Below are 567,325 nucleotides of genomic sequence, written 5' to 3'. Positions count from 1 at the left end.
ATGAAACTGTAGTGATTTTGCACGTCCTGATTTTGCCAAGTCCAATGTGTTCCTAGGTCAACATATTTTGTTGACCCTGGAACAACATTTTACTCCAAAAATATATTCTTAACCATATCCCTACACCTAAACCTAACCTTAACCATGAGTAATCCCTAAAATCAGAGGAAATGATAGATGAATGACACTGATGCACAAGCACCAAACACTGATTTTAAGCGTAAACTTCACAAAATCTATAAACTGGTTCTTCAAATCTGATTGGTTAATCACAATGTTGTTCCAGGGTCAACAACGATGTTGTCCCAGGAACATGTCTCACTTGGTAAAATCAGGTTAGGCAGTGATTTTGAAAGAATCTGCTGAATGAATGATTCACTGATTCTTTTGTTTCTGAGCTGCGTTCATAGAATGAATGATTCAGTGACTCGTTCATAAGGACAGTGACTCACTAAATGGACAGCCGATTGTTTCTGAATATATCAATGTTTTTGAACGAATCAGTTGAACTACCCACTTCTTAGGGTAGTTGCTTATTTCGTCTACAATAATCGTTATGAAGGCATTCATTCAACTAATTAAGAGTCACTGAACGATCTGGAGCTGACTGTAAGGACTTGTTCTGATCATATCACATTACCAGTATCATGAATGAACTTATTTGATTAGTGACCTAAAGTGCAAATCATTGCTTTTTTCAGATATTTGCAGGTTTGAGTCCCAGTTTTTCAATTTGGTCTTAGAGTTATGGACCCCACTGTAATTCCTTTTAAATATGGACTTTTAATATGATTAATATTTTACATTGTTTTATATTTACATTTATTTTTTAAGGCATCATATATTTGTGTAGATATTATTTAGAGATTATTTGTAGTCTGCACCATTTGGAACCTACACAGAACTCCAAGCTTGTTTGGAGAAAGACTTGAATATATATTTTCATTACTGAAAGTGAAAGTGAGTGTGGCCAGACAAAGAAATAAGGTGTGTTGTGAAAGCGAAGACGAAACCAACCAATAAATTCAAAGAGCACGAGAAGGTCAGAAGATTGCGCAGATGAGAGAGAGAATAAAAATCTAACTGGTTACAATCAAAGCTAATTTAAGGTAAGCTTGAACATATATTATCATTTATTAGAATCAACCTTCTTATAATTTTGAATGTACAGTTATCGTTTTAGAGGGCAAAATATCAAAAGCAAGTGGGGAATAAGTAAAGGAGTAATAGGTAAAGGATAGCACTAGCCTATTTTTAAAACACTATCTGATGCTTTGGCATTCGTTCTTGTATATGGCTTAAGAAATCAAATATTTTTGGGGACCATTGTATATGTTTAAATTTACCAAAACACTTTTATTTAATTTACATTGCATATAACTTAGTTTATTAGCTAAACACTCCCTCTGGTTAGTGGTATCATGATAAACTTTCTATGAAGGGGGACAGATACAAGAAAAAAAAAAATATATATATATATATATATATATATATATATATATATATTTAATCTTTAGGATGTTTTGTACATGTCAGGGTTAGATTTCTGTGGGTATTACAGTTAGGTATCGAAACAAAGCAGCAGGTGCTGTGGATGTCTCACACAGCTGCAGCAGTTTTTGCCCTCACTTGTGGTTTGTGTTGTCTGTACAGTGTCTGTATAGTTATAAGTTCTCTATCTTTCAAATTTGGGTAAAATGCAAACAAGCTCTGGTAAATTATGTCTCTATATCCAAATGTATTGTAGAGAAGACTGTGGTGAAACAAGGAGTGGCATTCATTATTGTAAAACTCATGGTTCCCGTAAACCTAGGTAATGTATATGATGCAATCTGCACAGCTGTAAAACAACACTGTGTTGAGAGAGAGAAAAAAAAAGTCCAAAACAAGAACTAATTCAGAAATGAAATTAAAAGTAGAATTTCTTTGGAATTTTAAAGTTAAAAGCACAATAGAAATAGATTTAGATGTAGATGGGTGTTTATTCAACTATGGAATGTAATATTCAAGAAATTCAATTTTCTTTAAACACTTTTTGCACTCTAACTAAAGTTTAATGTTTCTATAAGGCATCACAGGAATATTCTATTATGCATGCTGTGTTTATAAAACCATGAACATTTTATCTACATCTCAAATTCTGCACTGTATTTAAAAGAAATAACATTTTGAACATTTGTTTTGGAATAAAACAGCCAACTGTCTTGCTAAGGCTGAATAAATAATAATTATATTAAAGTATTAACCATAAATGAAAATATAAAAATTCTTAATTGTCTCATATACATCGAGCTTTCAAGCTAAACTATTCAGGAAAATAAATGTTTTTATCAAAGTGACATTAAACTAAAGTACTATACTTTTGTTGAATTAAATATATATATATATATATATATATATATATATATATATATATATATATATATATATATTAATGAAGGCATGACACCAGTACACCAGTTGAAGCTGTTGAATCAATAGATGGCTGATGTCTACACTGTGAATGTGTTCAGATGTCAGGTGTGATGGGAGAGGACAGTCTGGTCCCCAGAGCGCGCAGCAGTCTGCCGGTGGTGTGTACTGGTGGACTGGGGCTTCTTACTCTGCTGTGTGCTTGGCTGCTGGACTCGGACAAGTTCATGGAGAGAACTGTAGTGATCGCTTTTTGCATCACTTTAGAAATGTTTATACACAGTATGTGTTTGTTTGCAGAGGAGTGGCTCTTCCATTCAAGACAAAGGTAAGAAAAGAAATTATATACTTTGTACGTCCTTGCATTCTGCAATTTAGTATATATATATATATATATATATATATATATATATATATATATATATATATACATATACATATATATACTACATCTAAAAAAACTAAGGAATTGAATGGAAAACTATGGATATTAAAGGTTCTTCATGAAACCATAGAGGCCAATAAAGAGTATTGGTTGAAAGTATAAAAAAAACGTATAACTTCATTTTATGATATGCTCTTTTCCAGGTATCAAGGCAGAATAAATGAGATCTTTCAAGCTTGCTTTAGAGGGCGTGTCATTTTAGGAATGTGTGCAATATCCCTGGGGTTGGGGTGGAGTTTCTCAGAAGAGCAGTGGAGTACCATGGCCCTCACGTGTGCTATTTACCTGCTGCTCAAATGCTTGGGGGTTCTGGTAAGATTAATCACATGACAGGAGAACAAAATGTCCAAATCTATAGATTATGTGAACAATATTCAGTACTTACTTGTTCAACTGGTTCAGTTACACGCTAAATGAACAGTCTACAATATTGCACAGCAACTTAAATTTGCAACGACTTGGTTGAGTCTACACTGAGTGTGCAATTTCAGAATTTCTCTTCAGAAACCACAAACCATATCTCACAAAATGTCATCCTCCACAACAGATTGGTTCTGTACTTGTTCTTATCTTCAGAATGACTGTAGATGCTAAAATTCCCATTCAAGCCACACATTTACCTCCTCAAATATCTCAATTTGCAGTAAAAGTAAAATAACTAACAAAAAAAATAATAAATAAATAAATAAATATAACTATATAAAGTATTTGTATATGTTTGCAGGGCCCTGCTCCAGTTGAGATCTCCGAAATCTGTGAAACGAAGAAGATGAATGTGGCACATGGTTTGGCCTGGTCTTTCTATATCGGCTACCTCAAATTTGTCCTTCCAGGTACATTCATTAGCCCTTTTTCTACTGTACATTGTGAGACGATACTCATCGAAGCCTCTAGGGGCAGTAATGACACAAGATTTACTCAAAGGCTGCTAACTAAATAGCGGGATATATTATTAATGTCATAGCTGCAACCTACATTCATTTAAAAGCCAGCAAATACATATTTTTTTGTGAGATCCCGCAGAGTAATAAGAAGCTGTCATGTAGCAGCTGCATAGACCAGCTAGCATCATCAACAATTAACCAAGTTTGGTCAGAAATCTTGGTGTAATCATTGGCGATCAGCTGACATTCAAAGACCACATTGCAAAAACCACTCGATCTTGCAGATTTGCATTGCACAACATCAGAAAGATCAGTTCCTAATGGAGCATGCTGCACAACTTTTTGTCCAGGGCAGACCTTTTTCATTTCTAGGCTGGACTACTGCAATGCCCTTCTGGCTGGACTTCCATCATGCACAATCAGTTTTGATGGCAGCAACACAACTGATCATCAATACGCCCAAAATGGCCAATATAACAACTATCTTTATTTCCCTGCACTGGCTACTGGTTGTGGCTCTAGTACTTGTACTAATCTGGACAATGTCTGAAACTTTGTATTATGAGCACTTCCAGTGATTAATTGCTTCTTGTATTTCTCAACTGTAAGTTGCTTTGGATAAAAGTATCTGCTAAATAAAAGCATAGACCTTACTCATGATAGCGCTATATTTAATTTTTGTTTGATATTAAGTGGGGCTGCCACGATTTGTAAGCGAGCAGATCGGTAGATGTGAGATTCAATCGGTGAATGCCTCATATTACCAGATAATCCACGCTAAACATTGGGACAGATCGAGGTGCTCGACAAGATGTTTGCTCTGATTTTCGGGAGGGGGAAATCGGGGTTAAATCGCGCTAAATATCCTGTATTGTGAACCAGGCTTAAGATCTATTTCTGTAGCTCAAACAACAGAGCATGATGCTAATGCAATGTATACCTTAAATGCAATATAAGTCTTTGGATGAAAGTGTCCACAGAATGCATAAATGGCTCAAGGGGAGGACCCCATAGGGCCCTGAGGACCATAGATATGCTCCAAGTTGAGACAGTATGAGGGCGAGGTGAATTCAGTCTCAGAGCTCCCCTCAGGAACTTAATGACTAAGTAAATTCTGCCGACTGACTGGGCAACCACGAGAGAATGATTCACTGCGATGGCTTCCAACATAAACTTTGATTGTGGAAGGGGTGCACCCCTTATCCAGGAACTCTTGTAGAAAGGTTAGCACATGGGACACTTCACAAGAAGAAGGGTCCTGGTTGACTGACCATTTAAGGGCATAAAGTCATCTTGTAGATGGAGTTCTAACCCCCATAATTGTATGAGTTATACTCTGGCCAGGGATGCCAAATCATGCCCTTTGTTTGCGAGAGAAGGTCCTCCTTCATTGGGATTGGCCAAGGGGCTTCCGATTGCAGATGAATCAACTCAGGGAACCACATCTGATTCCTCTAGAGTGGGGCCACCAGGAGGACTGACCATCTGACTTCCCAGACCAGTCTAAAGACGGGAGGAATTAAGGAAACTAGGAGTAAGGTGTATATGCAAGCACTGGGCCAATCGTGGGCCAGGGCATCTTGCTGTCTCAAAAAGTACATTTTGCAGGGAAAGTTGTTTTCTGGGGTGAAGAGATCTACCTCTGTTCTTCCAAAGACATTGTCTCCATACATAGTCTGCCCAGCACATGAACTGCTCCTAGTGAGAAGAGTTTGCCCTGTGCCCATAAAAGGAGGAGTTGAACCAACATGTGAGCAATAATAACCTCACTCCAACTTTGAATTGAGTAGGCCTGTAAGAGAAATGATCCTTGTTTTATGGTTTTTAGAACCCAACTTGACACATCTGGGATAGTTTTCCAAGCCTGAATCTGGATGGCAAGTGATTTTAGTTTTTCGATTGTTAATTCACTGCTCAGGGTGGAGAACTGACATTCATGGTAATGAGGAGAGGATAAATGCTCTCTTAAGTATGTGGGTCTGCTATCATAGTGGTAGTTTGCTTGGGCACACAGTGAATGAGAAGGACAGGCCAAGCCTGAAAGGATCTTCCATCGCTTAGTGTTAAGTGGAGGGATGGATAACAAAGCACAAGGTTTCTTTAAGGGAATTCGGGCCTCAGCGAGAACTGACCCTCTCTTCTTCCTGCTTCTGAGGGTCAGGGTCCAATGTCACTCTGGGGTAGGGACCTTGGCACTTCAGAAACGGGTAGCGTTTCACTGTCCACTGGCACTGCTGAAGCCCAGACTCAGGTTTAGGCTGGGGATGAAGTGGCACCAGCTTGACAGACTGCTGAGTGGAAGAATCCTTCTGGCAACTTTCAACTGCCTCTTCCAGAGTGTGGAGCTTGCTTTAACCTCTTCTTCAGCACCATCAACAGTGAGAGCATGGAAGTAGAGGGATTAACAAATGCCAAGTAGAGGGCGCACCAAGTCCTGGTGAGTTCCTTGTAAACTGCTGGCAGGAACGGAGCGGGCCGTTGGCACGAGGAATGTTAAAGGTGTCCCTTCAGATACCGCTTGTAAAGGAGTCCATGGGCGGGTTTTTTCGTAGACGACCAAGTTAGGCCGAGATCCTGCACAGCTTTAGTAAGAACGCAGATCAGCTCACTGTCCACACTGGGACATGATGTTTGTGTCAGAGGCAGGGTTTCGGGGTCTTCATCAGAACATGCTCACTCTTTCAGCATCTAAAGCCATTAATGACATGAAGTCATCGACAACAGCTTCCTCCTCAGATGCGCCAAAGGATATCAAACAACTTGCAGTGGATGAGGGGTGCTGATCCTCACATGTGAAGCACACAGGCAAATAAAGAAAATGGGAGGAGAGTGAAGCACGTTGGAGAGAAAAAATGGGAGAGCACAGTAGGGTGGACGTCCTTTATTTAGGGATGAGACTCATGCTCTCGCAGTGAGAGCATACCATCTCACTGAGTGCAGCTTCTGCATGGGCGCTGCTCAGACAGGCGATGCACTCACAATGCCCACGGGCCACATTCGCAGTGTGACATTTGTTGTATTTGGTTGTTTTTGGAGCATGGTAGTCCATGATCACTTTATGCTTTTATATGGATGAGTGCATGATCATAATTTCTCATGTTTTGCAGAAGAAATGAAGTCATGTTTCAAATGTGTGATTAAATTATGTGAAAGCTTCAGCTCACTTCCTATTTTTGCTTTGTTCTTTTACCTGCAGATTTACACAACAAGGTCAGCCGGTATTCCTCCACCAGGGGCAACCTGAGCTCTCCACGTCTACATATCCTTCTACCCCTCAACGCAAAGGTTCCAGCCAAACCTGAAGAGGAGGACACTAATGTAGTTTTTCATGAAAACCTTCCAGAACTGGAGCGGGATACAGCAGGGGTGCGAAATCGTAGCTACAAGAACAGTGTCTACAAAATCACCCAGAACAATGAGGTGGGCTTATGCTGGTACTGCATTACTGGATATTGAAGTCATTTGATACTGGAAATGATCAAGAACTTTTTCAAAAAAATAAAAATAAAAACATTGCAAAGAAATGATAATACACAGCTAGCATTTAAACTAGCAGCACACGTCTGTCCTTTGTTTCACAGATAGATGTTGCCTACTAATTCACATGCCTTTAGTGTGAATTACTCTGGTGTTGAGAAAGTACATACTTTTAAGTATGTGGAAAGGTAATATGCTAGTATTAATGCAGAAGTTTGCACACTTAAAATAAAAAAAAACAATTGTTTTACAAAATGAAATGCCACATGCTGGTGATTCCTGCTGGTCAGAATCGCAAATGTTTGATTATACAAATGTGTCTTTAAAATGTCTTATCAATCAGATCGGTCATCAGGTATAGACACTGTTTAATGGACTCACAGAATCACTAACACATAACTGAATTAATGTTTTTCTTCAAAACTATCTAAATGTTTACGCCTAAAAGCTTGTAATTACGTTAAGACAAATGTAAATTGTGCCCAGATAACATAAATGTGCCTTAAAATAAGTTAATTGCATTAAAATATATGATTACTTAACATTTGAAATGTTTACCAATTGAAAGACAACTATGACAGCTTTGATCTTGTATTCTTCACCAACTGGAAATGTCCAAAGCAAGAGTATTTAGTAACTTTCGTTATATTAGTGGGTTTCAATGTTATTTTAGCAGCATTATAATATTTTGAATTAGATATTTATATATATATATAAATATATATATTGTTTTTTCACTTGAATTGTAGTTTAAAGTTATACTCATTTTGTTGTATTTTTGTAATTCATATTATTTATTTATTTTTGTTGACAAATAATTCTAGTTTTTGTTCATTGTTATTAATTATTCAAGTTAATGAAAAGTTGTCTCGTCAACTAGCTAAAGTTATTTTTATGGATTTAGTTAAATAAATAATAATAAATAACCCTGGTGAGTACAGAAACATACTTATACAATTAACCAGAAGTACTATATCATCCAGGCTCCACTGGCATACTGTTGTTCAAGTGCATTATAATAGCAAATATAATATGTAAACTCAGAAGCAGCAACACAAATATGTAGTTGTCAAAACAGCATCTCCTTGTGGCTAAAAACTGTAATGACACTGAAAATAAATCCATGGTCTTACCATCTCTGTGTTCCTGCTCCTAGGCATTTAGCTGTGTTCTGGAATATGCCACACCACTGCTGACACTGTATCAGATGTCCCACGAGAGCAGTGCAGGATTTGGAGAAAGAGAACGAAAACAGCAGGTCCTGTTGTTCTACAGAACCCTCAGCCAAATTCTGGAAAATTCTCTAGAGTGCCGGAACCGTTACCGGCTCGTCCTGCTCAATGGTCAGAATTTTAGATTTTTGAAATAGACTTTAAAATCATATCTGGATATAATTCCTACAGTGGTTTATCTCTGTGTCCATGCAACTGTTTTTCAGATGAGCACACAGGTGACCCTCATTACCTCTCCAGAGAGATCATCCAACACCTGAAACAGCAGGATGGAGAGATTTACATGGATCCCATCCAAGAGCCACCAAATGAAGTCCATCCTGTTCCAGAAGAGGGTCCGGTTGGGAATTTTAATGGTGCACTGCGTGCCACTTTCCCAGAAGACCCAGTGAGCAGCAACCCCACCCTCATGTTCAGCCAACCACAATCTTTAAGATCTGAACCAGTGGAGACCACTGACCATTTTAACCAACCTAATGCAAGGAGATGGGATTGAGTTTCTTAGAATCATTTAATTGACTTTGATGCAATAATAATAATTAATAATCTGTTAAATCAGCTGCTCATAACCACCCTTATTTTCTCGCTGTTATATTTTTTATATACATTATACATTATATTTCCATTTCAATTAAATTTTAAGCAATTATAATGTTTTTGATTTGAATTAATGATAATAACCCTGCCTGAACACATTTCAATGACCTCAAAATGAATTTGGACACCTGTGCCACAAATAAATGTGCACATGTTTTAAACGCAGCATCATTTATTTACACATTTTGATATTATATAGAAGTTTTATACAATCATCAGAGACAAATATATCTTTTTGAAAGATACAGCCTTATTAACACCCAAAAAATACATAAGACTTTTATATAAAGATATTCTGAAAAGACTTTTATTGCTCTTACAAATAAAATGTTTTGCCTATAAAAAAGGTAGCCTTAAAATGAATGTCTTCATATATATATATATATTCCTGTGTATGTTTTTTCCTTACCAAAGAACTACTAATTCTTAATAAATGCTGTTGAAAGATTCCTTGCTTCTTCCAGTGAAACAGCTCTCCTTTGACTGACGGTGTTATTTTCCATGTCCTGCGGCTGAGCAGTTACAATGAATGAGAGAAACAAGTTTAAACAAGTCATGCGGATTGAGGTGATTCATAACACTGGAAATAATTTAAGACGAATCACTACACTATAGTCCATGACTAACATGTTTTAATCTACCATTTATCCACTGATCAAATATCTTATTCAGTTGATATAGCTGTTTTGAAATGATCATTTATAGTGTTTATTCTGAAGCTGTGTAATTTAGCTGAGCATTTATTTTTTGTTTTTTATGAAGTAATAAACTAGTCTATCAGGTTTGTGAAGCTGGGCTGATGCAATTTGGCTGATGGATTGATATTTATCTGACACTGATAGATGAAAACTAGTTATTAAGTTTATATCTCTGCACATTTGTTCTTTTTTATTTTTATGTTTTTTTTTACAGTGAATAATTATATTTGAAAATTTACATTTGCAAAAAAATTTTCAAATAGTATTATATTATATGAAAAATATTTGTAATCATCTAATCACCTTTTTAGATGTAGTATTTATTATTTTATTCACAATTTCTTTGTCCACAGCTTTAAATCACCGTATCACCTTTATATTATTTACATATAGTTTTCTCAATTAATATCAGGCCATAAATATTCCTAAACTCCTTTCATCTATAGCAGACAATTCTGGGAATATTATATCAACGTTTGAAACACTTGGGACAAAAAACTAAACAAATAAAAAACACTATAACTGTAAATGAAATAAAATAAAATATTATTATACTAATAATTTAGCAAAATTATAGTAAGAAAATTAAATTAACATTTTTTAAATTAGAAAAGTGTTATGTATATTGCATTACATATATTGCATTACATATATATATATATATATATATATATATATATATATATATATATATATATACACACACACACACACACACACACACACACACACACACACACACACACACACACACATATATATATATATATATATATATATATATATATATATATATATATATATATATATATATATATATATATATATATTATTTATTTTTTTATTAAACTGCAAAAAAGGAGTTCTGAAAGATGATCTTAGATGCATGTAGATTGAAGGTTTTCCTGTGAATCAAATCCTCTCAGTCATCCATCTAAGCAGCTGATTTCAAGAACGTGTCCATCAGGTTTTGTTTTGACATTGATGGATTTATTATGAATTATTGATGCATGTGTTTCACTATCATCCATTTGTGATCAAAATCAACAAAGACTAGAGTCACGAGGAGCTGTGAACTGGACAGGAGGAATAAACTGTACATATTTCAAAACATATTGCTGAAAAAGTCTTGTCTAAGGTCACATGACTGCATTTTCTAACAGCTTCAGTGAAGACACACAACCATATTCTGCACGTCATATTATAAAAGCACTCCACTGTCAAAAGTTTTACAAATAGTTTAATCTTCCTTCCTCATTCACCCAGTCAGTAAAACATACGAGATCTGTGGTCCATTTATTTTCTCCTTATTTACATAATATGTACATTTTGGAAAGTGATTCTACAGAAGTCTTTACTATAGTTCCTCATTATACTTTTGTAAAAAGGTTCTCCATTTCTGCATACTTGAGTGGGGCAATGTGACATCACAGCAGCGACCGGTTGGTTAATGACAGAGAACAAAGAGGTCATGAGGAAAAGTCCCTCACGGTGACTCAGAGACGTGCAGACAGACGGCAAACAGACAGTTTCTGATGATGCCAGTAAGACTGTAAAAGCACTTTCTACATCAAACCTGCAGCAGACCAGACAAAATTAAATCAAAGATTGATTAGATTAATTAGATTAGATTCAACTTTATTGTCATTGCACATGTTAGGTACAAGGCAACGATTGTAAGAGTGTAAACATGTTTCCTGGGTCATCCGCATTTCATAGAGAAGGCTGCTGAACTGGATTTTACAGACCATGGTGTTTATCTTTCTAGTCATGTGAGTGTCACCTGTGAATAATCACACCTCATCTCACACTGCTTCTAGAAATCACATGTTTAGTACAGCACAAACTTGTTCTGCTCATGAGAATTTACTGTCACAATAAACATATAGAGGCACTTCAGTCATTAACCTTCACTCAAAATTTCTGTGTCTCACTGATAAATTAGTAGGATAATAATTTATTTTCAGTATTTGTAAGTTTTTTTTTTTTTTTTTGACAAAAGGGTCTTAAATGTTGTTATAATATTCGAATAATTGTCTGCTATTAAATATTTCTGATGCCACATTATGATTTCAGAAACTACATGTAAAACAAACAAATAAATAAGCAAGGAAGCATCAGGACTAGTGAATTTCGGGGGGAAAAGGTAAAAGTAGATACAATTTTTGAAAAAATAAATAATAAACAAAATACATAAATTATATACTAATCCCATAATTGTCTGCTACAGATGAAAGTAGTTTAGTAATGTTTGTGATCTCGTATCATTTGAGAAAGTACATGTAAAAAAACAAATAAATAATTGAATGAATGAATATTGCAGGTGAATTTCAAAAAAGTTTCAAGTGTAAAAAAAATTGTGGAAAAAGTAGTAGTAAATAAAATACAATAAATAAATGGTAAAATAAAATAATAATAATGCTGTAATATTCCCATAATTGTCTGCTACTGATTAAAGAAGTTTAGCCTTGTTCGTGAATAATTAAATAATAATATAATAAATATTGTATTGCAATTTTATTTTAAAAAAAGTTAAATGATTAAAATGGTTGAAAGAGAAAAAAACATAAAACACTAGAAAAATACAACACGATTATATTTGAGTGAATAATAATAATAATAATAATAATAAAACAGCTTAAAGGTGGTTAATAAAATAGTGACCAGTCAGATAGTAAAACATACAATTTCCATAATAGAAATATATAACATTTAGTCCTAATCCAAAAAGTTAATATAATATAATATAAAATTATATATATATATATATATATATATATATATATATATATATATATATATATATATATATATATATATATATATATATATATATATATATATATATATATATATATATATATATATATATATAAACTTTTTGGATTAGGGCTAAATGTTATATATTTCTATAATGTTATATATATATATATATATATATATATATATATATATATATATATATATATATATATATATATATATATACATATATCTCGCAAGAAGCAGGTTCGGTTGCATGTACTCGTGCCGTCTGGTCTGTCGCCCCTCCCACAAACCTCAGCTGATGCAACATCACAGACAGCTGAGCTCACAGAGCTCGGTATAAAACAGGCTTCCGTGAGCGGAGCTACACATCTCAGCCTCTCGCATTCATGGACGGAACAAAGAAGCGGTCAGTGGAAGAGTTTGGCGAGCTCTCGGGGAAACACTCGGAGGAAATCACGTTAAAATGGTCTATACACAAGCTCTCGTGTTCGGGAACGGGATGACCGTCAGGAGCGAGCCGGACAACCTGGCAGAGGACCTGAGCTTTCTAAAGCACTTCAGATGCGACAGAGACCAACTCAAACACTGCGGCAGACTCATGAAAGCACAGAGCTCATCAAGTAAGTATCATATTCCTGAAACCGGGGCGAGTTGTCACAGGGGCTCTGTCTCACTAACTATAAATTCAAAGTCTGGGTTTTTCATGTTGATTTTAAATAACCTAGCTCATAAATGTAAATTTGGTATGTAAAAAAAAAAAAAACACGGATGTCATTCAAAGCAAAGGTCAATTTAAAAAGTCAAACGAATGTTGATGCCAGTTGTCACGTCTTTTGTTTCTATTTTTATAAATTTCTATTTTATATATTTAAAATTGACAGAATATTACCATTCTGACAACTAACCCCATATATTGTGACAATGTATTAAAACTTCCTTTTTAATGTTCAAAAGCGTTTACATTAGACGTGATTTAGATGACACTCTCACATGAGTAGGGATGTACAATGCTCCAGTTTTCCAAAATTGCAACATTAATTCTGGCTATGGTTCATGACCGCTTAGATCAGCTGATGGCTCTGTGTTACAGGCTGACGGTGTTCGTTTCTTGATCCTAATCTAATGAGCCATCGCTCGCTCTCAAACTGCTGAGGCATGAAGTTTCCTGTCTGATCAGCTGAGCCTGACACAACCTTCCTATTTACTCATTCACAGGTCTGGGATCTGAGTGCAGTTTGGAAGAGGAAGGAGAAGATGATGCGTGTCTTCAACTCAACCTGTCCAAACGCATTGAGAAGTGCCTCTATGAGGCCAAAGGAGCCAGTCTGAGGTGTCAGGAGCTGCGTCTGCCCCGGCACATGACCGCACGTGTGGCCCGAGACATCCTTCGCTCATCCATGGATGAGCCGTGTGGGATACGAGGCGCACTGATCCACATGTTCATGGAAAGCAAGGGCACACTACTAAAGCTGGGCACCATCATTCCCGATCAGAGTCTCACACCGACCTTCGAGGTCTCGGTGGTCCTGCAGCCTGATCTGAGCGGATGGCCTCCGCTGAAGATCCTGTTCGGAGGCGGGAAGGTCTTGAGCCTCAGACGTGAATATCGGCTGATCAAACAGAAACTCTATTCATCCGCCACTCCTACTGTACTTGAGTTTTATTAAAAGCGTGGTATTAAAAATAAAAAGGAGAAAACCATGTCTGAGGTCTCCCGAGGAGGACAAGTTTAGGAAAAGTTCACTTTGCACATTATTTTTAACTGTTACATAAGTGTATTTCCAAGTTTACTGAAAGGGGTTTAATTTTGATAATGTTGAATGTCAGAAGTTGATCTTGTGCAAATGACATTTCTTACACTGAATGAACAGCTATGTTGTTAAAATACTGCATTATATATTGCCTAAAAGATCATTAATATACATACAAATAGAATGTGTATATAACAGAGCACCTGATGCAGAAATATTATCATTCAACAGTTTTGGGTCAGGAATATAAATTTTTTTTTTTTTAAGTCTATGCTTTATAAAATAACTGGTTTCTATTTTAGTTTATTTTAAAATGTATTTATTATTTTGATGGCAAAGCTCCACTCTTAAACCTTCAGATGTCACACTATGTTGATTTGCTTATCTCGTGCTCTGAGACAAACACTATTGTCAGGTGACACGACCCGTGTCATCAGATCATCTTTGGGTGTGCTGCGACTGTGAATGTTCGGCTGTGATTCTTCACTATTGTTTACTGATGTTCAGGGATATAGGAGGGTGCATGTTCTGTATGAATCACCCGGCTGATGTAAGCTGACATCATTCATGGATATCGGTGTGTTTTCTCGTGACTTTGAACAGGACAAGCTGGTATTGTCCTCCCAGTGAAGCATTTGTACTAACAGTTTTTGTCTGAAAGCACAAGTTGAATAAATTATTCTTAAAATACCATTGTGTAATTGCAGACTCCTGTTTTATTAAAACATTTCACGACACAATATACAAAAACACTGTACACAAAGACCCTGTACAAAACTATGTTTTTTCTAAACGTACAGATGTCAAATTATTATGACTCTCTTTAAGAACGAGAACAAACTGAACGTAGTACAGTAGGCCTTTAACTGCAATCCAAAGCATCCATGATCCTGATAGGGCAAAAAAATCAAGTTTAAAGAAACTTAGGATCCATCTTCATTCCTACAGAAGAAAAAAAGCGTTCTTTTATTGCTCTTTCCTCCGTCGATCAGCATTCCACAACTGATAAGGCGATAGTAATCTTTTTGAACAATGGCTTGTAAGGTTTCATTCTCCGTTCTAGAAAATGGCACCCTGATTTCTAACCATCCAGTGGTCAAGACGGTGGTACATTCAGCTTTTTTAAAAAGACCAATAACAGCTATATTGTGACATCGAGTCAAAAACTTTGAACTAACTGCTCTAAACTCAAACAAACACATGGTCAGTGTGTCCTGTCCTGTGTGTCTGGTCTCAGGACACACTTGACCAGTTTTTCAGGTCTAAGTAATTCATTCAATTACCATTCAGTAACGATTTCTGTGAAAGAGGGTCAAGCCCTTAAAAAGTCCCTTCTTTATGTGTCCTTCTGTAATTGGACTGTTGAATTGCTGTGTCAAACCACCGAGGCATTGAGTAACTAAACTTAGCCAGAACGTCTTAAAGAAACGGAAATAAAGCCTATTTGCACTTCCATAACAGCTGGAGTGAGACATCTCAGTTCACTTTTTCATCTTCATATCGGCTTCAATGGCACTGCGACGCCCCCTGGTGCCTCCATCCTGGAAGAGCAGAGAAGCAGGAGGCTGTGAGAGAATGCAAACAGCCTGTCATCCACTGCCCTAACACACCAGACCATCAGTGTGAGAAACTAACTAGCTTTGACCTGGACAGGAAGTGTACGTGTTACTAGAACAAACGAATCATCTCAGAGAGACAGTGGCATCAGAACTGCGCGATACATAGTAACGAAACCGAAGAGTACAAGCTTAAAAACAACAAAAACTGATTAGATAAACGTTAGGGAAAGAGCATTAAAAATGTGGTTTAGGAGTAAATTAGTTGACAGTTAAAGCTGCACATGGAAGAATTGTGTCTTAAGGTATTTCTTGACGATAAAAAAATATTTCAAAGGTAAGTTTACGCAAAAAAAATAAATAAATAAATAAATCCTCACCAAGGCTAAGGGTTAAGGCTAAAACATTTAAATTGAGAAGCATTATTTGCATTATTACACTGTAAAATGTATTTAATCTTGGGATGCAAAGCAAAATTTTCAGCATCATTCATACAGTCTTCAGTTTCACAATCCTTCAGAAATAATTATAATAGGCTAAAAAATATTGTTGTGGAATCTGTTAAGAATACTTTAATTCAGGACTCTTTTAATAGAAAGTTCAAAAGAAATTTTTTTTTTGAAAATCTTTTGTTACAATTTAAAGCAACCTTGCTGAATAAAAAAGTATTTCTGAAAAAAAAAAAAAAATAGAAATAAATTATCCAATTTTAATTTTTAATGGATTATTCTGCTAAACATATAACAATGCTCACAACCTTTTAGCATACAAACCTGGATATCATTAAAAAAAAATGGTCCAAAATCAATCCTGGTGCAATCGATCAGCTCGAACCAAACAGAGAACTGTCACAGAACATATGTGTGTGTTTGTGTTTGGTAAGAGGGGACTGGGAAATAACTGATCTTCAACCTGGATACTTACAAAGAGAGAGAGAAGGAAAGCAGGAGAGGCCATGGATAGGCTGTCCTGTAGAAGGACAAACAGCACAGTGAGAAAAAGAGAGTTCACTATTTAAAACCGATTCTAAAAATAGCCAGAGAGACAGACATGAACAACAGAGCAAAAGCAGGAGTTTTGGGAGCAAACGCCAGGTATACTAATCTAAAACATCAGAGACATGCGCAGAGACCAGAATGACCAGATGTTTTATGAGCCTTATCACTTCGTATATTGTCCCGACGGACTTACATTCACTTGACCCATTAAATAGTTTTAACTTTAGTTTAATTGCTATAAATAATCGTTTTATACTGACAATGCAGTGATTTGATGTAGCCTTAAATGACAAGGATGGATGGGATATCTGGTGTGTTCCCTTTGAAACATGACGATATAATAAAGAAATATATACATATGTCATGCATGTGCAAAATGACTGACAAAAGATTGTAAGTAGATAGAGATGCTCTTATTTTATTGTTCAGACAATAAAATGATTTAATCTACCTATTAATCACTTATAAAATCAAATCTACTCATGATATTAATTATTCATTAACATTTACACATTTAGCAGACTCACTCTTTTTAATCTGGCTGACCATTTACATTGCCAGTCATCTGAAAAACATCTCACGATGACTTCAGATCAACAAAAGGTTTGCTTTCCTAGATTGTGTTTCTAGATGGTTGTGGACTAAATCAAAAACATGAAGTTTTACAGCGGGTTGGATATGGACTTGAACTCAGGTCTCCCGTATATAAACATGTTGGAGGATGGAAAGTTTTCCATCATGGTCATCTGGTCACCCTAGAAAGCTTCTCTGCATGTAGACACACGGCTGAGAAAGAAAAGGAGGATGGAATCAAGATGGAAAAAGGAGGATCCTATGAATGTAGATACTGAAGGGAGGATTTGAGGAGTTGATGAGTAATAGAGACATGTATACGTGTTAGCCGGATGAAGATTAAGGTGTTCATGTATGTGTGAGTGTGTTGGAACCGTTTCCATGACAAGCGCAGCACTCCAACACAAACTCAAATAGATGGTGATGAAATGAGCGTCCAGTCATCTGAATGATCACAGTCACACAGCAAAAAATTCAGTGTGAAAGCATCACTGAGACTGAAACCATGCAAACAAAATAAAAATACTCTTGACTTCGGTCTGGTGTGTGTTAAAAAATAAATGAAAATGGCACACAGATTCGACAAAATAAGACACCAAGAGCCTGTTTAACCCAACACTTACACCACATACACGGATACACTGTTTACATAAATCACATTTCTATCCTGTCTATAATATAGTGATATACACTACTGTTCAAATGTTTGGGGTCAGCCAAAGTTAAGACGTTTATAATGCTGATAAATATTTCTAATTGAAATAAATGCTGTTTGACCTTTCCGTTCATCAAATAATACTGAAGAAAATCCAGAAACATTGTGCAAATGTTTTCTTGAGCAGCAAATCATATTAGAATGGTTTCTGAAGGACCATGTGACACTGAAGACTAATGATGCTGAAAATTCAGCTTTGCATCAAAGAATAAAATACATTTTACAATACGTTAAAATATTTTTCTAGCATTTTTGATTAAATAAATGCAGCCATGGTGATCATAAGAAATGTTTTTCAACGTAAAAAAACAAAACACATACTGACCCTAAACTTTTGAACGGTATTTTGCATGCATGCATGTAATGTATGTATGTACACATTTATTTATTTATATGAATAGACATCCACACACACAAAGAAAGCAGACAGACAGATATATAGATAAACAGATATTCCGTCCACATTTCTGAAAATGTTAGATTATTTTGCGTATAACCACACTTGTGATACGATCATTTACAGAACAACTAGGCCTCAAATATGGTGCCATGTGGAAACCTGGAAGAGAAACTCTTGAGGGTTAGACTCCCTGTGTTTGTGCATGGGTTAGTACAGAAGTCACCTCACCTGCAGTGCCCTTGATTCTCACCTGCGAGTTCATGTTTGTGTGTGTACAGCACTGACCTTCTCATTAGTGTCTTGTTTGGAGTTGTTCCTTTTCCTTCTGGCTGGTGGTTCTGGCTCTAAATGAGGGTCTTTGTGTGCAGGACTCAGGGTCTACATACGAGACTGTGTGTTAGTGCAAGTAACGCTAACCTTACTGTCAGGGACTTCAGCAGTTCACTCGTGTGTGTGTGTGTGTGTGTGTGTGTGTGTGTAAGGGACATAACGTCTTTAATTTGGGTCCTATCAAGAAGGGGTTTCATCTATGAGCAGCATGTGGAAACCAAATTGCTTCTGGATCATTCTTACAAAAACATGTTCAGCCCCATTTCTTCCAAAAACAAAAAAGTACAGTGCATTCAGACAGAATCAATAACTCACAAATGCTGTAGTTTTAAAAGTTTTATATATCTTTTTTTTTTGTATATATTCTTGTATTTTAAAAAGTTTTTTTTTTTTTCACATCCATCCACACTCCATAGTCCATAAAGATGCCTCTTTGAAAAGCATTTTATTGCACATGTATGCAATATTTCAGTTTTTATTTTTTTCGTTTTAATAAATATGCAGGCATTAGAAGTCTGTTTTTAACTTTGTCATTATTGTATGGATTGCTGTGAAATTATGTGCATTTTAGCATAAGGTTGCCACATAATAATTAAGGGGTCTGAGTACTTTCTAAATGCACTGTATTTCATATTTGCCATAAAGAAACAGAACCATTTTCATGTCAATTTAACGTGGTTCTTATTTCATGCTTCTCATTTTGGGTTGAAATATGAACAAGTTTTTGACAGGTTTTGTGAGATTCACTATATACAAGGTTTGCATTTCTGAGTTTGTAAAGAAAGTATTTGGACAGTGACACTTTTTCCTGCATTTCAGCATTTTTGGATTTTAAATAAAACTTAGCTCAGGGACTGAGTGCTGAAACGACTCTGAGCGCAGCCATCCCATTAAGAGCTAGAAAATCTATTTGTGCAGATTACCTGTGAGCATTACAACAACGTCATGTGCAGCCCGTGGTCGCAAATCCATTTTGTGTGTATTGACAACCATTAAGTCTGCAGGCTAAAGACATTACGAGTTATATTTCCTGATGATGCATCAGTTTGTGCTTTCCCATTCAATCTCAGATGGACTGAAATCAGGTCAATATGCAGGTGCTGGCTGTTTGGTGCCATTGCCAGCCGATAGTTTGAGGCAAATGGTTTTAAAATTATGTTTTTAGGACACTTTTGAATTAATGCTGCTTCAGCAGAGACAGAATTAAGAGCCAATCCCACAGCGTTTTCCTCACAGATAATGCTCCATGCTGTGGTGCACAGGAAGATGTTTTTCACTTTCCTTTCTATGACTCCGAGCTTGCTCTTTCTAAACCGTTACACGGTCCACAGCACTTCACTTCATGTCTACAGACTCTTTGATGTACTCTGATGTCCCGTCCTTGAGACATTTGAAGCTTCCAGCCTGCTCTCTGAAAAACATCTCAGCCTATATCCTGGATTTGGATAAAGTATCTTGATTTGTTCTAGAGCTGCTATTTTTCTTCATAACTGCACATGCATTTCAGTCAACAATCCAGTGTTGTTACTGCTAACTAAAACTGAAATTTTTATATTTAAATATTTTTTTATTTTTGTAAATGTTTTATATTATATAAAAAAATAACATTAAAACATATTATTTGAAAAAATTAAAAAAGTTTTAAAACTACTATAAATTACAAAAGCACATACAATTACTAAAATGAAAAATATAAATGAAATAATTAATAAAATATAAATGATTATAGCTGTATATAATGCATGTCTTAAATCTCCTTTAATGTGTTCCTGGTTCTTTAAGCTCTCTTTTGTCTCAATGAATGATCTGCTCTATTACATCAATATAAGTTTGTCTATTAAATGTCACTGGCCAAATAATTAGCAGTAAAAGTGTTGCGATTATGTCTCCTTATAGTGCTCACTGTGTGTGTGTGTGTGAGACGATATTCCTCCAACCTTCTCCACAGCATCTTGTTTCCACTTGTGCTTTGTGTGTGTGTGTGTGCGTGACTATGCATGTGTGTCCCTAACCTTCTCATTGGGGTCTTGTTTGCGGTTGGCCTCCCTTCCGCGCAGGCTCTTGGTGCTGATGCCTGATTCTGATGTTTGCATGATCAGCTGAGTGGCCAAGAACTGCTGGATCTGTTCCAGAACGTCCCTCTGCATCTCCAGGGCCATGTGGTAGACATCGTGATCCGAGCTGTTATACATCACCGCGTTCTGGAACATCAGCATGATGTCACGCTGGAACTCCGCCGTCGTGCGGATCTGCCCAGACTCAATGTTCTTCTTGATGGCTGATAGGTCCATCGGTCTGAGGAGGTGGAGATTTCAGAGATTACATCTTGGATGTTCTGATGGTGAATACATTTTCAGGTGAACTATTCCCTTAATAACATGCTAACAAATAAACATGAAGATGAATAAATGCTTACTAATGTTTAGTGCCCTATGAAATTAATCTAATTTTTTCCAAATTCTCAAATTGTAGTTATTTTTTTTTCCTTTTTTTCTATTGAATTAAATATCAGTAGTTATAGTAATTAAAAAGCTGGTCTCTGTTCCCTTGAAATCATTAAACTTATACTATCTAACGACAATATATTAAACCAAAATTAAATTTTTAGGGACCTATAAAATGTTTTAAGTTTTCACATTTTTCTAGATTTAATTTTTATCATTTAAATACTTGTTAATAAAAAGCATGGGAAATTGAATTCATGAAACTAACTATTTAATTATTTATTACAATTTGTATAATAATAATTATAATTATAAATGTAAATGTAATAATTATATATGTAATTATAAATAATAATAATAATAATAATAATAATAATAATAATAATAATAATAATAATAATAATAGTAAAATAAATGAACTATGAACAGTTTAATTAATTTCAGAAATTCTGGGTTGTCTGAACATTTTTCTGGATTCATGATTTAATAAGGCTTTATTATTAATATTTACAGATACTTGTCCATATCTTGATTTGGTTTATTGCATTCATATGCTTTTGGTTTATTCACCCAAAACATATAATTCTGTCTAATACAGTAAATTCCATTTTGATGATTGGCTTCCATGATTATGTTCACATTTTCACAGGGCCCTACACACTTAAAAGGATAAGAGTATCTCATCTTGATACCTGTGTACGATGCTGTGATAACCTGGGGCGATGTCATCAGACACAGGTTGCAGAAACACACTTGCATACCTGAAACACAAAACAATAAATGACAAACACATACAACGGTGCTCATCATAAAACAGAAGCTGATGCAAGTATGAATGAGAAGCTCACCTGTGATTGGCCGCTGCCCGCCACACCAGCATGATGGCTTTCTTCCAGATCTTCTGAGCCTGCAAGGCCTCTTGATCTTCACTACACATGGAGCTGAGAGAGAGAGGGAGTTGTTAAAGGCAGACAAAAGATTAAAACACTCATAATACACGCTAACATACAAACACAGACACTCACAACTGTGATGAGGCCGGGCTGCTGGCGGTGGAGTCCGCTGTGGTGTAGCGCTGAGAGTGACTGCCGTATCCATCCTCACTCTCACTGGCAGGAGGATCGACCTCAGAGAGATACGGCCCTTCTCCGTCCCCATCGCCACACTCTTTCATCTCCATCCCTTCATCCACATCCATCTCACTGCCTCCATCCTCTTCCTTCACCTCCTTCAGCATTTGAAGAAGGAATATTAAACGCAGAGTTACTAATAATTTACTATTCATTTCTAATTTATAACGAAGCTAAAAGTTATTTGTAAATAAAGTATGTTAACATTGTGAAATATTACTTCAATGTCAAATAACTCTTAGCTGATACCTTTGTGTCTTTTGCCGAGGCTGAGCTATCTTCGGAGTCCAGACAGGGCGTCACAGTCTCTGGCTGAACCCAGTCTTCCCCCTCACACTTCACGGCCAGAATCGGGGTTCTGTTCTCCTGCTGCTTTTCCTCCATCCCTCCTTCTCCCTCTCCTTGCCGGTCGCTCTCAATCTTAATCTTAATCTCAGAGTCCTGGCTTTGCTCTGTATCAGGGGCGGCAGGCACCACAGTGTCGCCTGTCACTCCGTCAAGCGCTTCGGTTTCTGTAGCCTCCTCTGCCAGAACCTCCATTTCTCCCTGCACACCTGCAGGGTCAGGGCAGCTCTGTGGAACCGCTGGGGCAGGACTCTGCTGGACGATGGGCTCTGGTTCTGCCTTAAAGGTCTGTGACTCCCAAGGGCTGGTGAGGGAGTGGCCCCCGACCACTGGGTCCTCACAGAGAGAGAGAGCCGCCTCCACCGCGGCTGCGTCCAAAACCTCCACAGGATCATCCACCTGAGACAGAAGGATTTCAATACTTCATTTCAGATTTGGCAACAGAAAGTAAAAGCAACCAATCCCATCATCACAACGGTCCATAGTTGCTTGTATGCGTGTCTGTGTGTATACCTTCTCCTCAATGATTGCAATGATGTCTCCCACGGTCTCCAGGTCCAGTTCGTGTGCCATGTAGGACACCGACACCACAGTGTCCTCCTCCACCAGCTCGGCCTCTTTCCCCTCCACCTCTGCCAGCGTGGATGACCCTGCCATTACTGCTTCTGCTCCAGAACCTTCAGCAACGGCTACAGCTCCTACACACAACAAGAAACACATCTCTTAGAGTACTCTTACTATGGTTAATCTGCTTCATGAGTGCTCTGAAGAAATGATGACACTTTTTAAGTTAACTCAAAAATGAAAGTTCTGTCATTGTTTACTCACACTTACCATTGATCCAAACCGGTATACGTTTCTTTCTTCTGCTGAACACTAAAGAAGATATTTTGAAGAATGTTGGTAACCAAACAGTTCACGGTAAGCCACTGGCTTCCACAGTATTGAAAAAAAAGATACTATGGAGGTGAATGTCTACCATTAATTGTTTGACTGTAGCCACTGATTTGCATATTATGGAAAAAGAAAATAGTATGGAAGTCAATGGCTACCATTAACTGTTTGATTACCAACATTCTTCGGAATATCTTCTTTTGAATTCAATAGAAAAAAATAACTCCTACAGCAAAAACTGGAGGGAGTAAGTCATGACAGAACTTTAAATTTGTGGTGAACCCTTTAAAGGCTGAATTTGGCCTTTTAGATCAGTGCCATTTCTTTGAAAGAAATTATTACTTTTATTCAGCCAAGGTGCATTATAATGACCAAAAGTGACAAATAAATTTAAAATGCAACAAAAGATTTCGATTTCAAATGATTGCGGTTTTATTTTTTATTTATCAAAGCATAATGGAAAAAAAGAAAAAATAATATATAACTTTAATATGAACAGTGATAATAAGAAATGTTTCTTGAGCAGCAAATCAGCTATTAGAATGATTTCTGAAGGATCATGTGACACTGAAGACTGGAGTAATGATGCTGAAAATTCAGCTTTTCATCACAGGAATAAATTATAACATGGAAACCGTTTTAACAGTGTTACTTTTTATTCCTGTATTTTGATTAAATAAATGCAGCATTGTTAATCATAAGATACTTTCATTAAATAAATAAAAAATCTTTCTGATCACAAACTGTTATTTGTATTAACGGTTATTCTAAAATATAATCCAAGAAGTAGCGCAGTCAGTGCAGTCTGAGTGATTTGTGACTGGATGAAGATTATGGGATGAACTGCACATCACATGACACAAACTGATCACATGACTGCCTGAGCAAAACAAACTGACTTCTACAGAGAGAGCTGAAGAGAGGAAAACAAAGATCAAAGACCTGTTTTGGGCACAGAGAGGTGGTCCGGGGCGGGGGGGACCACTGTGGGGGTTTTAGTGGGATCAGCACTGACAGGTTGCTGCACTGGGGTGGCACTCTCCAACAGACGAGATAATGTAGGAGCATCTGACACAGAGAGACACACATATATAGCGCTACAAACACACACACTAAAGCACACAGCTACTTTCACAGTAATCAAACCACACAGTAATAAATGGAATACAGAGAGCAGGAAATCTAAAAGTTGAATGCAGAACGCATGGAAAAAAATGCTAAAGAATAGCCAAACCAAAGCAAAGAGCATAACTCAAAAATCAGTGTGTTCAATGACACAGAAAATGTTTAAGGTTGAAGAGAAGAACACACATTTAAAACAAACAGAAAGAAGAGTGTGTGTGTGTTTACCGGCTGTAATGTCTTGATTAGCAGGCAGAGCAGTTGCAGCAGTGTGAAGCTCAACTCCATGAGATCCATTACTCAAACCTGTGGCCACATCCCCTTCAACCACCTGCCCAGAACACATACCCACAACAATTTATCTCCACTTTTAATGATAGTCAAGGTTTCGTGCACCAAAACCAATCATAGGTTAGTTTCTAATCTACACTGGGTTATTATCATTAACTAAAATTAACACTATTTATAATTTTTTTTTTAATTAAGATGAAATAAAACCAAAATAAATATTAAATGAAAAACCTTACATGCAAATTCAAAATATTGCCTAATTAATATGAGAAAAAAAAGAAAGAAAAAAAAAACCAATACATTTGAGAAAAGTGCATAGGAACATTATTACAAAATTCAAATGAAAACAAAAAACAAAAACATGTTGCTGGGGTATGTTTCCAGCAATAGCCAAAAATACATTGTATGGGTCAAAATGATTTTATGATTTTATTTTATATCAAAAATCATTAGGATATTAAGTAAAGATCACGTTCCATGAAGATATTTTGTAAATTTTTGTAATTAAACTGTAATTATATAAAAACTTAATTTCGGATTAGTAACATGCATTGCTAAGGACTTCTTTTGAACAACTTCAAAGGCGATTTTCTCAATATTTAGATTTTTTTTTTTACACCCTCAGATTACAGATTTCCAAATAGTTGTATCTCGGCCAAATATTGTCAGATCCTAATAAACCATACATCTATGGAAATCCTATTTATTCAGCTTTCATGTGATGTATAAATCTCAATAATTAAAAAACAAACTGGTTTTGTGGTCCAATGTCACATATATTAATATGAAAATGTTGAAAATCTATAAGGGTACATTCATAAAACTAAAACATCTCTATACAACCTGCTTTCTGACTTATATTGGTAAACATGCGTTTTTTTTCCGACAGAAACGGTTCTTGACTCGTGAACGAGTCAGTCTATTGTTCGTTATCTGGCTCGGCTCTCTGTTCATCTTCACAGCAGTTCAGTCAGTGTACTGTTTGAGTAAATGTATTACTCCGGGATATTGGTTTGTTTTAACTCAGAGGGAGTTTCAGCCACATTAAAAAAGTTAACAGCTTAATTCATTTGTGGATTAATGCGCATTAGAGATGCGAACCGTTTAAAACAATTCAGTTCGATTTGGTGAACTGAATGATTCGTTTGCGAACCGGATATCCAGACTGATTTGATTTGAACTCTCTCTCACAACAGACACGGAAGAGAAGACAATGCTGAATAAAGTCGTCGTTTTGGACTACTTTGATGATGTTTTTCTTACCTTTCTGGACACTGACAGTATACCGTACACACAGCTTCAATGGAGGGACTGAGAGCTCTCGGACAAAATCTAAAATATCTTAAACTGTGTTCTGAAGATAAACGGCGGTCTTACGGGTTTGAAACAACATGAGGGTGAGTTATTAATTACATAAATTTGCTATATGGGTGAACTAACCCTTTAAGAGTATGTTGACTACCATGAAATTTGTCTGGGTTCTGGTGACTATTTATAGGACAATATAATTTAGACATGAATGTAGGGTTGAGAAAGGGAGAATGGGTCTGGGACATAACACAGGCAAAATCCTGTTTGCTGTGACATGCCACTTAAAGCCAAAGGCTTAAACTTTTAATCCTTTAAAGTATTCCCCACTCACCAGTCTAGAGCTGGCAGCGATGAGACTGCCCTTCTTCAGCAATTCAGACAGCAGCGGGGAGGGAGGTGGTGTGGCTTTCGGGGCAAGGTGCTTCTTCTGTGGAGAGTCATCTATCAGAGGGCTCAGACCTGACTCTTTAGGCCCTGGACCCGTGACCTCTGACACAGGCATGAAGACGGACAGTCCTTGAGCCTATATGGAGAAATCAAGAGTTGTACCTCTTAGGCTTTAAGTTAGAGACCTGCACTTCTGCGGGAGTACCGTGGTACCCAATGCAACATGGTACCCAATGAGTGCGGCTTGGTACAACTCATGATGGATGATTGCGGGTGCGTGGGATGGTGGGAGAATAAAATGATTTGCGGGACTCCCGCAAAATATAAATATCTAAACATAAAATGGCTAATAACATACATTGTTATTTATCTGTTCTATTTATCAAAAAGAACAACTAACATTAACATTACAATTATTAGTATGCACAAGCTAGGAGTTTCCATTTATATCACGTTAGATAGAATCCACTCACAGCAATGCTGAAATTTCATGCTCACGAATCCTCCCATTTTAACACACGAAGTGTAGACATTGTGAAAGATTCATTGTGCATTTATTCATTGTGTTATGACAGAGCTTTATAAGAGTTCGATGAACTGAGATGTCAGCTTTTCGTGATAATTTAGGGAACGCTGTTTGCTGGGATCAAAATCAAACAATCACTGCAAAACCATTTCACTTGCACTCAAAATCAAACGGTGCTCTCAGACTACTCACACACACAAGTTAATAAAATAAACACTACAGAGCATAAATTAGACAGTACTGAGAAAAATGGATAACACAGCATCCATAAAAAAGTAGAATGTATTTGAGTAAACAGTTTTGCAATTCTGTTAAAAAGTATAGTGCACTGCAGTAACTGCAACTAAGGTGAATGTATAGGCTTACTGTATGTACTGCAAGAATGGTATTGTACTGAATAGTACTTAATGTTTGTATATATATTCAGCACTTGGATACTGAAAAAATACTGCGAGTCCAACAGCAAAGGCCAAAAAGTCAAATAAAACTCTAAATGAATAGCATGTTAAAGTGCACACAAATACTGTAAGTTGTGCAATTGTAAAATCAGGGTCAATGAGAAATTCATTCTGTCTCAGCATCATGTCTTTTTGCTCGAGTCCGGCCTGAGGACTGTGTCCACATCACAAGTAAATGTTGTCTTGTTTGCTAGTCAAATATAAAAAGTTAAAAAAAATAAAAAAAACTCTGGTGTGACAGATCCAGCCTTGATAACACACTTTAGACCCTACTCTTTCTCTCCTTTTCTTCCTTATCCTTCACTTCTTACATGCACTTTGCAGATGATTTGCATCTGTTGTTCATATCAACATTCACCTGTGCCACTTGTGCATTCTGAACTAACTCTTATTTTTCAAAGCTGGTTTGATCACATCATCAGAAACAAGTGTGAATAATTTTGAGTCATTGTGTGTAAACGATGACAACTGTGCTTTAGTTGTGTTCAACTTTTGCTGATTTTGTTTAGCATTTTTCAGCACAAATAATAAAAAATTGGTTTAAGCTAGTGAGAATTTGGTTCAGAGGTTGGGGTTTAGTGTTTAAGCAATTCAGAAAAACTGTAAAAAATAATTGGTTTGTGAATGTTGATGCTGAAATTACAAATATTTGATTGGGATTGTTTATGAATTTATGCTTAGGAGATGTTACAGAACCATTTCGTGTTAATTTCTTAGATGTACTGAAAAAAATCTACAGATTACTTTTATGCGGGCTTTTGCAGGCGGGAGCGGGACAAGATAACATATTTCTGTGGTAGAGGGCGGGCGGGCATGGGTCAGAATCTTGCGGGAGTGGGACTGAAAATTTTAATTAAAAAGAGACAGGATTTCACCTTTGGACTGGAACAGGATTCGTCCGTCATTGGCTGCAATGTGTCTGGCTGTGAGACATCCATGCAGGCAGAACTAGCACTGGGTGGAGAACGTACTGTCACGCTGGGAACTCTCTTTGGTGTGTTTTTAGCTGCCTGGCGAACTGGAAAGAAAGAAAAAAAAATTCTATAAGTTAATCATTACGCAAAATATACATTGCATCCCCAGAAATAAGCCCAAGGTTAAAAAAACAAAAACTAATTTAGTTTCTTTTGTGGAGACATTAACTTAAGAAAGTGCTGAGTGAATGTAAATCTCACCCTGATATGCTGCCTCAGTTGCCCTTTTCTTCTGCTCAGCCTCCTCTTCTTCCTGCTTCCTCTTTCTGACAAGCATGAAGACATGTACACAATGGCTGGTTGTTTACAGAATTTTTGTGTTTAAAATATGTTTAGAAGATTACAAGTAATAAAATGTTTTGTCTGCGTTCAGTTTTTACTAATCATACTGCAAAAATGACAACTTTGATCTTTAATTTAATCAACATAAAACATTTTTTATAGCTGTCAGTACTAGTTACTGATATCTAAATATATATCCAAATGCAATAACTAATAATAGTAATTAAGTCAAAACACACACACACAACATATTTATGAGGAATATAAGCCATTCATTAAAAAATACAGAATAATATGTATTTTTAGAATATTTGTTTTACATAAGATTATTTTTTTAAATCCTATGAAATCCTCTCAAAATACATAGTATATGTATAAAAAAAGAAATATGGTGCATTCATTTCATAAAAAATATTTACCACCATTTCTCAGAGGATTTAAACAAATGTGAAATAATGCTTGTTAAGTGAAATCACTACAAGAGTGTTTGAAACTACATTATATTGGGAGACATGTTAGAAAAAGAAAGGCAAATAACATGACAGAAAAACGGTAGAGAGTTGTCTTACAGCTCTATATCTGCCCACAGCTCCTCCAGTTTAGGGTCCATATGACCTGCCTGGATCAAATCTACCTCTTTCTTCAGTTTCCTGAAGGGACAGAACACATTTATCACATATGTGTGACGGATACAGAAAGCGAGAGGGAGAAGTAGGTGGAGATGTACCTGTATTTCTCCTGCGTGTCTTTAATCAGCCTCTTGAGTTCCTCGATCCTCTCTGCTGTCAATCTGCGCACAATCACGTCCTCAATGGTCTCGACCACCTCCCCTTTCTCACCCCGTTTACGTCTGCAGGGAGTTCGAATTTCAGTGAAAATATACACCGAGATGGTTCAGGTTGCAATGTTAACGATCCTACTATAACATGCTAACTGGATAATAGCCAGAATCCAAGTCTGTGCAAAAAAATCATAAAAAGCTTTATGCGCAAATATAAAGTGCAACTTCTATGCTGATTATTATTTTTCATTGTCTACTGAGACCAGACCATTTGAGGAGCGTAAAATGTTTCTCTTTTGGGTTTTGCAAGCACAATGGTGATATTTAATTAAGATGCTCAGCGCAAATGTTTTAAGGACAAGAGAGAGTGAATTACTTACTTTGGGGCCTCTGTGGTTTCCAGCAGCTCAGAATATTGGGAGGCACAATGCTGCAGAGGTCATGTTGGCATGTTAAAGCAAAAATCTCTAAGCAAACCACTAATACTGATAAAACAATGACAGTCACTAATTTAAATTACCTTCTGAGAGAACCAGTCTGGGGGTCGTCCAGACTCTGAGAACGGCTTGATGGCTCTGCTTACTGACACCCTGACAAAAAATATAACAGTGTGTATCATACACATTTAACAGCAACTCCTTATAAATGATTACATACACTAAAGAAAAATTGGAGTAGAAACAATTTCCACTCAGAAATTACTAGTAAACTTAAACAATTACAAAGAAACAAGTATCACACTGAAATTCATGCAAAATCTTTAAGTCGAAAAACTGAAATAGTATTTATTGTACAATATTCCAGTAATCTTTGTTTTATTTACAACTATTTGGATAATAGATTCAAACTATAAACTTGGAAATAAAAACTATGTTTTAGGACTTTGAAAAACCAAAGTCATGATTTGAAATATGTGAAATTAATATCTATTTATCTATCTATAGGCTACATATACATATATAATTTTATTTATTTATTTATTTTTGTCATTCTGCATTACATCATAATATAATTTTAATCGAAAAAAAGGCAAGAATAGAATAATTTTACTAGAGGTTCCCATATTATGTGCATACAAATATTCTTATTTTTGTTATATTTTAATGATTTTATCCTCAAACAGTCAAAAATGTAATTTTAAATAAAATCTTATATATATGCATATTACACTGCACAAACTACAACTGATCGGTTAAGCAATGTCTGTTGATTACTTATTACTGAAACATAATATTAGGAATTAGTTGTATTAATTTATTAACTACTTATAATACCATTTAATTTACTTCATTACATTATTAATTGAATTACAAATGATCATAGATGTCTTATTATTGAGTTAAGTTGTAATAATCCTATTAAAACTTTACAATGAAAACATGTTTGAGAAAAAAAACTTCACAAGTTATGACAAAAATAAACATTAATTCACTAGTAAATAGTAATTGTGAAACTGTCAATGTTAAATGTTATGTTAAATTACTATTTTCTGAAAATACAGGAGCAAAGTGTTGCACCGCTAATTCATTATTATTAAAAAATTATCCATTAAATATAATAATTATCATAGACATTTTCTTGTTAGAATATGGAAAGGAAATCATATATTATTTCTTTTAAAGTGATTTCAGTTCAAAAATATTTGAAATATACACAAAATAACTATTAACTAATTACGTCCTAACCATAACAATTAACACTCAACTGCCACAATCCTGTGTAAAGAAGATTGTTTCAAATCCTTGCTTAAGGGTTTGAACAATGCCCTCATATATTAGGAAAAGCTCAAATACAGACACTGCTGCGGGATAAAGCTCTGCATTGTTGAACATGCTACAATCCTAATACAGTTGTAAGATCTTGAGGGTTAATGTTTATTCTCACCAGTTCTGATCTCCGCTTCTCATCACTGAGGAGGCCAGACAGAGCTTCTCCCGAACTGACCAGGGTTCAGTCGGACCCAGAGACAGCATCTTGTGTTCTACAATAACAAACTCGTGTTTTTTGAAACTGTATTCAATGCAATTCATAACAAAATTTTGTGGGTGGCTGGATTATGTTGCGATAAAAAAATGCTTATCATAATGCAGTGTGACATTAGCGACTTATTTAAAACAACATACACCATTCATACAACATAAAATAATTTATAATACAAACACAGAACGTGAAATAGCACATTTTGTTCAAGAACAGAGAGAAATGTGTGTTGACAATGTAAACATTGATCGTCTTTGTTTTCATGAAGCCAGCTAGCGCAGCAACTAAACTGCTCACAACAGCGTTACTAAGAGCATTAGTTGCTCTATTTACATGGTATAAAATGCTCTAGAATCCAATTTACAAAGTGCTTTGATTTTAGACTGTATTGTGACTCTGTTTAGGAAATAAAATAACACTTACTTCCCACCCCGGTCGACATTTTCACCTATATGAAACAGGCCGCGCGGCTGGTTCTACTCACTTCCGCCGGCACTATTGTAGTGTAACACCCATAGGAGCGCTATGAGCTGTCGCACAAATATATTTCCGACAGAGATTCCCTTCGCTGATTTCGCTCAAGAGATAGCGGGATCGATGTCCATACACTCCAATCATGACACTCGTTTAGATAACTTAAATTAAGTAAAATACAGAAAACACATAAGATGCACTTTGAGATTATTGAGACTACTAAATAGCACAATGGTTGCAGTTCCCTTATAGTTTATTTATCATGCAGACAGAGGGATGTCATGACAAACGTTTAGTTTACAGTTCCTTATAGATATTTTAATAATGAAACATAAGATCGTGTTATAATAGAAATGGGAATCTGACAAAAATCATTATGTGCATCATTAAATACACGGTGTCATAAATTTTGCATGGTAGAAAGAGTAGTACGCAGTGAAGTATGCTCTATGTGTTGGATTCACTTAAAAGAACCGACTCTTTAGAATCATTCGTTCTGCAATCGGACTTTCCTCGCGCCAGTATGATTGATCAAATTCACCAAAAAGAGCCGGCTCATACGAGTCATTCTATAACCGCAATACTCTTGTTGTGTCATGGACATATAATGCATTTTAATTCTATTTGTGTTAAACTGAATTTTTCTGATTAGCTAAAAAGAGTCATGAGAATTTGGAATTGGACTACTGTGATCGCGCTGTCGCTGTTTGTGGCGCCACTGAATTAATGCGGAGAGAAACTCCGAATATTTTACATTTAACGTTAGCCGAAGAACCCACGTGTGGTTCCACTATTGTTTTAGAAAATGGAACCTTGACTATTTATTTATTGAATTATGTTTTTATAAACATAAATTAACGTATTGCAATTTTATGCTTGAAGATGACAAAGACAAAAGAAAACAACTTTTGAGTCATGAAAAAATAGACTAATACGTGGCCTCGAAAGGCATGGAAGAAAACAGGACCAAAAGGTACTTTTTTACTGTTTTATTTTATTTTATTTTATTTTATTTTCATTTAGAGTCAAGCTCTTTTGTCAAATTATGCAAACCATGTGAAAGTATTTATTTGTGCATAGGATACGTAAAACCATCTATATGAGCAAAGTATTAAAAGAAACAAACATGCCATTTTATTCCACAAATGTTTAAAATATAATATGTATACACAATGCATAACATGAAATGGTGGTGGAAATATTTTGAGAAATACGAAAAAAAAGGTATCTTTTCTAAAACAACACAGGACCAAAATTGGGTAAAAGAAAAGTGGGTGCAATTAGCCAAACACCCTTAAATAGGATTGGGGCTTTGCAAAAACCCAAATTAATAGTGTAGTTACCTTCGCAGCCACCAGGTGACAACAACACACTGCAATTTACAGTGTATGAACGCATATATTTATCATTCGCACTTATGGATGGCCCTCAAAATCCCCATTTATGAGAGACCCATAGCCATTTTATTGTTAAGAAGTGTTCTATTAAATTATATATTACTTCTATAAAGATTTTCACAGTCACTTTTGTTGGTAAGGCTATTGAAATATAGCACACCTCCCTCCTGTTAGTTCAGAGACTTGCTGTATATTTAGGATCTCAAAAGAGAAATCAATATTACAAGCACTAAGTTGTGGCCATCATAGTTATTACTCTTCTTAAATGATCTGAACATGACTCGACAGAAAACTATACATCAAATGCAAATTTTGAAATGATCAAGCCACCCAGGATCTACCAATAATTTAAGCAGACATACTTGTCTTGGAAAATGTGCTTATTTGTCAGGATGAGCTACTGTTAACATTATAATATGAGCATTTTGCCAGCAGAATATACTTAGTATGTACCGTAGTAAATGCACCTTAGTCAGGCAGAAATTATCTATAATCCTAACACTGGGCCTAAAGTGGCAAGTAGGCTACTGCAGTGCAGTAGTTACAGTGACAATTATATTTTAAAGTGGCAACAAATGAGAATCAATCAGCAACACTGTTTTGCTAACTCATGATTTTTAGAAGAATAAGCATAAAGGTCCACCCTTAAACCTAACTGTCAGTGGACTGTAAGCAAAAGTGTGAAAATATGCTGTTATACTCACCCTCAGGTGAGTTTGTTTGTTCATTTTAACAGATTTGGAGAAATTTATCATTACATCACTTGATCACTGCAGAGGATCCACATAGGCTAACCATATACATATGGTTATGTAATGCTACATTTCTCTAAATCCAGTGAAAAAGCAAACTCATCATGGATGGCCTAAGGGCGAGTGGTTTATCAGCAAATGTAAAATTTTTTGGATGAACTGTTCCTTTAATATGAATTAGCCACCAATTTGCCAAAACGTAAAATAGCTACAAATTGCAACTAGTGTTGCATTTTCAAGCCTGAGCATGGATATGATCCTTCTAGGTTCTCTTCTTCAGGACACCTGCCAAATATGCCAGTCAGACATGGTAATTGTGTCAAAAACAATCCTGGATTTCAGATCTGGCCAAATTATGACTAATTAATATAATCCCTGAATAGCTGCATTTTTCACAGTTTACGCTGCTGAGCTGTAAGTTTAACCGTCAGCAGTTTCAGACTAAGAGATCCATGTTGAGTTTCTGAGCACTCCACCAGAGAACCTGCTCTGTCTGTGTTCTACAGCAAATATTAATGAACGCGTATGTCCTCAGGCATCTCTATGGTTATAACTCCATTCACTTAAATCAATATCTCTGTTGCATTTAATTTATGGGCTCATCTTATTCAGCGAAGGGCTGGGAAATTCCCAGGGCAAAAGAAGAATGTGAGGTGAATGTGTGAGGATAAGTGGCTGGGTTTTGTTGAGGAGAACCTCACTGATGTATATGCTTTAATCACATTGGTGTGTCGGTCAGACAGGACCGCACAGTGGCCCGGGGCGCCCAGCCTTGTGGTGTGGGTTAAGTTTGTTGCGTTAATTTCTCATGCCCATAGGGGGTTTGAAGAGCAACTGCACAACAACAGCTGTTGCAGTTGAGAGAGAGGGACAAAAAGAGAGGAGTGACAGATAAAGAAATGGGATGTTGGAGACCAACAGCTCAGAGGCGTAAACACAAGAGCTGTTTTCTGTAGCTAATGAAACTAGTGTTGAATATTGACCCATTTTCCCCTTTCAGTGCAGTAATATGATTGAATTGGACTTTAAAACTCTCTCACACACTAATGTGACTATAGATTTCTGAAATGAAAACCTGGGACATTTTTAGTTCAGCGATCAATTGAAATTTCCAATGATGTAAACTATTAATGAAATAATTAGAAGGGGAACGATTCTGGTTTTGTGTACTTTGACTCTGGTAATTATGGTAAATAATACTCTGACATAGTACTTGCTTTATTTACAGAATATTACATTTTTTAATCTAAAATTGTGTGAACAGTTGAAACTGAAATTACACATTGTATGCTGCAGTGATAATATTTTGTGTGTAATATCTGGCTCATTAGGGATAATTTGACATTTCAAATTGGGACAAAAAAAAAAAAGGTCTGCCCCCAGAAAACTGTAACGTCTGGTCACTGTGGTTAGAGAGTGGACAGTTAGAGATGAGCCAAAATGATTTTGTTTGGTCCTGCTGTGTTATGAATACAAGCCATTAATGCATCATACTTTCAATAACTCTCTCTCTCTCTCTGTTCATCTCCGCTGTCTTTTCTGCCCACCAAGTCCATTAAGCACAGAAAGCTGAAGCGTGTACAGGCTGATGATAGTTTCTCTCTCAGCCTTTGGCCCTCTCCACTCCATCAACCTCTTTCTCTTTTTATCTGTCCTTCCTCTCTTTCTCTATTTCAATGTGTTCTGTCTTTGCTTTCATAAACTCAACCCCTTTTTGTGTTAGCTGAGGTTAGAAACCTCACTGAAGTCTCTCTCTCTCTCTCTCTCTGTGTGTGTGTGTGTGTGTGTGTGTGTGTGTGTGTTCTTCATGTGTCCTCTGGGCCGAATTGTGTTGGTGTTCCTGGCTAAAATCAGAGCATGCATCATGATGGCCTCAATTGGCTCGTTAGGGCAGAACCCACCTGAGCCCCAGAATTACACAAAGAAATGGAGTTAACTACAGAGTTAAGGCAAGATATCTTCACTTACTAAGACACACATAACTATTACTATTATTGCTCATACTTAGAGTTAGGGATCTAACACTGCACTTTGTGCTACCTCAAATTGTGCAGATTGTTAAGCAGAGGTGTTTTATACAGAATTTAAAAGTTGAGTAAACATTGAAACTGATAGGCCACCCCTAAATAAAAATCATGATGTCATTAACTCCTCCTTATTATGTTCCAAACCTGTATGACTGACCAAAAGAAGCTATTTTGATCAATCTTGGTAACCAAACAGTTTTGGGTCACACTGACATCCACGGTATGGACAAAAATACTATGGAAGTCAATGATTTTATTGGCATTCACAATGCTTCATGGGACTCGAGTTCTTTGCGTCATTAAATTGTAAAAATCATAGCTGGTTGGTTTGGCTCACATCTTATAACTCTTCAACAAAGTCTTTTTTTAAATCCCCAACAGAAAAAAATAATTCAGTGAAACGAGATTGCTACAATAACAGGCACTTTATTACTTTTCTCAATGACTGAACTTATGATTTTTTAACCCTAATGCTACATATGAGCAATAGTAATGCTTGCCTTACCATGCATAACAAAAATACTAGGGTAGTTTATATAGTGCACAGTAAGCAGTACACTGTCCATTCCGAATGGCATTCCAGGTGGCGTGTCTCTGTCCTCACCCTCCCCTACCGCCTCCTCTCAGGGGGATTCTATGATGTCATGTCTCTGTGTCACCCCCCTGTGCCTCGCCCCTCTCCCTCGGGACGTTAGCCAATTTGCCAAAGTGCCTGAGCGCTCCACCCCCCAGCACCCTCTCGCTCACACTCAACCTTTGACCTCACCATTATCAGTGCGGTGTGACACCACAGCATGACACCTCGCTGAGGCAATGGACACACACGTGCTCATAACAGCTACAAATCACCAATTCACCCATTTGTGTGTGTGTGTGGGGGGGGGGGGGGGTCGTGTGTGTTTGGATGTGTTGGCTTGTTCGTATGTGTGTAAAATCTGATATATGGAACATGGGTGCACTAGCAGTATGTGTGAGTCTGACTAATGTTAGCACATGTGTGTGTGTGGGGTGTAAAATAGATTTAAGCTCAGTCAGCAGGGACCGCGCCATCTGAGAATTGTTCTCTGATGATAAGCTGTTTTGCACGGCTGGTTTTACACACTTGCACGAACACACACAGAAACTGTCCATGCTAACTCACTGTACAGATGGACCTGACGGAGTGACGCGCACACACATACACACACTTCTTAGATTGACGCCATCCTCAGCCTTCAGCTGGTGATAAATCATACTACTCTTCCTCACTCCATCACACAAGAAAGAGTAGAGATAGAGAAAAGGAGAGATGTCACTGGGCAGTCCATCACCTCTTTGTGAAAGAGACCAAAGGTAGAAAGATGTTGAGGGGGGAAACAGAAAGCTCTAGAGAGATCTTCCATCAGCTTTTTCCAAGGACAGGTGTGCAATCTTGTGAATGTCATAATTGAAAGCTGTTTTTTTTTTTAAAGCTGAGCCAGATCGAATTCTTTTCTACAGCCGAGTGTTACCTGAAAATACCCATGTTGCACTGCTCTGCAGGAGCGCTGTATTATTTGGAAAAATTCCCCAAGATAAATATAGGGTTATGTAAGGTGTAAGTGGATAGGCAAAGTGCTCAAGTAAACGGACTGTAAAGAAACACATCATAACAAGAGCAAAATACCAGGGTGACTCTTCAGTCTGTGGATTTTTGTGGTTTTTATCTGAGTATTTTACCTATGGACAACCCAGGCAGAATATGTGGATTAAAAAAAAAAACTATTTTATGATTTTGATGAAAAGATGCAGAATGTATTTAAACACGGTAAAATAAGCTAATGGAAACAATAATCTGCCCCAGTTCACTCATTCGCATGTCATTCCAAACCTGAAGAATTTTCTTTGTTAAACTATATTTTAGCTGAATTTTTATTCCATACAATGAAAGTGAATCGGATGCTAAGCTCTAAAAATAGCTAAATTAAATACCATGAAAGTATTTTTTAAAGGGAGAGTTCACACAAAAATGTTGACAATGTTTATTCACCCTCATGTTGTTCTAAACTTCTATAATTTTCTGGTATAGCCACTGACTTCCATAGTATTGGTTACCAACATTCTTCAAAATATCTTCTGTGTTCTTCAAATATCTGTGTTCAGCAGAAGAAAGAAACTCATACAGATTTGGAACAACTTGACGATGAGTAAATGATGGCAGAACTGTCATTTTTGGGTGAACTACTCTTTTTGTGTTATTTCTCTGTCAACTTTCAAAGTTCATTCATATTTGTACACACTGTTCAAAAGTTTGGATCTGTAAAATTTAAAACAGTTTTTGAAGGAAGTCTCTTATGATATTTATTTATTTATTTAATCAAAAATACAGTAAAAACAGGAATATTGTGAAATATTAAAATGTAAAATAACATTTAACATCAAAATTTCTACATAATTACTCCAGTCTTCAGTATCACATGATCCTTCAGAAATCATTCTAAAAGGCTGATTTGCTGATCAAGAAAAATTTCTTATTATGGTCAGTCTTGAAAACAGGTGTGCTGCTAAATATTTTTGTGAAAACTGTAAAAAAAAAAAAAAAAATCCCCAAGCATTCTTGGATGAATAGAAACTTCAAAATAATATCATTTATTTGAAATAGAAATCTTTTGTAACATTGTAAAGGTCTTTGCTGTCACTTTTCATGAAAATAATGCATACTTGCAGAATAAAAGTATTTTGTAAAAAAAAAAAAAAAAAAATATATATATATATATATATATATATATATATATATATATATATATGAAATTGTATATTCAGATATGGTGCTTTTTATATATCCATGATGTCAAATATCATTAGTTTCATCATTGATCTTGTAATCCAGTGAAGGCGAATATTTGCAGTGAATAACTATCCCTTTAAACAGAGCAGAGAGTCCTAGAGTCTATTGTCATTTGAAAGCATTATCAAATTACCAAAAATATTTAATAAACAAACCCTCAAGGGGAACTCTGGAAATAGGGAGCGTTTAAATTCTGATTAGTTATCTGCTGCGATTTCTCTGTATACAGATTCCACGCGTGCCTGTCCGCTGCATGAAACGAGGCACTGAGATCTGACCTCAGAATGCCACAGAGTGAATGGCATTACCTTTGACCTCTATGCCCTCTGCCACATTGATCTCTGTACTGATTGGTGAGAGTGTAGAGGGTTTTTGTGGCTAAGTGGCAGAAATGAATGGAGTTTTGTTCTGAAATAAAAGAGTGGAAGCTTTCAGCAGGACTGAGCCGTTGTTGAGGCGCTGCGGTTGTTTTGTTTTCCCTCATAATTCTGTAATGACATCATAATGGTCATAGCGATGTCATGATGATAAAAGCCTTCCACATTCAAACGCGTTTAGAATGCTTCTATTCATCCCTGGTGTCAATCATTTTTTCCTTGTTTCTGTCGCTATGCCTCTCCCTTCCTTTTTCTTTGCGTCCCTCTTTACAGTCCTTCTCTATTCTTAGTCAGGTATAATGGACAGCGGAGAGGAACTTGTGTATGCTGACAGTTGATTGAATTAGAGAGGGATGCGTTTGTAATCTGTGGGGTATTATCTCTGTTCGTCTGGTGCATTAGGGAGCATTAGTCCTCTTGGGATGGGATGGAAAGGGGGAGGTACCGCTGGGGGGCTACTGTACACGCTACCTGCCCTCCTGCTGTCTATCTCCCTCCATCCTCCCCTGGGGGACCTGCAGATAGCACCCATTACTGTCAGCCTCGCATGTCTCTAATTGGTCCAGAAAGAAGCCCGTCGCCGCTGAGGGAGGGGTTTTAGATTCGATTAAGAGTTTTGATATGCCGTTTCTAAATTTTTAATGACCAGTAACTGAAAAACAATGCACCGCATTAAATGCAGTTGCCAACCTAGGATGACTGAGCCGAAAACGAAAGCTTAGAGTCATATGAGGCCGGGATGACTGGATGTGCTGTACGCTTATGGCCCCCTGGTGCAAATCAGGAGTGTTTTAAGAGAAATGTTATGATTATAATGGGAGTTCGCTGAACTCGTAAACTCTTTACTGAAACTAGTAAGCTGCCTTGCTGTCTGCTGCCTACATAGACAGCTTCCTAACCGAAACCGACAACAAGTGACGTGATTTTGTTTTGCAACTCCAAAAAGCTTTACTCCACAGGAGATCCAGTAGAGTTTAGTGGCAGCATGTTGCTAAGCTTAAAAATGCATCATAACACACAAATATTGAGACAGGAGAAAAACTGTAATAATAATAAATGTAATGTTTAATTCAATTACTGGACAATTAGTTTACAAATTAATTTTTCTAAGAACATTTCGATAAACCATGCCTTAAAAAATTACATGAAGCATTAGTTTTATTAAGATATGGAGTTGTAAATGAATAAAACATGTAAAAATTTTCACACGAATATTTTCTCTTATGATTTTAGAAACTGTCATGCTTTTAGTGTTAGCAGGCAACAATTGTTGTATCTTTTGTTTTAAAATACTTACATTTTACCATGAAGAAAGAAAGAAAGAAAGATATAGGTTAATCAAGGTAGTTTGCCTTTGAACTTGGTTGCAGTGATTTTAGAAGGCCTAAATATGCTGCCTACCTTTTAATAACAGTTTTTGCAACCCTAAAATGCTGTCTATAGGGAGCTCACACAGCTTGGAGCTGAAGTTGGGAAGACTAGATTATTTTTCACTAAGTTTCACACTGGAGCTTTCTGTTATTCTACCTTTACCTATGGACTTTAACTATGGTAAAACTCTATGACTAATACTACTGTTTACTCTGAACTCAGCCAACAGTATAAACTCTGTAAAGAAGAGACACAAAGCGAGAACAAGATGTGGTAACAAAGAGAAAAAGACAGTATTTTCAGAAGATGTTTTATTTAAAGCTTTATTTTTTCCAGGCTGAAAAATGAAATAATGTTCAATCAATACTGCATTCTGCATCTGGGGTCTTTCAGTAGTTCGCGTTTCCCAGTAGATTCACCCTTTATTTATTCAACAAAGCTCTGGCGCTCTCTGCGGATCGCAAAGCCAATGCGCTAACAATGTGCAAAAGAGCTACAACACCTCTTAAATAATGTACAACCTTCAGAGCATCTGAAGCAAATATTCTTCATCTCATGCATGCTCTCGAAGCCCGAGTTCTTTCCGTCCTCATGTATGTTTGCTTTTCCCGGTACATTTCGCTGAGTGTGTCCATGTTTGTTTGTGTATGTGTGCCTGAATGATTGTGTGTGTAAATGATCAGCGTTGATGTACAATGGCGAGTCATAATACAGCTGAAACTCAGGCTATTAACTTGTTGACACTTTGGGGTCAGTTTGACAGAGGGCTAATGCTCAGTGGAACAGAGCAGTGGACAGAGTGGAACCTCTTCATTATCCCCAATGTAATGGTCTCATCGCTGAGGGCTTTCTTCTCCTCTCTCTTCGTCTTCATCTCTCTCTCCCTTGAGTTCACCTCATTCCTAATTTGCAGCCTGCTTCAGTTCGGCAACATTCTCCTTATTTCCTTCACTTATATCCATCCTTTCCGCTCTCGCTCATCCCTCATCCCTCATTCATGTCTGGTTCTCTTGCTCAGCAGCCGGCCCTGGTCCTCTGGCCTTTATTATTCACCCTCCATCTTTCATTTCTCACCACTTCATCTTTTACCCTCTTCCCTCCTCATTTATTCTCACTCACTCACTCTCTCTCTCTCAGTTTCTCATATATTTGCCACCACATTTTCTCCTTATCTGCTCATCTATCCTTTATTCCATCTGCAGTATCTAGGAGAATCTCACAAAACCCATCAAGAACAAGTCAGTCATATTCACCCCAAAAACAGGCGATTACAGGTGTTTTGCTAACTTCCGCTATTAACATCCTCTCCAAAACCTCACTCAGTTAATCACATGTGAGCAAAGACACTAGGGCTGCACAATTAATTAGAAATAAAACCTGATTTACTAGCTGTTTTACCCTGTGATTTTTGCTAAATAAAAAGCTTGTTATTTAATGCTTGAAAATAAAATTAATCATAAATCGTTATTATTATTATCCCTATATTATCAAAAAGTTCAAAAAGTTAAAAGTGAAATGTTTGTATCCATCATGGTAATGGGATTTTGGTTTTTGGATTATGCTTGTCACAATGGTCCTTAAAAACTGGCTTCATTTTCTTTATTCAAAATGTGTTTTACATTTTTTTCTTTTGCTTTTGGGCTGAAATGTAATCTGGACATGTTTTTGCGAAATCTTCCTGTTCATTTTCTATCTCACTGTGTGTCTGCAATTTTGTCCCGCCTCTGTTTCCACCTTCTTTTCCCTTTCAATTTGTACTTCTCCTCTCCACTTCCCTCCTCTTCTCTAATTCTCTCCTCTCTCCCCTCCCTATATTTTTTCTACTTTATTACTTTCTTCGATTATCCACTCCTATCTTCCCCACTCAATACTTTCATTTCATGCTCCTATCCTCTAATCTTTCACCCAATTTCTCTCTCATTTGCTCTTGTCTTCCTGTTTTCTCTGTTTTAACAGGGTGTCCCGTGCTTGCCTCACTCTGTCTGTCTCTCTCTCACAGTCTTCTCAGGTTCTCACCTCATTCTCATGTTTTCTCTCACTGGGAGCAGTTCTCAGCTGAAAAGTTCCTCATTGTTTGCCTCCACTGACTTTTCAGGTGAATTTTACATTTTACTCTGATATTGAAAAAATAAAAGAAGAAATAATATTTTGCATAAAGAAAATTAAGCCTGTTTTAGGACTATTAAGATCTTTGTGTTGTATAATGATAAATTAAAAAAGTTTTGATTTTGGATGAAATATGACCTTGATATATATATATATATATATATATATATATGTGTGTGTGTGTGTGTGTGTGTGTGTGTGTGTGTGTGTGTGTGTGTGTGTGTGTGTGTGTGTACATATATTAGAAGCCAATTTTGTATTGTTGTTTTTTAAGGAATATTGTAGGGTTTATTGTAAATTATTAATTTGGTGCACAAGAATAATTTCTTATTATTATGAGTGTTGAAAATATTTTTGTGTGAAGCATAATACTTTTTTTTCTAAGATTATTTGATGCATAAATTTGTATAAGAACACCATATTTTGAAATGTAAAGATTTTTTCTTTTGAATGGTGGTGTATTCTCATATCCTCAAAAATATTAAGCAGCACAACTGTTTTCAAAATTGATTATAATAATAAATGTTTCTTGATCAGCAACGCAGCGTACTAGAATGATTGAAGGATCATGTGACACTGACGACTAATGACTGCTTAAAATTCAGATTTGCCATCACAGAATACATACAATTTTAAAAGATTTTAAAATAGATAACAGTTATTTTAAATTGTAATATACTGTATTTTTGGTCATATAAATGCAGCCTTAGTAAGCATTACCAAACATAAAAAAATCGTATTCATTCCAAACTTTTGATTAGTGTCAGAATCACAAAAGAGGTTAAAAAGCCATTGCTGTTTCTGTTTCATGCCGACTTTAACAGTTTTTGTAAGATCCTTTCAACCTTAATCATTTCTGCTGTACTGCAATCCACTGTTTCTCAGGGGAAAAACTGAGCCAAGTCTACTGAACTGACCGGGAAAGGCTTTTAACTTGAGAAACCTTTTCACATGCCACTACATGCACACTTAAGAAAAAAAAAATTGATGGCATAAACAAATTAAAAACATGCTGTCTTAGCATAGTTAATGCACACACACACACACACACTTAATCTTGTTTCATCTATGCGCTATCATTCTGTCATAGCATCCCTCCATCTCTGCAGGAGTGTACTTGCTGATGCCTGCAGACGTGATTTACTACGCCTCATTCCAACATGTCGGCTGACTCACAACTTACTCACCGCAAACTTACCTTCATAAATGCTGCCCTGTGCATGTGCAATGGCAATTACTTAAAAGGACGTTCTTGTAAGTATGTCTCAGTGTGAGCCCACTGGGTTTTCAGAAGCTGCTCTGTTAATTCAGGAGACGTTTAAGTTGTGTTTAGATGGATAGATGGATAGATAGATAGATAGATAGATAGATAGATAGATAGATAGATAGATAGATAGATAGATAGATAGATAGATAGATAGATAGATAGATAGATAGATAGATAGATAGATAGATAGATAGAATTTATAGATCTATCTGTGAACAGTTTGAGATGTTCTTGAGATCACTTCTGAAACTCTTAAGGAGAACAAAAAAGTGTAAAATCTCTTTCGCACTGAATTTGATTTATATTGCTGTTTGGTAGAAACAAATGAGATATTAAAGAGATCAATTTTTTTGTTTCAATTTGCATTTTAGCACATATGCTCAAACACCAGGTACTGCTGCACAGATGGCTTCATTCATTATCCCAGTATGATCACATGACTTTGACGGTCCACACCAATGAGTTGACTGACACCTTCATTGGCCAGTCAGATCCCCAGACTTCCCTCCTGCTTCCCAATGCCTCCGATGCCTGTACAGTTGGAGTCCTGTCACTTCCCTGGACTCAGTGGTGCTAATACATCATGTGACGGTCCGTCTGGAAGTCCTGCATGCGCGACTCGTAAATGTATAGATCAGGACGGGTGACAGTCTCACGGCCCTGCGGTAAAAACCTCACGGCAATGATGGATGTGGACCCCAGAGGGAACATCAGCAAGCAGCTATTAATCAAATGCACAACAGGAAACAGCACTTCTGCTTGACATGGGTTTTTGTGCTACAAGACTCGAATTAGAGGATGAGTTACAGGAGAAATCAGATCACTCGCTGCCAAAAATCACTCTGGATCAGTAGATTTTGCCCAGTTTTCTACAATATCTGAACATTTTAAAGTTTTTGCAAAATGGGCAACAATAATTCACCACAAATCAAGGTCTTCAAAGATCTTAAGTTGGAGAAGAACATCTTAAATTCATAAAATCATAATTCATAAAATTCATTAAAAAATTACCCATTATGTTTTGTCTTCACATAAACATAGATGCTAAATAATATTATTTAAAAATCAAGTGCATTTATGCTTAAAATTAGAGCAAACATCTGCCAATGGGAAAGCTTGTTTTCATTTTGAGAAGATCTTTTTTTTCTGGCTCGGCTGGCAGATATTTGTTCTTATTTTGATCATAAACTCACTTAATTTTGATGATTTTCATGTCCACCTCCATTTATTCCCTAAACGTTCTTTGCTTGGTTTTCAAAATGCCTTAAATATTCCTTCTTCATCTTCAATCTTCAGAAACGGTGTGATGTATCTGTAAGAAAAAAAATGAGACAATTTTAAAATATATTTTGCGTCTCAAATAAATATGTCTTGTTTTAAGGGTGTTCAGATGCCTTACTAGAAAACAAGACAAAATACTGATTAAGAAAATGTAGTTTTACAGTGCAATTGACAAGGCAAATAAACAGAGATGGAGCTGTGATCTGCTGCTTATGTGTGTTTATGCCCGCTGTACAGCGCCAGCCATATGTCAGCATTCTGTGGTCACATCTGTCGAAGGGGACACTCACAGATTGGGAGTGTGTGAATGTGTGTGCATAAGAGAGAAGGAGAAATAGAAAGAGAGAGAGATTTCCGAGCCCTATACGCCTGCCATATCTCATATTCATGTCTCTTTCTGTCACCTGTTCATTTGTATGGCTGTGACAGATCTCATTATGGCGTTGGCACCGCTTCAGCCCGTCTTGCCAACGCAGCATTCCAGGATGGAATTTTCAAAGTGTGCGCTTGTTCTGCATCGCGTGCGCACGCACACGCCCTACCGTGTCACCAATTACTGCTGTTGTCGCCTGCTACAAACATGATAGAAACAATAGCATTAATTATCTGTACACAGGCGATGCCGTCAGTTGCCGAGGGTGTTTTAATTGTCAATTAGCTAACGAGGGCCTAATTAACGAGAAAAGAAGAAAAAACTATTAGTGCCATCTGTCATGTGATTGTCAGGGATATTGTCATGGTGCAAGATGTTGATTAGTAACAACATGCTTTGACCTGCAAGCTGCAAAACCTCAAGTTAGGGTTAGTATGTTAACAGAATGTTAATGTGTAGAGTGGGATTAACACAATATGCATACAGCAATAGAGCAAAGGTCAGATTTAGGAGAGTGAAAAATATTCTGTTTTGAACTTTACATAATATCCTGTTGAATTTTTCTTGACCTCCAGGGTTGTACTTTTGTCCCATACTTCCTGCTTTTTGTTGTGTATGTGGATTATATAGGTTTTTCATTAATAATCAACCTTTTTTTCATTGTTCCAAAGCCTAAATGAATATCTTTCTTTCTTTCTTTCTTTCTTTCTTTCTTTCTTTCTTTCTTTCTTTCTTTCTTTTTTTCTTTCTTTCTTTCTTTCTTTCTTTCTTTCTTTCTTTCTTTCTTTCTTTCTTTCTTTCTTTCTTTCTTTCTTTATCCTGAATTACCTTTATCTTCATTAATTTTCATAAATGTATTAAATATATTATTTGCATTTTTCCTTAATTTTAACTATTATTTGTTTTATTTTATTTTCATCAAATAATTAACTATTTATTTTAATAGATTTTCATCAAGTACTTGACATTTATTTACATTTTAATTTAACTAACATTTTTCTTTATTATACATTTTTTAAGAAAATGTATTTATTTTAATTAATTGTCATGAATTCATTAACATTTTTGTTTGTTTTTCAAAAATTAAAATGGGTTTATCTATTAATAATTGTTTTCATTAATTAATGAACTTTTTCATTTATTTAATTTATTAATTATTTTTTCTTAAATTATATTATATATATTTTTAAATATATACATACCTTTATTAGTTAATTATTTGAACCCAATTTCTCTTGCTGGGTTCAAAAACTACTTATACAATGAGGATCAGTGCATTAACTGAATGAAGAAAAAAATATTTCTCTTGTTTATTGTATTTAAGTATTAGGACCATTTATCCTACACATAATAAAATAACCATTAATGGAATCATTAAGGAACCGTAACTGTTCAGTGGATTTAGAACCAGAATTGTTAAATTCCTCACAAATCCATCCCTAATGGCAGTGCTGGTTAAAAACATCTCTGACTTGCTTTTTGGGAAATGTTGTGAAGTGCAGCGTCTGGTAATGTGTCTTAAGGTAATGGCTGTTAACGCAGCGTTCTGCATTGTGAAGAGCGCTTTTGATAACGTCGGATAATGTATGAAGTGTCAGTGAAGATGATTTGCTCTCTTCTCATCTCTCCGTGCTGCATATGGCCTTTATTGATTAAGATTAATCCCTCAGCCTTTCTGCTTATTAAAATATTGATCAGAGAGCAGCTGACAGGGGAGTCAAAATGGAACTGTGTGTGTGTGTGTGTTTGAGAGAGGAGTTTTTTTGAGCAAGTATAATGTCGTTGTCCGCTTCTTTTTTGTTGTAGGACAATACAATTATAAAATTACACTTATTAAAATGGTATTATTAATTGTACAGTGAAAGTTAAACAAATGAAAATTATAAACACCTCAGTGTGTGTGTGAGTCTAGAGATAAGTTGAAGTGTGAGAAAGTGTTTAAATGAGAGAGAGTGTTTAAATGTGTTACTGTGTGTCTGAATTGTGATTGTGTGTTCATCACTTACGAATGGTTTTACAGTCATTTTTATGGCAAAGTACCATGGTAATCTCATAAATAAAACCATGGTAGGTCCAAGGTTTTTTTTCTTACCATATGCAACCATAGTACTATATGTTTTATAAATATATATCATGTTAATTGTAATAAAATTCAGTTCCATTCAATTTTATTTGTATAGTGCTTTTCACAATGCACATTGTTTCAAGGCAGCTTTACAGAAAATGCATCTACATTACAATTTAGAGTGGTCTGTTTTTTTAAGGTATTACCATGTTTTTGTACATGGTGCCATGATAATCCTTCATTTTTACTTGTATTTACATGATATATTTACCAAATATCACCAGGTTACTACTGCTACTGTCCTATTTTGAACTTTTACCATGATAGTATATTGGTACTCTTGAAAGTACCATGAAAACCATGGTAAATTTCATTATACAATTACTCTACCATAGTAACACCCGTATTTGTTACATTTAAACTGTGATAATATTTCTGAATATTACAGTATTTCTTGATCAAATAAATATAGCCTTGGTAAGCATAAAAGACTTCTTTCAAAAAAAAAAAAAAAAAAAACTCTTACAGACCCTAAACTTTTTAATGGTGGTATCTTGGAGTACTGTATAAATACCATGGTACTTGAAAATGGAAATGGTTTTACTATCTGATACATCTCTGTATCGGGGGAACACCACAGTACTCATTGATAAAGGCTTTGTGACAGTGTGTTTATGGTTTGTGTGCGAGTCAGTGTGTGTGTGTGTCAGACATGGGGACTTGTGACTTGGTGACTTGGACTCGAGTCGACTCGAGTCGCTGTTTTTAGGACTTGAGACTTGACTCGGACTTGGAAGTTAAAGACTCGGGACTTGACTTGACTTGAGACACGATGACTTGAATGACTTGAGTGTTAATCACATCATGTTTTCAGTTTGAATATAAAATATATAAATTATTTTTTAAAATAAAGTTGATTACTCAGCTGGAGCGCAGGCTGAGAATAGCGTCGTGACTGGATCAGGACACTATCATCAGTCATGCCCTCTCTACCTTACACACACCACGCCCACTTAAATCAGATATCACATCACATCAACATGTCAGCCTGAGAGGTACCGAGGGTCATCGCTTTTGTCTTCAATAGTTCGCGCCTAAAAACGCGTGGAAAACGCTGGGTGCGCCGCTTTCTCCTTCTTTCCAAAGCGCTCGGGCAGAAGTGCTCCTGTGGCGTCTGTCGTTGCTAAGCATCAATGACACGCTCTCTCTCTCAGTGAAGACGCGGAAATTTCAGCAAAGGATAAATGGATTTGCAGCACTAAAAATCGCTCACAGTAGCTCTGCTACTAAATTCATTTCAAAATGGCAATCCATATACAGCTATGAACAGCTGTTCCTTCATCTTGGCTGAGCTTTCATCGTTGATACGGGAAAGGATGAAGCTGATTGGTTAGTTATTGTCACATGACCTGCGGTGCGCTTGCGGCATTCTGAAAAGTTTAGATGTTTTTAACTCGATGCGGTGCGACGCGCACGAGTGCGTTGCTTCCATTATGAGCGCGCATACCGCGCGCCTACATTGGAAATAACGAACTTGCGCGCGCAAAAGACGTGATGTGAACGGCCCCTAATGATCCGCTAGCAGGCCGTCAAAAAAACGCATTCCAGGGGCGGCGCTAGGGCTGGGCTAAGGGGGCATAAGCCCCGAATATTTTGTTACCTTGTCTTTCTCATAGAGCAAAACAATTAATCAGAAAAACAAATGTAGCTGCCGCGATTACCCAATCATGAGAAATGCATATTACATATATATATATATATATATATATATATATATATATATATATATATATATATATATATATATATATATATATATATATATGTATATATGTATATATGTATATATGTATATATATATATATATGTATATATATATATATATATGTATATATATATATATATATATATATATATATATATATATATATATATGTATACACAGTACAGAATATAAATATGACATATTTTAAGTTGTTTCATACTTTTTTGTTATGTACAGTACAGACCAAAAGTTTGGACACACCTTCTCATTCAAAGAGTTTTCTTTATTTTCATGACTATGAAAATTGTAGAGTCACACTAAAGGCATCAAGGGCTATTTGACCAAGAAGGAGAGTGATGGGGTGCTGCGCCAGATGACCTGGCCTCCACAGTCACCGGACCTGAACCCAATCGAGATGGTTTAGGGGTGAGCTGGACCACAGACAGAAGGCAAAAGGGCCAACAAGTGCTAAGCATCTCTCGGGGAACTCCTTCAAGAATATTGGAAGACCATTTCAGGTGACTACCTCTAGAAGCTCATCAAGAGAATGCCTAGAGTGTGCAAAGCAGTAATCAAAGCAAAAAGTGGCTACTTTGAAGAACCAAGAATATTACATATTTTCGGTTGTTTCACACTTTTTAGTTATGTATATAATTCCATATATAATTCCACATGTGTTAATTCATAGTTTTGATGCCTTCAGTGTGAATGTACAATTTTCATAGTCATGAAAATAAAGAAAACTCTTTGAATGAAAAGGTGTGTCCAAACTTTTGGTCTGTACTGTACATAACAAAAAAGTATGAAACAACTGAAAATACGTCATATTTATATTCTATACTCTGAGAGAGAGAGAGAGAGAGAGAGAGATTTTTTTGATTTTTCAAAATTACTTTTATTACAATAAAAAATTAACAACCATAAAAAACAGTTTTTCACATTTAATTCTTTACAAATTTAAAGCAAAACACAACTCTCCGTTCACAACTGAACATAAGGCTTCTCTGTAACACCATATAGATTCAAACTTCATTAAGTTATTCATTACTTTATAAAATCGAAAGTCAACAATAATTCTGGATTTCACCATTACTTTAAACACCTGTACCACATCACTATCATTCCTTTGTTCTACATGATTTCTCCTACTAATGTATATAGCCATTTTCGCTTTTCCAAGTACAAAATTCAACAGCTGACATTCCCCACTTCTACTTCTCGTATATTTGAAGCCACAAATTAAAGTCTGTACAGAAAATACTTCATTAAAACAATTGAAAATTGCTTTCAACATTTCAAACAAAGGCTTTAGTCTGAAACAATAAGTAAAACAATGGAAAACAGTTTCTCTTTCAGAACAAAAAGGGCAATCTTGACTTGATTCAGAATTTAAAATAGAAACGAAAGCATTGACTGCAATTATTCCATGTAAAACCCTCCAATGAATGTCAGCTGTTTTTTTAGTTAATGGTGGCTTATATAACGCTCTCCACTCTGGTCTTACATTTTCATTCAATCTCAAAACATCACGCCACGGTGTATCAACTTTTTTATGTAAACCTTTTTTGTTAAAAAACTTTACACATACCTTATACAACTGTTTTCCATTAACATCATTAAAATCTAAACACAAACTCTTTAGTTGTAGGAAAATTCCAGAATGATCATTTAAATTAGGAGATAAAACCATTTTAGGAAAGGGATCCAAATCATTAGGAAAAATAAGTCCTTCACAGTAGTCGTTGAGCATATTAGATTCCTCTGATGTAAGAGCAGATCGCATCCTCTGTAATATTTGAGCCATTGTTCGAACAGATTTCATCTTCAGACAAGCAGTCACTTCTTCAGCATTAGCAAGTTCAGCCCCCACCAAAGTTACAAGTTTTTTTAAAGTTGTGATTTCAGCTTGAATAAAAAGTCCAGTAAATGTGCTGCTTGTGCTCATTACATCCAGTCTCGCACCATTTATCAGGGGTTCTTCCAACAACCAAAATAAGGAGTTTATATTTTCAAACTTCACATTAAAACAACTCCAAACCTTAAAAAGATTTTGATAAAAAACAGGTAAACATGAAATTTCTATCTTTTTAGGATCCATTAAAAATAGGGATTTATCGAGGTTCATCTCTTGAACAGATTTTAAAATACTGCTGGTTACTGTTCTCCAACTTACATTTTCAGAATTTTTTAGAAATCTCTGCAAAAACTGCAGTCGAAATGTAGCAGTTCTGCTTTGCAGATGGACCAATCCTTGTCCACCTTCCTCTTTTGGTAAATACAAAATATTTTGTATTACCCAATGTAACTTGTCCCAAAAAAATTCGATCAAAATTGATTGTATCTTTGCCAACAAATATGTTGGTGGATCAACACAAGACAAACGATGCCACAAAAAGGATGCAACCAAGTTATTTATTATAATCGTCCTTCCTCTATAAGACATTGCTGACTTAAGCCACTTCCACCTGTCCAATCGACCTTTTATCTTCTCAATTACTCCTTCCCAATTCTTCTGCACAGTATCTTCATCACCCAGGTATACCCCCAGATATTTAAAACCATTCTTTTTCCATATTAAACCACCTGGTAGATCTGGCGGTTTTTCCTTCCATTTTCCCAGTAACACTGCAACACTCTTTTTCCAATTAATTTTTGCAGAAGAAATAGATTCAAAATCATTGGCTACTCTTATTAAACTTTGTATATCTTTTTGTCCCTCGGTCATTACAACAACGTCATCAGCATATGCTGATAACTTGATTGCATTATCACATTTTGGAATTTTTAAACCAGTCAACTCTTTTCTCAGTTTATGTAAAAAAGGTTCAATTGCCAGTGCATAGAGCATTCCGGACAAAGAACAACCTTGTCTGATCCCACGATGAACCTTAAACGGAGCACATAAGCCACCATTAAACTTCAACACACCCTCAATGTCATTATACAAAGTTTTGATTTTATCACTAAACGCTGAATTAAAACCGAAAGCTTTCATAACTTTCCATAAATAATCATGTTCAACGCGATCAAAAGCTTTCTCTTGATCGATGGAAATCAAGCCTGCATTTAAACCAAATAATTTAACTACATCAAAAATATCTCTAATTAATGAAATATTATCAATTATTGATCTGCCAGGGATGCAATAAGACTGATCTGGATGTATGACCTCTTCTAAAACCTTACCAAGTCTTGTTGCTAACACTTTCGAAAGTATTTTATAATCACAGCATAACAAAGAAACAGGTCGCCAACTTGTTATATGAGTTAAATCACCTTTTTTTGGTAAAAGAGTGAGAACTGCTCTTCGACAGCTTAAAGGAAGACATCCTTCAGTTAAACTGTTATTTAGAACTTCCAATAAATCCTCACCTATTATATTCCAATAAGACTTATAAAACTCAATTGGAAGTCCGTCCATTCCAGGAACTCGACCACATTCCATGCTTTGAAGATTCTTGTACAACTCTTCCAATGTTATGGGTCTATTAAGATCTTCATTAGATTCTTCAGAAATCTGGGGTAAATCTCTAAAGAAAAATTGTTCTATACACTGATCTTCTTTAGACTCATTTTTGTACAACTTTTCATAAAAACTGACTGCTCTCTTACGCATTTCAATTGGATCTGAAAGTAAAACCCCACTTTCAGATTGTAAAACGTTAATAAATCTTCGTTGACCATTTTTCTTTTCTAACCCAAAAAAAAATTTGGATGGAGCATCCATCTCATTAGAGTTTTGAAAACGTGATCTTATTAATGCTCCTTGTGCTTTTAACCCCAACAGATCAGATAAAGCAGATTTTTTTAGTTTAAAATCATCAATAAGGTCTTGATTTCCAGTTTGTGTTGAATTTTGAATTCTCAAAACTTCAGCTTCTAAAATCTGAACAGATCTAGTCAATTCTTTGGTGACATTCAGGGTGTATTGTTGACATAATTGTTTTATTCGAATTTTTCCAAAATCCCACCAGTTCTTTAAAGATTGAAAATTATTTTTTTCCTCTTTAAAATTAATCCAGAAACATTCTAAAATTTCTTTAAACTTACTATCGTCTAAAAGTGTTGTGTTAAGATGCCAATAGGCACTATTTGGCTTAACAGAATTCATAGAGATTACATATCCTATTAGACTATGATCTGAAATACCAACCGGAGAAATAAAACATCTTTTAAAGATATTAAGGTGGTGTTTAAAGACAAATAACTTGTCTAACCTTGCTAATGATAACAAGTTATCTCGAGCATGAACCCAAGTATATTGTCTAACATCTTTGTTAAAATTTCTCCATACATCACTTAAATCATGCGTTTCAATCATTTGAATGAGCCTTCTGCGTGATGGCATATGTGGCTCAATATGATTTCTGTCTAGACTGCTTACTGCACAATTGAAATCACCTCCCAAAAACAAGTATTCTTCCCCTTTACACTCTTCTAAAGTTTTACAAAGAGTATCTAAAAAACACATTCTTTGTATTGGTTGACTTGGGGCATAAATACATAAAAAAATGAATACATATTTTTCAAAATTCGCAATCACTTTTAAAATTCTTCCTTTTATAATTTCTTCCATTTTAACTGAACTGGGAACAAATCTTTTATCAAATAAAATACCAACTCCACCACTAAGGGAAGTATTATGGCTTAAAAAAGATGAACCTTTCCATTCTTTCAACCATTCAACAGCATTTTTATCATCACTATGGGTCTCTTGCATAAATAAAACATCAATTTGTTTCTGTCTCACTATCTCATATATTTCCAGTCTTTTCCTCACATCTCTGGCTCCATTCACATTTAAAGAAGCAATGCGAAATTCACCCATAGTACAGGATAAGATTAGCCATAGAAAACTGAGTAAGAGACAGGCCCCATACATCATTAAATCAAGCTTCGTTGTCGCTATTACTCAGTTGATTTTGAACCTTAGTGACAATTTTCTTAAGACGATACACTTCTTTATCTGAGAAGCATCCTTCACTCATTGAACTCTTAGTTACTTCAACAAATCTTTTTAGATTTGGAAAATAATCAACGACTTGTACACCTCTTAGATTTTTTGTCACTCTTAGAAATATCTTGATTTTTTCAGTGCTGCAGTCATGACATGGCCAATCACTCTGAGAACAGGTTGAAGCAGTGGAATCAGAAGAATCGCTCTCACTTCCTGCACCTTGGTCAATTTCATTGGCCTGTGCTTTAGTTTTTCTTGCTTGTTTATTTACAATGCATTCATTTCTCTTCTTCCTTTTCAGGGGTGTTTTAAACAGGTCTACTTGATCTACTTCCATCAATAAGAGATTACCCTCATTGTTTGGATTTTCAGTGGCAGAATCTTCATCAATCATCTGACTCACTGGGACCAACTCCAATTTTCTACTATTCACAGACTCATTTTTCGCCGATTCTAACTGTTCAATACCATGTTCTTCAACGACAATTTTTTCATTTCTTGTTTCAACCGCAGACTCTTGATTTACACCAGCATCAGTTGAAACTAATTCATCCGCAGCATTAGAAAGAACCACTTCACGCTGTACACCAGAAGGCCCGGTTTTATTGGCATTGGCGTTGCTGGTCGGACAAGCGCGAATCTGATGACCCGTCCTTCCACAGCCAAAACATCTCATAGAGTCAGTCGATACAAACACTGTATAATCAAATTCATCTATTCTGAATTTTAAATTCAGATCAAGTTCGTTCCCATTGTTTAAAACCATGTATGTAAACCTTCTAAATGAAACAACATGTTTCAACAGTTCAGATTTACTACCGATTGCGATCTTCTTAACAGGTGAAACAAGTTTACCAAAGCGTGAAAGCTCTCTTGCTAACACGTCATCCTTGATAAAAGGTGGAACATTTGACAAAGTCACCTTTTTCGCTGGTGTAGAGAGTGGAAGTACAGATACAAATGAACCTCTCAATTCAATGCCTTTTTCTACCACCTCATTTGCCTTTTCTACTGTGCTCAAAAAAAGTACAATTGCATTATTCATCTTTGAAGCAGCCAAAACGCACGCATGCCCAATCACATTTCCAACAGCTAAACTGCATTCCTCTGCACTGCCCGCCGCCACGATTTTAACTCCATGCCGACGCGTGAGGGAATCTAAAACACCACCTGTATTGGCCGCCATAGTGTACAAACACACCGGCGTAAACCGCCCTCAAACTTTTTTTCCTTTTATCACCCAGTCACAACACAAACAGTTTGAACAAAAATACCGAAAAACAACATACAACATAAAAAAAGAAAGTTTGAAAAGAGAAGCCACAGCGGGCACAAACACCTCGCACTCACCACGCGCTCAGCTGTCCATTCACTCTTAGCATTCGCAAAGAATTCTCACCCACACGCTCCTCCGCTCGCTCGCTCGCTCGCTCAGCAAACGCCCACGCATGCGCAAGAGAGAGAGAGAGAGAGAGAGAGAGAGAGAGTGTGTGTGTGTGTGTGAGGGAGAGAGAGAGAGTGTGTGTGTGAGAGAGAGAGAGAGAGAGAGAGAGAGAGAGAGAGGAGAAATGTAACAAAGTTTAATGTTGTATGTAAACTGTGTTTGAGAGAGAGAGAGAGAGAGAGGTGTTCAGAGAGGAGTCTGTTGGATGTTTAGTTTTATGGACTCAATGTTGAAAATGTAAAACATTTCAAACACTGTTGGCAGAAGTGAAAAATAAATAATTTTAGGAAGTTACAATTTTGTTTGATTCCATGATGTATTTTACTGAACATGAGTATTTACAATGCAAATCCAAATTATTTTAATTTACTGACAGTTACCTATATCTTGTCTTTTAACTTTATTAAGATCAGATTCTGCAGGTAAAATAACAATATTAAGGTGACTTGACTTGGACTTGACTTGACATAGCTTGTGACTTGACTTGACTTGACTTGCCCAAGAAAAAAATACTTGGGACTTACTTGAGACTTGAAGGTTAAGACTTGAGACTTACTTGAGACTTGCACATGTGTGACTTGGTCCCATCTCTGGTGTGTGTGGTCAAAAGGAAACAGAAGCAGCTATTGTTTTGTGACCTGTGAGACCTCGGTTCTCTCTCTATAGTCGTCTAGAGACCCCACTGCTCCCTATTTACCGCTATGGCCTCTCTTTATCTGTCTCTCTTACAGATACACACACACACACACACACACACACACACACACACACACACACACACATTCTCATGTTAACCATTATCTTCCATGCGTCCTGTATCCTACACACACACACACACACACACACACATAACTCTTTCACAGTGGGACATTGGTCAAAATATGTCTTTGCAGAATAAAGCGCACAAACTCTTCTTTCTTTCTCCTCTCTATTCATTCTTATCGACCACACAGCATCTCTGTCTCTCTCTCTCAGTCTCCATCTTTTATTCTGTCTCCAGACATAACCAGAATGCAACAGCTCTTCTCTGTTGGATGACTGAAGAATGCTGCCACTGAAGGGGTTTCAGACGGTGAAACTGTGAAAATGGCGCCTTTTTTCAGTTTTTGTGTGGCATAGTTTCTGTGTGAGGAAAACCCTACCCAAATTTGCATTAAATCTGACTAAATCTCACTTTGGGAACAACCTTATATAGAAAAACAGTTCATAAGTAAAGCATGTTTATATATTATATTTATATACACTACCATTTAAACATTTTGGGTCAGAAAGACTTAACCCTAACACTATTTTTTTTTTTTTAATGCTCATATTTCTTAAGGATGCATTCAATTGTTCAAAAGTGACAATAAAAACATTTATAATGTTACAAAATATTTCTATTTTCTTTTCATCAAAGAATCCTGACAGTAAAAAAGTATCAGCATTACAAGCATTTTAAACATTGAAAACAATCTCCATATTAGAATCTTTTCTGAAGTAGGCCTAATGATGCTAAAAATTCAGCTTTGCCAATAAATAAATAAATTCAAATTGCTTATATAATCAAATAGAAAATGGCTATTTTAAATTGTAATAATATTTCACAATATTACTGTTTTTACTGTATTTAATAAATGCAGCCTTGATGAGCATAAGGCTAACGTCAAACATTTGAATGGTAGTGTAATTTAATAAATAGGCTTAATCTGTTTTTTGTTTTTTTAGGTAGGGCTGGTGAGTTATATACAAACAACGAAGCCTAAATAAATATTTGTTCGCCGGTGTATTTGTTTGAAGCAGGGATGTGTTGTGTTACTGTGCTAGCGTGTTAGGAGGGTGTTTTTATTAGTGTGTGTGTGGTAGGGAGGTGTTTTGTGCTCAGACAGGTGTGTAATAGGTGGATGATCATTTTACACACACCTTTACACACGATCACTGCTGACCGGAAAGAGAAAGAGAGAGAGAGAGAGAGAGAGAGGATGCATATCACACACAGAGCTGTAGTGAAGGACGGAGCAGATGTGCTGATAGAGAGATGCTCTTAGTAGAATTGTTATTTCAGATTGATGTGTCGAATATGTGCTTCATCCTTCCCTCTCTCACGCGTTGGTATCTATCTCTCCCCCGGCATAATGAAATACCCTCTCCCATAATATCACACACATACACACACGTCTCTTTTGAGTTAAGTTCAATATGATTATGGTCTGTCTAAATATTTTGCCCCATAGAGATATGATATGAAGATGTCTGTTCTGAGGAGCCAGAAAGAGAGAGCATGAAGAATGGAGGAGTAATGATGCTCTGTGAGTGATAACAATTTCCCCTGAGGATCACACACACACACACACACACACACAAACCAACATATTGACTTTTACTATCGCACAAAAAAATGTACACAAAAACATTATTGTCACAAGCCTCACAGCAATAAGAGTTAAAATCCTCACTTGCACACACACTCTTAGTTGTTGTTGTGGAGATGATAGGGGTATGATAATGTTATTGAGCGATCGGTGATGGGGGCAAACAGCAGGGAACCGGAAGTAAAAATCCCATTCATTTTCTTCATAGAGAAATTGATTTTTGTGATAACACATAAACCTTTCCAGACAGATCTACCATGAGCTCCGAGGATTTTAATCGATGGTGTACATCTCTGTAGGAGCCACATAAGTGCGAGAAATACACTTTATACTTAATCTCTATAGTCCTAAAGGGAGACCGTCTTTAGACTGTGTTGCTGTGGTAAATGAGCTCAGCAGCTACTGGTTGCTCAAGTGCGGCTTTATGAATGACATATTTGAATACATTTGGTTAATTTTGTATTAGTCATTAGTTTGGAAACGCATCACAATAATCCACAGGTAATCCACACGACTCCAGTCCATCAATTTACATCTTGTGAAGTAAGATGTTAGCTGGTGTTTGTCCATCGAGAAATTTTCAAATCTTAGATTCTGGGCAAAATAGCGGTCCAAAATCCATAATAACACTTCCTCCAGTGAAAAAGGTGCATTCCCTGTTATCCTCTTACATTAAAATCCTCAGACATATTTGTTTAGAAGTGTTTTGGACCATTGTCACATGTAAACTGTGTCTGATCTGTTCATATTTCTCTCTTGATTCGGATGAGATGGGGTTTTCACTGGAGAAAGCAATATTATGGATAAAGGACCCATATTTTAAAAAGAAGCTATGATTTAAAATAAAAAATGTCTTGAATTTAGTTTTTTACAAACACGCAGCTTTTCACTTCACGAGACTTCGTTGTTGATGGATTGCTTGTGGATTATTGTTATGTCTTTATCAGATGTTTGGACTTTTATTCTGACGGCACCCATTGACTGCAGAGGAATCATTGGTGGCTGGTTAGCAAGAGATGTAATGTTAAGTCCAAATCTGTTGTGATGAAGAAACAAATTTAGCAGATTTTCATTTTGGGGTGAACTATTCCTTTAAGACTTGCACACTTATTTTATTTACTAAATATTCTGGAAAACCTTCATGCCTCAAATCGAACAATTATTCATATATATTTTAAAATGCTTATGGAGAGAATTAATGGATAAAAATTAAAATGTGGTATTTTCCTGTTTATTGTAAATGCTGATAAGTGCATTTATTTTGTTATCCTAAATATTAATTAATTCATTCATTCATTCATTCATATTTGTTTATTTTTTAAATATGAAACTGACATGCAAACCATAATCCCTTTAAGAAAAATGTTCAATTGTGAAACCTTACAAAGTGGTTTTATTAGATTTCTCAGTTTTTTTGAGGACGTTTTCAGAAATTTCATGCAGAGAGACCAAAAGCACACCCGCGCACACACACACACACACACACATTTAGGATCCTGGCATCATTAATTTCTCTCATTAAGCCTCATTGTATCTAATGAGAGTCTTGGTGTCAATGTCCCTGCTGTGATAAAATGGCCCTCTGCAGACACTTACCATATCACAACAAACCTCTCATTCATAATCGCATAAATGTCACCAGCATAAACACAAACAGACTGAAGTTCGTCCTCAGAGCTTGTCAAACTCTCAGACACGATCTGACGGAGACGTGGCAGGATTGAGGTTGACAGTGAGCAATTGTCCAGTATCTGCCACCTGCCTGGAGCTCTGAACCTAATTCACATCTGTGTGAGTCTTTTTTCTCTTCATGTCACCCTCTAATGAGACTGCTAATGACCAACACCTGTCTAACAGTCCATCCCGATCCGAGATCAGTTTCTTTTGTCTAATGAAGAGTTTCCATCAGTGGATCTCAGATCAGTATGTGCTATTTTCTCATTCAATGGCAGTATGAGCTCAGGTTTGTGTTCCAGCTGATTAACCTCTCTTTCAAACGTGAGAGAATGTGTTTTAATGGAAATGGTTTGGAATAAAAGGCAGTGTTTTGTTGCAGACGGTTGTGCTGCGGTTTGGCGTGGAGTTCACAGCGTTGACGGAGGTCCAGGGGAAGCGCTCTATTCACAGTGAAGCGAGATGGACACAGCAGGAGGACTGGACTCAGAAACTGTGTGAGCGGTGGCCAGGCTAAAGTTTAGTGCTTGTGTGCTGCAGAATGAGTATGACTGTTGGGCGAGTATCAGTGTGTTTTAGCTCTGTGTCTGAAAGCCAAAAATGCTGTCTTTTGTGGAAGGCAACGAGCCCAATTTCAGTGTTCAACATCCTTCCTAAGATTCCTGCTGCTGGTCGGATTTTCATAATTGCCTATGATATCCCACAATCTTCACTGTTTGGTTTGACATTTGGTGGAAAGAATAAAAATAGCATTTGATGGAGCAGTTAAAAGGAATACATTTATTTAAATTTATACAGAGAAATAAGCACTAAGGTCACTAAATGTTGACTTGGTTATGATTAAAGCTCACTTGAATTTGTTCTAGATCATTAGACATGACATATAAGGATGCCTTGGAACCTTGTTTAAAAACAAAAAACTAAAAAACTTCCTAAAAGGAACATGTTGAAAAAGTAATGTTAGTGTGCTGCTTACTAATGTGTGTGTGTGTGTTTGTATAAAGAAATATAAAAATTATAATTATACATGTGAAAAATAAAAAAAATTACATTTTAATATATATTTATACATGTTTAGCAATAAATATCAATACGTGTGTGTGTGTGTGTATATATATTGCATTTAAATTGCATTTTTAAAGGCATAGTAGGCAAAAAAAAAAAGTTAATTCTGTCATAATTTACTCAAACCTGTACGACTTACTTTCTTCTGTGAGATACAAAAGATTTTGTTTTAAAAATGTCAACATGTGTCCATACAAGTCAATAGCTAAAGTCACAGCATTCCTTAAAACCCCCTTTTTTTTTAAAAAGCCACAGGCTTCAATCGGTGTGAGTGTAAAAAACAAAACAAATTGCAGACGGAATTTAAATTTTTGTGTGTACAATCCCTTTAAGGCACATGCTAAATCCCACTTGAGGGAATTACCTGTTACACATTCAGATAGAACACACACCTGTAGAAGCACACACACACACACACGCACACACATCAACAGAATAAACGCAAACACTTTCCACCTCTGTCATCTTATCTTTCAGCTTCTGCCGCTTCTGAACTACCCTCAGTATCGGAGACAAAATGTCCTATAAAATAGAGCAATTTGTGTGTGTTAGATGCGTTTAATGTTTATTTTATTGTCCTCGGGGAAAAATTATATTTGAAGAGTAAAAAAAGAACGAAACCAAGTGATGTGCACTAGAAATTTAATTAGGCTGAATCTGTTTGTGTGGCTTGTGCAGATGTGCAAGTGTGTGTGTGAGTGTGTGTGTGTGTGTGTGTATGTGAGAGAGAGTGTGTGTGAGATAGAGAGAGAGAGACACTTGTATAATGGCTAGATCAGACACAGAGACAGGGATTCAATTACTGTGGCCTGTTCTCACTCACACCCCCTGGCGATACACCAGCTCTCATTTAAACACACACACACACACACACACTCATTACACATTACTCACAGCTCTGTAATATTGCAGGAAACATAATATATAGCTCGCTGTTCGACAGCATAAGAAAATAAAACAAACAGAGAAAGCGCACCGATAACCTTAAGAGATCAATCGTCAAACCCCAGCAGAAGAGAGCAGATGATCGGTGTATTGGAAAGCAATCTGTGAGCTTTTTGTAATTATGATTATTTATACAGGCCTTTAACTTTGGGATTGTGCTTGACATCAAATGAATATGACAATCGATCGTGTGGATTCCTCTGCAGGGCGCACATTTCTAATGGCCTACATTTCTCCTCGTCCTCTTTCTCTGCCTTTAGCTCTTTCTCCCACAAGCTTACACTCTCTCTCTCACACACACACACACACACACACATCAGTCCAGCTGACGCTATATTAATGGCAATAATGTACCATGTGTACCAATGGTCATCTGAGCCTTATCTGTAATCAGTCGATTTTAGACATTTTTTTTTATATTAACATTTGAAATTGTATATATAATTTTGTTATATTATTAGATATACTAATATTAGATATCTGCAGCTGATTTTGGATGTTTAATTGTGCATACGTATTTCTTAATTTAAAATTTTTATGAATGAATATACATTTTTAATACTTTACACCATTGCTGTGAGGCATAAAGCATTTAAAATGATTGATTTTAGTTTAATTTTAAATTGTTCAGTTTTAATTTAAAATGGTATTTATGTTTATTCATTTAAATATGAAACATTTTTAATTACAACTATATCATATATATTTGTTGTAGTAATTGATATTAAAAATCTAATAATTCAATTTAATTACAGTAATATTCTTTTATTTTTATGATACATTTCATTTTAATATAACTATACATGTATTTTACATTTTATTGTTATATGGACACATTTATTCAGAGTAATAGTAAATATTTCTTAATCTTATAGAATAGATGGTAGCCTTTAGTTATTTTGGTGAGAGCTCTATTTTGTATTTTTCCCTTTCTGAGATATCTGTTGTTTAATATACAGTTATGCGCAGCATGATTTTAGACCAATGACATTCGAAAGTGGGCGGGGTTATCAGTGTGATGCTGCACACATGACCTCGGCAACAGACAAAATATTTTGTGGCCTGTTTGCAGTTGATTAGGATAAGCTCTGATTTACGTACATGTAGTTGAGAATAGCTTTTTTGCTTTTCACTCTATCTTGTGGGTCTTTTTAATTGTAACTGTTTTCTTGTCTTGTTCTTCTCACTGCTGGTGTTTTCTCTTTCTGTCCGTCTCTCTCATTTAGTTTTCTCTGTGTTTCATATTTCATCCATGGGTCTCACTCGAAATCTCTGCCGCAGGGATAATCCAAAGCAACACGTATGCAAACCCTCCTGAAATCTCTGGGAAAAAATCTATACGGGAGTGCAGGTTTGGTCCAAGGAAAACACACATACACACACTTCTCTTGAACCATCAGCTGCTGTTTATCAGTCCTCAGTGCTGCAGGTCTGACAGCAGCTACACCTCCATCTCGAGCTGTCAGCCCTAACACACCGCACCATCTGATGGAGAGGGGAAAACAGCTGAAGAAGGAACAGGAGGAAGATAACTTAGTCAGATAGCATGCTAAAGGTCAGCGTTGCTGGTGTTGGTTGATATTGTAAGTGTCTGGTATCTCAGCATTATCCTATCAGCTGTTTTTGCTTGAGTTCATCCCTTCAGTGTTTCAACATAACACAGTGGAAAATTCAGTTGCCCTGAGGTTGCTTTCTCATGGATATCTCCGTTATAAACTATAAACCTCATTATGATTTGATGATGAAAATTTTGTTTATCAACTTGGTCTAAGATATTTCTTAGAAGTTTAATATTTACGCTATAAACTGAAATGTGGATAGTGTAGCTCAGACTATTTGGTCTTGGGAGGATTTTGATGAGAAATATTTTAGTTCAAGTTGAGATCTCTGACTTTTGATTGCAGACTTTGGAATCTGAGAGCAATCTGAGACAGTAGGACCTTCTGAATCTCTCAGAAGAGACAGACCCATGTGAAATTACTGGGAGCTTTTTCTCAGGAGAATTCATGTGCCTTATCCAACTTAGAGAAACCACTAAGAATCTGTATTAAGATATTTTCACAAAGTAGGATTCAAAGACAGAAAAAAGAAAGAAAGAAAGAAAAGCAGAAATGATCAAATGCATTTGGTTAGCTATAGCAGGATGAAGAGGAAGATCAGGAATTGGCGGCATTTCTGTTCAGATCAGAAGTATGAAGTGTAGATGAGAGAGTGATGAAGTAGAATCACAACCTTGAAAGAGAGAGAGAGAGATGCATAAATTATTCACCTCAGTAAAAACACATGTAGAGATCTGCTGTATGTTAGCTGCTCTCAGTATCGACCTCTAACCCCTACAGTGTGCGTCAGAATGACTTACGGATAAACAGCCACGCACTCATGCGGTGTGTGAACGTGTGTGTCCTTTCATACTGAATTCCATAAGAACATCCTGAGAAGAGCACTTCAGCACAATATTGGCTATTATTCTTTATTTATTTATCTATTCTTTATTTACTCTTTAGATTCCCATTCATGTTAAATAGTATGTATATATATATATATATATATATATATATATATATATATATATAGATAGATAGATAGATAGATAGATAGATAGATAGATAGATAGTAATTAAAACATGTAAATGAATATTTTATATATATATATCTGTGTGTGTGTGTGTGTGTGTGTGTATATATATATATATATATATATATATATATATATATATATATATATATATATACATACAGTATATGTATTTATATGACCTGGACATTTTCCTGACAGGCTTTATGCAATTCACCCAGGCTCTCTTCTTTGACAGGAGGAATGGTTATATGTGTGTATTATAGAAATATGTGTGTGCCCACAAATTTTATGGTTATATAAGTCTCATCTCCTCAATAATCAGGCTTATATGAGCAAAAGTGGTGACGAGAGACAGAGATAGAAACTGATGGAGAATTTCTGAACATGAGAGATGGGTAATTTGTTTTATTCAGAAGCCCATGATTGACAGTCCATTTACCTCTTAAAGTACTTGAGAACAGTGAATGTCTCCGTCCTGATTGTTTCTCGGTAGAGGCATCTAAGGAGAGCCGTTTTCCTCCATTTCTCTCTCTGCTTCCATCTTTTCACTTAAAGTTTCACAGAGGCCTGGAGATTGACTCCTGTTGTGTCAGAGTGAAAAGCATGTTCTCTCCAAAGCTCATCACCCCATCCGGGAATTATGTGAGTCATCCACAGGTTCTCAGACACAGTGCTTTTAAAAGATTACATCAAAAATTTCAAAACGTCCTGGATTGTGTGAAAGTGGCTGGAAAAATAATTGGCTGCAGCTCCCAATATGCTTTTCTTAGAACAGCCAAAAATATAGCGGATTTTATTGTATTATAACAAAGAATATTAGACATTTTACACACCTGTTTTATAGGATCTGCGGTACCAGAATTGCTTGAAGTATTCCCAAAAGTTATTTTGCCCTCTCTGCAATTACACTAATTGAAAAGTGGTGTCTTTCTTATTTTCATTTGTTTTCTTAAATAATTAATGAAATTGTGATTATTTTTTATATATTATGCAATTCTGTCAACATGATTTTACAATTTAGTCCTGCAGGATTTCTAGTAGCATTTGACATACTGTGTTGCACATAGTTGAGCATAAGGATTTTTTTAGAAGTTTAAATCATGTTAGACTAGTGTGTTTGTGTGTCTGTATATATATATATATATATATATATATATATATATATATATATATATATATATATATATATATATATACACACACACACACACTGCATATAGAGAGAGAGAGAGAGTTTCCTCTTTTTTTTCTCAATAAATTGTTTCAAATCATGTCTCAAAAGAAATACAAAAAATAGGTAAAATCTCCAAATTGCATTTGACATTGCAAAAATTTGACTTGTAAGGATTTTGACCAACAAACTGCTTGTGCAAGTCAAAACGGATCCAATGGATACTATATTTAATGGAAACTGACAGACTGCTGTGGTTATGATTTAGATACGTTGAATGTACAGATGAAATAGCATGTCAGCAGAAGTAAGGGAACTATGGGTAATGTGCCTACATAGGTTATGTGTGCATATATATATATATTATCACCCCCCTCCAGCTTGTCCTGCCTCAGTAGAACGTACTGTACATTGTAAATAATAAAACTCATCTGTCAGTGACCCTGAATTTGTCAGACTATGTTTTTTCTAAACATGTCATGCTGTTACTTGCATTATACAGTATAGGCCCACAAATGAAAGGAAATCTGAGAACGCATAGTTGGGAACATTTTGAGTTTTGGTATTGGTCTAGTTTTATCAGCCACTTGGTTGGTTTTTTCTTTCTTTTTTTTTTTCTTTTTTTTGGTAAAAACCCAAAGACAAATTTCCACAGTAGTGAACAATTGCTATGATATCTAATATAATCTAAATAATTTAGACTTGCGGCTCACATGCGACCACCAGCTGCGGCAAAAGCTCACATGTAATGATCCAAACAAATGCCTACAAGGAAAAAATGAAAGAAAAGGGAGAGAAAAAAGTTGTGACATAAGTTTTGCATTTGAGTGTATGTGTGAGAACTTCTCATTGTACAGAGGAGGTTTTGAAGTTTCTCTCTCTACTATTTCCCCATGAGAACTGGCCTCCCTCTTTCTTCCTGTCGGCCCTCCAGATTGTTCTCTTTTCTCCGCGGCATTCTTTTCCCTCCATCCTGCACAAACGAGTGTCGGGTTGCGCTCAGCACCTGTTGGGGGTTGAAAGCATGTGGGATTAGACTGTTCACAGCTAACGGGTTCAAGGACTCCATTACTGCATCCACAGAACAGCCAGACACAGCACTGGACGCAGGGCCAGGTGTAGATGTGTGATAGAGAGACAAACTGCTTCTGAAGTGTTCACTGCTCCCTACACACTGGGATATATCTAGAAGTTCCCTAGACAAAATAGTGTATATATATATATATATATATATATATATATATATATATATATATATATATATATATATATATATATATATATATATATATATATATATATAAAAACAAGATATTCCAAAGTTACCCAATTTTTGCACATATATATATATATATATATATATATATATATATATATATATATATATAAAACTCATAATTAAAATAAAATAAATACTATATAGCCCTAATAAAAATTTTAAACTTGTGAATATTTTAAAGGTGTTTCATCATTCCGCATACTTTCTCTTATATATTAACATTTATGTGAAGTTGATAGCTTATGTGCATAAATCAAACATTTTCATGGAATTTGGCAGACGGGAACCCATTTGATATTTCTGTCAACTGAGTAGACGAAATGCCCTTTCATACTGTACTCCATACGAACACCCTGAGAAGAGCGCTTGAACACAATATTGGGCGATTGAATGTGGTAACCACCCTGACGGAAAAAATAAAGTGGAGAAGAGCGAGAGGAAGTGAGAGCAATATATCTGATGTCATCTTAAATTAATGACAAGTGAGAAAAATGGATGGAAGCAGCACAACAAACAGAGTGATGGATGGAGCAACGGAGAGATAAAAAGCTCTGATATGCACAAGGTTCTGCAGATGGACGGTGGGGGGTGGGAAGGGAAGGGGGGGAGAATGAAACGAAGAGGGAAAAAATTACAAAGGGTGAGAAAAAAGGGGGAAAACAGCAGGACAGAATTTTAGCGCCTGAAGTGATGGCATGAGCGAGCATCAGAGAGGGAGAGAGAGAGAGAGAGAGAGAGAGAGAGAGATGAGACGCTCTGAAGAAGGAGAGAGTGGCCAGACGAGCATGACTGTGTGGAGCAGGTGTATTAAACATGCTGATGCCTTTAAAACAGACAACAGACTATAAATTACTGCGGCGGCTGTTATTAGTGAAGCACAAGAGCAGTGAAGTATAGAAAGACTTCGGGTACCACCCTACACCCATACTAATGCACCGAGAGAGAACAAGAGTAATTAAACTACAGAAAAGAAAGAAGTGGAGAGGAGAAGTGCTGTTCAGGTGATGGAGGGATGGAGATGGAGAGAGAGAAGGGTGATAAAGAAGTAATGAAGGGGACCGAATATGAGAGTGTGCAAACGGCAGGAGCTTAGTGCTCATTAAAAACACAGGCCCCATTAGAGAGCAAACTGCCCGTTTGAAAACACACACACACACACACACACACACAGGCAACAGTGCAAAAGGCTGAGGAGAAAAAGAGAGAAATCAGATTGTAGGACATTGTCATACTGTTTGGAAACTGTTTTATTTTTATAATTCACAGGCCTCCCCAAACAAATCATAGTCTCATTTCTGGAAAAGGAAAAGTTACACAACCATACTCAAATGAGGTCTCTTTAATATGTCATCTTTTTTCTCTGGGAAAATAAATATTTCACCCCAGAATTATCATTCTGTCATTATTTACAAACACACACACACACGCACACACACACAAAATACTCTTGTGGCTGTTATCAGTATAATGAGAGTAAATGAGGACTGATACTCTAAAATTAGCACAAAAAAAAAAGCATCACAAAAAGGACAGTGAAAAGGGGTACATACAAAATGTTTACAATTTTGTAATGAACAGCCCAAAATATTTAGACCCTAGTGATGCATATTGGGTTCATAAACATTCATGAGTTGCACAGTTTTTTAATGAATCATTCTTGAGTCAGATCTTTTAAATGAATCGGTTGATTCAGTTCACAAAAAGAAATCAAAGTTCTTCGTTCAGCTTCAAGAAAAATATATGAAGTCTTGTTTTCTAAAAATGCAAATCAAAATCAAAATGAAGTTTATGTTTAAAAAAGAGTTTATGTTTCAGCCAACAATATATATATCTATTGGGGTATATAACCTTGTTTTCCCTTTGAATTAAGTTCCTTTTTCTTAACCCATGGGCAGATATTTTTTCTTGTTTTAAGCACAAAGCCATTTCATTTTCATTGCATTTTATCTTAAGGCACTTCCCAAATAAATATATCTTGATTATAAGAATGCTTAAATAATTATACTGGTGAAAAAAAAGAGGAAGAATGTTTTGCATTGTCAATATATATATATTGAAGTTTGAAAGCAAATGCATGAAAATAAATTTCCAATGCACACTTCATAGGTATCCTGCCTCAGGGAATGCTGTTACTGGGCACTTCTTGAATTTTATTGGTGACTATAATTAGTCAATATTTGCTGTTTGATTGTTTGTTTGTTTTATTTATCAATATTTCATTGACAATGTTATGCATTAAGAAATTCCATTGCTTTGGCAATGCCTTTGCAGAAGTCAAACTAGTTCTGAATGCAGACTATTGATGTTGCGCTGTCTCTTAATCAGATGTAGGAAGAGCAGCTGAAACAGATGGAGCCTTCGGGAGACACAGACCGACTGCTGAGCTACTGCTGTAATGAAATAAAGATGTTCTGGAATGATGCCTGGTGCTCTGGCAAACCTCTCACAGGCTGGACTGGACTGAACCACAGTCTCTCTAAAGCATGTCGCTCCCCTCAGCGGCCGTCTCAGCTGTGCTGTTGTCATGTAAGTATACTGTATGTTTGAATGGGGAGAGAAATTAAACTGAAAAAAAAAAAATTCACACCATAATGTTCAATTTATATATATATATATATATATATATATATATATATATATATATATATATATATATATATATATATATATATATATATATATATATATATGATTCTTTCCAGAATCACAGACACATATTTTATTTTTTTATTATTTCTTACTTATAATACCATCAACTGAATTACATTGTAGTATGTTTATCTTAAAATTGAAATTGTGAAATGTTCCTCTATTTTTCTTTGTGTGCTGCCTTTTACATTTCACCTTTCAAAACACATTAAATCTGAATACACATCTAATTCCCTCTTTTTATCTTATAAAGATACTGTAGTCGAGCTGTAATATTGCAACCTCCAGCAGTGCACCTTTAAGGCATGTTTACATCAAGACCCATAACTATAAAGTTAACTAGAACTATATAAGCATTCACACCAATGGATGATAACATTTGCTTATTATAAGCTCACACTGCACATTTGTCATCTGCCACTTCAAATGCCCAAGCTCTTCAAAGTCCGGATTGATTCTGATTGGCATTCAGTGTTTTTATTGTTTATTAGCTGGGAACAAAATGCTCTGAAAGTGATTTCAGCAATACTGTTCATTTGTGTCCTTATCGATGTGGTTGGTGTGGACTTTACTATTCTCATAGAATTAGAACTATTAAAACTTGAACGATATATGTTATAGTTATTGTCCTTGGTGGACAACACACCTTTTTACTGCCTGTGGCCAATTCAAACTAAGCTACAGAAACCTAGCAGCCCCGAAAGAACCAGGTTATACAGAACTGAAAAGACAAAAGACAAATTCAAGTCTGTGTCTACAGGTCGATCACAATATTTCTTTGTTCTCAATGTCTACTGTGAAATGGCTCACTTTGACCTCTGTCAGGAGGAAAATTCTGGATCACTTTCATTGTGTGTGACTCAATTAAGGGTTTTAATACAGAAAGTACCATTAAAAAGCACATTATGACATGCTTCAGTAGACAGTATTGATAACACAACTCTCTCTTTCTCTCTCTCTCTCTCTCTCTCTCTCTCTCTCTGCAGTTCAGTGATCTGTGTTTCCTGTGACAACCTATCAGTGTACTCAAATCTATGAGGCATGGGGATGCACGGCCGCCTCCAGCCCTGCTCTCAAACAGCATGACTCAACAATCCCGAGCGTCCTCCCAACCCATAATCCTCAGCCCAAGAGATGGCCACCTCTTGAGACCAAAGCCATGTTGCCGAAGGAAAAGCCTTGCACGAGATAATAGATCCATTTCGCAGAGATTTGGTTAATGTGATACTTTGCAAAAAATGTGATATGTGGATGCTAATTTCATGGGGCGGTGAAAAATGCAATGAAAAATGACCACTGTAAGCAGTAACATCTGAAACCTTCACCTGAGGCAGGTAAATGGATGACTCCTGCACGAGGTTTATGAGAGTCTGCTTGTACTTTTGCCCCTAAAGGATTTTGATAGACGTGGAACTAATCAGAGTCAGTTTACATAAACCTGCGCCAATTTGTCAGCAAGTAATTTCTGTATCAGCCCCACTGTTCCGGTTTCAGCATTTTCTAAAAATAAATCCATGTGTGGAGAGAATGAAGATGACGTCCTCATGGAACAAATGGAATAGAATCACATATTAACTAAAAATAATAAAATATGGGATTTTTTTGTTAGTTATTAAGTGGACTTTTTAGTGGTACTATTTTTTCCCAGAGTACCAGAAAAGTTTGTTTTTGGACAAGAGCGAGTGTCAATTCTAATTGGAAACCTGGTTCATTAACACAAAGCCAGATTTGCTTGGCTAAGGAATGTGTGCTGTAATTGGTGAGTAAACGGTGGATGTGAGCAGTGATTGGTTGGCTTACTGTGAATGAATGTAGCGAGCGGCTACTGTGAACGTGAGGCAGGCTTTTGTATCATTCAGAACTGAAATGAGATCTTTTTAATTCTCAATAAAAAAAATTGTTTTATTTCATTTGAATTAAGGTCGCACACAAGATGAACTGTAAATTCAAAACATTCATATGGCTGTAATTTCTTGCCAGAGAAGCAAATTGGTGAAGACATACTTCAGACGTTTGCCATAGTGTTTATTTCCTCATATTTAATCATTTAACTTTTGTGGTGGAAGAACACTTCATTTCCCAAAATGCATTATAGGCTATGTGTTAAATTAAATTTGAATTGTAATTCAGTCAATTCTTCTTTCTGTCTTTTCGATTGAACTTCCAGTGAAATGTAGCCAATTAAAATCTAAATCTCACTCCTGAATGGAAAGAAAGCAAATATTGGATTATTTAATCACATAATTAATTTAATTATTTACTACTGTAAATGTAAGCAGCAATTAGTCAGTACCTGTCAGGACAAAGATAATTCATTGTAGAACTGGTTTAATGTATGTTAGCATTAAAGGGGCTCTTGGCCCTCCAGGCCCCCGTGGATATAAAAGTGAATCAGCCTGTAGTCTGAAGTCAAAATTGATACAACTAATGTCAAGTTTGCACTATTTGTCTTCCGTAGCATTAGCCACATAAATGTTTAATACAAACCCAAACAATGTCTGTGCTCAAGCTATTAAATGAATCAGACCATCCCTCCATTAACAGATTAAAAGCTTTACATTGTCTCCTTGTGTTCTCCATCTCTACCTTCCTCCTCCATTTCTCCATTTTTTATTGACTTTAGATGGAGTGGAGGAGAGTAAAACTTCCCCGGGAGGAGGGATCTCAGTACCGAATCATCCAAGTGTTTACAGGAATACTTCAGTCAAAGATGAAAACTCTGCCATCATTTACTCATCCTAATGTCATTCCAAACCCATCTGACCTTCATTATTTCATGGAAAATTTCTGAATTATGTAATAGTCGCTTTTTTGAGTCACAATGAATGGGGACTAAATCTTTCAAGCTTCAAAAAGGCAAAAGCTCCATAAAAAATAGTCTTGACTTGTGCACTCTGTTTCAGGTCTTCTGAAGTCATTTGATAACATTGTCTGAGGAGCAAACTGGAATGAAAGTCATTATTCACAAATAATCTCAATTTTATTGAGCTATTAATGGCAATTAAGAACTGGATCAGTTGGATTAATCAATTCATGAAAAAAAATCTGACTTAAAGGAATGATTTTTTCACAAAACTGTGAAAACTAATGCAATAAAAATGCTAATACAAACTAATACAAAACTAATGACTTTCAGTGAAAAATGACTGTTTCTCACTCACAGCTATAATGTGACATTGTTTTTTTTAAACTGAAACTATTAAAAAAATGTGGTTGTAAATTTAAATAAAATGTATATATTTATGTATGTATGTTTATATATATAATGAAACATGCAGAAGGCTGGAATGGATCTATATGCAGAGTTTTTAACAGAACAACTAAAGGAAAGAACAAGGAGGAACACAAGGTCAATGAGTAAACAAGGGAACCAGTGAGAGTAACTATGGTGACAAACAAGCCAACCAAACAGTGCCAAAGCATACATGGGGAATATAAGAGTCCAAAGATAAACTGTAAAATATAACAATTAATGCTATTTCAAAATTAATAAAACCTCTAATAGTACATACTGTAAATAATACTAATAATAATACTGATGACTGGCCTGAATAGTTTACACGGACTGCATTTATGATACTTTTATCAGAGACATTACATTGAAATTATTCACCAGTATATTAAAAAAAACAAATAAAATAAATTCACTGTACGTGTTCAACGGATGAAAGTAAGCCAGACATGAGGATGAGTAGTTAATGACAGTGTTTTCATTTGTGGATCTCTCTGAAGAAAAACAGAGAGAGAGAGAGAGAGAGACTGATGTAGTCGATTGCCTTATTAAATGATAAAACTATCAAGCCTGCCTTCTGGCCAGAGAAGGAGACGCCGCTCAATTATAGAGCGAAACAGAGAGATGCAGAGGAGGGGGGCTGGATTTCTCAAGCCGTCAGGCAGAGACAAATTCTCACAAACACAAAACCCAAACATTCCCCGGTGTAAAAAGTTGATGTCTCTTTGGAGAATTATGATCAGAAGTGCTCATTGGAGGGCAGTGGCTCTGGCAGGAGAGTGTTCACGTATGCTTGTCCTAACAGAGATGTAGTCTGGGAGGGGAAAGTCAGAGATCACAGACTGCATGATTAAACACAGTGGGATACAGAGAAATCTGATGAATAAATAAACGATTACTCGCCGGCTTCCATATGCTGGAGAGACTCCACCAGCACCTCGGCTGCTTTTATCAGAGGTGATGATGCTCTGATTAACCCAGAAGCACACAGAACAATGACACGGCCCAGGGGAGGTCACCGACGGCACAAACTCACTTCACTTCAGAGCGCCTGTGAATCACAGATGCAAAACATGAAACATTACACACACACACCCAGATGGCAATTAAAAGGGAAAGTTCACCCCAAAAGAAAATTCTGTCATCATTTACTCCAGCCTGAATGACTTCCTTTCTTCTCCATGATCTAGATCTGTTGAAGGAATGGTTTTGTCTGTACAATGAAAAGGAAAACTTGAATCCCTTCTTCAATTAAAGTGTCTGTTTTTGTTTTGTTTTTATAAAAAAAATTTATTGGCTCATATTAACATCTGACAAACAGACATCACTTTTACTGTATTCTTTTAAATTATATTTGACAACGTCACTGTTTTACTGTATTTTTCAGCGTAAGTGACTTTTAAAACATTTTAAAGTAAAAGTATGGCACTTTTAAAAATATATTCTTACAGACAAACTTTTGAACAGTACAGTATGAGTATAGAGCTATAATTTGAATATAGATAAGTTGGTCTTGAAGGAGTTAAATGAGAAATGAGACTTCCTGTGGAGACATGTGAGATTACTGAGGTATTTTCTCAAGCGAAAAGGCTGAGAAGCAGCCGACTTCTACAACAGTCTCAGTTTGATCTCCATTTAATCTCATTTCTGCACGTTCATGCTGACACATGCGGTGTCTTTCAGCTACCACAGTTAGAGAAGGTGACATCTAGACAAGCACGGTTGATTGGTTTTCTTTCCTTTATTTCAGATGGTACATTATCATGGATCACACAAACTGTGAATTCTCATTTTTACACCTGATAGGAAACAGGGCACATAGACAGAAGATGAGCAGAGGAAAGAACCGGCACAGTAAAACGGGTCTGAAAAGTGATCCAGAGAGCAGTGGTCGAGGAATGGCCCAGATGTGTTTGTGCCGAGGGGGTTTATTAAAGGCAAGTCCAACATGGCACAGAGAAACATGCTTGAATCACAGCACACTCCACATGTCCACTCAAACAGTCACTGAATGGCAAGTACTTCAAGTATAATGACTATTTAAAACTTAATCTTGTGTGCTATTTAAGTATTTGCCCCACTTCAGTTCCTTAATGTTTATGAAATGTCACATGAAGCATTGCTCTGAGCTATGATAGGCACAATCATCATTCAACACCGCCACTGAGGCACATAATCAGGCCCAGACAGAATCAGCGCACATTTCTGCACTGGATTGGAGGTACAATGGTAAAATGTGTGCAGTTGCGGCAAACTATGCTTTCTATTCAACCCTGATTCTTTGTTGATTCATTGATTCGTCTGTTGATGTGTACAAAGCTCATATTTGGTCAACTCTGACCTGAAAATTTGTATAGTGATTATAAGATGGTTTGCCAAAAACATCTAGTTTCACTTGTTTTTGTATTCCTCACCTGTAGGTTGCTTGGGATAAAATCGTCTGCTAGACACCACAAAAAAAAAAAAAAAAAAAAAAAAAAGATTTTCTTAAGTATTTTCAATTGTTTTACAGTGAAAATATCTTAAGACTCAAGATGCATTTACTTGAGAAGCTAAGTTATTTAATGTATGAAGACTTGTTTTCTGAGATATTTCTCATAAAAACTTTATTTATGCTTAAGATTTTTTTTATATTTTTTCAGAAAAATATCTCTGTGCATAGTCTTGATTTAAGATTTTTTTTTTTATTTACTGAAAAACAAAAATATTTAGAAAATAATTTTTTGCAGTGTAAATTAATACATGTAAATGTAAGTGCAACATTACAGACTGACCTCATATCTCAACACAAGAACACAAGTGTGGTTTCCAGTGCATTATTGAAATTAAACAGTGTAATCAAGAGTGCTTTTATAAATCAGACAGCTGCATTGTGATAAGAGACCAAGGTTCAATAAATAGTTTAATAATAATAATAAGCAGAATTAACAATTATCCTGCCAAATCATACTTCATTAGCACGATTAAAGTGTAAAGTGTGACTGCAACTTTAAATTTGGAGTTGGAATGACACTCACCTACAAATTAGATTGAATTATATTGCAATGTTAAAATACTTTCCTATTTCAGCTGAATATGCAGACACAGCTAAACGTAAGCATTTTGTAAATTGCCACAAAAATCCACTCAGTTCCTCTGTTTTGTGCATCCCATGAATTCTTTCAACCAGTGGTGTAAGTCGGGGGGGGGGGGGCTATCTGTTTTACCAACCATTTGCAGAGTGTTCAGGCTACCTGTTTGAAAGCAATTTACGCTAACGTGTGCAAACACACAAACACGTTCCAAATCTCCAGAAATCAGTGGCTGTGGATTCCATGTGGTCCAGAAAATGCTTAAGTAGACGAGAGTGCTCAGTGTTGATAGTTTCATTAAAATTAACTGCAAAAAAAGACAAAGGAAATTCATCAAGTCATTATTAAAAGTGAAAATACAGCGCTGTGAAAAAAAAAACCCCATAAGTGCACTCCATAAAAGAAGATTAAATACAGACTATTTTGGGCATCTTCATTAGAAAAACATTAGCAGTGGTGATTATTTTCATGCAATTGATGGTGCATTGTGGGGTGACGGTGGCACACAGTCCAGTGGGCTCTCAATGCAGAGCCAGAGGATTGAGAGAGAGAGAGAAATGAGTTTGAGTGCGGGGGCCTGCAGTCGCCAAATAAATCAGTGTCCGCATACTATAATAATAAAGCTATGAGCCTACAGGGTAAACTACTCTCTCTCTCTCTCATGCAATCTTCTCTCTCCTCTCTTTCTCTCTCTATCACGCTCGCAGCTCTCTCGCCGGGGTGCTTTTTTCTCTAACCCATACTCTCGCTCTCTCTTCCACACTTTCTCTATCCCTTTATCCCTTATTGTGTGTTTATCTCTCTTCCTGTCCCTTGCTCCCAGCAAGCGCTCGGCACTGAGGATTCGCCGTGGCAGGTTTCTCTTGTGTACACAGGCAAAGATGGGCGCGGAGGAAATGTTTAGACTCCTATTAAGCAAATCTGTGTACGGGCCAAGTCTTGGTTGTAATGCGGCACACGCAAGCAAAGAGTGAAATTGTTATGGTTAATTTAGTGTGGGAACGGTCTCTCTAGCTCTGTTCCAGAACTGGGTATGTTTTGAACGCTGATTCATGAGTCATGACATGGGCATCCCAGGTGGAAGCTAGCTTCACCAGGCAAGATCACGCTGCTTAAACAACTTTCTTAGTGAAGTTGTGCTGGAGAACTTGCCTGACCAGCACCAAATCTGCACTTATCAGCATGGAAACTTGACTATTTTGATGTGTGTTGAAAGCTAACAGGATTAACACACACATTAAAGTCTAGCATTTTTCTCTTCTTTTTCAGTTACAAATGTAGAAAAATCCTTGATACTAGACAGAATTTCTTGAGAAGCAACACAATGTTTCCTGAAGGCTGGAGTATATTTTCTCTTACTGCACTGCTGCTGAGTTGTTTTTTAAGCATAAAAGAGTTAATGAACTGTCTTTTTTCACTTTTTTTTAAGACAAATACACTCATATTTCATTTTAATTTTAATATCTTATCCAGTGTTGCTCAAGTAAATTTTTTAAGGTTTTTTAAATATATTTTACTGGACAGCAAGTCAAAAAGTCTAATTAAAAACTTAATTACTTTTTTTTTTTTTTTTTACATATGCACAATAATTGGGTAAAAATGTCTTGTATTCTAGTCAAAATATCTTAAAATCCTTGAAACAAGATAACTTAAGAAACATGAACAGAAAATATAAAAACTTTTTTTAGGGAATACAAGTGTGTTTTGACTGAAGTGTACTTTACATTTTATTTTTAACCGTAACTGATTTAAAACTCTTCAATATATTAAAAAACATTTTAAAAATACAGTACATTCACTTAAGTTTTAATATTTCATGTACAGTGTTCTTCAGGTAAATTTATCTTGATTCAAGGTTTTTAAAATATTTTTACTGACAAACAAGAAACTTAATTAAGAACTCATATATATACAGTATTTATAAAATCATTAGGTAGATTTATTTTTATATTTCTTGTTCTCCTGTTAAAATATCTAAAATATAAAATAAAATATAAGATGAAAATTAATTGAGAAACACAGCATTAGATATTAGAATATGTTCTACTATATGCAAGCTAACTAATTAAAAATTTATTAAGAAATCATTTGTGTAGTACATGCACAATAATTAGGTAAAATGTTTATTCTTTAACTTCCTTATAGTAAAATTTGAGTTTAATTAAACATATTTATAATCAACATTGTTCACTCATATCCTGGGAAAGCGAAGCATACATTAAAATGTAACTGGGGTATCCTACTACATTTCAGCAGCCTTTAAATGCTGTCTAAATAGAAAGCTTGCTAGGTTTTGGAACAGAGCTAACACTTCTCTTCTGTCTGTGCCACCGGAAACTTTTCTGCAATGTGCATTTATTTAATACATGGCTTATTTTTTTTTATTTTTTTCTGAAATGTTGTAAAGTGAATCACTGACACCCATGCCTTTGCTCTCCTCCTCCGATGTCACTCATTCTCTGCCTCCCTCTGTTATGGCTGAGAGGATGACACTGGACCCCGATAACAATTAAAAAATAACAACAGCCATCATAAAGGCTGCCCGCTATTTCGACAGGCGCATCAATCCAGAGGCGCTCTCGTTTCTTCTCTTAATTAACCCTACTGATTGAGCGGGCATGCTGCGTGGCTCGCTGACCTTGCCACAGAGCGGAAAACATTGAGGAGCACAACGTCTGTACAATCAGAGCGCACCCTTCTGTGTTCCTCCACATACTAGATCAGTTCAGAATCTGATTGTGAAGTCATGGCGGTGTAATCGAAGGTGCTTCTTGAGAATGCCAGATGAGATATGAGCACTTTAGCTAAGATTTCATTTCTTCCAGAGAAGAGGAGGAGGAGGAGGAGGAGGAGGAGGAGGAGGGAGGCGAATGTGTTCAGTAGCCCTCATGCTATAAAAACCCATCTGGAAGGAAGTAGACACAGGCTTCATCTGAATACAGTCTATGCATGCTTCCCTGCAGTTAGCAATTACAATTACTGTTCAAACATTTGTGGACCGTAAGATATATATATAAGAATATAAGATTTACCATAAAAAAAGAAAAATGAAATGGCACAAAAGTTTCCAAATATTTAACAATAATAATAAATGTTTGTTGAGCAGCAAATCATCATATTAGAATAATTTCTGAAAGATAATGTGACATTGAAGAATGGAGTAATAGTGGTGAATATTCAGCTTTAGCATCACAGGAAATCATTACATTTTAAAATGAATTCAAATATAAAGCAACTATTTAAAACTAATAATATTTCACAAGAACATTGTTTTTAATGTATTTTTGATTGCATGATTGCAGAGGAGCATGAGACTTCTTTTAAAAGCGTAAAACATCTTACCGACCAAAACTTTTGCATTTTTATTATATATATAAAGTTTGAATAATATAATGATATTTAATTACCTGTTCATTCATATTATTTAAATTGTTTTTAATTATTTCCAAACATCTGAAAAGGTAAAGAAATGACTATGTAAAATAAGTTTTTACTTATGAAAGAAAGGCTATTTTGATTTTCTGGATGACAATATTGCATTTTGCACTTGTGGTCCAAGGGGAATAGGATTCTGTGAGGAACCAAATCTCATATTTATATTACATATTGAACATATGTCCATCAACAGCTGAGAAGGAAGTTCTTGACTGAATTCAGTAAGAGCGCACCCATCTTCTCTCTCTCACTTCCACGGACATGCACAAGAGCGACGAAAAGAAACGAGATTGAGAAAAAAGCATTGGTGTCAGCAAAAGATTTATAAGAAACAGAAAAAGCATGTGATTCTAGACTGTATGTTTTTTTTCCCCTCTTCGCTGGAGGGTTTGAGTCTCTCCCCGTCTCCGTCGGTTCTTTCCCTTGATCTCTTTTTTCTATTTCGCTCCCATCACGAGAGATTCGTCCTCGTGAACACACAACAAGATAAACAGTTTGTGTTGTAAGCCATTATCTCTGTGAAAGTAAAACAACAGGCACAGGGAGAGGCGACAGGCGACAGGCGGTTGGAAAATGACTTCCTGTTTCTTCCCCTCGGGATCTAAACCCAGACCGGACTCCTACACCTGCTGTGCGCTGATATATTTATTTATTTAGTGTGTTTATTTCTTTATTTTCGGTTTATTACTCGTGTTTTTTCTACATGTTTTTTATTTATGCCCCTGGTTAGACTGCACAGTCTGTGCTGAGTCAAAAAATGAAAGCACATCTCAGATAGAGCAATAAATGAAAACCGCTTGCATCTGCGCAATCGGCTCCACAGCAGGGCAGAGGTGTGTGTGTGTGTGTGTGTGTGTGTGTGTGTGTGTGTGTGTGTGATTAGGTGTGCTGCCTGATTCCAGAGACACAGAGGCGTGAAAACGGGAAGATTCGGAAATCTTGCTCAACACATTTTTTTTTTTTTGCTCTCAAGTTGGAGAGCAGTGATGTCGAGCGAATCACGTTCTTACAAACACACATACATTTTGTCTGATTTCATACAACGACATGATCAGCGACAATAAACACGGCGGGTTTTTGGAACCCAGGAAAAGCAAACGCTTTCCTGGTTTAACTCACTTTTCTGAAGAACACTGACATTATACAATAGATACATGGCAAGACCAAATCATTCGTTCACCGTCGGCTGCTCTCAGTCCGAGGAGTCGTGAATCTTCTGTGTGATTCAAATGATTCAGGTGGGGAATCCCATTTAGAAAGCGATTCCCTGATGAACAAGCAGCTATATCTATAACAGACCATCTTCCCGAGAAGAAGAAAAAGGATTGAATGAAAGAAGGAAAGAGGGAAAGAACAATTGTCCGCTCGTTTCGCCGTCCAATCTGTTGTTCTTGTCATCCCTCAATGATAGAGTCTGGATGTGAGCGTGTACTTCAGAAGGAAGTGTGTTTGCATGTTTTGTGTGTGTGTGTGTGTGTGTGTGTGTGTGTTTGTGACCGAGGGTTTCTACCCCCAGCGGAGGGCAATAAGCAGCAGGGCCTTGAGTAGGAAGCGAGTGATGGAGAAGGTGGAGGCCGAGCTATGGACTCTTCCGGCCTCAGAGCCCAGGTTAGTGACTGTCGCCTTGTCTGAGAATGGAGGGATGACGTTGAACCCTCCCCCTTCTTCGGTTTGGTCTTCCTCCTTATCTTCTTCACTTTCAGCCACCTTTTGGAAACAGAGAAATGTCTCTTTAATGACGGTTATGCACAACAAATTTCTGTAGAACAGGTCACATAACTTCCGGTTCAGGTCTTTTGTATGTGATTTGTTAGCTGTTTTACTCAGGATGCCTTCATAAGAAATATCAATCTTAACTAATGTCCAAACTGATTGATGTCCAGATTAATATCTTAAAGTTTTTTTTTTTTTTTGCCTTCTCACTAACATTTTGATATTAAAGTTGAATAAAACGAGAAATAAGTAAAACAACAAGCCCATAGATGAGACTTGATTTCTGGTTTGGTCAGGTGATGTTCGACATATAATATTAAACACTATTATTACAATTTTTGTAACACTGGCACAGCCAAAAGAGTAAAACACTGCCTGGGTTATTACAGTTTACTAAAATTAAAATTAAAACCATGAAAAAAAAATTATAATAATTTTTGTCATTCTATATTAAATAATAACATTGACTGAAAAAAAAGTTTATTTTTAGTTTTATTTCAACTAATTGCCAAAACAATATTTCTCATTTTAATGTAGTTTAGATTGATGAATTTATTTGTAACTAAATTTAAAACAAATAAAAATAATATATACAAAGATTTATATATATATATATAAACTAAAACTGACTAAAACACTAGAAATTTTATAAAATTTAAACTAAAATTAAAATGAAAGATATACATTTAAAGAAAGCTAATTAAAAATGTTGTTATTATTAATATTATTAATAATAATAAATATTAACTATAAAACTGGTGCCTAACCACTTCACTGGCCTCGGCCTGGGAAAGTATTTTTTTCATAGGAATTTTAAATAAGTCAATATTTAAGAAGCTGTGCGACTATGGGGTGAATTAAGACATTACAAACTTAAAACTTTTATTTGAAGGTGAAAAGTTTTTTTTTTTTTAAATTGCACAAAAAATAGGAAAGTACGAGGCGGCTTCAATGAGGGAAGGAACTACAAACACATGAAGCATTGGGAATGACATAATAAAAATTAAAACAATGGAGGAACATAGACCTGTTGATTTAAATAGGTTGATTGTGTCTATAGAAAATTTCTATTTTATGTTTATCGCAAACTATGCGTATATATACAAATATGAAGTAGTTTGAATTTGATTAGACTATTAAGTCATTTGTTGTTCTTCATGGGATTTTGTGGGCACCAAAGTGTTCTTTTGGCAAAGTTTACTTGTTTCTCTTCTCTGATTGGTGGACATTTGTTTGCACAATCATGGGAAATGTAGTTTCTCACCAGTCTGCTGTTAAACAGGATTTGTTTTTTTCTTTTTTGTAAATGTAAGTAGAAAATGTTGGCTGATGTCTTCAACAAAAACATACAATCGATTTACAACCTCACAGCTCACAGTTCAACTGTTGCCTTCTGTGGCGTGAGTTTAGAGATGGAGCTATTTGTGGTCCAGATGGAAAGAAAAATAACACATAATGTTATATAAAAATAACAATTGAACAGTTTAAACTTTGATACATGGAGTCTTATGAGAAACATCTGAGATAGAATTAGTTGAACTAATTGTGATAAAAAATTAATCATATGAGAAAATAAATGAATCACCTAAGAATTACAGTTTTAGAAAAGTAGGAGCAATACGATGGTGCGTATTTTTCAGGAAGAGGGTCAGAGAGATTGTGAGGGAGAAGGATTAGGAATGAACGATAAGGAGAAAAAGAAAAAGAGAGTTAGCTAGAGAGACAGGCAGATGGGTATGAATACATTAATATTAATGATGTTTGACTGATGCACCGCTGCTTGCAAACACCTTTAGCTAATCCGTTCAGAGAGAGAAAGAGAGAAAGACAGCCCAAGAAAGTAAGAAGCACATCAAGAGAGACAGATCAGGAAAGACAGGGACATTTGGAGAGGAGAGATTTGCTAGAGAACACAAGTGAGAGAGAGAGAGTCTAGGAAGGAAATAAATGACAGCAGAAACTGAATTGAATCCTTTTTGTCTGCAGGCCCAGATTATCTCTGAGCTGAATGCTGTGGTCTGTGTGTTCTGGGAACAGAGGATGTGCAAGCGGTCCAAAGCGAGGACACAAAGACACACAGATCAGAGCAGCGTTTCTTGATAAAGTCTGTTCGCCTATGGACGCCAAGGGATTATTTGCTTCTCTTTTATGAGGGCAGCAAATAAACAATCCATTTTACAATACATAGTCTATTAAGTGTTGCTATCACAAACTGTGTCATTCCCTGAAGCCCTTAAAGCTGATTGGTTATCACGAAATTATTTTAGCCAGATATTATGCTACAGCTAATGCTAATAACATAGCCAGGGGGTCAGGGTTTAGCCGGTTAGCTTTAGCACGACACCATTATGCTGTTAAAAAGCATGTTTTACACTGACATCTATTCAAAAGTAGCACGCAAAATCATTTTTGAAGGAAATTTGCAAAGCAGATGTTTCACCAGTGACTGATTTTGTTGGACGGTGTTACTCCCAGTAGCTCTAGTAGCTTATTTGTCTATCAAGAAATGACTCTGGCTCAGATATTATGCTAATGCTAATACCTTGTCCAGGGGGTCAGGGTTTAGCCCGTTAGCTTCAGTATTACATCATTATGCTGTCAAAAAAGCCTGTTTCTCTATTGACAACCATTCAGAAGTAGCCAACAAAATGATTTTTGCAAAAAAGAAAAATAATTTATTTGGATAGGGTCACGAAGCTTGTCTATCAAGAAATGACTTTGGCACAGATATTTCGCAAAAAGTTTGGCTAATGCTAACAGTTAGCTCAAATTTGCACTTTATTCATGTATTTAATTATTAAATTGCATTACATATTAATTTTCAATTATTGATATATTTATTTATTTTTTAATTGATTAATTAATTTATTTTTTGATTGGTTGGTGGGTTCGTAGGGATGGTCACTGGCTATCACTAAATGACTTTGCGAATACTATGCTAATGCTCATAAGATTTCACTGATAACTGTTAAGAATTGTGGCTCAAACTTTGCCAAGTATATGGTCACTTTCAGATACAGCACTAAACCAAGGCAACCACAAGATTGAGGACAAATTAAAGATCTGATTCAGAGACGCTGCCTACTAAGTCTCATTGAGTCATTTAAAGTTTGGCGGACGGCCATAATGAAAGAAAAATAAAGCTGACACCCTCATTCCAAAGCACAATATAATCTAACTAAAGGACAGAGCAAATCGATATAGATTTAATTCCTTACCATGATTGTGTTCGTGAGGGCCTGTGGGTTGTGTGATTATTTCTGATTGAATTGAAGGTGGCAGTTCAGGCAGTTTGATACCGACCCCACACTGATCCCTTTAGGTACATGTGGCATTTGTTTACCATCTTTGTGCATGGATGAAAACCAGGTGAACATATCCGTGAAATAACAATTTTAAAGTAAGATAAAGACCAGACAGGACATTTTAAAAAGGTCATGTGCATAGGGGTCAGAGGTCGGACCTTTTGTTCAAAGCATCATGACCTATTGAGTAAGTCTAAGAAATTGGACTCTTTTACAGATGCTAAAGATACAGAATAACAAAAACTTGCATTCATTACTCTTGTTCCAGTCGTCACAGTTGAATAAATACAATAAATTAACAAAGAACTTTTGGAAGCAAGCATCCCACAATGTAGACAGGAAACCAAATGAAATGCAGAAGGTTGGTTTTCTGAACAAGCGTTTTTGTGCTTACTGTAGCGGCTGCACGGTGACGCCGTGTGACCGTGTGTTTCTGCAGTGACACAATCAGCCTTGCATAACCGTTTAAGTTCAGTTCTCGGATCCATCAGTATGTTCAAAGCGCAAGGACTGCGGATTTTCTGGGCCTGCCTTTATTTTTAAATCTCAAAAGGCCAGAATTAACCAGTATACATTAACTAGTATACATGGGCGGAGCTTAAGAAATGGTTCTTCTGTGTGAATTACATTGAGTTAGCATTGTAGATGAAGAAATTTGATTGTGTGGTGGTTGTTTTATGAAATGTGTTTACTACTCACTGTATTGGGTTCAGGCAGCAGGTTAATTTTCAACTCATCGTGCTGGATCTGAGGGGAGGGGCGAGGCGGAGGAAGGGGCGTGTCTTCTATTGGGTGAGGGGTGGAGCTTCCCGTGTTATCAATGGCATTACCTGATAGGAAAAGAGAGTTTTAGTTCATGTCTGTTATGATGTCTTGACTACTCCAAAAAGTTGACAAAATATACTTTGAGTCCATATCCACATTTAACATTCACAGTCATCTGATAACATGGACCAAAAATCTTGAAATAATGTTCTGTGCAGAAGCGAATAAAAATTATTGTGCATAGCAAAGCTATCATTTTGTTGAATTTATCGAGAAATGCTTCAGTTCATATTTAAATCGTGATTGCAGAGAAGCAGATATTTAATCATTGTGTTGAGATCTATTCTGAAATTTTAGAGCAGATTGTATACACTGTTCTTCAAAAGTTTGGGGTCAGTAAAAATTTTTATATATACATTTTTTTTAAAGAAGCCTTTTATGCTCAACAAGACTGCATTTATTAGATCAAAAATACAGTAAAAACAATAATACTGTGAAATATTATTACAGTTTAAAATAATATTATATTTGAGTAACTTTTTAAAATGTCAAATATGTCATCATCACACAAAAGAAAAGTGTGAATGTCAAACGATTTCATGGCGTCTGTAAGAAACATCAAATCTGCCAGAACCGTTACATATTTACACTCTTTTTCGCAAACATTAAGATGATCTGTAAATGATATTCTGGGATACTCACGCAGGCAGGTGTTGCTGTTGAACATGTGCAGGATACGCAGACAGTCCTGCCACTGATTCCCGCTGCCTTCGCAATTACACCACTGAGACACCTCTGTGCTGCTGTTACTCACGTAGTTTGGTGTCATGATGGTACCTGCAGAGGGAGGGAGAGGGAAAGAGGGGATGAGAGACAGCCAGAGGAAAAGATCCCAAGCCAATTAGCCCAAAGCCCATCTGGGAGAATCTCCAACCAGTGTAGTCTATCCACCCCCCTCCGGTTTAATTATGTTGCCTCAGGTTGTCCTGTTAATTCAATATAAGTGGCACACTGGGTTAAAGTAAACCCACGACATGAAGTTGAACCCAAACTGCTCTGACCGTTCGTTCCTGATACCATTTCTCATTTCAGTGAACTCACTCCAGCAGGATGCAGAAGTGCTCGTCATTAAAAATGTAATATTATTTAAGTACGGACTGTACTGCAGTGATTTATCGATTTGTGCATTTTGTACTCTTCGTTAAGTTGTGTCCATTTTTTCAAGGTCATCTGAGGTGGTTTCTCACCGATGAGCCCAGCGTAGGCCTTGAGGCACACGGCTCCACTTTCCCGGAGACAGCCGGAGGGAGAGAGAGGAGACGGCTGACAGTTCTGCTGGAAATCAGCCAATCTTGACCTGAAAGACCAGACAAAATTGAATACGGACACAGGACGATTAGAACATAAATGTATGTCAATTTCTGAAATCTGTGCACAGAATGCATGATCAGATGCTTAAATCAGATTTGTATTGATATACACCATGTGCTTTTGTTCTGTGTAGTGTGTACATTATTTCATCAAAGGTGTCGGGACGGTTTTAAAAGTGAGGGAACATGTTATAAACCTGATCAGTGTTGTTCACTGTAATGCTTTCCATATAGTCATAACTGATTAACTGGGTGATATCCATATTAGGTTAAGTGTTTATTAGTTGCATGCACAGTCATTAAACTGCTGACACAACTAGTTTTCTGTGGCTTCTGCTATGTCTTTAAAAAGCCACTAGTTTTTAAACCTTTACCAACATTTAAAATTGAAAAAATAAATAAATAAATGTTTACGCTGCCCCTACAAATGTTTATTTGTTGGTGCTTCTGTGCAACAGCATTACTTTAGAACAATTTTATTTTATTTTTATTTGTTATTATAGAATCTATTCACGTTTTGAATTAACTTCATAATATATATATTTATATTTTCTTTTTTTTTTTGTTTGTACATTCAGTGTTCAGTTAATTTTTTTTGTTTTGTAACATTTGTTATGTGCTTCAGTCATTTTTATTAATTTTAGTTTTTTAACTTATATTTTAACATGGTATTTCTATTTAATTTTATTACAATTTTAGTTTTAGTGAAATATTTATTTTAAAATAAGTTTTTACGTTTAAGTGTTTCATCTAATATTTAAAATATATTATTTAAAAAAAAATATGGTATGAAGTAAAGGTGCAGTAAGTGATTTCTGAGAAATCACTAAAACAAATGTTCCTACTGCTTTTCAACATAGGCACCTCCCCCATCATTACTGGACACGCCCCTTACTGATGACTGGCTACAAGTGTGTTTCGGTGCTCAAACAGATCCGCTTTCACAGCATTTCTCACTTACTGCACCTTTAACTACAACACAAAAAAGTGCTTTTTTTATTATTAAATAACGAGTTACTTAGGACTTATGAATGGTTAGATTTTTTTTCAATATCTAATGGAATTTTGTACTATTCATTTTGTAATTTTTAAAAAAATATTTAAGGACTAAATGCAGTGCCGCTGATGGAAAAAATGGGTGACTTAAGCAGAATTGTACTGTTGTTTGTTGAGTATCCTGTGGATAGGGGGCACAAGGAGAATCAGGGGGGCATTGCCTACCCTAGACCAGACCCTCGTACCCCCCAAGGATGAGATGATGCAACCCCTCTGCAAATAGGGAGTGGCAGTATTGACTAAATATATCCATGTTGTTCAAGATAGTCTGCATTTTCCAAACATATATTTTTTTTTATGGTTGTTTAAATACAATATTGTCTAATTGTATAATATGTGACCTGTTGTTCTTTCTTCCATCCAACACATTATGTTCTGTGCTATTAATAATGCTTAGATAAGCATAACTGCCAGAGACAGCTTTTTTTAGAGGAAGATAAAAGGGAAGACGGTAACACTTTAGAATAAGGTTCCATTAGTTAATGTTAGTTAACTACTTTCGTTAACATGAACTAAGCAAGAACAATCCTTCTACAGCATTTATAAGTCTTATTTCATGTTAATTTCAACATTTACTAATGCATTATTTAAATCAAAAGTTGTGCTTGTTAACATTAGTTAATGCATTGTGAATTACCATGAACTAACAATGAATAACTGTATTTTCATTAACTAACATTAACGAAGATGAATAAATACAGTAATAAATGTATTATTCATTGTTTGTTCATGTTAATTAATACATTAACTAACATTAACTAATGGAACCTTATTCTAAAGTGTTACTGGGAAGACTTATATTTCCAGAAGGTGGAGGTGATCATGCTGTGCTGTTATCAAAGGTTAGTTTGAAAGAGGGGTAAAGCATCTGTTCCGAGAGTAATATGTCACAAATTTGTTCTTTCAAACTGTTCAAACTAAAATTCATGTACATGTCTTAGCTGAAAACATATTACAGTTTTCTATACCTATCTATTTGATATTCTATTAAATTATCATGATATATATATATATATATATATATATATATATATATATATATATATATATATATATATATATATATATATATATATATATATATATATATATATATGAAGAGTTCAGATGCAAAAGCCTCTAAATGCCATCTGAAATATTCATAAAAAATTAGGACTTTTATCAGGCTCCTATATTTATGTTCAGTTATTTCACTTTAATAGCCTGGAAAAGGACCTGTACATTGCCATTTAAATAAAATGACTCAACCTAAGCATAGGACCTTGATAAAAATCCTAATTTTAGATGAAAATTTCAGATGGCATTTAGAGGCTTTTGCATCTGAACTCTTCATATATATATATATATATATATATATATATATATATATATATATATATATATATATATATATATATATATATATATATATTGAAACGATCAGATTCAAAAGAATGACCGATTCACAAATCAGATATTTTTGTCCAACTGCTAACAGATGCGTATCTCACCTGCACAGGTTGTCTTTGAGGCAGTAACTCTCCAGATTGAGGCAGTTGGGCTGTTCGTCTCGCTCCTCATAGGAACAGGAGGGCACAATGGTTTTTCTCCTTCTCTCCCCACACAGAGTATCCGAACAGGGACAAAATAAGACACCGAAGCTGTACTCCTCTGGAACACGCTCCAGGAACCTCCGCAGGGCCCGGTGACATTTGTGCCGGTTACAGTGGTTTGTGCCAGGTATGATCTTAGTGCATGCTAATGCGTACTCCGAGCGCAGAGAACCGCACTTCTCGTACAACCCACAGTCCTGAGCTGCCTTCAAACACTGGTTCTGATCCGTCAGAGGAAGGGAGGACACTGAAAAAGACCAAAAGACACTTTTAATTAAGGGTCAGATTTACTAAACAGGCAAATCAGCGTGAGAGCGCAATTCCAAAAAAGCACTAATGGGATTGGAAATTTTCGCAGGTTATTTACTGACAATGCTCAAATTAAAGAACACAGACGCAGCCAGATAATTTCCATAATGACCAACACAATCTACCAAGAGCAGCGCAAATTAGCATCTGCTGTATTAAATGATGGCGCAAATACCAATAATCCGATGAGCGCAAATGTTAGTAAAACGCATTGCATGGTTCATATTAATTAATAATCTCATCATAAATTTTGGATCTGAAATGGAAATTCCTGCAAATGCATATTCAATAATATTCAATAAGGTCAGGCACAAAAATAACTGTGTCCATGCCTTTTCAGCGCTAATTCTCCACTGTGCGTCTTTAGTAAATCCTGACAGTACTATTTTAACACCGAAACATGGTTTGAGATGGTGCAAGCTGTTAAATCTGGCCCTAAGTGTCCAAATGCTTTTAGGCCTGTATAAAGCAGTGTTATGCTTTTTATATTTTACATACACACTGTAAAAAAATATTTGTGAAAGTTGTAAATAAAATATAGATTACTATAAGTTTTGCAAGAAAATAATATTTTATTCTGTCTACTTCAGCATTTTACAATTAAAATAGGCATAGTTCCCCCCAAAAACTAATTCCCCCTCAAGCCATGATAGCCATCCAAGATGTAGATGAGTTTGTTTCTTTATTTTGAACAGATTTAGAGAAATGTTACTGTACCAGAAAATCACTTACTCACCAATGGATCTGTGAATGGGTGCCGTCAGAATGAGAGACAAACAGGTGATAAAAACATCACAGTAATCCACACACCTCCAGTTCAACATTTGATGTCTTTTGAAGCAAACAAATCCATCGTAAGGTGTTTTAACTTTAAACCATTGTTTCTGGCTAAAATATAATCCACAATAAAGTGTTTTATTTGTACATATTTCTCTCCTGATTCCGACGAGACAACGTTTTCACTAGAGAAAGCCATATCATGGTTTGTGCAAAACACTTCTTGATGGATCGGTTTATTACAAAAACACAGCTTTTCACTTCACAAGCTGTAAATTGATGGATTGGAGTGTGGATTTCTTATGGATTATTGTGTTGACGTTTTTTCAGCTGTTTGGACTCTCATTCTGATGGCACCCATTCACTGCAGAACATCCATTGGTGTAATGTAATGATACATTTCTCAAAATCTGTTCTGAAGAAGAAATAAACATGTTGGATAACCTGAGGGTGAGTACATTTTCAGCAAATATACATTTTTGGATGAACTAATCCTTTAATTCAGTGTGTTACTTGCCATTTCTTAGTCATTATTTCTGAAAGTTACTAGTATTTTAAAATCCTACAGCATTTTTTTTTCAGTGTAGAAATACAACTGCAAGACAAGGACACATATTAAGCACAAACATACAAACATACAGCAATACACTAGCTTACATCATCACAGTGCATTCAGCTGTGGAGGAAAACACATTTTATTTGGCTGTATCACTAATATGGCTGCAGTACCTGAAACTATTGAGGCTAGTTTTGATGTTTCGCTGTTTCTCACAAGTTCCAGTTCAAAGTCTTCATATGGGGATGTCTCAATGTCATCATAACCTGCAATACAAACACAAACATAACTGTAAGACACCAGTTTGTTTAAGACTAATGTCATTAAGCTCACCAAACTGTACCATTACCCTATCACTATACCTAATTAACAGCAGCACTCATTATCAAATTTCATATGGAATGTCTTTAATAAAGATTTAAAGTCTTACAGATTTTAATAAGAGGTCAGTGTTTGTGATTAAGTATATGCATTGGTTGAAATGTCAGTCCAGATTGAGGGGTCTGGATCAAGACACAAGTTAAAATAGTCACCAGTCTATTTGTATCACACAGCCCTGTGGACACTCCAAGATGAGTGAGTATGAAACCACACACACACACACACATACACACACACACACACACACACACAACATAATATATTAAAATGTTAAGTATTAAAGGGTACATTGGATGCCCATTTTCCACAAGTTGGTATGATTCGTTAGTGTATTCTTTATTCTACATATTTTTAAATTGTTCGTATAACATTTTTAAATTGTACTTTTTATTTATATTTTTCATTATTTTATTAAGGTATTTTCTTTCATTTTTATTCATTTAAAGGGTTAGGGTTAGGTTTGTTATTTAACCCCTATTTTTTATTATTTTATTTAGATATTCCTTTTATTTTAATGCAATTTATATTTATTATTTTATTTATTTAGATTTATTTATTCTTTATTCTTAAATGGTTTGAAAATGTTTTTTTTCTTTTATTTATTTTTCATTATTTTATTGATATGTTTTTTCTATCCTTTTATCTATTTTATTTATGTATTTTATTTGTTTTTATTTTTAAATTAAACTTTTGTTTATTCCTTCCTTCCTTCCTTCTTTCCTTCCGTATTCTTAAATGGTGTTAAAATGTAGTTTATCTTTATCTTTTTATAACAACTATGTAAAGCACTTTCATGAATTACCTCTCTGTATGAAGTGTGGTACAGTATGAACTTGTCTTCCATCATCTAGATCCCCCTTCCTCAAATCTTGCCCTGGAGGTCCAATGCACTGCCGAGTTTAGCTCCAACCCTGATCAAAGTCACCTGTTTGCTTTTTCCCCCGAATGATCCAAAAGACATTGATTGGCATTGATTAGCCTGCTCAGGTGTGTTTGATTAGGGTTAGAGCTAAACTCTGCAGGAAAGTGGATCTCGAGGTCCAGATTTGAGGATCCCTGATCTAGATCTAGAGATCAGAATATCATGGAGACCTAGCAACGTCCTAGAACCACCCAGAACACCTACGAACCTTCTGAATACCCTAGCAACAACTTTAGCAATAGATTAGCAGTCAGCAAACACCACTCATATTTTCTTTAAAAAATCTTGTTATAAATAAGCTAACTCCAAAATGCATATTTTGTCTTTTCACAAGCCTGTTATTTTAGTGTCATGTTGTGATATTCTTTTGGGGAAATTTTCTGAAAATGTGGTTATTAGAATCACAGATTCTTCAAACAATTGCAAACAGGCGGAATCCCTCCCATCCCTCATCTTGTTCGCACGCCACATTTCAATCTACAATCACAGTTACATGCCTTGCATATCCTTGCTGATAGTTTTCATTTCCAGCACACAGGAGAAGAACACTTGACATTTACAGTTGATGTGTTTTAAAAGCACTTATTTCTAAGACTGTCGATCAGGCCGGGGCCCTTCTGGCCCCTGTGGCCCCTGAGTTGCACTTAGATGCATGACGAGTTTGCTGCTGGAGAAACCTGGGAGAAACCAGCATTTACAACAGCTCTTGATGAGTCGCTGTGGGAAACCATCTTCCTGTTTCATAAGGTTTAATATTAATAAGCCATTTCGGGTGGGAATACGGACTCAGAATCAATTAATTTTGCAGCCGTGCTTTGACGTCATTCACCAGCATCTCCGTAATCTCTTTTGCTCATGAGCAAACACACGAGCGAGAAACTTCTGCTGTGAGACGAAACCAGACACCCTCGACAGTACGCTGCAAATTCCGGTTCCTGCATGTGCGCGCCTGTCCCACAGAGCGTAATGAACAGATGAGGGAATGGTGAGATTAATCACGATAGCACTGTCAGTCAGCCAGTCGTTTGTTTGGTGTCTGACTGGGTTTTATGCCTCCTTGCCATTTCATAAACATTACTGAGCACTCATTAAATGCTATTACTGCCTAAATCTAAATCCTCTGGTAGCTCACTCGACACTCTCATTAAAGCGTTTTGGCATGTCCTGAAAGAACATCGCAAACGGCATCCACTGAGATCTATGAGTTCACTGTTTATTACCGATAGAACAAAGGCAATCATTTTGAAATATATTTAACTGAATTCTTTATTACGACTTTTCTCTGGAGTTACCTACTCCCTCTTTTACTTTCTTATTCACTTTCTTTAAACCTGCTCCTTTCATCATGACATTCGCTGGCTTGGGAATTGCTGGACATGAGCAGTTCAGTCAGTAAATAATCTAGGGAGTGAAAGTGAAACTGAAACATGAAACATGAAACTGAAAGAAAAAAAACATGAAACTGAATTAGCAGTGCATATAATGCTTCTATAATATGATATATTTCTGAGTGAAACTGAATATACAGCATACACATCTATTTACACCCTTTCTGAAGTTTGGGTTGGATTTATTTTATCTTATTTTACAATTGAATTTTATGTTATTGAATTGATTTTTTTTTAAAGAAGTCTCTTATTCTCACTAAGCCTTCTTTTATTTGATAAAAAAAAAAAAAACATCACAAAAACTGTGTCCGTCTTGATTTCAGGCTACAAAGCAACAAAATGTGATTTATTTTTTTAAAGAGGAGTGATTATTTTCTATACCCACTGTATACTGTTATATATAATGTCCTTTTTGGTAATTTAAATGTATTTTAATAGTCATTTTCACTGTAAATATTGGTCTAAAACTTAAAATGTTGGTCTTTTTTCGCACAGTTTTTCCACAGACTCCCTTGAACTCCTATTTCTGAATCAAACAGGTCTTTTAATGAAAAAAATAGGGTTGGACTAAATGAGAATGGATCAGGTGGTTGTAGAGGAGAGGTTAAAATATAAGAGGGCTTAATGTTAACAACAGTCACCATATGAAAAGTAAAAACTCTCCCTTATTCGTCTTACCCTGTGGAAAACGGATGGTCCAGTAAACGCTCAGGCACTGTTGTTCCATGCGAGACCCTCGCTGACACTTGCATTCTTGCAGGCTCTGATAGTGCATGAGTTTGTTTTGCGCATCAATGCAGGCCTGCCGCCCCTCCAGACTGAGGGGAGTCACCGCCTCTTCATCCACACAGTACTCCAGGTGCCGGAACTGTCGCTTACACTCCGGGGTCTTTAGACATTTCTGTACAGCCTCTATGCAGTCCACAGTCCCGGGGAACACCGGCACCACAGAGGGAACAGCCCCTGGAGGATAGTGAGTAAAGTCAATTTTGAAACCATTTATTAACAATGTTTTTTACCAGTGAGCTAATTCCTATTTAAATTCCCAATCAGTTCCTGAATTCAAATTGAACTGGAGGTACATTACAAAACAGGATGCAGAATTAATTCGAATGTGAGGAAGAATTTAAATAGATTGAAATTCAAAGACATTTGTTTAGCCAGAAAACCCCCCAGATGTTTGTCTTGAATGTTGGGTTGACAAATCCTTGTTTTGAGAAGTCTTGAATTTAATAGGCCAAATAGATAGAAATGGAGCCACTACAGTCCTGTTGGTTGATGAAATCAGTCATAAAGCCTGTTTCCAAGACAGGAACTTTCCCCAGGTCCTGAAGATTTTGGCATGGTCCTCTGTGTGTTTCTACCACAGGAACCAGAATCTAAATAAAGTTCCGGGTATATATTTGCCCCTAAGAAAGTCCCTGCTCGAAAGGTCTGGAACTTTTGTGGGTGGGACTTGGGCTCCGAACATGCTGATTGGTTGAGTTCAAGCAGCATTTGGATTGGTTGACTCTACGCAGCATTGCATTTCAACCACCATTTTTTAAATTAAGCGGGAACTGGAAACAATGACAAAGAAATTATGATTTTCCATCCATTAGTATGATGTTATTGTTGTTCGACATTAGTGCCCCCTCCTTGACTGGGAGAAGCAATCGCGCAAAGTCCTACTTCACCAGACTATTGGCCTAATCTTCATGGTACTTTAGGCTGCGATGGAAACACAGACAGCAACAGGTCTTGTAAAAAAGTTCCTGGGACAAATTGTTCCAGTTCATTTAGATGGAAAAGCTGCTATATTGGCCAAAGTATTTAAAAGAGAAGGCACACAAAAAGTGCAGGGAATATGTAGAATTTGTGAATGAGTTTTCTGCTGAATTCTGATTCCAATTGTGCCTGGTTATGTAACACAATACAGTCTTTGGATTTTCATCTGTTTCACTATAATATATAATCGTTATAATATCTGCATTCTAGATGCATTGAAAACATTTCGACAGTGACCGTGTAAAAACGAAGATCAAAGTCCCTTAACTTGCACTCAAGGGCAGAATTAATTTAAAAGAGACCTCTTCTCTGAAAGGAATTTCCCGTCTTGCTATTGCAGGAGGACAGATAACTTAAACGAGCAGAAAATCTTCATTCACCAACTTCATACATCAAGAGTTTCAAACTCAGCTCTTGACAACAGACACTTTGTGCTTCGTGTCCATTCTCAAGCTCAATCCTAACAGACTTCATCAACTCCAAAGACCCTCGCTGTCAGCCAGGTCTCAGGGTGACCTGTGGGGAAACTGTGACAGGCCTGTGTAATTTCATGGCTACGTTTGCTGTTTTTCATTAAGTAGCGACAGAAAAAGCCTTGCACTACTACAGAAGCATGAGACATGTGTTCTTGTATTTCTCCCCCCATGACCTCCAACTCCCTTTTTGTCTGTTTTTCTTTGCAGTGGCAGGGGCAGTAATTGCGCTAGGCCTCATTTTAAAGCATGTGGTGATTGAGAACCCACAGCTGTGGCCGTTGGTCATGGCTTAGGACTCCTCTACCACAAAATGGCACCTCCTTCCACAGCTCACAGAGTGATGATCCATCCGTGAAAGACCATCTACTGCGGCGGCCGAAGTTAAACAGACAAGTAAACACGCTTTGATCTCGCACATATTTGACAAACAGTTCAATATTGAGATGATATGTGCTATTTAAAGATAGGTGTTTGATCTGCCAATGTTTTCATTTATCCTCTTAAAGGTGAAGCATGTCATCGCTGAGCCTCTAGTGGCACCAAACAGAATTGCGTAATTAATGTCTGCTATCAAACAGGTTTCCCATCTGCCCTCAGATAGCCCCGCTCTAAATTTAGAGTCAGTGCTGATGTATTGGATACTTGTTTGATAGCTCAGCAGCACCAAAGTTTTACACTTTTCTGTCAACCACTGAAAATCTTGACGCTGCATATTAACTTTAGATACAATAAACTATTTTGACATAATGAAAATTACAGTACATTGCAAGTTCCCAGTGACTAATACGAAAAGCAATTTCAATTTGTTTGTTTATTTATTTAAGCTACTCCCTAAGTGTAGTTTAAATGTTACATTTAGATGTATTATTATTATTTATTCATATTTATTTGAATAGATGAATCATACATTTTAATTAATAAATAACTTAATTAAAAAAAACTAAATCAATTTAATTCACTAAATTAACTCAAACTTAAACTAGTTAACTAAAATTAAAACCATAAAAAAAACACATTTGGCACTTTAAATAAACAACTGAATCAAAATAAAATATAAAACAAAATCAGCTAGCAACATACCTAATTTTCATTTAGTTAAATTTTTAAACTAAAATTTTTCAAACAAAAAGTGTGTGTGTGTGTATATATATATATATATATATATATATATATATATATATATATATATATATATATATATTTATTATGACACTAAAAAATAACTAATAAAAATTACAAAAACACAAAATTACTCAAAATTCAAACTATAATTTCAAAATATAAAATTCAAAATATAAAAACCTATAATAATATCTCAATTATACTAAAATAACACTAATTAATATTTATGTTAATATTTATTAATATATTAATATTTTATAAATTTTAGCTGTATACAAAAATACATAAATATGAATATATTTATATATATTTATTTTAGTGGATAATTATAATAAAATGTAATACAACATTTTAGGAGTCCACAGTCAGGACAGCACCAGCTTTTGGCATAACCCACAGAACACAATGGAATAGAACATGATTTTAAAAGTTCATGACATTCAATGCTGAAAAACAGCATAATATCTTAATACAACAACGTATGCAAAAGGCCCATAAGTCTATATCAGACACAGTAACAAAGTGTTAGACTTGCGTTCAATGATATGGATATATAACAAAGAATATACTGACTTTCTGTCTATTCACTGCTTTACTCATTAGCCACAATAATGTCTTTTCTGAGCAAATACATGTAATAACTGTGATTAATTCATTATAATTAACATTGCAATTAATTCAACTAATTCATAATTATTTTGATTTAAAACTGCATTGCATAATTGTAAATGATATTGTATGGACTAACAGTCCAAATTATATGAAATTAAAATAATAAATAAAACGGTGCCTTCCCTTTTCAGAGAACAGACAATGATTCAGAGAAAGACGAGTACACAGAAGTTAAAAAGTGAGTGATGGAGTGAGAAAGAAACAGAAAGAAAGTAAACAGAATGACAGACAGCAGACGCCTCACACAATAGGAAACCGTCTCAGTATGGAGGCTGATGGCAATCAAACACATGCTGGCCGGGTATTACAAAATATTTGTGTGTGCATGCACTAAAATCACATTTAGCAAGTGACAGTCACACACACACACACACACACACATACACACACACACCTTGAGGCTTTAAGTCTCATGCACATACTGAGAGAGAACGACAGACACAGTTTCTGCAGTGAAGTTCAGCTGTACATGCAAGTGAAAGAAATGAGAGGTGAGTGAAATAGACAAAGACAGTGAAAGTGCGTACTGTAAATCTAAGTATCGTTCTGCGACCGTATTTATGGCAGGCGACAGCAAACCGGCTCCAGCTGTCAATATTTGCGGGTCTAACGTGATTAACTAATCAATGCGTACAGCGGTCTGAACCTCTGTGGTAAACCGAGCTCCACTATATCAAGATACACATCAAGGAAACGTCTCTTCTGTCGATCTACACAAAACTGAAGAATCCATCAGCTAAATTACAGCATGCTGCATCTCAGGGCCGAAACCAACAATTTAGACAAATTACTCAACAAAAACATACACAAACAAACCATCCATTTAAAACAGTGAATGACTGTTTTTCAGCAAGGATGACAAATGTCAAGGAACCAAAAAGAAGCCATTAACACTGTATTTAAGTATCTTTCGGAGAGTAAATATGCTCATATTTGCTGTATAGACTTCTAGAGCACACTGTTATTTGCTGCATTAAGGATTTTGTCAAATGTGGGTCAAGGCACCACATCTATTCACTATTGGTGACACGTCACATCAAAGCATGGCGGCGATATTAAAAGAACCGGGTCGGATGGGCCGTCTGATTGACAGTGAGGAGAAGCGGAAGACAATCCGAAAGCACTGGGAGGAAGGAGTTCACTGCAGGGACGTGATGCTGAGACGGTCCTCGGCGTTAAATCACAGCGCTCAGTGCCTTTAATGAAAATTGGCTACAACATCATCATAAAAGCCTTGTGCAACTGGAGCTCACGCACACACATGCTCTTTCTGATTCTGTCGCTTGGCTTGAATCTTCCTGTCGAGGCGAGAGAGTCCAACACCATCTGCTGTCACTGTGTTTGCCTTTCCAAATCCTGGTTATCAACAAAACACACACACGACCCTGAAAACACCCTAAACATCCCCTCATATGTGAAGAATACGTGCCCGGAGGGAAAGATTACCTTTTTGTTAACAAATTCCATGTGGTTTATTGAACCTGTGTTCTTATGATTCTTCTTTGATTTGTTAAAAATGGTCGTGTAATTAGACTGTCCCTAGGGATGTCCTTGGCTGTGATGCATCTAAGTCCATTATAGCATATTTTTCTCCATGCAACTAGTATATGCACTGACAAAGCCTGGTTCACCTGTGTGTATTAAAGCATCCCAAAACATTTCTTGTGCAGTTGTGCAAAAGCAAAAACGAGGAAGAAACTATTAAACTAATTTTTTATTGTTTTACAGTACAAATATCTAAAAATATGTTTATTTGAGAAGCAAACTTGATTAAGGTACTAAGTCTTAAAAACATGATACTTTTATAATTCAAACAAGAAAAAAACAAAATCTGCCACTGGGGTAAGAAAAACTAACTGTGCTGAAAACCTCATTTGGTGCTCCCAGTAAAATGACCGGCCTTTTACAAATTGCTTGAAAATCTCTCATTTTGTTCAACAAATATTGGATTTTATCTTTTTGTCAACTTGTTTTCTTTCAATTAGCACAGGATTTGTATTTATTTTTGGAACTGATTGGTTATAGGCCTCGTTGATTTGAGCTTATGCACATCAGTTTTTTAATAAAAAAATCAAAATCAAAATAAAATTATATATATATATATATATATATATATTTATATATATTTATGTATGTTCATTCAAAAACTGAGTTGCATGAGTGCAGATCAATGAGCCCTATGATCAATCACGTCCGAGAAAATGAAAAATGTGGTAGGAATTTCGTAGGAATATTCCATAATGAAAGACTACCAGACAATTTGTTAAAGGGCAGTGATTTTCGATCAAGAAACACCACAACTACAAAAAAATAAAAAATAAATAAAAACCATTATCAAATTTTTATACCTATGTGTGAACAATGTCTGTACATTTTAGTCCAATGTGATAACATCTAGCACAAGAAAAAGAAAATAAAATTGTCAGCATCTGTCGCTGGCAAATTAGTTGAAGCTGCCAAAGTCCAGAGTTGCGGACACATACCTTTTCTCAAACACACCTGGGCACACGGCTGGCACGTATTTGCACATGCGCACCTGCCCACAGGCCGTCAATCTTCGACTTGGTATGTTTGTGCACGTCTTTCCACCTCAGGTCGTCTCTTAAAAACGTATTCAAGCATGAGAATCTCTATGCAAATACACTGTGGAAAAAAAATATTTTTGCCACTTGATATCCGTCAGGGGGTCCCTGTGCGTTTCATGCGGCTGATATACGATCGACCCCCGGGGATACACACAGCACGAGTAGCACATCAAATCTGCAATCATTAACACAGCTAATAAATAAACCTGTCGATCAGCGTGCGCATTACAGCGTGTTCTTGTGGCACCAGGGTGTGACAAACACCACTCATGATGATGAATACCACTTGGGCTACAGTGCACTCTCACACTTGCAATATTGCACCCTGTTGTCCCAGGTGGGGAAAGAAAGCCAGATCCCTCAAATGTTGGTTGCTGTGCTGCAGGAACACCATGGAGCTGCTCTTTACCAGCCTAATCTGTCTCTGGCTATATGTGTGTGTGTTTCTGCCATCACATAATTAGGATAATATTGACTGTGACAGATGTCTCATAACATACTGTTATTTGTTGACAGAATTATATTTTTAGACCTGGCTTGCGTGGATTATGCTGTTTTTATTCAAAGGTGTGAAGAAAATAAACGCAGGGCTGTAAAGTACATCTAATTGGCTGAAAATCTCAGTGTTTTGTTGGACTATTAAAAGTACTGTATATGAATGACAGAATTACCTATTGTTCAAAGCATGAAGATGATCTCAGACTCAGATGAGGCTAGACTGAAAGAGGGTTTCTTAAAAGTATTTTTCTTGTTTGTAAACATCTAACAGTAAGTGATATTAATAGTTAAGCTTGTTTAAGCTCTTTATGATGGTTTTACAACATAAAGGGTTCTGAAATTGTTGCAAGCTGCATATAAAGATTATATGGTGCTATTTTGGGATATTCTTAAGAGTGTACAGTGTTTGTTAAACATAATAAGCAAGTACACAGAAATGTGAGGGAGCGACAGACACATCTGTTCTGCTCAGCGTACAGCACCCTTTCTATTGTTTCAGCACACGCACATGGCACAGCGGTCACCCTAAAACACACCTGTGCAATAAGTTTCCATGCAATTGCAATTGAATTGTGGCTTTTACAAAATGTGACATATACAATATTATGCATGCACAATGTGTATAATACATTCAATACACTGCATATTGTGTGCAACCAATTTTTTTAAGATGAATTCTCTATGATATCTCTAATGTTTGTTCTTCTCACATGGTCTATTTGTCTGTAATATATATGGTGTATTGTGTAAATCTTGTAATAATGTAGACTTTTCAAATGTTTTATATGTATTATGTTACAATCTATCTATCTATCTATCTATCTATCTATCTGCATTCACCAACAAAGAGCCGTTCATTAAAAAAATATATATCTGCCAATTTATCTTATCTCTTTCCACTTAGAAAATGTAAAATACCGTGGTTTTACTATAGTAACAGTCGTATTTAGTCTGTCTTCATAACCAAAGAGCCATTCATAAAAAAATTCTATCTATCTATCTATCTATCCGTCTGTCTATATATAGTATAATTGATATAATTAATCACAATAGTTATACTAGCAAATTGCATTTGCAGGTAGCAGCTCTACATATTGTGCACGCTTTTCATTAACTTATGTAAATGTGTAGTTTAAATACTTATGTATTTATGTAAATATACTGCATGAATACTGTCATGTAAAGTGTGACCCTAATGTGTCAAAATAAGTCACGGAGGCTGTTTCTATGAGCCTTACCCTTAATGACGAACAGATTTAGAAGTATTCCCAGAAGGATCATGTCGACTGCTGCTGGATGCGCTCGGCTGAACGGTGATGCTGCTGGGGAATCTCGGGGATGCGCGTCTGGAACCCCCGGATCTGTCCGACTCAGTCCGAGCCACTACATCCATACAAGAGGACCACCGTCCGACTGATGGAAAACTCCAAAACGACGTGTCCGAAAATCAATTCCAACTACAAACTTGTGAGATAGCTTTCTAATACGTAAGAGGTTTCCGAAGAGCAGAGCAATAATTTCATACAACAAACAAGGGAGAAATTACAAACTGCCAAATGCAGCAGATGTCCGTTATACTCACGATCGGGGTCTTCTAAAATAATAATCCTCGATTCAAAGGCGTATCACCATGAGAGAAGTGTAACCGAAGGCGCGCGTCAGATGTGCCAGAGTGCGCATTAGTGCGCATCAGTTTAATATATGTGAGCGCGATCCCAGATGCTTGATTCCTGCTGTCCCACAGCACAATGTGCTCAATCCAGTCCTCAAACTCAGCGGCGAATTTTACATGCATCTGCCTGCCTGTGATTGGCTCGGGCTTTCTCAGGCGCATCCATGCAAAATCCCTGACCAGCCTTCTGGAGAGCTGGGTCGGTGCTCCTATAGGCTAGAGAAATTCAGCCTGCTCTGCAAGTATCTAAGTTTGCAAGTGATTCTTCCAGCAATGGTGAAATTGTGCGGCGATTAAAAAGTGAGGTAGACAGGTCAGACAAAAAACTGTGCACTCTAAAAATAAATGTTAAAAAAGGTCCTTTTAGCATCCCATGTAGTTTTTAAACCATTCATAAGTTAGTGACGTGACATTCAGCCAAGTATCGTGACCCATGCTCAGAATTTGTGCTCTGCATTTAACCCATCCAAAGTGCACACACACAGCAGTGAATACACACACACACACACACTGTGAACACACACCCGGAGCAGTGGACAGCCATTTATGCTGCACACCCAGGGAGCAGTTGGGGGTTCCGTGCCTTGCTCAAGGGCACCTCAGTAATGGTATTGCCAGCCCGAGACTTGGGCCCACAACCCTAGGGTTAGGAGTCAAACTCTCTAACCACTAGGCCACAACTTCCACAAGTTTATCAGTGAATAAAGAACTATTTTAGGCTGCATGCTTAAAAAAGTTATTTATTTTAAATTAAAAGTTCTTCTGATTAACACTGTGGCGAGTGGGGCGGGGCAGAGAGGCATGGGAACGAGGAGTGAGGCCAGGTGTAGTGATTGGAGATGAGCTACATCTGCGCCCCACCGCCGGTATCGAGTCCCACGTAGGAGATGGAAGGATATAAAACTGGAGCGACTATAGTGAATGACGAGAGAGGACCAGGCCTGGGACATTATTTTATGATTGCTTTTTATTTTGTGTTTATTTTTGTCATTAAAGTTCATTTTGATTGTGCGCCGGTTCCCGCCTCCTTCTTCCTGATGAGTATGGAGTTTTAATATGGTTACAAACACATTTGCAAAATTTATGAAGATTTTTCTATTGTGGTATTTGTTCTGCTGAGAACATTTAGGAGTGCTGAGGCCCATTCACAACAAGAAAGACATATAGTCAGCACCAATGGAAGATATTGTTCTGTTCACTGTAAATGCAGGCTGCAGTTTTGTCATCTGAAGCTTTAAATGCTTGAGCTCTTAGAAATATTGCAGAAGGAAGGAGACTGATTGGTTATGAATGTTTTTATCATTCATCAGCTGGAATAAATCATTCTAAAAGTGAATCCAACTTTATGGTTAGGCTACTCTGTGCTGTTATCATTTTGGTATGGACTCTGCCATTCTTTTAAGTTTTAAACTATATCTTTATCATAACCCTTGGTTTTAGCAGGCATTAGGAAAATATTTCATGAAAATATTTAGTTATTAATCTCCATTGCCATTTCATTCCTGTTCAATCTGACCCATATAAACTAATGTATTTGGGTCCATTTAATAAAAATAAAAAAATACTGATTAAACCCAGCTAATCTGGATTTGGTTTTTAAAATCACACACAAAACAATATTTAACAGTGCGGCCGCTGCAATAACAGGGAAGAGGTGAGACTTCATTGAGAGAGTTCACAGGGTATTCTGTTTCAGTTTGTTTACAAAACTCCATATCTGAGAAATCCCAAATGACTGTCCAGACCGTGTATACAACGAACACAACACTGTTAGAACTTTAGATTCTAAAGTTTATTTGGCAGGACAACACAGAGATAGACCAAGGCTGTATTTTTGTTCCAATTTCAGGATTTGCGAATGAAATTTTAATGAGAATTTGATTTAGTCCAAGTGGTCTGATTTGGTCCAACAACTGGGTCTATAATCAGCAGGCTTATGTAGATACACATTCGGCTGATTACCGCAGTGCAACAGCCTGCACGGTCATCTCTCTGGGTGTGTGTGTGTGTGTGTGTGTGTGTGTGTGTGTGTGTGTGTGTGTGTGTGTGTGTGTGCGTGAGTGGTTTGCTGAGCGGACAATCATGGCCATTTAACTAATCAGAGTAAATGCCATACAGAGCCATTGCCCTGATGATGTCACAGCTCTGGACGTCATTTTGAGTGCTTCCATCTGGTTGGTCTTTTTAGCGGCCGGAGAACCACACATCACTTTTTCTTTTGTCCTCTCTCATTTGTAGGCAATCTGGCCACTCTTTTTGTCCTCTTTTCAAATGCAAGATGCTGTTTTATCACCCTTTTTCAAAGATCAGATGTAACTAGATTTTTACACTTGAGTGGTGCTTGCCCGTGCAGAACTCACCACAGTGTTGCAGTGTCGGCGAAGCCTCTTTGAAACTGTAGCTTGTCAAGTTATAACCTTATAACAATTGGCATTCAATCAAGATGTATATTGTAGATTGAAAAAAGTTGGTAGCTGCACTAAAAAAATATCTATCTCCATTATATATCCATATAATTTAATTAGAGACATACTCGTTCTGGGGTCTTAAATGAACAATCGCAATTAGGGTTACACTATGCCTATCAAATTTTTATAGGTAACTGTATATGCATTCCAATTTATATAACGGAGTGGAAGATTTAGTACATAAAAGGAGCTGAAGTGGTCATTTTGTTCATTTGCCATCGAATGACCCAATTCATTAGAATGATTCTGACTTTCCAACTCTACATAATTGGGAGAAGACGAACCAAGTCATTAGAATGAACCAAACTTCCAACACAGTATGATAGGAAACCATTTAGAAATGAATCAGACTTTCCATCTCCACAAATGAAGGAGAGGATCATTTAGGACGAACTAATCCATTAGAATGAATCAGACTTTCCAGAACAGCATATGAGATAGAACCGTTTAGGGGTGAACCGATTTAATAAAATGATTCGGACTTTGGATATGAAAGAGAGGACCATTTAGGACGAACCGACTCATTAATGAATTGGACTTTCCACCGTAGCATATGAGAGAGGACCATTCACGACGAACCGATTCACTTGCAAGAATCGGACATTCTAATGCTACATATGAGAGATTGGGTCATTTAGGACGAGTCGATTCACTTGAAAGAATCGTACTTTCCAACACTATGAGGACCATATAGGTTTTTTTTTTAACTTCTCTTAACAGACAACATCAATAAAGCATTGGTCGCGCTACGCTGAAAATCATTCGCTACTGGAAAAACTATATTAGGACAATAATTAATTTGTCAAACTACTGATCAATAAACATTGCTACTTTTAATTAGCCACGCCTGGGCATTGCTGAGGTTAGGCTACAAAGGTTTTTTTTTTCTTTTTTTTTGCGTGAATGCTAGTGCTTTGCTTTACTGGTGCGTGTCAAAAGAGCGTATCAAAAGTTCTTCAATGCATTGTCCACTGTATACGTTTTACTAAATATAGCTTACATTTATGTTTTACCTCGCCTCAGTTCCACACTGTTTTACACTTTTCCTTCTTGAACTTTCTTCCCCCGATCAACACAAAGTTATTTCCATTCGTCTGTCCTTTCTCGTTCTCTCTTTCTCCTCCTCTCCACCCATCCCTCGCTCAGCTCATCATTGCTTTACGATAGCTGTGACCTTTTCAGTGGCACTCCACTATCAGACTCTTATCTCACTGCCAGAGTAGCCAAGCGGTCATTTATGAGGTCACTTCACAGAAGTGGACATTAGCGATAATGTACTTCCAGTGACTCAGGTGTCACACTAAAGCGAAGGCAAGCGCGTGCACGCACCCACTTTTGCCCGGCATATAATCATCCAGCTCTGTGTAGCCTACTACATGACAAGAGATGTGGACTTCGTAACAAATTAAAATTTCCGTAGGTGGAAGGAATATTTTGCTTGATGAGAGAAGAGGGGAAAAAAAGACAGTGTATTTTCTTCAGAGTATTACAAAAGCGCATGCACGCACACACAATTTCTCGATCCCACTCGGTTTGTACGCTTGTTAGTTCCACTTGAAATGGCAAATGACAAACAATCAGAGGCAGTGAAGCAGTGTCTTACCAGCTCACAGAACCAGCCAAAACAAAACAAACAAGGCAATTACTGCAATTCACACTACACCAGTTCTCCATGTTAAACACACACACGCACACACAGATCAACACAAAGGCATTTGCAATTATAAACATTATTATTATTATTAAAAAATATTATTATATAGACATTATTATCGCTCGCAATCTATTTTTGACATAAAATAGCTACACATAAGCGCGCACACGCGCAGGGGGGATGTGTCTGCTGTATTAAAAACGACTAAATCCACTAAATAAAATATTTCCTCATCGCCAAGGTTATGAGGAAAAGGGGGAGAAAATCTCAGAACAGATTTTTTTTATACATCACTGGCTTTGCAGGGTTTTGATAACCTGAGGCCAAAAGAGGAAGTTGGCAGATGTGTGTAGTTTACGGTCAGTTATGTCTCCCTCACAGATAACAACTTGCTGCTGTGCTACACAAACACGAACTAAATACAAAGTTGTTCTCATTAAGTAGTTTAAGCACACTTGCTGTAGTTCATGTAGGCTAATTAATTCATATTGTTAATTGTAGGACGCATTCAGCAATGTTTGAAGCAGATTAGTGTTTAATACAAGACTAGTTTTTGTTGTGTGTTTTGTATCTCTCACACGCTGGTTTACAGACTTTTTTGACTGGCAGTAAATTATAGGCCTGCAAATGGATAAAACGAACCGTGTCACAAGTTGGCAAGAGAGTTGTGTTTGTCATATACACTCTATGAGTCCTTCTATGAACACAATCAGTCATTTGAAGAAGTGCAGACACAAAAATATGCTGTTAGGCGCTTTTCTGGCCTAAATATATGAAAATATATTTTATTAGTAATTTTGTATTTTATATACCTATCTATCTATCTATAATATATATATATATATAGTATGTGTAATTTTTTTATTTTTTTTTATTCCCATGCCAAAGGCAATTTTGAACAGAAAATGCAAGCAACTGAACTCAAAAACTATTAAAACGAAATTATGTGTCCACAAATTTTGATTCTCTACCCATCACATCACATACATTGTAACAATAAGGAAGAAAAGACATACTGTAACTCTAAGACATAACAGTTCAAAAGCTGTCAGGTGTCAGATATTTATTTATTTATTAAGCCTGGCAGGTAAAGCATTACATATCCACCTTGTCGATTAAAACAATCAGAAAATCTGTTTATTTTGTTATTTTAAAGAAAATCGCTGTTGAATCTCCATGCAAATCAGAAAACCTCATAAACCCAAACAGTTTAGTTTAAACAGTTCATCCTGTCATGTTCAGAATTTCCTTTTTTTATTTCAGCTTATGATGACAGTGCTATGAATGGGTTAACACTTAAAGTTATTCTTTTTCTGGTACCTTATACAGTACATGGGGCTGTTTTGTGTGTGAACTAGGGGCTAATATGCAAAAACACAGTGATTTGTGATGCAGATCAAATAAATGTGTGTAAATGTTTGCTAGTTATACATATTATTATACAGTTATTGGTATGTGTGGTTGCAGTCCCCTGATTAAGGATCTGGATGGCTTGAGGGAAATAGCTCCTCCTGACCCCTGCTGGTCCTGCAGCCACAGTAGGGCTTTATCTGACCTCAGCAGTGTGGATGAAATCCTGAGGGATTTTTCTTCCAATATAATCTTGTTTAGATGCGGAGATGTCCTGCACTCAGGCCAGAACAATCGGAGCCTGTTTGTTCATCTGTCAGGGATAAAACTCAAGTTCGAACTTGTTTGCAAAACTTAATTGCACACCTCTCCTTAACAGGCTGCATTTATGTACATTCATGGACATTACTTGCATGGCATGAGAACTTGCAACATCAGAGAACCACAAACTAGAGTTATTTTAGTATAATTTGGACCCTATTATAGTTTTTATTAATATTTAGAATTAGTTTTTGTTTTTATGTTTCTTTTTTTGTTGTGTGTTTTTGCCATTTTTATAAGTTATTGTTTTTTAATGTCAGTAAAGCTTTTATTTTCTTTATTTAATGTTTTAAGTTTTATTTCAGTTAACATTTCCTTTATTTCACATTTTACAACATTTTTTTATGGTTTTATAACATTAACTAACAATCCCGCAATTATTATTGAAATGTTAACTTAAACTCTTCAAGTAATTATTTTACACATATCGGGGTGCAGCTTAAGAAAACAATTGGAAACTCTATATTAGTAAACGTAGAAGTTAACATTAACTAAGATTAATAAATGCTTTAGAATAATTTTGCATTGTTAGTTCATTATAACTAAAGCCAACAAATGGAACCTTATTGTAAAGTGTTGCCAAGTCCACTATCAGGGCCTTGTTCTTACTGATGTTCACCTCTACTTCCTGTAGATATGCTTTGTCTTGGCTGTCAGCATCAAACCCATCACAACAGAGAGAGAGTGAGATGGCAGAGAAAAGGAGGAGGGTGGGGTGGAGGAAGAACAAACATGTCCCTTTGAGATAGACTCTAGTACTAATATTGACCAGCACGCTTCAGAAAACACAGACGCATGACTCCAATACAGTAATGAAAACCCCACAAAGGACCATCGACACGTTTTATCAGCAAGCTGAATTAGAAGCGTCTGTTCACCTTGATTGCTAGTGTTCCTATGTTTCACTTACACACACACACAAACATACACACACACACCACTGCACATGCAATCAGCCAGAAAATAAGAACATGTGGCACAAAAAAAAAAAAAAAACGTTTTATGTGCTCAGCAGGTACGAGTCCAACTATTAAAACACACACATCACAAAGCTAAAGTTGGTGAGTGCATAATTTAGAAATGTAATTTCAGACTTCATCAGAGGCTTGTCCATGTAATATTTATTTTGCATGTCATTTATGTCCAACAGATAACCAAACAGTGCTGAAAGTGATACTTCAACCAAAACTTCTGTCATCATTTATGTCGCCCATATATTGTCCCAAACCTCTGTGAGTTTCTTTCTTTAATAGGACATAAAAGAAGATATTTTGAAGAATGTTTATAACCAAACAATTTTTGTTTGCTATTGACTTAACTATATGAATGAAATGTCACAAAAAAGGGCTTCTAGCCTTATGAGCAAAAATAATAATGACAATTACCTTAGCAAACACTTCTAAGTATGTACGCAGTGGTTTGTGATGAGAGTATCAGGTTTTAGTGGGGCAGGAGGGAGGAACCCACAGAAACGTGAGTCACATTTTACCCAGGTTAAACCATCAGGGAGCCTCTAAGCTATGAGCACGTTTTTCCTCTCTCTGAATCAGTTACTGTTTCTATTTATTGTGGTGCTGATAGCCTTTTAATAAATTATAGCTCTTCCTGCACTTAGGATGGAAGCTGCTTTATTATATCCTGAATGAATGAATAAAAAAATGAATAAAAAAATAAAAATTAAGTGATCCCTATAGCACACATACATCTCAGAGATGTACATCTGGAATATATATTTTTTAAAGTGTTTGCTCATCTACACATTTCTACTCTCCCTTTCAGACATTAAATAGGCATTTAGAAAATATCAATGATGTTTATGATTTAAAATGTGTGTAAATCTGAATTTTTAAAGACTGTATGTTTGTACACAGCAAATGCTTTCAAGATAAAGTGCTCTTTAACAGACATCTTGATGATGTACATGTGCATTTTTTTATATTCAAATAGAAAACAGTTATTTAAAATTGTTTGTGTGTACACACACATATACAGTACATAGTAAAAAAAAAAAAAAAAAAAAAAAAAAAGTGTTCACTTATGTTAAGACAACTAATTCCACACATTTAAAAAGAAATATACACCCTATATCAGATAAAGCACTACTCCTAAATGCCAAAAGAAGATTCAAGTTCACTGAGACATGCACCCTGAAAGTTAGTATGAGTGTGTTTACAGGGTGAGTGACAGGACTGAGGATATGAGTTTTGACATTGGACAGATTGTGTGTCCCTCGGTGAGCCCCGGGGAGGCGGAGAGGCTGGGCGGCTGGGGTATGAGAACGCGTGTGTGTGCATTTCAGGACAGGCTCACAGATGTGCGTGACGACCCCACGGTAATGGAACTGCTGTCGCTACGCAGCACACATTGCATAGCAACCAGATAACATCAGTCAGATTTCAATGTTTAGATGTAAAAGGTTATAAATTAATTAGCCAGAGGCAGAGACAAGGCTCAGGATAAACAAGAAAACGATAATATCAGAATACAGCTTCATTACACATGCCATAAATCTGGTCCTTTTTTTTTATCATCTTCAAACTGGCACTGAGTTAAACCATCAATCCACAGGTGACCAAACTAGCAGGTTACAATTTCCGCAAGTCTAATTTGGAAAAATGATATGCACAGTCTCTAAAACAAATGATCATTGTGACTGCAGTAAATGTGACAGTGTCAGGCAGCTTTATGACCTTCGCTACATGAGAAGGTGTTGAATTGCGTTTATTTCCATGCAAACAAACTGTAATTGCACTTCTAAAAAGTCATATGAGCACATCTCACAGCAGAGAAAAGGGAATGATGCAAAGGATCTTGCAGGAAGGAATGAGAAAAACATACGACAGATGTCTATTCTGTCTGTTTTTCTTTTCAGGGAAGTAAAAGGGTTTGAGGCAACAGAGGGATTTTCTCCTGCTAAAAAGTCAGAGCTGCAGGTCAAACTGAGAACTAAGCCAGGCTCTGCCTTTCATCTGGCACAGTATCATATTATACTGACAAACTGTGTACCTGCACTCACGCATTCGCAAGTTGGTGTTAATTCAAAAGTCACTACATAAAATACTGTCTTTGATCATTTTCATGTCATTTTTGCCCCAGACCTACATTTTATTGTAACTTGGCAAGACATGTATGACACACCGAACCCATTAATTCATCTGCCAACATAAAAAAACAACAACAACAACAACAACCTTGGATGGTGTTTATCTGAATTAGCCCTATGCATATTCAAAAACAAGGCGTCATGGTCACGTACATTCTTGTTTAAAACATCATGATGAATCTCAAGTTTTTTAGTAAATACTAAAAAAAAAAAAAATGCACATTTTAACAAGCATAGCTTTTGAAGCATATACTATATAAAAAATTTAATGCAATGACGCTTATGTCAAATATGCTACAGTTTTGTTACATGAACTTATCAATTTGTATATGTTTATTCAGTGAGTGGCATTCAGGTATCACAAACAAAATCATCAACAAACAATGTGTGAGTGTGTATATATGAACACACACACACACAACACTGGTCAAACATAACTATCGGAGGAGGGATTTTCTTATGCTTATCAAGGCTATAATTATTTGATCAAAAATACAGAAAAGATATAATACTGTGAAATATTATGACGTAAAAAATTTCTATTTTAATAAACATTAAAATCTAATTTATTCCTGTGATGCAAAGCTGAAGTTTCAGCATCATTACTCCAGTGCTACAGACCATTTCCTTCAGAAATCATTTTAATATGCTTATTTATTATCAGTGGTGGAAACCATTGTGCTGCTTAATATTGTTTTTGGAACCTGTGATACTTTTTTTCAGGAATCTTTAAAGAATAAAAAGTTGAAACGAAGAGCATTTATTTTAAATAGATATCTTTTCTAACAATATACAGGATGTGTTAAATTTGTAAGAAGTAATGGCAAAGATGTATATAGTTAGAAAAGATTCACATTTTGAATAAATGCTGTTCTTTTTTATTTTTTATTCATCAAAGAAAATATTGCAGTTTCCAAAAAAGTATTTTGCGGCACAACTGTTGCCAAAATTTATCTTTCTAATAATAAATCAGCATATTAGAATGATTTCGTAAGGATCATGTGACACTTTATACTAGAGTAATGCCTAATGGCTGATGGATATTAAGCTTTGCATCACAAAAATCTATTTTAAAGGATATTAAAATAAAAGCAAGGAGTAAATTATTTAATATAAGAAATTAATTTCAGATGAGAAATTAAACTATAAACAAATGGAATGTCCAACAAAAACAAAAATCTAAAAAAAAAAAAAAAAAACACCTAATACTACTTTTTCTTGGAAGAAAGACACCGGAAGATATCCATATGTCCTGCTGTTTTGTACATACAAAAACAAAACAAAAAAACTAAAATAAACATATGTACATATATGACTTTGGAGAGATGATAACGATGTTGCCAAAGCTGGTGATGAATGACGCAGCTGCCACCTGCTGGTCAGGAGCGGAACGTCCCTAATGATTGTTTCCCCAGTTACACCAGCTATATAAAAGATTAATTCACGCAAACACGAAGAATCATAAATTTAACAGCCGTCTATAAAATCTTAATTGTGTAAGTCTCATCATCATCTATGCTCAAGACTGAATTTTGAGCGAGCTGCGCAGAATCCGCCCACTTTCCTCAAGCGTGTCCAATAGTGTCTCCAGAGAGCCATGAGGTTTATTTTAATGACCTTTGCTTGACTTTTCCACTGATTTACAGGTGTGCCATCACAGGTGGACAGCGGCATGGAGGGACAGCAGCTACAGCAGGTGAGCGGGTTTATTTACAGTTAAGATTTATAAACAACATACTTGTTTTGCCAAAACTTTGTGCAAGTAAGAATTTGACGCAATGGGAGTTTATTCCAGTCACCACAGTTTGACGTTTGAGAGCACTTCAGCTCACCGATGTAACCTGGCAAACATTACATCGCCTCTCTGATTTGATTGCTGGCAGGTTTTGAACCCGCAGAGACTGAAATCACTACAAGAATGGATGCAGAAAAGCTCAGTCACTTTAACACAGGTCAATGGGCAGAGGAAATATGGTGGTCCTCCTGTTGGTAAGTACTCTCGAATTGAACTTCGCAATTAAAACACAACTGGTGGCATTTCAAGCTCATTTATGTCTCATAGCATGACACTGAAGTATGATGTGGATGAAGACAGCTGTAGCACATGGCATTAAGCATTAAGTAGAGCAGAAACAGGTTGTTTACCTGTTCTGTAAGATGTTTCAGGAATGAATCCTCATCATCTTGGGTTTAAAACAGCTTGTCATGTAGGACTGATACATTGTAGCTATCTTATTAAAGTTTGAACCATGCTTCATGTGTTTTTTTTTCTTTACCTCCATTGAAGCATGGACACCTGAGGCTCAATTAGGCTGCAAGTCAATTATTGCTGATTGGACGGTTTTAGATTATTGCTTGATGAAGATGATTGGTTCACGATCACTTTTAAAGTAACATTTGTAGCTAATGGAATTTCAATTCTAATGTGTTGATCACTTTAGATGTATATAACTTGTATAAAGCAGACACCAAGTGTTTATGTGTGGTTTAGTTATAAAATTGTTAACTTCAGTCATATTCAGATTGAGGTTGCATCTGCCTTGATCTTCATATCTAAAAGAGCTATGAAATGAATCTCAAAATATATATTTTTTATAAAGTCAGATCTTGACAGTTGAGCATTTCAGTGTCTATGATGGTCATCATTTATTAAGAGATGTTTTTAATCACAGTTTGACCACTAGTCGACATGAATGCATGAAGCTTTGACGTTACAGCTAACCAAGGTTTCTTATTTATTTATCTGTTTTGATTATTTTATTTTTTAAAGCACTTTCAAAAAGTGTATTTTAGCAAAAGCGTGTGTGTGCATATGTATGCATGTATAAATGAAGCATAACTTCAATTCTAAGTATTATGTTGCATTTACACATAGATACTGTATGTATAAATGTATTCATGTACATCTCTTTCTCATACTGTTATAAAATTTGTTTCAACAATAAGTATTTTTAAAATCTAATGCCAGTCACATTTGTTTTTGATCAAACAAAAATGATCACTCCTTTTGACTTTTTCTTTTTTCTTGAACTCCAGGCTGGCAAGGTCCTGCTCCCGGCCCGGGGTGTGAGGTTTTCATCAGTCAGATCCCATGTGATGTCTATGAGGACCACCTGATCCCTCTTTTCCAGAGCATTGGAACAATTTATGAATTTCGTCTCATGATGAACTTCAGTGGGCAGAACCGTGGCTTCGCCTACGCTAAGTATGGTGACCCGGTCACCGCCTCCGCTGCCGTTATGACCCTGCATCACTACCGTCTGCCGGAGGGGGGATGCCTGACCGTGCGCAAGAGCACAGAGAAGCGACAGCTGCGTCTGGGGGATCTTCCAACTAGCACAAATCAGGGGGAGTTGCTGACGGTGCTGCGAATGATCTCTGACGGGGTGGAGGAGGTCCTGCTGAAGATGGCTGGGCCCAAAGGGAAAGAGGTTGTGGCTCTAGTGAGCTACTCCTCCCACTACGCTGCATCCATGGCCAAGAAAGTGCTTGTGCAAGGTATGTCGGGACATGGAAATATTTGGAAATTAACTGAATGGCTATTTATTTTATTTATGTAGTATATATGTAAATAATGTAGTATGCCGTTGCATGTGCAGTGTGTGAATTTTTTACAACTTGTGGTAGAGTTAACAAATATATACTTGAGTAGTATGCATTAAGCAGTACATCAAAGTTTATCAATATATTTCTGTACGTTTTTTTTTTAAATGAATACTTTTATTTAGCAAAGATGCATGGATGGACATATAGATTGTGACGAATGTCTATTTTAAAGGGATAGTTCACCCAAAAAGAGAGTTCTCAGTCCCTCCATTGAAACTGTGTGTATGGTATACTGTCCGTGTCCAGAAAGGTAAGAAAAAGATCATCAAAGTAGTCCATGTGACATCAGAGGGTCAGCATCGAAAATACATTTTGGTCCAAAAATAGCAAAAACTATGACTTTATTCAGCATTGTCTTCTCTTCCGTGTCTGTTGTGAGAGAGAGTTCCAATCAAAGCAGTTTGTGATATCCGGTTCGCGAACGAATCATTCGATGAAACCGGATCTTTTTGAACCAGTTCACCAAATCGAACTGAATCATTTTAAACTGTTCGCCTCTCCAATACGCATTCATCCACAAATGACTTAAGCTGTTAACTTTTTTAATGTGGCTGACACTCCCTCTGAGTTAAAACAAACCAATATCCCGGAGTAATTCATTTACTCAAACAGTACACTGACTGAACTGCTGTGAAGAGAGAACTGAAGATGAACACAGAGCCGAGCCAGATAATGAACAACAGACTGACTCGTTTACGAGTCAAGAACCGGTTGCATCGGTTTTCGGATCACCAGTAGTTCTTTCAGACAGTTCGATTCAATAAACCGGTTGAAGAAAACGGTTCACCGGTTCCTTTTGCGCTTGAGGTAATGGCATCATTGGCGATGTATGGAGTCAATTCAACGCCTTATATATATATACACAAAAAAATAACGTTTTGTAAAAGAAAATAAAGTTTTGAAAACTAAAATAAAAGTATTGAGGAAAATAAATGTTCTTTTTGCAAACAAGTCGTTAACTGAGGAAAGTGAGTTAGCTGAGGAAAGTGAATCGTTTGCTGCGTGAGGAAAGTGAGTCGTTCGCTGCGTGAGGAAAGTGAGTCGTTCGCTGAGGAAAGTGAATCGTTTGCTGCGTGAGGAAAGTGATTCATTCGCTGAGGAAAGTGAGTTTTGCTGCGTGAGGAAAGTGATTCATTCGCTGACGAAAGTGAGTCGTTCGCTGCGTGAGTAAAGTGATTCATTCGCTGAGGAAAGTGAGTCGTTCGCTGCGTGAGGAAAGCGATTCGTTCGCTGAGGAATGTGAGTCGTTCGCTGTGTGAGGGGAGTGTGTATACTGATGCACCGCCAGCCTGTCAGTGGTAAACTCAGTGGCTACTGGCAACTGTACGTTGAATTCCCGCGACAAATCAGTAGCCTTATTTTTGGACCAGACCGCACGCCATACACAACAACGAGCGCGGCACACGCAGAGACATAACAGTTTGAAAACTCCCGCTTAATAATAAAGAGTGACGATGGCGAAGATATTTGCTTAATAATGTTATAAACCATTCAGTTCGATTTGGTGAACTGGTTCAAAAAGATCCGGTTACATCGAATGATTTGTCCGCGAACCGGATATCACAAACTGCTTTGATTCGAACTCTCTCACAACAGAGAGAAGACAATTCTGAATAAAGTTGTAGTTTTTGCTATTTCTGGACCAAAATGTAATTGTAAAATGTAAAAATCTAACTGACCCTCTGATGTCACATGGACTACTTTGATGATGTTTTTCTTACCTTTCTGGACACGGACAGTATATCGTACAAACAGCTTCAATGGAGGGACTGAGAGCTCTCGAAATAAATCTAAAATATCTTAAACTGTGTTCCGAAGATAAATGAAGGTCTTACTGGTTTGGAACGACATGAGGGTGAGTTATTAATAACATAATTATGATTTTTGGGTGAACTATCCCTATACTATAAGTAAATGGTGTTCTCACAAATTTTCTGTTCATCAAAGAATCTTTACAAAAGGATCACATTTCCACAAAAATATGAAGCAGCACAACAGTTTTCAACATTGATAATAGTAAATGTTTCTTGAGCAGCAAGCCAATATACTAGAATGATTTCTGAAGGATCACGTGAGACTGGAGTAAGAGAAAATATTGTAAAATGATGTCACTGTTAATTAAGAACAGGGCCCGTATTCATAAAGAATCTTAATGCAAAAAGTAGCTCCTAGTGACAAAATTCTAAGAAAATTATAAGAAATGTGGGTGTTTACTCTTAAAATTAAAGGAAAAAGTAATTCAGAAAGCATCTTAACCCTTAAAAGAGGTCTTAAGGTCAAACTTGTTAGGAGCACAGACGAGGACTTAAGAGGCTTAAGAGTTTCTTTAGCAGAGGAGAAAATGGCAGAGAGACGAAGAGGCAGAAGAAATATGTTGCAGACAATGGATGACAGTGAGTTAATAAAACGCTATAGATTATATAATAATTTATAATTTAATATATAAATTGATCAATACATTATGATATTTGGCAACTGGGAAAATGCAACAATGCAATAGTGATGATTTGGGGTCTGTCACAACCTTCTGTAAGCAAAGTGATCACACAAACAATTACAGCACTTTCAGAACATCTTATTGTGTCGCAGTTCATTTCGTTTCCACTGGACATTTCCACCTTACAGGCTCAAAAAACTGCATTTATGAATATAGCAGGCTTATAGGTGCGCACAAGCAGGGGGAATGAACCGTTAATATTTTGTGTTATACGCTCCCATGTCTGCTTCTTGTCCCTTGCTGTGACACCCGGCCCGAATTTCCTTTAAGAATGGCCTTGTGTTCATCCACTAACTGGGCTAACAGTAAACACTGTTCCTCTGTCCAGTTTGGCTTTCTCGCCCTTCTTGGTTTTGATTCCATGTTTGATACATTAAAACCAACATTCAAACCGCCACTTAAATAGGACAGCAATCACTGTAATTACAAAGACTGGAACAATTTTTATCATTCTAAGCCAATCAAATACCTTATAGGAAATTACAAGCATGGTAAATAAAAAAAGGATTTATATACACACATATAATGTGTGTGTGTGCGAGAGAATGGTCAAATAGGAAAAACTACGTATGTAAATTCAAAGGGACAATTAGAATAGAGCCTATACTTAAAATCACTTTTTTTTTTTTTCTTCTTGGACAACCAACCAATCACAGTCTTCAAAAGATTGTGTCATACATAGCAACGGGGTCAACCTCGCCTCATCATTAAGATGAAAGTTTTTGTCTTTTCCTTACTCAGAGTTGCTCTCAGATCGGTCCCGAATCGCTCTTAAGCTAAGACTCCTACGTAAAAGTTTTTAATCTAAATTAAGAGTTTTCTGAGAGGATTCTTAGAATCTTTATGAATACGGGCCCAGATCTTTTAAGTTGTTTGTTTTTGTCTTTGTTTTTTTTTTTAGCTTTTAGGAAGCAGTACGGCATTTCCATTACTGTGAAATGGATGTCCTTCTCCAAGTCCAAGCATGTCGACGAGACTGGAGAAGATGACCGCTTTACTCCACCTGTTCTGAATCCCCTCCCCAAACCCTCCATCACCCCTCCCCACCTGCACCCTCAGCCCTTGCTTCATGATGTCCCAGCCCACTCACCAATCCAGCCCTTCTTCCGGGCTGTGGGAGGTCCGGCTAGCCTGAGAGATGAGATGATGCCTCGAGCCCCTGTGAATCAGGATGCCGTGTCTCAGCTGCAGTGGATATGTGAGCTGCACAGACTCGGCACTCCGCAGTATGAAGTCCGTTTCCATCGCACCAGCTCCGACGGCTTCCTCTACTTCAACTTCAAAGTCCTGGTCCCAGGCCTTCTTTTTCCTCTGAACGGGGTTATCGAGATCCTTCCAGGCACCAGCATTCAAGCCATGAAGGCAGAAGTTTATCGAGCCGCTGCTGAGCAGGTGATCCAAACCATGTGTAAAGTCTCAAACTTGCGACCTTTCTAAAAATGTAGCTGCTTTTGCTAATGTAATGTGACATTATGTTTTACGTTAAGTATTATGGTTTGAAGGCATGTACTGTTCCAGTCTGAGATGAGTAAGTGGAAATTAATGATTAAACAAGTATTTCGTTTAATGTTAAAGAAGAAAAAAAAAAGCCAATCTAGGCAGTGATATTCTTTTAATTTTACAAGCTCTTGAATTCAGTGCTATGAAAGAGTTTTGAAGTATTATGTTCTCGTTGGTATAATGTTTTATAATATTTTAACTATGTAATATTAATCATTTTTGTTAGTCAGCCTCATCACATTTGGATGACTGCATGTTTTCACGACTTCTTATTTTGAGTGTTTTTCACTGTATTTGACTTTTCACGATTTATTTGGAGTGTTTGTCACGTTTGTTGACTTTGCATGGTGTGCCCTTGTTTCCTTGTTTGATGGGTTGTACTGACTATAAATGACTTTTGTACAGTAAATAAGTTGTTCAAGAAATAATTCTTGTGTATGCTATTGATCAAGTCCCTGATTATGACTTGGATGAGAAGTCTCTGCAATTGAAAACACCCTAACATGTAAGCAAGTATTAAACTTTGATGCAGAAAATTGCTACAGATATGTATTGTACCTCAATTTACAAGGAGAGATAAAAAATTAATCTTTTCATTTTTTAAATTATCAATATGATTATAAAATTATTTTTATGAAAAACTATTACTTTGTATGAAATTTATTACTGTGAAATTGTAAAAAAAAAGAAGTTTGTAAAATTACAATTCTTATTGATCTTAAATATTCAAATATTCCTACTGTAAATATTTTTTAATGCTGTAAAAATCAAAATACTCAGCTGTCTCAATTACTACTGTAAAATGTTCCTATAAAAATACAATTACAATATTAATATGTATAACCGTCTTAAAGACAAAATAGCATAGAATGTGGAGAAAATGTAATCTTGCATGTGGCGTTAACTGATATGACTGACACATTAAGACAAGACAAACCATCTTAGTTACTCCATTTATTGATAGATCTGACGTAATCCAAGCACATTTTAAAAGAGCAAGCAATGAGTTGAATGTTTGACAATTGTAACTGGCGTTTGGTAAGTGGGTCCACTGTCCTCCTCTGTCTGTATGGTGACTGTTTTTAAGACAACAAGGTCCGTTTCTTGATCTCATCCACCAGATCCACTCTGGGCACATCAACCTACAGGATACCAGACAAAATATTAGTTATTATATTTTAATTATTATTTTTGATCAGACTCCCAAAGACAAAAAGTAAGGGTGAATGTGACATGCTGGCAAAATTAGTCAAAATGCGCACTGGCTAATTTTGAGCCACAACATTTTTTTTTTTTTTTTTTTTTCGCAAAAATTTGTTCATTAAGGCCTCATCTAGTGATCCCACTGCTTCAAATAACAATTTTAGATGTTTAATTATCTTTATTTGTACACTGTCATCCGAAGTATGCGATCCCAATAAATATACACATAATTATGGTATTTAAGTACTCACCCAAATGTAAAAAAAACCTAAAAATAACCTTTTTAAAAAATGTGCTCATTGTGATTAATTTTGCCAGCAACTTGTGTATTAACTCAAAACACCTGCAAAGCCTTTAAATGGTCTCTCAGTCTAGTTCTGTAGGCTACACAATCATGGGGATGACTGCTGACTTCACAGTTGTCCAAAAGACGACCATTGACACCTTGCACAAGGGTCAAGGGCTGGCTGTTCACCGAGCTCTGTGTCCAAGCACATTAATAGAGAGGCGAAGGGAAGGAAAATATGTGGTAGAAAAAAGTGTACAAGCAATAGGGATAACAAAACCCTGGAGAGGATGGTGAAACAAAACCCATTCAAAAATGTGGGGGGGGATTCACAAAGAGTGGACTGCAGCTGGAGTCAGTGCTTCAAGAACCGCTATGCACAGGCGTATACAAGACATGCAAGACAATTTCAGCTGTCACATTCCTTGACAGCGTCAGAAGAATCTATCCTGGGCTAAAGTCAAAAAGGACTGGACTGCTGCTGAATGGCCCAAAGTTATGTTCTCAGATGAAAGTACATTTTGCATTTCCTTTGGAAATCAGGGTCCCAGAGTCTGGAGGAAGAGAGGAGAGGCACACAATCCACGTTGCTTGAGGTCCAGTGTAAAGTTTCCACAGTCAGTGATGGATTGGGGTGCCATGTCATCTGCTGGTGTTGGTCCACTGTGTTTTCTGAGGTCCAAGAAGGTCAACGCAGCCGTAAACCAGGAAGTTTTAGAGCACTTCATGCTTCCTGCTACTGACCAACTTTATGTAGATGCAGATTTCATTTTCCAACTGGACTTGGCGCCTGCACACAGTGCCAAAGCTACCAGTACCTGGTTTAAGGATCATGGTATCCCTGTTCTTAATTGGTCAGCAAACTCGCCTGACCTTAACCCCATAGAAAATCTATGGGCTATTGTGAAGAGGAAGATGCGATATGCCAGACCCAAGAATGCAGAAGAGCTGACTAAGTATTGAGTGCTGTACATGCTCATAATTTTCAGTTGGCCAAGATTTCTAAGAATCCTTTCTTTGTATTAGCCTTACTGAATTTGGGATTTTCCCTAGTTGTCAGTTATAATCATCAAAATTTTAAGAAATAAACATTTGTAATATACCAGTCTGTGTGTAATGAATGAATATAATATACAAGTTTCACTTTTTGAATGGAATTAGTGAAGTCAACTTTTTGATGATATTCTAATTATATGACCAGCACCTGTATACATGCAATACAAGATTGTATGACAAATGTAGCATGTTTTATTCATAACATTGTTTATACTCAGTTGAAATGTTTTGTGAATGGCATGACATTGTTGTAAATGTTTTTACCTCTTCTCGTCTGGCTACGTTGCGCAGTTTGACAACTCCGTCTTTGAGTTCTTGTTCTCCTAAAATGGCCACCAGTGGAATCCCAGTTTCCTCACAGTGCTGCAGTTGACTCAACAGCTTTGGGTTTTTCTTATATAAAACTTCAGCCTACAGCACATAATACATGGTTCAGAGTCAGAGATCCACATTACAACTTCAAATTAATTTTGGTTTTCTTGGTACGACATTCAAGCAAATGCAAACCTTGATTCCGGCATTCCAAAGCTCATTGGTCAGTCTAAGTCGCTCTTCTAGAAGGTTCTTCTGTGCCGAGGCCACCAGTACTTGAGTTTCAGTGGTGCACACCTTCTCTGAAGATGCCTGAAGAACATGGGATCATTCCATATTAGTATTTAAATACCTTTCATATTATAATACAGTGGCATTCTAAAAATGCACAAAATGTAATACAAAATAGCATTAAATAATAAAAATATATATAAATATAAAGCCATACATTTTATGATATTAAATACCTTTTGTAATAAAAACAAAAGCAGCATTTAGTAATTTAACTATTGTTACAATAATAATGAACCATTAATATTGTTTTTAAAAGTTAAAAAAAAGTTTCTATATGTACACAATGACATAAAAGAATTTGAATAGTATCAAATTAAATATTAAAAACAAACAATTAATTAATCTTCCCAAATGTTTAAAAAGCATTAAATAAATATTTAAAACGAAACATTAATATTCACATTTTTAAGTTTTAAATACGTTATTAAAATAGTGGCACGTTCCTAATAACGTACTTAAATTATTAATCATTTTAAAATAAATATCTATAAATTTTATTATTAAATAAATATTAAAAATTTACATTAATCTTCCAAAATGTTTTTTTTCAATATTTAAAACAAACCATTAATATTCCAAGTTTTAAATGTTACATATCATTTCATATTATAATACAGTGGCACCATTCTAAAAATGTACTTTTATAAAAAAAAATTAATGTAAATACATTTAAAATGCATTACATAATTAAAATAAACAATTAAAAAGAATCTTTCCAAATGTTTAAAAAGCATTAAACAATGAAACATTTTAAAACATTAATTTTTTTTAATTTTTTGCAAATGCCATTTCATATTAATGTAAACACTATAGTATAACACAAGCTTCCAAAACAGACTTTGGTTATAAAAAAGAAAAAAAAAAGTCCTCTTTCTCTTACTCACCTCGGCCTTCTGCTCCATGATGGAAAAGATCCTCTCAATCCCAATGCTGACGCCCACACAGGGCACTTTCCTGCCCTTGGGGTCAAACATGCCCACCAGACCATCATATCGCCCTCCACCGGCCACACTGCCAACGCTTACGCCAGCTTCATCTGCCCCGTTCTGCTCTGCAGGCATGGACACCGGTGCCTGGATGGTCTGGGAGAGAATCGCTTCATAAATCACACCAGTGTAGTAGTCCAGTCCTCGAGCCAGACTCAAATCAAACACCACCTAGAGAGAAAGAGAGAGAGAGAAAGGTTTCAAAATTAATGAGGACAAACGAAAAGAACAAGATCACAGATGCAGAGTGTGAATGGGTGTGAAAAAAGAAGTAATGAACATGAAATTATAACTGGATTTACTGAAATGCAACACCATTGTAATAAATTTTATAGGGTGTGTATTTCTTATCTAATGGGTCATTAAATGTAAGGAAGATGCATGTGGAGCATAAAAAATAATCACGTGTGAAGTGATACAGCATCAGCAAGTTAATTTTGAATTTTTGTTCTAACGAGCTGTATTTAAGTCAGTTTGGTAACAAGTCACATCATGCTCTGTAGCTCCACCCATAGTGAAATCTCATTGGTTCAAAATACTGCTCTATATTACAGATAAATGCAGTTATTTTGATTGATAAACATTCAATTAGAAAAGACTGCAGAGTAGAAGAATTTTCACTACAACCTTTTGTTCAGTTTTAAGGACAACAGGGAATAACCATTTTCTTTTGACAAGTTCTTGACCTCTGACCTCACCTTGTCTGTGACCTGGAAGAGCTCCAGGTAGCTAAAGAGCAGCTTCATATCGGTGAGTCCAGCGCAGGCCTGCTTGCTCTGGGACAGTCTGGGGTCCTGAAGCAGCCGCTCGGCCAGATCCTGTCCTCCTGAAGGTCAAAGATGTCAGCAGATGTAGGGTAACACTTTGTTAAATGTGGGAATGATGATTGTTTTCTCACCTTGCATGCTGACATACTCCCCGATCCGATCAGCCACATCCGCTGAAAGCCCTTTCTCATTCACCATCTCCTTTTTTACATCCTCCCAGGCCATCTATAAACACAACGATGAGCAGGTCAGACCTTCAGTCAGGGATGGGTTGACAGTATCGATTAACTGAATTTAATCAATCACAACCCAAACCATTTGGAGCGTGCCTCCTAACCAATAAGCTTTTTGATAAGAAAAAGTCTCAGCTTTCAAATTCTGCTAATAAACTGATAAAAAAAAAAAAAATTCTAACAATAAATACTGCTTTGCCATTCACCGGCTCAAGTCTGAGCTCTGACCTTGTCCAGTTTGTCCACTGTGGAGCAGATCGTGCGGAACTTCTCGTCAGGAACGCCGCACACAGCAAACAATCCATCTAGAATGCGTCGGTCATTCACCTGAAACACTGCAAGAGTTACTACTGCATTTTGATCTCATAAAAAGCTAAAATGACAAGTGCTCTAGTGACGATGGCTGCATCCGAAAGCTCACGCAGCTCTGACTTGTTGCAGTGACTCTCAAATCTGAATCAGGACAGGCTTCTGAGGTAGTTTGAACTAAACATGTTAACTAAGCAATATTAAATTACGACAATACTAATTTCTAACTCGAAATGACATCAAAAGTTGGTCAGAAAGGTGCATTTACACACAAACGTCATCTTTTAGATGCCATCTTTATTTTTTAACTCCGCTGTCACAGAATGGAAAGCACAGGATAGTGAGATATTTTAAGCAGTGATGGATACATCTACGCTGCCTTCAAAAATCAATCAGGGGTGCGCTTCCCATACAAAGACATAACTCACTGATTAACGTTGTTGAGGAAACTAACTAGTCGGTCACGACTGTTTCCCGAACACGGTCACATCTCTGTCGTTTGAACCACAATAGTTCAACAATTTAGGGCCGTTGTTAATGACATCACACACATGTGGTGGAGTAATAACTTCTACAAATTCATTCAAGATCTCTGCGATGCTGCGGTGTTGAACACATTAAATTTCATATCGCAATATATATTGCAGAAAAATAAAATATCGCAATGTCATTTTTTCCCAATATCGTGCAGCCCTAATTAAAATGTATATTTATATATATTTAAATAGAATGTAAGATATAGATTGTCCTGCATGTTAACTTGCTTATTGTACCCAAGATCATAGTTTAAGTCCATATGTCTTTCTAACAAGAAACTACGCTTCTAACCACAGGTGGAGAGCTGTAGTTTTTCCCACGTAAGTTTGCGACGCTGTTTGCGAATGTTCATTTGAACTGTGGTTTCGGGAAAAACTGAATTGTTGAACTACGTTGGTAACGACGGAACTTGCGACAATAGTTTGCTAACGATGTTTTTGGGAAACGCACCCCAGATGATGGCATCACAGCAGACAGGATGTGACACGATCATTGGATTATGCCGTGCCTTGTTGCCTTCAAACCTCAGAGTGCTTCAACTTTCAGACGCAGCCCACAACACTGACAATTTCTCGTGATGACCAGCAACCAACCTTAATACGAAAATCTCCTAGATCTAATTCGTTCAGGATCTCGTAGACAATCTTCAGACACTCGGCATCAGGGATCATGGCATCGTACTGACCTGCAATATCGAAATCCTGCAGCCACAAGAACAAGGTTTAGATTCAATACTGAATAAATAAAAAAATTATAACAACAAGAGATTTCCATTACCACAATTAGTAGTACTAATAATAATAAAAATAGCTCATTTTACTGTACTTACACACTGGTAGAACTCCCTGTAACGGCCCCGGGTCATGGCTGGGTTGTCTCTGCGGTACACTTTAGCAATGTGGTAGCGCTTAATGTTGGTGATTTTATTCATTGCAAGATAGCGAGCAAATGGGACCTGAGGAGAAAAGAGTCAAGGAGCCAAATGCAGACAGCACTCCTGAGTCTTCAAAAAATGCTATGCAGTTATGGTGAGATGCACATGTGCACTTGGCCATATGCTATTGATTTTAGGCCCACCCCAAAATGGCTTTTACAGCAATAATAAATACCCACTAATCAAACGATTCAATAAAAACATGTCTGATGGATACAGTGAGGTCATATCTCAGAGACAGAAGTTCTCCTCCCTGGTCCTTCAGATCGTAGATGAGCTTGGAGTCTTCACCGTACTTCCCTGTCAATGTTTCCTACAGAAACGCAAATAAACACTCATTACGGTGAGTTAATGCAAGTATGTGATGCTCAAACTAATGTGTAACAGCTCAAGAGACCTTCAGCTCAAAGACGGGGGTATCGATGGTTTCAGCACCATGACGTTTAAAGCAGCTGATGATGATGTTGAAAACCTTTTCTCTGATAGCCATCTGCTTGGGGTTATAGTCCCTGGTCCCCTATAGAGAGGAAATGAGAGATATAATACAGTAGCTCACTGCAAAATGGCTCACTTTAAACACACCGTTGTGTCTGAGATGTCAGTTTATGTTATACCTTGGCTGTTTTGAGAACAAACACATGTTTTCCCTCATCTCCTCCAAGCTGAGCTTTGAGCTGCAACAGTCTGGCCACTTCTTCATCAATCTAAAAATAATCAGAAGTAAAATTTTATATTTTTACAACAATTCTCATTCTTATCATTTAAAACATCTCAATACATTATGGGTGTATTTGCAGTTTTAAATTACAATTAATTAAAACATTTTTTGCACACACACAACATAATTCACTTCCGTATGCATTAAGGAAATTTAAATTATGGGGGTTAGAAAACAAATTTTCTCAAGTGACCTGTTATTTTCTAAGCCTTCATTACAATTTAAAATAACTTTTCTATTTTGATATATTGTAAAATGTAATTTATTCCTGTGATGCACACAGTGCAACATTATTCTTCAGAAAACGTTTTAATATGCTGATTTCCTGCTCAAGAATTGTCTTATTTTTATTATTGTTGAAACTTAATGAAACTGTTTGTTTTTTACTATTATCAATCCTGTCAACAGTTGTGCTGCTTAATAAAACCATGAAACATATTTTCAGTATTATTTAATTAACAGAAATTAAAAACAGACAAAGAATGTCTGTACTGTTACTTTTTAGCAAATTAATGCACACATTTGCATACGTACCTGTGATAAAGTCATTCCAGAAGAGAAGCGCAGAGATGGCAGGTTCACAGCAGACCGACGGCCCATGAGTCCAGCACACAGCCGTGTGGAGACAAGCCCCAGAGCATTCATTATGCACAGTCCAAACCAACACCAAAATCACAGTCCCATACAGTCCAAAAGCAGCGAGGATAATCCAGGTGTGCAGTGAATGATGATGGTGGTATCCGCATTAACAAGCAGAAAGAGCAGGAGAAAAGTGGTGAGCAACCATGTGTCACTAGGGGCCCATAAAAGAGGCATCACAGCAACAAGGAAGCAAAACAGGAGAGGAGGCTGTCAAAATCAACCAACATCCCCAAACTGAAGTAGAATCACATCACTCCTCTTAGATGAGCATTTAAACCATATTAGGGGCTTTTTACCACCTGGTGAAACATAAAGCCATCACATATGGCTCAACTTGGCACTTCTCATGGGTCTTTTTGTTCAAATTTATATTGTCCTATGTTATAGATGCGTGTTACACACGTGCTTGAGTATGAGTCTTGTTTTCAATCACTGATCACGTGATTTATGGACACTCCACTTCGCTTTTACATTCTACAGAAATCACTATGACTGAATGCATTTCATAATATCCACTGATCAGTACAGATTTAATTAGCCATGCACATAATGTAATGATGTCCATCATGACTGACAGATAGATTGCATGAGCTGGCTAATGCCGCATTAAATAATACATAATGACATTGGAGTCAATTAAAACTACTAACAGATATCATAACCTGTCACGATACGTAAATATTTAGGGTCACCAATTTTTTTTTATATATGGAAGATGATTGATTGATCACACTTTGATCATGTGTTCCGTCATTAATCTTTGAAACGCATCAGCTCTCATACTAACCTGTTCTTTACTCGCTTTCTCTGATTTCAGTTTCCTGACGACCTCTCCTTGTGTTTTAATCGCCTCCTGTAGCTGTACTTTATCGGCCATAGTGCCTCCGAGTTCTGATGATGAACTGCAGCCAGCTACTGCGGGCGCACACGTTAAACGTCACTGCGCTTGCTCGGATGAACGCTAGGGGCGCTAAAAAACGAGGATAAAATTATATTATAGTTCTTGTTTAAAAAAAGAAAAAAAAGAAAGAAATGCTAGTAGTACTCCAGCTAGTTTCACGTATTTTTATGATAAATACATACATACACACATTTTTATCCCTCATCAAGAAGTGTCACCTGCAAATTTCTAAAGGCTTTTCTCACAACTGTCATATGGTGATCCGTGTAGTAGCATACTACACTTACTATTTTGCCATAAAAAGACATAATAAGATAAAAATAGTACGAGTATAACGTTAGTGTGCAGTTTGTAATTAAAGCGCAGCTGTACGTTCAGGATGGATCCAGCAGGTGGCGGTAAAGAGACGCCTATCCTGTAAAACGCCGCGAAAAGCCGCCGAAAGAAGAAGCACACAGTCATATGATGAAGGTGGGGTTTGAATAATAAACAAGAGCTGTACGTAAATGTAGGCCAGCCTGCTGAAAACCGAGCAAAACACTACTTGAAACTAAAGGTAAATACCTCCCGGCTCATAGACTAATATTTAACGTTAACTTATCTGTTATAAATGACAGCGCTGGGCATATTAATGCTGTTTAACAGGCTGTTACTGAGCGTTAGCTTTAGCATCAGCTGTCACGGGTGACAACAGAAGGAATCAAATGCTTTGTGGTTTATCCTTTGACGATTTGCTGCAAAAACGTCATTAGCTTTATCACATATTTAAGAAAAGACTTTGATGTGTATCTGTCGGTATGTCGTTGAGCACTGTCTGCAGGATGATTCACCATAAACCATGGTCAGCTATCTCCAATGTACAACCCATATCAAATGAAAGATGTGTCCTAGGATTGCATACTGTATTGACCCCTGATGTGTTCAGTCTAAATTGAGTTGTTTTGGTCAGGTTTGCCGGCATCATGAGTCCAGCTCAATGGGATCTTCCCCCAGAGCTGTGCTGCAGGCCCATGGCCTTTGTGGCTCTGACAGGACTGGATGTAGTTTACAATGCCATCCACAGAGCCATATGGGATGCCTTCTGTACCAACCGGCGGGCAGACCGAGTGCCCATCTCTTTCAAAGTTCTGGCGGGAGACCACGAGTATCCAAAGTGCAGAACCAAGGTGAGACAAAAGAGCTAAGAAACCTTCTAAAGATAATCAGACATGCTCCTTATGAAACATTATTTTAACTCTGGAGGGTAACGGGCTGTTGTGTGACTGTGTCAGTTTACTAACACGCTTTATTTTCTATGTTAAGAGAACATCATATGAGTGGTACATCCCTAAAGGTATATTGAAGACAGGCTGGATGAATAAACATCTCAACCTGGTTCCTGCACTGGTTGTGCTGTTTCATGAGCTGGACTGGGACGATCCACAGTGGAAAGAAAAGCAATCAGAATGTGCAACCAAAGTGGAAATTGTCAGGTATAGTTCTATGAAAAGGTCACAATGTTTGTGTAATAATATAAACTCCATAACTACGGGAAGGAGGAGGCGGGAACCGGTGGACAATCAAAACGAAACTTTAATAATTGCAAAATAAACACAAAACAGTGCATCAGCCCCTCACGGACGACTGATGCGCACAAATAAAAAGCAAAACATAAACTAAAGCCCAGGCCTGGTCCTCTCTCGTCCTTCACTGTCGTCGCTCCAGTTTTATATCCTTCCATCTCCTCCGTGGGCCTCGAAACGGTGGGTAGAGCAGATTTCACTCATCTCCAATCACTCCACCGGCCTCGCTCCTCCCACGTCCCTCGGCCCCATCTAATAAATATTAGATGAAAGACATAAACTTAAAAAAAGTAAACTGAAATAAAAAATGAAAAGAAAATAGAAAAGAAAAATTAAAGACAAAAAATATTATTAAAACAAATAAATTACATTTTAGCACTGTAAAGCACATATAAAAGTTACTTAAACTAAAATTGAAAAAAATAAAATAAAAGCTAATTCAAATTATTAGTTAAAGTTATGATAGTTTGTTAATAATATATAAATATCACAGGAAGATAGAAATGCATTGGTTAATTTTGTGACAGAACCCAAAACTCCTAACTGAATAGATATTAGGACAAATCCGAAAAGGTATTTTTTGTTGTTGTTGTTTTCTGCTCTGAGATATATTTATTTCTCACAGGACAAGTTTACAAGGAAGAAACACGAAGGTCGCTGTTGTTTTGATACAGAAGAAAACTCCTCTCCCACCAGGTATCACAAAACTGAAATCCCTGTTTCTGGAACTTCAGTATGGCTTGGGTAGATGTTGATGGGTGAATATGTGGTTGTGTCTCAGGTGAAGATCTGGTGGCATCTGAGAGGGCTTCTGCTCTGTGTGGTGCCTGTGACCTTTCTGGGAAATCCCTGTTTGTCCTGCCCCATACTGACCACCTGGTGGGATACATCATTAGGTTAGAGTCTCTTGATGTAGAGAGTGTTCATTATGCCTGAATGACCAATCAGAGCTATCTTTGTATATGATAAAGTAAAAAATGACTTTTTCTGGGTTGCTAGAAGAGATCAGCTGTTGTTGTTTTTGTTATTGTTGTAGTGTTTTTTTAAACAAAATAATAATCAATAATGAATATTTGTATATTTTAGTATCCAATAACAAATATGCAGAACTAATATTTATTTAATATTTACTTAGTGTTTGCTTTTATTTATCAACGTGGATGTAAGCTGTTTTCTGTGAATGTGTGAGACTTCTGATTAATTTACTGGGATAGCTAAATAACTAGAAGAATAACAAGCTTCTGTAAACCGTAAAACTATTTGCACTACAAAGCAATGTATTTATAAATACCATAATAATTGAAAATAAAATGTTAAGAAATATTTAAGTTTGCGATTTCAAGCAGCATAACAGACTGATTTTGTACAACTAAAACAACTTGAAGCAGATGACACCAGAACCTCACACGTTCAAGTTTTTTTTTTTTTATGTGAAAAATAAGGTTGATGCTGCTGACTTGCATCTTCACACCTTTCAGTTTTGTATTTGTATGCCTGCAGGTTGGAAAATGCATTCTACGAACATGCACAGACCTACTACTATAATGAGATCAGGAGAGTGAAATCTCACAAGGAGTTCCTCAATAAAACTACACACCAGGTAACCAGGAGCCCAAATGCAATTCTAGAAACCTGGATTCCTTCAAAATGACCTTTTAATCTTTGTGCAAGCATGTGAAGTTCCTGACACTCAAAACAAGGCATTACAATGACTGTGAAAAGCAAGAAATGTAAAGAAATCAATTTAGGAACGCAGTTCTCAGCATCTTTTGAATGCATAGCCTACTTGAAGAACTTGGCTTGCACTTGCATGATTATAAATAAGTAATTAGCAACTTATTGTTTTATTGTGGTTCTTTGTTTATTAGTCATCTGTTAAATGTGAAAAATTCTAGCTTGCACCATAGTAACATTTGAATGCTTTGAATTCTAGTTGCTCTTTGTCAGACACCAGTTTAAAATGGGCTTCTTCAGTGAACTAAAGCAGGACACTCAGAACGCCCTCAAGTAAGTGCTGTTAACAGGAATTGTGACATTGCTATTTTGAATTTATTTGTAAGAACTAACACATATTTCATGTGCTGCCTTACAGATATTACAGGACTGCTTATAGCCTCGTTCAAGAACTCCGAGCTCATGAAACCAACATGCTTGAAATCAAAACCATGGCTGGATTCATCAACTACAAGGTGAACTAGATTTTTAGATGTTTTCTAAGGAACGTGTAAATGGCGCTTCCATATTGTTTTGAGCAGTATTATTTAAGTATATTGTTTATCATTATAATATTTTTTATGGTTTTAGTCTTAGTTAATAGTAACCCTAGTTTTTGAAACACTGCCAGTATGAGGTGTCATCTAAACAGCTGTAAACACAACACAGGAAACTGGCCTGAGATCATTTCCTGTTCTCATTATCTATTAAATAGCACTGTCATGTTCAGTTGCATTTTCATTGTTCAGAGTGTTGATCTCTTAATCGGGTGTCTGATGTTGGTCTTCTCTCGCAGATCTGCAGACTGTGCTTTCAGCATAACACACCGCTGGATGCCATCGCTCAGTTCCGCAAACACATCGACCTGTGCAAGAAGAAGATCGGTAGCGCTGAGCTGGCGTTTGAACACACCGCATGGATGTCCAAACAGTAAGATTCAGCCCTGCAATATATTTATTTCATGTTCTGGGACAAAAGAAGATTTTAAAACCGTTTAATTCCAGATTTAAAAAAATATTTGTGTTTCAGTCATACTTTGACAAAGTGATTAGTAATGTTGTTGTTGTTGTTGTTGTTCTCATATTGATGCCATGTTTTTCCGGTTAGCTGATGTCCTTTCCATTATTTTTCATAAAATGTGGTGCATTATTATTATTATTGTTATTAGCAACTTTAACCATATACTTACATTTAAAAAGAGTGAGATACCGTATGTCTGGATCAAAACAGTGTAGAGTCAAGGGAGTGGGCTATTTTCACTCAGAATGGAAATGTAATAAATGTAAATATCACACTGGCAACTATGTAGCCAAGCCCTAGCAAGCATTTAAAACCAGCCGTATCTCGGCTTACTCTGCAGTCGCCTGCTTCCTATGGCAAGCACCACTCACATTTTCTTCACATACATGAAGAAAATGTATGTGTTGAGTAATAACTATAATGGTCTAAAATGTAACAGACATATTAAGGTATAACAAGGTAAGAAAAACAAAACCAGAAAACCAACTGTCTCATTGCGTAACGTTTTCTGTGCATGTTGCTCAACAAACCTAATACTTATCTTACACATAGAGAAACAAGGAAAGTTTAGAATATTATATACATTTTTGTCTGTAGGTTTCAGTCGTTTGGTGATCTGTTCGATGAGGCCATTAAACTGGGCCTCACCGCTATTCAGACGCAGAACCCAGGGTTCTACTATCAACAGGCTGCTTACTATGCGCAGGAGCGCAAGCAGCAAGCCGGGCAGCTCTGTAGCCATGAGGTACTGTTACCCACAGTGCAATGCATCTTTAATGTTATCTGCATTTATTTTAGTTTGTGTTGCAAAATCTCCCGTTGTTCTTGTTCTAGCCAGGTGTGGGTTACCCTTCAGCCGACCCATTAGAGACAACCTCAGGAGCTCTAGACTTTTATGGACAGAGAGCTTGGAGACAGGGACATCAGAGTGAGTAATATTCAATATGTGCCCATACGAGAAAAGTAATGTTGCATATTACATTATATTATACTGCAAAAATGTACTGATAAGATTTTTTCCTAAGTCAATATCAATTCAATATCCTTTTCTTTTTGCGAAGTATCATTTTTGAAATGTTATGAAATGTTTTTTTTTGTCATTTTCAAATTGTTATGGTCGAATTACATAAAACCAAAAACAGTAGTGAGATTAAAAATACAGTAAAATGGCATGAGTTGTTTTTATCATGTATACATATAAAGCTTGTGATTTACAGACCTGCCCAGGTGTTATGAAGTCTTATTTTTGATTCGGTGACCTTTAACCCTCAGGCATAGATCCTCCTGATTCTGAGAAGGAGAAACAAGGCATCCTTGCTCTTCAAGTTAAAGAGAGAGACGTGCTTCATTCGGTGGGACTTTAAATATCTGCATTTTCTTGCATGTTATTGCATTATACGTTATAAGTTTGGCTTTCATTTGTGAAATTGAAATTAAGTGTCTTGTTTAAGGACCAGAAAAAACAAACAACAGATTTTCTCTCCTAATGCTTGTATGCATGTGTTTGTGATGTCAGGAGCTGACCATTGCTCTCCTCAGTAATGCTGTCGCCCAATTTAAGAAGTACAAGTGTCCACGAATGAAGAGCCATCTCAGTTAGTCCAAAATCATGCACATTCATCAGCCAGATTTTCAGTTTTTGTTTAATTTCATAATAAATCAATAAAATTTTTGCTCTCTCTTTTTTTCTGTCTCCCTCTGCAGTGGTTCAGATGGGAGAGGAATATTATCATGCAAAAGACTACACCAAAGCATTAAAGTGAGTTAACTTCAGTATACTGTACGTTTGACCTATTTAAATTGAGCTTTGCTTGTGTCAATGGCTCGCAGCAGGATTTTCTAAAATAAGTTTGTAACTGTTTAGTACATAAAACTGTACATAAAACTGTCTCCCCAGACTGTTGGATTATGTGATGTGTGACTATCGTACGGAGCGCTGGTGGTCTCTGCTGACGTCTATCCTTTGCACGGCTTTGAAGTGCTCCTACCTCATGGGTCAAGTGAAAGACTACATCACCTACTCAATGGAGCTCGTGGGCAGAGGTTCGTGAACACCATGTACTGCCTCTCAGCTTCACTTCAATTAAAAGTTTCGACGTTAACAGGTGTATATTTGTGTGTTTAGCCTCAATCCTCCCTGAAGAGCAGAAGTCCAGGATTGAGAAGAATCTAATTAAAGTGCTCATGGTACGCATGGAGTGATACAGCTGAAAGGAATCCCATTTATGTATTTCATACTTAAAATTCTGGAAGTTCTGCTGTAGATTGAGATGTAGTGTTTATAAAGTTGACCTTTTCTTTTGTGATTGTCAGAATGAAGTCCCAGAGCCTGAACCGGACTGTGACCTGGCCTCTGTGAAGACGGCTCAGTCTCTGTGGAGTGACCGCATCTCTCTGGCTGGCAATAATGAGTTCACCATTGAGGTCCAGGACTATGTGCCCTTTGGTGAGGACTCAAAGAATATTCACTTTCCAGCCTTGGGCTGATCGATCATAATCATCGATTTGAGACTTGCATAACTACATTCCTATCCATAATCCCTACATTTAAAGATATGGTTTTCCCAAAAAAAAATTCAACTAAAAATGAACTTATCCTCACGTTGTTCAATTTATTTTATTTTTTTCATTTAATATAAAGGCAAACGTTTAAAACAAGTTTGACATCATTGATGGTTCTTGTGACTGAATGGGATTTAATTCTGTTTGTTGTTTTGTCTTAGTCTAAAGGATCTGATAAAGAACTAGACTAGGAGCAATAATTGAATCAGCAGTAAGATAATAGTGCAGTAGTGGATGCATCTTTGTATATGTTTTGAAAGATGTCATATATATGAATGAAAGCATATATATATATACATATATATATTAAGGCTGTCAAAAATAGCGCGTTAACGACGTTAATTAGTTGTTTGTCGTTAATTACGTCAAATTTTTTAACGCATTTCACGCATGCGCAGTGTGACAAATTATTCAGGTCAGGAAAGTCTCGTCGATCTCTGAATTCTCAAGATAGTAAAAAACGGAGAAAACACAGAAGAAGCTTAAGGTTTTACCCCAGTTACTCTCAAATACATTCAAGCCAAGCTCGATAAACAGAGACGACTTTGGTAGTTGATACGCTGGAGCTTCTTCCTGTTATAGCGTCCTGTGTTTCACACTGCGCATGCGCAGAACGCCTGCATGCAATGCAGAGAAAATTACAGCTGTTTGAAAAAGCATTTGCATTTTTACTTGGTTTTACTGGCACTTGAAGCCTTCAGAACGTGAAAATATCGATCCTAAAGTTTTGTTGCAGAGCGAATGAACACCTCCCAAAAACAAGAGTGCTGCTTATGTGATGGTGGCGCATGTTTGTGTTTCTGAGTTCATTCTTTCGAGTTTCTCTATGCATAATTTCATAGATATGTGGCTATATTTAACCACTGGTTCACCTAAAACTCTTACACTATCTGTAGTTAAATGGCATGGTTTGATATAGTGCTCAGGTAAATTTGATCTAAGTAAATGTTAAACTTTTGAAATTCAGAAAAAAATAACCACATATTGATGAATCAACACATGAAAATTATGTATCTGTGTCCTGTTATTTATCTTTTGGTATGCATTTCAGAAAAAAATGGTTAGGATTCAGATGTAATTGCAAATAGTGATTAATCCTGATTAATCCACTGAAAATTCTGATTATTTTGATTAAAAATTTTAATCATTTGACAGCCCTAATATATATATGTATGTTTATTTTCATGTCCTCCTCTCAGTTCAGTGCAAAGCCAAGTTCCTGTACCCTAGTTTCCACATAGATGAGCCTGTCCAGCTGCATGTTTATGTGAGAGCTGACTGCCCACATCCTCTGCGGTTCTCAAAACTGTGTATCAGCCTCAGCAACCAGGTACAGCACACCTAACACACACACACACACACCTCTATGACATTTGGCTATGTTCTTGATGACTGTGTTTGAATTGCAGGAGTATAACCAGTACTGTTTGCTAGAGGACGCCTCTAAAGAGAAGGATATTCTAGAACCCTCTACCCAGGAGAACATGTGTCTCGTCCCCGGCAAAACCCGCAAATACTGCTTCAAATTTGTAGCTAAAACGGAAGATGTTGGAAAGAAGATTGAGGTGAAATATATATTTTTTCATTCATTTCATGTCAACCAATTCAGTGTTTTCGCAACCACTCACATTGTATGTTTTGTTTCATTTTTGTCTGTATTTATCTTTCAGATCACGAGTGTGGGGCTCATGTTAGGCAGAGAGACGGGCCGCTACGTCTATCTGAGCTGGAGGGGGGGCTGGGGGGATGCTGCCTCTTCCCATGATACTTTGCAGGCATCCCGCTCCTTTAAGAGGAGGACACGCCTCCCAGAACAGCAGCTGGATTGGGATGCAGTTACTATACAGTCAAGCACTATGTAAGTAAAAAAAAAAAAAATGTGTATATATATATTAAAAACCAATAAATTTTTCATTTCCCTGTCAGTACAGAAATACAGTATTTTCCAGACTATAAGTCACACTTTTTTTCATAGTTTGGCTGGTCCTGCGACTTATAGTCAGGTGCGACTTATTTATCTAAATTAATTTGACATGAACCAGGAGAAATTAACTAATAGAAAACATTATCGTCTACTGTAGACGGTGAGGTTTTCTCTTGGTTCTTGGGTCTAATAAATGCAACTTATAGTCCGGAAAATATGGTATTTAGTCGACTTGAAATCAATATAGACCCTATTTAATTTCTTAATACATATTCCTAGAAGCACTCCCTTTTGGATTTTGAAATTATAAAATACATAAAACCGCAATGTGTTCCTTCCCATTATGGTTTGTAGGATCATCTCCAGAGTGCCCAAAATATCTGTACAGCTGACTCATGAGCCTCCAGCACTGACCAATGAGATGTACTGTATGATCGTTACCATCCAGTCGGAGGAGGACACCGTGGCAAAAGACATCAAACTTACTGCAGGCCTCAAACCAGGTACAGTACTTACCAGTCCATCCAGGATTTTGCAATCACTGAATTTATCACAAAATCAAGCAAACTCTTTCGCAAAAGATTGCAAATTTTTGTAATTGCCACAATTTTCCACATAATTTGGGCTTAGAAGCTTCTCGTGATGTCATCGCGATGTGCATTCAGTCAAAAAAAGGCCTTGCGTTCTCATCAAGACCGATTTAAAAGAGATTTGGATAAACAAACCGAAAGCGGAACGAATCTACGCTACTAGTTCGGGCTGCATTTAACGATATCCGCTTGAGCCGGAGCCGCAACACCGTTATACACAGCGCTGGGAAATACAGTGAAGAAAGCAGTCCAATTCCCCACAGAATCAATAACATCTCTGTGAAATCTTGTGAGAAACAATCCAATTCAGCGAAGAATTCTGTTAAACTTGATATCAGAACAAACACCACTGATGTGGAAACCAGGAAAAACATTGTTCAATAAACACAAATCTCCACCATTAACCATGGATTTAACTGCAGGGACAACTTGTGGCAGAAATGGTGTGATTTTAAATGTGTCACTCAACTTTTCTCTGCACTTCAATGATTTAAGTATTACCGAATTTGAAAGTTATTTTTAATGTGACAATATTTGTTCATCCTTAATAGGTTTCCCCCATGTATAAAACGAAAAGTTTCAGAATGTAGGAAAGGAAACACTTATTGAAAAATAAAAAAGATATTAAATGACCGCTAGTAGATGGCTGGAGAGAAGTACAGTACTTATAGGTCATTTCCACACCCTAATATAGCCTATATATTTTTGTATTAATTTATATTTAGAACATTATGAATGACTGTAATAAAAGTACATTTTATCAAATGTTATATATTTATTACATGTGTAAGACGTCTGCTAAAGATCTGGGAATCATCTGCTGTGTACTCTGATAAACGTCTGTGGTATATTTTCACTGCAAAAAAATAAACAATTAAGCAAATTTTGAGAAAAGCCGCAGCAAATATAAAAAAAAGTCATTTTGATTGCAAAAATCGCAAAAATAAAAATAAAAATCGTGAAATCCTGGAGGGACTGCTCACTGTGTTGTCTGGAACAAAAATCTCACTTTGTTTTAGAAGGTGGTTTTTACATTTTAGTGAAACTAAAATAAAGGAAAGTCTGATTGCTTACAAATGTAATAGCATGCCTCTCAAAACACATGATTTGAGGTATCATCCATACCCACATCCCATCCCTAACTAACAGTAACTCAAATGTTAATAACCCGGACCAGTATATTTTGTAAACTATGCAGAAATACTAAGTGGCTTGAGTGCGAGTCCTATCATTCAAAAGTTTGGGGTTGGTCTTTTATGCTCAACAGGGCTGCGATCATTTGATAAAAGTAATAATGTGATATATTGTTTCAATTTAAAATCTCGATTTTCTTTTTCATGTCATGAATTTTCAGCATCATTACTCCAGTCTTCAGAGTCACAGGATCTTTCAGAAATCATTCTAATACGCTGAGAGGCTGCTTAAGAAACATTTCTGTTATTATCCATGTTGAACACTTGTGCTACACAATATTATTGTGTAAACCACACTACACGTATCAATGTAATGTGTTCTTGCTAAATAAAAGTATTTTTAAAAAAAAATCTTACCAACCGTAAACTTCTGAACGTTAATTAATTTTGTGAGTTTATTTTATATTTCTATTGTTTCAATTAGGTCAGGATGCCAATCTCACACAGTCCACCCAAATCACACTAAACGGCTCTGAGGTGTGTGATGATTCTCACCCTGCCCTGCTTCCTGACATTCCCCTCGGAGATCTGCAACCTGGACAGAAGGTACTCCACCTTTTCAGATTCAGTTGATGTAAAAGTGATTGTCAGCTGATCTTGACTTCAGTAAAATGTTGTGTACATGTTTTCTTGTGTGTCAGATTGTGAAGCCCCTGTATATCCACTGCGTGAGCACTGGATCCAGAGTATTACTGTTTCACGTGGCCTATTCTGTGAGTGCCACGGTCGAGGGCAAGGACATCGCTTGCAAGTGTCACAAAGTATGCAGAATCCTAACACCTTGTCATCAAAACCCATACAAATGTCCTTAAACATGTTTATAATCATTATATGATTCTTCACCTGCAGGATGAAACCTTTACATTAGAAACGGTCGTTCCTTTTGAAGTGGCTATGAAGTTTGTGTCCAGTAAGGTAAGAGCTGCCCTCCCTGTACACTTGAGTGATACATTAGTAGGGCTGGGTATCGAGTTTGATACTTTTTTAGGCACCGACCGAATTGCCTCGATACCATCAAGTATCAAAAAATGTCTTGTTGTTCGGTACCAAAACTCAATACCTTAGGGGTTAATCTCGTCAACGTCAGTGAGCCAGTAAGTGTGCAGCATGCGTGATGTGCCTAAATCAGTGTTTGGCTTTGTACAGTTGGATATATATGTCAAACATTATCTGCATATGCATATCATCGCAAAATGTCAAATATAATATCAACCAGCTCTAATCTGCTAAATGCAACTGTGTGCTTTTAGATATGCATGAAGATTTTATGGTTTTAAATTGTACTGTGTGTGTCAGTTTGAGCATTTGGAGCGTGTGTATGTGGACATCCCGTTCTTGCTGATGATGGATATTTTGAGTGCGTCTCCGTGGCCGATCGAGCTGGTGAACAGTGAAGTGCAGTTGGCCTCCAGTATGACTGCCATCGATCAGCCCCAGAGTCAAGTAGAAGGAGGTGGGACAACTTTACTTCTGGCATTTCAGCAAATATTTAGGGCCTGATTTTGATTCATTTCTGTTGTTTGTCCAGTCACGCTGCAGACCAGCGAATGTGCTAGTGAGTGTTTCCTGCTCAAATGCCCTCCTGTTCAGAACGGCACCAGCACTGTGGCCTCCGGACACTACTTCATCTCCTGGAAGAGGTGACGGCACTCGTCACATTCCCACTTTTACCCTGTATATTAGATCTAAGTGATGACTTTCCTTTCCTCATGCTATTATCTTAAGAGATATTTTCATAAAGAATGGGAAAGTGTGTAAATTCTGAATTTGCTTAAATAAATGCTCTGTAACAAATTATGAAAGCACACAGTTTTTCATTTCCTGTATAACCTTTTTCTTAATCCAGAAAGTCAGCCTTTGCTGAGACATCGGTTGTGAGAACGGTCGTTATTCTGCCACATGTGATGGTGGAGAATATTCCACTCTATGTCCATGCAGGTAAATCTGTTTCTAGTCAAATCAGTAACATAGATTGAATCATCTGAGACAGTCTTTTGTGCTTTATCTGTTTTATTCACTGCATTTTAGTTGCTGTCTTGCAATTCATTCTGTCCGTCCTTTCTTGAGGCCCGTTCACACCAAGAATGATAATGATAAATACAACTAAAGAGAATAATGCAGTTCACACCACAACTATAAACATATAGAGGAATGAAGTTGGGATCACTTTCAGAAAAATGTTTTTCTGCTTCTTAACTATAAAATGCTGACAGCTACACAGAATTGATTACAATTTGAAGGGCTTTGCTTCAAAAAGTCATTGTGGAGAAGCTCTACACAGCAAACAGTGTAACATAAAACAAAAAATGACCTCAGGTCGTCCTCTGTTGCAGTGAAAAAGACTAGGTGTTGTTTTTATTCCACTACATTGACATAGCTGAATTCACTGTTAGATCAGATGGATTACACTAGCTGGTTTCAATGTTTAGATCAGGGATCACCAAACTCGGCCCTGGAGAGTTTAGCTCCAACTTGCCTGGAAGTTTGTTCATGTGTTTGTTGATTAGAGTTGGAGCTAAACTCTGAAATGTAGCATGCTGAGGACATCTGCTGTTTAAAGCTGTGTAAATGCCTCAAGAACAGTAAAATCTGAAAATGAGACTCCAACAAAGTATGAATAAAATTCATCTTCAAAAGTAAATCCTCTAAGTGGAGTGACCGAATCTCCCAACTCCTCTCGTCTCATATACCCAAAAGCATCTGTAAGCTTAGAATAAACATTGTTCAGTGAGGATGCACCAACTGCGTTACCATGATAGTTACAGTTGTTGTTGTTATTGCTCTTGGAGTGATCAGGTCTTTACTCTCTCTTGTTCTAGAGCTGCCATCGTTTGGTCGTGTGCGCGAGTCTTTACCTGTCCGGTACCATCTGGAGAATCGAACCGGGCTGGTTCAGGATGTCGAGATCGGCGTGGAGCCCAGCGATGCATTTATGTTCAGTGGACTCAAACAGGTCAGTGCAGAAGGTGCTTCGTTTCTTTGACATAAATGTTATTTGATGAATACTAAACTAAATGAATATCTGAATGTATATTCTAGAGCTTTTGGGTGTGTTTTTATTTCAATAATAAATCAACTTTTAATGTATTTTAATACAAACTAATGGAAAAGCACATCCAGAGGAAATTCACTCACACTTACTGTAGTCTAAGGGCGTCTGAAAGCTGTACAGTGAGTGAAGCTAAATCTTTTTAGAAGAGTAACCCAACAAGATCAAGGAAAATAAAAATGTGGTTGTTCCTCTTTATACACACTGATTATCAACAAATCCACAACCCCTGAAAAATGTCTGCCACTCGTTCACTCACGAGATCGTCTGTGAGCAGGTGCGAATGAGGATTTTGCCCGGTGCGGAACAGGAGATGTTGTATAATTTCTATCCTCTGATGGCGGGATATCAAGTCCTCCCTCAGCTCAACATCAACCTGCTGCGCTTTCCAAACATCTCCAGTCAACTGCTACGTCGCTTCCTGCCTTCACGCATCTTCGTCAAGGTAATTTGTTTTAGACATGCCATCATATGAATCTTGATGTAAGATAATGTTGTGTACCAATCAGAATTGAGCTAAGCATCCTGTATGTGTGACCAGTTCGATTCAAGGTCGAACTAAAAGCCATTTTGTGTGAGAATGTTTCAAGTGTCATGTCTATTCTGATTCCTCAGCCTCAGGGCAGAAATGGAGACACGTCCATCGAAGCAGCGTGAGGAAGAGAGGAGCACATCTCCCAACTCGGAAGCGTCGTCATGGTTACCGCTGCAGGATGAAGGCTGAACATTCCTTGGAGAACACGTTTACATCTTAATGATTTGAATTTGCGAATTAAATATTAGGGATTTCTATTAATCATTTGTTGTCTAGATTGTTGCTTGTTAAGGCTAAAATGATGCTTGAAAGAGGTTTGGATTTTAAATAACAGATTTCATCTACAGCGCTTTGGTTCTCTAAAATGTTTAGGAAAATGACCTTGTAACTAAAACTGCATAACTGCTAAATGTTAGAAATCATTAAACTGACATAGCACTAGCTGCTGAATAAACTCTTTAGCTTCATTGTCATGAAGCTGTTGGTTGTTGTGGCTTTTGTCTCTAAAGAGATGCTCTGTGATTGGCCAAAAATGTAGAGCATTTCACCATTTGCACACACTGTACAAGGTTTTTATATTTGATTTATACTTTTCAATTGTTTTAAATGACACAAGCCTTCATTAATTCTGTCTTAATACTGTGGATATTAAGAAAGTGTCATCGAGAAACATAAGAAAAATACTAATTGCATACATTGCTCCAGGATGTTTGACTTATGGAGGGAAGAGGAAAGTTGATCCTGAACAGAATCCAGAGCACTTCTCAGCTGGTTTCAGATAAAGCTTAGTTCAGAGTCGGGTTCACCAGACACAATAGAGGTTTGTGCAGTTGCTTTTTTTCACCCGTATTATAGAATTTAATTTTGAGGAGAAGTTTTCCCTAAAACTGTCAATTTACTCTGTAGACTACTTCACATTTCTGAGAAATACATTGCCTGTACAATACAAACCTGTTGGGTTCCTACAAAGAAAAACGGGTATCAGAGTTTGATTTTGAATCCTAGGTGACAAGTCTTTGTTCCCATATCCTCCCAAACTTGGAAACAAACCAGGCTACGTGCTACTTGGTTTTTCAGTCATCTAACACTCGTTGGCTTCCATTTAACATATTACCTTACAATTATGTGTACGTGTATGAGAGTTTGTTTGACAGGAGGAGGAAATGACTGCCTGAAACATTGTCAGTGCAAGAAAGCCCAGATTGCTTGAAGTCTGTCTAAATCTGTTAAATTATGGTTATAAGATTCACGAGAGCTTTATTGGCATGGAAAATGAACATCACCAGAGAATTAATAATATACATTGACAATGTGTCTGTTAGCAGGGCCTCAAATGTTTACGATTTTGGGGATTAGATTTCTGTTTGGGTGAATGTCACAAATCCTGTTAAGCTGTCAAGGCCATTTTTTTTTTTTTTTTTTTTTTATAATATTTTAAGCAACTCTTGCCTCCAAATTCTTCTTAGCATAATGGAGAAAAAAACTAAACTAAGGCACATTACTAAAATATAGAATATATATAAATAGATCATTCTAACTTCTAACTTGTATATATATACGTTTTTATATATATATATATATATATATATATATATATATATATACATATATATATATATACATATATATATATATACATATATACATATATATATATATACATATATATATATATATATACATATATACATATATACATATATATATATATATATATATATATATATATATATATATATATATATAAAATCATAGTAATCAGATAAATTATGACCTGGACATTTTTTATTTTATTTTTTTTACACAATTTTATTTATTTAAAAAAAAATACTTTTTTATAAACAGATATACACAGAACGTTTGTTTGATTGTGGATTGAGTTAATGGGAGACCGTTGTGGAGTCAGCAGGCAAGTTTAATATCCTCTGGCAGGTGAGCAACATGTTCACCATCTTCATACTAAAGCATTAAATTACACACCACCTGTGGCTATTATGAAACAAGAGAAGCAAATAGCACAGCAGAGACATGTTTACATGTCTGAGCCTGATTAAAACAGAACAAACCCTTTAAAATGTCATCCCTAACTCTTCTTGCTGTATCAGATATCGTGTGGTAGTAACAGTGATTCTCTCCAGTCTGGAGGCTAAAATTGCATTGAAAATGTTGTCCGGATGTCTAGAATTTTTTTCTTATCCAATTTGCTGCAATAGAGTAATTTGTGATGGTGAGTGGGAAGCAAGTTGCAACCTCAGATAAATAATGTTGCTGTAACAGTTAAGTTAAAAGCTGTGGAAGTGAAATTTCCCTTAAATCGGAGTTAATGTAGGCTATAAAGGATTTCCATTAACTGTTCTACTTTTGTGTAGGTCAAACTACAGAGCCAGGTAGCTACAGCTCGTCGATTCTTCTTCGTGAACGACGTGCTTAAAGTACGATGTGCTCTTTTGTTCAAGAAAAACAGTACACGTTTTTGAGTGTGTAGTAGTAGAGTACGCAAGTTTTGGGACATACTATCTATCACCTTCAATTGCGTTTTTATCTCTGTCACTGTTAATTGGCCTGTCAGTCACTGTTTTCATCCTAAATGAAATAAAATATCCGCCATATGTTTGTAGTTCTTTATGCTTTTAAATTGGTGTTTGTAGTTCTGAACTGATGTCTGAACCGTCTGAACCGAGTCAAGCCGAGCCAAGGCGCAATGTATTGTGAAAATAATAAGGGACACACTTATTTTAATCCCACATACTATTTATTTAGGATGGAAAGACATTCTGTGTACATATCTTTTTAAATTAATTAATTAAACGCGAGCATGGTATGTTTCAAAATAAAAACGCAGTTGGCAACCACCAAATAGCCCACATTTGTCAACTTGCCAAATTATTATATCAATCTACTATGAATAATTGATATTTTGTGTAATTTATGGTGTTCAAATCAAATACCTGTACATTCGCATTTTGGCCAGGAAAGTTTTGATGGCTTTTTTATTTTTTAAATATTACCTCAGTACGATGCCTGCAATAACCTAGTGTTTACTTTATTATATAAAGGTTATATTTCTGCTGCTCCACGAGCGCCACCTTCTGGCAAAGAGTGAATGTGCATATTCACTTAAAATATATTTTCAAACAGCACAGTGTTGTAAATGTTAACTGACATGTCAACAAGAAAAATGCGAAATTCGACATAAATAGTTGTCAGGAATTTACAATAATAATAATATTAATTATTAATATTATCAATAATAATAAAGTGATTAAATTTAATAAATGTTAAGCTTCCCAAAATTAAGGCCCCCTTTAAGGTCAGCTTGTCACACAAAACTGTCATATGACTTCAGCCAACTTGGAATATGTCACACTTGTCGAGGTGACCACTTTTATTTTGTATTCTTTTTGAAGCTTTACTACATGCTTTACTACATCTTCAGTCACTCACTGCCACTGCTTTGGGGGGGGGGGGGGCGTTATTAAACTTATTTTGTGTTTCGTTGAACGAAAAAAAAACTCCAAACGGGTTTTTTAACGGTATGAAGGTGAGTAAATGACTCTTACAGAATCTTTATTTTTGACCATCATTTTGACCAGGGATTGCGCCTGCAGTACCTCTCCTCCGCCGTTAGAGGGCATCACTATCTGAGCTGCGGGAGCTTCAAGGTAATAACCTGCTTTACACACCGTGAACCACACAGGCATCGTCACGCACCGGCCTGCAGGGACCCACCGCATCTCGACGAGGAAAAACATAACACGAGAAATCTCATCTTTGCTTTTGACTCAAACGTATTTTTCATCCAGGGACGTTATGGTAATGTTTTTCTCCATCCCGCTTCCCTGCTGGAATTGGATGTCATTATTTTCAGTCCGTTGTCTCTGATCAAGGTGAGGAATGGATAATATGCGGCGATTTCAGCGGAGAATAACATGATCACCTGCGCGCTTTACGCTTAAAATGACATTTCGCATTTATCCAAGCCTTTGTTTGGAATAATAATGATCTGATCTTTCTATATCACCATAATGTTCTTTTATTACAATAATTGCATCACATTATACAGGCAGGTCAAATGAACTAACGCGCAAACGCGCTCTTTGTCTGTTTGCGGGCGCGTGCTCAACCAGTCTAACAATCAATCTATCGCCTTATTTGCGCTTCCACGCGCGTGGAATGCGTCGAGTCTAACGAAGCATCTTCGAGAGGATCAATGGAGCCTTTCCTGCAGATCGCGCCGCACTCTCTGGCCATCGTGCTGTCGCGCGTCGTGGCGGAGGACGCGCCCGGGGTGACGGAGAGCGAAGAGCCGCCGCGCCATCACACCGGCTACGAGATATTCGCCGACTTCAAATCACTGAACATGAAATATTTCTGGAATAAGATGGTGGCCGATGCCATAGCCGAGACCTTCTTCCTGGGCTGGATAGACGAGCATGTGTTGCTGATCCAGGGCAAGGAGGATCACCTGGAGGTGTTGAGGGAGGCTTGGATGAGGAGGTCCCTCAAACCACCGCACGGCTTCGACATCAAATACCTCGGTAAGAATCCTCTATCTGGTGCATAAATGATGTTTATACAACGATGAGGACTTCATTAGTGACCAGTCGTGCTCCTGGAGATCTTCCATCAACAGAGTACCATCGTATTACCATGGTTTTGAGCATGGCACCAGGGTAGCACCACTGGGTTTTGGTCATGTTCTATGATAATTTCACGCCACAAGTTGTATGAATATGATAATCATCCGGTGTCATGGTGTGTATCCAAGGACCCTTGTGTTATCATGTTATGATATGATATTATTAGGGTTTTTGGAGAAGCATCTTGGCCTTGTCATGGTTCATTGGATGCGTGCCTTGGTTATTCTATGGTGTTCTTTGAAGTACCTTAGAGCACCATGCAAGTACAGTAGTATATGAATCATACAATCGTTTGCCATGGTATATATCAAAGTACCCTTGTATCATGATGTTTTGGATATGGTGTTATGATTTTTGAAAATGAACCATGATAATGCCATGAGTTTGGGATATGTGCCATTGTAACTTATAGTTTTCCTTGACATACATTGCAGCTCCATGCAAATACTATGGTATATGAATATGACAGTAATTCAGTACCATGGTAAATGTCAAAGCACCATGCTTTTATGTATTTTTTGGACATGTATCATGGTAGTGTCGTGTTAGTTTGTTTTTTTTGGGAATGTACCATGATAATTTCATATATTCATTGCTGATTTTTGGAACATCATGTAAATTCCATGGTATATGAATATTTTTGTTGTAAATATGTGTTTTAGTGTTGTAAGTTATATTTCTATTTTCAGTGTTGTAATTATATTTGATTGGCAGGAACTAAGCTGACCACCACTGATATTTATATTTAAAAGTACTTTTGGGTTGGATATTGGAAACTTTATATATTTTTGGAAATATTTTATTGTTTTAGAAAACATGATTTGCTTGCGCTTGCTTGTTCTGTGATGGGCAACTTAACAAATGAATACTTTTTGTGTTTTGTTGTTGTTTTTGTGTTTATTTGTCCAAACGCAAAGTCTGCTGGTTTAGTCAATGATTTAAGACCATAATATCAAGTCCAAGGATCTACCAAAAAGTAAAGAAATAAATTAAAGTGAATTGTAACCAAGCAAATATTGAATAACTGCCGTTTTCTACAGAAATAATTGTCGGTTATGCTTCCTCAAAAAAAGTAGACGCGGTGTTAGAAAAAGTGCATCGTCACATACTCTTTGCAAATGCAGTGTTTTTCAGGTTTCTGACACAGCCTTTCAGCTGGGAGATATTGAGGAATTTGATCACCTGTAACCCGAAACCTTCTTGTGATCAGTAAGGCAGAGGATGCATGTGTTGGTTCTTCTCTTAAAGGAACAGGCCTTCCCTTCAGCGTCGCACGTTGGGAGAATATAGTACACACACAAGCCTTTTGTATTTGTGAATGAAGCTGGTAGACACATCCTCATCAAGAAGACCCCTGACGTTCGGCTCCATTATTCAGATTAATTAGTGCAGAAAACTTCTGTCCCATATTCCGCCCCATGGACACACACTGAGGACAGCAGCGCTCTTTATCTGTAGCCATTACTGCTGCTGTAGCCCTGTAGATTATGGGACAGATCTGTGTATTGTGGCATGTTCTTAGTGGAGTGGAGGGAAGAGGAAAGAGCCTTGGTTCTTGACAAACAGCAGGTTTTTGAGGAGTGTCGCTGTAGGCGTCAGGGTTTTCTTTCTTCTGTCCTATTCTACTTGCATCTCTCTCACTCTCTCTATCCCTGATCTGTCGCCCTCATTTTTTGCAGAAAGAGCTATGCTGTATCGGTCTCTTTTTTTGTGTTTGGCATGTCTTGCGGAACAGCTGAGTTGTAGAGGAGAAGACCATCTATTGATGGACAGAGACATTCTTTGCATGTTTACGTCATACAAAATAGTTCATTTTAGTATTCCGTTACAGTGTTTTAAGACAAGAATAAGAGTTCATAAGGTGATCTGTAATGCATTTTCTATGGCGTGTAAAAGTTCTGATCATCCAAGAGAAGAGAAACATTAAAAAAAGCGTTTAAAGTTTTGTATGGAATTCATTGTAACTATAATAACACCAGTGGTTCTCAACATGGGGCCCGAGCAAACTTTCAAGGGGGCTTCAAGATGACTTAAAACATGGCGAAATAAAGCATTAAAATGCAGGTAAATCATTATTTCTAGAAAAGACCTCATTTAAATGCATAAAATCTTTTAACTCCATGAAAATATATTTTATGCAATATCAGTAATAATGTGGACTATATTTTTTACCTTTCTAAAATCATTCATAAAAATCATATCAAATAATAATCAAATAATCAAAATCAAATAATAATACGTTTAAGAAACTTAAAAATCCAAACCAGATCCTTCTAGAAACACCCTGACAACCACTCAATAAAATAAAATGTAAAAAAAATCTCTGTTCCTTTGCACTACACTTTGAGTCTGAAGTGTTGAAAACAGGTGGCTGTTAGCTTTCTTTGTTCTCTCGTGAAGTAAAAGCCAGCGTTAAGTGATGTGATAACATAAGCTCAGATAATATTATGTTGTGCAGCACAGTTATGCAGATTATGCACATTCTAAACAGCAGCTTTTAAATTACAAAACTTTCTTTTTGGCAAATTATACCGTGACTCAGGCAAGCATGCCTTAACAACATTGACTGAGTCTATGTGTGTGTGTTTGAAGAATGTGTGGGGAATGAACCATTTCTCATTTGCCCATGGCTGAGCGAGTGTTGTGTGGTCTCACCTGTGTGCATTGTTTCCAGTCAGCCCTCTCAGGTGTGTTTGTGTGTGTGTGTGTGTGTCTGTACAAGCTGAATCCGGGGAGGGGAGAGAAGGCCATGCCCTTAACTGACTATACTGCTCGTAAATCTCACCCAAGTTTGAGATTCTCATGTGCAGTGATCCAAGACATTTTTATTGCACTGAAATCCTGAGCTCAGTAATTATAAGAGAAACTAGAAACCCACTAAAACAGTATAAGAGCGGAATTTAGCTCTGTCCATTAAGAACGAATGCATTGCTTTTAACTCATGACACTTTAGAGCAAAACTTTCCTTTCTCAGCCTGTATGTTTCACAATGTAATTAGCTTTTCCCCCATCAATCTACGTGCACACATCCTGATACAGCCTTTCTGTAAATGTAACATTTTGCATTGTCTTTTAAAGTGACTGCGTCTAATTTACCAGCTTCTACCAGTGTCCTTAAAAAAAAGAGAGAAATCACTCACTGCTCTTGACTAAATACCTTTTGTAGCTTTTTGTAGCAATGATTTATCTATATTTATTTTAAACAGTGAAGAATATGTAATGTTTTTCTAGAGTTGATTACTTATTTCTTTAGGCTATCTGAATACATACAAACCTAAAAACCTAAAGCATGGTTCTTTGTTCTGTTTATTTGTTATATGCAGTTGTTTGTAATGTGTTCTTATTTACCATCGGCTCACTTGTCTTTAACCATTTTTAAACTATATATTTGTTAGGCTAGTAGTTTTTTTCTGTGGAATTAGAAGTGAGAATTGTAAAATGTAACTGATTTAAAGTGAAGTTTAATGTAAAAATGTGGTATCTTGTTTACTCATTCATAAGGCTACAAGATAACTTTTTATTTTTGTGGCAGGGCCAGTAAAAAAAAATTGTCAATTTTAATCACTGGCCCCAGTAAAAAAAAAAAAATAATTAACTGGCCCCATCAAAAGAAAATCCTATTTGAATCTAAAAATCCTTAACGTGTGTGTGTGTGTGTGTGTATATACTCACACACATATACTGTTGAAGTATTTAGAATTTTTTTATTTTATTTACTTATTTACTTATTTTTATTTTATTTTAAAAACAAAATATATTCTATTAGTCTAAAATTTGGACACTAAGAAATGACAAATTATTATTAAGTGTATAATTATTTGGTTAAAAATCATGAATCCATACTTGTTACTCAAAACATGTTTTCAAAGTTATTCAGAATAGTCACCCATGCTTTTAAGATTAAGAACACAAGTCTTAAGATCCAAAAGTCATAAATAAATATTAATATTGCGATTTAAATATAAATGCTGCGAAAATGTCACAGTCCAAATAAATCTCAATGGTCCAAAATATAAAATATATAAAATTAGTCTTTCAAAGAAAATGTTTCTTGTTTCTTTCTTTTGATTTTAGAATGAAATACAGCTCCGACATGTTTTTGACAAGTTTTATGAGGTTCTCCCCCCAGGCTCAGTGGTTTTAGTATCAATGACGGTCCATTTTGAGAACGGTAGATTCGGCTCGTTCTCATGTTGCTCTTTTCTGTTTGGCTGGTGATGTCATGGCAACTGTTGTTGACTGGCATCTTTTCAGATCTGGTCTGGATGCGGGTTGAAGTAGCTATACCAGTACGGCATCTCGTTGCTGATTTATGGATGACTAACTCCAGTCGGACACGTTCCACAGCACCTGGTTTGTCGGGGGTGGATATGACCACGTTTTCACAAGTAAACAGTCATAAATACATGGAGAGGTGGATGTTTGGCAATGCTTGCACTCTTGACTCAGTGTGTTTTTGTTAGTCAGATTGCTTAAAAGATGGCATAATATGAACATGATATCTAATAACAGAGGTTTTGATGGGCTTGATTTAGGCGAATAACTGTGGATTAGGTTGGTAATCCATACTGGATTAATGCTAGTCAATATATATATGTTGTTATATAGCTTTAAGCATCCTTATTGGAGAACTGCAAGGTGACTTGACTTGCTAGAGAGGCATTACTGGTGTTGTGACTCAAAGGGCCGTCACAAAGCTTAGAAATACCAGAGTGGTGTTGTGGTGACCGTGGTAGTCCCAGCGGTGAGGTCATCCTCAACTCATCCACTTAAGATGGATCAAAAACAAGCGAGCCCAGCGAAGTATTGAGATGCATTGTGCACGGCTCCCCCTGCTGCTGCAGGACGGAGAAGATTCATCAAGTGCTTTGCACACTAATCTAAATCCGCCTTACTCATGACTATCTAACACATCCTGTGATGGCATACATTGTAATGCCCGGAGATTTACCTAAGAGGCTTCATGTACGGGTGAAATTATCTTGCTTGCTGCTGGATTGTAATTGTGAGCATATATTGGGACAGTGTTGGACAATCTTCCGGCTTTAAACCTCATGGATATGGAGCCAGTGCTTGTAAATTAAAATGTTCAGGTAATTTAATGCTAGTGAGCAGTGAGGTCAACATGACATCATTACTGCCTCAATCTTCATCCCGTGTTTATTTTTCTAAAAAAAAAAATATAACTGTTAGTATACTATTGGCATCATTTAATTCAGCTTTTAATGCATAAGAAAAACAAATCTGGTATTTACATTGATTCAGCAATGTGTCACATTAAAAATGTATTGCATTGTTGGCTCATACTGTGCAGTACCTTTTCATACCCTATTATATACTGCATGTTGTGTAAATTGAAAAATAAATATATTTCATATTATTTTCTTGTATGATTATATAACAATTAAGTGAATCTAGCGTTGAATCTAAATAATTCCTCTAATATGGTTTGAGCAGGTGTTGCTCAAACTTTGTATTAGGTATTATATAGTTATATAAACTTTATTATTTTAATATATATTTGCATAAAGAAAATGTTAATGTACTCTATCAGTCAAAGTTTGGACACTCTGAAATAACAAATTATTTATTTAACAAAATTTTATTTTATTTATTATCAATTATTCAAAATAGTCACCTGTTTAAAATATAAATAAAGAAAATAAATAATAGTTTACTTTGGCCTTTAGGCTGTTCTTTTTTTTATTTTTATTTTTTTATTTTTTTGATTGATTGATTGATTGTAGGAAAACACTGGCACCAAAGATTAGTGATGAATTTGAATTCTGTGCTTTTCGTCATTCTAAAACATTCTGTCCTCTTTAATAAAATTACAGAAGATCTGCATAATCTGTTTCACAGACTTTTAAAATGCTTAAGACATATTTATGTAATAAATCAGTTCTGGCTAACCTACTGATGTAATGAAAAAGCAAATTCATAAATATATTCAAGATGTCCTTACCATAAATTGAACCGATCATATTTAAGTGTCGGAGTTCAGGTGTAATTCACATGTTGCTGTGTCATGTGGTGTCCACTAGAGGGCAGAGTCAGATAGCGATTCATATACAGTGCTTGACATACGGGACTCTATATAGTGCATCGTGTTTGAAAGAAATGCATATTTAGGCGTTAATAATAGTTTTTAGGTTTACTGTTTGAATGGAAATTGTTTATGTTGGGTGATTATTTCCATGTTTTTCACAGTTTAATGCCAAAAACCATTACCAGTAAGCGTTTGCTTTTTTACACAGCTGTAACAATGCTCCTATTCAACCCTTCAACAATCATCTGGTTATCATGTTTCATACCTAAGTTTCAAATTTTTCTTCTTCTATTTTCTTTAATTGTCTCCTTTCTACGTCCACTTGCAAAGACACACTGTGGTGGGATATATCATATTCATATTCAGTCCACTTTAAAATTTCAGTAGTTGCAAATGGTTGTCCCATTTTAAAATTTTATACTTTCCTCAAACAAAACATCCACTCTTTTTGTGAATAATTGCTTTCTATATTCATTGAGTCGGTCTCGTTTGGTTAATAGTATAGATAATCAATAGCAATCCAGTTTCAGTGGATGTGATGAGAGACGAGTCGGCTGTGGGAATGTTTCTTGTAAGGGTGATGTTAGTGCTGTATGAACGGTTTGGTTATTTGTAACTGATTATCAGGCACATTTGCTGGAGAATATGTGTAGGCAACATCAAAATCTCACAGACGCCAGAGAACAATATGTTTTGAATGAACTTGATTAGAAAACACATTTCGTTCCAGTCAAAGAATGAAAGCAGAGTTTAATACATGTGCAAACTTCAAAGATGCAGGAATGCAGGGAACATGATATTTAGACGTCATTGTGTGATGTCAGACCATGTTTGACATACATTATTAAAGACTAATGTTGACGGTTTGGTCTGTACACTGCTGTGATGGATTTGTTACAGTGAGGTACGGGTTTAATGTAATGTAGATAACTCATGTATTCGGACAGCTTTTGGATTACTTTTAGATTACTTCACTTTTGACCTATTTTTTGTAGATTTGAATGGGATGGTTGTTGTAAAAAGCTAAGAGAAATAAAATATTCCATTCTTTCAACATCATGAAATACATAAAGCATTACATTACTCCAGGGTTTCTCAAACTCGGGTAGATGAGAGAACATTTTTTTTAAATATTTTATTTGTTTACCTGCAAGTCAATGTGACTGTTAACTGACATCAGAGAACTGCAAACATGTGAATGTGTTGTTAAAAGATTAATCATAATTGACATAGAGGTGCATTTGTCCTCAAATTAAGAAGCATGGATAATAAATTAATTTACAGGACATTTACATGGCAATTTATTGTGTATATTCAAAGCTAAAACAATATGAGACACTGTAGTATGTTTTAGAAAGGAACAATTAAAAGAGGGGGAACTAAGTAGAACTGATCAATTATAAATCACTTGTGTCTGTGAAAAATATGTAATCACATAATCCAGAAAACTGTAACTGTAATCCGGTTATTATGAGCATTTTAAAATGTAATGTAATCTGATTACTAGTATTACATTTTGCATCTGAATATGTAATCAGTTATCCAGCATTGTTAACCAAAATGATCCATTTGCATTTGTCAAAATGTTTTTTCAAATAATTACATTTTTAAATAATTTTCAGTTACATGTGGCTACAGCACAATGGGGATGTGTAATATGGCTAAATATTTTCAGCCTTTTGAATATAATTTTATCATTATGAATTTTAATATACAGTACATATAGCCCGTTTGCTTTGCATTTCCAAAAATAGATGGACTTTTACTTTCACTTTATCATTTTATCGAAAACAGCCATTTTTGCCAATGAAATGTTTAATGTAAGAACTAAAATACAATTTAAAATACCCGACTTTTTTTCTCCACTAAATCTACCCAGGAAGAATATTTCATTATTTTGGTAAGAGTTTAGTATATGTCTGATGCAGCTTAATTTTATCTCAAGAGTAAAATAATTGGTAATATGAACATTTTATATATGGCCTAGTCCTTCAACACTCGTGCATTTCATTGCAGCGTGGTTCCAGTGGGTTCCATTGAGTTCTGATGTCATCTGGAAGACATCCTGTGGGCGCTATGGCAACTGCGGAACAGGGGACACTGGCCAAATGATTCCGGAACTCAATCCCAGGTCTTCTCTCACAGAAGAATTCTTGGCTCAGATTTCTTTGTTTTCCTTTGCCTTGTGACCTGGAGTTATGAATGGGCTGCTCATTCACTCACACACTGGCTTTCACTCACTTTGAATGTCCTCCCTGCTCCATGTCTTACTTTCCTAGAAGTTCAGTGTGCTCTCCAGATTTGGAGGTTTAGATGCTTTCTTGACCAGAATAGGGGCTCAGCATAGCTGTTACTATAGATTTGTATATTTTCTGAACAAAATGGTTCTCCCCCATGCAAGAGTCTGTGCTTGCTTAAATGTTTTGGGCATTGCTAAGCAGTTTATATGGTGACATGGGTGGTTGTTAAGGTGATGCTAAGTAGTTTCTCACTGGTCTTTAGATAAAGCTGTTATCTGCAATGTGAAAATCATTAGCCTTACTTTTTCAAAGAAGTTACAATCATATTTTATAACATTTTTGTCTTTGAAATGGAATATTTCAAACATTTCAAACGCTACTTATTCGTTTAGTCCGTGTCTTGGGCATTCAAGTGACTGGATACAGCATTTAGCAGTTTCCAAGAAAATATCCACCATGGCTCATAAAATTCATAGACTAACATAATTCAGCCAATTAGACGGTGCTCGAAAGTTGCAGGCACTGAATCACTTTTTCAGTGAGTAAGAACAAAATCATCAGGTTTTCATTATTTCAGCACGTTTGTGCCTGAATAAGGAATGGTCTGTCTTTTGATGATGATAATTATATAGCAATGACTATCACAACAATGATAGAATCTGTAGCCTGGATTTATACCCTCATTAAATAAAATCATGTATTTGAAAAGCTCTCCAGCTGGTTGGAACACACCCTATAGGCACAAACAGTGTGTGTGTGGGTGTGTGTGTGTGTGTGGGTGTGTGATGTCTTGTTATTCTAGCTGATTAAAGCATTGATTGCAACTATTTTTAAATCTTAGTTTGCTGCAGGGTGTTGGCAAATCTCTCGTCATCCATTACCTGGATAAGAAACAATGCAATAAATTCATAGCTCACTCAAAATAATGCACATTTTGTCTTTTATTCACCTTCTTGTTGTTGAAACATTAAATGATTGTCTTTTTTCTCTGAAACCCAAAAGGAGATGTGAGGCAGCATGTCTGAACAGCTCTTGTCTATAAAGAGAGCAACAATGATCTATCTTGAAAAAAAACATGAAAAGAAGCCCATATACAACTTCTGAGCTATATTCCTGTTCTAATGTAAAAATGTATTGTTTTTATTGACATTTTTGCATGCAAACGTACAATACTGTTAAAAAAAATTTGGGGTAAAAAATTAATACTTTCATTTTACAAGGATGTAGTAAATCATCAAAAATGACTGTAAATACGTTTATAATGTTCAGAAGATTTCGATTTCAAATAAATATTCTTTCAAAATGTTTTATTTTCATCTGAGAATCGTGGTTTTCAACATTGATAACAATAAATGTTTCTTGAGCAGCCAATCAGCACATTAGAATGATTTCTGAAGGATCATGTGACATTGAAGAAATTTTCAGTAATGGTGCTGAAAATTCAGCATCACAGGAATAAATAGCATTTAAAGAGCCAGTAAGATGAAAATTCTAAGCTTCTTATCACTGTTTATAAGTCCTGTACATTAGGTTTAAATCCATCCAAGGTTAAAAAACATTGTCATTTTGTCAAAATATCATTTTAAAATTTCCTCAATTCTCAGAGATCCCCAAACGGTTCGCGCGAAGCTGTTCAAAAGATTCAGTTTCCTTAAACCCCACCTTTCGGTAGCATACTGTGTTCTGATTGGTCAACTAACATAACCAGTTTGGATTGGTTGTTCCGCACACACCTCCACGGTAAACTATGCGTTAGCATCTGTTTGGGGTGAATTATGTCTTATTCCTCTCATCGCGAAGCAAACAGTAAAATAAAAAACTTGAACAGTCTCGCTGCTTTTTCTTCTGTGTGGGTGTATTCAAGCCGCGCGCTTCAGTTTGAATCTGAATAGCGCGTTCAGCGCGGGGGCGTGGTCACATATAACGAAGGGAGACATGAAAAACAGACACCGCGTTGTTTTCATATGGATTACTTTATCACAGAATATCTGTTAGCAGCACTTGTTTAGTTTTAAAGTAGACATGTCAAGCTTTCTAAAGATATCTCTCTCATGTCTTTTCGTTGTGTATTGACAGAGTTACACTTCATTTTAATGACGTGTTTGTAAATGAAGATCAGCGCAGACAGGCTGCAGACAGCACACATATACTGATAAGACGATCGGGAGAAAACAAACACATAACTTCATAATCATACTTCGCGTTGTGATTCGGAGATGCTCGTTGTTCTAAATAAAGTTGGTAATGAACCCTCTTTTATGGCCAAACGCTTTGAAAATCCCGCAGTACTCACCGAGGTTAGAAAAGCAGTCATCAGTGAAATGTTGTGAACAGAACAAAATGGATTTGTTGTACTGCTCTGGTATTGTGGTAAAAATGAATTTTAGCCATTGGTTCTTCTGATCTTCATTCTTTGGCAGTGAAAATAAAACAAACGGTCTCCTCGACATGATGCTCTCACACCAAACAGAGCGTCTGTGTGGGGGGTGGGGCAGGTCAGAGTTCCTTTTATCCCAAGACGGTAGGCGGAGATTATTATGCAAAGTGTTCCTAGTGACGTACATAGAGATGGGCAAAAGATTTGAAATCTATAACGACTCGTTTCAGCGATTCAGAGTCGACTTCTTACTTTAGAAGCCAATAACTTTATAAATCGTGTACTTTTTGGTTTAATTATTTGCACATTGTTTACACTGATGGACAGCTACATCATACACTGTAATACAGGTAATTTTTGATTTCCCATCTGTGTGGCTCTTTAAAAATTATTTGAAATTGTAATAATATTTCGCAAAATTACTGTTTTTGTGATTGAGAACAAATTCTGTGACTTCTGAGCTCTGCATAACATCTTTTTTTAGTGTTTCTTTGAAGAGAAAATTAATACATGGTCAAAACAACACAAGGGTGAGTAAATGATGACAAAATGTTCATTTTAGGGTGAATTAGTCCTTTAATTCCTGAAATACTCTATCAAGACTAACACACAATGAAGATGTGTATGCCTCTGCTATGCTTAGTGAAGCCAATTTTAGGCGATATAAAACAATTTCTCACTTTTTAAGTGTTTGCATATGTCAAAACTGTATTTTTATGAAACTGAGCCATGTTGTTTTAAATCGGAGCCTAAAAAGGCTTTATTTTTCTTTAATTTAATTCTATTCTGCCATGATGGTGTGTTTCCAAACTACACACAGCTGAGCTGAAATTGCCCTACTCCAGAATATCTGCTGTGAGTTACAACAAAGCAGGGACTCCTAAATCAACCCTGGATGCGAGTCAGGCCCTGAACCCCATGAATAAATTACTCAAATATTATATTGCTCAAATCATGATGAAGTTTCCTCTCCGGGCTACGAGCCAATGCCCATGTGCTTCACAGTTGTGGAAACAGAGACCTGAATGAAAGCAGTAGAGATATCAGTATCAGTGACCATATCTCAGACGATTCTGACTGTTAATGAACAATTCGAGAGAAAGGCAGGACTCTCTTTTAAGTTTTTTGGACACGACAACGTATTCTACTTTCATTAAGACCTCCACGATAAAACTTTCAGCACTGCGCTCATTGCTAAACCATGATTAGCCTCGGCGAGAAGGCGTTCGGAGAGACACAGCATATATTAATGCCAGCCAAGTGCTTAACTTTACGCCACAGTGCCATGGAGAGGGTTTGGACCGACACGCTTTACAATCAGTCCATGAAAGTAGGGCTCTGTATGTTTGAAGCCAGAATACATTGATTCTACGGTGTTGATTATGAGCGTGCAACTCAACAAAGACTTTGCGGTCATCTCTCGGCTATGAAATGGCAGGGGGGCAATAGAGATATCTGTTCCCGGTACCTTTGAAGAGCAGAGGGGTTTCCCTTTAATTGCTTGAATTTCAATCTACTTCACATGATGGATTCTGTTTGAAACGGCTGCGCCGAGCTCCCTAATGAAGCAGCGAGGAGCGAGCAGGCCCTCGCTCGGTGGCAGGCTGCCTGACTGAAGCTGCCGTTCGTGCACGGGCGACCTAGTTGCATAAATTCAGTGCCGCCTTTGAGCCCGAGTTCGAACCGAGTTCACCACAACATTCACAGCTATTGATCTCCCAGACTGATGTCCCATTTATTTTTTTGTCATTTTGTGTGTACATGGAGAGAAAGAGAGAGAGATTTTCTTGATGCATGTAGGATTGTCTATGATGCATTAATTAATTATTATTTCTATGAATATTATTATTTCATGCATCTAGTATTCTCTGAAATTTGTATTTGTTTATTTTTAACGTAAATGATGACAGAATGTTCATTTTTGGGTGAACCATCCCTTTGAGCAACAAACACCAGATAAATAATCAGATAATTATGATATATCATTAACTTCTCATGCAACCCTTCATGTGTCAGCATTTAAATCCTTAATTCTGAGCTAATTTCTTTAAAAGTGGTTCCAATGTTATTTGGTTCCCAACATTCTTCAAAATATCTAGTTTAGTGTTTTACAAAGGAAATTAAGTCAGTGATACAGGTTTGTAACCACATGAGGGTGAGTAAATGATGACAGAAATGTATTTTTTTTTTGGATGGAGTATCAGTTTAAATCTAGCCAAATGTACAGGCTTATTATAGACCTAAATGCATCTGAAGCCTAGGATACAACAACAAACAAGCCTGTGTGTGTGCATCTGTCAGAAAAGGTTGGTTACGTGCGTCTACACCAGACACGAGTGAAACTAGATCGCCCCCATTACAATCAACAGAGCTGTCCAAACTGGAAGCGGGTGTTCAGATGGCGGTCACCTTGTTTCTATTTTTGACGTAGTGTAGTAGCTATTTTATTTCACTTGTCTGTCAAAAATACAATTACTTAATTTACATGCATGTGATTTGATTGCTTTGTATTATAGTCCTTTTCTACACAATATAAGCAAGTTTTGAGTGTTATATAAATGTACATTAAATTTGAATCCGCTGATTGTAACTGTAAAGGAACTTTTAGTGCATATGCTAACTGTAATGATGACAGTGATAAAACTGAACAGTATTGTTTTCTTGTATAAAAGTAACACGTAAACAACGTCTTTATGCTAAATGTAACTTCTCATTTTTATCTTTTGATTTTGGGCATAACAATACTGTCAGGCAGCTTCATTTCTCTCTGTTAGAGCCATGTTTTTGTAATAGACAAGCCTGTTGAAAGATGTAGAACAGAATTACAGATAGAGTTTGTGGTTTAAGAAAGTGAGGGCGATAAAAGTTTCCTCAGAAGCCCAGAACTCATGGATGGCCAAACTAATGACAGAATGCCAGGATTGTGTGTGACTTGTCAAGGTCCTTCAAAGCTTCTTCTGCCTGGAAAATGGAAACATTGATGTCCTAATGTGTGCAGCTTGACTTAATATAGGGCATGTATCATATGGAAATTAGATTTAAAGAGTTCAGGGTGTTTGTTGAGTGTGTGTATGGGTAAAAGGAAAAACATCAAGGCTCAATGCAATGGCCAGGTAGAAATAGAGTCTTAAAGGCATAGTAGCACAAATGTTTTTAAAGAAAGACTGACATTTTATCAGTAACTTCAGGGAAATAAAAATGTTTTAAGTTGGTCAAACCATTCTAAACCTGCTAACACAATCACAGACCACTAATGTACGTTGAGAGCCATGCCGTTTGAAACCAGCTCTAGTTCGTTGCTCTTTAATCTGAACAATATGATCAACATTATTTCATTTTTAAACACATCAGTCTGCCATCCCTAGAGAACCACAGAACTTTCTAGAATGGTGAGGACGTTGAGCTCAGGTACGTAATGAATGTTGAACTTCCTCTTGTCCTGTATGGTTTAGGTTTGGACAGAGGCCATTGAGTTGTGGTTTGGCAGAGGTCGTTCTGCGCTAGCTATTTATTTCATGAAGGGCTATAATTGCCCATTTTTACTGAAATCAGGCTGCTGCAGTAGGAGTCCAGAGGCCTGGCCTCATTGGCAACAGCTTGGCATTGGTGCTTTCCTCTCAGGGCATGCACATGGTGAGCTCTCCTCATTCACAGTCTGCATGCAACATCCACACATATCGCATATTGTCAAATTCTTAAAGAGGCTACTGCATTTATAATTATTTTATAATATTCTCTTGAGCTCTTGAGTGATTTTTACATCATAATTAAGAAGTAATAGGCTATTTTCTATCCTGCTTTTGAGCCTCTCTGCAGAATGGTCTTTTTTTTTTAAGCGGGACGCATTCAAAACTCGTAAGTAAACGCCCACTGCTATGATTGGCTAACAGTTTCGGTTAACAGATGGTCACTGCAACGTGACTATAAATGACAGAACTGATGTCTAGAACTGATGAACCATAAACTGATGTCCCGCTCTATTTCTGACATACTCCAAGCATTCGTGCTGCTTTAGACCTGAAAGAGACATTGATTTGTGGCATGACGCAATAGAGCTTGTGTCCCATGTAGATATGTTAGGATCACAAGAAAGGCAATTCAAACACTATTTTTCACAGCTTACAAACACATTGTCTTGTAATGTCATCTGTATTGTTCTCTTGATGGTTTAGCCACATTATAAAATCATAAAGTGGCACTTTCCAAAACTTTGGTTTCAATAAAAGCTGTTTTTAGACTAAAGAGATGTTTTATAGTATATTGACCTGTTATATGTTAAAAGATCAAGGGAAATTCGATTTTATGCTTAAGGAGCAGCGTGTGTGGGTATTTTAATGTTGGTCAAGGTTTCTCTCAATAAAACCAGTTATAATTTTAAAACTGCTTATGATTAGAAACAGTTTTTTCGCTGCAGTTTTTCGCAAAAAAACAAAACAAAAAAACTTTATGATCTAACATTTGAAAGAAAAGACAACCATAAATTTGTATTGTAATTGTGCTGTTGTTGTATAAAGTAATAATTAAATGAAAAAAAATTATTATTATTGTTATTATGTAACTTAAAGTTGTTATTATGATATATTGTGGTTAGGGCTGCATGATTAATTGCATGTGATTGTCATGCGTGTCTCGTCAGTAAAGCTGGTTCTGTGATTAGTACTAAATGTCCATCACAGCCGTAGTTCGCTGACAAGCTACGCAATACCACATCGTAATTGCAGATGAATCGCATGCGGTTATGAACGCGATATTACTTAGCTTGTCAGCGAACTACGACTCTATATATTAAGTACCGCTCCATTGTAATGGACATCACCTGCTTTTTAATCGTGCAGCCCTAATTGTGGTATAATACTATAGTGATATTTCCTTATTGAATTATTTTTTATAATTGAATAATACAGAAATATAATGTATAATAATAAATATTGCAATTAGATGTGTTTCAGTAATTTTTATTTTCAGCTTTTATTTTTTATCAAATAATACGCTTCATGGCTGATAAAGACATTTATGGCGAGTAAATTTCTCACATTACCAGCCATTGGCAGGTGTGGCAAAATTTTTGTTTTTGACCCGGATTTGGCCTATGTACAGTAAACGTAGTCATATGATAATGTGCTTATTGTGACTTCAGAACAGTCATGACTTCTGAATGACCTGTAACTGAAATTTTCTAGATGGACTAGGGAGGCCACTTTGAGTTGTAAATATTCCATAGTATATAAAAATCCTTTATTTCAAAAGACAAAAGACCATAAACATTTCTGTTTTCCATGATAAGGCCCCTTTAAGGGCTTATAGTTTGATATATGAGGGAAAGAACACATTCTGTTTAAATAACACTGCATTTTTCAGAAGTATGTTCTCAGACCAACTTTATAATCCAAAACATTCACCCTGTGTGAGTAGAATCAAGAGCAACATGCTTTTCCCATCTTGTCTTCATAAAACACCACATCTAACATGAACTCTTGTAAACAGACTTTACTGCTGATTGTTTCTGGTCAGATTATGTAGGGCCACTAATAGAGATGGTTCTAGATCAAGCTTTAGGTTACCATGCACGTTTTACTACTGGTACAATTATTATTATTTTTTAGTGTATTTTAGTTTAGTTTTGTTTATTATCAGACTAACAATTTAGAAGTTATGTATTCTATTTTATATTTCTTAAATCGTAACGTTTCTTTTTTTCAGTGTTGTCAAAAGCAAATCATTATAGCATGCTGATGACAACCACGCTTGCTGTACATTTTATAGAAGCAGCAGACCTCAGTGTTTTCGGTGATATTGAGTGGGTTTCTTCAACACCAGTGGACATGTTGTGGATGTGCACACATTTAAGCTCATATCCACTTAACTAATCAGCAAAAACACAAGTGTATGCAATCTGTCATTTACTTATTTCAATTCATTTATTACATTTTATGTTTAATATTAACCCTAAAAAGAGACTGTGGGTAGAGGTAAGTGAAAGTATTGGTCTCCTTTCTTGCTTTCATGTTGAAAAGTTGTTTGTTGTGAATATTTAGATTTGGTGACTTTGATCGTGCAATCTTTGTTTAGCTCACAGGTAGCATTTAGAAATGTCATAGCCACCTGTAGTGGGAAAACACTCACCCTCATATAAAAGTTGATGTATTTCACAGATTTCCAATATCTGTAGGGGACTTACATGTTTAAATAGTCGCTGCTAGCTTACTGTGTTTGTATTGACATTTTATGAATTTAACTTGTACATTTTTTCATAATATTTATCTCAGGGGATATGTCACCATTTTAGGGGTATTAAAATAAATATATTTTTGACGTATAGACCTCTTTAATCTATAGACTTTGTTGCCTATTTCAGAAAATCTATTTTCAATCATTAATCATTTAGTTAGCAATATTGAATATAGATTTAGGTCATTAAATAAGATACTTGACAAAAACACATATGCCAACTTATGTACAAAATATATGATGTTTGCATATGTGTTTTTGTTTAGTATTGTATTTCATACATCAAGTTTTTATGTCTCATAAGCAATTCAAGTGATTACTGAGAGATAGACAAACAAATCCTCCTCAAAAGCCTGCAAATTCGATATTTACGTTTTAACATGAAAAAAAAAAATTCAACATCTAAATGTTTAACACCTAATCCCCAGCACACCCTGCTCACATGTGAGTTAACGTATTCCTCTTATCGGAAAGACATATTGACATAATTTTTCATATCAGGCCAATGCCAATTATCGGCTGATTCTGATATCTGTCTGATAATATTGTGCATTCCTAATTCTGATCATTTATAACCCATAGAAATTTGTGTATCAAATATGATAAAGTAAGCTAATATATTAATAAATATACATTATAATTTTTAACACAATATTACAAAAGAAGTTTGCTGTATGTTATGAGAGAAAAAAATTTTGTTTTTATTGCATGTTCTAGCATGCATGGTCCAACAAGTATTCTGTTTTCAATCAATTTATAATCCCAAAGGGATACAAACATTAAATACAAAAGTAAAAGTAAAGTAAAAAAAAAAAATCACACATTTTTATTATTTGTGTCCTAATAAGATGAAAAATAGCAATAGATTAATTTTCCAGTGTCTCTTAATGACTTTTTAGGGTTAAGAGAAATATTAACAATCATAATTTTAAACTAATGTCAAACTGCATTTAAATTCATGTAGCTTTCCAGTATTTCTCAATTAAGTAAACTTTGGTCGTTTTTTTTCTAAATTATTCAGGAAAATGAACATTTATTTAATAGCAATTAGTTTTCACTTTTTGATTATTTATTTATTTTAATTATTGATTTGTCTTTGTTTCAAAGTATTGAGTATATTGGTGCTTTTGAAATCCCTGGTCCAAAGTCATGATGTACATGTGACTGCATGTTCAGGCTCTTAGTTTCAACACGCTAATTCCTACAGTCAGAGAAGAGCCTGTCTAATTGTTTCATTACTATGGTAAATGTAAGAGTGATTTGTGGTATTTTTGGTGGTGGAATGGCCTAAATATGGGCAAACAGAGCTGTCTGTGTAGCTTGGAGCACTTTCTGACACTCACTAATGGAGGCATGTTTGGGATTGTTTGGCGTGGGAGTATCAGCGGTGTGTTTCTTTCAGTATGGGGTGCTACGAGGAGGGAGAAGGAGATTGTGATTATTCTGGAAGAAAAGAGGGTGAGAGAGAAGGAAAACAGCATGGTTTGAAAGCGGGGGGCAGGGTTGATAATTCAGAGCACTCATGCATGGGGGTTCTGGCAGTTATACTGGTGTTATGAGCTTCTCAGATTAAAAAAACCTGCAGCCTAGTGCAAGTGTGGGATCAGTCACACAGAGAGGACAGGAACAAGCTGACAATGGCTTGCTTTGAACCCAGTACCATTGTCTAGAAATGAAGAGACACTTTGACTTTTTGTTACTGTACGTATTGTGGCAGAAACATGGTGAAGTGATGGTATTAGATGCTAACGGTATTTAATCAGATGAAACAAAATAATCACATTTATGTACTAAAAAATGGTATTTGCATTATATACTGGTATTACTATTGAACCAGGCCCAGACAAGAGACAAGGCAACTGGACAACTATTTATAGTCGATTAATCTGGTGATTATTGCTTTGATTGTTGGATTGGATTGCCCCCAGTGGTCCATTGAAATTTGCATAATTATATTTTTATAACATTTGCTATAAATAATGCTGTGTGTGTAAAATTGTACAACACAAGTGTTAAAATAAAGTGTTTTGGAGGAAGAAATACATTTAAAATGTGTTATTTAATTTAAACCCTGAATTTGATGTTTAACATCAAATACATGATGAATACACTTAAATATTTAGCTAATTGCTTTGCTCTTTAAATGCAATATTACTGGAGTCATTACTCCAGTTTTCAATGTCACATTATTCCTCAGATATCATTCTAATATGCTGATTTTCTGGTCAAAAAATAAAGAAACATTTCTGACTATCACCAATTTTGAAAACAGTTGTGCTGCTTAATATTTTAATGGAAACCATGATACATTAAATTTTGGATTTCAGGATTTCTTATGTTTTTGGAATTCTGGATTTTTTGAATAAAAATCGAAATGTTTTAAACAGTTTAAAATCTTTACGGTCGCTTGTGATCAATTAAACGTGTCCTTCTCCTTACTGGAATATAAGTAGTTTTTACTTCGAAAATTACTAGTTTTATATATAATTAATTTGTATATATTATTATTTATTTATTTTTCTAACATTTACCAAGAAACAGTATAACAAGTATTTTCATGTAATATGTACTTCAGTTATCTTAGTTTCATTTATAACTGAGTGCATTATGCAAAGACCACCATTCATTGTTATTGTTGTCATTGTCAATTGTCATCATTATTATCAATTTGCTGTTTTAAGACTCCCCTCTAACCCACCACCCCATGTGTTGTGCTACTCTGCAGTCTGCTATGCTTCACTAACACACCTCAAAGGGTCACGCTGTCAGCTTTCTCTGGAAGGAAAGACGTGCTTCATGAGCCCTCGTCTGCATTCTTGTCATCATTGGCGGCCCTGACATAACACAACTGGAAATATGATCCATGACAGACCCAGGAAAAGTTAACTCAGACCGAGAGAACTGGCAGCGTGGCCCAGGCTAGAGATTACCAGACTTGGAGAGCCATGGAGGAAAGAAGCATTGAGGTTTTGCAAGGCATGAAGCGACAGCAGAGGGTTTTCCAGTGAAACTGTCATGCCAGGATGTCTAGACAGTGGAGTCGGAAACAACAGTTGATGTGTTGCAATTGGTCAGAGAATGTTAAATGCGAATGCTGACAGTCTCAAAGGTACATTTACTTTCATGTGTTTGGCTGGCGGCTTTATCCAAAGGGACTTGTATTGCATTCAGCTTATTTGTTCTTGGGAATCAAACCCATGACCTTACTGTTGCTAACACTATACTCTATATCCAACTAGATAAAACTACCCACAGTGGATGCGTTGTCTTCTTCGAAACTGTCCAGACCTCATGGAAAGTTGTAAACTGCATTGGCCAAGACTCCTGCAAAGTCTGTACTAGGGAGCCAAGGCTGCATTTGACCTACAGCAGGTTTCTGCTCTCCGTGACTCTATAGTGTTCCATTAAAAAGCTGTGTAACACAACACCCTCTGCCTGCAACGAATCAGTGCTCAACCAAACCATTTCGGAAGCTGAAAAGATATAATTTAGTTCATCATAAATAGTTAGAAATGATTTGTTACATTCTTTGAATCATTCCATTTGTCCTTTTGTTTCCATTCAGGAAACACTGATGCCAGTTTGTTCGATGCAAGCTGTGGGCATAGATTGTTGATATTAATGAGAAGGATGGTGGAAGTCTGCTTTATTATGGATGGGTGACCTTTGATCTGTGGCTTATTGGAAAAACATTAGTTTTTCGCTGCTCATTTGGCCGGACAGAGAGGGAGTCCTCCCTCTGATTAATGATCTGCCCTGTGGCGGTGAACGAGGGAGAGAGACAGAGCAGCTTTGTTAAATACAGTTTGTTGAAAATTATACTGTTGTTGTACTGGACAAAATGGAAAAACATTTCATGCACACAGTGTCTTCAGGATATCCTGTATAAATGCAGTTTTATGGTGGTTCCTCAACTGTGGGCACTTTTCAGAAAATAATACTATTTTAATTTGTTCACTAACAATGTGCAATAGTGGACACTGTCGGAATTTGTATTTTTTTTTATGTTACCTTTAAATGTACAGCTTGGTCTTGGGACGGTACCCTCAAATGTACACCTTAATACCTTATCAATAAGCATCCTTTAGCGATTTAGCAAGTTCAAAGGTGTACCTTTGGCTTTACTTGTGAAAATTTGAAGGTACGTTTTTTTCTGATACAGTGTTGCTTCACTGGATTATAAAATATATGTTCATAATTTTCTGTTCACCAATGATATGTACTTTTTTCACACATCAACTACCTCATTTCATCTCAAGCTTGCTGTTGTGGTGAAAATAAGCACATTTTTCATCATCGTCCTTAACAGTAATAATAATAATATTTTTTGATAGCTTTAAGCATGTAAAATTTAATCACTATGTCTTTTGTGTGTATCTTTGTGACTGTCGTATTCTCCTGTGCAACTCCTGACTAAATAATGCAGTTTGTGTATGCCGTGCATGAAAGAGAGAAATCTTGTCACATTCTCTCTCTGTCTGCTGCCATGGAGTGATTGGCTGTGTTCTCAAACAGCTGCGTGATTGCGTTCCTGTGAGGAGAGGTAGGGAGGGAGGGATGACAGCGTGACAGAGCGAGAGAGAGAAAGGGAAGGTGGAAGAGATCTCCATTCACTTTTCCACGCTGCTCCCCAAACCCCGTTTTTCCCGCTCGTGCTGCCGTGGAGGGATCTCTTTAATTGCATTCCAGAGGAATTTCTCTTGCAGCTGGTACTTCAACTGACGGGAGAGAGTGGGAATTGTGAATGACTCTGCCTGGAGGAAAGAGGGATTTTCAGTGAAAAAAGCAGAGAAGAGAGAGAAAATAAGTCCTTTTGGAAGAGGCACTGCAAGCCTCAACTCTTTTGTCATCCATCTCTTACAGATAAGGGACTCCTCATCCTCATTTCTCACACGCTCTTTACTGCGACTCTTTGACTGTCTGGGGAGCCTGCGAGGCAGCGTATATAAATAAAGCACAGGGTTTCCATAGGCTGGGCGGACTGCCAGTAAGTGAGAATCTTCAGGGCTTTCTCTTGCCGATTCTTTGTGGCGAGAAGCGCACCCTGACTGGATCAACAAGTCTGAAGACAGACAGCTTCTCAAATCATCAGTGTACACAGGCAAAAGCAGGAGCTGCATGCGCCAGCCTCAGCAAGAGAACGTTTACGAGTGCTTAGTGCAAGAGAGGCAAGTCAGACAACACAGCCTGAAGAAAGACTAGCAGAAGTATTGTTCTTCAGCGTGCAATGCATTGTTTATCTTCTAAATGCGTCATAAATCTCCAAGTCTTCCAATGCGCCTAAGCGGGTCTCTGTGTGACATGTTATTTTTCTCAAAACAGTTTGAGTTCTTTCCAGAATTGGATTTGAATCAGAGAAGGGGGAGGACTTGGATCTTGTGTTTCCCACATATCCGCTTTTTTTCCCCCGCTTGTCATTTCTGCACGCTTGAAGGACCCTTGCCCTGCACATGAAGACAACCGCCTGAGACTTTGTCTCCACTGTGGTTACTGGTCTTAAAAGTCTAATTTGCTTTTTGGGGTCTCCTTTGTCTAGACGGCTCTGCACTAGTGGAGAGAAGCCCAACTGAATTGATCTTTTGTCTGAATCTAGGGTTCTTCTCACGGTGTGAAAATCGTGCACCCCCCCGCCCACTCCGACCCCTCTAAAATCCCCTCCTTCCATCTCTTCCACATGAGTCCCCTCGTACCCTTCCTCCCTCCACTCCCACACACCTCCTCGTCTTCCATCCACATGCCGCTGCGTTCAGCGAGCATGTGAGAGTAGTGTGCATGTGTGCCTCTGTTTGCACTTGCAGCCAGAAATCGGAAGCCAGGATTAGGTGTGTGGAGGGTGATGCTTTGCTGGATGCATCTGCAGTTGACGGCTTCAGGACCAGGAGGACCCAAAACCATTCCAAAGGGATTCCGCAACCGCTTTACAACCCGAGGATCTGTGATTGCATGTGCATGGATTTCATTGCATGCACTTACATCGGACTGACAGAAGAGGAGAGAGGTTGTTAAGATGGTATCCTGCCATGTCTGAAGTGTGATTGCGGTGGTGTGATATCAGAGCTGGTGCGGGCACGCTGTCTTTATCCAGGCTCATCATGAAAAAAACACACAGCACCACTCTGCGCAGGGCCTGGCCCAGTTCCGAATTCTCTGACCGGGCCTCCGATCGCACCCGGTCACGGAGCGAAAAAGACTACCGGCTCCACAAACATTACCCAAAACACTTCATCTCTCACTGCCCTAGAGGATTCATGATAACAGGTCAGTTGTCCTTTACGCACCACTGGTGGAAGTGACATTTTATTCATTTGGGCATCTGATTTTACAGCCCTCGTACATTTTATTTTTGAATGTAATCCCAAATTTAAAGCTTGCTTTGAATGGGTGACTTTCACCAGATTTAGGGCCATGAGGTGATTATTTCTGTTGCATTACAGATGCAGGTCAGCTATTTTTAGCATTCGCTTCACACTGTCTGAACATGCTATTGTGTGTGCGAGTGTTAGCTGAGTTTTGTTGCATGTGGATCTTGTGTCGAGCAGCTACTCCAGGATTTTTATGAAAAGTAGATTTGATTTGGAATCTGTTTGCTTGTAAATGTTTGCCTTTGTTATTTTATTTCGTTGGTTAGATAGTTTCTAAAGATGGTTCAGTGAGTATCTAGATTTTTTATTCATGTTTTTGCTTTAGCATTATTATTTTTAGCAGCAAAGATTTACAGGGGATGAATTTAGAGAGATGTCTCAGAGAGGATTTTGCCATGCTGGTTTTATTGTGCTATTAAAATGTCAGCATGGGAAACTCTGAGATGTTGCATCTATAAATTCATCCTCTGAAAGCAGAACATCTGTAGCCATCAAAGTGCAACTTGTTATTTTAAGCTAGTTATTGTCAGACTTCAAGTAGTTTTGTGCAATAAAAGTTTATAGATATTTAGCCTACATTTTTGATGAATATCTGTCAGATATTATAATAGCTAAACTTGAATGTAAAAAATGCATGTTAAAAGTATCGTATTATGTGACTTTCTTTTGAACTCTGTCCAACTGCTGCTGAAAAAGAATGTGTCCCTTAAGAAATGCATCTGATCGAGGTCTGGTGGATGTGACCCTAAATCAACCTAATTATACAATCAGTACTTCCACAGGGAATTTCAGTATTTTGATTTCCAGACCTAGAAAAGTCAGAAAAATAATGAAATGGACTTAAGGAGTTGAATATAAATTGTTCTAGTTCTGGCTCAGCTCTAAAACAAATTATCAGGGAAAAACATTGCTTGCTGTGATTTAAAAACAAATGATTTTTTAAATCCTCATCCAATAATCATAAAATAACTGGAAAAGTTATTGAAATTCAACCTTAATGTCAAAATATGTGAGAAGCCTGTTAGTTAGTCTAAAGGAAGCCCTGTCATTAAGAGTGACATCACTCGGACAACTCACTGACCAGTCGACTATGAAAATGTGTAATTTTGCACATCCATATTCCAATTCTACATTTGTGTTTATTGCATGATGTGCTGAGACCTGTTGTCACGGTAGGATATTTAAGCTAAGTTGATTACATGTGCTCATTTTGTGATACTTTACCCAACTTGTTCAGACCCAGAGGGCAATACATAACAGGATAAACTGCATCTCATATTTTGATCGGCTAATTAAGGTTTCCTGTTGGATGTCATTATATCAAATCACTGTGGAGAGATCCCAGACCCAAGCTCAAGGCCTGAAACAACAGAGTGCTCCCATAAAAATAAATACTCTTATTGCCGCTGTGCCAGAACCCTCTCGTAACAGCTGCTCTTCTCTGTGCTAACGACAGAATTAAGAGGCGATGACCAAGGATTACCCCATCCCAGTTTGATTAGTCTATGTCCAACAGTCTTACCAACAATGTGGAGGGAACCCGAGCCTGATGTGAAGTGCACCACATGTTGGTCCTCTAAAATGTTTTGCCTTCCATGCCTGGTGTCAGGGGTACATGAGTTATGGTTTACTGGTTGATGTACATGAAGGTCTACAGCTAAAATTTACACTGACCAGCATAAAATGGTCAAGTTCCATTTGCTTCACTTGAATCGAGAGCGGCTTGAGATAAAGCTGAATGATATTGGATAAACCACATTGGTTTGAGGGCACTTCATGTTTCCTAGCAACTTTGGGTGTCAAAGGTTAAATAATGTGGTCATTGTGCAGTTTGGGTGTCTTTTGGGGCACAAAGCACTAGCGTGTGATTCAATGTGTGGGGCTCTGAAAGTGAGTCTACTTCTGCTTCACTGGCTAGTGGAAAGATCTGTTTTAAAGTTGGCTAAAATGATTGTATGGCTCTCTCTTCATGTTTAGGCCTTGTATATCTCAACTTGATTGTACTGTACAGTTTCTTAAAACAGTGAATCATCATTGAAGGGACATAGTCATTATTTAGAGAGTTTTCATGGCTGATATCAAAGCACTGGCATTTGGATGTGAAGTCTGCAATTGGTTTATGTGGAAAAGGCAGTTTATGTTGTTAAAGTTTTTTGCAATCAAAAGGAATCATTGAAAAAGCTGTTCCTTTCGATCTTAGATTAAAGTCAAATCATATTGTAGCTACTCCATATTCAAATCCAAGGGTTGGATTTAAATCATAACTGCATCTATTGTTAGTATTTGATCATTGGTAAAATTAAGATTTTTAAGTGACATTTCATAGATCACCAGATTTGCTTAAGCCCCTTTTACACTGCCATTCCGCCAAATACACGGGTAAAGTGTTCCGACAATTGTTCCTGGGTTGCTAGATTTTGCACTTTCACACTGCCAGTGATTACCAGGGATATTTACGTGCTTTCACACACAACCCGTAAAGGTCCCATAACGACACGTGACATCAGGGCGTGATGTGTAATGTATGAGTCAAAAACGTTAGGCACGTTATACTTTCACTGAAGCAAGCAAACGATCTCGGCGTCAGCTCGGAAAGTGAGGAATTAACTGATCTCTGCTTCATTACAGTTTGCACATATGTTTTTGTCGCGAGCATTGATCTTCCTTCAAAACAGCCGGTAAAAGAGTCGCACGATAACGCGCGTCATCACTTCGACACGGCATTAGATCTGGCTTTTGTTCACACAGCGTTCATCCCAGGTCGAACCTGGCAATGTTACTAAGTCCCCGACCCGTGTTCAATTCCAGAATCAATCCCGGGACGTGGTTGCTTTCACACAGAAGGCGACCCGGCAATGTTCCGGCAATATGCCGTGTCCAAATTGCAGTGTGAAAGGGGCTTTAGTCAGTGCTGTGGCTAACATGAAAGGGTTGATGAAAAATACTCATAGTGCATTAATTTTGAATAAAATTACTTATACAGTTTTACATTTCAAGGTGTGTAAATAATCAAGTTGTCCATTCATGATATCGAAGGTTAACATTTTTTTTTTTTTTTTTTTTTCACAAAACGTTTTTGTAAAGTGTTGTTATTTACTTATGATCTTGAAGCAAATCTGTAAAATTTAGTAATCATTTCTTAGGATTCCTTACACAAATATATATTTTTTCTTTCTTTTACACTGACAGTTATTGACTATATTTTATTCATGCAGGAAAGAAATGTCCATAAACTACTGAAATGCATCTTCCTATTGTAGTTCTTCAAACAAATATTGGAAGCTTTTTCTCCCAAATATTGGTTAAAACCCACAGAAAATCAAATGACTGAATACCTCACATGGCTTGTGTGATATTTTTAGTGTGGTGGTGGCTTGCTGCCGGTCGAGTGAGCTTGCGGATTGTACAAACCGCCTGACTTCTGGCCTGTTTTCTCTTGGAGGAGTGTTAGTTGGGGGTGGCAATATAAAAACTATTAAGTAAAGGTCGCACAATCATCTGCATTGTTCAGAGATAAAGTCGTATGCTTTGGCTTAATGGTAGATGCAGAACTTCACCCTGTGCTTTCTTGTCTTTCAATTTTCTTCTGCGTTTCCAGTAACCCATTACTAGTGTGGAGCGCTAATCCATGCAGGTCAGTGGGGGAGTCATGGTATGCAGTATCCACATGCAAATCTGCTACGACAGACAAGGTTAATAACTTACAGCTGTATGCGGACAGGTTTGTGGGGTTTTAGATTTTCTTATTGATTTCTTTTGACTGGCTCCTCTGTTTAGTATCAATATCCAATCCAATCAGGTGTCCTTTGTTCCCCAGCTTAGTGCTTTCTCAGTTTTAAGTTTTAAAACAATTATAGGGAATTTTATGCTGTCATGGGTGAGTTGAGAGAGAGATTTACTGTTATCTTACCTGGCTATCGCTCAGCACAGAATTACACTGACTGACTATAGGGGGTTTTCTGGAGGAGTTCCCAGAGTCATTAGGAAAGTAATGTTAGGGAAGTCTGCAATGGTTTCAAATGTGTAATTAATTTGAGGCAATAAGTAATACATTTTGGTTGCAGTCCCCAAAAGAAAAATGTGGATTTTGGAGGGATTCACTTAAATGGTGCCGAAATCCCAGACTTTGTTTCAGTAGATTCTTCAAATTGGACATCTGTTCTGGGATAGACTTTCATCTGCAGTTCTTACATGGTCTTTTTAGACTTAATATTCCCATAGAATATTAGTCTTATAATATTTCAAGATTTTCTGAATTAAGGGACTTTATGCTTTGTATTATAAGATAAGACATATTTTGTGGCACATGGAATTAGATATATCTTGCCGTTACACTATTAGGAGATTAATGATTTGTAGACTGTTTATAGTAAATAGCTAACTGCCCAAATCAGAGACTTTTTAATCTTGAATGGCATCTTAATGCTGCAATCAGACTTTACTTTGACTTTTCGTATACAGTCATTATTTCTAATCTGACCCCACTGGTATCAGACTTGCCTTAGTGTCACGTAACAGATCTAAAATAAATAACAGCTGGTCCCGCAGTTCAGAGCATACCAAGTAATAGTTGGTTGATTTTCTAGATGGGACAAGCTTAGATGTCAGTAAACCATGTGACTGGATTTGACAAATTACCCTTATCAACCTCTACAGCAGGGGTCTTCAACTAAAATTACTTGAGGTCCAATAATGAATCCTCCTCACCAGCCGAAGTCTGGACAATTATATAGATTTTTTTTTTTTGTCAGACCAGGATACTGCAGTTTTTAGCTCAAATTTAAGACTTTTTAAGACCTGCACAAATAAAATTTAAATGACTGTAGATACAGGTTTTCACAAAAACAAACAAGTTTTATAAAATGATTAACTTCACATTTAAGCCTTTAAACCATTTTTTAATGGAGTCAAATTGAAAATATAAACAGTTTTTATGTTAATTTATCAATTATCATAAATCAATTTATATAATAATGAAATGTTTACGTTTTTATTATGCTTTAACTTCTTGTCAAAGTTCACATTTAGAGTGTTTGTAACATAAAAAATGTATAACAAAAACAGCAGATGGGCTTATTGAAAATGATAATTGGTTATCTGCCAGTAGGTGGTGCTTTTGGAATGGCAGAATAAAGTGTTTTCCCTGATAACCACAGAACACAAAGCAAAGCAGCAGTTGACTTTGAGGGTGCTTTCACACTTTGATCACTTGCTTGGTCCAAACCCAAGTTCGATTGCTTCCCCCTCCCCCTGCCCCCACTGGACTGCATTCATATTATTTTGTATGGGTCCAAACTGTCCAAATCTTTTGCGTCATTAATCCAGCAGCTGTTTAACCCGTTGCTTAGTAACGACGGCACAGGAGAACGCGGCAAATGAATAACATTAGTCTCTGCACTTTTATGTATTTACGTTGTTAAACGTTATGCCTCAGTACATAACGGCACTTGCGTCTTTTCATCAATTTTCATAAAAAAATATGTCATTAATAACGGTTCTCTTCCATGATTTGGTACGATTGCATTCACATCAGCAGCGAACCGTACCAGAGTCCACATGAACCGTCCCCCAGACCAACCGTTTTTAAGCAGATTTGGGTATTGTTCGCGGGTGCGCACACGAATCCAAATTCCAGTGCTAGTGTGAAAGCACCCTGAAACATGCAGCGCTCATGTTTAATCAATTGACCATAGCCTTTTGAAGTTTAATTGTCACATTATGCCATATCACAATTACGACTTTCCTGTACAATTTAAGACTTTTGCCCTTAAATTTGATGCTACTAAATGTAAAATAATTTTTCAAATTGTCAAGAATTTACGAGAGTGCCATTTGTGTTAAAAACATGAGTGTTTTTAACTCACTGAAAGTTTGATCTGTTTGCATGCCACTTTCTGCTCTTCACTGCAGGCACGACTGCATGCCTGAACTTACAGACACTTTACTGTAAAAAAGACAGTAAAAATGGGAAAATAATTGTTTCGCCACAAAACTTGTTGACTCCTCTAAGGATAGTTTAAGGCATTTTGTGCACATAAAAAGCAGTCTTGATAAACAAACTATAAACTTTTCCATATTTTTATATCTTAAGCACAGTTTGTCATATGTATGCCATTACTGTCTTGCAAAAAAATTAATAAAACAAACGAAAGAATGAATGTGTGTTTATTGGGAACATGCTTCACTGTGTCACTCCCAATCATTCATCAGTATGGCTTTTGAGACACTGTTATTTATCACAGGCTGTTTTGAGTGTAGGAGACTGAGCTTGATTGTCATTTTTGAATACTTTGTTTGTTTTCTGGTGCTTTGTGCATTTCCTTCCAGTCTCTTAGAGAGAAGCTTTGGATGCAATGAAAAGGAATGCTTCTCTAAACATTTGATTGGATGGGAACGCTAAAGTACTGGCAAGCAACTCAGAATTGCCATGTATACAGATGCATACACACACACTCAAACACACACAGTTTCACACCATGTTTTCATTGTCCGTGATTTATTTGGATTCTAAAGATGTTGTGAAGTTCTCAAAAGTCTCCCTTTCTGTCTTTTTTCAGCCTTGCTATACCAGTACCAATGCAAGCGGCTTCGTATGTCTGGTGATGGCAGTTCAGATTCAGCATATGAGTGTTAAATGAGGGGTTTTCAAACTGTAAAGTTTGAAAGAAAACAAACTGTTTTTTTGATTATCATACATGACAAATTAATGCAACAGATTCTTCTTGCCACTGTCACTTTAAGTTTTTGGGTTGTGAGGTACTATTTAACTTATTAATTGTATGTTTTATTTATATAGTACCTTTCCAAAGGAAATATTTTCAAGAAAGCATTTGTCATTTGTTTTTGACTACAATGCCAATATAAAAACCTGTTGCATCTATGCTTACAAGTTTTCTCAGACTATATGAATGAGAGGAATAACCTTGCTTTATTCAGTCCAGAACTGTCGTTCCCTCGCTCAGATATTTCTGCATTAGTCTTTCTCATATTTTCTCCATTCTTTCCTATTCCTATCCTAGATGACACACGGTCACAGTAAACTGTAAGATGTCAGTGGGCCCCAACTTAGGAGCCTTTATTAGTTCCCTCGGTTCACGTTTTTTCTTTTTTCTTCGTTTGGTCTTCCAGTTATTGCAGTTTTCAAAGATGACTTCAGCCTACTAATGTACTCTCTTTTATATGTTCACTTTGTTTTGCCTTTTTTATGTCTTGAGCATTTTTTTAATCTTTTCATTCACCAAGCCTACTTTGAAATTCAGTTCAGGCCTTAAATTGCATATTGTGCGACAAAAGTACAGGGATAGAAGGCTGTTTTAACACAGAAAAGGTTGTCATCACCTCCTTTTGAGAAGGACTGTGTAGTGTCATCCAGCATTTCCAATGAAAGAACGTTAAACTTCAAACATATCCAGAACTCTTTGTGGTTTTCTCAGCTTATTGCTCTGTAAAGGGCAGCATTCATTTTGGAGTATGTCATGTTTATTGCCGTTCAAAGGTTTTTGCCATAGAACCGAATGAATGCTGCAGGTCAGTACATGTCTTGAGACAAAGTTAAATCTAGAGTTTTGACTATTAATTGGGAGTTGGTTGGGATAGTTAGCTGGTTGCCAATTTTTAAACAGTTAAACTGTAAATGTTAAAATATAAAACCCTTTTTTCCAGGGGCAATTTGCATATGTACATACATCACTGGGAAAAAATGCTTTAGCGCTGGTGATTTAAAAGAGATTAATCCAAACATGCAACTTCTTAGAAAGGGTTTTGCTGTTTTACAGTTTACACTTTTCAAGGTTGACAAGTGAAATACTTGTTCAGACAGCCCACTGACCACTGTGATCAGTTGATTATGTAAATATGCAGCATTTTCCCTGACATTCATAAGATGCTCTCCTGCAGTCTTCAGATCTTAAATTACATTTGGTCCTGATAAACGTGAAGTTTGTTGTTTATGTGTTGTGTAAGGAGGCTGTAATTCATATGATGTCAGATTTATTTAAATGAAGATTTATTTACTGAAACTCTGCCTCCCTCTTACACTGAAAGTCTTTTATTCCAGATGTTTCTGCTGATGTTTTGGCATCATAAGCAGACAGTGACTGGTTTGATCTTTAGGATTTGTTGTTTCAGTAGGCAGGCTAAACCTGCATTTTGTGAGAATTTTTCAGCAGTTGCTCAGTTAAAGTGCCCATATTATGCCATTTTTAAGGTTCCTTATAATGTTTTGGGTCTTTACACTTGAAATGTTAAAATAAATTTCTCAGTTGACAATTTTTTTTTTCTATTATAATTTTGAGGGGGGGAAATTATCAGTTTAACTATTAGTATACAGCATGACGAAAATGTGACAATGTTTAATAGACTAAAACTAGACTAAAATGCTCAGACATTTAGTTGACTAAAACTTGACTAAACAATATTTTAAGATTTCAATGGATGCTTCCACATAGACCGTGAACAATTGCGCACCGAAAATGCAAATGTTTTTTTTAACCAGTCTGACGAATCGCAAAAAGCGAATAAGAGTTGAGATAGAATCACGTGACCGGAGCAGCTGCTGTTGCAAAAAAGTCGAGTGGTGACGCTGTTTTGAAAACCAGTGTAAACAAACACAGAAGAAGAGTATCCCAGATAAGAGAAGAAAGTGGATGCTGAGTTCTTCTTATCATTGGTATTTGAGAACAGATTTATTCTCACATGTTCTTTATAAAGAATAACATTTCTGTTGATTGTCCACTGAATTTTGTGATCTGTAGAGCACTGTCCGTTTTCTTCCAAATGTGCAAGAGTAATGAGTCCAAGCATGTTCACTCTTTTTCTACACATTAAATATGAAAGCAAATAGGCATATGTTTATGACGATATATTTTCTGTATGTGTTTTGTATGCAGCTCATGGTATTTTTATATCAATAAAGGATGTTTATGATAAAGTTTAGCAGTTTAGCGTTATAAAAAGTTTAGCAGTGTAGCGTACAAAAAAACGTGTGCATGTGTCAGCTTATTAATCAAAATCAACTATAGATTACAATCGGAAGTTATTACAAGCACTCGATGATGGTTTAAAGTGGGTAAGCAAGTACATTAATAATTAAATACATTTTCAAGTGTAGCTTGATGCTAATTGTACTTCTAATGATATTTTGTGATGTAGCTTATTCTTGTAAGCATTATAGATAGTTTGTTTCTGGTGTAGAACCTTGTTTATCCTAATTTAATGCTGTATATTGAGCAGTGGAATTGCATTGTTGGTCGGCGCCACCTAGCTTTCAGGCGTGAATTAGCAGGAGCTAAACAGTCATCTTTGAAAAGCATTTATTTGATTGGAAATACAGTAAAACAGTACTCTTGTTAATAACTACATTTAAAACCATTGTTTTCCATTTGCATGTTTTAAAAAATGTCATTATTGCTGTGATGCAAAGATGAATCATCACTCCAGTCTTCAGTGTCACATGATCCTTCAGAAATCATTCGAATATGTTCATTTGCTGCTCAAGAAACATATTATTATTATCAGTGTTAAAAAACATATTTTGAAACCATGCAACATTTTTTCAAGATTTTTTTTTCAAGAATAGAATTCAAAAGAACATCATTTAAATTAAAAGCTATTGTAATAAATTTATATTATTGTCAATTTTGATCAATTGAATGTGTCCATGCTGAATAAAAGTCTTTTAACAACAGAAAGAAAAAAACTTATTGACCCCAAACTTGTGAATGGTAGTGTTTGTATAATATAATGGAATAAATATGGATGGAGGAAAAAAATGTAGATAAACTAATTGAACTCACTAATTGACTTGTCAGTTTTTCTTTGATTAGTTGACCATCGTGACCCATGACTAATGTGCCATGACATCCATTGGTGCCTCAGGCCATGAGTGATGCCTGAGCAATCATTATTGCCAATTCTGTCAATACTGGTTTTATCAGATGTTAACACTGTTAACGGCCTATTTTTGTGATTTCCTGGCTGTTATTATGATGCAGTTGCAAAAAGATTTCAGTGTCAATACCAGAACCAAAAGGATGTTCTACATCATCAAAAAGATTCCAATATTGATTTTGACTGCAATTGACATATGCACAAGTATGCATACACGTATACACACATCATCTTCTACTGACATGTTGGCTCCCACACATACACTGCGGCATAAAGGATGCAACAATGCATGCTGGGATACAGAATGAACCCGTTAACCCACCGTGGCCCCTCAGCTGCCTGATGCAAGAATGCCCCCTGTGGGGAAACACCGCACATTTACCCCAACTCAGACTAGCTTTTTAATGTCAGTTTTTGAATATCTCAATAAATCTTTCATAAGCACCCAGGCAGAGGAGACAAATTTGTTCTCAGTGCATATATTTCGTTTATGGGAGTTATTTTCATACTTCATGGTTTCAGATAACTTAAAAGACTTTAAATAAATGGCAAATGAACCAATTTTATGATACTTTTTTGTAATTTTGGAGCTTGACAACCCCTGCCCAGCATATTCTAAAAAAAAAGGAAAAAAGATTGCAATATGAATATGGTTTGAAATTAAATGAAGTTTAAGGAAATGATTCCATATTTGTGTGAACTATTCTTTTACTGTTTCTTTCAGGTTATTTTCAGGATTGTCAAATGCATATTTAAGTCAAGCGGAAAGGACGTGTCTACCTGCTGGTGTTTGACCCGTTTTATTTTGCATGTTTGAGATGCTGTTGGGTGTGCATGATTTACCTTGTGCATTTCAGCATATATTTTTATCCCTCTTACACACTGGAGAACATTTGTTAAATGATGTATGGAAACCTGCAACAGCTGTGTGTGTGAGATGCTTTTGTGCATTTATAATTGCAGAGCATGCATCTTAACGTCCTGTATGTAATATAGCACATGCAACTTGTCTGTGAGATACTAGTGTTTAAATACATACGTATGTGCAACTAAATGTGCGATACCATATGTACACCTTCACCGGTGTTGGTTCATTCTAGTTATTTTACATATCACACCAAAGACCCAAATCGTCATCAGAGATACGGAGCACTACCACAGAGATTACTGCGTTTTATAATCCGGAATTCCATGTAGAGCGGCAAGAGTTAAATCCTCATTTCTGTCCGGCATCAGAGCTGAATCTGATCTTGCTTTTATCTGAGCTGCGCATTACAGTTCAGGGACATCTCTTTAGTATGATTCACAGTGTTTACTTTAAGGAGTTAACCTTTTTACAGAATCGGTTTAGAATCAAGAGACTTGTGAACAAGCAAGCAAGCATCACATTTACTTAAGAAATATGAAAATCAAGTCATTGTTGCTGTTCCGTTAGATGTTGCTGCTGTTTGGTGAAAGCAGAGATCTTCAGGTCATTCCGGCAACTGAATTCCAAACATTTAAAGTAAAGTTTGCAATTATCCATACTTTGAAGAAACTGTGTGGTTTAATAAGAAATTGTATTCATCTATGTTGTTGGTTTTTTTCATTTATCTAGGGCCTTGCAACGTATCAAAGTGTCTCTTCCTATGAGCCGATCAGTTTTAATGGTGGGAGGACAATTTAAACATAATCGTACACACACCTTTTCTTAGTGTTTGGAGTCAAGTGTCATATCCTCAGGGTCATGGAACAGAACAGTATAGCGATATCACTCTACCAAGCACATGAGAGTTTTAGCCTGTAAAAAACCTGTATATCACCCTATATGTTTTATTTATAATATTAAATCATTTTTAAATATTTTAAATTATAGTTTCACACATCCCTCTTGTGTAAATGCAATGCTGAAAGTTAATGAAAGCACTATTTTTATTTATTTTAATTGTATTTAAATATTTAACTTGATTGTTTCATTTAATTTTATCATTTCATATATAAAATGAAATGATACATTTTTTTTTTCCTTTTTCTGTTTTCACTGGATGCATCAAGTAGGGTCTTATCAAGCCAGTGTATTTGTTTTGTCGAGTTTGTTTGTTGCCATAGTATTCTGTGAATGGGTTTCATTTGAATGACAAAGCAGCTAACGGAAGCCCCTTCTGCACTGTGGGGTATTGGCAATAGAGCTGTATTCATTTACATCAAAGCCTTGCCAATAGGATCATTTGGTCACCATGATTTCTGTATTATATGTAAAACGTAGGTCAGATTTCAATGTTTTCAGTTTCAGTTGCATCACAGAAATAGTACTGAAGTGATCTGTAGAGGGTATGTAGAGGGCAGTCATATTTTGAGTTAGAATTCATTCATTCTCACTCTTTGATGTATTCCCTTGAGCATAGCCATGAAAACTACTCTCGTTCTTTCTTTCTTTCTTTCTTTCTTGTGTGGAAGACGTGCCAAACAGTCTGAGCTTCTGTTTTCTTAGAGACTCACATCTCATTCATTTAAGTCGTGCCGTGATTGAAGTCAGGCAGATCCATGGGGCATAAACATGCTGCCACACAAATTTGAGTGGAGTTGCAGAAATATGCCGCCTGACAGCTTTTGGATGTTTTGATCCATCCTGGAGACGAGACGCAAGGCTCAGGTAGCCAAAAATTGGAATTCTTTCAGATCTGTAGCAGAAAGTGCTTCTCTTTCTTGCATGCCTAGAAGTTTTGTTACCACCATTTAGTGTTACAAGCTGCAAGCCGTTTGATTGAATTCTACTGAATGCAAAATAATTGCAATGCTCATGCAAACCTCTATAGAGTTTGTGGCGCTATAGAACCGATGAATATGGTTTACAGGTTTCCTAAAGAGATGTGCACCAAACCAGTCACTGTAGAAATCAAATACTTTAATGGTTGCGGACAGGGATGTAGTGGAGGCTAAACGCACGTAAACGCTGTTTACGCACCTCCCAAAATTCAGAAATAGCGTTTACCCACCTCTAAATTGAGTTTATCCACCTCTAAATAGCCTACAGTTCCTATGACATTTTAAATTAAGCTTATGTCGTTTTAGTTTCATATTGTTCATTATTTCATTAGGTTGTTTGTTGTTAAAGATGAAGTCTTTCATATTGCACTGCAACTTGTCAGTGTTGACCAATTGCTTGCGGTGTTGCCAGTAGTGGGAAGTTCGGATCATTTTACTGACTCGGATCTTTGAGTCTCATTCAGCAAAACGAAACAATCTTTTCTCTTCCCGTCTCTATGGGACTGACAGGAAGAATAAAAGACTCGGACCTCACCTGTCGATTCAGAACCCATATGCTGTGTAATACGTCCACACAGAATGACTGAATCACTCTCTGAGACAACTCGGTAGTCCTGAGTCATATTAAAGATTCATTCAAAATGAACGACACGCAACAGATTGCATCAAGATTCAAAAATGGATATCAGGCAATTAATAATAATAATAATAATAATAATAGTAATAATAATAACGTTCATTATTTTGAATAGAAATCATCACTCATACAACAGCCATTCATCTCATCTCCGGTTTAATTCGTATACATTCAATATCCACGATCCGCCAGGGCTATAGTCCAATGGTGCGCACATTTGGAGAAATAATAATTTTATGACATGTTTGTAAAATATTTCGTCATACAAAATAACATTTCTATTCATTTACACTGATTTATGCGATCTGAAGAGTTAAAACAGCTAACAGAGCTAGCGATTACTCTCCTCTTATTTATTCGCGTCGGCTATGACATCAGTGCAATATCATTAATAAACTATATATTTACAATTGTAAAGCTGTCCATCATCTCACGTGAACCACGTGACCAAAATGATGTCCTTCTGCAATGAAGCTGTCTGTGTCATTGCAGTCTGTGTCATTGATAAAATATATGAAAGACAAAAGTAAAAAAAATATTTGATTCCAGCTTGTTAAATGTGAATATGTTCTAGTGTCTTCTCTCCTCTGTGACAGTCAACTGAATATCTTTGAGTTGTTGACAAAACGAGACATTTGAGGATCATTCCTGGGCTTTTGGGGAAAGACTGATCCACATTTTTCTGACATATTATAGACCAAACAACTAACCAATTAATTGAGAAAAATATTCAACAGATTAATCGACTATGAAAATAATCCCAAATCCCTAATCATTACGTACAAGTGCATTGCATTGGAACCCCTGGATATAAGCCTCCCTCTCTATTCTTCTTAAAAAAATGTTCTGTTTTGTCATTTAGTAAACTTTACCGTGACCACGATGTGGTCACCCAGAATTTATAGTTTACCCACCTCTTTTTTTACCACTACACCTCTGGTTGCGGATGGAGAAACTTAACACAAGAGCTAACACAAATTCTATAACATGTCGAATAAAACATAATCATGTTTTAAAGGAGAGTGGCATGATGAAGTGGTGGAAATTACAGATGACAGGCACAGAACAGTAACAAAACTTCGAGACATTTACAGTTACACAGGTGTAGTAGTGTGCAAACTCTACTGCATGGGAATGTTTAGAAAACATCAAAACTCAGAAATAACATGTTTTTGAAAATATTTGTTTAAAATGTATGTTTTATATTATATCATATTATAAACCTATAATTGACCTCAAAAAGGGAACACTGAAAAAAAAATTCAAACTACTTTGCGTTAGCCATTCCGTTCTTATGATTATGATTTATGATTTATGATTCTACGATCCAGACTGTGTTTCCACATCCCGGAAATTATTAGGGCGGTATGTCTCAGAATAGTCAGTGCAATTTGGGAAAGAAATCAGTAAAATCTTTATGTGGATGTTTATAGATATGCAAATGTAATCACCTTTGTAATCGTTAAAAATTTCATAAGTAACTGTAATTTAATTACAAATTTTTTCGTAGTAACTGTAACTAATTACAGTTACAATAATTTTGTAATTAAATTACGTAACGCCATTACATGTAACTACTTACTCTCCAACACTGGTTGTCATTTACTTCTGACATCTGAGCCGCTTAAGACGCCGTGGATTACATCTGTTTCTGAAGAGAATGCATCTCCGATCTACCTAAATGTGTCTATCTTTGCTCGAATCATTCATGATCCAGCTTCGCCAACAGAAAAGGTGATTATAAGGTTTTTTAATGAATCTTTGCAAATCACCTTTCCTAATAATATGCTAATTAGCAAGTTTCACAATGACAATGGCTAAAGTAAACGGTCTCCCTGAGACCGTCTCGGAAGAGAGGGGTGGGGTCAGGAGAGCTCATTAACATTTAAAGTAAAATGCTACAAAACGGCTTGCTGTGAAAATAGCTATTTGTCACAGGATAAAAAAGGTGTTTTTACACCTCAATTTAAAATTTTAACAAACCCATGTTACAGACTTTGGCAAAAGAAAATTGGCATCCGATGACCCCTTTAATGTCTTAAAAAAAAAAAAACTTCTGACCCCTAAACTTTACATTTATTTATTTATTTTACTTGATTATTTGAATTATGCATTAAACAAAACCATAACTGTAAAAACATTATATTGCTATTTGCCTTAAAAGGAAACACTTAAGTGCTTTTAAAAATGTGTATTCTTTCCCATCAAAATTGCAAATTAGTCTATTTGTGAAAATACTATTTAATTTCCTTTTTCCTTTACCATGGTTGATCACAAAGTGATTAATGGTTCCTTCTGTAGAGTCTTCTGTCATTCAACCCTGGGAACCTGAATTCATTTCAGTGGCGGACAGCATGAGACAGCAGATCCTCTGTGTTTCTGATTAAAGCCTGAGCCTTTTGTGATCGCCCATGTGTCCTTTGAGAGAGGCCCCTCCCCCACCCAGCGATAACCCCCTTCCCCCTCTCTCCGTCCCTCTCACACCCCCTCGCCACATTAACAGCTACCACCATGATGATACACACTCATCGTTTGCCTTGAGATGGAAGTGACGTTAGATTCAGGACGATTTTAATGCGAGATGTGATGCTTTTAAATTAATGAAAAAAACTGGAATCTTCTTCCCCACAAGCCAGTTGTGCTTATTTCACATTGGAATGACAGTGTTTAGCCTATTTCCTTTAATTATTAATTAGCAGAATGTAGGAAAGAATTTGTGGAAGCTGAAGCTGAGCATCGGAAAGAGAGAAAATATGGTTTGTGGACACACTAGGTACAACAGGGATGCGTTACCATAACAACCTTTTTCCGAAAGGCCCGCCCACTAGACTGTGTCAGTGGGCATTACTGGGTGTGAGCAAGTGTTGTAAGGACCCCCTTCCCAAAAAAAAAAAAAAAAACACTGTGCAAGCTCAGCCCCAATGTGATTGGTCACACCTCCCTTCTCTTTGTGTGGACCAGAGCATGCTGGGTAAGACCCTGGAGTGAATGCTCATTTGTCTGTGGAAAGCTCTCGGAAGGATCCCAAAGTCTGCTTGGATTTTATGAGCTGGAGCCACATGGAATAAACCAAGGTAGAGCTTGATCTTCTCTCTTTCATTGCAGCCGAGGCGGTTTCTGCTGCACATTCATCTGCACGCCGTAATTATGCTGCGTGCCGTGGCGTTGTCAGAATGAATCACAAAAGAGGGGGTGGGGTTGATCAGGAGGTGTTTGGACAAAGAGCCCAAGCTGTGGGGCGAATGTTTACTACGGCAGCGTCAGGCGTGAGCGCGTCTTCTGCGTACTTCCTCCTCCATTATCCATCAGCGAAAACGCCTCCAGAGCAAAACGCATTCATGTTCAAGGATGGTTGTCTCTCAATCATCCTCTTTTTCTCTCTGTGTCACGTCATGCTTCATTTTTTGGCTCGCTTGTGTTTTATTAAGCCTGTCTGTGACGTGCTGATCTCACCAGGGCTGTGATGCAGCTGTTGGAGGCGGGATCAGATAAAGACAGACTATGTTTTTAAACCCTCAGCACTTGTGCCTGTGTCAGACCCCACCACCCCACCCACATCAGACGAGCCCCCCATGCCGGGCCTACTGTTAGACGGGGGGTGGGGGGGTGAACAAATGGAGCAGGATGCTCTGACAATGTCTGCCATTCTCTTCCTCTCTCTCTATTGGGGGTTAAAGCTGACAGCAACATCACATGTTTTCAGTTTTGCTTCTGATAATGCAACTCTTTGTTGCGTGTGAGGTCACTTCCTGTTTTCCTAGCTATCTGTGAAAGTTTTCACGGTTCGGTTGAACAGCTTTTTCACCCAGAATGTCTGAAAGTTTAATGCAAAATATCTGTTTTGAGCTTTTAAGTCTTCCCTTACTGTGCAGTGATGATACTTTGATATTGATATATACATGATGTATTGTACGTCAAAGAATGCTTTTTTTGTAAGAGTTGTGTTTCCCTGTACATTTTATACAAAAGTAAAACCACATTTTAATGTAAAAAGCTTTCAGAACATTTTTGTTTGCCTAATTAAAATGCAAACTAATGACAAACTTACCCTTGTTTTATTGTGATGAAAAAATGTATTACCATGATATATTTTTTTTAAATGTGCTATATGAGGGATAATATGATCATTAGTTTTGGTGTAGTCAAATTCAGAAGCAAATGTGTGGCAAATGTATTTGTTGTTTGCCTTGTGCAACAGTCAGTTACACACATCAGCAGTCATTATGCAAAAATATCTGACCGCAGAGTGCTTCCGCTGACCAATCAGAATCAAGTATTCTATTCGAAGTACAAAAACTGATATTTGTTGGTAGTTCTATTTATTTATTTATTTCAGTAGTTTCCTCCCCTCAAACTTCTCTTATTTAAATAAGAGTAAAGTAATTCTGGTTGCTAGTCTTTAAGTCCGAACACACCATGACAGTTTGATGCAGATTTTTCAGTTTCAGGACTCATTGTAATGCATAGCGCTGGTCGCATCCTGCTGTTGAATCCTATCACCACCATCACAACATGCATGGACCATCAGAGAGATCAAAGCTCACTTAGGAAACAGAGAGCAGTTCCTCCCCCTTGTCCTCTTTGACTACAGCTATTGTGTAATGAAGCCATTTTTTTCTGGAATAAGCTTCATCTGAAAACAGCGTTTATGCCAAAGTACACTTGTGTGGTGAGGAAAAACGCAATGATCGTTTGGAGATTTGGATCATTCTTGCCTTTTTCTTAGATTCTTGATGGGAGCTTTATTTGTACAAGTGCCTCACTAGAGCTTTTGTTTTTATTTTAAACATGGTGTATGTGCAAGCATTGTTTTCTCTATTACCTTTCAGCAAATCGAAAAAAGTATGTCATCTAATTGTTCCTGATCTATCCTGATAGGATTTATGTGTCCCCTGCACTTTTTCAGATGTTTTTCTAAACCGGTGCAGATAAGATTTGCTAGTTGAGGAGTTCTCTGTGAGATGTAGTGATGAACTGTGAGAAATCGGTCTGACCGCTGGAGAAGTGATGTTTGGGCTGCAGTGTGTTTACTGTACAGTGTCTGTGGTCACGAGTGACTGGGCCGCAGAACCATAGTCCCATTCGGACGGTTGGAGCTCTTTCCTGGAAGGAGAAGGAAAACAGTGATGTCAGTGTCTGTGAGGAGAGGTGGTCTGGTCGTAAAATATCTCTCAGGGGAGACAGAGAGTCCTACTCCGATGATGTTTACCGTAATTCCTCAAATAAAAAACGGGAATGTCAAATAAACGTCGGCCTCTTATAGTGGCCGGGGATGTGGTCAACACGACAAATAAAGGCCGGGGAAAAATTTGTGCAGCAGAGCCAGATAACGAACGTACATGCCCACTGCTGGAGCGTTTCTCGTTCTCGAATAAAGAACAGGTTGCATCGGTTTTTGGATCACCAGTACACTGAACCGAGTACCGTTATTCGAGAACCGAGGAGCTGATGTTACTGCGCATGTGTGATTCAGCGTGAAGCAGAGCAGACTGACCACTATACTGTCAAAAAGCACCGTCCTTCAGACAAGACATTAAACTGAGGTCCTGACTCTCTGTGGTCATTAAAAATCCCATGGCACTTCTCGTGGAAGCCGAGTGTCCTGGCCAAATTGTCGCCACTGGCCCTTGTCAATCATGGCCTCCTAAGAATCCCCATCCACTTGATTGGCTCTACGACTCTCTCTCCTCTCCACCTGTAGCTGGTGTGTGGTGAGCGCACTGGTGCCGTTGTACTGTGGCTGCTGTCACATCATCCAGGTGGATGCTGCTCACTGTTGGTGGATGAGGAGAGACCCGATTGTAAAAGCACTTTGGGTGTACAGCAATACACAATAAAGCACTATATAAATGCATCATTCAATTATTTATTTAATAGCACAATAATAAATCTGTGAGTGAAAAACTTTTAACATTAATGCAATAGCTAACATAAATTAACTGAGAAGTTCTGAAATACTTTATTAGAAATAATCAGTAACCTATAAATTTAACTTTAAATATTCTTATATTAACAGTTTAACTGTAAACAGGAATTAACAGATAACGTAGTGTGATTGAACACAAACTACCCATTAACAATAGTTCATGAACTATTGTTAGATTAAGGTTCATGATACCTTATTCTCAAACAATTATGGTATACTTTTTTGTTATAGTTTTTTTATATTATTATTTTATTATGTTATTTTCTTTTTTATTTGAATTTCAGTTTACTTTACTCTTTTTTTTATTTTCTTCAGTTAAGGTTTTAGTTATTTTGTTGTGTTGTCATTTTTACGGTATTTTTAATGTTAGTTTGCATAGTGTTTTATTTTAAGTTAAAGTTTATTGTATTTTAAGTAATGAAAATAATTTTAGTTAACTATACTAACCCTGTTACCAATTCAGTTAATCTCACAACAGTGTTGACTTAAAATGTCCTAGACGTAAGGGGCATGTTTGAAGACAATTAGGCTAGTATATTACTGCTTTTAGATGGACAGAAATTCAGATTATTAGGCAGAATGTATTATTCATGGAAATCTCATTAAATTCCTGCTACGTTCCTCAAAACTGAGAACATTTCAAAGATGTAATGCAACTAACTCAGCAAACCTTGACAGTTCGATTTGATTAGTCCTTGCTCGTAGCAAGACTTTGTTTTCAGGTAAATTAAGCAAGTTTCAGTCAGCTATTGGCATGTTTGTGCGCTGTATGCAGTCTGTGAATTGTCAGGTTATTCACTAGTCCGTCTTTAGACTCTTGGTTTGCACTTAATTGTATGTATGTTTGTGCTGGGATTGCCTTTGAACTGAAACTCGCTATAATTGTTTAGTGTCCTGTTAATCTCGTGTTACTTGTACATCTGGGTTTTTTGAGCAGGTTTGACAACCTCCTGGACATTGTTCAAGTAATGTCACCAGGCCAGACTGTAAATAGGGCACCTATGCATATCTATAGTTCATGTCTCCACTAGAAGAAGCATGTTTATCTACGATCAGATTCCTGCATCTACCATCCCTGATAACCTGCATCCAACAGATCTTAGGTCAATGTTTCATCTTTATCAGTCTGACACCCCTGAGTGTGTCTCATTATTGCTTTCCACCTACACATGGACACTAGTTCACTTTGTGCACTCCTCACGTATGTTTTGTCTTAATCAGCTTACCCTTGTTCAACACCAGCCAGGAAGGTGCATTATCAGTATGTTTCTGTCCTCGCTTTGCACGCCTGTTAAGCCCGATTTAGATCCTAAGAGACAGGCATCCATGCTGAGCTACTTACCCAGAGCCAATGCCTGCTGGCTGGGTGTGTTGCCTCTTCTGGGTGTCTCTTCCAAGGCCTGTACTGGAGAGTCTAGCACCAGATGTTCTGTGCTATTTTTGGTAGAGGTCTTTGAGTAGTACAGAAATTGGGTCGGTCTAAAGAGCAAGTGTTATGTCTGTAGTTAAGGATGATAGAGTTGTGTCAGGGGTAGAGATTTAATTGTAGCAGGCTAAAGGTGGGATCTGTAACTTCTGCTGCAGCGCTTCTCAAAAACAGAGACTGATGATTAAAATGTTGTTGGAAAGTGTTTTTATCGGACTGCCATTTATTTATTTTTTCCAGGGTGCAGTTTTGGGATTGTATTGCAGGGGTCAACTGATAAGGGTTTTTCAAATGTCAATGCTGATATCTGTGATTAATATAATGCTGATGAATATAACAAAATAAAGACAGCAAATGAGATTTATAGACCAATGTTGAAATGAATTAAATGTTTATTCTACATAATATGAACTTAAAACTTACTGAAACGATTATCTAAGGATGAACTATATATTGCAACTATATTGGTATTAGTGGGGCTTCACACTAGCACTTTTGGTTTGACATCATTTGAAGTCAGAGTTCAGTTAGTTTGGCTGTTTTCTGAACTTGGGTGCACACCAGCGAACTATATTCGAGTCTGCCTTAAAGGGGTTGTCTGGGATATGGTTCATGCAAACTCTGGTACGGTTCGCTTCTGATCTGAATGCAATCATACTAAATTACATAAGTGACCCGCTATTAATGACATATGAATTGGTCAAATTGTGTATTTTTGTGTTTATGCAATCACTTTGCTGAAAAGTGTGACTGACAAGCTGCAGCAGAGCAGTGTTGTCATAAGTGCAGATGTCGGCACTGAATTTTTTTTTCCATTCATTTTGCCGTCTTCTGCATAGTTGTTACCAAGTAACAGGGTAAACAGCTGCCACTCTGATGATGCAAATGTATTGTGGTTCAGAAAAAAAAAAACACAGTAAGGTGGGAGAGGGGAGCAATCAAACCATGTGTGAAAGCCCCCCTAGTGACCTTTTTATTCACTGACATATCCGTTGACATAGGATATTTGATTAGGCATGGGATACTTAATTTTTTGCATATTTTTACATTTAGATTACATTTTGTTTAGATTAGATTACATTTACATTACATTCTGATTACATTTAGATTACATTTTTACCTAGTGTTATTTGCCATCACCAGGCACTTAATTAAAGTTAATCTTTAAAAACACTAATATTTCTAAAACATTGTTAAATTAAATATTTAGCAAATCTCACTTGTAGCATTAAAAACTGTTGATCTAATTATTAGCGTGTTTTAATTTACTTTTTAAGCACATAGTAGAGAATTTGAATAAAAGCCATTTATTATTTGCATTTTATTTGCAGGTGATGTGTCTCCCATCAGCATGTCTCCCATCAGCCAATCCCAGTTCATCCCACTGGGGGAAATCCTGTGCCTGGCTATTTCTGCCATGAACTCCGCCCGTAAGACTGTCACACAGGAGACTCTCATCGAGCACCTAGCAACATGCTTCCCAGGTAATGTCTTTCAATGATTATGCAGAAAATCAGTGCTGTAAATGCGCTTAAATGCCTTCAAAGTAATGTCGCGATACAACAGATCATGTGATTATGATGTCACAGTTTCATTTCAGTTTGCATTTGCATCATCCCCCTGTCCACATTCATCAATATGGTTAATGATTTGATTTGCTATTACGTTCAGCTGTGTTACCTCGGTGGCCTGTGTATTTAAGTTCCTGTGTTTCAGTTGTCCAGGCTTGTCTATGTTACTTCAGTGTTGCGTCTATACGTCTTTTTTCTAGTAACACCAATTGTAACCATCTACACAGCCATTTGCACACGATAATAGGCATATCCTGGAACATCTGGGTAAAGTCTCTATTTAGAGCTTTATTAAGCATGGCGTTTAAAGTTTAACATCCATTGTTATATGCTATTTTGTGGAAACAAAGCATAAGATAATGGTGTTTTGCTGAAATTAGTGGTTGGAGTATGAGGGAAGATGTGTTTTAGTGTTTTCTCAGAGGATGTGGTTGTAACAAAATATTATCAGTACACACATACATAGTGAATGAATATAGACTTAAAGTGTGAGGCAAACACAAGTATAAAGTATTATTTTTTTTTTATTTTTTGAAATGCTGATTTAAGGTGTTTTTTGAATATAATAATGTATCATTAATTCAAGTATAAATTGTGCAAATGCACACTATGGCTCGTTAATATATATCTAAAGTTCCTGGTTTCTGACTAGGTATTTTCTCTACAATAGATTAAAACGATTTTGAATTTATTCACCTGAATTGAATAAAACTATTTGCATTTTTGCTGCTGATGTTTAAATGAAACATACAAGAAACAAGGAAAGATTATGAAGTTAGTATTCAGTAAATTTGATGGCTGAAGAAATCATTGTAAGATTCAAGATTATTGGTTAATTTAACATGTCTAGAAAAATCATGGCGATATGTTGTGGTTTATTCAAAATAAACCAAATTACCAAATTTTATTGGAACAGCCCTAATTATTTCATTACTTATCAGTCATGTTTTTTGTGCCAAACAGGTTTGTCTCTGTAATGTGATGTTGGATATATCATGTGAGAGTGAGCTAAAGAGATGAAGCAGATGCTGAGTCATAGTGATCCCTGTGTCTCTTATGTTGTGAGGCTATGAGATTGTTATAGAATCAAGACCTTATCCCCAATACACAAATCTGTGCGTTTGCATACCTGGTGCTAAGAAATTTCTTCTTAACCGTTTTTTTCTTTCTTATTTTTTAACTTAAGAAAAAAAGTTAATATTTAGCATTCCCAAAAATTAATCTTAAGAGTGTTCTTATCTTTTTTTTTCTTAAGATTGTTTTCGAGAAAAAACTTTAGAATTCATAATTCTTGTAAATAATCTTCTTAAAAATCAGAGTAAATAGCTTAAATTTTGGACAACCCCAGACAGTAAGAATGATTAAATTAATTTATTGGGTTATTTCAAAGTAATTGATATATTTAAGTGATGTTTTATGAACAAGTTTCGGGAGGAGCACGCGCAGATAATTAACGCAGCCAATTCATCATCAGTAATCACATCCATCTATCCAATCAGCGCAAGAGAGAACCCATATAAATAATCAAAGCAGTACTACCTTTGTTATTTTAGTCTTTCAGCATCCCTCCAAGACCCCGACTCCTCACTTCAGCCCATTCCTAACCCAGCACAGGGAAGAACACTAAATGCCGAGCTCGGACCCCTCTCCCCGGACAGCACACCAAATACGCATAACCCTTTACTCAGTTTATTATATGTTAGTGGGAACTCGTGAAACATTAGAACAATGCTAGCTACATATAAAACATAGTAGCACTATTAATAGGGATGTCCTGAAATAACAGCGAAGACTGATAGTGTAAACAATAGAGTCTTTCGCACCGCTTTAGTTCCAGAACTAAATGTACTAAAGTACTGGGAAGATTTTGCACAAACTGTTTCCCAGTACCATTTAAAGGGTTTGATTCGCACCGACTGCGTGAACTAGGACGTGATGTAAGCCGGTCGACAGCGATGTCATTTGTGTGCGACGTTCAACAACGTTAACAAAGAAGAAAAACCTTAACAACAGGAGGATAGAGGACGCTGTGATGGGAACTTTGTTGTGTCTCGTCTGTTTCACAATAATGGACATGGAATCGACGTTTACTTAAAGCGATTGAAATAACAGAAAGGAGTATTAAGAATCTCCAAAGACAACTGACAGTGCTACGTTTGATACAAGTCTATCAAGAAAATAGTGTAAATGCTTAATATGATTATTAGGGTAATCTGAAGGAAGCGCAAAAAGATAATAAAGTAAAATAAAAATAAAGAATTGTACTTAACATATCTACGAACTACTTGTTATTTATCTTAAGAAATTATTTCTTAAGAAGATTTTCGTGAATCCAGCCCCTGGATGGTAACCTCTCCACTTGGATCATAATACCAGCATTAAGAAGGCAGGTCAGCATCTGTGTTTTTGTGAATACGGTACCTGAGTTGGTTTGGGTTGATTAGGTTTGTAAGGTTACTCTGAACTGTTGTAAGTCATTTTAGATAAATTATCTGCCAAAAAACACATGTACATGTATTTATGCATTCCAGAGTGTCTTAATAAAAGTCATATGGGGATTGTCTGTTTCTGTTTGTTGGATAAAAGTCTTTTGGAGAGAGACTCCTATTGGGCACATTGACTGTAAAAATAAAGGATACAGGCATCATTGAAATGTAATGTTATTCCACAGAGCACATTTTCATGTGACTTGTGTAGCAGTTCATCTTACTGCAAGTATTGTTTTATAGAAAATCCCAACCTCCCACAGGTGTTTTTTTGTTTGTTTTTTTGGAAAATGCTGCCAAGGATGTTGCATGGATCCTGTAAAAATAATTCTATATTTTGGTAAGGCACACAGCATCACATTATTATTGCTTGGTTCCTCCAGTTGAGGACAGAGTGTGTTTGTTTGGAGAGAAAAAACACCCTTTTTCTGACATCTGAAAGTAAAACATTGAGATTGAATCTTCTGCAACAGAGGCTCAGAGAATTCTTCTGACGTTCTTTCTGTGACCTGAAATTTTTTTTAAAGTTGTTTAGTTAAGATAAAGTTATCCATTTTTGTAGGAGCACTTCATTATAGAAATGAAAAATGGTCAGTGGTTAGTTAATGGAGATTCTAGGATTTGACTAGGGTACCCTTATGAAACAAAAATATATTGCAGTATATTGGAAAATATCATGTAATATATTAGGCAAATATTCTTATATATATTTATTTTTTCCAATATATTGCAATATATTGAAAGCGGCAATCATTTGTATATTTTGCAATATATTATATAATATATGTATCATCAATATATTATTAAATGTATTCAAATATATAATATATTAGAAAATAAAAAGGGAAAATAATATATCACAATATATTTTAAGAAATATATTGGTAAATATATTTTCCTTTCGTAAGTGTAGACTCTGCCACATTGATTGGATGCTGCTAGTGATGAATTATTATTTTATAAAACTCTCTGAACTGGTTCCCAGGGTTAGGAAGAATGGATATTTTTCTGTGTTGATGCACCTTTTAAAATGTCTGCTGTTAAAATGTTAATGCAGAAAGATGTCTGCTGGTTAGAGCGGTGGTGTTCATTGGAGGCCCAGGTTCAAGACCAGCCAGGGTAATGTTCTCATTCCATTTAATACTTACACTTGTCTTATTTCATATTCTTGGAAACTATTTACTAATGCTAAAAGAAAAGAAGGAATAGGTGAGTCCAGCCTTGCGAACACATTCAGCAATCATTTAAATGTAAGACACCTGTCAAAAATATCTTGTTGAAGAACTTCTTAACTCAACAGCTGTAGATCTTTAGAACCAAAGTGAATTTCTGCAGTAAGTGAAAGTCTGTTGTTTTCGATTGGATTAGACAGTCATTTATGTCAGTGTGTGTGTGTGTGTGTGTGTGTGTGTGTATGTGTGCATGTGTGTGTGTTGGTGAGTGAGAGAGTGTTTGTAAATTTGAATTAGGATTGCACCTCATTGACAGGGAAACTAAGCAGCAAATATGATGTAATTAAAGGCAACCATTCTCCACCTCAGCATCTACATATAGCAGTGCTCTGGACTACAAATGTCGAACCGATACAGCAATCAAACAACTTATTAACTCCATATTTTGACATGTTGAAGCTTCTGTACAGTTTGAAAAGAGTTCAGGATTGGACAAAAAAATGCTCACAGACTTTGTGTTTCCCTTTAGAACTGTGACGTCACAAATGCACTCACTAAGCTGTCATCACAAATATCTCTATTTGGGCTACAGAGGTTTAGAGCGCAGATAGAGACATATATTGTAGACCACGGAAATGTGGATGTTTGAATGGGGTGTTGCCTGCTGCATTTTAGCTGCAGTTGGGGGGAGGGGGGTGTATTGCGTCACACTAGGCTGGCTTTAAGAACTAAAGCCTGATGTAAACATGATGTAACGGGGAGAAATGCCAGCAGAGGAGCAAAGCTGTTAAACCAGTCAACCAGGCAGAGAGGGCAGCCACCAATGTGCCATGTTTATATGCTGTATTAAACATACACATACATATAGTATGAAACAGGACAGAATGCGAATGTGGGAATTTTATGAAATGCAATATGAAATGCTTTTAGGCTCTTAGCTTATATGCAGATATAAACACTCTGATGTGTCATGGATGACATGAAATAGAGCTGAAGATCTTTGCCCGAACCCGACGGGACCTGACGGTTTTTCAAATGATAACTAAATATTCATTGAGTCTTAAATGCATAATGTGGACAGAGTATTTACGCTAATGTTGGCATTATTCTTTTATAAAATATCATCTGCTCGTGCGAAGCAAATCCGGCAGAGCTTTTATCTTTATCTTTATTGCCAAATTTATCTTAATTTAATTTGTAAAAAATGACTCATTTTATTGGTGCGTTGGTTTATTTATATGCTTAATGAGTCTATGTCTAGAATGCTGAGATGTTACGATGTCATAGAGGACTTATTTTATTTCTTTATTCCAACTTCCAAGTGGTCTAGTCTACGTTAGTTATGAATAAATTATGTTAAAACATGTATAAATGACTCATTATTGACAAAAGGCAAAAGAGTTGTGTGCATGTGCACATTTAAATAATGTCAGGGTGTAAACGGGTTCGGGCTTTTAAAAAGCTGTCAATCAAAATGTACTTGTCGGGCTCGGGGCCGAAACCTTTCGGGCTCAGGTCCTAACTTTTAAGGCCCGATTACAGCTCTAACATGAAAGTCAACCAATGAATAATGCACAGTAAATGTTGTTATAAATGGAAAAATTGTAAGTTCTTGTTTTAAAAAGTTACAACGTAAATTTTTAAATCCCATTTTATCATTGGTCATCATGTAAAAGTGTATCATATTAAGATTGTTGTATCAGCATAATATGGGAGTTGTTGATGTCAAGATTTCATTTGATGCATTGGGCCTGATTGTCTTCTGTCTCTTTTTCTATCCGGTAGGTGTCCCCACTCCAAGTATGGAGATTCTGCGGCACACGCTCAACATGCTGGTCCGAGAGCGGAAGATTTACCCAACCCCAGAGGGTTATTTCATTGTTACCCAGCAGACATACTTCATCACACCTTCCCTCATTAGGACTAACAGCAAGTGGTACCACCTTGACGAGAGGATACCAGAACGCGTGCAGCAGCAGCAGCAGCCGTGTACCTCTCCTCACTCGAGTACCATGACACCCTCCACTTCTGGATGTGTCCGGGAAAGACCTCACCACAAGAACCACAGTGACTCCTACAACAGCTACCGGGAGGACATCCCTAGTACGCATACCTCAACCTTACAGAGAAGGTCTAAGGAGCATAAAGAGTCTTCTCCTGTGTCTCCGCCCCCTCAGCAGCCATCAGAAAAGAGTAAGAGTACGCTTAGTTTTCCATTTAAAACTGAGACAAACAGTAAACACAAAGATGGAAGCAGCAGCAGTGGGGAGAAGCAGTCTAAGAAGTTTGGCCTTAAGCTTTTCAGGTTGAGCTTCAAGAAGGACAAGACGAAACATCTAGCCACATTTTCAGCCCAGTTCCCACCTGAGGAGTGGCCACTGCGGGATGAGGAGACACCCAGTACTGTTCCTAGAGAGGTAGAGATGGAGATCATCCGTCGGATCAACCCAGATCTCACGGTGGAGAACCTGGCTCGCCACACAGCCGTAATGAAGCGTTTGGAGGAGGAGAAGGCACAGCGGAACAAAGCAAACTCCTCGGCTCACCAGAGTGCCCGCAGCAAGAGGAGCCGCAGCCATCGAAAGACCCAGCAGGGCAAGGCCTCACGTTCCCATAGCAAAACACGTGCTTCCAGGGGGGATCCGTCTGAAGGATCCAATCTGGAAATATCCTATAATCGTGATTACAGATTCTACAGCTCGTCATTGGTACGTTCTCCACGAGAAACCATGATGTCTATGGAGCGGAATAGGGGGAAGTATTTGGTTCACAGCAACCCTAATATTGTGGAGTCTCACTTTACCACCGCTCCAGAGTGGGATGTTTCTGGGGAACTGGCAAAGCGGCGGACAGAAATGCCATTCCCAGAGCCTTCTAGGGCACAGTCACATTCCAAAGTCCACCGAAGTCATAGTCATACACAAGAGAGAAAGTCACGGAATGAGAGGTCGGACAAGGCCAAAGAAAGGTCACGGTCCATGGACAACTCCAAGGGACCACTTGGTGGTCCATACATAGGTGGCCCAGAAGACTTTGAGTGCAGTCCTGATGACAGGAGTAGGTACTACACTGATGATGGTACTTTGAGGGCATCTGCGCAGGCGACCCACTATTCCCGTATCATGCTCTCTGCTGCTAGATTACACCCTGATGTTTGTGTGCCTGATGTTGGAAGAGGATCATCAGAGGATGCTGTGCATTATCGGACACTGGAGAAAAGTAAAAGCAGGGATAGTCTTCCTGCTTACAATGACCTGAAGTCATGCTCTCCCAAAAACCCAGTAGACGACTATTTCCAGTGCACTGCAGCAAATGAAGTGTCTCTCTCTGCCCCACCTTCTCTAGCAAAACCCAGCCATGACTTTAAGGATAGTGTCTGGAAGGGGATCTCCTCGGACCGACTGACCCCTCATCTTACACCACCTCACCCTATAGAATATAAAGAGGAGACAGCAAAGGGACAAAGTAGTATTTCTATAGCATCTACGAGCCAAACCCCCGAGCATCTCCCCAATGGACGATTGTTGCACCAACACAATCCCGACTCAGGTGACTTGGACGAAATGCCCGAGGTTTACAGCCAAGAGACTTTGTTCAAACCTCCAGACTATGTCGAGAGCAGCTTCTCAAGGCCAGGTACGATAGGTAAGTCCCCTCACACCAAGTCGACAGAGGTCCTGGAAACTCAGGAGCATTTTGATAAACCTCTACCACTGACTGTGCCACCATCCTTGGCTCAGGAGCAGGCTTCATGCGCAGAAACCACCTTCGACTATTACAATGTGTCAGATGATGAATCTGAGGAGACTAGTCATAAGAACCGCATGGAGGAGAAAGTTCTAGAAGAAGGAGGGACAATGCAATGGCTACTGGAACGGGAAAAAGAGCGTGATTTGCAGAGGAAGTTTGAGAAGAACCTTACCTTTCTAAGTCCCAAGGAAGGTGAGAGCAACAACAGCCAAAAATCAGTCCATTCTACCCGATTGGACAGTATGGACTCCAGTAGTGTGACTGTGGACAGTGGATTTAATTCCCCACGGTAAGGCACTCAGGGCCACTTTTAGGATTTGTTTCATTTGCTGTGTTGGCAACAGGGTGTGTCTGAAATGAGGGGTATGCTATTCTATGAATACACATACGTTATTATCCTTGTTTTTAACTGTTAACTCGCAGGAACATTTACGGTTTTATAGACATGGCAGTCAGACAATTCTGTAGAGCCTTAGTTTAATCCCAGTTCATGCAAACCTTACATTTTCTTATTTTAAGCAGTAGTAACCACCTCTGTGTATGACATTGAGGCCAGAAACATACTCTATGCAAGTACAAAAACACAGATGCTTGACAAATGTGTGCACACACTGTCCTGTTGTACATACTTATCTTGTATTCTTCCATTACTGTGACAGTAATAAACCTCAGTAGTCTGATAGAGATCGTTAACTTAAAATGTCCGTGCCATTAAACCTTATAGGTTATATTTCAGATAACTAGTTTACAGTTTAACTAACTTTAACTTGCTTAGCAACATTGCTAAAACAGTTGTTCTGCTGTGACAGTAGTTGACTTGAAATATTACCGACCACTTACAGGAGCAAGGAGAATGCATTTTACACATTGCATTAGAAAAAAATGTGTTCTGACACATTTCGCAATGCTGCAGTTTGCTTAGAGTATGTTTGAGGCTAAATATTACTGTACTATGGATCATGTTTTCACTAAAATGGGAGAGGCCTAACATGTGAGAGGTACCAAATCCACCTTAATGTAAGTCAACCACTACCAGTTCTATAACTGCAGGCTTTAAAAAGCTTTACACCATTGTTTTTTTCTTTATGTGAATTTTTGTTTAAATAATATGTATTGTCAGTTTTGTCTAAATGAACGTCATGTTTGTATTTTAAGTGCTGCATTGTTGCATTGTGTGTTCTCATCTAAAATCCATGGGTTAATTGACATGGTTCTTAAAATTATCACAATATACAGTAATAAAAAAAAGCACATATCTGTCACTTTATCTATTGATATGTTTGAGGCCTTAATTAAAGAATGAATTGCTTTGAGAACCTGATGCAACTTGTGCAACTTTACATCCTACCGTTATCCTTGTCCTCCCCTTCAATTTGCACCCAGACCCTTTGATCTCGTCTTCCAAATGTCTGAAACCTCTCATACTGCAAACTTCCAGTAGTTGTTTTCATGCTCAGACATTGCACTGCAATAATAGTGGCACAGAAAACATTTTAAATGCAAAAGTGGATGCAACGTCTGTTTTGCAGGCAAAAATCTAACAATAAAAAGGTGCAGTGTCATCCAGAGTGATATAACCAGACTTCTTGAACTGCATATATATATATGTTAAGGAAATGTGATTGGATGAAGAAAAGCAAGCACTGTGCTGATACTCAGGTCACCCTGCAAGACAGAGCGGGTTAGGAATGCTTCACTATGGTGACGGCGACCCTGCTCAGTGCCAAAAGCCTGATGAGACATTTCAAACATTTGAGGAACAAAATGTGCCCCATGAATTTTTTTTGTGTGTTTTTTGTTTGTTTGTTTTCCCAAATTAAAGTATGTTGTTTTTCATACAGTGGTTCAGTTGCAGTTTTTACCCTGCGTGTGTGTGTGTGTGTGTGTTAGTTTTGTGCAATTCCTTTTGTGTTTTCATTCTCCCTTCTTGCACTTGCACTTTCTCCTCATAGAAAATGGAAATTAAAGATAAAATTGCCTGTTTTCTAAACAGCTGTATGTCAGACGTTTCCTAAATCCTTTTTCTTTTGTAATATATTATAAAAAAAGGGCACACCCAGAATCTTTTTTTTTTTTACATTTATATATATATATATATATATAATTTTTTTTATATATATAGTTTCTTGGGCCAGTAATAGTTTTTTTTGTTTGTTTATTTGTAAACCTATATCAATTTTTTTTAAATGGGTAATAAAATCTAATTCATTATTGCAATAACAAATAACTAAATATCCAGATATATGACATATAGAACATTTTAACATAATTAACTAGGCTGCGCCAATAGCCAACATGTCCCGATCCTGTCCCTCTCTCTCTCCCACTTCGCTTCCTGTCTACATACCATTCAATCATAATAAAAGCAAAAACAATGAAAATCTTTTCAGATGCTTTTTGATACGACAACCTGCATTCATACAACTCTCATGTAGTTTTTTACATCTTACACTGGACAGGTTTGGGCTTTTTGTGAGTAGAGTAGCATCTGTTGACACTGGGCTTTTAGAATCCACACATAAATCTGGGTATCATCACCCTAAACCTTTATAAATGTTCTGGTCCTTCAGGTTTGTATTCTTCATTTTGTCATAGTCTTAAATGTTAATTTTGCTCCTGTGCTGTCCTTTTTCTTCTCCGTTGTCCTTTATAAACTTTTCTTTTAGTTCCAGATTTGGGAAAAATTCTGAATTTTAAACTGAACAGGCCACATGCCACTGGATGTTGAACTGAAATGACAGGAAGATGAATTGAACACTGATGTCCTTTCATCCAATGCTGTATTGTGTTAAAACAGCACTACAAGAATAACTCAATGCATTGTTTTTCTGATAAATGTATGTTTGGCTTCATTAAAAAATTTATTCCATTTTAATTCTGCTTCTTTGTAATCAAATTTAAATTCAACGTCCTGTTTGCCAATTTGATTCAAATTCAAAAGATGATTTGGAAATTAAACTGCATACTCAGTTCTGTTCCTAATGGTGCATAACCCTGATCAGTGTTAATAACAAAACTGTGATTATTCTTAACCTTGACTAACTTGATCTTTGTTCATTTTTCAGCCTGTTACTAATGAATTTTCCGTTTCTGCTTTCTTCATAACACTTTCATTCTCTTTCCCTTTCTTTCCCTCTGTATTGCTTCAGCACACGGGAAAGCCTTGCTTCGAACACCTCGAGTAATGTGGAAAATAGCAGGCGCCAGAATATGGCTTTGAGTCCAGGACACATTGGCACCAAAAGACCCCCGCCACCCTACCAGCCCCCCAGCTTCCGTACCAATCGCGAGCCGCCCGCCAACCGCACGGAGAAACAGGCCTCCATCACCAGCGTGTAGTGATGGGGACCGTCGTTAAAGCCAACTTCACCAGGACTGTTACGATCTTACAGAGCTCGTGTGACGCCTGTTCCTGCTGTTTTCAAAACTAGATGTTTCAAAAAAACACTTCATCATGATTCACCGGAGGAATCTTTTACTTTTTTTTTAAATATTTGTAACAAATATTGCTGCAGACAAACAAGTCACTTCATTAGGACTAAATTTACGCAGATCTGCGATGTTTTGGGATAAAATCCTCGATCAGACTCATTTGTAGGTGTCCTTTATAGCTTCATGTATCCACTACGGGTCTTCACTGTCTTCTGATCCAAACTTGGCTGCGTTGCCTTTGCCTATTCATTCATCGCTGTGTCTTGTGTTTCATTCTGTACGCTCAGGTCCCTCTGAACTCTACTGACTTAAGTGTCTCACATTTGAAGGCCACAATAATCTCCCTGGAAATCTGAACAAGCTCATCTGTTTCTGCTGGAATCCTTTTACCACATCCTTGTGTGTTGTAATTTTCGCATTTTTCTGGGACGTTTATGTAGAATCTTAACAAAACTTACCACCATTATGGCATTATGTTTAAAAAAAAATACCAATTTAAAAATTACTGGTGCTTTCTCATTGAATGGACCGCTATTCTTTAAAAAAAAAAAGAAAAAAAAAAAGTTGGAACCCTTTTTTTTCTTCAGATTGATCAGGTGCTCAACTACTAGACAAAACAGAATACACACATTGCTACCTCCACTTTTTGTACAGTTGTAAAGGGAGACATGAGAGACGTCCACCCCACATTAGGCCCGCTGTATTAGACAAATCACTTTCAGCTTGCAAACTGTGAATGTACTGCTAGTGCTTTTCAATCACTGCTCCATCATCAAGCGTCAATAACCTACTGTTGTCATACTAATAGAGTCGAATCTCACTGTAACAGAGAGGAAACTTGTGTGGAGTTTGGAATCATATAGGACCCATATAGAGTGGATAATGGAACGCCATATCTCTGATATGTCCAGCCACGTTCAATTATTTATTGTCATTATGGTTATTATTATGATTACAAATAGTTATTTTTTATTTATTTATTTTTTTTTTCAGTTCTATAAGGACACAAATTCATTGTATGAATTAGAACAGTATTTCACTGATTCTTGAAATATGGGGCAAAACATTTAATTTTATTTTATAAATGTGTGGGTGTGTGTGTGTGTGTGTGTGTGTGTGTATGCTGTTATTTCCAACTTTTTGTTCATCAAAGAATCCTGAAAAAAGTCACATTTTCTATAATGCATTGTTTTTAACAGTGCGTAATGGCTTTTGAAATAAATTTAAATAAAAAAAATGTTTTTTTTAAATAGTAATAATATTTCACAATTTGGTATATAACATTGAGGTTTACATTTACATATACATAATCTGCCACATCCATCATAAATATTGCAATATAATCTTTACATAATTTCCTATTAGAATATTGAAGTCCTATTACTATTAGCAAGCTTTTAATAAAAACTAAGTGGCTACCACAATTAATACTTATATGGTTATGATATTGTTATTTTATTCATTCTTTTAAGTTGAATGCTAAATTTGTCAGTATTTATGAAAAATACTTGACGGTACTCTTGGCATTTTTTTATAAATATTGACAAATCTAGCAAACTCTGTCACATGACAGTACACATTTTGTATCTGACAGTGTTGTCCTGTCCTATATAAGTGATTTATGAATAGCAACCATGACAGAAAAGGTGCAAGTTTATACAAAATAATTATTTGATGCATAAACTTTTGTTCTTTGCTGTTTTGCCCCATTATTTAAGTATCAATCAAGTTTTTGAATAAGTTATTAAATTATAAGTCTGAAAGAATAGCTATTTCTTTTGTAAAACAATGTTCACTGCTCTGTTTAGTGAACATCTGTCATATTCATCTGAGTACGAGTCCCCTCGTGAGTTCTAGAGGACTGTAAAATGTCACGCTTTCCAATAAATGGATAAACTGCAGTCAGGACTACCTTGTTATACCATTTTTGCACTAATGCCTGTTCTCTGGTGACTGTAATAAGAAAAAGAAGAAAAAAAATCATCCGAATGGATGTTCTGTTTATAATGAACATATTTCATATGAAATACTGATAGTCCATGAAATGTCTTCCCTAAACATGAAGGATTTCTTATGGTTCTCAATAACATTGTTCCTTATTGTGACATTATGTCATTCTGTAAGAGATGGCCTATCTGTCAAGCTGAGTATAAAACCTACCAGGGGGATTTTTGGTAGAGTCTATGATATTTAAAAAAAGAAATTCCCCGTTTGTGTAGTTGTGCTGTTTAATGTTTTAGTGTACTTAATCCCTTCCTTGGGGATTGTGTAACTTTTTAAGACAATAAAATAACATGACATGTTTAATTTAACTGTGTGATCTCTGTTAAGGTCGGATTTCACGGTAAGTTTGAAGAGTAATATCCACATTGAGGTAAACTACAGTGAAGAACCACTAGTGGGCGCGCCACAAACTCTTCAAAGCATTGACCTCGAATGAAAAGCGTTTTACTTTTCATTAAGACATTATTTAGCAGTAAACAAACGTTTAATAATTTTACATACTATATCATTTTCTTTTCAATGATTTTTGCTTAATTTCTTTTTAATCTAAAATACCAAGACCACCCAAGCATGACAAATGAATTTCTACTTTTAACATTGGCACAACCAGTGTCAAAACAATTCAGAAACCTCAGAGGTTAACTGTAGCTTCATTTACTGTTGTGGTTGCAATCTTCCTGGGTTTCATGCAGTTTAAAGTGTTTAAAATTGAGACTTGGGAATTATTCTCATTATTGAACTTGCAAAAACGTGACTGTTATTACAGCATAAAGTACAACTAAGACGTTTAGAAGTTTATTCAGCAATACAGCTTTATTATGCATTAGGGATCTGAACAGTAGCAGCACAGCAACTGAGAATTTCATCTTTTCTACCACAACACAGAACTCAAACACATCTTCCACTGTGTATTTGGAAGAAGGGTCAGCAAATGTTTCCCATGCAGCAAAATATGCTCAAAATGAGGAAGATGTGCGGGTAAAAAGAGCCACACTAACGTTAATGGAATGATCACAATATACTGTGGAAATTTTCATAGTGTGCAAAATCTAGTTTCCAAGACCATCAGCTCAAAATGTAGTAAACAATGCACTTGGAAAAGAAACAAAGAAAAAATACAGTGTTAAAAATTGATCGCTTCTAAACAGGGTTAAAAGCAAATATGACATAGGCTCAATTCATTTTAGAATCAAATTAATAATTAGATAATAAAACACAGAAGAACAAATCAATTAGAGTAAAACACATAGTAATTAACTAAATCACCCGATTTAAAATCACAATAACACATATGTAATATTTGTATCAGTACCATGGTAAACTGTGCCGTTATCTTGTATTTATTTGCTATATATTATAAGCTGCTGTGCCTGTAACATCAGGTGGATCTGAAGTAGTGACATCGAATTCAGCTCTTCTGAACAGAACAGATCTTTAGCATATATGTAACAGAAAAGGACTGATATCTAAAGTACATGACCTCAAGAGAAATACTTCACATTCCTGAACTACAGAGAATTATGTGCTTATATAGATGAAATATGTGCAGGGTGTGTGTATACACTATTGTGTTCACAGATCACATGATGACTGAAACAGAGTGAACTCTGTACACAATCATCACATGTTCATGACTGGGCTGTTTTCAACTGTTTTGTATCCGTGCTTCCTTTCTCTCGGTGTGTGTGTGTGTGTGTGTGTGTGTGTGTGTGTGGGTGTTTGTGTGTCTAATTCACAATTGCAGATGAGCACATCTTGTTGATTCCACACAGTCTGGATCCTCTGTACAGGTAATAGTAACCCTATATGAGAAGTACAGAAAAAAAAGAGAGAAAAAAAACATTTCTATGATAAGCAGAGATAAGATACCTCAGTCTACAAACAAAGTTATGAACAGGACTGTATATACATTTTAAAGAATATTTCTGTGCTGACTGAAAATCTATATCAATACATAAATATATACATATAAGTTATGTTATATATTAATAACACATCTTTAATAATAAAACTTAATTTTTATAGAACTTTTCATAAATGCAGCTTAAAGTGTTCATAAGGTAAAATATAAAGAAAAATTTAAATACAATATTTCAAACACTCTCAATATTGATATCAATCAAACTGATGTTAAAACATCAGTAATGTTTTTCTACCAAGTCTACAAAGGCCATGTATGCTGGATTTTAGCATATAGTAATGATTGCTGCCATTTTCTACATAAAAGTGATGTGGTGAAGTATGGTGTCCCATATTCTTAATCTGTCCACTGCATTTAACCCATCCAAGCACACACGCGCACACACACACACGGTGAGCACACACCCGGAGCAGTGGGCAGTCATTTTTGCTGCGGTGCCCAGGGAGCAGTTGGGGTTTAGGTACCTTGCTCAAGAGTCTCACCTCAATTGTGGTATTGAGGGAAAAAAGTGCTGGTCATTCACTCCTAACCACCTACAACTCCTGCCGGCAACTGAGAACTTCTGGGTTACAAGTCTGACTCTCGCAGAGAATACTGTATTTGCATTGTTGAGGTGATTTTTCATACCTGCTCTCCATAGTCCTCTCCCCAGCTGTTCTTGATGGCCCAGAATGGAGTGCCATTACCTGCACACAAAAGCAGAATAATATACTCAACATCTCTACACAACTCTGTTGACTGATTCTATATAGCTGTAAAAGTATTCTGAAACTATAACTCACGCTGTCCGAACCCCACAAGCAGCACAGCATGATCAATCATCCAGGGGTTGCAGAAGATCTTTAGAGGATGAGACACTCCCTTTCTGTAGAACTAAAGACAGCAAAGAATAATGTTTAAAAAAGGCAACTTCAGGTAACCAAGTAAAGACAGTATTTTTGTTTTTGTAGTACCAGACATACATGCTGCTACTCCCTAATTGATTTAATTAAAAAATGATCATCGATTTCAAAAATTTAATTTTGCCCACAGCGTTATAGGGCAATATATTTACATATTTATGCAAGCTAATGGTATATTTTTCCAGTGAAGCAGCTCCATGGTGTATTTGTGTTACCTGCATGGCGAAAGCATTGAGGGCAGCAGACACCGGACCGTTCTCAGCAAGCCAAGCAGCAATCTCTACGAGGCAATAACAATCAATTTTATTTTATGTTATTTATTCACTTATGTTTTATCAACAACGATGCATCAAATTGATCAAAAGTAAAAAAAAACATTATTACTGTTTTACTGTTTTACTGTAATTTTTTATCAAACACTGTAAATGCAGCCTTGGTGAGTAACACAAAAAATCATACTAACCCCAAAACTTTTGAACACAGGTGTATTTGAGTATTTGAGTCCTTAGCCATCTTCAATAATCAGCTTAAAACCCATCTCTCTAACTTTAGCACTAACTATTCTAATTCTATTCTAAAAAAAAAAAAAATCTAACTACCTTTGTAATCTTTTTATATTCTATTTTCTTTTCATTTATTATGCCATTATGTGGGTGTATGTATGTGACCATATATATATATATATATATATATATATATATATATATATATATATATGACCTCTAACACTAGCTTGCTCTATTCTTTTTCTATTCTATCGGTTTTCTTTTTATTTATTATATTATTTAAAAGCCCTTGCTACGTTTACTGTGTTAAGCTAACTGAGACTTGTTACAGCACTCATATATCATTGCTCTTTTTGTTGTTTTTGATTACTTCCACTGTCCTCATTTGCAAGCCGCTTTGGATAACAGCGTCTGCTAAATGAATAAATGTAAATGTTTCTATTTAAAACACTGGGTGTTCTGTAATTATAAGTGGTATATTAACATTTCAGTAAGATTAGCTTATAGCTCATATTTCTCTTCAAATGTTCTGATATAAATATTTGATACTTTTAATTTCCTGCTTTAAATTGATCTAGTGCTGGTATTTCCATCATCAGTGTTGTTTTATGGAGTTTTTAATTTCATTGCGTTTATTGACACATCTCTAGTTCCTCATCTCTCTCTCTCTCTCACCGTTTTCATTGTCAGGCAGCTCAACAGAGCTGTTAATGTAAGCGGCCACCTTCTCTGAAGAGAAACCACAGCTCTGCTTGTGTCCTGTGTAGCTGTAGTCTGTTTCTGTCTCAAGACCTCCTGTATAGGTGAAAGAAAGAAGCACATTTATATTGAACACGTTTACTTTGATTGAAATGGCCTTCTAGGGAATGTTATTTCTTACCAAGCTTCTCGATGGCTTCGAAAGCGTTAGACATCAGTCCACCTCCACATGCTTGGTCCAGTTTATCACAGTCCACTAGTTCTGTTAAGAGGGGAGCAAACAAATTCATTTTCACTGACAACGTTAATGCAATAATACCTGTTTTATCTCATGTCATTAAAGGTGTTTGCTAAGGCAAAGCATTCATCAGGCACAACTAAGGTCGGTAAGATTTTTTTTAATTACTTGAAATAAGTATCTTATGCTCACCGAGGCTGCATTTGACACAGTAAAACTAATTGTAAAATGTATTTCTGTGATGAAAAGCTGAATTTTGAGCATCATTACTCCAGTTTCAGTTTCACATGATCCTTCAGAGTTGATGCTCATAGTTATCAGTGTTGAAAAGGATCAAGATTCTATGGTGAATAGAAAGTTCAAAATAATAGCATTTATTTGAAACAGAAATATTTTTTGTCATTACAAATATCTTTACTGTCACTTAAAGTATTAATTTATTTTATAAAAATCTTGCTGACCCCAAACTTTTGAATGGTAGTGTAGTTTATATTAACCTTGCTCAGAGAGGGAAAGAAGTTGTCCGGTTTTCTTGAACCACTGTCCCTCAATGTTTCCAGTCACAGAGAATGCCCAACAGGAGCCACACATGCCCTGCAACAGACAGTCAGTTAAACTGTTCGTTTAAAGTGAAATTCAGCAGACATACCCAGATTGATATTTCACCGATTCACTCTTTATTAAGTTAATCAGTGCCGTGATACCTGATTCTTCACAGGACTGACCGCCCCGTGCTCCCTCCAGTCCCAGCTGTCAGGAGCAGCCTTACTAGCCGGAGTCGCTGGCGTCATCTCCTTCTTCAGGCTCCACTGACTCAGCATTGGGTTCAGGTACATCATTCTGAACTCATCCTCTAAAAACATACAGGATGGGATTAGCTGCATCAGATTTAGTAATACTATTTTTGGCCCGAGTTGTTAATTTTGACCACCGAGTCATCACTAATTGACAATTTTTGCACATTTCACTAACGGAGTAATCAACAATAATCAACAAATCCATAAGCATACCTGTGAGGTCACTGAACTTGGTGACGCCGTACTCAGCCGACCCCTGTTCCAGAGATTGCAGTGTTTGTGCCGTTTTCATATTCTCCTGGAAAATGCGCAAACGCTTTTCTGCCTCTGTGGAGTTTAATGGATCAGTGCTTAAAGAAGGGATTTTTTTATTGTGTATGTGCATTACAAATAGCTATTAACTGACATACTAATATAGAAAACTAATATGGTAACAGTTTACGTTATATTTTGCATGTGAAAGGTAATATATATTTATATATTTGTATACTTATACATTTGAACCAGATAACAACAAATTAAATCACTTCTTTGTTAAAATGACTTCCTAAGTACCTGAGAAATCACACTGTAAAATGTACAACAATGTAAAGATGTAACAAATTCATAGTAATGTTAAGTTTGTTCCGTGTTTTACCTTCTTGAGAGCTGTATGTTCGATTGTATGTGATCATAAAGTTTTGAAACTGGGTCAAAAGCTCCACAGTTTCCTGAAAACAGCAAAAAAAGTGCATCATGAAAAGCTCATAAATATTTAACCCTGTAGACCCGACATGAAAAATCAAATCTGAAATGAAAAGTTTATTGAACCTTTAGACAAAATATGAAACAGATCCTTAAAAAGTTTGCATATGTGTTTTTGTTGGGTATCATATGTGAACGGGGTATGTTTGTAGCAATAGCCAAAGATACATAGTATGGGTCAAAATTATTGATTTTTCTTTTTTGCCAAAAATCATTAGGAATATTAAGTAAAGAGCATGTTCCATGAAAATATTTGTAAAGGTACTACTTTAAATATATCAAAATTAAATTTTTGATTAGTAATATGCAATGCTAAGGACTTCATTTGGACAACTTCAAAGGCGATTTTCTCATTATTTTAATTTTTTTGCACCCTCAGATTCCAGATTTTCAAATAGTTGTATCTCGGCCAAATATTGCGCTATCATAACAAACCATACATCAATCAATATTTATTCAGCTTTCAGATTATGTATAAATCTCAATTATGAGATCTTATGACAGATTTTGTGGTCCAGGGTCACATATTTGATACATCAGGCTTTTATATGGCTCATATAGTATAATAACAAGCTCATACTTGAGGAGGAAAAAAATATTTCTCAAAAGCCAGTATCATATTTGATACTCATATTTTAACATGCTTTTTCTAAAGTGATGTATGGACAATCAAGTAAATCTAGTTTCTTTAGTTCAGTAAAAGTTCATGTAATACTGCTAACAATAAAAAAGTTATTTTTATAACTTTATAAAAAAATAGTAAAGATTTCACAGCAAAAAGACACATTACCCATGACCTGAAAAATTAACATTTTTAGAATTATAATAAAAGGACTTGTAAGTTTAAACTATTAGCAAGATGACAGATAGCATAAAGTAGATTGTGTACATTAGGTTTTTAGCAAGGTTGTGATTCAGTTGGCTTTATAGGGTTAATTGCGAATATTTCCGTGTACACTGCATACGTATACATACCTTCATAGGTTTGCCATGGGTTAGGGGTACAGCTGCAACCTTTCTGAGCTCCTTGGAAACTAAGGCAGAACAATATCAGTGTAACTACATACGCATGTTGGGTAGAAAACAATTAAAAGTGGATGCTAAAACATCATGACGAGTATGCATGTCTCCACAGCAGTATAGCATGTGTTCTAGATGATTCTGACTACACAAAGCTGACAGATGTGCCATCTGTCCCAGGCTACTGACCCGCAGGCTGGCATTTCTGTTTAAGTAGGGTGGATTTATTTTCCCAGGGAATGTCCCAAACCTCAAACAAACAAACCTCCGTCTGTGGAGAGACAGAGAATGGGACTGATCAGGAGAAGGAGAATGTGCATTATAAATTTACAAGAACAGCATTTATTTAAATGAGCAAAAAGCATGCATACTGGATTAGTGCTACTGAATGGAATCATTTTGAACAGGAAATAAAAATTGCAAACATGCGAATAATGGATTAAATGTGTTGTGTAAAATGTGTTGTGTGCTGTGCATTGACTGTTAAAGAATTATCTGAATTTGCCATTACAAGACACTTAGTAGTGATGTTTTATATGGTTTAAGGATTAGTATTTGCTTACCTTCTGTTTGAGAGGCTCTGGGAAAAAGTCACAGGTGTCCTCAGCGCTCAGCTTTAGGGATTTCTTACACTGTGTGTTTCCAATCTCAACCATAATACTGTACCGAACTTCTTTTACCAGCTGTGGAAGACACGGAACAGAAATTAAACACTCCAATGTGTTTTGTATTTTTAATTGTTGCATAATATTAAGAGTCTGTAAAGAATCTTAATTAATTTGTTACATGTCTCAATAAAGACTGACATTTTTAATAGATGAAAATTACTTTCTAATAATTAATATAACTAAATACACTAATTTGTTATATCAGTATTTATACAAAAGTATGCTTTTTAACGCACTTTAAAAAGATTGACAATCTTGCTGCTCCCTGTATTCTTCCATCTGTGTAACATTTTTGAAGTTAAAGCTTTAAAAATATCCCATCTTATAGAAAAAAAAATCTGAAATGAATATTTTCTTCTGTTTTTTATTATTATTATTAAAGTATTGTTTCCCTCACTTGTTCGTGTTTGATTGCCTAATGTTTATATGTATATTTGTGATATTACAAAAAAAAAGAAAAAGAAAAGAACATTAAAACATTCCTATATACTCAGAAATAAGCAGCTTTCCTCTGAACTACTGTAATGAAAATATGCGCAAAATGTACGCAGAGTGGTGCCGCTTAAATCAGCTCAGTACTGTTTTGTATTTTAGGCTTCTACGCACGCCCTGCGCTTGTTTGTCTAGTCACATGAATGCGGTAAAAATAACTCCTTATAATAAACTTATTATACAATATTACAATCGCGTACATTAATAAGTCACAAAAAGAAGTAAACAATAATATGTTTTTTTGTACCCGTTAATAACATAGATATTAGTCATTTTAAATGGATTATTTATAAATTTAACGTTAAATTACCTGTTTACTGGCCGAAAGGATTTTGCTAACACGGCGTATGTGCATTGCATTGGAGCCCATATTATATCGTTCCTCTGCAAATTTGACTGCTTTCATAACCCCCGGGTCTGACTCCGTCAGATGGACCGGGGATCCCGGAGCTCCGATAACCGGGCGATCCGTGCCATCTTCTAAACCCAGAACCAGCCCTACCACAACACAGCAGGAGATGACGAGGTAGCCTCGGTTAAAGTACATGTTGACGAGCTCTTGTAACAGAAGGAAGCGCCGTAAGATCAGGACAGGTGTTTGTTTTTACGGCCGACCGTCGGCTTGGTGTGTCGAGATCGTAAGCTCGCAGTGTTTTTGTCGCTCTAAACGTAAGACGCCCCGCACAAAGATGGACGACTGATAGACGCAGTGATTCCCCGCACAAAGATGGACGACTGATGCCCCTCCGTGTGAGGGTGGGGCATATTTTGGTTTTAATAATAATAATTTGCTTATCATTCTCAACATGTATTGATTAAAAAAGAAAACTTTTGTTTCCTTTTAAGTTGTTGGGTGGCAACGAAAGATAAAAAAAATAAAGATTTTAATGTATTGATGTTTTATTAATGATTCATCGCTAGTTTACACCTGTTTTATGCAGTCCGTTATGGTTTATGGTTTACACCTAAAAATAAAATAAAAGGAAAATCATGAATCAGTGCATTTACCAGCGCTAGATGGTGTGATGTCTATGGTGTAAAGTGTTTTAGAAATTATAAAATGAAGTCTTTACTGCGCCCTACTGGCCGCTGGACGCCAAAGCCTCTCTCAGGGGTTTTTCTCTTCCGGTTGACTCGGTTATTTCAGCAACGAAAGCGTTTGGAAAGAGTTTCAATGTACAGTATTCGTATAGATGAATAACCCAAGTTAAATGGTTTTTAATAGTTTAAAGATGTAGATGTAAAGAATTACACAAATCAAATATATCTGCATAAACCTGATAGCTGTGTTGGTGAATGATACAATCAGAAGTGTGTCACAAATGGACTGTCAACCTCGAGGGAGAGGAAGAGGAAGAGGAGGGCGAGCAAACCGAAATGAAGAGGTGGATTTATTACTTTTATACAAACATTAACTATGGTCTATAACAGTTTTAATAATTATTTAATATTGATGTTGTTATTTAACAAGTGTAATTTTTTTCATTGTCGTTGTTGTTTTATTTTGATATTGTGCACAGCTATGAGTTTTTTATTTATATATATATATATATATATATATATATATATATATATATATATATATATATACACACACACACACACACATTTTGTCTTTCAGAGCAGAGATGTGCGTCTGTCTAAATCTCTGTCTTTTGCATAACGCCACGGTGCCAATAAGATGGGTCTGCAGATGAACTCGGGTGAGAGATGATGTAGGATTGATGATGATGATTGTACACACACATGGGAACATGCACCCTGTCTGCTTACAAATTTGTTATGTAGGTATTTTGTGTGAGCGGAGGATGATTACTGTTGTTGTTTGACAAGAAAACATGATTCATTCAGAAGTCAAAATTCCTTGGATTTAGTTTTATCATCCCTGTTGTCCATTTGTAATTATGTGGCCTTGTCCACAGATGGCTTTGTATTTGTGGACGAACTTCTCACTCATAAGCAGTTCCACTCGTTTTCACTGGAGGATGTGGAGCGAGTGGTGGCCACCAACGACAAACAGCGATTCAAGCTTTGCCACCACCCTGAGGATGGTCGTCTTCAGATACGAGCCAATCAGGGACACTCAGTGCAGGTCAGTTTGGTTCAGAGGTCATGCAACGTCTACCATCTTAATTTTAGAAATAGGTTTTACAAAATTTGAGATGTTCACTGAAGCAATTGCTTGACAAGTCTGCATAAGCTGATAGATGTTATCTGTTCTAGGTTACAGATCTGGAGTTGAGAGCAGTAGCACTTGATGATCCAGACTATCCAAGAGAAGCTGTTCATGGCTCATACATGAAACACTGGCCCTCTTTACGCAGTCATGGCAGAGTCATCAGTGGTGAGTAACATGCAGATTAAATTCATTTCTCTGTCATGAGAGTTATAAATAAATAAATATTTTTATCTAATTGGTACAATTATGATAGCAGAAAGCAGTCCAAACCAAGACTATGTATACAGAAAATGCATTTTAAATGTAATTTTCGTGTACAGATTATTCAATTATGCAAATGGCCTTTTTTTGGTCAGAGAATGGCGTACTCTTGACCCCTGGAGATGCTGCTGGGATGTTACTGCCATGCTATTTCTCTCGAGCACAAAGACTAAAACCCTCACGTGAGTCACTTTTCACAGCTGGCTCATCAATTTTACTGAACTAATGAAGACCGTTCAGAAAGATTCATTTCTGTATGACTGTAATATAAATACATGCATTTGATATTCTACAGTGCAGATTGTTGATAATTAGATTTTAAGAAATCATAAAGGATATTGTTTTTGTTGTTGTTGTTTTCTTCTTTCAGCTTGTGAACTTGAACTACATTAGCTGTTGAAGAGGATCTCCTTCTGAACTTAAAACAAAAAACTGGAGATGTACATTGGACTTTCGAATGCATTAAAGTGGAAGATCTGTTTCTAAGAATTAATATCTTCTAAATAAAAAGAAACACATTTTTTAATTACACGATTAAAGGCCATATTATTTGTTAACAGGGTTGATTATTTTCTGACACCAAAAGATAGAAATGTAAATAATTAAGATTATATACACCCACGGATGACGTTGGGAAGGATTTTTATGGGAAGACAAGGATTGGTCGTCTTTTTTTGTGCCTTTGACCTCATATAAAACTACTGTGCAGTTGGACATATGTGAGCTTATCTGCTTTATTAGCTTGAGTCATGATGTTATCCAGGAAATTACCAAGGGAATAGTGGCAGTGCAGTATTAGAATCTATGCACTGAAATGCACTTTTTACTATGCAATTATTTTTTCAGGTAGACAGTGTTTTAACTCCAAACAAGGACAAAATCTGAATTTCCTGCACTACATACAAGTGCATCTCAATAAATTAGAATGTCGTGGAAAAGTTCATTTCAGTAATTCAACTCAAATTGTGAAACTCGTCTATTAAATAAATTCAATGCACACAGACTGAATTAGTTTAAGTCTTTGATTCTTTTAATTATGATGATTTTGGCTCACATTTAAAATACCCTGAGTACATTGAATTTATTTAATACACAAGTTTCATAGTTTGAGTTGAAATACAGAAATAAATGAAACTTCCACTACATTATAATTTATTGAGGTGCACCTGTATATTATGGAGTCAGTGGCACATCTAAAAAGTTACGTAGTGTTTTGTATACAAATTGTCGTGACCTCCTAAGCCTGTTTTATTTGTGGGGCAGTTTCTACCCACTGCATATAAAATAGAATAGCTAAATACACTGAGCTCAAGATAGTAATCTGTCATGTGTCTGCAGGGGGATTTTTGCAAGCATATTTATGTACAGTGTGCTGGAGACACATAACATGCAAAGGTGTGTTTTTTTGTTAGTTTTTTTGGCTGGGTTCTTTGAATTAATTCTGTTTGTGTTCTGTAAAAGCATTCCACTATTCTGTCAGGCACTAAATGTCAGATGGCACCATGAGAGTGCATTTTCTAGCTTTAATTCATGGTCATTCAAAATTCTGTTTTGACTGTCCATTGGCTGATCAAAGACCTGTTCTTGGTATTGTCAAGCTGCTGTGCTTTTGGATTTCTGTCAGTAGTGTGGTGTGAACAATAAATCCCTGCATAGTATAAGTGCTTGGCATTCTTTCCCTATAAGATGATGGACTTGATTGTAACCACATGGAACAAATATACTTTGATGCACTGAACAAAGGACAGTCAAATATTGAAAGAAGATTACTAATGTCAAGAATTCAAGTTGTGAATAGGTGAAATAAATTGTTTTATGCATTTTTTTTTTTACTAAATTTAAATCATTTTAAATTGCCAGCATTTTCAAGCTCAAAGCAAAGAATCACTTTCCCATACTTAAGTTGCAGCTCTTTAGGATAAATTACTTATGCTGTTGTCCTCATTTACAGTCTCTTTAGGTGTAAGGCAGAGTTTACAAGAGCTGCATGTTGCAATCTAATACTTAAGATACACATCAAAGTACACATCAATTGGTGTGTACTTTGTAAAACTCATTTTGTGTCCTCTGTCGTCTCTAGGCTTCCCAAAGCAAAGTTTCCCCTGATAGAAGGTCTAAAATTAGTGAGCCGCTATGACTGTCTTGGCCTAGTATGTCAGATTCCATCCACAGACTCTATCTATCCTATCACAGCACCTGATTCTAGTTGTAACACCCTATTAAGCTTGGCCGAGAAATGCACCGATGTCCAAGCATGATTAAAAAAGCTTCAGGTCAGGTTCATCCTGTACTTTTTTTGTGCATGCTTGTGTCTCTTTTTTTAAAAAGTGGTGTCAATTAAAGTTTGAAATAGCTGGGCACTGTGCTCAGACAGGCCCAACGGTACAGGAGGCGCAGCATGTTTGGACTAAGCTTGAGGGGCTGGACATTTCTGTGCACTGAGTGGCCTGTTTCGATGAATGGTCAGTTTGGCACTCGGAAACCTGTAACCCCAGTTGGAGCCTCATTCACAGCTCATGGTATACGGTATAACTGTCCCCTGTGAATTCTCTCTGAAGGGGCTGTTTCATTCAAACTGGCCATATGGAAAACAGCAGAAAAAGGCAAGTATCATGTCTGATCATCTTTTGTGAACTTTGTATCTGCTTGTATGTTATGACATTTTTTTCTACACCAGAAAAGTTACTGTATATATTTTTGCATCAGTAGTTTTGTATTGAGTTATGTCTTTCAGTGGTCATAAGAGAAGTCCTCGAATCTTTTAAATAATACTGTTTACTATTATTAAGTACAGTTTTGTATTAGCACAATGTATTTTGTTTGGAAAATATAGTTACTTTGTTTAAAGTAACTATATTTTCTAATAGACTGTCACTTTTAGAATCTTTGTATAAATCTAAAAGAAAACATTTTCTATAGACTTCTTAAGATTTGTCATGAGAATGATTTAATTCTAACATTAAGTTTTTATGATGGTTTCTTTTGAGTTTAGGGATTTATAAAAAAAGGCTCAAGTGCGACAACCATATTTCTGTGGTATCTGAAGTGAAAAAATGGAACACTGGGTGCTAGAAGGAGACAGCTACTCATTTCTTCGTAGTGCTCCACACGCGTTCAACCTGCAGAATCGTGAAGGGCCAAATCGTGTGGAGATCTTTGACATCACTTCAATCCCCAGCCATCGTAATGCCATATCTAAAACAACATGCCTGTGTGACATTTTTGGGGATGACTGCGAGTCTTCGTTACTTTCCAGTATCCCAGCCTCTGCAGCATTTATCAGGAGGGAAGTGGATCAGTCTTTTCCAGCGGATGATTCCAATGACTCTTCAGGATCCTATCACACTGCCAATGGATCTGATTTAAGTGACAACACTGAAGTCAGTTACAACATACCTTCTCCAAAAAATATCCAGAATTTTCCCACATCTGAGACCAGGGAATCACGTTCAACCCCAGCTGAATCAACCATCTTGTCTCATACCAATAATGGATTTAAACCACTTGACTGCACACCGCCTGCATCACAAGTCAATGGTAATGACCTTTCACATACAGATAACTGGGAAGAACCACAAGTGTCAGTGAACAATGCCCCAGTGAATGAAACCGGAATCACAAATGAATCTGAACCACAGTATGTGAATTCAACCACAGCTGCTACCCTGATTAATCCAGCAAATGGACCTTCTAAAACTTCATCCTGCTCTTCAGAAGAGAAAGAACCTGCTATTTTTGAACAAGAAGGAATTATTAAAACACCTCAACATTCAAGTACAAACCCATTTTTAGACAAGCAATTATTTGAATCAGTCAGTGAATCCTTGGCAGGATATCCACATGAACAAAATAATGTGATGTCTTCTGAGAACAAAGAGAGTATGGACCATCAATGTCCAAAAGAGCAAAACATTATCTTTTCACAAGGGTTACTGAACAGTGGCTCTGCATTAGAACTTTCAAACCCTTCTCCAACAGATTGCAGCCCTATGCAGGAAATGTCTACTTCACCTTCAAACAGAGATATTAATTTTCTACCCATAGCCAGTGACATGACAGATCCCAGAATAACCTCCACCACACCTGTAAGCAGTGAAACTACCTCCACACCTGCATCCACAGGTAGATCTTCACCTGAGCTGCTGAATTTGTGTTCAACTCAAGTTAAGCATGCATCAGAGTTTCCAAACTTGGAGGACACTTATGGTGCTTCTTTATCTGTATCTACACTTCCTACAAGGGATAATGTGGAAATAGATTATCTAACTGTGTCTACCATTTCTACTGAAATAAGAGAAATGGTATGTTCATCCATAGATGGTAGAGAAAGACTGGAAAGACCTGAAATCTATGAAACCTGCTCTTCTCTTGAGCACTCAGCACCTGCTCACTCTCCACAACCAATACTGATTCACTCCCCTGTGGGTTACACCATCAGTCCATCACCTACATGTCATAAAATTGTTTCTTCCATTGAACCTGAAGACTCACTAACCTCCCCTGTATCACCTGAGATAAATGAAACTTGCACTTCTTCTGAGCCTTCAGCATCCGCTCACTCACCAGAACCTGTACGGATTCACTCCACTGTGGGTGACATCATCAGCCCATCACCTACATGTGAGAAAATTGTTTATTCAGTTGAACTTGAAGACTCTCCATCCTCCCCTGTATCACCTGAGATCAATGAAACTTTCTCTTCTTCTGAGCATTCAACACATGCTCACTCATCAGAACCAGTACTGATTCCCTTCACTGTGGGTTACACCATCAGCCCATCACCTACATTTGAGAAAATTATTTATTCAGTTGAACCTGAAGACTCTCCATCCTCCCCTGTATCACCTGAGATCAATGAAATCTGCTCTTCTTCTGAGCACTCAGCACCTTTTCACTCACCAGAACCAGTACTGATTCCCTTCACTGTGGGTTACACCATCAGCCCATCACCTACATTTGAGAAAATTGTTTATTCAGTTGAACCTGAAGACTCTCCATCCTCCCCTGTATCAACTGAGATAAATGAAATCTGCTCTTCTTCTGAGCACTCAGCACCTTCTCACTCACCAGAACAAGTTCTGATTCACTCCCCTGTGGGTTACATCATCAGCCCATCACCTACATGTGAGAAAATAGTTTATTCAGTTGAACCTGAAGACTCTCCATCCTCCCCTGTATCACCTGAGATCAATGAAATCTGCTTTTCTTCTGAGCACTCAGCACCTTTTCACTCACCAGAACCAGTACTGATTCCCTTCACTGTGGGTTACACCATCAGCCCATCACCTACATTTGAGAAAATTGTTTATTCAGTTGAACCTGAAGACTCTCCATCCTCCCCTGTATCACCTGAGATCAATGAAACTTTCTCTTCTTCTGAGCATTCAGCACATGCTCACTCAACAGAACCAGTACTGATTCACTCCCCTGTGGGTTACACCATCAGCCCATCACCTACATGTGAGAAAATAGTTTATTCAGTTAAACCTGAAGACTCTCCATCCTCCCCTGTATCACCTGAGATAAATGAAATCTGCTCTTCTTCTGAGCACTCAGCACCTTCTCACTCACCAGAACCAGTTCTGATTCACTCTCCTGTGGGTTACACCATCAGCCCATCACATACATGTGAGAAAATTGTTTATTCAGTTGAACTTGAAGACTCTCCATCCTCCCCTGTATCACCTGAGATCAATGAAACTTTCCCTTCTTCTGAGCACTCAGCACCTAATCGCTCAACAGAACCAGTACCGATTCACTCCCCTGTGGGTTACACCATCAGCCCATCACATACATGTGAGAAAATTGTTTATTCAGTTGAACTTGAAGACTCTCCATCCTCCCCTGTATCACCTGAGATCAATGAAACTTTCCCTTCTTCTGAGCACTCAGCACCTGATCGCTCACCAGAACCAGTACTGATTCACTCCACTGTGGGTTACGCCATCAGCCCATCACCTACATGTGAGAAAATAGTTTATTCAGTTGAACCTGAAGACTCTCCATCCTCCCCTGTATCACCTGAGATCAATGAAATCTGCTCTTCTTCTGAGCACTCAGCACCTTTTCACTCACCAGAACCAGTACTGATTCACTCCCCTGTGGGTTACACCATCAGCCCATCACCTACATTTGAGAAAATTGTTTATTCAGTTGAACCTGAAGACTCTCCATCCTCCCCTGTATCACCTGAGATCAATGAAATCTGCTCTTCTTCTGAGCACTCAGCACCTTTTCACTCACCAGAACCAGTACTGATTCCCTTCACTGTGGGTTACACCATCAGCCCATCACCTACATTTGAGAAAATTGTTTATTCAGTTGAACCTGAAGACTCTCCATCATCCCCTGTATCACCTGAGATCAATGAAATGTGCTCTTCTTCTGAGCACTCAGCACCTGCTCACTCAGCAGAACCAGTACCGATTCACTCTCCTGTGGGTTACACCATCAGCCCATCACCTACATTTGAGAAAATCACTTCTTCAACTGATCCAGAGGACTCACCATCTTTCCCTGTAGTCACAAGGATTGATTACAGTGATATCTGCTCCTCTCCTGATCATTCCGTTCCAGCTCACTCACCAGAACCTGAAATAATTCACTCACTGATGGGTTTTACCATCAGCCCATCACCTACACATAAGATAATGTTTTTTTCAGTAGAACCTGATGACCTACCATTCTCCCCTGCCATCACAGGAACTGATTACACAGTAACACCAACACGCGGTAGGGATTCCACACCTGTGTTAAGGAGCATTACCTCCACTCCAAACAGCAGATAAAATTACCGTTCACCAGAGCCCAATTCCCCAGCCCCTTCACTGGAATTGAGATCAGTCAACTGCTCACCTGAAATCAAAACAATATCATATAGTGTTCTTCCACAAAATACAAAATCTTCTGGCATCACATATAGCGTTATACAATCTGAAGATTTAGCACAATCACCTGCAGTAGAGAAAAATGTCTGTGGCAACTCTTCTGAAACTTCCAACTATATTTTTGGAAATGACACCTCTGTCTTGCCTATCTCAAGGAATTTTTTGTCAACACCAGAGAGTAGATCAAGGCCTTTATCAGCTGCATCAGACCATACCAAACACACAGCACAACCCTACTATCTCCAACCTGAGCCTTCTGTCACTCTTGAAAAGGAAGAAAATCAGACTTTATCCATTATCTGTGATGGAATTAATCATCCTTTCTCTAACCCAATAGACCGTTATAATTGTTTTGATGACCTTGCTGACACAAAGATTCCCAAAAGCCTTGCATCTGTCCCGGACGAATGTAAAGGTAATGGACCACCAGTTCTTAGCCAAATGCAGATCTTGCAAGCTTCAACCTCTAAAACCTCAGATTCTGGATTGTCCACAGAAAAAATTGAGAAAAATCAAGAAATTGTCACTCATAACACAACTGATTTAACTGTCTGTGGAACACCAACTTCCAGGAGTCCATGGGCCGCATCTGCCGCATTGCCAAAGCCAATGATATCGGTACAGATGAAGCAATGCCATGTTGAGGGTTTTGATAGCAGCGAGGGAACAGAAATGTTGAAAAATTATTCCCCAAACAGCAACAAGAGGCTTAGTCAAGTGCCTGTAGCATTAAGACATAGCCCAGGGGTTATCAGAAGGGACAATGGTGGTGAATTTGACAGGCAGTCATGCAGGGAAAAGGAAGAGAGTGGAAAGGAGGGGGGAGAGGGGGAGGAGACTATAGGAGAGACTAGTTACAGAGGGGAACAGGTTGAACTGTCATTTAGGGCCAGGAATAGAAAAGGGCCTGCAGGCCACAGCCCAGCTCGCTCATGTCAAGACCCAAAGTCAGGAATTCCAGCTCGCTGTTATTTTGAGTCGCACCCAACAACTCTGCAGCAACAGAGTCAGCTCAGAGCTCAGGACTCACAACAAAAGAATAAGGTTGGCACCAGGAGGCTCCAGTCAGCTGCCCAGGGTAAATACAGCAGTGCAGGCTTTCTTCCTCCTGAATGTACTGGTGAGACCTCCAGCATGGGAAGTGAGTTTGATGAAGCAGACAATGAAGTAAAGTGTTTTACAGATCTGGCCTTCAGAAGCCTATCTAGCCCTCAGGTGGATTATTTGGATGTGTACAATTCAAGTCACAGGTCATCTACAAATCTTTCACAGCCTTCGACCGTAGACAGCCCTGGTGCTGTTGCATGGATGACATATGCAGACTTGCATGGCTCAACGTTACATGAAAACGATGGCTCGTCTTTTCTTCCTCGTGACGGCATGGACCTAAACAAACACCTCGAAATAGGGAGTTTTGAGTGTGTGGATGTTGCATTAGAGAACAAGGAAGAGTCCAGCAGAGGAAAGAGAACCGTACCTAAAAGGCAGATCCAACTGTTAAGGCGGAACACAGTTGAATCAAAATATAGAGGAAACACTGAAAATATTTTGAATTCACCCTCCACACATAGACGCTCAAAAGACACACTTGTTCGTCAACATAGCACACCAGCATTTTTGCCAAAGGAAGTTTCCAAGGAGGTGCCAGATTCACCACAAAATGACAGGAAAAAGACACTGCAGAAGTCTGTGTCTTTAGATGATGGCTCCCCTAATACACAAATGGCGTCTTGCATTATCAAGAGTGTGTTGTCAAAGAAAATGCAGGATGTGCAGAAAGAGACAACAAAAAGTACAGATCCAGGTCGATCTGCGGATAAAAACAAACATCCTGATGTCAGCCTCAGCCCTTTTTTTGGTGTTCCAAGTACCATGGAGGAACATAGTTTAAGCCCTAGCCTGCATTCTCAATGTACGCTTTCATCTGAAGATTTAGCTGTTGGAAAGGAGAGAATTTCACATCGTCAGCTGAAGAAGTGTGCTCCAAAAGTTCCTCCAAAACCACTCTTAAGACCTGCATTCTTTAATACTGGGGAAGCTCGGGTAGCTGGCAACATTACAAGGGAAGAAGCAAAGCCTATATTGGCCCATCCACAAGTTGATGACAAAATGCAAAACTGCAAAAGTGATGGGAAAGAGGGTGGAGGTAGCAACCTTGAAGAAAAGTACAATAGGGACTCAGAAAATGCTAGTATCAGGAATAAAAGTCCAGCAACACCAGCAATTAGCTTGCCAAGCAAAATGACAAGCCGAGACATAAAGAAGTGCCAGATGACACCAGAAAACCAGGAACAGCTGGCTGAAAAGAGTGTATTTACATCAAAAACCCCAGAAATAACTTTGAAAACTTCTTCCATCAAACAAAAAAAGACATCTTCTCTGAAAGTATCTCCGTCCCCTGACTTGGAACAGTCCAGGGAAATTTCTGAAACTCAGACCATGGAAAAAGCTGCAGAAGATATAAGCACCAGATCTACCAAAGTCACAGAGACTGAAGACAATGATGACAGCAACAAAAAATCTGTTATACATAGAGTTAGGGATGTGAGGAAGTTAGTAAAAAACACGTACAACCTGTCTTTCAAAGCATCAAATTCTACCTCTAGTGCCGAAGACATGGTCATACAAGAGAAAAGAGAGAAGCCACCACAAACTCCTCCAGCCTTGCAAATTGAATGTAAAGCCATCAGGTGGAAGGACAAACAAACACCAGGCAACAAAGCATTCCACTGTCATGATGAAAAACAACCTGTTGACATAACAAAAATATTACAACAAAGGGTGTGTGCAGAGACAAGAAGAGATGCTAATGTGACTGAAATAACATCCAAAGTCTCTTCACCAAAGACTAAGTCACAACAAAAATTGCCAACTACAACAACAGATGGATTACCTGAATCAGAAAGTATTGCTAAGAGATCTTACATTCACTGTGATCAGAGTTCTAAGATGCCTCCTAGACCCCTGAGTAAGGAGCGAGAAGTTTCTGCATTGATGGTTCTTCCAGACTGCAAACCCAAGACAAAGAATGTTGCCCCAACAGTCCTTGACTCTACTCAAATGAAAGCTCCAAGCAGCAGCCACTCCGTATCCATGCTACTAAAAGAAAAAGGGATGCAGGCTGATATTGGAGTGTGTGATGTTCTCACTGAAGGTGCAAGTGCTACAGCTAAACATGTCAACAGGCTTGAGGTACCTGTACAAGCCTGTTTATCAGAAATCATTTTAAGTGAAGGACAAGTAAAAAATACATCATTGCCTTGCAATCCAACAGCTCTTGTGAACGATTCATCAAGAACATCTGAACCGAGTGAGAGTCCCAAAGGAACACTGACAGAAACATTTTTAAAGGAACAAGAAAGAAAGCAAATAACTGCCACTTATTTAGCAACATCTGAAAAGCCAGAGGTGAGGTATTTTTCATGTAGTACAAAAAATAATGCCACACCAATGAACCCATCAAAAGAGATTGAGTTACCCATTCAAGTGAGGTCAATATCCACTGATAGACTAAAGACATTTGTACCACCAAAACCCAGTTATAAACAGTCATTTGCAGAAATTACGTCAGTATCAAGTGATCAGTCAAAAGCAGATACTCAAGCATCATCTGTTATTACACAACAAACCAAGTTAAATAGTGAATCAAAGAAAAATGAAACCCCATTAACAGTAAAACACAAGGATCAACCAAACGAGACTTCATCAAGAGATACAAAAGGACTGGCTGTATCAGCTGTATCAAGCTACAAACAACCATCCATCCCAGTCACATCAACTCCAAGTGTTGTGCAAAAATCCACCACAAAGACATTGTTCAGTCTGGATCAACAACAATCTTCTGCTTTCTTGCAAACAACCAGCACATGCCAGCAGCAAAGCCCATCATTCAGTCAAGACCAGTCAATTCTAGATAGTTCCTTTGCTTCTAACCCATCAGGACCACGAACCCTTGGCCACACAGAATCTGTGACAAGAGCATCATCTAATAATCGTTTTCACACAGATGAGTATCTTTTCTACGCTTCAGATGATCCTCCTAGCTATGATGAGCAAGAGAGTTTCAGCCCACTACAGCTATCAGACTTACCCCCCCATAGGTTATGCCGGTATCATCCAACCACAAAGCAATCTTCTTGCTCCTGTACACAAAGTTCTCATTTACATCAAGGACACCCCCACCACAGTCCACAGGAACGGGTACCAGCAGCTTCTCTGTCTCCAGGCCAAGTCCTTACCTGTCCCAGAGCTCCTCCGCAAGCTCAAGTTCGTCCTCGTCAGTGCAGACCAGATGGTCTGCCAGTCTCCGATACCACAATACAACATGCCTCTGCTTTGGTTCAGCCTCTTCACAACCCACGAGCTTGCCCTGTTTCAAACTCACAATCCTATGGTGATGACAAACCACCAACTTCTGGGTTGCATGTAGATAGGCGCCCAGCTGATCATCCTTCACCTCAAGCAGCAGGTCCTGCTCCCTATCATGAGTATTCTAATTTAGCTAACATGTCTATTGTAGATCCCAGGGCTCAGTTGTTTAATCCCCAAGATTATGCAAATGAATGTCCAGGTGGAGCTGGTGAATTGTATCCAGAGACAACAACTGGGCTCAGCTGTGGCCAAGGTTCTCGCCGTGTCCTTCTTGATCCTGAGACTGGTAAATACTTCTACATTGAGGTACCAATGCAACCACTCAGAAAAATGCTGTTTGATCCTGAATTGGGCCAGTATGTGGAAGTTCTCATACCACAGCAGGCAATGTCCCATTCAGGGTTGTATCCACCAGCTGCACCACCCTACTCCTCTTTGCATAGTCCTGGGTTGTATGCACCTCAGTACCTGCCTTATGCAGTGCCATCTTACCCAGCAATCTCAGGCAGTGCCCAGCAAGTTCGCCATCCAGAGCCACCTCCTGTCCCCACCACAATTCACCAGACTTCCTTAAGGTATGGAAGTCCTGCAAGCCAGATGCCAAAAAATGAACTAAAAGGCCATTCATCGCTGGATCAAAGTTATCTAGATAGCATGTATTACATCCCCACTGGGATAAATGCAAGTCCAAATTCAACCACTTCAGACTGCTACCACGAGCCATCAAGCATGCCTCATTCAGGGGGAAGAAGAGCATGAAACAACAGTGGATTCATGTGGTCTGTTTACATTTGAAATCTGTTCTAGTTGGCAGCATCTTTCAATTAAGTGGAATATAAAAATTCATAATGTCTAGCCAAATGTTGTAGTTTCTCAGTTATTAGACTATGATTGAAACAGTGTTGTTACGGCGCATTTTATTATAACAATTAATGTGAAAGACAATGTGTTAATTGCTCAAAAAGACCCAAAACAGCTTTGCTTCCTTTCTGCTTGTTTTTGTTTGTTTGTTTTTTTACATTTGACATATCACAGTTGTCACTGTCTGATGTAATTTCAGTGTATCATTTGGTCCTTCACTTTCCTTGCATTGGCCAAGCTTATGCAATGGTAGGCCTTATCTTGCAATAGCTATCAGGGTTTAACAAACCATGTCTTCCTTGAATAACCTTAATGGTTATATATTTCTGGAAGGATTTTCACTTTTAAGTGACATTATTTATCAAATACATGACATACGTAATATGACATGATGCAATTGCTTTGTGCAACACCTTTGATGTGCACTGGGACATGCAAGTAGATGCTGTACATTTGGGTAAAAGAAAAGAATGTGGATGAGCAACATCCACATACTGACATAATTTTCTATCATCCGAAGCTTTCCATTTGCTATTTTTTACACATGGATATATCCCATTAAAGAAAACTGTCTACATAATCCAAGTCTCAAGTGATTTTTCCCCCCTCAATTAATGTTAGATGCAACATATTGACTATTTCAGTAAGCGTAAAGCTAAAGGCTTTATACTTTAACTTCTGTAATATGTGAAAATAAATATATTATCACATTTTAAAAATGTGTGCCTACAACATATCTTGTTTGGTCACATTTTGTGCAACATTTTTAAGCCCAGAGGTAAAAGAAGAGTTTCAATTTTTGTAAATCACATGGTATCCAGTTTGAAAAAAAAAAACACATTGGCTAGTCAGGACATAATAGAAGCTGACCCACTTGGAGTTTAGGTCCATTGCTGGGCTGTCATTTTATCTCTGGATGACATCTAGTGGACATCTAGATCTAACATCATAGTTCATCTGTCTAATGCTTTCTTTGTAAGGATGTGATGTGCTTTTTGTAATAGAAAGAAACAAATACTGGCCTAATGCAATAGCCATTCTAATAATTCACTATTCAGTTATATCTATTTGTAAATAGATAAGATGGCCAATTTTGTTTATTTCCAATTCTGGGATCATTCTGTTAGCTGAATGATACAAGCAGCGCATGTTTTGACTGGTGTGAACTATTCTGGGTGTTTCTTTTATTTGGGTGTTCAGCATGGACGATATGACATAATGTACCACCATGGTCTTAGCTGTGACGTTCTGTGGAAATGTTTCCAGTTATGCAGGCAAACACTTAAGTCTTTGCTCTACTCCCAAATTGCAGCCGCACCCATAAATGACTTAATTTGATTTCCTGAACTATCTGATCATACTGTAAAATAGGCTGATGGAACTGTCTGTGTGTGGGTAGAAAGTTTTGTGTGAGAGAGTGCCTTGACTCCATTGGGTGTTTGACCGAAAACACAAAGATATTCAAGTCTGCCCAATGACTTCTGTCATTCAGGATCCCCTGAGCAGACTGCCAAGCGGAGTAGTGTGTAAATTAAATCAAGATTGTCTTTGGGCAAGTACTAATCTTTACCATAAACATGTCCTTATGTGATGTTCCATGATTAGTTAGATTAAGGACTTATAGATGCAATAACTTAAATGAACAAACCATTTCACATACACATTACAGTCGAACATATGGCCATTTACTATCTTCCTGAAGGTTTGTGTGTGACTGGCTGATTTTAATTCAGGGTTGGGCAAAATTTCTAATTTAATTGGATTTATTTTCAAACTATTTTTTAAATCAGAAATTGGTAGTAAATTTTACAATTACACATTGTCACATTGAATTAAAAGTAAACATTTGTAATAGTTATAGCATTTTTTGTTGTTTATTTGTTTGTCTTTTTTTTTTTTTTTTTTTTTGTAAAGTGCACCAATTTTTTCACAATTAATATTTTTTTACTTCATAATTGCGTGATGTATTTGCTCAAATCTAAGTAGGAAATCTTTTCCCATATATAAAAATGAATGGTTTTAAATTAAGTTCTGACAGAGATGTGGTCGAAATTTCATCCAGGTAAAAATAGGGATTAACCCTTATCACAGTTGATCCCGTCAGCGTGGCTCTTAACCTCAGGTTGCTGCAGATGGGGGTCTTCCTTACAATTACTTACTTTTTTTCCCAGACAAAGTAACCAAAAGGAAGCAGCACCTTAGAGGAGTTTAGTTGCCTTTGTGAGGTGAGTAAATGCTATTGCTACATAATAGCTCATTACTCACATACTCATAAACAGAGCAGAAATGTAAACTTTGTCATGTACCTTGTTCTGCTTTGAAGGACAGACCATATATGGGCGTATTCCGGGGATGACATCAAGAAGCACAGGCATGAATGGACTTGCCTGCTTGGGTGAATGACCTCTGTGCACATGCAGGATGATGGATCAGGTACACAGGTTAGATTAGGAAACCTATTTCAGCAGCCTTTCCGGTCGAGTCATGTCACATATAGCAACCAAACAATGCTTCTGTCTACAGGCCAATCCCCAACAGATGTCTGTTTGCTGAGGTACTGTCCAGCAGGAGGAGCAGTCACACCCACAAACATACACAACTGAGAGAAGTCCCTTCACCTGCTTATATTTCACTGAAGAACCATTTCATTGCATCAGGCTACTATATTTCTTAAAATACATGAGGAATCTGTGAAATAAAGTATGAATAAAATATTTTGTACATTTGCACTTATTAAATAGAATAAAAGAAAAAAGAATAATAATTAATAATAATTTGTAAATCAAACCATGTAATAACTTAAAGTTCTGACTGATTTACTCTAAACAGATTTACTTTCCCTTTCCTGGAGAAGATTCGGAACATATTTTGAATGTTACGTTAAATGTTAAATGTTTTTTTAGCTCTAACCCTAATCAAACACACCTAAATTTGGTAATCAATGTCTTCAGGATCATTAGAAAATAGCAGGTAGGATTGTTTTGGATAGGGTACGAGCTAAACTCTGCAGGAAAGTGGATCTCTGTATGTCTTTTCCGCAGGACTGAAACCCTGAAACTTAAAGGATGGAAGGAATTTGCAGTGAGATGTCGCCCCCAGAGAGCCTCTGTGTGCACTGAGAGAATAAAATCATCAAACTATCAACAATTACAGGACAAAGGTGAGGGGAAATTAAGCTACTGTATATGTGTGTCATGGAAACATGATAGGGAGAGGCAAATATTTTGCATTGTGATTCCATTGTAAAACTTATGAAGCAGGAGGCTTTAAGTATTCAGTGTTTGTAACATCCACATGTGGAAAGGGAGGCTCTGTTTCCAGTGACACGGTTCAGACTAGGGGAATCCCCTCCCGGGAATGGCTGCGGAATCAAATCCACTCTGGATCTCACATTATTGGATTTTGTTAGACGTTAAATGAAAACGCAAGACTAGACTAACATTACAGTTCCAGAAAGATTGCAGAACAGAAGACTAGACACAAAAAATGTGTCCAGTGTGTCACATTAACGGTGACTTAAAAAAAGTCGCCCTTTTACTTCAATGTTAAATCAGTGTCACTTCACAATCACTTCATCTATGATATCACCCTTTCTCAAAAACTCTGATGTGTCACATCCCCAGTTGTATGGTTTACGAATACAAATGATGATGTCTGGATTTTTAATAAGTAGTTTGTATTAGTGTCTGATCACGACCATATGTTGGTAAGCATTATGCAATGCTTCAGAACTGCTGTAGTTGCGATTTCATTGGCTTATGATGACACGTTTCACTGTTAGTTATTCTTAGAGACACCCACGATTGGTTTCTACTACAAAACCCTTATCCGTAGGGAGGCGATAATCTCAGAAAGCATGACAGCCACATTTATTTTTGGTATCTCTTCCTACCCCCTGCAATAATAAACTGCTTTTTGTTCATGCCCACTCCCTCACTTTGATGTTAGTATGGCATTTGATCAACACGGCCCCAAGGAATGCTGGGAAGGCTTTGAGATTCTGTGGTGACACCATAAAACAACACAAAGGCATGTGAGAAATTGAAAGTCAAATGCTTGAGCTGAAGGAGAAGGTGATGACATATTGCATTGTGACTGATTATTCTGAAAGTCTAATTTTGAGAATGACAGACTGATAAGAAAAGCGATTAGTACATAAACTTTTGACTTTTTTTTATTAGTAAAAAGTCAATCAGCATAGGCGATGCTCCTGGAGTGATGACACAACACTCAGAATTAATGTGACATGACCGCATTTACAGTGAGAACAACACACTTTGAACACATCTCTTGTTATTGTCAGGAAAATCTGCTTTTTGTTTTCTTTTCCTGTTTCTTTTCTTTTGCTTTGTGGCTTCTTCCCTCTCACGCTCTCTCCTTATCACGTCCACACACATGTTGACCTTACAAATAACTTCGTTATCACCTTAAAGCACTTTCTAATTTCTGCCGATATTGCACTGCTTACTCAGTTAATCAGTATGGCGCCATTAGTGATGAAAGTCCAAGTGCCATGTTAAACAACTGGAAAATTAAAGACATTTATTACCAGACCAGAGATGCATAAAACTAGTCACATCACATTAATCACGCCACACAAATTGATGCATCCTGAATTGCCTCTGTGCTGAAATTAAAAGATTGTTATTATTATTTAATTTTTTTAATTTTGATAGCCCCACACTGTAAATTGTATTGATTACAAAAAAAGACTTTGAAATGTTACATTAAAACAGGTTAGTTGATTAACTGTTAGTTGCCATATATGGTGAAAAATTGTAAAAGTTTCAAGATTGAATTATATGTATTGTTATTGTAAAATACTGTCCTATGTATGCTTTTTGGAAGCATACACTATGGATTGCCATGTAATGTATGATTAAAAATAGTAAAAGGACATTCACAGAATTTCTTGTATGACACACCGCATATGATTATATTCTATTTAAATATTTTTTTTTTTAACAAACAAAAGTAGATGGTGATGGTGTTTTATGTTTATGCATGTGCACCAACTATACAAGAGTATGATTTATGGACAGACAACTTATGATGAGTTCATCATGTGCTATTCTACTCTGGCACCTGTGTAATTATGGTGGTTACTGATATAAGATACAAAGGAGATTTTAATGGTTGATTTGTATGTTGACATTGTCACCTAATGAATTATATGGTTATGAGATGTAAAATATACAGGCACCAGAATTCCGTCTTGTCTGATACATTCTGATACATTGTCACCTTATCATTTATATGTATATGGGTGTATATGTATGTATGTATTTGGGAAGGTTTTAATGATCTTTTTGATTCTATGAGAGCAGGGAAATCCACACCACAACTATAATGATTGCAACAAAGAGGAACAACATTGTCAGCATCATTTAAAAAAAAATTGTTGTTTTTTCCAGCTGATGAATTATAAAATCATTGACAGCCAATCAGAATCCACCATGCTTTAAGAGCATTTAAAGCAACAGATTACAAAACAGCAGTGTACGCTTACAATAAACAGAACCATTAGTGTAGATGCTAATATAGTTATCGTTATATAGTTATATTAATTGAAGCAAAAGTGAAAACCTTTTACTCACCCGTATGTTATTTATATATCTGTATGATTTCTATATGAAATACTTTCTATAATATTGGAGTCCAAACAACATTGGACTGAATTGACTTTACAAAAAATAAAAAAATAAATAAAGACTTACAGTTTTGGAATGGCATGATGAGGGTAAATGAAATAGTAATTTCAAAGTCAGGACACTCCTTGTTGTCATGAAGTGTCATTTGAAGTTTTTATTTCCTATGGGTTCATTGTTCACCCAAAACACCTTTTTATGACTCCTGCATCAGTTTCCTGTGGTCACTGTTGTGTACAAACTGCCCACCCCCTGGCGAAACCCCTTCCTTCTTCCTTATGAGAATTCTCAAGAGTGGGCAAACCAACAGTGTGAGTCAGTGCTTCAATCAGCACAATGTGGCTAAAACAGTCTGCGTGCAATGACCTTCTAACATCATATTTAGTTCTCACTCACTGTCCTCTTACGCAAAACATGCGACCACATCGTTTTTGCTTCCAGCAGGATTTGAGTCCAGGCTTTTGGCCGCTCACAAAGTCTGCTAGTATTTATGCTGCTTGTATATATCGAATGCATGATGGCTGGCTAATGCTATTCCAGCCATGATAATAAGGAGGGAGCGGGCTATATTTATCAAGTGGGGGAGTGTCCATCATTACAGCAGAGCTTAGCACAGGTTGTGACCACAGAGGGGTTCGTACCAACATGAGCCTCATAGCAAGTCCTAGTGTTCGTGTCTTGCCCACCAGACACTATTCCAGTAATTAGAGTCTGAGGTTTACATGTCTGATTATTTTAAGTATTTGATTGTTCGTGGGTGTTAGGAGGAATGTTTACAGTAAATTCTCGTGTGTGTTTGCTAACGAGTGGTGGCAGATTTCATGCTAGACAGGATGTTTGTGTTATTTAGCCTAGGCCTTCATTGTGCTAACTGGCTGGTGGTATTTTGAAAATGGCAAAAGCTTTTTCTGCACTGTCTCCTTAAGTCTGCTGTCAGGCAGTAAGTTATGTGTGATTTCTGTGCCTTTCTGCAACAAACAGAAAACACGCACACACACACACATTTCCCAGTTTTTGGAGTAAATCTAAGCAGTAATTTTATTTTATTTTTTTGTGCAAAATGTATTGCTATAAGGATGCTGCTGTGTGGTTTCGAAGGTATTGACTGTTTTATGCATGTTGTCCTGCGTGGTTGGTTAAACTGGCTCAAAAAATGCAAAAAATAAAAATAAATGAATAAAGTTCCTTCTTCACTGTAAGTCTCTTTTTTTTTTTTCCTTGCATCATTTATTTGTTTACTACCTATTACTTATAGCAATTACGTTTCTCTGCAATTGTAGGAACATGACATGACATACCTCACTCTTAAGGACACCACTTTTGTTTTTGCTAATCACTCAAGAAAGCTGCATTAAAAGAGTATAGAGTAGAAAATCAATCATTCTGTAAAACAAAACAATATTCTTGAATTTCTTGAAACAGTAGAGAAGTGAACTTCGGGAGTTTTTGAATTTTCAATAAATCCCTTTTACAACCTCGACAGGAGTCCCATTAATATTGCAAGTGTCACTCACTCTACAACCACAAATGGCTTCCACCCATCTGACAGGTGTTGAAACTAGATGTCATCACTCGTCAAAGCACACAGACACCCTGACTGCCAGCACAATCAGGTCATAGTGGCACTTCAGCAGACACCGTCCCTGAATTTACCTTTGAGACTTAAACAGACTCACCCATCATCTGTCCAAACCATGCACAAAAAATGTTCTATAATATATATATATTTTTTAGCAAGACCAATTCATTGCAAATTTGCAATGAGCTACTATAATAAATGCATTTGGATACAGTTATACCCAACGTTTCAGTTGTATAGCATTTATTATTGATCCTTCATTACTCATGAACTGAACTATGGTTCTACCAACGGCATTAGTGTGGGGCGAACTCTGTTTACCCCACCAATGACACATGAAACCTGTTTGTAAGAATCATTGTCTGCAATTCTGGTTGCTGTTTCTAGAGGCGCACAAAACACCCACTTAAGCTTTAAATTTAAATTTCACTTAATGTGCTTTAAAACAACAAGATGATCTCAATGAACAAGCACGCTCATGTTTAAATTATAAAACCCCAATGAGAAACATTCTTTCCAGTGCATTTCGGTAGCAACACGTCTCCAAAAAGTTTAGCTGTATTTATATCACATTACGTTTTAGGTGGGGGTGTGAAGGAATGGTTGTGTGGCTTTCAGATCTGGAATGACATGATGGGACGTGATTGATGGTGTAAGTCACACATGAATCTCCTTCCCCGGGCCAAAGTAAACTCTTGGGAGTCATTACAATGATGATAGTATGAAACCCTCTGTCACTCCGCCAGGAAGTTGCTGCTAAATCCAGTTTTGGAAGGAACAAGGCTTTCGTTTTGCTGAGTTACAGACTGTAATACAAGCAGACGTCACTAATATTATTGCTCAAGTGTAATATTTGATATCTGGCTTGTTTTAAATCCGCAACCATGGCCAACACCACTATTAAATTAAAATAACCGTGCTAGAAAACAGCAAAATAATGTTTTCCATTGCACTAAACAAAATGAAATATGTCACAGTAAACCACATTTAAACCTCCCTTCTAGAAAAGTCTGTTACGTCTGATTAGCCACAATCTAACCGATCAAAGTATGTCAATGTTTACTTGGTATATTTTCCCATTCTTTTACATTTGGGACAGTGTGTTCTATGGTTAGAACTTCTATTTGTTTCTGGATAAACATCCCCGCCTCCCTCACTACTGTGAAATCACGATATGATCACACAGCACTTATCTAAAACTTGGTGGAGTCACATCCAAGGTGCCGTATTTTCATTCACAGCATTGCAATAGCTTAATCATTTCAGCAACTGTTTCATGAGAAAAACCAACACGCAACCTGAAAATAATAGCTTTATAAGAAACCAGCCTCATTTTGGGCTTTGTGGAAATTTTGGACCGCATTCCAGAGTTGTGACAACGTTGCAAAGCTCAGGGAGCACCCAGCATGCCTAGACAGATCCTTACCTCCACCCAAACCATCAATGATGAACAGTGAGCTCCTTCATACCAGTTCCCTTAACAACTGACGCTAACAGGTGGGATTGTAAAAACAAAAATATGCTCCTTCATAATATAAGATCTAAATATGGATACATTTTGGTGGTCAGCATAGGGGTCGTAGGGTCTGAGCTTGTGTCCCACAGGATGTAGGTTCAGACCCCAGAGGTTCATGACCTACCATCATTGTTTTCCCAATTAATCAATGCAATGGATAGTGTGAGCAAGAAATATCTTAAGGGGTGTTTTTGACTCTCTTTGCTCTTTTTTAAAGAAAATTACACATTTAATCTTGGTTTGCTTAGCATTCACATTATAATTTTAGAAAGATCGGTAACACTTTATAATAACTGCATGCTAATAATCATTAGTTAAGCATTAGGAAACAGTTAATTCATAATTTATAAAGCATTAATAGACATTTATAAGCAGTTTATAAATACAGATATAAATTCTTTATACCTGATTTAAAGGCATATATATAATGTATTTAATAATTGTTTTTTCATACTTTATTAATGATCAATTTATCATTTCTAAATTAAGTATAGCATTATTTACACACCAGTTATTATAAGGAGTTGTCAGTGGTTCATAAGATCACTTAGAAATTGTAAGTAAATGATTAATAAACTATTTAAATGTGCATTCATACATCTTTTTATTCAGACATATAGTAATAGTGTTAATAAATGGTTTATTAACATGTATTTCAACTGTAATTCAGGGTTAATTCATGTAGTTGTTAGTTAACTATTTTTGTGAGCTCATCTAAAGTGAGGAATATTTATGCCTTGTAAAGCTTTTACAAATGAGATTTAAAGGCTGTTAATATTTCTATGTTCTGTATCACTGTGTTGTGTTTGTTTGTTTTTTGTTTAGAAGATAACTGAGCCTTTAAATATCCTTTGTAAATGCTTTACAAGGCATAACTAGTCCTCACTTTAGATGAGCTCACATAAATAGTTAACTGACCACTACTAAATGCTTTATAACTACCTGAATTTACTACATTTCTTGTGATCTTATGAATCACTGGCAACTCCTAAATAACTGGTTTGTAAATAATGCTATACTTCATTGAGAAATCATAAATTGAACATGAATAAAGTATGAAATTACACATTATATATATTCTTTTAAATCAAGAATAAAGCATTTATATCTGTATTTATAAACTGATTATTGCTGTCTATTAATGCTTTATAAATGATGAATAATCTGTTTACTAATGCTTAATTAATGATTAATAGTGTACAGTTATTATAAAGTGTTACCAAAAGATCTGCTACAAGGAAATGGCAGTTCCGACGCCTGTCCCAAACTGGAATGGATTTTAGTTCATTTAGATGTCTTTAGTCTTTGTTGCAAAGTTCCTTTTCAGGGGGTCTTGGATCACTTGTTTGGTGCGCACCATTGGTTCAGATGACAGCGTTCACACTTATTAAAATTAACTGCATTATCAGAGCAATCTCACCAGAGTTTGCGAACACACACATGTAAACTGTATGACTTCTATGTATTCTGTTAGGCATAAATTGTCAAACATTGTCTAATGCCTCTAAAGCCATTAAACAGTTTATGAGTGCATAATGAGTTACATTTATTCACAGAAATGGCTTCAGAAGACCTGAAATATGGTGTGAAATTCAATTTTAAAACGATATTTCTAAGTATGTTTAACAATTTGCAACTTGTCAGCCATAGCCACTATAAACTGTCATTTTATAAGATAGAAAAATATTAACATTGTTCAAAATTTCTCTTTTTGCATCCTACAGGAAGTAGCAGCATACACATGTGAAATGACATGAGGGTAACAGAATGAAGACAGAGTTTTTATTTTGGCTGAAGTATCCCTTTTAAGATTTTCTTGTCACTTTAAATAAAAATAAAGAATAATATAATAATAAAGAATAATAATGCAATGTCATACATGATGTAACCTCAGATCTGAATTTGACATTAATGCACATTTCGTTTTCTTGTCTGTGGCTGAAACTAAGCGGTCATCAATGTAAAAAATAGACTGTCAAGGGACATGTTGCATTGTGTGTTTTGGCTCTCAACTATTTTTAGAAAGTCCAAACTGCAGAACTTGCTTGAAGGATCTTGCTGAAAGTCCTGCCATGGTGTTGTGGGATTTCACAGGCAGTATTGTGTGAAGGTCAGGAAACTCTGTGAAGCATTGATACAGTACTCTGGCTCGGCTTTCCTCAGTATGGACAGCTGCTCTTGATGACAAGATGGTAGGGTAAGCCACACTGAAGTCTTTACTTGGGGTCGTGGCCTATTTAATATGCATACTTTGTAAGCTCACAGCACATTATAATAAATTTAGGATTTTAATTTGCTAGCAGAAAATGGAAAGTTTGGAGCGGGAGGGTAAAGTCCAGTTGTTCTGGGAAACTAAGAGCAACAGAAACAAAACAAAACTGAATATGTTGCTATCAGTCAATCGGGTATCGTCACGATAAACCAGAAGGAAACCTCTTTTATGACCGAAACCTGATGACAAGTTCACCAGACAGATGTTACAGCAGTCGGATCTCGCAAAACCATGTCCAAGTCACAATTCATGTCAAAATAAAAATGAATTAATTAATATTTGCGTGAAATTGAAACCTATTTTAAATCCATTAAGATTGCACTGTAGCATTATTTTGAATTTTGAAAATCCAAAATCTGATAACTCTTCTGGCAGCTGTGATTAAAATAATAATAATAATTATTATTATTAGCATTACATTTAGAAAGATATTTTTGCATAACTATGCTGATAATTTCAAGGAAAATCTGCTGATTTGTTTACTATTGTGGGAAAAAAGAAAAAGTGTTAAATAAGCATTTGACATATGACTAGTAAATTTTCTTGACAGGTTTTCTAAAATTAACCCGTACAGTTAGACACACAAACACTCCCAGACGTCCTAATAAAGATTAACTTCTCACACTGCTCAAGTTCACCTTTGTACACTGATGAACATTAACAAACCGTGGGTACAACCTTCATTCTTTAAGTGTTGTAAATATTTGACACCTGCTGAAAGAACACAGGTCACCGACTCTTGGTTTTGTAAAGAACAATTCACTCCGTCATGACAGGTATCCAGTGGGGCCAGAGAGGGCCTCAATCAACAAAGGAGACATAAGTGTGCCGTGCGTTTTTAGGGAGTTCTTGGGCTTCTTCTGCTTAAACTCCCCTGATGAAAAAGCCCTCCATTGGCACGACTTGCATTGCGAGTCACACCATTAGTCATGGTATTGTAATAATAGCTCTTACCAGAAGGTTTCATATCTGATAAAGATCTGACAGACAATGTAACCCATGGTAACAGATGACATAGAGCTGTCTTGACTTGTAGGTGGCATTCTTGAACGTTCTCCAAGTGTGACCTGCAGGGAATCCGAATGCGTCATATAAACAGTTCTCCATTCAGAACAACAACAGCTATGGTTTCTGTTTGTAGGTACGAAAAGATTTTCAACCAGTGTACATCTACAGTATTGATCATTTAATTCAATGTTCTGATGCATTAAGGGTTAAACTAGTGACTGCCAGGAATAGCACATCTTATCTGAGTGAGTCTGAATCTTTTTGCCATTTTCAACAATTCTTTTTTATTTTTTTCTGAAGTTATTTGTAGAAAACTTAGAAGTGGAAGAACCCTGCCTCAAAAGAAAACACCCAAAAATAGATCTCACAAGGAGAAGGAAGATAGCACAAGCTGCTGGTGAATGGAAACGGGAAACAATTGCTCTCATTCCTAAAAAAAGACCGATTTTATATTAAGGCTGCACTTTGTCAGTGCTGCTAGCTAACAGTGTTTGTTGAATGGTGAAAGGAGACGTCAAAGTTTGTGTGCCTTCAGAACAGAATTAGGTATTTTTCTTCCCGACTTGTATTGTTAAGGTATTTTTGAGCCAAAATAGCCACAATTTAGATTTTAATGACTGTTTTTAACACTCTCTCCTGGCCATATCCGATATAGTTGATTGATTGATTGATTGATTGACTTGATTAAAATTCTGCATTACATTTGAAAGAGAAAAATCTGCACTGAAATACTGCACAAACTATTATAAACTCATATTGAAATTATCTGAAATCCTGTTAAAAATAATGTTGGTTTCTAACATTTTGGGGGACTTTCCCATGTGGCTTTTAGTATCTACTCAACTTTTTCTTTATTTCCTCACTGAGACTATAGGTTGGCCATGTTTCTGAATACTGAATAGGCGTACCTGACATCTGTACTCCAGTTATTTCAGTTTGAACCATTTTTTGTAGCTCAGTATCAATAAATATCCATCTTTTGAATTGGGAGGACATTTTGAATTTTAAAAGTTAGAGCATGCTTTCATAGCTTTATCTCAAAAGAGAAGTGAAACAAAAAATTAAAATGATTTTTAATATTTTGTAAATAAGTATTTTTTTCTACGTAAGGCTGCATCTATTTATAAAAACTGTAAAATTGTTCAATATTATAAGTTTACAATAACAGTTTTTATTTATTTAAATATTTTTAATGTGATTTATTTCGGTCATGTCAAGGCTGAATTTTCAGCATCATTACTTCAGTCTTCAGTGTCACACGATCCTTCAGAAATCAATCTGTTGTACTGATTTGCTGCTTAAGAATGTTATCAATGCTGCATGAAAACAGTTGTGCTGCTTAATATTTTTTAAAAGAAAGTTCAAAAGAACAGTTTATTTAAAATACAAATCTTTTGTAATATAAATGTATTTCATGTCACTTTTGATAAGGATTCTTTGCAAAATAAATGCATTAATTTCTTTCCAAAAAAAAAGCCTACGGTTCAGTACATAACTCTTTTTTTCATGGTTTTTGGTTAAATTAAATTCTGATCACTTGGCATATCAGAGAGCTTTTGCCATTTAAATTTTTTTTACAAATCTACAAAAAAACTAAAAGGTTTAGAAATGTTCTCATTACAAGGGAAGATGCTTGATGTGTGTTGTTATTTCAAATGCACGTTATAAGCGAGGAGACTCACGGACACACAAACAGAGCCAATTCACAGAGAAAGAATATGAATGGAAATTATTTAAATCCAAAACTGAAAAAACGCAGTTCAGATTCACATATTGAACCATAGATGTCATACCGAATGGTTCAATATTATATTGAGAATTGTGGCATGCCTGACTGACACTGAGAACTCTTTAGACTGAGGATTGTGTCAATTGACCAGTCAGAATCAATTATTCCAGAGAGTGTTTCATAACATTTCATATACAATATCAAGGAAGGGCATATACACAGGATCCACCTAGTTTTCTTGTTACAGGCCAGTTTGCATGAGAGGCAGAATAAAACAAAAGCCTTTTCTTAGTTTCTGTCACCATCCCATAATATCAGTCCAGCCTACACAAGGAATGCAGGGGAATGACCCGTAATGTTACCAGGGAACAGACTCATTCCTTTAATCTCCATTGGGTTTCTTTATGAGCCAGAGAGTTAAGAGAGACTCAACATTAACCTCAGCAGATGTGTGACTTATTCCCACTGATCCACCTGCGCAGTTTTTAATCACCAGCTATAATGACTAGCTATAAAAGTCTGTCTTTGTTTTCTGTTCCATGTACTTGTTCCTGCTATCAGTATTGCTTTATTAGTAGAGGAATATTGGTTTTACAACAAGCCCCTCCTTTTGCAGGTGCTCTGGAAACTGTCTCTAATGTTTCAGTAGTTTTTGTTCATATATACTGATTCTAAAATCAACATGAAATCAAACTGACCCTATTTACTTTTTAATGCACTTAGTCTAATTAATTTCCATCCTGTATCCTGTGTTTCTGCATTTTCTCCTCATTTAATATTCTGTTGAAGTCCCGTTTAACAGATATGACGTAAACTAAATGGTTTGTGAAAGCTTATGTCTTCAGATTTGTATTGAAGCCTGTCTTCGCCATGGGATAAAAAAAAATAATAGTACAAAATTCAACACAGAATTGCGAGTTTATATCTTGCAAATCTGAATTGTTATTGCACAATTTTTACTTTTTTCCATTCAGAATTTCAAGACAATTGTCAGAATTGAGAGATGTAAACTTGCATTCCTGAGATAAAAAGTCCAAAAATGAAAATTAAATTATTATTCTTTGGCAGAAAAAGAAAGAATTGCGAGGAAATTTTGAGGGAAAAAAGACTAAACTGTAAAGTAAAAATCCAAAATTCTGAAAACTTGAAATTGTAAGAGACAAATAGTCAGAATTCTAAATTTATATCTCACAATTCTTTTTTTTTTTTCTCAGAATTGTTAGAAAATTTCTGGATTCTGGAAAAAAATTGCAATTACCTTTATTTATTTATTTTATTCCATGGTGCGATGGGCTTAGATTTGTGCAGAACATGAATTAGACCCCAGAAAGACAGTCACAAGTAGATATTTTTGTGGGTCAAGCTGTCAGATAACACACACGGGTCCAATATCTGAATATAAACCATGGCACATTCACAGGTCTATGTTTAGAGCTTTTATGATGTGTGGATCATAACTGCAGATCCAGATTTAGAAAGGATGGAGCCTCAACATTTATCTAGTAATGGAGTCGGTGTCGGTATTGCTGCTCAAACCATGTTTATTTTGTATTTGCACAGTCAACTGCAGCTTAATTGTGTGTAGCTGTGATTCAGTTGTGTTTCAGATTCACTCAGTTATATTGTCTGCTGACTCACAGAACATGCAAGGTCATCAGCGTAACATTTGCCTGATGTGGTGAAGGTTTGATACGATTTCATTGATGATGGGCCAGACCCATATAAGCCTACATCATTTCATTGTCCCTGGGGGCACTCATCTGCATGTCAACCTGGGAAAACACAACAGGGGGCCACCGAGAGGAAGAGGTTTCACATGGAGACACTTAGACTGGGTGCTCTGACTCACGCTTACACAGTCACCGGGGGAAATGGCTGAGTAATCAGCGCTCACCACAAAGATTTTAATGATCTATCTGGTCTAAGTGACTGTTAGCAATAAACCGTTTTTCATATTTCTATCCGATCAGCTTTCAAAAGAGTAAGAAATGTGGAGCACACAGAAAAAATACTTTGAAGTGCTCCGAGCCAGGCTTTTATTCACGCCTGGAAGAAATGCCAAAACCCTGTGATGTGACATTAAAGTCGATGACTCTGGGATCTGAGTTTGTGGTCAAATTACGATGGAAGGTTGAAAGTTGAGGTTTTTGGGACTGGAAGGGGCGTTTTACTTACTGTAGAAGTGTAATGTTGTAAATTGAGGAAGCATTTTAAGGACATTTTACTGCAAAACGTGACAGAAAACTGATAAAGACAATAATGCATTGCTGTAAAAACCAAAACACATGTGTGTGCTGGTCTTTTGAACAGGGTTGGGTACAATATTCTAATATTAAAAGAATGGATCACTCCTTATAAAGCATGTTGATGATTCTTGCCATTGCTACGTCTGTCTTTGTTGTAAAGCAAAGCTTTTACAAGAGAGCAGTGAGCTCACCATATGAAAAATCCCCTCGTAGCATTCCTCTGGCCCTGACCACAACTCCCACCTCTCTGTGGCATGCTGTTCAGAAACCAGACAACACACAAATCAGAGCGTGAGACTGGTCTTTTTAGCACCTGATTCAGGCTTCTTAAAGGGATAGTCTTGTGTTGTGTGTTTCTTACAAAATGTGATGCCATTCATTGTGTACTTGCCCCATTAGCTTCCATTGTAAGTGCATTTTTTTCTATCTTGTTTTTAATATTGTTAGTAGTGAGGTATAAGTTGCAATCACTTTGTGTAATTCAGCCATAACTGGCACCTAATGTGACATTTTCAGAAAGACATAACCTGGGTAACCATTTAAAGTCAGCATGCTCTGCAAAACAGTGGCTCATGGAAGAGTCATTCTGGCAGAAAGGCATGCACGCTTTAGCCTAATCCTGCCCAACCGCATTCACCGGAAATGGGAGGCTGTGAGGGGGGTGGAGGCTCTTGTTTAAATGTGTGAGTCAAGTGCAAGACATCCCTCCCTTCTGACTGAATTCTGCAATGTGGTAAAAAAGGCAATGCTCAACACAAGCCACAGCCCTGGAACACCATCAGATTCCCAATGGTTATTGATAGCATCCACTGAAAAAGCAACTGAATTTGTTTGTGCAGGAGCTGGAGCAAAAAAGAGCTGGCTTCTTAGTCATTTTGTCCCATCTCGGCTCCACCCAGCGTTATCATATCCTCTCCTCACATTTGACATACAATCCTGCTCGGACCCTCCAGGGGATCTAAATAGACGGGTGAGAATTTAATAACGTGATAAAGATATACAAGTGTCTGTCCAGAACCATGAGGTCACAGTGAAAGAATCTAATGGCAGCTCATGTGAGCCAACAGGACAGAAGATGAAGTGGACTGCTGGCTCTCTAGAAGAAAGATAGATGGTGCATCATACAGTTGATGTTTATTTAGAGTTAAACCATGAGACATTAGAAGTGTGACCACTGTAAACATTCAATTCATATCCATAATCCCTGGCCATGTGTCCATCCCCTCAGATTACCATGCGCTATGAATAATAAGACATTAATAATTATATATTATATGAATATGTATTATATCTATATAAAAATTATATAAATATTACAATTATAATAATGTCATCTATAATGTTTAATGATAATAATAATCTAACATTTAATAATAATAATTATTATATTTAGTGGTGTTTGTGATATGCCTTTCGAAACCCTTATTAACATATATATTATGTATTATATATAGAATATTTTTTCATCATTACCTTATAATGAGTTTTTTCCTCAAAAATAAGTTATTTTTAAATAATTACTCATCTGTCCTTTGCAATATGATAATAGTAAATATCCCTGAGCTACGTTTTTATTTTTGTCAGCCATTTAGAATTTTGTATATAAATATATATACACACACACACACACACACACACACACACACACATACATACTCATACACACACACAAACTATTTAAAAATAACTGACAACAAGTAACATCAAAACCAGATTGGTTTAAAATGTTCTTAATCTGTCCACTGTAGCAGAAAAACATGCAATTTTTTTTTTTACCCTTTTTTTTCCCAAACCACCTACATCTCCCTAACATTATGGCATGTAGTTTATATTCTTGCTACTATAAGTTTTTGAGCCAAAATTCTGCAAATGTTCAGACTAGATTCCTTTTGAGCTGTAAATAGTGAATGAGTATTTTACTCTGCTCTTTAGGCACCTTCAGCATTGAATCACAATGGCTCTGTCGACAGCTCATCCATCAGAGCTTATGTTTTACTGGTAGAGTGACAGTGTGTCCAAATCTGCAGCAGCTGCTCTTCTGTGCTGCCAGAGAGTCATTAATACACAGCACGCACACCCTGCTCAACACAGGTGAGTGAGTGAAAACAAACACCTAAGACACAACACATTCTCAAGATATGTATAAAAAACCTTTAGTCTAACACATTCTGGTGGCCTAATGAGATCCCCAACTGTCAGTGTGCGCACTTCCATTGTACAATGGAAATGAGCCATTGTTACAGCAGGAAACACCTTGCTCAACAAATAAGTTTTGAGAAAAGGCAGGTTTTTACCATCAAACAATAAATGCTACTCAACTGAGTCATCTTACACAACTAGTGGAGATGTCTTAAAGGCAGAGCCACAACACGAAATGTCTGAGTGTATGTCAGATCAAGTTACCTAGCCTATATATAACGCTTTATACAACATAGATTGTTTCAAAGCAGATTTGATTTTTCTGATATTTCACTTTTTTTTTTTAAAAAACCTACTTTTGCGAACTACTCCTAGGTTTTTAGCCAGATCTGAACCAAACCAAATCCATTAAAAAAATGAAAATAAATGGCCAGTCCCTGCGAGATGCAAGCACAACGGTCAAATATGTTCATCTAGTGTGTATTAATGTAGGAAAACAATGGAAAAGAAGGGCTGTGAAATGGAAAAATCCTCTGGATACAAACATTGCTTCGGTTCCCTGGGATAAGGGAACGAGCATAGCATTGACACAATTATGGGGAAACTCCTGTTTACTCTGATGCTGAAGCCTGATTTGTTCACATTCGTACAGCTGCATGAACCAATGGCACTTTAACTCGCCAAAATGGGAGGAGCCTACCTCTACATTACTCAGCTCTGAGAGCCATTTAATCTGAATCTTTCTACTGAAGTGACAGTCATCAATTTGCATGCAGCCTTATAGCATGGCAGCCTACGCAACACTCGTTCCTTTATCTCAGGGAACCGAGGTTACGTTAGGAACTACAGAAGGCTACCACCATCATGTTGCTCGAACCGACAGGACTTGGTTCCCCCTTAAGGTTGGAAGGAAGGCTTTTTTATGGACAGAAAAACCGCCATCATCTCGAGGCAGTTGCGCTGCTAAAGGTTCGACCAGGAGCCGGACCCCGGTCTGCCCTCAGTTCCCTAACCTGAGTTGGAGGCATCTGTTGTGACCACCTTCCTTCTGGAGGTCAGTCCCAATGGGATGCCTGATTGAGACAGGTGAGAGATTTTCCAAGGGGCCATGGCTTTGAAGCATTTGTAGGTTAGCCTGAGTTGAAAACATCACAGGTTCCATGCGTGGGATGGGACATGGGTTTTGAGCCAGTACTGAAGGGGCCTCGAATGTTGAGCAGGACCAGAGGAATCACAGAGAAGGTGGTCGACATGAGGCAGAGCATACTCAGGAAAGCCCTGAGGGGATGTGAAGTCCCTAATTTGAATGACACCACTAGTTGCTCAACAGTCAGGGACTGTTCTGGCATAATCCATGCCTGCACTTGGGCAGAATCAATACCTGTCTCCAGAAAGACCACTCTGGCTCTGAGACATGGTTGGTCCAGGTTGCTGAGCAGCAGCAACCTGTGAATGATGAGTTCCCATTCTAACCTGGCTAAAACAAGCCAGTCATTAAGGTAGTCCAAAATATGGATTCCCATCTGTCTCAGAGGGGAAACAGTCACGTCTATGCACATTGTTTGGGGCCATGGACAGTCCAAATGGCAGGACTGTGTACTGATAGGCCACTTCCTCAAATGCAAATCTAAAGGACTGTCTGTTATGTGGGGCTATCTGTATGTGAAAGTAAGCATCTTTCAGATCCACTGACAGAAGTCCTCAGGACATACATGCGCAAGAATTTGTTTCAAAGTTAAAATCTTGAACGGCCATCTTATAAGTGAGTAATTCAGATGCCTGAGATTGAGGATGAGACTGAACTGTGCTGGGTGATGACATCACTAATTCAGCAATGAACTGACTTTATTGTCCTCTTGCACTATCAGTACACATTTTTCCAATTTAACACGGTAAAGCTTCTTTTGCACAATCTGTATTTTATAAAGCACCAAATAAATAAAGGTAACTTGACTTGGCTTGACTTATATAGTGGTCAGCTCCTCGCCTTTTGGTGGGATGACACACCATTGGTTCGTGCAGCTACACAAACTTCAAACAAACAAACAAACAAACAAATCAGGCTTCATTATCAGAATAAACAGGAGTTTCCCCATAAGAGTGTTGATGCAATGGGAGTGACCATTTGAAAGGGAGCTAGCGTTCACACAGTTTTCCATTGCATTTTCCTCATTCCTCTTTTTTTTAAGCAAAATCGTGCTCTGTGAACAGTGTTGATGTTGCCAAATTCATCAGTTATGAAACAAAATTAATTAATCTATAAAGCAGCTCTACAATATTTTCATCATCCAGCTCAAATGAGTTCAAGTTTTGTTCTCATACAAAAGCTTCAGTGTAGTGATCGCGTAAGAAAGAAATTCACTTTGCTAGTATTTTTTACAATTAATTATTTAGAAACAGTGACATGGTGACTATGACATAGTATTTTCATGTAAAACATGATAAAAAAAAATAAATAAAAAACGAATTAAACAAGCCAAAGTAGCAGTTGCAAAGAACCTAAACTCCATTAGGAGACAAAAATACAGAAAAGAAGCTTGAAGAAACTGGGTTCAGTGGATGGATCGGTTCTGCTTTAGTATGTCATCATAATCTTCCTGAATTATGAACTTTAAGCTTGACATACTGCCAGGGTGTGTCCCAAACCCATATGTAAAGAATTCCCACCAGATGTGGCAGAGTTAGATTTGATATCTCATAAAGTATGAGAATGATGTCATTCCTAAAAGAGGGCTGTCGGCCACCCAGCGTGTGATGAGCTACCCTTATCCCCTGCCAGATCGGTCAGCTGACCACACTGTATCCAATTACCCAAAGCTGAGAGAACTTCAGTGAGTATAAAACAATAAAAATAAAATGATAAAGTTCAGACTCGGAAAGCATTTCTTCAGATGCCCCTATATGAATAATGTCACCCAACCGGAGCTTTACAACCAAACAGCATGATTCATTCATTCAAGCAGACAGGAGCTGTGCGGAACAAGCTGAGCTTGTTAATGCATTTTGTGGAAGTGGTTTGCCACAGACGTTTAAACATTGGTTTGAAACAGTGAAGGTCAAAGGTTATAAAAACCAGCAAAAGATCTGAGAGCAACTTCAAATAGCAGAAGAAAATGAGCTCTTTTGTGTGTGTTCCTCTTTTAAGTCTGCCATGGGTCCGGTTTTATAGATCAGGAGAAGAAATTTTGGTCATTAGGAGTATAAAATTCTGAAGGCGTGACCAAATGCACAAGTATTGCAATTTTCTGTCAAGGAAGTGCAATTTCATGTTGATGCAAGCAGATAATGCAAGGTGAGAATTTGCAAGTGATGGGTGTGTTTGTGAAAGTGTTTATTATCGATGTAAAATGGCCACAATTCAGATCACATGCTCAGGATACAGGTGCATGTCACATGAAAGACATCTTTGGAATTGAAAGGAGGCGGACTAGACTTTTTTTATGCCAAAATTTAGACGTTACAGTTTGTGTGTTGCTATTCCAGTTTTCAAAAATATCTTCAAAATGGGAAACCGGTCCGAACTGCTCTCATGAGGAAATGACTCATTGCATCACACTGGAATCTTCCTCCTTGGGAAAATAATGTGCTTTAAAATAATTACAATAACCTGGTCTTTAATATAAAGAGATTTTATTATTTGCCTTAATTTCTTGTCTGAGCATTTTAAAATACTCCATACATACAATGTAATATATGGGGCAGGGTTCTGAAATTAAATAAATAGACAATTGACTAATAATTCACATTTCTTAATTTGCACAGTTCAATAACAGTATTGGTGTTTTACTGGCCAAAAAAAAAAAAAAAAAAACCTTGAAATATGACTGTTCAGAAAGTTTGCTGAAATCTACATTCTAACACTGAGATTTACACATTAAAAAAAAATATCAAAATGCATACCATTGTAATAAACTATTATTTAAATTTTCAGTATGCCATTGTTCAGTTCTCACTTACTGAATAGAGACCGACTACTATTGCTTTTAATAAATAAAATATTACATCAACATACAACAAAGAGGCTTTCAAATATGTTGCCAGTGTGTTAGGGCTGGACAAGGTTGGTCTAAATTTAAATAAATATTAATAGATATATATACATAAATAAATAAATTATAGCATAGCCAGCAACGATTAAATACACAGTGCACAAGACATGAACAAAACATCTTATGTGTAAGAATACTTTTTTCAGGCAGAGCTTCTTCAGTACTAGAAAAAACCTTGCCTCGAAAACTCAAACTAGATTCCCAACCCCGAAGAGTTCCTTCTCGTTCCGTATTGAACAGCTCGGTGTAACTTCCTGACCGAGTCGGTCTGTCTATCAGAGTTCCAGTTCGTGGCAGGTTTTGAGGTCTTCTGCGATCCATTTAGCGAGTCATCCATGAGTCAGGCCCTTCACGGAGGTGCCACTACTCTTGCCAAACAAATGCGGTCACTCTATCCTCCTCTCCCAGCACGCTGTGCCCGCTGATCCTCACAACATTCAACTTTGCCACTTCATTTTGAGGTAGAATTTCCACACGGTTGCCCTGAAATAAAACAAGCACGCATATGTCAGGCAATTGAATCAAATCATGTTAGATGACTTTATGCAGTATGTACGGATGGATGACTTCACTCACCATTCTCTCCGGTCTCGTTTAGTGGTGTGGGGCGGCTCCCAGTTTAACTTTCTCCTCATTTTCCACATTATATGCACCTTGCTTGTGAAACCTAAAATGACAAAAATATTGACATTATGATAAACTGCAGATACTAATTGCTTCTAGGATTTAAAGGGCGAGATTAAATACAAACCGGAGTGCCAGCATCAGTCCAATGATGGTGAGACATAATGAAGAGAGAACCACAGCCACCACAGCAAGGGCCGTCGTGCGGCTATACACCTCGCCATTCTTCTTTAGCTCCAGGGAGAAAAGGTGACATCGCTCTCCTGAGTAGTCTGAGTCACAACTGGGAGAAACAAACCCATTGGTTCTCTTAAACAATTAAACGATAAAACAGTAACAAAAGTTACAGGAGAACTGGTTTAAAGGAAGCGCTTACATGCAGGAGGGCCTCTTTAAGTCCCTGAGATACTGGCAGGTTCCGTGGATACAAAAGTCCTTGTACTTTTTTAGACATGGATTCCTTTTCTTGCCTTTTCCCTTTCCTTTTCCCTTCTTTCCTTCAAACCCGTTCCTCTTCGAGCCTTCAAGTTTCTCTGCATTTAAAACTGCACTTGGGTCTTTGGGTTTTCTTGAAAATGCAACTGTTTTGGTGGGTAAGAAGAGGAAATGCAGAGTTATTCACACTAAAAAGCTACAGCAGAAATGGAAATAAAATCTGTGACAAATTGCTTATGCGCCTCTGTTGTAAGTCACTTGAGATTACCTAATGGCCCCTCGTAAGCCCCTGAAAACTCATCTTCCTGTTCATAGTCATCGTAATACTCGTCTTCCTCCTCATACTCCACTTGCTTGTTGTCCACGGTAGCTCTCTTCTCATTCAGTGCCTCCAAAAGATCAATTACAGCTGTCTGTGCAGGCCTCTCACTTTCAAACCGCTCTATTGACGCACCGCTCACTGATGTGACAGCCACTGAATGGGAAAACAGAGTGAATAGACATTAAAAATTAATCAGTCAGGCTGATTGATTGATTATGTTTATGCAGTAGATTGCTGACTACATTGTAAATAAACTGGTCTCAGTTCTAATTTTTTTAATCTTATTTTTATCTCGAGGCTGACATTCAAATAAGCATGTTTTTTTTTGGTTTACTAGTAATAGGTTGTGCATTACCTAAAGCCCCTAGAGGGTGCAAAGGGACTCGTTTACAAACATTTCGCATGCACAGACACTGAGCTAACGAATGAACGCATGAGACAAAAATAAATCTATCCCAAAATATTCTTAAAACAGAATGACTGAATTACATTGTTGACCATTAATAGATTCACTGGCAAATCTGAAGTTTTCAATGGTAAAGGTCTGTTGAATATGAAACGTCATGTTATGAATTTCAACAGAATCTAATAGTAAAAACTAAGCTTTTTTGTTTTTCAATCAGAAAAGTAATTTTATACATAATATAAAACTAGCACAGGGTTGTAATGCGACACCCTTCAGCAACAAGCCATGGTCTGTCAGTGATACTCACCAAAGGTAACGGCGAAAAGACGCAAAACAGTTAAAAACTTCATATTTTCCCTTCTTTTAATGACGACGATAGATTCAGCTGTTAAAAATAAAATCCTTCCCGCTCTGTTAATTCCTTTGGAGCCAGCGTAGATCGTTACTTCGTGTCTTCGGGTGTTACTTTGTTACTGTGAGCGTCTCTCGTGCGTCAAGGTTAAAAAATCAGCCGCGTCTCAGTGACAGCTATTTAAATATAACTGTGGCCACGCCCCCTTGTTTATCAAGATAAAATCCTTTGATGTTTTATAAGCTGTTTTATTGGTCTATACCTCTTTCTACTTTTTCCATTTTAACCCTCCTACTATGCTAAAGATCTACACTCACCTGTGATCATCTGCCCTGTAAACAATTAATAACGCAAGACTTTTTGAATGGAGCACAAAGGGTGCTTTTGTCTTTATCATTTTTATTTTCTTTTCCATTTATTTAATATTGATGGAGTAATTTTTTCCCCCTAGCTAACTTCACTTTCGGCATTTCATAATATCTCCCATATTTTTTTAACAAAGTGTATATTATGGCATTAGTAAAGTAGGTAGATACAATTTTAACTTATTTCATTAATAAACTACCATTGTATTTAAAACAGTCAGGCTAACATTTAACATTTTCATATGATAATGATATGAATGTTTTAATGAAAGTTATGGTTCAAAACACCTGTATTGAAGCAAATAAAACAGATTCAGATTTTGACTAATTATGTGATTAAATGAATGAGAAGATGTATGAACAAACATTAAATTGATCATGGGTTGAAATCTAACAAATCAGTTATCCTTAATTATTTTTAATCCTGGACATCCTTAACCACGAATGCATTATTTCATAATCACACATAGTGTTACACACACACACACACACACACACACACACACACAAAAGAAAAAAAAGTCTTTCCCTGATTTTGGATACACCACACATTGAACGGTATGGTCAATGTTTCACCATTTAAATAAGCAAAATACCGTTCCTTACTGCCATCTAGTGGAAACACGAACCTCGTACATAGAGAGGCCAAGCAAAAAAAAACAAAACAAACAAAAAAAAACATTCATTTTAAAATTGTTAACCTTTAAAAGGTTTATACTATGTCTGTCCGTGTGTGGGTACGTTTTTCAATCTAGTTGTAATTATTGTAAAAATAAAATCTGTTTTACATATAATTTGATTGTATTTAATGTAAATTCATGTAATTAATAATCTTTCTAATTTATTAAAACTGATTTTTAAATACAGACCTATGTTTTGAAATAATTCGTTCGTTTGACGATCGATATATCTCCCCTAAGCGATCAAAATCGATTGCTCTGGTCTTTCGAGTCACATGTTTTGACAAGTAAACATGGCGGACGAGGATCCAAACACGAAAGTTGAATGCGAAGACGTTCCTGCAAAAGAAGAAGAAACCGAGGCTACGGAACCTGATCAGAATGATGTGGCCGACGAGGTCCAGAAGGACAAACGGGCAGACAGCTCCTGGTCGGGGCCGATTTTGTCGTTTGCTCGTAAAGCGACAGAGACGCTGAGCAGTGGAGTGAATCACTACAGCGCGGGGTTAAAGGGATCTGACACATCACAACACAGCCCTGACACCTCAGACCCCCTGAAGACAGGAGGTATGACACCTGCTCATCACTAGAATATTTAAATATAGGGAGAAGAAGTTAACTGACTGCGCCCTACTTACTAGGACAAGTAGTCAATAACAGAATTAACAAAAAGTACAACGATATTTCCATATTTTTGGAAATGCTATCATGGTATTGCCACTATATTGTATATAAATATACGTGCACAGTAGTTTTTTAATCCTGCACCCACAACGTAAATTGGTACGTCATGGACGTGAACTTTTTTTTAATTCAACATGAACATTTCACGTTCAGATAGGCACTAATGTATAATGGAAGGTGTGTATTTTTACCATAAAGTTTAAATAAATGTATAAATATTATATACAATATATTTTTTTGATGTTTACTTAAATAGCCCCGTGGGAAACTACAGATAGCGCATGTAGTGTTATATCTTGTAGGTTTTCAGTCTTTTAGATGTCAGCTAACTGCGGCCTTGAATAAATACCCAGTTTTGGTCTGATAGCAGTTAATATTAAAATAAAAATATGGGCAGTATATTGTGTGATAAGTATTTAGTTATAGTTCCATTATATCTTTTTTCAACTTATTAAACTTGGCTGGGTATTATCTTTTTTTTTCAGTATTTAATTATTTATAATAAATTAATTATTTTAATTATTTGTTATTTAGCCCATTTTAATCGACTTTCAAATTGTGTAATTCTTATGTATTTTTATTTAATAAAAATAATAAATGTAGTTTATTGTATTTGTTGTTACTTTTTAATAAAAACAATCTTTTTAAATTTACTTTAATCATATGTTAATTTTATTTAATTATTTTCTTACACATTTATTTTCTAAACTTTTCTGGGGACTCCCAGCTCTCCCTTGCATCTCACTGGGGTGCAAGACCCCAGTCTGAAAACCCTGTCATGCCTGACATGAGAAAATAAAATTGCGTGCGTATTTTCTTGATGAGAAATATGAAACTGCATGGGTAAAAAATTATATAGCATATTGAAAGTATAAATATAAAAAAATATGACATGCCAAACTACAGAACACTGCGGAAACTTGCTTGAAATGTTATGTCAGCTGCTATATAAATACTATGATATATTAATAAATGAAATATTCTGTACTATCATAAATGACAAATAACCATGATGTTATCTTTTGATAACAGCATTGTTCCACCAAACAGTGCAGCTTTGTTGTAACCGAGATCTGTAAGTGCACCATTCAAAATAATTTAAAGGTCCAAGTGATTGCATCACACAGGTTAGTGTATTCATGAGCTCAATCCTTGCGACCACTATCTGGCCATTATCCATTGTGATTAGGATTTCGTGAGTATAATAAATGACTTAATACAGCCAAAACTATATGGTGTAGAACATTTTAGTAACCTACAGTACAGACCAAAAGTTTGGACACACCTTCTCATTCAAAGAGTTTTCTTTATTTTCATGAATATGAAAATTGTAGATTCACACTGAAGGCATCAAAACTATGAATTAACACATGTGGAGTTATATATGGAATTATATGCATAACAAAAAAGTATGAAACAACTGAAAATATGTCATATTGTAGGTTCTTCAAAGTAGCCACCTTTTGCTTTGATTACTGCTTTGCACACTCTTGGCCTTCTCTTGATGAGCTTCAAGAGGTAGTCACCTGAAATGGTCTTCCAACAGTCTGGAAGGAGTTCCCCGAGAGATGCTTAGCACTTGTTGGCCCTTTTGTCTTCTGTCTGCGGTCCAGCTCACCCCTAAACCATCTCGATTGGGTTCAGGTCTGGTGACTGTGGAGGGCAGGTCTCTGGTGCAGCACCCCATCACTCTCCTTCTTGGTCAAATAGCCCTTGATGCCTTCAGTGTGACTCTACAATTTTCATAGTCAATAAAATAAAGAAAACTCTTTGAATGAGAAGGTGTGTCCAAACTTTTGGTCTGTACTGTACATCTTTGGCTTATTTTGTGGTATAATTGCAAGATGTGATATAATTGTGTTGACTGTTACAGCATACATGAAAGAAATAAATGCACCCGCTTCCTGACGCCGAATATTTTTTTCTCCAGCAGTAACTTCCCCTCAAATTCATTTGAAGACTCTTTAATCGTTATTAAGTTACTTTAATACTTAAGTCTTTGTTATGCATTTACACTTAATTACACTGCCTCACCAGTTACACTAAGCGACAGTGAGCCGATTAGTCCTGCAGATGCCACAGGATGTGTTAGTGTTCATGCATCTGTGTTGTCCAGCTGTGAAGGATCCCACGGTGGTGGAGAGGTCAAACCTCCTCAGCATGATGAAGCTCAGCATTAAGGTTCTGATCCAGTCCTCCCTCAGTCTCGGCCGCACGCTGGACTCTCAATATCCACCTCTGCAGCAGTTCTTTGTAGTTCTGGAGCACTGCCTAAAACATGGGTTAAAAGGTGAGATGTGAGGGAATAAATTCTTATTTATTTGTTCTGATTTTGCAGATGCAGCATGACCAGTTTTGTGGAATTAACCAATTTTATGGCCTAAATCCTGCATGTGCATGTCTCTCCTCCTGTGCAGTGAAGAAGACTTTCATTGGTCAGAACAAGTCTATCTGGGCTCCTCTGGAGTTGATAGAGAAACTGTGCCCTGAGTCAGCTGACATTTCCACCAGTGTGCGGGATATGCCTGGAATCAAGTAGGCTCCCTTCGAAGGCATTTGTCTTGGATTTAATACCCTGTTTGAAACCGTGTAAGAGAAGAGCATGATTTGGTCTGCATGAAGTTCTGTGTTGTTTCAGGACAGGCCTCGGGCGAGCTCGAGCATGGCTGCATCTGGCTCTAATGCAGAAAAAAATTGCAGACTACATGAAAGAGCTTATAAATAGAAAAGACCTTCTTGGGTAAGAGCAATTAAATGATAGAAAAATGATCTTTAATATTTAGACTCTTCTACAGACTTTCTTTAAAATCATACAAAATACAGTACTGTACTGCTAATGAATTCTGGGCTTCCCAATGTAAATTCAGGGAGTTTTATGAGCCTGGGGCTCTTATAATGGAGGAGGAGGGGACTGTAATCGTAGGGATGCTGGTGGGTCTGAATGTGATCGATGCCAATCTGTGTGTGAAAGGAGAGGATCTAGATTCCCAGGTGAAACATGTAGCCATCCAAAGTATGTTATCAGATGTGCTCCTTGACAGTGACGCTGTACACTGACTTTGTTTCTGCAGGTGGGCGTCATTGACTTCTCAATGTATCTAAAGGATCCTCAAGCAACTGAGACCACACAAGAGTGAGTTGGTGATCATTTAGCAAAGATCAAGCATTGAATCACTTGTTACATGGCTAGAAACAAGTATTAGAAGTATTACTATACTTCTAGTTTAGTAATGTGGGCTTTTTCTGATTCTTTAACCGCTGACAGTGATTCAAAAATGACAGCCATTCTTGACCAGAAGCACTACATAGAAGAACTGAACCGCCATCTGAGCTGCACGGTGACGGATCTTCAGGCCAAGATGGACTCGCTGGAGAAGACCAACAGCAAACTCATCGAGGAGGTGATTTTTATGGACTTTATTATGACCTTATGTTTTGCATATTTTAATTTCTTGCTGATAAGTCATGCACATTATTAAATACAGGATTCAAATGGGAAAATATAGTTATTTGATGTCTTTTGTGTATAGCTTACAGCAGCCACAGACAGAATCAACGCTCTGCGTGAAGAGCAGGAGCAACTTAAACAAGAAAATGCTAACATTCTCCAAACTAGTCAGAGGAAAGAGGAGGTGGGATTTGCAACAGAAATGTTAGATTGCAAAAACAATTTGTATGTATAATAATTTGAAAAAATCTGCATCCACTATTCGCTGGAACATTTGCTAGAAGAATTTTGGAACATCTTAAGCCAAGACTTAAATGGCCAAACATAGGCCTGGATGTTGGTTTATTACTAATTAATAAAAGCATGCCGTATTTTGTCTTTCCAAAATAATGTTACCTGCCGTCCGGCAAGTTTTATTTTTTTACTAAACAAAATTTTACTCACTTTGGATTGCTTTTAGGTGACTCTGCAAGATAGTCAGTTAGAGCTAGAAACATATCGACAGACGCGGCAGGGTTTGGATGAAATGTACAGTGTAGTTTGGAAGCAGTACAAGGAAGAGAAAAGAATCCGGCAGGTAAGAATGTAAAATAATTCAGCTCTAAATGTAAAATAATTTACCATTTTCAGTCTGGATTGTATTGCATAATATTAAAGGGATAGTTCACTCAAACAAGAAAATATACTCGCCCTCATGTTGATTCTTTCTTCTGTTAGACAACAAAATATATTTCGAAGAATGTGGGTAACCAAACAGTTGCTGGTCCCAATTTACTTCCATAGTGTGAAAAAAAATAATAATAATAATTTGGGCCCAGAAGCTGTTTGGTAACCCACATTCTTCAAAATATATTCTTTTTAAGCTCAAAGAAAGAAACTCGTAGAGGCTTGGAACAACTTGAGGTTGAGTAAATGATGACAACATTTTCAAACAGAATGCATTCATGTAAATCTAGTATTTTATGGAGCCAGTCAAAATATCTGCGTGAACTGTTTGGCGAATCAGGAGCTGCAAAAGGAGCTGGAGCTGCAGATCGGTTTGAAGCAGGAAATGGAGGTCGCCATGAAACTCCTGGAAAAGGACACTCATGAGAAACAAGACGCGCTGGTCGCACTGCGACAACAACTAGATCAAGTCAAGAATCTCAACTTACAGATGTTCAACAAAGCACAGGTGTTACATCTGATTATCTATACAACGTGAGTGGAATAGGATTACCTGTAAGCAATTGAAACTTAAGTCTTCTCGTTTAACCCACAAGGAGTCTGACCGAGTGGCCCAGAAAAAAGAGGAGGACATGGAACGACTTGAAAAGAAGATGATTCAGATGGAAGCAGCCATGAAGGAACTAGAGCAGAGGTGCCAGAACAATTCAAGGAATAATTCACCCAAAATAACTGATCATTTACCCAAACCTGTATGACTATCTTTTCCTTATGGTCTTTGGAAGAATGTAGGAAATAATTCATAATGGTTTGAAACAACATGGACATCAGAGAGATGTATGAATTGATTTGTACTTTTTCTAAACGTAATAAACATGAGTATTTGCACCTTAGGCTTCAAAATTCAGAAAATGTGCTCAAAAACACGGATGAAAGCCAGAATGAGCTGAGATCGGAGATGAAGGGGAAAGTGAATGCTCTGCAGAAGCGTCTCACTGACCTCGACACACTCAGGTAGTGTAAATCGAGCTTCTAGAAGATTGATATTTTGAAAGGGGAATATACACATAAGTGTACATTTTGTCATTAGTTCTCATACACATTCAAGTTGTTCCAAACATGTATGCATTTCTTTCAGCTGTTGAACACACAAAAAATGATGTTTTGAAGAATGTTGGTAACCAAACAGTTCCATGTTGTGGGGTAAAAAAAAATGATAATAGAAGTCATTGGCTACTGTAAACTAACATTATTCAAAATAGCTTCTTGTGTGTTCAGCAAAAGAAACTCATACAGGTTTGGAACAAGGAGAGGGTGCGTAAATGATGCCAAAATTTTCATTTTGTTTTGTGAATTATCTCTTTAAATTTAATACAACTGTGAAGCATTTGTTTTGGGTTTACGTTTACTGTTATCATCACTTTAGAAATCTGTTCCTGCATTAAAATGATTTTTTAAAGAAATTGCATTAATAAAAAAAAAAAAACAAATAAAATAAATAATGTATTCTCACACTTTTTTTTTGTTCTCTAAAAATTAATTTTTGATCAAATTTAAGTAAAAAAATATATTTTAGGGTCCAATTCTCACCATTTACTAACCATTAACTATGACTTTTGCCTCAATTAACTCCTTGTTTGCTGCTTATTAATAGTTTATAAGGTAGTTGTTAAGTTTAGGGTATTGGGTAGGATTATGGATGTCATGCATTAAATGTACTTTATAAGCACTAATAAACAGCCAATATGTTAATAATATACATGCTAATAAGAAACTAGTTATAAGTGTGAATTGAACCGTGTACTAAAGTGTTACCAATTTTTTTTAAATGGGAGTAACAAGCTAAAAAAAAATTGTGAGGGGGGGGGTCATAAAGATTTTTATTTTTTTTATTTTTGAATGTTGTTGTGGCTCTCTTTTCAGGGCAGGCCTGGAGTCGGAGCTTAGTGTGGAGAAAGAGCAGCGTCAGAGCCTGCAGAGGGAGCTACACAGAGAACAGGACAACAGCGCAGAGCTGCGCACACAACTGCAGCAGCTGCAGGGCCTGCAGACGGTCAGATATTCTGCAGCTTCAGCCAGGAAACTAACCAGTACAGTCAGAAGTTTATGTATTATGGTGTTAATAAATGACTGCCTTTGTTTCCACAGGAGCTGCTTGATCTTCGACAGGAGAAGAAACAGCTCCAGCAGCTGTGTGAGGAGCAGGAGCAGGCTCTACAGGAGATGGGCCTTCATCTCAGCCAGTAAGACTCCTCCACTCTCGTTCTTCTGATATTTCTGGAGAATGACAGCTGCCTTCTGTAGAGCTGCTTTGTAGCTGAATTGAGTTTGTGTTATAATTGTTGAACAACACTGACAGTCTTTTTAAACTGAATTGAATCCACACTCAACTGACTTCAGCTGAGTAATGATGCTATTGTCCATTTAGAACGTTTTCATTTCATAACTAATTCTGCTCTGAAACTGTATAAAGTGCTATATGAATAAATGTGACTTGATATCACACGCTAGATGTCTTGAACTAAAATGCTGCTTTCAGATCCAAACTCAAGATGGAGGACTTCAAAGAGGTCAACAAAGCCTTGAAGGTAAAAGAGCTTCATAAGTTTACCTTTTTTGTGTCCATTTGCATTGCAAATCTAAAGATCCCTTGTTAGTATTGTTTGCCAAATATTTCTTTTTTGTTTTATACTTTGCTTTGTAACTTTTCGTACACGGTTGTTGTGATATCTCACCATCATAATAGTGCATGGCAAAGGTGTAATAAAATAGACAAAAAATATTTTTGTTAAAATTGCTAAAATATATAAATTTTGATAATAATTATGATTGTCGTATTTGTTTTCCAGGGTCATGCCTGGCTGAAAGACGATGAAGCTACACAGTGCAAGCAGTGCCAAAAAGAATTCTCAATCTCTCGGAGAAAAGTGAGTGATGCTCCACTCTGTCAGTCACTATAGCTCAGTCCTTTGGAAAGTAACTGTACTCATTTTTTCTGTTTGAAGCACCATTGCAGGAACTGTGGAGACATCTACTGCAACAGCTGCTCCAGTAATGAGCTGGCTCTGCCCTCGTACCCCAAACCTGTCCGCGTATGTGACGTCTGCCATTGCCTTCTGCTCCAGAGGAGCTCCATCAGATCCTGACAGCACTCAACATATCTGCTGAAACTACAGGCCACCTGTATTAATCAAACTCTCAGTCTCCTTGTTTATAACACTTACACATACATTTCTTGTGGCACCGCTGGTTTCCGTTTGACTGAGACATTTGATTGTTGCAAAATCATATGCAAAGTTTCTTTGACAGGAAAATGCTAGGAGAATTAGAAACTAACATTAATCTGATTGTATTTATAATGATAGTCTCCATTTTAGGGAGAGCACTAACACATATAAGCCTTTCAGTGGTTCATCAAGAGTGAATACAGAGGATTCATATTTCAAAATAGGACCGAATTAAGTTTGTAATGATTTTGTAAATTCTGGTAAGTGTTCAGTTTTAATTTGAATAATTAAGGAGCATAGCATTTCTAAATTGTAATCTTTATCACAAATTATCACTAATTTTTTGTGCATTTAATCTGTGCATGTCATACAAAAACACACCACTATCAAAGGTAAAAAAAAAGTGGGATCAGTTCCTGTTTAAAGTTGAAAGGAAACGTTGATCATTCATACAACCATTCTTATATATGAGTTGAACAACGTTTTTATGAACACCTTTGTTCTGCTGATATCATGAATGACGCTCAAAAGTCTGTAAGTGAATTTTCGTTGTCCAAAGGTGAAATTACATTTATAGTATGCAAAACTTTTTTTGCTAATGCCAGTCAAAAAAACATTTTTATACAACTTTTTAAGGCTCTCGGAATACAAAATTTCTATTTTAGATTGTATGACAGTTTCCTGTGTTGTACCTTCTTTTGTCTCCTGTTCTGTTCATGAAGCTTTAATGAAGTTTCTGAAGATTTTATAGAATTGTGTACGGTTTAATAAACACTGCCTCAAACTATTCATCCATCTGTGAAGCCATGACGCATCAGACAATTTGTCCACTAATCTGAAATCACAGCTGACACATTGCATGGGAAAAAAGCGAATGCAAAGAGTTACAAGCATCTTAATGAAGCCTGTCACCTTCCCACCATGCTTTAAAATAATTAAACAAATATTTTTCTTCTAAACTTAAACACTCTCTTTCAGCTACCGGTTTAGATTAAACATTAAAGGAGTAGTTCACTTCCAGAACAAAAATATACAGATATAATTTTCCAAAAATGAAAATGTGTATACGTTTTAGCTCTGCAATGGACATGCATACTCGGTGGAGCCTCGTTCGAAACTGTTAGGGTATGTCGAAAAAATCCCATCACATTTTCTCAGCAGAAATACCGACCTAGTGTTTACAAATTAGTCAAACGCCCTTATATATATATATATATATATATATATATATATATATATATATATATATATATATATATATATATATATATAGGTAATCCAGCGATTTAGGACGATTTTGAAGTTGGAGGATAAAATAGGAGTTTTCGATAGCTGTCATGAACCGGAGTGCACAGTCCTTGCAGACCTAGCATTTGCACAAGCATTTGATGTCAAAAAAAGTATATAATGTTTTTTTTATTTTTTGGAAAATAATTGGATTGTTTCGCTAGATAAGACCTTTCTTTCTCGGCTGGGGTTTAGAGCCATTTGAAGCTGCAGTCAAACTGCATTTTGGAAGTTCAAACTCACAGCACCATAGAAGTCCACTATATGGAGAAAATTCCGACAGAGTGAAAGGCCCATAGGGTCCTGCTGTGAGGAAACAAAAACACCTCTTTAATGCTCGAATGTAAAAACAGATTAACAGGCACCTCTCCAGTCTGGATCAAGGGCTGTCACATTTCAGCAAATAAAGAGTTTCTCTAACATAAATTACTACCTCTAGTTAGGATTTTCTTTCAACCATGTCAAAAGGAAAAAGAAGTTTTCCTGTGTACAGGTCCAAACAACTTAGAAGGGAGCAAGGAACAAAGAAAAAACAAATGAAAGAGGACACTGTCCAAATGAAGGTTCATTCCCTGTTCATTCCCATGGACCCCCAGCTCCCTCCACTGTAGTAACTGCTCCCCATTCTGCTCTGATTACCTGACAGGAAGAAGAAATGCACATTTTAGGGCCAGGAAGTTCTCAGTGCGAAAAGAACCACCATTTCTGACTCTTGAGGCCCAGATGACAAGCGATGCAGATTTGTCATGAAAGAGTAGTTTAGTTACCAGTATTATAGTTAACTAAAACTAAAAACCATCACAAAAACATTACCATTACTTAAAATATAAAACAACTTATTTTAGCTAATTGACAAGGCAAAATTCTCATGTTAATGTAATTTAATATTGTAGCTAAAACAAGAATTAATAAAACTATGTAGATATGTATATAAAAAAAAAATTACGTTTTGAAAATGAAGATATATAAAATAAAACTGTTTCAAATTAATAATTATAACAGCACCTCAATTATACTATTACACAATATTTTTTAAAATTCCACATGAAAAGCAATAAGCAGTATCATAAGAGTATCATACAAGTCCTGTTTAGTTTGTTTTTATACACTGGCACCACCCATGTAGCAGTACATCAGGTGAACTGTTTAAATGGTCAGATGGTGGTCAAAGGTGAAACTGTTTAAACTCTGGGTGTAAACAGTACATCATTAAAAGTGCATGCAATCCAGTGCCAGAGATAATGCTGATTTGATGACTTTAAGTTTAATGCATTGGGAGACATTGATGGAGGTCATGTGATGGGGCTTTGAGTGATGAGTCAAATTCTACCCTACTTGGACCCCTAAAAGATTCCATCTACTGGAAGAACTCTCTGGATGTTCCATTTGGAACCCAATTATAAATCTAAAAATATTAAGACTTAACCAGCAACATGCATCAATAACAATACATCTTTTTTTTTTTCTTGAATTACACATCCTGTGTACAAATTGTAATGTGCTAATTCAGAGGCTGCATCCATTGAAGGCTGCATTTCAAGACAGAATACCGTGTGGTGATGAAGGCTTTACATTTTAATGGCTCTATTACATACAGCCTCAAAATGCGTCCGTCATTTCCCAGGTCATGAAGGATTCAACAGATCCGTCACGGACCAGACTAATCACAGCTTTCTCACTAAAAAACGATTTATACTTTTTATTATGTAAATACATGGACAAAAGAGAAGATATTTAGATATATAAATAATATACTAACCATCAACTTAACCTATGGATTTCACATGCAGCCTTCCCTGAATCGTGCTCTCTGTTAAATATGTGAACATTATGATGTTGAAATTTTAGTTAGCGCAACAGAAAGATACTATGTAGTCAATGTATAATCCAAACAAACTTTATTAGGGCCCGAGCACCGAGGTGCGAGGACCCTCTTGTATCTGCTTTGTTTATTATTATTAGGGCCCGAGCCAATGGGCGCAGGGCCCTATTGTTCCCCTAAGGATTATTCTTCTTATTATTATTTTTATTTTTTATGAACCTTCCGGGGGTTTTTGGGGGCCTTAACATACTCAAAAACTCTTGAAAATTGGCACACACATTGGAACCTGCGGCCATCAGGACGCCACAGAGGCTGGGACCTGGGCGTGGCACAGGGGCTCTACAGTGCCCCCTGGAACACAGTCAGAAACCTTGAACCATAGCTCACACACACTTGCATGTATTTATATGAAACTCAGTACACTTATAGATCTCATTGAGCTGAACAACTTTTGCGCTCTATGTCATAGGCTCCGCCCAACAGGAAGTCAGCTATTCAGGGCTGTTTAAAAAAAGCATGCTCTGGAATTTGAAATACTCCTCTGAGGGCTTTCAACCGTTTGCTTCGAAACTCGGTGAAAATGATCTCAAGACATTGGGGATGAAAAATTGCGAGGGGATTTTTGATATCTCGAAGGGTTTGCCCGTGGCGTGGCGTTGAATTTAGGGCAAAAAATTAGAAACAGGAAATGCCTAATAACATCCACATACATTACCTGAGTTTGATCAAACTTCATCGGTTTGTTCGAAGTATGATACCGATCGTATATATGTGACTATTAAGAGTCAACGTTATAGCGCCACCAACTGGCAGCAGGAAATTGAGTCATTTTCAAAATGCTTTGAATTCAGCATCTTATTTTTACTCGATTTGCTTCAAACTTCATCAGAATAATGCCAAAACATGGCCGATGTAAACCTGTTGTGGGAATATTGATATCTTATATATTGTTGCCATGGCAACGTGTCAAACGTGAATATTCTGTTATGGTGATTTTGAGGCAGATAACAACCTCAGATTTACATGAAACTCAAAACACATATCAGTATTATTGATAGCTAGACAATGGAAAAAGCTTTTACAAGGGCGTGGAAGAGGCACTCTATAGCGCCACCTTTTGTCAAAAGTGGGGGGGTTAGTTTTAGCTACAGACACCAAACTCGGTACGTATATTGTTCTTATCAAGACGGACAACTTTCTAATTCACAGTTATCAGCTACGACCAACAGGAAGTCAGCTATTTTGATTTGAATATGGATTTTTGAAAAAAAATTGAGCTGTGATTTAATCCATACTCCTCAGAGGAAAATTTCACTATACTCACCAAACTTTATCTACATGTTGCAAAAACATTGAGGAACTTAAATTGCAAACAGATTTTGGTTAGCTTGAACGGTTTTGTCGTGGTGATTTTTTGAAATGACAGTCAAAAAAGGAATCATTAACTGTCTTGTATTTTATTTTTAAATTGCAGCTTCCAAACACTTAAAAGCATTTTCTCATACAGAGATCAAATCATTCTGAGGAAATATGCATAGTTTCATGACTTTACGACACTGTATGATTAAAAGAAAATTAAAAAACTGTCAGACATCTCATCTCACTCTGTCCCTCTGTTTGAGGAATGTATGTGTGCTGACTGAGTGTGTGTGTGTGTGTGTGTGTGTGTGTGTGTGTGTGTGTGAGTGAGTGTGAGTGGGGGATGGGCATGAGCTGAGTGGCAGACAGACAGGGAGAGAGAGAGGGACTTAAACATCTCTTTAATCACCAGATTTTTGTTGTTGTTGCTAATTGTGCTGTTTTCATTACAGCTTAAGAAATCTCTTAGGCCTTATCCTTTTCTGACAGTTTCAGTGATTAAAAAAAAATTCTAAAAATACTTATTTGTGCTGCAAATAATAATTTTAGTCCCACTTTATATTAGGTGGCCTTAACTACTATGTACTTACATAAAAAATAAGCACAATGTACTTATTGTGTTCATATTGTATTTTAAAACACTTTTGCTGCTATTGAGGTGGGATAGGGGTAAGGTTAGGGAGAGGGTTGGAGGTATGGGTAAGTTTAAGGGTGGGTTAAGGTGTAAAGTATGGGTCAACAGTGTATTTATAAATGCAATTACAGAAATTAAATACAGATGTAATTACATGTAGTTTTTTTTTTTTTGAAATATAAGTACAATGTAAAAACATGTATGTACACAATAAGTACATTGTACTAAATTATTAATTAAAATGTAAGTACATAGTAGTTAAGGCCACTTAATATAAAGAGGGGCCATAATTTCAAACTCATTTGATACTGACCTCTGACATCCTGTGATTGACATTAATCTGAATTTATATAATCTCATGGATGTAACAGTAAAACTGTTCAGCTCACAGATGACGACCAAGCTGTGATGCAAGCAGAACTATTTCACAAATGCTTATAGGTCAATAAATTTATAACAAAACACTTTTAATTACTTAAGGATTTGGTAACAAATTAAAATAATGTCTCATTTTTTAACATTAGTAAATGCATTGGTAGATACCTACAAAATACCTAATACAAAGTCTCTTGGTAGGAAATCCGAATCCCAACAGGAAGTAGGTTATTTAGAATTTTCTCTGCAAAATTGGCGTTGTTTTTGCCATTTTCTGGGGATGTACTTTAACAAACTCCTCCTGGAGATTTATTCAGATCACCACCAAACTTGGTCAGTTAAATCTAAAGTCCTTTGCGATGTTAAATTGCCAAGATCTTGAGGTTTCGTTAAAGGGCATGTCCATGGCGACCTGACAGATTTCGATGTTTCGCCATGAAAAAGGAAGTTGCTGTAACTCAGACATACAATGTCCAATCTGCCCTAAACTTCACATGTTAGATAAGACTTCTGCCCTTAAGAGAGCTACATGCCCATATTCAGTTATAGTCATAGCGCCACCTGCTGGCAACAGGAAGTGACATATTTTACGCTGCGACAAACTACTCCTAGAAATCTTTTGACATTAATGTATTTTTTGTGGTCAGTCTAATCTTAAGGCCTGAGCAATGTTAAATTGTGGAGATCTTGAGTTTTTTTTAAAGGGCGTGTCCATGGCGCCATGACAAAATTTGACGTCTCGCCACAGCAAGAGAAGTTGTTGTAACTGAGGCATAAAATGTTCAATCTTCCCCAAACTTCACATGTTCGATAAGAGTCCTGCCCTGAACACATCTGAAGGCCAATATTCCATTATAATGATAGCGCCACCTGCTGGCAACAGGAAGATTGGCACATATATGGAATAAACATTGATATATTCTACTTATATTTATGAGTTTAAACGCATATTTCTCACCGTTCACCTATTTACTAAAGCCACTCGCTGCCGGTGAGCCCGGGTGCGAGGGCCCGTTCATCGCTGCTTGCAGCTTTAATTATTAGGGCTCAAGCCCGAAGGGGCGAAGAGCCCTATTGTTCTTCTAAGGATTATTAGGGCTCAAGCCTGGAGGGCGAGAGCCCTATTGTTTTCCTTAGGATTATTTTTTATTATTATTATTATTTTTTTCCAACGTTACGGGGGCTTTTGGGGTCCTTAACATGCTCGAAAACTCTTGAAAATTGGCACACACCTTGGAACCTGCGGCCATTAGGGCTGGGCAGAGACAGATACACGGGCGTGACACAGGGGCTCTACAGCGCCCCCTGGAATACTGAGGGCCATATATCATACATACTTGCACGTAGACACACGAAACTCGGTACACATGTAGATCTCATCAAACCAAACAACTTTCGTACTGCATGTCATAGGCTCCGCCCAACAGGAAGTTGGTTATTTAGGGTTTAGTATTCATATTTTTCGTCAAAGTTGTGGGGGCTTTTGGGGTCCTTAACATACTCAAAAACTCTTGAAAATTTGCGCACACTTTGGAATCTGTGGCCTTTAGGAGCCTGCAGAGGCTGGGACCCGGGCGTGGCACAGGGGCTCTACGGCGCCCCCTGGATCACAGTCTGAAATGTTGATGTATAGCTCACACATTATCACACATATGCATATGAAACTCAGTACACATATAGATCTCATCGTGCCGAACAACTTTCGTATTGCATGTCATAGGCTCCGCCCAACAGGAAGTCAGCTATTTAGAGTTATGTAAAAAGCGCATGCTCTGGAATTTGAAATACTTGTCATAGGTTTTTTTGCCGATTGCCACCAAACTCGGTCAACATGATCTCAAGACATTGGGGATGAAAAATTGCCAGGGGATTTTTGATATCTCGAACGGTTTGCTCGTGGAGAGGTGTTGAAATTATGGCGAGAAATGAGAAACAGGAAGTGTCTAATACCATCCACATACATTTCCTGATTTTAATCAAACTTCATCCGATTATTCTTTGTATGATGTCGATCGCATATATGTGACTATTAGGAGTCAAAGTTATAGCGCCACCAACTGGCAGCAGGAAGTGTGTCATTTTCAAAATGCTTTGAATTCAGCATCTTATTATTACTCAATTTGCTTCAAACTTCATCAGAATAATGTTAAAACACAGCCTATATAAATCTGCTGGGGGGATATTGATATCTAAAAATATTGTTGCCGTGGCAACATGTTAAACTGGAATACTTCTCAGGTGATTTTGAGGCATATAACATGCTTAGAATTTCATCAAACTCAGAACACATATCAGTATTTATGATAACTAAACACTGGCAAAAGTTCATAAGAGGGCGTGGAAGAGGCACTCTATAGCGCCACCTTTTGTCAAAAGTGGGGGGGTTAGTTTTAGCTACAGACACCAAACTCGGTACAAAAATTGTTCTCATCAAGACGGACAACTTTCTAATTCACAGTCATCAGCTACGATCAACAGGAAGTCAGCTATTTTGATTTGAATGTGGATTTTTTTTTTACATTTAGCTGTGAATTAATGCATACTGCTCAGAGGAGAGTAACACTATACACACCAAACTTTGTCTACATGATGCCAAAACATTTTAAACAACTTAAATTGCCAATAGATTTTGGATAGCTTGAACGGTTTTGTCGTGGTGATTTTTTTTAAATGACATTAAAAATTGAATTATTAATTTTCCTGCATTTTTAAATTCCAAACACTTCAAAACCTTTTTTCATACAGACAAAAAGTAATTCTGAGTAAATATGGATAGTTTCATGACTTTACAACACTGTATGGATAACAGAAAATTAAAAAAACTGTCAGACATCTCATCTCACTTCTGTCCCTCTGTTTGAGTGTGCTTAGACTTCCATTGTCTGAGAGAAATTGCGCCCCTACAGGTGCAATTACCGGAGTTTTAGTTTCTCTTTTAAATTGGTTAAAATACAAATAAATACTTAGATTTAATTCACACTGACAAGCTAAACCAACATATCTGATTATTACCGGGTCAGGGCTCATTAATAATTGATGTGTGGTCAGTGATACGTGAGAAACACGAGAGATGAATCACTGCTCTGAGCATGAGCGTGTGGAATGAGTTTATTCTTGTTTTATAGCTTTTACAAATAAAATATTGCAGCGATATCACACAATTCACCAATTAGAACACACCAAGAGCTAAATTCAGATGTTTTTGAACTGTTTGTGTAAAAATTAAATATTTGCGGCTGCCTATCTGAAATCACCGCCTCCGATCAGCGCGTAGTGTTACGAGCTGAAAACAAACGAATTTATTCTTGTTTAAGAGCTTTTTTAAATAAAATATTGCCACAGATGCACACAATACACCAATTATAACACAACAAGAGCTAACTGCAGGTGTTTGTAACCAGTTTAAGTGTGCAAGACTATTTGAAAGTGCGACTGGCAGAATAACATATCTCTTGAGCTGCAGGTTTCTGCCTTTCGTCGTACGAACGTAGTGGATTTGAATATTAAAGTGACCACATTTACCACTTGCTTCTGTATTCAATTTTAATCTATATATATAAAAAAGGAAACTCATTCGACTTGGCTGCTTTTTTAATGTGTGCGTACTTATTTATTTACCTTTTTATACATTTTGTATAATTTCATAGTTTGTGTATTACAATTATAAAAACAAAAATAAATTTAGCCACTCACATAGAAATAGCTTAGGCCTTATCCTTTTTCTGTCAGTTTTAGGGATTTTTAAAAATCCTAAAAAAAAAAAAACTTATTTGTGCTGCAAATAATAATTTCAAACTCATTTGATACTGACCTATGACATCCTGTGACATTATATTTATTTGAATTTACATAATCTCATGGATGTAACAGTAAATCTGTTCAGCTCACAGATCAATACTAAGCTGTAATGCAAGCAGAACTTTCACAAATGCTTATGAGTCATTTAAGGATTTGATAACACTGTAAAATAATGTCTAATTTGTTAACATTAGCAAATGCATTGATAACACTTTATAATAACTGCACTCATTAGTAAATAGTCAGTTCATGCTTTATAAAGCCTTGTCCCAATATTAATAGTCAGGAGTAAGCAGTTCATAAATACAGCTATAAATAGCTTGTCCTTAGTTTATAAGCACATTTATTAAAAAGGAGAGTAAAGGGTCAGTTATCTTCCTATGAAAAATAAAAGATAAAAATAAACTAACAACAACACAGATTGATACAGAACTCAGAAATGTTATTGTGGATTTATGATAAAATCAGCCTGTAAATGAATTCATACTCCTCCTCATACTACTCCATACTCATTTTTCAACATGATGCCTATATACTGAGATGTTAAATTGTGAATGGGTTTAGGATAGCTTAAATGGTGTTGCCATAGAGATTTATTAAAGTAACATAAAAAAAAAACAATAGTTATTTTACTATATCTTTAAAATTTTTCATTCTAACTCTTCATAATTTTTTTTATATAAGTAGAAGTCCTCATTTGAAGGAAGCACAGTAAGTTTCATAGCTTTATCATTTTCAAGAGCCAGCATAAAATTAAAACTATCATAACTTAAAAATCAAGCTTGCAATTCTTAGTACCTATAATGGCCACCAGAGGGAGCTATAGGATTACTTTTAAATAATTATTGTAGAAACGAGTATGATTTAAATCATTTATAGAAATCTTTCGAAATAAAATAATATGTATTTTAGGAATTTTACTGATAAAATGACCCTCACTTAATTAGAATAACAAGCTGAAGTATTTTGAACTGTATATTAAGAATAATTCTTTATAGGCTTTATGGACAGATACGTTTTGAGCGACTCATAAAGGTTCAGCACCACATCCTCTTTTACCACTGTTTAAAGAATTAATCTTACAGAACAGGTGTGAATGAATTTTGGATAGCTTGAATGGTTTTGTCGTGGTGATTTTTTGAAACAATAGTAAAAAAAGGAACCAGTAAATGTCTTTTTATTTTTTTAAAGTGCAGCTTCTAAACACTTCAAAAAAAATGTACACATAGAAGACCAGTCATTCTGAGGAAATATGCATAGTTGCATGACTATACAACATTATATGGATGATAGAAAATTAAAAAACTATCATACATCTGATGTCACTCAGTCCCACTGTCACTGTGGGTAATGTGTGTGTGTGTGTGTGTGTATGTGTGTGTGTGTGTGTGTGTGTTAAGTGAATTAGGTGTGAAACTATCAGGGAGCATTTAGTCTCCAGCGCCAACATTTTACAGAACTGCCACTTTCCTGGAGTCTCCAGAATTACTCGGTGTCAGGCTCTGAGAGACTTAAAATTCCAAAAAATGATTTAATTAGAATACCATGAAGTATTGTGAAATACTATATATTAAGGCTTTATATATAGGCTTAATAAACAGATTAGAGTGACTCGTGAAGGACCAGCACCACCTCCTCTTGTTCGATGGTTTGAGGAATATATCTTCCTGAATCCAGAATTAAGATTTAGGAGCTCATTTTTATTCCACCTCCTTTCCTGAAAGTCTGTCTTGCAGAATTGACTAAAAATTAATCTTCACATTAATTCCTAATTATTTTGCAATTCTTTTTGTCAGTTCTTCTTGACCTGTTTTTCTCGTCCAGCTTTCGTGGACTATTGTATAGCACTCATAAATGATTAAATAAAAAATAATGGTAGTTATTAAGATTGATATGGTTTGGAATTGGTAAAATATGCTTGGAAAAAAATCACAATAAAACAATGTTTTAATGTTTAAGTTTGGAATATTAACTGACATGAATGAATGCTATATAAATATTGTTCATGTTAACATAATGTTTATAAATGGAATCTTATTGTAAAGTGTTACTAAACTTATATACATATATATATTGTTCTGTGAATGTGATTTTAAAGTCTAGATGATTCGGATTAACCCTTTAACTGCCATATCCTTTAAAACCTCACTGCCAGAGGGATATTGTGAATGCATGTGCCCGCTGGGCACAGTTTACCTGATGCCACCGGGGTGGCGATGGCATTGGTGGCTTGAGCCCGCCATCGCTGCTTGCAGCTATATTTCTTATTATTTTTTTTATTTTTTATTTAACCTTCCGGGGGTTTTTAGGGGCCTTAACATGCTCAAAAACTCTTGAAAATTGGCACATACATTGGAATCTGCGGCCATCAGGGCGCCGCAGAGGCTGGGACCCGGGCGTGGCACAGGGACTCTACAGCGCCCCCTGGAACACCTTCAGAAATCTTGAACCATAGCTCACACAGACTTGCATGTATTTATATGAAACTCGGTACACTTATAGATCTCATTGAGCCGAACAACTTTCACACTTTATGTCATAGGCTCCGCCCAACAGGAAGTCAGCTATTCAGGGCTGTTTAAAAAAAGCATGCTCTGGAATTTGAAATACTCCTCTGAGGTTTTCAACCCGTTCGCCACGAAACTCGGTGAACATGATCTCAAGACATTGGGGACGAAAAATTGCGAGGGGATTTTTGATATCTTGAACGGTTTGCCCGTAGCGAGGCGTGGAAATTATGGCGAGAAATGAGAAACAGGAAATGTCTAATAACATCCACATACATTTCCTGAATTTTATCAAACTTCATTGGTTTGTTCGTTGTATGATACCGATCGTATATATGTGACTATTAAGAGTCAACGTTATAGCGCCACCAACTGGCAGCAGGAAGTGAGTCATTTTCAAAATGTTTTGAATTCAGCATCTTATTTTTACTCGATTTACTTAAAACTTCATCAGAATAATGACAAAACACGGCCGATGTAAATCTGTTGTGGGGATATCGATATCTGATATGGGGTTGCCATGGCAACGTGTCAAACTTGAATGTTCTGTTATGATGAGTTTGAGGCAGACACCAACCTCAGATTTACATGAAACTAAAAACACATATCAGTATTAGTGATAGCTAGACAATGGGAAAAGCTTTTAAAAGGGTGTGAAGGAGGCATGCTATAGCGCCACCTTTTGTCAAAAGTGGGGGGTTTAGTTTTAGCTACAGACACCAAACTTGGTACATAAATTGTTCTTATCAAGACGGACAACTTTCTAATTCACAGTCATCAGCTACGACCAACAGGAAGTCGGCTATTTTGATTTGAATATTTAAATTGAGCTCTGATTTAATGCATTCTCCTCAGAGGAAATGTTCACTATACTCACCAAACTTTGTCTACATGTTGAAAAAACATTGAGGAACTTAAATTGCGAACGGATTTTGGTTAGCTTGAACCGTTTTGTCGTGGTGATTTTTTGAAATGACAGTAAAAAGGGAATCATTAATTGTCTTGTATTTTTAAATTGCAGCTTCCAAACACTTAAAAAAAATTCATACAAAGATCAAATCATTCTGAGGAAATATGCATAGTTTCGTGACCTTACAACACTGTATGATTAAAAGAAAATTAAAAAAAAACTGTCAGACATCTCAACTCACTCTGTCCCTCTGTTTGAGCAATGTATGTGTGCTGACTGAGTGCATGTGTGTGTGTGAGTGTGTGTGTGTGAGTGGGGGATGGGCATGAGCTGAGTGGCAGACACAATGAGAGAGAGAGAGAGAGACTTAATCATCTCTTTAATCACCAGAAAAAAATGTATTTTAAATTGTTATTTTTTGTTGCTGTTGCTAACATTGCTGTTTTCATTACAGCTTAAGAAATCTCTAAGGCCTTATCCTTTTCTGACAGTCTCAGGAATTAAAAACAAAATTCTAAAAATACTTATTTGTGCTGCAAATAATAATTTCAACTCATTTGATACTGACCTATTCCATCCTGTGACATGACATGTATCTACATTTTTAAAATCTCATGGATGTAACAGTAAAACTGTTCAGTTCACAGATCAAGACTAAGCTTCTTTCACAAATGCTTATAAGTCATTAAAGGATTTAATAACACTGTAAAATAATGTCTAATTTGTTAACATTAGTAAATGCATTGGTAACACTTTATAATAACTGCACTCATTAGTAAATAGTCAGTTTATGCTTTATAAAGCCTTGTCCCAATATTAATAGTCAGTAGTAAGCAGTTTATAAATACAGCTATAAATAGCTTGTTCTTGGTTTATAAGCACATTTATTAAAAAGGAGAGTAATCTTTTCAGTTATCTTCCTATGAAAAATAAAAAAAAATAAAAATAAACAAACAACAACACAGATTGATACAGAACTCAGAAATTTTATTGTGGATTTATGATAAAATCAGCATGTAAAAATGAATTCATACTCCTCCGAGAAGACATAAGTAGTTCACACCAAACTTTTTCAACATGATGCTAATATACTGAAGATGTTAAATTGCGAATGGGTTTAGGATACCTTAAATGGTGTGGCCATAGCGATTTATTAAAGTAACATAAAAAAATACAATAGTTATTTTACGATATCTTTAAAATTTTTAATTTCAACTCTTCATAATTTTTTATATATGTAGAAGTCATCATTTGAAGGAAGCACAGTAAGTTTCATAGCTTTATCATTTTCAAGAGCCAGCATAAAATTAAAACTATCATAACTTATAAATCAAGCTTGCAATTCTTAGTACCAATAATGGCCACCAGATGGAGCTATAGGATTACTTTTAAATAATTATTGTAGAAACGAGTATAATTTAAATCATTTATAGAAATCTTTCAAAGAAAAATAATATGAATTTTATGTATTTACTGATAAAATGACCCTCACTTAATTAGAATAACAAGCTGAAGTATTGTGAACTGTATATTAAGAAATAATTCTTTATAGGCTTTATGGACAGATAAGTTTTGAGTGACTCTTGAAGGTTCAGCCCCACATCCTCTTTTACCACTGTTTAAAGAATTTATCTTACAGAACAGGTGCGAATGAATTTTGGATAGCTTGAATGGTTTTGTCTTGGTGATTTATTGAAATAACAGTAAAAAAGTAACCAGTAAATGTCTTTTTATTTTTTTAAAGTGCAGCTTCTAAACACTTCAAAAAAATGTACACATAGAAGACAAGTCATTCTGAGGAAATATGCATAGTTTCATGACTATACAACACTATATGGATGATAGAAAATTAAAAAACTATCAAACATCTGATGTAACTCTGTCCCTCTGTCACTGTGGGTAATGTGTGTGTGTGTGTGTGTGTGTGTGTGTGTGTGTGTTTGTGTGTGTGTGTTTGTGTGTGTGTGTGTGTGTGTGTTAAGTGAATTAGGTGTGAAACTATCAGGGAGCATTTAGTCTCCAGTGCCAACATTTTACAGAACTGCCACTTTCCTGGAGTCTCAGAATTACCCTGTGTCAGGTTCTGAGAGATCTAAGATTCAAAAAAATGATTTAATTAGAATACCATGAAGTATTGTGAAATACTATATATTAAGACTTTATATATAAGCTTTATGAACAGATTAGAGTGACTCGTGAAGGACCAGCACCACCTCCTCTTGTCCGATGGTTTGAGGAATATATCTTCCAGAATCTGGGATTAAGATTTAGGAGCTCTTTTTTATTCCACCTCCTGTCTTGCAGAATTGACTAAAAATTAATCTTCACATTAATTCCTAATTATTTTGCAATTCTTTTTGTCAGTTCTTCTTGACCTGTTTTTTTCTTCTTCTTTTCTGACCTCATGACCCAGTCAGCATTTTTTGTACAATGGCCAAGTCTTAACTTATCAATTTCTGTATTGCATTTGTGTTTGATATTTCTCACAGGCTTTACAGAGTTAAAACTCTTTTTTTAGCGCATTTCATCTGTAAAAGAAAACATGCCCAATAATTCTGCACACATGAAAATAAGGAGTTTTTCTCTTCCAGCTTTCCTGGACTATTGTATAGCACTCATAAATGATTAAATAAAAAAATAATGGTAGTTATTAAGATTGATATGGTTTGGAATTGGTAAAATGTGCTTGGAAAAAACAATGTTTTAATGTTTAAGTTTGGAATATTAACTGACATGAATGAATGCTATATAAATATTGTTCATGTTAACATAATGTTTAGAAATGAAATATTATTGTAAAGTGTCACTAAAGTTATATATATTGTTCTGTGAATGTGATTTTAAAGTCTTGATGATTCGGATTAACCCTTTAACTGCCATATCCTTTAAAACCTCACTGCCAGAGGGATATTGTGAACAGTTTACCTGATGCCACCGGGGTGGCGATGGCATTGGTGGCTTGAGCCCGCCATCGCTGCTTGCAGCTATATTTATTATTATTCTTCTTCTCCAAAATGAATCGCATTTTTGAGGGCCTAAACATGCTCGAAAAGTCATGAAACTTTGCACACACCTCAGAACTGGCGAAAATTTACGTCTGATATGGGTTTCAGAAGTGGGTGTGGCAAAATGGCTCAACAGCGCCACCTATACACGTTCAACGGTGTGCGCCTCGAGCTACGTTTCATGTACATGTATGAAAATCGGTATACACATGTAACTCTCGAATACCTACAAAAAAGTCTCTTGGAGCAAAATCCGAAACCCAACAGGAAGTCGGTTATTTCTAATAATATGAGGAAATTTTGTGTCATTTTTGTCATTTCCATGCGTTGTATTTTAACGAACTCCTCCTAGAGATTCATTCAGATCAACACCAAATTTGGTATGCCTAATCTGAAGGCCTTTGCGATGTTAAATTGCGAAGCTTTTGAGTTTTCGTTAATGGGCGTGTCCGTGGCGGCCTGGCGAATTTTGATGATTCGCCATGAAACACGAAGTTGCTATAACTCAGACATACAATGGCCAATCTGCCCCAAACTTCACATGTTTGATGAGACTCCTGACCTGAACAGATTGACATGCCCATATTCAGTTATAGTCATAGCGCCACCTATTGGCAACAGGAAGTGACATATTTTACACTGCGATTAACTACTCCTAGAAATTTTATGACATCAATGTATTTTTTGTGGTCAGTCTAATCTAAAGGCCTGTGCGATGTTAAGTTGTGAAGATCTTGAGTTTTCGTTAAAAGGCGTGTCCATGGCGCCGTCACGAAGTTCGATGTCTCGCCATGGGAATAAAAGATGTTATAACTCAGGCATAAAATGTCCGATCTTCCCCAAACTGCACATGTGTGATAAGAGTCCTGACCTGAACAGATCTGAAGGCCAATATTCCATCAGGTGTGGCAAAATGGCTCGATAGCGCCACCTATACACTTTCAACAGAGTGCGCCTCGAGCTATGTTTCACGTACATGTACAAAAATCGGTATACACATGTAACACACCAATACCTACAAAAAAGTCTCTTGGTACGAAATCCGAATCCCAACAGGAAGTCGGTTATTTAGAATTTTCTCTGCAAAATTGGCGTTGTTTTTGCCATTTTCAGGGGTTGTACTTTAACGAACTCCGCCTAGAGATTTATTCAGATCAACACCAAACCTGGTCAGTGTAATCTTAAGCCCTTTGTGATGTTAATTTGCGAAGATCTTTAGATTTCGTTAAAGGGCGTGTCCATGGCGGCCTGACAAATTTCGATGTTTCGCCATGAAAAAGGAAGTTGCTGTAACTCAGACATACAATGTCCAATCTGCCCCAAACTTCACATGTTAGATAAAACTTCTGCCCTTAACAGATCTACATGCCCACATTCAGTTATAGTCATAGCGCCACCTATTGGCAACAGGAAGTGACATGTTTTACGCTGCGACAAACTACTCCTATTATTTTTTTGAAATTAACATATATTTTGTGGTCAGTCTAATCTAAAAGCCTGTGCAATGTTAACTTTTGGAGATCTTGAGTTTTTGTTAAAGGGTGTTTCCATGGCGCCATGACAAAATTTGATGTCTTGCCACAGCAAGAGAAGATGTTGTAACTCAAGCATAAAATGTTCAATCTTCCCCAAACTTCACGTTTGATAAGAGTCCTGGCCTGAACACATCTGAAGGCCAATATTCCATTATAATGATAGTGCCACCTGCTGGCAACGGTAAGATTGGCACATATATGGGATATACTTTGATATATTCAACTTATATTTAGGACATTAAATGCATATTTCTCAACGTTCACCTTTTTACTAAAGCCACACAACGGTGAGCCCGGGTGCGAGGGCCCGTTCATCGCTGCTTGCAGCTTTAATTATTATTCTTCTTCTTCTTCTCCCGAATGAATCGCATTTTTGAGGGCTTTAACATGCTCAAAAAGTCATGAAACTTTGCACACGCGTCAAACCTGGTGAAAATTTTCGTCTGATATAGGATTCAGAAGAGGGTGTTGCAAAATGGCTCGACAGCGCCACCTATACTAAGAAAATCAACAGCCTTCCAGCTATGTTTCACGTACATGCACGAAAATTGGCACACATATGTAACACACCAATACCTACAAAAAAGACTCTTGGACCAAAATTCTAAACCCAACAGGAAGTCGGTTATTTTTAATATTATGAGCAAATTTTGTGTAATTTTGTTCATTTCCATGTGTTGTATTTTAACTAACTCCTCCTAGAGATTTCCTCAAATCAACACCAAATTTGGTGTGACTAATCTAAAGGCCTTTGCGATGTTAAATTGCGAAGATCTTGAGTTTTCGTTGCAGGGCGTGTCCGTGGCGGCCTGGCGAATTTCGATGATTCGCCACGAAAAATGAAGTTGCTATAACTCACACATACAATGTCCAATCTGCCCCAAACTTCACATGTTTGATGAAACTCTGAACCTGAACAGATTGACGTGCCCATATTCCGTTAAAGTCATAGCGCCACCTATTGGCAACAGGAAGTGTCATATTTTACGCTGTGATGAACTACTCTTAGAAATTTTTTGACATCAATGTATTTTTTGTGGTCAATCTAATCTAAAGGCCTGTGCGATGTTCAGTTGTGAAGATCTTGAGTTTTCGTTGAAAGGCGTGTCCACGGCACCATGGCGAAGTTCGATGTCTCGCCATGTTAATAAAAGATGTTATAACTCAGGCATAAAATGTCCGATCTTCCCCAAACTTCACATGTGTGATAAGAGTCCTGACCTGAACAGATCTGCAGGCCAATATTCCACCGGGTGTGGCAGAATGGCTCGATAGCGCCACCTATACACTTTCAACGGAGTCTGCCTCGAGCTATGTCTCACGTACATGTACAAAAATTGGTACACACATGTAACACTCCAATACCTACAAAAAAGTCTCTTGGTACGAAATCCGGATCCCAACAGGAAGTCGGTTATTTTGAATTTTCCCTTCAAAATTGGTGTTGTTTTTGCCATTTTCAGGGGTTGTACTTTAAAGAACTCCTCCTAGAGATTTATTCAGATCAACACCAAACTTGGTCAGTGTAATCTAAAGCCCTTTGCGATAATAAATTGCGAAGGACTTGAGGTTTCGTTAAAGGGCGGGTCCATGGCGGCCTGACAAATTTCGATGTTTCGCCATGAAAAAGGAAGTTGCTGTAACTCAGACATACAATGTCCAATCTGCCCCAAACTTCACATGTTAGATAAAACTTCTGCCCTTAACAGATCTACATGCCCACATTCAGTTATAGTCATAGCGCCACCTATTGGCAACAGGAAGTGACATGTTTTACGCTGCGAAAAACTACTCCTATAATTTTTTTGAGATTAACATATATTTTGTGGTCAGTCTAATATAAAGGCCTGTGCAATGTTACCTTTTGGAGATCTTGAGTTTTTGTTAAAGGGCGTTTCCATGGCGCCATGACAAAATTTGATGTCTTGCCACAGCAAGAGAAGTTGTTGTAACTCAAGCATAAAATGTTCAATCTTCCCCAAACTTCACATGTTTGATAAGAGTCCTGGCCTGAACACATCTGAAGGCCAATATTCCATTATAATGATAGCGCCACCTGCTGGCAACGGTAAGATTGGCACATATATGGGATATACTTTGATATATTCCACTTATATTTAGGACATTAAATGCATATTTCTCAATGTTCACCTTTTTACTAAAGCAACACGATGGCGGTGAGCCCGGGTGCGAGGGCCCATTCATCGCTGCTTGCAGCTTTAATTCAGATTATATTTTAAGTACCTTTGAGGTACTGCTTGAGGTATGCTACAACAGGATAACACAAAAGGCTTTTAAATCAGGCATGAAGAATAGCAACACCTAGGGGTCCAAGGGTGATAGGATTTGGCAGGGAACTGCCTAGCAGAGCTACGGTAGAGCTGACAGTCAATGTAGTCACTGTAGCCCCCCATGCCACTCTGGTTACCATCACCCCCGCTGTAGCCAGAGCCCATCTGTGGACTGCTGTGTCCATGTGATGACTGGTTTCCTTCAGAGCAACAGTTACGCATTTATGATAGCCGCTCAGAAAGAGTTACTTATGTCTTAGAATAGGTCTTACCCATACTGCCCATCTTTTGACTACCATATCCCCCACTTCCGCCCCCTGTCGTAGAGTTTAGGAACAGCTCCATGAGAATAAAAGCCCATTCACATAAAGAATGATAACTATATTTATTTAGTGTCCACACCAACAGACGATAACATTATGTTTATTATAAACACATCCTGCAGTTTTGTTATCTGCTGGTTTGAATGCTAAGTGGATTCTGATTGGCTATCAATGTTTTCATTATTCATTAGCTTGAAAAGTTGCTTTGAAAGTAAATCCAGGGATATCATTCAAAACTTCATCGTTACAGTAACTGTCCTTGGTGTGAGCAGGCCTTTAGTGTTGTCAGTTAGGCTCCAGAATATCAACTATCATAAACAAAGTTGTTCAGTTTCATTCAACAGAAAAAATCTGACATTCAAGACCAATTTATAGGATGGAATTTAAAGGGACAGTTCACTCAAAATTAATTCTGTCATCATTTACCCAACCTGAAGTTGTTCAAAACCTTTATGAATTTCTTCTGACACAAAATAGGGTATTTAAAAAAAATTGGGTGAACTATCCCTTTAATGAAAATCTTTCAGTATTACCTTTGTAATACTCCCTATAATGTTCCCTGTAACACTTACGCATATTGGCTTTGTCCTTCAACATGGCAGCCACAGCATCCTCATATGTAGCAAACTCTACATCCATCTCGTCTGTTACTCTTCCATCAGGACCGATCTCCAGATGAACATGCACTGGGTTCAGTGGAGAGAAGAACTAGAGAAGAAAACATAGAAATAGACAGTAAACAGAACATTAATTAGGATGCTATGTAATCAAATAAACACTTTGTATTAACCTATACAAGAACACAGACTTGAAATAAACACGTGTGTGTAAAAGGACACACATTGTATCTGTCAGTCTCAGTGGCTCTGTACGGAAGGCCTCTCATGTGCACACAATGTTGCCACCGTCTCCATAACGACCATCTTTGAGGCAAATAAGAAAAAGATCAAGTTAAGAAAAAATATATATTCTGCCTGATAAGCCTTTCACTGTCTGTTTGACTTAACCGTGCACAAGTATGTTGACAGGAAGCTACAGAAACAGAACAAGATTCAAAGATTTGTCTCAACAGAGTAAACTAATGCTATAAAAGAAAGCTCCTTTATTCTTCATTTAGCAGAGGCTTTCGTATCTGAAGTGACATTATAAATGCTATATAAAAAATGCAGTCCATTATTCCAAGGTTAAGTCTGGAAAATTATGCCAGAAATCACACGAGGATTGAACCTACAACCATGCATTTAGCCGTCCAAATCAGCAACTATTGTTTTGTAACTATTTCAGCCGAGTGCCATAGTGTCTTTATTTGTCTTTATATATACACTACCACTCAAAAGTTATTTTTTTTATGTTTTTAAAAAAAGATACTTTAATTCATCAAGAATTAAACCAATCAAAAGTGACAGCAAATGTTATTTTTAACTTTCTGTCAAATCACATAACCCTGGGGAAAAAAAATGCATATCCACAGAAACTTATCTGGAGTAAGCAAGATCTTTATTTTATTTATTTTTTAATTGATACTTTTATTCAGCAAGGCATTACTTCATCAAAAGTAAAAAAAATACTTTTATACGGAATTTCATAAATACTTTCTTGTATATTTTTATAAAATAGTATCACAGGAATAAATTACAATATTCAAATAGACAAAAAGTACTCACATTTGTAATAATGTTTCACAATATGACTGTTTTTTATTGACCAAATAAATGTAGCCTTGGTGAGAATTAAATATTTTAGAAAAAAATCATACCGACCCTAAACTTCTGAACAGCAGTGAGATATATCAAAGTAAAGTTCAAGGTTAAATATTATCACGTCTCATTTTCTCAAAGGAGACTCCTCGGCCCATGCTGTTGTATCTGCGGTCGCGTCCAGGCCTGTCGTAGGGGAACGGTCTCTGAATGGCCATGACCTTACGCTGGGGTTCATAATGTGTGCGTACGTCTGCTCCTATATACCTAAGGATGAAATTGAAGAGTAATGGCAACTGGCAAGAGAAAAGCATTCCTGCATGCAGTATAAATAACGGCTGTCTGAAAACGTGTCTAATGAACAGAGACCCTTATTAAGATTGAGTTTGGGATGACACTAATTAACAGTCAGCTTCTCCGTTCAGTGACTTTATGTAACAGCTTCCGAAAAAAAAACAGAGAGACAGAGAATGAAGAACCCTTTAGTTTCATTCAACCCTTGATATGAAGAACTTTTCTTATGGTCACCCAAAGACAGTTGACAGTGTGTTATTGTGGTCTTATTGGACTGACATGCTGCTTTCGTTCTCTGCTAGGAAAGCACTTCAGACTGTTAGGGCTAACTTTGTATTACCTGTTTAACTGGGTCCTCGTGATCTGAAGTCTTCAAAATGGTAGAAAAACTGAGAAATTCCTCTTGCATAAAACTTAGTGCTGAGTGGCCATGTGACAAGCCGGGAAGCAGCGAGGGTTTATGTCTAACATCTCAAATCATTAGAAATGTTTCTAGAGCAGCAAATCATCACATTAGAATGATTTCTGTTGGATCACGTAACACTGAAGAGTGAGGTGGTGATGCTGAAAATTAAGCTTTAGCATCACAAGAATACAGGTCCTTCTCAAAAAATTAGCATATTGTGATAAAGTTCATTATTTTCCATAATATAATGATAAAAATTAAACTTTCATATATTTTAGATTCATTGCACACCAACTGAAATATTTCAGGTCTTTTATTGTTTTAATACTGGCATACAGCTCATGAAAACCCAAAATTCCTATCTCAAAAAATTAGCATATCATGAAAAGGTTCTCTAAACAAGCTATTAACCTAATCATCTGAATCAACTAATTTACTCTAAACACCTGCAAAAGATTCCTGAGGCTTTTAAAAACTCCCAGCGTGGTTCATTACTCAAAACCGCAATCATGGGTAAGACTGCTGACCAGAAGGCCATCATTGAAACCCTCAAGCGAGAGGGTAAGACACAGAAAGAAATTTCCTGAACGAATAGGCTGTTCCCAGAGTGCTGTATCAAGGCACCTCAGTGGGAAGTCTGTGGGAAGGAAAAAGTGTGGCAAAAAACGCAGCACAACGAGGGGGGGGGGGGTGAGTGGGTTAAATTCATGAATTCTGAGTCACTTAATAAACTAGGGAAACTCTTTCGAATAACTGAGGAAAGGAAAGGAACCACATACCTTCTGATTTGTCGACACTGCTGTGTGGGATGTGAAACTACAGCGCTCTCAATCAATATGCCCAACACAAATATGCCTAACGGTACATGTTATTGTGCCATATAACATATGGATAGTATGTTATCAGTACATGATGTTCGTTCTCTATCTGTACCACTAACAGGAACATGTTACTATTTACACACGACTAATCCTATTCAAAACACCTTTAACAGTTTCTGTTTACATTGGCATTTGCCCGGCATTACACTCAAACAGTCTAAAAAATATATACAATAAATAGTATAAAGGCTACATTTACAACCATGTTTTTTAAACTGTTTCAAACTGTTTAGACAATGTTCCAAATATAAATAACACAAAATATAATAATAACAATAAACATTTAAACCCCTAAGGTTGGTAAAAAATAATTTTCCATAATTCTCATAAAGGTAACCTCCTTTTGCTAAGCATATGTTGACTTTATTATTATTATTATTATTATTATTATTATTATGTTTTATCCTATAATTATGGAAGCGCGTTTCTGACACCCAATAAAAATAAAATCACGTTTTGGTAAGACTTAATATCTCATAAACTCAAATGTTTATTAATAATTATGAATTAATATTTCATATATTTTACCAAGTATCTCATAATTTTTATTTCTATCTCATACATTTTTATCAGATGATTTAGACATCAAATACTTACGTGTCATACTTATATCACTTTTTTTTCCTTTTTTTTATGTAGTCCTATGTATTAATTTTCTTATGTGGAGGAACTTGGCTTCCATACGTGTTTGTGTAAAGTGTCATGGAAAATCACATGCTTGGAAGAAGATTTGTAAAAAACAAATAATTTTCCCTGAAAGACCTGGCAACCCTGCATGTTACGCGCCTGTTTTCTTTTTTTGTTGCTCAAGTGTCGTTTATCACATGAGACGAGTCACGTAGTCTGAGCTGTTGTTAAATGCCTCCAGCGCTCGGCTTCACCACTGCAGAAACACACACACACACACAGAGACAGACTCTCTTCAGCGAGAATCACGAGACCAGCGCTGTCCACGGCACGCTAAAAATATCTTTGTCGTTATTTGTGGTGTTTGAAACTTTGTTGCGCTAAGTTTGATCTTAACCCAACACGAGTGTGGGACAGAAGCAAGTCTTCAGAGCTCTGGTTTATCATCGTGTTCAGTGGCACAGAGTTTAGAGCGCATTTCACCCACGATGTCCAGCAACACACAGCAGAGCAAGAGCTGCCCCATTCCCACGCGTGTCCTGCACCTCAAAGACTGGTCCCAGCTCCCAGACTGCTACAGCCAGACCCCTGGAGGAACACTCTTCTCCACCACACCAGGGGGTAAGACTGTGCCTAATAGTGTGCATGTATCTTTAGCTTTTAAAAAAATATATGGATATTGTACATCAAATTACGCAACAAGGTTATTTAAGGTTCATTAACATGATAAATAAAAATAAAACCACTACTGTCACCTGAGGAGGATGATGGCTGTGTATGATTGTGATTGAAACACTGTAGCTCATTTCTTATTGGTTGAACTCACCATGTGTTAAACCGCACTCAGTCTTAACTATTTTAAGCAATATGAAAGTCTGATGCAATACTTTTTAACATTTGCTATATTGGTTGACTTGCAATAAGTTATTTACTGTGGGTGTGCATTTTAACAAAGTACATTAAGACAAAAAATACTTTTCATGTTATCAGACTGTAATGATCTGAGATATAGTTTGCCTATTCGAAACATCTCACTGTAACAAGTTAATCATTTATGGCAGATGCCTGCAGCAAGAGTGTCCAACTGCCGTGCTTGTTGTTATGTAGCAATGTCTGGTGGTCTTATTTGCAATTTACATGCTCCCATTTGAAACTTGGCTTCGAGTTAATCTAATCTTGTGAAAAACAAATGCTTGCCCCTTTATTTAATGGGAAGGACCCTCTACCCCACATGTTTCTCAATCTCCTTTGTCCCTATATCTTTCGCATGTGGCTGTAACTGTAGCACATGCAGAGGAGGAGGCAGTTCTTAGAAACACCCCTCCTCCTTCACAGCTGCTGTGGATTTCAGGAATAACAGAACTCCGTGTGCTCAGGAAAATGGGTTCATTGGGGCCACTGTATCCTGGACGGTTCCAGAGACATGTGCATTCATATATGTCACAGTATATCTCGCTAAACCTGTTCCAACCTAAATAAAAAAAGACAAATATTTAGCTTGATGGACCATTAAGGTTCTTCTGCATTGTTTAATATATAATAAATAATTCATACACCAAAGAAAACATACAACAAAGAAAAATAAGAGACTTTTTTTCATTGATTTTGGGGTGAAATCATTCATACATCTCAAGGTAGTATTTGTTGGGCTGTTTATTTAAAAAACAAACACATGAACAAAATGTCCCAATTATGCCAATAATAATCCAAAAGTGAGTTTTGTTTTCTTAATGCAAAATATAATTTCCCTTTTTCCTGTTGTTTTTTTTTTTCTGGTGCTTGGGAGTGGAATGTGGTGCTTTAATCTAAACAAATTTCAGACTTGCTGAAGAGCAATGAAGGAACAAGCATGCTTGAGCAGAACAAAGTCCTGCTGAAACTTTTGGGTTGGTCTCCCTGCATTCCTCTGACCAGAGCAGCTCACAGTTGAGACCACTGTTGGTCCAACCCCTGTCACCACCTCCATCCACACCCTGACCCCCCCTCTCTCTCAGCCATCTTTTGTCCAGAACACACACTGAACTAAATAGCAATGGTTGCATAACATGTTTTTCAGCCACTGGTGGGAACGCTGGATAGAGTACAGCTTTAACTACAACAGAAATGACATTACGTTTGGTGTATGATAGCACCGTTAACAGCTCTTAAATCAGAACAAACCTAACCGGGATAATTCAGTCCCACTACATGTTAACAACACTCATCTGTTACATTGTGGTGCCTCACGTCTCGGCTCTGCTTGCTCATGTGCAACGTGCTCAAATTTCCAAGAACTAAAACGGGAGGTGCTGAGTCCTGCAGTTCAGTTCAGCCCATGAGTGCTTCTTTTCACATGCAAAATCTGAAACATTTCAGTCTTTGTTTACAATCTAGCGTGGACATGTTGAGTGGCACATCAAAGTTAATTGCTATCTTTCTTTTGTTTTGTTAAACAGATTAGAATTGCTGTTCAATTTTGGTTTTAGTCCCAAGAAATCCTCATCAGAGTCACATTTTATCATTTGGTTTTGAGTGCTAAAACATTTGACTGGAATCTAAAGTTTTTTTTTTTCTTTTCTTACATGTTGTACCATGCAGACTAGAGTGTAAATATATTTTTCTAGCCGTCTGATTGGTTAATTTAATATACGTTCTATACCTTCTTCAGGAACTCGGATCATTTATGATAGAAAATTCCTCCTGGACTGCAGGAACTCTCCCATCGCCCGGACCCCACCCTGTTGTTTGCCCCAAATTCCTGGGGTGACTGTTCCTTCACACCATCCCATGTCCAAACTTCAGGAACTCAAAGAGGAGTTGGAGGAGGAGAAGGATCTGGCAGGTAAAATTGTTTTCTGCTCCAGAAAAAGAAAATGGCAAAAAAGAAAAACCTGTTTTGCAATCACAATTCCAGGACACTTTTAAGCAATCAAATTTCCCATGAAGCGCATTCTTTTGGTATATCCTGTCCTGTCCTTCTTTGTTTTGCAATTTTGAGTTTATATTTCACAAGACAAACTCAGAACTGTGATATAAAATAAAAATAAAAAATGTTAGGGAAAAAGTCAGAAATATGAAAAAGTTGCAAATGCAATTGCATTTAAAAAAAAAAAAAAAAAAAAATATATATATATATAGGAATAGCAAGATATAAACTCACAATTGCAAGGAAAAATACTGAAATAATTGTGAGAAAGTCACAATTACTGTTTTGATTTTATGGTGGGAACAGGGGAAAAGAACATAGAATATCTCAAAGAAACACTCTAATCAACCTCTATTTTTTTTATAGCGGATGACAACCAGTTTGAGATGGACATTTGAGTCTTTCACCTTCCTCCTGTGGAGAATTCTTTATTTTATGTCGGGATGTTGCTGCTCACCCCACGATCAGCAGACATCACATATTCACCAGATTACAGGGCTTTTTAATGAGCTAAACCGCCAAAGGGTGTCTTATTCTTTTGTTTAAAAGTATTCGTTAGACGTTTACAAGAAAAGAAAAAAACATTATTTTCAAGTGGCAGTGTTTTAAAGTTCTTTATTGTACATATGGTTGTTTCTACTTTTTTTTTTTTAAGAAAATGTAGCATTACGTGTGAACCGGGGGAAATCCACGGCAAAATCTCTAATTTCTGAGCTTTATATCTCAACAAAGACTGTTGATTTTTTTTTAATGGTAAATAAATGTGCCAAATAAATGTCTGTAGCGTAAGTTTGGTGTTTCACCTAAAAAAACACATCAGAACATAAATGTACACCATTGTGTGTCCTCAGGGTTTTCCTTTTGTTTTATTTGCCTGGATTTCCTCAGGTTTTATTTTGATTGAAATAAAAGAAAAAAGAAAAATAGTTGTCATTTTATCTGTTTAGAGTTTAAGAAAATTTCATTCTGGGATACTGCTATACATTTTGGGTTTCAAAGTTGCATAACACGCCTACAAAAACCATGTTACTTCTGTAAACTAGATTTGATTTTACAGAAGGAATAATCAGAACTTGCAAGGCAGCAAGATTTGTCAACTAACATTTTAAGCAAAACATTGGCCATATGAAAAACTTTGTCGTGAATATGACTGTCTTGGAGCAAAAACACTAGAAGACACAAATGAACTTCATAAACAAAATGTTTGTAATATTCTTTTTAAATGTTTTTGGTAAAGTCTTTTATGCACCAAGTCTGCATTTATTTGATAAAACGGAAAGAGTATTGTAATGTATTAATTTAAAATAACTTGTTTTAATAGATTTTAACATAAGTAATTTATTACTCCAGGCTTCAGCGTAACATGATCATTTGAATTATGCTGATTTGATGCTTTAGAAAAACGTATTGTTAAACTGTTTTACTGCTTAATATGGTGGAAATTGTAATAGAACACTTATTGAAATATACATTTTAGGTCTTTACTGCCACATTTAATCAATTACATACCTTAAAATAGTACTACTTATAAAAAAAAAAAATAATAAAAAAAGACTTTAGCCTGGCCTCTGCTGGTAGATGCCGTTACTACGCACCATGCCAATTTTAGACCGCTTTCTAAACAAATTGAACTAAACTCTGCACATATCGGCTTAATAAAAAAATATCCAGAACTGACAAGTGTAAAAATGTTGCTGTTGCTTTAAATAGAATTTTAAGTTCAAACAAAAGCAGAAATGAAAGATCCATCTCCAACCAACCTTACAACCTAGTTTTTGCTGTCATTTTGTACAATAATAATGCGGTTATCACAGACGTTATAATTTCTTCAAATGCAAACTAGACTTTATTGGTTATAAAAGATGACTTCATTATGCAAAAGATACACAAAAGACTTAGACATCTTAAAAATCAAGTTTATTTCTTGAAATGTGTCCAAGACACTGGAGAAATGTGTATCCAGTGTTTCGAGAAAGAATCATGTTACAGTTACCTGTGTATGTTTTGAGGTATAGCTGAATCACTATTAAAGCCACTCTTAAATATATAACAGGATGAGAGGATTTCTCCTTAAAAGCAGTAGAGAGAAAAAAAAAAAGTCACCAAGACTTGCCACTAACAGATTTCAACGGACAAGCTTACAATCGATAAGAAATCCCTTTTCAGCTCACCTTGAAGCCATGCAGCTTTGCAAAACAAAGCAAAGGTGACAAAAGGAAAGAAAATAAATCTAGAAACACTAAAGAAAAATTAACCAAAACTGTTTATTTTGAAAGCATTTTGAGGGCTCTGAGCCTAGATGTGATAGACACAGCCATGATGTAAAATACAACCATACAATACAATAGATTCAAAAAGGTACCAAAAAGTACAGTAAAAAAATAACACTTCCATCTCTGGAAATGTAAAAAGGACACAAAATGAAAAAAAAAAAAAAAAAAAAAAAAAATTATAAAACAAACGTGAAGTGACATTTGCGCCCCCCAGTTCCTTATGTTTTCTGTACAAAATGAAGCAGAAGTCCAGATTCTGCCAACTTCCAAAAGTAAAAGACCCCAATGTTCACTGTGACCAGACCGCTGGCTCCTGCTCTGCAGCTTTACGACCTTTAAAGAGAGAAAACACTGAGATTTAGCCACATTAATCTACGCCAATGGTTAACTTGTAAATAAATTAATAATGAGGTGACAAGATGGGGCCTATCGTGATCTACTGCTACAACCCTACTGGACCATAAAACCCACCCCGAAATGGATCGCTCTATCTGCCTTAAGAGTTCAGCTGGTTAAATGGAGATGAATTGGTAAATGGAGCAACACAACCAAATTAACCTTATCATGAGTGGTGGGAAAAAAATTTAAATTCATACCTGCACTACACATGATCAGTATGGCTTGTAGCTACTCTGGTGAGCCCCACGTCTTGGAGTTTTTCCATAGCTTGTATTGCCCTGGTCTAGGGGGGTAAGAGAAAGCAGAGAAAGGAACTTGAGTCCCTCGCATTCACAAGAACCTGACGGGGGCAGGGAGGAGACCCCAAGGACAATCAGTGCTTACCGTAGTCATATCCGCCGCCGTAGCCGTAGTAGCCCCCTGTGTAATCATAGTTCCCATAGCCTCCGTATCCACCGTAGCCTTGCTGGCCGCCGTAGCCATATCCCTGGTTGCCATAGCCTTGATTCCAGTAGTTATTGTAGCCCTGATTCCAGTTCTGACCCTGGCCTACAAAACAAAACCAATTTTAAACACATCTGGCACAGTAACGTACCCTGAAATCTGTGAGCAGCGTGTAAAGCCATAAAGTGATTGGTTTCTGCTCCAGCTTTGTGCGGCATTAGAATGGATTTAGATTAATCAGATCCGTGATCAGCCAAAGCTTTTAAAACAGATTAAATCTGAAGACTTCACTTATACACACACACAAGATGAAATAGATTAAAATATCTGCATGTGAGCAATAATACAATTCTGATACAAATATTTATACTTGTCCGAAGTTATTGGAAATTCAGATTCGGCAGTACGTTTAAACTAGCCTTTGTCACGTTACATATCTTCTATAGAGCTGCTTATAGCTGAATTTAACTGGTTTCATAATTGGAGTAACTGAGTTACAGTTACTGAACTGAATTAACACGGACCAGACTCCAGTGCTTTATAGCAGAATTTACAATTTCTCATATTTCAGCAAGTTTCCAGCAATGATTATTATCCTTCTGTTTATTACCATGAAGTGGCTTTAAAACAATTTGTATTGCATGAAGCTATAAATAAGTGACCGGTCTCCGTTAACCTGACAGCATTCGATTCATATAGACACAAAAGGTTAACTCTGTTGTTTTCAAATGCATATCTCTGGAAATTTGATGAGCATGCAGTCTTTATCTAGGTAAACTTTGCACAGACTAATGCAGCCTAAAGTCTGAGTGGTGGTTGAGACAGTCCAACAGGAAAGAAGCAAGGGTACTGACCTCCACGTCCCCTTCCTCTTCCTCCTCCTCCTCCAAAACGACCTCCATACTGCTGCTGCTGGTACACTTCTTTTGGCTGCGCAATCTTAATCTCGCACTGCGGGGTAAAAGAGGCAAAGATGGGTGGTTTGAGTCACTGTAACAGAACATCTGCATAAATACTACAGCTAAAACGAATAACCAAGTAAGAATGCTGACGGTAAGTACAAGGTCAAATAGCAAACAACATCCCAGAAGATTTAATCACGTCGATCAATAAATTCAAGGTGAACGTCACAGTGGAAACACTCACAAGGCCCTCTTTTCCATTTATGTCCTTGGTTCCACTGACGTTGTGATATTTCTTTTCCAAAATTTTCTTGACAGCCTCTTCTTCCTTGAAGGTAATGAAGACAAACCCTCTCCTCTTATTTGTCTTTGGATCCATTGGAAGTTCAATGGTCTCAATCTGCAATGGTAAACAGCATCATGTGAATGTGCATATTTCCAATATAAAACTTTGATATGCATGTCTAAACTTTGTATTCAGCTTGCTTAAAACAATTTAAAGAGGTTCACAAAAGGAACACTCCAGTACCTCGCCAAAGGCACCAAAATACTCGCGGATCCTCTCTTCTGTAGTTTCAGGGTTTAGTCCACCGACAAAGATCTTCTTAGCAGGTTCTTTCTTCATTGCCATTGCCTTCTTGGGGTCAATCTGTCGTCCATCCAGTCTGTGCTCTTTTTGTGCTAAAACCTGTGTAAAGAGAAATTAATCGAAATTAACCAAAATCGAAGAAGAATCACAAGACTTCAGGTTTTCCAAAGAACCAAAGTTTACCTTATCTACACTGGCAGACTCTTTAAAAAGAATAAACCCAAATCCCCTTGATCGCCCAGTGTTGGGGTCCATTTTGATGGTGCAGTCTGTCACCTCTCCAAATTTAGAGAAGTAATCTTTAAGATCCTTTTTACTCGTGTCCCAGCTGAGGCCCCCAACAAACATTTTCCTGAGGAGACGAAGCAGAAAATCGGGAGTGAGACACCAGGAGAGGGCGTGGAAGCACAGATTTCAAAAATTTCCCCATTTCTCCAAATGAAAAAGCCCACTCTCGATTAATAAACGGGAAAAACTGCAACACAATCACAATGTATTGAATAAGCGCGCACACACACATTCACAAATCATGCATGCCTAAGGGAACAATTAAAGAGGTAACAGTTACAGCAGTCCATTTTAAAAACCCGCTCCGTGTTCAATTCACAAATGCGCCCATCCCCCTACAAAAGACACATGGCGCCAACAAAGAAGGGACAGAACAAAGGACTTTACTTTCGAGTATCCAGCACAACTGTTACTTTTACGTACCCAGCATCTTCCTCTCCTTTGCTAGCATCAATCTGCCCCCCGTCCGACGAGCCATTCTGCGGGTCTTCCTCGTCCCCGGCCGTGTCTTCTGCACCGGCGTCTCCTTGCGCTCCGGCCTGCGCCTCCCCGTGGCCCTCCTCGTACTGCCCGGCTCCGTTCAGGTCGTCCTCGTGGCCGTTCTCTGAGGTTTCCATATAATTCTGCTCGGCGTCTGACATGGTGGTAGTTTAATGTGAAAACCTAAAACTGCAGAGAAATGTGAAATAGTTACGAAAGGAAGCGCCTTATGTAACACAGAAAAACCACCATTTTGAAAAGCGGCGCTCGCATTCTCATACGCAACAAATATGTAAACATATCGCTTTCTAATTTAGGATGATGCACAGCTCTACTGTCCTATGATTAAATGTAAGGGTTAACGCAACTAATACGTAAACGGAGGCTAGCAGATGCGTAATTTTCACGTAAATACTTTACCGTAAAAGCAGCAGCAAGTGAGAAGTCTCCGTGGAATGCTTTCCGCGGTGTGGGCCCTTCCTTGTTGCGCCGACAGGCGGTTGGTTTTATATTACTGGATGGAAGATAAAGGAAGTTTAGTAAGGGCGCATTTAATTGGGTGGCTTCGAATGCTAATCATTCTAATAGCCAATCAAATGTGTCGCTTACACGTCACAGAATCCGCCCCTAAACGCGCCTCATCTGATCCTTCGTGTCGAGTGGGGGGAAGAACTCTTTGTTCTTGTTTGGTTTATAAACATGTTGTTGACCACTTTTAAAGTAAATTAAAAGTTTATGTTTTTAGAAGGGAGCTACAAAACAGATAATGCAAGAAACAAGCAAATAGTAATGAGGAGGAAGTTACAGCGTCTTTTGCATAGGCATTTTAATTATTGCCTTTTTTGTGTGTCGAGAACACAGTTGTATTAATATACTTAGTTCTTCACTTTAAAAACAGATTGTGAACCAAATATTTATCACCATCAGAAGGGAATGAATTTTAAGATTTTATTTGAATAATGTTAAAATGTTATAGTATGTAGTGACAAGGATACTGCAAATTAGCAATTGTATCTTACAATTAAATGAACAATGACCATTTAAAACGAACACACATTTGGATAAAAAAGGGCTAAAGCAAAATTTCAAACCTTTATTTTATAAAGCGGTTCAAATGATATGAGGAAAATGACCAAAAAAGAGCATGGCTGTAACCTCTTGTTGGAAAATTCTTCTTGCTTGGGGAAAAAAAAAATAATAATAATAATTTACACTGCTGCCTCCTCTACTACTGTTCCATCAGATATGTTGGGCTTATTAGTTTTTTTTTCATCAACCAGTCTGCAAGCCATGTCTGTAAAGAAAAAGAAAAGCCTATTTTCACGATTTTATCCAATGAAATTTATTTTGAATAACTGGGTCCAGGGTGTCAAAAGTACTTTGACTTTACACTCAAACTAATGACGACATTAAGAAATACGAGTTACAATGAAATAATTACTGATATTGAGCACAGATTAAACAAATTACAGTGTGCATAATGGATATAGCTTTGTTGCAATGACATATGAGTTATGTGATTTAGGAGTTGCAATGAATAATGACTTTGTAAATTATTAGTCTAAAGTGCATAAAATCCAACAAAAGTATCTATTTATTTTGCCAGGAGTTAAAAAGGCACAGAAACTGGTGCACTGTAATACAACCCCCCTACAGTACATGACAATTGAACTTCATAAGTCCATTTTATTAATAAACCACCTGCATAGAAAGAGAAGATTCATTTGGTGACATTCATTACCAGTCAGGATGCGTCTCTCTAGACTTGATGCTGCTGACTGCCCCCATTATGGCTTTCCAGGTGGCAATGGCCTGGTGTCAGGCCAGTGCTAGAACAACAGCCGGTACAGAGCTCATGAAGGCAGTCAGATGGGGAAACTGCAGATTCCCATGATGCTCAACATAGAAATCACTGCACTGCTCTGGACTCAGCTGAAGCCTTCTTTTCTGTTAAATGAGAAAAACAAATGAAGAATGATAAATGCATAAGCAGAATGCAAATCTTACTAAAGCGTCATCCACAAAATATGAGATTTTAGAGTTAAGCACAATACATATTTACATGTACTCATTAAACAGGCCATTTGCGAATGAGGAATACACTCGATTATCACAAGCAGGCAATAACACAAGTGCTGGAAACACAATGTGCCTAACACAGTTCAGATTAGTACAAGCTAGGAGTGAAATGGGATCGTGAAAGCATAAATGTGTGTTTTAATACAAATCATCAGCCTCGTTTTAAACAGTAACGTTACACTGTAGTGGCATCAGACACATGACTCTTGTACTCAGAAAACGGCAAACTAAAGATTGCCTCAATTCACATTTAAAATAGTAAATATTATGCATCTTGCAAAATGCATTAAGAACAAAAGGGGAAAAAATCGTTGTGTGTCCGTTCACTTACGTAACGTACGTTACCTGAAAAACTGTAAATCCAGACTGAAGAACAATGTCCTCAATTTCATCGGTTTTGTGGATGGAATCAGGTTTGATTAGAAGATATGAGGTGCAGGCATCCGTTTCTGAGGTCTGTCGCTCTCAATGACTTTTTAAACCGCTAACGTTTAAGTTACTTAACGTTAGCGGTTCACTATTTTTATGCCATTTACGTTACTGGACTTTTTCACAGTTACATTTGAAGTTGTTTGGACAGCAAAGGCAAAATGTCTCATATTAGAGAGAAAATGGTTTAATTTACCATAATGGAAGAACAATTTACATGTTTTCTTACCTACAACATTAAAATAGTTCATAAAATTCAAGAGCTGTATCATGTCCCGTCCTCAACGTTGAGTTCGGCTTGTTGGCCTTGTTGCTAGGCAACAAGTCGCATAGAATTAAGCAAGTTACATTAGCGCCATCTAGCGGCTATAAACATGGTTGCATTTAAGTTGTAGTTTATTGCAAGGCAGAAAAAAAGAGTAAACAGTCAATTGTAGTTCTTTTTAAATGTTTTTAATTTTATTTTATTTAGACATTAGAAAAGGCGTCTATCGGGTTCCAATGGTCACCTGCCACACTCTGATCAGGTTGTCCGTGTATCCAGCAAAGAGAGTCTGTGATGAGAAGAGAGACCGGGATTATCATCGGGTACCACTTTAGAAGCACTTGCAACAGACTTAAAATCATAATACTGTCCCCCTCATATTTGCAGGACTGTCACCATAAGGTTTCAGATGTTATAAGTGATTGGGTATAATCAATGGGAGCAGCTGATCCAGCTAGAATATGTAGACTAACGAAATGCAAGGAATAGTTCAGTAACTTATCCTAGGAAGAAAAGGATGCTGTAAAACCCACCTGTCCATCAGCAGACCAGGCCAGAGAAGTGCACTGAGGTGGCTCAGCCTTGCTGTTGGTGGTGATGATGTCCTGCCTCAGCTCATCAACAATGATCTTGCCCTCCAGATCCTGTTGAGAGGAAACAGTCAGCTTTGCAACAGCAGTATGATAATCTGATACCCGCTTGGGACAATAGTTCTCAGAAACAGCCTCTTTATCATCATAGCTACAGAAGGCATTGAACTTTCATCACTGAACTCTCTGCTCCAATATAAACGGTGACTAGTTGTGTACTAAAGGGAAATCATTGCATTTGAAACATCTTAGATGCACAGTATTTTAAAGTATATAATATGAAAAGCATTCATGAACAAACGCACCCAGATCTTGATGCTAGGTCCGGTGGCGGCACACAGCCAGTAGCGGTTGGGGCTGAAGCAAAGGGCGTTGATGTTGTCACCACCATCCAGGGTGTAAAGGTGCTTGCCCTCGTTCAGGTCCCACAGCATGGCTTGCCCATCCTGAAATGAGGACAAACACAGTGAATACAGATAGAAAAAGTTATACGCTCTGAAAACTTTTTTTTCTGTGTTCAGAAACAGCCTCTTTTATAATCACATGGATTCAGATGGCATTAAGGTTTCATCCTCTTCACTCTGTCATCTCAAACCCCTTCACTGACTGTAGTAGTGAAAACCAGAAGAAAAGGGACCAGATTACCTTTCCACCAGAGGCACACAGAGATCCATCAGGAGACACAGTCACGGTGTTCAGGTATCCAGTGTGGCCAATGTGGTTGGTCTTCAGCTTGCAGTTAGCAAGATTCCATACCTGTAACAAACACCCATCATTCAAACTGGCTGCATTAGCAAATATTCAGCCAATCCATGCAAGCCGACCTGATGAAATGGTTCACTTAGTAAAGGACTCGATCAGTTACCCATCATAATTGCAGGACTTGTCGTCAGAGCCCAAGAGCTCAGACAAAACAAATGTGGATTTGATTAATCACAGGGTAAAGTTGTTTACCGAGCAACTATTCTAATTTACATAAAGGTACAGACGAAAGGTCTCACCTTGACCATTTTGTCCCACCCACAAGACACAATGATGGGGTTGTTGCTGTTTGGAGAGAAACGCACGCAGGACACCCACTCAGTGTGGCTGTCATCCTGTGGACAAATCAAAAATAAAGGGTTTCAGAACAGCACAAGATGTCATAAACCTCAGGGTATCCGTTGAGTTTCCAAGTTAAAGACTTTAAGACCTGCACAAATAAAATACTGCATGTACATGCAGAACAAACCAATACAACCTCAAAATAAAACATGCATCTCATTCTTGATTAAACAGGCACACATTCAAATGCTAGCCAAGATAATTTTGATTAATAACCTAAGGTATTGCCTTAACTAAATCTTAAATTTGATCAGACTGAACTTAAGACATTAAGACTTTTCATGCACCCCAAAGCAATTTTCCCCTCTTTATGCGAGATGATCAAAGATTATTACTACTTAGGATCTCTCCATTAAGGGAGTCCTAAACTTGTGTAAAGAGCATTATGGAGGTGTACCTGGATGGTGTACTTGCAGACTCCCAAGGTGTTCCACAGCTTGATGGTCTTGTCTCTGGATCCAGACACGATCTGACGGTTGTCAGCAGAGAAAGCCACGCTCAGAACATCCTTGGTGTGTCCAACAAAACGACGGGTTGTAGTGCCACTGGGTGGAAAAAAATAACATTTCACAAATTAACCTGAAGACAAAATTGTGTTTATACATAACTCAAATTCTTTAAACATACTTTATTAACATTGTCAGTTTTCAGTATTCTTCTTGTAAAAGTATTTCAAATTTAATATAAATCAGGGTCTCATGACTATAAAATTTGGCCAGATCAAAAGTATATTTTCACAGACAATATTGACATTCCTAAGGCTGATGATACACTGGTCAGCCAGATGAGACAGGGCCCAAAACCGATCTGAAGAATCATGAAAGAAACATGTTACACATTCTCAATGGGAAAGTGCCCAAGCAACACTGCTCAGAAAAAGCTGCATGACAAAATTGCTCAAAAACTTGCCCCGTGTATCATCAGCATAAGAGTTTTAAGTTCAGAAACAGCCTCTTTATCATCACAGTGACACAGATGACATTTGAGTTTCATCACCACTTCAAATCCAATGGAAGAGATTTTGGACAACTGCCCTGTGCCTCCAAATACTCACGTTGTCAGGTCCCACAGGCGCAGGGTGCTGTCCCAGGACCCAGACAGGGCGAACTGACCATCGGAAGAGATCACAACATCACTCACAAAGTGGGAATGGCCCTTCAGAGCACGCTGCGGGATGCCATAGTTGGTCTCATCACGGGTCAGCTTCCACATGATGATGCTTTTGTCTGTAAGGTGGACAACAGAAGATCACCGAACAGATCTTCAAACTGTAAGCTTTCATTAGCTTTATAATTCTGACAGCTGGAGGCATCACACAGTTACTACCATTCACTGACTGTATTATACTCTATACAACCATGAACGAGGTCTCGATATAGTGCACATGTCAGCTTTATACAGAGCTAGAGATGAAAGGAGCTTTTATTCAGTGTAATGTTCGGGCTCGTGTCTCCGGAAGCGCATTGGCTGCAGCGCGGCTCTGCGGACACTTACCCCGGGACGCGGACAGAATCATGTCGGGAAACTGGGGGGTGGTGGCGATTTGGGTGACCCATCCACTGTGACCCTTAAGGGTCCCCCTTACTGTCATCTGCTCGGTCATTTTGGCGCAGGAGAGAATCACCTATATAGGTGGATGGAGTCGGATTCTGTCGGAGGGCCGAGTCCTCCCTACAGCTCTCACACTGTGGCAAGAGGAAAAGGAAGAAACACACCGGAAGCAAAACTCTTGAGGGCGAACCATCTTCTTCAGGTCGCGCTCTCGTGTGAGATTCCTCATGTGAACAGCTTACTGCCATCTAGTGTGTACAGACAACAAAATACTTGTTTTTCCTCTTCTGATTTTCTGTGCAATAATATGTTCATTGTAGCCAAGTTTTATATCTGTGAATGTAGATTTGTTAAAGTTTCTCCTATATATTATATTATTACAATTACAATTATAACAAAAACAGCCTTAAAACTCTGAACTTCTGGGAACATACTTGGAATGTTATTTAATTTGTCTTATCATTACATTTGGCTTTGCATGCTTTGGTATTATTTTAACTTTTAATAAACCTTTCTACCTGAGAACCTTTTTTTTAATATATTTTATTCATATTTTAAGTCCTTTGTGGAGAAATGGGACACCAGTTTTTTTTTTTTTTTAATAAAATAAAGATAATAAAATAGACATGAAAAGGCATGTACTGTATATAGGCAAAACAATGTTTTATTTTTTCATTCACCAATCAGTACAAAGATGATTCTCAACTAGATATAACAGAATTATTTGATTTACTACTGTATGTTATGGAATATGTGTGTAAAATGTCTACAAATTGTTATTCCACTTCTATACAATGTTTCTATAGGCTACATTGCATCTAATTTGCATATCAGTGTGTCCTTGCAGGCAAGCCATAAAGAAAAAAGACCTGTTATAATAGGAGTAATAACTTGGGAACATTTTCATAAGAATATCCCATATAGGAATATTGATTTATAATTTATTTCTGACTTGTTGAGTATCCTCAAAATGTCTGATTAAGTACACGTTTGTCCTGGTGTCCTCTACAGAAGACTATGAAAATTATGCCCTGTTTCATAACAAAAAGAATGTGCTCTGTACAGGGCATCCTGTGGCATGTATCAGAAATACACTAAAATATAATGTCTACGGAGGACAAAAGTCTGCCTGGGTCACATAAATAATTATTTATTGATTCTATAAGTACTGGTTAAATGAGTGTTCCTCAAGATTTTTAGCTAACATTTATAGACCTATAAAAATATTTATTTTTATTCATAATATAACATAATATAATACAGTAGATAATTTAGTGTAATGTTTAGGCTAGATGTTTCTCTAGTTTACAGTATCAAAATGATCAGCTCCTTGTACAGTTTAGAAACAGCACGCGCGCTCTGGATGTACAAACAGCACGCGCGCTCTGGAGCCGATGACGTAAAGGACTGTTCTCGAACATTCCAGCAGGTCGCCTCGACTCAACGGACGCCATTTTGAGCCTCACAAACGACGTCCAAGAAGACGGAGGAAATAAATTCGTCTATTATCGAGTAACGTTACTGCTATTATTTAGAGATCTTTCCTAAGCGAGGTAAAGCAATTGTTTAATCTTTTGCTGACTATTTTACTCACACAACGCACTAATTACTTTAGAACCGATTTGTGTTTTATCACCTAAAAGCGTTAACGAAGTCGCTGATTGTGTTTATCGTGCAATAAGTTTCACAAAATATATTTAATTGTCTAAACGGGTTTAAGTTATTGTTATTATGTTCGAACCATTTTAGACTTGCCAAAAAAAGGGGGTTCGAGCAAATAACGTTAACGTAGTTTGTTGACACGAGAAGGTTAGAACAAAGAGGCCACTGTATTTTTGGATCCTGCCCTATAATATTATATAACGTTAGTTTACGTGGCTAGAGTATTTGTACTTGATATAAATGTTATTTATGTGTATGATGCTTGTTTTATCAGATGAGACAGACACGAATGCGTTCTCCCTGGCTGAGAGAGGAGAGTCTGGAGGAGAGAATGAAGAGCAGAAAGAGACACAGACGAGACTCGCACAGCAGCGAGAGAGAAAACAAATACAGGAAAAAACACCATCAACACCACAAGAACAGCGACGGGTGAGAGTCCTTCTGAATTAACAAATTGTATAAGTTAATGTTATACCCGTATTAAGGCTGTAAGTTTCTTGGCCAGCGCCCACCGAGTCTTATGTTGACATCTTGTGGCAGTGTGTTGTGTAATACTTGTTTGACTAGTGTCTCTTTGCTGGAAGTTTTCTAGAAAACATTTGAGGACCTGACCTCAATGTGTCAATCTCCTCCATTTAGACTTTAAGTCAGTGCCTTGGTTTTCAGGTTCATTACTTGGATCCAGATCATTTTATTTGCCATTACAGAGTTATCATCAAATCAGGGCATTCACATAAATCATAAAGAAATTATTTTCTAAAGAGACTCTGAATAGAAAACAATGTATTTGGTAATGTTTAGATTAGAAGTCAGTTCCCATATATATTTTTTTGCATTATCTAAATAGGCATTACTTTTGAGATGAGGAGCTCAAATGAAAGACTGGAAACTAAAGAAAGATACAATTTATTTTCAGCAGGGTCAAAGATGACCCGTCCAATTTTGGTGTCCGCATCAAATTACATTACATTAGGCTAAACTGCACCCACATCTTAAATAGACACTTATAGTGTAATTTGATGATTTTTGTTTTAAGAATTCCTTTTTTTTATGGCATTTTAATGGGTGTCTTTTGTAAATCATGCTAAAAATTAATGATAAACATTATTTTTAACTCAGGAAAAAAAGAAAGATATTAAACTGGATTCATTCTGGATTAAAAAATACATTTAAATACAATAATTACATATACAATGCATTTAAAATGTATTGTTTTAATGATTGAAAGCACTTTTCGTCTTTGCTCAAGTGCAGTAATACATTTTTAATATGTTCTAAAATGTATTTGTCAAATTAAAGAAAAATAATAATTTTCAAAATTTAATTAATAAAGACACAGAATAGAAAAAAATGCAATGACTATAGTGATGTTTATAATTTTCAGTCTCAGTGTAAATCAGTCGGTACCCTACCCAGTAGATTTTTGTTGCATTATCTTTTATAGGCATTATCTCAAATCTAAACTAAAGAAATATCCATTTTTTTTGTAACTATGCATTTGTGTAAAAAAAATGTATATGTGTGTGTACAATATTATTATTATTATTATTATTATTATTATTATTATTATTAAAAAAAGTGTTGCATTTTTTTTTTTTTTTACAGGCATTACCTTGAGACAAGGAGCTCAAATGAAAGATTGGAATCTAAAGACAGGCGAGCTGTATTCAGAGACCATGAGGATGACAGCCGAGGTGCTTGTAAAGACCAGGAGAGAGACCGGGACGGATCAAGATGCCTTGAGAGAGACCGGGGCCGTGATCGTGACCGAGACTGGCATCATTACAGCAAATCCTCTGGCAACAGCAGGCGGAGCAGCCGGCACAGACACCGGCACCATCGCTCACACCATCACTCTGACTCGGTATGACCACTGTCTGTCTCCCATTGCCATGTCAGCCTTGTATTTTCTGTGCCTTCTTTCTAGTTATATGCACTGTGGGAGATCCTCATTTCCAGTATTGTCTGAATGAATGACAGGAAGATGGTAAAATTATGACATCATAAGGGGGTTCTCACTCAATACATAACTGTAGTTTGATATCCACAGCACATAAAATGTTTTAAGGCACCTCATTCATGAAGGAGGGATAATAATCTAGAATGTTTTTCAATGATGAATTGTTATAATTGTCTACTTAATGGTTTGAGAAAGTATCTCATCTGAAAATATGTTGCCATTGTTTTTCTTCTGTAACACACACGATGTGGTGGGCCCTGTGTGTATCTCGTGGGCTGAATTTGCGTTGGCTGCTCCCTGTGGCCGGGCCTGGCTGCTGCGGGTATCTGAATGGGCCGAATCACTTCCCCCCCCAATCGTGAATGAATGAATGGCGCGTTCTGGTCCCCCGCGATTCTCATGGGTTAATGATGATGGTGGTGATGATGATGGTGGTGGTCCGAAACCCCAGAGGAGTCATCGCAGGAAAAGATCCAGGAGTATTGAGGATGATGAGGAGGGGCACCTGATCTATCACAGTGGAGACATGCTGAGAGCAAGATGTATAGAATACACACTTTTCTGTCTCTCTTCTGTATATTTTCATTTCTTTCACTACTTATTTTCTGTTTTGGGGTCAGTCTAATTTTACATGCTAATTTTGGGGTCCTGATAAATGCAGCTGTGACAGAGCACTTAGACTTATCCTGATGTGTGTATCACCAGTCTACTATTGTCTTATGTTTGTGGATTTATGCATTGCTTTTCTAATTTGAGTGTTTCAAAACCCAAGTGAAGTTTTTTGAAAGGGTTTGATGGACTGTTGTCAATTTGATGTTTCTAACAGTGTTTCTTTAAACCCATAGATGAGATTGTGTGCACTCTTGGAGAGGGAGCCTTTGGTAAAGTGGTGGAGTGCATTGATCATGAAAAGTAAGTCTTCATGCCACGTATGAGCATCGTAAAAAGTATTGCTCTTAAGACACCCCATATTGATTATAATAAAGGATTCAGTGAAATGGAAATAGCAACAGATCTTTTACTCTGTTTTGTGGTGTAAAATTACATTGATTATTGATTATATATGCCATTTCACCAGAAAATTGACAGGGACAAAAGAAATCTAAAAGCAAAATGTGTTCAGATTAATTGTAAAAAAAAAAAAAAAGAAAAAGAGCTAGTTTTCCCAAAAATGAAACATTTCTGAAAATGTACTCGCCCTTAGGACACCCAAGATGTAGATGGGTTTGTTTCTATTCATCTGAACAGATGTGCCCAATTTTAGCATTACATCATTTGATCAACAGTGCATCCTTTGTAGTGAATGGGTGCCATCAGAATTAGTGTCCAAACAGCTGATAAAAACATCACATTAATCCACATGACTCCATTTTTGGGTCAACTGGTACTTTGAAATCAATAATATGGGTTTAGAAAATAGAATTTATATCATGTCAGTTTTAAATGTTAAGTGTTTTTCAAGAAATGCTTTGGTTGAGTAAGTGTCCAGTAATAAGTGCATGCCTTTTTGTATTATCATGTGTGGTAATATTACTGTATGTGGCTATTGCAGGGGAGGAGCTCGCGTTGCGCTGAAGATCATTAAAAACATTGAGCGCTATCGTGATGCGGCTGTGTCTGAGGTCGAGGTGCTGGAGCAGATTAACTCACTTGACTGTGACAGACGATAGTAAGTGCCTGTGAAAACAGATGAGAATGAATCTTAAGTAATTTATGCCTCTGTGATGCATGGCTGTGTAATATATCACACTTAATTTGAAATTTACAGCCTCCTGGCTGTGTCAAAGTCCAGACTACAAATTAGCAATGCAGTATTTCAAAGCTATTTTTCCTTTCTTCAGTGCTTGTGTGCGGATGTATGACTGGTTTGATCACCACGGGCACATCTGCATCGCCTTTGAGCTGCTGGGCTTGAGCACGTATGATTTTCTGAAGGAAAATGGCTTTCAGCCCTTCTCTATCAACCAAATCAGGCACATGGCCTACCAGATCATCAGAGCAGTCAGATGTGAGTCTCAGTTCTTGTTTTTCTGTGTGTATTTCGGACAAAACATAGATTTAATGTTTTGCATTTCTCTGCTTCTTTGTGTCGTAGTTCTACACAAGAATAAGCTGACACACACTGACCTGAAACCCGAGAACATCCTCTTTATTAATTCAGAGTATGACATCAAGTACAATCCAAAAATGGTAAGGAGAGGCATTGTATCCATTCAGAGCAGTGCTAATTTACTATTATTTATTTAGTAGAAATGATCATATTAAAAAATATATTTAATATAATATTTTATAATTTTTATTAGGTTTTATAGAATTAAACATTTCTATTATTACTGAAAATATTTATATTCTTAAAAATATAGAAAATATTTTTCAATCATATTTAGTAATTGTGGTATTTCAACTTAAATCTATTTCATTTAGTTGACACTGGAACTTTTCTGCATTTTTGTATAAAATTGTAATATTAATATTTTTTATATATAGATATCTTCAATAATTTTAGTTAAAAAAAATAGCACTGATTCAGACGTGCTCTGTTATCGTGTATTGTGCAGTCAATTAATGATGTTGTTTTCAATTGTAGAAGAGGGACGAGAGAACACTGAAGAATCCTGATGTGAAAGTAGTTGATTTTGGGAATGCAACATATGAGCATGAGCATCACACCTCTGTGGTGTCCACACGACATTACCGAGCTCCAGAGGTTATTCTGGGTAAGCAGTTATGGATGCTTTGTTTTTATTTATACATTCTGAGGTGCATTGACTGCACACTTGCTATGATTGCATGTATTGTGAGCTATAACAGAGATATCTGTGTGTTTCTAACAGATCTAGGGTGGAGCCATTCCTGTGATGTGTGGAGTGTGGGTTGCATTCTTATTGAGTATTATCTGGGATCGACTCTGTTTCAGGTAATTCACTTCTGAGTTCAAATCCGTTCATTAATGTTAACTTTGGGTATACATAACTTGTTGATTCAGCACTTATTTAGGAGTTTGTGGTTTTTGAAATTATAGACACATGATAGTAAAGAGCATCTGGCCATGATGGAGCGAGTGCTGGGCCCTATACCAACACAGATGCTGCAGAAAACAAGGTAATTTCAATATTTGTATTAAATGTTGAATTGATGATATTGCAGGGTTTGTGGTAATATCAGGAAATTTTACAACACTAAATCTAGCCCTGGAAAAGTAATGGAAATTGTAGAAAATCTCAAATCTAGTTATGCTCTAATATATATATATATATATATATGTATATATGTATATATATATATATATATTACACTCTGTAATACTTTTGTAGTTAAAGTCCTTATCCAGTAAACACAGATGCTTAAAGAAATAATGTATATAGGTAATAATGTTGTTGTATGTACTGTATATAGAATGAAAATTGCTTGATTTTCTCATTATACAGGAAGAAGAGATATGTTCGCCATGATAAGCTGGACTGGGACATTCACAGCTCCTCGGGACGTTATGTTAGGAAACAGTGCAAGCCACTGAGAGTAAGTTTTTCATTCTTGTTTTATAACTAAAGTTGGTTTTGTGTCAGTGGAAGTTTTTGTTTTTACTTTTACTTCTGAATTGCCAGTGACTTTTACATTTTCTTGCAGCAATACATTGACTCCAGTAGCTCTGATCACCTTCAGCTGTTTGATCTCATAGAGAGGATGCTTGAATATGACGTCACGAAGCGGATCACCCTGGATGAAGCCATAAAACACCCTTTTTTTGACTAGATCAGGAAGAGCAAAAAATAATTGGTTGATTCTCTTGCTTTTTTGCTCCTCTCTGAGAGAGGCCGTTTCAGTTGACTGTATCAGTCCTCTGTATAGATCATACACTGCTGTCTTCTCATTTCTATTTATTGTGATTGTTTTTCAGTTTAGGGTATGTGACCTATTGCTCTTGAGTTCTACATTGATTTGTACTTGTGTTGTAACTGCATCATGATGGAGAAATAACTGTGAATGGGCAAGGTTTTTGGGTATTAAATATGTATGATAATTGTCTCAGATTTGTTAGCATTATCAATATGAACGTAGTGATATTTGTAAATGTCTTTTCAGTTATTCCTTGGTTTTAAAAATAAAATCGGTTATGATCAGAATTGTTTATGTAGGTGTAATGTTCTCACGCAGTCAATAGGGAGCGGTAGTTCACAACTAAATTTTCACATACAAAGTGTATTTCTATTTCTAGGCATATGGATTTATGAAGTGTACCATCGACGGGGGACAGTCAAAACATGGTTTAGAAATAGTTTGGTTTATAAAATTTACATTGGTTTTCAAATATTTCACAATCCACAAAAGTTATAAAAAATAACATCAACAATTGAATTGCATTAATCAGTTATCTTCATCGAATGAATCCTCAACAAAAACATAAATACTGGTATAATTTGTCAATTATATATCGCCGCACAGATGACGCTTCAAAGTGTGGTTAACTAATGTTACTACAGGAGCTAGATGAACAGAATGCATCTACCAACATCTGTGATAGGCTACATAGAAGTTATGTTTTTTATAGATTCATAGAAGAAAATGTACTGTTATTTTTATCACAAATAAAGTTTGCATTTTAATGCTGACAATCATTTGGTTAATCAAAGTTTGGCATGTGGTAGGAAAAAAAGTTTGCAGTCAATAGCCTAAACCACTTTGAAACTCCCGTTTTATTTCCTCACATACTTTGCTCTCAACCGTAGCATTTGCTAAAGAAATTAACTTTAAAGTGTCACTTCACGAAATATTGCAGCCTATAGGCTAATTCTCACGCTGATCCTACGTGTGGAGAAAAACACCTGAAATAGAGAGCATCTGCTTCGATCTGGACAGTCGTTTCACCCACACACAAACACACCGCGATGAATGTCAAAGGGATGTGTCTTAATACCTAATGAGCGCCCTACCTAGACAGCATTCTATACGTCACATTTTGGCCGTTTGAGAATAAATCCACACGGGTCTTCTTTGGCCACAAACACTGTTCACTAGGTAGTCCGCTTACTATGTTTTGAGGCACTCATCCTTTTCAAAGCGCCGTGAGCTGCTCGTCGCTGCTCAGTCTGACAGCCACATCTCATCGATCAAGAACTGATCAATACTAAAAGTGATCTAACTATCGGAAACTCGCTGGAGACTTTTTCCAGCATGGATCAATCTGCGGACGGAAATACAGAGAGCAAACAGAATGCTGCGAAACCGCTTTATCAGCGTTATTTGGTGTCTTTTCCAGCCATAGTGTGTTTAGTGTTGTCGCTGAGTTCAATAGCGGTGTGTTTTCTCATGACTTTCAAAACGCATCGTCTGGAGAGCAGGCTGCGCGAGCTGGAGATAAAGATGATTGACATCTGTCAAGAATCATCCAAGGACGTCTCTGTTCCACTGGAAACGCGGAAATCCATCGAAACACTCTTACAGGAGGCAAGCATTTTAATTCTTCATAAAGAAAAGCTGCAACATCATCCACATGTTTCGTTCTACTGATTCACGTGTTTCTGAATTATGTTGATTTTATTAAATTAAATTTAGACTGATTGATTCACAGTTATGATTAATCCCATTAATCGCATAACCTGCTCTTCAGCTGCCTATGCTTTTGAAAGCATAAAGGCGAATCTATCTATCTATCTATCTATCTATCTATCTATCTATCTATCTATCTATCGATCTATCGATCTATCTATCTATCTATCTATCTATCTATCTATCTATCTATCTATCTATCGAAAAGGATTAGAGATTTAAATATAATTGCATGTGCAGCAACCTGCGTTTATGTGCTAAGTGATATTTAAATAAACATAATTTACAGAATACAAGAATGTATTACAGATTATATATAAAGAGAGAGAGAGAAAATAAAGAGAGATCGAGTTTATTGGTAAGTTGTAATGCATTAAAATATGTGAAATCAATTACAAACATGTGAAACATGAGAATAAAATAATGCAGCAGAATATAATTGGTAGGCTACTATGTAATCCAATACTATTTAAATAATCATACTGTGCTGTTTGCCAGTGTTTTTGAAACCTATTTTTCAGTAATAGCAAAAACACGTTTTTTTTTTTTCTATTGGACACTGAGCAACACTGACACTTAGGTGACTTCTCAATATTCAGATTACTGCTCAATCAATGTGGATTTATGAATGACCTTTGATCTACCCCAAATGTAAACAATTGCTCTGTTGTATTTCCCATTTCAGAGACTGAATGAAGCGATACCGAAGTTGCGTGTGGTGAGAGATGTGACACAGGACTGCAACTGTCCTCCAGGTACGTCCACAAATCTGCTCGGACAGTCTTATAACGGACTGCTCAGCTCCAAAACATGGGAACCCCGGGATGAACCCAGATAGAAAATGTGATCAGTTCATTAATGTTTTGTTCTTGAACAATGATTGCAAAGCTATGATGTTGATGAGAGAAGGGTAAATCAGATGTAAATAGACAGATTGGAGCACAGAAAGTGCAGGTTTTGGTAACTTAATTTGTAACTAACTACATACTGATTGGTCAATTAAAGCATTTTGCAACCATATATTTTTGGATAATGATGCTAAACTATAAAGTCAGTTGACTTCCTACATAGCTGTTCTAGTTTCATGTCTTTTGTATTATTCGTTTTAAAAATAGCTTAAATAGTTCATATCTGTGCTGAAGTCTTATAATCAGTCTGTCATGCTTTTAGAGTTTTTTTAGTGATAATGTTGACTGACTGGAGACGTCAAACCAACTCTAAAACTTTGATTAAGGGTTTATTACATGCAGTGTTCCTAAGGCAATTCGAAATCATCATGATTATAATAGATCATACAGCTCTGTGCATTTCCAGTTGTGATTTTAAATACAGAGTGAAGGAGAAAATGCAGAGCTGCTGCTTATCGATGAATTGGTGGTGATTGGTGAGTTTTTTGGGCTCCTTTCTCAGAAAATGTGGTTGTTAAACATGAGGTTGGTGGTAACTTGAGTTCGGGTGCACTGAGAAAACTGCTGTTTGTCATTTTCTTTTTCACAATCAATCTTTACATCGAGCCATGGTGCTTATAAAATCCAGTGTTTCCATAAATGTGTGTGGGTTCACATCGGAGGGGAGATATCGGTGTCGCAGGACAAGAGGGAGGTCACAAGCATCTGTTTATAGGTTCTGAGCATGAGTGTGTGTGTATGTGTGTGAAGGGGCCCCAAGTATGCGTCTGTTGGAGTGTGTATTTCTGTTTGTTTGTGTGGGTAGTGCCGCAGAAGGACCAACAGAGGCACCGAACTGTAAGGTGAGACCCTTTCATTTTAGAAGCAATAGTTGGCACCTGAAACCTGAAGCGTGTTGAGTGGTCCTGGCAGGCAGGATCAGAGGGAGAAGTATTTCTGTCTGTTCTGAGTCAGACTGGGCAGGTTACAGTGTGTCTCCCCCTACAGGAGCTGATTGGAAGTACACTGAAGTACACTGATTTGAGGAATAGTTTAAAACCTTTAAAGACCCCTGACTTTCTTTTCTCCATGGAGCAAGAATTAATTTTTTATTTATACATTTTTTCTCATGCAGTTGCAATTAATGAAGCTTTTAAGCTACATGAAAGATGCAAAAATAAAATTAGGTATGATACAATTGCTTATTTCTGTCTTCTGAGGCCATACGATAGCTCTGTGTGAGAAACAATGAAATTTGAGGAAAAAAAAGACTTAAAAATACCTTTAAAATATTTTTTAACCCCTTTTCAACTTTGTGTTATTGTTTAAAATGATTATTTTTCAGTCTGCTATAATTTAGAGAAAGCTTTAATTCATAAATACATTTTATATATGGTAAAATATATGGCAATATATATGATATTTGAATATGGTAAAATATAAGTTTGCTTTAATTTGGTGAATGCCATCAATTTAAACCATACCTTATTATTATCATTATTATTATTATTAATAATAATAATAAAAAATAAAATAAAGAATTTATTTTAATTTATGCTTTCGAAAGAAATACATATATAAATGAACACAATGTTGAAGGGTTGCATTTTATAATTAAGAGAAAGGGTTGCCTTTTAAAAATTAAATCTTGTTAAACACAGTTGTGATGTTTTTTTTTTTTTTAAGTTCATCAAATCTGTAGAAATGTGCTAAGTGTTGCAGGAGGTCCCTGTCGTGTCTTTCTTCTTAGGCACATAGTTTCTTTCAATTCTTCTTCCTCTATTCATTTCTATGGTGGAGTGAGTTCTCCCTAATTACCTGTCGACTGAGATGGTTGTCCTTGCATACTAAACGATGCCCCATCTGTTATCACCCATTTCCAGCAGGCACTGTTTGACAACAAGCTGTAACTCTCAAATGTAAGCACGAGAGTCACATCTTCCTGTCTCATTTTTCAGGCTTGCATGTTCTCCTTCACTCTATTTAGTCCTTGGAAAGGGTTGACAAGGTCAGGGACACATTTCTCCACTTTCCTACTTTCATTGCCCTAAGGATTTATTGTCTTTCATCACCCTTTTTTGAAAGTCACCATGCACATACACAAGTCTATTCAGGAAACATCTGAGCTGTAGGTGTGGTGTGTGTTTGATAGTGATTGACTGAAGCCGGGTGTCTCTGTGTCTTGTTTAATGCCCATTTCATTTGTTGATTAATTGATTCGTTTTTTAACACATGCTTTGTGTAAATGGACTAGGATTATCTTGTAAAGTGATCCTGTAGCTCAAACAGTACAACACTGCATTAGGAACATCAAGAACATGGATTCAGGTCCCAGGGAATGCATGAATTGATAAAACCTATTCCTTAAATGCAACGTAAATTGCTTTGGATAAAAGCATCTGCCAAATGCATTAATATAAACGCATTCCAGCTTTTGCCTATAGTCTCAGACTCACATGTCATACTCATGGACAGCCTGCTGTGCAACACAATTTGATGTGTGTTGCACAGAAAATCACAAACAATTTCTTGATCTGGCCTCAAATCTGATTTACTGGCTGGTATCTAAATGATGCTTCATAGCATCAAATCTGTTCCTGTGGCTCAAACAGCAGAGAATGCTACAGATTATTGATTTCCGTTAAAAATGTCTGTGAAATTAGATTTTATTTGTTCGAGACACAAGATATCCAACAGCAGTAATTGCTGATTTTAGAAACTAATAGACAGTCCCTGTGAAGCACATTGCATGTTAGTCAACCTTTTCAATCAAAAACTGTGACTACTAGACTTTATGCTTCATTGAAATTAATTTATATATGCATGCGTACATGGGGGACTGGAAACGCAAGCTATTTCGTAGACGTTTTGCATTCCATTGCAATTGAAAGTTCAAGTTTGGTGAACTTTGACCTGCATTCGTATACGCAAAGTCTTAAGGGGGCGGCCAATGCGGCCAGGATATTGTGCAGCATTTACCCATAGTCACACAGTTCGATCAGGCACATCAAAACACAGCTGAAAGATGCAGCATTTCCCATTTCAACTGCAATATTAAACATCAGTGAATAATTGAACTCCTACTTGTTAATGACTGTAAGTGGTACAGTATTAACATACAAAAGGTGTGAGAAAGGCTTGATCTGGATGGGTTTTGGAAGTGCTCAGAAATCAGAGAAGGTTTTGGGTGTGGCAGTGGGATCTGATGGACTCAGCACTGTATTTACTTTCATCCCTCCAAAAGGTCTGGCTTAAAATATCCGGCTAGGGCATGTGCATATGTGTAATATCTCACTAGGAAGTAGTGCAATTAGATACGCTGCCCACGGCTGTGCAAAAGAGATGAGACATGCAACTAGGAATTAGGACTTTGCTTTTCTTACACACGTACACATACTCACACTTGTCTAGTGGTATGTGATTGTGAACGCTCACATCTGCGCAGAACCGTTTTATCAAGCAGTGCTGGTTTTGGTTCAGGACCTATTTTACACTAGACATCAAGCGGCGACACTTTTTGTTGAATGATTTTTTCAGTAAACATAAGAGTAACTTTTATGTTATTAGAAATATTTCAAGATGAAATATATTTCACTCACTGGAGCAAAGCACCTGAAGTTTACATCATTTCCTGCATGTCTAGATGTAAGTCCCAAATATGATAAATCAGGATTTTGAAGAAAACTGAAATGTATAGGCTTTTTAATGTAAGTAGTCTGTTATACTTTATAAAGATCTCACTGATTTATATTACAAGCTATCAGAATGTCAACTTTCTTTTTGGCCATATAAATAGCGCATTTGCATAAAATGTATGTTTTTTTTCTTGAATATGAGCTCCATGTTCTATATTGTACTATATAAGTCAAAAAGCCTGATGTATCACAAACTGTACCTATGATATTCAACAAAATCACATGCAAACGTTTGTTGAAAAAAAAAAATGGTTCAAGATTCAATAGCCTGATTCATAAAAAATAAAAAAATAAAAAACAACAACACATTAGCTGTGATTAAAATAGATTCTTACAAGTATTTTTATATGTCAGGCTATACAGGATTAATATACTTTTGATTTATTTATGAATATTATTCACATTTATGAATGTTATTATTGGCATACAGCATGTTTTCCCCTTCTGTATTGCATTTTTGGGCCGCAACCCACTTATTTAAAATCATCATTTAATTTTAAGCTATCCTTTATATTATTGATGGTACTGAGTTGTCTTTCAACAGGCATCTTATTGAAGTTTTCTTGTAAAGCCACACCCTGCACGTGCATTCTTCACTCTGAAAAATAAACAGCACACGGGTCTGTTGGTGTAAAACGGTGGTCTGAGTACTGACCCTGAGCACTTGTTAAACATTTCGAACTATCGGTTCACTGGGGCAGGTGGTGTGCTCTGATTTATGGTTTATAAACAACATGAGACCGTTTCAAATGCATTTTACTTTTACTTTATTGTGACACATTGTGCCTTAAAAACAATATTCAGTGGGAAATAATGTATTAATTTTGCACAATAAGATGAGTGACATTCAGATGAAGGTAATTATATTGTAATAATGTGAACTTGAAGACATATGATTTATTTTCCCATCATGACTACATTTGGCTTCACAAATCAAAAGTCATTTTCAAGGCTCACACTGCAATTAAACTAAAAATCAAACAATAAGCACATTCATCCAACATTTTTAGAGCACTGATCAGTTGATTTAGATTAGAAAATTGCTTGTGATGTTTTGTTAACTGTTTTTACGTCATTTGGTTTGAACAAATGATAATGAACACACAATATTATCTCAAAATATCTTGGCATTTTTGTCTGCAGGCTTGTACTGTACAAGAAATACGATTTGTCTTTTGGTACGGAGGAGATTTGCAGTGTGGCATCTCAAACAGTTACTCAGCATAGCTTGCAGTATTAACTTAAATAGAAGGCTCTGCTAAACCTCCTGTGCACCATGACCTTTACTGTCCCTGGAGTTCATGGCTGATAATGGGATGCATTTATTAAAGCATGTCTCTTTTTAAGACCTAAAAAATACACCACGGAAAATTAATTTTGTACAACGCTCTTGTGCAGTGGATTGGGTAGTTTAGCCACATCTATCTTGGAGTCATTGATGAAACCACATATAGAAAGGTTTCATTACTGGCATTTTGCATTATTGTTGAAAATGATATTCATTTTTATCAGATATGTGACCACGTGTGGGCAGCGTTCCCCAGTGTGGAGTCTGACACAGCGTGCATAATGCAGGTCACTAAATTCCAGTGCGCCGAGGTGTTGCTGGCAACCAGAGGAACAGTGGGGGAATGGAAGTGATTATATTGTGTTAAGTTTCATTATTTAACGTTACAGCTGACATAGAAAGTTGCCATTAAATTTAACGAGGGAGAGCATGAAAAACGGTTAACACTTTACGCTTGTGTGCATCAGTTGCTTTGAGAGGCTTTCCACCTTCACACAATAGAATCTCCCACCTTGAACCTGATCTCAGATCTGCGTCTTTATATACAGCTGTATGTTACTGCAATGTGCACTTCTAGATTTCTCAAGTAATGGTAGAGAACCCCAATATGCAATATTCAATTATTCAATAAGTGTTATTATATATGCTTTTTTTTAGTACAGGGAAAGACCTGTTAGTGTTTAATGCTCTAATGCTTGATATTTAAAAGAGTTTCTGTAATACTTTAGAGTAGGAAACACATATTCACTATTAACTAAGAATTTTCTCTCAATAAATGCCTGATTTGCTGCTTTTAATAGTTAGTGAGGTAGGTATGGGATAGGATTAAAGAATTTAGAATATGGTCATGCATTAATATGTACCTATTAAGTAAGTAACTAAACATACAAATTCACTTGGTTCACTCCGTTGCTGCCCCGGAAAAACAAACTGCATCCACTGTTCGTGTAACGCTGGGTTCTTTGGGAAACTGAACACGGTAAACTTTCCCTCACATCCAAAAACACACGTATTTGGAGACATTCTCAAACAAATCCTATGCAGCGCTGCCGACGATTTCCTGATGAAGCGCGTTGATGTGCGCGGTCTCGCTCTCCTCTGGTCAACATGTGCGCAGGTGCACTTTTCTGAGAGAAGTTCCACCATCGTCTACGTCATTAGATCCATGATCGAAAAAAAAACTGCCGAAACTTCTACCAACCCCGAAGTAAGATTTTCAGCACAGCAATTCTCAGTCATCCGTGCAATTATTATTTTTTTTTTCAACTTTGGCCATGTTTAGCATGAGAATCCATCTCTTTACACTGTGAACAACTCTGAATACACGAAACACCATTGTAGCCCCCCTTTAAGCCAAAACATTTGTTTGGAGTGTACAATTAATGAGAAAGGATATATATATATACCTCAAGAATGCAAACATGAGGAAGTGCAAGCTGCCTTTTAATATACAGTGTAGTAAGTATACATTGTGACAAAGCTTTTAATCTGAAATGTCCCTAATGTTTATATGAAAAATCCAATGCTGTCCTGGCTCACTCTTTCCCCGTCTGCTGTCACAGCGTGAAGGACATGGGTGAAATTTGAGAACTTATTGCTTGCTTTTAATGAACATAACACATTAAGCAGCCCACTTGACTTCATGTGCACGTGTCTGATATCGCTCTCATCCAGTAATCACACACACACACACACACACACACACACACACACACACACACACACACACACAAACACACCTGTCTCTCCTGGTATAAACCGCAGAGAGATGTTCTCGCGCCATTACCTCAAATCCTGTTTCAAATTTCGGAACATATTTTTGTTTGGCATTTGTCCACATACAGATCCCATTCCATATGAATTTGATACAGAACACAATTCTGCTCCTGCTTGCATTTCAGCCATGCAGACCTGATTATTAAAAAATTACTATTATTAAAAATGAAAAAAAAAAGATAAACAATGATTAAAAAATCATTTGGTGGATGATAAAATATGCTCTAATTCTAGGGTGACCATATGCGCCGTTCATACGGGACACGTCCCAGCCAGGAGTTTAATATAGCTTTAAATATCCAGGTTTTGGCTATTTGCGGCTCCTTATGCTTTCGAATCCCTTTCACATGTTTGTTCGGTCGTTTGACTTGAAGCGTTGTGGTGCACGTTTTTTTTTTTTTTTTTTGGATTTGTGCGCAGCAACGCTTCAATTCAATCGAACAAACAAATACGTGCGCATATTTGCATCGATTTGATCGTTCCCTCTAGATCTCACCTTCTCACACGCAGCCCCACGATTGGTCGAGTATGGACAATACCTGCATGTTATTGGTCAAACTGCTCTGTATGTTTTAGGCATTATTAAAATCCTGGCATGGATGTGTCCCTTATGAACGGCGCATACGGTCACCCTATCAAATTCTCAAATTTGGTTGTGTTCACTGTTTCTCATATGCCTAAATGTTTGTGAATGTTTTCAGTGGACCAAAACCTAAACTGAGCTGGAACATGACTGTGGTAGTCACATCTGTCTGAAACATTCAAACCCTACTACCAAACAGTATCGTTATACTGTCCTCATTTAAACAAATTAATACCATATTTTAAAATAAAATGATACAGCCTGGAGATAAATGGTATTAATAGATCTTTTTGAATTATTTAAAGATAAACAGAGAAAATTGATTCAGACAAGGTTTACAATGACACCTTTCCCACTTTGATTCCTGAAATCATTCAAGTATTTGTGCTCCCTTGATGTACACTTTAAAGACTAACAGAACTCAGATTTTCCCCCACTGCTTTTGAGGCTTTTTACAATTAAGTATCGATCTATCCTGTCATTCCCTAACCGCAGTCGAGTGAAGTGTTCTGTCATAAACTTTCAGCGTAACGTCTAAAATCCCATTTGGCAGGAGGAGTGCTTTTATAACTTTCAGGTTGCAGTAGCATGGGCTGCCCTGGACCTCTGCCTGAATGAGAATCTTTCACCATCTGTTAAAAAAAGTTACTGCTTGTCTTTCTTCTCAGTGTGTAAATGTGTGTGTGTTTGAGCCTGTGTGTAATCATGTGTATGTGTGTGTGTGTGTGTGTGTGTGTGTGTGTGATATTTCTCATAGCCTTGAATAGCACATGTAAAGAAAAGGAAAATACATGAGCTTGTAACCTAATTAAGATAATTAAACAGGGTTATTTCCAGGCACTGAGCAATTAGACATACAGTTTTGCCTTTAACAAATGTATTTTGCAGTTAAGTCAGGGATTTTCTTTTTTCAGGCAAAACCCCTCTGGCCTAAAATGTTTAAATATATGACATATATCTCCAACAATATATACATAGACATAAATATTTGTATTGCAAGATATTTGTGTGTATATATGGAATTGTTCCAGTTTCTAATATGTGTCATATATGTTTTAATGTCATATGGTAGTGTATTTCATTTATGGATATTTAATATACAGTGCTTAACAAATTTATTAGACCACCAGCACCAAATATTATATAAGGTTTGTTGTTTCAGTTTGTTATTTGACTAATTAATAAATAATAATAATAATTAATAAAATATTAGTTTTCTCTTTATTTTGACATGTGGTCTAATAAGTGTTTACAGTACTATAGTGCTTAACAAATTTATTAGACTGTATTTATTGACTGTAGTTGGGCATCTAAATAAAAAAATAATACTTAATAAAAGTCTTCTTTCTAAATCTTTCTAAGAATTGAGTTAAAGATAGATTGGATTAAAGATTATTAATGACAGGTTGATTGCTTCTCAACACAGAAGGTTACCTTCACATCGCATCACATTATGGAAGATGATCATTCATTTAAACAGATGAAAACCAGTTGATTATTGGTTGAAAGTTCAACGCAGTGGTTGCGTACTTCATAGATCCAGATGTGTGTTGTAATCATTGCTCTTCCCATTGGTAGACAATTGACAAGGACAGCAGGCATTAAAATAAGTTTCTTGCTTAAGGCTGGAACACACTACACGACTTTTAAAATCTGAACAGATTTTACAACACTAGGCATCATATACTTACTGACTTTATAATAGTCACAGAGAAAAAACGATCTATACACTAAATGACTGAGGATCATACACTACCAGGCTGTAAAATGGTTCTGATCACAACAAACTCACGTAGAAACATGCGCCTTGTTGCTAGATGAAAACAATGTGTGCTTAAATTTGGCAGCAAACTATGGTAAACCACTGCAGAAAATGCATTCATTGTTTATCTAATGTTTCACCTTGTAATACCTGCTCTTTGGTGTTGCAGAAGTAATCAGCATCAACCCTTGTATTATCCTCCACAGCTCATCTGAGAGAAATAGATGACTCTAACTTTCTATAAGGTAAAGCACCACACACACACACACACACCTTATAGAAAGTTAGAGTCATCTATTTCTCTCAGATGAGCTGTGGAGGATAATACTCTGTCAACAGGTGGAGGAAAACAGAAAACGATCCCATCCTGTGTGGTAGAATAATTGTCCAGTATATTTAGTAACTTTGCTGTGCTGACAGATTGTCAGCTGTTGTCTGTCTGAGATTTATTCTGACTGTTTATTGGACACTTAGTTTAAGATATTTCAAGCCTATCGAAGGCATCTGTAACGTATGAAAGTGCTTATTTCATGTTCTTTATGGGCATAAATATGGCTAATTTCGAACTTGCACTAGCTTGCACAGTCAAAGGTTTGGATACTTGAATGAATCTTGAATCTTGAAAACTACCTTTCAGTCTCATGCTTAAATTGCTTGAAATTAGCTTTGTTTACTTATAGAAATTGTGCCTACACATGAATTTCTTTAAGAGCTGCTTAATATATGCACCGACACAAAAATCCTGACTGAAAATAATGATAATTTGCAGTTTGGTAATCGAGTCAGACGTTAACTCAGTTACCGATGACCAATTTAGTTAAGGATTCAAGTGATTCAAACCAGTAACTCTTCTTTTTGGACTCATTACGAATAGAAGCAAACTGTAATCATGCTGTATGTTTTTGAATCATTTAAAAGAACTGGTTCATAAAAGTGATTCATTTGTGAATCAGACTACACTGACTCACTAAAACGAACCAACTCAAAAGAGTCACTTGTTTGTGAATCAGACCATATTCATCACATCGTATGTTTGTTTATACATGCAAGCCGCTAGTTGTCCTCACGGCCTGCATGAATAACTTTTTTAAAAAAATTTATATTACAATATGATATCTTATATTTTGATTGTTTACAATATTAAATTGTTTGTATGGTGTTGTATATTTTCATAAAATAAATCTTTCCAAGAGTGGATTTATGGTCTTCTGATGGTGACGTTGAGTCATCGTGTATCATGATGATGATGATGATGGTGTTTATAATTTGTCTCAAATGTCAGTGTTGAACACAAACCCCCAGGGTTTCCTGCAGGCCTCGCTGGACAATTAGACCAATGCAACACCTCCTCCCATTCCCCCTGCACCCCTCCTGAACCCAATATCCCGCTGTCTTCACCCCCCTTTCCGCTCTTTAAGGACCAGACCTCCATCAGCGCACAGGCTGTATCAGATGACCTCATTACCCTGGCCTCTCCTCTAAGGATTCAGCTACTGCTAACTGTCCATCAGCAGTTCACCATTTACAGCCCCAGTAGTGCTGTGTATGAGACAGCGGTGGGCGATTGCGCAATTGCACTGTGCGCCAAGCTAAACAGAACGTGATGGTATTCATCCTTTTAGGATTTTTGCTTCTGGTGCCTTTAGACTGAATGGTTTATAGATATTTAGAAATGAAAGTATTTAAAGCACAGATGGGATATGGAGGTACACAAAAATGCAAAATATTTCTGAAGGATATTAAACATATTAAATGTAAAAATGTACTATTGGGGACATGTAACAAACACTGTTTTCAGTGTGTCAGGTAGTTTTTATTATCACATATTTTAAATTTGCAGTTAGATTAATGTGTAGGACACTTTGCTATAATTGCTATAAGATAATTCATACATATTTGTGCATATAGTGTCCCAAGGACAGAAATGGCACCCATTGGGTGGAATGGCCCAGAAGCCTTTGATGCTAACCAGCCAAACCTTGTATGGGAGAAAGCAGGAAGATTATGAAGATCACGTCTTCCTGATTTGAGCATGCAGTCATCATTAGATAAAAACCATAAAGAGCTGACAGAAAGTGAACAAAACATGAAAATAGACAGATGTGACAGACAGACCCGGATCAGTGGATTTGAGCAGCGTCTTAAAAGAATACAGAGGAACAGGCAGACAACCTCATCATCAGAACATGCAGCCTTCATTAAATCAGTAAAAAACAAGAAAGGATTTCCTCAGAACAATGAAATGAGCATCTTATGAAATCATACGGCACTCTAAATGATTCTTAAATCACTCACTGATATGTCTAATTAGTTTGACTTGCTAGGGGAAGTTCTCAAACAAACAGTTGGTGCAGATTTGAAAAGGCTTTTGGGCTTTTGCTTGGCTGTCTTTCATTAATGTGTCATATTTTCACAAGGGGTTCCAAGTGGATGCCATGTGTCCAAGACCCAGACTTTTCATGCTAATAAACCTAAATACATTATTGAATCTGAACAGTTCATAGGTCTGCCTATAATTTATTTTCTTTACTGAAGACTTTGTGAGTTATGCTGGACTGTAGCAAAGTCACCTTGTGTTCGCAGGGTATGGCTATGCAGTTTTTAATCATTTGTTCCTGAATGTAATTATCATACTGATTTTGATGTATGATTTTGATTCACTTTGTCGCAAAACCTCAACTGTGCGTATGCGTCAGTGGAACCAGACGATAGGCTTCAATATTTCCCGGCTTGACTGTTAAAAGCAAATAATTGGCTATCCAACAGGAGGGGCGGGACATGTGCATACAACCACCATTTTTGCTGTCACGGGTTTTCCTTATATAGTTGTATTGAAGATTGAGGAAGTGGCATGTCTCTTATAAATTGTCTCTGGGACAACTCAGTTGAAAAGGTGTATTTTCTAGCTATTATTTAATGGCACATATCCATCATCACATTAAATTCAGACTGCCAATTTTTTACTTGGGGCTGTAAATTCAGCAATTTGTTTTGATTGACAGGCAGTGCAGTTTAGTCCAGCTGGCCTGTGTTTACGTCATTGCTGGAATGTCAAGGTCACTATCAGGCCTCAGTTGCTCCTTGTTTTGGACTATTTTAAATTGATTGTCCGGATCAAGATATGGCATGTTTCAACCACTGCAAGCAAGAATCACATTTCTAAGTTTAGCATTTAGCGATGTTGATTCCCCTCTGCGGCTTGTGACTGCACCCGGTTCAACATCAGGGCGTTAAACCCGTCTCATGCTGACTGGTGCTGGAACTGAGTGTGGATCGTCACCTCCAGGGTTGGGGCTGTATCTGGAACCGTCACGAAACAGATTATGAAGTCTGAGACCCCCCAGCCGTCAGTCCCTGAGGGAGATTAAAGATCCAAAGGTGCCGGCCCGGACAGGAATCTGACACAGAAGGGGGTGGGGGTCTGTGCTCGTTGTCGCAGCATGAGGAATTAACGTAAGCCATGACGTTATGAACATCCTTCTCTTCCTACTGGGTATCAGTTCTTTGACTGCTTCTCCAGTGACGGACAGACAGTGTAGCACCTGGTGTAAATATATAAATGAGCTCAGTTTAGTATGTAGTGCCTGTGGTTGCTGACAGCTATAGGGGGATAAAAATATGTGAAGCACTTGCTGGATTTATCTCTGACTGTATGTAACGGAAGAGTAAACAGGCTTATGTGTGATTTCTTCATATAATGGAATAAAATCTATGAATAAAATCAGCCAACTAAAGCTGTGTCAGGAATAACATACAATTCTTGCTGCAGAATATAATATTTATTTTGTGAAAACTATGCAGATATTGTGTATGCCTAGAAAACTTTTGCTAAAATATGCAACATGATGCAGCAGAGAATAGTGCAGCGCACAATGCAAGTGAATATTACGAATGAACTAGAATAGTTTTCCCACATATTTTTCTTGGCTGATTGTTTGATTGAACTGCCATACATTTTTGGCTTTTACAAAATATTGAATTATTATTATTTAATTCAATTTATAAATTTGTATTTTTTAGAATTTATTTATTTATTTATATTTTTATTTTTTTTTGTTAACTATGTTAACCATTAGAATCTGACCAGTTTGATCAAAGAGTAATAATGCCTTTTTATTAGAAAAACAAAAACAAAAAAACGAATACAAAACAACCAAAATAAAAAAATAAAAAAACACCAAGTTTGTATTACATGTTCTATTTTTCAGTGACTACTAATCATAACAGTTTGAGTGTTTTTGGCTGCATGTCTTGCGCACTTTACAGGATTATTTGTCTACTGAGTAACATTTCAGATGAAAACCAAAGAGCTTTGGGGTTTGAAATGCTTGTTCCTCTGAAAACCGCAGCCTTGTTGCCACCCACTCTGTCTTAAGATCTCTCAGATTACACCAGGCCAATTGTTAAATTACTCACAGCGAAAATGTTAATAAATGAAGTGCTGGCAGTTTGTTAGTCATTTTTTACAAATCGCACTATGTCATTGTAACAGTTTGGTAAACCATTCAAGCATTTTTCTCAATTGAAGGATGCATTTAAAGACTTGCCACAGAGCCAGATGTCATAAACAATTGCTAAACTTATATTCAGATTGATTTGATTCCTGACACACAAAATAAAATGATCAACTGATTATTTCCGCATGAGCTGAGTTGATTCTTTGATTTTTTGCTGAATTTGCCTAATGCTAAAAGGTGTTATGGGATTGTATGTAAGCTGTAACGGGACTATAAATGTTGCTCAATGCTCTGCAGGCCTTGTGAATCCACCAGTCCGGTCGTTTTGACACTGATAAGCTCATACCGCACAGAACGGTGCATCCTGTCTCCTTGCGTGTGACCAGAAAGCACTTGTAACATCCAGGAAAACAGTCTTTCGTGAGCAGTGCCGTTTATAGGCTACCGAGGTAAGCATGAGAGGGAAAGTGTTGGTTGTGATCCACTGTTTGCATGCATCCACTACACGCACGCATGCACAGATGATGACTATATTGAGATGTTTCTCTCTGTGTTGATAATTGCCACTGGGTGGGGTAGTTAGATAAAGAATGTGTGGAATGCAGTACCAAAACAATTAAGACCACCTAGTTAGTTTCAATTTTATAGTTTGTTACTTTACATTTATATTTTATGCACCTTAATTATGCAATTATTATTTATTTTTTTTGTAACCAAAATGAAAATTTAAGTTTGAATTAAATAAACATTTATGTTTATTTTGTGCTATAACTATTAGTAAATAGAAACAGATGATCGGTTCACGTGTGCTCTGTGCTGCTGCTTGGACTTGGGGCGGTTAAAGTGATCTGTCACACCACTTTAAAGAGCGCCAAAACGGCATGTTGTTAGAAATTGTGAATTTGAAAGCTGAGACTTTGCCTCATATCAAAAGCACAAAAGCTTATGGAGATGACTGGATGAAATAAAAATGTTTCGTCAATGATTTCAACTCTCCAAAACCATTTCAACCAAAACCAAAAACTGTGTGCCATCATGATCAGTCGAAGTAGGTGAATAATGGCCCTAGGCATCAGCAGGTCCATCGATGGCCTTGTATACCAAGACAAGTGTTTTGAACATGATCCTAGTAGAGATTAGAAGCCAGGGGAGTGAGTGTAGCAGAGGTGTGACATGACCTGACGTAAGTGGCAACATGCCATATTTATATAACTGAGGACAACATGATTGGAAGTTCAAATATCTGTTCAGAAATTCTTTCAGTTTGGTTGTAATAGTTGTTATAGATTGGGGTCCTCTGGGGTTTGTCTGTCTGCACAACTTGGTTCTGTCAGTTAGGTGCATTTGGCATCCAAAGCAGTTTACATTGCATTCGATGTGTATCAGTTCATGCAATTCCTGGGAATGGAACTCATGATCTTGGTGTTGCCAGTGCCATACTGTACAGGAACGCTAGATGCTTGCATAAAATTCCAGTCAAGAAGTGTTCATTAAAGCCATCTTCTTGAGTTTTTGAGTTGCAGTGGCATGTAGCAGCTGGGAATCATGGTACAAGTTGTTCTCATACCATCTCTTACTTCTTTCTCTCTCTCTATCTTTCTCTGTCTCTCTTTCTCTCTTCACATTTTTTTTTAGTATACTGTTGGTCAGAAGTTTGGAATAATTAAGGCTTAATGTTTTTGAAAAAGGTCTGCTCACCAGGCTGCATTTATTTGATCAAAAATACAAGAAATACAGTAATACTGTGAAATTTTACTTTAACATATTTAATATTTAAAATATTTTAGATTTTTAGAATGCATATAATTATTTTCATTATAACTAATAATTTATTGTTTATTTTATTAATGAAGTTATGAGTTTCTCCAAAGGGGAGTTGTTTTCCCCCCTTTAAACCGTATGGCTAAGCATGTACATGCACATACACTGAGTCCAAGGTCATCCTGTCCATTTGGGTGCGGGGACAGCTGTCCAACACTCTTTGAGGACAGAGTTTGGCTTCCTCTCAAGACAGTTTTGAACAGCGGCCCCTTACAGAGGTCAGCAAACTCTCATGCCACTGACAGAGTCTCTTCAACAGCTGATCAAATGTTTTACTCATTACATTATACAATTATACAGACACGTCAAGAAATCACACCACACCATATATGAGTCCTTTGGCTGTTGGTAGTTGCTGTCAGTTATCAACGTGGATAAATCAGATTTGATCTAGATCTGTTTTCTACAGTGGTCATGAATATTTTGATTTTTTTTTAAATAATAAAATAATAGAAATTCACACATTCTATAATTTAATCAATTCATCAGAACTTAATAATCCCATGTTGGTTTAATATGCTATAAAATCATGTTTTTCACACACATAAGTTGTGATTTTGGTGTGAAATATTTAATTACATATCTCTTTATGTAAATATACAGTATATATATATATATATATATATATATATATATATATATATATATATATATATATATATATATATATATATATATATATATATATATCTTTATGTATATGTATGTATATGTGTACCAACAGCTTGTTAAACCATGAAGATCATAAAAAATATTTTGACATAACATTTCATGTAGATTGCTCACCCTGTATTTATGGCAGCATCAATAAGCCATGTTGTTTAGCCCGGCTCTTCCTTTATGTTTTCCCATGGCAGAGGGGGGTTTAGTTGGTCAGACGTTATTTAAATATACACAGGGAACGTGTTGAATTACCAACAAAGTGTCACTTCGTCTCCTCTGTGTGAATTCCGCAGTGAAATGTCCTGCGTTTCTGTCATACACATCCACTCACTGTGCTGGAAAGCTCAATCACCTTGACCTTGTGCACTCTTGTTTACTGGCTTCCTGTACAGCAGATTTGCCTTAATCAGCGGCCGTGTTTTGATACTACCTGAAAGCCACAGTTGTGGCCAGAGAGGTTAATGACGATCAGGGAATGGAGGTTTTTCCAGAGGACTTTGTCACATGTCAGCAGCATTATAGTGTCACACCAACCTATGAAGATGTTTTAATCTCCAATGCACCATATATTGCTTTTTTGTGTGTAATAATAGAACTTGCAATATATTTGAATTAATTATGCCAAAACAATAAAACAAAGCTCTATAATTAAAGTATTGTATGTATGTATGTATTATTATTTTTATTTTTTTTGGCATGATAATGTTAAAAAATGTGGGGTTGGTAAGATTTTTGAAGTCTCATATATTGGCATATATGTAAAACTTGTACTAAATATCTATAAAAAATGTAATTTTAGAATTTATTAGGGATTTAGGGTCAAATTTTGTACACTGTTTTGCGTAAAGAGCTTTACATTTTATAATTACATATGTGTGTATATGTATTTAGGAAGTGTTTGATTGGCAGTGTGGGCCTCAGGAAACAATTCTTTCTGTAAATTTGTGCCAGACAGGAGCTACCAGCTCATAAAACCCTGAGTTTATAGCCTCTAGCATCCTACACGCATAAACACTCACACACATTGTGCTACACTCCTGCAGAGATCCTCTGCCCTCAATAGACAGGATCCCTGCCCCAAAAGGAGGAAGTCATGAGCTCATTAAAGTAAGGTCTTTTCTATGGGACTCAAAGGAACAAGCCATGATTCGAAATATGTCTTTCAAATCCAACATTTCACTTTTATATCATGTGGAGACTTGTGTCGACTCTTTATTGGTCATCTGGAAATTAGCAGAGAACATTAAAGTGCATGTTGCATTAATACATTTGATTTGGTTGTTGTTTTTTTATGTGAAATTTGATGTGGAAAAAATCAGTTTATTGCTTGTAGATGCTTTTTGTTTAGAACGTATGCACACAAAATCTACTCCATACAAATGTTTGACAGCTTCAGATTAAGTCTTTTCTATGAGGCATGACTTGGCCCTTATATTTGCCAAGTTTACACTCAGCATGTTTGCCTATATGTCTTTCTCCAGTAAACATGCTGTTATGTGCTGGCACATGATATCATCTTGGTTTGAATTGCATGCCTCTTACATAGATGATATCCCTTGCTTTTGAAGTACCAGCTGAATCAAATAACTCCAGGGTTTTGTTGCAGTGTCTTAGATCAGATTGAGAGGATCATGGTCCATTAACCAGTGGATTGTGCTGGTATCGTTGATCCGTGGCCTGTGCATGTGGCCAGATGAATGCAGATGATAATCTTTTTGATTTGACAAGCCGTATGAAAAATCAGCTCTACTGGATCAGTAACACACGTCCTTTTAGTGTCTTGTGTTAGTAATATTCAGCACACACATGGCAAAAATTACACTAAAAGACTTACAACGGGTCTGGGGCCAGTTGCATAACCATAGCCACTTTGTTAATACTGTTTAAAGAATTAGTTTGACATCTGACCTCGGACTCACAGTAAACCAATTTATCTTTTTATGTAACTGACTAAAAAATCATCACCAGTCTTTTAGAAAAAAATAGATGGCTAACTTTTATGTCTAGTCTAAAATCGGATTCTGGTTTGACATGATGCTTCTCATGGGTAATTTCTTAGATGGCCAATAATAAAATTATGAAAGCTACTAAGACACACACTGATCTGTTGATTGTCTCAGACAATATACTCAGACTAGCAGCATGAATGCGAGTGTGATATTGCTTTTACACGACAAGGAATTGACATTTTAGACACAGAAGTGTCATTTAATGCTTTCGAGCAGAATCAAGCACTTGTGTTTGGGTGGTGATACACCGAAACACACAGTTGTGGTGTTTTAATCTCAAATGAATCAGTGTTTTTTAAGGAGTCAGTTGAGTGAATGATTCAGTGAGTCACTCATTCTGCTGAATTCAGAACCGCATACTAGCATGGTTCCTTTACTATGTGTACTATCTTTTATTTATTTGTTTGTTTGTTTTTTTTACATATTTTTCAGTAGCAGAAATAATAAGTGTTGCATTTTAGTATTCTGCTTTGATCCTGAATAAATTAGTGTTTTTTTAAATATAGGAAATCAGCTGACTGAATGATTCAGTGACTGGTATATTATTAAATATGAAGAGACATAAATAACATTTCTAGTTTGCTGGTTGTTACAAATACTACAATACTGTGCTGTTTTCCTCTGTCTGCTCTTTAGAGGCACGGCATGTCTTTATTTGGGAACGTGTGCACCATGGCTTTTCTAGCCTTGCTATTTGGAAGCATGTGTGAGTGTTTGATGGCATTTCTTCTCTCACTCTGCACACCTGTGCACATCCACTGACACTGTGATTGACAGGTCATTTCATCATCGTGGCACATGTGCTTGACGCTCGTCTGATTGACACGGTCAGGCCCTTGCCCCGTGCTCTGTGCTGCCTCCTTTACAGACCTGAGGTCAGTGTATAAAGTCAACAGAGGTCTTGAGTGGTCGTCAGGTGATGACATCCCATTTTTTATTTTTTCATGTGCTGTTTTTGAAGTGGAGAGAGCAGGTTTATTAAATGGTGAAGACAGATGCTCACTGCTCATAATCAACCCCACTAACATCTGACCTCACAGCTGGACTGCACAGACCACTGGATCAAGAGCCTGATATGTGTGTGTGCCCGCATGTGTATGACAGAGAGAGAGAGAGAGAAAAAAAGAGTACTGTTGTTAATACTCAAACCAATCACAAAATCTTGTATTTTACACACAATATTAGTACAGTTACATGAACAAATCCAGAACAGAACCATAGCACGTTTCTAAACAACACCCAGTGAAGGAGATTTGTTATTGAATTATTGAATGAATCGGCTTAGTAAATGATTCAGTGACTCATTCATCATGACCCTGGATGAGTTTGGAATGGTGTTTTAACTTACTGCTCTTACTATTTTTTTTGTCATGCCTTTATATGAATTAATGAAAAAAATAAAAAAAATAAACCTTGTCTTATCATTCTACATTTTGGATTAATATTACACCTATTAAACAAAATAGAATTATAAATATGTAGTCAGCAATAAACGTTAAACAAACTGAAACTGTTATATTTCAGCTTTTTCACTTCATATCAGTTCTGCACAGTTTGCACATTCTTTCAGCCTACTTAATGAGGTGCATCCTGGGAGTTTAATGCAATTTAATATTCACTGAATATTCATTGGTGGCATGTTGTTGATTCCCATGAACATGAATTTTGTTTAAATGTTACAAAATGCAAAAAAAAAAAAAAAATGCAAAATGCAAAAAAAAAAATTGTTGTGTATAGAACAATGCACATACAATGGAAGATTTTCTCTGGGTAAACACTCCCATTTCATACAAAATATATTTTATCCCAATCCTTAAGACATATTATGTTTGTGTCTTGTTGGCTATACTTTTAAAAAATGTGATAAGGGTGTATTTTGACAGTTTTTCTATTCCTGCAATGCGTTGTCTCATAAACTTCTACTTTAATTGCAGTACTTTTTGGAATGAAATTGAGTGCAGAAATAATTTTCTCTGGTAAATCAGATGCTGTCAGTACAGCTTAACTAGTAATGAACCCACAAAAGTGCCCTAAAAAGCACTGTGTCAGGACAGATTTACCACAAGATGTATGAAGTATGACATTTTGTGTCAAATATGGCTTAACTCACAGTAGCTTTTTCAAGACTAAAGTAATTATGTTTTTTTACAGATGAAAGCCCAGTGTTAACGAACACATTGTCTCTTATCCAACTAACCAGAGCATGTACTATTGAAGCCTGTCTTTGACCTGACTATAAGACTATATATCTCATGGCCAGTGTCAAAGCACGCCCCTACTCTCCTAAAAGCACAGAGCTTTACTGAAACAGGGGTCATTCATCAGCACTTGGCTAAAATTATGCAACTGGTTCTTATTAGTGCAGAGCTGCTATGTTATACCAAGTACGTGCGTGTGCGTGTGTGTGTGTGTGTTTTGGGGGGCTCTTCCCCTGTCCTGTTCCAGATGTTTCCTCTGTGTTGGCAGATGCTGGCTATCAGAAGAGCATGACTAGGCTGACCAGCCATCATAAAAATAATTGAGAATAACCGTTAAATGCCATTGTTTATCGATAAGTTAATCCACAGTTTGCAATATCCTCTTCGGTACCTTCTGAAATAACGCTTCAGGATATAGAATTGTGGCTACACGAAATATGATCTGTAATCTGGAGAGTGAATGATATCATGCCACTCATAATTTAAAATAATTTAGGTATAGTAATTCATGTTTATAATGATTTAGAATTAATATATTTTGTTTATAATATATATTTATTTACATTTGCATTTGGCAGATGCTTTTATCCAAAGCAAATTATGCATTATGCAGAAGTAAATCAACTCATTAATTTCTTGGAAACAGAACCAATGACCTTGATGTTGTTAGTGGAATAGTTTTATTGTAGCTAGCAATTAAGTATTACAATTTTTTTTTAACAGCTTAATATTTTTCTGGAACACAGTCAATCTCAATGGGTTTTTTTTGGGTAAGAGTTGATGAACAGATTTAACCAATACGTTTTCATATTTTGTCCTTGTAAACAAAAAAATGTTTAATAAATCTGTGTTTGATCTCTGCTGGACACATGTTTGTAATTATTGCTATTTGGTGTGTTTGTGATGATATATGTCAGGGACAGCAGGGGGTTTCAGGTGCCAGAATTCAGTTGGATTAAGCTAGCTATTGTTTGTGCATAATCTTGTTTAAAGAGTCGGTAGGATCTGGTAGGATCATTTGTTGATGACAAAATAAACAAAATTTTCTGAGAATCATTTTTGTCTTATAAATGAAGCATGATGATTGTTCATTGTTTGTATGAGAGTGGTCATTGTAGCCCCATCTCCTTCCTGGCCATGCAAATAAGCATTTCCTGTGTTCTCTTTTAAGAGATAATTGGCATTATTAAAAACAGATTTAAATAGTTATTTGTAAGAGCAGGCCAAAGCTTACTGCAAACACACCATTATTGTATTAACATACAATGATTTTGCCTTTGTTTTGAAACGGCATTTTGTAAGCGTTCCGCTTAATATGACTAAACTTTATCTTCAGAATGATTGTAAAAATATAATAGAATATGGCTTCTGTGTTCAAAAGAGCAATCAGGCGAATCCCATGGAGAAACATTCAGATCATATTTCACCCCAAAATCCTAAGGAATAAAATAAGAAATATTATTTTGCATATTTTAAGACCATTAGGATATTTTGGATTGTGTCATTATTTTTGTGACAAAAAAAAGCTAATTTTTTTACGGTGGCCAAGAGTGCTCAAAGCGTTGCAAATAAAACAAACCCCCACATGCAAATAGAAAAAGACACCTGCGATAAAAAAAAAAAAAGCGCAATGCAAATTCTCACAACACAGCCAAATGCAGAAATGCGCTGCAAATATTCAAAACACAAACAAAGGTGCTGCAATTACAAAACAAACAAACAAATACAGAAACTCGCTGAAAATTTTCACAGACTACATAAGAAATGTTTAACGGAAGCTTGTTTTATGTTTTTGTTGTGAGTATTTTCAGGTGATTTTTTAAATTATTGTTTGCATGTGTTTTTTCATTTGCAGCGCATTGAGCTCTCTTGGCCACCGTAAATTTTTCTTATTTTACATCAGTTATTGATAGTATTTTATTTATTTTGTTTGGTAGAAATTAATATTTTTATTCAGCATTAAATTGTTCAAATATGGTAGTAAAGACATTTCTAATTTAACAAAAAAAATTGTTTCAAATAAATTCTGTTCTTTCCATTAAATAATTATTTTGTAAAAGTAGCAATGTTACCAAAAAAGTAAAAACTTTTTGTAAAAACTTAAAAAAGTTTTCAAATATATTAAGCAGCACTGAAAAAAATATGCACCAAATCAGCATATACATAATAAAATATTAACTAATCGATAATAATATAATTGCTGCTAAAAGTTTTTACTGTATTTTTGATCAAGTAAATGCAACCTTGGTGAGCATAAGGGACTTATTTCAGAAACCCTCTTAACGATCCCAAAGCATTGAACAGTACTTCATGCACTGATATAGACCACAATTCCTGCTTCATTCATGGACGATTCTTCAGAAAGACGCATGGGTGATTCTCTAGCAACATTTTACCTTGAGAAGTTTCAGAAGCCATTACAATTACCTCTTCAAATACATTCCACAGACTTTCCTCTGAGAGAGGATGGATACCACGGGTTAAAATGAACACATTATTACACAAGGGGTCATCTTGCAAGAGCCTTTGCTTTTCAAGGGAGTTCTGGCCTCCTGGAAGGGTTGGGTGATGCAGTTATCATCTCAAACACAATGTGTTATGGGGACCTGTGAGATTGCTAAGTGTGATAAGACAACAGTAAGTCGCTGGCCTTGGCTTCTCAATGTCAGGCAGGCGAGACAACCATGCAGCACCATTTGGTACATATTTGTGAACTGTTAATGAGTAAAGGGTTTGAGTGTATGGCTTTATTAGAACCACATGTGTCAGTTTCGTATTCAAAACTTTCTCAGTTGCATTTTTATCAATGAGGAAAGTCCAGATGCTCTGTGAGAGGTCCAACTAATCTCAGAAGAGATATAATACTATATCCAGTTTGAAATGAAAAAAGATCTCTTCGTTGGCGCTCCAAAAAGTGAAAACACATTGTGCAGGGTATTTTGGCCTTTCAGAGTGAAAAGGGCTTCTGTGTTTTCTTTTCTTGCATTTAAATCAAGAGGGACAAGAGCACTGGAGTTATTAGCGGTAACATTCAATCTGTCCCTATCCACTCACTCTAATGATTTCAGCTGGAAGTGAGATGTGCCTGGCACTGATTCTCATTTTTGTTGTGGTTGTGGGGATTGGATTTTCTGTGAAGATGCAAAAAACACATTTTCTGTATTGAATATGTGCTGATTTGCATTCAGACTTGACTGACCATCTATTTTATACAAAGAAAGATTTTATAATTTGAAAAGGATAATTGACCCCAAAATGAAAATTCTATCACCATTTACAGATATTTTTTCTTAAAAAACTTTACAAAACTCTTTTCAATACAAAGACAGACTGCTATTTTCTTGTCTTCTGTAGCCATATGATAGCTTTGAGGAACTGAGCAAAATTTACGAAATCAAATGGCTTCAAAACTTTTTTTTTTTAAATGTAGAGCATTACTGGATCAAGGTTATTATACTTAACTAAAACTAAAAACATAAAAAAATCCTTGAAATAAAATAAATGTTAACACATAATATAAAATATGAAAACTTGGTGCCAAGGCAGCATTTCTTATCTTGATGTGCTAAAATATCTAAAACTAAAACTGAAATAAAAATGTATATAAAGTATATAGACATATACATAAGAAAAATTTTCTATACTAAAACTTTCAAATTGAAAATGAATGTATATATGTATATATGTATATATGTGTGTGTGTGTATACACATTCGAAATATTAATAAAAACCATAAAAGTACCTATAATAGTACTAACTATAATTAGTATCATATATGATACTAAAATAACACTGTTATTGAACATTTTAAAGAAATCTTTATCATGCTGTTTCTGTAGCATTCATCCTAATTCACTTTCATTGTATGGAAAAGAGCTCCCATGGGAAAACTCTGCTAAATGTTTCCTTTTGTGTTTCATGGAAGAAAGAAAGTTATATATGACATATGTTGGAACAACATGAGGTTAAGTAAATTTTCATTTTTTAGTGCCTGTGGGGAAAAAAATTGTGGTAAAAAGAGTTCTGTTTTACAGCCCAAAATTCTCATTTATTTCTCTAATGTAAGCAATCCTACTTGTTTTCGTGAGTAAAAGCCACTTACTGTACATAAATCTCACTGGGTTCGAGCCCTTTTGTTTTATTATGCACCTGCGTAAGTTTATAGAAATCTGCTCCAAGGAAAGAGAGCAAAGCCGAAAGCTTTGAAAAGCCACTCGTGCAGTTTACCGGGATGGAGACCAATCCATGCAAACAGGAACCTCTCAAAGTGCAAATGATAACAGTTTCTTGACAGCTGTTGAGATGTTTTACTAAAGATCCCTGGGAAAACCTTTATTTCTGGCTACGTTTACTGTACATCACTGGTGAATGGTGGACTTCAGAAATCAAGAGCCAAAGTCTCTCTGTGTTTGAGTATTTATTTTAGTTCAATCAATGTAAATTCATGTTCCATTTGATATATATGTGGTTTCCACTGTAAACACCATTCACTGTCAACAAGGAAGTAGGGCTATACGATTTTTGTATGTTTGTATTATACAAGTTCACAGCAAAGTCTAATCAAGTGTGCTATTATCGGATATCGGAGAATAGAATGAGAGCAATTCTAATTTTACAAAGATCCCTATATCAAATAAATGCTGTTCTTTTTAATTTTCTGTTAATCAAAGAATCCTGAAAAAAGAAAGAAAATGAATCATCACGTTTTTAACCCCATTTTCCAACACTGAAAATAATAAGACATATTTATTGTGCAGCAAATCATAATATTAGAATGATTGAAAATTCAGCTTTGATATCACCAGAATAAATGACATTTTCAAATATATTACAGTAGAAAATGGTAATTTAAAATGATTATAATACTTCACAATATTACTGTTTTACTGTATTTTTGATCAAATAAATAAAACCTTGGAGAGCAGAAGAGACACCTTTCAAAAACATAAAAAGTAAAACTTTTTAATGGTAGTGTGCATTTAACAGAAATAATGTATTTTTTGCTCAGTAATTGTAAAGGGATGAGTTTTGTGATCCTGAGAACTTACCAGTCCCACCAAAACAAGTCTGTTACATATTCAAGAGACAGAATATGCAGCATACCCATAAAAACATCCAAATGAATGACTAGGGGCTACAGTTAGTGATGAAAGGTGCTTTTCCTTGATTTTTATATGATCATGGTCATATAGCTTTTATCTTTTTGTATGTTTATTTGTGTTGCATTCAATAATTTTAAAGCCTCTATATTTTTTGAAGTGGGCAAATGTCAGCAGATGGTTCCATTTTCACAGAGGCATCTTTTAGCTCTCTCTTATTTTCTCTGGTCAGGGAGGAGCAGGAATTATTTGCAGTGACCATGTATCTCCGTGCAAAGGTGACGGTTTATGATGGTGTGCGTAGATGCATGTCTGTGTGCGTGCATCGAAAAAGTGAATTCTTCCCAAATTGGCCTCTCCTTGGCATGTGTTTGATGTTGAAGCAGAAACAGGTTTAACTGAGGATGAGGTGCAGGGTAACCTTTCCACTCTCAGAATATGATCTTTCAGATTCAAAGAATGGTTTCGATTTCCTCAAAATAACTGTGGGCCATGTAACACGGGTCACAGAAAGTCTGAAATCATCAACATTTAAAAACAATGTGCATACATTTCAAAAAGCAAGTGAGAAAATAGCTTTTGGGATGAATCTCAATAAAACATGTCCAGGTCACACCGTTCAATCGAGATCCAAAATTATGTTTTGCATGAAGATAATGAGGCCTTTTTTTAGATTTCACATTAAATTCTCTTTACTCTAATACACTATATACTACCCCCCCCCCAATTAAATCACCATAAATTAAATGCAGCAACAAATAGCCAACTTTCATTTATAATACTATATATACTTATATATACTGTGTGTGTGTATATATATATATATATATATATATATATATATATATATATATATATATATATATATATATATATACATACACATACGCACACATCTTGTTTCACAAAATTATTTTATTTTTTTTTGCATTATGCTAATGAACATTGTCTTTCAAAGTAAATCTAAAAATAAAAAATTTGTACTTAATGACAAACCAATTACTTATTTTGATCAATATGTGCATATTCCAAATTAAAAAAATAATGGTGCAGAACATGGACATTTTTCTTTGTTGTTGAAAGATTTTGTTTAATTTATGCTGACTTTTGGTCATGCACAGGTTTGATTATTTCTTTCTAGTAATTTCAACAACAAGATATATACAGTAACAATATACATATATCCATATTCATAATCATTAACGAGGACAGTGATGCCATGTGCCGCATGAAAGATAGCTTGGAATATTCCTTGTATTATGTTTCACATTTGTGGACCAGATATAGGATGTAAATTTATGTGTAGCTCTCTTGAAATCACTCTAGCCCTGAGCGAGAATGTTATTGTTTTCATTGGAGCGGGAAATTTTCATGCCTTAGGGATAGATCTTATTTTTCTGCTAAATTCAGTGCTATTCAATGGCATATTTAATGAAATGGATCCGCATGAAGGCAGCAACATAAGAAAGGCTGTGTTTAACCTCTCTTTTTCTGTGGTGAACTCTATGGTGTAGCAAGGGAATGCTGGGTAAACATGTGCCATCCAGGGAGCGAGTATTGGCCGTGAATGTTGGATATAATGCAGCACTAGGGCGTATTCAGCTCAACTGCAGCCAGAACTTTAAACCGACAGGTGTTATCACAGTAATCAACAATGATAATAACTTTGTAAGATTATACCTCGGGTATAGTTCAGCTAAAATTGACATTTCTTTGATCATTTACTCATTATACTGTTGTTCCAAATCTGCATGACTTTCTTTCTCCATAAAACACTTGGAAGATGTACTTGGTTGCTGATTTACATGCAGTTAAAAATTTTTTTTAAAGCAAGTCACTAAATGTGAATTTGGTGATTTTTTTTTTTTTTACTTTTAGATATCACCATATTTTCCCTAATTGATTAATCACTGTACATTAAATGAATCGTTCAGCCAAAAGTGGAAGTTTGCTGAAAATGTACTCACCCTCAGACCATTAAAGATGTATATGTGAATACATTTGGAGAAATTGCAAAATGCCCAAAATCTCAAAACTGAACAGTGGTTTTACCTTATTGTCTTGCCTTACGCTTCAAAAAGAGTTCAAAAACACCATAAATATGTCCATACGACTTGTGAAGTGTATTGCAAGTCAAACAGTACCGTACAGGACCTGTCATTTGTTGTGTTTCAAAGGCATACAGGTTTGTAACTACAAAAGCTCCTTTTTTTAGGTTAACTATTCCTTTAAGATGGTCTAAACCCAAAGATGTTTATTAGTCTGGTTTCACATCAATAGAGTGATTCAGACATTCTCCAGGGAGTCAATATTAGCGGTTTTTCATAGACACATTTCAGTATATTCTGATCAAACCTCACAGAAGCTTCCATCTTTTCTGTTCAGCCCAGTGGAGTCCTGCCAGCAATCTGATTGGCCTGAAATCCAGATTGGTGTGGAGTGGATGGTCATTTCCTGTTCCACTCACACCTCACTGCACTTCCCCTTATGACATCAGCCTTTTACCCATCACTGAGCAGCAGAAATAAACTGGACCAGGATTACAAGGGCTGACACAGGGTCAAAGGTCACAACGTCTGTGACTCATGACCAATCTCTGTTTGCAGGGAGTGTGAATCAATGTATCGATGGCTCAGTGGGATGTTGTTGCATGATGAAGGTTCATTTAATATTCTCAAAGCATGCGGGTCGTAGAGGTCGAGGAAGAGCTTTTGATTTGATTTAGGCCCACAGATATTGCGGTGTGCTGTCAGCATGGGTAGAAAACAGCAATAATATAATATAGCAGCTTGGAAGTGTCGTGGCAAAATTTAAATCAACTCTCATCAGCATAAGAGACAGACTCATTCTCAGGTATAATTAAAAAGAAAGCTTTTATTCTTTGCAAAGAAGGTCAGACAGTCATACAGCAACACTGAGTTCCTGCAGAGTGAAACTGACCCAGGAAGAGGGCAGTCCTCCACCTTATATACCTCTGCTGCTTCAAGGTTACAAAGTCTTAGCAGCTGTAAATTTCCACCCATAACAAGGAACACTCTCTATGGGCTGTTTCTCACACATTTAGGACTTAGGTGACCCCCTCGGGTCAATCTCAGACATTGTCCCCCCACTATATGGCCCAATGACTCTCTCAGGTCATTCTCAGACATCTGTTTTCCCCCCCAGGTGTCGCCCCTCTGAACCCACACAGCAATTCTAAGAAAACACATGCATACTGTATATATGTATACAGAAGCAATGTTCAATAAATTTTTCCACCACAGAAGAAATAGACATATTTGAAAAAGTGGCCAGTGTTGGGTAAGTTACTCAAAAAAAGTAATCCGCTACAAATTACTAATTACTGCTTTAAAATTGTAATTTGATTACATTACCGATTACTGCATGTAAAAAGTAATCAGATTACTAATTACTTTACTTTCAAGTTACTTTGAAAACCTATTAAACCTACAAGGAAAAAAACTACAAACAAAGTGAAACTCAGTTCTTTCCGTAATTTAATATTGACTGAAAAATATTACAGAAATATGAAAACAGCAACTTGAATTAAAGATCCAATGCATTTCTATAACTTAACATTCTTAACATAAACTTGACTAACAATGAAAACTGTAGTCTTTTTAAATGTATATACAGCATGTCTTAACTACATATGGGCTGTCATTCCAAGGAAGCTTCTATTATTACAAGTCCAGATGTCTGCGGTTGTGGAGACATATTCCAAACGCTCGAATGTTTTTTTAAGTTCATACTCCATACAGGGCTGTCACTTTTTGTTCGAAAATCGATTGCACAATCGATCGGTCCAACCAAAAAAAGTTTCGAAAATGAAAATAGGGAATCGATTTTGACCAAACTATTAATTTTAAAATAATTAAACAATTAAAACAACATAGATGTAAAAAAAACTCGTGTTGGGGCTTAATTTATATCATCTTACGCGGGCTCGGGCTTGCGCTCCGGTTTGTGAGGTAAATGAGCGGACATGTGATGTGTTTCAATTAACTGGAGAAAGATGTGAAATGGATGCTGATGCTGAGTAGATGCAACGGAGGCTTGCCTCTGGCGAAAATACGTTTTGGTTGCACCAGCAGCTAAAGCAAAGTTCTGAGGTGTGGAAAAGTTTTGACCGTGTTTATAATGAGAATAATGAGCACAGGAACACATTGAAGACATCTACAGTGGATTCATTCATTTTCCTCCATAAAAACATGTAGACCTAGCCTAATCTCTGTGAGTAAAGGTTTTTCAAATGATAACTAAATATTCATTAAGGCTTAAATGCATAATGTGGACAGAGTATTTACGCTGATGTTGGCATTATTCTTTTATTAAATGTCATCTGATATGTGGAGAAGCAAATCCGGCAGAGCCTTTATCTTAATTGCGTTATTGCCAAATACCCATCTTAATTTAAAATTTATCTTAATTTAATCTGTTAAAAAAGATCGTTTTATTGGTGCGTTGGTTTATTTATATGCTAAATGAGTCTATGTCTAGAATGCTGAGATGTTACGATGTTACAGAGGACTTATTTTATTTCTTTATTCCAACTTCCAAGTGGCCTAGTCTACGTTAGTTATGAATAAATTATGTTAAAACATGTATAAATGACTCGTTGACAAAAGGCAAACGAGCTGTGCGTGTATGCGCACATCTGAACTGCACATGGGTCCGGGCTTTTAAAAGGCTGTCAATCAAAATGTTCTTCTCGGGCTCGGGCCGAAACCTGTCGAGGTTCCTGTCGAAAATGCTTTTTACACAAAAGTAACAGCCCTCTATCCGCATAGCATTTATCTAGATACCTTGCAAATGTCTTTCGGTCCTGCAAGGGTACAGAGCTGTCCGTCACGGGTATCATCGCAAGTCTCTAAATGACTGTGATTCCACATTCGACGAGGGCAGCATTTCCTCCACCACACACGCTGCTACAGCTCTTCACCTGTCCAGAAGTTACCTTCCCTCCGTCCATTTTAACAGCATGAGTTCTCCAGTAATTCATTAAAGCGCATGCTCAATAACTGACGCAGCCGCCCCAAAACGTGATTAGAAATGCATTTTAATTTATTTACTTTAAAGGGGGGGGGGGGGGGGGTGAAATGCTCGTTTTCACTCAATATCCTGTTAATCTTGAGTACCTATAGAGTAGTACTGCATCCTTCATAACTCCAAAAAGTCTTTAGTTTTATTATATTCATAAGAGAAAGATAGTCTGTACCGATTTTTCCCGGAAAAACACGAACGACTGGAGGCGTGACATGTGGGCGGAGCTAAAGAATCACGAGCGCCAGTAGGCTTTTGTGTTGAGAGCGTTTGGAAGCTTTGGCACCGTGAGGCTAAAAAACCAACCAAAACAAACCATGGCTAACAGTCAGATTCAGCGTATATTTATGATCCAGAATCAGATCCTGAGGCTGAAACTGAACGAGAGCAGCAGCAGCAACGACTCGCTCCGAGCCGGGCTCGAACCCGGGTCTCGGCATGGGAGGCGGACGCACTAACAAGGAGGCAGAGATATTTGAAGCAGTTTTACTCACCGCCTGCGGCTCCAACACACGATCGTGGCCCTTTTCCGTTGGGACTTCATTATCCTTAAGAAATAAACGATACGCAAATCCGTCGTCAAACTGGGCCTTGTTTGTAAAACAAGCATCTTCGAAATGCAGGGAACAAACACTTGCACAACTCCGTTGAATGCCTCTGCTCTCAGTGCTCTGCTATACGGGAGCGCGCGCTCTTCCGGCAGACATGCCCTAGGACCCATATAAGGAAATTCCGCTCCATCTAACGTCACACAGAGCCATACTCGAAAAAAACTTTCCGAAACTTGTGACAAACCGGAAGTAGTATTTTTGGAACAGAAATACTCCTTCAAACGTACAACTTAATTTTTGAAACTTTGTCCATGTTTAGCATGGGAATCCAACTCTTTAACAGTGTAAAAAACTCAGTATGCATGAAATAGCATTTCACCCCCCCTTTAATATTTTTTCTTACCAATACATTTGTAACGCAAGTAACTTAATTTTATTGACATCAGTAACTGTAATCAAATTACATTTATTTTAAATGTAATGAGTTACATTACTGCGTTATCACGAAAAGTAATTAGAATACAGTAACGCAGTTACTTTGTAACGCGTTATACCCAACTCTGAAAGTGGCACTGTGACATTTCTCAGCCCGTCCACATCTCTGGTCTTTTTCTAGCTTTAAACATTCTGAAGTAAGAGCTCCTTCTGTTGTTTTGTTCTTTCACAAAGCAGATTGAAGGAAAAAATAAGTCTTGCAGTACAGATAATAGGGAGTTGTCAGGCATGAGGTCAAAAAGGAGAATGAACATTTATTTCCAGTAAGAACGAGAAATTCATCCAAGAAATTTGGGCGGAAAAATGCATTGAATATGCCCAATTAAATTGCTCTTTGATTTAACAGCATTATACTCTCCGCCTTGTAGACTGACTGATTTTACTAGATTTTTACTTTTCATAAGGCAAGTGTGCGTGGTGCATGTCCATGATGCTGTTCTGTGTGGTTGTTTGCAGACTTGCATTAAAAGAGATATTCTGGTTTCTAGATTTGGTTTCGGATCACTCCTCCAATGTGAGTTTATGGGATTTTTGTCCACTACTTTATCATCTGTTAGGCCAAAATGGCAATTTGGTCACTTGGAAAATAATGTACAATACTGTACATATGGTCAGAAAGTTGATTTTTTTTTTCTTTAATTCAGAAGGATGCATTAAATCAATAAAAAGCGACAGTAATATTAAATTATATATTTTTTTTACTCATTGACAACTTCTGGGAAAAAAGTATGGTTTCATCAGAAATATCAAATATCAGTAGTTTTCAGAATTGAGAATAATAAGAAATGTTTCTTATTATTTCTGAAGGATCATGTGACTGAAGACTTGAAGTATAGATGCTGAAAATTCAGCTTCATCCAAACACGAATATGTTTTTTTTTTTAATATTAAAACTTATTTTAAATTATTTATATAAATACACACACACATATATATATATATAGACATACATTTGTGTCTGACTCACATAACCTGATTTGTTTAGTATTTGTGTGAAAGTGAATGACCTTTTTAGGCCTGAGAAGAGAGATGGTTTATTTTTGTAGAATCATCTTAGTGAGTCATCGAGGTTCTTCTTAACATTGGACTCAAATCTCATTTGTAGCGCATTCGTAATTTCCTGTTTGTGCGTCAATGTTTGTGTTGCACCTGTGCCAGCCTCTAGAGCCAGGTTCACTTCAGCTCAAGAGATCTCTCAATGTCTTCTCAGGCTACTCCTCTGGCTCAGGTCACGTTATCCAGAGGCAGATTAGAGCTCAGGCAATAATTCCAGTGTTTAAAAAGCATTTCTCTGCAACAGAGGTTTTACCATTACATGCAGAATTTAACGCAAAGCCTAAATAAAACCAGGTTTTAAAGTAGCTTTTCTTTTCAGCAACCTCATTCAAAGAGTTTTATCAACTTAGGGAACGTGTCGGAGAATCCCCATTATGTTTATTAATAAGAAAAGCTCTCTTTGCATCGTCTTTCTTTACTCAGATGTGTTGTGTCTTGACCTTTAACCCTCTGAAGTCGTTTAATGCGTATACGCGTTATGAGTCATTTTCTCCTGATAACCCCGAAAAGAACTTAAATTACACTTTCAGTTTTGATCGTACAGATAAGAGCAATACATCAATTGAATCTGTAAAGGGTCTGCTTTTTTTGTATACAGACATAATAACAACAGAACTTTGTGCACTTATAAAATAAAGATAACAAACAAGGTGTGCTGTCTGCAGCCTTTGTCTGCACTGATCGTCATGTACAAAAACGTCATTAAAATGAACTGTAACTCCTTGAATGCTCAACGAAGAGACATGAGAGAGGTGTCTATAGAAATCCTGGCATGTACTGTATGCTTTTAAACTAAACAAGTGCTGCCGAAAACATATTCTGTGATAAAGTAATCCATATGAAAACAACAGGATGTCCGTTTTACACGTCTCCCTTCATTATATCTAATGGGACCACGCCCCCGCGCTTAACGCGCTATTCAGATTCAGACTGAAGCGCGCGGCTTGAATACACCCACACAACAGAAGACAACGCAGTAAGACTGTTCGTAAAGTTCTTTTATTTTACTGTTTGTTTGCGATGAGAGGAATAAGACATAAATCACCCCAAAAAGATGTAATGTTGTTGAGGATTTGAGATTTGGATTTCCTCAGAAAAAAAGGATGAAGTACTTTATTCAACAGAGATCATAAACATGAGTAAGACTCTTTTTATTTATTTATATACTTGTACTAGTTTTCACATAACCTGTAAACATTTTACTAGTTAGACTTTTTCCAAAGACTTTTTCAAAACTACAATTCCTAACTAAATGTATAATCAAGTGAGATATTATGAAGTTTCAATAACAATATACAATAGTATACCATGCAAAAGCTTGATGTAAAAAATATAAATGTAACAAATAAATGTAACTGTAACAAATGTAACAAACAATGCTGTTCTTTCAATTCATCCCCCCTAAAAACACTGCAAAATATTCTCAGCTCTTTTCAACATTAATAATAATAATAATTGATGATGATGATGATAACAATAACAATAAATGCTTTTGGTAGAAAATAAGATTGTTAAAAGGATTTCTGAAGGATTGTGTGACTGGAGTAATGATGCAAAAATGTAGTTTGAAAGTCAGTTTGATTGTTCTAAAAAACTGTTTAACTGCACTCCCAAATGGATATTAAATTATGTTCTGGGATAATTAAATATATTCTAAATAAACTACAAACTTAAAATTATATACATTTATTTTGTTCTCACATTCTTTCTTGTAACTCCTCCCTCTCAGTGGCAATCCTGACTGAAAGGCTTTGTCTTTTCAGGTGTAAATCACAATGATACTACGTTAATTCATTTATCTGATGCTTTTATCCAGGGACTTAATGCGTATTATCCAGACTTGCTCAGGGACAACATTGGTGTCTCACAATGGATTCGAACCCGTGTCTCTAACACCAAAGGCATGTGTCTTATCCACTGTGCCAACACCACCCCATATACATGATAGTTGACGACTACTCGCATATGACTTTTACCAACAAAAAGTGTATTTGAAAATGTTAATCAATATATTGTTTTATGTAAGTGAGTAAACAAGATGATTTTCACATAATTTAGAAATAAAAATTCTAGGCTACAAGCTCCAGTTCTCAAAAATCCCATGAACCAATGTTCTTTATGTGTTTTATGGCCTTATTCAAGTGTTTTAAAATTTTTAGTTTTGCACTAACCACGCATAACATTTTTTTTTTCTCAAAAACACAACATGTACAGTACATACATGCTGCTCACATATCATTATAGCCCAGTTTGTGCTGATTACAGTGAGATTAGACTTTAGCCATTTAGATGTGTATATAAGAAACTGAAAAAAGCACAAATGTCAGGGCATGACAAAACTTCTCCAGGCCCCAAAAATACCCTTGGACTCCAGAGGGTTAACTTGACTTTTTGTGCTTGGAAAATGGTCGCTGGTTTACAGCAAATAACATAAAAGTGTTTATTGAAAACCCTCTGTTTATCCATGTATTTATCTTGTGTTTTGGGTAACATTCCAAGATGCTGTCGGTTCAGTTTTGCAATGTGCTCTTCACTTTTAACCCATCTGGGCGAAAATCCATTTTGCTAATAGATAGGGTTGCCTAGATTGATTTGATAAAATACCACAGTTGTCTTACTGTGGAACGCAGACCTTTTCTAGAGCCAAGTTTATATTTTGATTCCTCCTGGCATAATTTTCCATCGGTTGAGTTATAAATAAATTAAATGGTGTTGTGCATCATTTTTTATGCAGTGTACTTAATCTTACTTGGCTTAAATACTGTCTCAGTGCTTATCATTTTTGTATCTGTATTTGTGTGAGTGCATCTTGTGGCATCAAACTGCAGATGTTCCACATGCTAAAGTCTGAATCGAAGCATAGTGTGATTATCCTAAAATGGCCACCAATTACTTAACCTCCCTTACCAAAACAAAGAAAAAAAGCTCTTCCCAAGCTAGGCTATTTATTTATCCAACTGAGCTCTGAATAAGTCTTGAAATACAGGGAAATTAATACCAGGCCTTTGATTCAGTGGTTGAGGTAATTGTTTGCATCATGGTATTCCTTCTGTACTTGTTTGTTTGTGGGTCTGAGAGAACTGAGGAAGAAACACACGCTACTTTCCCCAGCGTACCTTCAAAAGTGTCTGGATTCATTTCAGCCTTTGGTCTGGTCCTGTATAATAGTCTGTCACAGCAAATCATCCTTTTTTTTAGTGAAGCATATGATGGGAATTGTTTGGCTCTTTTGTTTCCATCTCCACACTAACAATAGGGCTACATCTGCCGGCAGAGATTTTCAAGCTCTAAGAAGGCTCAAAATACATTTTGATGAGAAGATATTGCATTATTTAAAATGTTATATGCTTGTATCAGTCTTATTGACAGTATGTGATTTAATCAGATATATGTGTATTGCCTCAAAAAGGAATCAAATTGCTTTAATATGTATTTGTTGTATCAGTTTTCATTTTACATATATTTCTAATCCCTTTAGCAGTCAGAAATCACATGTGTAAAGAGCCGAAGACTAGTCTAGGCTCGAGTTCAAGAGATCCAGTTGTGATTTACACTAAACCAGTGTGAAATAGTGGCCTTCCGCTATCCGGGTTAGTTTGTTTAGTGCTGTCAAAACTCCCTGTGTTGCCTGAGCTTAACTAGACTAGTTTGAGGTGAGCAGAGTCAGCAAAGACATTCAGATGGTTGTGCTTTGCGTCAGAATTTCTTTGATAAAGCTTTATGTAGCACTTTCGCTTAACACCTCCTGTTGGAAATAATGTTGTTGAAAATATCTGCCATAACTCTTTTACGTTCCTTTTTGTCCTAAGTGGACGCAACAAGTGACAAGACTTCGGCTGAAACAAGACACTGAGCTGTGCACAAGTGTTCTTTTCCTGTAAGCCCCGCCCACTGTGAAATCTCATTGGTCCAAAACCAGACTCTACATTACTTTTCATTACACATCAAATACATTCTGATGTGGCTGTGATTGTGACATTTCACACTGCTTTTTTGCTTTTATTAAGGGCAGAAAATGTACTGGATACTGGAAATGGTTAGGAAATGGGGGACTAAATCAATGTTTCAGAACGATGCAGCATGACAAATTTTTTAAACCACATGTAACTTTTCGATTACCATTTACAGTCTTTAAATAATTATGTGGCAATTAACATTGAATATCACCAAGCAAAACCAACCAGCCTGATGGCAGAGCTCTTTGAAGTGTAATGTCATGATTCTCAGGATCTCTCAGCCCAGATCAAAGACAGGTTTGGCAGGTTTTCTCCTTCATTGATCACATTCGGAGGGGCATAAAATGAAAGATCTCTTTCCAATCAGCACAGTAAAAGTCCATGGGGGCTGATGAGGAAGTCCCTGTTTGGGGTTGCCAGATGTGCCATATGTTTTTGAAAAACCTGTAAGACAAGTGTCAGCCCAGTTGCTGCTGAACACAAGGCACATGGAACCACACAAACTGCCAGAAAGCCAGACATGAGATATCCACACACATGTAGAAATCAACTTCAATACAGGTACTGCATGTTACATAGAAACCAGCCATACAGTGTCAGCCAAAGGACTGCAGGAAATCGGCTCTGAATGTCTTCATCTTACTCTAAGTTTTGCTTTAATCTCTTACTAAAATTTCCAGGTCAAAGTTTAAACCAAAATTGAAAATGAAGCCTGCTAATTAAGCATATTTCCCATTTCCCATTTTATCATAAAGTGTCTGAATACTTAACTTATTTTTATAATAATTGTATTTAAATTTGTGTAAACTTTACATTTAAATGTATGCAAAGAAACAATACTATACTAAACTATACTTACTGTGCAGTGTACTTACTATACACTGTGCTCGTATAAATAGGGCACGACATACAGTATTAATATGAAATATTAAATGTCTATTTATTTATGTATTTATTTGTTTGTTTGTTTGTAGTAATTACAAATGAATAGAAAGTATGAGTCACAAGCTAACATGAATATAATATAACTACAAACTTAGCGTAAAGGGTGCCAAAATCTCAATGGTTTTAAAAACCACTTTCTTTAAACAAAATATAGTTTAAAATGTCTCTCTCTCTCTCTTATTTATTTATTCATTTATTATTTTAGACTAGACTAGTCATTTGTTGACAAGATAAGTGTGATTCATCCATCTGTTTCTCTCTCTTTTTATTTTCCACTTCTGCATGGGACTGATCCTTTTTAGAGACAAAATATTTCACCACTCAATGTGCTTTAGCCAAAGACAGACACATATATTGTCCTTATCACTGACACCCGGGTTTATTCTTATCAAGCGTTTGATTTTATGGACATCTAACCAAAAGTAAGTTCAGTTCTGATCAGGCATCGCATCCATGGGCGTGTGAATATGGTGACCCAGCGTCACCAAAAATATGTTTTTGCAGACTACAAACAGACCAACGCATTTCTCTGTACTTGAAGTAAACTTCACAGAAGAGCACCATTTAATGTCCTTACAGCAAGCAGACCCCTCAAGACTCACAAACTCTCCCGAACGTGTTTGTTCCTGGCTGGACGGGCTGATTTAGTATGAGACAACATTGTTTTGTTAGTTTAACTAGAGATGGAAGTAATTTACAGCCACAGAACCAATGACATCTTTATTTCTGTTCAAGAGGACAACAATAAACCAAATGTAAGTCTCGTATTTACTTTAGCTTCAGTCTTTAGTCGCATGGTATAGAATGTGTACTCTCATTTAATTAAAATAGACCCAGCCAAATGCCTGTCAGATTACATTTGCATCATCAAATCTAGTCTACCTCAATGGGAGTTAGCTGGACCACCGTAGTGGCACTCGCTACTCGCCCAGAGCCGGCGTTCTTTTCGCAGTCTGCTCCATATTACGACTCTAAACCCCCCATTGTGTTTAGCCTACACCACAGCACAAAAGAGTCCTGCGAAATAGGACACATATTGTGCAATGTTGTTTTAGCCCACTGGGAAGAGGAACTTCAAGTGATAAAATCTCCAGGGCCTGCCTTATTTAGGGTTATTGGCCTGTTGCACTGAAGCACTGTTGTTGGTTCTCTGTGCGTGCAGATGGGTTTGGGTGCTTTTCTGAAAATGGGTACTTTTATATCTCAGAGGTGCATTTTTTTTAACACTGTCTCTGTTTTCATTTTTTATTTTTTGCTACTTTTCAAATGTTATTTTGTTTTATCATTGCCCAAGACCCAGACCCAAATATGGAAAGAAACATAATAAAATATGCTTTTTAAAAAAAATAATGATAATATAAACATAGAATGTAAAGCACATCTAAACAATATGTAAAAATGTGAGCTTTGCTGTCAGTTTGCCAACAATTTTGTATGAATGAAGTCTTAAAAAGATGTGATTAATGAATAAATTAGTAAGATAAATAAAGGGTATGTACTGGGTATATGTTGATATAATAGTCTCTGGCTTGCTTTAGTTGAAACTTCAGATGGGGAGCGTGTTCAAAGTGTTCTGCATTGAAGTTTTGATGATCCATGTGTGGTGAAAACAGCCATAATATAATGATACCAGAAACATGCAGCACTGCTGTTCCTGAGCTGAGCAGATAATTCAGATTCTGAGCGGAGGAATAATGATGTGTGACTGTGATTCACATCACACCATAGAAGATTCTGAAACTGAAGATGATTGGCCAGCTATCCAGTGCGTTGTGATTGGCCAAATGTTTCAAGCATCTGATGGAAATGTAACACCACACAACATATACCGTTATGGTGTGTCTATAACAAAGTAGTTTCACTTTCACAATGAAATACACAGCTTCTCCACGAAATGGCACTGGCGGCAATAGAGAGAATAAAAGGTATGCCTTCTTTCTTTGAGTGGACATTTAGGCTGCGTTTTGCAAATCTTTCCACATAATGATGTAGAGATGTGTGTGTGGGGGGGGGGAGGTGTTTAAATTAGCCATTTTATTGGGGGCTTAGCAGGTCCTTAACCTTGATAAAGAATATCTCTTTGGATTTGAGATTTTACAACTTTACAGATCTTCTTTATGCACCAAGAGCTTGTAACACTCCAAGGAGAAAGGAAAAATGTAAATCGCATCATATGAGCCCTTTAAAATCAGTCTTGTGGAAACCCAACCTTAAGATGTCTTAACAAGTCTTTAGTCAAGGACCTTCAAATGAAGGGCCTCAATGCCACGATTTACTGGCTGTCGAGCAGCGTTCCATTTCAGGTTGAAATTTTGCCCGGTATTCATTTCACATTTACAAAAAAACTGATTTTCAGGTTGTGAACTGAATTATATAAATCTCTAAAAACTGAATGTGAATTGGGCTTTCCACTGTGTCTTCCACAACCCTGACACAAACGGCTCATGTCACTTCATGCAGATTATCGGGTGGGCTTTGATTATGGGCTGTGCCAGAACATATGCCAGAGACCCTCTGGAGCCAGAGGTGGTCTTATGGACCAGAGTTGTCCAGCTGGGTCTGCAGAAGCCCTTCAAAGATAAACACATAAAAGTCAGTGTTGGACGGAGAGAGTGCAGAAGAACGCAGCCCAGGGGTGGGATGCCGAGTGGAAAGAAGGATTTGAAGGCTTGCAGAAAGCGAGAGATGTCAAAGAGTAGGTATCATGGGAATTCAGGGGTAGACCGAACAGGATACGAAAGAAAGGAGGGGGGAAGTTAGATCCTGAATAAACAATAATGGTGTTTGATTTGGATGTGAGGTTCATCTTCTCTATAGACGTGAGACGTTTGCTTGATAATGTTTGACCGCAAAGCCCACATCACTCTGGAAAAGAGAGAGAAGCCAAATTAAGGAAAAATACACAATGTCAGAATAAATTTTCATGTAATGAAGCAGAATGAACAACTAATCAAGTTTTAAAATAAACAGAGAGAGGTTTTCTGAACAACTCTGGTGAAATGAACAGCACAAAATGTTTTGTGTTTTGGATGCTGCACTGCAAAAAATCCATCAAAAAATCCATTTTTTTTTTCTTAAAACAAGAAACAAACAGTTAATTAATTTTGGAAACATCTTAATATATACATTTTGCTTCTTAAGTTAATGTATCGTGTTTTAAGGATTCATTGCTGGAATGTTTTTACTGGAACACAAGACAAAGATACTGATTAAGAAAAAGACTGTTATGGTCCCCATGCAGAAAAGGGTTATTATAGTTAACTAAAACTAAACCCATAAACCATTAAAACAGTTATTTGAAATTAACTGAACACTTTTTTTCATTTTAATTTAGTATAACTTGGTGCACTAAAATAAAATAAATTAATAAATAATAAAATAAATAAAACTAATAGAAAACTACATAGACTTATAAAAAACATATTAAAAATATTAAGAATAAATATACATACACTGTATAAATCTATAATGTTATCTCAGTGATACTGAACTGACACTGCCCCAGAACCGGAATAGGATGCGTGTGTGCCTGACTACTTAACTAACATATAACCATCAAGATTTCCTTGCTCAATGCTGGATGAAAAGCATTTCTATATTGGTCCACCAGCTTGACCAGGACTGAACAGCTTCAATCAGTTGTGACCAGCATTGAAGGGTCTGCAGGACTCATCCGATTCACATGGAACTTACATTGCAATATGCAGTAAAGGGATTCTCATTAAAACATTGTTTTATAAATCATACAAACTCCAATACACACATTCCCAACCTGTAGACTGCTCTCACCTGTGTGTTTGTCTATAGGCTCCCCCTTGTGTACACACCTCTATGACACAGTTTTGTAAAATGGTCTCTTCCAGGGGTGTAAAGATGAATAATCGAATTAGTTAATTTACTTATTTTACTGTTGTATTTTACTTACTTAGTTGTGTATATACTTATTTTTACTTCCTAATTTTTTAAAGACAATAAAAATGCTAACTCTTTCCTTACTTTTCTCTTATGAATTATGCAAAAGAAAACCAGGGACTTGAAACAAATTAGGATCAATTTTGATTTTATGTTATCTCTAATCTATAGTATCTGTTATGTTTATGATGAATGCTTAGTGACTCCTGTCCTGACAGATCCTTGATCATTTTTTGGCAACCCTTCGCAGTACAAACTCAAGTTGGATAGCAGCAGAGAGTTGTACATCTCAGGGCATTTTGGGACGAGTGCTTGCACACATTCAGACGCTCCCCTATTGTGTTACAATGTGAGAGATGGTTCAGGGCAGGGCAGCTGCTGGAAGACAGTGGTGAGTGTGTGTGTGTGTGTGTGTGTGTGTGTGTGTGTGATTGATGGTCGTGTGTGTGAGTGTCTCGTGAAACAGGATCCTTCAGAGCAGAAAAGAGATGGGGAAAAGAGACAGGGGGTTCAGTCAAATGCCACACACTTCTACATTATCCATCCATCCATCCATCCATCCATCCATCCATCCATCAGTCTGTTACTACACAGAATAATCATTTTATGAAAAATTATTTTAATGGTAAAAATTGTTGCAATAACAGTAAAAATGGTAATAATTTTACAGCAAAAAAGGCTACTGTGAAATGCAGGTGAACGAAGTGAAGAAGAACAAATCATAATTTACAGTGAAACCAAGAAACTGACATTATCAGAAATGATCTGTGTGACAGCTCGCATTTGATGTTTTTGCACTGAAATACGTATTTCTTTTTCTTTTTGTCTTTTTAGATTAGATTAGATTAGATTCAACTTTATTGTCATTATGCAGAGTACAAGTACAGAGCTAATGAAATGCAGTTAGCATCTAACCAGAAGTGCAAGAATATAGTGTTTTATATACATAAAAGTGCAGAGTAAGTAAAGCTATGATATACAGAATGTACAGTGGAGTTGCTATATACAGTATTGAGCAGAGTATATACAGATTATAAATATGAATGCAATGTAGATATTGTATGTACATTATGAACAGAGCAATGAAGGATTATATATACATTATGAATAGCAGGAACGTGAGAACAGTGGTAATAAATACAGTTGAATGAGTGTGCAAAGTATTGTTGAACAATCTATTATATGTAGAAATAGTCTACTGTGCTTGTACAGTAACCACTTAGACAGTTTATAGTGTAATGGATTTAACCATGTGCAGTCTGTGCAAAATATGAGTAGTGCAATACATGTATGTAAAGTACTGTGACCAGTGCAGTAAAAGAGCAGGTGCAGGTTAGATAGGTGGTGCGGCATTCAGGAGTGTCACAGCCTCAGGAAAGAAGCTCTTCCTGAGCCTACTAGTTCGAGAGCGTAGGCTTCTGTAACGCCTGCCGGATGGAAGGAGGGTGAAAAGTCCATGGTTAGGGTGAGAGGCATCCTTGATGATGTTTCTTGCCCTGCCCAGACAGCGCCTGTGATAAATGTTCTCGATGGATGTTAACTGGGTGCCGGTGATCCGTTGAGCAGTTTTCACCACCCGCTGGAGTGCTTTGCGGTCAGATGCGGAGCAATTGCTGTACCACACTGAGATGCAGTTTGTAAGTATGCTCTCAATGGTACAGCGGTAGAATTCAGCAAGGATCCTGGGACTGAGGTGAACTTTTTTAGTTATCTATATTAGGTTTATGTCAATGTATTATGTTGTTAAATTAATGTTTATGGCATTCTGCTGTTACCATGAAGAGTTATTATTAGAATTATGTATTTGTGTGTGTGTGTGTATGATGCTATGCACCTTCTATATGTTAATATGTGCTATATGGAAAAGCTGCTTGCGATTCATCGTGTGGCATTGTGTTCTTTTTTTACCAGCAGTGTTTTGAACGTGGATGTCAGGACATTAAAAACCCATTTTTACAATTTGGTATATTAACATTATTTCAGTTAATGTAATGCTATTTATTCATTAATTTATGTATTCCAGTGACAAATTACAAATAAATTCATATGTAGGTTTTGTGCATGAAAGAGATTTTAACTGACCATTAATTTTTTTCTTCTTCTGCTTTTTGTCTCTCGTTCTCATGTCACTGGCTGTGGCTTCACTGGCTCAATCCACCTTCTCCTCCATCAGGTATTTCAGTTGTTTTTATTTTGTGTTGCTGTCATTCTCTGCTGTCCATCACTGGGCATTAATACAATTTATGGTCTATCATGCAGTCATGAGTTTTACAATGGGCCTCTCTGCTGTTGTTCTTCATCAGTACTTGACCTTTTCTGATACTACAGTATGTTTAAGTTTCAGTATATGCACACTGAACCAAAATATACTTTAAACAACATGATATCAAACTTGATGATATTTATATTTAGCAGTGGGTATTTACATGAATTGTGAATGAAGGAAGATGCTACGTACAATGTGTGTAAATTGTGGTAGATTTTGTTTACTCCAAGTGTAAATGGCAACAAATAGCATCATTTTTACAGTAAATACAAGTACTGATGCTATTCAAATAAAGTGTAAATAGAAGTTATATATTATTTGTACTAAAGGGAAATCGTCTGAGCAGTGGTGGGTGGAGTTTCTGCTTTTACATTAGTTAAAGGTTTTGCGAGAGTCACGTTATGCTGTTTTGTAACATTTATCATGCAGCTGATTTTGAGGTAGCTTACAATGAGACATTTTCTAATTAATAAATACATTATATATTTGAACAAACCTAGGCTTCAGAGTGTAACTTGAGTCATTGTATTCAGATCATAAGACGTGAGAAAAAGACTACTATACTTTTCTAAGCAATCAGACTTAGATTTTTTGCCTGGCTGATGCTAAATCTATCCCATAGATTTACACAACAGAGTTTTTTTGGGGTTCCTTTTCTTCAGAAAATGTAAAAGTTTAGGGTTCATTTTGTTATCGTGAAAAATGAATTGAATAATAACAGTTGTTACTTGAGATTTAGAATGCCAACTCTCTCTCTGACGCATTTTTTTGTATTCGGGTAAAAGTTATTTCTGCCCAGTAATGGTTTGTTTACGTTATAAAATTCAGACATCAATTAAAAAGTTCCTGACAGACATTCACCAGGAGCTAAGCATGTTGGGAATTAATTTGATCAGGAAAAGCAAATCTTAGTCTGGTCTTTGTGGCGTTTCTCCTTCATATGGAAGTGATTTGTGTATTGCAGTGAGTCTGGATACAATTGTTCATTTTCGTCTGACTGGCTCTTCAGTGATGCAGTGATGTTATTCACCTTGTCGAAAAAATACCCTCCTCCTCATGCTTTGTTGAAGTGAACTGCCTGTTAAGAAGGGAGCTGCTTTGTGTTGTCTGTTCGTAACAAATTGTTAAATATGTAGTGCTTATTCCACTGTTAGGTCTACAGCATGTGGTTCATTTTGTTACTCGATCACCAGGACACACAAAACAAAGTTTTCTGATGAAATTGTTAGTGCTTGACTGTGGGAAACTTGCCCCTATGATGCTAGTTTGTTGCTAAAGCATTCTGAGTGGTTTTAAGTGTCTAAATGTGGCTTCATCATCATAATGGTCATCACATTGAATAGGTAAACTCAACTACTCACTAGTCACTTTTACAGCCTCAATGTATATAATCATACCCAAACTATTCTAAATCAAACTTTCAGAATTTATTTTTAAAAATAAAGACTGAAAAAGTGTCAGAAGCTTAGTGATGTTAAAGTAATGCCATCGTGTTGTAGTTCGTTTATAGCCTACGTTAAGCTTTTTACTTCTGCCGATTATATTTACTGTAGGCTTCAGAATTCCCAGAAGTTGTTTTAATTTGTTAAGATTATCATGCTGAACAGAACGTGTAAGAATCGTAAAACTTGTTTGTCACAGAGCTTATTTTCTGCAGTAATCCTTACAATCTGAGGGAAAATTGTAATTCTGATGGCAATGCCCATAGTAAAAAGTTACTGCCAAAGGCTTAAAAAAAAAAGAATGAGCAATAGTAGTGATAGAGATGCTTGCCTTAGCAAACAACACTTACTTGCCCTTTTACTCACCCGTAAAAACATGTACATACACAGACACATACTCACTCATGGTGTGATCTTGTCACAGACCATTTGCCTCCCCAAACTCCTCGTTCCTGCAGGAGCTGAGTTATAGCGAACTCAGTGGGAGTTCAGCAGGGTCTATGACCTCCTCCTGTCATCTGTTTGGGGACGTCTGTCTGCACGGTCTCACCAGAGAGACATCCAGGCTGACACACAGGCATTAGTGTATAGCTTGGCAAAAAAACAGAGCTGATTAGCATCTCTTAAACTCTACATTACAATCTCTGACAAGGTATGGGCCGGCGATCTGCCAAGAAGGGGTGCAGTAGTAGTGAGCGGGTGCATTTTTCTGAGATCAACGAATCAAAGGGTGCGATAAGATCTCTTCACAAATAATCCTTCTGTGTGGTCTTAACCTCCACAACCTTACAGTCAGAGAACAGAAGACAACTTGTCTCGAAGTACAACTGAACCTTTTTACTGTGAAAACAGCAAGCGGTCTGGTTGGCCGGCCACCAAGTGAACAACAAACTCAAAGCCAATGACGGTCTTTATAAGGAAAATGGGAAATCACCTTTAACCTGAAAAAAAGCATGCTTAGAAAAGTGGCCCGCTGCCAGATCAAGCTAGCATCAGCGGACACGGTCTTGGGTAGCTTTACAGCAAGCCGTCAGTCAAACAACAGAAATATGGTTATCTAGCAGAACAGGCCCAGTGAGAGAATTTGCGTTACACTTGAAACCAAATAAAAAATAGTAAAATGACAGCTGTACAAACATGGAGATGAGAGCTTGACAGTTTAGCGTATTTTATGGGGCATTGCTGTGTCAGTTGAGTGATGCAGGGAGATCGCTGGGGGGAAACTTCGTAGCGTGAGATCAAACGCTGTTGCGTACAGTTCAATAATAAACTCCTCCCTGCCCGACGCTGTTGTTTCTCACCCTAGCCTTCAAACAAATTTTACGACTGTACAAGGAGACAGGGTTCGTCCAGGCCTTGTTGTCCCTAACACAAGCTTCCGTGAGCTTTAATTACGATGTGTTTTAGATCATAGAATTGCTTATGTGTTTCTATGTTGCGGTAGTAAAGGATGTGTACTTCTCCAAACCAAACACTTAGCGGTAGATCCTGATTTATTGGACCGATGAAGTTTGCAACTAGTAAATCTCTTGAATGCTGAAAGTCATTGACAGAGGCCAATGCTACACATTCTTTAGTTTTGTAGTTTAACTCACGTGTGTGACCATTTGCTCTAATTTATATGTGACCCTGGACCACAAAACTAGTCTTAAGTGTACATTTTTCAAATTTTTGATTTATACATCATCTGAAAGCTGAATAAATAAACTTTCCAGTGATGAATGGTTTATTAGGATCAAACTATATTTGGCCGAGATACAACTATTTGAAAATCTGGAATCTGAGGGGGCAATATTTATTTTTTGAGGCATACAATATTTTTTTGCCGATTTTTTTAAATATACCCCAGCGAATTAAGACTGGTTTTGTGGTTCAGGGTCACATATTACAATTGTACATGTAGTAATATATCTTGTTGTTTTATCGCTACATTTCATGTAATTTGGTTTGCAAGGCACTAATGCTATTCAGCCCTTTATCCTGAAGTTTCTCAGAAGGGACAAAAATGTTTCTTAAGTGTGACATTTAAAGAAAAGTTATTGATAATCATTTGCACCAATTATTTAACTAGATCTTGTTGTATTAAATGCTTTCACTTACAACTTACCACTATGTTTTATATTTGGTTTGCAAAGTGTCAATGCAAACTGTGAAACACATGCCTTTGTTTAGTTAACGATTGATAATAGGGTATTTCTGGTATCAAGATCACGCCGTTGAGCATTTGTAAAAATAGGCCTTTGTAAAGGTAAATAACAATATGCAGATTTAAGTATGTAAAAGATGATAGAAAATTGATGAAAATGTTGCTTCACAATAAATTGTTTGCACCACCAAAAATCTTGGCGATGTGGTGTTTTTGTGGCGATATTTTGCATTGTCTTCTGATATGAAAAGTTCAGTGTATATCTTAGAAATAAATATAATTTATTACAGTGATTATATTTTGTTTTTGTTTTATGTCAAACACATTAAATATTACATATATGTATGTAATATAATGTGTATTTCCATTACAAGGTACTATTAAAAAGGTCTTAAATTTAACTTGTTCATGTCTGTAGAAACCTGGTAATGATAAGTGCTCCTTTGTCTCATAATAAAAAGTGTAAAGGTGGGTCATTTGAAGTAAAATAATTGATAATCCAATCATTTTACTAGTTCTAGTTAAACATGTTAGTAGACATATTCAGTTGTTAGTTTAGCTGTAGTACCATTAAATATCATGTCATTTGATGGCTTCTATTAGCAACTTATTTCTAAGTTTTATATCATTTGGTTTGAAAAGCATGACTGCTATACATTCCTTGGTTAATTTAAGATAATACGTGTCAAGCTGAAGTCGTACCTTGTTTTGACTGGTAATTAAACACCTAACATTTTGTTTGTTCTAGATTAACAACATCAATTGTAAGCGCAACTATAGTACCGCTATTTCAAGTGGTTTGGTTTCAAAGACCAAATGCTTATTATTTTGTTCATAGTTTCTCTGAGGGTATGACTATGATGCTAATACACAACTTGTTGACTATTACTGCTACTTGTTTAACAGACTGAGGACAGATTTAACTCCAGACAGATTTATGGACTCAGGTCAGGATTATTCCTGAGAAACCGGAATGGCCAAAAACTGTTTTTTACAAGATGTCTAGATGGTCATCCTTCAGATATGTTGGATATTTTGAGAGGAGAAACAGGTGTGTAATATAATATTTACTAATTTTCCAATATCCCTTTGGGTGGTATGGATAATCAGCCTAAGGAGTGTAAAATTGATCTGCAATTTGTATCTAATCCAGATCTTTTCTGCAGCTGCAGTTGCTCAATCTCAAGTGGTCTATTCATTATTGGTGCAATGACTTCAATTGTTTTGTGCAAATTCAGTTTCTTTCTTTTTTTAGAGAGCTTGGAAACTTTTATATTTTAATGGTGGGATTTTAAGACTAACAATTACAATATGCGTGCAGTTAAAGGTTACGACATTAAATTCTGCGTACAATGTGTGAAATGATTGTAGCTGATTTAAAAGGCACAATTTCTTTTTGTTGTTCCTGATGTTTTTTTGTTTTGTTTTTTAGGTCCATTTCGGTCTGGTTGTAAAATGGTGCATTCAATTATAATGATCTGCGCAACAGACTTTAACGATTCTCGTTGTAATTTAGAAATAAAGCTCTAAATTAGGTCTTAATGTGTCTGTGTGTGGGAGTGCATAGTTGCTCACAGAAGAAAGGCAGTACATGTGTGTCTAAAATATGGCTGGTTTACATGCCTGTTGTATGTGCACTGGGGTTTAATGAAGACATGATTCAAGCATTAAGTATTTCCATACTAATTTTAGACGCACCCTCTGCTTTGTATAAAACTGCACCTGTTTGCTTTCTTCCATCATGCATTTACTCTTTTTTAAGCTGGTGTTTTAAAATAATGATTATATATGATGGCTGAAAGCATTTAGGTTTGTCAACAGGAAAATTGTCTACTTCAACTGGCCAATTCTTCACCTCAGAATCAGAATCAGAGCAGAAATACCAACGAGAATGCGGCTAGTTATAAACTGCCCATAGAGTGTTGCTCATATCTTTAAAAAGACTTTAATTGTTGAATAGAAAGTTGGATGTACAGCTGAGCAGAACAGCCGAGCACCTCTCAAAGCGTCAGTCAGTCCTACAAATGCATAACATAAAAGACAATTTACAACCTTTTATCTTAGGCTTTCACAGCCTCTGAGAATGTTTGGTTATAGTACATCAAATGAATAATTTGATTTGTCTCAGGCGACTCACAACCGGGGCCCCAGACCATAAATTATTTCTCCAGACCTACAGTATGTTTCAACCAAAGGATTGGTAGGCTTCTGAACACAATGAAGCATGTGGGATTTTTTTTCTCTCTTTTTTCATGACTCGTCGTTAATATAAATGTATTTAAACGCTTCACAAGCAAGTCAGTTTGATACTACCATATCACCATATGCAACTCTGTACTGTACATAATTCACATTAGGAAAGAGCATGTGTGGAGTAAGATGTATTTTATTCATCGAATGTGTACGGCTGTACATTGCGTTCATGTTTAGTGTATTGGATGCTAATTTGATTACGTTTCATTCATTGCTGTACAAACTACTCATGTTAGTCACATATGTAAAAAATCACATTTGTAAATGAACGTTCTATAATCCAATAAGGTTTTCAGTCCACACCCGAAATCTGTTCTACACAATCAGTGCCTCGACATTTCCTGAAGTCATCTACGACATGAGGAACAGTAGTAAACACTTGAATCATATCAAACATCTCCATATCCGTGGCTGTTTGACTTCCGGAAACTACAAAGAGTTGATTAAAAGCATGGGACAGTGATGTATGGCCTTTATTTAGAGAATATCATGTTGCCCATTATGGCTTATTATGGTCTGTTTCTGGTACTTAAAATAGTAAAGAAACAAATGACTTTGATACTTTTGAACTTCACTTCCTTGCTAATATACACACATGGTCGTGGCCCATTTATGGGGCCGCTAGAATGAGTTTTACTTATGTTTGTTAGTTTTCTCATTACTTTCAGTTATCTCTGAATTACAGTAATGTGAAAATTATTAAGGTAAAATATGAAGGTAAAAGTACAAATGTGATATATATTATGAGTAAAAACAAAACAAAATCCCAATATTTTGTGCATAAAAAGTATTCGGATCTGATCAGATTCATCCATGAATTTGGAGATAGAGAGGACACAGCTCTGTAGTACACCTTCAAATAAAATATAGTTGTTATTATTTTTTCCATTATTAATTAATGAATTAATTAATTCCATTAATAATGTGGCTTTTATTGAGATTGAGGTCATATAAATAGTATTACACTTTAATAGAATCTTAATGGTCTTAAAAAATATATATATTTTCTTCACTGCAAAAAGTTATATCAGTATAATATCCGTATTTTTGTATTTTTTTTTTAAACTAAATTATCTAAATCTTAAATCAAGATTTAATTACAAAGGATAATTAAGGTGTTAAGATTTTTTTTTTTTAAGCAAAATTTAGTGAGTTTATGCTTAAACAAAAAAAAAATATCTGCTTAAGGAACACTTATAAATAAACTTGTTTCCCTTTGAATTAAGCTTTTTTTTTTTCACCATTACCAAATATATGTTTTTCTTATTTTTATCACAAACTCACTTAATTTTGATAATTTTTCAGAAAACAAGACTTAATATCTTAAGTCATTGTGCAATTAAATTGATCATAATTTAATAATTGTGTTCCTTGTAGCTCCATTGGTAGAGCATTGCAGGGTTTTTTTTTCATAATTTAAGAATATATAGATAGCAGTACTGGAAAACCAGACAAAAACATTAACCCTCTATGGTACGCAATATGATATCAGTGAGGAAAAAAATATTTGTTATGTTTTTCCTGCTTAAAATTGGACACTATAACAATATCAATAAACATCATAATTATTTTTACATGTATTTATTAAGGAAGAAAATATATATTTATTATTATTATTATTATTATTATTATTACTTTTGATTTCGAACGTTTTTTCCAGGTGAGGTTGTTGGGATTGTTTGTGAGATTCATCCAGGTGTAGTTTATAACCTGTATTACATGTTACTCAGAAATAAACATTGTTCAGCATTTCCGTTGTTATGCTCTTTCAATCATTCATTGTTTAATTACATCATTTTTGTAATTTTCCAATCAGTTTTTTTTCCACTCTTAAAATCATAAGGCAGTTTTGTTTACTGGTTCATTGGCTGACCCTTTGGATGAGAGTCTTGTCTGAGCGACGGGAGGGAAAAGGAAAAAGAGAGCGGAGGAGAAAAAAGCTGGGATGGATAAAACACTGTTATGCAAACCTCCGCTCATCACTCACTCCTGGACCAGATTAATTGTCCGTTAGAACAAGGCCACAGTGTTGCCTCCAGATGTACTCGGCGTAATGATGTCACCGTTTAATGTTCTTCTCTCTCCCCATTTTCATTGTTTTATACAATTTTACGTACATTTTACAGATGGCCTGCACATAACCATTACAATCCGTAGCAATAAACTGATGATTTCACGGATTTGCATGGATACATCACTCTGATGAACCGAAGCTTACCAAGTTTGAGGCGCTTGAATGTATTAGCTTTTGCTTAAGCATTATAAGCTGGTTCAGAATGAGGGAATCTTTCCAACACCTTTAAGTCTTGCCCTGCCAAAATGTTCTTTTCCCCAAAGTATTACAGCATGTCTCTTCACTTGTTTTCTCTTCCCTCTTTTTGCTTCTGCTTCATATTGAATATGACATGCATAACATCTGCAGGGTTGTGTGACATTCATAATTAAATTGCAATTCAGTTCCTGAACTAAGGTGGCAGGATAAAAATGCCATTTTCAATAAAAAATGTAATAAAATTTGAAATAAAATTGCGCTCATTTTAATTATTTTAACAAGAACATTATTTTCTAAATTGTAGAGATTCTTATATATATATATATATATATATATATATATATATATATATATATATATATATATAATAAATTAATACATTTTTTCCATTTCAAATTTCTGCTCAATAATTTTTTGACTAGAGAGAACAGTGTAACTGTATTCAGAGAACAGTTGCAGACCAGCTGCCCATTATATTTCATCTCCAAAACCAAATTTTTGTTTTGGACTCGGCTGTACAAGTCATGCAAACAGATCTTTTCATGCATTGTGTTTCAACAATGCATTATTTTGCAATTCATAGAACAGTTGCAGACCATCTGCCCATTTTATTTACTCGCCAAGGCTGAAAATGACCAAATGTGTAAATTTTTGGCCCAGGGTGTTCAAAATGTGAATAATGGTGTATGCATTAAACACAAAGAAGCACATGCACACACATTTTAACATGACCGCTGCTGTAAAATTCAAATATCCAGCTTGTGGACAGCATGAGCTTACAGGGTTTCCTCTCTGCACCTCTCAATGGCAGAAACTGAGGAATCTGATCTGAGACATGTGATTATGTGAGTAGTGAAGTCGGGTTATCTTCCATTCAGCTGCGGTCCCATATAGGTTGCACGTGGGATGCATAGAACTGTTTGTATGCCAGACCGTTTTAAGTTTTGACTATGCATGTAGTTAGTTACATTAACCATTGAGATGGCAGCTAGATAGACCTTGCCTTTTTTATGCATTAGAAGCTCACATTCCATGTTTATTGTTTGGAGACTCATTAGATATGTTTGATAAACTATTATCTAATATAAATTTAGATTAAATTAGATTAGATTAAATTTTTGTTAAAACTGTCTACACTGAAACTTTAACTACTTAATTTTTACTTACAGTAAAAAACACTTTTATTGGTAACTTGCTGGGTTTTGCAATCAGCTGGTTTGATGTTGGTTTCAGTAAAGGGAATTAGCTGAACTCATTGGCAGGTTAACTGAATTTGGGCAATGTGCTGCCTCTCAGGTTCCAAGCGGGCAGCAGGGGTTACCGGACCCCTCTGGCAAACACTACCTTTGCTTGGGGGAGCAGGCAGTGTGTTTTGAAGGCGCTGACCCACTGAGAGATCAGAACTTTTCCTCTTATTTGCACAGCCGTCTTGGTGCAGCGGAACCATAATGACCTGTCATGCTAAATGATGTGAGCGAGTGAATTTGATACCGTCCCACTTCTGCGAGCAGGGAGCTGTTTGCTTTGTCGTGCTCTTTGATTGACTAACTCTTACATACATTTTTGTCCACTTAATACCGCATGCTTCAAATATGGCTTCTTTATTGGTCAGTTCAAAATCTTCTTTAAAATGTCTTCTTTCACTTCTTTCACGACAAGCTAGAGGGTCTGCTCAAACGAGAAAAATGATGAGAGGACAAGACAAGGAAGTTGTACAGGCACAAACCTTAAAGAACAAAAACAGCCTAAACTGTTTAAATTTCCCATGCATGACTGGTTATTTGAATGCTTTTCGTTGAGGCTTAGGAAGAAATCTGCACATCTATAATGTCATCTGCATTTATTTTAATGCCACAGTCCCACATGTGGAATGCCAAGATTCATGAGAGATTCAAAAGACAAGAGATTCATGAAAAGAAAAAGCAATATCCCTAAAGACCAGCTGTTTTTAAAGGATTTTAGGAGCTTAACAACACAGGCTTTAAGCTTTGAAATCTTTGTAATCTTAGTAGTTACGTTCTGTTATAAATAACAGAAACTGCAGAGCAGAAGATGACAATGACGAAGAACAATGTTTTCTTCTCCCTCTTGTTAGATGTGGTTCATGCCTCGTCTGGTCAAATATATATTCACAAGGTTTCCGTTGTTTAGTACATGTTGTCACATAAAAGTGATTTGGATGATTAGGTTGAAAATCATTGCATAATATACTCAAAAAAATTTGGAATTGAATTTTCACTCAGAAATTGCTAGTAAATTTCACAAGGAAATGGCAAGTAATACATTTAATTTTACATGAAATTCTGAAGTAGGGTATAAAGTTGTTATATTTTAAAATGTACTCCAATAATATTTGTTTTATTTACATAAAAAAAAAAATTACATTTCCAGTCATTCTTGATTACTGGATAAAGATAAATATATATATATATTTTATTGAGATTGCACTAAAAAGACATTTAGCCAATGAAATGTTATAGAACTGAGAATACAAGCAGATTACAAGTCATGTACATTTTTAATTGTTCACGTTTTTTAAAATGTAATTATTTTATGTTTTTATTATTGTACTTCTAATCAAATGTTGTGATTAATTATTTTGTAGCTTTTTTTTATGTCTTTGGCAAAAGTTACCTACACTGTAAAAAATAAGTGTAATTTTAACTGTAAAATTTTGTAAAAACGCTACGGAAAAAAACTGATAATAGGTTAACAGTAAGTTCCCGTACTATATACAGGGAAAAACTGTAAAAGATCTAACAAAGCATTTAATGTAAATTTACAGTAAAATTCTGTTAATTATACAGCTTTTAGAAGTAAAAAAAGAACAAATCAATGTATAATTTACAGTCTAAAACTGTAAACTGATATTCCCAGAATTCCCTGCGTGACACTCCATGTTTGAAAGTATTTTGTTTAAATAATCATGTTTTTAAATAGTTCTTGTTATCAGTTATTTGAGCTTTATGTTACATCTTCTGTTGCTTAATGAAAGTTTTTTGCATTATTTAAGTATCACGTGTGTTACCATGATGGTGTTTTGTGTTTCCATAAATGTGCACCTTCTATATGTTAATATATACTTCTGCTTGTGGTGAAGCTACTTGTGATGAGCTTTGATACTTCATGTGGCTTTCTCTTATACAGTACCATCTTTATTATTATGGTGGTTGTCAGTATTTTCAAGGTACAAAACAGATTTAATTTTGTGTGTTGTTGAATTTACTGGTTTATATTCACATATTCTTGTTTGTAAATTACAGCTTTATATTGTAAAATTAACAGTTTTTGACGTAAATGTGTTTACAGTTTTCTGTATTTTTACAAAATTATTCTGGCAACCACAGCTGCCAAAAAGTTTTTGTAAAAACAACAAGAAATTTTTTACAGTGTAGTACTTCTGGACCCAAAGCTGCTAACTAGTGAACAGTCACTTGTGCTCTCACCACACAGAAACACTTGTATGAGAAATAAAACAGGTGGAGGATTTTTGCAGGCCAGCTGTGATCGAATGACGAATGAACAGTTAGTACAAATATTTTCCTCACGTTTGGTGTTCATTTTTTAATTGTTTGATCTGCTGGATAATGGACTTGTTTATTGTTCTTTTTTATCTCTTTGATCTCCATGAAAAAAGTTTGGGGATTGAGAAGTTTTCAGGAACAGGGAGTATTTGTGTCTCAGATGGAGTACCAGCCTCTTTGATTTTCTCTTTTACTATCTGTTCCTCTCTGACTCATTCTCTGTCTCAGTTTGACTTATTGTTTTGGTGGGTGTAATTTCACAACAAGTGGAACAAAAATGTTGTCAGTGTGTGATGTTCAAAGTTGCTTTATTCTTTGCACTTGTCTGGTGTAAACAACACATTCAAGCCCCAAAATGCATGAGAAAACCACTGTCATCTCTGTTTCCCAAGGGCACATGTATAAATCCAGACACTCATCCTTTGACCCACCTTTCACTCACCTGCGGCAGCTCTTCCTGAGGGCACCGGAGAACATTACTTCTGCTAAACAAACCACAGGCAGCAGATCAGCCGGTTCACATGACCTGTGCCCCTTTGCTTCTTTCTGGAGAAGCCCTAACTTTAAAAGAAGTACATTCCACAGACAGATGATGTGTCTGAAACAAACTGTCTCTGAAAGACTGTGTTAAAGAACTGCATGCAGTTGTGAGTTTTTAAGAGGGCTATGCAAATATTCACTATGTATTTACAATGCTTTTGCCGGTGATATAAAATTAAGTAATATTGCATTAAGGAGCACTGTACATGACATAAAATATATTTAAATTAAAATAAAATAATTGTATAATAATAATAATAATAATAATAATACTAATTCAAATTAAATCATGTAATTAAGAATTTGTTTCCTCATTTTAGTAAATTGTGGCCATGTTGTACTCATTTGTTTGTTAACATGGCCATGCTTTTGCTGTGACTGCAGAAATACTAGAAAAACCTGGTAGATAAAAATTAAAACTGATTATTATTTATTATATAAATATAAATACACACATGCATGTATATATTTAAGAAAAATACAGTAGGTTGTGTTTATATATTAAATATATTTATATATAATATAAATTTTCTGAATTTAAATATATACATGTAAATATTTTCAAAGTATATACTGTATGTGCATGTATTTACATATAAATCAGTCCCTCCAGAAAAACGCAGATTTTTTTTTGTAATTGTTGCGGGCAGAAATCCTTGATTTTGCGGCACGTTTTCTTAAAAAATGCGATGGAATATGCGGGATATTTTTGCAATTTATGCGATGAAATTGCGTGAACTTGCAAAAAATGCGGTTTGGTGAAAAAGAGAAAAAAAGGTGTTTCCCCCAACACCTTTTTCTCACTAGGCTACTACCTTAATGTAAAGAGTAATTTCTTATTATTTCCTATGATAAGCGAGCATACTAAATCACAGAATATTTAAGTTGCAATCTCTTACTGCAATGTAAATTATTTTACATACTACAAATATAATTACAACTGTAAGTTTTTGGTACTGTTCTGTAACAAAAAAGTGCAATCTTGCAACTGTAAAGTTGCATCAACTTCTGAATGCAACTACAACAGTGTTAGTAGCCTAGTGAGAAGTGGGTGTTGGGGGTATCACCTTTTTTCTCTATTTCATCAATCCGCAGTTTTCGCCAGTTCTCGCAATATAATTTGACTCCACTGTCATGTAGGAAATCGGGAAACTGCTTTGCACGTTCTTTTGTGCTTATTTTTGTTGGCAAATAAGAATGATTTGCGCGCTTCAAATTTCACCCTGGTTTCACCGCGGGGTTTGCAGATGATGTTTTTACCTCACGTAATTACGTCACTTCACAAGGTTCCCATGGCAATAGCGGAAAATGGCGCTTTTCTTGTGTGAAGTAAACGCAACATTTTTCAGCTTTCTTCTAATATATATGTGAGTTTTTTGCAATAAAAATACAGGGATTATGAAATCATGCTAGCCCCACATTTTTTGCTTTCTGAAATCTGTAATTTATGCGGCAAAAGTGCGGCTTATTTGAAAAAATGCGACCCCGCATAAATATGCGGCCTTTGGCTGATTATGCATTAAATCAAGCGATTGCATAATCGCGTTTTTCTGGAGGGACTGATAAATAATAAATACACACACACATATTATGTAAACATTTTTTTTTATTTTGGATGCGATTAAACATGATTAATCCTTTGAAAGCACTAATTATTGAATATATTGCATATTTATATTGCATATAAAAAGGCTGAAAGAATAATCAGTTTTTAGTTTTATCCACCAGGCTTTTCTAGTATGTCTGCAGTCACAGCAAATGAACAGGATGTGCATTTAAAGAGATTTTTGACCCCACGCTTGACCTGGTCCAGACACTTAGTGACCTTTAACCCTGACCTTGCCCTCTCTCTACCCACACCCCTTCACCAGACTCTCTTTCACTCAATGATGCTCTTATTTCAGGTTTGCAGACAGATGCGCAAACTTTTTGATATGAGAGAAGTCACTCAATATTTCCTGATACTACGTATATGTAATCTATGACATTTATTCTTGAACTTTATTATATTTCATAATATATGTATATATATGTATATATAAAATTCATGTAATGATGATAATGTAGTGAATTGTTTGTATTCTGACAAAAATATTTTGCAAGATACATTTAATTAGTAAATATTTCTTTGTGGTATCACCTGATTTGTTTCGGAGGACTCTGTAAAGCTTGAAGTTTTAATAATTTTTTCTGCTGCTCAGGGTACTAACTAGGATTTGGGGTTGTAAGCGTTCTTATGGTGCCAATCAGCATTGTCACCACCACATCATTTTCCTGCCATCACATTCCTTCCATAGCCATCAGTGTTTATTACAATGAAAAATTCTGCCAGTCACATTTCCCAGAAGTCGAAGTGACTGGGACTCTTGAGGGCACTAAAACACTAAGCATTGTCAGATGTGACGGTTTTACAGTGGCATTTTGAATAGCAACACTCAGCGAACACTTACGTTGGGTTCTGCCTTCGTCTCTTAGCATATAAGTCTTCCACGCTTAAGCAGCTGAGTTAGAGATCTTAGGTGAGTTGTTTTAAGTGGTTTACGTTTGATATTGATATTGTTTGGCAGTAATCAAGGGCACATTCTTGACGTTTACACAGGTGGGGAGATCCTTTAGAGGACCGTGCCAAAAATTTTTGGCGCAAGTAACATTTAGCATGTTTAAAACCTTTTCTAAATAGAGTGCTCGAGCCTCCTGGCGTGTACATGATTAGACCATGTGTAAGAGTCCAGGCCGGAGCCAGAGAACAGCAACTGTACACTCTTGCAATACACTCTTGTGTTACACTAAGCTTGCACATCTATCTATCTATCTATCTATCTATCTATCTATCTATCTATCTATCTATCTATCTATCTATCTATCTATCTATCTATCTATCTATCTATCTATCTGTCTGTCTGTCTGTCTGTCTGTCTGTCTGTCTGTCTGTCTGTCTGTCTGTCTGTCTGTCTGTTGTTGCATCCATCCATCTATCCATCCATCCATCCATCCATCCATCCATCCATCCATCAACCTATCAGTCATGTTCTGTTGTTCTATCTATCTATCTATCTATCTATCTATCTATCTATCTATCTATCTATCTATCTATCTATCTATCTATCTATCTATCTATCTATCTATCTGTCTGTCTGTCTGTCTGTCTGTCTGTCTGTCTGTCTGTCTGTCTGTCTGTTGTTGCATCCATCCATCCATCCCTCCATCCATCCATCCATCCATCCATCCATCCATCCATCAACCTATCAGTCATGTTCTGTTGTTCTATCTATCTATCTGTCTATCTATCTATCTATCTATCTATCTATCTATCTATCTATCTATCTATCTATCTATCTATCTATCAATCTATCAATCTATCTATCTATCTATCTATCTATCTATCTATCTATCTATCTATCAAGCTTTCAATCAATCATTCTATCGAGTTTTATAAAGAGTTTTATCTGCTATTCTATTCTCTGTCTATCGTTCTATCTGTCTTTCTATCAAGGGTTAAGTCTATCATTCTGTTGTGTTTTATTAAGCTGTATTTCTTCTTTCTGCTGTTCCATCCATCCATCCGTCTATCAACTTATTGTTCGTTCATTTGTTCTCTTGTTTGTTTGTTTGATTTTTCACATGTTTGATCACATGTTTGTATGTTTGTTCTGTTGTTCTTTTTCTCTGTTGTGGCTTTTAAAAAACAGTTTTGAATGGTTTTCGAAACCAGGGTATGGGATGAATCTATGAAAACAATTGGAGTGATCTGGAATACAGATGTGGGGGCCAGTACTTGGGCTCACAGAGATGAACCTGGGAAAACTTTGTTTAGGACATCTGTATGCTCTCTTTGCATGATTGCACACACAATCCCATACTCATACAGACCGAATGAAGTGAAAGCAAGTGATGGAAGAGCTCTGGTTATGTCTTCTGTCACACATATGCAGTTTAAGCACCTCTGTTCTCTACGCACGTAGTTTGTTGAATTAGTACCCTTCATTTTCTCTGTTATTTCTTGGCATGACTCAGAAATGAGGCTTAAGCAAAGGTTTGCAGTCCAGGCCATCTGTGTTGACTTTTCTGATAAAGCCATCTGAAACTTTCATTAGCTTCATCAATATGTCATTTACCTCCAGGCCTTGAAATATTGCTTTTCATATTAATAACTACATTTTTATTACTGTTATTGTTAGAATTGGATGACGCCAGTCATAACTATTCACAGACTGAATGTTGATCTGATTTTGATTTCCATTCAGACAATACCTGCAGGACATAATTAGACCAGGCGATTGAACAGACTTATAGCATGTAAGGTGAAACTGAACACCAGTGCAGAACTTCTCCTTTCGTCTGTCCCGAGGCGCTACCTTCTCTGGGATCTGCAGACTAAATTATGTCAAACTCAGATTTTGCCCTGAGTTGTTTTAATGGATCTTCACTCTTATTTTAATAAAATCCCTGTTAGAAAAATCAGGTCACACTTTAGAAAGCCTTGAATCATGGTTAATCAGTTCCCTACTATGTGCCAGCTAACCAGAGCTGACAGAACATCCATCTTTTTCAGTTTGCTGTTTGATTTATCTCACCTGGTCTTTCAGTTTTAAACAGATTTTCCCCAGACTGTTATTGTGAGGTTAGGTCACCATGACTAATTGAGACGACTTTGGGCAATCAAATCAATCAAGAGTAGATTATTGCTATATGAGGCAGATCCAGTAAATAGCATAGAAAAAATATATATACAAGGAATACATTATAGAATGCAAGGTAAGCCATTTAAAGAATTAAAATAGGTGGTAGAGATGTTGCAAACCACATACTCAGTCTGGATTCATTTGCTTGTCAGTGATGTCTGAAGTATATATGACTGTTCAGGCCTGTGTTTGTGACATGTCTGCTCTATGGACCAAAGATTGTTGACAGGAGTGGGCAGCGAGTAACCTCCTTCTGCCTGTCCTTTAGCAAGCAAATAACTTAATCAACTTTCAACTCAGCTGTTATCAGACACGGGGTAAGAAGGGGGACCCTTTACATCCCAGACTTGAGTAGATGGAGGTCGCTGGGGTAAGAGCCACGAAGTACATGGAGTGGTTGTGTTGAACACGATTTTTTGCTATTAAGCAAACATGCATTTATCTCTGTTTCTACAGCCATGCTTTTTAAAGGGCACTTCATATTGTATTTCAGATTGCTGGGAGATTTTTAAGTCAGTGATTTAGAGGATTTAGGATTTAGACGTTTACAATAATGTTTAATGTTTGTTTTACTGCAGCACATTTTTATTATGTGATGCCGTTAATGATTTTCTGAGATTTGAAAAAAGGTACAAAAAATACTAATTTAGCTGGTTCATGAGGTTAAGAGATTGCACTGCAATACATTTTATTACATTGTGCAACTACATTTCCGTCATTCTTTGTGGCAAAACAAAAAAGATAAAATACAGACACAATATCAATAACACACCTAATTTGCATCATTTGCGTTCAGTTGGTTGCAGTAGCACTAAAAACCTTCCTGTCTTTGTCAGAAAGTAAAAAACACAACAGTCCATTCTTCATCTGTTTATATCACTTGCAAACACATCATGTCATAATTGCAATTTCCAAACACCTAAGAACTTCCCATGGAGAACTTGAAAAGTCCTTGAAGAGTCACAGAAAAAAAATATTTAGTTTATCAGTGAAATTTAAAGTCAGTTTGACCTTTCTTGTCACTGCAACTGTTACGGAATAAACCAAACACGTATTTGGAAAAAGTGGAGATCTGTATACATTCAGATAGCTCATATATAAATCATGTCTTCTGTTCTGTATACATGAATAGCTCTTTCCCCTCCTCTACACTTTCCCTTGACGATCAGCTACTGTAAACTGAACGCTGTAATGTTTAAGATGTCCACCAATGTTCCTCTAAACTGCTCATCTTGTGTTGGATGTGTAGCCTGCATAAACAGTCCAATGTAAACTTTGTTTGAAAATTAATAATCACTGTTAAACATCAGTGGAAATAATGCACTGTTCTGATTGTTGTCATAATCATGCAGATCTTATGGGAAAGGTAGGCTTTTAAACCTCATGTGCCAGTGGTGTCTTGGGTCAATTGCAGTTTTAGTTCCTCTGTAAAGCTCAACCACAAACAGTAAACACACATCAGCTCTGAAGCAGCTGACATTCATTACTCTTAAAGCTGCTCTTCTTATAGTCTGATTAGTTTAATGTCTAGAGCTTAGGCAGCGGTTAATGGGCAGGTGGGTTTTTAGCTCATTTTTAACAGATGTGTATTTCGTGAAAGATGTTTGTTTACTGTCTGTGCTCCAGATTAGACCTCTCTGATAGCAAACTACTGTTTAGCTGGACCATCATACTGTATAGGCATCATACTGGCTCTGTCACTCTGTCATTGGTTGATTGCTCTAGGCTCCTCCCACTTCTCCTGCACCAATCAGAAGTCCTTCCCAGCTGCTGTGGTGTAGAGGAGGTTTGAAAGCTCTTGTGGTGGATCAGTGTGATGGTGGTCAGAACACAGTATTGTCTGCCTATCCACTCGTTCTTTAAATCTTTATCTATATTTCCTTTTTGTGGTCTGGTAATATCTTTTTTTCTCCTTTGATTGTCCGTTTCTTTTGTTTTCTTTGTAAGTGGCCTCTATTTGGGCTCCATAGTGGATACTGTGGCTCCACCACACCTGTGGGAATTTTTTTTTGTTGTTCTTCCCCACAATATTGAAACAAACATCCTCTAAGAAACCATCTACACAACACCATATTCAACTTTGTATGCCTTTTGGCCATTCATTTTCACAGCAATGACATTTTGGGTGGCCTGAAACTGCCTCCAATAAAAAGTAAAAAAAATGGGTATTAAAGTACATACTGTAGCTAGTATATAGCTTTCTCTTGGTCCTGTTAAAGGTTGGTTCTGTGATTCTTGTCTCTGACAAATCTCTTTTTGTGCAAGCTGAAGTTGCAGATCATTGCCAGTTCATCCATCCCAGGTGATTATCCCAGTTCACTTGAGGAGAGGGAAACACTCTGTAAACATGCATGAGAGGAGGTCACATACCTGCACGGTATTTTTCCCTCAAAACGGCTCTGTTTTCAGCTCTTGACTGGCATATTTTATCATACACATCACAACATGTGATGTTATTGGCATCTGCTCTGCTTCCACACTGACCAGCAGGCCTTTCTGACGTCTCCATAATTCAATAATCTGTCTCCTGGAATTCCTTCGTATGCGTTCCCTTCACTTTCCTCAGGGCCTAGTGTGTACGGTTAGAATGTACAGCTTGTGGGACTCAAAGTTGGTGTGCAAAATGTGTGCAAAATGTGATAATATAGACATCAGGTGAGCCTAAAGGTCACTGCAAAAGGTTTCACTCCCATAATACATGTCTTAAATTTTTCCGACTTACAACTTTATGATGTCGCACAGATGGCATGTAAATATGCATATGCAATTCATTGATGCTATTGAGTGATTAAAATGTGGCAGGCATTTCTTATAGGTGTAGTTGCAAAAAACAACAACAACAGACCATTAATTTAAGACAAATTTGAGTAAATAGTCATGAAGAACTAAAACTACAAAAAGCATTACATGACTATCGAAAACCCGTTTCTACCACCAAATAAAAAATAAAGAGAACAGAATTGCATGATTATATTTCACAATACTGAGTTTAATCATCTGAATTCTGAGAGAAAAAAGTCTGAATTGTGAGTTTGAATACCATATTTTTCGGACTATAAGTCGCACCTGAGTATAATTCGCATCAGTCCAAAAATACGTCATGATGAGGAAAAAAACATATATAAGTCGCACTGGACTATAAGTCGCATTTATTTAGAACCAAGAGAAAATATTACCGTCTACAGCCGCAAGAGGGCGCTCTATACTGCTCAGTGTAGACTACAGGAACAACGAGCAGCATTAGAGCGCACGTCTCGCGGCTGTAGACGTTAATGTTTTCTCTTGGTTCATTTCTCTCGGTTCATGTCAAATTAATTTTGATAAATAAGTCGCACCTGACTATAAGTCTCAGGACCAGCCAAACAGGCTTCCATATATGTCTTTTAGTCTCAGAGAAAACAAACACCCCACCCTCCCAAAAAACTTCCACAAGGGAAATAAAGATATAACCCTGAAGGGACAGTTTGTTTCTTATTTTTTAAAGCAGCTTGGACAGATTCCCATTGTTATGTCTTTCTTCTCTCTGATATTGGTCTCTCTTAAAAATAACATTAGCATATGTGTTCTGCATAAACTGATAAATGTGTTTTTAACTTAATTTCATGTTCCTACTTGTCTGCGTGCTACATACAAACTCTTTTTTTTTTGCAGTTAAAGATCTATGTAAGTAGCACATGGAGTGAACAGGGCACATCATGGCCCCTGTTGTACATTTAAGAAATGGGCCAGGGGCTAAAGTCAATTATATAAAGCAGATTGCACATTCTCTCGCATGAAGCTTTTTTTTTTTTATATTTTCTGTGAGATATGAGTTCATGTGTTTGAATAGGCTGATAATGTTGATATGTACAGTAGATTTGCAAATGCAATAATTACTTGGCAGGCCAGAGGTGTGACCTCTGAGTATATTAGACAGCTTTTATTGGTTGAAATGATGATTTAGATTGGTTCATTTGCTTCTTTGCTTTCAGTGAGACATCTGAGGCAAGTTACATAGTTACTTAGGTTTACGGGTTTGTTGAAGTCACTAATCTGAAGTATAATATTTAAAGCATTACATTTTATAATACCCTGTGTTTAATCTAACTGTTAAAAATGATTTGACTGAAGCTTGTTCAAAAGTTTGATAAGAAGTCTCTTGTGCTCACAAAGCTGCATTTATTTGATCATAATACAGTAAAAATTACCGTTTAAAATACTTGTTTTCTATTATTTTAAAATATAATGTATTCCTATGATGCTAAGCTGCATTTTCAGCATCATTACTCAAGTCTTCAGTGTCACATGATCTTCAGAAATCATTCTAATATTCTGATTTACTGCTCAGAAACATTTCTTATTATTATCAACGTTGAAAACAGTCGTGCTGCTTTATATTTTTATGGAAACCATGATATCTATTTCTCAAGATTCTTTGATGGAAATGACAAAAGTCCAGCATTTATTTGAAATAGAAATATTTTGATCAATTTAATGCATCCTTGGTAAATAAAAGTATTGATTTATTTCTTCCTTTCATAAATAATAATAAAATAATAATACTGACATCAAACTTTGGAACAGTAAAATTAGTGATGATTTTAGTCATTTTTGTTAGTCATTGTTTTCCCATCAGCATCTCATCAACCGCTCCTGAAATACCTGTTCCACTTGGATTCGATTATAGTGTGTATGGCCTACAGAAACGGATTTGTGTTAAACCACATATCCGGTGGGCTTTCAGTGTGACCTTTGGCCTCCGTGTGTGGCCTTTTCTCACATGATGAAGTGCCTGGTTCACCGAATCGTCATTTCTGGCATTAGCCGATCATAAATCACCTTTTAAAATGTAGTTGGTTCACGTTCAGCTTCAACTCATACATACATGTAGCGTTGTACTGTCAACATGAAGGGGATCTCTCACACTCCGACTAATAGATGGCAAATCTGCAGGGCAATGTGTTTGATGACCCGTCCGCCCACACCACCGCCATATGTGACCCAGTATGGCGAGCTGAACAGTTACTGGTCTAATTAAATTGCTTTGTGTTTCTGTATGTTTGCATCACTCTGGGTAATGTTGTTTGATTGTTTTTTAATGGCTTTTTGATGGTGTTATTGTCTGTGCCCTTTTGTCCAGGGCATTTTTTTTATGTTGACACAAACAACATTATAAAATATTCTGGAAATTGTTTAACTTCACTGAAATCATGGTGACATCTCAGAGAAACACGAGATGCTCAGAAGTGGCTTTTACATAACTATGGAAACTTGGTCTGTTATAAGTCAACATGCAATCAAACTAAAATGGCATTTTTGCCATTTTAATTATTCTGCATTGCTGCATTCTAGCATGTAGCATCCACTTGTAGCTGTTTCACTCTAAAATATGTCTAATTATGTAAAGTGGGTTGCAAAAAACAGTAGGCCTAATGTTATTTATATACTATTGTAGTATTTATTAGCATTTTTAATTTTAGTTAAATATTCTGTTTATATTTTTATTTTTATTAAAATTTTAGTTTTAGTCCTTTTAGTCCTTTATTTTATTTTAGTAATTATTTTTTCTACTTTTCTATTAATTAAATTAATTAAATATTTATATATTATTTAATTTTAGCCGTTTCAGTTGCCAATTACAAAAAAATGTTTTAGTTAACAATAACCAGACTTATTATAGTTCATTAAAACTAAATCTGTAACTAAAACTAAAACCATAAAAAAAATTGTGTTACTGATTAAAAATACAATAACTGAAATAAACTAAAATCCCAAAATTTTCTCATTTTAAAACCTTTCTCATTTTAAGTTAGTTTAGCTTGATGTACTAAATCTAAAACCACAAAAAAAAACTATAAAGACACAAAGAACAAAAAAAAGTAAAATATAAAATATAAAAAATAAATAAATAAAACAATTGGTAACAAATAAAGTTTTCTCAATTATATAAAAAAAGGCACTAACAATAACAACTCTGCACAGCAGTTCATGTAATTAAAATGTAAACAAATTTTTTCTAAAAGTAAAGTTGTAAAACTGACAAAAAATATGGGTAGTATAGCTCAGATTATTTGGTCTAGTATTTGATGAGAAATGTTTGAATTCATACTGAGATACATTTGAATCATAGACTTTGGTATCTTCCTATATCTTGAGCACAGTTGGAGATATTATTGTGATCGCTTGCAAGTTTTTTTCTCTAGAGAAAAATATGGAAAAAGGGAGACATCTTCATTTGTTCTTTACATCATTTCAGTGCTTCCTAGGAAAAATGCTTGATGTTAAAGTGATTTTTGTGATTTGTCTTCCCTATGGGCTTTCAAACTGTAAAAAAAAAAAATCTTTATCATCATGAGTCACGTAATCAGAGTCAGATAGAAAAACTGGAAACAAGTGTAAAGGATGATCAGCCCAATACGCTTAATTATACATACAGTACATGAATATTCAAACCAGTCAGAACAGATAAGCAGCCCAAGTTTAATTAGAAATATTGCTGGAAGACATTAAGACAACAGAACACATCCGACCCCAGAGAACAGCCAAAAAGTTGGACAACTGAGTGGGAACAGGGATGCCAGATTGTGTAAAGTCAGATGATGTAATGGTCCAGAGAGCACAGGAAGAGCCCAAATGATCACAGTATTCAAAGAGAGTGTGTCATTCAGGAACGTCTGACTACGCCTGATCAGTTTACTTGGACACGCACCAGATCAAGTTGAGCAAAGATCTGTGTTTGATTATTTTTAAAGTCTCTGAAAAGATGGACAATCCAGTCGGTCATAAGAGACGTCTAGCCCAAGGCCAGTCTACTTGGAAAGTGTGACAGATGCTGAAGCTCCTCAGAAACAGATGGTTTGTTTCTGCATTGTTCATCTTTGTTGGGAAATCGTAGCGTAATAGCATAAGAGATTCAGCCTTCCGACATCTGGTATCTGAGCATGTAATTGTGACAGAGATGTATAATGTTTTGACTTCAAATGTCTTAGTTTGCTCCTCAAGTCACATTAAGAGAATGGCAGTGCTTTAAAGAAACCCCTCTGCCTCAATGCAGTGTTTATGCCAGGAACCTCAGTTGCATTTGGCTGTGATCTCACAAGCAACCAAAAACAATACTGCCAGCGGAAAGTTAAACAGCAGTGAAGGCTTTTTTCTGAATCAAATCCCAGAAGAGAATACTGTGAACTCTAATTGTCTAAATTGAGATGTTTCCTCAAAGTTGGACAAACATCGTGTCCCATTAAACATGGATGCTTGACATATAATCCAGACTTGGCAGGTCTTCTCCACTGTCAAAAATGCATCCTTATATCAAAGGGAAACACTTGATTACTTCGGCACGGGTCTGCATTTCATTGACACTAGAAATGTGTTTTTACTATAGGCCTACGCTATTGATTTTAATTTGAAATAATATTGCTTATGTCATGCAAATCTGTCAGCATCATGTGACAGTTACGTATTAAGTGACATATGGAAGGCTCTTTGAGGTGTTTTCATATGTGGGCTTGTGTTTTCAGTGCACTGAAAGGCCAAGCATCTGATCTTGTTGAGTGAAGTGTGCCTGGCACAGATAGATGAAAAACAAAAAAAAATCACTTGACAGAGAAAAGACTTGTTTTGATTTTAAACTATGATTGGAAGGTTTTATTTTCTTTCAAAATATTCACTTAATTTAAATCAACTAGGGCACATTTAAAAAGTGCAAATGAATTACCGTTAAGTATGGTGAATATAAAACTGAAATGTGACTTTAAACATTGTCATACCATGCCATACACAATAGTAAGATTTTTTACAATTATTTTATATATTTTTTAAATATATCTATTTATTTTATTTTATATTATGTTATTATTTTAAATATTGTGTATATTATTTTAATTTAAATGTATATAATTCAACATTATTTAAATAGTCTGCGATAAATAGTAGATCTGCAATGCTTTTAGACAATCATAATATCAATCTGTTCAATTCCAGCATAGTGCTGTGAATTCTCTCTCTCTATCTTTAACTCTCTTTTTCTCACTCTCTCCACACTTTCTCAGTTTTCCGCTGAGGAATGAGCTGTTCACTGAAGCTGACAGTCTCTGCTGTGAAATCAATGGGTTAGGTGTTCAGAGGTGTAAATGATAGCCAGTCATCTTTGTCCGACTTTATTTGGCTGCACAGCCAAATGTCTAAAAAGCTTAGTGGCTCGTGATCTGGCAGAACTTCATAAGTATTACAACATGCATGTCAATACGTTCCCAAGTTCACCCTGAACAGGAAGCGCTGTCAATCTGGACGCCTCTCCTCTCTCAATCTTCTTCTCATGTTATTTAATTAAATAAAATCCCAATCATAAGCTTGATGCTGATTATCACCTGCTATAACTGAAAGTGCTACACAATCAAACATGTTTTGTCAGTGAACAGCTGAAGTGGCTGTAAAGGTAAAAGCATACATTAAGGTAACGCTGCCCGCAGACTAATGTTGTGGTCACTAGGCAAGGTTAAATAAATTCTTTCCGCAGGGATAGGAAAATCATGGCTCAAGTTACAGAGGTGTTCACATTAATGCTAAAACTTGCTGAAAAGATTTCCACTTCCCGAAAACCTGAGCTTGTGGTTTACCTTCATCAGAAACTGTTTTAATGATAACAGGGTGCAGTAATGCTATATTTAAAATGTCTAGTGCTCAAGTTACGAATGTTTTAAACTCAGACTGTGTGAGTTTGTCTGCAATATTTAAAAACACGGCATTTTTGTATTTGAGCCGACTTTCATACCTTGCATGCTCATTCAGACTACAGTTTTGCTTAGACTGGGTTTAATGGAGCACCAAAATATGAGTGTCTAATATGGGAATCAAGACCACATGATGTACTGTACCTGTCTGCTGTTCGCTCCTCACATGTGTTTTTTAACTAGATACCATAGATAACATTCAGGTGGACAAAAGGTCCATTTTAGACATATTAAATACATATCTAAAAATAGAAAATGATATTTATTTAATATTATATAATTTATTGACAATGTAATTTTTGTATATTATATATACAATTCTATTTATGTAGTGTTTGTATATATATATATATATATATATATATATATATATATATATATATCACTTTATAACATGCAGACTGTGTCAAAGCAACTTCACAGAAATAAACAGGAAGATAGATTCACCAATTCTAAAATTTTACACACATGCATTTACATTACATATATTTAAATGTATAAATCTATTTTATAGAAATTCATATTTACTAATTGAAAGAAATACTTAAGTAAAAGTTTAGAGGTCAAAGGCTTTTGTAACATGAGGCAAAATATTTGTGATTGATCTTAATACAGTAGCTTGCAGCACTGAAATAAATGAGGGTCAGATTATCTTTCTCAGGATTCTACAGGTCCTTCTCAAAAATTAGCATATTTTGATAACAGTTCATTATTTTCCATAATGTAATGATAAAAATTTAACTTTCATATATTTTAGATTCATTGCACACCAATTGAAATATTTCAGGTCTTTTATTGTTTTAATACTGTTGATTTTGGCGTAGCTCATGAAAACCCAAAATTCCTATCTCAAAAATTAGCATATCATGAAAAGGTTCTCTAAACGAGCTATTAACCTAATCATCTGAATCAACTAATTAACTCTAAACACCTGCAAAAGATTCCTGAGGCTTTTAAAAACTCCCAGCCTGGTTCATTACTCAAAACCGCAATCATGGGTAAGACTGCCAACCTGGCTGCTGTCCAGAAGGCCATCATTGACACCCTCAAGCGAGAGGGTAAGACACAGAAAGAAATTTCTGAACGAATAGGCTGTTCCCAGAGTGCTGTATCAAGGCACCTCAGTGGGAAGTCTGTGGGAAGGAAAAAGTGTGGCAAAAAACGCTGCACAACGAGAAGAGGTGACCGGACCCTGAGGAAGATTGTGGACTGAGTCTGGAGTAGTAACATCCAGAGCCACCGTGCACAGGCGTGTGCAGGAAATGGGCTACAGGTGCCTCATTCCCCAGGTCAAGCCACTTTTGAACCAGAAACAGTGGCAGAAGCGCCTGACCTGGGCTACAGAGAAGCAGCACTGGACTGTTGCTCAGTGGTCCAAAGTACTTTTTTCGGATGAAAGCAAATTTTGCATGTCATTCGGAAATCAAGGTGCCATAGTCTGGAGGAAGACTGGGGAGAAGGAAATGCCAAAATGCCTGAAGTCCAGTGTCAAGTACCCACAGTCAGTGATGGTCTGGGGTGCCATGTGAGCTGCTGGTGTTAGTCCACTGTGTTTTATCAAGGGCAGGGTCAATGCAGCTAGCTATCAGAAGATTTTGGAGCACTTCATGCTTCCATCTGCTGAAAAGCTTTATGGAGATGAAGATTTCATTTTTCAGCTCGACCTGGCACCTGCTCACAGTGCCAAAACCACTGGTAAATGGTTTACTGACCATGGTATTACTGTGCTCAATTGGCCTGCCAACTCTCCTGACCTGAACCCCATAGAGAAACTGTGGGATATTGTGAAGAGAAAGTTGAGAGACGCAAGACCCAACACTCTGGATGAGCTTAAGGCCGCTATCAAAGCATCCTGGGCCTCCATAACACCTCAGCAGTGCCACAGGCTGATTGCCTCCATGCCACGCCGCACTGAAGCAGTCATTTCTGTAAAAGGATTCCCGACCAAGTATTGAGTGCATAACTGAACATAATTATTTGAAGGGTGGCTTTTTTTGTATTAAAAACACTATTCTTTTATTGGTCGGATGAAATATGCAAATTTTTTGAGATAGGAATTTTGGGTTTTCATGAGCTGTATGCCAAAATCATCAGTATTAAAACAATAAAAGACCTGAAATATTTCAGTTAGTGTGCAATGAATCTAAAATATATGAAAGTTACATTTTTGTCATTACATTATGGAAAATAATGAACTGTTATCACAATATGCAAATTTTTTGAGAAGGACCTGTATTTTAATCATGTATTATGTTCAGCCAACTGCTGAGTAACTCATTGTAATCACTCACTACAAAGCCTCCTTACTTACTGTACTGCAGAGCTTGTTTTTTCTAGCATCTGATACTTGGCGAGTGTTAATTTTGGACCCTGGACTGTTGTTTTGTACCTGTAATTGGATTGAATCGGTCTGTAAAACACCTCTGTAGACAGCAGATGCTGCATGATTTGATTGTATCACTGGAATGTTCTGCTTATGTCTTAAAGTCAGCTTGTTCCAGAGTGGTAGAGACAGAACAATCACTTGCAACCATTAGAAACAACATGGTTTTGCTTATTTGCAGATAACATGAATACATCATTATGGAGCTTATTATGACTTTGTAAACATGTAAGAAACATCAGGTTTATGCAAGTGTGTTATGAGTTTGTGTGCAGTCACGTTTCCTGTGCTGTGAAATTGTAAGGACTAGTCGTGATTAATGACTTTAACCTCTTACCTGTCTTAAAGGGGTGGTTTACAGTTTTTTTTCCTAGGCTTGATTGAGTTTATGGGGTGCAGTCTAATATGTGTTCATGCTTTGTTTTGTAAAAAAAAAACTCATTATTTTTCATATAATTTTACCTTTATACCACACCAATCTGTCCCTTCTCTGAAAAACTCAATGAAGCGTTGCAATTGCATATCATATTTAAGCCTGAAATACAGTTAGGTATTTTTGCAGTTAATGCAATACAGCACAACACTGTTCATAAGCAGAAATCATATAGATTTACAGTCATGTTCCCTGCAAACATAATGCTAAAATTACACTTTCATGTAATAGCGCATAAAAAGCATGACAAGCAAGGCATGAAGGTCTGGTCATTGTCATATTAGGTCATATATTATAAGGATCCTGCCATATATATCCTCGATGTACATTGGTTGCTGGTTTATGCTTTGTCTTTGAAAAAATATGGGAATAGGAGATGTAGTCTTTTGATTTACTATATTTTTTTTTAAAGAAAAAAGACACTTTAAATAATCAATTTAATTTAATCAACTTAAATAACAGATTTATATAGAAATTATGGCATTTCAAACTTTTTTTTTTTTTTTACATAATTCAAATTATTGCATGTATTTTTTACATTGCATGACTGCTTAAGTGAACTAAGTGAAATGACCGGGTTATATTTCACTACAAAATCGAAATAATATTTTATAATTGAAATGCATTAATTTATATATTTACATATTTAATATATTTAATTTAGATTGTATTTATTATAAATTCATTTTTACATTATATAAAATAAATAAATAAAAGGAAATAAATATTGCTTCCCTTGATTTTTGGGGTGAAATTTGACCTGGAATTCATCAGAAAATTATTTATTTATTTATTTATAAATTTTTTATATTTACCCTACTAATAATGATAATGTACTTAAAAAGCTCAGTTTAGTTTAAAATTGTACAAAAGCAACGTCTTGAAAACACTGCTGTTTAACACATGACACTTGAACCACATCACGCATATACAGCATGTGTGAACTTACACACACTGGAATGTCCAGATAACACACCTCTCCCCTCCTCATTTGAAACGGTTGAGTTTGGCTCTGTTATGTGGCCGTTCGTGATCTCTCATGAGCAACAGCATTTGATTAAACAGTCAGATTCCCTGCTCTGTTACAAGCTCCTCCAGTCAACATAAACCACCTGTCAGACATCACAGAAAGCAAAATAACTCTCTCTGTTTTTGCGTTTCGCTTGAACATGAAAGCAGTTTTTTAAAGTGCGATGAATAACGCCTTGGTGATGAAAACAGCTTACATTATCAATTAAATGTTAAAATTTTTGATTTTTACTTCCAGAAATTGCATATATATATGTGGGCATAGATAAATTTTTTTATCTAGATTAATCTCACTCTAATGTTGGAATTAATCTTGATTAATCTAGATTAAAATGGCTCATTTATATTCTGCCGAATGCATTCAGAATTATGTGTGATACCCAATTAAAATAATGACTAAAAGTAACGTTAAGTCTTTGAGAACAGGTTTCTCAAAATAGTGGTGCATTAGACCAGGGGCTCATCGCCTGTTTCCAAAATGCATCACAAACTGCTTGAGAAAGCTGTAAACGAATTCCACATTGCACAAGGTGCAAACAATCTTATTTGTTTCACACATAATGCGTCTGCAGCGCATATGCTTTGCGTATTTTTTTAAGCAAAGATTCGGCTAGTTATACATCCGCGCTAAAATATCAAGATGAAAGTCATCATAGCTCGCGTAGTATAGACCCAGCTCCCAACCCAACTTTGAGAATAGATTAACAGCGATATTTTATATATATATATGCATCTCAATAAATTAGAATGTCATGGAAAAGTTCATTTATTTCAGTAATTCAACTCAAATTGTGAAACTTGAGTATTAAATAAATTCATTTCACACAGACTGAAGAAGTAGTTTAAGACTATGGTTCTTTTAATTTTGATGATTTTGGCTCACATTTAACAAAAACCCACCAATTCACTATCTCAACAAATTAGAATACTTCATAAGACCAATAAAAAAATAAAATAAAATAGATAAAAGTAAAAAAACTTTTTAGTGAATTCCTGGCCTTCTGGAAAGTATGTTCATTTACTGTACATGTACTCAATACTTGGTAGGGGATCCTTTTGCTTTAATTACTGCCTCAATACTGCATGGCATGGATGTCATCAGTTTGTATCACTGCTGAGGTGGTATTGAAGACCAGGTTTCTTTGACAGTGGCCTTCAGCTCATCTGCATTTTTTGTCTCTTGTTTCTTCTTTTCCTCTTGACAATACCCCAATGATTCTCTCTGGGTTCAGGTCTGGTGAGTTTTCTGGCCAGTCAAGCAAACCAACATCATGGTAATTTAACCAACTTTTGGTGCTTTTGACAGTGTGGGCAGATGCCAAATCCTGCTGGAAAATGAAATTAGCATCTTCAAAAAGCTGGTCAGCAGAAGGAAGCGTGAAGTGCTTCAAGATTTCTTGGTAAACTGGTGAAGTGACTTTGGTTTTCAAAAAACACAATGGACCAACACCAGCAGATGACATTGCACCCCAAATCATCACAGACTGTGGAAACTTAACACTGGACTTCAAGCAGCTTGGACTATGAGCTTCTCCACCCTTCCTCCAGACTCTAGGACCTTGGTTTCCAAATTAAATACAAAACTTGCTCTCATCTGAAAAGAGGACTTTGGACCACTGGGCAACAGTCCAGTTCTTCTTCTCCTTAGCCCAGGTAAGACACCTCTGATGTTGTCTGTGGTTCAGCTAATTCCTTGACACATCGGTGTGTGGTGGCTCTTGATGCCTTGACCCCAGCCTCAGTCCATTCCTTATGAAGTTCAATCAAATTCTTAAATCAATTTTGCTTGACAATCCTCTTAAGGCTGCAGTTCTCTCGGTTGGTTGTGCATCTTTTTCTTCCACACCTTTTCCTTCCACTCAACTCTCTCTTAACATGTTTGGATACAGCACTCTGTGAACAGGCAGCTTCTTTGGCAATGAATGTTTGTGGCTTACCCTCCTTGTGAAGGGTGTCAATGATTGTCTTCTGGACAACTGTCAGATCAGTCTTTCCCATGATTGTGAACCAAACCGAGAGTCCATTTTGAAGGCTCAGGAAACCTTTGCAGGTGTTTTGAGTTGATTAGCTGATTGGCATGTCACTATATTCTAATTTGTTGAGATAGTGAATTGGTGTTTTTTTGTCAAATGTGAACCAAAATCATCACAATTAAAAGAACCAAAGTCTTAAACTACTTCAGTCTGTGTGCACTTAATTGATTTAATACACGAGTTTCACAATTTGAGTTGAATTACTGAAATGAACTTTTCCACAAAGTTCTAATTTATTGAGATGCACTTCTATATACTGTACATACTGTAATTTGAAATATTACATGTAAGTGTCACATTGCAAGACTGCTTAAGTAAATAGCAAAAAAAGTTACATTTATTTTAGTTAGTTTTAATAATTTTATTGTATTTTTGTCATTTTTTATATATATATTTTTAAATAAACTAAAATAAAGTTAAAACTAACTTTAGTTAAAATAAACTAAAAATTAAAACACTTTTAAAGCATTTATTAATCTTATTTAATGCAAATTTTAGTACAGTATTAAAATCAAAATATTTATATTTAATAGATCTGACTGAGTTAACAACAACAATGAACATTTGTATTTTGATTAACTAATGTTAACAAAGATTAATGAATACTGTAACAAATTCATTGCTCATTGTAATTGAATGCATAACTAATGTTAACTAAGGGGGCCTCAATGTAAAGTGTTAGCATTTTTATTTATTAGTTTTAGTTTTCTGTAGTTTTGGTTAGTTTAGTACTTCAAGTTAAACTAAATGAAAACGAGGAGATAGATCATATTTAAAGTTTAAGTTTATTTATATTTCATTTTATTTAGTTAATATTTATTTTATTTCAAGTAACATTATTCATGGTTTTAGTTAACTTTAATCTACTACCCATTTAAAGATGTCATGTATTTTTTTCTATAGCTATGCAGAGAAACTGGTTCAAGTTCAATGTATTCTTTTATTGAGTAACCAGTTTTGGATAATTGATAATGTTCATAATGTTAATAATAGAATAATATGTGAACTTCTTGTTAGACAGATTAAGTAAAAATTTCCTGGGACAAAGGGTTGTCACAGTGTTACCCCCACACATTCTGGTATGAATTTCATTTCCTTTCCATTTTTAGACTTTAATTTTGTCAGCAAGGGATATTGGAGAGGAAAACACAGCTGTGGTTTAGGAACTGAGAAGATTGACTTCTGTGATTTCGCTGTTGACGCTTATTGCGAACAGTTGTTGCGCCCAACACAAAGCCGGAGAAAAGCAATGTTTTCATTAGTTTAAGACAAAATAGCACAGTAGCTAAATCAAGCCTATGCGTGACTATAAGAACCAGACCTTTCTGATCTGATAAGGATCGGAATTTGAGTGGTTAGATCGTCAAAGCTGAGAAAAACGATACACTTCAATTATCTGATTTCTTAATGTTAACGTAACGGGACAGCTATAGGGGAGAGCATAGGAGACATTTAAGACCCCGGAGACCTCAATTGCATCCAGATTCAAGTTTTTAATCTCGCAGTTGTTTCTGTTATGATAATTGTCCATGTGACAGTTCATCAAATGCTGACAGATAAAAAGCATGAGAGGCCCCTTTCGTCAGTGTCTTCATCTCTGAGCCATCAGCCTCAGTTCCTCATGGTGTTTAAGGCCTCTGTTGGTGAAGAACATAGTTACACTTGTATTTATAGCCATTGTACTTTGGTCTTTTGTAACGTGAAAGTGTGTAGCGCAGTAAGACACAAGAGGTCAAAGATGATGTCACAACTCACTATTTTCACTATGTTGAAATCATTACAATAGGGGAAGTTGAGCTGAAAGCCTTATATGATATAGAACAGACCACATGAGAGTAAGAGAGAGCAATAGAAAGAGAATGTTAGAAGTTAGGTTTGTAGAAAGCAACTTCCAGTACACTTGTTACAGTGACCTTTAACCTCTGGAAAGGCATGTTACAGGTTTTATACAAGTTTATACAGTTTCTAATTTAAGCATCAATAAGATCCTGGCGTTTACGTTGGATAATAACTTCAACAAGTTCCTCAGTCTGTGAAAACAAACAATAATTGTGTGTATGCTTATGTATTTACAGCTGAAGTCAACAGTGCACTCCGTCCTGGAGGGAATTTGAAGCAGTAATGTGAAGCACATTTTTGTTACAACATTTAGGCGAAGTGTGTAATTTCAGCGGGAATAAATGAACTTGTAAGACTGCTTGTTTTCAAAAAGGTTTTGTTGCTTTGTTCATCAGGATACTGGAACAAACGGAAGTTAAGACGTAGAAGTTAAAACGTACACTATTTAAACGTTTGAGGTTGATACTATTTTTTTTTTACTTTTTGGAAAAAAGTTTCAGCAAGATTTTGCATTCATTATAGATAGAAAAATTGTGGGGAAACACCTGGTCAGTGCATAGTTTTCTGAATAGATTTTAATTGCATTATAACTATAAACTAAGTTTTAGCTTGTTTTTACAAACTGACCGACAGTACATGTAGAATGTATGTGTTGTGTTAATCGACAACATGTCACAGACTTTAAAGGAATAGTTCCCCCAAAAAGATGAATTTGGAATTTGCTGAAAATGTACTCAACCTCGGGCAATGCATGATGTACTGTAGATGAGTTTGTTTCTTCACCAGAACAGATCTGCTTTACATCACTTGCACACCAGTGGATCCTCTGCAGTGAATGGGTGCTGTCAGAAAGAGAGTCTACAAAAATCTACAAATAATCCACACAATTCTAGTCCATCATTTCTTACAAACACTTCACAAGATGTTAACTGATGGACTGGAGTCATGTGGATTACTTGCGGATTATTTTGATGCTTTTAACAGCTGTTCTGCTCATTCTGATGGCACCCATTCACTACAAAGCGATCCATGATGTTGAATTTCTCCAATTCTGTTCCGATGAAGAAGCAAATTCATCCTCAGTTTGGAAGGCCTGGGGGTGAATACATTTTCAGCAAATTTTCAGTTTTGGATGAACCGTTCCGTTAAGTTGAACTGAACCTTGAACATTCCTGTAAGGATGCCGAATGCTTTAGATTTAGTAAAGTGAAACACACCGTGGAAGTGAAACCATGAGACCCTTTCTTGACAATCTTTCTAATAGAGGTTGAATCAGCAGGGGTTGATTAACCTGGAACAATAACAATAATGCCAACAAGAAAAGTGTGTCTGCGACACGAGCTCGTTAGCATCCCCCTCTCCTGCCTCGCTCAGGTATGGTTTCTATTTCACAGTACCTAAAGAAGAGAGGAGGGAAAGAGCTTGATGGAAGTGATTTAGTGCCCAGGGAACAGAGAGAAGGAGGGGGTTAATCGGTTAACCAGAGGAACAGAGAGGATGGGGTCTGGCAACCGTCAGGGAGGTATTCCCTCAGATGCTTTGTTCTGACTTTCATATACATGAACAGGAGTGATGCGAGGTGCACAGATATAAACACTTCATTTGCATATGTCTGTGGGCAATGGATTTGCACCTAATCCAGATCACTTTAAATGGAAAACTGTCCTGGTTTCTGCATCACAGACGTAGTGCTGGTTTCACACCTCTTTCTACTGCCTAGGTCAAATTACTGTGTAAGTTTGGCTCATATGGACTTCTATTAGCGTGAATCTCATAAAAACTGCTCCGGCAGTTGCTTGATAGTTATGAAAATAAATTAAATATTTTCCCCAACCCCAGAAAATATATTTCCCATTACTATATAGCAAACAAAAATTATTATTTCAATTGTGAACTAGCTCTAAAAACACATCATAGTATTTGTTGTAATAAATTTAATTAATGCCATTTATATAAATATATATCTCTAGGTAAGATTTTTTTAAATATAGCTGGAGTCTTCAGCAGGGGGTCCACCAATTGTTTAATCTAAAACTAATGACTTATAGTTTCAAAACTATATTCAGCAAAATTTCTATATTACTTTAATGGGAATTGTTACATTGTCATGAAAATAATTTCACATGAAAAATCTACTAAAATGTACTAAAAATGCTTCAATTCTTTTTTTTTTTTTTTTTTTTGTTTAGTTTAGTTTGTTATCAAATGTAACCCAGACATTTCTTTGTTGAAATTATTGAAATATATTTTAAAGTTCATTATAACTTCATCTTAGGATTCTCCCGGGATTCTACAAAGGTCTGATCTGAAAGTAATTTGAGTCAATCGTTCAGAAACCTCAGTAATGAAAACAGAATTGTTTTATGTAAGACATTTACACATCTCTCCTGACTTCAGGTCCTCCGGGGAAACGTGGTCGGATGGGCAGAACCGGCGACCCTGGTGAGTGCAATCTCTTCATTTCTCTTCCTCATGCCTGATCTAGCACTTTTCTGTAAACATTGTTACTAGTGTGCATAAACTCATAAACATTCGATGTGACTGGGAGGAAGTCCTCGTTGAATGTTGTTTTGATTCACTGTAGACCCTCAGATGATTCAGAGGTATTAAACTCAGACTGATGATGACTCAAGCCATACAAATTAAGATGGTGATGTATTTCTATGTAAGCTGTGCGGTGGACACATATGGCTCTCAAGGGCACAGACTGAGAGAGCTTTTAATGCAGCGTTCCCATACAACTGGCATTTGGACAGAAGGACAATACTTTACATCTGTTTTTCAAACTTGTTCCAGCCTCGCTGCCCTGGGAGAGGAACTTCAAACATTGGCAGAACACTTTATTTACATAGAGATAGTGGGTCATTTTGTCACTAAATCTGCTAGATGTGGTTCTGTTTAGCTGTGCCTGCTTGTTGTAGTTTGGGTCGTGAAGTGGGCAGGAAGAGTCGAATGTTGAGACAACACCATTGCACAACAGTCTGTTTGTTTCTCTAGTGTGAGGGAGAAAACTGGATTGGAAAGCTGGAAGATATTTAGCAGACAAATCAGCGCAAACATAAGGCAGGTCGTATGCGTCCATGATAATTCAAAAGTTAAAAGCGCTTGTTCAATTAGAACCCTCGTCAATTAAATGATTAATCTTTTTACTAAACAATTTTGATAACCGTAAAACACATTCACATTATTTTTCTCTTTGAACATCTTACTTTTAAATGCTTTCCAAATGGTGGGGCCATTTTCGTTTACAATGGTCAGAACTTGACTGTGCTGAGTGAACGTTATCTTTTAAACTCTGCCAGCATCTAGATGCGAGTAAATGTCTCGTAAAACTTTCTGCCTCGTAAAACCTCAACACATCTTTTAAACCTCTTTTTCTCCTCTGAGGGTCATAACGCTGACGAACATTTCAGAAAAAAAGATTTAGAGGTTTACCTTTTGTTAAAAAAGTGGAAGCGTAATTTTGTGTTATTATTGAAGTTAAACTGAAAGTTAAAAGACATTTGGATTCTTTTAAATGTCTCTTTGTTGATGTTCTTTTATTTTTCAGGACCCCCTGTAAGTAACCTGTCCTCACACTTCAAAATAATGACATGTTGCAGATATGGGCTCTGTATTGTGGTAAGGCAGATAAAACATTTAAAGGGTGAGACATACAGTAAAACCTGAGAAACGGCCTTCAAGTTCTTTTTTTTTTTTTTTTTTACATTTGAGAATATTTGCACCAGTTAATCTGACATTAAAGGGTTAGTTCATCCAAAAAAGAAAATTATGTCATTAATGACTCCAAACCTGTAAGACCTCCGTTCATCTTCGGAACACAGTTTAAGATATTTTAGATTAAGTCAGAGAGCTCTCTGTCCCTTCATTGAAACTCTGAAGCATCAAAAATTAATTTTGATCCAAAAATAACAAAAATTACAACTTTATTCAACATTGTCTTCTCTTCCGGGTCTGTTGTGAGTGCGTTGACGACGCTGCTGACATACGACGCTGCTGACAAATGATTCTGCTGACGTGTACTCTGGTGCGCGCAATAACAAAGATAACACATCAGCAGTGTCATACGTCAGTGTTGTGAACGGTGTTGTGTTATTTTTTGGACCAACATTTTTTTTCGATGCTTCAACAAATTCTAACTGACCCTCTGATGTCACATGGACTACTTTGATAAAGTTTTTCTTACCTTTCTGGACATGGACAGTATAGCGTACATACATTTTCAATGGAGGGACTGAGAGCTCACGGACTAAATCAATTTTTTTTGGGTGGACTAACCCTTTACATTTCTAGAACCTTCAAATAATTATACAAAATAATTGCATGCTAGAATTAGCATTCTTCTGAGATTCCAGAATAAAGCTTAAATAATAAAGTTCTGAAATATTCACTTCAGAGCAGCCGCAAGCTTAAGGAGATCTGGTGCTTCTGATATTAAAGTTTTAGAATATTCAAACCAACATTAAAGTTCTGGCATCCAACAAAAGTGTAACACAGAGTAAGAACAAGTCGCAAACTGTCTGTCACCTGCTTTAGATTTAGGTTAAAACTAAGCTGTCAATATCTTGTTGCAAATAGATATATGGCTTCGAATCCATAGTTTTAACAGGCTGTCATGAAGATTTCATTGATCTGTTTAATGCTTGCAGATGTCAAATTATGTGACGGCTTTCAACATTTTAACAGTTTAGGTTGGTTTGCTAACTTTCACGTTTAGTTTGTGGTCTTCTGTAGAGCAGAGGTCCACCGGTTTATTTACTCAGAAGTCTATTGCAATGTTATGAAACCCTAAAACACTTTTCATTTATAATCCTGCAAAGTGCTTTTATTCCAACTAATAAACACATAAAACAGAGCTGAAAGACTGACAGGTTGTGTTTTTCTATTCAAGTTTTGCAATGTGTAAGTATGATCTTCAAATTCAAATTGGTTATTGCGAATAATTTACTTTTTATCACACTGGATTTTAAAATATTTGTTTGTTTTTTTTAAGCTGAACATAGATTCTCTTGAGATTATGAAATCTGTCATGATGCTACATTGGGATATAATCTTTTTTTTAATTTTCATCTACTGTAGGTCCTTATTTATACATTATATCTCATTTTTCTTTGCACAGGGCACACCTGGGCGAGACGGTTACCCGGTAAATGTCCTTTAAATTATCTAGTTTCTTCTTGGGTCTAAATCTCCATTTTTATGGAGGTCTTTTTCTAATTGCTTCACCTCCAGTTGACTTGCTCTTCATCTCTGTTTTTTTTTTTTTTTCATTTCTGTCTTACTAAATATCTGTGCAGTCCCCAGCTAACAGAGAATTTCCACATAATAGAAAAATAACTAAACCGTAGAACATTTTAGCAAATCCTTCTTGAAGCATATTTTTGTTCGCAGTGTGATAGAATATATATTTTTAAGAGGAACACGAATTAAACTGCTTATGCAGGGAGAGAAGTGTTAGTAATAGTGTCTAAAGTAAGCACTAAAAAGTGTAACAACAATGAGTTTTACATAGTAATTAACTCAAATGATATATAGGGAGTTTGAATAATTAATCAGGAATCTGAATTAAACACATGAATCGATGATCTGCATATCCGTTACAAAAGTTTCAAACACTCTTCATCATCGACACCATCGTCTCTGATGAAGAATGAACCTCTTTCGCTGCTATTTCAGCAACATGGCCCACAATGAAGCTGAGTTTCCTGGAATGAGAGAAAGCGCTCCTGGGCTCAATTACGCTGGAATGGTGTTTCTCTGGTGAAACCGCTATAGATTCATCCCTTTGGCTAAATGTGTGTCCAGGACAGCAGGCCAGAAACACTTAGGACTTTTAGTTTATAATTTCCAGCTTTCTTGAACCCTGAAATGGAAAGCACTGGGAAAGCAGCCGGGCGTAGACAAAACATCACATGTGAACTTTGACATATGGGCAGAGCTGCCCTGATCTCATAAAGTACATCACACATCTGATGGTTGTTTTCTGATAGCTCGACTTTGATTAGAGTAGTTTGTTTGTGTTCAAAATAAAAAGAAAAGACATTTGCTTGGTAAACTGTGAGTCATAATAATTGCATCATGTATTTCATTTATAAAACAAGCCCCAGTCAAACAATCAATAGTCTTTTTCAGTACCTCTGTTTATGTAGATACAAACATGAGATCAATTCTTGGGGTCCAAACAGATGTCCATCTGAACTGGATCATTGTTTTGATTGTATGATCTACTGTAGAAGTGGTCTGGTGGCCTCTAGTGGCTGTCAGTGGAACTGCGGACAGCAGAATGATAAGCAGCAGGCTGTTCTGGAACATGTCAAGGTGAACCTGGGGTCAGATTGTGGTTAGTCACAAAGCGAATGAGGCTCTGTACCTTGTTTTGTCTGGATCTTAATTGTGGACCCCATGGTTTGGTTAGTTTGGCTCCAGATATCAAGAGATGTTTAGTTAACAAGCCTTACTCACCTCGCGGCGTGAAGTATGAGTTCAATAAGAGTATATTTGTCTGGGAGTTCTGAGTAAGCATTACTGTGGCTCTTTAGCCAGTTATACTGCAGATATTATTTATTACATTACCACTTCCTGTTCCTGTACCCATTATCTCTACTATCGTCAAAGTAAATTAGTGATGTCTGAACTGATATGCTGTGGCGTATCTGCTGTAAGATCAGCCTCTAGATAGAAGTCTTTGCCAGGCTGAGTCAGTCATGCCCAGCAAATTAGTATCAGAGGTACACTCATGGTTTTCCCAGATTTGTACGTCTGCTGGGAAAAGTCCTTGGTTAATTATAGACAGGTGTGTGTGTGTGTGTGTGTGTGTGTGTACATGCAACACACACTCATTCTTGAGACAAAAAAAAATATTGGTCACATTTCACTATAAAATCATAAAAAGGTGTTTTTTTAAATTGTTTATTATGTATATATGTTAAACATACGCATACATATTTATGCAAAAATAAATACAGGAATAAAATCTCATGCTCATAGCTGTAGTAAAGTAATAAAAGTCCTGTTCAGACACAATGAAATCAACGAACTGTTCATTTAAATACACTAAAATCATAAATTAACTTTAATTATTTATTTCAATAATGGGAATGCTATATTTGCATAAATTAATTAAATGTATGTATTTACTTATTTATAGTTAAATAGCTCATGCTATTTATGCTGTTCAAATACATTAATAATTAATTAATTCATCCATTATTATTGCTGTTATTAAAGTCTATTTAATGACAGTTTCATAGACATAAATGATTAAAATTACATTTCATTCATTTATTCAGTGCAATAATGGAAATGCTATATTTTTCATTAAAAAATCATTTGTATACATATATATATTATTTGAGATTATTTATTTATTTATTATTTATTGCAATGGTAGAAATGTGATATTTTTAGTAAAAAAAATTAAATGTATTTTTATATCGTTTTAAATTATATAATTGCAAATATATGCACATTCAAATTATATGTATCATTTAACTGAGGTTAACTCCTATACAATAAAGGATTTAGACAGACTCAAAAAATAAATAAATAAATAAATAAAGACACCTGAAGCTGGCACTTTGTTTGGCCTCATTGGGCTCAATAGTAAAACACCTCACTATGTGTGAGTAGATCAGAATTCCTAATCTGGAGCATGTCCATTAGCATCTGCCAAGCCTCTGTAGCATCTGGAACAGAGCGACAGGTGCGTGTGTGTTAACTCGCCCCAAATCCACATCCTTTATGGTGTACAACGCAATCTCAGAATGCTTTCGGCCAGCAAGTGTGAAACATACGCTAGTAATTTCACTCCATTCACCAGCAATAGCCATCTTTTAAACAATCCCCTTTACTCCCTCATAACATGATTTTTCTTATCCTGTAAACTAGTTTGACAAACAGTTTGTGTTAACTTACGTCATATGGCGAGGGTTATTAATTAGAAAAAGCAGATGATTTCAAGTAAATATAACTGACATTGTTACACTAATGCTTATATACATTTGATGGAATCCAGGTAGATCCAGGTTAATTCTGTTCTGTAAGTGCACTGGGTTAATGTTACTCACATGTGTGAACCCAACATGTGTCTAGATGATTTGCCATTGTTCTTATGAGCTCAGGTGGTGCCCACATGCTGTCTGTGCTCATTTGAGGCCGTGATTTGATTAGCAGTATCGTAAACAGACTGTATTACATGCAGACGCTGCTGAGAGCGGCTCTCATGAGACTGTTGTTTAGGTTCTCTCATAAATAATCCCTTTGGATATGAGCGTGTGATGGATAGGGTGACTCTTTTTTCCGAACATGTCCTGGCCAGGATTTCTAAACTTCCTAAAATGTCCTGGTTATGCTTGTTTTATTGTTTTCATTCTTGCTGAAGGACTGAAATGTAGTCTGAACAGTATATATAACTGACCAGTCATGAAATGGAAGAAGATGGCATTAACAGAAAATATTTAACAGCAATGTACTAAAAATAGAGAAATTTTTCCTTTGCGTTGCTGAAAATGTAAAAACGATCTCATTCACACAGATCTGCGAAAACGACTAAAAATGCTGTATTTTGCATGCCAGGCCAGTAGTTGGCAATGTCACATTGTAAAGAAATACTACACATCTGCGCACATACATAGACTGAACACACAATGCGCATGACATCACTGTTTTCACAAATTTGCAGTTTGCATGGAGATGATAGCAGGAGCTATAGTTTTCAAAAACGTTCACTTTGAAACCCGTTTTAAAAATGTAGCATTTTCAGGCCACCAAAATGCATTCAAAGTTTTCTATTTTTAGTTGAAAATGGATTCATGTAAACAGCCCCTTAGAAATCCTGGCCAGAACATGTCTTAAAAAAGGAGGTTGTATGGTCATACTACTGATGGAGATTGCTTGTTAAGAAAGATAGAGTTGGCACTTTTAAATCTGTTTTAGAAATGTCTAGTATAATAGTTCTTGTTTACAGAATAACAGAGCAGAAATATGCCATATGAAGGCTTTCTATGAATATTCTTGACATGGTAATGTTTCATTTTGAAATCCAGGAATATCTTTCTTGGCAGCCCGGTGGGAGTGAAATGGATGTCACATATCCCAAAGTATTTCCATGTACTTGAAGTATAAAGCAGTCCAATAAACGATATACCCTTCAGAGAAGAAAGGAGAACAGAGAGACGTGGAGACTTCATGGACATTGGATCCAGATGAGGGGTTGTCTCGTCTCACAGAGCCACACAGGGATGAGTTTGTGGTTCTTTTTGGCAGAAAAATGAAACCTAAACAAAAAGGGGGTTTGCATTGTATACATCTCTATATATATATATATATTACACATTTTGCCTGCTATCAAAAATTCGATAGCACTTTATTTTACAGTCCTGTTCCCCATGTACATACTATGTACTTATTATAGTAATTACAATAACTATGTAATAACTAGGTACTAACCCTGAACCTACCCCTAAACCTTACCCTAACCCATGTAGTTACCTTGTATTACCAGAACTTTCTTAGATAAATACACTTTAAGTACACTATAAGTACATACAAGGACACGTACTGTAAAATAAAGTGCAACCAAAAATTATATTACATTTCAAGTGGTTAAATTATTTCTCTGTTACGAAATAACCCCTAACCCCAAAATGTAGGTTTATGGGGTTTGTGATTACATTTTTTGCAACAGTTTCCAAATGGGATAAGAAAAATCTTTTATCAAATTTAATTTGATATATATTCTCTAAAAACTAGTCTTAATGTCTTGTGCATTATTATTCAAGTAAATCACATTTTGATATTTTTACTGGAAAAGTAGAAGTGCATTTAAGGGCTTAAAACCAGATATTGGCAATGAAAGATGGGTCGTTTCTTCACTGTCCAACCCAAACACAATCTCTTAAGTAGGTGAAGGCAGTCAAAACCTGTGAAAGATTCTTTTGATTAAAACATCTAAGTCTTGATTTGACTCAAAGGGCCTATCGATACAATCCCTCCAGATTTCCCACAAAGCACCATTGAGCCCACCACGAAGTCCAGTTTTAGCAGGAATGCTTTTGTAGGCCTGAACTCAAAGCGTTTCGATTACCCTGTGATGAATTTACGATTTATAGCAAAGTTGAAAAACTTAACACTGGCAAAGGGCAGCAGACAAAAAAGTCATTATTTCATTTTCTCGAGCCTTTACTGGTAATCTGAATCCTCTTTCGCAGTTCTTTGCTCTTTGTGGTTAAATATATGTGGTAAATCAGAGCTACTCTGGAATGTTTTCCCGCTGTTCCTGCTCGGAATTCAGCGGTGCACACAACAAAATAAAATATCCAGGATTAATCTTCTTATAATTGTTTTCTAAGAGGTTTTTTCTTGGAGGTTTCGTACTTAGTTTGGCCAGTCAGTCTGTTGCAGGAGAGAAATGAAAAGCAGGTTTAGGAATAACGGATGGATTTAACTTTTTCATGGTTACCTTTACTCTTCAGGGGGTCATAAATTGAGTTGTGTTAGTTCATGTGTGGCATCCATATGGACCTTGAGTGTGTGGCAGATAGCAAGATGTTTGGAAATTTGAAGGATACATTCTTGAATCATAATATGAGTGATGTTTGTTCATGAAAATTCAAGAGTGGCTTATTTTTTGGTCATTTTTCTGAGATTTTTGAGAAAGAAAACCTTTAATCCCCCAATCATTTTGATGGATTATTCGATTATAAATGCAAGAGTCTTTGGCCCTGCGGGTCAACAGATTGAGACCCAGCAATAGTGACCAGTGGGAAGACCGATCTCCTCCTCACAATGATGAACTTAAAGGGTCTCAGACCCTGAGTACTATAGTCATAAATCAGAGTTTAATGTCTTAGCCGATTCATTGGTTTCTCTTTCAGGAAGTCCGCTGGCATTGACCTGTGCATATGGTGTCTGCTCAGCATGAGGAGACACTGCAGAGAGCAAGCCATGTAAACGCTCCCAGATGTATGAGTAGAGCTTCCAGCACGTCCTCAAAACAAATGTCCTGTCCTTAACATACCTCTGGGAATGCTTAAAATCAAGGATTGTTTATTGTCCAAAATGGACTCGTACATCTTTTGTCTGTTAATTCAAAGGCAGAAGCTTAGCATTCGTTATTTTTAGCCCAGGATGTTCTCTTACTTTTGGGTACAGACACTTCGTTGAAGTTTGAAGGGCCTGTCTTGGACCTTGTGTTAATTTCAAATGCACGCAAAATTGTACATTTGGTGAACTCTGGCCTGCAAATTCATATAGTCTACTGAATGGCACTTATTTTTAATTCCTTTCAAAGAATGACGTTATGGAAATACAGTACAGTTTCTGATCAATGTAAGTTTAAAATACAAACTTTAAAAAGAAAAGCTACTTTGAAAAAAAATGGGTTTAGGATTTACTCTGAAAGAATTGTTAATCATAATTTTATAGTTACTAAGAATATTAAGCAAGGTGAATTTTTGAATTATATAGATTGAAATAGTTTTTTCTTGTCAAATGTACTGCAGTAACCTGTGTTTTATTTATTAAGTGCACGTAAAGTTGTGGTGAAATGGAGTATAATTTTTTTTTTTACACAAATTACTTAATTACTAGTGCTGTCGTTTGCTAATATATGCATCACTGTCATGCTTACTGTTAGTTCTTAACAAACTTCTAATCCAAAATAATAAAACTTTATTTGTTTTCTGTGATTCCACAGCATTGTGTGCACTAGCAGCAAATCATGAGTGTCTGAGTGACTAGAGACCTTACACATGGCTCTGCACCAATCAGATTGAGAGGGAGAGGTAGATTTAAAATTCAGTGTTCTGGGTTTTAGAGATAGAGAGGATGTTGTAGTTGTTTCAGGCTGTGCTGAACAGTTTTCCTATCTGCATAGTTTCTCAATCTTTCCTAAGTGCTACTTTCTTTTTCCTCCCTGCAGTAAAAGTAGTAGTCCAATTTAAGTCCAATTTGACTCTACATTCCACCCTAACAGACACACACATAAAAAAGTGGGGATAAACTGAGGATGCATATTTGATGTGGGATTGTCACAAGCTTTTGAGACAGCTAAAAAAGGGCCAGAAATTGTATTGATATATGTTTCAAAGTTCAAAGGTCTCTGGCATTTTGATGACCTCCCACAATTCTTTCAAAAGTATGTGATTTATCTCACACTGCTACTTTTAGAATAAGTCTAGGTGCTTCATGACACTTTTAAATCAGACTTCTCACCTCTGACCTTCAGAACAAAAATAAATCCTGGAAGGTCTCCTTTTACACAACTACTATGAGTGGTTATACTGGACACTGTGTTGCTCCCGTTACAAGCTTGCTATAAAATAAAAGTAGTAATAACTTATTTTATACTGCCAGTTTGGCACATCCTTTCTATTTTTGACAACTGCACAATTTTTAATTTCCTGGTCTGACTTAAACTGATTCTTAAACAACATAAATGGACTGTGATGAATTTTATTTGTTAAATATTGAAATGCCAATTATTTATTAGATTGTCATTTATTTATACCCTTATGTATAATGCACATATCTGATCAGTATAACTGATAAAACACATGGAAAGGCAGAGGCTACTACAGTGCCAAACTATTTTTTAGATCATTGATTACCCTTGCATTTGAATCTTTACTAAGTCTGCAAGACTAATCTTAAATTTTGGTGGCAATAACAAGATTGTATGTTGAAAGTCAAAAGAAACTGGTCTGACTCCAGTCCTCATCTTAAAAATGGAGGAATGACATCATGGCCTACCATTTAATTCTCTGTTTCTCTCCTGATCTTTATCTTTTGATTTACCTCACACACTTCCCTTCAGAGTTTATCTGCACTTTCCCTTTTTATGACCAGCTGTCTGTGGACTCCTGGGGTTTAATCGTCTGTTTTTCTCTTTTTCCACTGTTCAGGGTCCACTCGGTCTGGATGGCAAACCTGTGAGTATTCCAGAGCTTTAAAGAGACAAGATGAGACTTTGTGTGTGTTTGTGTGTGTGTGTGTGTGTATGTGTGTGTATTAAAAGGTACACAACTGTAACTGATATGATACCCTTTTAAAAGATGCTAATCTGTACAGTTTTTCCTTTAAGGCACTAATGTAAACCATTTAGGGGTAAACAAGGTGCAAAGATGTGTCTTTTAGCTGTTGTTCCATCCCCAGTGACAAAATCTGCCATATAAATCTGTCTTTTTGTTGGGAATATAAATGATCCCTCAATTGTGTAACTTTTCTTAGCAATCAGAATTATGATGTTTGAGTAGCGGATGTTAAAATGACAAACTTACATTGAAAGAGGGACTTGAACAATAATTAGAGACCACAGTGTCATAGAGACTTAGAAGTGGACTCTTTTAAGCTCTTTTTGACTAGAAATGTAATAATTGATTTGTTTATTTGCAGGGTATGCCTGGACCTAAAGGAAGCCAGGTACATGCAATTTTATATTTCTACTGTGCGGTGAAGTTTATTGTCTGATATTGTAGACAAGTGAGTGCTACTTGATACAGAAGGTTAATGGAAGTAAGTTACAGTATAAACACAAATCTGCAAGCTGTTCACTCACACTGTGTACAATTATGGTTTTAGTTATGCATGGCATCAGGGTGATTAAACCCCTTATTTAAGTTTTCAAGTCATCTGTCACCTCTGATATAGGGTCACACACTACAAAGTGTCTTTTACCTTGTATGTCTATTATCCGCAAATGAGATGGAAATAATGGATTATACAACAAACGGAGCAAATTCACCATTGTTAGCTTGTGCTGTTGCAGGAAGGCAGTCGATTATGAACCCTGTCACACTCTTTAGCACTCTGTAAGACTAATCTTAAATTTTGGTGGCAATAACAAGATTGTATGTTGAAAGCCCATTTGTCCAATGTAACGTAAACCCCTTCTTCTGGAAAGCAGACCACCTCAAAACGCCATTCTTCTGCGGCTTCCTCTGAAAGACAGTTGTTTTGTTTTGACTCACATGAAAGAAAGTCTAAGGTGGTCTTAAAGTAGGTCTTATTCAGGCCGAAAATGTTGTGAGGTGCATCATAGAATATAGATTTAATTCACATGTGACACAGATGTTGTTTAGATGACAGTGTGAACAGCAAGAATCATTTTAATTTCAGCCTTTGCCACTTTTGGATTGTGACTTCAGTGTTAACAGTAATTCATTTAACATTTCACATTTTATTCCACCCAAACACACACTAATTTATTTATTTATTTATTTATTTAACCATTTTTGTCTTTACATCATTACAATTCTCCCCTTTTTTCGCCTCCTTACCCTCATAATTATTCAACATGCACTTTGCATCAGCTTCACTAGCATTGCCTCTGTTTTTCAAAGCAGTGTGTTTTACACATGTAGATAAGTTTCGAAGCCTCGTCAGTTCAGACCAGTGTCTCAAATGGGTCACAGTGAGAAGGTCATGTGAGCAAACTCATAAAAATTACAGATTTGTGCAGAAAACTTCCTTATCATTTCCACTCACATACTTTCTCTCAAACCAGTTTCTTTATGTTCAGTCAGTTGTACTTTCATCATATTCCCAGACTCTTGACCATGTTATTTGCAAATGACTTTTAAGATCAAAGATTCCAGTTATATCTAGTGCAGATGTGAGGTGCAGCCTGTACTTTCAGTTGAAAAAGATGACTTAGAAAATACTTTGAAGATGAGATACATGTGAAAGTTAGAGGATACTGAGATGCTAAAGACTCTTAGTGACTGACTTATGGTTCACGTGGTATGTTTCTGAACTATGCCTTAGACTTTTGTCATGTCAGCTTTTCATTTTGGACAATTTTTCTAATCATCACACCCACCTCATTTATTTCCAGGGGTTGCCAGGACCAAAAGGAGATAAGGTACATTTGGTATCTTTTTTTTTTTTTGTCAATACTGTACAGCACACTCTCACTCACATACCCAGGCTGCTTTGTTCAGCAAACAGATGTTTTCCGATTTCTAAAACAACTCACAAATTTCATTTGCATTGGCTTTTGTCTTCAAACACATGTTTTGGAGGGGATGTAAACCGTGTGTCAAGCATGAAATGAGAGAAACAAGAAACCTGTGGTAAATGAAGACTGTCTTGAAGTCTTTTCCTGATTGCAGTGAAAAAAAAAAAAAAAAAAAATTGCACAACAAAGCAAAAACATGGAGCCTCAGGATGCTTTTTCCTCATTTATAGTAATTAGTATATTAGTAGAGTCTTTTCACTGATTTCATTAATATGCTCTCTTGTTATAAGATAAAGGTTAAATTATGACTGAAGCTGATTTGATGAGTTAATTAATCTGGTTAGTGGGTCAGGAAGCAGTGTTTTAAACATCATTAAGTAATATTTCATACATCTCACTTCCAACAACATTTTCACTTTCGGTGTGGACAGACAAATGGCAAAGAACCACATAAGCACCTTAGCAATCATCCACACACAGTCAAGAACCGCTCAAATTCTCTTTAGAATAGCAAGAAGTTCACATGTTGCTAAATGTGTTTCTTGTCTTTTTGTGTTGTAGGGTGAGCAAGGAGACACCGGGCCAAGGGTTAGTACATGCATACTTCTGTCACTTTTAATAAATTTATATATTAATACTTTCCTTTACTGTCAGAGGAACAGAATGTCAAATGTGGCTCAGAATACTTAGGGCGATACCTGACTAGATATTAATCACATTTATAAAGAAACATCATAAATCAGAATTGAAGGCCAGAACTGTGTGTGGCAGAGGGCCCAATGCATTCAGCATTCACTCTTTCTATTATTGCCTTAATCTTTCTTTATAATTTTTCTCAAGATGTACAAAAATGTGCAGATATATGTGTGCATTTAACACCCACATCCGGCAGAAGTGGCCCTAGTCCAAACATAGGGTTATTTGGTCAATATTTGGTTATTTTGAAACTATTGTCATTAAACAATGAAGTTCTGAAAATTACTACTATTTTTGTCAATTTACCAACATTTGTGTCAAATTTAATTCTTTTAATACACTGTAAAATAAGTATTTATTTAAATTAAGCACTATACGCAATACACACACACACACACACATTCAAAAACAGTCATATTATAATGATATATAATCACTTTATTACGTCATTGAAATGGCTTGAACAGTGCTCTAATACATATCCTGCTCCTCTTATATGTTTGAAAGAAACAATGATGTGAGCTATCTATTTTCATTCACTAAGGAGTGTGCTGTGTGTGTATCCATATACAGTATGTGTGCTGATTGCATGTTTCAGAGCACAAAAATGAAAAATGTCTACAGACCAGCTAAATCCTAACAAACCTCCCTGTGGGGAAGCTCTCAAAAAGAAAATATACAAAGCAAATGATGTCTTTATTTTTCTTCTAAAAATGCCACAAGTTTTATTTTAGGGTTGGGGTTAGTCTGCTGAAAATATAATTAGAGTAATTTATATAATGTAAGAACAATAGAAGTCAATGGGCAGCTTAGTTAGCAGAGCGTGTGTGTAGTGCCGAGTAAAGAAGCAGTGTGGGAAACCTCAAGCATCCCTCGGGTCACCACATCCCTGCTAACACAACCCTCATGCTTACACTGGCATCCACATGCTGTGTCACTCTTACTTTCTCTCTGTTTTGCTCTTTTTTTTCTCTTTCTCTGTTGCAAGGCTTTAGTTCTCAGATTTTTTGAAGCTAATTTTGATTAGCTTCTTAACTTTGCCAAAGTTTTTCGGCAACATTTAATACAATTTAATAAGACACTGAAAAGCCAGGAAATAATCCTTACAATTTTCAATTTTGTTCAGTTTCAAAAGTTCAAAGAAAGTAAAAAGTCACATCCTTACTTTCATGAACGGCACAACCTTATTTGAAATCTTTTGCGGCAGGCATGTGACATTTCTCTGTGCATCTCAAGCAGCTCTCCGTTACTGCTGTCAGCACAATCCAGCCCGCAAATTGTGGTTTGCAGAGACAAGTGAACATAAACATGTTGTTCAGACCAGTGTGACAACAAAAATAAAACCATGGTTTTTGTCCAGTGTTATTTCAGGGTGGCAAGACCAACAATTTGACATTATTTGGTCATTTCTATTTAGGAAGTCCATATTTATTCAAAATTGCAAGTATTGTTTTTCATTTTCATGACATGGCATGAGTTTGAATCCAGTCTTATCCAATGAGAACTCAACAATATATATTGGATTTATACACAGTAAGAAATGGGATTTTAGTCATAATTATTATTATATTATATTATATTATATTATATTATATTATATTATATTATATTATATTATATTATATTATATTATATTATATTATATTATATTATATTATATTATATTATATTATTATGATAGCAAATAAATAAAAGATAGATAAAATTGCTTAATTTAAATAAACACTTATTTTACAGTTTTTTAAACAAAATCAAAAATATTAAAGTGAATTTAAATGACAAAATGTACACCATTTTCTGTATTAATATATTTTAAAATGTAATTTCTTTCTGTGTTGCAAAGCTGAATTATCAGCATCATTACTCCAGTAATCACATGATCCTTCAGAAATCCTTCATATATTTTGTTACGGACCTTTGTATTTACCGAAACTTTTGAAAGGCATAGTGTGCACTAACAGGGATGTTGGTAAATTTTAAAACAGTGTTTCGTTGCTTTTATTTCAAAATAGTCATAAAGAATTGGTCTGACCGTTATGTATAGATATGTCATAAGAAGGGTATATCTTGAAAGCAAAATCAACTAAAATCCTGCAAAGTGCTCAACTGGATTTGATATTTCACAATCCAGTGGCAGCGAAATGCTGTCAATGCTTTTTTAATGACTGGTTTGTGTATCTCAGCTCCTCTGTCCATCCTGTTCCTCTCGTAGGGTCATGGCACTCATGCAGGTCTGCATAGTAATCAGATTCTCATTAAGGTTTGTCTGTTCTCTGCTGCCATAGCCTTCATCTCCAAGCCAGTTCTTGTCCGGGAAGGCTATCTCCCTTCATGGCCCCTGAGATCTTGCTATTCCTTAATCTGAAGTTTTCAATTCTCTTATTGTTTCTCCTTTGTCTTTTCCTTCTCCATCCGTTTTTCCGGGAATTTCCTGTCTTTTTGTACTGGGGACTCACATGCACAGATGGTCTTTCCCCGTTATGATCACAGCTATATCTCGGCCGACCAGCCCACTTTCCAGAGGCGTATGCTGAAGGTAGCATGTGTGCAAGGCATGTGCAGACACTCCCCTTACTAGATCTTCGTCTTCCTCAATTTTAACCCATGTCATTTTGCGTGATTGCTTGTGTTATTGTTTGTGTGTCTTATACTTACAATCAAATGAGCTCATCCATGTGTGAAGGATCAGAGCGTTGCATGCAAGTTTGAGCAAGCTGAGGCTGATGCAGGGCGAATCTCATGAAAAAATATCTGGGTCATTCTTTACCACATAATAGTAATAATAATAAAAAATGTCTATATATATATATATATATATATATATATATATATATATATATATATATATATATATATATATATATATATATATATATATATATATATATATATATATATATATATATATATATATATAATAGACATTATATTTTGGGTTAAGAAATGTAATTTAAAAATAATAATAATGATGATGATAATAATAATAAAAAATAAAATAAAATAATGATCCTGAAAATATTGCTTTTTTTTTTTTTATGAGATTCACTCCAGTAGATGTATAAGGAAACTTTGAAGTTACAGAAATTGTCATTATACACTGAAATTTGGTGTAGGATTTACTTTGAGGCAATCTTTAATTAGAAATTGCTAGTAGATTTCACAAATAATTACAAAAACAGCAAGTAGAAAGTCTAAAATATAATTTTCTTGTAAAAGACTCCATTGATCTGTTTGATTTACAAATTTGAAAGTAATTTTTACAGTGCTAGAGGCATACTTATTTTGTATTATTTAATAATGTATTATTATTACTCACAAAAGGCAAATTACTTACAGGTGCTTCTCAATAAATTATAATGTCGAGGAAAAGTTCAATTATTTGAGTAATTCAACTCAAATTGGGAAACTCACATATTAAATAAATTAAATGCACACAGACTATAGTAGTCTAAGTCTTTGGTTCTTTTAATTGTGATGATTTTGGTTCACATTTAACAAAAACCCACCAATTCTCTATCTCAACAAATTAGAATATGGTGACATGCCAATCAGCTAATCAACTCCAAACACCTGCAAAGGTTTTCTGAGCCTTCAAAATGATCTCTGACAATCATCGACACCCTTCACAAGGAGTGTAAGTCACAAAAATTAATTGCCAATAAGCTGTCTTTTCATAGAGTGCTGTATCCAAGCATGCTAACAGAAAGTTGAGTGGAACGAGAAAATGTGGAAGAAAAAGATGCACAACTAACCGAGGATTGTCAAGAAAAATCGATTCAAGAATTTTAGAGAACTTCACAAGGAATGGACTGAGGCTGGGGTCAAGGAATCAAGAGCCACCACACACAGAAGGGTGGAGAAGCCCATAGCCCAAGCTGCCTGAAATCCAGTGTTAAGTTCCCACAGTCTTTGATGATTTGGGGTGCAATGTCATCTGCTGGTGTTGGCCCATTGTGTTTTTTCTAAACCAAAGTCACGGCACCCGTTTACCAAGAAATTTTGGAGCACTTCACGCTTCCTTCTGCTGACCAGCTTTTTGAAGATGCTGATTTCATTTTCCAGCAGGATTTGGCACCTGGCCACACTGCCAAAAGCACCAAGAGTTGGTTAAATGACCATGATGTTGGTTTGCTTGACTGGCCAGAAAACTCACCAGACCTGAACCCCAGAGAGAATCATTGGGGAATTGTCAAGAGGAAAAGAAGAAACAAGAGACCAAACAATGCAGATGAGCTGAAGGCCACTGTCAAAGAAACCTGGGCTCCCAAACCACCTCAGCAGTGATACAAACTGATCACCTCCATGCCATGCAGAATTGAGGCAGTAATTAGCCCCTACCAAGTATTGAGTACATGTACAGTAAATGAACATACTTTCCAGAAGGCCAACAATTGACTAAATGTTTTATGTTTTATAAACTATTCTAATTTGTTGAGAGTTTTTGTTAAATGTGAGCCAAAATCATCACAATTAAAAATACCAAAGTCTTAAACTACTTCAGTCTGTGTGCAATGAATTTATTTAATACATGCGTTTCATAATTTGAGTTGATTTACTGAAATAAATAAACTTTTCCTCAACATTCTAATTTATTGAGAAGCACATGTATATTCAATAAAGTTGTGGTAATGAATCTTAAAACATTGTCTTCTATTCACTTTTCCAAATAAAAAAAGATAATGAAACAAAATAAATGCTTCAATATAATGTTATTTGCGCTTATGTTTTGCAGTGACTTACTTGAGGAATTTATTTTATATCACATGTCATATGTTTTCATCAGGGTGATCAAGGACAGGCAGGCCCACCTGGACCTCCAGGCCCTCCTGGAGCACCTGGTGCAAGAGGACCCCCAGGAAACACAGGGAAGGATGGTCCCCGCGGCCCACCTGGAGAACCAGTAAGACACTCATCTAATTTTATTTGCTTCTGTGATGCCGTTAAGGTTGTGCATTTCCTTGTTTAAAGGGGTCTATAACAAAGTTGTCAGGAACTGGTGAACAATTAACTTTAAAGGTTTTTTGAAGCTTGATTGTGTTTACAGTGTGCAATACAACATGTGTTCATGTTTCGCGTGTAAAAAAAACACAGTATTTTTCACACAATTAACCTATCTGTATACCGCTGTTTTCACTGTCACAAAAAAGGGCTGATGACTTCCTTGTTCTATAAAGTCCCTCCTTCAGAAATACGTGACGAGTTCTGATTGGGCCAGCGATTCCTGTGTTGTGATTCGACAGCTGAGTGCAAGCTGTCCTCCTGGAAACGCGATTGGACTAGTTTTAAGAAGCAAGTGGGCAGGATTTATTTTGAAAATCCTGGCAATCCTGATCTGAACCATAGACAGTAAAACAACGCATGTGCTGGAGATGTACTTATAATCACAGGAGCGTTTTTACTGATGAGATGCGCATGAAAATCGTATTCGATTTTTTTGCACAGCCCTACCATCTAGTTAACAAAGCTAAACAGCATTGCCCTTTGTGTAATAAGTTACAGAAACTGTTAAACGCACCAACTTAAATAATAAAATACACTTACCGTTTGTGGTCCATAAACAACGCCTTTTCCAGACAAAGAGGAAACTGCTCCATCTTTCAAGAAAAATCTTTGTGCGAATCCGGCATTAAACTGATTGAGATTGAGGAAGCTGTCCTCAGTTTAATGTGCTGCACATAGTTTTACATGTGGATTATAATTTTCAGCAACTGAGTTAAACATAAATTGTAACCATTGATCTCTAAGTACAGTGTCCCTGGGAAGCCCAAACAAAGATGATTGGACTCAGAGATGAAAATAACAGTGTTTCGACGACATGGCGACAAAAGTACTCTTCAAACACAACTCTTCCTCTTTCTCTGTGCGAGCACAACAAGGCCACGCCCCCTTTTTTGTATTGATGTGGGTGGACGTTAGTCAAAAAACTGTTTCAGTGACGTCATTACTGCAGGAACTAGAAGGATGTAGTCCAAACGGGTCGTTCGTTGTAGGCGAATTCTGTTAAATAAAATATCTCGCTTGGCATTGAACTTTGAGCTTTAGAACTTTACAGATAATATTTATACTTTACAGATAATATTTTACTCTAACAACAACATTACACTCTAACTAAAGTTTAAAACATGGAATCACGAAGAACAGGACCTTTAACTTTAATAAACTAATCAACAAACACAAAACAAAAGTAAAAGCTGCAGCCCCTCACGGACGACTGATGCATAAAACATATTATAACAACAACATAAAGTCCAGGCCTGGACCTTTCTCAACTTGCACTGTCGACACTCCTCCTTTTATCCATCCAGTGCTCCTCTGTGAGACTCGTGTGGCACAGGTGTCCATCATTATCTTTCATTATCTATTGCTCTGCTCCCATGGCCCTTGGCCTCATCCCACTCGTCACAGGATCATCTCATAAAGAATTGTACAGGCTACATCAAATCAGGGAGAATAATGCATGATATGACCCTATAGATAAAGCATCTTATTTGAATGAACAGCTCAAATATAAAAACTCAAATCACATAATAAACTATATAAGATTCAATCAAAGGAAAATTAATGTTCACATCATATTGGAAAGATCTTGACATTTCTTACACGTTTAATTATGCATTTAGCGCTTTAAAAGGATACCATTGTGTGAATGTGGAAAAGAAGGGTGCAATTCGCACTCAGAAATTGCTAATAAATGTCACAAATAATTACAAAGAAACAATAAGTAACATCTTCAATTAAATGTAACATTTCCTCTTTTTATTATATAATGCAGTCACTTTTAAACATCATTGTACACTATAGTGCTGCTCCATAAACACATACACACACACACACACACACAAACACACACATGCACACACACACAAACAAATTGTTCAATGAACCTTCAAATAAGGGAAATCTACAGCTCTACTCTACTATTATCTACTACTGTGTGTCTAGCTTGTTCAGAGTGCAGCGGAGTGCACAGGAGTTTGTCATAGCACTCACACATACATGCATATGGACATAAACACTGTGTATACAGTATGTATGTAAAACTGATGAATTTTACACAGTTACACAGCAACTGAATTGAATCAATATTGACCCGACCTGAGCTGTGTAATGACACTATTGATTTGTTGGAGCTGCTTTACAGCAGAATTTCAATTTGATACTATCATGAAGCTGCTATGAAACAATATGGAGTGTATAGAGTGTTTTTGTTAAAGTTGACTTTATGACTTGGCATGGATATACAATGTATATACAGTAGATGTATGTGTGTATGTGTATACATATATATGTGTGTACTGTACACACACACACACATAGTATATAATTATATATTTTGCAGACTTAGTCTAAAGATTAGGTATAAGAGTGAATGGTTTCGCTGAGTGGGCCTCAAGTACCACTTTTAGTTTCTAAGCAATTTTTAAAAACTGTAAATTCAGCATTTACTCTCTGAATGCAGTCATATCCTACAAATCTACTGCCCAGTTAAGTATGTCAACAAAAAGATTCAAGTAGTCTCAAAGAATGATTAAGTTAGCTCAAACATAATAAAGTGAATACATAATGAAATGAAGTTGTGACAAAATGTTCAAGAATTTTGTTTGTTCAGCTCAAGTCACTTGAAAAAAATAAATATATAAATAAATAACTCAATAAATAAATGAGTAAACTGTGTAGGGCATCAACTACCAAGGGGGCACCAAAGGTGTTTTTTTTCTTTTAACCTAAGGGAGCCTAATTGTACAATTGGATTTAAAGTGAAAAAGTGACATGACATATAGTCAAGTATCATTCTCAGAATTCGTGCTCACACACACACACACAAACACACCCAGAGCAGTGGGCAGCCATTTATGCTGCGGTGCCCGAGAAGCAGTTGGGGGTTTGGTGCCTTGCTCAATTGCACCTCAGTCATGGTATTGCCAGCCCAAGACTCAAACCCACAACCCTAGGTTTAGGAGTCAAACTCTTTAACCAATAGGTCACGATTTATCATCTGAAGCTGTTTTTTTTAATATAACAGCCTGTGGTTTACAACAGTTAAAGGTTGTACTTTAAAGGTTAAAGGCATTAGCATTGCTCCGCTCTGGCCTCCGTCATCTGACGTTGTGTTTTGTTCAGCCAGAGGTGATGGAGAGAAAGAGGTTAGAGGGGAAAGGGGCAAATCCAGTTCATCATTCCCCTAGTCTATGCCAGTGTGCTGCGGCTCACATAAAGTTAAACTAAATATAGATTTTAAGGCTCAAGACTAATCTGGTTTGGGTAAGACACGGCCACAGTGTGTTCTTGAGAAGCTCTGATGTTCCAAAATGTCCCGAAAAGAGTTCTCCCAATGTTTCTCGCCTTTGGTCCCTTCAAATTAAGTTAATCTTTTTTAACTTTCTTATCATAAAGGAAGCTTAATTTGGACTAAGAGTGAACTGGAAATGGCGAGTTGCCAGTACATACTCTCTTCTGTAGCAGTCTATGTCGCTCTTATTAGACCGTTCACAAGCCAAGGTTTTGACTATCAGCAGATCTGGAGCATATTATAGCTTATTCTGGCCAAGAACCATTCATTCATATATGAAGAGGCCGTCTGACTGACATTTTAAATGACCAAACTCATTTTGCTTGATTTTACATGACATTTGGGGGTTTGGCAAACATGTGGGGAATCTCATTTACTCAGAATTATCTGCATCAAAATATAGTTTAAATATATACTTACACACACACACACACACATAACTGTTCAAACATTTGGGGTCAGTAAGAGTATTTATAATTTATTTATTTTTTAGTTACATTTTACATTTTACAGCAAGCATGAAATAATTTGATCAAAAGTGACAGTACACACATATAGTTACAAAAGCTTTATATTTCAAATAAATCCTGTTCTTTTGAACTTTTTGTTAATCAAAATAATCCTGCAAAGTATCACCGTTTCCAAAAATCCTGTTATCAACAATAATAATAAAAGGAATGTCTTTAGCTGCAAATCAGAAATATATATATATATATATATATATATATATATATATATATATATATATATATATATATATATATATATATATATATATATATATATATATATTTGTGTATATGTAATATTATATGTCAAAATATAATAAAGGAATACTAATATAATTTATGTAGTATGATATAATATGTAATGTTATTATATTGTGGCTAGTCACACAAAATGTAAAAACAGGTAAATGCGCTAACTACATTAAATGTATTTTATTAATTGATCTAATAAAATATGAGAGTTCTAATATGCATATATAAACAAGGGAGGTACCAACACCCATTTCAAGCACTAAGACACACAACTGTGATATGATTTGATGAATCTAAAAACACATAGTAGGCTATAACAGCACATGCACAAAGAGAGTCTGTGTGACTGTGCTGACAGAAGTAGAGTCCTGTGCATTAAACAAAGAGACGTGTTCTGTTTGCACAGCTTTACTTTGTCGTCAAGCTTGAGTTTAAAGAAACAATTTATGAAAGCTGAAATCTATGATATTCTGCACCATGTTGGTCACAGATGTTTCTCGAACATAGCAAATTGCTAGCTAGTCATCTCCAATTGTTGTTTTTCACTGGAAAACCACCTTGTTAAGAAGCACAGCTAGAAGGAAGGATGGGGAAAGCGAATAGTTTAGTGCTTCTGATTTCCCCAAGTGCTTCCTCTGGTTTTGTTCATTTTTGACAGGGAACAGAAAATGATGTCTCTGTATTGTGGCTGAAGACCAGCTTTGAAGTCTGCTTGACATACTATATCTGATTGTGTGTGTATGCATATGTGTGCCATGTCTTCACTCATTCTGTTCATAATTTAGGTACAGAATGAGGACAAGAATATCGATTACAAAATGAAATGCACTGCTTGACATCCTATGAAGTTTATATCAAAATACAATCACCCAGCACATCCTCCAAAAGATGCATGCAGATGCACACTGTTTCGCTCTCTGTGTATGACAAAGACTCACAAAACATTGATTTCTGTTGTAAAATTATAAGACACCTATGATAACTTTGCATTAACGTGTTTGTTATTGGTGCCTTATATCTGAAGGCAAACGTTCAACCAAAATAAGCAAAGTTGTACATCACTGCCCCCTACTGGTTAAATGACAGACAGTTTTCTACAAAGAAGCCCTATAAGAATACAAAACGCTGTGAAAATTAAAAAGGTAATTAAAATTTAGTAGATTTATCCTCAGGGTTTATAATAAATGGATGGAAGGAAAATTCAAATTGACAAGTGGCATCGCTCACGATATTAGTTCACCCAAAAATTTACATTTGCTGAAAATGTACTCACTCTCAAGCCATCAAAAATGGGTTTGTTTCGTCATCTGAACAGATCTGGAGAAATTTAGCATCACTCGCTCACCAATGGAGCCTCTGAAGTGAAAGTGTGCCATCAGAATGAGATAAAAACACCACAAGTAATCCACAATACCAGTCCATCAATGAATGTCTTGTGAAGTGGAAAGCTCTGTGTTTGTAGGAAACAAATTCATCATTGAGGCACTTGAAACATCGAAACCATTGCTTTTGTCCAAAAAACAAGTTCATAATCCATTATAATGCCACCTCCAGTGAAAAAATCCATCTTGTTGTCCTATCACATCAAAATCCACCAACATGTTTGTTTAGAACTGTTTTAGACTGCTTATAAATGGTGCTTGATCTTTGCATATATTCAGACAAGAAAACTTTTTTGCTTGAGAAAGCAAAATTATGGATAGAGGACTCTTAAAAAACATCTCAGTGATGGATACAAACACGCAGCTTTTCACATGAATTGATGGACTGGAGTGGTGTGGAAAGTGCTCTGCAAATAAATGTGACACGAGTTGATATTTATCAACTCATACCAACCCAGAAAGCTGTTTAATGTTAATGATGCATAGCAATGTAAGGATTGGTTCATGACATTTGGTTCTCCAGTCTTTAAAAAAAGAGCTCTGGCATCAATCAAACTCTGACGTACATCTTTGAAGTAATTCTTAAATACTTTCTGTCTCTCTAGGGTGCTCCTGGACAAGAAGGAACGGAGGTGAGTGTAGCCAGCACTGTTTCTGATCAACATGGTCGTGGTCTTCATGGCTCACATTATTTTATTGTATGTTACGTTTTCAAACAAGTTTTCTCTCTGCAGGGACAAAGAGGTTTACCAGGAAAACCGGTAAGTTTAAAGCACATAAAATCTATGTGTGCTCATCCTTGAGAAAAATATGTGTCTTGTTTTTTTAGACAAATGTCTTGCTTTTGCAATTTTCTAAAAAAAAAAAAAAAAAAAAAGACTAAATTCTTTCCTTTCTGCATAAATATGAGCAGCATGTTTGGGTGTTTTGCCCTTTACGCTAGTAAGTGCTTGCTGACTGCAGCTGTGCTTAAACACTCACGTCTGGTGGCACGGACATCTGTATGAGGTCTTGAATAAGTTTCTGCCGGTTTCTCTGGAATTACTTTTATTGTATAATTTGTATGTTTGTGTGTGAGACTAAGATGAGAAACATACTGTATGTGAGTATGTTCTAGCCGTTGTGTTGCAGCTGCATGAAATAGTGTTGGCAACCTTTTTTACTTCTGTAGTGTGATTTTATTTCTAAGTGAAACGAGATATAAGGATGTGTGGGGACGAAGTTGATGTTTTCTATAAAAATTGAAAAGTGTTATTTATAGCGCTAGAGGTATTTTTGCTTATGTCAACCGAGAAGCAAGATTTGACATTAAAAAATGACCAAGACAAACATTTTTCTTTGTATTATAATGCAATTATGCATTTTTTTCAATAAGAGAAAGTAAATAGGGTAAATATAAATAGGGTGTATATATATATATATATATATATATATATATAGAGAGAGAGAGAGAGAGAGAGAGAGAGAGAGAGAGAGAGAGAGAGAGAGAGAGAGATTGAGATTACAGGTAGTTGCCAATACACTGCTTGTAATTTTTGTTAAAATAAAGTAAAACAACTTAGAAACATAGATATAAAAAAATGACTAAAACTTCTACTAAAATAAAAATGAAAACAGAAAATGAAAAAATAAAATCTAATTTAAAATATTAACAAAAACTATAAAAGCATCTCAATGATAGTTGTACAAGCTCACATTCAGATCTGCCTCCATCCAATCACCAACTGATGGATGGATCCAATGCATTTTTTTTTTTTATCTGTCACAACACGGAATATCTGTCGCTTCTCCCCTTTATATCGTATTTATGTGCTCAGTGTCTTTAAATCTCTGTAAACTGAGTGTTTAACTGTTTTCCAGGGTGAAGATGGAGTTCAGGGTCACCCAGGAACGCAGGGACCCCCAGGGCCAAAGGTCAGAGGTCATTCTTCTTCTGGTTTTGACTCCAGAATATTGACAAACCCATCTTTCTGATCCAAATGTTTTTTCAAGGTCCTTTCCCTCCATTTTGGGAATATTATTTTATTATTTATTACCTATTCATTTTCTGAGTATCTTAATCTTCTGTTTTGCAATCATCTCAGCATATTTTGGGGATTGTATCATTGATTTCACCATAGCCACGGACCGTTACTTAATCATTAGCAATGTAATAAGAATGATTTCAAAGAGTAATGGGCTTCATATGGATCTGACTGCTCTGTTAAAGCTTCTTTTGCTGCAGTATTACTCTCTGCGATCTGTTCTATATCACTTTAAATGCTCTGTATGTGTTTGCCAGGGTGAGCAGGGAGAGCCAGGTCCTCAGGGTGACCGAGGAACCGATGGTCTGCCAGGCTTAAAGGTGAGCGCTGGGTGAAGCTCTTTCTGTTATGTGTGTATAAATTCATATATATATGTATATATCCTACAATGATGGTACTTACAGTAAATGGGTAACATCGATGCTTGACAGGTTTGGTTTGATTTTAGCTTTGTATTTCTCAGGGAGATAAGGGAGATGTTGGAGAACAAGGGCCCCAGGGTGAACTGGTGAGGAGCGATGCATCATACGTTTATTAAACGTGTGCTCATTTGATTTTAATGCTGCACTGACAGATAAGACTGTTGTCTTTGACTTTCATAACTTGGCTTCCAGTATCACTTGCTCCCAGTTATTTTAGCAGTCAGTTATTTGTTACCTTATTATTTAACTGTCTTAATCATAAATATGCACCTGTTTTGTAGCACAAATACCGCACTTTGTTGTTCTTCGGGCTATTGACTCATAATGGCTAATGAATCAGATTTCTCAAAAATTCAAAGAAAATAACTGATGCATTTGAGTCATTTCGTAAAGATCGTATTTATGAGTTGAATGCACATGTGGGAAAGTCCGTTTCCGATAATTTAGGTATTGTTATTTTTAAATGTATAATAAATCTAAGTTGCATTTAAAAAATAGGATTGTACAATTATGATCGGGTTAAATTTAGTTTACACCACCTTCATAAATAGAATAAAAGCATAATAAAAGCATTAAATGTATGCATATTATTCTTTATCACGGTAGGGCCGCCCTGGTGAGAAAGGCATATCAGCATCCGGTGACATCATTGACTTCAATGGCAAACTCTTAGATGCCTTTCAGGTGAGCTGTGATTTTATTGATGGTAATTGCTAGAAAAACTTCATAACAACTGTTACTTTTTGCCAATCGGTCATCAGGATTCATGCAAATTTGATGTTACTGGTTAGACTTCCTGTAATGAAATTATGTAAACCCCAGATGACTATAAATTCATGGTTATATTAAAACCAAATGCCATTATGTATTCCGAAATTTAAGTCAGACTTTATTTATTTTTTCCTGGCAGGCCATCAAAACCATCAGTGTCTCGGTAACCGTACTGTAGCATGAGTTGCCATTTCTAGTTATTTTGGTTGAATATGTAGCCTGATTATCCTTAACAAATACTCACTGTTTGTGTTTGTGTGTGTGTGTGTTTGTGTGTGTGTGAATTTAAAACAAGCCATTATCATTTTCATCATATAATGCTAATTCAAAATACATTATTCAAGATTAATTTTCAATAAGTCAATATAAAATATTGATTGCTTATTGTCAATGCAGATTCTTCAGTAAAACTATGCAAATAATGTTTATTATTATTATCATTATCAAAGTTGGTTGTATGCATGCAACATTGTTATCAAACTGTTTGAAAGAAAAAAAAATTGAAATAACATTGCTTTTAAACATTTAAGGCTTTGCTTTATGTAATGTACCAAGACAAATTCATAAAATTAGATGCAATTAGTTGCAAATGTTGTTCTTGTACTCAGAATGTGTATCTGGGTTGTATAACGAATGGGTCTTGAGGTTACATTTATAATGTCTGTTTAAATGTTCTAGACAATGCCGTTCTTTGAATTTCTGTGTTTTGTCACATTGCAAATGAGGAATAGGAGGAGACATTTGGAATTTTATCATTTTGGACATTTGCAAGGCTTTGTGGTCATCTCTATCAACAGTATAATCAGTCTGAAATGTGTATCGAACCACAGACCGTGAGCGCACATTGTACAGATACACTGAATATGGTGACAAGGAAATGAAAAAAATCAGCCATAATTATGGTATGTTTTAGTCGAAAGAATAGCAATATTTCCTTCAAAGAATGCCATCAGCATTGTTAAACATCGTTCAGGATGTTGCACATGTTTTCACATGAAGAATTATATTGGAACAACAATTTCCTGTTTTATAGCAGTTGTAAAATGGGGTCCATCAGAGGTTTGTGATTCTTAAAATGCAAAGTGGGTTTTGCAAAAAGACCATTTTATAAGTTTGAATTATCGTTTACCAAACAGGGACCACCTGGCCCTCCTGGACCCCCGGGACCGCCCGGAAAAGAAGGTGCAAAGGTGAATTTCACAATTTGATCAAAATCTGTTAATGAGTGGCTCAGTTAGTGTGTTGGTTCCATGATTATTGTATTTAAAAGACACAAAAAGACTGTGCTAGAACTTTATTTTCAGAGGCCTTCTAGTTTGATCTAGTTCATGGTATCAGAAGAAATATGAATTCTGAACGTCTGTATGTTTCATTCATCCAAACAGGGGGGACTTGGTTTGCCTGGGCCTGCAGGGCTTGATGGCGAAAAGGTGATCATTGGTTCAACCAGTTTAGAAGTATACCAGTTGTTTTGTTTAATTTTATATAAATATACATAATTTTGCAAGGACAAGCACCCATATAGAACCTATATGGGACACTCAGAGATTCATGTAAATGAGTTGCTTATCAATATTTGGATTGATTTGACCATCAGGGTGAACGGGGAGACACTGGAGAGCCTGGTGAACCCGGAGAGAGGGGGGAAAAGGGAGAAATGGGTCTCTCTGGTCCCTCTGTAAGTACTCAAAATTATAAATCTATTAATTATTTTCATTTATTTTCTATCATTTATAATATTACTCAAACGTGTCATAGGGAATGGATGGGCAGAAAGGAGAGAAAGGAGACTCTATACTAGAGGACAATCTGGTCAGAACAATTGCCCCCACATTTTCATTGATTAATATTCTAGTATTAAGAGTACAGTTATCTTTAGATGTGATTTTATGACTGTCTACAGGTTCAGATGATTTCACAACCTGGACCACCAGGGCCTCCAGGTCCACCAGGACCACCTGGGTACATGGTGAGGCACATTTTAGACATGCATGATAGTATGATTTCAATGCATTTGATGACATCTGATGGCTGATATGAACACTAATGACAATTTTACAAATCTTTTCACTTTAACATATGTAACTGTACTTAGTTACATATGATAAATATGTGATAGTTCACCCAAAAATTTTAATTCTGTCATCATTTACTTACCTTAATGTCATTCCAAACTGTTTGAGTTTTTTTTTTTTTTTTATGTTGAACATAAAGGAAGATATTTTGAAGATTGCTGGTAATCGAACAGTTGGTGGTTCCCATTGAATTCCATAGTATTTATTTTCCTACTATGGAAATCAATGGGAACCACCAACTGTTTGATTACCAGCATTCCTCTAAATATCTTCTTTTTCATGTTCAACATAAGACTCATACAGTAAATGAAACAGAATTTTCAATTCTGAACTATCCCTTTAACCTGACTCTCCCCTGTTTTTTTACATTTATCTGACTTTTAAGAGTGATATCATAACACCATTAAAAAACAGTTATTATGTGTGTTTTAGGGTCATCGTGGCTTGCCAGGCTCCAAAGTAGGTGTTATTTTATTTGATTCAGATTTTAATCAGTCTATTAATGTATGTGTTCCTAAATGTAGTGGTTTATCAAACTTTTTGTCTTGTCATAAAACCCATGACCAGAAACCTAAGTACAGAGTTATGGCATGATATTCTGGATGCTCTATCTCAATCTGACCTAATGACATCATTTACACATGGCACAGCTGATTGGTTCTCTCCTGTATCGGTAGCCAATGAGCTCGCTGCTCAGGATTCAAATATATGACTAGGGCTTACCGTAGCAGTTGCAGCTTGCTTTAGAAACCCTTCACCTTCCCCAGCTCCACCTGTATAGATCTGCTACGATGTGATTCATGCATGCTATATGGGAGTTATTTCATGTACGTATGTTATATTTGCAGCAGCAATATTGCTTACATGCTCACAGCAGCATGTTGTAGATGAATTGACAGTAGCAAGTCTCAATACTTGCTCTGCTGCAGCAGCGTAGCAGATTTATTCCGCCAAGACCAAATACATTAACATTGACATCTGCATTACCATGCCAATCCCTCCGAGAGTTGTCCTGACAGAACTTAAGTGCTTTAAAGTCCCTAATAAATGTCTGGAGATATCCAGTAACTCAGACTCCATGCAGTGTATCAGTCTAACGCTGTACTGAATCTCTCATAGGGTGATCCAGGGGAGAGTATTAAAGGAGAGAAGGGAGAAACTGGTGCTGCAGGAATACAAGTGAGACCACAGCTAATCTCATAATGCACTAGTCTAGGATTTAAAAACAAAAGCAATAATTCAATACAATGTAATATTGTAATATTGCAGTATATGTAAGATTGGCCTGCATGTTATAATTATGATGCTATCCATACTCATAACATCTTTATACCTATTATTATGTTTTATAGGGCCTACATGGTCCTCCGGGGCCCCCGGGAGCAACAGGATTAGTTGGTCTTCCCGGCACAAAGGGTGAAAAGGTAAATCTAATCATAGATTCAACTAACCACTATTTTTAATGACCATTAGGTTTAAGTGGATGTATTTGTAGTGTATTTTTATATTTCTATAGTGCATTATAGAGTTATTTTTTAACCACTCTGTGGTTTTAATGATTGTTTAGCAGTGTTTTATTAATTAATTTTGATTTGAATTGATAAATGTCAAATGTCATGCCTAAACCTAACTGTAAAGTAATATTACACTGGTATTTTCCACACAAAAATATATATTTATATGTAGCTAAAATCATTTTTGTTTTCTTTTATAGGGAAAACCAGGGGAGCCTGGATTAGATGTAAGCATTTATCTATTAATTAATTAATTCATTCATTCATTTATTCATACGTACATCACAATGCAATTTTTATTTCATTTTATTGTAGGGTTTTCCTGGCGTTAAGGGAGACAGGGGTGATCGTGGAGATAGAGGAGAGAAGGTACTGCATCATATTTACCTCTGGCTATATCAATGAAGCTTTCATACATGTTCAAAAAACATGACACTTATTTATTTACTGACTGTACATAGTCCTTTACTTAAAATGATCTTGTGGATCCTCCTGTTCACAGGGAGATCGCGGTCCTGTTGGAAAGAGAGGGCTAAAGGGAAAGAAAGGCGAACAGGGGCCGCCGGGTCTGGACCAGCCCTGTCCCGTGGTGCGTGTTATAGCTACTTTTCAGATGTTTATATGTGTTGATGTGTTACAGATTGATACTGCTGAAAAAACACACCGGGTAATTCTGTCAGGAACAACAAAGTGTGCCCATCTGGGAACACAGATATTTCACAGACATCTTTTTCCCTTTTCCACTTTTCCTCACCTTTCTTCCGTATGTTTCTATAGGCTGATGTTCTGTTTCAGTTTCTCTTTGATTGGTCTGTAGCGTGAGTGTGTGTGTGGTGTTTGTTTTTAGTCATTATGGGAGTGTATATTGTATATGTGTGCCTTCGCTGACAGGGAACTGATGGATGTAAAAAAGAGGCAGTGGAAACGGGGCCGCCGGCCCCTGAGGCCCCCTGCCCACTGGTACAGTATATCTGCCTGCTTCTCTCTCTCTCTCTCTGTTTATACCTGCAGATTTCTGACACTTCCTGCTTTCAGCTTTTAACTACTCCTTGTAAACTATCCTATGTCTGCCATAAACATACTGGTACATGAAATGTTTGGGGCCAGTGAGATTTTTTTATTCGAAATACATTAATACTTTTATTTAACAAGAATATATTAAGTTGACAAAAAGTAACTGCACAGACTACATCCCATTTCTATTTCAGATAAATGCTGTTCTTTTGAACTTTATTCATCAAAGAAGCATGAATCAGAGCTACTGTTTTCAACATTGATAGTGAGAAATATTTGTTGAGCACCATATCAGCATATTAAAGGGATCATGTGACACTGAAGACTAGAGTAATGATGCTGTAAATTCAGCATTGCATCACAAGAATTAATTATATAAAATAATAATAATAATAATAACGTTATAAATATATATTATAAATTAAAATTTACAACAGTTCTGTTTTTACTTAATAAATGCAGCCATGGTGAGCAAAAAAACACTTCTTTCAAAAACATTATAAAATCTTACGACTCAAACATTTAAACGATAGAGTCTATACAACACACATAATTAGAGATTATTAACTTTTACTCAAAGGTAATAAAGCCCAAACTGATTTATAAAATATTAACAAAGTTTGACAAGAAACATTGTAACTTAGCAATCAAAGTGTCATTAATATTTTACTTCATAACACAGCATTGGTGATGAGTTTTGCAAGCATGCATGTAAATATCTATGTAATTCTTTGCTGAGTTTTTAGGTTGATGTCTACTTATTTAAAAAAATTATGTCATTTAACTCATGTATTTTTTTTTTTTTTTTTTTGAAAAATAATTATTAGGATTTTGTGTGCAGTGTTTGCTTACAGACAGTTGTAAAAATTTAAACTGATAATTTTTTACACCACTTAAACGTGAATTTGTTAAAATAACAATATAACTTAATTGACTGCTCTTACACCCATGGTTTTTTTTTTTTTTTTTTTACTTTTTTTTTTTTTTTTTAAGGGTCCCGATGGACTTCCAATACCAGGTTGCTGGCACAAGGTCAGTAAAAAAATTATATTTATGATCCTTGAATATTCCTTAACCATGTCTGTACAGTTCATGTACAGTATGTGACTTTAACAATTGCCTATTGAAAACAATCGACTGCAGTGTGTATAAGTACACATGCCACACAGCTCTTTTATGTTGCACTCTTGGATTTGGCTTTGCTCATCACTAATATTGTGTGTTTGTTGTTCTTTTGCAGTGATGTGTAACCTGAGGCATGTCGTCTGTACATATTGATGTGATATATATTGCAGTTTCATACAGCTTTTTCACTTGTTAAATATTTCTACATTTTATAAGACTAGAGACTTCGATGTACATTCATCAGTGTTATTTTTTCATAAAGTGGATGCTGCTTTTTTGGTGTGATTTTTTTTTTATTATTCCTGGAGCATAAATGGACAGTATTGTTCACCATAAGATGACTGTAATGTGCTTGGGGAATGTTGCATGGGCATGCTGGACCGACCCGCTCAACTAGTGCCAATACGAGATTTTTGCATCATATCTTTTGTTTTTAAAGGAACAGGGAATGCTTCAAAAACTCAAGAGGAAACGTCTCTCCCAGCCTTGATGTTCTTCAAGAACCCAATGAGTTTAAATGACTTTACTGTCCCTCAAGTGACGCCATCTCAATAATACTGGTTAATATTGACGGTCCTCAATACGCAGGTCAAAAGAGGGTGCAAACAGTCCTCACTATGGTCAATATTTTTCATGGAGGAACATAATTGAGCTCTTGGAGAGAAGAGAGATCAGGGATTTGCCTCATGGATGCAGCTGCTCCATAGGACAGCAACAGCAGCCTGACATAAGAGGCTTTGGCATGGAGATGATACCGAACAGATCATTATTTTGAGCATATTAATGAACAGTCAAGATTTATTTCTTATGTGTTACTGTTTTATGCTTGGATTTTTGTAGTTTTTAACCCGCAAGCAAAAACACAAAGCATCTGGAATCGATGCCCAAAGACTTTTGGATGGTGAGCATTTACTTATTAATGCATAATTGACCATAAAATAATAAAATTAATACTACATCTGTTTTAAATCAGCGCAGCTGATAAACAGTGAGCAAGCATAGTGTGTTATATTGTACCTGTTTATTTTGTTTTTTTTTAATACTACTGCATCTAATTTTTGTTGCTCACATTTGTTGTGATACTTTATATGCGATACAGTATATGTTGACTCTGACTACTTGTCATTGTTTTTAACATCACAATCCTTGATACATATTCCATAGTGTTGATCATAATAATGTATGATATATACTGATGTGCTTATTAAAGATGGCCGAAACTGAAGGTGTTTTCATGACCTCAGTTCAGCCATTGCAAGGACTCAAGTTTAAGGCTTTTAGTTTAAGGTGTTTTTTTTTTTTTTTTTTTTTTTTTTGATAAAGTATTGCTCTATGATCTTTCATAGCATGAAGGCAAAGAAAACATTAGAGATTCCATTTTATCAATCTCATTTTCTTTCTTTGGTTTTCCAGTATTTAACAGACAGAAAAGACATCAAGAAGAGATTGTTTTTTTGTTTTTTTTTACACATTTTAGCATGTTCAGCGTACATTTCCATGATGGTTTATCCTTTTTCAGGGATTTAAAACCATACTTCATAAGCTTTTCTGAAATATTTATTGTTAACAATCAAATAACTGGTGGCCAGATCATTTAAAAGTTCTTATACTGTATGCTTAAAATATGTTACAGATAATGCTTATGAATTTTTATAAGCCTGTCTTTGGTGTTAAATGGCAGGCAGAATGTTTCAATGTTACTATGTTGTGATGTACGATTGACCAATAACATTATAGCACCATTTTAGAAACAGAACAGAATGGGAGGACATTTTTGGAAACATTTTATTGTTAAATTTTTGTTTTTTTCTTTGACTTTCTTTACAGGTGTTTTCTTCTTCTTCTTCTTCTTCTTCTTCTTCTTCTTCTTCTTCTTCTAACACAAACAATGTTTGATTTGGAAGATACTGAAAGATTATTTTGAAGATGTTTTGCTGCTTGAACAGTATTTGTATTTAATAGTTGATATGGGGTAAGGAGAACGTTCTTACTGATTGCCTGACAGATTGGTTTGCTTTCAAATGTTTTATAAAATGGAAATGAAAGTTTGTTACTTGTAAACTAGTCAACTAGTAGTCTTTCATTTGACCTTGGTCACGATCAAAAAGTATGCTGTTTCAAAAATTCTCCACAATCCACTGTAAACTTACATTTAGCGCAGACTGTTTCTCTGAGACTTTTCATGATCAAATCAGTTCCTGATGAATGTAATTCAATCCTGCTATTTTTCATAATTGCATGAATGTTCTGTTTCACTTGGAATTATGTCACATTGAGCAAGAAATGAGTAAGAGTACAGTTTCCTGTTGACTTTAGATGCCAAGGTAATTAAACCGGTCATGACAAAAGAAATCAATCTTGTTGTTGTTGTTGTGTGTGTTTTTGTTGTTGTTGTTTTGGAAGACTTTGGCATATAAAAGGTCTTTGTGCAAGATTCATCTTTTGGCTTAAATATCTTTCTGGTTATAAATAACCATTTAATCAAGCTCCTAAAATATCGCGGGATCTGTGATGTTACGTGGACAAATATATTTGCATATAATCATTTATAATCCCTGCCCACGTGTGCCAATCAGCTCACACCTGTCCTGTCTACACCAGAGGAAAAGCAAATCTAACCCATTGTTTTGACGTACTAAACGTGCTACAGTCTGCTGACAACAGGACATCTTGCAGGCGGATTATGTGTTTATGCAGAGCATTTGACTAATGATTGTTTTGTAAATGAGGCACAGAGTTCGTAAAGAATGTCTTTTTGAAAGATTTAGCAGCCAACTGAATGCGATCTAACACCAGCTGCATCGAAAACCGTAAGTAAAGAGTTTCACAATGCTTTGTTTGTGGTTTTATATGGATGGAATGTTTCTTTATAACTCGTACTTACCTGCTAGAGCAAGGGGGCTTTGATACGCTTTATGCAATGATGTTAGACAATCATAACTGGTGGTTTACTGTCAAGCCTTAAAGGGACCACTCATCGAAAACTGATTAAAAGGGTCCAAATGAGGGTTGAAAATGAAGTAGGCCTAGATCAATGACAAAAGTCTTTGAAACAGTAAGTATGTTGAATTAAAAAAAAAAATGCATTGCATTAACAGTGCTCATATTTAATGCAGTGTATTTCATGGGGTTGTCACCCAGCATGGTTGTGCATTAAAGATGTGAATATTGAAAATAAAATGATTTTTTTTTTCAATTCTATATATTCACTTCCCAAAGTACTCCATTGACAAAATTGTCAGTCTTTTTTAAGCTATGACACAGCTGGAGATTATGCATGGGGACTCTACTGCTAGTGCTGTTCCTGCCATTCCCGGATCTTTAATGTTGAATATTTTGAGTTAGAATCAAATTTGAACATTATTTTGAAATATTTCAAGCACTGTTAATTCAAAGCTCCACCCCCCCCCCCCAAGTATTGCAATTCAACAATCTGCAAATCAAACTTTTGTCATTAATTTACTTCCAGAAGCATTTATAAACAATTTTAGCATTTAAAAGATATATATAACATAAGTAAACCCCAGGGAACCTATTGAAATAATCATAATAAAACAAAAAAATTATAATGATTAAATGATAAAATACGATTACAATCAAAAATGTTTATTGTGCTTGACAGCCATGTTTTATTATAGGAATCAAATACCCAAACTGAGCAATATGAACAGGTAATATGTAATGGTAATACAACACGTGACTTGTGTTAAACAGTATGGCCTGAGATGCAAAAGCCACTTCAGACTTACAAAATGTAACATACTAAAAACAGAATTCAAGCACTACAGAAAACTAACTTATAACATGAACGGAGTGGAAAATTGTAAAGCCAAAGCATTTCCACTACATATGTGCAAAACAGCAACAATAAAATGATTCCAGCTTCAGAATGTACAGCAAAACATGTTAATAGTACTTTACTGTTGTTTAAAAAAAAAAAAAAAGGAATAAATAACACAAAACTATAGAAAAAGATTGTATGTGGAAACCCAGTGATAGAAAAGACATGTTTTCAGCATGCTGATACAAACTTATTGCACATGGGGAACCACACAACATAAAATACCACATTAATGTCATCAATTAATAAAATAAATTAGTAGACTGAACTAAATAAGCAGTTCAGTTAAGTCACAAAAATGGCACGTAAACATGTTTCAACTATGTGGAAAGATGGATACCTGACTGTTTAGTCAAATCTGACTATTAGATTTGCATGTTTTACAGTGGCTATAAACAGATGTGTGCAACAGTACGTTATTCTGTTGATGTGCTATATAACTACAACACGTGCACTGATCAAATCCATCAATCTAATGCAAAATGCTGTGTAAACATGTTTATAAAAGTATACATAGCTTTCAAAATGGTCCACAAAATTCTGATTTACTGTTAACGGATGTACCTGTGAGTGCATCTTACACCTAAAAACACAAGCTTATTGATAATTATGCATATCTTGATATTCTCTATAGGTTTTTACTGTAGTAGATTTAAACCACAATAATCAAAATTAGTAACTTTGTCATAGCACACAGTAATAATAATAATAATAAAAAAAAACATTCAAAATGTAAAAAGAAAAAAAATCTTTTTGGGGTGCTGGGACATAAAAACAACTATCAATGAGGTTTGGCACTAATTTGAGAGATTTTACAGATCTAATTTAAAGGGAAATTCTATTAAGGTTACAAGGGGAAACAGGATAAGTCGGTGTGGTGTTACAAGAGACCATAAAATAGCAAGTGCTATATTGTGTACATAAAAGGCGAGGAAGCTTCGGAGAGGTCAAGACTTGTGAGGTTCAGAAGCCGGAAGGAGTGAGAATGTTCATGTCTCGATGTCTCAGTCTGTGACAGGATGTTTTCTTTCCGTCCTCGCTGCTCATCTCCATCTTGGGAGATTTTAAAGTGGCGGGATCTTCAACGGAGAGGTTTATTTGGGTTTTCATGCCGTCTATTGTATTGGACTTCTGAACCCCAAAGTACGATTGCAGCATGAATCCCCCTGTAGTCATGAAACAGCAGGAAAAAAGGTTAACATTATCACATTTCGGGTCTTATTGTGAATGTCCCAAAATGTATACAGCGCTTTTCACAATACACATGATGTTAATATCATCTTAATTTCTCCAAGCCCCAGCGATCATATACACTATATTAGTGTAAAAATAGTAGTACAGAAGCAATATCCCTAAATAAATACAGTAAAATATATTTAATAATATAGTAAATGATGCAACAAAATAAAAAAAAAATAATCTTGGTGCAGAACAAATATTGCATAAAAGTTAAACCAACAAATCTGAGGGTATAATTAGGCATCTTCAAAACCTAAAATAATTTATTTGTATAACAGGTTCTTGCCAGGTTTGTTGGTTTCTGATCCTGGGTCAGTGGGGGATTTCTGCACGACAGGCCGCACCCCGAAGAGGCTCCATCGCTCTCCTCCCCGTCCTCCTCCTTCATTACCTCCCATCGAAACGCTTGTGATGAAACTGCTGGACTTAAATGGAGTATGGAGGTGAGGTCTCTGGCTAAACCAAGGCCTGTCAGGGACAAAAAGATACATGATCAGTAGATTACTTAATAATTTTACTAACAATAATATATGACATTGCAGTTTGCATAGATCACAGATCTATAACTACAAACCGTTTCCACCGGTGTCTGGTGTTTAGGGGGTGAGAGGAGGGACGAAGTGATGGACAGTGCGGATGTTGAAAGCTTGTCCTCTCTGAAATCCTCCTTTGGCATCTTCAGCTCCTAGAAACGGGAAAGAAAACAGCGGTTTAATATGGAACCAATGCTGCGTCATAAAAATGCAGGTTCCTTCTTTGTCATAGTACTAAAAAATAATAGCAGTACAGCAGCACACCATGACGCAGGTCTGTACCTTAGATATCAGGAAAAAAAACATTATCTGAACACTTTACCCGGAAACTATCAGCACAAAAAAAAAAAAAAAAATAGCGAGGACCTCAACTAATGTACTGTACTTGGAGAAAATATAACAATAAGTGCTGTATTACTGGAGCTTCGAGGTCAAACCACACCAGTCTAAAGAGAAACACCTAACGCTATCCGTTCTCAACATCTAATGTACAACATTTAATAGCTGATAGCAACATAATAATGTCATACATTGACGTTAATACAGCTCTCGACATTTAACATCGATATACTGGTTTTAATCTATCTTCATTAGTGGTTAACTGGCAGCAAACCAAACACGAAGCTTCCGAGCGCTGTTAACGTTAAACAGGCCGTTCTTTACAAGATTGAACCTACCTTTTCCGCTCTATAGCTCGTTTATTATCCGATCCAGCGGGGTCTTCCATCTGGTCCATGTTTATTAAATTAAATAAAGGTGGTATGCTGATGAAGTCTAAAAACACTGAAAAATCTTCGTTAAATTTAGGTTTTGAAAGCGAGCGCAGCTGTGTCTAATCCAGATTGGAGAACAGAACAACACGTACTGGCAAACTGACGGACAGGAAGTTGTTAAATAAAAGTCCCACGCAGACGGATAAGGGCGTTGACTTCCGACACAAGTTTCACGCTGAGGCTTAAACAATTCGTTTTAAATTTATGGACGGCTACGCATAGCATGAGAATAACGAACAAAGTCAGAAGTCGAGGAGAAAACCTGTGAATCTGTGATGCACCCACTGATCTATAATAGAGAACATATATAGCAGGCTCTGATATATGGATCAGTGTATGCACTTAGGTCGATGACATAAGCAAAAACTAACTTTATTATAAAATATACGTTACAGAGATATAAGCAGTAATTCATTCGAACGTGCAACTCGGCTTTAAGGCAGAAAGAAAATGATAAATATTCTCCAAGCATTTACACCAGTTTTCTTATTTTAAATAAATAATAATACAAATAATATTAATTTAGATTTTAGTAAAGATTAAAATACAGGTGCATCTCAATAAATTAGAATGTCACACAGACTAAAGTAGTTTAAGTCTTTGTGTCTTTTAATTGTGATGATTTGGCTCACATTTAACAAACCAAATTAACCCCACAAATTCCCAATGTCAACAAATAAGATTGTGAGATTAGCCAATCAGCTAATCAACTCAAAACCCCTGCAAATATTTCCTGAGCCTTCAAAATGGTTTCTCAGTTTAGTTCACTAGGCTACACAATCATGGGGAAGACTGATCTGGCAGTTGTCCAGAAGACATCATTGACACCCTTCACAAGGAGGGTAAGACACAAACATTCATTGCCAAAGAAGCTGCCTGTTCACAGAGTGCTGTATCCAAGTATGTTAACAGAAAGTTGAGTAGAAGTAAAAAGTGTGGAAGAAAAATATGCACAACCAGCCAAGAGAACCGCAGCCTTATGAGGATTGTCAAGCAAAATTGAAGAATTTGAGTGAACTTCACAAGGAATGGACTGAGGCTGGGGTTAAGGCATCAAAAGCCACCACACACAGATGTGTCAAGGAATTTGCTGAACCACAGACAACATCAGAGGTGTCTTACCTGGGCTAAGGAGAAGAACTGGACTGTTGCCCAGTGGTCCAAAGTCCTTTTTTCAGATGAGAGCAAGTTTTGTATTTCATTTGGAAACAAAGGTCCTAGAGTCTGGAGGAAGGGTGGAGAAGCTCATAGTCCAAGCTGCTTGAAGTCCAGTGTTAAGTTTCCACAGTCTGTGATGATTTGGGGTGCAATGTCATCTGTTGGTGTTGGTCCATTGTGTTTTTTGAAAACCAAAGTCACTGCACCAGTTTACCAAGACATTTTGGAGCACTTCACGCTTCCTTCTGCTGACCAGCTTTTTGAAGATGCTGATTTAATTTTCCAGCAGGATTTGGCACCTGGCCACACTGCCAAAAGCACCAAATGTTGGTTAAATGACCATGGTGTTGGTGTGCTTGACTGGCCAGAAAACTCACCAGACCTGAACCCAGAGAGAATCATTGGGGAATTGTCAAGAGGAAAAGAAGAAACAACAGACAAAAAATGCAGATGAGCTGAAGGCCACTGTCAAAGAAACCTGGTCTTCAATACCACTTCAGCAGTGATACAAACTGATCACCTCCATGCCATGCAGAATTGAGGCAGTAATTGAAGCCAAAGGAGCCCCTGCCAAGTATTGAGTACATGTACAGTAAATGAACATACTTTCCAGAACACCAACAATTCACTACAATTGTTTTTTTAAATTTTTATTATGAAGTATTCTTATTTGTTGAGATCATGAATTGGTGGGTTTTTGTTAAATGTGAGCCAAAATCATCACAATTAAAAGAACCAAATACTTAAACTACTTCAGTCTGTGTGCAATGAATTTATTTAATACACAAGTTTCACAATTTGAGTTGAATAACTGAAATAAATGAACTTTTCCATGACATTCTAATTTGAGATGCACCTGTAAGATTAATCAAATAAAGATTCAAGATAAAAAGAACATTTATTTCTAACGTCATATGGAAGGCACCGAATTACAACATTTTGCATAGGACAACCTTTTTATTTTTTAATAAAGAAACTAAAATTTAAGCCAAATGAAATGACAGTGGCTCTTGTTCTTTACATTCACAATACATAAATATTACTGTGATAAACATTATCAATAAAATAACATTCATGTAAACTCAATTTTAAGGCACCATTACATTTTAAAACTTAACAGTATGAATAACTACAACATGAAAAATCTGATGGAAAACCACATTGGTCATAGATCTAAAAAACATTATTCAAGGAGAAATTATAAAGAATTGTCAAGAGCATTTTTTCCAAAATGACTGACACGGTAAAAAATAAAAAATACTACTAATAATAATAAACTTAAGATACACAAGTACATGTTTACAGGTTATTTAAACCTGAATATATTCCCTGGGTTAATATCTTTGTTAAACAGTACATTTAATCGAGCGTTATCTAAAATTTTATTTAAACAATATTTGTTTCTCTTCTTTAAGAAATCAAAAAGAAAGCACCATATATAATTTGAAACCCTTCTTGTCCAGCATCATCACAAACAACCTTTTTTATGTTTAATACAGTACATATTATATGACTACACAGAATTAAACCTAAAAAATAAGACAGTGCTATACAATTCATATGAGTTTTTGAATTAATATTGCTATCACAACAATCTTCTTGATTATTTTTGAATTTATGTGTTTATTTATTTTTTGGATATTCCTTTCCAGAGCTGTTTTCCAGACACATATTAACTATAGTACTGAACTAAATTGAACTGACAGTGCAAGTTAGTTCATGACTGGACAGATCTGCTCCCATTTTCCAGTTCATTCTATGAATATAATGTACTTACTACTGTTACTATGCATGCATAAATGTACATTTCATATTCTTTTTGCAAAATATTCATTCAGATGACCCATGCTCTTATTAGATTATAATGCCATACTTCATAGTTTTTTGTTTTTCTTTTCTCTGCGGTCTCTGTAATAAGTAGACAAAAAAAAGCAAATGCAACGTCTGGCACATGAGTAGTGGAACTGCATCCCCTGAAGAAAGTTCTGTGTTCTAGTCAATAAGGGAGTGAGGCAGTTTGATTGGTCACTCTTAAGGACATCTTAAAGGTGCAGAGTTGATCGATATATCGCTCCATTGAGCTTCACTGCGATTCAGCTCTTTCCAGAAACTTCCTTTTGGAACCTAAAACACAATCCCATCAATTGTAACCAAATAATGATTCACAACAATAATGATTATTACTAACACTATGCTAGTGTCCCATGCCACAGCCTATGATTTCTACCTTCTGATTACCTGACATTTTGGAAGGGCCCAGTAGGGGGCATCAGATTGGATTTCCCTTTCAGCAACATGGCTGGAGACACTGGCAGGCCATTCTTAGGTAGCATCTGGAAGAAACACAGAATATTAAACTGATAAAAAATCCTGCTTTGCACAACAAAAATGTAAGAAAATCCACTACAAGTGTGCAGTTAGACTAATTGTTAAGTGCATTTGCTCAGGAGGACACATGACAAGAGGAAGACACTCACCTCTGCACCCCGGGAGGGTTTGGTTATGGGACAGGGTGGAGGGGGTCTGTTGGGTGGTAGTGGTCTTGGTTTGGGTGGTGCTGATGGAGAATGCTGGGACGGCTCTGAATGTTGTAAACTCTGCTTGTGTGCAGCGTAGGCTGGGATTGGAGGTGGTTTCACAGTGGGTCGAACGACAGAATGTCTGGTTCTTGGCGGACCTGTTGGACTCGCTCGAGGACTAGCCTGAAGAATGCAAATATATCAGTATAAATAATGAATATCATAACAATGAAAACATTTCACAAGGATTCCTGGGATGGTGGAATGCGGGTAATTTTCAGTGACAATGGCTGCACCAATTCAAATGTATTTTCCAGACTGTCATCTCAAGTTGTAGAGCATTGTGTTCGCAAGCGCAATGTTGGGGGTTCAAATCCCAGAGAACACATGTTAGGAGAAAATTGTTAGCCTGAATGCAATGTACTAAGTTGCTTTGGATAAAAGCGTCTGCTAAATGCATAAATCAAATTAATCAATATTCAGTATTTCTACATCAGTTGCTATAATGATGAAGGAATGCCAAGAGACATAAGAGTCACTGTCATTGTGGAAACCAGTAAAGTGATTTTATTTTTCTTCTCATACTCTCTGCTCATATCAGTTTGCATTTTTATAATGGGTTGATATTCTACCCCCCACCCCACCCCTTCTTTTCTATTTTAGTAATTAAACTTATTCATGTTAGTTGCCAGTGTAACAGTTATTTTAAGTATAGGTTTATCTGTTTATTTTTGTATTTTATTTGAGCTTTATTTCAATTAATGAAAATATTTTAATTAGTAATTAGTATTTTAATAGTCTTAGTTTTATGTAATAACAGCACTGATATGGATGGGTTTGGATCTGGTTCCATGATTTTTTAGTTTTTTTTTTGCTGTTTGAACAACAAACAACTAAATGGATTTGAGTTGGATACAGGACATTTTTGCTTGCTGTTGGAACAAAGCCAGTGATGCACGAAACTGTGCTTTTGGATGGATATGCTGCGAACCCACGCTGACAACACAACAACTTCACACCTGTTCATCAGCATGTGCTTTCTTTGGCCGGAACACTGGGTTGGCGTGACCTGTTGTATGACTTTTAGTCTCAAGGGTGTCTGGAACACTGACAAGAAGAGAAAATGACACATTTTCTAATGCAAGAAGTGCCAAATAAATGAAGATAACAGCATGTTTTACAGTTTACAACTTAGATGATTACTTGATGCATATTTGGGTAGCAGGAAGGGTGGGGCTTTTGGTGGGGAGGAGCTTATGTTTGCAGCAGCACCAAAAGACACTTATCACAGCCAATCCCAGAAGGCAAAACAGGATCAGGAGAACCAGGACAAGATAAAGATTGCCTGCACAAGATAAGACAAAAACAAAACACATCAACAAAAGGGCACATTTAAGATAACATTCAATGAAATATTAATTTTATTAAATGTCTTGACGTACTGTGTGCGATCACCGGTCCACTGTCCAAACTTCCTCCTGAACCCGACATCTCACAAAACGGTGGCGCCCAACCCGAGTTACAGTGACAGTTGTGGTTATTATTACAAAACTGACAGGGAAACGGACAAAAAGATTTTATGAAAAACAATTTGAAAAACAATTAAAAGGAATAGATCACTCAAAAATGAAAACTGTAAAAAAAACAGACTAAAATCAAAGTTATTCTCTGAACAATATCGACTATTAGATTAGACTTGCAACAGACAGCAGAGGGAAAGACTGTCAGTAAATAATGATTTAAAATTACATTTTCATCTATTTCTCATAAAAACAATGTATTGCTTCAGTAGACTTTGAATATAGCACACAAAATGTAGGGTACTGCAGTACTTTTTATGTGTGTGCTTGTTTCATGGTGTTTATTTCAAGATCTTGACATACACTGTGGGGAAAAAGGGATACACCACCCTAAAATGAAAAGTTTGTAATTAATCACCATGCTGCGTGTGCTTTTCTGTATCATCCATGCCACAAGGATGCACTGTTTTATTTCAAATCTAAGCTAAATACACGTAGAAACAGCGTATCCTTATGGCGCGTAGGACACAGAAGAGCACACGCAGCACAGTGATATGGAGTGACACAGAGAAGACCCTTTAACAAAGGAATTATTCAATAAAGTCATTCTTTTTATTTTCTTCACTTACAAAAAGTATTCCCGTCGCTTCATATAACCCAGATTGCACGTCTTATAGACCTTGACACTGTTATTTATTTGGCAGTCTATGGGACAGTCTCAAGCCTCCTGGTTTTCATCCAAAATATCTTAAACTGTGTTCAGAAGACGAATAAAGTTTTTACATGTCGGTAAGTGATTAATGAAAAAAAAAAAAATTTTGGGGTGGAGTAACCCTTTTAAATTTTCAAAAATATTTCTTTACAGTTTTGGACCAATGTGAGAGTGAGTAAATGACACATTTTCTTTAAACCATTCCTACAATACATTCTGTACCATAAAACACACTACCTTAGTGTTCAGTGGAACTGATTACACTACTAAAGTCTGCTGTGAGTTTAGCACATCCAAAAATACTCACATTTTCCCCAACATTTTAATCATAATTTGCTTGAATTAGTGATATAGATAGACACAACTCGCACTGGAATCAGACATATTTATAAATATTAACCTGAGTGATTAATAGCGAGAATAGTGAGGGATTTTTAGTTGGTATTTACTGTTAGAGGAAATTATGTAAACAAGAAATGCTTCAGGACAGTAGCTATAAGATGACCATCTATGTACAATAAAGTTCACTCTGCTCTTTGCAGAAACAAGCAATATGGACTTACACCATGGCCATGACATTTGGAACTGCATTCATCAGCTTGCAGGAAGGACACATTGCGACATTCGCCTTCAAAACAGATCTGTTCGGATAGGAAATGAAGCAAAACTGAATGAAATTCTTAATACAATTTTCTCAATCTAATGTTATTAGATCTATTCAGTCTATCAGTACCAACCGCATTCTCCCCACATTTGGTCCCAGTCTGAACCAGGCCCGGGTCTAGGGTGTCACTCTGGTCCTCTTTACCCTGACCGCGCTGGTACACATGTGTCCCTCTGCACAGGATCTTCTCTTGACCGCTCTGGATGTTGGTGTCTATGGAGACGGCGTTGGATTCTAAAGGCTTGCTGGCAGCGCTCAGGCACTGAATCTTCCCACATTTAGCATTACTAAACAAAGAACCAACAGCACATCTTTGATCGGCCCAAATGATGTGACATACACTACTGGTCAACAGTTTGAAATTATTAAGATTCATTGATGTTTTTCAACAAAGTCTCTCATGTTCACCAAGGCTGCATTTATTGAATCTAAAATAGATTTTAAAACGATTTCAAAAATATTATTGAAATTTTAATTTAAAGAAATAATTGGCTGATTTAGTGTTCGAATATTAATAATAACTCTTCTTATCAATGTTGAATACAGCTTTTGCTGTCTAATAAATAAATAAATAAATAAATTAATATAAATATATATATATATATATATATTACTAAATATTAAGCAGCAAAAACTTCAAAATATTTTCAACACTGACACTATAATGTGAGTAATTATGCTCAGTTGTATGATAGTAATAAATTACACTGTAAAATATATTACAATCGAAAATAGTTTTTTGGAATTATATTAATATTTAAAGAATTACTATTTTTGATCTGACAAATGCAGCCTTAGTGAGAAAAAGAGACTTCTTTCAAGAACATGAAAAAAAAACAAATCGTAATTATTCCAAACGTTTGTACTGTTACTATAAGTAAGTGCAACTCACCTTTCAGTGCATTTCCTGTATGTACCCATGAAACTGCCACAGTTTCCATAGGGATCACCTGCTTTATTTACCTCAGTAAAGCAGAGATCAGGAGCAGGACGGCCATCTAAGATATAGAGACAGAAATGGATCAGAAGAGACAAATGTACTCACATCTCAAGTCAATGGTTGTGTGTAAACTACATTGTGGAGTATAACTCAGCTGGACTGAAAGGCTTTCTCTGATGAGCAGATGGCCTCACATTCAGATACTAAGATCACAGCCAAGCACAGTATCTGCCTTACAGTAAACTACAGTACATCATTACTCCAGTCTTCAGTGTCACATGATCCTTCAGGAATCATTCTAATTTGCTCATTACTGTTCAAAAAACAGTTATTTTCATCAATGTTCTGCTACTATTTTTGTAGAAAACGTGACTCACAGAGTATTTTATCCTTGATTTTATGGTGTTACTTTTAAACGGTGGGACTTTTAGCAGACTTTAGCAGACACAGACCTTTGCCCCAGAGAGAGAGGCACTGCTGCTCCAGCGTCAGACAAATTCCCGTGTAACAGTAGGCACTGCCACCTGCGCAACTGCTGCCATCCCCCAGGTAAAAGTTAGCAGGACAGGACTCTGATTTCCCATCACAGTACTCAGGCAGGTCACAGGAGCCTGAAGATGGACGGCACATCACTCCTGGACTCTTCAGCTGGTTAAGAGTGTGAGAAAACAGACTGATCCAGTTTGTTTTTCTTAAAACAGAGCCATAGAAATACATTTTCAACAATAGACATTTGAGACCAAGAATACTCTAAAACGCCTGTCTACATTTTAAATAATAATAATAATAATATTATTATAACAATTTAATTGCAAAACATTTAGCAGATTTCACATCCTGAGTATAAAAGCTGACATACTTAAGGAATTACTTAAAAATAATGTAAAAATGTAACTTTATATAAATATATTTTATATTTTATTTATATTTTATTCCTTCTTTCCATTTTAAATGACCAAAGCTTTTTAGAAAATCCCTTATTTGATTGTTTGTTTACTTATTTACTTATTAAACTATCCACAAAACCAAATGTATTTTATTTATTTTTACTCCTTGTTTAAAGCAACAATAAAAAAAATGTTTATTTGTTTATTCATTCATTCATACCATTTAAAGTCACCAAAACTTAAATTCACACTAAAAATCTTTTTTGTTTGTGGTTTTTAGGGTTTTCATGAAATGCCATACTATGTTTAAAATTCCTCAATGGTTGTGAAAAACAACACCCTTTTCACCATTTCAGAAACAGCTCTGTTTACAGTCACTAGTTTCTGTGGATGTCTCTTTAAATGATAATGAGCTACTGCTTACCCCGCCCCTCTCTTGCATAATCAGTGACGTGTTACCATTAAAACTAATCCACTGCGTCTTCAGTGGCTCTGATGTCAGGACAAAATAACGGCACTTATGTTCACTTTTTAGGGATTAAAAAAAAATTATCACTGTAGGCTGGTTGTGTCCACACTCATGCAAACACCACGTAAAATGTAATTTTGCATCCGATGTCGCCTTTAAATATCACATTCAGAAATTCACACTGACGTCTTTAATTTTCATTTCATTACTCAGTTTTTCTGATGCTGCACCACAGGAAAGGGTTTCGAGAGAGCGTGGGATAAGTCTGGTAGGGATTCACCTTGCACTCATGACAGCAAACTCCATGTGCGCACTCAGCTCCGATCTTCAGTGTGCAGTTGTTGGCATTACAACAGGGACTTGAGCAATCCTTTGTAGCAAAGGAAACAGAATCGGAAAATGTCAGAATGAAAGATCAGTCGGAATCACAGCGTAGGAGTAAATGAGATGGGAAGCAATAAAACCGTCTCCTGACCTCCACTTCCCCACAATCACACTCTTCTCCTTCCTCCAGGTATCCGTTTCCACAGCGCTGACCCCCGTACATGACCCTGGTGTTGGGAGGGTTGAACAAACACTTCCCTCCACCGGAGCTCAGGTAGTGCTTCAGCTCTTTCTGATTGCAGGGGTTGAAGACACGAGGGAACGGATCCCTGGAGAACATTGACTTTTAATGCCGAGTTGATTTTAAAGGGACGGTTCAGCAAAAATGGAAAATCTGTCATCATGCTTGAAATTGTACAGCATCTTTTTCTTTGGTTCTCACCCTGTGGCAGCAGCCATAATGCAACCTCCATCCTTAGGCTGAGAGAGACAGCAACCTGGACTATCATGGCTCATCCCAAAGTTATGCCCCATCTCATGAGCCATGGTGGCAGCAACCCCCACAGCACTGCTAGAGTGGTCCTACAGAGAGAGAGAGAGAGAGAGAGGCAGACGAAACAAAAACTTAGTGCATACAGCTATAAAAACTCAATGGAATACTGCTGTAGGTAAATTTACCGAATTGACTCCACCAGACTGGTATTCAGAACACATGGCTTTAAGGGGAGCCAGACCAATGATGGTGCCCTTAAAAGAAACACCCCTACAAACACAACAAAAACAACTTGTGAAATTCCAATGAAAACAAAGGAACCCGAATCAAACCAATGCACTGCCTAGCTGAACAGATACAATCATTTAAAATGATAGTCACCCACAAATGAAAATTGTGTCATTTACTCACTCACATTTCCTTCCAAACCCATTTGTAACACAAAGGGAGAGAAAACGCTATTAAATATCGGTTTCTCACACAACTCTATCATATCGCTTGAGGAGATTTGGATTATACAGCATTATGGACTACTTTTATGATCCTTTTATGTCCTGTTTGCAACTTTTGTGCTTTTAAAAAATTTCCTTTTGGGTTCTGCAGGATAAAACATAACAGTGGGGTCACTTTATGTTGTTCAATGAATTTTAGTGTGTAATATCCAGTCATTTCTATAGGAATCCAAGTGTTTTTACTACTGAATTCACCGGTTTGACCAACAGAAAGCTTTATGTATTGCTACTCTTGACAATGGATGGTGGACTTACAAATTTTGCCAAAAATCATTCAGGTTTGGAACGTCATGAGAGTACATAAATGATGACAGCATTTTAAAACTACCCTTTTAAAACAAGATCATTATCAACGATTGTTATTATCCGATTATATGTTAGTGAGGTGGGAGGAGCTACAGTGAGACTGACGTTACTAGCTGAGCGTTGTCATTGGGCAGCTGAGGCAGCTGTTTCCTCCTCCAGGCCAGAAATGCACCCAGGGTGCTGTAGGGGTTGTTGGTCACAGTGATCTTGTCTTGATCATTCCAGATCTCCAACCGGATCAGGGCCACACGGATGTTCAGTGATTTGTAATACTGGAAACATCAAATAGTATATTTGAGTCCAGAAGCACATAAATGATAAAAAAGTGTGTTTAATAAACAGCATTCTCACCTTATCCACAAAGTTAGCTGCTTCGAGCAGCTTTGTTTTGGTCTTTTCAAGGTCCCGACCGTGCTTCACAAACTGAAAAAGAGAACCTATTAGGATGCATCTTTGATTTAGATGGCTGAAATTAACTTTGTGTCATGCAGGTGGTGATTACAGATGACTCTATCAGAGCAGAGGTCTGCTATTCTGAGTCATGACAGGAAACAAGCCTTATCTGCAGAGGTACAGTGGAGTAAGTCAACAAACAGACACAATCTGAAGCTCCAGAGCTGTCAGGTAAAGGTCATTGTCATTTACCAGACACTTTGATCTAAAGCAACCACCCAGCTTACAATTGTGATGATTTATGTGATAAATATGTCCTACAAAAATGCTGATTAAAACCAAGAACAAACTGTCTGAATGCTTTAATCATAGAAATAAATCCTGAGATTATTACATAGCAGTGTTTACTAAAGAGCCAATTGATTAGGGCCAATAAGCAAGAAATGAACTTATTTTGCTAAACAAGCAATTTGAAACTGTTTACTGATAGAACAATTTAAACCTGGTGTTTCTGTATTTTTATTGAGGAAGTCAACATTGAGGTGAATAAAACAAGAATCACTCATCTCTCAAAGCTCCCCAAGAAACCCTGATACCCGAAGTTAAGAGATTTTTACCTCTGCATGGTCAGCCACCACCATCAGCTCTACGTATTTCATGCTACTCCTGACATCCCTTCTTTCCTGAAAGAAGAGATAGAAAAGATATTGCTGAGCATAGGCTAATTTCATATACTAGAGAAGAAGTGCTGAGTCCGTGCCTCAAAAAAGTTTATGAATTAAAGTACTGTGAGACATGACTAATTGGGACTTGGGGACATCCTGTGTCTTTGGATAGGGACAGACACTCTATTCAGGTATGCCAACGCAAGAACAATGTGTGTTTGGTTTAGTATCACTTTAGCCAGCTCTTCACATTTATTTAAATAACAAGTTTATTATCTGGTACTTTCCATGTATAGGATATAAGATAAGGCCTGAAAAAACATCAGGGAAAGAAGGCGCTTAACCAGGAAATAACTACTCTCCATTTTAGGAGGTTAAACTAAGTGTTATACTGTTTTATATTCATTTCCTATAAAGTTGTGCAACACTGTTAACAAATTGTAAACACAAATCAAAACCTGATTTTTGCAATTTTCTAGCAATAAAAATAAAAATATAAACAGGGGAAAAATTCAAATATATGCTAATATAAATAGTGCAGCTTATAGAAATTTATTTTTCAAATTCACCAACTAAAATGGTTTTAAGTCAGTTATCTTTTGCTGTAGTGTGTCAGTAGCAAATATCAGTTTACATTTCCAAACATTATTATTACAAGGAGTCTGACAGCAGCCAGTGCTCCACACAGAGATCTGATCTCAATAATCATCAGTCTGTCTGGAATAACATGAAGAAACAGAACAAACTGAGACAGACTCAATCTAGAAGAACTGTGACAATGTCTCCAAGAACCTACCTGCAAAGCTGCCTGATAAACAATGCGCAGGTGCACCTTGGACAAAAGCTTTTTTAACGCATAGTCACACCAAATATTGATTCAATTTAGTTAAGTTAATAGAAGTTAATTAATACAATCTATTTATGGCATTATTTATTGACAGCATCCGCACTTTACACCATTTTTACACAAGTGCCTAAAACTTTGCACAGTACTTTGCAGGTTTCTTAAAGTGTTTTGGAGACATTGCCACAGTTCTTCTGGATTTAGTCTAAGTTTCTTCATGTTATTCCAGAAAGACTGATGATGAGATCAGATATCTGTGTGGAGCACTGGCTGCTGTCAGACTCCTTGTGCAAACAAAAATCTGGATTATTACATTTAATGGCAAAAATAAATTGTCTCTGTGTGTGTGTGTATATATATATATATATATATATATATATATATATATATATATATATACAGTATTGTTCAAAATAATAGCAGTACAATGTGACTAACCAGAATAATCAAGGTTTTTAGTATATTTTTTATTGCTACGTGGCAAACAGTAGGTTCAGTAGATTCTCAGAAAACAAACAAGACCCAGCATTCATGATATGCACGCTCTTAAGGCTGTGCAATTGGGCAATTAGTTGAAAGGGGTGTGTTCAAAAAAATAGCAGTGTCTACCTTTGACTGTACAAACTCAAAACTATTTTGTACAAAAAAAAAAATTTCTGGGATTTAGCAATCCTGTGAATCACCAAACTAATATTTAGTTGTATGACCAAAGTTTTTTAAAACTGCTTGACATCTGTGTGGCATGGAGTCAACCAACTTGTGGCACCTCTCAGCTGTTATTCCACTCCATGATTCTTTAACAACATTCCACAATTCATTCACATTTCTTGGTTTTGCTTCAGAAACAGCATTTTTGATATCACCCCACAAGTTCTCAATTGGATTAAGGTCTGGAGATTGGGCTGGCCACTCCATAACATTAATTTTGTTGGTTTGGAACCAAGACTTTGCCCGTTTACTAGTGTGTTTTGGGTCATTGTCTTGTTGAAACAACCATTTCAAGGGCATGTCCTCTTCAGCATAGGGCAACATGACCTCTTCAAGTATTTTAACATATGCAAACTGATCCATGATCCCTGGTATGCGATAAATAGGCCCAACACCATAGTAGGAGAAACATGCCCATATCATGATGCTTGCACCTCCATGCTTCACTGTCTTCACTGTGTACTGGGGCTTGAATTCAGAGTTTGGGGGTCGTCTCACAAACTGCCTGTGGCCCTTGGACCCAAAAAGAACAATTTTACTCTCATCAGTCCACAAAATGTTCCTCCATTTCTCTTTAGGCCAGTTGATGTGTTCTTTGGCAAATTGTAACCTCTTCTGCACATGCCTTTTTTTTAACAGAGGGACTTTGCGGGGGATTCTTGAAAATAGATTAGCTTCACACAGACGTCTTCTAACTGTCACAGTACTTACAGGTAACTCCAGACTGTCTTTGATCATCCTGGAGGTGATCATTGGCTGAGCCTTTGCCATTCTGGTTATTCTTCTATCCATTTTGATGGTTGTCTTCCGTTTTCTTCCACGTCTCTCTGGTTTTGCTCTCCATTTTAAGGCATTGGAGATCATTTTAGCTGAACAGCCTATCAATTTTTGCACCTCTTTATAGGTTTTCCCCTCTCTAATCAACTTTTTAATCAAAGTACGCTGTTCTTCTGAACAATGTCTTGAACGACCCATTTTCCTCAGCTTTCAAATGCATGTTCAACAAGTGTTGGCTTCATCCTTAAATAGGGGCCACCTGATTCACACCTGTTTCTTCACAAAATTGATGACCTCAGTGATTGAATGCCACACTGCTATTTTTTTGAACACATCCCTTTCAACTAATTCAACTAATTGCCCAATTGCACAGCCTTAAGAGCGTGCATATCATGAATGCTGGGTCTCATTTGTTTTCTGAGAATCTACTGAACCTACTGGTAACTTGTTTGCCACGTAGCAATAAAAAAATATACGAAAAACCTTGATTATTCTGGTTAGTCACATTGTACTGCTATTATTTTGAACAATACTGTGTATATATATATATATATATATATATATATATATATATATATATATATTAGTGCTGTCAAAATTAGCGCGTTAACGCATTCGATTAATTTGAAATATTTAACGCGTTAAAAAAAAATAACGCAATTAACGCGGTTGCAGTTTTTTTATTTCCAGTTGTGGCCTTGTGTGTTCAACGTGCAAAGAAATATGGATAAGACCAAGGAAGGACTTTTAGACGGAAAGTTTCAGTATAAAACTCTGCCGGATTACTGATCAGTCTGCCACAAGAAACATTACTCTTCATTCAGTCTGCCACAAGAAACAGCAACATTAAAATCATTAACTCAAATGTCATTGTTTAAAAAAAACGTTAATAAGCTTAAACGAAAATAACAAAATAATTGTGTAGCGGAGTATTTTTTGTACACAGTGCCGCTAACTGTCAATCACTCCTGTGCGCGTGCATCACTGTCCTCCTCAGCTGCAGCAACTTGCGCTCTCTCTCTTCATCAAGCTTTAAAACAAAAAGGGGACAAAAAGATCATATTGTCTTTGTGCATAGGCTATAGATTAATTAGATAAATGAACATCTAAATTTGTGCCTTGCCGTCTACGGTATTTTTTTAGAACTTAGAAAAAAGATGCTGCAGCCAATGAACAGCCAGCGGGGGCTGCAGGACGACTCAACCTCCGCAGACAATTTTTAATGTTTATCAGACAATAAATACTCAAGATTTTGCTTTAGTATAACTCACAACGAGTTTCACACACCTTCTCCGGCCACGTTGAGTTGTTGACACTTAACAGCGGGAAAAGCGACACATGCGCTATTCACTTGTATAACTTAAGGGTGAATGGGTAATGTAGTTTCTGCTCTGGGTGGGATGAATTAGGAAGCTTGCATTGTGAAGGGCGCTCTGAAAATCGGCAATGCAGGTAAAAGATTAAAACCTCTATTAAAACAGATGTCCAAATGAGCGTACCGGTACGCTACAAGCACGTTCTGGGCGCACGGAGAGGTGGCGGTAAGCTCAAGAGAGCTATATTTGGAAGTGGAGGTACTGAGTACCGGTGCATACTGGCCCACTTAAAGCACTGGCAATGACTATACTTTGGAATTTTTTTGCAGTCCACTTAGAATTCAACATGGAAATCATTTTTGTTTTTTATTGGCATTGATTGTTTTGAAATTGAAATGGTACTTACATGCCTGTGTTTTTATTTCTGTAATAAATATGGCTTTCAAGCCAACAGTTAATTTGGAGGATATTGATGGTTTATTGCAGGTATGTTGTTTACATGAGAAAATCTGTGTTACAAGTTAAACAAAAATTTCAATAAACAATCATATTTTGAATTTAAATAGTTTCTTTGTCTTGAGTTTACATTAATTATTTACATTTTACATTTACATATCCAAAAAGTTTCAGTCTTTTAATTGCGATTAATCGCGATTAATTTAAAAAAATTGTGCGATTAATTAGTTAATTTTTTTAATCGATTGACAGCACTAATATATATATATATATATATATATATATATATATATACACACACACACACACACACACACACACACACACACACACACACACACACACACACACACACACACATACAGGTGCATCTAAAAAAAATTATATAATGGAAAAGGTCTTTATTTTTTGTAATTTAATAAAACAAAGCAAACTTTCTTATATTCTAAATTCATCACACACAAACTGAAATATTTCAAGATTTTTTTGTTTTGATTCTGATGGTTATGACTTACAGCTTAGGAAAATAAAAAAATCAGTTCTCAAAAAAAAAAAAAAATAGAATATTCCATTTTGAGCTTGATTAGTTTGATAATTTTGAGTATAAATACAGGGTACCTCTTGGGATAGTTTGGAACGTGCAGCGCATTGTTGCTCAGTGGTCCACAGTCCTCTTTTCAGATGAAAGTAAATTTAGCATTTCATTTGGAAATTAAGGTCTGGAGTCTGGAGGAAGACTGGAGAGGCACAGAATCTAAAGTCCAGAGTGAAGTTTCTGAAGTCTGCGATGATTTGGGTGCCGTGACGTCTGCTGGTGTTGGTCCATTGTGTTTTATTAAGTTCAAAGTCAATGCAGCCATCTACCAGGAGATTTTGGAGCACTTTATGCTTCCTTCTGACATGCTTTATGGAGATGCTGATTTCACTTCCAAGTGGTTTGCTGACCATGATATTATGGTGCTTGACTGGCCAGCCAACTCACCTGACCTGAACCTCAAAGAGAATCTATGGAGTATTGTCAAGAGGAAGATAAGTAACATCTGACAAACAATACAGAGGAGCTGAAGGTCGCTATCAAAGCAACCTGGGCTTCAATAACTCCTCAGCAGTGCCACAGACTGATCGCCTCCATGCATCGCCCCATTGAAGCAGTAATTCATACAAAAGGAGCCCCAACCAAGTATTGAGTGTATAGTTAAACCTGCTTTGGAGATCTTGAACATTTCTGTTTTGTAAATCTTTTTTTTTTTTTTTGATTGATTGATCTCTGAGAAAATATTATAAATAATATAAATAATATAATAATAATATAAAGTTTTTGAGATACTGAATTTTTTATTTTCCTAAGCTGTAAGTCATAAAAAAAAACTCTTGTAATATTTCAATTTGTTTGCAATGAATCTAGAATATAAGAAAGTTAGCTTTTTTCAATGAAATTACAAAAAATAAAGAACTTTTCCATGATTTTAAATTTTTTTGAGATGCACCTGTATGTGTGTGTATATATATATATATATATATATATATATATATATATATATATATATATATATACACACACACACACATGTATATTATACATAAAAATGGGCAAAATATATGAGGAAATATAAGTAACTAAAACATCTCTGAAACTTCACGCAGATGTATTTTAATGTCTGTTTCATGGCCTGATTTGAAATATATTTATAAATGTAAACAAATATATATTTTTTGGATGTGTTTAAATGTATACATTTTGATTTTAATAATTGGATATAGAAGTTTAAAACCTTTGTGTTGACAGGCCAAACGTATCATTTAAAAGTGGTATAGAGACATTTATTGTTTCTATAACTAGCTACTTTTAATGCTTGGTTAATTTTATGTTACATAATAGTTTATGAAAACACATGATGCTTTAAAAATGCCATGGGGCACCGTAATGTACCATATTCATGATAAATGCTTTTGGAACGCTTTGATGATGAAGCAAACATTAAGATAGACATTAAGCCTCTTCAAAATAAAACAGACTGATCCGAGAGGATTTGGTTGAAGAGTTCTTGTACAGAAATCCTATGTAACCCATGATCTCACCCTTTTGGTCTGCTGAGGATTTGCCATGACATCAATCAACTCTTGAAGGCTTTCCGAATGTTTCCCGTCTCCATGGTATTGTCCACAGGTGCCCACTGGCAGTTTCAGGCTCTGAGCGTTGAATACGGCATGTTCCTGAGAGTGTGTTTGGTTAGCTAGTGGTGTGATCATGTAGCTCACGCTGTTATTGACTGTGATCATGCCCCTGGGGATCGAGAACACAATGCCAATCACAAAGATGTTTAAACTTTGAGATTCACTGATAAAAGGAAAAATGAGAGTCATGGATATTTAAACAGGCTGACAGGATGGAAACCGCTCCACTGTGTTTTGCACGGGAAGCAGAGTAGCTCCACCACAGATAAAAATTATCTTTATCCCGGATGGGTGTGTGAAGAAAGAAGGGAATAAAACTGAATTGATAGCCAACGTCTGTTTATGCTGAACTAGGTTAAGCAAAAACAGATTTCCTTGCTTCCTGGAAATCACAGTTTTCCCCAAACACAAGTGAAGTTACACACACAACGCTTCACAGATGTGCAGTGATGACCAACTATCAGTAAAAATGCTTCCACTGCAGAAATGCTAAATAATAAGGCACAAAAAGAAGCCATAACCAAATAACATTAAGAGAAATGTGAACGCTACTTGTTTATAAATGTTGCTTGTTTCTGTAGAAACGAGTGTCCAACAAAGTTGCAGAATGCTTGATGTTATACAGATTTTTAAATATTAACAAAAAACATGCATGCATGTTGACATGTCTATGATACATAAAACACTAGACAAAAAGGCTTACATTGTTCTCATTCAGTTGAATCATACACCACAGCTGTGAAGTATGTGTGTCTGTGTATACACTACAAAATGCTGTTCCCTTTTCTCCAATCAAACCCCACTCACTCAGGCTGTCCTGGCTTAAATATTCATTGATCTGTTTGGATCAGTCAATGCATGTCTGTTCTTCTCCTGTTTGAGTCTCTGAAGGAGTCGAAGCACTCAACAGGACTCTTTACATCTACCCTCAGCCCACTCAGAAATCTGGAGACCCGGCCATGCTGCTACAGTGAACTCGCTGAACTCACTTCCTGAGCTAATGAACTAGAACTTTTGCACAACGAAAACATGTCCTCATGCTGCAGAGTCCTGTCACTAAAGCTGGAGTTTTTAAGAGTCTGACAGTTTAGGAAATAGAACTTAAATGGTTTTGTGAAAGTCCCAAATACTAACCAGGACGCGGTTCTGCATAATAATGCTACACTACAAAATTTAAATCTGATAAACAAAATAAGATAAAATTAGAATAAAATAAAATGCAATTAATATAAAACAAAATAAAAATAAATGTACTGTATTTTAAGGACACTTCTTTTGAAGAGTATCATGTATAAATCAGAAAATGAAGCTAAAGCTCACAATAGGTGTTAAAAATGATTATACTGGTGGCACCAAGAGGAATTGTGAAAATAATTAAAAAAAGATTTTAAAAATGACTTCTCAAACTCCCCACATATGCCACTGCAACCCCTTTTGTCACTCTAAAATATTACTTTGATCTATTGAACATGCAATATTAAAATAATAAAATAATTTTTCACACGATACGTATGTATAGTATGCAGATCTGCTGTAGTCCTTACCTGAGTCCTGCACAGGTGCTGATGACCACACTTGACCCCTGGATCCCTTTGACTGAGCCATGATAATAACAGTGATCCTGGAACCAAAACAACTTAATATAACATCAGAGGAAAGGAGGAAACTTGTTCTGAATTAAAAAAAAAAAAGTATTTATGCGTAATAGATTTCTTCTTGCTTTATCTAATCTAGAATTACTTTCACAGCATTAACATCACACATACTGAATCATTTTAAACACTGATAAAGGTGAAACAAAACAAATGACTTGTTATTTAGAGCCTGTGGGTTTACTGTGACAGCACAGTTTATTATAAGATTACCGTCACAATACCAACGGCTCCTTCACTCACCCTGTTGAAAGGCCTGGAAAACTGACGGTCTCCATTCGGATTGTACCATATCTCCTGATATTCAGAGGAGAACAGCTCCCTTACACAAGAACATGCAAAAAAAAGACTGAATCATTCCATTATACATTTAATCAGCACACAGCTGTATAACCAGACAACTTCCATCACGCCCATAAAGGAATAACATAAACACTTCCAACTTGTTTCCATTCCTTCTCTGGAGTCACACATGAATCAGGATTTGCTCCCCATCAGATCTAGGTCATGTAGAAACCGACAGGACTTACTAGGATTTCTACACAGAAAATGGCTGACAGTGTGAAGTCTCTTTCCTTTAATGGCCTCGAGCTCATTAAAGATTCATCTAAAGAGGCTGAATGCTTTGAGAATCACAGATACTCAGTAAGTGTGTTTACTGTCTGTTCATTGTGTTTATATACTTTTCTTTCTCCTCAAAGGTTGAAACAGGATCACTAAGTGCTAGACTGGCCCTAAATATTTAATTTCCCCTAACAAGACTAGCAAACGATTTTAACGATGACTGGAAATAACGAGAAGTGTTTTGCTGCAGACTTGCACTTGCACTCTCAGACACTTTTCCTTCCGCTAGCGATGTCACTTGCAGTCTTTATTTTTTTATTTTGTTCTATTTATTGATAACTTTTTGTTTGAATCTCTCAACATTTTACAACAGTAGCCAGGTGGTGAAGACAAGAAAAAAATAATAATAATTACAATGTCACTTGCAATCGCTACTTGAACTCCATAATACCTGTGACGTCACTCGCAATCGACATTTTACATTTAGAGTAAAAATAAATTAATAAATAAAAAACTATTTGGAAAAATTCATGAGATTAATAATGATTAATTATTTTAATATGTATATTTTTAAAGTCTGTTTTATTGGTTTAACAAGGCAAAATTAAATATTTTCCTTCTTAAGAGAGTAAAAAAGTAAATTGTAATTATAAAATACCATAGTAAAATGGTATTTTGGTATGGTATAGTTTTTATTTTTTTTATAACCAAGTAAAAATTTAAATTCTTATTTATAAAACTTTTAAAGAAAGTGTTTTGAATTATTTTTTAAATCAAACTATGTACATTTCATTTTAAATCACACAGACAGCAAGTGCACTAAATAACTTAGTCATTCTTTTTACACTTAAATGTTCTCATTTCTGTCAGACAGAATACACTGTAAAAAAAAAAACTATTTGTTGAGTCAACATAACAAACTTTATTACCACTTTGAATCTGTCTGAACCTAACCACACATTGTGGTCTCCTCTTCCTCCCTCTCTCTCTCTCTCTCTCTCTCTTACACACACAAACACGTACATCTCAAATGTCTGTCCCTCTTTGTTTAAATTAGTTGGCCCAACAACACTTACTGGACACAGTCCAGACCTACTGGACCGCAACCTCCATCACCCCCACGCAGGAACCCCCACCAGGCAGCAAGTCTGCACTGGCCCTGCAGGACCCTGGATCTCTGCCAGGGAGAAAGAGTGTCATGGACATGAGTTCAAAGAGGCCCTCAGAGACACACCAGTCATACACCCTTCTGATATACATTAGGTCTTTAAAATAAATATGTTACCAGATTAAATAATATCACACAGGGTCCTTTAAGGTCGAATAACCATATGTTACAGCATCAACATACATTTTAACAGTTTAAATCCCCTAATGCTAATATAAAGTCAATTCTGGATATAAGCTTATATGTCAGTAGTACTGATATGAACATTTTATTTCAACAAATCAAACTAGATTTTTTTTCTTAAGAAACATCCGTGCAAAACTTTTCATTTTTGGGTGGAGTATGAGAGGAAACAGGCCCAATTATAATACTAATGTAATACTAAGTGATTGATATTTACTAAATAAATGCCTCTCCTGATTTTAACTCAAAATAATTGCAAGCATTAACAATAAGAATCAGACACTTATGCATGAACATTTTTCACCCTGTGATCAAATATGTTAGCACTGACACCTAGATAAGTATGGAAACTGAAGAGGGTGACATTTAATGAATAGTCTTCATTTTGGAAAGAAAAGTGTGCAGTGACCAACTTTTTAACAGACAATGACAAACTAAGACAAAACATCTAATGGAGGCACACTTAGTTTTTGGCAGACAAATGATGAAGGCATATAATTTGCTTCATCAAAAGGTTTCATTTGATATTGAACACCAACAAGGTCATTCCACTTTCAAATAGAGTCCAAGAGGGTAGAACAACACTCAGGACAAAATTGGGTCCAGTAGGCCAGAGGGGTTCTTGAGTGTACCATCTCAAACAATGCATGCCTGTTGAGGGAACTAAAACAAGGCTTGCACTTAATCTGCCACACTGCCGCCCAATGACCAGATACATGATGCTATATTGAGCACAGCCATAAACAGCCACTGGGCCAACAAGAAGACTCATAAATTAATAATAAACTGACTCTGGCTGAGCTTGATTCTGTCCCTTAGGCTCTGGAAAAACAGAGTGATTGAGAAAGAGATAGGAGGAATTTTACTAACACTTTTACTGGCACCTTGTCAATTGTTTTAGCTACACGATAAAAAACACTTACAGAAAGACACCTATAAAACAAATGCTGGCAAAAATGCTGCAGAGAGTTTGAATGTAGTCCAATCTAACTTCTAACTGTACAAGGAGCCGTTTAATAACGGACCACGCATTAATATATCTAACTGGCAATTAAACTGTATTTCAGATTATCCCTTTTATAATTTAATTTTCTTTAATCCCTATGGCAAAGGGGTTTATTTAGCATATTCACTTTTTGATGTGAAATCTTCATTTTTATAAAGTAAACATAAGAATACATGTTATATTGTTAGTAATATGTAAAAATGAAAACTCAGTGGATTTAACTTAGGTTTACTTGATTATTCATATTTTATTCATATTCCATAAATTTTACAAAAAAAAAAAAAACATTAAAATGTATCAAATATGATACATCAGGCTTTTAAACAATGTTTATTTATCATCTCTTAACCATTATTATATTGCATTGCATTATGTTTAACCTGCACTACATTGCATATTTTTTATTATTTTCTCCTCACAGTATGAGCTCTGAAAAGGAGAAAAAGATAGTGTTCTGAAAAATACCTGTGGTAAACTCTTGGTTAAAGACCTCAAATTTGCTGCATAACTGCAAGTTTGCTGCAAATAAACATTACATTTAATATATTTCTTTCTCCCTCTCTCTGTATGATATAGGGTACAGGGAATATTCATATATTAAAAGGACAAAGATGCAAAATGGATAGGAAAGATTTTCAACCCACAGAGCACTAAAAGGGCTGGCACGGGCCCCGACAGATGCAGTGATGAAGAGCTGTGTGTTTGAGACACGGCTGTCTGGCAGCAGCTGAAACAAAGAGCTCATTTCATCATAAACGAGCTGCGTCTCAAGGGTCAGTAGGCCATATTTTCTCCTCATATCAAATGACATCATTCTAGAAGGAGGGCAAGGGAGGAGGGAGAGAGAAAGCTGAAACGGGGACATCACAAACAGAAAATAATTGGAAAGGGCGAAAAGAGGAGAGGAGACATGTAATTGAGGGCATTGCCTCGGCTATCATCATGATGGAGACGCTTTTATTGCCCTGTTCAAGAGCTTAAAAGCCGGTCTAAGCGCTCTGCCCTCTAACTGACAGCCAGGCAGCCTCTCAGATGGGTCATCTGAAAGTCAAAAAAGCCAATGCATGTATAAGAAAATAAACAAAAGCAACAGAATGCAGAACACAAGCATTAAACTCAACATAAAATCAATATTGACCATATTTACTTTCTTATCCCTATAAAGACTGTATCATATTTGACAAGCTCATTTCTGAACCCTCTAAATTGAACATGATCAAATCTTTCTACAGCCTGATTGATAGTTTATACTTTTTTAGCAAGTAAATGGCCTTTTAGTGAAATTGTTAAAATGCCCCCCTTAAAGGGATACTCCACCCCAAAATGAACATTTAGTTATTAATCACTTACCCTCATGTCATTCCAAACCAGTAAAAGCTTTGTTCATCTTCGGAACACAATTTAAGATATTTTGGATGAAAACCAGGAGGCTTTAACCATTTGAAAACAATTCAGTTCGATTTGGTGAAATGGTTCAAAAAGATCCGGTTACATCGAATGATTCGTTCGCGACCTGGATATCACAAACAGCTTTGTTTTGAACTGTCTTACAACAGACACGGAAGAGAAGACAATGCTGAATAAAGTAGTAGTTTTTGCTATTTTTGGACCAAAATGTATTTTCGATGCTTCAAAAAATTCTAACGGACCCTCTGATGTCACATGGACTATGTTTTTCTTAACTTTCTGGACATGGACAGTAGACCGTACACACAGCTTCAATGGAGGGATTGAGAGCTCTCGGACTAAATCTAAAATATCTTAAAATGTATTTGGAAGATAAATGGAGGTCTCACTGGTTTGGAACGACATGAGGGTGAGTTATTAATGACATAATTTTGATTATTGGTTGAACTAACCCTTTAAGTTTATTGGTGCAATGCAAAAATATCATAAGTTGTAACTTAGTGCCCCTTTGTATCAAAACTAGGCACAGTCGGTGCAGAGGACTGTGCTGGTTACCGCCTGGCTTTTCTGAGTCATCCAACCAAGTCTTTGCAAAACAAGAGGTCTTTCGAAGTCCTGTCACTAGCCTTTTATTGCCAATGATACATCTCAGAAATAATCAACCTGATGTATTCTGTTATCAACCTGTTATCGTGTTCACTAATTAACTAACTCTCTAATGGCAATGCACTCCTGGGGGAGAAACTAAATCATGTGATGCACTCAGCTTCTGGTGTCCTGCATGGAGCAGGCGTGTCAGATGTCACTCCCATATGGTTTAATGCTGGTGCGGTGCAAATGCTCTCCATCAACACATGCACATCTGCTTGTGCCAAAAAGGGAAGCCACATAGATGTGTATTTTTGGCACAGTGCTATGAACAGCATTTCATTGCGAATATATCACAACACCTCCAGTTGGTAGTGAAATGTGGCTACAGTGGAAAATTGCAGGACAGTGAATGGAGATGCTTATAAGACTATGAGCACAAACTCACTCATTTCTCCGGAGTTGTAGAATCAGATCATCCCCTCCCACAGTAATTTTGACATCCGCCTCAGATGGATGCTGGGAAGGAAAATCAGTCAGGTAAGAATAGAATTACCTAATAAATTCCATTATGGCTATATATAGTGGTTTATTTTATATATATATATATATATATATATATATATATATATATATATATATATATATATATATATATATATAAATACATTTTTTTAATATTTCAACAAAAATACTCTTTTTTTAGGAATTTGAAGAAAATCACAGCAAATTTCAACTAAATGATCAATATATATATATATATATATATATATATATATATATATATATATATATATATATATTCTAAGGATCTTAAGAATATTCTAATATTTATAATTATAAGTCACTCATCAAAAAAGCAACTTTGTACTAAAGGTCAAATGTTTTTACTATGTAAACAAGTTGATTTGTCGATTATTTTTCAAATCATTCTGGATAACAAACACTGTGGAGTTCAGGGCAATATACCAGATACTAAGACGTTTAAAAAAAAATAGTTCAACATTTCACTGAATGTATAATAAATATAATTATGCTGAAATATAATGTATTGAATTAAAAAATTAAACGGTCTTAAGACATTTGGTTCACGACAAAATACCGCACATGTGGAGTTGGACAAAATATAGCACGTGAACCTCTGACGCACTACTACTACAAAGATACACTTTCAGTCAGCATTACCTTAGTGCCCTCGTGAGATCTTTTATATCTGGCAGGGCTGATCCACTGTGGATAAGTGATAAAGTGCTCCGTGTTGTCATGGATACGAGATGAGTGTCCATGCCAGCGTTCATCTAAAAGTGCAATAAATCAATCAAGAGACCAACTAATAATCAATCTCTCGATTTACAGCCAACGAGCTCCACTGCTCAGCATCTTCTATTCCACGTAGACTTCCACGATTCACACCAACGAGCATCATGCATTATTTTACAATGACTGTAATACAGTAACACTCACCCGTATGAATGTCCTCGGCATGTACGGTGCATCTTAAAGACAGATGTAAACAACAACATAATAAAAACAATCGGAACAGCACTGCGCACGTGACCATGCAGCGATTCAAATGCACGCCCATCATAACATGTAAAAAATTAAAAAAAATGCACGAAATAAACGAGCCGTGCACGATGAATTATTATCGATTATGAACAGCATTCATGATGAACAGCACCGGGATGTGTTTGTCTGTAGAGACCGATGGAGGCAGTGAGAGGAGCGCATCTTCAACAGCTCTCTATCAGGAACCTCCCCTGCTCCAGCCTGCCTCCACCATTCAGAAAAACATATCTGTCTGTATGTCTATCAAATATACTTGACCACGGTTTTAATAAAGTAACTGATTCCTACAAAATACGCTTTCATTATGAAATACGATCATGATGAAGATTAAAATGACCTTAATTAGTAGAAGTCCTCAGTCTTGAATGGTATGTACAGTTGTTTCAATCACAACATGCTGTTATAGTTAGTACTTACTGTTATAATTTCAGTACAAAATGAGGTCAGGAATACCCAATTAATACCTTATGTGAAATAAAATACACATTGGCACCAAAACAGCTAGCACAGAGGGTAATGGACCAAAACTAAAAGAAATGATGAGATTTCTATCAGCAGGCTGCATGCTAAGTGAGCTATAATACTGACCATTGCTACAATACTAGTGGTAGAAAAAAATATTGTGTTTATAATTGGTCTTGAAAGGCATTTACAGTTGTTACAGTGACAGGGTGTACATATACTGTTATAATTTACAGATGAAACTAGGTCAGGGATACCATATTATAAACACATCATTGTGTGTAATAATACACTTGGCTTCAAAACAGCTAGCACAGAGAGTAGTGTAGAGGGAAGATATGTGTCCCTGTGGTGATTCATTAAAACCAGAAGCACATCAGACTACAAGCTGCGCCAATAATTCTGTGACTTCATTTAATTGCGTCCAACAACAAAGTACGGGAAAGACCAGACCAGCACAAGACTGCGTCCTCAAAATTATTTTTGTGGTAATCAACATTATATCACAAATGCTTTGGATTGAGCTAAACTTAAGCAGCTCTTCAAACAATGCTTACAAGTTTTTATTTTATTATTAAGATTAACATTTCTGCTTTTAAATTATCCAAATATTTACCCCATTCAATTCCATTGCCAGTGCCTCACCATAACCTTAATTTTTGCTTTTGGAAAAGGGGGTATATATATCAAAATAATTTTTGTTGTTATCAACATTATGCCACAAATGCTGTGGATTGACTTTAACCTGGAATGTGCAGCCTTTTACTTGCTTGGATAAAAGTGTCTGCTAAATGCATAAATGTGAAATGTAAAATATTTCTTAAAGTGATAAATTAATTCTCATTTCATTAAAAGTGGCCCATAGTACAGGATATGTAATGACAAAAATTGTGTGTCATTCCTTATCTCCACTAGGAATCTTAGGGCAGAAAATAACATGGAAATTGCCCCCTTCATTCACCTTAGTTTCCACCAGAAAAAGGCAATAAATTATAAACACTGAGAGCTTGTTTTTATTTATTTTAATTATTATAATTTTTTTAATACCAAAGGGAAAAATTAACTTGCATTTTAGTCTTTTAAACATATTATCAACACTGGTCGCTTTCCAGAATGTCTGGATGTTCTTCCCAGAACTGATCACCAATGATATCACAGGAATGACTTGTAACCTTTTTTCTGGTCCGTGTTACAGTAATTTCTGTCTCTGCTTCATCTGGCCGCTTGATCTGTTTAGTTGTGGTTTCATTAACCTGAAGGAAAGAATTTAAAAATTAAACATTTCATTCAAGATAATAATTTTAAAACAAAATGTTTTACAGCTGCATCTTACCTTTTCCCATATTAAAGTCGTGCCTTTTTTGTGCAGTGGGGATTCATTATTGTAATTGATATTGAACTCAGAAAACAAGATCTCATTCTTATCCGCTGCTTGTGATCCCTGTATATGGGAAATATTAGGAAACTTTTTAGTTTCTTTATGTAACACAGTGTAGTGTATTACACTAGTTATATAGTGTGAACAGACAAAATAACTGTACTGGAATTAGGTGTGTTTAATTAAAACTATATGGAGAAATAAAACCAAATTAAGGACAAATTTTACATTCACAAATTTTATTGGTAATTAAATACTGATTATGTTTCTGATTAAAACTGTTTATTGGATAATATTCCTAAATTACAGAAAAAAACTAGTCAGCTTTTAAATACTGTGATGTTCATATTGTTTGGGATGGCAACGTTGTTTGTACATAATTGCCAAGCTGTCTATATGATAACTTGTCTAGAAAAGAAAACAACTCAGGACAAACATAAAAAAATACCCAGTTAAACAAAAAATAATTTAATTGATCATACACTGAGTCTCTCCTCAGCTTGCGTTGTGGTCAGTCCACCTTTCTGAACCAGAGTCCAAAACGTAGTGTTGTACAAATTGTTAATGTGACCTGAATAGAAATAACAAATGTTCAAACGAAGAATTGTGAGATTCTGAAACAATTTTAAATCCACTGTTAAATGTTTATATAGTCTTTATAGCTAGACGTTCTTTTCTAGGACACCTAGAATGGAAAATCATGGATTTCACATTTATATTTTAATGCATAATCAAAAGACAACATATTTATGTTATTAACATATAGCACTTTTTCATTAATGCTCAATCACAAGCAAACATGAAACCATATTCACAACCAAAGGGTTGGCATGAAATAAAGTACAATCATAGTAAATCTCAGAAGACAAAAAAGACTTCATGCTATTATACGGTTTTATACATGTTACAGTCAAACACATGTTATCATTAAATTCACTTACAATCTGCCTGTCTCCAGCTTAGATAGTCTCTTAGATTACGGTTGCTAGGATACAAAACCACCCTGCCATCGAAGCTGGGTGGGTACAGCAGCGGATGCTCCCCAAAATACTCCTTCCAGTAGTAAACAAAGCTAGAGGAAAACTGGGAAGCCACGTGGGTCATCAGTTTACTGTAGAGAGAAAGGAAAACATTTAATAGGGGAGTTTCCTAGACAGCATAACCCTGGACAACCATCCTCCAGCTATGCTGTTTAGCATCAGGATGGTTTTAAAATACATGGCAGATTCTGGCAAGTTTATCTATGGCAATGTGTCAGCATACAATTATACCTGGCCCTTCTTTTGAACCAAGTGGTGGATCTTCTGAACACGAAGCTGAACTCATCACTCTGTCCATAGGCTATAGTGATGTCCTCCAGCTCCTCCATGACTGAACGTGCACTGCGGCTCATCAAGCCCAGAGCTCGGTTATCATTGGGTTTCATGAAGTTATGCTGCTCGGAAAACCTGGAGTCACAAAAGTAATTTCAGTAATCACTCATTTTCTGCCCTTCACGAAATTGTACAAACATAAGACACGGTGTTAGTTCTTTAAGAGCATGGTATAACTGTACAGAAGCACTTACTTGTGGAAGTTGCGTCCATCCAGCCGAACCACAATGTAACAGTTTCTCAAACATGTGTCGTCGAGCTCAAAGTTTCTCACGTATTCAAATTTGCTTTTGGCCATGACAGATGATGTACTGAATTTAAGACGTAAGAGGGTCTTGTGTTCTTTAAGCCCTCTAAAGTTGACCGATAACAGCCTCAGCATAAGGATATCAGGACAGATACGTTTGACTCAAATCATACTGCTAGTTCAGAATATTTGTGAGGCGTAACTGGTTATCTGTCATCCAGAAAGCGCATCGTCATGAATTAAATGTTAAGATTCATGTCTCAGGAAGAACTCAAACGAGTGATTATCTAAGATCGCGTTGCATTTTTATTTTATTATTATTATTTAACATTACAGTGTTTACAGAATGTTATTCCTTAACCGAAAGTATGTTGTGTCAAACTCACATGTGCGTAAGCGGTCATTGTATTGGTACGTCACCTTATACAGTCCCTCACAATACACGTCTGAAAATTATGTTCCGCCACAAAGTATACGAGGCATCAGCCGCTTTTGGAGATCTAAAAGCGTAATGATGCAAATCGAAACATCTAATACAAATCGAAGATTTATGTCAGCAATGTTTTAAATAGAACGAGAAGATGTGTTATTGCAATTTTAAATAAGAGTAAAATGATCATGAAGAATAATATGCCTAGTTGTGTCCAGTGTGGTTGGTTTTCAGAGTTAATGATACATAAAGCGAGACAAAGTGAAGCTGGGAAGTCTTACATTAGTTTGGTATTTTTATTTTATTAGATTAAAAAATGTACAGTCAAGGTATAAATGGTCTTCCCACAACTTATCTTCTGTTATCATGTAAATTTTTGTTAGAGTTTTTTTTTTTTTTTTTTTTTTTTTTACATAATTAGGAAAATAAGCTGTAACTCCAAAACTTCATCCCCTAAAACATTGCACTCAGAGCAGTTCCTACAGAAACAATGGGAGAAATTTATAATATGGAAAGAGAAAGACAGGACAGTATTGTTTAAAAAAAATACTGAATAGAAAAACAAACACTCAGTCTACACTATTAACTCAGTCACTCAGATGTCATGAAGCTGAATGCAGTAGGTTTTCACAAATCTATTGTTTATAGGTATACTGATCACATCCTATGGATGAGCAGAGCAAGCAACACTCTTAAACAAACATAGATATAAAAAGCAAAGTGATGATAAGGTCTTCCACCTCAGCAGCGGCCTTCTTTCACAATCAAAATGTCTGCATTAGTGTGCCTAAAAAACAAACACCATTTCAGTGATTCAACATCACAAAATCCATTCCACAGCACTTGCTAACTATCAGCAAAATCCATACAGCGATGCTGTTATCCTACACAAACAGAAGCAAATGAATGGACTCACATCCTCTGCACACACAGGGTGCATTCATTGACGTATGTGATGCCATCATTACCACATACAGGAGAGTAGTTGAGAGGGCATGCTTGACTGACACTCAGACCTCCACATGCAGGCTGTCAGATTAAAAACACACACACAATTCACAGTTATGCATCGCAGTTCATCTTCTGAGGTGTTTGTTCGGGATTTTAGTGTATTAATGGACTTACCCTGCGGTAGAGTCTTGATTTATCCTCTGCACCTGAAAAAATTGGTATCGCTGAATTAATCGCATTGCAATAATTCTTTGTTAATTGCAAATGGCACACATCAATGATAAAAGTAATACAATAATAACAATGCTTTTTTTCACTATTCCACTGGGAGTGACTTACCTACAGAGAGGATGAGGACCAGACTCATCAGAACCACTGCTGTTCCAGTCATGTTGCTCAAATGAAGGAAGAAAATAAGGTTTTAAAGAAGAAATCTGTATTTGTAAGTTCAGGCTGAGAGCTTTGACTTAGGAACTGATGACTTCCAGCTCGTTTCTGAGTGTTGTATTGGTGATGAGCAGCATCATATAGTTTGAAAGGGAGGGGAGGAGGAGAGGTGCTGATATTTTGACGGGTTTCCGCCCCACCTACCCACCGTCCCGCGTCAACAACACTGAGAACAGAGCCTCTCTATTGTCTCTCTCTTTAATGTGGGATAAACATTCCAGTCTGTCCCAAAATTGCTGAGCACAATCCAAAATGCATTGGTCTGTATAATATCCCTCAAAACAGATCTGGCTGGGAGGTGTGTCCCTGTTTATTGGCCCCAAAGTGAAATGAAAGAAATTCCACTTAACATGGAATGCAGTTGATTATTACGTAATGTAATAATTAACTACATAACTTCGCAAGGAATATGGGTTTTTACATTTTGAAAAAAAAAAAGAAAATTAAATTTTCAAGACAATCTCCTGAACTGCAAACTGAATGTCAGAATGAGAAAGAAAAGGGATTTAAGCAATTTTGAGCGTGGCATGGTTGTTGGTGCCAGACGGGCCGGTCTGAGTATTCCACAATCTGCTCAGTTATTGGGATTTTCAGGCACAAACATTTCTAGGGTTTACAAAGACTGGTGTGAAAAGGGAAAAACATCCAGTATGCGGCAGTCCTGTGGGCGAAAATGCCTTGTTGATGCTAGAGGTCAGAGGAGAATGGGCCGACTGGTTCAAGCTGATAGAAGAGCAACTTTGACTGAAATAACCACTCGTTACAACCGAGGAATGCAGCAAAGCATTTGTGAAGCAACAACATGCACAACCTTGAGGCGGATGGGCTACAACAGCAGAAGACCCCATCGGATACCACTCATCTCCACTACAAATAGGAAAAAGAGGCTACAATTTGCACAAGCTCAACAAAATTGGACAGTTGAAGACTGGAAAAATGTTGCCTGGTCTGATGAGTCTCGATTTCTGTTGAGACATTCAGATGGTAGAGTCAAAATTTGGCGTAAACAGAATGAGAACATGGATCCATCATGCCTTGTTTACCACTGTGCAGGCTGTTGGTGGTGGTGGTGTAATGGTGTAGGGGATGTTTTCTTGGCACACTTTAGGCCCCTTAGTGCCAATTGGGCATGGTTTAAATGCCACGGCCTACCTGAGCATTGTTTTTGACCACGTCCATCCCCTTATGACCACCATGTACCCATCCTCTGATGGCTACTTCCAGCAGGATAATGCACCAGGTCACAAAGCTCGAATCAATGCTTAAACAATGCTTCCAGCACCTTGTTGAATCAATGCCACGTATAATTAAAGCAGTTCTGAAGGCGAAAAAGGGGTCAAACACAGTCGTATGATGTTTCTAATAATCCTTTAGGTATATATATATATATATATATATATATATATATATATATATATATATATATATATATATATATATATAATTTTTATGAAAAAGTGGAACTTTTTGGATTTTTACACTTTGCATATGTGTTAAAAAAATAAAAAATGAGGTTGACAGTAATTGCATGATGTCATATTTAACTACACAATTTAGCAGGAAAAAAATAATTTTTACACTTTGCATGTGTTAAAAAATCAAATATGGGACAAACACAAAATACAGAAATTCTTGCAAATAACCAATAATAAATCATGTAATTAATCAGAAACAATAAAAGGTATATTGGATTCTATTTGATTTTGAACTAGTCTTGCTATTAATGGTCCCTTTACAGGCTGTATTGTAGCTATTTTAAATGATTAAATAAAGAAATGCATTTGGAAGGAGTAAATTATGATATAATTGTTATTTTGGGGTGGACTATATGCCTGTTTTACTGTATTTTTGATCAAACAAACGTAGTCGTGGTAGGGGCAATTGGCATTATTGGAGCCAACTGTTTCCTTAATGTGTATAGGATCAGTAATGGGGAAATTTTTTTTGAGATTCAGAATTTTACAAAGGTTGACAAAGTAGACGTAGACCTATAGCTAATCCTTATTATTGTATTTTATATATACACGTTAAAGGCTGATAATCAGTAAAATATATATATAAAAAAAAAACAGCTCACTGAAAAAACAAAACAAAAACATTGCTCAGGAGCTCGTGTTTTTTGAAGCGAACTTGATCAGTACTTCTCGGCTTCCGTACTGACTCTGAGTGTAGTGTACTTCGTTCCGAACGGCACGTCTTATCTGGCTGTCAATCACGCATTAGGTACAGTTCCCGTTCACGTTCAGTAAAATGATACCAGTACGCGGTATTTTCCGGAACGCATCACGTCACGCAGAACACTGTCTGTCTGTGAAAAGCCGACGTACGGTGAGTTACCTAGTTTTACACAGTGGGAAATAGCTCACTTTCATCAAAGTAAGTTTTCATTACAGAGAGTTCTGATGACACTGAACCTGTGTGAAGGGGGCTCAGACGCCCCTCCACTGTCGCAGTGTCCGGAGCTACAAAAGAATGAAATCATTACAAAAGAGTTTAATAACTCAAATAGACACAACTAATATTGCATTAATGTTGTAGGCCCATATTCTTCATGCATATATATTGATTATAGTAAGGTCAAATGTCCAAAAGCATGCAAGCAAACAAAAGAGTTCACGGAGTGAAGATAGAGTGACTTTGAACTTAATACCTTTCCTACATTTCCATATTTAAAAGGCCCAGTGCTGTCAGAAACTTTTTGACCCTTCTATATTTATACTAAATGTGTCTGCTGTTCAGTTTTTAACATGTCCTTGGACAGAGATAAGTATAGAGTTGTTTGGCTTTAAAAGAAATCCAGTGGATTTGGGACATCATTTGACCTCAGTCCTGCAGTGGGAACGGACCGGTTTGAGCTTAAACATTTGTACAGTTTATCTTTAATTGCAAGGGTTTTAAAACATACTCATGTTTTTTTCTTTTTTTTTTGGGAACACGTGGTAGGTAAAAATTGATAGCCTGAATGCACCTGTGTCGCTTTGGATAAAGGCGTCTGCTAAATGCATGAATTTAATTTAATTTAATTTAATTTAATTTTTTTTGGCTGGGAGGTGAGTAGCTGTGCCTTAAAAACCTTCAGAAATTGAAATAAGAAAGAAACAGAAGCAGACGCTGCCATTTCTATAATGAGTCAGTTCATCTCATAGTTCAAATAGATTCAGACAAATGTAGAACTTATATCTCGGTTGAACAGTTCCAATAATGATCACATGGTGTCACTACCAGTTTGTTTTATTTCATCTCCTGAGCAGCCCGCGGCATCGGTCTCCACCGGACCCCAGCAGCAGCACGGAACCTTCTATGAGCTCCGCACCTATAACATTCAGCCGCATCTCAACACTGCCTTCCTCAGACTGACCGGTGAGAAGATCCACCTGCGGACAGCCCACTCAGAGCTCATCGGGTACTGGAGTGTGGAATATGGGGGTCTCAATCAGGTTTTCCACATCTGGAAGTATGGTGAGAAGGATGGCTGAAGTCTTAAATGTCTATTTTATTATTTTACAACTTTATAGGACTCATCAATAAGTAAAATGCTTATTTAAAACCCTTGTGCTGTGCTTAAAATCCTCTACATGGTCAAAATGACAAGCTTTTTAAAATTTGCTTGTAAGCTCTCATTAATGCTATATTATCTCCTAATCTTGGATTAATTTTTTTAACTTAGTTTTTTGTATCCTGATGTGATTTTATGCGCTTCAGGTTTTGAGCGGAAAGTGTTCATTTTAATAATATAATAATTAAACTGAGGTGCATAAGCTCAGATGAGGCCAGTGATTAATCAGTTCCAGAAAGAAAAACAAAATCTGTGCAAATTGAAAGCAAATAAATTGATAAAAAAGATCTAGTGTTTGGTAATAAAAGTAGTAATAGCAATTTCTGTACGCTGGTCATTTTTGTGTTCAATATTAAAAAAAAAAATATATATATATTATTATTTATTTTTTTTGGTTAGAAGTTATACCCTGTGTGAGCAGAATTAATAAGTTTGAGTCCAATTTGATAAAATTAACTGGCATTTTCCGGAAAAATAAAATCCTCTCTTAGCTTTAATACAGTAAACAAGTAATCTTACTAAGATAATTTGCATTTATTTTATTTAAAATGTCTAAAAACACACACTACTCTCTGTCTTTGCTGTAATGGTGTTTAGACAGCTATGCCCAGCGGGCATCTGTGCGGGCTGCCCTGGCTCAAGACCCCAACTGGATTGAGCAGTACATCTCTAAAGCAATGCCCATGCTGAGCTCTCAGGATAATGAGGTGACGTACCTCGTACCCTGGAGCAAAATTCAGAAGCCACCCAAAGATGGAGGTGAGAATGTGCATTAACATTCATGCATTGGTTTTTAAAGCTGCACCAATGCATGCTCACATGGTGCTGTAAGTGATGTAAGACATCAGCAAAGGAAAAGAAAAGAACATTTTAACAACTTCTTGACTGACCCTAAGGACTATTTTCAGAAGTTTCCTGAGTATTCCCCCTTTTGCCATTTCAGATGGTCATAAACATTCAGAAATTCAGTTCAAAACAAAGATACACCGATTTCAAATGCTCTAGGTGAATTTATCTAAAGCTTTTTTGTAAAAATAAGTGTGTTTGTTTTTCTGCAGGAGTTTTCGAACTGGCAAGTTTCCAGATGAAGCCGGGCGGTCCGGCAGTGTGGGGCAGGGCAGTTCAGGCATCAGTGGGCACCCACACAGGGTCAGGATATGCCCACGCAGTTGGGGTTTTTCATTCTGAATTTGGACAGCTTAATCAAGGTGAGTAGACAAGAAATCAGATAAATAAATGTGTAAATGTATAAAAATGAGTTGCAGCCTGTAATTTAAATATTGCACTAACATTCAAAAGTTTGAGGTCAGTAGTTTTTTATCCATCAAGGACTCATGAAGATGATGACATTACAGACATTTATAATGTTAAAAAAAACTTTCTTTTGAACTTTCTTGTCATCAAAGAATCCTGAAATGCTGTATTATAGTTCATAGTGAATCATAATTCAACTTTAACATCACAGGAATAAATTACATTTAAACATAAAACATTTAAATAATGATGTTTCACAATATTACTGTATTTTTAATAAATTAATAATATATATATATATATGTATGTGTGTGTGTGTATATATTCTGATATTTCTTTCCATGCACAGTGCATGTTTTATGGTGGTTTGAGAGCGCAGACCAGCGGGCAGCAATACGACATAAATCTCATGAAGATGCCAGAGTGGTGGCAGCAGGTAAATCTTAAATATAGCTCATTACATTATCATATCATTATTATCAGAGCATTCTGGGAATTTTTGTCTCAGAAAAATATATATATTTTTTATGGTTTACAGTTTGCATTTTTTATGGTTACTGTTTGTATTTTTTCTCCAGTAAGGGAGAGTGCAGCGTACCTGGTGTCACATAAGAACAAACTCATGTTCCCCTGTGCTTTCTCACCAATCAAATAACATGGCTTCATGCTTTGACTTTAAAATTTGATTAATGCAGTGCATGAGATAAGTGAACTGATAAACAGATTTAATTCTAGCAAGTTCCTTTAGAAGCTTTGACTAATGGTCAAATAATTATTGTGAATCAAAATAATGCTTTACATCACATGAAGACTTCCATCCTCAAACTACTGCAGAACTACATCAGTGTTTCATAACATGTCATTCTTTTCTACAATAAATGCTTACGTAATAAAAACATTTATAAATTCAGCAGTGTTATATTTGCATTTCTTGCATCAATTAGATGTATTTTAAGCAGACTGACACTGAAAATAATTCATATCCTAAATTTTCCAATATGATGTCACAGATCAAACAGAATTAGGGTTGTAGAATTGTCATGTTTTATTGTGTAAATGGAGTAATTGTTCAAAGCAAGTAACAGACAATCCACAGCCACACATTTGAAATGTAAACAGTTATTAAATGAGGAACATCACTGTGGTACTAAAACATTTTGTCTTTTTTTTTTTTTTTTTGGTTCTTTGGTTTCGGTTTTGGTTTTCGAACCAAAACCAAAATTAAACATTAATTGAAAAACATTGCCTGTGGAGATTCCAGTGCAAAGAGATTAACACTTTTTGACATTAAATTAAATTTCAATTAACACAGCAGGTAAAGTGCTCGGATGAAAGACGGACAACACAGTTGCCAATCCCAGATCCAAAATACTGATTTAACAATCCAAACTCAATGTATGGACAGATCACACTTACTGTAATGAACGGCTATGTAATACAGCTGGAATCAGTGTTGTGTTTGTAGATTTCTGTATTTAATGGTCCAGAGATCCAATGAAGGACACACCAGATGCCCTTTTACTAAAGAAGGCACATAATCGGTATGTTTTAAGTGATTTCCTTCTAAGGTGTTCATGCAAATCCAGGAGCATCCCCTAGGATTACTGTGTCAGTCGAGGTATTTGTTACATATTGTAACCGTAAAGCTTACTTGAATAAACTTTAATTTATAATTTTATTTAAAAAATAAACCTTAAAAAAAAAATCAATCACTTTTTTGTTTTGCCTATGCACAAAGGCATGCATAAAGATAACACAAGGCACTCTTGGATAGAACAGCCTATAAAATAATGCCCTTCTGACTTTTTAAAACATCTAAAACAATTGCTTGTTTATAAATAATGAAATATTAAAAACTAAATCATTTTAACAGTACAATTTGCAGTTCTGCCCTTAGCCACGCAAACGATTCTGATTCTTCAGCATGTGATTCCCAGTCTTCTAGTCTTAAGAAAATAAAACACAAATACACTGACCCTGAATAATTGATCATTGGCATTTTTTCATCGGCCCGATTATCTTGTACGATGAAAATCGATCTATATTGGCGACTAGGCAAAATGCAGTCTGTGCAGTCAGTATACACCAGAAATTATGGCTTCAAGTTTTTTAACTCTGCGACTAACATAGTTTGGATTCAGCCATGTTAGAAACACGAGAGAAGACTTTTGAATTTCTTTTGCATTGACTTGCATTGAGTATCTCGGCTGCAGTATCAGCCTCTCAGCTGACCGGTGAAGACGTTTCTCTTCAGACAGAGGTCAGAACAACGGACTGCAGCTCAAAGGCCACAAAAACATTGTGAAATATGTGGGATCCACTGGCTTCTTAGCATCTAGTGTAAACAGGGACTCTGGCTCACACAAAGCTTTCCATTGGCTTCTCCGTGTTCCCTTTAATAGAGAGAGGGCTCAGGAGGGCCATGTTGACCGCGGTCTCTTTACGACGAATGGAGCTCTCTGAGTGGTCGTCACTTTGGTCCTTGGCAAAGTTAACAAATACCTGTTGATTGAGAAGATGAGTATTCAATAATCACTGCAAGACACACACACACACAAATTTAATTACCTATAAAGACCTTGTTGTGATACCATTTTTTGATGTCTTCAATGAATATTATTAACATGCCGTGTCCCTAAAAGATAGTCCACCCAGAAATAACAATTCTGTCATCATTTATTCTCTCTCTCTGTATGACATTCTTTCTTCTGTGAAACACAAAATAAGATATTTTGAAGAATGTTGGTAACCAAACATGACTATGGAAGTCAATGGGACCCAAAACTGTTTGGTTACTTTTTGTTCAACAGAAGGAATAAAGTCCTACAGGTTTGAATGACATGAAAGAGTCAACAATGACTACCCCTTTTAACAGTTGAGTTGTAAATGCCCCCTCACCTGGTCCAGAGTGGTCTGGGACACGGAGTAGTCCTCTATCCTGAGAAACTCTTTGTTCTTAGCGAGGATGCTGAAGATGTGAGCGAGGGAGGTGAGGGAGGAGGGGAGCTGGTATTGCAGCATGTTTCGGTGTTTTTCTTTCAGGGTGCTTCCCGGCAGCTCGCTCTCAATGAACTTCATCACCGGCTGCAGGTCAGGATTTGGGCCCGCAACCCTCAGAATAATGGTGTACCCATCTCCAAATCTGCAAGAAGAGGAGAAAGTGATGTCATATATATGCATTAAAAAACTCTCCTGGACACGTCTAAAAAGTAATGTTTGCTTTATGCTTAATGTTCTTGATTTGAGTCATTTATTTTTTGCAATTCAGTGATGCTGATAGTGTGCAGAACTAACACATTGTTCTTTTAAATAGTATGAGCCACGAACCAGACCAGCTTTCTAAGAGGTGAATCACATTTACAAACTTTGATTTGGAGCCAAAAAAATTGGACAAAAAAAGATTTGTACTTAATGGCTTTAATGAGGGAAATAACTTCAATCCTATGAAGCTATGGGAATGACTAAATGATTAAAATGACAGATAATTATAAAACTATTGATTTGTTGCTGGTGTTGGTAGTGCATATAGGAATAAAATGTTATGTTTATTGCAAAATATGCACATATATACAAATATTTAAGTACGATTATTATTGTAAATATTTAAGACATTTTTCTTTTGGGGCAGTTTGCTTGTTTCGGTTCTCTGACTGGAAGAGATTTCTCTGCAGAATCATGAGTAGGCCTAATGTAGTTTTCCCACCAAGAATTTCACTTACACATGATTATTTAAAAATAAGTTGGAATGATGTGAACTGACAGCTTCAACAAAGCAGAGATGATCAATGAACAACCCCATATATCACGGTAGGTCTGTCTATCCAATTCTCGAATGGAGAAAATGAAAGGGCTTGTAACTTGTGGAACCCGGCTGCTACACTCTATTATTCATGATCTTACCTGTTCTTCAGGTGCTGGACGCTGCCCAGACAGCGGAACCTGCCGTTCACCATGATGGCCATCCTGGTGCACAGCGCTTCACATTCTTCCATGCTAAGAGTGAACAGAACACGGGTTAGTATGGAAGAAAGCAGATGAAATACTTCCCCCAGTGATAGCTGGCTGATGGAAGTCTAAACTGTGCAACAATCTAATCTAAAAAACAAACACATTAAATTTTTTGAGGAAAACAATATTTTCATCAAAGCTGTAAGCATTTATTTTTAGCAATAGCTCACTTAATGTGCTCATCTATAACATTACCAGACTGTTGGGGTTCAGTTTAAGCGCATACATTGTAATTGTATTGGGAAAAGTCTGGTGAATGCACCTGTGTGAGGTAAGTAGGACAGAGCGTCCCTCTTTGATGACACTGTGGATGCAGTTCCACAGTGCTCGGCGTGCTTTGGGGTCCATTCCAGTGGTGGGCTCGTCCTGTAACCAAAAGCACAGCAAGACTCAGAGTCGGCCATAGGAAGCACACACTGAACAGCAACATTGGCGGGAAGAACACCATCTCATCCCTCTCACTATTGTATTGCACGCTCAAGTGAACCGAAACAGGCTTGCTGAGTCTTGAGTGTTCTTATGTGATCTTTGTGTAATCCACACACTATGATGCCTCTCTGAAGACCGAGGCTAAAGAGTTCAGGGTAATTTAGCTCTAGGGGTTTATTAGACCTGAACTCCTTATACAACCAGAGCGGGAAACCCAGCTGAGAGAATAATCAAACAGTGGTCATATGATCCAGACTTATGTTGTTTTTGTTGATTAGTTTGCAGACTTTCACCCTAGGAAACGTAAGACTTTGAGCCAGTTGTGTAAGTGTCTTTGTGTGTACATGTGTGTGTTGCACATACCAGGAAGACCACTGGTGGGGCTCCAATGAGTGATATGGCGGTGGAGAGTTTGCGCATGTTGCCACCGCTGTAGCTTCCTGCTTTCTTGTCCATGTACTTTACGAGGCCCAGTTTATTGATTCCCCACTCTGCCACCTGCCCAAGGTACACCACATTAGTAAAACTAACAACACTTCCTATTGTGGTTAATCTCGCAAAACATTTCATAACATGAAATGATTTAAAGAATAGTAAATCAATATTTAAATTTTGGTGTTAGTTTATGCTCTGCTCACCTCACAAACTTCCTTCTCAGGTACACCACGCAGGATGGCGTAGAATTCCAGGTGTTCCCGTCCTGTCAGCAGATCGTTGATGGCATCAAACTGAGGGCAGTAGCCCATGTTCTGATGTACTTCATCTATTTCTCTGAGTATACTGGAAATAAGAAAAAGCAGCGTCATCAAAAAATGCATCCACAGAATTGTAAAATGAACCTATTAAAAAAAATAATAATAAAAAAAAATATATATATATATACACACACACACACACACACACACTGCTGATCTACTGGGATTTTCACACACAACCATCTCTAGAGTTTACATAGAATAGTCAGGAAAATATCCAGTGAGCGGGAGTTGTGTGGATGAAAATGCTTTGTTGATGTCAGAGGAGAATGGACAGACTGGTTAGAGATTATAGAAAGGCAACAGTAACTCAAATAATGACTTGCTAGAACCAAGGTATACAAAATACCATCTCTGAATGCACAACACGTCGAACCCTGAAGCAGAAGGCCTACAGCAGCAGAAGACTACACCGGGTGCCGCTCCTGTCAGCTAAGAACAGGAAACGGAGGCTACAATTCACACAGGCTCACCAAAATTGGACAATAGAAGATCGGAAAAATGTTGCCTGGTCTGCTGAGTCTCGATTTCTGCTGTGAAATACAGATGGTAGAATCCGAATTTGTCATAAAGAACATGGATCCATCCTGCTTTGTCTCAACGGTTCAGGCTGCAGCTGGAGGGGGAATGGTGTGGGAGGTATTTTCTTGGCACACTTTGGTCCCTTTAATACCAACTGAGCATTGTTTAAATGGCACAATCTACCTGAGTATTGTTGCTGACCATGTCCATCCCTTTATGACTATAGTGCAGGATAATGCACCATGTTACAAAGCTCAAATCATTTCACACTGGTTTCTTGAACATGTTAATGAGGTCACTTTACTAAAATGATCTCAATCCAGCAGCTTTGGGATGTGGTGGAGTGGGAAATTTACATTTTTTGCAGCCGACAAATTAGCAGCAACTGCCTGATGCTATCATGTAAATATGGACCAGAATCTCTCAGGAATGTTACCAACACATTGTTGAATCTATGCCACAAAGAGTTCTGAAGGCAAAAGGGGGTCCAACCTGATACTAGCAAGGTGTACCTAATAAAGTGACCAGTGAGTGTATGTGTGTGTTAATAATAATAAAAAAAAAATATATATATATATATATATATATATATATATATATATATATATATATATATATATATATTTTTTTTTTTTTTTTTTTTTGTTTGTTTTATTATAATTTATTTATTATATATTTTTTTACAAAATACATATAAACTAAGCTTTATTAAGGAAGTAACTTTAGTTATAATTACTGTCTTTACCTTTTCCCAGCCAAGAATGCTTCTCCTTTGGTGACCACAGAGTCTCCGGTCAGCATTTTAAAAGTACTGGTCTTTCCAGCTCCATTTACACCAAGCAGACCAAAGCACTGAAAGACAAAGGAAAGATGTCAGTTTGTGGCCTTACAGTAGACAAGACGAGTGACTCATTCGGATGAGACTTATCATGAGGCAGCTGTCATAAATTACCTCTCCTGGAGGAATACCAACACATAGACGATCAACAGCAGGCTTCTGTTTCCGCTTGTACACCTGGAAAAGAAAAGGATGACAGATTTTAAGAGGGCACCCTTTATTTGACTAAATGTGAAATACTAAAGTTGATGTCTGTGATGATCAGCCGAGGATCTCTGCTGACCTTAGTGAGTTGTCGGAGTTCAAGAATGTCTCCCTGTCCAGCTCCACTCATGATTCTCTGCCTCTCTCTGGCCACATCCTCATCCTCCTCTCCAATCGGACTCAACTTGGCTCTTAAAGACCTGCAAGAATTGATCATACCATCAAATTAGATCTTCTTAATCATCTAATCCGTAATTTCATTAGCAATTCATATTAATGTAATTGGTTTCAGAATATCTTGTGATGTTGCATACTTGGCTTCAAAGAAGAAACGATACTGGATAAGGACTGTGATGATGAAGAAAACCACTCCTTCCACAGCCATGGCAAAAAGATTCTTGCCCACCATGTCCCACTCCAATGGAGAACGGAAACTGTTTTCACCTAATAAGGTAAGAGCATTCAGCATCTGTAATATTTACCCTTGCAGTAGTTACAGTTAATACAGTCAATGCAGAACAAGCTTATGAGGTCAAACTCTGGACTTCATTGCTTTGTATTGGTATATATCTGTGTCAAAAAAAAATTTATGTACAGCAGAGCAAGCTAATCTTACCAAATCTCTCCAGAGCGTCAGCCATGGCCTGATTCTTCACCATGTCGATGAGACCTCGGCCAAGGCAGAAATGTGGAAAGATGAGCAAAACGTTCTTCAGGATGTCATTAATGCCACCGATCTCCTGCAGCAGGGGATGACGAGATTAGAAATCATTATATGTGCTTGTAAATTACTGCTAAGAATAGCAATAGCAAGATAAAATTTAGGATGAAACAAAAAAATAATAATCTTACATTATTTCCAAATAACTCCATGACAAAAGTGGCCACGCTGCCGTTGATCCCAATGAGGATGTTGACGCTAGTGAGAACCACATAAGCAGTGCTAGGGATTTTGAAGAGGAATGAAGCTGGGTACATAAGAGGAGTGATGGACCATCTGAAGAGAGACAAGAAAAAGTATTTATTACCGGGGAAAAGGTTATTTGCAAATTGGCAGTGTTTTGAGGGCCCATTTCAGGCCCCAATCATATCTTGAGGGAGGGCTCTTTTCGCTAAGGAAGATTACCAGATTGTGTGCTGTGTAAAGTATAATGTATAATCCCATACAGGGCCCCAAAGGGATCTTTCCATATCTGCAGAATTTACACATACAGTAGATGTGGGGGTGCTCTTTTACTAAAGGAAATACAAAGAGGCCCCATGTGGGACCCCCAGCCATGTCCAGGGATGAAACTATCTAGGAGACATATTTTTCAAAAGACAAGCACCACTCACATCTACTTTTGAAAATATATCCAAACATACTATATATATATATATATATATATATATATATATATATATATATATATATATATATATATATATATGAATATATACCATATATATGAATGTTCTATATTTATTTGATATGTGACTTATTTCTTTCTATTTTTTATATTCAATTTCTTTCCCATTATCTTCAGAAAATGTACCTATATGTACTTTATAATTAATTTTTCTTATGTTTATTATATTTCATATCTTCATCAGAAAATGTACTTAAAAGTACTTTGTATTTTTGTATTTTGTATGTTATATTCTATTTCTTTCACAATTTATTGAGAGAATATACCCAAACATAATTTATAATGTGATGTTTGATTTTTTTAATTATACTTACAAATTTGTTTGTAATAATTAAAAAAAATCTATTTTTACCGTTTTACATTTTCTTCAAAAATGTCCCTAAACATACTATATAATCACCCCCCCCCCATTTCTATGTCATATTCTCTTTAAAAAAATGTTCTCAGATATGCTTTTTAATGTTTTTCCTCCTATATTTCTATTAGAAATTTTCTTTAAAAAATGTCCCCAAACATACTTCATAATCTGCTTTTTTTCCCCTACTTTATATATATTTTTATTTTTTTATAAAAATAGTTTAAACTTGTTTTTTCTGTTACTGGTTATGGAATATATTGTCGGTACCTACATAAATTATCACTTTATTGAGCTGGTACTTTTGATATAAGTGAATGTCTTGATCTGTCTTTTTTTTACCCATAAAGAAGCAGTAGAAGGGCAAGAACAGGCAGGTTGCTGGTGGAGACGTAGGCTTTTTGTTGAAAGCACACAAAGATCACGATCACCAGAGTAGCAGGGACGACATAATTGCACTGTACCAGAAAATAGACAGAAATGTGCATTAGAATTTTTGGATCAGCAGCCAAGTAGGTGAGTGGTGCATTATGAGATTTGAGAGCAAAACCAGACACTCACCATATCCCAGAGAAAGTTGGCCAGCCAGTAGAGCAATGGCTGAACTCCACTGATAAACTGCATGTGCTTGGCCTTATTGACTCGCTCCTGAATGAGAAAGACAACAAAGCTGGCGGGGACAAAGGACATGGCGAAGATCACACAGATGGAAACCAGCACATCCACTGAGGTAGTCATTCTGAAATGCCAAAATCAGGGTTCAGAGATTAGAAAAAAAATGACCAATGCACTTAACCTTATTTACATTTAATTTTAATCAATGTTTCAATGCTTACAGGGCCACTTGAGAAAGCTGTTCCTTGGTCAGATTGAGTGGATGGTTGAATGTAGTGATGCCAAACTGACGCGGGTCTTTGCCAGGTGGTAAGCTGGCACGAAAGATACCATTGTTCATTACATTGAGGAAAGCTCCAATACTGTGCCAGCCCTTGTTATTAAACCATATCTGAAAACAAAAATGCCAATAAAGATCATTCCAAGTAGATTTATTTAAAATATAAAATAGAAATGGCATTCATCCAATTGTCACTCACCTTGACATTGTTCTTGGTGTCCAGTCCATTGATGAAGGCAGACAGGCTTTTCAAGAAACGGTCGGTCGCTGATCCGGAGTCCTAAAAGAGTAGGATAAGAAACGCTTAATGCACTATTCCTGAGAAATATTTGATTCATTTCCCAAATTCCTAACATTTTGGCTCACCTTCCCCAGTTGGAAGATGTCCCTGACTCTGGAGATGGCATCATCAATCTCCTCAGCAGGAGGAAGTACCTGAGTGCTTCTAGCGCCCAATGAAAATCCTCCATATCTGAATTCATTCACCCATATCTTGTTCTTTAAGCTATGAAAGAAACAATCCTTTAATGTGTTAAATGATGCTGCTAAACTATTTCAGTTCATGTGGATAGACAATCAGGCAATACCTTTTCCCAATGATCTGTGCATAGGTCTTCACTAGATAGTCTGAGATGTTTCGTCCCGTCAGGTTCTGGAGGGTCTCAATCTCACTGATCTTAATCTGAGGAGGTGGCAATCCACCTGCACCAGCAGGGCATTCTGGGAGCATCTTCTTTTTGCCATTACAGCTGCACTCACAAGCGGGCGATGGGTTGTCCATGGTCCAGTTTTTTGATGTGAAAATGTCCATCATACTTTCTGCCACTTCTGGACTAGACCATTCCTCATCGCCCATTGTACAGGGAGCATCACTGAAAACATGGGAGAAGACAAGCTTCGTTTTTTACTGAATTGAAAATAATAGCAGTTACAAAAAGTTTCATATACTGCAAGTTACTTACGGAATTGGTTCTCCTTCCATGCATCGTGTTCCAAAGCCAGGATCATCTAACAAAGCATTGAGTAATTTTTGTGTGCTTGTATCATGTGGAGCATCATCACTGTCACAAAGAAAGACCATATTTAATCTAAATGGTTCCTTGCAAGCATTTTAAATGCATGTCAAGTAGCGCATGTTGTCCTTGTCATACCTGATGAACGTAAACTGTTCTTCATACATCCATGGATTAAGAGCCAGGCTGGGATATTTTCCGAATGGCGGCACAATAAGACTGAACACCAGTGCGATGCACACAAACACAGCGGGAAGAACAATCTGCAAAGAGAATCCAAGTGAGTTGATCAAAACTGAACTGTACCGACATGGAATATGTTTCCCAAAAATTTGTAGTGCATACAGTCTACTTAGGCTTATATTGTTTTTGGGAATCATAGAAACCATTGACACTAACCGTTTATATGATCTACTTACAGCCTAAGTTTAGTTTTTTAATTGACTATATTTCTAATTTCTTTACCTGTGCAAAGAAGCCTTTCGTTGAGCGCCGAGCATACAGCAATCTCTTCCACAACAAAGCCACAAACTGTTGCCTCTTCAAACTCCAGCCTTTAACCTGATATGATCCTTTGCCATTGGAAACGCTCAAATAGTCTGTCTCTTTCGATTCTGGCAATCAAATATATCAACGGCACATTTAACAAATTAAAGTGATATTTGGCTCGCTCTACTGTAATGATACAGTATACATGTTTTAGGATTTCAAGGTCTACCTGGATCACCGTAAGAGTCGTTGCCGTCAAAGTTATCATCTTCAGTTAGGGGTTTGAGGCAGCTCTGGTGGTCAACACCAAATGCGTGCTGTCTATGTCTGCGCACTGGTACAGTTCCATCTAACAAAATTAATAATACAAGATTAGATCTTTTCTGGATTTTCGTCTTTTAACCGCTCATTCCATTTACTAGAGAGCTAATAGTGAGGTACACATTTACCAGAAATGATTTCTGTGTCAACTCCACTGTCCTCTGCCACTTTAAGGAATATCTATAAAGACAAACAAGTACTATCATTAGTAACTTGCACATGTTGTTAAAAATCACTGCAAGCATCCTAAACCTTTTCTTGACAGATAAAAGCCAAGACAAGCTAAACGTACCTCTTCAAGTGTAGTATCTGAGACGCCATAGCTTGAAATGCAGAGGTCAGCGAGGCGATCATCCAGGTCATGGAAGAGCTCAACGAATGCACCATCTTTGGCAGACTCGTACGGCAACACATATGTGATCTCATGACCAAGGTCTTCCACCATGCGGGCAGCGGGAACATGCTTCAGGATTAGACTGGAGATGAGGGCTACATCGACAGGAATAACGGGAGATTCGGGCCATGTAGTTCCTGCAGAACATATTGAACAAAGTGAAAACTTTAGTGAAGATTCAGTTAGTATGTGATGAACTGAAAAAGTAATCCATCATTTTAAAGCTTGAGGTCCGGTGGTGTCTTACCAATCGCTGTGGCGGCTTCGCTCTCTTGGTCGCTTCCTAGACCAGCATCCGAACTGTTCTCGGACGCATTGTCATCCTAGAAAACCAATGAAACAACAGTGTTTAAAATATTAGCTTAAAAACTAATACATGTAGTCCTTGGGTGCTTTTGCAAACTGAAATGTACTCACTTTTTTAACAAAGGACACATTGCTGCCTGAGTTCCTGCAAGAACTGAGAGAAGGCTCAGTGTTTTTCTTCACCAAGGTAAGATAGTATCCAGTTCCCAGTTGAGTTTTAAGATAGAGCGAAGATCCCACACAACAAAGCTTTCCATGGGAGATGATAGCAATACGATCACCCAGAATATCTGCTTCATCCATATGATGGGTGGAAAGAATGATAGTCCGACCTAAAAAATACCAAAAGTCCACAATGATTCAATACGATCTGATGGCATCTTCTTTGTTTTTAAATACAAAACAAATGGGGGTAGTTACCTGCACGATACTTCAGAAGAAGATCCCAGATGCCTCTTCTAGCGTATGGGTCCACACCAGCGGTGGGCTCGTCCAGAATAACAACCTTTGACCCTCCAACAAAAGCAAGGGCTACCGAGAGTTTCCTCTGCATACCACCTAAGGAGCACAAAAATGTAAGTTTGCAACAAATCAAACAACTAACAAACCAGAATTTCAGAGGTCATAATGCCACACACCGGACAGTTGGCTGGTCCTGGATTTGCGTTTGTGTGGAAGGCCGGTATCGGTCAGAATCTGCTCTGTCTCAGCCTTCACTTCCTCCTCAGACAGACCCTTCAGACGGCCGTAGAACCAGATGTGCTCTTCTACTGTCAACCTGAAATACACAAGGCCAAGCAAAGGTTGATAGCATATACAGAAATGGTTTATACAACCTTACCATCAACTGATATGTGACTTGTTTTCAAATCATTTTTCTTGCAGGGCCTGATTAAAGCACTTACATGCTGAATAGCACGTTGTGTTGTGGACACACTCCAAGGCTCCGTCTGATCGAACTGAGCTCTGAGCGAATATCTTTGCCCATTATATATGCAGTGCCAGAAGTGGGAGGGAAAAGGCCCGTTAGGATAGACCTAAAATATTGAAGTCAAATTGGAGGGTTAGATATTTTAACCATCAAAAACTAAATCCAAGCAGCCATTACTCTAATCCATATGCTTCCTTCAGAAATCATTCTAATATGCTAATTTGAACAGTAATACATTTTATTTATTTATTTATTTTATGAAAAAAAAAACTGAAATGTGAACTTACATGGTGGTGGTTTTTCCAGCTCCATTGTGACCTAGGAAAGAAGTTATTTGCCCCTCATAGAATCCAAGTGTCAACCCATCGACTGCTAGTTTTTTGCCATGACGGTAGACCTTCACAAGATTCTTAATGTAAACTCCCAATTCAAGGTGAATGGGTTCCTCTTCAGTGCATACGGCTTTAAAAAAATGAACACAAAACACAATGAATCAGTTGTTGTTTAAGATTATATCTAATTAAAAACTCAACCAGATATGTTATTAAACATAGCTACACGTACCAGTGGCTTCTTAATATTAACCGCCTCTCCAAAATAGTATAGTTTTTTAAGCTTTTTAATCAGTATTCGACCAAAACATGAAAATAATCATCAGTTCAGATTTTTAATATTGGTGTATCCCTTATATATATTTAAAAAAAAAACTTACCCCCAGCATTGCTCTTCTTTCCATGAACTGCAGTTTTGTTTGTGTTGCTCTCTCCAAACCAGTAGGATTTAGTGAAAGGGAAGTACCATGGCCTGGGAATGCCATACTGCCCCGGGAACACGGTCTCAATGTACCACGTCATGACCCCATACAGGAAGGCATCAAAGTACATAAGGATGAGGCAGGTGGTGAGGTTATAGTTGTCTTCTTCCACGGGGCTAGAGAAGAGGTTATTCCATTGGATGCCCACACCTTGCTCCTCAAACAAGGCAAAATACTCACAGCCAAATCCAAACGCCACTGGAGACAGTAAGCTCTGTGGACACAACCAAATTAGATGTAAGTGGTGGTGTTTTTTTCCTCCCTGAAGTACACATAAAATGTTAGTCATGTTTTTTGGTTCACAAGTAAATTGTAAATAAAGAATGTTTAGATATTTTACTGGAAAACTAGACAAGGTAACTGCCCAGGATCAATCCACCTCAGAAGAGCCTAGGGTTAAATACCTTGGACAAAGTAATCTCTTCAGCGCTTGCTCACCTCTAACTAGACTGTTGTGTTTGTGGCCCAGATCTTTAATTTGCCTCTAGAATTTAACTAGTTTAAACAAGAACACCCCAGAGAAGATTCCTTGTAATCTAGTGACAGGAACCAAAGCCTACAATGGGTTTAAAGTGCGATTTTACAGTTAAGACATTCTCATCGCACCCGTAGGTCATTTTAGATAAGGAGAGCAGTATAAATTAGTTTCCTTATGCAATATACTGTACGATAACCTAATGCACTTGGCTAACAATCGATGCTGCTGCACACAAACACATTTGCACTTTGTAACTGGTATTTTTTAACAATTGTTTTGCAGATGGTCATAAACTTACAGCAATGATTTTGGCGCTGAAGCCCACGTAGTCTTGCCAAGCCACACAGAGCACATAAGGCAAGTAGAGGGTAAAGTAGATAATGCCCCCACAAGCCGCTGCCAGGTTGGCACGTGCAAACACTGTACTGATCAGGAAACACTGCATGATGGTGACCACGGCGAATGACCCGAGGAAGAGGAAAACTATGCCGGGGTCACTATAGGGCAGGAGATTACCCATCTGGAAAGGTAAAATAAATCAGGTTTATTAACTGTTTTGCTTCTGTTAATGATGATTTCTTAAAGAATGCCACATAATGAATAATAATAATTATTACAATGAATAATAAATATGAATCATGGTAACTAGAGGCTATATTTTAAATATACAACTAAGAAATAAAAATGAATAAAAATCGGTAGTTTTTGCTTTACACACACACACACAGACACATATACAGGTGCTGGTTTAATTAAAAGAAATAAACCATTTCAAATATATCAGTCTGTGTGTAATGAATTAATATAATATACAAGTTTCACTTTTTGAATGGAATAAGTGAAATAAATAAACTTTTTGACAATATTCTAATTATAGGACCAGCACCTGTATGTAAAACAAAATTACCAAAACCTAAAAATGAAAATAGAAATATTGATAAAATTATATAATATATATATATATATATATATAGAAATATAATAATATCTCAAAGATACTAAAATAACATTAATAATAGTAAAAATATTGGTTTACTGTACATAGTATTATTTATTTATTTATTTATGTATTTAATATTATAGTACAATTTATCAATATTTTGAATTAGCCTTTATCTTTTATATTTCAATATTTAATATTTTATCCATTTTCATATTTCAATTTAGCTTTTAATAAATGTTTTATTTCAGTTTTAGTAATTTTAGTAAATCAACTTCTTTTATATTAGTTCCTTGCTAAGGCAAAATGTAAACATTTCAGTTTCTTTTTCTGTTTTTTTTTCTCCATGTAATAGTTTTAGTAATACTACTAATAATTATTGTTGTTTCTATAATGATAAGTAGTACAATAAAAAAAATAAGTATTCAGATCAAATAACACTAACGGATGATGGAAGAATAATGGTAATTAGGCACTCCTAACAGAAAAAAAGTCAGAAAAAAAATTCTAAATTGCAATAAAGTATAAATAATTTGTAATAATAAAACTGACTATTGAATGTGTTTTGTAATGGAAAAAAGTGCTCTCCAGAAAACAACCTGTCTTAAGATCTGCTGAGGTCTTATCAGTACCTTGAGTAGCAGAACCAGCAGCCCTGCGCTGACGAGAAGAGGGATGAGGCTGCTAATGAACCAGCTGAACCACAGGATTCCATTGTCCAATCCCATAATCCTCATGGTCTCTTTTAGCCGGGCCTCCTTTTCATAGACAACACCTTTGATGATGATGGCCACCGAGTACATCCAGGCCAGAGTCATGAAAAGCGGCATGGAACGGCTCATAATGCGAAGGAAACTACAGGAAAAGAGTGGAATATTTAATAACTGTTCCTACTGTTTTTTCCTTCAAAGGGGGAATAGTTTAATGACATTCCCTTCATAGTTTGCCATCTCTGTTATTCGATTAGGTTTATTTGCAGTGCAGGGGAATGCTTACATATCATCTACGTAACATGGATAAGGCATCTGTTGGATGTAAACACCGGTCTTCTCTTTGGTCCCGGTAACCGCTCTGATGATGCCGTGTTCAACTACATCCTGAAGGTAAGTAAATCCTCCCCAAATATACCGCAAATCCTCAAACGGATCAGCCCTGGGACCGGGATCCCAATACCTGGCAACAAAAAAAACAATAAGCATGTGATTTTACAGCATTCTATCTATTCTGTCTCCATCATTGGACAATTAAGGAAAAAACAAAGACGTACCCATCTTTAATCTTGTTTGTGCGCTCCACGTTGTCAATGTCCATGCGGATCTTGTAATTGACATGCGTGGGAAGTTCAGAGCTGTTGGACTGAACGTCCAGAAACACAATTCCCGCCCAAAACTTTCTGTTATCCAGGAGGCCCATGGACTCTTTCACCAGCTTTTCCTCTGTGCTAACAGGTTCAAGTTTATCCAGGTTTACACACTGTAAAAAAAAAAAAAAACAACACCATTAAATCACAATGTGTCTTTATTAATTATTAATTAGTGAGCTGATCTTATTTGACTGTATTAGACATGCACGTGCTATGGGAATCATGTTTGGTTGTTGATGTAGTTTGTGTGAAAGTGTGTACTGTATGTGGGAGACAGATGGATTATGAGATAGAAAAAATGTGTAGGAGGAGAGAAAAAAAGGAAAAGGTAGCATGAAAGAGAGGTGTTCTGACCTCCATGAAACGGGATATGCTCATTATGGCCTGGTCCGTCTCATTGAAGATGTCCCGCCATGTAAATGCTGTTCCATGGGGACGCGTGTCCTCGGAGTGCTTGGACAAGAAGCTTATAGCATCCTCCACGCTCCACTGAGTCCCAGCCAACTGGGCACTGAAAAAACTAGCAGTGGCATTGTTTCGAAGAAGCGTCTGTGTTTGGACGAACAAAGAAATGGAAATTAGACTGAGCTTCAACATTGGTAATGTTGACTAGTTCCAGTTTTGCACTGCAACTTCCAGCCACATGCAAGCAGTAATAATATTAAGGCATATCATACCCGCATCAGATCCATTTCTTCACTGTTCTCCATGAAATTCCAAACCTTCGGTCTGGCTTCTTCCCACATTCCTCCTAAATCTCGTAGAATTCCGAGCTCCTGAAACGTCTTGTTGACCTGGGAAAGAACAAGGGTGTTAATCAACAAATCCTAAAGTACCATGTACATATGTGTTTTTTTTTTTTTTTGGAAGTTTACCTCATGAATGATCTTCTGTGTTGCAGGGCTGTGTGGCGTGTAGAGGATCTTCCCCATCAGGAGAGGTTTCAATGCTCTCCAGATCATTCGAGAGATGGGACTGGCTTCCATGTTCTTCATGAAGTTGTTACAGTACGGAGCTAGGAGCACAATACATGAGAATCTGCATTAAAGAACAATCGAGCCTTCATTTAATGTCACATACTCTGCATCATACTTCATATCTGGTGGACGTACTGGTGGTGTTGTCATAGACTGAAACGGGTTCGTCATCACTGTCGTTGTGGCTGCCGAACAGTGCCTGGAAGTTGCTGTCCTCGTACCAGTTGAGGGATTTGATCTTGAGGCCGCCGCCTTCTGGATGTCCACACACGATTCGGGACACAGCCTGGTACATCAGACTCGGTGAGCCCGTGGCATTTTCTGTCAGAAACAAGATTTCGTTTCGCAGGTCACTCCAGCTCCTCATACTGGCCAGCTAAAAAAAAAAGACAGAGGATACAATTGGAGTCAAGAAGTCATATAATCACATAACAAATTTACTTAAGAGGTTTGTTAAACAGACATGTCGTTTTTTAATATTAAATTGGTATGCATCTTAAAACAATAAGTTGAACCAAAAAAGGTAAATTCTCTCATCACTTTCTCACCCTCATGTAGGTCCAAACTCATGTGGTATTTTTTTTTTCTGAATCGATACACAAATGGCCCTAGGGCCTGTCAAGCCTAACACATCTCGCTTTAGACAAACAAACCCTCCCATGAAAAGCTGGTTCTGCTTTTTCAACGCGCAAAGGATTTTGTTAAAAAGAAAATCAAAGTCTATCATAAATGCACTATTAAGCTGGGAGGTTTGCTTTTCGTGGTTGGCTGACAGGAAAAGAAATGTTATTCTGTGCTGGTCATGACATTTCATGTTCGAACAAACCCAACTGCCCCAATAAAACTTAGATTTTTTTAAATTAATTGTATTAATCTTAAGGAAAGGTCTCAAGTGTGTCTTCATGTAATCTGATTGCTGTTTAAGAAAAACGACTGAAACATCTTATTAGTGATTTTCCTTTCCTATAGGTGCTTTTTCAATCTCAAGTTAACTTGAATCTTTGAAAGTAAGAGAAATACAGACATGTTTTGGTAAGCACACTACTCTTGCTTTAACTGTAGTAGACAGTATCTACACAGAGTACATACAGTAGTACTTACAGTTAAACTAAAACAATAGTAGGCAGGAAACAGTAGGTTATTATTATGAAGATATTGACTGAGTAGAGAATGGCTTCTCCGGGTCAATCATTTTAATGCAGGTCTGGATAAAATTTTACAAGATCAAACCATGTGAGCCTTACGGATCTGACTCAGCAAGCAAACAAGTCACATGCTGCTAATTTTGTGTAAAAGTGCACAGAGAATGGAGGGCGGAGGGTGCAACAGATGTCCTACTGCAAAACAAAACACTCAAACTGAGGGGGAGAGAGCAGGAAATCAAGAAGGAATAAAATGCTATCTTAACATCACAAAGCTGTACAGAGGGGAAAAATATGCAAACTGCTTTTCTTTTTTCCTATTTTCAGAATAAGTAGAACAAACTCTAATAAGCTGATTTGGTGCACAAGAAATGTTTACACCAAAGATGTTTTTGCTGCTTAAAAGTTTTGTGGAAATCATGACACAGCCATTCAAAATGCTTTGACAACCAAGCTTATTCTGCAATAACATTAAATTAATCAAAAGTGACATTAAAGACATTTCTAATGTTGCAAAAGATTTCCATTTCAAATGAAAAAAATGAAAAACTTTTTATCAAAGAATCTTGAAAAAAAAAAAAGTAGTAAGCAGCACAACTGTTTTCAGCAATGATAATAATGGGAAATGTTTCTTGAGCAGCAAATTAGTTATATAGCATATTAAAATGAAGACTTAAGTAATGAGGCTGAAAATGAAAACAGAATTGAATACCATTAATTATTCCAACATTTTGAACATTATTGTTCACACACACACACACACAAACACACATATATATATATATATATTCCATATAGAAATATATATTATTTCCATATCTCTTCTGTAATTTTGCTTTTCAAGTTTTTACAAAAATACCGATCAAGACAATGTTTTCTGCACTCCAACACACTGAAAGTTTCCTAGAATTCACCATCCATCTCAAACGTGAAAGTGAGCCAGCAAACCAGAGCAGTGGGTTGCTTCATTCACTTAGACCCGTAGCCAAATATTTCCCTCTCAGCTGAGCAGAAAACAGAGGGGCTTTTGTATGGACAAACAGGTCATGAACACCCATCTCACTCCGTTAAGCAAATGTCTTTATTGGGGTTTTTGGAAACTGACTGCTGAGTAGATTGTTACTTTCTCTCTGGATGCTTGTTCAGCTGTGCTTGGTTGGTTGTATATCTGTTCAGTTGGGAGCTGAAACAACTTTGTCTCCCTCCCACTGTGCACTGCTACAGCTGGCAAATGAGACATTACCGAACCCATCGACACATACAGGCCCTGTGTGACACATTTACTGCTGCGTCACAGGCCCAGCAGTTGTCCTCGCCATTAAATGTCACTTTTACTCTTATGGGATGATTTTAGAGTCATACTGTGTGCAGTTTGAATTATTATAGACAACGTTCACATGCATTTCTTCGACAGTTCGCAGGACTGCTCAGGAACATTCTGCCTTGTCTGTAGTGATAAACTAATAGACTTCAATGGTAAGTGAATAATATGAGGTCTACCTCCACAGCCAGTGATCCCAGGCTCTCCAGAAGGTTGTCTGTGGCTTTGGCAACTAGACGGACATCAGTGGCATTAGTCCTTGTGTTTGACTGTAAAAAGCAGAGAAAAGATTAAATACACTTATTGAAAAAAAAAGTTGGTAACTTTCTTTTATATATATATATATATATATATATATATATATATATATAGAGAGAGAGAGAGAGAGAGAGAGAGAGAGAGAGAGAGAGAGGTATAGTTTAAATTAATATTAAATCTGTTTGTTACATTATCTACAATTGGATTATGTATCATATATGTATAATATATAACAAATATAAATAAAATGGTAGTGCATATGTTTATTTTTAATTTAAATAATTTATATTTTGTTTTACACTGCATTAGATTAATATATATAACAAATTAAAAAAATGTATATATATATATATATATATATATATATATATATATATATATATATATATATATATATATATATATATATATATATATTTATATGTTTATATATGTTTAGCTATATGCATATGTTTATTTATAATTTAAATAATTTATATTTAGTTTTACACTGCATTAGATTAATATATATATATTTAACAAATAAAAAAAATATTATTTTTTTAATTGTTTTTTTTTGTTTTACATTAAGTTATTGGATAACTATGTAAATTAAATATTATACATAAACCTGAAGAAAAAGTTGAAGTCATTTACAGATATACGTTTTGGTCATTAACAAAATTGTGTCACTCGGTTTACATGATTGTTCTTGTTTCTAATTTGCACGTCTGTAAATGATCAAAGAACCATTCATGCCCTGCATTTTATGAGCCATTGGCAAGCGAAGTCAAACTAAGATGACATATTTATTTGGAATTCCACTGCACTCACTTCTTGAGAATCCCAATGATGAGTCAAAATCATATGTCACTGACCAGTGTGATCTATGAGTCAAACTGACATTGAGCTGACATATTTCTCTTCCATACACATAGGAAGAAGTAGAAGAGAGGAACTGAAGCTGTTCAAATGTCCATCTGTGCCTTTAGGCTACAGTATATACTAAGGTAGGTGTTTAGGGCAACATGCAATGACATGCATCCTCCAACGCTCTTCATAACCAGCCAGCTTGCTCTTTTTAATTTCTTTCTTTTAGCTGATTGTTGTTTGTGTCAGTGCATGCAAATGATAAAAGTCACCTGGTTCTGTTTTTAACAACTCAGCAAAAGTATTGGAGGAGGGGAGGACACTATTGCACTGCCTTAGTAGATAAGATGATCTCACCCTAAGAAGTGCATCTACCTAACCTGGGCGAAGGTTTGACGCAGAAGTAGAAATCAGACTTAAGCCACTCAAGGAGAAATTTAGAGTGTAAATTAAATCAATGTAAATTAAGAGTTTAATTTAAACCCTTTCCAGACCATTCTATACTGGCCATTACTGTAGACATTTACATTCCTTTACAGTAAAACCATTTGTGTCATCTGTAACACAAAACAAATTATGTATAATCTGGACACCCTTATCAAAATTAAAGAAGTGTAGTGATGGTGCCAAATGGTAGAATGTAAAAATATGAAAATTATATTTTGCATAAAGAAATTAAGTCTCTTTTAGGACCATTAGGATTTTGTGCACTGCGAAATTATTTTCTTGACTAATAAAAAATAAAATAAAATGTTGTGCCTTTTTTTTTTTTTTTGGTAATTACTCTAAATTGTGATTATTTGATTAAGGTATTTTAATGTCTAAGTTAACAATGTTATTGTTTTAACCCTGAGAAAATGACCATTTCAAAATACAGAAAAGGAAATGTAATGTTGAAATAAATATGATAATGATAATAAAAATTTAGAAATTGAAACCACGTGTATCAAATCTGTTTATTTTGATTCACTGTACCATTTTTCTTACCCTAATAGGTTTGAGGAAATCCAAGTTGGACTTGAAGTGTCTCTCGGCCTGGTCTAGCCAGCTATTGGGAGAGCTGCAGATAAGGTCCTGGGTGAATCTTGCCACCCTTTTGTCTGATATGCTCACAAAATCCTCAAGTGTGGTGGAGCTGCACATGTCCCTCAGATGGACGCCAAAACCTTTGATCAGCACCTAAAACACGAGGAGCATTGGTGATAAGCAGTAGATGTGAGAGCAGATAAAAGGTGAGGGGTTTCGGAGATAGAAGGGGACAGAGCTGTTCATATGACCCGTGAGTTTGTTATCAGGACAAGGACAATATAAGGCACTCAGCCTAGATGTCTTGAGTACACATTGCGAGGGTACATTAGGGTAAAATTAGGCTGCCAATGGTCATTTAGGAGGACAGTAGATTGCGTAATGCCCTGAGGGGATGTCTCACAGCTAACAGCTGTTGATTTACAAACAAAAATCAAGTTGCATGCTGGTTCCTAGGGGCAATCTCACAGTATGTGTGGAGGTAAACTATCAAAACCAACCTAGAAACATTGAATATGCCTTACAAACTCTATACAGCTAATTACAATAGTCATGTTCACATTTATGCTATAAAATTATGTTTTTCCATTCTTACCTTTTCAAGATTTACATCCGCGTCCAGCACATTCTGTACATAATTATGGGAAAAGGAGGCGTTTTGTTGGAGGAACGTAGAAAGGGTTTCATTTTCATGCAGGAAGTCCTTCAGCTTGAAACCTAAGGACAAACAGACCACTTTAGTGTGTGCATGTTAAGTGCTTTACAAAACCACCATACAATGGCTATAGTTACTGCATTTCAGCAATTTGACCAGACTTTTAATTTAAGGAGACCTGCACCCGTGTTTCAGGATTAATGTTTTTGGAAACAGACCCACATTTTTTCGTTACTTTACATTCACTTCACATTTTTACAAAACCGCAAAAAACTTTCTTCGCAGTGCATGCGCTCTCATGCGGAATTTCAGCGCTGTTCATTCAGCTGTGGAGCCTTTGTGAGTGTTAACTACATACTCGTGTGATCTCCTGCAATTTCTTTCCTCTTTCAAGTGCATGTCTGAGCAGGCCAGCTAGAGCGGTTCCCTGGGTGTGGAAAGAAACATCGTCTGATCCATCGTGTGATTCCACAAACAATGTACACGAGTCTAGTTGTCTAAATGTTCTGAAATCTAATCCAGAGAAATTGGTCAGTCTTGCATAAGACTCCCCTTCCTTTCTTAAATCTGTGGCATTACACTATCATTCAATAGTTCGAAGGTTTTGTTTTGTTTTGTTTAGTTTTTTAAGAAATTAATACTTTTATTTAGCAAAAAGACATTAACTCATCAAAAAATGGACATTGTTACAAATTATTTTAATTTCAAGTAAATGGTCTTCATTTAAACTTTCTGTTCTTCAAAGAAATGGCTTTCAACATTAATAATAAGAAATGTTTCATGAGCAGCAATTCTGAAGGATCATGTGACACTGAAGACTTGAGTAATGAGACTGAAAATTCAACTTTGTCATCACATGAATAAATTACATTTTAAATTTGATTAAAATAGAAAGCAGCTGTTGAAATACTAACAATATTACACCAAATGACTGTTTTTATTGTATTATTTTTAATAAAATAAAACCTTAATAAAAAAAAAAAAAAAAGACCTGAAACTTTTGAATGATAATGTAATTCCTTAAGTCCTAAATTTTTTTACATTATCTGATGAATATGGTGATTCACATTTGAAACAATAAACCTCAAATGCCGAGATGGATCTGCTGAAATTCAAAGTCTGGTCAAATTGAAAGTTTTTCAGATCCCCTTTTTTTTGATGAAATGAAAGTGATGAAAGTGGGGTTAAGTCTGTAAATTTGGGGACATCTCTAATGTTGCTAGACAGTAGGCTAGCCTCTTTCTCCAATCCATACGTCTTAAGTCATGGAAAGTGTAATCATTCACAGCTACAGTATCGAACAACTACCTTCGATTACCCTCACCCAGAGCAGCCCAACTGTCTCCAGGACTTCCATCTGTGCTGTTCAGGAAAACAAAGCCTGGAAGTGTGTCCATTAGAGAGGGGTTTCCTGAACTATTCAATCACTTCCCCAGTAATAATTATTTTCAAAAGAGAGTAAAGGGGAAGAAATAGGGGAGAAAAATGGGGTCTGAAAAGACATGTGCAAGGATCTTCTGAAAAGTCATGGCCAATTACATCTGTTAGGTCTTTTTTTAGACAGGGCAGGTATATGCAAGCTTAAAATGGGAAGGTCTAAATGAGCCATGGTGAAATCAAGATACGTATACGTAATCCAGTTCTCAGACAGTTTCATCTTATGTCTTGAAATTTACACTGACATTCAGAAGTTTTGGTAGGTTGGTAAGATTTTTTTATGTCTTTAAAAGATACTTATGCTCACCAAGCCTGTATTTATTTGATAAAAAAATATTACTCTTTACTATTTTAATATATTTTAAAATGGAAATTCTTCCTGTGATGAAGAAGCCATTACACCATTATTCAGTGCACAAACCATCTAAGTGGTCGCCATTCAGAACAGCTAGATGAATACAAAAGTCATATGCTCAAATAAACACTCATTTACCAAAGAGAAATCTATTACACCTATTACATTATTCTTATTAGCATCATATTTTTCTGCATGAATGTTTTCAACATTGTGTACCATTATGAGGATAACGTAAAGCAGCTTTTTAAAGCTCTTTGTGAATTTAACATCACAGCTAATGACAGCAAATGATGTAGGTGTGAATGGGTTCAAGCGATAACTATAACCTAAACCCAAAGAACTCAACTCTTTCATGTCTGTTACCATTAGTTTTAATCAAAAGAGGAGAATAACGACAGAAATGAATGAGATGGCAGCAAGCGGATGCCACCATAAGCCCCACAGTGAGTGGATGGCGGGTTCAAAGCATTCCTATTGTCATTATCGTGTCTCACACTGTCGTGCATGAAGCTTTAATTTTTAACAGGTGGACATTTTCTGAACCTATATTTAAAGCAACAGGAATGCTTATAGTTAACTGTGTATTTAGGTACAACAACCTTTTCTCCATTAGGCAGAGAATTGCAATTAAAGCGTGAGAATAGAAGTCCGTGAACAGGAAGACACTAAATGAATAGGGCAGGTAATGCCAGAGGACTGGCTTTTGGGATGTGTGTGAATATTTACACCCACACTGGGCCTGAAAGTGACTTGCCATGGCTTGTATGAAAGGCTTGATCCGTCATTCAGCCACCCACCTCCTCCTCTGCCAGTCGAAAAATGTCACTTTCCCATCAAATCCTCACAGACTGACAGGTATTAACCTTTTAGTTATGTATTCAGTTAGGGATTAACTGGTAATTAGAATGAGTCCATTTATGTTATGTGTAGTGTTTGCTTTGGAATATTACAATTGCTGAAAAGGGCACAAAACATGACACAGTTCAGCCAAAGAAAACAAAACAAAAAAAAAACATGCCATTTATGCACTCTTATGTAATTGCAAACCCACATGACTCTTTTTGCTTAGTGGAACGTGAAAAGGAACAAGCTAAAATGTAAATATTTAAGTCATTTATTACTAAAAAAAACTACGCTGCAGGGCTCACTTGGTCTCATCTGGTCATTTGCATATTCAAACTTGATGAAAATGTCAAGTTAATCATGTTTATGTTTTTATTGGTTTCTTAACTCCGAAGTTTGAATATAAATTGAAATCATAAGTTATAATGTGGCTTTATGAGACCTTAGTGATATGGATCACTTATAATGTTTTTTGTCTGAGCTTAGTCACTTATGATTTCACTTTATGGAAAAAAAAACAGCATTTGATGTTTGGAAACACAAGAGGATATTGCTATTTCTTTAAGAAAACTTGATGTTTCAGTTAATTCGACTGTACTCACCAGCTGTGTTATTTTGCATGACTTTTAGTGCACCGATTAGCTCCTTGAATCCGTCTAAGCTTTTGTCATTTTGACTGTACAGTAAGATTTTCTTGGCATCAGAAAACAGACGTGAGATTCTGAAGAAGAAATCAAAATTACTAACAAATTGCACTTAGTGACTTATATAACATATAATTGGCCACATTTCAGAGTTATTTCGAAATCTCCAGCTGTAGGCAACAACTTACATGGAATCATTAAAGTTTCCAACGATTCCTGGAGATTCCCCAGGGGTTGGGTGTCGGAAGCAGGGATTGTTGGCATTGCAGACGATGCCCTGGATCCAGGGCAGGGTGCCTGCTGAGGGCATGGCTTTGTTGGGAAAGTGACCTGTAATAAATAAAAGGAGAGAAAATTGTCTCTACATTAAGGCTTTCTTCGAAAGCAGAAGAGAAGAAAGTGTACACGATAAAATTGACACATGGACATGATGTGCCAGATGAGATTTTCCTTCTGTGTACATGTATATACCTGTGCTGCGGCACATCCCCAATATACAGATAAATGTCACGTACCCTTAGACTGCCTTATCTTCCCACGGACCTAAAAAACATCAGCAATCATCTAACTCTCCATCCCTGGAGGATGTGTACTCTATGAAGGGACCTTATCGAGTGATTACCTAAGCGGAATATGTGACCTATGTTCCCCCACAGACTCACTGTTATTTCTGTAATGAGTCAAATATGTCGGTCCGCTATCAGTCAACCTTAAGACTGCCAACTGCTCCACTGCTGAGCACAGCAAAGATAAGATAATACTTAAAGTATTAAGTAATCAATCCAGGAGCTATTTGTTCAATTCCACATACATTTATTTAATTTCAAATAATTGATCATTTGTTATATATACACATATATTTTAGGTCTATTTTTTTATTCATCCGCATAATCTTTATGGAATCTTTAAGGGACTTAAAAATGCTGGATTCTGAGTCTTAATCTTGATTATAACTAACATGTTGGACATCGTTCTTTCTGTCCATTTAATCACTTCAGCAAGAGAGGTTGCACCTTGACTGTACGTGCATCTGACAAATCTATTTGTCCATCAGCACACTCCAGACTTGGGGAGAAGTGAAATTCTGCACAGGACCTCCCATTTCCAAACGGACACATCTGCACGTCAACAAGCCCTCATGACCAAGGCTCACCGTTCCCCAAAGAAGAACAGAAAGTAATCTATCTATTATGGTACAACATTTAATGTATTATGTCTTTTCAAAGGCCACTAGTTAGGGATTGGGTTTTAAATTCCTGGCTAGTTTACAGCTTTGCACGAGTAGCATTACTCGGGGCACTGTGACATCTTTTTATTTCAAACTTTTATCAATTAGAAAGCCAATCAAGCATGATAAAAACTCAGGTGCTATAAAACAAGACATAATGATACACTGAGCAAACCAGTTAATAAATGCAGCCATCAAAGTCACTTTACTATCAAATAGTAGCTAATATTAAAATGTAGACAATGTTGCGTTTGTTTGCACTCTAAAATGCAAATATGGCGCTCACTTTTTTCTATAGGGCACTATTTAAATCCCAGCATGCTCCTGATACCCTATCTTTCTATACATCAACTGTGACTGACACAGCACAGATTACTTAAGTTATCAGTGAGAACTCATAAACACCCTGCAAGTTTGACACATCTGATAATGATACACCATTAAAAAAAACGTGCATTTTCGCCCCGTGTGCACCATGTATTTAGGTTATGCAATGCAATTTATAAGCACAGGTTGCATTGCAAAAGTGTTTTTGCATACAACACGTGAAAGCCAATGTTAGTTTTCCAATGCCATGTCAGGAATCTAATATAACAAAACAGGATAAATGCTCACAACACCATTACTTCTAAAATGTTTTTTTTTTTCTTTCTTTTCACAGGTACAAAACTGAGGAGTGTACTTACATTCATGTTGCTCATAAGGCGGGTAGTTCAACCTCACAGTGATCAGGATGAAGAAAATAAAGAGAGGCCACACAATCTCCGTCAGCAGTTGGAGCTGCACAAGTCAAACACACAAGGACAAAAACAGTCAGCATTTTCTGTAAAGTGCAGACACTGGAGACCATCTTTGGCCCTGGTGAAACATGACTAATAGAGCTCTCTGAAAAAAGCTCTCAAGCCACTAATGTCTAAGGTATGAGCTTCTGGTGTGTAATGTCATCAAGGGCAGTTTTTTATTAACAACATTTATTATCAATACATGACAGGGGATCGATCAGGCGCTCCAGATATAGTAGAACAGCAGACAGGATCATCCACTGGGAACATGGCCTGTCTATATAGACCCAGTCTGACCACTCATTCTCCATTTAGCACTTTTGTGGGTTATGCTTATATATTTTAAACCAAAGAAAATCGCAAGCGCATCAGTATTGAACTGTTTTAAACCATTAAACAATACAAAATTCAATTAAAGCACTTTCTCATGCAAGATTTTAAAAGTACCAGGTTCTACCATGTTATTCTGACATTTACTATGAAACAACTATGTTTTAAATCATCTTGGAAGTACCTTTTAAATGCACACACTTCAGTACCATTTAATACATCAAAATGTTATAGTATAGTACAACCAGTGTGCTTTTTGTAATGGTTTTGAGGAGGTGGCGATTTGAATTCAATGTCTGTCTACATTTGCATCACTTTTGCTGATAGGAGCACCACATACATACAGTTTGCATGTACATTTACCTGAAAATCATACTATAACAGCATTCTGTATTGAAACGATTTTAAAATCGTAAACAGCTCAAGATTCTAGAACTGTATTATAAGGAATAAAGAACTGATACATTTTGATAAAAAATGACTCAATGACTCAAAAATGACTCAAATCTGAAATCATCTCCTGAGGCAAAATGTTGATCTCAAAAAGCAGTATGAGTTTAAATGAGTTATAACAGTTACAAATTTGACTTTACTTTTTAGCAAACCATAATGTGTGAGGTTTGCATTAAATGATTTTTGATACTGAATCTGCTGTCCTTACCGTTTGTCTCCTTCTGTAGGTGAAGTTCTTCCACAGCAGCAGACCCAGCTGAGTGGAGATAGACATCTTCACTCGGGTCCCTTTTCACTCTCAGCTCTCAACTGCAATCACACAATGGAGACACGCGGGTTAAAAAAAGGCATCCAGCAGCGACCAACATAACAGCTCAATAGTCCAGGACAAAGTGCAACCCTGCTATCTGAATCTCTGTTGCTCTCTCACGTCTTCCCTTCTCATCTCTCCTCTCCTGCCCCGTTTTAGGGAAGGCCAGCCTTTCTTTTTTCTTAGAATTCCTGAAAGTGGTGGACCTTGTAGTGTCAGAGTTCCATCAAGCAAGGAATTTAACGGGCCATTAGGGTCTCCGGGGTAGGTAGCTTCACTCTTAACAGCCATGTTTGATCAAAGAGCTTCATTTAAAATGCACAGATTTGCTGGAAGTCAGGGAGAGAATCTGTGTCCTTGCTCGATGTTAACGACGCTATTCAAATGTGAAAAGGTCCAGACATTCTTGAGTGATCTTCATTGTTCTCACTGTCTGACCCTGTCAGTGATTTAATCAGGTAGCCCAAAACAGAAATAATCAGGTTTGTGATGAGCTTGGATGGATACAAAACTTTAACCTGTAAAACCTGACATCTGGAAGAATACTATAAAACATTTTATGGAGTTTTTATAAGCTATTCTAAAAGGACTTTTACTTGCTAAACTGTCAATCAGATGTAGTTTTGTACAACAGGGTTTTTGTTTTTGTTTTTTAGCAAAAATTTGATCATGCTGATAGAGTCCTTAAAATGATCAACAAGCATTAAATATGATACAACAGGTTTTATAGGGTTAATCACCTCAATCCAAAGGTAAAAAATAAATAAATAAATAAATAAAATCTCATAAATATCTCTGGAATACACAGCAATATTATTTTACATTTACATTTATGCATTTGGAAGACGCTTTTATCCAAAGTGACTTACAGTGAATTTTTTTCTTTCTTTGTATTTTTTTTTTTTTTATAAGTATGGATGATATCAATTAGACGAAGTTTCATATAAAAATATGTGAAAAGTCAAAAAAATAAAGCCGAAAATAAATAATTGACAGTGTTTGGAATTACATATATATACCCGCACCCTTCATCACCCTTACAGACCCCCAGCACCCAGTGACTTTTGGGAATGTTTAGGTCAGTGCTTCCCAAACCTGTCCTGGAGGCCCCACTGTCCTGCATCTTTTGTGTGTTTCCCATATCTAACACATATGATTCCACTCATCAGCCCGTTAGTAGAGACTGCAAAAACTAAATTGGGTAACTGATTAGAGAGACATACAGAATGTGCAGGGCAGGGGGTCCTCCAGGACAGGTTGGGGAGCCACTGGTTTAGGTTATTCTATATCAACATGCACAGATCAGGAGAGGACATGACTGTACCCGTGCAGCTTTCTATGCATTTTTATATTTAAATCATTCTTCTGGTTATTAACTTAATTCCAGGCGTTTCCCATTGTGTTCAACTGAAACGCTTGAGGCTGTATGATACTCTGTGAGAATTCAGACGTCACTGCTTTTCTTTCCCAGCTACTTGCACGATATGTCTTCCACTGTTATAGACACAGGTGCTAAAAAATAGGTAGGTCTATACATTAAGTATACAAAATGTTTCCTTTTTTAACATCCATTTCCACCTATTTAGCTTGGCTCAGTTTTCATTTCTACTTGATTGCATGGTTTATACTCAAATTTCTGTAATCCATCCTGAAGTAGTCAAAAGCGAAGTTAACTTTTACTGCAAGCAGTGGACTTGTCATCACTTTGATTTAACTTACTTTGTTTTTACAGTGTGTGTTTATTTATTTATTTATTATTATTTTAACACATTAAGAACTGAACCTTCGTCTGTCTGGTTTATTGTTCAATGTTGCTGTTCTCATCCAGGACTTCTGATCTTTCTGCCCGTCGATAAGAATCACACGTTGTCATCTTTTGCTATTTGGTGTGATTTTTGCTTAAAAAAATAAATAACTTACATTTTATTTCAGAGGCTTTACAGATGTTTGTCAGTTAAATAACAACTGTGTGTTGCACAATTTCATTTGAAGTTTTACTTAAAAAAAAAACAACAAAAAAAAAAAAAAAAAAAAACGTGGTGCCAGTGGAATGAACTTCCATTCAAAGATTTCCTTTGACAACTTTTACTTTCGTCATAACCGCTAAGTTATTGTTATGGTATCTGTATTGGTTTCAATAATACGCCACCTGAAACGCTGCGTCTGTCGTTCATTTTCTATAAAAACAAATTAACGATGTTCAAGAAAACGAAGCATAAATGTATCTTACCAGACGCTGATGACCTTTGATGGACATTCGCTGTAATCCCAATGAATCAGATGTATATTCGTCCTTCCAGACTCTCGCGTGAGGAGCATCTGAAGGTTTTTATAAGCGCATCTGCTCTGAGCGCCGGGGTTACTGTCGGTCATCCAGTCTGCTGCACAATTTCACTCGGGCTGGATCAACACGTGGAGCCCAAAACAGCTCTTAAACCGCATAACTGCAAACATCTGCTGACTAACGAGTGCCATGAAAACAACACAGGGATGAAACCTATCTCTTCTACTGGTGTTTGGGCAAATATGACACTTTGTTTGCTTTATAATGGCCATAAATGACAAAATCTCATGCAGTCATGGGATATTACAACACTTGGCACATTCCTGTTTCATTTTCACTCCATTGGGAATTATTTATTTGGATAGAGTTGATGGGATGAAATAAGCACCCGTGTTTTGCGATATAAAATCTCTGAATGCAAAAAAGGACCATAATCTGCAAAGAAAATAAAAAATAAAATAAATTATATATATATAATATAATTATACCACCACTCAATTCTGATGTTTTAATACACACACACGTATATAAATGATAGATAGATAGATAGATAGATAGATAGATAGATAGATAGATAGATAGATAGATAGATAGATAGATATAAACATAAGAATTGAAACCTTTTATGAGTACTCAAAAGGTATATTAAAGGGGTCATATGATATGATTTAAATATTTCCTTTCTCTTTGGAGTGTTAAAAGCTCTTGGTGCATAAAGAAGATCTTTAAAGTTGCAAAGACTAAAGTCTCAAACCCAAAGAGATATTCTTTATCAGAGTTAAAGGGATACTCCACCCAAAAATGAAAATGCTGTCATTAATCACTTAAACCCATGTTGTTTCAAACCCGTCAAAGCCCTGTTCATCTTCGAAACACAATTTAAGATATCTTGGATTAAAACAGGGAGAAAACAGGTCCAGGAAAGTATGAAAAGCATCATCAGTAGGGCTGGGACAACGCGTCGAGGTCATCGATGACGTCGACGCAAAAAATACGTGGATACGTTCGTCGACCTGTTTTTATTTATCTAAAAAACGTTTGCAAAACGTTTACCTTATGTGCGCTGAATATACGCGATGGCCGGATCAACATTCTGTCCAACGTTATATATCCAATCCAGGGGTTTTTCTGCATTGATCTTTTTTTTTTTGGCGGCTGTCAAAGCCTTATTTGATCGGTGAGTGATGTAGAATAGAATGACTGACAGGGCGAGAGAGAGCCCCGGCTGGGCGCGCACTCACAGTCTTCAAACAACACGACCGCTTCTTGCTCTCTCTTTCCCTTGTGCATATTAATCAAAATCTTTAAACACGATAGAAAAAGGGCGAAACACCAAAGTTTCACGCACGCTCGTGCACTCACAGTTTCACGCGCACAAACTACACAAGCGCTGTCTTGAGCTCTCTCTCTCTCTCTCTCCTTCGTGCATATTAACCAAAATCACAAGACACGACTGAAAAAGGGCGGAACACCAAAGTTTCACGTGGAGCATTCCGAGATTTTTTTTTCTCCATGACAGGCTGCTGGCTCCCACTGTTAATTTTTTATTATTATTATTTTTTTTTTTTTTGGAAAAGCACTCTCTGTATTAGCTTAAAGCCCTCAAGTTTACATTGGTTACTGTATTCTTTCAATTGCTCTAAACAAGTATTTTGGGTGACCTTTTTTATTGAATGCTAGACATAAAGTTGTTGTTATTTTCATCTGAAAGAAGAACTTTTTTTCAGTAAGCTTGTTTCAGTAAGCTATGTGTTTTCAAGGCTTTAAGGTTTTATTGAATGCTATCTCTATACAAGTGCAAAGTAATGCATTCTTAGTCAGTGTTTTATTTTGTAATTTTAAGAGCAATAAACATATATTGCAATGTTAAGGAATTCATGTTTTTTTTTTTCATTCAGATATGTAAATCAACATGTATAAATTGTTAGTAGTCAATTAATGGGGTGAGAATCGAAATCGAATCGGTCTGGAAAAATTAATCGTTAGATTAATCGATGCATCGGAAAAATAATCGCTAGATTAATCGTTTAAAAAATAATTGTTTATGCCAGCCCTAATCGTCAGAATAGTCCATCTGCCATCAGTGGTTCAACTGTTACGTTATGAAGCGACGGCAATACTTTTTGAACAGGAAAAAAAAACAAAAATAATGACTTTATCCAACAATTTTTGATTTCTTTGTGTACAAAAAGTATTGTCGTCGCTTCATAACATTACGTTTGAATCACTGAAGGCAGATTAACTATTCTGACAATGCTTTTCATACTTTCCTGGACCTTGACACTGTTATTTATTTGGCAGTCTATGGGACAGTCTCAAGCTTCCAGGTTTTCATCCAAAATATCTTAAACTATGTTCAGAAGACGAACTAAGCTTTTACCAGTTTGGAACGATATGGGGATAAGTGAATAATGACAAAATTTTCATTTTTGATGGAGTAACCATTTAAGGGGGCCGTTCACATATTAATGGAAAGAAAGGCGTGGTTTCAGTAACTGCAGTTAGATTTAAAGCAGCCATGGCGATACATTTGCCAGGAGTGCTTCAATCACAATGCAGTGGGTCAGTTGGCCAATCAGAGCTGTCTGCTCTTGTCAGAAGGAGAGACTTTGTAGAAAACGATGTGTTTGAGAGAGGCGGGGCATAGAGGACCTACAATAATGTATAGTATTAGCATCTTATGACCCCTTTAAACTGTAAAAGCCATCTAATGGCCAGTGGAATTTCACAGTGGTTGAAGGATGGTAAATTGGGTTAATATTACCATTCAATTTGGATTTATTTAATCATCTGTATTGATGGAAAATGATCCATGAACACAAACATGGAGTTCCAAGTGAAGGACCAATTATGGGTAAAGAGCCAAAGGTCAACTTGACTGACTCAATGTCCACGCATTAGGAATACCTTCTAAAACATGGTGTATCTGCAAGATAGCTCATGATGACCAGGTAGGCTATGTATTATTTATTCTTATTTTTTTGTTGGCTTTTTTTGGTGAATGTAGACGGGGACCTCGACTAGACCAGAATAAGATGTATTGAACTATCTGACATCTATTATTTTATTCTTAATCCTTTAATCCTTATCAGGGAACTATTTTTCATAAACCAATTGAGTAAACTCAGGTACAAACTGAGTACAGTCTTGTGCCAATGGTATATGCCAAGATGTACTTTCTCCGTGTTTGCTGTTTGTGTTAGTGTTGCAATATAGATGTAACTGATACTGAGAAAGCTAGTGAAATTATGGAAAATCTTGGATCTAGTGTCAAGCCAGATCCTGTACGCTGGCATTGTAAGAAACACAAACAGTGAGTCATCCTAATTTTCAGAAATGCTGCTGAGCTCAGTATCCAAATTTACCAACAGTCTACGTTGCCATGATATCTTCATTTCCAGGGGCAGGGACGGTATTTCATAATGCTAGCAGAACAAAATAGACAATTTAATTTGCTTTTAATTGATAGATGACAATCCTATACGATTTCTTTGTACACAGTCTGATCTAGAAGAAGATAATAAAAAAAGCTCCAGTCAGACAGCCAATGAGCTTAAGTAGCCTGTCTGTGATCTCACTTTCTGGAGGAAGGGTCAGCTGATATTACCACTTCATGTAGTGCTTTTTCTGCAGTACAGCTGCTGGCACAGGCACATTCAGTCCACCGCTTTCAGTTCCTCTGCTACAGGAAATCATGAAATATTTCTGACATTTTTAGTGGAGGAGGGTGATGAAATAATGGAAAACATATTTGTGAAACCCAGGAACACATTGCTCTACACTTGCTGCCATTAATACAATTATTTTAAAAAGTTTGCCAATATAATAATTTACCAGATGAAGTCGGTTGGGTTTCAGTTTGGATATACTGGCTATGATAACAAATTCAGATGCTACTGTAAACTATATTTTTCATGGTGTATGTCTTCTTTGGACCACTATACATTTTAGACTCGCCTCAGCTAAATTTTTTTTTGGTGGTTTATTTGTTATACATCCAAAAAAAAAAAAAAAAAAAAAAAAAAAAAAAAAAATATATATATATATATATATATATATATATATATATATATATATATATATATATTTATTATTAATTTTGTCTAGGGAAAGGAAGATGAATGGTCAACCTAATAAAACAAATAAATATATTATTTTGTTATTTAATTTAATTAATAATCATACAAATTGCTTTAATTGTGATGCTTAAATTTGAGGGTGTTATGTAAGTTTCCTATAAGTTGCTATAGAGAGGTTGGCAAGCAGTATTGTTTCTTAGTAAATTGGTTCATTCCTCAGCTCTGAGGTCAGTATGTCCTGCAGGGGAAATACCAGCAGCACTGATGCTTTCTTGAAAAAGTAACATGGAAGGCTAGAAGCAGAGAGCTTGAATGTTAATATGAAACATATACACCACATCACTCTTTACAGAAATAGAGTAGAGGTGCTTATGGAACAATAATAAAACCGAAGCTGACAATGGACTTAAAAACAAGGAAAACACAGCAAACATACATGTCTTGGTAATGTGTGACAGACATGCCAATGCTGTTTCATCACATTAAGGGGAAGATCAGGCTACATGGGCTTGAGGAGTAACAGGCCTGTTTTGTTTATAAGAGCAAAACAACCCCTTAGATGTTCTAGAGACTTCTAAATCTATTGTAAAAATGTATCATTTCTGCATAATAAGTTGAGACGTTTGCTAAAACCGCTGAAGACTGCACATAAATATAGAGTAAGAGAGTAAATTCAATGTTTCACTCAGTTGTGAGAGATAATGTTGGTCATGACCCTTATATTTACAGTACCAAGCACGGAGAGAGAGAGATAATAAGAACTTCACGTACTGACATTGACTAAGTACCAGCAAAATGAAACAATGAATAAAAGACAAACAGATCTGAATCAACATAGTTTAAGAAAACAATTTTGTGAATTTTATTATATAATGATGTATGATATACTCATTAAATAATACAATTCTCAGTCCAAAATTCTGAGATCACTCTGAAAACAACATTTTTTGTTAAATTGTATTTATATTTTAGAAACATTATGATATCACTTGCTTGAATATTTATTATTATTTAAGTTTTTCATTGTAACTTTTCATTCAAATTGATATGAAACTGTCAAATTGTTCTAGTATGTGTTTCGTATTGTTGTATTTCTCTCTCGCTCTCTCTCTCTCACACACACACACACACACGACAACAAATAATGCTATTAATTTTTTGGACTCCACTGTATATTTAAATGATACATTCTAAATATAATGATACATATTCTGACGTGTGGTTGTAAAAGCAATCAAAACAGAAAGGGTTAGGTTTGAGTCATACTGTATTTGCTGTATATGACCTCCCTCTAGTGGACAGACACATTAAAGCACATTCCGATTTGACAATAAAATCACTTTTGTTGTTTACAGTAATGATTTTCTCCGTCTTTTTATTCTCTCTTTCTTTCGTTCTCTTTTTTGTCACTATCGTTCTCCTTAACACACGCGCACACACACACTTACACTTACACAATAAGTCACTATGTTCACTCTCTCCCTGGTACTACAGAGAACAATGGAACAATGCAGCTCTTCTGTGATCCAGGCTGGCGTCTCCGAGCTGAGGCTCTACTCCTCACAAGACTGAGCGCTGCTGTGATGCTGCACAGCGCCGAAGATGAGCGAGGTGAGACGGTCAACATCAAGCTCCTATCGGCCGAGGTCCAGCTGGATAAAGGTGGGTCATTTATCTTAATACGAATCAACAGACTGACGAGTTAAGAACAGGCAAAAAATAAAGGTCCGACTTCTAAAATTAAACAAAACAGAAGAGGATTTTCTGTTTTTGTCTGGTCTGTTTTTGTCTCGTTTCTTCTTGAAGGAATGTCGGTCCCCATACACCGTAAAACAAATAGGGATTTACTTCTGATTCACTTGTTTACAATACAGAAATGTAATTAAAGTTAAGTAAAATGCAATTAAACTTACAAAGCTTGTTGTGACATTTTGACTGAACTTTTCTAAAGGCAGCAAGTAAACTTCAAATGTATACAAACTTTAAAACTTGATTAAATGTTTAAGTTTCAAGTTTGTTTGGTATAGCTATTGAATACTCTGAGAGAACTGTTTTCAGGAGTTCTTAAGCTGTTCTTATAGACACTATCAATTATTATTTATTATTATTTCTAGTACTGTTTACTGAAAATCTCCAGTTAAAGTGTATGAGGAGTTTGGCTGGGAAGCGAATTCCTTTGTAAATGTGTGTGTTGTAGTGTAGTTTTTACAGTGACTAGCACACAGCGGTGACGCAGATTCCCAACAGGGTGGCGATGATGACCATATGGACTGACGTTTGTGCTTTTGTGCTGCTCGTAGTGGTCAACAAACAGTGACCATTTGATGCTGTTTTTATGAAAATCTGTAGGAATCTGTAGGGCCAAAAACTAATCTTTCTTAAAGGGATAGTTCACCCAGAAATGAAAATTTTGTCATAATTAACTTGCACATCCAAACCTGTGAGTTTGAGTAAATGATGACAAAATGTTCTTTTTTTGGGTGAACTAATCCTTTAAACTCTATCAATCTGGGATATTTCATGTATATATCACCAGAAGATAGTAATGTTAATGACAAAATAGATTATGAAGCTATAGCAACTTAAGTTTCCATCAGACATAAAATATTTACTACATTTTATTTATTGTCAGAGCAATATGTGTTTTTGTCACAGAATTAACATTTTTACCACATTTTCCATGATTTTTCTCATGACATTTCCATGATTTGAAAGTGACAGGGTATTTAAAGCCCTGCTTGGGAATCTTAGGTTCTGACGGCACCCATTCACTTAAGAGAAACCACTGGTGAGCAAGTGAAGACACCACTATTTTTGGAGGGTGAACTATTACGTTATAGTATAATTTTTACGGATTAATTTTCTACTCATTTGTGATTACACTCACATTTCAAAGCAACTATTTTCTGCAGTTTTTCCAAGTCTAGAAAAAACAATTGTAGTATTCCCCTATGTTTCCAATCTTCTGTGGGAACCTGTCATAGCTGGGAACCTGTTGGTTAAAACAATTATTACTCTTATTTTATTTTGATGTTTTAGTGGTACTTAAAGTCAGAATTATTGACATAGTTTTGCAAAATCTTTTATTATTTCTTAAAAACAAGCAGTGAAGCGATTTTGTTTATAATGTGGTTGTTGACAAGACATTAAATAAATCTAAGTACAATTAAAACACTTGTTTTACCAAGCCCTATCTTTTAAACTGGATTTATTCTGGACCCATATTCCAGAATTCAACTGCAGCGGTTTAAATTTCCCGGGTTCCTCCAGCATCCCATCATTCAGCGCGCGTTCCGCCTCATCCAGCTCGTGCTGTGAATGGACGGCTGCCGTTCTTTTCCGGCTACACCTGCTCATCCCACCAGGAAGTGCTGGGCGATAAATCCTAAAGTAGTAATCCCTTTTACCTGGAGCGTAAGGAGAGAACAAACAATATTATGCAGTGTATCCGGGGAAAGCCCTCAGATTAGATTCATGCGATCGACGCGCACGATTAATGCAGGGTAAAAAACACACCGTCAACTCCCTGAAAGTGGGGTTTATTGTTTTCCTGCAGTGTAGCGTTTAGTTTTCTTTTTTTTTTCTGCGGTCCTAACCTCACTCCGGCAATGGGATGCTGTGGAAGCGCAGAGGTAAGCGATGCTGCACGCGACAATACGCGACACAATGTATCGAATCTCGCCCGGATGTGTTGATACATTGTTACATTGTTGCTGGTGTTGTGATACATTGTTTCACGGCTGATCGCCTTTGACGGGCCAATGAAGTGCTGTACTGTCGCTTGCACTGCATGTAATCCTATTATTATGCCCTATGCGATTGCACATAACGAGGAATGCACTTGACTATGACAGTTGTGTGATGATTTCGTCTTTGCATCAAGATACAAGCCGTTTTTTTTTGCACATCACCATAGGATAGTGTGTTAATAAACTCGTTAACAGACACTGCTGCCCTCTTACAACACACAGGTTACACAGAGGATAATATTTATATATGGATATCAATTGTGGTCGGTGTTTGTTATGTAAAATAGATTTTTGAATATGCTTGTTTTGACAGGTTACATTTGCGAGGCCATATATGAAGGCAGTTTATCAATTGCAGCATGATTCTGTATTGCAGCTTCTAGTTATGTCAAGAAGAAATTGACTTATTTATTTTATCAGTTTATCTGTAATGTACAGGCATGCCATAGCATGGCTGAACATGAAGCATTGTGTCTTTGTTTTGCAGAGGCCAAAAAGAGAATGGAAACCTTTGGAGGACCGAAGCTGCACAGATCTGCCATGGTTCCTGTTATTTACGTTGTTCCTTGTGGGAATGGTAAGTCAAAAGTTCACTTTATTCATAATTGGCCAGTTTTGATATTCAGCAGTCAGATATTATTAATGACATGTGTCAAGGGGAACGCTGTATAACTGTATTTCATATTCATGCATTTGTTTATTTATTATTTTAAAAATCAAGATAATGTACATGCATCACAAAATAAACCCAAGAGAGGTAAATCAGGACTGTGATGTGAAATAAATGTAGATTTTAGGATTCATTGACATTCTGTGGTCTTATTATTTTTCAGCTTAGTGTGATTTAATTAAAGAAGTAAATGTGCTGTGTGTTTCAGAATGTTCTTACACATAAGCAGCTCATTATATGCTGGTGTTTGCAGCATCTTAGAGCGGCTTGGTTTGTAGTAAATGCTCTACGTGAAATCATTGGATTTGCAAAGACAACATGTAGCAACCATCTCCCCATACTTGTAATGATAAGCGCTTATCAACAAAAGAGCAGCATTAAAAGGCTAAATAAATGTTTCATGGATTAATGTTTGAAAATGTAAAAATGACGGCATCCATAAATATTAATATTGTAATTTTATATTTGTGATATAAAATAAAATAATACTTTTTAAAAAATATATTTTTTACTTAAATGTATTTTTTTTTTTTCATTTTTATATATTTATTTGGTAGTAGTAGTATTAGTAGCAATTTATTATTAATGTTGCTATTATTGTTTTTATAGCTATTTTGAAATATAATTACTACATTTGTCAAATTATGCAGCCATACAAACAGGCACAGCAAACTTGGAAAAAAAAAATTATAAAAAAGGAAACAAAATAAAAAAAAATGCTATTTTATTTTCCCAAAATCACGCAGCTCGAATTAAAGCCTATTTATTTATTTACTTAGTTAGTTAGGCATATAAAACAATATTCCACCATGCTAATTCATTCAATACTGTTTCCAGGATAGTGCAGAACCATCAAGCCTAAATATTTTAAGCCTCAGATTTTTTTGCTTGAAATTTCCCATTTTATAAATAGGGTTTTGTCACCTTGCTGAGGTTGTTGTAATCAGCCACGATGAGCGTCACTGAGTTTCTATTTCTGTGGTGTTTAACAGGGTACTTCCACCCAGTGTGAAATCTCACTGCTCCAAAATACTGTTCCAAATAACTATGTTGAAAACATTAAATATGTTCTGATTTGCTGTGAATGTATATGGTCTCAAAGCAGTTTTGCATTCAGCAAGAACAGACAAATTGCTTGTCGCTGGAAAGAACATTAGACATTGTGTTAGTGTATGTCTCAACATACATGTCATGCAAGGAGGCTGATGTTTGCCAAATACAGAAACTGACAGGAATCTTTTGATTGAGCGTTGAATCTTTCTATAATTAGCTTTTTATGAACATTGTTAATTATTTGGCTTATGCTGCAAATACATTTTTTCCACATCTTTGCATGTAGTTTTTTTTTTTTAAACATATTTTTCAAGATTTCTGTTAATTCTCTCTTTCAGGGTGGCATCTGTGGGTTTACCATCATGACTGGAGGGGCGGCGCGGCTCGTCTTTGGATATGACAGCTACGGTAACACGTGTGGCCAACGCAATGAGCCCATCGAAGGGGTCCGGCTGAGTGGTCTCGACCACACTGACAGAAAGTAAGCTTGCTTTTCATCCCTCTCTCACCCTTTTTTATACGCTCAGCCCGCTTGCACCATCACCAACACTCAATATTCCCTCCTCCTTAATCTCTGCTTTTAAACTCCCGTTTTTCTGTCGTAAATGGTCAGTGGTGAAATCAGAGCGCTCCAGCTCCTTGCACTTTGATTATCACATCAATGCAAAAGTCAAACGGCTGGCGTTTCACCTCAAGATGGCTGAAGACTATCTGAGCTACACACACAAAGCCTTGAATAATTCAGTACAGGCCCTGAGGATGGGTACTGTCACAGTGTGCGGCCCTTAATGGGTACTAGCCTGCAGGAAAGAAAGGTATTGCAGGCCATTTCATTTGCAGCGCTGTCAAATGCCAGTTTTTGGCTCTTCGGTGTGGTTGAAATGAATTGTGCATAGCTTTTTAGAGATGGGTCTGAGATCTGACTCATCACAAGGCAGCGCGATTCATTCGGTGGAGTATTCACTGGCTTGTCAGAGCAGATGTGAACTCAATAATGGCTTGAAAATGTCTTGCCGGAGCTGTCAGAGAGAATCGGTTGCGCTGGGAGAAGGGTATGTGGTTTACCTATATGTTTAGGCTTCATATAAATGCAATTTTAAGCTGTTAAAGGAATAGTTCAGCCCAAAATTTTACTCTGGCATTATTTACTCCCGATATCATTCCAAACCTGTTTGAATTTGTAATTTCTCTGTTTGAATCATGCAAATGTGTCACATGACTTTAAAATAAAAAAGAAATGTCTGAATGATCTTTGGCCCTATATTAATGATCTAATCAGATGGTCTAAAGCGCACGGCGCAGGTGCACTCAGGCCATGTCTGAATCCACTTTTGCTAGTTTAACATTTGGAAAACAGTTGCCGCATGGTCTAAACAGGTTGTCCCTATTCTCTTAATGAGTAATGGGTGTTTTTTGGGTGTTAAGTGCAATAAATAAATCAGAGTCTCATCTCCCATCCCCTTTAAAATTCAGTTGTGCTCGTGTCATGGCGGGTTCGCTGTTTAAAGGGCGGAATGTAAATTTTTAATTTAAATTTTTTTTGTGTGCTCCTGCGCATCTATGTGTGTGTAATAAGGGGAGTGTACATGCTTTGTGCACCTACCTATAGGCACATATTACTAATGCATTGTTTAAATAACAAAGAAGAAATATTGCGCCAGTCTATTTTCAGTTCCTTAAAATAGCAACGTGCCAACAATGCGCCTGAACACAGCTCTTTTTTTTTAGACCAGCATGCCCATGGACACACAAATGGGTGCAAATTAATTTGCTATTTAAACAACGCGGTGCACGACATCTACACTACACTGTATAGTAGTAACTGTGTAGTAATTGCCGCTCCACCTGAAACAGTGTTGCCGCCGTTTGAAGCGACCCCAATACCAATAACGTGATATTTAGCCTCTAAAATGCGCATTTTGATGCAAGATGCAACGGTACATCTGCATCCCAACTCAAGCTCCTGTCCTAATGTGCATTTCTATGAGACAAAACTTGTAATATTATTACATGTTTAGTATAGAAAAGCAATAAAAGATCAGAGAGAGTGTTTTCAGCCTTTTTTAATAATGGTGCCCTTTAAGGTAATGATTGCAACGAGTAAGATTTTTATTTTATTTTATTTATTTATTTTTAAATAAATTAGTATATTTGTTCATGAAGAATTAAATTGTTCAAAAGTGACAGTAAAGGCAATTATAATGTAATAAAAAATATATCTTTCAAATAAATATTGTTGTTTTGAACTTTCTATTCATGAAAGGATACTGGAATAAAATAAAAATATTAAGCAGAACAACTGCTTTAAACCTTGATAATGATAATAAATGTGTCTTGAGCAGCAAATCAGCATATTATAATGATTTCTTAAGGATCATGTGACACTGAAGACTGAAGTAATTATGCTGAAGATTCAGCTTTGTCATCACAGGAATAAATTAAATTTTAAAATATATTAAAATAGAAAATATATATTTTTAAATAATATATAATTAATTATCACAGTATTACATTTTTTTTACTGCAGCCTTGGTGACCATAAGAGATTTTTTTTTTTTTTTTTTTTGCCAACCCCAAACTTACGAATGGCAGTGTATTAAATAACATTTCTATCTACATTGATCATTTTGATATCTGTATTTCACAGTTCATGATGGTGGCAGTCTCCCCGCAGGACAATTTCCAAGTCACATTTGACATGAAATTGCTAATAAAACAACACACAGTTTGAATAGATAATTTTGTAGTTATAGCAAGAACGTTCTTTGCTGTCCAGCCATGATGAAAATAAAAGATTCAATTATAGCCTTTGTGGACAATAAAATGACATGTCAACTGCCCATTTGCAAAATCTTTTTTTTGTTGTTTTTTTGTGATTAGCAGATTTTGTTAGGTTTTACATTTAGAATTTTTTTTTTTCATGAGGGTGATGTTGCCAGTGTGTGATTTAGTACTTGTCTAGGTGTTTGCTTCTCCTATTACAACCATATAGCTCTGAGTAATTGCTTCATCTATTCATGTCATAAAAGAGATGGGTGTGTGAAATACCACCTAGAGTGAGATGTTCCTACAGGGGGCATGAGTGCTCATTTCTTGTCTTCCTTTTATTAAAGCTCAAAATACAGAAGCACTGTTATCATCCCTGAGCAGCACTACACTAACATCCATATCATTCTCTCTTTACACACACACACACACACACACACACACCTCTTCAAACTAGGCTATTTGGAAATACTTGTCTCTGCATACATTTTTGCAAACTCCAAAAACATACCCATACAAACGAACTTATATCAGTTCAATGCATTTTTGGGCTCAATTTAACTCTACTAGCAAACACCAACAACTTTTATTCCTTTTACACACAAATTATGATTACATGAGCAGATTAATGATTAAGCAACACTGATAATAAACATGTTTTATATATTTTATTATAATTAATATGATCATTATTTTCTTTTTTTACATTTTTACATTTGAGTCATACTGTCATGTGTTTATGACTCATCTTTTCTTGACTTTATCAGCATTTTAATCCATCTTTTAGCCTAGATGACCTGGGAACTAAGGTTCACTTAAAGTGGGAACTATGCCTTTTCAAAATTGAAATATACAGTCACAAAGAATTGTTCATTATTTATACCAATATCATGTACCACTGAGTGTAGTTTGGGCTCCTCCTCAATGCATTGTGTAAATGTTGTCATACACTATATATAAAGGTGTTTCACAATAATACTTCACTCTTTCAGTCTGTTTTTCTTAATTAGTAAAATGCGATTTTACAAGGAGTTGAATCATAGACAGCAATAGCGCATAAATATAGCAAAATACTCATTTTTATAGTTATTTTTTCAGTTTGGAGCTCTGTTTTAATTGTTGTAGTAAATCTACAGATTCACACTCCGTGTACCATATTGATATTACTATGATTACATGGAGCAATAATCAGCGCATTAGGTTTTCATGGCAATAATAATGCACAATAAACATTGTCAAAATGATCTCTCAAACAAGGCTTTTATTTAGCATATCACAGAGTGAATTACTGATCCACTGTTTTAAAACGGCCTTTTTTTGGGCTAAATGTCACACAGCAAGCAAAAATGCAGATTTACCATGCTTCAGCTTGTTACAAGTTTGATTTGATTCATTAATTTACTTACGATAACAATAGAAATGTATTTAAATGTATTATTAACTACATTATATGCATATTTACTTCTTATTTGAAATTATTTACTTATTACTTTATCAAAGATTTCGTATTTTAGTATCACGCGTCCATGCTGACAAGATGTTTGAATCACAACAGAAGAGAGGTTGGTACGCTATTTGAGTAATAGCTGCTAAAGGGAATTTAAGAATATTTGTAGTAATGGTTCTTAACCCTGTTCTGATGTAAATCAAATTGAGATGTAGAGTCAATTCCATTGACTCCTACTATGGCAGTCAACTCAGAAAACCTGAAATTGAACACCTTTACTAAACATACCGCAGTACTGGATAAAGTTCATGCTGGAGGTGTAACTGTGTGTGTGTGTGAGGCGGACTGAGTTAGCAAGCTAATGTTGTTAACCAAGAAAAGTTCATCTGATTAATGCACTTAGCTTTTCACACTGTTGTCCATCAGGCTGGGTCAAGGTTTGACCTTATTTTAAGTTTTTACGGTAATTTTTTAATGATAAAATTTAAGTTTTGGTAAGAAACAAAAGACAAAAGCATTAAAAAAATCTTACCGACTTCTAATTTTTGAACAACAAAGTATGTCTAGGTAGTAAATTAAAGCTTGGTTCTAAAACAAGAAAATCCTTTTATTTTTTTAGATTAAGCCATTCCAGATGCCTGATATCTGAGTAGTTTGCCTATCTGAATGCATTTTCTTCCAATACCTTAACATTATGCTAGCCTCAGGTCAGATCTGGGCTACGTTCTTATAGTAAACCTCTTCTTTAGCCAGGCTGTTTTGACAGGCTCTGTGCTAATGCTGAAGTGCTCTTTCCTCAAGTGCGTACGTCCCCTGCTACTGACAGTCTGTTTTTGTGCTGAACACACAAGACAATGGGTCCCTCGTCGCTGCGTGGGCGCCATGCCCACTTCACACCACATGAAAAGCTGAAGTAAAGCCATGGCCTCAGAGGAGGCTTGGCTCATAAACGAGCTCTCAGTTTCCCCTCTGCCAAAAAAACTGGGCTGAACAGTCCTGTGACAAAAAATATCTGCTGTTCAGAGTCGATCTTTATCACACAGTCCCACAGTGGTATCAGATCAGACTCCAGGAATTAAACAACATGCTTTGGTATTCCGTTTGTCATCAGATTTGAGGTTAGATACTCTTCCTGTCTTGGAAAAATTTGACTTTGTTGTTTTATTCACAGATTCGTCTTTTTCCTGGATCCATGCAACATAGACATCATTCAGAGGAAGATAAAGTCCATGGCGCTGTGCGTGTCACAATGTCCCACTGAGGAACTGGCGACTTACTTCGACCTCAAGAGGTTTGCCATGATGAATGGTGAGTCGTCAGCCAGCTAGCTATTGTGAGCATGTGACGTCATCATCACAGATATAATGGCATGACCTTGACTGGAAATCTACCTTTGAGAGAGACAAAGGTGTTTATCATATATATGGTTGTGACCACCATTGTGTGTCTTTTCACAGTGTTTCTTATACTCATGGGCTCTAACAAGAGCAACACACACACATAAACATACACATATTTTCCTGTTAGGCGCAGCTGGTATGACCCGGTCAGGGTTGAACTAACTAAACAAAGATTCCTCTGACCCGTCTCGCTGTAGGGTCTCTGTTGTTTACAGTTCAGTCTTGCTGTCTATAGAGTTTGACACGTCCCATCTGACACCAAGGAAGAGTATGAATGACATTATTGTTTCCCTTGAGTTCAGCTGTGGTTTACGTGCATGTTCTCCTTAGGAAAAAAAAAATATATATATATGTATGTAATATATAAAATGCTTATTTAGAGAATATTAGGATCAGACGATTAATGAAAGTCCCAACCGAAAATGATTAAAATGATACATTTTTTAATTAATTGAATTAAAGTTAAAATAAATAAAAAATTCCTGGAATTTTCATGTAAATAAATTAAAGATAAATAAAAAAGACAAAAACGACAAGGCAAGTAATATGTAAAAATACTAAAACTTAAACAAAAATTCTAATTAAAACATAAATAATGCAAAAATAACATTGCATTGACACACACGTTTGTTTTTGTGAAAAGTGGGGACATCCCATAGGCGTAATGGTTTTTATACTGTAGAAACTGTATATTCTATGGCCCTACACCAACCCTACACCTAACCCTAACCCTCACAGGAAACTTTGTGCATTTTTACTTTCTCAAAAAAACTTGATAGTTTTTTTAGAAGCGTTTTGAAAAATGGGACATGAGTTATGTCCTCATAAGTCACCCTCTCCTTGTAATACCTGTGTCATACCCATGTCATCATACAGATGTGTGTCCTGATATGTCACAAAAACAAGAACACACACACACACATATATATAAATATATAAAATATCACCATGAAGCATTATCTATTTTTGGATAATCCACTGAACAATACAGTATAGAGTCCTTACTGGTGTTAACCTGACAGACCACCTTGGTCAACCTGGTTAGAGATGGTGGACCATCCTGATTAAGCTAGTCCAGTCAGAGCTCGTTTCATCTTCAGTTTATTGACCGTTTTGACCACCTTAGCATGACCTAGCATTATAGGGATGATGTTTAGTATTATGCATCTTTTTCTTCTCTTTTAGGGTCTGAGCTTTGTTCTTATGAGTTACCCGGTCACAAGTACCCACAACTTCCCGAGCGCTTCGAAAAGTGTCCCAAACTTCCAGTACCAGAGAGGTATGAGAAACACTCATGATAAACAAACTCTCCCTGTAAATCACAGCTCCTTTCTCTCTTGATCTGTCCTCTATCCTCTGGCCTTTTCTATCTCTGCAGCAAAGCTCTACCAGTGTTTAACCGCTGCACGCCGGTGGATATCTCCTGCTATGCTAAGTTTGCTGAAGCGGTGATCACGTTTGTCAGTGATAACAGCATGTTGAACAGGCTGATCGCCGGGGTTGCAGCCAGCAAAGAGATCATTGTTGGGCTGTGTCTGCTGGCGCTAGGTAACATCTACTCTCTCTGGATGCTGCTGCTGCTGCTGAGGCTCATTTGATTCAGTTTTCTGATTATGTGTTTATCTAGAAAAACGGATAATTGAAATGGATAATTGCAGTTCTTGATATCCATATCAAATCAAAGCTAATTAAGTTCTACATTGTTATGCATTAACAAACAAGTATCTAAATCTAAGGCTCACCAATGTAATTATTGCATTATTCTGAGCCACTATCAGACAAAGGCTGAAGTGTATTGTCCTCTCTTTAAGATAACATGAAACAGCATTTGCACCACTTTTAAATTCCATAATGCAATGCATTTTGATTAGGATTAACTCCAGATTGTAGTTTAGTCTAGAGTCTTCCTCTAACAGCTGATCCTGTTTTGTGCATGCTGCAGTTTTGTCCATGATCCTCATGGTGATCATTCGTTACATCTCTGCTGTCCTGGTTTGGATCCTCACTGCACTGGTGGTTCTGGGTTCCCTGGGCAAGTCTGCTTTCTCTGCTCTTTTCTCACCTCCTTAGCTGAGAATGGCATCCGTTCTTTCTTCATTTGCATATCCTATTCTTGAGTGCAAAATTGCACATTCTGATTAACTGAACAGCCACTTGTCAATACTTTTATTATATTTTTCTATTTTGCTTTGTTCTCTTTCTGTATATATTATTGTTTCATTATTTTTTTTTATTTTTTTCCTATTTTATTTTATTCTAAGTAATTTTATTTAGTTATTTTTAATGATTTTGTTTTAATTTTGTTTTATTTATTTATTTCCTTTTTTATTTTTTATTTTTTAATTATCTATTTTGCTTTTTTTTTGGGGGGGGGGTATTTTATTTAATGTATTTTAAACTATATATATATTTTTTGCCAGGTTTTAAAAGTAGTGAACAATTAAACCGATATCTTAATATAATATATTATAATATTTTGATGCCTGATTTTATTTCAGGAAAGAGATTCAGTTTAACAGTATAGATTTATAATATCACTGTTCATATAATCATATTATATCAGCCAGACTATCAGCCAGAATTATTATTTGTCTGTTCCAAAGGAATGCACAGTAATTCAGTCCCACACAAAGTTGAATCATCCTTAAAAGTGTGTTTTTTTTTTTATTATTCTAGGCTTACACCTGTTTTTGGAGTGTTGAATGTGAATATGGCGTCTGTTCTTGTCTTTTCTCAGGAGGTACCAGCGTTCTGTGGTGGTTGTACATAGACTATAGAATGACAATGAATGAGACCATGACTAAAGATCTGATAGAAACAGAAGAACCCAATGATGGCATGAAGACCACCAAAGACCACGCTCAAGGACTGCTCATCTACGCTGTTTCAGCGACCGTGTTCACTGTAAGCTCTCAGAGAAATGAAAAATGAATTATCAAAGAGGTCTCGGCTGGTGTTTTTTGCTAATTACCATCTTTTTGCTCCCGCAGGGAATTTTGTTGCTTCTGATGTTGTTTATGAGGAAGAGGGTGGCTCTGACCATCGCCCTGTTTCACGTGGCGGGGAAAGTGTTTATCCACCTGCCGTTGTTGGTACTGTTGCCCTTCTGCACGTTCCTCGCTCTTTCTCTGTTTTGGGTCTACTGGATCATGGTCCTCCTCTTCCTCGGCACCACTGGTGAGATGTAGATTCCTGTTCCTCAGTTACAAACCCTTTTTTTGTTCCAAACTTTATTTCATAATTGTCTAACAAAGTCTGCCTTCAATTAGGGCTGCACGATATTGGGAAAAAATGACATTGCGATATTTTATTTTTCTGCAATATATATTGCGATATGAAATCTAATCAAATTTTTTTCTTACAAGCAAAAATGGGGTGATTAAACGACACATCGTGCAGCCCTACCTTCAATGCATGGAGAAAAACAGGATTAATTTTGTTTTTATTGAAGAAAGTCATAATATGGTGATGGGTAAATGGTGTCAGACTTCTCAGTATTTTAGTTCGAAATATCCCTTAAACAACTAACTTGAAATCTAATCCCACATTGTATAACGGATCTGCTTTTTGAGTGCAAAATAAACACGATGGTGCGGATTGATCAGATTTATGGAATAGTTTGGACATTTGAAGAACTTTTTTCTGTTTATTTATTTTGTTCAGTTTTATGTTGTTCTTTTTTGTTTTGTTGTTCTTTTATTATTTTATTCTCACAATATAGTCTGTGCCAGGTTTAAAACATATAAAAGAGTTCTCTATCCTAATACTGTACATCATAATGTTTTGATGAGCTGTTTCACATCAGAAGAGATCTTAAGTTTGGTATTTTTGCTTAGAAACCGACTAAGCAATCTATTATCACGCATTGCTTCTCCCTTAATTAAGTTTTGAATGTATTCTTTGAACTACAGATGTGCAAAAGGAAATATGAATATCATTTTAGGAATTGCTTTGCTTTGCTTTTTTCTTCTTCTTCTTCTCAGAAATAATGTGTACAGGCCTTAAAATAGTCTTCTTTTCAAGTCATTTTGTACAGAGAATGTAGGACATTTACATACTGCAGCACGAATTAACCGACTTTGCTTGGGCATCTCGGTCTCATTTTAAATGTGTATAAATGTGCTACAGCTTGTACGCTCCTGTCCACAGGGAACCCGGAGAAAAATGAGGATACTGGCCTGGTTGAGTTCAGGCTCACAGGATTGCTGCAGTACATGACCTGGTACCATGCAGTGGGACTGATCTGGATCAGTGAGTTCATCCTGGCTTGTCAGCAGATGACTGTAGCCGGAGCTGTGGTAACCTACTACTTCACAAGGTGTGTATTTTTAGTGAATTTTAGTGAAAATGCTAGTTTGTAATATTTTTGGATTTTAAAATACTTCCTTCGATCACAGTTTAAAAAGCAGAGATGGCGAAAATTAAGTCATTTGTTGGTAGATTTTTTTTTTTTTTTTTTGAAGTTGTGGCACTTTTAGCATTTCTGTTTGCTTAAAAAAATTTTTTGCTGAGAATAGACTCGTCCAAGAAGTAGATGAGTTAATTTTTTCATCAGAACAGATTTGGAGAAATTTAGCCTTACTTCACTTGATCACCAGTGGATCCTCTGCAGTGAATGGGTGCCGTCAGAATAAGAGTCCATACAGCTGATAAAAACATCACAAAAGTAATCCACACGACTCCAGATTATTAATTATTGTCTTGTGAAATGAAAAGCTAAGTTTGTAATAAATTCATCAAGACATTTGAACTTTAAACTGTTGCTGCAGGCTAAAATATTTGTCCATGGATTATGGACCTTTTGCTTCACAAGACATAAGTTGATGGATTGGAGTTATGCGGATCACTTGTGCGTTATTGTGATGTTTTGATAAGCTGTTTTGACTCTCAATTTGACGGCACCCATTCACTGCAGAGGATCCATTGGTGATCTTCATTGGTTCTCCAAATTTGTTCTGATGAAGAAACAATCTCATCTATATCTTGTTAGGCCTGAGTACATTTTTAGCCCATTTTTATTTTTGGGTAAACTATAAGCCTATAATTCTATTTGTCTTCAACAAATAGAACTGTTTTTGAAATAGCTCACAGTTGCAGTAATATTTTGCAGTAATTTATTTCATATCCATCCAGGGACAAAACCAAACTCCCGGTGACACCCATCCTGTCATCAGTGCTGCGGCTGGCGCGGTATCACCTGGGCACTGTGGCCAAGGGCTCCTTCATCATCACCCTCGTCAAGATCCCACGCCTCATTCTCATGTACATCCACAACCAACTCAAAGGAAAGGTAGGGAAGCAGCCCGCTTGACGTGTCCTTGGGCTGTTGAATCTAAATTGCAAATCTCTCTCGTTTCAAGAATCTCAACTGACGTCATGCATGTTTATTCTTATGGCATACAGTTTTCATTAGGACAGGAAAGTTCTTATGTGGTGTTTTTGGGACGATTACATTCACAAATAATTAGTAATATGACATTTTCTGGGAGTATTATGCTAGTATTAATATATTCTGAATATGGGTTTTGTATTTAAATGTTTTCATGGTTGATTGTGTTATTTTAGTATTATTAATATACTATTATAATTTTTATTCATATTTTGAATTAATTTTATTTTTATAGTTTCTGTTTCTACTTTAGTAGTTAGTTTTTTTAGTCTTTATTTTTTATATGTATTATTTTTAGTTATTTTGTTCAAATAAAATGGGTTTCTTCTATTTTAATTGATGTTTATTTGGTTTCAAGTAATAAAAATCTTTCTTTTATGGTTTTAGTTTTAATTAACAATGATAATCCTGCGTGGATAATCCATTTTTGTTTTGTTTCTAAATTAAAAATTTTCTGTAGAATTGTTTACTAATAAATAATGCACAATAAAACCAGCTACAAAGTAAATGGGCTCAATTTTGACCTGCAGTTTTTACAAATAATACAATGGCTAAAAGCGGAAAAAATGTTGAATCGGCTTTTGCTTTTTGAATTAGCAGTTAGGTGAAAATGTTCTTCTAAATACTTCTTTTAGTATTATCTGGGTGTTTTGGGTGGGTGTCTTTTGAAGTTAATGCTAAGAGCTATTTATTACAGTCCTCTTAGGTTCCACTTAGGTGACGTATCATTTACTTGATATATGGCTGGGAATCTTGGGAATATAATGAACTCTAATAGATATCAGTGCCAGCTTTATAGAGGCAGATTTGGTGCATTAAGGAAGAGGTTGACAAATGTGCAACAGACATGCACAGTGGATAACGTTTGCCCTCGTTCTTATTCTGTTTCATGTTACACCCCCCATAGGAAAACGCTTGTGCACGCTGCATGCTGAAGACCTGTATCTGCTGTCTGTGGTGTCTGGAGAAGTGCCTCAATTATTTGAATCAGGTAGGTTAATCGATTGATAACTCGTACTGTGCAAACTGAGGTAGGAATTGTAGCTTAATGGATGTTCTTTTTGTGTGGTATATTACATTTTGCAACCTGTTTCTAGAATGCATATGCGGCGACGGCCATAAACAGCACCAATTTCTGCACCTCGGCCCGCGATGCCTTCATGATCCTGGTGGAAAACGCTCTTAGGGTAGCGACCATCAACACCGTTGGAGATTTTGTTCTCTTCCTGGGCAAGGTGAAGGACAGATGACTTTTGATGGTCATCAAGCATTTATAGAATTATAAAGGCAGCCAGCTAAACTGTTGTGTAGTGAAGTTTTGTTTTGCACGTGAACATACGCTACTGTTCAATTTTGGGGTCAGTAAGATTTTATATTTATGTTTTACCTCACCAAGTCTGCATTTATTTGATAAAAATACAGTTAAAAAAAGTTATACTGTGAAGTTATACTGTGAAGTAATACTGTGAAATATTATTTCAGTTTAAAGAACCATGAAAAAAAGAGGCACGACTCTTTTCATAATTTATAATAATAATAAAAAATGTTTCTTGAGCAGCAAATAAGCTATTAGAATGATTTCTGAAGAATCATGTGACACTGAAGACTGGAGTAATTATGCTGAAAATTCAACTTTGCCATCACAGAAATAAATTACATTTAAAAAATTGTTTTATAGTTTAAAGGGATAGTTCACCCAAAAATGTAAATGTTGTCATTAATTATTGACCTTCACATCGTTCCAAACCCGTAAGAACTTTATCTTCGAAACACAAATGAAGATATTTTTGATGAAATCCGAGAGCTTTCTAACTCTGCAATGACAGCAATGCAACTACCATGTTCAAGGCCAAGAACGGTAGTATGCACACTGTTAACATAGTCCATGTGACATCAGTGGTTCAACAGTAATTTTATGAAGCTATGAGAATACTTTTTGTTGATAAAAAAAAACTTTATTTAACAATTATTCTTTTCAGTGTGAGTCTCCATTCCCATTCATGAGAGTACCACGACGCATGCGTGTGGTGCTGCTGATATAGAACCTGGATGTGCTGCGCCTTGTTTACAAGTAGAGGAATGCACACATCTGCGTTTTGGTACTCTCGAATTTAATCTAAAATGCCTTGATTTGTATTCGGAAAATGAATGAAGGTCTTACAGGTTTGGAATGTCATGAGGGTGAGAAATTGCAGTAATTAAATTTTTGGGTGAACTATCGCTTTAAGCCTAAAAGACACCAGTGTCCCATGCTGCAGACCAGTTATGCTTGACTTTTCTCCATGCTTTTTTTTGTACTTGCTTAACCTAATAATTAGCTCAAATAATAATACTTAATTATGCATAATGCAATATAATAATAATGCATTTGCATATTTTTCCCCATGCAGATCCTGATCGTGACGTGCACTGCGTTCGCTGGGGTGTTAGCGCTGAACTATCAGAGAGATTACACAGAGTGGATCCTTCCGCTCATCATCGTGTGTCTGTTTGCGTTCCTGGTGGCACACTGCTTCCTGTCCATCTTCGAGATCGTGGTGGACGTGCTCTTCCTCTGCTTTGCCATCGACACCAAATACAACAACGGCACACCTGGGAGGGAGTTCTACATGGACAAGGCCCTGATGGTGAGTCACCGCTGAAGAAATTCTCTCCTTCTATCTGCTGTTGGATCAGAACACCATAAATAGTCTCACTGTTGAGAGCACACTTGCCATCTGAGTCACGTTTCTGTTTTGAGTTGTAGCCCCGTTCGTTCTTTTGAATGCAGGCTCACTGCTGCCCTGGATATGTTAATATTTTAAGATTCAGATGGTGTCCCAGATATTCTCTTCGGGCAACTTTCAACTTTTGTTTTGAAAAGCTTGTTGATTTCTCAAGGGGAAAAAAAACTCACACAAGGCTTTTTTTTTCTTTAATGCACTCTTATAAAGCTGCTTTCTACTTTTCACATAGTCAGCCAAATCATGTAGCCAACAGCTTTGAGAAATCTAAAGAGAAGGCTTGAGCCTTGAGGTGCTGCACAGAATCCCATCCCCTCAGAAATGCAAAGTCACTAGCAGTAAAGGTGGGAACATGTCATCTGCTTTCTTTCTCAGAGCTGCTTTGGTAAAAAAATATCTGTTCAGTCTGCAGTTACTGACACCATTTCAGCACGTTTTTGTTTCTGGTGGGAAAGCTGTTTTCCATCTGCATGCTGGGGAACTGCACTAGTCTGCTTGAAAATGGTCTTCTGATCTAAGGGGCCATTTAAACAACAACAATTTCAGCCAAAAACAGGACACTTTTTATGCATTTTGCCTGTTCATTTACACGACAATGGCGTTTTGGGGGACTGAAAACTCATACTTTTGAAAATGGGTTTCTAAGTGCAAGTGCAAGTGCATGCTTAAAAAGCCAATGTTATCATTTCCGTGTAAAGACCCAATACAGGCATTTTTGAAAACGGTGACATCATGCGCATTCCTAGTATGCGTTAGGCATGTAGACATGCGCATTACATGTCAATTTTAAAGGCAAGCATGAACAAACATACACAACATTGGCGGAGTATGTGGTACTGTAGTTGCCGCACAAGAGTTTGCTAACGCTTCTTCAGCAAAGTGTAGATTTACGTCACCAATATTACAACCATCATCATATACAACATATAATCATCACTTCCCTACAGGTATTGTTTACTAACATGCTGACAAAATCAACTACTGGCCTGGCATATGTAATAGTGTTTTTGGTCGTTTTCACGGACATGTGTAAACGTAAATCGTTTTGAAAATGTTGTCATGTATACGTGAACATTTTTAAAACCACTAGGGAAAAACTTTTTTTTGAGTACATCGTTGTTGTGTAAATGTAGCCTAAGAAATGTTGAATAGAATTTGCAATTGTTATGAAAGCGATCTTTCATTAGTTGTGGAAGTGGTCTGGTTTGGTGACATTTATTTTGCGAAGTCATCATTCCATTATGGAAAAGTGGAAATGATTCGGTTAACAGAGAAAACTATACTAAAAACTGATTTTTCGAAGTTGTAATAACACAAAGATATTAATGTATGTTTCACAAGAAAATACTGTTTCTACTTCTGTCTGTATAACGCCTGTTTTCACTGTCATAAAAACGGGCTGATGACTTCCTTGTTTTATGAAGTCCCTCCTTCAGAAATACATCACGAGTTCTGATTGGGCCAGCGGTTCCTGTGTTGTGATTCGACAGCAGCTGAGCGCACACTGCCCTCCTGATAATGCGATTGGACTAGTTTTGGAGTAGTTTTGAGAAGCAAGTGGGCAGGAGCATGTTCTGGAGTGGGGTTTCAGACTGTGACTATGTGATAACAGCCTCTAGGCAGCAGCTGTACTGAGTGTAGTTTGATGTATTTCTTTCCTCTCCTGCAGGAGTTTGTGGAGAACAGCAGGAGGTCAATGGCAATGGAAGAGCGGGGGCGCAGCAAGCGCGCCCGTCCCAAGGAAGATGTAGAGTTGACTGAGGCTAAGGCCATGGTGAGTGGTGACGGGGAGGTAGCTGGGGCGGAGTGGCAGACCTTGCAGGAGTTCCACCTGTACTACCTGCTGCTGTGTGTGCTGCTGGACTGGGTCCTGTCCGAACACACACTGGTGCTCTGCTTCACACAAGACATGATCATCTTCCTGTCTGTCTGCCTGCCCACCTCCACCCTCTTCTTCCTGGTCACACTGCTCCAGAACACGCCGGTGGCTGCTGCTGCATGCTGACTAATGCTTCCTCACCTCCTTCATCCATCTATCACTTCATCTGTCCTTTCTATGCATTGCACTAACAGAGCACGAACATCTATTTTTCTATCTGTGGATTATCTTTTTTTTTTTTTATCTTGTTTTTCATTCCATTCTTGCCTCTTCTTTTTTACTGACTGTCTTTAACTCATACGGCAGCTATAAACTGTACTTATACATCCGTTGCCTTACAATCACCATGATGCTATTTGGAGGAAAGATAATTGAATCTGCCAAGCTTGAAAAACAAGAGGAGTAGAGGAAAGGAAAGACTTAATCTCTCACAGTGAGACAGTTAGCATTACTCTCGGCTTTCTGGATAAACCATGGCAATCAAAATGATTACTGGGTCAGTATGAACAGCTTGTTTAGTAGCAGAAGATTAGGACTGACTGTATATGGGTTGTTGACATGAAATGTTAATCATTTCTGTGTGATTATATAAATAATTGTTTTATGGCAACTACAAATGAATGCGTTCAGTTATCCACTGTAATTATGACTGTAATTTCACTCAGCGGTCGGCTGTAGGAGGCTATAAATTCGCAGAAATATACAAAACTACATGCAGTTGCTTTAGAAGTTCATGGTCATTTTAAAAGCTTCCCATATACTCTACATTCTGTTATTATAAATAGTGTTGATGTGCTTTAGGGGTGAGAATCTAGTTTCCATCGTAACACCTTCTCTATATGCATGGCTTCTCACACCTGCTTTTTGCAATGCCATTTTATGATTTTTAACCCATTTTTTGGCATTCTGCTGCTTGAAATTGCTAAAGTGCAGGAAGTCCTTCAGATCCAGAGCAGTTGATTGGTTGTTGGTTTGTCTGGGAGTAAATGAGACTAATAACGTGTTTCTTTCCTGTAGGCTCCCGGGACAAGCTCTGCTTGACCAAAATCAGCCCATGGAACTTTTTAAAGACATTCCAAAATGTTTATTTTTACCAATGTGTAACATGTTTACTATGGTTTCACTCCAGGGAATACAATATTTTAATAAGAAACTGTAAAAAAAAACATGAAATAACAATGTAATGAAGCACTTTATATTGGAGCGCTGCATATTTTAAAAAGCCTGATGCATTTTTCGTAGTGATGTCCTTTTTATAAGACTAAAAATACCCAGTTGCCATCTAGTGAAACACAGTATTAATAATGTTTAGAATCACTGGTTTTATTATGTCCGTTTTTCATAAGAAACGTTTAGTTTTAGTTGGTTTTCTTTGTGTTTATGAGAAACCCACATACTGCAGTGCAGCACTTTTTATTTCATTTAATTCAAATAATGAAGCATCTACGCTTTTTATTTCTTAGTTTTTAGAAAAGAAAAAAAAAACTGCTAGTTTGTGTTATTTGACTAAAATAATGTTACCATGCCTGAAAATGAGGGCCTTGTCCTTGCATTTCACTTGTGTGTGAAAAGGTTGGTTGGTTGGTTTCCCTCCAATGGTGGTGATTTTTAGTTTGTGAAAAAACTGTAAGTCAGATTTCCCTGCTGGGACTGTTAGTGCTGAAAGAAACTGCGTCTGGTTATCTTAAACTGGGAGGAAGACATTAATGGTTTCTGACTACAATCCACAGTTGCTGTAACTATTAGTATGAGTGACATTACAACAAAAAGCACATACAAACAACAACAATAACTGGTCAGTTACACTACAGTTTTTTATGTTTTTGGACGTAGTCTCTTATGCTCACCAAGATCAAAAATATAATAGAAACTGTAATATTGTGATTTATTACAATTTAAAAGAACTGTTTTCTATTTAAATATCTTTAAAAAAAAAAAGTTTATTTGTATGATGTCAAAGCTGAATTTTCAGCGTCATTAGTTTTCAATGTCACAAGATCCTTCAGAAATCATTCGAATGTGCTGATTTGATGCTAAAGAAACATTTCTTTTTATCATCAATTTTAAAACCAGTTGTGCTGCTTAATATTATTATTTTTCTTTTTTGGTGGAAACCTTGATACTTTTTTTTTTTTTCAAGCTTCTTGACTGATGAATAAAAAGTTCAAAAGAACAGCATTTATACATTTTTTTAAATTAATCTTTATTTTTTCTTACCCAAACATTTTGTATAGGAATGTATCATGGTTTCTACACAAATATGAAGTGGCTAAAACTGTTCCTAACATTAATAATACTAAGAGAAGTTTCTTGAGCACCAGATCAGTATGTTCTGGAGAATCAAGTGAAACTGAAGACTGGAGTAAAGATGCTGAAAATTCAGCTTTGCATCACAGGAATACATTCAGTTTTCAAATGTATTCAATTAGTAGCAATATTTTACAGGATTACTGTTTTTAATTTATTTTTGATCAAATAAATGCAACCTTGGTGAGCATGAGAGACTAAATTAAACAAATATAAAGCTGTAATAATTCCAAATGTTTGATGTGTAAATAGAAATGGTTCATTAGCTTCAGAGCTAACTCAAAACACAAGGCTACTCCTGTTCATAAATCAGCAGCGGGGCAATTCTGGTGCTGCGATGTGGCTTGGACACTGTCTTCAGTTGTTAAAGAAACATGACTTTGCCTCACTTGACAGAAATTGAGTCCATGAGCATGCATGATGTTAATCCACATTTTAAAGCGCTGAGCTCTCCTTGGGTGCAATTCTTCATCCAACCTGTAGGTGGGCTGAATGGCGAAAAGTTGCCTTTTCTTTTTGGGAGATATGTACTAATGTTTTCTTTTACATAATTGTCTTTACAGCACAACATTTTAGAATTGAATTTGTTCTGTTTTGCTTTAATTCTTTGCAACCAGTGGACATTTTGGTCTTTAAGCTAGTGAGACTTCTAGGGCCACCGACTTTTATATCCGAATCAAACTTAAGTCTTCCTACCCATGCAAAGCATCTTGAAAGGAAACATTGTTTTATTTTTTTGCTAGATAGTACTGTGGGAGAGGAGAGTCACATGAAACTTGCATTTTGCCTTAACCAACTGAGTGAATGTCGCCCCCTGCTGGATCATATAGACTTGTTGAGTGCAGCACAAGACTCAAAACAGAAACAGCTCATAAGCCTTAAACAGATCTAACCATTCACAATAACGTAACCCATCAAATGCCTGAACATGGTATTCACGGCCGAGGAGAATATATATAATTTATTAATGCACAGAGGAATCTGCCGTCTATTGGTTTTTGTTTTCTAACAAATGTCAGGTTTAGCAAAAAATGTTTGTGATGTGTGCAGGTTTTGTATGGATGTTTTGAAATGTTACATATTGATAAATACTGACTGAGGAATTTAGTTTTTCTTTATCATTTTTATTCTATGTTTTCTTGTCTTGCATTGGAGGGAAATGTTGTGATTTGTCTTATGAGAAATTAAATTTTTTGTTGTTGTTGTTTTTTGGGTGGGTTCAGAAATGAACACCGTGTACCTATGAGATATTAAGAAGCATGAATTAAAAAAATCTTGAGATGTAACATTTTCCACCCAAAACTTATGCTGAAAGCATGTTAAATATTGCACTAAGATGGCATACATTAAACACAGAGATGAATTAATGATAGCTGTAAAACATTTATAGTTCAAATAGTCTGATAGCGCATTCAATATAGAGATGTTTCATAAATGACTTCTCTGTCAACAAAATTGTCTTTTAAATGGTTGGTGTTGCAGTTTCTGTTCCGCAAACCACAGTTTTATCAGGTAACATATACACTTGATGACTGAACAAGTAGGTGGTGTTTAAAGATGAACGGAGGAACTTGCCTTTTAGAGTGAATCTCACAAAAACATGTTATCCCCCCCCAAAAAAAGGATTTTGCCTAAAAAAAATCTGAACCATTAAGATTGTTTGTAATTGTGACATTATTTTCATGAGGAATTGAAGAGAAATTTGCTCAATTTTCATTATTGTAATGCATCTGTATGTTTTAATTATATATATATATATATATATATATATATATATATATATATATATATATATATATATATATATATACAGTACAGACCAAAAGTTTGGAAACATTACTATTTGTAATGTTTTTGAAAGAGGTTTCTTCTGCTCATCAAGCCTGCATTTATTTGATCAAAAATACAGAAAGAAATGTAATATTGTGATAAATTATTACAATTTAAAATAATTAATTTTAAATTTATTATACTTTATTTCTGTGATGCAAAGCTGAATTTTTAGGATCATTATCACATGATCCTTTAGAAATCATTCTAATATGATGATTCATTATCAAAGTTGGAAACAGTTCTGCTGCTTAATATTTTTCCAGAACATGTTATACTTTTTTAGGATACTTTGATGAATAAAAAGTTAAAAAAAAAAATAATAATAAAAAAGAAGCTAAGTTTTTAAAATATAAATGTTTTGTAATAAATATATACACTACTGGTCAGTAATTTGGGGTCAGTAATTTTTTTGATAAAAAAGTGATTGTTAAGAAAATGTATTATTAGAATATATATTATTAAATTTTTTTTTTTTTTTTTATAAATGCAGTTCTTTTTAGCCTTTTATTCATCAAATATATTAGACAGCAGAACTGTTTCCAAAACTCATAATAAATCAGAATATTAGAATGATTTCTAAATGATCATGTGATAGACTGGATGTTACAATGTGACACTGAAGGCTGGAGTAATGATGCTGAAAATTCAGCTTTGCATCACAGGAATAAATTATTTTATTTTAAGTATATTAAAAAAAAAAACTATTATTTTAAGTTGTAATAATAATTCACAATATTATTGTTTTATCTTTATTTTTGATCAAATAAATGCAGGCTTCATGGGCAGAAGAAACTTCTTTCAAAAACATTACATTTTTTGGCTATTATTACTATAAATATTTTTGTATAATGTAACAGTATGTTATTTCATTTAACAGCATTAAAATTAAATACAATTAAAACAAATAATATATTCCACACAGTACACATACAGTACAATACAGTAATGATGATTGGGAGAATTGTACTTTTTTAACAATAATGTTGTCAGTGCAAAAAAAAAAAAAATGTTTTGTTTATGCACAAACAGGTTTTGTGAGATACATCTTATGATGCTGAACTAAGATCAGTTTTTTGGACTTGATAAGTGAACTTAGGGATTTGGACCGGAAAACTGACCTTACAATGGGCATTTACTGCCTGAAGTGTTTATTTTATTTTATTTTTTATTTATTTTTATAAATGGACTCTAGTGTCATTATCACTGGACCAGGATCTTTTCAGCCTCAGACAGTGGCTTTGGCTCACAACTTCGCTTTATATTGCCAAATGTGCACAAAAACAAATGTAAGTAGTGCACAAACTCTTTTTTTTTATGGTTGAAAACCGGTGAGCTTTTTTTTTTTGTTCACAGCCTTTTTCTTCTTCCTCTAAATCACTAAAAGCATCTCAGTAACAGCCGTGACATCTCTTAGTCCTGTCAGTGTTTATTAGAAAGAGACAGACAAGCTGTGCTTAGAGGCAAGTAAACCCATAACCGCTGTATACACACACACACACACACACAACCTGCATGCTCCTGACCTGAGATATTTCTAACTCTTTAAAACGATGAGCCATTTTTGTAGGAACGTGAACTGTTTGGCATTAGAATACATGTGACTTAACACTGATAGAACAATAGCTTTATTATTCGATAAGCAACTGTTTATTTTATTTTTTCGAGATGAGATTGTGAGTGTATTTCTCCTCTTCATTTTGGAAATCTGTGCTTCTGTTCACACGGGGAATAGGCCGATTCTGTTATCAGATACAGTCATGGATAGGCAATACATCAGTTTACTCCTCTGGTGTGATATTAGCTATTAGCTCTTACCTGCAGTAAAGTTGTTTGTAACATTAAACTAAGTTTTTGTTGATTCGTTTGATTTTTATATTTATGATTTCATATGTATCCTGTTTTTTAAAGTAATAAAATGGAGGGGAAAAAGGACAATGTTTCTTCAGATGTGTCCGCAATCAGATTTTCACACTGAATTTTTTCCAGTATGAAGACAAACTGAAGTAAAAAAAGTTTTAAGGTGTATTTATTATGTGTATGTTTTTGCCATAATATGATATTAGTCTGTGAACTGTGAATGAGGCTGATAATATATACGGTACATGCATGTTACTGTAGCAGTAAAAGTATTTTAAAGCAACACTATGTAACAACTTCTGTTCAAAATTTGCAAATTGTATATAATGAGTGAGTATATCATACACTCATTTACCTAACCGCCTTTTCGTCTGGTCATAAATCACTATGGTACATTTATAATAAATTATTATTTTTGGACTACTGTAGTCTGCTCGGGTCGTCACCGCTGCGGAGTAATACATACCTGCGTGAATCGCCATAAACATAAACGTGGAGAAGTAGCTCCGGTTAGAATGTTCTTCCGCGGGATGCGTGCAGTTCTGTTTATTAAACGCTAGAGCGCCAAAATCTACACAGTGTTGCTTTAATAACATGAAAAACCCTTAAAACCTAATATTTAAAAACAAATATTGGCTTGAGGATTACATGTACACTACCCTTCAAAAGCCTATGGTTGGTACGTTTTCTTAAAAGTCTTGTATCTCACCAAAGCTGCGTTTATTTAATCAAAAATACAGTAAAACGATGCAAAATGAATCTTTTCTGTTTTAATATATTTTAAAATATAATTTATTGCTGTGATGGCAAGACTACATTTTCAGCATCCTTACTTCACTCTTCAGTGTCACATGATTTTCAGAAATCACTCTGTTTTAATGATTTGCTGCTCAAGAAACATTTCTTATTTTCAATGTCATAAGCAAATTTGGTGCTTAATATTCTTGTGGAAACCTTGATAAAAACCTTTTGATTGATTTAATATGGCCTTGCAGAATTGAAATATTAATTTATTTCAAATTAATCCATAATCAAAAATATTTCTGACCCCACACTTTTGAACAGTGGTGTAGTTGCATATGTGTATCGTTTAAAAGAAATGATGATGGGTTGTTTTTCTTTAGTGTTTCTCATTCAGCATTCAAGTTTGTGTCACATTCATCAAGAGCGTATGTTTGATGTCTTATAGCTCCTCTTCATCTTCACTAGCCAGGGTGTCCAGCTCTTTGCCTTTGCACTGGACGTGTTCAGCATTGTATGCTTTCCGTAAGTTCTCCAGCTCTTTAATCTCAGCATGGAGGCGTTCCAGATGTGTGGCACGCCGGTTCTTTAGCAGCTTCATGGGCAGTGGGTTCATATCGTTGAAGGCAATGCTCGTCAGCTTCCTGAGAACGACAAAGACAGTGTATATTGAGGAAACTAGTGATGAATTAGCTGCAATGTTTATTTCCTGCAGAAACCTGTGGTTTGGAAAAACTCTCCCCAAGCCAGCTTTTCTTCTTTGTGTTTTTGAAACGAAGCAGGAGTGAGCAGGTGCGCACACACATAGTATCACAGAGGCATTTGACCCATACTGCATTTCTTTCTGTGTGACTGCTGCTTTGTTTTAATATGGCTCAATTAATTATATATGGTGATGTCTCCCCTGTCACTGTCTACAATACCATGAGCTCCAGAGAGAAATGGTTTAATTAGTAGGTCTTTTCTGAAATAATATTAATGTTTTTACATAGTATTTATAATATATATATATATATATATATATATATATATATATATATATATATATATATATATATATATATATACATTTAGATTTCATAATATATACTATTTAAATTACAATAAAATATGATTATGCATCGATATTTGATACTTTTCCACTAATTTGCTTGTAAATAATTATTACTCTTTTTAAGTAATTATTTAAGTATTTAATTTTAATTTAAATTTAATTTTTTTATTTAAGTGTGTAAAGTGTGTTCTAGAGGTAATACAGTGTCATGATGTTTAATACACTGTCCATTGTTTGTTTTTAACATAAACAATACATTAGAATACTTGCTGATATCTTTAAAATGTAAAATCTTGAAGAAAAAAAAAAAACATGTAGGTATGTCCTTTGTTTAAAAGTCATTATACTGTTTTAAAGTAGTAACCAGGAATAATATATGCATAAGGCATGAATGCATCCACTGTATAATACTTTCAGAATTCATTATATTTAGATTAATATTACTTATTATTATTATTATTAATATTACTATTCCATACTCTAGAAAAGCATGTTAGTTCATTATATGTACTGTATAATATTTTATGTTACTCTTAGTTCTTTTTTTTCTTACTCTACTTTCTCTCTTGGCTTTCTCTCTTCCATTTTCTATCCTTCATCTTACCTTCCATCTAGGATGGTGCTGGGGAAGACGCGGAGATACTGGAACATCTCAGCACTGTCATTGATCTTTAAGATGATTTCCTCTTTGTATTTAAAAAGAGCCAATGCATATCTGAATATCACCTGTGAAACAGATGAATGAGGGATTTGGTCAATTGTTACTTCCTCGTAATTGGTCTGTAAGCTTGTAATGTTTTTACACAGCTGGACCAGGGTCAAAATGAGGGTAATGATATTACAAACAAAACGTGTTACAAACAAATATTTAGCCTATTAATAAATACAACATTTCCCGAATCCTTTATGGTACCTTTATGCCTTCATACAGGAAGGCGTCCCATACTTTAAACAGTATGCGTGTAGGCAGACTCTCAACGAACAACACCAGAAACCATTCGACAGTGCTGAGGGACACGTCTACTTTTAGCGCCTCCAGATGAGCCGTGAGTCGAGGCAGCTTCTCAGACATGAGATCCTTTAGCACACGCTGGTCGGCCTGGAGAGATTGAAAGAGGAATATATTGAAAATATTTCAGAATATTACCGTTTTTTATTAAAAATGTGCTTCTAAAATTATTTTATAGTGTATAAAATTCTGCGACCACACTGAAAATCTGGGTTTGAAAATAATATCAGAACCTGAAAATAAGCCGCAAGTTTTAGGATTAATGCCGTTCTCACCTGACAGCCCACCAGGTCTTTAGTGTAGTAATTGTGAGGCATGATATGGTCCACAATCACTACCAAGCACCAGAAGGCATCTTCCTCATCCTGTAGTACCAGCAGAGCAATGGCCGCCAGTCTGCACACAGTGGCATCGTTGGTGTTATTCAGCTTTCTTTTTGCATATAGATACTGTGGCTCTTACAAGAATGCTACACCTAACTCTATTTATCCTGTAAGGTACCCTCCATCATCAACAGATGACCACCAGATGTCAGTACATTGCATCTTATGGTCAGCTTGAAATTGGTATTAAAATAGTTTTTTGCCAGATGAGGCAAATATCACTTTGCAACTAGACATTCTGTGTAATGATTGCTACAGTTTGGTAATCAGGAAGGGGTGTATTCAATTATGATGCGTTAAATTTGAAGTAATATTTCCATATTTAGTAAGAAATATTTTGTCTTTTATGTTGGCTCATGTATTTTTTATATAAAGCTGTACATGTTTTTATTTAATATTTATAGACAAATTATATATTTCATATATATGAATATAAATTAGATTTTTAATTATATGAGATTTCAATTTTACCTACTAAGTGAAATCATTTACATCATAATTTTGATATTATATAATTATATGTTAAATTATAAGAAATAAGAGACTTACACCTTACAAAAAAAATAAATAAAAATAAATCTGGGATTAAAAATCAAATTTGAACATGACAATAAACAGCAAGTTTTAATTAATTAAATAATGAATCACTGACCTCTAAAAATTCTTTATATTTTAAATAATATTTAAACTTTAACTTTGAAATAAATTATTTAATACATTTGATAATTTTCTTCTTTTAAATAAATGTTTTAAAAATTTACTAAATAAAGACATTTTTCTGAAGTGCTAAACTGACAAAAAAAATTTTTTAACACACATTACATTAAGTTCTCCCTTAATTTTAAAAAGCTCTTGTGATCGGCCATTTGTACTTCTCACATTAGTTCTATAATCACTTTTACGTATTTTTCGGAGTATAAGTCGCATCAGTCCAAAAATACGTCATGATGAGGAAAAAAACATATATAAATAGCACTGGACTACAAATCGCATTTAGTTAGAACCAAAAACCAAGAGAAAACATTACCGTCTACAGCCGCGAGAGGGCGCTCTGTCTTCAGTGTAGACTACAGGAGCACTGAGCAGTATAGAGCGCCCTCTCGTGGCTTTAGACGGTAATGTTTTCTCGGTTCTTTTCTCTTAGTTCATTTCTCTTGGTTCATGTCAAATTAATTTTGATAAATATTATAAACTTATAGTCCGCCAAATACGGCAATCAAAGCCAATTCTCTCTCTTTTTTGTCTGTGATGGCTAATTACCTGTTGAGTCCCTGGACGTATCCAATGGTGGGGTTTTGCCATGAGAACGCCTGCAGAACTCTCTCTAGCTTCTGAATCAAGGTGCTTGAAGGAGGGGAAAAGTATTGATTGGAGGTCAGCGTACGATCCAGGTCCAGCTGGATCTGTCTGGGCACCAGGTGAGGTGAGGTTCTGCTCTTCTCGCATAGTTCCTTGTAGCGGTCAGGATGACGCTCTTTTAGAGACTTGGTCCTAGTCTGTATCATAAAACGCCAAACCCTCGCACGGTACTCGCGTGGTAAACCCGTGCGGAGAAGATTCTTCAATTCTGTGGATGAAGACAGTTCTCCTTCAGGGCGTCCAAACAGGAGCCGAGCACAATGAGCTAAAAATGGCCCATCGCATTCCTCCTGGTTCAGCAGGTTTTGGGATCGGATCTCCAGGTCCTGGATCTTAGCAAAAAGCGTCAGGTCCTCAACTCTATAGTCCATTGCAATCTTGAATCCATATTCATCGTAATCCCTGTGGAATGTCAGGTGTCAACTGTGAGTTCCAACATAAATAGCATTTATACTGTATGTGAACATTTTTCATTCACACCAAGAAGGATGACCGTTATGATCACTTCTAGAATTTGTTCTAAATGTAAAAGAACAGCAGAATCCACAGCACAACAATAATGGCAGAATAATTACATTGTTGGAATAAATTCAATTCAATTTATGCATTTAGCAGACGCTTTTATCCAAAACTTACATTGCATTCAAGCTAACAATATTCTCCTAACATGTGTTCCCTGGGATTCAAACCCACAACCTTTTTTTTCAGCTGATGAGCCAGTCAGAATCCAAAGAGCTCAAGCATTTAAAGTAGCAGATGAAAACAAACTGCAGCACAAACTAATAAGAAACAGAACAATATTGGGCATTCGTGTGGATGTCAATAGTTGTCATCAAGTATTCTTGGTGTGTGAACAGACCTTTACTCTACGCTCCCTAATAAATGTAATTTCATTGAAGCTCTTTATGTTTTTTAAGCAGGAGTAATATCTAAGCAACAACTAAGCCATTCTTTTATACATCTTAAAGATGTCTACAATTAATTGGTAGCCATCCGTTTCAATTAAAGTCTGGAATGGTTTACACTTCTAAATAAATGTGCACAAGGATGAATGAAGAGCTCCACAGGTGAAATGTACGGGGAACAAATGATGACAGAAATTGTATTTGGGGTGAACTGATGGGACTGTGTTTACCTTATTGAGTTTAGTTTGATAGCAGTGCTCAGGTCTGCCCGAACTGCATCCTTAACCACCTTCTTGACTCCTTCCCTCTGCTCCGGATTCAATTCCTTACTCTCCTGGAGTTTCTGGAGGATTCCCAGGTATCTGCTTTCCATCTGACAGCTATTGGCCTCCAGAACAGCACACTGGCACACACACCGTAACAACACCAAACCCCATATTCAAGCACTTCTTGATGCTTACTGTCGCAGATTACCATCGCAAATGGCTCTGACCAGTTTTAAAGCATTTGTATATCACAGAAATTTCATTTCCCTTGATCTTTTGATATGGAAGTTAACATACTCTTAACTTTCAAAACTCAAATCTCTCAGTTCATAAAGAGCCATTTACTGTTTAGATTAGCCATTCAGAAGACAGTAGCAAAAAAAAAAGAAACCTTGACTGAGAAATAATTTACCTTTACTATCAGACTTTGCTCCTGTTTAGAACTTTTTCTCCAAAGCGTTGTAAGATGGTAGATCTCAGAGTTTAGGTACTGGTTCTGAGTTTTATATGCCTTTAAATCATCCTGAAATAGAGATATGATCACGATTGGGCTTAGAGTAAATTTGAAATCATGCTTGGCACAGTCATTTCAGAATCAGCAAAACTGTTCATAAATGATGCACATTTAGAAGTTTGGGGTTGGCAAGTTTTTTGTATGTATCTCTTATGCTCACCAAGGCTGCATTTATAAGATGAAAAATATATTACTGTTTTCTATTTGAATATATTTTAAAATGCAATTTATTCCTTTGATGGCAAAACTGAATTTTTGGATTATTATGTAGAAAACAGCTTTACTGTTCTACCATATCAATATTTTTGTGGAATCTTTGCTTATTGGAAAAAAATGTGAATATATTTTAACATTGTAAATCAGTTTAATGCGTCCATATATATTTATATTATAAAGTAAAAAAATATTTGTATCTAAAAATCTTTTATTTTCTTACTTTCAAATTCTCATTCTCAATTGTTAGCTGTTTTACGGCCTCTGACTGCAGCGCATTTGTGCACTGCTTGTCTCCCCCACAGACTGCTAACTTCTCAGACAGCTTCAGTATCACTTCCTGTTTGGCCTGATTCTTTTGTAACAGGAGCTGGACAGTCTCCTGGAGTTCCGCGATATTGGCGTCCCTCTCGTTCAGATCCCTCCGGAGGTTCTCGTTTTCTTGCTGCAGGTTCTCCAGATGTTCTCGCAGTTTTGCCGCACGCCGCTCGCCGTGTCTGAGGAGCTCCAGGCGCTCCTGCTCCCCCTCTGCGGCTAGGAACTGAGCACATGTGCGTTTCTCCAGCTGAGCAGCTTCCAGCACCTTATGTAGCAGCGACACCAACTCCTGACAACACATACATATGTGGGTTTCAGTTGATTAATCTTCTTTGTATATGAGAAGCTGAAGTGGTGATTAATAAGCTCACTTTACCTTCTGCGCATTGACCTCTTCAGCCAGTTTTTCATGCTGAAGTCGAGATGTGTCCTTGAGCTCCAATGGCTTGGACTTTTCTTTGGTGTTCTTTCTGATTGGTGAAATGGTGGAGAGATCATGCTCAGACCTGATATTGGCAGGGGATTCTGGGCTTTGAGAAGAACCGGGTGCGGGAACCGCTAAAGTTAAGGAGGACAGTGGCCATGAGCACTTAAATTTGGAACCATTTTTTATTGTTTTTCTAGTGAGACAGTTTTGGTTCTTACTGGATGTCTTAGATGAGGGTGTTTTTTGGGTGTCAGTTGGGTCACCAATATGGAAAACACTTTGTCTGATTTCCTGTGAGTGCCGGTTACAGTAACTGTACATTTTGTTCCTGTAAATCAAACACAGGGAAACCACTAAAGAAATGACTCACAATAACAACTAAATTTTTGGAAGAAAAAAGACAAATGCAAAACTTGGTGAATGATGCTAAGCATGTCGTGGATGGTTTCTTAGTGGCCACTGTAGTCTCTAGACATGGCTTGGTTTAATTGGGCATCTAATTATTCACTATATTCACCATCAGGTGAAAATCTAATCACTTAAGCCTATAAAGCCAATTGTATCATATCTGATTTCTAAGGCTTCTAAATTATTAACACCATTGAAATCTGCTGAATAATCTACTACATTCCTTCTGTCGTCTGACTGATGTCTTCTAGTATAATTCTAAAAATAAAAAAAAACTTCAGGTCATGGTTCACATGTCTTTTTGCTGTGAAGTCTATTCTGATTTTTATACAAACCTGATTCCAAAAAAGTCGGGACACTACAAATTGTGATTAAAAAAGGAATGGAATAATTTACAAATCTCATAAACTTATATTTTATTCACAATAGAATATAGATAACATATCACATGTTGAAAGTGAGATATTTTTAAATTTCTTGCCAAATATTGGCTCATTTTGGATTTCTTGAGAGCTACACATTCCAAAAAAGTTGGGACAGGTAGCAATAAGAGGCTGGAAAAGTTAAATGTACATATAAGGAACAGCTGGAGGACGAGTTTGCAACTTATTAGGTCAATTGGCAACATAATTGGGTATAGAAAGAGCCTCCCAGAGTGGCAGTGTCTCTCAGAAGTCAAGATGGGCAGAGGATCACCAATTCCTCCAATGCTGCAGCGAAAAATAGTGGAGAAATATCAGAAAGGAGTTTCTCAGAGAAAAATTGCAAAGCGTTTGAAGTTTTCTCTGATATTGTTTTGTATGAGAACCCCTCATAACACAGCTTGTTCACTCTCATATATAAAATCCCAGGAAATGGCATGCTTGTGATCCTAACTTCCTTAAAATAATAATTCTAGAAACATGCAAAAATTACAAAACAGCTTTTTTGGAAGGCACTGACACAGATTGCCAGTGTGAACCATTTTTCATTTGACCCTCTCTTGACACCAGTATCCATTCTGTGAGAACAGACTGAAGAAACAAGAGCACATGTACTTACTGTAGCTCAATTAGTGGATGCTTGATTGACATATTGAGTGGGCTGTTTAATCCTGGAGTGGGCAGACTGGCAGCTTCTTCACCTACCAGGCCAGAAGGCGTCTTCACCATGGGCAAGAAGTCAGCTGTGTAAGAGAAGGCAGAAAGTATGTTCAACCACACTGCGTTAAATACATCCGATAGGCCAGAATAACAAGATGTTTTTCAGCATCATAACTCTAGTCTTCAGTGTCACATGAACCTTCAGAAATCATTTTAATATGAAAATGTGCTGCTAAGGAGACATTTCTTATTATCATCAATGTTGAAAATAGTTATTTTTGTGAAGACTCTTTGATTAATATAAATGGATGAATATAAACCACATTGATTTGAAATAAAGTGTATCATAATCAGTGTAGTCATTTCTGATAAATTTAATGCATCCTTGCAAATTAAAATTATTAATTTCTTTAAAAAGAAAAATAATCTTACTGACCCCAAACTTCTGAATGAAAGACAGAAATAGAGACAGAATAAAATAAATAATGCATGGACTCTTGTAGATATTGAGAAATAATCTGGGAAAAATAAAGCTTATCCCAGTAGTACAGTGTTATATTTTTGTATTCTTCTCTATCTTGCTCTACCGATAGGGCTGAAACGATTCCTCGAGTTACTCGAGTTACTCGATTACAAAAATTCCTCGAGGCAACAACTCTGCATCGAAGCCTCGTTAAATTCCTATGAAGCGCACTATACGCGCGGCGCAGGGATTTGATTGTGTCACACGGACCGTTTATTCACACGGACCTTTTGAATTTAGTTGGCGCGATGGCGGAGAATAGATCTATAAATAAACGGCAGAAATTGTGTAAAGTGTGGGATCATTACACACTTAATAAAGAAGAGAACAAGGTGCAGTGTCTCTACTGCAAAATAGAGCTGGCATACCACAACAGCACATCTTCCATGATTCAGCATCTGAACAGAAGACATCCACTCTATGCTGTTTCACCAAGCATAGCTGAAACAAGGTAAGTTAACGTAGTCCAAGCCTATTGATGTTCGCTGATTTTAATCCCATACTGCATTTGTAGCGATGTCGTGATGCGGTTTGACTAGATATGATGTTTAACTTTGATGATGTTTTAAAGTAGTAAACGTAACTATCACGTTCAATTGCAATAGAGTATAGCCTAAAAAAAGAACCCCTTCACACACACACAAACACACGCACGCACGCACGCACACACACACACACACACACACACGTACATTTTGATGTTTGTTTTGAGATTACAGCTTATTATTTATAATTGTTTATAATTGTTTTATTTACATAATTTTTTTAATACATTTTATACATTGTGTACCTGTTTGGCTTGATATTTTATATTCATTTTTTGTTCTCAGGTTAACTAAACTAAATTTGCAGAAGGTGCAATCCTTTTTTTGTAATGTTGTGTATTAAGAAGACAAAAAACTAAGTTTATATTCATATTAGTTTTACAATACATGTTATACATGTTACAGTAAGTTCACTTAACTGTACATTGTTCTATAATTGTTGGCAATGCCAACTTGGCACTTAACTTTTGGAGCCAAACTTTTGGACTTGGAAATAAATACCTCTGTTGAGAAATAAAAGCCAAATGCTTGTTCATTTTACAGCCACATCATTTTTGTTATGCATTATTTGTTTTGGTTGTTCAAAAACACACACAAATCGTTTTATCCGATTACTCGATTAATCGATCGATTAAGTGCTAGATTAATCGATTACAAAAAGAATCTACCGATCACTTTTCTGATGACAGAATCACACAGTGTTATTTATCACAGGGTGGGGTACATGCCTCAGCATGCCTGCAATTCCTGACAATCCCAAGTGCTGTTTAAATGACCCTTATGTTAACCATGAGCTAGCACTGAGTAAAACAAACAAATCTCTCTGAGATCATTTTAAATTATATTGGTTTGGTGGTGCAATTATCCAGATTTTTTATAGATTCAGCTGCTAAGACATTCACTTCTTCATTTTCAGCATTTGACTCTTATCTCAGCTGTTTCTTAACACCTGGATACCAGAGCTTGTGTTTGGAAGGGGGCGTCTGTGAATGTAAGTAATGAAAGTGATTTTAGAGAAGCCCAACCCTACTTGGATTCCTGGACATTATGCATTTTTGAATTGTATATTACAAGAGACAGGTAGCAACTTATTAAGTTATTATTTTTTTTTTTTTGCATATAGCAGATATAGACTAGAAAGCAATTAGTATTAAAGTACTGCTGCCACATTTCCATTGTAATCGCCAAATGTTTTGGGTGCCTTAAAAATTAGATTAAATTACATTTCAGACTTCACCAACCATAAACATTTTCAAAAACAATTTGAGACAAACATGCAGTTAATTTGTGCCACTTTTGCCATTTTAGAATTATGTATATACTATTATATTATAATAATACATATTTTTTGTTATAAGTGAACATTTCGATTTTTTAAATGTAAAGTTTTTTCCTAAGAGTTTGAAGGTGAAGAAACTCCTCTGGCAATAGAAACATCTTTTTTAATCTTTCACTTTCTATTAACTTAGTATCAAATGACTGGCTAAACGACTGAACTTTACTTTGAAAAATGAAGTGCATTCTACCTTAGATCATATTTCATAAACCATGTCAATTCCATAATGCAGTAAATGCCTTTCAGCTCATGGGAGGAATGCAAGGTTTCATTATCACTAAGATGTAAGGCTCTTACCACGGCTGTTGTTCGCTGATGGGGTGCTTTCCAGTTTGTGGTTGTCTGGACTGGGTATGGACAGATGTTCAGCATGCTGCTCCCTGTATAATGTACGTTTTAACTGCAGCTGCTGCAACCAGTACATTCGGGCATCCCTGTTAGCTGCCTAAAAACAAAATCATGGTTGAAGACTGTTGAGAGGAAAGTACTGTTGTCTTCCTCAAGATGCTTGCTTGTTATTACACCGTACTTAACCCTAATGCCTATGGGAGAGAGATTCGAGGATGACATTATTTTGACCAAGAAGCTTGTTTTTGAAAAGCTTCAGAATCTATCATTTTATAACAGGAATTGTCATTCAAAAAAAACAAAACTTGCTTTTACTTGTATTTTATTTATTTATTTTTATTCTGGACATTAGCAGGTAATTATCCTAATACTATTTCATATTCAACACAAAGTCACATTGGCATTATTCATTATTTTCAGAAGGAAGCAGTGGAGCACATATTCTTTCCATTTATCATAATTGTGGTCTAATAAAGAAAAAGTTTTTTTAAAAGTGTTTATACATTTTGACAGTATTTGATGCATTGTGTTCAATGTACAGTATGCGCATTTAACAGAATTAAAAATAGTTTTTAATGAGAATCACGCACCTTTCAGGATAATGAGGCTTACAAAAAACTACAAAGTTAATTTGTTTAAGCCATTTTTAAGTATTTGTTATGTGCTTTTATCATTTTAATAGTTTTTAAATGTACAATTTTGTCATTTATAAGGTACTACAATTTTATATTTAATTTTAATTTATTTTCAACTTTATTTATACGTTTGTGTTATTATTTCAGTAATTAACAAAGGAAGCATTTCTAATTTTCACTTAAGTTTTATCTAATGTGTAAAATTTATTTTATTTCACCTTTATTTCCACTAAATAAATGACTTTTAATAGGTTTAGTTAACAATAACAGCACTGAAATACACTTAATTTTCTTCATATAAAAAACATGTATAGTTTCCAAGTTCATCTCAGCGATTTTGTCACAAATATTGTACTGTACTGTACTAACCTATCCCATGCAGCTCATCACCCTTTGTTGCTTCACAATTCACAACTGATTGAAATCTGTTATTTCAAACCACGTGATAAAATTACCTTAAGAATGAATGTGCGCTCTGGTGTCTGAATATGAAAGGTTCCCTCCTCTCCCTGCAGCGGGTAACTGAATGTGGCACAGAACAGATCCACTTTACCCAGAGGATTGATATCCTGTGCCATGCGGTAGTAAAACAGCTGACAGCTCTTCTCCTCATAGACAAACCAGCGGGACTTCCAGGCTTTGAGAGGTCCACCCTGCTTGTGGAGGTAGCCACATAGTTTAGTGCTGGAAGGAGTGGGTGTCCCTCTGAGGGTGGCAGAGGTCCCATCAGGCAGAGCCGTGTGCATCTGGATGCCATTCTTATCCTGATCCCCATCTGATTGATGGGTCTCCTCGGAGCCGACACACTCATCTGCAGGAGATACGTGCACATCCACTGGAGGTGGAGTGCTGGAGCTTCTCTCACTCTCCATCTGGTTATCTCAACAAAAAGAACAAATCAAATCAGGCAAAATGTTCTTGAAGTAATCAAATGTTGTCTATCAGCATAGTTAACAGAATAAACATGTTTAAATTGTATGATGTGCACCAAATATTTTTTTCAAGATAAAAATTTTGCTGCTAAATTATACAGTCAGCTAGTTTAATTTCATAGCTTACATATTTCTATTCAAATGTAGTGTTTCTCCGTAATGAGGGAGTGAGTTAGTTTAGTGGATTGTGTTTAACAAAGGGCTCCAAAAAGAGTGACCATTAGTTCTACAAATACAGTATTGATATTCTGTAGTGGTGTAGAAATAAAATAGTGCTGGCGTTGGCTGATTCTTAGAATTTGGAATCCTCTATGCAATCTTATACGGCAAATTAATAATACCCCCCCCCCCCCCCCCATACAAAAAAAGCCCTAAAACAGACAATTAATCACAATAACTGTGACTATTCTAAGGAGAATTGAGGAGTAAAAAGATTATGTAATTCATGGGTCTATTAAGGGCTGACAAATTTCACAATTGTGACAGCCCTTAATAGCCCCATGAATTACTAAATCTTTTTACTCCTCAATTCTAAAAGCAGTAATATGATCACAAATCCCTCATAGACACAAACAAATGTAATATTCTACATAATAAAATTTCACAGATGACAAAAAATTAGAGTAATTTACCTTAGACCTGTTTTGACTGACTAAATATGACAACATTTTATATTCAGCTATAGTCAAGGGATCAGAAAATAAGGTGGGGAGAATAACTTGTCCTTGAGGGCATCTTTCCTCATATTATTCTACTAAAGAAGAAGAAGAAAAAGCAGCAGCAGGGAAAACCATGCAATCTATGGCATACAGATTCCACTTTTAGAAACGTTGCACAATATGCACAAGTTATGACCTTATTTCAGATTCCACAAGTAGAAAACCATATCACTTTAAATAGAAAAACAAAGTTTAAATTATTTAATGTACATTAATGAACCCTCAAGCATTAAATAATATAATGCATGTTAATGTCATAATGAAACAATTAAATAAATAGGTCAACTCTAACATAGTCACACGCGCACATTATTCACCGTTTGGCTTGCTGTAATAAATAAACTGAAATAAGGCTGTTTACAGCACAGTAGTAGCTGATGATAATCCCTTACCTTCGCTGTTGAAAAGCGCAAAGTTGTTTTACTCCATGTGTGTGTACAGTGCGTGTCTTACAGGCCTGAACAACTCAGCTGCACTTCCTTCATGACTCATATTTCTCTCACAGAGTCCCAACATTAAGGAAAACAGGAAATATTACACATCAGGAATATGAAACAGGGCTGTCTTTAGGGAGGTACGTGTGTCATGAATGTCATCGCCTTCTCACACTGTTTTGAATCACTGCTCGTTTCGCGCATAATTCATTTCAGAAACGTGTAAAAACTTTCAAAACTATTAACTTATTTAAATTATATATGGGAGACTGGCCGTTTGAACCCAAAATACAGTCGTATTTCTTTGTACATTAAATAAACTTGACATCCGACTCGTGAACGAATCATTTAGGTCAGATCTTTTCAATGAATCACTTAAACCTGTTTGCAAAACCGGTCTGAATACTTTGATTTTAAATTGGACTAAATAATTCGTGATTTGTATAAGAATCGGTGACTGAACTGGTCTGATGTTCGTTTCCACAAAGACAACGATACCCAACTTTATAGTCTAAAGTCTTTTTGAACTCTTTTGGTAATGACGAAACTTGCGACGCAGCGACAGTAGCCAACTGTTAGTTGCTTTTAGGAAACGCACCCCTGAGCAGTCAGCTGATTTATTTAAGACAACCCCGTTTATATCGGACCTGTCAGATTCATTATGAACAAACTAACCACGAAGAACCGTCTCTGTCGAACCAGTCCGATTTGCAGTGATTCGAGTGAGTCTTATGCGATATTTTGTCAACTCTCCCTCTCTCTCTCTCTCTCTCTCTCTCTCTCTCACACACACACACACACACACACACACACACACACACACACAGACTGACACACAGTTTGTTCTGAAACGTAGAGAAGACCTATTCGAATCCTGAAGATCTATTATTTATTGAGCAGAATTATCAAACTGACCAAAAAAAAAAAAACGAAATTACACCTTGGTTAATGACAAATAATCGAAAAAAATAATGAAAAACAAAAATATGTGAACACATAACTTCATTAAGGATTGGAACCTGAAACTTTTGGAGCATGAACAGCAGGTTTTATTTTTCAACCTTTTCTTTGAAGAGACCAGTTCAAAAGAACCGATTCCTAAAAATGAATCTGAAGTCTTTCCTCCACGACGCCAGAGTGCGCACTTGCGTGCATAATCAGTATCACACTGACATTTCTTCTACGATGTCAGAGTTCAGGCCGCACTGACTACAACGTGCGTGTGTTGTGAATGTGTATACTGCAAATGATCATTTACATCATATAAAAAGACACAAAACACGACAAGGTAAGCACTGATCTTTTTGTCTTTATATAAAAACAAGTGTTTTTTTTTTAATCTGATTTGTGCCAGTTTTCTTTTCATTTTGTAATCATGAGAATTATGCTGATGTTGAAAGCGTTAACTAGATGAAGTATTTGATTCGTATGAATTTTTAGTACCACCATGTAAATACTATGATAATCACCCAGTACCATGGACACACTTGACTATATTTGTTGCTGATAATAATCTATCAAACCTTTTGATGTATACTTGTGTATGTATTACTAAATAATAAAACTTAGACCGGATAGTGCAGAGAAAGCAATAAATGTCCAGCAAACATAGATGTTTAAAAAGCATCCTAGGATGGATGTTGTGGAGTTGAAGTTGACAGGATGCCTTTCCCATGTCTTATTTTTGTGATTACAATCAAATCAATCAGTCCAACAAAAAGTGCAACACTGTTTCAGATCTCATCTTGTTGAAAGCATCTACCCTAAAATGAGAAACCTCAGTCTGCTGCAGCGCTTCAGGTGTGTGGATCTTTCTGTCCCGGGATCCCCGCAGTGCTTGACCATCAGGAGCGAGACCGGGACCGTGCTGGTGGCCTCTGAGCTTGCCATCACAGAGTTTGACCCTCAGACCGAAGAGGTATTTCTCCATTTTGTTCCAGGGGGATTGGCCCCTGTTTTAAGATGTCTAGAACCAAATAGCTATATATTAATCTTGCTGTATAATGTGCTTTTATAGGTTTATAAAGAGGTTTCGCTGACGGCAGATGACTATCTCCCAGAGGACGGTAGTGGGGTTGTGGTGGCGATACAAGATCTGCCAGATCAGGAGTCAGTGTGTGTGGCCACTGCCAGTGGTGATGTCATTCTCTACAACCTCAACACCAGTCAGGTGATCACTCATTTCACCGAAATGCTTTGATGATTGTGTAAAATGATTGCTAAGTGATTCTGTAAAATGCATGTGCTCTTGTTGTACTTTCTGATTTCTCTCTCACAGTTAGAATGTGTTGGCAGTGTGGAAAGCGGTCTGACTGGCATGACGTGGAGCCCGGATCAAGAGCTGGTTACTCTGACCACAGGTCTATATCACGAGCAGTATTATTTTAATATCCTGTATACTTTTTATTAATATTTTGATTTAGTTTTTATTTGTATATTTTCCATGTCCATTTTAATTTCATTTAAAGTCTTAGTACTTTTATATGTTTTTGTCCATTTTAGTTTTTTTTTTTTTTATGTGTAAATTGTTTTTAAAATGTTATATATATATTATATTTTAGGACATTAAGTTAAACTAAATAAAAAAGAGAAATGTTGCTAAATGAAAAGTTACTAGCTAAAATATAATATGTTTATTTTAAGTTTACATTATATTATTCAAGTAACATAATTTTTTTTTATGGGTTTAGTTTAAGTTAACTATAATATCCCTGCCACTCAGGAAATATCTGTATGACTTAGTTAAATCTGTTTAGAAGTGCATAATAATCCCATTTCACTCTTTCTCATTGTGTCCGCTTGTGTCTTATATGGCATGTCAGGTCAGGACACCGTTATCATGATGACCAAGGACTTTGAGCCAATAACTGAGGTTGCAATCAATCAGGATGACTTTGGTGAAGGTATAATTCATAAAAGTCTTAATTTACCTTTTTTAAAATCATGCTTTCATGCAGGTGACTGCAGTGTGTTCACTGTATTTGAGCAGTGATTTTGTTTCTGTGCCTCAGATAAGTTCATCACAGTCGGTTGGGGGAAGAAGGAGACTCAGTTTCATGGCTCTGAGGGCAAGCAGGCCGCCCAGCGGAAAGCAGCGGTACATTTTTGTTCTGTTTAGCATCGTTCTGCTTTACCAAATCAACCCACTACTGCTTGCTAATGTTTTACAGACCTCAGGGATCCCTGACATTTCAGCCTGGTTTGAATATGGTCCTTTTCTCACCTAGTTCTCATCCACTGTCACAGGAAGTGCAGCCTGCCCTGCCATGGGACGACAGGAAGCCAAGAATCACTTGGCGTGGAGATGGGCAATTTTTTGCTGTCAGTGCTGTTTGTCCTCAGACTGGTGAGAATCCCCCTTTCTGCTATTGTTATTAAATTAAAAGGGATATGCCAGTTTAAATTGTTCATCATTTCTGTAGCTCAAACAGTAGAACATGGTGCTAACAACACCAAGGTCATGTGTTCGATTCCCAAGGAGTGCATGAACTGATAAAATGTGCATCTTAAATGCTGTGTAAGTCACTTTGGGTAAAAGTGTCTGCCAAATGCATTAATGTGAACGTAAAATATAGCAGCTTGTTTGTTTCAGGTGCTCGAAAGGTTCGAATCTGGAACCGAGAATGTGTCTTGCAGGCCACCAGCGAGGTTGTTAACGGTCTGGAACAGCCTCTCTGCTGGAAGTAAGATATTCTGAACGTCTTTTAACTTGGGCTTTTTTTAGTTTTTACTTTTCTTTTCTTTTGACTTAATGCTGAGTCTAACAGATCTGATGTGAACTGACATAAATGTATTTTTCTTCTAGACCTTCTGGCAGCCTGATCGCTTCCACGCAGCGGCACCCTAACAAACACAGTGTGGTGTTTATGGAAAAGAACGGACTGATGCATGGAGATTTTACTCTTCCTTTTGGAAAGGAGCAGGTCAAGGTAAATCTGGGCTCCTCTGTTTGTGTTGTTTTCAAAGATTTGAAATCTAAACCACGGTGCATGAATTGTTTCTCAGGTAAAGGAGCTGCTGTGGAACAGTGACTCTACTGTACTGGCTGTTTGGATGGAGGACTTGAAGCCCGGAGAGAACGACTATCTCAACACATACAGTAAGATGCAATTCAGTCTGCTTTGCATTAGGTCTGGGCAGTATGTCGAGTCTGTACTATATATACATATGTAATTTATAAAAAATATATGAGTCCATACTACAGTAGTTTCATATTTGTGCATCTGAAAAATATTGGAGGACACCGAGTGAGCTGCTGAGGGGAAAGTGCATAATCTATGTTAATAATAATAATTATTTAGCAATTATTTAAGCAATTATTAATAAATTCTTATGTTATCCCAAACATGAGACATGCCTAATATTAGGGGTTTTAAAATAACCTGTAAGATATAGTTAACATTCTGTGCAACTTATAACATCTTAGTGAGATCCCAGACTGAAAGCCCATTGAAAAGCTGTAGAATAACTCGAAGACTGCAGTCCACAAACAATCACCATCAAATTGAGCTGAATTTGAGCAGTTCTGCAAAGAAGAGTGGGCAAATATTAAAAGTCTAGATGTGTCATGTTGGTAGAGACAGAGACAAATCCAACCAGACTAAAGGTTGTAATTAAAGCAAAAGGTGAATCATCAAAATACTGACACAAAATACTTTCCAACTCAGTGATTTTTTTTTTTTTTTCTGACATGGTGTTATATCTTTCACTTGGATGTTATAAGTTGCACTCAGTAAATACAGCTGGATAAAACCAAAACTGTGTCCGTCTTCATTTCAGGCTGCAAAGCAACAAAGTGTAATCATTTTAAAGGGGGTGATTATTTTCTATATCCACTGCATATTGTATATTGCAATTCATGGAACAAATTTTTTTTGTTTTGTTTGCCTTTTTGTCCAGTTTTACTTTGCATATTCAGTGATGGTTGTAGTAGTGATAAGTGTTGCTTATTAGGGATTTCTTTCTTTTACAGTTCAGCTGTGGACAGTTGGGAATTACCACTGGTATCTAAAGCAGAGTTTGCATTTTGGCAATGAGCCCCTCAGGGCTCCGGCCTGTGTGTGTTGGGATCCTGAGAAGCCCTTGCGTCTCCATCTCCTGACTCGAGGATGGGCCAGCTACACCTACGACTGGGGCTGGAGCACGCAACGTAGCCATGGCAACGATTGCCATGACAACGCCAATGTGGCAGTGATTGATGGAGGTAGACGAGCCCATTGTCAAATTTTGAATAATTGATTAATCTCTGTGTATTAATGTTGTAGACAACACACTGTTAGCTTTAGAATGTTTGTTGAGTAAATAAGGGATTTGAGTACAGTCTGCCAGTTAATGATATGAATAATGTCTGTGTTTAATGTCTTTTTTCAGATAAAATCCTGGTGACAACATTTCGCCAGTGTGTGATCCCTCCACCTATGTGTGCCTTTGAACTTGAACTTCCAGTTCCTGTTAACTTGGTCACCTTCCATTCTCAAGCCCAGAGGACCAATGAGCTCGCTGCTCTCACAGCCGATGGCCATATCTATGTATACGGTCAAGGTAAGTCATTTAATTTGAAACTTGATTCAAACATTGTCGTTTAGGATTTCTTAGTTGCATTTCCTATGTTCAGGTGGTGGAGTTGAAAATGGAGGTGCACCGGCCGGGATACCTGGCTCTAAAGTCGTCTCAACACCATTAGTCTTAAGAAATACTTACAGGTACAGATGATTATGATTTTGACTGTTAATAGTGCTTTAGATTTTTACATGTTTCTACAATCTTCAGTGTCACATGATCCTTTCAGAAATCATTCTAATGTTGATTTGGTGCTCAAAAATTTTTTTTTATTATCATCAATGTTGAAAACAGCTGTTTAATATTTTTGTGTGTAAATATTACACGCAGCATGTATTCTGAATGCAGATGTTCTCTCTGCATCTGCAGGGTCTCCATTGATCAGGAGGAACCTCTGACGCTGCGCTTGCTGCTGTGGTTGAGTGAGGATTTGTTTTTGGCTGTGACCCACGGAAGAGCATTGACCCGCCTGCTGAAGCTCACCCCATCGGACAGCCAGGACCCCAAGGACACGCTGGAGATCAGGTACTTCTGCTAAAATAACTAACTCCTAACTAACTTCGGTCTTGTCCATGTTTGTATTCAGTGTAGTTCACACAAATACCGACTGATCTAATGGGCATAAACATGAGCTCAGGGGCTGGGAATTGTCAAAACTTGAATTTTTTTTCTTTTTCTTCAATTTTTGGTGTTGATCATTTCACAGGTCAGACGTTCCAGTGGATGGTTTTGTGATCAGCTTGTGTCACAGCCTCAGAAATGGCACTGTGGCTCTGCAACTTGACGACGGACAGATCCGGAAAGTTCAAATGGGTCAGTCAGTCCACTAATTAGTAATTATAACAGGGACCGGATTCGGCTACTACACAGTTTCTCTTTTTATCACTTATCTTGTGTTTTTTTTTTTTTTTTTTTTTCTAATGCAGATTTACAATGAATAATTTAATCACACATGTAAAGACTGTTGTTAATGCTAGAATCTTCCATACAGACTCTTCAGAGCTCAGTCTAACAGAATGGAAGGATTCTACTGGCAATACCATCAACTTCCCCCGGCCTTGTGTTCAGACGGCACTATGTACCCTCAGCGGAGAGGTAAATATATAGTCTGCATCTGTCACTGCCCTTTATTTCATCATGCTTACTTCAGTTTCAATAAACACTTCATGTTTTTGTCTTTTAATAGGAACATTTGATAGGCCTCACAGAGAGATCACACCTCTACATCGGTGAATCACTGGTAGGTAACAAGAATATAAATGATGTTGTGTTCGTGCCAAAAAATCTGGCAGTTATGCTCACCAGAGTCTCTCTTCCACAGGTGGCCTCCAATATCTCCTCTTTTATAGTTTATGATGACTTCCTTTTGCTCACCACACACTCTCACATGTGCCACTGTCTCAACCTCAGCACACTCTCTATTAAAGGTATGTAAATGCATCAAAGAGATAAATTAAGTAAATATATATATACTTTTGTACTGTATTTTTGAATAAATGCAGACTTGGTTAGCATAGGAGACCTATCATAAACTTGACCTATAATCCATAAATATATAAATATGCATGTATGATGTTATTGGTGTCCCGTGCAGGTCTGCAGTCAGCTCTGAGCTCAGATGCTAATCAGAATGATGAGACTGTACGCAAGGTGGAGCGAGGCTCTCGTCTCGTTTCTTCGGTTCCCCAGGACACAAGACTTATCCTGCAGGTGAACAGAGCATGCTTCTTCTCATATCTGCATATGATTGGATCATTTTTTTAAATGGATAAATTGATTTAAGATGTTGTTTTGTTTTTCAGATGCCACGAGGGAATCTAGAAACCGTCCATCATCGAGCTCTCGTACTTGCTCAGCTCAGAAAGTGGCTTGATAGGTATTTTATGTTTAGAAAAATGGACAATGGTGCATGTACAAAATAAATACTGACATTTTCTTAGAAGAAAAAAAAATTACCCCCCCAAAAATGTTGTATATTAAATTAAAAATGTAAAAAATAATACCTAATAAATTTGAACAACATGATTTGAGTTACCGTATTTTCCGCACTATAAGGCGCACTTAAGCCTTTTAATTTTCTCAAAAAACATCAGTGCGCCTTATAATCCGGAGCGCCTTATATATGGATCAAGGCACTGTCAAAATGTTGACATTCCCTTTAGCACAGCTCCATCTAGTGGATGCATAACACAAACCCAGTCAAACGTTTGACAGCAGTATCTTTTATTCTATGCGCCTTACAATTCGGTGCGCCCTATATATGAAAACAGTTCTAAAATAGGCCATTCATTGAAGGTGCACCTTATAATACGGTGCACCTTATAGTGCGGAAAATACGGTAATTTGAATGATCGTGCTGTGTTGTTTGTTTCAGGCTCAGATTTAAAGATGCTTTCGAGTGCATGAGGAAGTTGAGGATCAACCTCAACCTCATTTATGACCACAATCCAACTGTGAGTGACCTCACTCTTGTTGTCATTTCCTTTTACAATAACATCTAAACACATTCTTCTATACCACGGATTGCATTTCCTTTCAGGGAATAGTAGTAAATGAATAACAACGCTGCCGTCTTCCCCATTCTATGATTCCTCTCACAGGTGTTTCTTGACAACGTTGAGATGTTCCTGAAACAGATCGACTCCATCAACTACATCAACCTGTTCCTCACTGAGCTTAAGTAAGCCTTTAATGCAGAGGCTCTTTTGATGCTTTTTTCCACTTAATTTATATGTATATTTTTTTTCATTTTTAGAGAGGAAGACACCACTACAACAATGTACCCTTGTCCTTCAAGCTCAGCCTCCAGTTCTGCCTCAGGGAAAGGAGGGAAGAAGGTGGACATCATCTGTGATGCCTTACGGTCAACAATGGAGACTCTCGACCCGCAGAAGTCAGTTCCTCTGTTATAAATGTTACTTAAGTTTTATGTATATATATATATAATGTTAAATGTTTCATAAATTCCAGGAAGTATAGTATAGCTTTCTACATCCCTCTCCAAATGAGATAAGATTACATTTGACACATAATACACATCAAGCCCTGATCTTCCTCCTCTGAGATGCTTTCATCTATACACAGGTATTGTTTGTGTATTCTGACATCACACGTGAGAAAAACGACCCCAGAACTGGAAATCGCTCTACAGAAGGTCCATGAGTTGAGAGGTGAGCCACGGTTAGCTCAGTTATGAATGAGTTAAATGATGTGTCTGTTACATCGGTTTGTTTATGTGGTTAGTCAACCCAGCCAGCGGGAGCAGCAGTGTGAGCGCAGAGGAAGCTCTGAAGTATCTTCTCTTCCTCGTCAACGTGAATGAGCTGTATGAACACTCCCTCGGCACCTACGATTTTGACCTAGTGCTCATGGTGGCTGAAAAATCTCAGAAGGTCAGTTAGATGATTCCAGCTCTGATGCATCTTAACTGTTAGTTTTTATTTTTATAACTAGATGTATCATATTATATTACATTACTATAGACCGACAAATAAAATTCAAAATGTTCATAATGAAAAATTCACAATATTCACAGGACATTTTTATTATTATGTTACATTTTTGCAAAACAAATAAATACAATTCAGTCAATACTCAATGAATGCAATTGATAATTTTACATATAATCCATTTTGCATATGAAATTGATTTCATATTTCATCACATTATAGTATATTATTTAATAATGATTCTTAAAATATATTAAATGAAACAAATTCATCTTTTCACATATGAGCTTCCATTTCCAACATTTGTATCACTTTATTACATTATTTAATATTACAACATGAACAAATACAATTAAGTTAATACATAATACATAATGAATTAAATTAAGTTCACATAATCAGCCATTTTGCATATTAAATTAATATTATTGAATTGAATTGTATTATAACTAATATAATTTTTATAATTTCTCATATAAGAAGCCATTGCAAATTTGTTTTATTTTATTCTATTATAAATATGTAATAAATAAAACTCTTGTTGACGTATAAGCAGCCATTTCACAAATTTGTATTACTATAATATTACTATTATATATTATTTCATATTGTAATTACATTATATCATATATTATAAAAGGAATGTCCAAAATGCATTGAAAGTAGAAATTGTCCATTAGTTCACTGTAACACACAACAGGCATTTCACAGCTTTCCTGATCGTGAGATCTAGTTTTAGCACACGTCTGTTGTAGACACGGTTTTGAAGTGGTTTATAGTTTAAGTCTTTTCCTCAAACATGTAGGACCCTAAAGAGTACCTGCCGTTTCTGAACATGCTGAAAACCCTGGAGCCGAACCTCCAGCGCTACACCATCGATAAACACCTCAAGAGATACAGGAAGGCCTTACATCACCTCAGCAAGTGTGGTAAGAGCCATGCTGGACATCCATGAGCAATCCAACAGTAAACCTTCCGTCTGCCATCTGTATCTCTGTTTGGTTCTCCTGATCTGCCTCATGTTTTTCAGGTGAAGAACACTTCACAGAGTTGTTGTCCTTGGTGAAGGATCAGAGACTGTACAGTGAGGCTCTTGAGCTCTATCCTTCAGACAGTGAGCAATACAAGGCAGGTTTTTTTTTTTGCAAAAGAAAAGCATTATCTATGAAGCCAAAGCAGAACTGTTGTGCATCTCTGAGCAGCACAGTGTTTTGATTCTGAATGAATCCATGTTTTAGTGGCTCGTTCGTAAAGAAAGTCGTTTTCCTCATGACTCAATGACTTGCTCATCTAGACCTCTACCACCACCTGTTGGCAGATTTAGTTTCTAGTTTAGAGTATTTTGTAATGTCTATTTAGTTTTTAGTTACGGACCGCAGCTCTGATTGGTTGTTTCTTACCGGGAGCGGATGACTTTCTGCAAATGGCAATAGGACCACTGGGAGGAGCCAGAGGAGCTTGATATTTTCACAGACTATCTGTCTCATATTCTACTGTCAGGACATAATGACAGGTTTAATAAATATGTAAAAAAATAAATAGTTTTACAAAAGTTACCTACTGCAGCTTTAAATATATTCCTATAATACACAACTAAAAGCATTTTAGGCCTTTTTACAGAAACTCTCAAAACTTTTAACTTGCTGAACCCCAAAGTGACTAAACTGGGTAAACTTGATGAAAAAGCTTCTATGAAAAGCTCTTCATTTTTTATTTTTTTGTTATGCAATACTTGTCTGGTGTCATCCAATCAAACCAATGTTTTTAAACACTGAGCTCCATTTAACAAAAACATCAAGCATATCTTCTGTTTGGGGAAGGGAGCACATACTATTATTATTATTATTATTATTATTATTATTATAAAAATCTAAAACAACCCTTACTATGCAACCAATTTAGGAATTTTGGCTTTAATTTTTTTCAAACGGTTAAATATTCAGCTTGTGTGGTTTGTTTAATTGTGGCAGTGATGCCATGATCTTGACCCTTGACCTGTGATGTCATCAGACCCTGAGCGTGGCCTATGCAGAGCATCTAGTGGAGCAGCAGCAGGCGGAGCAGGCGGGACTGTTGCTGTGGAGATGTGGAGAGAACGCCCGTGCCCTCCAGGCCTTCATCAGCTGTACGAGCTGGAGAAACGCCCTCGCTGTGGCCACACACATCCCATTACCACCTGAACAGCTGCCACTGCTCGCCCGAGACCTGGCAGGTAGAGATCTCTGTCATGTATGCATGTTTCCTACTGAGATTATGAATATCCGGAAGCCATGTTGTATGTCTGATGTTTTCAGAGAAACTTCTGGAGGCCAGAAGGCATGTAGAAGCCGCCCTGTGTTTGGAGCAGTATGCTAAGGTACACTGTATGTTTCATAGCCATCATTTATCTGTTCTCCTCTGGTTCAAACAAGACTCACCAAGACTGATGTCTTCTGTGTTGTGTGCTCAGGATTGTGAGGAGGCCATCTCTGCTCTGATACAGGGAGCTGCATGGGAAGAAGCGCTCCGATTGGTGAGTCTGTTCTTTCAGATCTGTCCTACTTTACCAGTTATTGCCATCAGGTTTAAATGTTTTGTTATTACTAAACTGGATTAGTTGATTGGAATTGCAACATTTTTGCTGAAGTGTATTAAAATTCCAGTTGTCTCAGGCAACTGACTTTCTATGTAACCAAGTAATAAAATAAGTGTGCCTGTGTGTGTGTGTGTGTGTGTGTGTGTGTGTGTGTGTGTGTGTATGTATATATATGTATATATATATATATATATATATATATATATATACATACACACACACACACACACACACACACACACATACAGTGGATATAGAAAAGAATCATCCCCCTTTGCAATAGTCACATTCCTGAAATGAAGATGGACACATTTTTGTTTTATACAGCTGTATTTACTCTGTGCAACTAATAATATCCAAGTGAAAGATATAACACCATGTCAGGAAAAAAAAAACAGAATCACTGAGTTGGAAAGTATTTTGTGTCAGTATTTTGATAAACCGCCTTTTGTTTTAATTGCAGCTTTTAGTCTGGTTGGATTTGTCTCTCTCTCTACTTACATTGCACATCTAGACTTTTAATATTTGACCACTCTTCTTTGCAGAATTGCTCATGTTCAGTTCAGTTTGATGGCAAGTGTTTGTGGACAAAGTATTTCTTTTTTAAAGTGGTCATATGATGCGATTTCTCTTTGGAGTATAATATTACAATCTCTTGGTTCATGAAGAAGATCAGAAAACTAAAGTCTCAAAATCCAGTCTCTGCCATGCCCCCCTAAAACGGCTCGTTTAAACACTCCGTGGACATTTTCATTACGCAAACATAGTGACGTAAAGATGTGGAAACGTGTTCGGCCAATTACAATGCACTGGGTCATTTGGCCAATCAGAGCAGACTGCGCTTGTCAGAAGTGTTTGAGAGAAGGGGGGCATAGAGAACATATCATAATGAACAGTATTTGAAAAATAATATGTTTTTTTAAACATTAAAGCATATTCTCAGCATGCATGCATGCATGCATACACACACACACACATACTTTTATTTCTTATTCCAGATTTATCTGTACAACAGACAAGACATCATTGAGACTAATCTGAAGTCTGCACTTCTAGATGGTAAACCATCATATAATTATTCATATTTTATTTATTTTTTTGTCATTGACCTGTTTATATTGCATTTATTTTATGCTGTATCTTAACTGTATATTTGCTGGCCTGTAGCTCACAGTAATCAGACGTCTTTCTTGGAGTCCCAGAAGGCTTTGTTCATCCGTCACAAAAACCGCCTTGCTGTGGTCCGAGAACTCAAAGCCAAGGCCAGACTGGAGTTATTTGGTAAACAGAAAATATTAATCATTTATATCATTCGTTTTTTTCCAAAAACACTGCATGCATCCTTTGGAAAAAAATATTGCATGTTTAATAACATTGACTTAATATTTAATTTTTTTAATGGAGAGCTTTGATGCCAGTGTTTATATAGATTGTTTTCCCTGAATAACATGTGTTCAGTGATCCTGTACACCTTTGGTTTTAAACTATTTCCTGTTGCTAACTGACAGTCTCTTGGTGTTTCAGATGAGGACGGCCCCGACTGTGCAGACGCTGAGCTCTACTCGGAGGCCAGCAGCGTCTTGACCGGCAGCAATCTTGGCTCAAAATACTCGCGCAGCAACTCGCGCATTTCATCGTGAGTCAAATCACTGCTAACATAAACACACAAACACTTCACTGTTTATTGCCTCGTGACCTGTCAAGCAGCTGAAATGTCGAGGTTGAAGACTGCTAACTGATCTGCAGGAGGTCGTCTAAGAATCGGAGGAAAGCGGAGGGAAAGAAACACAGTCTGAAGGAAGGAAGCCCATTTGAGGACATTGCCCTCCTGAACGCACTTATTCAAATCATCACCACTGTTGATAAGATGAGAGGTGAGCTGAGGACACAACAGAAGCACGGGTATACACACACCAGTGTGTGTATAATGGATATTTTATTTTCTAAAAATATGGACATATTTCAAATGTCTGATTTCAAGTGAAGTCAGATCTCAACAAATATACATTGGATGGATAATGGTTTAGTGCCTAGTTTGGACTGCATGTTACTTTAAAGCTTCACTGAATTGTTATGAATCTGATCCGTTTTCTTGAAGCTGTATTCTGTATGTGTATGAACATCATGAGATTCACACTGATGAATGTTCTTGTCTGACCCTGCAGAGGAAGTTCACAGCCTGCTGAAGGCTCTGGTGCTCTTCCAGTCTGACGGTCTGGCCAGCAGCCTGCAGAGAGACTACAGTGAGCTGCTCCAGCTCATGGAAACGGCCCTTCCAGAGATCTGGACTGAGAACCTGCAGCAGGGCCAAACTCCAGTGAGTCACACATACAGGCTCCCATTGACCGTTACAGCACGTTTCGTTGTTGTTGTTTTTTTATAATAAAATAGTCTTTGAATATAGAATTTGAGATTAATTGAAGTGACATTCAGTGTTGCACACACACACGTTGGTCAAAGTTTCTTGTAAATGTTTTTTTTTTCTAAATTAGAATTAGGATCAAAAATTTTATTTTTATTTGCCAAAGCCCTCTTTTAATACTCTAATTTAGCTCTTGGTGCTTGTTTATGATGCTTATAATTAAACATTACAACTGGCTAACCTCTTTCCATTAAAAAAAAGAATATTTATGAATTCTAAGACTGTAAATTTTGTCTTGAATTTTGTTTCTTCTCCCTTCAGCTCACAGGTCCAAACTCAACAGCCAATAGCATTATGGCATCATTTCAACATCAGCGACCCGCTGCGCCTCATCAAGGTGAGTACTTTTAGTGAGGATGTTTTCATTCATGTGATCCGTTTTAAATTTACAATGACCCTGTTCACTCCTCAGACACAGAAGCCCCGACTGCTCCAAAATTGAGGAACATGGTCAAGTGGAAACTCAGCATTATTAAATAGTTTGCATGTGTCTTCAGGCTTTTTTTGTGTGTGTGAATTGTTTTTGCAAATGTCTATTTTATGGGATATCATGGAAGAATTAAAAATTATGAAATATTTGTCTTCTGAGCTTCATTTGTTGGCTGTGGTCATCATTTAGCCTAATTATTCACAATCATATTTAGTCTCAGAGCAGCGTATTAGAATATGATTTTTTTTATATTTTCTTTTTTAATCAGTTCAACTTATCAACATGCAAGACACATACTGCTTTAATTGAGAGACATAAAGGAATAGAGTGACAAAAAAAATTATCCACCATTGAATCAAAAGAACAAAACTTCTTAGTAAATTACAGATGCTTCCATTTACCAAATTTAACTACATGGGACAAAAGGGTATGTGTTTAAAAAAACATGTATGTACAAAAAAGGGTTAAAAAAATCAGGCAACATATTCTAATCGTACTCTCCTGCCCACCCCAGCCAATCAGGATCCCCATATTACACATCTGTGAGTTTACGGCTTCCAGAGTTTGAGGAGCCCATCCTCACTGTACGTGGAGATCAAATTCTGGTGTGGGTGATGAGCAATACCAATGACATCCTTCTCATGAACCTGTGGAAACATTAACCATTTTTATACATTAAAAATATATACACACATATACATTCATGCACAAGATAGAAATTACAGTTTTACATCCCATTTTGGTGACCACATCAATTTGAATTTATAAATGTGATTTTACATAGACTTGCATTTAAAATGGCTTCTGTATATGTCTGTGATTTAATAAAGAAAGGTAAATGAAGGGAGAGAGGGCTTACGGTCAGGGTTCTCTCTAGTTTGCCGGTGACTGTGCTGAAACAGTAAAGCACAAAGTCCTCGCCGACACAGTAGATCCACTCGCCACGTGGAGACAGAGTGCAGCACACAAAATCACCTCCCTCTCTCTTACCAGAGCTGAAACTCCTCACAATCTGCAACAAGAAAAACCACAAGGAGAATTCACAGATGACACCATTTCAATATTCCCATCTCCTTTTTCATGAACTACACACTTGGCCTCCTCACCTGGCCCTGCATGTTCATGATGACAACAGTGTTGGATCGGTTACACACGACGAAATGCTCAGGGTTTTTAGGAAGCAGGATCACATTGTTAACGGTAATGTCTGTTCCCGCAGACGTGCCCAAAGATTTGAATGTGCTGGTGCATTCAGTGGTCTTCATGTTCCAGACCTGGGAGAACATTTAACATTTAAGTTACATTTAACGAGACTTTACTACAGAGAGATGAGATTTAACATTAAAGGTTGAATGTGAGAGTGCATTAACATTTGTAGCTACCTTCACAGTTCCATCAGATGAGGCACTAATGATGTGATGACCGTCGGGAGTAAGTGTGGCATCATTCACAAACGAAGAATGACCTCTGAACTCCTTTAGAGACTTGCCTGATTTTAATCCGTGAATCCTGTTGAAAAAAACAAGTTAACAACAAGTTAAATATGCTATAGTTTTTGTGTACGCTGAGGACAGTGAAAAGAGTCGCTCACCTAATGGTCTGATCGAAGGATGCAGAGAGAATCTGACTGCTGTCTTTACTGAAGCTGATACAGGTGACGCCTTTACTGTGAGCACGCTCGTATCGCCGCAGACACTGACCGCTCTGGATCTTCCACACCTGAAAAACACAACCCATCCATCAACCCTTACAAATAATAAATATTTCAGGCTTCCTACTGTAAAAATTCCATGCAAACTGAATCTACTGTAATTTCTCTCTCTCTCTCTCTCTCTCTATATCTATATACATATAAGTCGCACTATAAGTCGCACCTGAGTATAAGTCGCATCAGTCCAAAAATACGTCATGACTAGGGAAAAAAACATATCTAAGTCGCACTGGACTATAGGTCGCATTTATTTTTAGAACAGAACCAAGAGCAAACATTTAGGCCAATTTATACTTCTGTGTCGGGTGCGCGTAGTAGGTACGGCCTAGCATACGCATTGACGTGTACTATACGTCGTACCCTTCGCCGTACCCTGACGCGCACCTCCTCAAAAATTTAACTACGCATTGCGACGACGCGGACTGCAAGATCTGTGATTGGTCGGCTTGGTAGTATCACGTTTCCTCCTACGCATTTCCTTTTGCACTCTGGACCGCCCGCCATTTATATATTTCCGAAATTAGTAATTTAACTAAAATTAAGAGTTTTTGGACCTCGATAAGCTCCAGCTCCAACATGATCCGCTCTCTTTCAGTCACCATTGTTCGTAGAAGCCCGCAAGGATCGAGGAATGTAAACCCAGTGGACCGCTCGCGTCAACTAGCGTTTCGGCGGTGTAACTGCAGAGCAAAACAGACATACGCAGAAGTATAAATGCTCACGATGGCGTCGCCTACGTGCGTAGCCTATGACATACACTCGACGCAGAAGTATAAATTGGCCTTTACCGTCTACAGCCGCGAGAGTGTATGTCTTCAGTGTAGACTACAGGAGCACTGAGCAGCATAGAGCGCCCTCTAGTGGCTGTAGATGATAATGATTTCTCTTGGTTCATGTCAAATTAATTTTGATAAATAAGTCGCACCTGACTATGAGTTGCAGGACCAGCCAAACTATGAAAAAAAGTGTGACATATATATATATATATATATATATATATATATATATATATATATATATATATATAATTTATAAAAAATATAAATATCTTTTATAAATCGATGTAAAAAAAAAAAAAAAAACTATTGCACCAACCAAAATTACTAAAACTTTAAACATAAAATGAAAAAAATAGAAAGTATAAAAATTTAAACTAATTCCAAATATTAGTAAAAACTATAATAGGAACTTTATGTGCTGTGATTATGAATGAGCACTTCTGAAGGTTTTATTTATATTTTAATATAGCATGTATGAGACCTTAATCTTGCCATCCTGGGCTCCTGTGGCCAACATCTCTGTGTCCCGACTGAAAGACATGCAAAGCACTGCGTCATCCATCATCATGAAGTTATCCTGAGCCTGATACTTCAGATCCTGTCCAAAACACATAAGACACGTGATCCATGAATAAACATATACATAAACCATTACTACAAATGCAGAGGAATAAGTCGCAGTGCAGATCCGCAGACCTTTCTGATTTTTCCGGTAGTAAAGTTCCAAACTTCAATAAATCCATCCACAGATCCAGTAACCAGATACTGGCCATCGGGAGAGAAGCGTGAACACTCGACGTGAGACTTCTGACCAAACTACAAAGAAAAACACACACAAAGAGGTGAGTTACAAACCTCCATTCCATCTCATGTCATTGTGGAAGACAGATGCTGGTTCCTGTACCTTGATGTGTCTGGCCAGCTGAGTGGGGAATCGCTCATCCTCTACGTCCTTTACAGCTGCTTTACCTCTGAACAAATCAATGGTCATACCGGGGGGCAGAAGACCCTGATGCTGCTGCCACTTCAGAGACTTTAGAGACAGAGACAGACCATCAACTACAGCAGCGTGAGCTATTCCTTTAAGTGTAATTCTGAGATGCAAAAAAATCAAATTAGTTTTTTATGTGCATCTCATCAGTAAAGATGCTCCTGTGATTAGTAGTATATCTCCAGCATGTGCTTTCAGATCAGGGTTGCCAGGTTTTCACAACAAAGGCTGCACAGTTGCTTCTCAAAACTAATCCAAAACTAACCCAATCACATTTTCATGGGGTTCCCCAATAAAAATTGCATACTGGGGGATAAAAATAAATGTTTTTTTGGCAGGGCTGCATTGGTAAAATTCACATTTTAGGGGCTAAATATCACGCTATTGGGATTGGGGTTTCTTCAACCTGTGGACTTGACAACATTGGTTTAGGTGGAGCGGCAATGAATTGCCTGCGATTTTGTGTAGACGGTCAGTGATCTACGTGTGATCTATGACTGCGTGTAAGTGATCTATGACTGCGGGTCGAAGCGAAAAATGCGAATTTTATCAAAGCCAGAAAACTTGTATTTTATCGCCCGGAACGAAACGCGATTGGGCTAGTTTTGACAAGCAATTGGTCAGGTTTTGTTTTGAAAACCTGGCAACCCTGATCTGAACCCACGTGTTGGATATATACTACTAATCACAGGAGCGCCTTTATTGACAAGATGCGCATGAAAATCACATTAGATTTTTTGCACAGCCCTAGTACAATGTATTGCTGTACTAACAATCTGTAGCTAGGGAAGGTTCAGCTCACCTGTCCAAGCAGAGCCATCAGACGTGATGGTGGTACCACACTGACCTCACCAGCAAGAGCCTGAGCTATAGCTGCTCTACGCTTCTCTTTACTGCTGCCATCAGGATAGGCCTAAAAAGAAATGTCATGTCAGAAAATAAAAAGTCATTATTTACTCTCTCCAATTTCATTCTAAATTCGCTTGAATTCTTGTATTCTTGGAAAATGGGTTGGAGCTCTCAAGTGCACCAGGTTGATGCATTTAACTTTAAAATGTACCAAATTGAATTTTAGAAGAGCATGTCCCTGAACCACCCTAGATATAATCCCAGAAAACCTTGTAAGAAACACAGCACAAACTATTATATAAATGTATTTCTATTTCATATGCAATGTTTAAATAAGTCAAAATAAATAAATAATTGTTAGGTTTTTGTGACATGCATAGTTTTAGATGCCTCACCTCTCTGGGGTCAAAGTAAGAGCGTGCTAGAAGGTTCTCCAGGTGGATGTATCGCTCAGGTTGGGTTTGTTTCAGCATGATCATGGGGTCAGTCTGCCTCAACAAAGATCTGGCTGCTCCCAGCTCTCGGAGCTCAATCAGCTCAAGAACAACCTGCAAAAATACCACAAAACCACTTATGATATGTCCAGTTACTGACAGATCAAGCCACTACAGCAGACTTCTAAGAATCAGCCTCTCACCTGTTCGTAAAGATCAATGAGGGTCTTGTCAGGGAGTTTGAGGGACTGTATAGCCTGAAGCACAGTGTCCCAGTGACCGCTGTTAATATCTGCCACAAAACTCTCAATACTGTCCACCGTGTTGAGAGACACTGTCGTCTCCTCCTGAAGCGTTGCTAAAGTACGTTGTAAGCTGTTTTCCTTCAGATACTGCATGATCAGACGAATAACGCTGGAAAAACACCAAGAAAGACATTTTAGTACTTTAAAAGACTGTGGAGAGCTAATATATTACAATAATGTTGAATCAAAGAATTGTGTCTAGTTATAAGCAATTTTTACAATTTGATGTGTGAAAAGTAATTTTTCACAAAAAAAAAAAACAAAAAAAAAAAACAGCAATGTATAGAAACCATGCATTGTGATTCAGCACACATATGACATCCATCTCATTGCATTGCAATCCACGATTTTGTTCATCTAAACAAACATGTTATAACTGAATGGAAACGTGGAGGAATCTCAAGCTGTCTTTGCCACTAAAATCAAGCAAAATATTAAAATATATAAAATAGAAAATTTTTTATTTAATATCTATGTTGTGTGCAAAACAAGTCTCTGACAATGCTAACAAAGTTAGCTAGATAAACAACCCCAAGACCTAAACAGCCTCTAAAATAGACGTGCTCTTTTAAATTACACAATTATGCGTGCATGTGATGATTGAAAACACACAATTTAATTCACTTACTCTGCTGACTCTATTTCAATAGACATTATTGAAAAACGATAATACTCCTGTGCGGTTAGAAGCTGAAGACACCGCAACAGGAACAACACACACGCGTCTTCTTCTACGGCTCTGAGTACTTCTGAATTAAGCACAACAGCGACATCTAGCGGCCATGACCGACCCTCGCCGGTTATTTTACATAAATTATTCTAAATGATATTATTATTATTGTATTATTATTGTAATGTTCAGTGAAACAAAGCCAGCACTTTAAGAAGTACTTTATACGGCTATTGTGTTTTTGATTTCAAATGGTTTTTCATTTCACTATCACCACTACAATATTTGACACATTTCGGTTTGTCTTTTTCATGTTAAATTTAGGTTAAACGGTTATTATGATGATATATCATCAATCCAATCCATGCCATTTAATCTTTCCTCCAAGCTAGTCTTAATTAGTCTGGAGTAAGAGTCCTCTATCTGAGCACGAGCTCTAATGATCATAAGCACTTGAAAAATCCTGCTGTGATTGCATGTTTTGTATTCCAGGCTCTGTCTAGGGCTGGTGTGCCATTATCATCTTCTCTGTGCATTGCTTCTGATTGTTCACGTAATTAGCTGCAGTTCCGTGTTTGTCTGTAGGGGGAGCGTTTATTCCTGCGCGCCCTGCGAGTGAAGGTCTGTCAAGGTTAAAGCATTTATTGCTGTATCAGTCTCACATGCTGGTCTGTTATGAGGGCACAACGCCATGGGCATTTAACGGCCCAGAAAAATCTGTTCACTGCTGGAAATCTAATTGCCCACCACTAAATAACACTTTTACTTTTTCATTCTTATTAATGTGCCAAATCTGGGCCTACCAAAGAGAACAGAGCTGTGTGATTTGCACCCAAGTGTGCATTCGTTCTTCTCGGGATTACAATTTCACTGCTTGCCATTAAACACTGGGACTAAAAGTAACGGGGCTGTGCCATTTTGAAAATAGCGACAATACCTCAATACCTGTTTTGAGTTCATTATGAGCTAGTCAATATGAGGTGTCAAACAGATTGAGTTTTTTATTATGATCCAGCACACATTATAACATCAGAGCTATTGTTTCTAGCTAATATATTATATCTGGACCTATGAGCCTGACTCTGTTCATCACTGGTAACATCCCACCACTCACACCCTGAGAGAAGAGTATGTGGGAACTTGGACTCTACATTACAACATTATATCGAGGGCCTATTGGCAAGTGTATTATTTCCATGGTTCATCTGTAAGAAAATGAGACATTAAATTTGACCTTTTAAGTACTTAACTTAGAAGCTATGGAAATCTATTTCTACCAAGAAATAAAGGAATAAGAAAGGTAATTGGGGCTTTTTATCTGACAGCTTTTATCTTTTTCTCACAACTATGAGTTCAGACTTCAGAATTGTGTGATAAAAAGTCACAATTAGCTTTTGAATTTGTTTTTATTCTCTTGCAGAAAATAATAATAATAATAATGAGAAGTTATAAACTCGCAATTGTGAGAGAAAAATGTCAGAATTGTAAGATAAAAAGTCACAGCTAACTTTATTTTTTATCTCATGGTGGAAACAGGCTTCTATTTTTAAGCAAACCCCTAACCCTAAGTATTAAATGTAGAAAATTCATCCCATACCGTTTGTGATACAGACACGAATAAAACCTCAAATCATGCAGCATGGTTTTGTTCCATTACTTTTCCTGTTGATTATTTAGACGTATAATTTTTGCCAGCAGGTAATAAAATACACCATAGACTTACACTGAGCCTTATAAAGTGAGCAGAATTAGCTTTTTTAAAACTTAAGGAATAACTGATGATAGAATAAAAAAATACACAGATTCTGACAAACATCAGATTTCACAGTGGGGCATTACAGTGGCACAGATGAAGAAAGCATAGAACCTTTCCCAGCCAAAAACCAAGAAGAGATTGCACTTTATCTCTATTATTCAGTTTTTTGACTTATTTCCCATTACAAATATCCTGACATTCCTAAATCAAGATATTTATCTGAGAAGGAGAATGACGTAAGATAATAATTCATTTAAAACAATGGATCCATAATCATGCTTCCTCCAGTGAAAAAGTCATTCCACCGTTGTCTTCTCACATCAAAATCTACTGATATATGGGCGTTTTGAACTTTTTTCATTTGTGTTTGTGCATATTTTTTGAGACAAGATTACTTTCCCTGTTGAAAATAACAGCATTTGCTGGTTAGGTTTATATTTGAAGCATGGCAGCTTTTTCAACAGGGTTTTCACTGGAGAAAGCAATATTATGCATAGAGGACTTGTAATAAAAAGGTCTTGATGAATTTGTTAGTAAAAAAAAAAACATATTTCTGCTTCACACGACATTAATTAATGAACAGTTTGGAGTCATGTGGATTACCTGTGGATTATAGTAATGTTTTTAATCATCAGCTGTATGGACTCTCATTCTGATGGCACCCATTCACTGCAGAGGTTCACTGGTGAACAAGTGATATAATGCTAAATTTATCCAAATCTGTTCGGATGAAAAAACGAACTCATCTAAATTCTGGATGGCCTGTGGGTGAGTGAATTTTCATCATATTTTGAAGTCTATCCCTTTAAGTGGCTACATTTTAATAATTTTTTTAAGAAAATGACGTTATATCTTATTTCATTTTGCTCCTCAAGTAAATAAATTGATCTACGAATGTAGTATTTTACTGAAAAACATAAAAAAATTTTTTTGTAGTGCAACCACCATTGAGGGCTGTGCTAGCTGCTGTAAAGGTACTAGCATTTGATTACAGGTAACTGAATCTGTCCACCAATTATATCTGCAGCCCTCAAACCTCTGCCATGGATATTGAGTTAGTCCTCTGTTTGACGGCAGCGTGAGGCACTGTTTATTACATTTATATTACTATTATGGCAAATTTAATAACCAACATAAATACATCAAGCACTTAGCAAACTCTGAAATTCAGAATTTGAAAACTAACTGAAAGAAGAATGTGTGTCTGAGAGAATGAGTGTGTTTTAAGTTTTGACGTCCTACTTCAGAGCAGCTGACTGTAGCATATCTTAAAGATCCATAAATTAACTGATGTCTTCTGGGTTTATTGTACATCAGATGGGATGCCTTTTTCTTTTGCAAAGAGCCTATTGATTTCCTTGAATCTTTCACACCACACCAGCAGAAAGGCGATAATAACTAAATCCATCTTCCTCAGACCTCGGTGGGAACAGGCGCCTATACTACTAATGGGGCACTAAACAAAGCACAGCAGCCAATCTGGAGTGTAAGGGCTGACACCTCACAATACAGCTGAGAGTCATTCAGCAGGAATGCTTACATTTCAGTCTAATCAAAGACTAGTGGCTAATATTTAAAAGAACAGTTTACATGTTCCAAAAAAATGTATGTTAGACCCTATTCCATCTAAGCTCCTAAAAGAGGTGCTTCCAGTAGTCATAGATCCTCTTCTGACTATTATTAATTCATCATTGTCATTAGGATATGTCCCCAAAACCTTCATACTGGCCTCTCATCAAAAAAAAAAAAAAAAACTAAACTAGACCCGAAATAACTAGTTAATTACAGACTGATCTTGAATATCTTTTTTTTTGTCCAAGATACTAGAAAAGGTAATATCCTCACAATTATATTCCTTCTTGGAGAAAAATGGTATCTGTGAGGATTTCCAGTCAGGATTTAGACCGTAATACTGAGACTGCTCTCCTTAGAGTTACAAATGACCTGCTCTTATAATCTGATTGTTGTATCTCTCTATTAGTGCTATTGGACCTTAGCACTGCATTCAACACTATTGAACACACCTTTCTTCGGCATAGACTAGAACAGTTTGTTGGTATTAATGGAAATGCATTAGCATGGTTTAAATCATACTTATTTGACCGCAATCTCGTAACAGTGAATGAAGGGGAATCATTTTGATCACAGGTGCAGTATGGAGTACCTCAAGGCTCAGTACTAGGGCCGTTACTTTTCACGCTTTACATGTTACCCTTGGGAGACATTATCAGGAAACATGATGTTAGCTTTCACTGTTTTGCTGATGATACTCAGATACTAAGGTTTTTTCTCCATTCTGTCACTGATGGAGTTTTGAATCCTTGCTGTTGACTTGATTGCAAATGATTGCAAAGATACTATTCAAACTGAATTGAGCTGCATGATGACATCACTGATTTCAATGATGAACTGCCTTTAGCTATCATTTAACATTATTGACACACTGTTTTCCTAATTAATGTTGTTCAGTTGCTTTGACACAATCTGTTTTGTTTAAAGCACTATATAAATAAAGGAGACTTGACTTGACTTGACATAAAAAGGACAATTGTGTTATTTACTCATCCTTAGACACTGTTTACACAGAACATGTATTTTGCATTTCACTTTTTCTATAGTAACATACTAAATGGACACTTTTGCATCTCAAGTATTTTTCAAGGTCTTGCGCATAATACAGCATTCAGAAAATATGTGCTCAAATTTAAAAAGCATTCAAGTTTAAAAAAATGTGTATCCTACACCTTCTTTTGCGCCTTGAAAAAATGTAAAGCCTTTAAATGTGTTTTTTAAAAGTTGTTTTTTTGTGAATGGCCCCTGATAAGTCTTTGCTGTTTTCTTTTGTGGAGTGGATTGCAAACAACAGTGATATTGGTTGTCGCATGTAATAAGTGAATGTGGAGCACCTGGTCAAATATGCAATGTTTTGCTATTTATTACATACATCTTCAACTTAATACTTTGCATTTATGTTGTTTGCATCGTGATTTGTCATTATATAAATGTTACATCTTGCAATTCTAACACGATTCCGAAGAGATGAGGCTTCACAGATCATAATCTGTCTTTGTATGTAACTGTTTTGCTGACACCCAGTCTTTACATGACTGATTATAATGTGTTTTTGCTTTTGAAGCATGATACATTCTGTCTGAAGTGATTCATGTTTTCAGAACAATAATTGACCAGCTTTATCTGCATGAATGCATTTTAACGGCTGATATCCTGATGAGAACATAAATGACTTGCTGGATTTAAAAATTTAATTAATCTTACTCTCTCCTTAGGTTTTGGGCCTTTCTTTGAGTATGTTAATTATACGGTCTGGTTGTTACATAACTTATTCTGCATGAAAATAAAAAAAGGAATTTGCCTTTTTATTGCTTCGATATTATACAGCTCTCAGTAAAAGCTCACGAAGAAGTTGAAAATCAATCTTCCTCCAAAACTTTTAGATTTAATTTCCTCTACGACTGAGCACCCATATCTTTGTTCATGCCCAGCGTCTGCTCAAAATCAGGCCATCCAACCAAATCTGTGCAGGTCCCAAAACACCCTGCTGTTGATTCCAGTAAAAAGGTGATTGAAAATAACCATCCATCTCTCAAAACATCTGCCGACTCTTGTGTAAGTGCAAAACATTGGCCTGCTGTCATTGTATTACAGTGCTGTGAGCAGCTGTATCGATCAGTCTGTGGCTTTCTGGTGCCTTCTCACTAACATGCATTTACGACTTCACAGATTATCTTTCTATGTTCCAGACACAACAATTCTGATTTACAGGGTTGTTCCACACAGGCTTAGTCAAGAACCATTGATCCAATCAATTGAAACCAATATCCTTTTCTGCTTTACTCTCTGCATTGGTGTTCCCTTACACTAAAAAATCAAACTCCGATCTGATCTGATATCTCATGCATTATTAAGGGGTTTCCAAGAATATGTAATGTCACTAATCTATTATTTTAGAGCTGAGAGCTTTGAGGCTTTGTCAGAGGCTTTGTCTCAGTAACTATTATGTTTTGAGTCAAAATGCAGAAATACTGAGGTTTTGTACATTGTTTTTAAACACCCAGTTCAAAACGGTTTGAAATGACTATAATTTTTTTTCACCAATCCATTACTATCAATCCTAAAATTGCAACATCATACAGTTGCTATATAATTTTAAACATTTTAGTTTGATATTTATATTTTGTATACTTTGAATTTAAGAATGACCATAACAACATTTTGAAAATTTTGCACGTCACCCCCTATTACATCATTAAAAACTAAATAAATAAATGTCATATATTTTTATTTATTTATTGAAAAGCCTATTATACATAATTTACAGGCAGGTTCCTATTTTATTACTGATTTTATTTACTTTACATTATTGTGCGCAATTAACTTAATTTTTTTCTTGGGTATCAACTGTGAAAATCCATAAGACTTTAGGGTTTCAAAAATAAACCCACTCAGAGATATATTCAGTGTCGTTAAAAAGTGTGACAAGTGACAACTAGCCCCAGTTTCCCCTTCTGATGCAATCTGCTGTTTTTTTATTTTTTTTAATCTTAACTTCTTTGAAGTGCCACCGAAGACAAATCATGGCCTTTCATGTTCATTAATTTGGTATTTTAGGTTTAGTCATGCTGTGCTAACGACTGGCTCAACTAAACCCAGCAATGCTTTAATTGGAATGTTCAGGAAATCACAGTGTGGAGATAATTTGTTGCTACTCTTCTGAACCTTCAAGGGGCGAGAGCTTAGTTTCCACAGCTTTATTCATCGTGTAGCAAAAATTTATCCTGACTTCTCGGAATAGATTCCACCTGACAAAGAAAATAACAGTCCTCCACTCAAACAGATTAGTTCATGGTGTATGGGACTTAAAGAACATCTCCGCCCAAATGGGCAGCGCTCCATACTTAGCATCTCAGCTTCACTTTGCGAAAAAGGGTAAAGCAAGCTGCTATAAACATCATTT

General features: G+C 36.5%; 27 protein-coding genes and 4 long non-coding RNA genes across 60 annotated transcripts; 16 read left to right on the top strand and 15 right to left on the bottom strand.

The window, feature by feature from the left end:
• The first annotated feature begins 984 nt into the window (after window positions 1-984).
• On the top strand, window positions 985-9,895 carry LOC113057687 (stimulator of interferon genes protein-like). The gene is made up of 7 exons (XM_026225156.1): window positions 985-1,109; window positions 2,514-2,740; window positions 3,001-3,169; window positions 3,582-3,690; window positions 6,938-7,161; window positions 8,375-8,561; window positions 8,657-9,895. The coding sequence occupies exons 2-7, from the start codon at window positions 2,514-2,516 to the stop codon at window positions 8,944-8,946; spliced, it is 1,206 nt and encodes a 401-aa protein (XP_026080941.1). The 5' UTR covers window positions 985-1,109; the 3' UTR covers window positions 8,947-9,895.
• A 2,965-nt stretch (window positions 9,896-12,860) lies between these two features.
• On the top strand, window positions 12,861-14,955 carry LOC113057686 (DNA damage-inducible transcript 4-like protein). Its single transcript, XM_026225155.1, has 2 exons — window positions 12,861-13,134; window positions 13,730-14,955. The coding sequence occupies exons 1-2, from the start codon at window positions 12,978-12,980 to the stop codon at window positions 14,179-14,181; spliced, it is 609 nt and encodes a 202-aa protein (XP_026080940.1). The 5' UTR covers window positions 12,861-12,977; the 3' UTR covers window positions 14,182-14,955.
• Window positions 14,533-32,316, bottom strand: LOC113057685 (bromodomain-containing protein 8-like). Of its 9 annotated transcripts, none has more exons than XM_026225146.1 (20): window positions 32,186-32,316; window positions 31,667-31,763; window positions 30,303-30,372; window positions 30,163-30,212; window positions 29,729-29,851; window positions 29,571-29,651; window positions 28,921-28,985; window positions 28,621-28,763; window positions 26,706-26,897; window positions 25,001-25,103; window positions 24,593-24,718; window positions 23,270-23,454; window positions 22,661-23,155; window positions 22,307-22,509; window positions 22,130-22,222; window positions 21,974-22,042; window positions 20,850-21,132; window positions 18,793-18,885; window positions 16,746-16,790; window positions 14,533-15,830 (listed from the first exon to the last, which is right to left on the bottom strand). In XM_026225146.1, the coding sequence occupies exons 1-20, from the start codon at window positions 32,202-32,204 to the stop codon at window positions 15,747-15,749; spliced, it is 2,619 nt and encodes an 872-aa protein (XP_026080931.1). In that variant the 5' UTR covers window positions 32,205-32,316; the 3' UTR covers window positions 14,533-15,746. The 9 variants fall into 9 exon arrangements, with proteins under 9 accessions (XP_026080931.1, XP_026080932.1, XP_026080933.1 ...); XM_026225147.1 differs by having other exon boundaries at window positions 14,533-15,806; XM_026225148.1 differs by lacking the exon at window positions 16,746-16,790.
• Window positions 32,317-42,594: 10,278 nt separating this feature from the next.
• Window positions 42,595-45,816, top strand: LOC113057683 (uncharacterized). The gene is made up of 3 exons (XR_003277862.1): window positions 42,595-43,061; window positions 44,163-44,326; window positions 44,711-45,816. It is a non-coding gene; the product is annotated as an uncharacterized LOC113057683 (long non-coding RNA).
• Window positions 45,817-60,182: 14,366 nt separating this feature from the next.
• Window positions 60,183-61,162, top strand: LOC113057684 (uncharacterized). Its single transcript, XR_003277863.1, has 2 exons — window positions 60,183-60,538; window positions 60,632-61,162. It is a non-coding gene; the product is annotated as an uncharacterized LOC113057684 (long non-coding RNA).
• Window positions 61,163-79,607: 18,445 nt separating this feature from the next.
• On the bottom strand, window positions 79,608-113,720 carry LOC113057681 (GDNF family receptor alpha-4-like). 2 transcript variants are annotated; one of them, XM_026225144.1, is made up of 8 exons: window positions 113,642-113,720; window positions 94,487-94,771; window positions 91,291-91,383; window positions 89,374-89,722; window positions 86,705-86,814; window positions 86,160-86,294; window positions 85,392-85,522; window positions 79,608-81,381 (listed from the first exon to the last, which is right to left on the bottom strand). In XM_026225144.1, the coding sequence occupies exons 2-8, from the start codon at window positions 94,581-94,583 to the stop codon at window positions 81,181-81,183; spliced, it is 1,116 nt and encodes a 371-aa protein (XP_026080929.1). In that variant the 5' UTR covers window positions 94,584-94,771; window positions 113,642-113,720; the 3' UTR covers window positions 79,608-81,180. The 2 variants fall into 2 exon arrangements, with proteins under 2 accessions (XP_026080929.1, XP_026080928.1); XM_026225143.1 differs by lacking the exon at window positions 113,642-113,720 and adding an exon at window positions 102,167-102,783.
• LOC113057682 (dead end protein 1) lies at window positions 112,647-119,514 on the top strand. Its single transcript, XM_026225145.1, has 4 exons — window positions 112,647-113,192; window positions 113,380-113,485; window positions 114,533-114,994; window positions 118,501-119,514. Exons 1-4 carry the CDS (start codon window positions 113,169-113,171, stop codon window positions 119,034-119,036), a joined length of 1,128 nt encoding a protein of 375 aa, XP_026080930.1. The 5' UTR covers window positions 112,647-113,168; the 3' UTR covers window positions 119,037-119,514.
• Window positions 119,515-120,038: 524 nt separating this feature from the next.
• Window positions 120,039-128,317, bottom strand: LOC113057680 (histidine--tRNA ligase, cytoplasmic). 2 transcript variants are annotated; one of them, XM_026225141.1, is made up of 13 exons: window positions 128,164-128,317; window positions 126,631-126,720; window positions 126,414-126,533; window positions 126,234-126,329; window positions 125,912-126,037; window positions 125,676-125,783; window positions 124,465-124,563; window positions 124,135-124,228; window positions 123,935-124,062; window positions 123,135-123,407; window positions 122,152-122,268; window positions 121,909-122,055; window positions 120,039-120,241 (listed from the first exon to the last, which is right to left on the bottom strand). In XM_026225141.1, the coding sequence occupies exons 1-13, from the start codon at window positions 128,251-128,253 to the stop codon at window positions 120,182-120,184; spliced, it is 1,548 nt and encodes a 515-aa protein (XP_026080926.1). In that variant the 5' UTR covers window positions 128,254-128,317; the 3' UTR covers window positions 120,039-120,181. The 2 variants fall into 2 exon arrangements, with proteins under 2 accessions (XP_026080926.1, XP_026080927.1); XM_026225142.1 differs by lacking the exon at window positions 128,164-128,317 and adding an exon at window positions 127,269-127,558.
• Window positions 128,318-128,711: 394 nt separating this feature from the next.
• LOC113057679 (trafficking protein particle complex subunit 11) lies at window positions 128,712-142,902 on the top strand. Its single transcript, XM_026225140.1, has 30 exons — window positions 128,712-128,833; window positions 129,227-129,443; window positions 129,580-129,749; window positions 130,465-130,535; window positions 130,621-130,735; window positions 131,340-131,439; window positions 131,773-131,846; window positions 131,932-132,028; window positions 132,349-132,482; window positions 133,170-133,317; window positions 133,407-133,500; window positions 133,845-133,924; window positions 134,089-134,167; window positions 134,277-134,331; window positions 134,470-134,615; window positions 134,698-134,759; window positions 134,886-135,018; window positions 136,334-136,464; window positions 136,544-136,699; window positions 136,805-136,992; window positions 137,413-137,561; window positions 139,266-139,387; window positions 139,483-139,602; window positions 139,691-139,756; window positions 140,138-140,294; window positions 140,370-140,481; window positions 140,688-140,779; window positions 141,661-141,794; window positions 142,168-142,335; window positions 142,506-142,902. The coding sequence occupies exons 2-30, from the start codon at window positions 129,240-129,242 to the stop codon at window positions 142,545-142,547; spliced, it is 3,399 nt and encodes a 1,132-aa protein (XP_026080925.1). The 5' UTR covers window positions 128,712-128,833; window positions 129,227-129,239; the 3' UTR covers window positions 142,548-142,902.
• A 3,174-nt stretch (window positions 142,903-146,076) lies between these two features.
• Window positions 146,077-204,424, top strand: LOC113057678 (storkhead-box protein 2-like). 3 transcript variants are annotated; one of them, XM_026225137.1, is made up of 4 exons: window positions 146,077-146,963; window positions 192,275-192,427; window positions 197,958-200,211; window positions 203,072-204,424. In XM_026225137.1, the coding sequence occupies exons 1-4, from the start codon at window positions 146,636-146,638 to the stop codon at window positions 203,259-203,261; spliced, it is 2,925 nt and encodes a 974-aa protein (XP_026080922.1). In that variant the 5' UTR covers window positions 146,077-146,635; the 3' UTR covers window positions 203,262-204,424. The 3 variants fall into 3 exon arrangements, with proteins under 3 accessions (XP_026080922.1, XP_026080923.1, XP_026080924.1); XM_026225138.1 differs by lacking the exon at window positions 146,077-146,963 and adding an exon at window positions 168,551-170,217; XM_026225139.1 differs by lacking the exon at window positions 146,077-146,963 and adding an exon at window positions 186,312-186,665.
• Window positions 204,425-206,148: 1,724 nt separating this feature from the next.
• Window positions 206,149-214,043, bottom strand: LOC113057676 (cathepsin F). Its single transcript, XM_026225134.1, has 14 exons — window positions 213,656-214,043; window positions 212,749-212,868; window positions 212,375-212,456; window positions 212,141-212,199; window positions 211,059-211,131; window positions 210,635-210,748; window positions 210,329-210,477; window positions 210,122-210,218; window positions 209,568-209,648; window positions 209,363-209,482; window positions 208,397-208,461; window positions 208,062-208,152; window positions 207,907-207,965; window positions 206,149-207,160 (listed from the first exon to the last, which is right to left on the bottom strand). The coding sequence occupies exons 1-14, from the start codon at window positions 213,890-213,892 to the stop codon at window positions 207,086-207,088; spliced, it is 1,422 nt and encodes a 473-aa protein (XP_026080919.1). The 5' UTR covers window positions 213,893-214,043; the 3' UTR covers window positions 206,149-207,085.
• A 154-nt stretch (window positions 214,044-214,197) lies between these two features.
• LOC113057677 (tRNA 2'-phosphotransferase 1-like) lies at window positions 214,198-216,311 on the top strand. 2 transcript variants are annotated; one of them, XM_026225135.1, is made up of 6 exons: window positions 214,198-214,730; window positions 215,027-215,048; window positions 215,268-215,437; window positions 215,569-215,689; window positions 215,881-215,967; window positions 216,156-216,311. In XM_026225135.1, exons 1-6 carry the CDS (start codon window positions 214,668-214,670, stop codon window positions 216,176-216,178), a joined length of 486 nt encoding a protein of 161 aa, XP_026080920.1. In that variant the 5' UTR covers window positions 214,198-214,667; the 3' UTR covers window positions 216,179-216,311. The 2 variants fall into 2 exon arrangements, with proteins under 2 accessions (XP_026080920.1, XP_026080921.1); XM_026225136.1 differs by having other exon boundaries at window positions 214,967-215,048.
• A 13,763-nt stretch (window positions 216,312-230,074) lies between these two features.
• On the top strand, window positions 230,075-230,542 carry LOC113058135 (uncharacterized). The gene is made up of 3 exons (XR_003277925.1): window positions 230,075-230,129; window positions 230,228-230,337; window positions 230,428-230,542. It is a non-coding gene; the product is annotated as an uncharacterized LOC113058135 (long non-coding RNA).
• A 19,107-nt stretch (window positions 230,543-249,649) lies between these two features.
• LOC113057675 (proheparin-binding EGF-like growth factor) lies at window positions 249,650-252,392 on the bottom strand. The gene is made up of 6 exons (XM_026225133.1): window positions 252,185-252,392; window positions 251,418-251,624; window positions 251,091-251,295; window positions 250,842-250,997; window positions 250,667-250,757; window positions 249,650-250,573 (listed from the first exon to the last, which is right to left on the bottom strand). The coding sequence occupies exons 1-5, from the start codon at window positions 252,225-252,227 to the stop codon at window positions 250,685-250,687; spliced, it is 684 nt and encodes a 227-aa protein (XP_026080918.1). The 5' UTR covers window positions 252,228-252,392; the 3' UTR covers window positions 249,650-250,573; window positions 250,667-250,684.
• A 1,140-nt stretch (window positions 252,393-253,532) lies between these two features.
• Window positions 253,533-262,088, top strand: LOC113057674 (RUN and FYVE domain-containing protein 1-like). 2 transcript variants are annotated; one of them, XM_026225131.1, is made up of 17 exons: window positions 253,533-253,841; window positions 256,075-256,248; window positions 256,376-256,493; window positions 256,597-256,698; window positions 256,826-256,949; window positions 257,030-257,091; window positions 257,224-257,359; window positions 257,489-257,590; window positions 257,867-257,983; window positions 258,413-258,580; window positions 258,669-258,766; window positions 258,967-259,086; window positions 259,996-260,125; window positions 260,221-260,315; window positions 260,612-260,660; window positions 260,922-260,999; window positions 261,078-262,088. In XM_026225131.1, exons 1-17 carry the CDS (start codon window positions 253,568-253,570, stop codon window positions 261,216-261,218), a joined length of 2,088 nt encoding a protein of 695 aa, XP_026080916.1. In that variant the 5' UTR covers window positions 253,533-253,567; the 3' UTR covers window positions 261,219-262,088. The 2 variants fall into 2 exon arrangements, with proteins under 2 accessions (XP_026080916.1, XP_026080917.1); XM_026225132.1 differs by lacking the exons at window positions 259,996-260,125; window positions 260,221-260,315; window positions 260,612-260,660; window positions 260,922-260,999; window positions 261,078-262,088 and having other exon boundaries at window positions 258,858-258,995.
• Window positions 262,089-280,808: 18,720 nt separating this feature from the next.
• LOC113058010 (heterogeneous nuclear ribonucleoprotein H2-like) lies at window positions 280,809-283,060 on the bottom strand. Its single transcript, XM_026225682.1, has 6 exons — window positions 282,967-283,060; window positions 282,153-282,177; window positions 281,987-282,068; window positions 281,708-281,853; window positions 281,095-281,168; window positions 280,809-281,022 (listed from the first exon to the last, which is right to left on the bottom strand). The coding sequence occupies exons 1-6, from the start codon at window positions 283,058-283,060 to the stop codon at window positions 280,826-280,828; spliced, it is 618 nt and encodes a 205-aa protein (XP_026081467.1). The 3' UTR covers window positions 280,809-280,825.
• A 2,195-nt stretch (window positions 283,061-285,255) lies between these two features.
• Window positions 285,256-288,881, top strand: LOC113057673 (eukaryotic translation initiation factor 4E-binding protein 3-like). Its single transcript, XM_026225130.1, has 3 exons — window positions 285,256-285,671; window positions 287,698-287,871; window positions 288,322-288,881. Exons 1-3 carry the CDS (start codon window positions 285,539-285,541, stop codon window positions 288,351-288,353), a joined length of 339 nt encoding a protein of 112 aa, XP_026080915.1. The 5' UTR covers window positions 285,256-285,538; the 3' UTR covers window positions 288,354-288,881.
• Window positions 288,882-289,855: 974 nt separating this feature from the next.
• Window positions 289,856-293,844, bottom strand: LOC113057671 (heterogeneous nuclear ribonucleoprotein A/B-like). Of its 2 annotated transcripts, XM_026225127.1 has the most exons (9): window positions 293,751-293,844; window positions 293,274-293,519; window positions 292,746-292,914; window positions 292,503-292,661; window positions 292,218-292,373; window positions 291,926-292,022; window positions 291,012-291,176; window positions 290,825-290,910; window positions 289,858-290,561 (listed from the first exon to the last, which is right to left on the bottom strand). In XM_026225127.1, the coding sequence occupies exons 2-8, from the start codon at window positions 293,489-293,491 to the stop codon at window positions 290,840-290,842; spliced, it is 1,035 nt and encodes a 344-aa protein (XP_026080912.1). In that variant the 5' UTR covers window positions 293,492-293,519; window positions 293,751-293,844; the 3' UTR covers window positions 289,858-290,561; window positions 290,825-290,839. The 2 variants fall into 2 exon arrangements, with proteins under 2 accessions (XP_026080913.1, XP_026080912.1); XM_026225128.1 differs by lacking the exon at window positions 290,825-290,910 and having other exon boundaries at window positions 289,856-290,561.
• A 2,428-nt stretch (window positions 293,845-296,272) lies between these two features.
• LOC113057672 (guanine nucleotide-binding protein subunit beta-2-like 1) lies at window positions 296,273-299,521 on the bottom strand. The gene is made up of 8 exons (XM_026225129.1): window positions 299,292-299,521; window positions 298,852-299,023; window positions 298,195-298,342; window positions 297,695-297,790; window positions 297,339-297,449; window positions 296,999-297,139; window positions 296,637-296,747; window positions 296,273-296,392 (listed from the first exon to the last, which is right to left on the bottom strand). The coding sequence occupies exons 1-8, from the start codon at window positions 299,398-299,400 to the stop codon at window positions 296,327-296,329; spliced, it is 954 nt and encodes a 317-aa protein (XP_026080914.1). The 5' UTR covers window positions 299,401-299,521; the 3' UTR covers window positions 296,273-296,326.
• Window positions 299,522-300,741: 1,220 nt separating this feature from the next.
• LOC113057670 (dual specificity protein kinase CLK4) lies at window positions 300,742-307,094 on the top strand. 2 transcript variants are annotated; one of them, XM_026225125.1, is made up of 13 exons: window positions 300,742-300,901; window positions 301,285-301,439; window positions 302,616-302,874; window positions 303,422-303,512; window positions 303,816-303,882; window positions 304,523-304,639; window positions 304,812-304,978; window positions 305,066-305,160; window positions 305,558-305,687; window positions 305,805-305,887; window positions 305,993-306,072; window positions 306,399-306,489; window positions 306,598-307,094. In XM_026225125.1, the coding sequence occupies exons 2-13, from the start codon at window positions 301,285-301,287 to the stop codon at window positions 306,721-306,723; spliced, it is 1,461 nt and encodes a 486-aa protein (XP_026080910.1). In that variant the 5' UTR covers window positions 300,742-300,901; the 3' UTR covers window positions 306,724-307,094. The 2 variants fall into 2 exon arrangements, with proteins under 2 accessions (XP_026080910.1, XP_026080911.1); XM_026225126.1 differs by lacking the exons at window positions 300,742-300,901; window positions 301,285-301,439; window positions 303,422-303,512 and having other exon boundaries at window positions 302,730-302,874; window positions 306,598-306,952.
• An 837-nt stretch (window positions 307,095-307,931) lies between these two features.
• On the top strand, window positions 307,932-423,643 carry col23a1a (collagen type XXIII alpha 1 chain a). 7 transcript variants are annotated; one of them, XM_026225120.1, is made up of 32 exons: window positions 307,932-308,415; window positions 309,203-309,272; window positions 388,665-388,709; window positions 389,818-389,825; window positions 391,387-391,413; window positions 399,170-399,196; window positions 399,660-399,686; window positions 401,101-401,127; window positions 401,785-401,811; window positions 404,384-404,455; window positions 406,703-406,819; window positions 412,958-412,984; window positions 413,087-413,113; window positions 414,213-414,266; window positions 414,634-414,696; window positions 414,840-414,884; window positions 415,405-415,482; window positions 415,709-415,732; window positions 416,706-416,759; window positions 416,955-416,999; window positions 417,167-417,247; window positions 417,328-417,381; window positions 417,473-417,538; window positions 418,077-418,103; window positions 418,764-418,823; window positions 418,997-419,068; window positions 419,359-419,385; window positions 419,474-419,527; window positions 419,661-419,747; window positions 420,050-420,118; window positions 421,166-421,204; window positions 421,413-421,574. In XM_026225120.1, exons 1-32 carry the CDS (start codon window positions 308,143-308,145, stop codon window positions 421,413-421,415), a joined length of 1,776 nt encoding a protein of 591 aa, XP_026080905.1. In that variant the 5' UTR covers window positions 307,932-308,142; the 3' UTR covers window positions 421,416-421,574. The 7 variants fall into 7 exon arrangements, with proteins under 7 accessions (XP_026080905.1, XP_026080904.1, XP_026080906.1 ...); XM_026225117.1 differs by lacking the exon at window positions 421,413-421,574 and adding an exon at window positions 421,737-423,643 and having other exon boundaries at window positions 307,933-308,415; XM_026225119.1 differs by lacking the exons at window positions 391,387-391,413; window positions 421,413-421,574 and adding an exon at window positions 421,737-423,643.
• A 3,163-nt stretch (window positions 423,644-426,806) lies between these two features.
• LOC113057667 (uncharacterized) lies at window positions 426,807-427,865 on the bottom strand. The gene is made up of 3 exons (XR_003277861.1): window positions 427,588-427,865; window positions 426,952-427,062; window positions 426,807-426,845 (listed from the first exon to the last, which is right to left on the bottom strand). It is a non-coding gene; the product is annotated as an uncharacterized LOC113057667 (long non-coding RNA).
• Window positions 427,866-429,724: 1,859 nt separating this feature from the next.
• On the bottom strand, window positions 429,725-453,881 carry LOC113057665 (disintegrin and metalloproteinase domain-containing protein 19-like). Of its 3 annotated transcripts, none has more exons than XM_026225113.1 (23): window positions 453,554-453,881; window positions 453,275-453,387; window positions 452,538-452,608; window positions 447,417-447,495; window positions 447,066-447,142; window positions 445,426-445,630; window positions 439,198-439,263; window positions 438,539-438,610; window positions 438,293-438,459; window positions 437,555-437,639; window positions 437,319-437,458; window positions 437,028-437,205; window positions 436,833-436,922; window positions 435,649-435,844; window positions 435,149-435,254; window positions 434,330-434,543; window positions 434,156-434,233; window positions 432,803-432,911; window positions 432,564-432,705; window positions 432,380-432,467; window positions 431,319-431,543; window positions 431,069-431,174; window positions 429,725-430,965 (listed from the first exon to the last, which is right to left on the bottom strand). In XM_026225113.1, the coding sequence occupies exons 1-22, from the start codon at window positions 453,675-453,677 to the stop codon at window positions 431,076-431,078; spliced, it is 2,724 nt and encodes a 907-aa protein (XP_026080898.1). In that variant the 5' UTR covers window positions 453,678-453,881; the 3' UTR covers window positions 429,725-430,965; window positions 431,069-431,075. The 3 variants fall into 3 exon arrangements, with proteins under 3 accessions (XP_026080898.1, XP_026080897.1, XP_026080899.1); XM_026225112.1 differs by having other exon boundaries at window positions 431,080-431,174; window positions 453,554-453,880; XM_026225114.1 differs by lacking the exons at window positions 452,538-452,608; window positions 453,275-453,387; window positions 453,554-453,881 and adding an exon at window positions 450,739-451,131 and having other exon boundaries at window positions 431,080-431,174.
• A 1,246-nt stretch (window positions 453,882-455,127) lies between these two features.
• On the bottom strand, window positions 455,128-457,549 carry LOC113057666 (probable tRNA(His) guanylyltransferase). 2 transcript variants are annotated; one of them, XM_026225115.1, is made up of 6 exons: window positions 457,066-457,549; window positions 456,770-456,946; window positions 456,440-456,609; window positions 455,981-456,069; window positions 455,454-455,561; window positions 455,128-455,373 (listed from the first exon to the last, which is right to left on the bottom strand). In XM_026225115.1, the coding sequence occupies exons 1-6, from the start codon at window positions 457,251-457,253 to the stop codon at window positions 455,212-455,214; spliced, it is 894 nt and encodes a 297-aa protein (XP_026080900.1). In that variant the 5' UTR covers window positions 457,254-457,549; the 3' UTR covers window positions 455,128-455,211. The 2 variants fall into 2 exon arrangements, with proteins under 2 accessions (XP_026080900.1, XP_026080901.1); XM_026225116.1 differs by lacking the exon at window positions 457,066-457,549 and having other exon boundaries at window positions 456,440-456,514; window positions 456,770-456,836.
• Window positions 457,550-457,843: 294 nt separating this feature from the next.
• Window positions 457,844-459,062, bottom strand: LOC113058134 (probable pancreatic secretory proteinase inhibitor). The gene is made up of 4 exons (XM_026225813.1): window positions 458,839-459,062; window positions 458,674-458,705; window positions 458,465-458,577; window positions 457,844-458,335 (listed from the first exon to the last, which is right to left on the bottom strand). The coding sequence occupies exons 1-4, from the start codon at window positions 458,888-458,890 to the stop codon at window positions 458,290-458,292; spliced, it is 243 nt and encodes an 80-aa protein (XP_026081598.1). The 5' UTR covers window positions 458,891-459,062; the 3' UTR covers window positions 457,844-458,289.
• Window positions 459,063-461,097: 2,035 nt separating this feature from the next.
• On the top strand, window positions 461,098-464,666 carry LOC113057664 (protein NipSnap homolog 3B). Its single transcript, XM_026225111.1, has 6 exons — window positions 461,098-461,274; window positions 462,198-462,405; window positions 463,100-463,261; window positions 463,561-463,710; window positions 464,106-464,192; window positions 464,335-464,666. Exons 1-6 carry the CDS (start codon window positions 461,197-461,199, stop codon window positions 464,409-464,411), a joined length of 762 nt encoding a protein of 253 aa, XP_026080896.1. The 5' UTR covers window positions 461,098-461,196; the 3' UTR covers window positions 464,412-464,666.
• A 111-nt stretch (window positions 464,667-464,777) lies between these two features.
• Window positions 464,778-495,212, bottom strand: abca1b (ATP-binding cassette, sub-family A (ABC1), member 1B). Its single transcript, XM_026225109.1, has 47 exons — window positions 495,064-495,212; window positions 492,732-492,832; window positions 491,645-491,738; window positions 489,919-490,060; window positions 489,689-489,807; window positions 486,389-486,510; window positions 485,755-485,946; window positions 483,840-483,929; window positions 481,333-481,573; window positions 481,096-481,235; window positions 480,898-481,014; window positions 480,575-480,769; window positions 480,125-480,330; window positions 479,854-480,030; window positions 479,490-479,712; window positions 478,216-478,437; window positions 477,338-477,653; window positions 476,913-477,087; window positions 476,600-476,731; window positions 476,333-476,472; window positions 476,115-476,252; window positions 475,806-476,026; window positions 475,636-475,711; window positions 475,287-475,525; window positions 475,123-475,174; window positions 474,903-475,022; window positions 474,650-474,798; window positions 474,323-474,447; window positions 474,134-474,232; window positions 473,759-474,043; window positions 473,538-473,676; window positions 473,371-473,451; window positions 473,113-473,282; window positions 472,838-473,015; window positions 472,619-472,734; window positions 471,365-471,509; window positions 471,129-471,252; window positions 470,827-470,956; window positions 470,592-470,712; window positions 470,423-470,485; window positions 470,216-470,322; window positions 468,832-468,973; window positions 468,557-468,691; window positions 468,027-468,130; window positions 467,657-467,749; window positions 466,655-466,898; window positions 464,778-466,258 (listed from the first exon to the last, which is right to left on the bottom strand). The coding sequence occupies exons 2-47, from the start codon at window positions 492,795-492,797 to the stop codon at window positions 466,115-466,117; spliced, it is 6,849 nt and encodes a 2,282-aa protein (XP_026080894.1). The 5' UTR covers window positions 492,798-492,832; window positions 495,064-495,212; the 3' UTR covers window positions 464,778-466,114.
• A 5,353-nt stretch (window positions 495,213-500,565) lies between these two features.
• On the top strand, window positions 500,566-521,808 carry LOC113057661 (choline transporter-like protein 1). 4 transcript variants are annotated; one of them, XM_026225106.1, is made up of 16 exons: window positions 500,566-500,858; window positions 503,433-503,522; window positions 505,007-505,149; window positions 510,053-510,189; window positions 511,467-511,560; window positions 511,660-511,829; window positions 512,224-512,313; window positions 513,019-513,185; window positions 513,272-513,458; window positions 514,431-514,599; window positions 515,415-515,571; window positions 516,578-516,661; window positions 516,768-516,905; window positions 518,061-518,297; window positions 520,063-520,167; window positions 521,290-521,808. In XM_026225106.1, exons 1-16 carry the CDS (start codon window positions 500,799-500,801, stop codon window positions 521,311-521,313), a joined length of 2,052 nt encoding a protein of 683 aa, XP_026080891.1. In that variant the 5' UTR covers window positions 500,566-500,798; the 3' UTR covers window positions 521,314-521,808. The 4 variants fall into 4 exon arrangements, with proteins under 4 accessions (XP_026080891.1, XP_026080890.1, XP_026080892.1 ...); XM_026225107.1 differs by lacking the exon at window positions 500,566-500,858 and adding an exon at window positions 502,445-502,828; XM_026225105.1 differs by lacking the exon at window positions 521,290-521,808 and having other exon boundaries at window positions 500,799-500,858; window positions 520,063-521,257.
• Window positions 521,809-527,265: 5,457 nt separating this feature from the next.
• Window positions 527,266-540,762, bottom strand: LOC113057659 (TBC1 domain family member 2A-like). 2 transcript variants are annotated; one of them, XM_026225102.1, is made up of 14 exons: window positions 540,379-540,762; window positions 538,791-539,215; window positions 537,650-537,797; window positions 534,908-535,031; window positions 533,677-533,786; window positions 533,408-533,589; window positions 532,937-533,320; window positions 532,399-532,509; window positions 531,951-532,123; window positions 530,717-531,217; window positions 529,349-529,469; window positions 528,978-529,163; window positions 528,669-528,790; window positions 527,266-527,654 (listed from the first exon to the last, which is right to left on the bottom strand). In XM_026225102.1, exons 2-14 carry the CDS (start codon window positions 539,205-539,207, stop codon window positions 527,453-527,455), a joined length of 2,781 nt encoding a protein of 926 aa, XP_026080887.1. In that variant the 5' UTR covers window positions 539,208-539,215; window positions 540,379-540,762; the 3' UTR covers window positions 527,266-527,452. The 2 variants fall into 2 exon arrangements, with proteins under 2 accessions (XP_026080887.1, XP_026080886.1); XM_026225101.1 differs by having other exon boundaries at window positions 538,791-539,207; window positions 540,379-540,761.
• A 781-nt stretch (window positions 540,763-541,543) lies between these two features.
• Window positions 541,544-555,003, top strand: LOC113057658 (elongator complex protein 1-like). The gene is made up of 37 exons (XM_026225100.1): window positions 541,544-541,708; window positions 542,158-542,338; window positions 542,438-542,590; window positions 542,699-542,780; window positions 543,243-543,323; window positions 543,432-543,517; window positions 543,667-543,766; window positions 544,013-544,103; window positions 544,226-544,349; window positions 544,426-544,519; window positions 545,393-545,623; window positions 545,791-545,961; window positions 546,035-546,122; window positions 546,349-546,504; window positions 546,686-546,792; window positions 546,971-547,074; window positions 547,166-547,219; window positions 547,301-547,406; window positions 547,574-547,689; window positions 547,782-547,855; window positions 548,354-548,432; window positions 548,580-548,659; window positions 548,735-548,872; window positions 549,064-549,149; window positions 549,223-549,371; window positions 550,234-550,357; window positions 550,459-550,556; window positions 551,439-551,640; window positions 551,723-551,784; window positions 551,878-551,940; window positions 553,002-553,062; window positions 553,171-553,284; window positions 553,528-553,639; window positions 553,750-553,877; window positions 554,169-554,320; window positions 554,687-554,762; window positions 554,838-555,003. Exons 2-37 carry the CDS (start codon window positions 542,189-542,191, stop codon window positions 554,903-554,905), a joined length of 3,960 nt encoding a protein of 1,319 aa, XP_026080885.1. The 5' UTR covers window positions 541,544-541,708; window positions 542,158-542,188; the 3' UTR covers window positions 554,906-555,003.
• A 135-nt stretch (window positions 555,004-555,138) lies between these two features.
• On the bottom strand, window positions 555,139-560,677 carry LOC113057660 (WD40 repeat-containing protein SMU1). The gene is made up of 12 exons (XM_026225103.1): window positions 560,553-560,677; window positions 559,823-560,033; window positions 559,581-559,733; window positions 559,139-559,249; window positions 558,250-558,378; window positions 558,042-558,161; window positions 557,827-557,943; window positions 556,447-556,574; window positions 556,238-556,364; window positions 555,962-556,129; window positions 555,715-555,867; window positions 555,139-555,502 (listed from the first exon to the last, which is right to left on the bottom strand). The coding sequence occupies exons 1-12, from the start codon at window positions 560,576-560,578 to the stop codon at window positions 555,404-555,406; spliced, it is 1,542 nt and encodes a 513-aa protein (XP_026080888.1). The 5' UTR covers window positions 560,579-560,677; the 3' UTR covers window positions 555,139-555,403.
• Between the last annotated feature and the right edge of the window lie 6,648 nt (window positions 560,678-567,325).

The sequence above is a fragment of the Carassius auratus genome, chromosome 39 (assembly GCF_003368295.1).
Source record: "Carassius auratus strain Wakin chromosome 39, ASM336829v1, whole genome shotgun sequence".
Taxonomy (NCBI): Eukaryota; Metazoa; Chordata; class Actinopteri; order Cypriniformes; family Cyprinidae; genus Carassius; species Carassius auratus.
This window is presented reverse-complemented; position numbering and strand designations above follow the sequence as displayed.

Excerpts from the sequence above, each read along its gene's own strand:
- LOC113057682 (XM_026225145.1), top strand. The coding sequence starts at position 113,169 with ATGGAGGGACAGCAGCTACAGCAG. Across the intron at positions 113,486-114,532 it reads ATATGGTGGTCCTCCTGTTG|GCTGGCAAGGTCCTGCTCCC; the intron begins GTAAGTACTCTC and ends CTTGAACTCCAG. Across the intron at positions 114,995-118,500 it reads CAAGAAAGTGCTTGTGCAAG|CTTTTAGGAAGCAGTACGGC; the intron begins GTATGTCGGGAC and ends TTTTTTTTTTAG.
- LOC113057681 (XM_026225143.1), bottom strand. The coding sequence starts at position 102,209 with ATGATCCTTCTGGGAATACTTCTAAATCTGTTCGTCATTAAGG. Across the intron at positions 85,523-86,159 it reads CAACAGCAACACCTGCCTGC|GTAATGCCATTGATAACACG; the intron begins GTGAGTATCCCA and ends TTTTCCTATCAG. Across the intron at positions 81,382-85,391 it reads TGCTGCCTGAACCCAATACA|GTGGCTGAAAGTGAAGAAGA; the intron begins GTGAGTAGTAAA and ends TGTTTCCAAAAG.
- LOC113057677 (XM_026225135.1), top strand. The coding sequence starts at position 214,668 with ATGGACTGTCAACCTCGAGGGAGAGGAAGAGGAAGAGGAGGGCGAGCA. Across the intron at positions 214,731-215,026 it reads GAGCAAACCGAAATGAAGAG|ATGGGTCTGCAGATGAACTC; the intron begins GTGGATTTATTA and ends GGTGCCAATAAG. Across the intron at positions 215,049-215,267 it reads GGGTCTGCAGATGAACTCGG|ATGGCTTTGTATTTGTGGAC; the intron begins GTGAGAGATGAT and ends CCTTGTCCACAG.
- abca1b (XM_026225109.1), bottom strand. The coding sequence starts at position 492,797 with ATGTCTATCTCCACTCAGCTGGGTCTGCTGCTGTGGAAGAACTTCACC. Across the intron at positions 480,331-480,574 it reads GCATATCCCGTTTCATGGAG|TGTGTAAACCTGGATAAACT; the intron begins GTCAGAACACCT and ends TTTTTTTTACAG. Across the intron at positions 478,438-479,489 it reads TGCTGGTTCTGCTACTCAAG|ATGGGTAATCTCCTGCCCTA; the intron begins GTACTGATAAGA and ends TTACCTTTCCAG.
- LOC113057664 (XM_026225111.1), top strand. The coding sequence starts at position 461,197 with ATGATACCAGTACGCGGTATTTTCCGGAACGCATCACGTCACGCAGAA. Across the intron at positions 463,262-463,560 it reads GAAGCCACCCAAAGATGGAG|GAGTTTTCGAACTGGCAAGT; the intron begins GTGAGAATGTGC and ends GTTTTTCTGCAG. Across the intron at positions 464,193-464,334 it reads TGCCAGAGTGGTGGCAGCAG|TAAGGGAGAGTGCAGCGTAC; the intron begins GTAAATCTTAAA and ends TTTTTTCTCCAG.
- LOC113057660 (XM_026225103.1), bottom strand. The coding sequence starts at position 560,578 with ATGTCTATTGAAATAGAGTCAGCAGA. Across the intron at positions 560,034-560,552 it reads ATTGAAATAGAGTCAGCAGA|CGTTATTCGTCTGATCATGC; the intron begins GTAAGTGAATTA and ends GTGTTTTTCCAG. Across the intron at positions 556,130-556,237 it reads CATCTGATGGAACTGTGAAG|GTCTGGAACATGAAGACCAC; the intron begins GTAGCTACAAAT and ends ATGTTCTCCCAG.
- LOC113057686 (XM_026225155.1), top strand. The coding sequence starts at position 12,978 with ATGGTCTATACACAAGCTCTCGTGTTCGGGAACGGGATGACCGTCAGG. Across the intron at positions 13,135-13,729 it reads GAAAGCACAGAGCTCATCAA|GTCTGGGATCTGAGTGCAGT; the intron begins GTAAGTATCATA and ends ACTCATTCACAG.
- LOC113057678 (XM_026225137.1), top strand. The coding sequence starts at position 146,636 with ATGGAGCCTTTCCTGCAGATCGCGCCGCACTCTCTGGCCATCGTGCTG. Across the intron at positions 192,428-197,957 it reads CCTAGCAACATGCTTCCCAG|GTGTCCCCACTCCAAGTATG; the intron begins GTAATGTCTTTC and ends TCTATCCGGTAG. Across the intron at positions 200,212-203,071 it reads AGTGGATTTAATTCCCCACG|CACACGGGAAAGCCTTGCTT; the intron begins GTAAGGCACTCA and ends GTATTGCTTCAG.
- LOC113057674 (XM_026225131.1), top strand. The coding sequence starts at position 253,568 with ATGGCGGACGAGGATCCAAACACGAAAGTTGAATGCGAAGACGTTCCT. Across the intron at positions 257,984-258,412 it reads AAGAGAAAAGAATCCGGCAG|GAGCTGCAAAAGGAGCTGGA; the intron begins GTAAGAATGTAA and ends TTGGCGAATCAG. Across the intron at positions 258,767-258,966 it reads ATGAAGGAACTAGAGCAGAG|GCTTCAAAATTCAGAAAATG; the intron begins GTGCCAGAACAA and ends TTTGCACCTTAG.
- LOC113057661 (XM_026225105.1), top strand. The coding sequence starts at position 500,799 with ATGAGCGAGGTGAGACGGTCAACATCAAGCTCCTATCGGCCGAGGTCC. Across the intron at positions 503,523-505,006 it reads CGTTGTTCCTTGTGGGAATG|GGTGGCATCTGTGGGTTTAC; the intron begins GTAAGTCAAAAG and ends TCTCTCTTTCAG. Across the intron at positions 511,830-512,223 it reads GCTGTGTCTGCTGGCGCTAG|TTTTGTCCATGATCCTCATG; the intron begins GTAACATCTACT and ends TGCATGCTGCAG.
- LOC113057666 (XM_026225115.1), bottom strand. The coding sequence starts at position 457,253 with ATGCTGAGGCTGTTATCGGTCAACTTTAGAGGGCTTAAAGAACACAAG. Across the intron at positions 456,947-457,065 it reads GATGGACGCAACTTCCACAA|GTTTTCCGAGCAGCATAACT; the intron begins GTAAGTGCTTCT and ends TTGTGACTCCAG. Across the intron at positions 456,610-456,769 it reads TGGTTCAAAAGAAGGGCCAG|TAAACTGATGACCCACGTGG; the intron begins GTATAATTGTAT and ends TTCTCTCTACAG.
- LOC113058010 (XM_026225682.1), bottom strand. The coding sequence starts at position 283,060 with ATGGCCATTCAGAGACCGTTCCCCTACGACAGGCCTGGACGCGACCGC. Across the intron at positions 282,178-282,966 it reads CTCCTTTGAGAAAATGAGAC|CTTCCTGTCAACATACTTGT; the intron begins GTGATAATATTT and ends CTGTTTCTGTAG. Across the intron at positions 281,854-281,986 it reads CTGAGACTGACAGATACAAT|TTCTTCTCTCCACTGAACCC; the intron begins GTGTGTCCTTTT and ends TTTCTTCTCTAG.
- LOC113057687 (XM_026225156.1), top strand. The coding sequence starts at position 2,514 with ATGTCAGGTGTGATGGGAGAGGACAGTCTGGTCCCCAGAGCGCGCAGC. Across the intron at positions 2,741-3,000 it reads CTCTTCCATTCAAGACAAAG|GTATCAAGGCAGAATAAATG; the intron begins GTAAGAAAAGAA and ends GCTCTTTTCCAG. Across the intron at positions 3,170-3,581 it reads TCAAATGCTTGGGGGTTCTG|GGCCCTGCTCCAGTTGAGAT; the intron begins GTAAGATTAATC and ends ATATGTTTGCAG.
- LOC113057676 (XM_026225134.1), bottom strand. The coding sequence starts at position 213,892 with ATGTACTTTAACCGAGGCTACCTCGTCATCTCCTGCTGTGTTGTGGTA. Across the intron at positions 211,132-212,140 it reads CCCATGGCAAACCTATGAAG|GAAACTGTGGAGCTTTTGAC; the intron begins GTATGTATACGT and ends TGCTGTTTTCAG. Across the intron at positions 207,966-208,061 it reads GCTTGTGGGGTTCGGACAGC|GTAATGGCACTCCATTCTGG; the intron begins GTGAGTTATAGT and ends TTTTGTGTGCAG.
- LOC113057672 (XM_026225129.1), bottom strand. The coding sequence starts at position 299,400 with ATGACCGAGCAGATGACAGTAAGGGGGACCCTTAAGGGTCACAGTGGA. Across the intron at positions 299,024-299,291 it reads GATTCTGTCCGCGTCCCGGG|ACAAAAGCATCATCATGTGG; the intron begins GTAAGTGTCCGC and ends TCCACCTTACAG. Across the intron at positions 296,393-296,636 it reads CCTGGTCTGCTGATGGACAG|ACTCTCTTTGCTGGATACAC; the intron begins GTGGGTTTTACA and ends TTCTCATCACAG.
- LOC113057673 (XM_026225130.1), top strand. The coding sequence starts at position 285,539 with ATGTCCAGCAACACACAGCAGAGCAAGAGCTGCCCCATTCCCACGCGT. Across the intron at positions 285,672-287,697 it reads CTTCTCCACCACACCAGGGG|GAACTCGGATCATTTATGAT; the intron begins GTAAGACTGTGC and ends TACCTTCTTCAG. Across the intron at positions 287,872-288,321 it reads GGAGGAGAAGGATCTGGCAG|CGGATGACAACCAGTTTGAG; the intron begins GTAAAATTGTTT and ends TTTTTTTTATAG.
- LOC113057665 (XM_026225112.1), bottom strand. The coding sequence starts at position 453,677 with ATGATGGGCGTGCATTTGAATCGCTGCATGGTCACGTGCGCAGTGCTG. Across the intron at positions 435,845-436,832 it reads TTTGCTGTCATGAGTGCAAG|CTGAAGAGTCCAGGAGTGAT; the intron begins GTGAATCCCTAC and ends ACTCTTAACCAG. Across the intron at positions 435,255-435,648 it reads CCTCTCTCTCTGGGGCAAAG|ATGGCCGTCCTGCTCCTGAT; the intron begins GTCTGTGTCTGC and ends TCTATATCTTAG.
- LOC113058134 (XM_026225813.1), bottom strand. The coding sequence starts at position 458,890 with ATGACTGGAACAGCAGTGGTTCTGATGAGTCTGGTCCTCATCCTCTCT. Across the intron at positions 458,706-458,838 it reads GGTCCTCATCCTCTCTGTAG|GTGCAGAGGATAAATCAAGA; the intron begins GTAAGTCACTCC and ends CAATTTTTTCAG. Across the intron at positions 458,578-458,673 it reads AATCAAGACTCTACCGCAGG|CCTGCATGTGGAGGTCTGAG; the intron begins GTAAGTCCATTA and ends TTAATCTGACAG.
- LOC113057679 (XM_026225140.1), top strand. The coding sequence starts at position 129,240 with ATGAGTCCAGCTCAATGGGATCTTCCCCCAGAGCTGTGCTGCAGGCCC. Across the intron at positions 134,332-134,469 it reads GACTACACCAAAGCATTAAA|ACTGTTGGATTATGTGATGT; the intron begins GTGAGTTAACTT and ends CTGTCTCCCCAG. Across the intron at positions 140,482-140,687 it reads TACTTCATCTCCTGGAAGAG|AAAGTCAGCCTTTGCTGAGA; the intron begins GTGACGGCACTC and ends TTCTTAATCCAG.
- LOC113057670 (XM_026225125.1), top strand. The coding sequence starts at position 301,285 with ATGAGACAGACACGAATGCGTTCTCCCTGGCTGAGAGAGGAGAGTCTG. Across the intron at positions 303,513-303,815 it reads AGACATGCTGAGAGCAAGAT|ATGAGATTGTGTGCACTCTT; the intron begins GTATAGAATACA and ends TTAAACCCATAG. Across the intron at positions 305,888-305,992 it reads TGGGATCGACTCTGTTTCAG|ACACATGATAGTAAAGAGCA; the intron begins GTAATTCACTTC and ends TTGAAATTATAG.
- LOC113057675 (XM_026225133.1), bottom strand. The coding sequence starts at position 252,227 with ATGAAGTTTTTAACTGTTTTGCGTCTTTTCGCCGTTACCTTTG. Across the intron at positions 251,296-251,417 it reads GGCTTACGAGGGGCCATTAG|TTGCATTTTCAAGAAAACCC; the intron begins GTAATCTCAAGT and ends CCACCAAAACAG. Across the intron at positions 250,998-251,090 it reads TTAAAGAGGCCCTCCTGCAT|TTGTGACTCAGACTACTCAG; the intron begins GTAAGCGCTTCC and ends TGTTTCTCCCAG.
- LOC113057671 (XM_026225127.1), bottom strand. The coding sequence starts at position 293,491 with ATGTCAGACGCCGAGCAGAATTATATGGAAACCTCAGAGAACGGCCAC. Across the intron at positions 292,662-292,745 it reads AGTCTGCCAGTGTAGATAAG|GTTTTAGCACAAAAAGAGCA; the intron begins GTAAACTTTGGT and ends CTCTTTACACAG. Across the intron at positions 290,911-291,011 it reads CGGCGGCGGATATGACTACG|ACCAGGGCAATACAAGCTAT; the intron begins GTAAGCACTGAT and ends TTACCCCCCTAG.
- LOC113057680 (XM_026225142.1), bottom strand. The coding sequence starts at position 127,379 with ATGAATGCTCTGGGGCTTGTCTCCACACGGCTGTGTGCTGGACTCATG. Across the intron at positions 125,784-125,911 it reads ACAGGGAGTTCTACCAGTGT|GATTTCGATATTGCAGGTCA; the intron begins GTAAGTACAGTA and ends TTGTGGCTGCAG. Across the intron at positions 124,063-124,134 it reads GGAGTATGTCAGCATGCAAG|GAGGACAGGATCTGGCCGAG; the intron begins GTGAGAAAACAA and ends TTTGACCTTCAG.
- LOC113057659 (XM_026225102.1), bottom strand. The coding sequence starts at position 539,207 with ATGGAGAGTGAGAGAAGCTCCAGCACTCCACCTCCAGTGGATGTGCAC. Across the intron at positions 532,510-532,936 it reads TTGAGAATGAGAATTTGAAA|GATGATTTAAAGGCATATAA; the intron begins GTAAGAAAATAA and ends TCTCTATTTCAG. Across the intron at positions 532,124-532,398 it reads AGCAAAGTCTGATAGTAAAG|TGTGCTGTTCTGGAGGCCAA; the intron begins GTAAATTATTTC and ends TGTGTGTGCCAG.
- LOC113057685 (XM_026225146.1), bottom strand. Across the intron at positions 22,510-22,660 it reads CCTCGGCAAAAGACACAAAG|GAGGTGAAGGAAGAGGATGG; the intron begins GTATCAGCTAAG and ends CAAATGCTGAAG. Across the intron at positions 16,791-18,792 it reads AACAAGACACTAATGAGAAG|GACAGCCTATCCATGGCCTC; the intron begins GTCAGTGCTGTA and ends GTCCTTCTACAG.
- LOC113057658 (XM_026225100.1), top strand. The coding sequence starts at position 542,189 with ATGAGAAACCTCAGTCTGCTGCAGCGCTTCAGGTGTGTGGATCTTTCT. Across the intron at positions 550,557-551,438 it reads CAGACAGTGAGCAATACAAG|ACCCTGAGCGTGGCCTATGC; the intron begins GCAGGTTTTTTT and ends TGATGTCATCAG. Across the intron at positions 553,285-553,527 it reads GGCCAGACTGGAGTTATTTG|ATGAGGACGGCCCCGACTGT; the intron begins GTAAACAGAAAA and ends TTGGTGTTTCAG.
- col23a1a (XM_026225117.1), top strand. The coding sequence starts at position 308,143 with ATGGATCAATCTGCGGACGGAAATACAGAGAGCAAACAGAATGCTGCG. Across the intron at positions 308,416-309,202 it reads TCGAAACACTCTTACAGGAG|AGACTGAATGAAGCGATACC; the intron begins GCAAGCATTTTA and ends TTCCCATTTCAG. Across the intron at positions 413,114-414,212 it reads GAGGTTTACCAGGAAAACCG|GGTGAAGATGGAGTTCAGGG; the intron begins GTAAGTTTAAAG and ends ACTGTTTTCCAG.